At 44.9% G+C, this 574,694-nt stretch overlaps 8 protein-coding genes, 2 long non-coding RNA genes and 1 other non-coding gene across 35 annotated transcripts; 6 read left to right on the top strand and 5 right to left on the bottom strand.

The window, feature by feature from the left end:
• Window positions 1–2,863: 2,863 nt before the first annotated feature.
• Window positions 2,864–46,857, bottom strand: TFCP2L1 (transcription factor CP2 like 1). Of its 2 annotated transcripts, none has more exons than XM_045032682.1 (15): window positions 46,747–46,857; window positions 40,291–40,442; window positions 22,835–22,911; window positions 21,307–21,412; window positions 20,958–21,064; window positions 20,118–20,270; window positions 18,677–18,787; window positions 16,779–16,870; window positions 15,175–15,223; window positions 14,984–15,077; window positions 13,153–13,243; window positions 11,471–11,571; window positions 10,115–10,257; window positions 8,514–8,565; window positions 2,864–7,587 (listed from the first exon to the last, which is right to left on the bottom strand). In XM_045032682.1, the coding sequence occupies exons 1-15, from the start codon at window positions 46,806–46,808 to the stop codon at window positions 7,550–7,552; spliced, it is 1,428 nt and encodes a 475-aa protein (XP_044888617.1). In that variant the 5' UTR covers window positions 46,809–46,857; the 3' UTR covers window positions 2,864–7,549. The 2 variants fall into 2 exon arrangements, with proteins under 2 accessions (XP_044888617.1, XP_044888616.1); XM_045032681.1 differs by lacking the exon at window positions 46,747–46,857 and adding an exon at window positions 45,265–45,374.
• A 25,158-nt stretch (window positions 46,858–72,015) lies between these two features.
• Window positions 72,016–113,485, top strand: LOC123378222. Of its 2 annotated transcripts, XR_006582515.1 has the most exons (7): window positions 72,016–72,693; window positions 83,027–83,136; window positions 103,062–103,113; window positions 104,036–104,108; window positions 110,502–110,622; window positions 111,391–111,493; window positions 112,399–113,485. It is a non-coding gene; the product is annotated as an uncharacterized LOC123378222 (long non-coding RNA). The 2 variants fall into 2 exon arrangements; XR_006582516.1 differs by lacking the exon at window positions 83,027–83,136.
• CLASP1 (cytoplasmic linker associated protein 1) lies at window positions 95,663–362,731 on the bottom strand. Of its 13 annotated transcripts, none has more exons than XM_045031762.1 (39): window positions 362,307–362,731; window positions 335,772–336,257; window positions 283,687–283,765; window positions 281,859–281,962; window positions 280,672–280,763; window positions 280,490–280,565; window positions 274,697–274,794; window positions 269,963–270,030; window positions 231,198–231,350; window positions 230,111–230,181; window positions 229,279–229,371; window positions 227,594–227,739; window positions 225,679–225,814; window positions 223,794–223,864; window positions 222,280–222,339; window positions 220,767–220,844; window positions 218,358–218,525; window positions 216,832–216,881; window positions 214,898–215,068; window positions 213,190–213,213; window positions 199,844–199,951; window positions 195,573–195,740; window positions 170,025–170,128; window positions 166,199–166,222; window positions 164,951–165,195; window positions 161,198–161,261; window positions 159,475–159,477; window positions 159,074–159,237; window positions 157,722–157,800; window positions 155,283–155,426; window positions 137,535–137,678; window positions 135,836–135,942; window positions 123,778–123,925; window positions 122,358–122,604; window positions 121,338–121,528; window positions 119,776–119,904; window positions 106,801–107,007; window positions 100,179–100,295; window positions 95,663–99,328 (listed from the first exon to the last, which is right to left on the bottom strand). In XM_045031762.1, the coding sequence occupies exons 2-39, from the start codon at window positions 335,964–335,966 to the stop codon at window positions 99,242–99,244; spliced, it is 4,413 nt and encodes a 1,470-aa protein (XP_044887697.1). In that variant the 5' UTR covers window positions 335,967–336,257; window positions 362,307–362,731; the 3' UTR covers window positions 95,663–99,241. The 13 variants fall into 13 exon arrangements, with proteins under 13 accessions (XP_044887697.1, XP_044887696.1, XP_044887695.1 ...); XM_045031761.1 differs by having other exon boundaries at window positions 121,338–121,531; XM_045031760.1 differs by having other exon boundaries at window positions 230,111–230,184.
• LOC123343472 lies at window positions 285,235–285,361 on the top strand. The gene has a single exon (XR_006572259.1). It is a non-coding gene; the product is annotated as a U4atac minor spliceosomal RNA (small nuclear RNA).
• A 39-nt stretch (window positions 362,732–362,770) lies between the features above and the next one.
• On the top strand, window positions 362,771–366,409 carry LOC123378708 (60S ribosomal protein L36a-like). The gene is made up of 2 exons (XM_045032816.1): window positions 362,771–362,990; window positions 366,012–366,409. Exons 1-2 carry the CDS (start codon window positions 362,771–362,773, stop codon window positions 366,350–366,352), a joined length of 561 nt encoding a protein of 186 aa, XP_044888751.1. The 3' UTR covers window positions 366,353–366,409.
• A 14,590-nt stretch (window positions 366,410–380,999) lies between these two features.
• Window positions 381,000–388,205, bottom strand: NIFK (nucleolar protein interacting with the FHA domain of MKI67). Its single transcript, XM_044978531.1, has 6 exons — window positions 388,028–388,205; window positions 387,310–387,438; window positions 384,966–385,074; window positions 384,132–384,343; window positions 382,966–383,034; window positions 381,000–381,192 (listed from the first exon to the last, which is right to left on the bottom strand). Exons 1-6 carry the CDS (start codon window positions 388,133–388,135, stop codon window positions 381,016–381,018), a joined length of 804 nt encoding a protein of 267 aa, XP_044834466.1. The 5' UTR covers window positions 388,136–388,205; the 3' UTR covers window positions 381,000–381,015.
• Window positions 388,206–392,300: 4,095 nt separating this feature from the next.
• Window positions 392,301–401,421, top strand: TSN (translin). The gene is made up of 6 exons (XM_044978442.1): window positions 392,301–392,700; window positions 392,986–393,079; window positions 397,241–397,337; window positions 398,321–398,436; window positions 399,166–399,245; window positions 399,742–401,421. The coding sequence occupies exons 1-6, from the start codon at window positions 392,635–392,637 to the stop codon at window positions 399,976–399,978; spliced, it is 690 nt and encodes a 229-aa protein (XP_044834377.1). The 5' UTR covers window positions 392,301–392,634; the 3' UTR covers window positions 399,979–401,421.
• Window positions 401,422–407,411: 5,990 nt separating this feature from the next.
• LOC123343351 lies at window positions 407,412–498,141 on the bottom strand. 3 transcript variants are annotated; one of them, XM_044978426.1, is made up of 8 exons: window positions 498,027–498,141; window positions 433,136–433,291; window positions 427,410–429,216; window positions 420,259–420,436; window positions 418,828–419,032; window positions 416,374–416,996; window positions 411,002–411,147; window positions 407,412–409,586 (listed from the first exon to the last, which is right to left on the bottom strand). In XM_044978426.1, the coding sequence occupies exons 3-8, from the start codon at window positions 429,029–429,031 to the stop codon at window positions 408,791–408,793; spliced, it is 3,570 nt and encodes a 1,189-aa protein (XP_044834361.1). In that variant the 5' UTR covers window positions 429,032–429,216; window positions 433,136–433,291; window positions 498,027–498,141; the 3' UTR covers window positions 407,412–408,790. The 3 variants fall into 3 exon arrangements, with proteins under 3 accessions (XP_044834361.1, XP_044834360.1, XP_044834359.1); XM_044978425.1 differs by lacking the exon at window positions 498,027–498,141 and adding an exon at window positions 459,865–460,051; XM_044978424.1 differs by lacking the exon at window positions 498,027–498,141 and adding an exon at window positions 436,143–436,339.
• LOC123343353 lies at window positions 420,318–453,584 on the top strand. The gene is made up of 3 exons (XR_006572211.1): window positions 420,318–420,509; window positions 451,409–451,475; window positions 452,405–453,584. It is a non-coding gene; the product is annotated as an uncharacterized LOC123343353 (long non-coding RNA).
• Window positions 498,142–514,390: 16,249 nt separating the features above from the next.
• Window positions 514,391–539,805, bottom strand: IQCB1 (IQ motif containing B1). 9 transcript variants are annotated; one of them, XR_006582680.1, is made up of 15 exons: window positions 539,699–539,776; window positions 537,009–537,122; window positions 535,935–536,097; window positions 534,200–534,329; window positions 531,137–531,230; window positions 529,303–529,402; window positions 527,638–527,810; window positions 527,008–527,117; window positions 525,619–525,728; window positions 519,452–519,594; window positions 518,814–518,962; window positions 518,199–518,330; window positions 517,660–517,816; window positions 515,758–515,909; window positions 514,827–514,957 (listed from the first exon to the last, which is right to left on the bottom strand). XR_006582680.1 is itself a non-coding variant. In XM_045032651.1 (14 exons), exons 2-14 carry the CDS (start codon window positions 537,106–537,108, stop codon window positions 514,728–514,730), a joined length of 1,809 nt encoding a protein of 602 aa, XP_044888586.1. In that variant the 5' UTR covers window positions 537,109–537,122; window positions 539,669–539,805; the 3' UTR covers window positions 514,391–514,727. The 9 variants fall into 9 exon arrangements, 7 of the variants coding, with proteins under 7 accessions (XP_044888586.1, XP_044888585.1, XP_044888583.1 ...); XM_045032651.1 differs by lacking the exon at window positions 515,758–515,909 and having other exon boundaries at window positions 514,391–514,957; window positions 517,642–517,816; window positions 539,669–539,805; XM_045032650.1 differs by lacking the exon at window positions 515,758–515,909 and having other exon boundaries at window positions 514,391–514,957; window positions 517,642–517,816; window positions 518,226–518,330; window positions 539,699–539,784.
• EAF2 (ELL associated factor 2) lies at window positions 539,628–556,853 on the top strand. Its single transcript, XM_045032655.1, has 6 exons — window positions 539,628–540,102; window positions 545,732–545,826; window positions 546,587–546,723; window positions 548,338–548,483; window positions 550,250–550,516; window positions 555,998–556,853. Exons 1-6 carry the CDS (start codon window positions 539,937–539,939, stop codon window positions 556,042–556,044), a joined length of 858 nt encoding a protein of 285 aa, XP_044888590.1. The 5' UTR covers window positions 539,628–539,936; the 3' UTR covers window positions 556,045–556,853.
• The last annotated feature ends 17,841 nt before the right edge of the window (window positions 556,854–574,694 follow it).

Below are 574,694 nucleotides of genomic sequence, written 5' to 3' on the forward strand. Positions count from 1 at the left end.
GCCATAGGGACTTTTGGCAGCCAGGTGAAGTTAGGAGCAACCCTAAGCATAGCAGAAGAGTGAAGGTAACCAACCCAACTTTGCCCACTCCTTCCAGGCTCAATCCTGCAAACATTTTGGCCCTGCTCAGGGAAAGCACTGACGGGCTAGAGCAATCAGCATGTAGCAGGATCAAACCTTTGGTCCTTACACAGAGCTGAGCTCAGGCAGGGAGAGGAATCTAGGCCTTTGCCTGGCAAACTGATAGTGCTGTCTGTTAATGGTGCTGCAAGATATCCTTCTACAGCAAAAAGGACCATCCATCTCGACCCAAGTTTAAAGGACAATACATTTCATGAGAAACAAAACATTTCTTACAAACAAGTTTATTTGCATTTTGACTGGAGCACAGATTCTAGATACAGATTTCTTTTCTTCTGCACAACAGTACAATAGCCAGTGCAAAATATGCTTTTTATTTCACGTACAAAAAAACCAAGAAGTGTGGCAGTATTACTCACAACTGGTATGCCTCAGCCTCCATTCTACCCACCTCCATTCGCCCTTTGCTAATCACATAGGCTAACTGGTCAATGGCTGCATTGTCAGTGAAGAGAAGGGATTCCAATAGCCCTTGGAAAGAAAAACACCTACCCCAATCAAACTGGGAAAACAAAGGATTACTTTAAATTTAGAGAAATACAAGCCATTAAAAAAAAACCTGAAAAGCCTTTTGGGGGGGGGGGTACGGGGGAAAGAGCTGAACAAATTTTAGGGAATTACCAAAAAAAGGTACAAATCTGAAATGCACAGAAAATTAGGCACCATCTTAACCCATTTTTAAACAGACGGGTGTATTAAAATATATACGCCAAGTCTGCCTTTTCATATGCATCCATAGAAAAGATGCCAATCCCAGCAGACAACTTTTGCCCCACTCGGAGTACATTGTGCTGTCAAACAGAATATCATAACCTAAGCAAAGTATTAAGGAGTATTGGCTTATTACGCAGAAAGTTAACCATTTCATAGCTGAAGGAGGAAGAAAATAATTACAATCTGAGCAAGCATTTCTTTGAAAGTACAGTCAAATTAAACCCCTAGCACTGTCATCCTTTGGAGGATTGTTGGAATTACAACAGAACATTTAAGCAATACATCATCAAGCTACCATAGTTGCTGTGTGGTTGTTCTGCTCAGGGAATAGCTTTTATTCCCAAGCTTTGCCCAATTTATTTATTTATTTTTTAAACTGCATTTAACTCTGTCTTCCAGAAGCTACAATAGAGTAACAGCATTAGTGTAAAAATACGGTTGTCTTTACCAAGGCACTGTGTTTATACCATAGAAACGCATCAAATGTCAAACGTACCAAGCTTAATTCAAACCACAGCAATGATTACATACTTTTAAATTTCTACTCAATGAGATCAGTTGGGCCTCTAAGCTTGATCAACCACAGTTCATTACAGTGAATAGAAATTAAACAAAGCAGAATGCCAACTAAAGCCAAAGGACACAGCAAATACCTAGCGCATATACATGTCAATATACACAGTACAGTATATATATTACATTATTAGGAAATTGCCCTCCATAGATTTAAAAAAACAAACAACCATAGATATTCATCAATGTGTTTAACATGAGATTTTATATCCAGTTTAGATCCCACTCAGTACAACTAGAGCTAAGTCTGAAAAGCATCAGGTGACATCTCAGACTGTTTAAATTCTGGCCAATTAACATAACAAGGAGTGGGTACCTGGGGAAGCAAGTGGAGTTTACGTTTTGACTAACAGCAACTGTCATTTTAAGAGGATGGTACTCATTCAAATCAGCACATTTGTACCTTTTCCTCCAGAAGCTAAAGAGATGCATATTTAGGTGCTTTCAAGACTTCTCTAACTACCACCAATTAGGCACTAATTGTCCCAACACACTTACTCCTGTATTCCTGTTGATAAAGTGATTTATTAAATAATTTCAGCTGTTGCTGTGGCTCTGTTCTGGGAATATGTTCGTGCCTTGTAACCCACTGGGAGGTGTCAAATTGCTTTCATTCACACCCATCTATCCTGCTCTGAGCCAGAGATTGCATTGTGACTGTTGCAGATCCCACAACCATTCAGGATACAATGTGTGTTTTCATTAGACTCTCCAGGAATCTAAAGTTCTATTGGATGAAAAGCTGAAGAGAGGCAAAGTACAGAAATCTCATTCTCCTGAGTGAAGCAGGGCTTTGGTTCGGGTTTAAAAGCACATCAGAGAGGGCAAAATCATAACAGGTTTCAGACATTTAGGCACTTCTATAGATTCCAAATCTGCTATAAATTAAAACTGTTATTTCAAAGCAATTTGAGCATAGTGGAGATTTCTTCCTTTAGACATTTAACACACATACAGAACAGCCAAGAGGACAAAATCTGAAGTCTTTGCTCGGTCTTTACTCAGGCAAAACATCCATAAACTGCAGTGGGAGGTTTGCCTGCATCATGCTCCTAGATTTGACCCAAAGATATTGCTCTGACTGGTGTCCCTATATGCATTGGCAGTGTATCGATAAGGGTTTTTGGTCTATGCATCCATCACAGCACAGTCTGTGGATTATACAGCATGATCTTTTTAGTCAATGCAAACTCCCATATGGCCTTTAGGACATATTATATTAAATAACCTGTCTATGTAGGTGTTCTAAAAAACCCAGTAGCCCTGAAATCGGGCAGCAGGAAATTCTTAAAATGCACCATTATAGCCAGGATGCACCTACACCGATTTGTACGGCTAGGTTTTCATTACACAAGTGCAGTCTCCCAAGCGTCCCATTGAGTCAGTGTAATCCCAGTAGAACTATAATTATTCCTTCACAAGTTAAAGCTTTATGTATAGAAATGCCCTATCACTAACTATATGAATACAATTAAAGCAATATACTCCTCCCTAGTATTGTACTGGTTTAAGAGTGTTTATGCCAGTATAGCTTATTCCTGTATGAGAAAGGAACAAAGCTAAAATGGTATATGGCACTTTTATACTGGTATAACTGCATCCCCATTGGGGTAGTACCCGTATATGTATTTCAGCTTTAAAATAAAATAATAATAATAATAATCACACCTCTAACTAGTACCAGGGCGGAGTTGACCAGAATTTCTTACTACTTGGTAACCATATCTCCTACACTTATGGGGAAATTGTTTTTAAAATAAACCAGAGTAATAAACCAATCTGCATTACATTTAGTTTTTATAAATGATCCCGCTAAAAACACGAGTGAAGTTTTCCAGAAAATTCAGAACCAAGCCTCTCCATCTCCTGCTCAGAGTGTTGTATTTATGCATTGCTGTGGTCCCAGAGCTTTAGGACAGTAGGATTTCTACTGAAAATGAGAAGTCCAATTAGTAATTTAAAAAAAACAAAACTATTCAGGTTTGCTCAACTATTTTCAGGGAGGTAGGCAATGTTTTCAGGAGATATTGTTCTACAATATAAAATAGGACGGCAGAGGAAAAAATGCAGGCAAAGCCCAAATTTTAAATTTAGAATTATTAAGAGAAACCATATGGGAAATTCAAAGAGAATAAAAATTAACCCAGTGTGAAACTTCACACCAATTAGCTACCTACTCTTAGATAAAAACTAGAATGTTTTCCCCATTTTAGAACACAGCCTGAAGTATGGAATCGCTACCTGACACCTCCATGATTAGTGGAAGTTGTGCACCACTCATCAAGAGGAAACTAACAACGCAACACACAGAGTATGTGCTTTAAAACTAGGGAAGCTACATGTAAGTTAAGAACAGAACAGGAACCGTCAACTCTAAATTTCTTGGTCCCAGTTAGACTCTTGACATTCAAGTATCAGAGGGGTAGCCGTGTTAGTCTGGATCTGTAAAAAGTGACAAAGAGTCCTGTGGCACCTTATAGACGTCGCATGCGTCTGACGAAGTGGGTATTCACCCATGAAATGCTCCAATACGTCTGTTAGTCTATAAGGTGCTACAGGACTCTATCACTCTTGACATTGTTATTTATGCATTTAATGTCTTAGGATGTAGGGTAGTAACTTGCCAGGTGCCTAAACTGGTAGTTAAATACAGTAGTTTCAAATACAGGCCCTGATGCTGTGAAGCAGTGCCACTGAAGTCCGTGCATAACATTAAGCACATACAGAAGAGCAGAACTTACAAGTCTAAAGCTTCAGTGGCTCATGAACATTTTGGCTGAGATTTCCAAGGCAACTCTGGGCCTTTTAAATTGGATTTCTTTTCTGGCAACGCTAGCTGAACACCACACATTTCCTCCCGCCTCCACTCATTTCTGAGCATTCACACACTGTAATGCAAGGGATTTTGCAAGCCCCAGAACAATCTGATTGTAAAGCATTCTCAGGCTCTTTCCGATGAGTTAGAGGAGTAGGTTCTAATCCCTTACCTCCAGATTCTTAGCTGAAGTCATATCTACCTTTAACTACAGCTTAGCATCCCACATCCCAGCAAGACCCGACTTTAATTCTAAGAAGTTCCTAAACCCCCTTATCAAGCAGGGGAAAGTCTCAAGTGCACGGCACAGAGAATGGTTGTGTCTATGAGAGCTGAGCTTAGGATGACCCTCAGCATGCAAATGAATGACTTACCTATGCTCTCCCCTCTTTGGTCTGACTGCTGCTAGTAGGCAGCAATAGCCTGCTGGCCACACAGCGGAGCTCTTATGCAAGGAATTTTCCATCCCTTGCTCCCCTCCAGGAAAGGGTGTTTTTCATTTCAAAATCAAAGACATTCCAGCCCCCTGACTCGTGCCCAGAGAAGTTCTGTGGCACTGCCTCAGATTCACACTTCATCTTAATCAAGGGGTCCATATAAAGGAGTGGAGAACTCAGACGATGAACTACATGATAGAACTACATGGCTCAGATCTTGCACCCAGGAAACAGGGGGCACAAGCAAAGTGCCCTGCTGCAATTTGAATAAAATTCATTCAACCAGAGTTTTGGCCACCTTTCTGCACAAAGTTTCAGCTGGTGCAGCATACAAAGCAGCCAATTGGGGGAAAGCGAGGCCTGTATTTGAAATGTTAATTAGCAGAGGGGGCTGGGAAATATCTGTAGTAACTGTTTCTTTGGGGGGGGGGGGAGCTGAGGGGGGCAGGGAGAGGCAGTTTCTGTTGAACCCTTCCACTGGAAAATGGTGATTCCCCTCCCCCATTTTATTTATTTGGAAAAAAATCATAATTGTTGTGTGTCCATTAGAAATTAATCAGTCTGCCAGAGTGCCCTGTATCCCCATTTTCCTCTGTGGGCTGGACTCCAGCCCACATTACATCTTCCATAATGCACTACGCCACCACGCACACCTCCCACTCCACCCCCACTGGCTAAGCTACTACACAATGCATCATGGGAACTGGAGTCCAGCCCACAGGGGAGAAGTGGAGCAGGAGGCACCTGAACTACAACTCATTTTGACACTTCCAATTTGAAACATTTGTTTCAACATTTCCAGAACGGCTGTTTTTCAAAACTTTTCATTCTGTGAAACATTTTGTTTTTCAACTGTTCAGACCAACTCAAAGCAGAAAAGCAAATGGCAAAGTCTCAATTGCCCAGGAAAGAAATTCTCATTTTCAATCAGCTCTCCTAATTAGCCACCAAAAAGAGTGAAATGCAACAAGGACCTGATCCAGCTTCAACTGAAATCAATGGGAGCCAGATCAGGCCCATAAAGATGAAAAGGAGACTGATAGATACAGGCATGCCAACAGGAAGCAAGAATGACACAGCAGATGTCTGCGAGGAGCACGTATTCTGAATGCCCCCTTACCTGATCTTAGATTCAAATAAACTGATTGCATAATCTAACACAGTTACCCCATACTTGATTGCATTTGCTACAGCAGATAGCTTATGTAGAAAACAGAAGCTACCACAACTAAATCCTAACGTTTACAGCAAGTATCAGTTACCAAAAGCTTTTGTTGAATGGAATAAATCCAGAGTTAAGTTGTCAAGAGATTTAAAGTCAGTCTACCACTTCAAAAGCACTTTCTCAAAAAACAATGCACTTGACTGAAGCTATTCCAAGCTTAAAAATATATATATAACGTGGTGTGAACCGTTTGCCTCAAGTTGATTTGTCCTTATTTGTATCCTCCAAAAAAAAAAAAAAAAAATCATTGGCTTGTATGTGCTTATATTTCCATCCATGTGGAGTCCTTCTGGGCAGCATGCTAAAATGGAACAATACACATTCACCTCTAGTAACAACAGTTGAACAGATGTAGCTACCAAAAAATATTATATATTTATTTTGAAAGCAGGTCTTACAGCTGAGTGAAAAAAAGAGGGGGCAGATGAAGAGGTCTAGAGAAAGCTTAGCAGGGTACCAAAAATGGAAATTAGCCCAGTATCTGCTGTGTTGTCAAATTGAATGGGAAGACAGCAGGACAAAATGCTCACCAGGAGCACTGAGAAGGAGAGGAAAGGGTTGGTTGGTTGGTTAAGAGGAAAGATGGAACAATGCAGTGTGAATCACAAACAGCCATAACTGACTGGTTATAGGAACACAGGATGGGATGCATGCAGATACTTAAATATTAATTGGCCCAGAAAACAGACTTAGGCATCTAAAGATTCCACTTTAATTAAGCAATGGAACAACTTCAACAGGAGAAACTGAGGGAACACCACCTCAGAATTTTCCATAGCCTGGTGGATAGGGACCTCACCTGAGAGAATCTCGAACAGGGATCTTCCACATTTCTACTCCTCAGGATGCGGAGGTGGGGGCAGGGGCGCACTTGCACTGGGGATCTCCCACATCCTGTGAGAGTACCCTATCCACCAGGCTAACGATAAGGGAGGTCTTCCTCCCCTTCCTCTAACCCCACCCCCAGCTGTTATGTTTTGGGTCCCACACGAGCAGCCCAGCACCTGTGTTCCTCCAGTTTGTGGATCACTAGCCAAGACAGGTGCCTCCATGCAGCATGTTGACTTTGTGGATCGCAGTCAAAGGTGCCTATCTCTCCCCATTCATTGTACGGGGAGTCAAAGTGTCTAAATTGGCTTTGTGGCTTGCGGTGTTGTTTCAGGGATTTTCTAGGCACTATGACCCTCAATGTTGTTACACCTACACCCGTTTGTGGATCCCAACCCATAGTCCTCTGCCTAGAAAGAGGATAAGAGCTTGTATCTGAGATGAGACTGGTGCTGAATGCAAGAGTACTCAGAAGGCACTGTAGATAAACCAGTTCCAGCCATGAGAATTGCTTTTCATTTTGCATTTCCCTTTAGAAAAAGGCAGATGTATCTGAGCAATAAGCAGGACCCTCAACAACTTAAAAGCCTAAATAGGAGAGATGGGGTAGAAAAATACAGACTCTGAAGATATTCTCATCTCCGTTCTCAGAAAACCACTTGTCTACAAAGTTTCTTTTTCCTTAAGACCTCTGGTATTTTGCAGTTCATGGGAGCGCTTTATCCAAATGGATCTTCATGTTTCCAGTCTGGGTTGCAGCAATCTTGGGTGAGGCATTGTAGTTTTAGGCTGTTACAGTCCTGCTAGGCCGAGTGGTCATTTTAAAATGATGTGGTAGCCATCATTGCTTTCAGCTGTAATAGTGCAAAGATTATTGCAATTTTTTTTATATAAAGACGACGAAGAAATGTAACATTCTGGTCTTTCCTATAATGCAGCTTACACTCTGCTACCACAACTGATTAATAACGATTAATACTGAACGTTCTAACAAAAAGCATTTTTTAAAATGATTCTAATAGGAGATTAAGGCTAAATTCTGATTATTTACACTAGTGAGGTCAATGGGCTTATGCCAAATTGGCACCAGTATAGACAGAGAATATGGGCCAGATCCTCATCTACTGAAAATTGGCTTCCTTGGAGCTAAGATGGTTTACACCAATTGAGGTTTGGGCCTTTGAATTCAGTGGCTTTATAATCCACCTAAATTCAGTGTAACAGAGCAGAATTTAGTTTCAGATTTGCACTGGTGTAAGGGAGAGCAGAATTTGGCCCTAGTTTTTATTTTTATGCATTCAGCTACCACTCCAGTTCTGCTTGATGCTGGAGATGCAAATCAGAAAAAAAGTCAGCTCTTTTCAGATAGCTTAGAAGGGATTCAGGACTTCAAATGCTTCATGAAGAAGCTAGTCTGAGGATTCATTTACCTGTATATTCACTTTCAGATTCTTATCTCGGAGGATACAGTGGTTCTTCATAAAATAAAATCCTTCATTAAGAGGAATAATTACTTTACACCTCAGTTATGTTTAGGCTTATCAGAATATGGATTTAAGCATGGATGAGAGATATTTTAGTCAATCAATGCATTTTTTGCAGATTATTTGCTACATATTACTTAAATTTACATGGCCAACAAGGGAAACCAAAGTTACACTTACAGAACTTTTGGTTATTTATATCTGCCATCTCCCACCTTTCTATTTCTCAATTTTTCCCCCTATTCTTTCCCTGAAAGCAATAGTATAAAACAGTAAGTAGCATCAGAATAGCATACCTTTTAATGTGCCGATAACAAAACAAGACTCATCCTGGAAGTTTTGCACCATCTGAATGTCAGGGGGGAAAAAACAAGAATAAAAATTCTTCATAACAGTAAAATTTGCCTGTTTCTTCCTCTCTGCAAGTAGACAATACACATACACTGTGACCAAAATCATATGAGAAACTCAAAGAGAAGAGTGAGATCTCTGCTGGTACGGTTAGTAGCTAACCTAAGCAGAGCTAGTTACTCATGAGAAGCAAACAGATTTTAAAGAAAAGACCAGCTTCCATTTAAATCCCCAAATAACTGATCAGGTTGGGCACAGAGTGATGAGCTCCTCTGGAAAACTTGCTGAAAGTGTTACAAGGGGAGCTGAGGCCCAGAGCTTGGAAGGCAGTTAAGTGCCTAATTTTTTGAGCTCTTTTGAGAGTTTAGCTCCCATTGTGTGCCGAGCACTTGAAAATCTGGCCCCTACCTGTTTAAACTTGACCCCCAAGGCAAGCAGAGCAATTCCACTTCCATTCTCTTGAAGTTCTCATGCTAAGCTCCTTTTCCAACTCTGGTTCCCCTCAGGCTAAAGTTAACTCCCCTACTCTCTCTCTCTCTCTCTCTCTCTTCCCTCGCCCCCAAATTAGACTCCACTGCACTGGTGTGTGTGCACCTAATGATGCATGAAGTACATTAACTCAGTGCCTCTCCTTTGCATCACTTGTGCCTCTCTGCCACTAGAGTACAAAAGACCAAAAATAAAGTAATAGATATTGTTAATAAGTAACTTAAGTATTTAATTAAGGCCCCTCACACCAGAGGTAGCTGAGGCAATTCCCTCCCTCACAGGTTGCCTCAAAGCACTTCATGCTTATTAAACGCTGAAGGTTTCTGATTTAATCAGGGTGAAATGGCAAGGAGACTTTCAGAGTAAGCATTACAGGCTTAAATTTAGGCCCCATTTGAGTCCCACTCTCTGCTTCATTTGCTTTAACAATGTTCCTTTCAGGTGTAGTGCCAGTCCATCTAAATGAAGCTCCTTAAGTGATTCTGGCACATGAAAAGAGTAAGTCATTTAGAGAAAGAAAGAAGAGTGAGGCAATTCACTATTAACATGCAAAATGGAACAGACCAAATGAAGTGCTTGTGTAAGCAGGGAACTGCCAAGAATTCAGGGACATTGTTACATACACCTAGCAAGCAATGGCTTTGGCTCAATGTCTGCAGCCATTGGCTAAGTGACTGGCTAAGTGACTGGCAAGTGATTTGGCAACCTTAAAGGGCCTGAGTTTCAGATCCAGTACTCAAAAAAGTTACCACTTTTGAAATTCACTAATTCATTGGAATTAAGATATATTTCATGCTACAGCAAATATCACAAAAAGAGAGAACTTCCTTTTAATTCTCCTTAAGAGTTGTATAGCTGAATTCTTTGATTTAAGACTCAAAAATATCTTGGACAAGTGTGATAGTTAAACAAATTTTTCAGGCTTAGTAATCTTGACTAGTTCCCTTGGAGACTCTTGCATAGTTTTAAAGGTCAGCCTAACTATAACAAATGGAAGTCAGGCAGCTGTCTTGAACTCTGATACTTCATACCAGATGTGTTTGCTTTAGCCCCTTACCTCATTGCTCACTAATACATGGATCCCTGTAGGTCCTTGCCGATAGATCCGATTTATCTGCTGTGGGGAAATGCTATACAAGTTTGCAATCTTCTCAATTAATTCCAGGGTTGTCAGCTCTTCCAAGAAGACTGCATGATATACTGCAATAATTAAGGGAAACAAGCCTTTATACATACAACCAAAAAGCTTGACTTCAATGAATGAACTGGACATAAACGATCAAGCGCTAGATCTGGAGCTGGTGTAAGTTAGCATAGTGCCTTTGAAGTAGTGCCAATTTATACCAGCTAAGGATCTGCCTCAAAATGGCTAATATTTACTTCTCTGCATGTAAGAAGGCAAGCAAAATCTAGATAAGTTTTGGCCCAGGTTTGCCTGCAGAAAGACTCAAAAACTGCCAGTAAAACCACACATCGCCAGACACTAAATGAAACACCCTTTATATGAGTGCTAGTTGATTTTCTGAGAGAATCGTGTGGTTCTGCTGACCCCATTTTGGCACTTTGGATACATCTAAAAGAGAATTAGTTTGAGCTACAGGAAGATGAATGAGTTTCTATATTAACAAGAAAAAAGCCTAGCACATATGTAGTTTTTTGCAGGCATAGATCTCAAAGCAGAACCCAGAACAGAACCTGGATCTCCTGATGTCCAATCCTGTGACCTATCCTCTGGGCCCCACTACCCTCTGGCATTTCCGCATGTTCCATTCTCAAAAGGGAAGAGTCTTGCATCTGTTCTTCAAATTCTATTAACTGAAACAGTTGACTAAAGTACAATGGTTGCCATTAAAAAGTCATCATCTCCTATATGGTGTTATCAGTTGCTTCCTATTTTACATGCGAGGTGATAACTGCAGTAGGTCAGGTACTAATGGGTGATGTTTGACAATGTTGATTTTTAAAAAGGGTAAAAGGGGCCATAATCTCCCTTCCATCAAAGGGCTTGAAGTGGGCCAAGGAGAACCCCTGAAGTGGGCAGGGCCGGCTTGAGAGAGGGCATGGCCAGGACGGCTGGGAGAGGATGCAGATTCAATTGGTCTCCTCCGTGGCATTCCATTGGAGGGGCTATTGTGGAGCCACTGGCAGAAATTATAGCTGCGCTGTGTTGATGGCTCCCTTAAGGGAGGGTGGCAGCGCAAACATCACCTGCCTTTCCTGAATAACCCTCAAGTCAGCACAAGTTGCATCCCTGTGGCAGGCAGGCCCTTGTGGAGCTGAAGCCAACTCAGTAGAGTTACAGCGGGGGTGAACCACTGTTAACTCTTCAGACATGGAGCAGTCATATGTGGAGCTCAGAACCAACGCATCTCATCAGACTAGCACGTATGGGAGCAGAGGTCAGGAAACTTACCACACAGACTACCATCTCCATTTTCTCGTTTTTGGTGCAGATGAGACCTGTTCTGCTCTGGTTCTTGACAGACATAAATTGTCATTTTAGGCCTTACGTTTCTGTGGGTTTAAAAACAAAAGCAAAATTCGTTATTATTAGACGGTGTTGTTCGTGTGAACTGGTCGACAACACACTGGAACAGCTGTTGTGGACTCATTTGGGTAAAACAGAGGTGGGCAAACTTTTTGGCCTGAGGGCCACCTCGGGGTTGCGCAACTGTATGGAAGGCCGGGTAGGGAAGGCTTTGCATCCCCAAACAGCCTGACCCCCACCCCCTATCCACCCCCTCCCACTTCCCGCCCCCTTGACTGCTCCCCTCAGAATCCCCAACCCATCCAACCCTCCCCCCTGCTCCTTGTCTCCTAACCACCTCCTCCCGGGATCCCCGCCCCCTATCCACCCCCCTGCTCCCTGTCCCCTGACTGCCCCAACCCCTATCCACACCCTCACTCCCTGACAGCCCCTCCCCGGGACTCCCACCCCCTATCCAACCACCCTCTGCTCCTCGTCCCCTGATCACCCCCTCCCAGGACCCCTCCACTCCTAACTGTCCCCTGGGATCCCACCCCCTTATCCAGCCCCCCCCCCGGATCCCCATCCCCTGACTACCCTCCCAACCCCTATCCACATCCCCACCCCCCAACAGGCCCCCCGAGATTCTGACTCCCAACCCTCCCTGCTCCCCATCCCCTGACCACCACCCCCCCGAACCTCCACCCTATCCAACAGCCCCCTCCTCCCTGACTGCCCCCCAGGACTCCCTGCTCCCTTACCCAACACCCCCCCGCTCCCTGCCCCCTTACCAGCAGCAGGAGCTCACAGCCACAACACCCGGCCGAAGCCAGCTGTGCTCCCCATGCTGCCCAGTGGGAGCGGTGGGCCAGAGCGCAGCCTGGCTGTGGGGAGGGGGACAGTGGGGAAGGGGCCGGGGACTAGGCTCCCCAGCTGGGAGCTTGGGAGGACAGTCCCATGGGCCAGATGTGGCCCGTAGTTTGCCCACATCTGGGGTAGAACATAAATAAGCAGTTAAGGGGAATCTTGACACTAGTGTTGTGGGAGAGGAGATGCACCAGGAGATTTGGTAACAGAAGCTTCCTAACCCTGGGAGATGATGGAATTGATGCTGAGCAGCCTCGACTCCTATGAAGCAAATAAGATTGAGGGTGCTCAGTGCCACACAGGAGGCCCTTAGCACACAGACGGCTAAAGCCCTCACTGATTTGAACCCAGCCCAGCTGGTTGGCGAGTGTAGCCACTGCCTCCTGATGAGGCTTAGGAGGCATTTGTGGGCTTAGTCTTTTTAGTCCATTCAAACCTTGGTTTCTGCTGAGACAGGCAACACAGGTACCAGATGGGATGTCAATATGTGTCTGCTGGGAAGCACATTGAGACCACTAACTGATTCCAAACAGACCACTGAAGAACCACATTATGCTAATGACTTTTCACTCATCTCTGACCTAGGCAGCATTCAAACCCATGCCTTAGGGTGAATAGCCCACTGCCAACCCCCTGAACCAACCAGACTTGAAGGAGACCTATTTCGAGGACTTTACAGAGGCGCTGCAACCAGAGACACTGAATTAACACTGGAAGCACCAATGGATGCTGCAATAGTAGTATCTGGAAGAGATACAAACCTTCCTTTGATTGCATTAAAGAGCCGAATTCCATCAGCAGGCCCACAGATCTGAACAAAATCTTCTTTGGACATCTTCAGTAAGTCAGCACCTAGACATTTCAAGTTTATTTTTAGAGGTTAAACAAAACAAAAAAGAGCTTCCAAATAATCAGAAACGTACAGCTGGACCTCTTAAGAGATGCTGGATGAACAGTAACATTCCCAGGGTGTGCACTGCAATCAATCCCTTCACAACAGATTTTCTGCTAGTCCACAGAATGGCCAATAATGAGCAGTGGTCCAGAGGAAGTGCTTTTAACTGCCCCATGTACAAGCTAGACTGAGTTCCTGGTCAGTGGACCAAAATCTGCTCTTGACTACACACGTCAATGCGCTTTTAATGGAGTAACACAAAACAAAATTTGGCCATGCAACCCTTGCTGCCCTAGATGGCTAGGGCTGATCATGAATAGAAGACCTCACTTTCCTGCTGCACGGGGACATTTTAAAATGTCTTGTTGACCAAGATTGTAGAGGCCTTAAACTCAACTTGATGACATTTCTGTTTGTCTACACCATAACTTTTGAATGCCTCATCTGACCAATTTCAATGTTTCAGAGAACATGCTAGTCAGCGTTGTTGGGACCATGTCAGTCCCAGGATATTGGAAAGAAAAGGTGGGTGAGGTGTAATCTCTCTTATTGGACCAACTTCGGTTGGTGAGAGAGACAACTTGGTCCAATCGAACTTGGTCCAATAAGAGAGGTTGCACCTCACCCACTTTGTCTCTCTGGAGAAAGTACTAGGCAACAATGGATATTGGATTTCCCCTATTGATTTTGGGGAAAATGGGGGACACATGGTTACCTTCTGATTACCACAGCCACAACTTCAAGCACCTCTGCAATTGCCTCTAGATCAAACATCGGGTTGATGGCACCCATTAATACCACCCAGCATAACAATTCCCAATCTCTCCCCAGCTTCTTAATAGAGTTTGACTCTGACACCTTGACAAACTGAATGGTTTTATCTCCCAGATTAGCAATGGTGGGGAAGGGGAGAAATGGGGTGTACACACAGGCAGTGGCATGTGGGGGGAGAATGGAGGATTGCACGGGAGGCACACAGAGCCCCTCATATTGGAGGGAAGGTTCGAACAGAGGTGCACACAGAGCTGCTAGCATAAGAGGTGTGGGGGGAGAGAAGTGGGTGACCCTGATACGAGAGAGAGAAAATGGGAGGCACACAGAACCCCTGTCGGTGGGGAGGAAGGGAGACGGGGAGAGAAGTTGCAGAGAGTCCCTGAAACAGAAGGAGTTGGGAGGTTGCCACACAGGGAGCTTGTAGGTGGGAAGACAAAGGGATGCGAGGAGCCCCGATGTGTCCAATAAGCTCAGCCTTCAAATGCTGAAAAGTGTGTCACCTCCTAGTATGTACCTTTAAGATATTCACGGTCAGTTCCTTCCTCAAAAGCATGATGAAAGTTAGCTTAATTGGAACAACCCACGCACATTTCATGCACCAATGAGAGAGAGTAGAATTTCAGTGACCAAGATTTTCAAAACCAAGTTGCCCAAAATTAGACTTCAAAGCCCATATTTTGGCACCTAATTGAGTGGCCCAGTTCACACAAGAGCTGATTATTTAAGCAGCTCCTATTAAGATTATATAGGGACTTAGGAACTTAACTTTAGGCATCCAGGTTTGGAAACCCTTACCAATCTTTAAGAGGTTCCTCCAAACCCCAGCTCACCGTTTTCTTTGACAAACGCTACCAACCTCTAAAGAATGATCCACGCGTGTACCAGAAAAAAACTCATCAAAAACACGGATCACTTAAACTCACCCGAGAAACTTGAGAAGAGTCTACAGAATGGAGAAAACCTATTACGATGAAGCCACTGCTGGACATCTTGAATGGAAGCAGAGGGAAGGAGGTGCTACATTGCAAAAAGAATAAGAGGGTCTTGAAATGAACTGTTCAGCAGTGTCCTAAAAAAAGAAAAGCACCACATTAACATGATCTCAAATACTTACATCGTTGCTGGGAGGCAGGAGCTCCACTTGGTGGGTTGGAGAACTGTTGCTAAAAAATTGTATAAAGCAGGGAGAGAAAAAAACGTTATTTTAAAATTGACAATGAAAATTGTTGGTTGTCTTTCCCAACCCCCCAACTCCTTGTCTTGACTGTCAAGAATTTTATGTCAAGTTGATGTTTTTTCCCCTGATTGGATCAGTTATTTTTTAAATCAGTTTGAGCAAAATTCTGTAAGTAAACTTCCATTGACATTGCTCCTTTGTGTTGCTTTACAAATCCATCTGGATGGAAAGCAGGCAGACTTTGTGGGAGAAAAAGTTAATGCCTTCTAATCCCTCTCCCCAAGATCTTGCATTAACTCCTTGAGAGGAATGTGTGCCAAGGAAAAGTGGTGGAGGGAAGTGAAGGGAAGAGAGGTCCATCAGATTTAATAATCCTACTACCATGGAATTAATCTTCAGCAGGTTGCAGAAAGCAATCATGTTTACTCTTCCATGTCACATTTATAGAATAAAGCTAACCTTGACCCTGGACATATCGTCAGTTGCACACATGCACTCCCATTGGCTTTCCTGGAGTTTGCAGAGGTGCAACGGAGGGCATGATCAGGCCCCTTAAGCTCTGTCCTGAACCAAAACACACCACAGCAACTCACACAGAAAGTGAGTGCACTTTCAGGTCTCCCACATACTCGGAGGAAAACTGTGCTTACCACATTGAGTTCAAACTTTTCAGCTGGGCAAGTCTCTATCCTCAAACCATTCATGCTAAGAGGGTCTGACCTGCCCATGCAGGCTGGGCACAAACATTTTACCATCCCTGAGCTAAGCCATCAAACTCCCAGGGATGTTCACAGGAGTTTGCCTGCGCAAAAACGGAGTAAAGAAGGATCCCATGATTTGACCCCGGTGTTATTATTTTAAACAGGGCAAACTGTATTTGAACAGTGCTAGCCCAAACTGGTTTAAACCATGTTTCAAGCAAACATGTTTTATCCTCCAGGGTGGACTGGGCCTTAAAAAAAAAAAAAAAAAAAAGCTAAAGATTTGCCTATAGAGCTAATTATTTACCTTTGAATAGAAGTGGGCACTCAGAAGAGTTATCAGCTAGCAAGCTAGTGTCTATTTTTGCAATCTGAATATTTCCCCCTCCCTCACAGGCCAAGTCTGTCAGTGCAGAGCGAGATATCGTCAAGCCTGTTTACATACAGTAAATTTAAAGTGAGAACACTAGATATCTGCTATAAACACTTAAGACCTAACACTGCCCTCGCTGATGTACAGAGCAGAACTTTCACTGACGTCCCCACAGTATCTCAGTGTAAAATATTATTCCCTTCCCCTGCCCGATACAGCACACAGATCAGGAACGTGTAATCAGACCATTAAACTGCAAGGAGGTGGGAAATGCAGCCCGTTCCTTCCAGGAATTCTTGTGGGAAGAGTGGACTTTAAAGCTGGAATAAGCACTGAGCTCCAGCTCAAGTGCCAGGCTAAGCTGGTTCTTGATCTATTATACGGTATCAAACCAATGCGCACACACACGCACATGCTACACGCACACGCTACACGCCAACTGAGAAGAGAAAGCATTTATTACATACCCATCTCCAAGGCTGAAGCTGTTTGGAGAACTGTTGTAGCTTGGAGACGGAGCGTTGTTCACTTGATAAGGCAAATCTGGCCATGGAGAACACTGTAAAAACAAACCCAATGGGGACACTGAGCAAAGCAGGCTTTCATCCAATTGGAAATAGGGGGCACTGTCACTCCATTATGGTCAGCAAATGACCCCTGCTGAAAGGAGGAGCAGGCCCAGGGGTCTGTACTCTGTATTGCAAGAGGACTGAGGTGGTACCAAATTGGTTCTAACTGAACTTTCTCCATATATTCCTTTTCAGAAAGCCTGTCCCAAACCAACACTGAGCCGAACTGTGCTCTTCCTTACATCGGGGCAACACCAATAAATCAATTCTCATTGAAGGCAGGATTTGGCCCACAATACAGAAATTTCCCAGCTGCCAGATTCTGGTCTCAGTTATAAATCCCAAGTAACTCCAGACTAGAATGACTAATTAGATGAGCCACAGGCACATCAGTGGAGTTACCTCAGGTTTATACCCGCGTGAGAGCAGAATTTGGCCTGGTCCATGCAGAAGTATCAACAAAGGAAGTCAAGTTCATAAATACGGGCTATAGGAAAACCTAAGGCAGACACACAAAAGGCTACCAAAAACCACTGCAAACATAGGCCGGATTCCACACTCGGTTGCACTGGTGTAAATCCAAAGTAACTCTACTGAAGCCAATGGAGTTGGTTACAATGATGTAAATCCAGAACAACAAAAGGAATCTGGTCCTGTAGTCAACCTGTTATGAGCCCGTGACTATACTATGCAGCATCCCTGTTTGCAGTGATAAAGCAGGAGACAATCTGGGGCATTTACCTCCACAAATACAGCTTTAAGCAAATATTTAACTCGTTGGCAACCAGGGCTAGAGGATTTCCTGATTCAATGTGTTAAGGTGCACTAGTACTAACAGCAAGATCTCTTTATCTGCCCAAGCTGTAGGATTAGGTCTCTTTGCAGAGCAGGGTCTTGCTAGCAAAGGCTACTAGATTATAGGACAAATTATATGGTGTCTGATTATTCCAAGTAACTATAGACCAAAAACTGTTCTCTTAGGGAATGGGGAGAGCTTATTTAAAACAAGCAAAAAGAAAATCAAATCATCTTAAGGCGTTCCAGTGAGACACTGTTTAAATAAAAAACTAGATCTTCCCATCAGTGGCAGTTCCAGGACTAAAATGCCAGCCTGTAGAACATTCCCATAAGGAAGGTGGTACCTGACTCCTAAACAGATTATAAAGGTGCCCTTGGCTGGTGCTTCTGCAGCCCAATACGGGTTATGCACAAGCTTTAGAGCACAGTGTAATCATGATGTTAAAAAAGAAAAAGTAGCTCTCATATGACCCATATCACACACAAAACTTTCTTCGAACATGAGCCCATTGTAGAGTGAAACTAGCAAAGACCAGGCTCACTATAATGGCTTGTTCTAAAGGACATCCATGAAGGAAAGGAAATTGCCAGGTGGATCAGACCATCTATTCCAGCATCCTGTCTTTGACTCCACCCAGTACCAGATGGTTCAGAGGAAAGCGTAAGCCACATGTATGGGACAGTTATTTGGAGGGGACAGTTCAGGGATGGTGGAAGGTGAAAAACAATTGCTCCTTAACCCAGTTAATGGCTGGTTTATGCTCTGAAGCATAAGGGTCCAATATTCCTTATAAACGTTAGTTCCTTCTAATATAGCTTTTTATGAAAAGTCTAATCCCTTTTATAGAGTTTCATTAAGCTCTCAGTCCCAATGAGACCTTGCCGAGTGGATCCCCACAAACTAATTAAATTCAGTGCAGAAGTCATTCCTTTTGTCATTTTAAGTTTGTGGCCCGACATATTAAACCAGCATGCTGTACGTGACTGAAACATCTTACCTCTGTGAGAATGGTCGTATCATAGGAGGGCTGGTATTTCTCCTTCTCTTGGGCAGTCTTCTTCTCCATTTTCTCTCTGTCTGTTTTCTGCTTTCTGTCAGCTCCCTTAGGCTATAAGCACAGAGCACAAGCTTTTCCTTATGCCTCGCTTGACAGGGTAGATAATGGGGGGCCATAGGTTTCATCTGATCTGTGCACAAAAGCCTCATTGACACCAATGGACTTTCTATACATGAAACAAGGGCAGGACAAGGCCTCTGTTTTCCGAGCAGCAGTTCATAGAAAAACCCTCTACTGTATCTACAACACCCTTTGTTAATATTGCCATGTCTGTCGCATTTCCTAAACATGCTGAGTGCTACACAAGCCGTTTGCTTTCACAGGATTTGATACTATTTTAGAGCCTGAATTTCTGATGGAGGAACACACTTCAATGAACATCTGTGTTATTTCTCCAGGGACTGTAGATGTTATGAAAACTAGAGGGGTGGGAGTGGATTACCAAATCCACTCCCCATGCCCCCCACCAGTCTATGGGGAACTTTAGATTCAGATTTAACCAAAACCCTGATCACCAGGCCTGAAATGGATTAGAGTACCTGCTCATTCCAGGTTTGCCAAAAAGCTTCAAACATGAACAAAGACCGAGAACTAGGCCGCCCATCTTTCTCTCCATTGTATGGCATAGCGGAGAACTACTTGCAACATTTAAGGCCCTTCTCGAGGTCTTATCTGAGAGAAGTCTAGGGAGTCGTTATTCTCCTCCGCTACTCAGGAAGAGCTAACTAAAAACTAACTAAACAAAAAAAGGAGCCAGATTCTGCTCTCAGCTCTATGGGTGTAAATCCAGATCATGCCACTGAAAATACTCTGGATTTATACAAAATGTAATAGAGCAAAGGTTGGCTTTGGTATCTTAACAGGCAGTGACAGAAGTTAGCAAGTGCCAGGACTGGAACAGGTAGAATATACGCACCATCTCTATGGCTAACTCTTTCCCGCTATTGGTGACTCAATGAGCAATATCTTTTATGGTTGAAGAGACTCTGATATGAGAGCTCTATTCTGTGCGTTGGTGCCTTCCCAAGGAGCTGTTATCCCCTCCAAGCAGAGCTGATTGTTTAAAAATCCAGATAACAGAAAGGACTGAGATCTGGGCAGACCTCGGTCTGAGTGCATGAAGCCAGTCCACTGAATGCAGCTAGCCGTGCAGCGCACTTTGAGATCTCTGTTGCTAGATGTGCTAGGAAGTTGTGCCTTTTCCATAATGGGTACTACTGATAAGAGTACAAGCACCACCTGTTTAATACCTTTATTCTTTTGCTTTAATTGTAATGCCTGAAATACTAAAACATTTTTTAAACCTTGTACGCAGCAAGAGCAACATTCCCCGGGTCTCGAACTCCAGAGAGAATTTGGGAAAAACCGAACTAGCCCATACCTTGAACACTTTGATCTGGCAGCTTGCAGAATGCAAGTGTTCAGTATATTCGCCATTCTCATTCTGTTTAAATGTGTCGATTTGTATCCTGAAGGGCACTCCTTTCTCTCCACCATGTTTCCTTGGTGTAAATTCTGTGCTGATACAATGTACCTGGCAAAACAGAAGCTGTCATTATAACTAGAGATGGCTCAAAGTTGCAAAAGATCTGAATTTCAAGCCCCCGAAGTTCAGGGGTATATGCAAGTGGGGGTTTCAAGTTTAGTTCCGGTCCATCTCTATTTTCTGGAGGAAACGTAGAAAGAGTTCAGAACAAAATAAAGAGTTCAGAAGAGCAACAGGACAAGCAGCGTGGAGAAAAACTGAACATATAGAAAAGCAGGCTTTAGCCTTGCATTGCATACATACAGATTTAAAAAAAAAAAAGTACTTAATATTAAGGGTGGGAAAGCCCCATGAAGTCTGAGATTTTGCAGACTCTGAGCCACTTGCGGTGTTTGCAAAACTAGAGTTTATGGCCTCCTCCCCCCGCACACCCAATAAATGAAACCCATCTTTAAGAGGAGAGTGGATATTTAAAGAGACATACAAGATCATTCTACCTACAACAGGGCCTGTGCTATGTGTTAAGAATAGAAGATACAGCCCCACCCCCAAAAGCTAAATTGGCACCCGTGAGTATCCTATAAATAGGACATCAATGCACATACTCATCGATGGAGCACAGGTATTTTCCTTAGTATATTTCTTTCCCACACCTCAGATACTTTTTCAGTCTCTGTGTATCCTTATTGCATCAGACCATTCCATTTACTGCCCTCAAATCCGTTCATTCCTTACCTGAATGAATGCAGATGCTCTTTTGGATGGATCCCACAGAAATTCAACAGTGTTTAGCTGGGTCGGGCTGGCCCTGGGATCCAAGATACCGACTGACAGTGGGATATCTGTAGAAGAAAACCCCTAAAATTTTAAAAATATTAAATTGAAGACAACAAACCAAGTTTTCATACAGTTACCAGACTCATTTGAAAAGGCAAGACAACCAATGAGGTATCCAGTTTAAACCAATGCAGCTGTGGTTTCTTTCACCCCTCCCTGCACATGCACACACCATTACAATTTTTCCTTCACTCAGCTCACAGCCAGCTCCAAACACTTTATGGGAACCATAATGAAATAATCTCACCTATATCAAGGATGCGGTCCCCAGGCCGGCTCCATCTCCAACCCTCCAGCTGCTGGTGTTCTGTATATTGCAGACGCCGATCATGGAAAACCACCCGCAGGATGCTCTGTTAAGAGAGGAGGGCAAGATGAATTAGGGGAGTGAGAAGCCCTTTTCCGGAGAGGATTTTGGTTTCCCAGTGTCAGAGATGGGGGTCTGATCTGTTCCTCCTCCATGTGTCTAACTCCCATCGAGGAGGAGATCAGAGTGTCCCAATGAAAGCCACCCATCTCCATTTATGTCAAATTCCATTGAGAGATGGTTCATCAAGGCAATGCTCTCTTTGAACTTCAGAGGCCTTGTCAGGGGGAATTTGCCTTGATTCCAGCAATCGACGGCCAAGCCATTGATGTAAGGTTTTCTCCAGTGCACCTCATCCAGTCTAGACTAGGAAAGCCTCTGTTTGCAGCAGCAGAGCTTGCTCCCCTTTCACTTCAGGTTTGGACTGGTGCAGCTACATCAATGGCCAGAGACCGAATGGCCAGAACCAGGGCAAAGGCCCAATGCAGGCAAAGCCAAAGAGACTTTGTACTAATGTATTGCTTTGCATATGCAAAGTGCTGTACTGCCACAAGCTAATTATCCCTCACCTCCCAGTTTCCAAAGGAAGTCCATTGTCTTGCTCTGTTGCCATCCATTCAGAATGGAAGTGAGAGATTAATTTTGCATATAAATTAGAGAAAGGCCCAAACCAAAACCTAGATCCAAGCACTTGCTTGCTCTCCTAGCAAGAGAGCGTGTGTGCAAATCTGAACCCAGAGCCACATTTTATAAATCCTTCCTGTAGTGGGCTGAATAAAAACATGGAATTCAAATATGCTTGAACTTTGGAGATGGTCTCAATCCAGATCTGGATCCAAATTTTGCAAATGGCCCTTCTCTAATGAAAATCCCTGGATCACAACCACAAGAATTTGGGCAAGGAGGGCTTGAAACCAGAACCAAGATCTGGATCCAAATTTTGCAAAATCCCTGTATTTGTAAAATCCAAACCCCAGAGTCAAACAACCCAGAACTCAGGATGTATGTTGTGGGTTGAGTCCACCACTAGTGTAAACTTGAGCTGTGTAAGACCTGTGTGAGAAAGCTATGTGAAAAGCTGGAGTCCTCCTTATGAACACGTATCTGAGCCCAGGTGCGTTGAACCTGGGATTGGTTTATAGCTTTGCATGGGTTAAGCCAGTAGATGAAGTGATGCTCAATGGTTTCAGCCCAGTTTAGCTTTGAATTTTGGGATTCATCTGAACCCAAAACTCAGAGTGAAACTCTGAGGGCACGATTGTAACCAAAGCAAAGGTTTAGATGAACCCCTGCAAAGCAAAACTGCACATGCGGCTCTAACCAACTCAGGAATTAGGCCTTCAGTCCTGCTCCCATTAAAGTCAATGGCAAAATATCTCCCATTGTCCTCCATGATAAGCACGGTCAGGGCCTTGATTTGTGTCTGTATGTAGTAGCAGGAAGAAAAGAAATCTATATTTCTCCTTACCTTTACATATTTTGTGTTTAAATCTTGAAACTCTCCCAATTTCCTATTCTCAAGTAGACGGATTTCATAAGACTGACCTAGAGTTTAAGGAAACATTTCCAAGGTGTTTAACATGTTGTAGCAATGAGAGAGTCATGCTGGCATTCATGTTGCTAATAAAGCACAAGACTGATCAGGGAAGGGTCATTCTTGGCAACATAACTCGTTTGTCCCATTAATGAGTGGGCATTAACGCAGGGCAGAAATTTGAGGGGAAGATGGTCCTGTGGTTAGTGTGCCCTGGAGTGGGCATTAGGAGATTTAGGCTCATTTCCCAGCTCTGCCACAGACTTCTTGTTAGACTCTGGGAAAGTCACTTAATCTTTGTGCTGTCATTCGCCACATAAAATGGGGACAATAGCACTTAATCCTTTGTCTGTCTTGTCTACTTGGTCTAAATATGGAAGTCTCTTACTATATGTATGCACAGTACCTAGCACAATAGGGCCTCTGCGCTCTACTAGAATGCCAGGGATAATAATCTGGAGCTGATCTTGCTTTCCTTATCACCAGCTTCAATAGGATTTTTGGGTGCCCGGGGATCACAAGACTGGGCTTGATTGTGGCTTTCCAACATACAGAAATTAGCTCTGACGCTTGTTCGTGCAGGACCAGCGGTGATGGTTTTCTATCACTGTGAGGGATTCAAATCCAAGTATTGGTTTCTTCCATATTAAGAAATCTGCTGATAGTCATATATGCTGATGCTACTGTCTGGACCTGGTAAGCCACCTGGACATAAGATACCAGAACCTGGACAGTGCAATGAACCTTTTGTGTATCACCCACTCTGTGTAGTAAACCAGTGCCTGAACAAGGGCAGAACACTATCAATACAATAAATGAAGGAAGTAGATACACAATATCTGGTTTTTCCAGTTGATCTTGCTGCCCCCTACCCACCCCCTTTAGTGAAGAATGCAGATCATCCTATAACAAGGCAATCTGAAATGGTGATTGGTTCAGATTTTCTAGCTTAACCAAGGTCAGCTTAGCACTGATCCACCAAAAGACTGCATAGCAGATACATCTGCCCCCAAGCAGCTGCCACTGGTAAAGGAAAAATGCTACATTTCTGGATCCAAATCTGTAAATAGCAGTAGATTTATGACAGCAGAACTAATGGAAAGATATTGCATTAGAACAGGGTTCCTCTTGGGAATTGCAGCATTGCAGGTTGGCAACGTGAGTGTAGGCAATGTCACTGGAGTGCTGGGATAGTCCAAGCTTATTCTGCTGTCTGGAAAAGAGAGTAGAGAGGCCATATTCTATCTTCAGTGTTTGCACACCACTCCCACAGATGTCAATGGGAGTTCCACAAGCAGGCTATGACCCTTGAATCCAACAACTGGCTAAAGGAGAAAAGGAAATCACATGTAGCTACAGATTAATTACTAGGTGCTAGAAATATATATAAATCTCAGCCCACATTTTGCAAAATCCACCATTTTTACTTCCAAGGAGAACTATATTTTGTGGCAAAACAGACTGCTGGACTGAGAGGACGCTGTCTGTAAACCCATAATCCCAGCACACAATGCCATGGGACATCTTGTGTTCGTACCAAGGAAATATTCCACTGAGTATTCTCTTGATCGGGAATGTCAATTTAATCACATGGCAATTTCAGAGAAATGTAGTTCACTGAAACACAACAGAAAATGCCATACGTCTTGAACAGATTTCATAAAGCTACATAAGCATGTGCTTGACTTTAAGAATGTGAGTAACTCCACTTTCTTCACTGGAACTTAAAGCACGTAAAGTTAAGCACATGCTTAGTGCTTTGCATGATTGAGGAAAGTGAGGTCCCAGACATTCCTGGAATTCCAACCAGACCAAAAAAAACCCCAAGGTTCATTTACAGAAAATTCAGTAGTTTACTAGAAGATACAGACAAGTAATTGCACGTGGGAGGGAGATGAGGATGTGACCATAAATGGAACGGGAGATGAGCCAAGATGATCTTTCTGTTAAGGTGAATTCTATGCGAGTGTGAGAAGCCTCAGTTTAAGTGTCCTACGGAACCTATCAAGTGTTTATGCAAAGGCACTGGCTCTGCGTAATCCAAATTCTTACACAATAAGAACAAAATACTCACAGGGCCCAATTCAGATACCATTTACACTGGTATAAGTCAGGTTTATCTCAACAAAACCCATGGTGTTACACTAGCATAAGCCCCAGGCTGTTCCCACTGCTGTTATTTCGTTACAAAAACACAGATTTTTGACAAAGCCAAATGGAAGTATTTGGTCCATCAAAGATGGCTCCGTTTTGGTCTAACGTTCATTGGTAGCATGACTTTACACATCTCATTGCCTCAATGGATTTAGCTCCTCTCAGATCCCTCTTGTACTTACAGAGCTTTACTGTGCAAATATTAACCCAATTAATCACCACACAAAGCCTACTTTATTATTTGAGAGACCACACACTTCTCTAGAGATAGATGGGTCTTTCTAGCCTCATTCTACATATGGGGAACGGCGATAGAAAGGTTAAGTGACTTGCTCAAGGCCACAGAGTAACCCAGTGCCAGAGCCAGGACTAGCACTAAGTAGTTTCTTGTTCTCAGTCAAATGCTCAGGGTACCCGACAGCTTGACACTTGGTGGAATATTTGCTATGGGTTCTCCCATCAGCCTCTATTGTCCAGCCTTGTGTTTAGCATTAGCTATTCACATAAAACAAAGGAGCTTACTTGGTGTAAGTTGGCCCCACTCCCTCTAGGCTGTCTTTATTCACCAGATAAACCAACAAGTCACTGTGCACCACGTGCTTTCCTACCAACAGGCAAAATATTCACATTCTGGATACAAAATGAAGGCCTGAACTGGCAAAAGTTCCACACATTAAGTTACCATTGAAGTCAGGTTCCATGGATCAGACCTCAAACCGGCTAGAAACAGCTCTTTAATAAATGCTGCCTCCAAGAAGGGCTCTGTTATTTTAATATTATGGAAGCCAAAAGGCATAAAATTTTTGGTTCAAAATATATGGGTCAAGTGAAAGAAGCCATTGAACTTAATATGGATTCCCTGAAAATCATCATTCAAAAGGTTATTCATACACTAGCTGGTTCCCCTTCAACCTGAGTGTTAAATACAGATTCCATCACAAAATATTAAGAACGTTCCTAGTTGAGCTTCCTGAACATAAATTATTTCCTATGGAAAACACTTCCCTTTCACACCCACCCCTGAAACCAAGTTTTAGAATACAGGTCAGGTTAACATTCCTACCAGCATTCCCATAAATAACATTAACGCTAGAACAGAGCATGAACAGAGCATGAACAGGACCTGATTTAAGGGCAGTGGTACCAGCACAGCTGTGTCGATATAGGAGCTGAAATGCTCGTTCTCTGCTTCTCCACAAAACCTTCCCTCAGGGTCACAACTAAGGAAAATCTGAATTAACCTGGTAATTAGGGGTTACATTCTCTTCAGTTATACAGTGCAACCCCATTGTGTGAGGAGAATTCAGCCCTATACCAACAAGCCAAATATTCCCTTCCATTGATAGTACTTTGGTACTGATAATACTTAAGGTATCACATTCTCAAAAGTACACCTCCCTATGGTTTAATTCACTGTATCAACTTGGAGGGGGATTTCTTTGGTTCATGGCTGATGCTCTGCTAGCTTTCACCGCTGTTGATAGAAACTGTAGTATAGACAAGGCTGAGGCCTTCATGCATTTTTACCACAGCATAGTCTAGACCTGCTCTGAGCAGAGTTCGATAATGCAGTGGTAAAGACACCCGAGCCCTGTCTGCACTACAGCTTCCACCAATGGCTAAGCTGCACCAGTGGAGAATTACATATGGTCCCACTTGCGCTATTGTGGACATACTGTTGAAATGGTTCCACTGCGTATAAATAATTGTGGAGTCATTAGGGCCAGAGAGAGAGAGAACAAGTCTAGAGACCAGTGGTTAGCGCACCCACCTGGAAGGCGGGAGACCCAGAATCAAGTCCCCCAGGTCCTGTGACTCTTTATATCCACTGGAACAACTTCAACAGGAGAGACGGAGGGACGCCAACATCAGAATCTCTCAGATTTATGATTAGACTAGAGCACACTCTTCAGAGGTGTGGGAGACCTTCTAGTCTAGTGTGGACGATACCAAGCTGGGAGGGGTTACAAGTGCTTTGTAGGACATGATTAAAATTCAAAATGATCTGGACAAACTGGAAACATGGTCTGAAGTAAACAGGACGAAATTCAATAAGGACAAATGCAAAGTACTCCATGTAGAAAGGAACAATCAGTTGCACACATACAAAATGGGAAATGACTGCCTCAGAAGGAGTACTGCAGAAAGGGATCTAGGGGTCATAGTGGATCACAAGCTAAATATGAGTCAGTGCAAAAAAAAAAAAAAAAAGAAAGCAAACATTCTGGGATGCATTAGCAGGAGTGTTGTAAGCAAGACACAAAAAGTAATTCTTTCGCTCTACTCTGCATTGATTAGGCCTCAACTGGAGTACTGTGTCCAGTTCTGGGTGCCACATTTCAGGAAAGATGTGGACAAATTGGAGAAAGACCAGAGAAGACCAACAAAAATGATTAACAGTCTAGAAAACATGACCTTTGAGGACAGATTGAAAAAAATGGGTTTGTTTACTCTGGAGAAGCAAAGATGGGGGGACATGATAACAGTTTTCAAGTGCACAAAAGATTGTTACAAGAAGGAGGGAGAAAAATTGTTCTCCTTAACCTCTGAGGCTAGGACAAGAAGACATGGGCTTAAATTGTAGCCAGGATGGTTTAGGTTGGACATTAGAAAAAACTTCCTAACTATCAGGGTAGTTGAGCACTGGAATAAATTGCCTAAGGAGGTTGTGGAATCTCCATCATTGGAGATTTTTAAGAGCAGGTTAGATAAAACCCATCAGGGATGGTCTAGATAATAGTTAATCCTGCCATGAGTGCAGGGGACTAAATGACCTCTCCAGGTCCCTTCCTGTCCTACAGTTCTCTGATTCCATGATCCTTTCTACCACTCAAGCAGAGGCAGGAGACAGGCATTTGGATACCTAGAGTTTGGTAGCAGCGTGAAAGGTCAGAGGGAGAAACCTGGGCACCAAGGGAAGTGTTACCCTGAACGTTTAGGCAAATACCGAGTTCAGCAGGAATGTTGGGGATCACAGTGGAGCCTAAAACTAGGACTTGCCACGTAAGTCCCTGTAGTGGGGTGGTTGCCCCACTCCTGGAGAACAGGGATTGAGAGCAGCTGAGGGAGTGGCTGACCACAGGTGTAGCCAGCTCATTAGGGTCCAGCTGGCCCTGATAAGAGGGCTGGAGGCCAGGTGCTTCTCTCTCTCTCACACTGTGGAGAGAGAAGGACCTAGCTGTCTGGGAATAAGGTACCTGAAGCAGAGCAGTGCTGGGGAAGGGCAAAGGGAGCTGGGGAGCTCCAGCCTGGTAACTCCCAGGCTGCAGGCCTTGGTGAAGGCTTAAGAAGGTACTGGGGCTATAGAGGTGTAGCCCGGGGATAGGCAGAGGCAGCAGGTCCTAACCCCCTTGCCAATGACGAGTGGTCATTACAGACTGCGGTCTGCCCCAGTGAGTGGGGGCTAGATGACGACTGGCAGTAGCCACTGGGGCAAGATGGTTTTAGAGGGTTAGGGGTTCCTAGGAGAGGAAACCCAGAGAAAGGGGGTACTGCTGGGGGCAGAACCCATGAGGACAGGGGCGGGTCTGGGAGGGACACAGGGCCTAAAGCAGGCAAGACTGGCCAGAAGGAGGCGCTCCTGGGAGCTGAAGTTGAGCTAATTCCCAAGATGACCAGCAGGAGGCGCCGCGCCAGTGAGTATGGCCTCACTACAGTCCCCCTTTGGGTATGTCTACACTGCAATTAAAAACCAGCAGCTGGCCTGTGCCAGTTGGCTCAGACATTCCCTGTGAGGTGGGAGGGTCCCTGAGCTTGGGCTGCAGCCAGAGCCTGAACATCTACACAGCAGTTAAACAATCCCTTAGCCCAAGCCAGCAGGCACAGGCCAGACATAGGTGTCTAATTGCAATGTAGACATACCTTCAGTGGAGCTGGGCCAAAATGCCTGGTCTTCACTGTGATTTTACCTCAGGCTAGCTCACACATGTTTGTTAGCCTGCGGTAACAAAAAATACACACACACACTTACTTTTTTTAAGCAGTGAAGAAAGGCCAAAGAGACAATTTGCCTCACACTTCACTGAAACCTTCATAGGCACTCACCTAGCCTCTGACCTAGCTTTATTATAGCAAGTCAGTAGGGAGGATGTTGTACGGAAGTTCGTGTTTAAAAAGGGCAGTTCCTGAACAACAGACATTTACACAATCCCATTACTAGGCAGGAGTTTATGCTCTGTTGCTGTACAAACAGGACTAGGATATGACAAAGTAGTAAACCACCCAGGCACACAATGTTCCTAACCTCTACTTCATGAAGCAACTCCACCTGCCTTAAAAAGAGATTTATGGGCAGTTTACTTTTGTTACTTCTATTATCCCTGACAATTAATGCAGCATAAAATTTAATTGTTGCTATCATTAGCAAACTTCTGACATCCATGTTCTTTTGTCCCAAAGGTAGGGATGACAAAAATAACCCTGTCACTTAACAAGAGGTCACTAGACTAGTTCACATGCTAAACAGGTACGCACGCACGCAACCCTTAATTCCACTAAGCTTCAGCAAGTTCATTGCTGGGATTTAGTCATTAGCGATCGTAGGAGTTTTCTGATTTTAAGAAGAATTGTTATTTTATAATCTAAGGTTACATTTTGTAAAAACACTAAACTCTTTCCCACACAACTACAAATCCTGTTGCAGTTACCAGTTTGGCTTTACATTTCTAATGCCATTTACACTGCAAGGTCTCTGTTTTCTACGCAACATGTTATGCTGATTTCCAGCTATGACTTCAGTATGCCAAACCCAGGGGCGGCTCCAGGTACCAGCACGCCAAGCGCGTGCCTGGGGCGGCAAGCCATAGGGGGCGCTCTGCCAGTCACCGCGAGGGTGGCAGGCAGGTTGCCTTCGGCGGCATGCCTGAGGAGGGTCCGCTGGTCCCGCGGCTTCGGCGCACCTCCCGCAGGCGTGCCACCAAATCCGCAGGACCGGGGACCTCCCACAGGCAAGCCACTGAAGGCACCCTGCCTGCTGTGCTTGGGGCGGCAAAATATCTAGAGCCGCCCCTGGCCAAACCAATAGGCTCCAGGCCTGTTTAGAAAAGTAACTAGCTCACCTAGCTAGAATAAAAGGTTAGGTTTTATGTATAATACGTTTGCCAAATCAGTGGAAGCCAGAGACAGAAAAATATACTCTTCCTTAATATATGATCCTAGTGACACAAAGAGGGCCTAGAAAGATAGAATCAAACTGGAAACTGTTTAAGGATTAAGCCAGAGGTGGGCAAACTATGGCCCATAGGGCCATCCTGCCCGGCCGGGGAGGCTAGCCCCCAGCCCCTCCCCTGATGTCACCACTCCCCTGCAGCCACCCGGGCAGCGCTCTGGGTGGTGGGGTTGCACGCTCCTGCCAAGCGGTGTGGCAGCATGTCTGGTGCCAGGCAGCGCGGCTGCCAGACATGCTGCTCTGAGTGGCATGGTAAGGGGGCGGGGGCCAAGGGGTTGAATAATGGGCAGGGGATCCCGGGGGACAGTCAGGGGACAGGGAGCACCAGGGGGCTTGTCAGGGGGTGGGACTGTGGATAGGGAACAGGGGAGGGGGTTGGATAGATGTGGGGTCCCGGGGGGCCTGTCAGGGGGCAGGGGTGTGGATAGAGGTCAGAGCAGTCAGGAGACTGGGAGCAGGGGGGTTGGGGTCCCAGGAGGGGGCGGTTAGGGGACAAGGAGAAGGGGGGGTTGGATGGGTAGGGAGTTCTGAGGAGGGCAGTCGGGGAGCGGGAAGTGGGAGGGGGTGGATAAGGGGCGGGGGTCAGGCTGTTTGGGGACGCACAGCCTTCCCTACCCAGCCCTCCTTACAGTTTTGCAACCCCAATGTGGCCCTCGGGCCAAAAAGTTTGCCCATCCCTGGATTAAGCTAAACTATGGTCCACAGCAATAAAAATTCCATTTAGCAACTTAACAAGGACACGCAAAATGCAGCATTGATAAAGGTGAAAGAATGCGCCCGGCTGAATACAGCTTGGAGGGGAAGGAAGGGAAGAGCTGTTCTCCAAAACTCCAGCCCACACAAGGCAGGCAGGCAGAACACCTTAATGAGACCGTTCAGAGGGATGCGCATTCAGAAAGACTTTCAGCGGGTTAGTCAATAAATCCTCAGGCTAAAGCAGCAAGAGATTTTCCGGGCATGGGGCCACCTGATCATACATACTTTATGCCACACACGTACTTCAGCTAGAGACAAGCAAAAAGTGAAACCCTGCTCCCTGCACACACAGGCATTAGCAGTGCCAGGTGGGTGACAATTCTCCCATCCTTGACCACGAGTGGCCCTGGAAGCTGCTCTGTGGTTGCTTACTGTAGCCTCAGGGCTGAGTAAGCTCAACAGATGCAGCATGAGGTATTTAGCCAGTGGATGTTGGGGATCCACTAGCTACATGAGAGGCCATCCTCAAACCTCCCTCCTGTGCTAAGAGGATGAAACCCGGGGGGGGGGGGGAAGCAGGGAATGACATGTGGGTGCCAGGGAATGCAGCCCCCACATGGCTCCACTCTGTCCAAGGGCCTTGCACAGCCCTTCCTTGGATCAGAGGATTATGCTCACAGTCAGTTTCTGTCCTGATTTTCATTACAGAGGGGTTGGAGGAATATAATGGAGTGCGGTTCAGGTGTTCAATCGAATACCAATTTATAGAGCTGCCCCTCCAAAAGTTCTCTTCCGGTATTTGTCTCCTCCTGTGGCTTCTTCTCTCCTCTTTTCAACTCTTTGTCCCCAGCTCCCTCCCTCCCTCTCTTCCATGCACATCTCTCCCCTCCTGTACCTCTTAACACACACAAGAGCCAGGTTTGTTGGTGGGGAGGCTCAGCACTCAGCTCAGCTTGAGTCTGCTCAAACTTCTGCAAACAATCTAGTTCACATTGGGCATGCTCAGAGGCTTACAGGTATTAAAACTACATCATCTCATTTGCATGGTGACACAGACCCTTTGTTCAAGTTTTGTTAAAAATCCCTCTGCGGCAACACTTCCAACTTTGAACTAAGAGCAGGTTCTGAAGCACTTTACAGATCCTAAATTAGTCACCTGCACTTAAATCCAGCCCTGTGTATAGCTGGCTCATTTCCTGGGATGATAGCGGACATGAGTTACTCTGGGTTGATTACAGTATGGTGGCTGTTACTTGGCCCCGGCTGGCGTCTATAACGATTTTACCAGCTGGGGAATGAGGTAGTTCTCTATTCCTTGGGGAATAGATTTCTCCTTTGCCGCCTGAATCGATAAGGATCTAGCATGTTTCTCATGTAATGAGTAAATCTCGATGACGTGTTCAGTACCTCTGCCTGTCCAGATCCAACCACGTAATCACATACTTTCTGCCGGTGAGGTGCAGGCCCTTGCTGGCCTCCAGATGATATTGTCTGTCCTGGTATGCAGCCGACACCATCTGTTGCCCAAGTTTCCTGGCTGCAAGTTTTGACGCTGGGATTTGTAGGTCTGTCATGGTAACATTTGTTTCTTTTGTGGCTTTTGCAAGCCTAGTATTTGTTCATGTTTCCCAGATTACCAAGAGGAAGGACGGTCTTGTGGCTGGGTGCTGCAGCGGGACTCAGAAGACCTGGGGTCTAATCTTCAGCTCTGCCATGGGCTTCTTGTGTGATGCTGGGCAAATCACTTAATCTTTCTCTGCCTTAGGTCCCAATCGGTCAGATGGGGACAACGCAGCCTGTCTCCCAAATCTGGCTGTCTTCTCTATTTAGATTAACTATTTGGGCCAGGGGCTGTCATATCAAGTTTGTCCAGGACCTTGTACCTTTAGCTCAGTTGGGGCCTCTATGCACTACTGCAGTACAAACAATGAGGTCTAGTGGAAAGTCAGGTCCCTACTTGTCTGCTCACTAGCACCTGTGCTGGGAAAGCCAATCCACCTAGTAACACACTTTGAAGATACAGTAGGACAGATCTGCGTCACGTTTAGCTTTCATGGAAAGTTTCTCACTGCCTGAATAGCTCTCATACAAGCCATTACTCTGTGATTCCTAGGAATAATGAACTAGGATGGATTAACAGCCTCAAACACAAAAGACAGAGTGCATCATTACAACATTGCAGGAGATGGCCAGTCTCCTATTTCCAGAGAGAATGGTGTTTTCTATTTAAGCACAGAATAGGTGCAGTATGTTCATGTCAGCAGCAGTGCAACCTTCTCTGCACTGGCCGATCAGAGCTCCTTAACCCTGACCTGGAGGCTTCTCACCTAGGGATGAGGATGTATTTCTGTACCCAGGCCTGGTCATTCACTCCTTGCTCTCTCTGCTAAAAATAACCAATTCAGAGTGCCAGTCAGTGCCTGATGTGCTGTGTGGGGGAAGAGACTATGCTGTGGACAGCTGCCCGTTAGGAAAGAGACAGAGACCCTTAACTCATCTCTCATATAGCATGTACAACCCATGTGACACCAAGCTACAGTACCGGTTGGTCCATCAGCACGAGGAGCATCCCCTGGGTTTCCTAGAACACCCAACTTAAACAAATGCAGGGAAGAAAGTAAGAAGGGGCAATTCCAAACCTCTTTACAGCACACAGATTAGGTCTTGGCATCTCCTTCATTGATCTACAAAGCCAACCCCCCACACAGAGAGCTCGGTTAGAGCAAGGATCCACAACAGGGGCGGCTCCCGGCACCAGCGCACCAAGTGCGTGCCTGGGGCGGCAAGCCATGGGGGGCAACCTGCCGGTAACTGAGAGGGCGGCAGTAGGCAGCCTTCGGTGGCGTTTCTGCGGGAGGTCCGCTGGTCCCACGGTTTTGGCGACAATTTGGCGGCAGGTAGGCCGAAGGCACGGGACCGGCAGACCTCCTGCAGGCGCACCACCAAAAACTGCCTGACTGCCATGCTTGGGGTGGCAAAATACATAGAGCTGCTCCTGATCCACAATGCCCTCCAATCTGCTTATTCATGACCTAAAGTGCAGCTTTTGAAGACACTTCAGGGTAGAAACAGCTAATTGGTAAATGACTCTAGCTCCTTGGATTGACAGGTGCTTTAATCCAGAAATCAAACTGTAGAACTATAGGAGAAACTTCAGTACCAAAGTTACAAACATCCAGAAAAGTACCAAGTGCAAATAAAAGAAGGTTCCTGTAAATGTTCCAGAAGTCTTGCTGAGTGTCACCAATGAGAAACAGAGTCCAATCCTGAAGTCTACACACAGTCCTGAACCTGGTCTCACCTACACCAGCATAAATCCTCAGACTTCAACAGTCACTGCTGCTTTGTGAGAGTAGAAGCAGGTCCAGTGACCTCAGCAGAAGTTTTGCCTGAGTGAGGCCTGCAAATTCACTGACTTCCATTTAATCCAGATGGGAGTAAAGAGAGGATATCAGGAAGGATAGAAAACAGTTTCCCAGGTTAAGGGCAGCCAGGAGATTCCTGCTTCCTATGGACAGTTGTGCTCTGATGCTCTGCTTATTCCGAGCCCCTTGTCGCCTGAAGCAAGATTGATGGCGACGTTAGCGATGGTGTGGTTTGGAGATAGCACTGTGTATCCTGCACTGCCATGTGGAGGTAAAGCTGCCAAACGTATGTGAGATGCAAGAAAAATGCTGCTAGCAAAATGAAGTGGCTGGAGTATGACACCAAGAACCTATCCAGACGTGCTTGTAATTGATGTAAGAGGGCCATCTCGATCCCCTGAGGCTGTGTCTACACTATCACTTATGTCAGCAAAACCTATGTCACTCAGGGGTGTGAATATCACACACACACACACACACACACACACACACACACACCAACAAGTTACACCAGCATAAGTGGCACTGTGCATAGCGCTATGTTGGCAGGAGAGCTTCTCTCGCAGAAATAGCTACCGCTGCTTGTTGAGGTAGATTAATTATATCATTGGAAGAGCTCTCTCCCATCGACGTAGAGTGCCGCTGTAAGCTCTCTAGTGTAGACACAACCTGAGAAGTACCAACAGAAGGATAAAAAGTCTCAACAGCTGGTCATGAAAGTGAAGAGAAGGAAGAACCAACTTCACAAACAATTCTTAGAAATGATGGGAAACCGGGGACAGACCAAAAATGTGTCAAGGAGGAGAGATTCTAAAGCATCTGCAGAGCACATATTAGCAAAGGGTAGGCCAGAAGGGAACTTAATTCTTTGGAAGGCTCAAGATCTTGTCAATAACTGCAATGACAATTAGAAAGACAGCCAATTTCTCTGAGTCACGCAAAATGAAAATAATATTCTTGCAAATGCAGCTATAATTAACCAAGAACCACACCCCGTCAGAGCTGGTCTCCCAGCTTTCTGTTCTCTTCGTTTAGGCAAATAAAAGACTGTTCCAGGAAACATACAAATATTCAAGCACAGTCATGACCCTATAAAACTTCAGTTCCGTGAGAGTTAATGTCAATACAAAACAGCTTTCTTCATTTCCGTAAATCTCCAAGCATAATATCCAATTCTCCAGCTACAGAAGAGTCCTGTGGCCAGATCTGGAGACTTAAAATTTAACCACGGCTCCTTGTCCCCTCACCGTTCCCCAGAGACCCTACCCCCAACCACCACCCCAGCTCCCTGTCCCCTGACTGCCCCGACCCCTATTCAGCCACCCACTGAGTCCTGACAGACCCCCAGAACGCCCACAATCCAACCCCCCATTCCCTGTCCCCTGACCGCCCCCCAACCTCTGCCCCCTCCCTGTCCCCGGAACTTCCTGCCCCTTACTCCCGGCTCCCCCCTCACCCGGAGCCTCAGCCCATCCAGCAGCATCCCTGAACAGCTGCAGCGTGGCTCCGGCGGGGGGGCCTGAGCTCCACCCCGCTCAGAGCCACGTGGTGAGGGGTCAGGGCTGTGAGCTCCAGGCTGAGCTCAGCTCCCTCCGCTCGGCGTGGAGCTCGCAGCCCCAGCCCCTTACCACGCGGCTCTGAGCGGGGCAGAGCTCAGGCCCCACTGGAGCCATGCTGCACCTGTTCAGGGATGCTCCTGGATGGGCTGAGGCTCCGGGAGAGGGTCGGAGACGGGGTCGGGTTGGGCTGGGGCCGGGGAGGGAGCCTCAGCCATTCTCATGGGGGCCCCTGCGGAGCCCGGGGCAAATTGCCCTCCCCTCCCCCCTCGGGCGACCCTGGCACTACTTCCTGCTGGCACAATTGCTCGAACTCACCTTCATTTGCCCTTTTTCCACATTCAGGATGTTAACCATGTTGAAAAGTATTTGGGCCAGGGACTGCCATATTAAGTTTGTACAGGACCTTGCACCTTTAGCTTGGTTGGGGCCTCTAAGCACTACTGGAATACAAACTTGGCTGTTAGATGATTTGTATCCACACCCCCGCTGGAACAAACCACAGAATACAGACTGTATCAAGACACCTTGCTAATGGGATAGTTTGTAGAAGAGTTGCTGCTCAATAAGGTTTTACAGACAATCCACAAAAGGCACTGAAACAGCTCTTAAAAAAAACCAGGCTCCTTCCAATAGTGTTTGAAAACAGTTGACCCCAAATGGTTGCACTTTTGCAGGGTTCTGGCTCGAGTTTCACAATGAATGAGGGAGCGAAGGGGAGGAGACTGCGAAAGACAAGAGTAAGGAGTCAGTCACTGGAGCACAGACTGTGTGGATCTGACTATTCAGTTATTTGACCTGTCGGCTGGGTCTCCCAGTGCAGCCAACAAGAATCTAGGGTTTCAACCTTTTGCCAATGAGCTTGGCCTCTTGTCAACTTAATACAACAGTTAAGACTAAATGCCTCAATGTCCTTCATAAACCCTCTCCACTGGACATACTGTCCTCTGATAACCTCAGAGTCCTCTTCAACTCCCCTCTTCCCCCCGCAATCCCCTCCGCCGCTCCCATCCAGGAGAATCTAGTCCACATCTCCTCCTCCAAAATATTTCACCTTTTCTCTGTCTGCACAGCTAAATACTCTTCCCGACCCTAGTCATCTGTCCCTAGGGTATATACCCTTTCCCTATGTGGCCTCCCCAACCCCCATCTCAGCAATGGCTGCATGGGCGGGAGGGGGCTAAGATCTTCCTAGCCAGTTCTTCAGGCCATATCAGCCCCGTCCAATTCCCTCTACTGGCTCCTTCCCCACTACACTAAGTTCAAAATTATTTCTATCACCTTCAAAGGCACTACTTAGTTCTGCCCATCCTCTCTTACTGATCCTCCTTATTCCTTCACTCAGTTAATAATGCCAACCTCAAGGTCCCATGTCAGACTCCTGAGCTTTCTTCCAAGCTTGGCCGTACCCATGGAACATCCTTCCTGAGCTGGTCCACAAATGCCCTCCCCTCCACATGCTCCCTACCCATCTCCTTCATTGGGTCATATCTGGCATTGGTTTGTGAGCGCCTCAGGGAAGAGATCAGGCCTTTTTAAACACAAAGTGGAAGTTTTATGGTGCTCAAGACTCAGGAATAGTTCCAATGGAGAAAGACATTTCTCCTCAAAACAAAATGGTATTTAGACTAAAAGACTTTAAATTTTGTTTTCAAATTAACAGATGCATGTCCTACTTTTCTACTCCAGAGAGGTCAATGCTCCCACAAGACTTGACACACAGGGAATGGGAAGGAGACATTTATAAATACTCCTCTCTAGGAGTTTACAAACACAAGTGCCCATTTTAATCAGACCTCATCATCTGTCAGTTCAAAGGGACTCTGTCATGGGACTACAAGGCAAGTTAGGATTTATTTTTAACTTCATGCAAAACCGTTGCTTAGACACCCACAAGAGAAATGTACCAAATCTGATTGGAAGGTGGAATTTAAAATTGCTTCTCCCCACCCCCACAAGAGATTACCCCATAAATATTATTTTAAAACAATCCCTAAACCAATACAAGCTTTGGCTTTTGCTCAGAAAAGGCCATGTCTGTATCAAAGCAAGAGACATGCTAGGAGCGCTCTGGCACCTTTTCCCAAGCCATGCCCTACCTAGCAGAGTAAGGCTAAATCCTCGCCTTCCTATTGGGAGGGGCAGTGTCTGCAAAGCAGAGCTGGCTGCAAATATATCCCAAGAGACCACCCGCTGGAGTGGGGCAACTTAGCTTCAAGCAGGTGCATGCCTTGAGCATGGGTGAAATTCATCTGCATACACAGATCCAACCACTTAAGTAGTGCACAGACCTCGATTTCAAGGCAACGTTCTAGTCATTTTGGGTATGTCCACCTACAATTAGACACCCGTAGCTGGCCTGTGCCAGCTGACTCGGACTCGGGGGGCTGTTTAACTGCAGTATACACATGCCAAAGACAGAGCAGGATTCTGCACTTATAGCATTGTTGGGTTTTTTTTGAGAATTATATAGACAAACTTTCATTCTACTCTAGTCATGCTCTTCTGCATTGTAGTTCAGTCCAGCTAGCCACAGCTGCAGCCAGTTTGCCTGTGACCCACTAGAGACAAGGCCAAAACTGGACCTTCCCTTACTCCTGTAGGCAAATCCATTCTAGGTGGGATTGTCAGAAATGCTCAACACCAGCCTAACTCTGCTCCCATGAAGTCATTGCTAAGAGTCCCATCCATTTCCATGGGAGCAGAATTAAGCCAAAGCAGAGCACTTATGAAAACCCCAGTCTGTGTGCCCATCACACGGTGAAAGCCTGTTGATTTCCTATTATAACAAGGGCAGAAGTTGGCTCCTTGGCCAGGTCTACATGGGGATACTCAGGGCATGTCTACACTTACCTCCAGAGCAATCAATCCAGCAGGGGTCAATTTATCGCGTCTAGTGAAACAAGCGCTGTCCCGTCGACTCCGGTACTCCGGAGAGGCGGAGTTGATGGGGATGCGATAGCAGTAGACTTACCACAGTGAAGATACTGCAGTAAGTAGATCTAAGTACGTTATTCACATAGCTGAAGTTGCGTAACTTAGATTGATCCCCCAGTGTAGACCAAGCCTCAGGAGAGGTCAGGCAAATCAGTGATGAATGGTATGAAGTCAATGCCCAGGCACTGGTGTGTTAAACACCCCATGTGGATGTTCTCTGTAACTTAATCGTCCTCCACGCACTCCTATTTCCAGCTTTGTTTAAAAAAATCCAAAGATTAAATTACAGCAAATGAAGATCACTTTACTCCTGAGTAAACGCATCCACGTGGTGGTTCTGATGCACTTTAACTTACATGCATTGACTCCACGCCTTTAACTGATTTGCCTTAGTCTTCCTGAGAGTCCTCATGTAGCCAAGCCCTTTGTCTCTTACAAACATGGGGCAGGAGATGCCCCATTTTCAAAGCTGTTGACAGACAACAGGGAACAAAACCCAAAAGACACAATGGAATTTATCAGGAGATGTTCAAACATGATCCGTCTCAACTTTACAAAGGGAACTTTAGACTGCCCCATTCATGGAAACCTGATGGTTAGCCAGGAGCTGTCTTCAGCCTCTGTCTGCAGAGCCCAGGGAAGAACTGCAAATTAGCATCTCCACCCTTCTCTGGGGCTAAGGCTGAGTTGGAGGAGAGAGTAGTTTGAAATGGGCTTGGGTATTTTGCAGGCAGAGACATTATTTTGCTACTGGTTGCTTTTAATGGTAAAGGATCCCCATGCCCTCCATGACTGGAAGATCTTTTCACAGAAAGATTCACCAGTTCTTTTACCCTCCCTTTGATCATGTCAGATATTGAGCAGCATAACCTCTCCCGCTCTGGTTTGCTCCTGCTCTGGAGGTGCGTGCGTGTGTTAATCTGGGAGCCGAAGTTAGCCTACAATATAGGCAATACGGAACCTTGCTAAACTGTAGCTCATTAAGCTGCCAAGTTAGATGTGTAGCTTTGTCATCTACAGAAGCATGGAGCAATGACATTCCACCACTGTGATGAGATAGGGCCAGCATGAGTGAGGTCACACTCTTCATGGAACAACACAGGAGCATCATATGCCTTCCTGGCCCATCCACTGGCAATTCCATGAAACAGAGCCAGGGCACTCATAACTGAGTTGTGTCAGTGGTACTCCTAACGCTTACCAGTCTGCCAACTTCACCCATCAGCACTGGGCTCCCCGCACCCCATTGCTGAGGTACTAATGCATGTCAAAAAGCAAAATTTCAAGTTATTTCAGTAGAATCCAGCACCTGCTACATCAAAACATGTGGGCCAATCCCCAGCTGGTGTGAGTCAGCTATGAATTCAGTGGTGCTTCACCAATTGACATCACCTGACCCATAAAGGCACCAAATTCAAAGTCCCTTCCGCCCTCCCCCAGCAAAACAAAAGAGCATAATTCAATTGTTTTATCATGAGCCATTTCCAAGAGATATTCCTTCCTTTAGTTTCTTACCTTGGTTGAGATAGGTAAGGGTTTCTTCATGCAGCTTTACAGCAGGGGATGTGGCTGTGCAGAGAACATACTGAAACGGAGGCAGTTTGGTGTCATTCTCAGGAGACAGCTGGGGCTCCTCCTGTTTGAAGATCGGCAGTGCAAGGACATCACTGAAACATAGAACAAACACATGTTCACTTACAGCAACTTAGAGGAACACAAGGCAAGAATCCAAATGTGAAATTCTCTCACTCTGGACTTGTGGGTGATGATCCAACAGAGCAGACGAGATGGAGCGGACTTCTCACGCACAATGAGTTATACGCACTGGAGCTGGAAGGTGTGAATTACAACTCAGGGTAGACATAAGAGTGCTAGCTCTGATCAAGCTTGTGTGCTAAAAATAGAAGTATAGCTGTGGCATGGTGAGCTGCAGAAGGGGATAGCAGTCTCCATTACATACCTATGACCATGGTAGCTAGTCTCCCCCGCCCCGCCCCACTGTGATTACACGTCTATTTTTAGACCACTGGCTAAATTAGAGCTAGCACAGGTATGTCTCCTCAATCTGGAATTTACACCTTCCAGCTCTAATGCAGATATTTCCTCTTAGGGTACAAAGAGTTTGGCTTGTGCAGCGTAACAGTGCGTGGAGTCCCCCAGTTCAGTAAGTTAGTACCAGGCACACTTTAGCACACAGCATCTGTACAATGGAAGGTCCTCAAGAATTACTTGAGTTAGTAAAAACTAGAGCTGGTTGAGAAGTGGGTTTTGTACCAGGGGGAGTGATGGAGGGAAGTGGGTGCAATGATGAAAACTAACACTGCAACAAAAGCGAAAAGCCTTTTGAAGAAAGTTTTGGGGTTTACATCCAAAAGACAAAAACCTGAAAGAAAAAAAAAATCAGAGAAAGTAAAAATAAGCCCTGGGATGTGATTTTTTTTTAAGTGGAATTTGCTCTCTACCCGTCAAGGATTGCTTGATTAATTCTGCACAACAAAGCAACAGCCCCTTCTCTCAAAAGTAAAGCCTCCTCCCTTGCGCCTACTAACCCCATCCATTTGCTCCTCACAGAAAAAAGCCTTCGCCCCACCAATCTATGCCCTTCCTCTAACTCTTCCCATGCCCCCACAAAACCATGCCTCTCCCCCCTACAATGTAGACACACTCCCTGTGAACTGATCCCATCCTCCCAAAGCCAATCAGCTCACCCTGCGCTCATCACTCCCTCAAAATTCAGCCTGCCCCGCCCAACAATTGGTGTGACGGACTAATAACTCAGGGCTGGTCAGGGCACCTCAGGATAAAGGGTGGGGAGGCTGGGGGAGGCCTGGCCAGAGTTAAGCAATACAGTCGTCGGGTTAACAATGATGGCTATTGGAAATGAGCTTTCTTCCACAGCAATCCAGTCACTCTGCCGTGCAGCCAGTTTATATGGCCTGTTGGGATGTGGATGCTTCATGCTACCATGTTAAATAGCTTCAGGATTTGGCTAACATGCTTCTGTATGTACCGTTTGCACCAGAAGATAGAGCTGAACGCCACCGCTGAGCACAACACATTGTGGCTTGGTCCAGGGTTTGGTTCTAGCCCATTAGAGTCGCCAGTCACCAGGGTGGATCCAGATATCACAGCTTCTCCAAAATAGATCAGAACCAGCCATTTGGCCTAGGCCCCTCTCTCGTTCTAATTTAAAAGCCTTTAGAGTTTGAGCTGTCCACAATATAGGGTCAGGTTCTGCCCTCAGATGCATCTGCACAACTCCAGTGGACCCAAATCTGACGTCCTTTCCAAGTTTCATGCTGGCATAACTCCACCGATTTACATGAAATCAATCTTGACGCGGTCAGAGAACAAAACAAAACTCATACGCATTCAGAGTGCCCAAAGCATGACCAGCAAGGGCATCCCTACACTGCAGCTGAGGGCATGCTTCCCAGCACCAGTCAACAGACGCGCCCGGAAAATAGTAGTGTGGACGCTGTAAGGCACAGGTACAGGCTAATCACCCAAGCTCAGACACAGGGGGTCGGGCAGCTTTGGACTCAACAGCTAACCCAGGCTACTACTTTTAGCATGCTAACTCAAGCATCCCCACCCGGGCTGAGGGGTTCTCTCCCAGCTGTAGTGTAGACATACCCTATGAAAGTAGATCCCAGTGTTAGCAGCCTTATCTCGCTATGCCTAAGTACGAAGAACCACATTAGTCTTCCCAGCTTCTCTAACACTGAACCCTACTTCTGTTCATTCTGTACTGTTTGTAAGACTACTAAAGTCTAACCTGACCACCTCCTGGCTCAGAGCAGAAATCTTTACAGCCACCTCTTGTCTCCACCGGGCACATAAAACCTCTTGACTTTCAAGTTATTGAGGCAGCAGCTGCATCCATTGCATTAATGCTTATATGCACAAACAAGCATAAAAAAATAACTGTCTAGGCACATGGAAAGGAGCGTTGGCATGCTTGCGCAGTTAAGAGCATTAAGGAGTTTGCTCTGCCCATGCAGGTTAATGATCCACTTGTTGTTAGCTTTTAACTCTCAGCATTACAACCTTGGGGGAGCTCTCTCCAGGCCATTAAATCACATGGTACTCTGCAGTAAAGACTCAAAAGTTCCTGGTTCAAAAACAGTCACTCCTATTTATGGAGAAAAAGCTATGGAGCAGATCTAGCGAAGTGTGGGGAGAGTCAGGAGTTTTCTCATCTATAGCCACCATGAAAAAGTCCAGCCCCGTTCGTTTCACTGGTATTAGACGCTATCACAATTCTTGTCTAACTGAAACACCAACTTTTTCCTATATGACGATGAAGACTTATTACAGTAAAGAAGATCCAAATCCCTACAGATTAATTTTGAAAACATTATTTCTTCTACAGGGGCCTCATAATACTTTCCACACTCATATATAGGAATCATTCTCCACTGAAATGCAGTCACCTCTGCTGCCCAGGAACACGTATTCATGCACTATCTACACAATGCCATGAGGATGCACGGTGCTCTACAGAAAATATAACACATGGTCCCTGTTCAAAGGCTCTACAATCTAAGAGCCCAATCCTGCAAATGCAAACAGCCAGTGGGCCCATAATTAACAACTTTGGGCAAATGATACATTCCTTATCTGGCTGAAATGACACGGGGAAATGTAGGGAGGCAGAGTCAAGTGGCTACAGTACATTCCATATATCATAGTCCAATTTAATTCCTCTAAACTTGCCAAGAGTGCTATAGGATGGTTAATGACCACAAGCATTCAAGGACCCTTAATTTCATCTGAAAGGTTAGTGGAAAGTCTAATCATAAAAAACAATTGGGAAACTGCACAAAAAAGTGCTATTGTATAGAAGTAAACAGAATTTTTATTCTCACAGGGGCTAATCCAAAACCCACTAACTAGAACGTGCTTATGATCAGACCCACAAACAACATTTTACTTTATGGTATTTGGCACATAGTGTATCAAAAGTCTGGCGAAGAGACAAGGTTTTAGCAGCCGGTCAAGGACTGAGATCATATACATGGCAGGTATATAAATTCAGGCATAGCAAATAGAACTGAACAAAGATTGTGAAGTGCTGTCCTGTCTACCATTTTGGAAAGCAGTTTTTTCTATAATGAGGCTCCATAACAGTTCCCATCTTATTTCACACAGAACTTTTCGGCTAAGGTTTTCCAGGACTGGTCTCTGCCTGAGGTCAAATGCACTTACCATATATATTTTGGAGGTGCGGGGAGGGAGTTTGTTGAAGTAAGTGATTCCACCATTGGGAGAATAAGGAGAGTGAAACAAATTAACACTGTTCCCATGAGGAAGAATCAAGATTCTCCCCGACCCACTCCAAAAAAACCCCCAGTTTTAAGGCCAGTCTACACTACAGACTTCTGCCCATATAGCTGTCTGTTAGCGATGTGAACAGCACACCAGCAGAAGTCCTTAGTGCAGGCAGCTCTACATTTTTACCAGTATAGCTTGCTTCACTCACAGGGCGTGATTTTACTCTAGTCTTTTTTGACGGGGACAGCTGCATCCACTCTAGGAAGGCTTTGCTGGTAAAGTATTCCTAGAGCAGTAAAGCGCTCCATCTCCTAGTGTAGACCTGACTTCAGGTCCTGCTTGTACTGGGATTTTTGGCAGTATCATACTTTCACCAAAATACACCCCCAATGCAGACGGGCAGCACTGGGGTAAAAGAGGCATTGGGCTGATGTACTCTGGTAGACTATCAAAGTACATCACACAAGCCTCTTTTGCACAGCCGCAGTGTTTCTGCCTCAGAGATTGCACTGGTGGTATAGATACGTCCATGTAGGGTGACCAGATGTCCCGATTTTATAGGGACAGTCCCAATATTTGGGACTTTTTCTTATATAGGCTCCTATTACCCCCCACCCCCATCCCAATTTTTCACACTTGCTATCTGGTCACCCTACATCCGTGTAGTTGTCTGTGCACCTTTTCCTAGTCTAGACAAGCCTCAACAAGTTTGGCAGAAAAGTAGCCCTCACCGAAAACAGGTGTCTTCAAATGTTCCAGTGCAAACTGGGGGGTTTATTGAACAGCGTTAGGAGGCATCCGCAGTCTTCGGGTTGTATACCATCACCCATCAGTGTACTATGAGTGAATGGCATGCTCTCCATGTTCCCTAACAGCCAAGGCAGCCTGCACACTGTACCAACCCTTGGGTTGATGCAGCCTGCTTCACCCATTTACCAGCTCCACATGGAGGGAGCTGGGCGACAGCCCCATTTAAGTTATTAATACACATACTTTGGGGGGGGCGAGAACATGTCATGTAGACAGTTTAAGATACACTGGACCTTCATGGCAATGAAAAAGTGGCCTCTATGTAAGAGAAGGGGGGGGGGGGAGTTCTCAATTTGAATACCGTTCCACTGGAGAACAAGGGATTTTGTACTTAAAGCATCCTATGCATATAGGGACTAGAGTTCACGAATGCACGTCTAGCAGCCTAAAGGAAGATATTACCAGGCTTTTGAGTGCTTAAATGGGCAAGCTGGATGTTCTCGGAGATAGCGATTACACGGAGATATGCTTTGAAAACTCCAAGCCATTTGGTTGTGAACCCAGACTCTCTGCTGGTGTAAATCAGCACTTATCCCCTTCCACTGAGTTGTGCCATTTCCCACCAGCGGAAAGTCTTCCCCTATATATTTGAAACAATTTTCATAAACATTCAGCAAAGTCAAAAATGAAATTCCCAGTTGTCTATTAGAGGGGTGCAAATACGGGGTTCTTCGACATATATCGCCATGCTGCAGCCTATATTGTTTAACTGCCCCTGTGCTTAAATTAGCGATTGAATTCAATGTGACTGGTGTGAAAACAAGACAGGATATAACTGGTTTGGACAAGCTCCCAGCCAGCCGTTGGAGCCAGTTAGCCATCCTCCAAAAAGAAAAAAAGAAACATCTTATCCTGAAAAAAAACAGGAGTACTTGTGCCACAAGTACTCCTGTTTTTTTTGCGGATACAGACTAACAGGGCTGCTACTCTGAAATCTTATCCTGAGAAAATCTGAGGTCTTCCTAATTTCCAATGCAGCATTTTCCACAGCCACTTGACAGTGCTTTGCAGAGAGTTGTAACGTCTCCCTTTGAAATGCTCTTGTTAAATCTCTACAGAAGAAGGGAACCCTCAAGGGCACGCGTCCAAAGTTCAAAAACCAACCGTGTCTAATAAAGACCCTCTGAACGCGATTTAACTGCCAGCTCTGGCAAGAAGTGGGGAGATCCCAGCCCTCACCCCCAATTTAGCTTTCTGTGACTCAAAGCCAAGGCTACACAGATTCCTTAAGCCTGTTCATAGTTATAGGCAGCAAAGGTGGGACCGTTTCCAAGGGAACCCAAAAAGAAGAAAGCTTTCCAGGAAGTGGATTTCACCTGGAAACAGCACAAGACAGCTCAAATTAAAAGAAACGAGCCGGGAAGTTTACGGGCAGATTCGCCTCTCATTTATTCGGATTATACTGGTTTCACACCAATGTAACCCGAGTGGCGTTACTCCGGATCTACACCCGCCAGAGGAGATCCACGCGGTGTAGCTTTGCACGCCAATACCTCTGCCCCTCGCCGAGGGGATTTTTCTCTAGACGACGCGCGTTGGGACGGATGCTGGCTGCGCCCAGAGCCAGCGGCACACGCGGCGCGGCAGGGCAGCGGGGAAGCGCCAGCTGGGTGACAGGCTGGCGAGAGTGGGACGCGGGGCAGTAGAGACACGGCGGGGGGGGGGCGCCCCATCCTATAGCCGCCGCTACGCCTGAGCGCCCCCCAGCCGGAACGTGCCGTGGGGCCAGCCTGCGCCTCGCCCCAGGCAAAGGGCACCGGGCTCTCCAATGCGCCTGGAGCGCGCCAGCGCCCACCCTTCCCCGACGCGCTCCCCTTCCCCCTGCCCCGCCCGGGAGCACCCCGCGCCGCGCCGCGCCGCGGCCGGGCAGGGCGCCGGACTCACCGCAGGTAGCTGCCGGTGGAGTGCTGGTTGTAGTGCTCGGGCTGCGTGTGCCAGAACAGCATCGTGGGGAGCCCCGGGGAGCCAGGCGCCCAGCCTGGCACAGCGCGCACCGCTCCGGACCGCGGCCGCCCGCGCCGCTACCTGCGCTTTTATTGCCAGCCCCGCCGCCGGCTGGTTGGCCGGGCCCTCCCCCCGCTCCTCCTCTGCGCGGCCCGGGCGGCTCCACCCGGGCCTGGCGCGGCGGGCGGGGCGCGCAGGTGGATGTGCCGCGGCGGTTTCCCTGGGGAGAGGGTAGGACAACTAATCCTATAGGTGGCCCAGAGTAGAGGGGCAGGGCACCCAAACGTGCCCCAGGGAAGGGGGGCAGGACACACAATCCCATAGGTGCCCCAGAGAAGTGGGGGCAGGACACAAACCCACAGGTGCCCCAGAGAACGGGGGCAGGGCAGCCAATCCCATAGGTGCCCCAGGGAAGGGGGGGCAGGACACACAATCCCATAGGTGCCCCAGAGAAGGGAGGGCAGGACACATAATCCCGTAGGTGCCCCAGAGAAGGGGGGCAGGGCACCCAAATGTGTCCCAGAGAGGGGGGTGGGCAGGACACACAATCCTATAGGTGCCCCAGAGAAGGGGAGTAGGTCATGCAAATGTGCCCCAGAGAAGTGGGGCAGGACACAATCCCATAGGTGCCCCAGAGAAGGAGGCCGGGCACGCAAACCCATAGGTGCCTCAGAGAGGGGAGGGCAGGGCAGCCAATCCCATAGGTGCCCTGGGGAGGAGGGGCAGAGCTCCCAATCCCATAGGTGTCCCAGAGAAGAGGGGCAGGGCAGCCAATCCCATAGGTGCCCCCGAGAAGGGGGCAGGGCACCCAATCCCATAGGTGTCCCAGGAAGGAGGGGGGCAGGTTGGTGACCCAATCCCATAGACACTGCAGAGAGGATCAAAGTGTCCATGTCTTACGCTCCCAAAGGTGTTGGACTAGAGGCATCGCTGTGGAGAACAGCCTCTGAGTCCTCCCCCTTTGCCTTAGGCAGCAGTTGGGTTTCCAGGAGGAGCCCTGTGGGATGTCTGTGTCCCTCCCGTCTCCCTGTGGCTCACTGTCTGGCACTTCAGTCCAGGCAGTAGGTTAACCCCTCACCTGCCCATGTCACCCCGGGCTTGGTTTTCCCTTCCAAATGACTGTGAGTGCACGTGCATCCGTCCACACATGAGTGCCCAGCCACTCCCTTTGCACTGAGACTCAGGTAGCACCAAGCGAGCAGGAGCCTCCCACAAGTCCCCTGCTGGGGCCTTCTCTGGTGTGTGGGTGTCCCTAGTGGGGGTACAGCCGGCACCAGCTCCTACACGATGCACTCTGCAGCCCCAGCAAAGGGCCAGGGAGGGGGAGTGGCAGGAGCACAGTGCACTCCAGCTACCCCCAGCTCTTGTGTGGTCTTCAGAGGACCATAACCAGCTAATGTAAGTTAGAGCATCTGGGGCTGTTCTAACCTGCTCCAACCCCCTGACATCCAGCTGCCCCAGCAGAAGCTGGGTAGGGCAGGGAATCGGCCCCACAAACTGACTTCCTGGCACCAGAAGGTTTAAATCCACTTTTTTTTATACAATGGTCCTTTATGTGAGTTTGTCCTAAAATTTCTCCTCCCAGTGTTTTTGTGATGTTTACTGTCTTTGGCTATCATGGGCCACCCCAGAGGCAGCTGCATTTAAATGGCACTGTGTGCTAGGTATATAGTAAAGCCCTCGGGGATTCTTTGTGATGAAGGGCATTGTGTGTATGTAAGGTATTATCAGGGCCAGCTCCAGGCACCAGCCCAGCAAGCAGCTGCTTGGACCGGCCAACGGTGAGGGGCAGCACGTCCGGGTCTGCGGCGGCAATTCGGTGGCGGGTCCCTCAGAGCGAAGGACCTGCCGCTGAATTACCACCGAAGACTGAAGCGGCAGCGGTAGAGCTGCAGATCGCGATCCCGGCTTTTTCTTTCTTTCTTTCTTTTTTTTTCTTTTTGCTGCTTGGGGCAGCAAAAACCCTGGAGCCAGTCCTGGGTATTATTATTGTAAGTGACATGCTCTGTAAAAAAATGTTCTTTATTAAATAGCACCAGAGGTGCTTGGGGCTCGGCCTATGTTACCACTTATATACCATTGATGGTTCTCCAAAAATAAAGTATACACACTAAAAGCCAGGTAGCCGGTGCTAGAATAAGCAACAGCTGTATGTAAATGGTTGTATTTGTTTACATAAAATAAAAGGTGTGCCTTTTAAAACCATAGGATCACTCATAGATTCAAAGGGAGTCTGTCAAGTATCTTTCACCACAGATAGTTTATAGTCTGAGGAACAGTATGTGCTTCAGATATTTTTTTAAAAGCAGCTATCTTCCCATCATGCCCTGGGGTCATGCCAGCAACTCCCGTTGACTTCAGTGAGGGTTAGATGTGTGGACACGCGATAAGCGTTCAAGTTTATTTTAATGTATCTGTTCTATTATTTAAGGTCATCGGATTATTGTAACTGCATCTCTGGCCTATGGTATGTGGCCTGTCTGGTACACTAGACCCTCACTTTTGCGAGGTGGGAAATTTATCCCCATTTTACAGATCAGGAGCTGAGAGGTTCAATGACTTGCCCAAGGTCACACAGGAAAACTGTGGCAGAGCAGAACACTGGCTCAGTCCAGTCTCTTAACCATGAGAGCACCCTGCCGGTCCCCCACAGCTTATATCTCCCCTTCTAGTCTGACCAAAATGCTGCTGCTAAAGTTGTCTTGCCCTCCCCCACCACCTGTGCCACACCAGCCCCTTCCCTACATCCCTCAAGCTACTGCATCAAATTCGAGCATCTCATCCAAACCCACAAAGCCATATAGTCTCATCCCTAGCTGCAGCTGTGCTTCATTTTCATCCTTATGCCCCCTAGGCTCTTCACAGTCCTCTCCGTTTAGTTTCGTTTTTCCAGTCTCAGCCTCAGACCCGCTACCAGGTCCTTCAGATGAGATGTAAAACGGAGCTCACACACCCTGTGACTATTAAGGATCTCATGGCACATTTTGGCAGGAGTAGGCCTGTTAACCCCAAGGATCGTAGTACAATTTGAACTGCGGTAACTACAATCTCCTCACCTACCTTCCTCCTTGCAGTTTCAATCAGAGTCACTATTCTTCCCTTCCTCTTCTAAGCTGTTAGGTGGTGTTTCTGTACGTTGTTTAACAGCTGCTATATTCCACCCCAGAGGTGACTGCATTTCAGTGGTAGGTGAGGGTATTTTTTATTATTATTATTTAACATTTATACTGTATTAGCACCTCAAGGCCATGAACAGCTTGACCTCCATTGTGCTAGGTGCTGTACAAACACAAATAGATGCCAGTCCCTTTTCCAAAGAGGTTACAATCTAAAAAGATACTTGAATCCTGTGTATTTGTTACCTACTTCACAGAGGTGTTGAAGGGCTGAGTCAGCTAATATCTGTAAAGTATTTTGAGAATATATTTATCAGTATTTATTGTTTTCAAACTAAGAAGGTGTCACAAACTGAGAACTTTAATAGAAGAGAGAGACAGTATTAAAAGTACTTTGTAGTGTCTCTTTAAAGTAGCTTCTCTTTTTTACCCGTCTATAGTGCAATAAGAAAGCTTGCTTCGTTCAAAGCAAAATTATTCATTCTAGATTGCATTTTTAAATGCTTTTAAAAATATTTAGCAATAAATGCACAGCTCAGTTCACACAAGTCAACATCTGAGCAACACAGCTGTTCAGGTACTTGCTGGAACAAAGAACCTAAATATAGTTCTTGGACAGAGACTCAGCACTACGTTTGTTGAGGTGTCCAGAGACTTCTGAAATAGTAAATACCCTTCCATGATTCTGGACCCATTGCAGCATAGGCTGGTAAAATACATGATTTGGTCCTAGAGTGCAAGGCCATGTGAATGATCCAATCAGGTCTGGCCTGTCAATATTTTGTTTGCTTCATTTCTAGAAATTTAATGTTGGAGGTCACGTGAGTTTAAAATAATTCTGTTTATTTCCTTTCCTGTTTCGTTATTGTCGCTAAATGCACAAAACAAAGTACCGTTTGCTGACCATCTTCTCCTCCCAGCACCTTTCTCCTCAGATCCTCCCTTTCTCTGCCAAATCTGTGGGGAAAAGACATCTCTGTTTTTCATATACCTCTCCTGAAACCAATTCTGCTTCATTCCCAGTCAAACTTCTGCTCCTCTCACAGTGTGAATACTCTCCCACAGTATCAAATCTGCTCTCCTGGTTTTCAAAACTTGCCCCAAATTACAGATCTGGTCTCTCTCTCTCTCTCTCTGTCTGCTTTTTTTCCCCTCCCCCTTTCTTCTGCTCATCCAACCCTCACCCATCTCTCTGCCCCTTACATAGTCTCCAATTCACACAAAAGTCTTCCCCTCCACAGCTTCTGTCATCTGGATCATCATTCCACCTTATCTCACTTCCCTCTCAGATGCAAGTCTCCCGCTTCTGCTTTTCCTATGGCTCTAACTGGGCCGACTCCAGCTTTTCTGCCGCCCCAAGCAGCCAAAAAAAAAAAAAAAGAAGAAGAAGACGAGCGGTGGCACTTCGGTGGCAGCTAAATCGCGCCGCTTCTTCGGCGGCACTTCGGCGGCAGGTCCTCCCTCTCTTCCTCTTCGGCGGCAATTCAGCGGCAGCTCAAAGAGGAAGAGAGGGAATGAGGGACCTGCCGCCAAAAACCCGGACATGCCACCCCGATACCAGACGGAGTGCCGCCATTTTGAATTGGCCGCCCCAAGCACCTGCTTCCTATGCTGGTGCCTGGAGCCGGCCCTGGGCTCTAATCTCTCTTTCCCCCTCTCCTTAGTTACTCGTTCCTTGTTCTGCTGCCAAAGGCTTTGTCCATATGATTAAAAGTGGGCAGGATAAATATTTAACTCGGTTTGTTATGTCAGGTAACTCTGTGACACATTTGGGGATACAGTTTGTATGAAAGATTCGGTACAAAGTAAGGATTCAGGCCTACGGACACAGCTGGGCATGACATTACTATAATAATTAGTCTGGTTGCTAGGCCAGACTACTGCTAGGCCCTCTTCTGTAATGGAGCCTCCTTGCCTGAAGGTAGGACCAGGAAACCCCCCTGGAGCATATTTAAAGCTGACAATTTCAGTACCATTTTCAACACACCACACTTGACTTTCAATGAAACTTAGGAGCCTTAACTCACTTTTGAAAATATGACAGGTTCCTAAATCAGTTAGGCACTTTTGTACGCTAGGTACCCCCAAAATGACCTATGCCCACTGGCAAGTGTTTCCAGGATCAGGTTCTAACATATTGTACTGTACAGAATAGCTTCCAAAACATGCCAATTGGCTCAAACCTCAATGGGGTTTTTGTAAGTTGCCCTGTGAGGCATGAACCAGGGAGTCTGATATTGGCACAGATCTCACAAAATATAATCCACTATTTAAAGGGAAAGAATTTGCTCTCCTCCTTTTTGTTGTCATCGGGATCACACAGCTTCTTTACCTTCACCCTTCAAATGTCCATGTAATTGCTCTGTTCCTGGCTGAGGGCTAGTGTAGACAGATATGCTTGCTGGTGGGAAGGCAGTCGTGATAACAAAGGCAGTTCCATCTGCTACATGAACTATCTACAGTATCAGGCAAGAAGAATATACAAGAATATGCCATGTGGATGTGAGGGGGATTTTGTTTAGGGTCCATGTCCACACTCACATGCAGAAATTCTTCTAGGACACTGGCTCAATATCCTAATGGCAATTAAAATGTCGGGCTGAACTGCAGGTATTTTGACATTCAGGGAAGCCAGAGCATTAATCCAAACACTGAATATCATTTAAGAAAAATCAACATGGCGCCTTTGTGTGAAGAGCACCGACATTTGCATTACTTGTGTTCCGTATAGCCATGCTCTAGTCAATTGTAGGAGGTTTACAATGTTCCTTCGTATGCATTTACGTGTTAATGTGTTATGGCAACTTAATATAGAATTATGGAAAGAGAAAGAATGCAGAGTTTATTTCCTCTCAGTTACAGATTTTTATACATTAAAAAACAATAACTTGCATTGACATACTCCCCATCTTTCCAAAGGATGCCAAAATGATGGATCAACACTAGCCCCAGTCCAGCAATCTGATTCCTCATAGCAGACCCCTGTGCCCACCCAGAGCCCATTGACTTTAGAGGGTTACTGCTCAGATCCACCTGTAGGACTGCGGCCTATACAAATGAGATCACATCACCTACCACTCATACACAGTAGTTTGGGGTGGAATGTTTGCTTAGCAGCTCACAGCAACATTACATAATAGCTAAAGACTTGTGTGTCCAACTGACACTGTATAAGGGTATTGGGCAAGCAGAATAGGATTACCCATGCTGGAGTTTTGCCGAGATAGCAGAACTACCAGCCCTACTCTGGCAAAAAGTCCTTTGAACTATTTCTAGAGGAGCAATTAGTCACCAGTCAACCCTGTCACTGGGCTTCAGAGTTAAACACAGTGAGCAGAAGGCCCTCGTTCATCCCAGACAGCTGTTGACTCTGATACTTAATGATGACATTTTAATGTCAACATTGATAACTATTTATTGCGGAGCAATTCCAAACCACCTCCTAAGCCTTACTGGGTGTCCAGCGGGGGCCCCCCGTGTCCCTTACCCAACAGCCCAAACCTCCAGAAATTCCATCATCAGCACAAATTCTGGTGATGCACTGAAAACTGAATGTAGGGGCAGAGTAAAACCAACCTGAACTTAATATCAAAGCACATAACACGGAGCCTACCACACAGATTGGATTATTTTCTTGTTCCATTAATTAAAAAACAAACATTTTCTCATTTACCAGAAGCTGCCACCAAATATCCGCTGTTGCCAAATCTCCAGTCATTGCTGCAGAATCTAGGTCCCGTTTGCAAGCCTGGATCGGTATTATCACTAGTAATTACAACTGCTCTGATTTTATCAGCTGAATTGAACTATGTATTATTTTCCTTCCCAATGAACATTTCTTTTATAACCCTGTTGTGAAAACAAACATGTTTATACAATGGTATGATTGATGATGGGACAACAAAGAAGAAGCTTTTAAAATGCTGATACTACATCTACTGGAACTGGATTTCACATTGCAGTGCCAAGCTTCACTCACCAGAAAGACAACTCTAGCCCCACCAGCAGACATGTTTTCTGTATGTATAAATATCTCATGTCTGTGTGTTCCATTCTATGCATCCGAAGAAGTGATCTGTAGCTCACGAAAGCTCATGCTGAAATAAATTTGTTTGTCTCTAAGGTGCCACAAGTACTCCTGTTCTTTTTGCAGTACTTCATTAGTAATTCTGGTTACTATGGTAGTGCCTAGGGACCAACCAAGATCAGAACCCCTGTAGATGAGCGCCCCCTGGTGGCCTCAAGACAGTCCCGAATGCCACTCTTCACCTCAGTTTCCCTTCTTGGATGCCCAGATAAACTCCATGCAAGGTTCTTCCAGTCCAATCACAACAACCCTCCTCAGGGTCTGACTTATTAACTTAAAGTTCATAACTAAACCTACAATCCTTCCCTCTTGAGATTGGTCAGAATCAGGCAAGGCTCAGCCCTTCCTAGCTAGAGCCATTCCCCTGGTCTCAGGATCTTCACTGCAGAGGCCTCTCTCATTCTCACCACAGCCACCTTCTGCTCTTTACAGGACACTGTCTGATTCCCCTCAGGTGGGGCTCATTCTGTAATCAGGGTTGGTTGGCCTCAGGCTGTCCGGCCGAAGCCGCCTCGTTACAGACCCATTGTGCTGAGTGCTTACAGACGTATAGCAAAAGACAGATGCTGTCCGAAAACCTAAATAGACATGACAGACACAGGGTGGGGGGGAAGGAATAAAACACAGAAGCAGAGTGATCAGTGTGGTGACGACAGGGGACATGGTGGGGTTTAGGTCAGGAGGGGGTTCGCTGACAAGGGAAAGGAAGGAGTGAAAGGGTGAGAAGAAGGAGGGGAGGAAGTTATGAGGGTGAGGTGAAGAGACCTGGGATGGGAGAGATTTGGAGCAAAAGGCCAAAGTACTGCAGCTAACATTAATCTGGGGCCTGAATGGCAAATGCCAGCCAGTCACATCAGTGCACACTACACATGTCCGTAACGGTTTGCAGGACCAAGCCCTTCATTAGTCTCTGTGCTTAATGCTCTACTTCTTAGCATATGCACAACATGCCTCGGGTGGCACATGATCAGGATTCATCACCAAATATGGTCCGCTGGTTGGATCATTAGCTCACCTGGGCCAGGTACTGACAGAGCGCAACATGAACGCTGATCCATGCCCCTCCATGCTCCACTGCCTTGTGTAGTTACTTATGCTTGTGCAAAGTGAGTGTAATATGTGTCCAAATCTGGACTTTCTGCTCCTTTGGGGTTTGACCACCACTTTCCCCTGTAAATGGCAACACAAGGCAGTGGAGAACAGGCCCAATCCTTGTAAAGGGTTGTCAAGATGGCAAGTTCTAAGTAATCAACATGACAGTAGAAGATACAAACTACATAATGAACATCCCTGTGAGGTCTGACGAATGCCAGGAAAAGAAAGCTACCCCTGTTCCGTTACAATGGGATCATGCAACTGAAAGCAGAGGGCCCAATTCTCCACTGCCCTTCTCAATACCCTTTGTGTAGCCATTTACAGATGTGAAGAGTGATCAGAAATGCAGCATTTGACACCCATTTGGCACAGGCGGACTACACAAGGAGCTGGGCTGTACAGAAGTGGGTATGTCTACGCTAAGCTTTTTCCCCTCCAGTCAACTGATTTCCAGCTCACTGGAAGCAGTTCACATGTTGGGAAAGGCTAGTCTGGAAACTGCCCAAACCTTTGTGCTAAAGTAAAACCAAGTGGTTAGACACCTGGAACAAAAATGTGGGGAGCGTCCAGACTAGCCTGAACAAAAATCTTACCTCCCTTGAGTTTCCTGGCAACTGGGTAAAAATCTCCAGTGAAGACAAGCCTCCCTGGGGTAACACTAGAAAGAGAGGAGAATTGGGCCCGACTGATTCTATTTCTACAGAGTTAAAAAAAGGAGGGGCAGAAAAAAAGCATTTGAAGAATGAAGCCAGTACCCCACCCCCACCCCTGTTTGTGGGCACTGTTATAACAGTATAAAGGTGCTCATCCCAGTCGAGCTGATTCCTATAAAGGAAGGGCACTAAACCAGGCCAGGGTAAGTGCATCTATAACTGCACCCATACTCAAGGATGTACCAATTTCATTAGTTCAGTAGAAAACTTACACCCCTAACCAACATAGTTACCTTGGTACGAATGCTGTGGTTAGACTAAGTCTTTGGGCGTATCTGCATGGGGACATGCAGGGCTTATCTATACAGCACAGCAAAGCGCACCAGTGGGATGCGATTTATAAAGTGCTCTAACGTTCTGCACTTTAACTGCCCTGCATAGAGCCTGCTGGCATGCTCTGAAAGGTACATATAGGACAATGTTAACAAGAATGAGGTACCTTTTGGAGTGGGCTGGAGGGTCTCAACAGGACAGTCTGCCATGCAGACGCCCCCAGGAAAATTAATCTGAATTACTCAAAGGTGTGAATTTAAAGAATAGTTAAACCACATCAAACCTCTGTGTGGACGCACGTATTCAGAATTAAAGTGACCTAATTTGGTTTAGCTTAATTCACTTCCAAAATTCCAAGTTAGTCTTTTCTGCTCGTGTCTCAGCCTGTATCACTCATGGAGTTTATGCAGGTGCTGGGTGACTTCCTGCAAAACCTCTGAGCTGGCTGCTTCCCCTTCCTGGATGGTGAAGGCCAGTGCAGAAGTACTAGGTCCACTGTTGGTTGAGGCATTCGGTGGTTCCCCACAGCAGTGGGGGAAGGGTAGAGAAGAGTGCTAGTAGCTCTTAAAGAAGCTATCATGAGGCCAATGCTCAAACCAATCGCTGATGCTTAGCATTACTCCTTGATATGGTGCCTTAAAAAGTTTAAGTTCATTCATAGATTTTGAGGCAAAAATAGAAACATTTCCAACACATACATAGATATATACACACACCTATGTATAGGAAACAGATCTCACACAGAGATAGCGTGAACCAAACCAAAACTGGAACAGCGGTTTAAAAAACTGAGCAAGAAGTAGGTCATGATAATTTACCGAAAATAAAGCCAGTGTTGTGCTTTCATACACTACAGAGAGCTGGGTGGGAGATGAAATTTCTGACCTATGAAAAATGTCAAGTTTTTAGAACTTTTTTCATCCTGAATCAGGACAAAACACTCAAAAAATGTCATGAGCCTAAAAAGCCGCAATATTTCTATTAGAAAACACTAAAATATTCCTGCAGTGGGAATTTTTCAGTGTTTCTGAAACAAAATATGTTCCATGAGTTGCTCCCTGGAAGCCTGTCTGGTGGGCTGCCCGTCTTCCCAAGTTCCTAGGCTCCCTGGACTCTCCACCTCCCCACCTGGCTGAGGAACTGGGCAGCCCAGGGAGCTGGGTGCCTGCCAACTCTTTTTCACTCCACATGTGTTCAGACTAGGGAACTCATTGCCACAAGATGCCATCAAGACCTAGAATTTAACAAGATTCCAAGAGAGAGATTGGATGATTATTTGGATAACAAGAAAATCCAGAGTTATAATAATTGATGCCAACAGAAAAGGAGAGTTTGGGAAGGAACGCACAAAACCTCATGCCTTGGGGTTTAAGACAATCTCTATCTACTAGGGATTAGGAGGAAACCCTCAAGGTTGGCAAATTACCCCATATCTTCTGTGCCTACTATGGGGTTTCCTGCACCTTCCTCTGAAGCATCTGGTGCTGACCACTGTTGGAGACAGTTCACTGGAGTAGATGGATCATGGGTCTGATCTTATATGGCAATTCCTATGTGCCTGTGCCTCAGCATGACAAAAAATCCATTGCAATAGTGGTCAGGTTAAGGTTTTCTTTAGGATGCAGAAACAGTATACTGAACACCCAACTGCAGCACTGCCGTCAGACAAATTCTTCCATCAGCCCATACTGATCAATGCAATGTGTGCACAGGTTCACTTTTTTACAGGGGTCCCCTAGTGAAGGTGAGTGTTTGGGTGCAGAAGGATTCAGAGGGTTAGATCCGGAACCAGCATAGTAACAATGACATTTGCATAGGACACAAAAGGAGACATTCCCGTGAATGTAAACCCACCATTTGTGAAATGATTCCAGTATAATAATTAGACACAGTTCGGCATGTATAAAGATCTGAAATACTCAACCCCTTAAGACATGCATATCACTGCAGGGCAGAAGTAACCATGAAAATTTGTGTCATGAAGCCTTTAATCTTAAATCCTTTAAAGACAGTTTAGCTTCTTGAAAAGAGAATGTTTTAAGTTTGTGTCCATAAATTGCCATTGAATGGTTATTTAGTGCACCCTTTGTACTGTATCATCATTATTCATTGTAACCCACAAAAAATACTGGGTTCTGTAAAAATAAATAAGATGACTTTTAAATAGTGCTGGTCGAAAGTCAGATATTCCATTCTATGGGAAATTCTGAAATTGGGCGGGGGGGGGAAGGTCATTTAATTTTGGAACAAAAAGTAGAAACTTCAAAATTTCCCACTAAAGGGAAAATCCAAAAAAACCTTCATTTTGAAAGTTTCAAAATGAAATTGAGCTAAGCTAGATGAAGTCAATGGGAGTTAGCCCAAGTGAGGACTGAATAAAAACTCTCTCTATATATATTAGGCATTTATATGGCACATATCACTGTAGAATATCAGAGTTGGAAGGGACCTCAGGAGGTCATTTAGACCAACCCCCTGCTTGAAGCAGGACCAATCCCCAGACAGATTTTTGCCCCAAATACCTAAATGGCCCCTTCAGGGAGTGAACTCACAACACTGGGTTTAGGAAGCCAATGCTCAAACCACTGAGCTAGCCCTTAGTAGTTAGGAGTCAAATTAAGACATGCATTAAGACAACCTTCTCATGATCTGCCCTGTTACATGCTAAGAGCCAAGCCGTGTAATCAAGCCAGGGTCCAAACATGACTTAGCAAAGTCCTGGATCAAACAACAATGGGAAAAAGTCGGGGGAAAACTACAAAAAGTGATTTCCCTGAACCCACTTTAACAGACCCATAGGCCCAGCTCTACAAATTTGCCAATTTAACATTGGAGGTAAGTCTTGCTCTAAAAGGGACTAGCTAGCTAGCATTATGCTAGACAAGGTGATTGATGTCCTCACCCAGCAAGAAACTCAGATCAAATAATGATGCCCGAGACTCATACTGCCGTACTGCCCGCTCCAATCTTGTTGCTTCCCTCCAGCACCCAAAACACATCATTGCCATGTGCATCAAGCAGAGAATGAAGGATTATGAAATGATAGATGACAGGAGCAATTCCAGAACCTTTCCCATCTTAATAAGAATCGACAAGATGATGATGGTTAACATGTACAAACCACTGAATACATACTGGCCTTCTCTTCCACTACCCACAGCCTGTCACCCAGCTATTTATGTCAGTGATTTCAATAGTCACCACATAATGTGGAGCTATATTAATAATTACTTTGTGAACGAGGCACTTGTGGAATGGTCAGCAAATGAAGACATACTTTCTTTTTTATGTGATAAATAGCGGCATTTTTCATTTCGCCTGCTGCCTAACAGACTCCACCCGAATCTCTGTTTCCCACCAAAGATCAGTTCAGAATTCTTCAGAATGCCTCCAGAACTATTCTGGGCCACTTTCCACACAGTCAGCACTGGCCAGTGATAATCCACCTGGGGACTGAACTCCCGGTAGTTATGGCATCACCCAAACCGCGATGGAACTTTCAAACGACGAACTGGCCAGGAGGCACTGCAACAACTGAGACCACATCGATTAAATTCCACCAAACTCTAAGCATGTGTCACTTGGCTTATCCAAATAGCTGCAAAGAAAAACATCTTCAGCAATCCAAAAGGATATATCTCATGCTGGAAACCAGAAACAGAAAGGCTATTAAAGGAGTACCAAACATCTGGTGACCCAAACACTGCAACATCTCTAATAGAATCACTGAAACTAGCACATCATCAACGGTCAATCAAGAAGGTTCAAGCTCTGGACTTCACTCCTTCCAGATACAAAGCTTGTTGCATCAGCTTGGGGCAGCAAACCCAGTGAAACATTGAAATCCTGAAGTCTCAGCTGATGCAATTTCAAGAACACAGTTCCTTGTGAACTCAAAACCACCAAATCTATTAAGTGCAACGTGCACAGAGAGCTCCAACAAATAATCAGTCCGGGGAGGAGGTAAAATGGGAGGAGGTAAATGCTCTATTTACCTCCTCCCAGTATCATCCTTCACTGATGAGGCGGTAAATAGAGCCTCTCACTCACAAAAGCTGAGAAACCTGCAGGACCTGACGGTGTCTTTCCAGAATTTCTTAGGAGTCAAATGATGGAAGTGGCTGGCAAGACTGTCTTCCAATATCCATTTCTCAGGGCTCTTCCTGAGGATCTGGCACAAGGCTATTGTTACTGGAAGCCAACCAATAATCCCTTATTGTACCAGCCTATATCACTCCTCTGTATGTTGTGCCAGCTCGTGGAGAGAATGTGATTGGTAAGGATTATACCACTTGTAGAAGCAATGTTACCAAATGAACAAGCAAGTTTCCAAACAGGCCACAGCTGCACTGACCAAGTATTAGCCTTCACAAAACCCACTGAGGTAGGATTCCAGAGAAAACTGAAAATCAGGGCAGCTTTCTTAGACTTATCTGCAGCCTATGACAGTGTGTGGAGGAATGGCCTTCTTCTGAAAGCCAGCAAAATTATCCCATGCAGTACAACAATAAAATTCTTCCGAGAAGTTCTGACCAACCATTGTTCTTGTGTTTTCCTTGGTAACCAATAATGGCCTACCACAGGGATCAGTCCTAGCACCAAACCTGTTTAATATCTACACTTGAGACCTTCCCCAAACATCATCACAGAAATTTGTCTATGCTGATGACATTGTTCTGACTACACAGGAATGGGATTTACCTACCATAGAACAAACCCTAACCAAGGGCCTTAAAAACATGGGAAAATATTTCCTATATTGACATCTAAAACTAAACCCCACTAAAATTGTTATGTCAGCATTTGATCTAAACAGTTGAAAGGCTAGCATGGGACTGCATGTGCTTTGCTATGATCAACAGATAATACACAATCCTACCCCAAAATATCTTGGTGTAGAGACTGAAGCCTCACAGACCACCAGCACTTGTAAAATATCCATGACAAAATAAATATGCGTGTAAAGCTCATCCGGAAACTGGCAGATATGACCCGGGGTGCCGATGCAAAAACACTCTACAGACCTTTTCACTGGCCCCTGCCTACTCTATCGCAGAATACTGGATACAGTGTCCATACATTACTTGTTGATTCCCAACTTAACACTGTCATGTGGATCATTACAGGCACAATAAAGTCAACGTCACAATCATGGCTTCCTGTACTGGCACACATCTATCCAACCCAAATTCGTCACAATATGAGAATCCTTCAGGAGTTCCATCATATTCAAGGGAACAAGAAACTACCGATACATGCCAATCTAAATAATATACCAAGATTCTGACTCAAATCCAGAAAACCCTTCTGGCTTGTGAAGCAAGAGCTCAAAGACTCTGGGTTTTCCCTTGAAGATCAATGGCAAGCAAGGTGCAAGGGATCAAATGTCCTGAACAAACACCTCATCAATGACCCAATCAAAGAACCCAGCAGCTTTTCACGCCCAGGGAAAATATGGTCAGCTTTGAACCACATCCATACATCACATGGCAGATGCACCTACTTCCTCCATTAAGGTCACAGCAGACAGACAGTGGAAACAGACTTCAGACTATGGAATACCTCATCAACCAGTGTCCCAGCCTGTCATATCCTGGTGGTAACCCAGCCATCCACTCCATGTCACCGAAGCAATCAACTGGATCACCAACCTAGAGGGGGACATCTAGCATTACTGTTTTTAAGCCATTCTAAAGAAGTCTGTAATGGACCCTGCTTTTGGTGAAATGACCTGTAAACATTCTGCTGTAGACCACATGGGTAAAGAGCTTTCAGAGGTTCATAAAATATTAGTAGAGCTTCAGGTCACCCAGTGTGAGTCTGCTTAGCACTCAGGCCCATGTTCAATTCAGACCTCCCTCTAGGTCAGAGGTCCCCAAACTGTAGGACTCATAGACTCACAGACTTTAAGGTCAGAAGGGACCATTATGATCATCTAGTCTGACCTCCTGCACAATGCAGGCCACAGAATCTCACCCACCCACTCCTGTAACAAACCCCTAATCTATAACAACACAGAGGAACATTCATGGGGGAGGTGTAGCAGGGTAAGGGCCAGCCCACATAGGGGGCAGGGAGGGAGCACCACCCAGTCCTGCTCTCCCCTGGCTCTGCTCCAGCACTGGCCTTAGCCCTGACCCCTGGCTCCCGGCCTGGCTGTGGCTCCACTCCTGGCCCCAGCCCTATGTAGGGTGACCAGACAGCAAGTGTGAAAAATCAGGACAGACAGTGGGGGGTAATAGGAGCCTATATAAGAAAAAGACCCAAAAATAGGGACTGTCCCTATAGAATCAGGACATCTGGTCTCCCTAGCCCTACCCCCAGCCTCAGCCCCGCCCTGGCTACAGCTCCACTGTGGTTTTGCTCCTGGTCCTGCTCCCAGCCCCAGATCCACCCCCAGCCACGGCACTGGCCTCAGCCCCTGGCCTCAACTGCAGCCCCACTCCCAGCCCCAGCCCCAGCCATGGCCCTGCTCCTGGCCCTCCTGACCGCAGCTCCTAGGGGGTGTGGCCAGATCACATTACAGGTAGGGAGATGTAAAAAGTATGGGAACCACTGCTCTAGGTCCTCACATCCAGGTCACGTCTAAATCTTGGCAATTCTTTCTACATAACATCTCTAAGACAAAACCTTTCCTATCCAGCCACACAGTGAAAAGTCTTGCCCAAGCTTTCATAATCTCCGGTCTTAATTACTGCAATGTCTCTCTGGCTTTGACAAATGCAATCTTGCCCCGCTCAAATCCATTCAAAATGCTGATGGAAAGATCATTTTCCTAGCCCATCCCCCTGATCATGTCACCCTTCTCTTTGAATCCCTCCACTGGTTTCCCCTCTCTCCATCTCATGTCTCATTCGCTGCAAAGCAGTCGATGTTTGCCTATGATTAGTTCATGATACCAGCCTTCACTGTCCGCTTTTCAAACAGGAACCTTTGTTCTTTCTCCCATGCTGTCCCTCACACTTGGGAGGTGTTCCCCATAAACATCTTCAAACCTGCTTCATTATCCATCTTCAAACCCCTCCTTAAAACTCTCCTTTGACGTGGTACCTACCCAGCGGTTGGGCTGCTGGCGTTCTGTGACAACCTGCTGACCAATATTGTCTCATTGTACTTCCCCATTTGTCCGTATCCATCCATTGCCTCTTGTATTTGGACTGTAGGCTCCTTGGGACATGGAGCATCCTATGCTGGTACAGTGTCTTGCACAATGGGGTCCTTGTCTCCGACGGGGGCTCCTACATGCTATATGAATACAGTGATAAAGAATAATAAATAATAATAAAGAAAACCAATAGAATGTATCCCTTTCCCCTCCTCCTCCCACCTCTTCCCCCCACCTCACCGTCATTACTGTATTATTACTAATTCCAACCTGATTTCAGTCTACACAGGGTTTGTGTGAACAAATACAATCAGAATGGCATTGTACTGTTAGCAAGTTACTGGACTAGATGCAGTGATCCCTGAACAGAATTCCAGGGCCCGTGTTATACAGGAGGTCAGGCTGGATGATTATACAGGGCACTTCTGGCCTTAAAGACATCTGTGAATCACAGTGCACTGCTGAGCTCATGCGCTGCTAGGCAATTTTTCTATAAACAATTTAATCTTTGAGATCTGAGCTTTGAAAACGAACAGAAGAGACACCACTCTGATGTCAGGATTTCAAATGCATTAGAGCCCCTCGGGCTAGGGAAGCAAACATACGCCTTAGGTCTCAGCCATTACAAATGTCAGCTGGTCCCTTGGCTAGCACACAACAGTTCATCAACAGAATCATTACAAGACGGAAAAGATTTGTCAGGTGATCTACCTGTCAGTGCATGATGACACCCGACTGGGTATCACCTGTATTTTTAAGTGTCTCACTATTTGGTAGTAACTGCATAACGGTAGCACCTGACAAAGCAGGGTTAGTATCATGGTCCTCTCAGAAGGAGAATCAGGGTCAGACACTCAGCCAGTGTACATCAGTGTAGCCTGTTGACTTCAATGGAACTACACCCATTTCCACCAGCTGAGGAACCTTGGTATGAGCTACACACAGGCTATGGTGACACTACAAACTTTGCTCAATGCAAGTTACGTTGGCATGCAGCCACTGAATTTGTATATCACTCTAGCACTTGCAAACTTGACTTCTTGCATGGGCACCATATGTACACACCAAGAGTGCTTGTGTTGAAGTAGAGTGCAGTGCATTATTGGTAAATACCCCAGTGTGCCACAAACTGCCATCCTGTGCAATGCCTTTTGGGACATTTTCACAGTATTGTGTGGGATAGTAATGATTTACCCAGGGATTTCTGGGAGCTAGGGGCCAAGTTCCCAGCATGCACTTTTCTCCATCCCATAATACAGTTCACAGCCCATAATTTCCACACTGTTATTAAAAAAAATCCTACAAACCTGTGTGGAGCTTTTCGGTCTCCGCCAGCTCTGCCACAAACCTGATGTCTGCAGAGCTCAGCACTATTCTCATGACAGTTGCAAATCGAGGATACACTATTCTCCTGTATTTGAAGCCCTTCTGGACCAACTAGGGTCACATGGAGGAAGATGAGGCGATCTTAGAATCATAGAATATCAGGGTTGGAAGGGACCTCAGGAGGTCATCTAGTCCAATCCCTTGCTCAAAGCAGGACCAATTCCCAACTAAATCATCCCAGCCAGGGCTTTATCAAGCCTGACTTTAAAAACCTCTAAGGAAGGAGATTCCACCACCTCCCTAGGTAACCCATTCCAGTTCTTCACCACCCTCCTAGTGAAATAGTGTTTCCTAATATCCAACCTAGACCTGCCCCATTGCAACTTGAGACCATTGCTCCTTGTTCTGTCATCTGGTACCACTGAGAACAGCCGAGCTCCATTCTCTTTGGAACCCCCCTTCAGGTAGTTTAAAACAGCTATCAAATTCCCCCTCATTCTTCTCTTCTGCAGACTAAACAATCCCAGTTCCCTCAGCCTCTCCTCATAAATCATGTGCCCCTAATCATTTTTGTTGCCCTCCACTGGACGCTTTCCAATTTTTCCATATCCTTCTTGCAGTGTGGGGCCCAAAACTGGACACAGCACTCCAGATGAGGCCTCACCCATGTCGAATAGAGGGGAATGATCACATCCCTCGATCTGCTGGCAATGCCCCTACTTATAATGCCCCTGTCTTCAAGGAGAGTTTGTTTATGGGCACAGAGAACAACATCCAGGTGGTTGATGGCATTCCCAGAGCAGCTGCAGATGATGGAATGCCACTTCTAGACCCGCGAAACAAACACTGACCAGTGGGATCGCTTTGTAAGGCAGGTGTGGGATGATGCACAGTGGCTGAAGAACTTTCGGATGCAAAAGGCCACATCCCTGGGTCTGTTTGCTGGGCAGCCTTCCAGTGCTTGGACACCACAATGAGAGCTGCTTTTACAGTTGAAAAGTGAATGGCTGTGGTGCTCTTGTTTGCAACATCGGATTGCTACCAGGCAGTGGGAAATCATTTTGAAGTTGGAAACTCTACAGTTGGAGCCCTTGTCATGCAAATGTACAGGGCCATTAATGGTCTCATGCTACACAGGACTGTGACTCTCGACCATGTGCAGGACATAGTGGATGGATTTGCAGCAGTGGAATTCTCAAACGGTGGTGGGGCAATAGATGGAATGTATACCCCTATTTCGGCACCAGCCCACCTTGCTACTGAGTACACCAACAAACAGGGCTACATTTCCACACTTATACTAGACGTAAGTGGATCACCAGAGACGTTTCATTGCTATTAATGTGGATTGGTCAAGGAAGGTGCATGAGGCTTGCATCTTTAACAACACAGGACTGTTCAGAAAGCTGCAAGCTGGGGATTGCCATTGGTTTTTCTCCCCTAGCTCATGAAGCCATGGACTGGCCAGCACCAATGAAAGCTTCAAGTACCAGCTCAGTACGTGCAGAATGACCCTGGAAAGTGCTAGTGGTAGATTGAAGGGCTGCTGACATTCTCACTAGATTAGACCTTTGCGAGAAAAACGTCCCAATGGTTATAGCTGCATGTTGTATCCTGCATAACATATGTCAGGCAAAGGGCGGGAAGCTGCCACCAGGGTGCAGCCACTGTCTGCTGAATTTGAACAGCCAGACATCAGGACTACTACAAGAGCCCAATGTGAAGCTGTGTGTTCGAGGGTGGCTTTAAAGGTTTATAGTCAGTCAGCTGCAATAGTGTTGTCTCTTGAGATAGTGTCTGTCTGTTTTTTAAATTATGTATATTTTGGTTTCTGCCTGCTGGAATCTATTCTGTTGTGTCTCCTGCAAATTATAAATACTCCTGAGCCTGGGGCTTTGGCTACTGCTATGAATTGCATGGTGCCTGCTACCCATTTATAACTGTGGTTCCTGGTGCTATGAATTCTGTGGTGCTTGAAGTGTCCTTACAATTACCGTTTGATTTCTTGATGGCTGCTCTGCACTCTGTCATGTTGGCTGTGAACTAATCAAGATCCTGTGATTCTCCAAAAAGAGAACTTTATGGTTTGCAAAAATTCAGTGCACAAAATCAAAGTGCAAACACACACACAACGTCACACCAACCTCTAACATAACTTAACGGGGTGAAACTTCCAAAATGCCTGCCGAAAAGAAAGTAAACATTTATGTCCTTTTGTGTAAACAAAAAGGTAGTTCAGCGTAGTCCATTGTGGCAACTCATTTGTGGTTGGCACAGGTCAGGCTATGCAAAACTGTTTTTCCTTGCTGTCCCCGGCATCGGGTGTTAGGGGTAAGGATGCAGTCCATGATGCTATGTGGTATCTTGGGGGGATACGGGGAGGTAGGGAGCAATGCCCATGGTCAGGGACGTGCGCAAGGAGGGGGCAAGCAGATGCACTGGGCATGGCGGCAGATGACAGCTCCTCTGGCCCTGGGACTGCGGGGGGAGATTCAGCTCCTCGGGCTGCCAGGGGAGAGTGAGCACCTCCGTCCATGGGGAGGCGGGGTGGAGAGCCAAGTCTTCCGGCCACGTGGGGAGCGGAGTGGGAGAGCCAGCTCCTCCGGCTGCGAGGGACACAGAAAGTGCCCCTCCAAAAGTGGCCAAATTTTTATTCCTGTGCATGCCTCTGATGATGATGTTCTCTAAGGAGTGCAGAGGCTGATAAGTCCAGGATTTTTGGTCACCCATAGGTCAACCAGGATCTGCGGCATTTGGGTTTGCTGCCTGAGAAGACCCATTATGTCTTGATACATTTCCTGCTACTTGTCCTGCTGGGACTCCTTGGCCTTTTCCCTGTCCTCTCTGTCCTTCTGCATGCTCTCAGTCATCTTGGCCCTCCAAGCCCTTTGATCATGGGCCAGTGCAGCACTGGCTTGGAGGATCTTGCAGAACGTTGCCAGGGGATGTTGTGAAGGCCAAAAGTATAACAGGGTTCAAAAAAGAACTAGATAAGTTCATGGAGGATAGATCCATTTGATGGCTCTTAGCTACGATGGGCAGGGATGCAACACCATGGTCTGAGTGTCCTTAGCCTCTGTTCAGCCAGATGCTGGGACTGGATGACAGGGGATGGATCACTCGATAATTGCCCTATTCTGTTCATTCCCTCTGAAGCACCTGGCACTGGCAGGATACTGGGCTATATGGACCATTGGTCTGACCCAGTATAGCTGATCTTATGTCCTCGCTTAGTCCTCTTCCTTCTCCTCCCCATTAGGGTCAGGCAATCAGCGGGGATGGGGGGGAACCCCTCAAGGCTGCTGATAAAAACAGGCAGATGTGCTGTTCGATTTACAGTCACAACAAAAAGGGAATGATGAGTTTCAAAACTCCCCTTATTCCCATAAATACTTTTAAGAAGAAATACTTATTGACACTTCAGCTTTGGAGTGGCTCAATACAGCACCACTCTCCATCTCCAACCATGGTGAGTACAACTTGGCAGGGGGAAAGGTGGGGGAATTTTCTGTAGTATGAAGCAATAAAATTTCAGCTCTGATCCATGGGTTCAAGTCTAGGGCAAGGACAGTGAATATTGGCACGATTTTCCACAGGCACTGGTGATTTGGGCTGATATTTCACTCCTGAGGTTCACAGAGATCCCAGCTGCTACTGGCATCCCAAAGCCACCCAGGCCTGTATCCTACGAGCCTGTTTGCTGCAATGGTGCCAGATGAACTCAACACAGCATGGCATAAGAAAGCATCCTATAGGGGAGGAAGAAATAAAGTAGCCACCCCTAGAAACCTTTGGGAGGGGATTGCAGAGTATCTCTATGAACGTTTCATCAAGATATCTCAGGAGGATAAAAGGGACGTCCCTCTCCACACAAAGAAAGTGCACCACATTCTGCCCGTCCAACAAAGGAATGAAAATCAGATGCCAGCTCTCCCTCTGTTTGTTCTATCTCTACCTGAGCACAGGACACCAAATTGATGTGACTCATGCAATCAGACTGCCATAGTGCCGTTCAAGAATTTGTTTTGAATTTACTTCCTAACTTTCCATTTTCTCATAATATACCAGGAAAGCAATGACAAGCTGATACCCCTGTCTTGTAAGGTTGAGGATGTAGGGGGAGAGGACAGAAAAGCCAATAGAACATTGCACGGGAAAATGCACATCCACACACACACCCCAGCTCCCTTCCCCTTCATCAGAGGGCTCATCTGCACTTGCCTGGCAGAACTGGCTAGACTCCTGCAGGGTTTCAAATAGGTCCTGGCTCGCAGCATGGTTGGAGTCACCCACCATATCCCCTTCTCCGCCTCCTAGCTGTTCACAGCAAGGGTTTCCATCTCAGGCTCCTCCAAGGTATCCCCAGTGGTCTGTGGGGTCCAGGTGGAGTCACCACCAAGTGCAATATGCAGTTTGTTGTAAAAGCAGCAGGTCTGCAGAGCAACATCAAATTTCTTGTTGCCCTCTCCTACCTTGTGGTATCCCTGGTGGACAGGGTAGGTGCAAGGATGTTTCGCGCCCTAGGCAAAACTTCCACCTTGCGCCCCCCGCCCGAGCCCTGTGGCAGCTCTCCACCCCCCCACCCTAAGGCGCCCCCCTGTGGCAGCTCCTCACTCCCCTCCGCCCTGAGGCACCCCCCCCCCACGGCAGCTCCCCTCGACCCGGGGAGCCGCGTGACCGCTCCCCACCCCAGCTCACCTCTGCTCCACCTCCTCCCCGAGCAGATGTTTGGCGCTGCAAGCCTGGGAGGGAGAAAAGCAGAGCGGAGTGGCGTGCTCAGGGGAGGAGGCGGGGCAGGGGTGAGCTGGGGTGGGGAGCGGTTCCCCTGCGTGCCGTGCCCCCCTCTTACTTACTGCAGGTGGCCCTCTCCTGCCCCAGCTCCCTCCGCCTAAATGCCGACGATGACCAGGACGGCCGAAGATCCGGCCGCCGCAGTCGCCGCCGAAGGACTGAAATGTTGCTCCCCAAATGCTAGCGCCCTAGGCAACCACCTAGGTCACCTAATGGGTTGCACCAGCCCTGCTAGAGGAGTTGCTTAATTTTCACATGGCACTGCTGCGGATCCCTGTTTTACCCTTTAACCTGCATCCCCCATGCAACTGGCTTGTAGACGGGCAAGTTTCTATGGCCAATCTGTAGCTTTCACAGTCTCTTCTCTCCGCAGGCCCAGGAGATCCAACAGGTCTTGCCTGTTCCTTCAGAAATGCACTTAGTACCTCTGTTTGCATGGAGCTGTGGTCAGTTGGATGCAGACAACAAAGGTGGGCTACTTGGTGTGCTTTTTAAGGCGGGCAACAAGGGAAGGCCATTTCAAAAACATGTGGGAGTTTTAAAAGCAGAGGAGAGGCCTTCCAGCCTCTGTGGCTTCTGGGCAGTGGAGTTTTAAATGGTGAGCAGATTGGTCACTGTCACGGGGACTTGGGCATTGTGGGATACAGGCTGGAAGACCATTAGGGTTGACATGGGTCATGCAGTCTCTATACTCGTAGAGCACGGTAGGTCAACCATGGCTCTGTGCCATTCAGGGAGGTGTTTTTATTGTGTCACTGTAATTGGGCACTTACATTGGCCAGAGACAAATTTGAATGTAGACACATGCACAAATAGGTTGATGCCAGGTGACTTACATCGACCTAACTTTGTAGTGTAGACCAGGCATCACTGTAGACAAAGGGCGTCATTTTGTCAGCCTGTGTTTCTACAATAGGGCTGTGTGATGGTGCATGTATCCCTCACAGCCACCAAAACGGTTAATATGCATCTGCAAGGCCAATTAACACCCTGGGCTGCATCTGGAGGGACAGCCAGGATTAACTGAGCAGAAAACTCAGCTGGGGAGGAGCAGGGAGAGGACTACAAAGGGAGGAGAGGTGAAGAGCAGAAGAAGGCTGCCAGAGAAATGCCTATCACTCTTGGAACAAAGCTCCTAGACTTAACCTTTTGTGCTAATGAACTGGATAATAGTGAAGATGATAACACTAAGCTAATATACACTGATTGTTGGGAATAAGTGGGCAACAGGTAGGACAAAAACTCAAAAATTCCTCATGTAAGGAGGATAAAGAAGAGGATAAAGGATCTTAGTGAACAGAAAGTCTTAAAAGAAGCCAACATCTACAGCTATGGGAAAATACTCTATCACTGGAAAACCACTACCCCTGAGAGAGGCATGGAATCATATCACAAAATAAACAAAAGGAGAAGAATGATAAATATACAAGCTATAGAAAATCAATCTCTCCTTGAAAAGTGCAGACAAACAGGAAGGAACGGGTAGAGTGGGAACAGCTTTTTGCGTGCCTGCATTCAGACTCAAAAAAGCCATAAGACTAACTAACTTTATCTCTGTCTTTATGGCTATTGCTGGCACTAACTTGGGCCTTAGATGTGTGGCCAGCTGCCGCGGCCAACCTGTCTGATTCCTTATCAGGGCTGCCAGCACTATACAATGGCAAGTTTGACAGCAGAAACTATATCCTTAATGAAATATTACTTCTAAGAACCGAACTGGAGCAACTGGATGTGACCATAGGTCTGGCATGGATCCCAGCACATGTAGGGATAGCTGGTAACAAACCGGCAGACAAAGAGGCAAAACATGCTATTAAGCCTGACCAAATTGACCTTGAGGTGCCCTTAAGCAAACTAGGTTTTAAACACTTAAAAATGAGCTAAGGAAGGAATGGCAAGAATTGCAGGCACATGAAATAAAGGGGGCATGGGGGTAATCCATGAAGTTTGTCCAACAGTTGAAAATGCTGATATAATCCAAGGCCCTGTGAGGAAGAGTGAAGTGGCTCTATTCAAAATTTTAACAGATCATGATGGGTTAAACAATAATCTATTTCTAATAAACAAACATAAGGATGGAGTGAGCAAAAAATGTAAGGTCCAGGAAACCATAAATCATCTCCTATGGAATTGTAAAGACTGTACCAGTAGAGGAGATATTTATATGGAAAAGTCAGAAGAATATAAGGAAAATAGGCTCAATGTTGTTGTTTAAGAAAAAAAAAAGGCTATTCTGCAATTCTTTAAGAATACTGGGAAAGATGACAGATTTTAAGTCATAAACTATCGATGAAGTCCACTGAATGGCAGTCATGGACTCAGGAAGTGAGTCTGCTGTACCACAAAAGCCAAGGAGAAGCAGCAGCAAAGAGTCCTGTGGCACCTTATAGACTAACAGAAGTATTGAAGCATGTTGCTTCCGACGAAGTGAGTATTCACCCACAAAAGCTCATGCTCTAATACGTCTGTTAGTCTATAAGGTGCCACAGGACTCTTTGCTGCTTTTACAGATCCAGACTAACACAGCTACCCCTCTGATACTTAAGGAGAAGAAGGAGGCTGCAGGGAGAGATTCCGCAGTCATTCACTGGGATTAAAGAGAGTGGAGAGAACAGGAGGGTCAAGGAGGAAGCCCGGGGGGAGAATTGGTGAGTAGAGAAGTCTGGCAGGAGGCCAGGAGAGAGACAAAGCAGCCATTGGGAGTGGAGCAGGCTTCAGGGGTAAGCCCTGATAAAAGGGCAGGAACTGGACTTCCAAGGAGAGAGCCTGGGAGGTGTTCAGTGGAGGAACAGCAAAGGGAATTTAAGAGTCATGAAAGGCCAAGCCTAAGGAAGATGGAACTTGGTTTGAGTTTGTACTTTTAGTTTGGGTTTGTTAAGGCATTACAGGGAGGACTCCAAGTCCTAGCCCTGAGTGAATGGTGAACCCAGAAACGTCTGGAAGGAGAATGCCTGAGAAAGGCTGAGTAGGAGGAAGCCCAGGAAGACAGCAGCAAAGAGTTGGATGAAGCAGTTCTCTGTTCCTGGTCATAGGATCTCTGGGCTGGAAAATGTTGTAGTGAGGGCCCAGGTTCCCCTACCAGCCTCTGGTATGGTGATATGTGGCTGGAGAAGGGGACAAGGATGTCAGAGAGCCCTGAGAAAAGAAGGTGAGGCCCATGGGGCCTACAGTCAGAGCCGAAGACCTGATACAAGTTCTTGGAACTTGCTTTGTTGGACTTTTTGTTACCCTCGAAGGAATGGACTTAAATTGAGACCTGTCTGGAAAGCCGCGTTGTGGGAAGCGACAGGCTACCGGAGGACTAGAGATGCTGTGAGCGAGGGGCGCCAAATCGGGAGAGAACCGCTATGCCACACCTGGCCATGAGGAGGCATTCTAGAGGTGAGCCGCCCCTTCACAGGAAGGTTGAACATTTTCCATCAAAACTGGTTTTTGATGGAAAATTGGGATGTCAACAAAATGACATTTTTCACAAAAATTGTCTCCTCCTGCAGAAAATGTGAGCTTTTTGTAAAAAAAATGAAAACTTTAAGGGTTTTGGTTTTTTGATGAAAAGTCAGAATTTCCACACTGGGGGCAGGAAATGGAACCCACTTGCTGACCAGCTCTGTTCTATAATAATGTCAAGGACTTTCATAGGGCTATGCAGCTGCAGATGTCAATGCATTTTACAATGGAAGGGAAGCATCTTAATCCTTATTTGAGCAGATGAGGAAATGTGGCAATTAAGTGATTTGCTCAAGGTTAGACAGAAGTGGCACAAGCTGGTATAGAACCCAGGTCCCCACATGTATCCAGTAGATCATACTGCTTTTATTTTTCACCAGCTCTTAGAATCATGGCATCCCAAGATTGCAAGGGACCTCAGGAGGTCATCTAATCCAACCCCCTGCTCAAAGCAGGACTAATTCCCAGACAGATTTTTGCCCCAGATTCCTAAATGGCCCCCTTATGGATTGAGCTCACAACTCTAGGTTTAAGAGGCTAATGCTCAAACCACTGAGCTATCCCTCAATTCCATGGTGCTATACACCAGCTGAGGGTCTGGCTCTAATCATTTCCTATTCCAGAGCTCACACCTCCTTTTCCACATTAAGAATTGTGCTGTTAAATCCAGTTGTAGACAGCACGGTTGTCAACTGAAGCCTTAGTCAGGGCTCAGCCATCTACAACTCAGTGATTTTAAAAGCAGCAGATGTCAGAGTCCCAGGAGATATAATTTGGCAGAGATAAACTATGATCTGTTAGCTTGAAGACCTTGAAAAAGTTGACAAATGGTTGTACAAATATCTTTCCTCTGTCAGCCCAGCCATTGGTCAAGGGTAGTGACTGCTGAATGATAGGCTGCATGGTGTGTCTTGATCTGTAATCTGATTGGGAAGCAGCCAATTCTTACACACACAGTGATAAGAGGGATTTTCAAATACTCATTTGCAGAGATTTTTGCCAAGAGTGTTCATGGTATTGTCCAGTTCTCTCTGTCCCAGAACAGCCTTTCATCAGCTCTTCTATCAGCCGGTGCCAACGGGAGACAATCTGTATCCATGTGCTCTTCGGGCCAGCTCCTCAGCTGGTGCAAGGAGGCACAGCTCATTTGGCCCAGCTGACATCAATGGAGCTATGACCATTGATACCAGCAGAGGATCTGGACTTTTTGTCTAATAACCCTCCTGCTCCCTCTCCCCCCATACTACTAGGTAAGTGCTGGTGAAAGATGCCAGATGGACAGCCCTGAAACAGACATCCTCTCTTTACCCACACTGAACCTACACTGCAACTGTGCAAGATGTAAGTTCTTTGGGGAAAGGGCCATCATTTTACTCTCTGTGTGTAAGTAACGCCAACAGACCCCAGTCATCTGTTGGGTGAGATCAAACTTGGGATGTCTGGAGCTAAATGCATGAGCCTCTACTGCAAGAGCTAAAAGCCACATTGCTCTTAGCTAAGGCTGTAGAGCAGACTCATTAATCTCTAAATGGCCTTGGTGCCACTAGAGGGGACAGAGCATCACGCCCAAGAGGTGTGTGGATTTAATGTACAGCACCTACCACAATGGGTCTTGCCCCAGTGAGGGCCTCGGGTTACAACCACAGTACAAAAATAAATAGTAATACTAATTCTAATCCCACCCACGCGTCGCCTGAACTGAGGAGCCACCTATAGACATTGGGTCTATGTGGCCCATTAAGCCTTCGGCATCTCTGCTGCAACTCCCAACAAGGGTCAGTTAGGACCAACTGCCATGGTGGTTTTTGCAGTGTCCACTGGACCGAGGTGCTCAACGCATGGCATGTCGCCCACTGTCGCAGCCGTGAACATAAGAACATAAGAATGGCCATACTGGGTCAGACCAAAGGTCCATCCAGCCCAGTATCCTGTCTTCTGACAGTGGCCAATGCCAGGTGCCCCAGAAGGAGTGAACCTAACAGGTAATGATCAAGTGATATCTCTCGTGCGATCCATCTCCACCCTCTGACAAACAGAGGGTAGGGACACCATTCCTTACCCATCCTGGCTAATAGCCATTAATGGACTTAACCTCCATGAATTTATCCAGTTCTCTTTTAAACCCTGTTATAGTCCTAGCCTTCACAACCTCCTCAGGCAAGGGGTTCCACAGGTTGACTGTGCTCTGTGCGAACCAGCTGCCCATTAATTTCATTTGGTGGCCCCTAGTTCTTATATTATGGGAACAAGTAAATAACTTTTCCTTTTTCACGTTCTCCACACCACTCATGATTTTATATACCCTCTATCATATCCCCCCTTAGTCTCTTTTCCAAGCTGAAAAGTCCTAGCCTCTTTAATCTCTCCTTATGTGGGACTCATTCCAAACCCCTAGTCATTTTAGTTGCCCTTTTCTGAACTTTTTCTAATGCCAGGATATCTTTTTTGAGATGAGGAGACCACATCTGTACGCAGTATTCAAGTGTCAAGTTCAAGGTCTCAGTCCTTATCTTCATGGCCCTCAGTGGCCTGGGCCCAGGCATGTACAAGATCACCTGACGCTCTGGGATGTAGGCGCTGCTCAGCAGCTCCGCTCCTCAGGTACATGGAATGTAACTCCCTGTCCGAGGGGGCGGGAGTGTGTGCTTCAGGTTTATAAAGCCCTATGGGCTCCTCAGATGACAGATGCTAGGGAAGTACTAAGTATTTTGGGTTTTTTTATTCAGAGGCAAGATGGGCAATGCAGCCCCATGACTTACAAGTGGAGGGGCTTGAAAGACATAAACAGAAGGTTTGCTATTTCCCACAGCAGGAAAATCAAAAGTGTATTTACACTGCCCCACCTGCCCCGTCGTGAATCCTAACTGGTAGGACTGTACCTTTCCATAGCCAAGGCTAAGATGCTGCCCCAGTGATGATGGGAGGACATGGTTGAGCCTGCCTGCTTTACCTGGGCACCTGTGAACATCAGCATGCGTTGGCATAAAAGACCTTTCATTGATTTACCTTGGACTGTATCACTGGCCTCAATTAAGCAGAATTTGACGAAAGACACGTGCAGCTCAGAGATGGCTCTTGCACCACCTCTCAGAAAACCGGGCTTGTTCCTGGTACCACTGTTCACCTCATGGGAAAACAATAGGGACCCATGTTTGTGCAGTGCTACGTAAGTGCTGGTTTGGGGTATTTGCAGAGTATCTACAATTATGGGGCCAGGTGCAACCCTTGGGCTGTGCATGGGCACGTGTCCAAAAAGCTGAGCTGGGAGGGGACAGGCAGGGTGCAAGTTTTCTGCCCCACTCCCTTCAAGCCTTTGGAGCTCACACAGATTCTCCATTGCCAGAGCCGTGCATGTGGCAAGTCCTAAGATCAAGGGTGTGGTCCATGCATTTTAGCACACACGCCCTCAGATCCAGCTGCCCTTGTATTTTGCACAGGCTACTCTCACTCCTGGGAGACATGACCTGGTTGGAGGACTGTAGCCAAAGGTAGACACGGAGTCGTATTAACGCTGCCTTTGCTGTGCTGAGGTGCCCCCGTATCAACGCTCTGAGGGAAATCCTTCTCCTGCGAAAAACTGAGTACCGGGGCTGTGTGGAGGACCTGTGTGAATGATGGGAACATAGACACCTCCTCCCCAACCCAGTCTGTGGGGCACTCCAGTGTGTGGGCTACAGTAGCATCTGTAGGCCACTGCATCTGTGGACATTGGTCTTGGGCCAGTGATTCTGTCCTGTGCACTACATTAGTCTGCCTACAAGTCCTGCTCCATAGCCCTGCAGAGAGAGTTTCCCTTTGTTGCCTGCCCCAGGTGCAGCAGTAACAGCTTTCCTGCTGCGGGATGGAGCCTGAAGGGGCAGGATCTGGGCATAAATGTCTCTCTTTACTTGTAGCTTTCTAGGTGCTGAGAGAGATCTGGTTGCTGACGCATCAGCCCACAGAGTTTGCTCATTGCTAGTTTAACTGTAGACATCGCATGATTTTTATGGCGGGGATGTTATTTCCCGCCATTGGGGTCAGAAACAAGAGGTCTGATTGTGCGTTAGCTCTGGAGCCAATAAACACAAGCACATGTGGAAAGCAATATTTGGGCTAACCCAGAAACAAAATTAGGTCAATGGGTTATGGAAGAACTACAATTCTGTGAAGTAGCTGTGGAAAAAAGAAAAGCAACACATGCTGGTAAGTGGTTGACTCTGCTCCCCTAGACTTCGGTGATCCTTGTGATTCAGGTCTCATAATGAACTATATCAGTTGAGACCTGCATCCAGCTATTAGAGGCTGGAGTTCTTCCCTGTACCTAGTCTCTCTGCATTTAAAAGGAAAATCTGCTGTGCCAGCCCCACGCTGATTACTCTGAAGGGGACATTTTGAAAGATGCACGGTGTGGATGAAGGAACAGCTAAAGTAAATGGGGTAGGCAGGGGCCATGGATGACTCTCCATTACTAGAGGTGGTATAGTATTTGCTTCAGAAAGCTGGAGGGACCACAGATGGAATGGTGCTAGCTGAGGAAGGGTTGGGGCTGCCAGCCCTAAAAGCTGGTGGGTGAGGAAGTACCACAGGAAGAAAATTATTGGCAGTGTCTTAAAAGCAAAGTCTTCAGAGCACTTCCTTTAAGGTTGGAAATACACATACAGTACAGCATAGTCCTCAGGATTGTGAACCAGGCTGACAGTCCTGGGTGTCCTGGCTTAGCCCTGGGTTCCCTGGGTGGATGACATTGAGGAGGAAGGTAGAGACCACCCAGTGAAGATTATGGCTTTCTCCAGATCCCACCAAGGGAATGAACCTACCAGTTCAGCCACGAGAGCTCCTTGGCCAAAAGTTGCTTCACGGTTCTGTGGCTCAGTTTCTCCCTTGTGGTGGGGGATAACTGTATCTTCCCCACAAGGGTGGTGAGAGGATGGATTTGTCAAGGCCAGTACAGCACTCTGGAGATGTAGGATGTCATCCTGGATTAGCGGGGATTCGTGGGTAATGTCACTCCTGCACATACTGGTTCCATTTCAGCCCATTGTCTGATTGAGAAGGTTTTATATTCTTCACTCAGCTCAGTGAGGTTCTGTGCATCATCTTCATCAGTGAATGCAGGCTCCCCTATGTAGCTTAAAACGATGGTTCCTAGATTGTTAGCTGGGTTTATGCAAAATGCATGTGTCTATCTTGCTCCTTCTATTTACTCTATGGATGCTGGAGTCCCACCAGCATGTTACTGCCAGTCAATGATATCACTGCCTAGCTGATTTAGGGATTCAGAAATATTTTTTTACAGGGACCTGTGTGATTTTTTTCCCCTTCTGCATTTAGCTCTAGGAGCAAGAAGCATGTAATTAAACACAAATCTAAGTTAATATTTAGCACTTGCCCAAACACAAAGTTTATGGAATTCCAACCGAAATGGAGTGAAAAACCACCTGGTGGCCAATAACAATCAAAAGGGGACACATTCTCCTCACAGGTACCCCTGTGCAACATCACTGGAGTCTCTCTCAAGGGGCACTGCAGTCAATGGGGTAGTACTGCTGAAAAGGAAAGGAGAATTTGACTCATGAACTGCAGTTGCAGTCGAACCAAGTAACCGAGTCAGACAATGGGTTCTATAAAGCTGTAATGATTTGATTCCATGTAAACACTTTCAGTTTCTATGCCCATGAACTCACTGGCCTCTCGACAACAGGGTCAGTTGCTGGGCTTGTTTTTGCATTGGGGCTATATGCCCATTAGGAACTGGGCTGAAATCAAGGCAATCCACAAAACCTACCTGAGATTTTGAACTGACGTGGGGTGGATTTTAACCTGTGGCCGACAGGAGAAAGATTCTGTAGCTGACCAGCTCCTGGCAGCTTTTACATGGTGTTTTGGTTGATACAGCTGTACCTACCAGTAATGCTAAGCATGCAGCAATAGCCAGCTGACTGAGCCAATCGGAAAACCTTGTCTCAATAGGGCAGATAAGATGGGAAGCTTAAGATACCGTCCCTTGCCCTTTACCTCCAAAGTAAGCAGAGCAGAGTTAGCTTTACCAATGGAGCGGAGATGCCCATTTGAAAAATCTTCCTTTTGTAATATCCTCCAGGAGCTGTTTAAATCCCATAACCTCCCAGGATTACATCCTGCAGCCCTTTAACCAGCAATTTCTGCATCCAGATACTCAGTTTGGTGGATGCAAATAAAGAAAGATATGAACTGCTCTACCCATTGCATGCACTCAATGTGGGAGCAATGAAACAGTGGAGGAACGGCTGCAAACTTGGCTTGGTAAATTGCCCAGGGGTTATTCGGCCTAGGCTCAAAGACGGAAACACTCATAGGGTGTGGTGAGTCTTGTCCCTTTGCCTAGGAACCAACACTAAGTAGGCACAAGCCGTCTCCCCCACATTTGCTATTTATTATCCTTTGGTCAGTTCAGTTACAAGGGGTTTAAATCAGCCTCTCATTCAGCCAGTCACACAGTGCAGAGAACTTACATACACAGTGCATGCCACTCAGGGCGTCGCACTTCACTCAGAGGTGGGACTGCAGCGTGTGTAGACATACACAAGCTAGCTTGCTAAAAACAGCAGTGAAGCCACAGCAGCACCAGTGGTGACGCAGACCCAGGGTAGCTTGCAGGCAGGCAGAGGGCACTGCTATTTTTAAGCGAGCCAGCTAGGTCAAAGGTGGCATGGTTACATCTACATGTGCTGCAGTCACACCTTCTGAGGGCTGTGTAGACAATACCCGAAGGCTGAATGACTTACCCAACCTCCCACAGGAAGTCTATGGCAGAGCAGAGAATTGAACCGAGGTCTCTACTACGCCAGGTCAGTGTCTTAAACACTGTACTAGCCTCCCTCCTTTGATAGATTTGCCCCCAGAACATAGGTGCTGACTCTGTGGGTGCTCTGAGGCTGGAGCACCCATGGGGAAAATTTGCAGGTGCTCCGCACCCACCAGCAGCCAAGCTCCCCGCTCCTCGCCTCCTTCTTCCCCACTCTGCAGCGCGCCGTGTCCTGCTCCTCCCGCTCCCTCCCAGTGCTTCCCACCCCCCGCCCCACCGCCGAACAGCTGTTTGGCGGTGCTTAGGACTTTCCGAGAGGGAGGGGGAGGAGCAGGGACGCGTGATGCTCAGGGGAGGAGGCGGAGAAGAGGTGGGGCAGGGACTTGGGGTGGAATGGAGGTGGGACGAGGGCAGGGCAGGGGCAGGAAGAGGCGGGGCCAGGGGCGGTTGAGCACCCACAGGGCAGAGGGGAAGTCGGCGCCTATGCCCCAGAACACGTAACCCAGGTTTTACAATGAGCCCATCGCATGCTGGGGCAGGGCTTTGGGAGTTTAGCAAGGGAAATGCAGCCATGATCGCCACAGGTCATAGTTCTGTCCCTTACCGCAGAGCCTCAGTGCCTTGGTTCAAGGAACTCCCAGGAGCATGGGACACAAAACAGGCTGGGTACCTAGCATGGCCTTCTGCAGAGTGAATTAAGGTGAGATGGGAAGGATAACTTCACTGTAAGGGCAGGAGGCACATACAAAACGCTAAAGGCTGAACGATGTCTGCCCATGTGCAGAGGTATTTGGGGAGGGACGTGCAGCGAGTGCATTTGTTCCCTAATACTCCTGCATGGCAAGCATCCATCATGTGGCCTCCTAGGCTCCCAAAAGCACAAGGGGTGAGAAGGAGCAATGCTGTAGAGGACATGGTAGGGGAGTGACTAGGGCTCTAACCACACCGTGGTCACTGGAGTGTGTACACAAGCACACTCGCTCAGTACCCACAACACTGCGATGGGTGCACATATCCCCAGTGCCATTAGAGTCTACATCTACTCTGAGCCTCTTCAAGCAGGACCCTGTCACTCACATGCCTCTTCCTTTTTTGCTTCCCTCTTCTCGGGCTCCAAAAATTCCCTTTGGGTAGCTGCATCCCAAGGAAGCAAGCCCCTGGCTGGGTCATGAGCCAAGTGCACTGTGTAATGTATGGACTAAAACGGACAGAAATCTTTTCTACTTCACTATAGGAAATCCAAAGAACCACCAAAATAATAGCGTCTCAGACTATGAGACAGCATAGCCCTGTCTAACAATGGACCCCAAGCCAAGACAGACCTATTTTCTAAAAGCTTCCATCTACCTCACAGGGACCATATGCAGCCACAGCCACGTATTCATCTTTGGGGCAGCACATCTTTATCTGACTATAGCAATAAAGTTATTGAAAGTGATGTATCATATTATGGGTATTTATATAACGGGGATTATAATTTCATAAATACTATATTATGAAAGGAGGGAGCTTATCAAAATCCCTTCTAAATTTAAGCACAACCACAACTGGTTGTGTTTTTAAATCCAAGTGGCCCTGTTCTCTCTGAAGGCAAAACCATGTTTAACATCATGTTGGCTGCATTTCCCCAGAGAGATTAAGGGCTAGTCTGCACTACTCTCTGGTGAAGACACACTAGGCTGATGGGAGGCCGCTATCCTGTCCGCATAATTACTCCACCTCAGGGCTGGTCTACACTACGGGGGGAAATCGATCTAAGATACGCAACTTCAGCTATGTGAATAACGTAGCTGAAGTCAAAGTATCTTAGATCGAATTACCTACCGTCCTCACGGCCGCGGGATCGATGTCCGCGGCTCCCCATGTCGACTCCGCTACCGCCGTTCGGGTTGGTGGAGTTCCGGAGTCGACAGGAGCTCATTCGGGGATCAATATATCGCGTCTAGATGAGACGCGATATATCGATCCCCGAGAAATCGATTGCTACCCGCCAATACGGCGGGTAGTGAAGACGTAGCCTCAGTGAGAGGCGGGAGCTATGTCGGTTGGACAGTGCTGGTGTGGACAGCACTTTGGTCGATGTAACTTGGGTCACTCAGGGAGGTGGCTTTTTCACACCCCTGAGCGATGTACATTACATTGACTTAAGTGGTAGTGTAGACAAGCTCTACGTGAATTGACCAAGGTAAGAGCCAGGAACTGAACTCTGAGTTCCTGAGTCATGAAGCCGGACTGGTGTGATCACTCTTCACCTCTCTGCCACGTGCCTGAATTTTGGGCTCATCTGGGCTCTTTAGTTACCCAAATATCCATTTTAGGCACCTAAAAGGGCTGATTTGATCATGTAGCTTCAGGATTTAGGCACCCAATTTAGATGCCCAAGTTGGGAGCTGGACTTTGGAAGAAGAAAGAGATGGATGAATGGAGGGAAATGAGAGGCAGAGAGTTGGTGTGGATGGCCCCCAACTATTTTTCTCCCTTCATTTGGGTCTGATCCTGAGAAGTGCTGACTACACATGGCTCACACTGACTTAAGTGTGTATTTCACCTTCCGTACGCTCAGACCTCAAAACATCTTGGAAAACTGATTCGCAAACAAGAAAGAACAAATAAGAATAATCTTCTTCTTGCAAAAAGGGTGATGGGTTCTCTAATGAGGCAGTCAGCTTTAAATCTAGCTCTTTGGAGCAAGGACTGTCTTTTTGTTCTGTATTTGTACAGCGCCTTGCACCATGGGGTGCTGGCCCAGGACTGGGAATCATAGGCACTGCTGTTAATGCAAATGATAAAGAATCATACATTTCACCCAGAGAACCCCAGTCCCAGCAGCAGGGGTTCAGGCCTGACTCACAGGGTCTCCCCTCAGACAGTCACTTGCAGTGACACTTGGAGGATCTCCTACCCAAGCACTGACTTGGGGCTACACCATCACTGGGGATACACCAGGCAGTGAGAGGTAGAGCTGTGCAAATAATTGATTGTTCAGTTCTCAACAATGGAAAAAAATGTTTTGGGTCTGTCAAGACAGCTGGGCCATGGTTGGAGCAGGGGATTGAGCAGGCCCAGACTAGAGCAGGGGCAGGTACAGGCTGGAGCAGGAGTCATCTGTCAGAACTACCAGGCAGCTGGAAATATCCCCTAAAAGGTAGCAACATGGAGCAGACTGGAGTGGCTGCTTCCATTAGGAACACATATACCTGCCTTGGGATCACATGGTTAGGCCCTAGCTAGTGGATTGGCTGGACCGTTAGGACTCACGGGTATTTACCTCAGATGACTCATCGGGCTCTGAACACGCATCACAGGGTCAACTGGAAACAAAACCGTTTTGGGGCAAAATGAAAAAAACAAAACAATTGTTTCGTTTTATGGAGTTTTGACCTGTTTTTGTTTTTTGTTAGAAAAAATAAAATTGAAACGAATTTCTAACCACAAGCTTGTGTCAAATGGAAAACTCAAGATGTTTTAACTTTTTGGGGAATGTTTTTTGCTCTTCTTTTTCAGGTGAAACAGTTCAGCAATACTGACCTGAATTTGCTAAATGGTTCAGTCCACCCAAATGCACATTTTTTTGGCCAGGAAAAGGTTCATTTGAAGAATTTTGAGCAGCTCAGGTGAGAATCCCCTTTGTGCCTCACATGGGCTGTTCCAAGCAGGGGTCCAGGTGGGTAGGGATAAGTGGGACTATTGCCAGGGTATTCCTCACCAGGAGCAAGCAGGTGAGGAGTGGGCGGAGCCTTGGCTCCAGCCCCTCTACTCACTGACTAGAATAATTGAGCCAGTGCAGAGGGTTAATAATTTATCACTGGTGTAGGCTGGCAGCAAATTACTACCCCTCCTCCCAGAGTAAGGGGGACTTAGGGGAGGAACTGAGACCCAGTGCCTCCTGGGGCTGCTCCTGGAATGGGGCAACTTATATGTGACCCTTAGCTCAGGGCTGTGTTGAAAGGCAGAATGAAGCCCTTGGCTTGTGAGCTGGCCTGCCAAGAACGCATCCTGAGGGGGTACAATCAGCTGGCTATTCAGAAGGAGCCATGTGATTAATAACTGTGGCACATTTCAGGATTTTTTGCTCCTTTGGTTTTCATTGCTTTCTGGACTCCTTCCTAGAAAATGCTCTTTTGCAAATGTCTTCAAACATGGGCTGCTGTTGCAAATGAAACAGGATCTATTGGGTTTTCTAAACTACCTCACTGATGGGTTTGTTCTTCTCCCATTCAATCACTAATTCACTGATAAAGAAACATCCCTTCTCATCTGCGTATTTGATCTAATCACAACTCAGCGCTGCACGTCCGTAGTGCCTTCCATCGGAGGATCCCAACGCTCTTAGCAGCATTAATGAAACAACCTGGTGGGGAGGTGGGTTATCAACCTCATTTTGCAAGTGGGGAAACTGAGGATCTGCCCAAGGTCACACAGCGAGTGAGTGCCAGAGTGGGAAACAGACTCCACATCCTCTAACTCCCGGTGCACCGTGTTAATCCCAAGACCAGCCATTCTCCCTCAAGTGATACGGGAAATATTTTTATAGCCCAGTGGTTCCAAACTTTTTACTAAGGCAACCCAGCAGCTGCAATTTGTCATTTTTGGGGACCCACCATGATACGTATAGAGCACCTGTGTGTGTGTGTGTGTGTGCGTCTGTGTCTCTAAAATAATATTTACTATTTTTAATTTTTAAAAATATTTGAACACGACAGAAAAAAGTAAACCACAAAATTGCATGCTTTTCACATGGCTAGCTCCCCTCCCCAGCACCCTGCTTCCCCCTCCCCTCCTCTCTCTGCCCCTCCCCACTGCCCTGATCCCCCCCTCCCATCCCTTCCCCTTCCATCCCCTCCTCAGCTTGGCTTGGCCTCCAAGCCCCCTGCTCAGGTCCCCCCAGGCGCCCCTTCCTCTCAGTCTACCAGCCCTGCCCCCTCCGTGGACAGAGAACAGTAACAGGGCTCCTGCTACACCCCCGTAGTTTGAGGTCCTCACTCCTTTCAGTGAGAGTGGAAGACAGGCTACCCCAAAACAACAGCCAACCCAGAACAGCCCCGCAGGCTGCCTGTCTCTGTGCTGGGAGACAGTTTGCCTCTCACAGTTCCTTTCAGGTGAGGGGCGCCAAAGACAGAGACCAAACAGCACAGAGTCCCCTCTCAGCAAGTCTTCCCCTGTGTCAAGGTGCGGAGAGCACCCCTCTTGCCACCACTGCTCCCCTCCTTGGCCCTGTGGGATTGCCAGGCCAAACCTGAATGGTGCTGTGACCCTGTGCACCCGGCCACGACACCACTCAGTTTGGGAACCCTCTCAAATGGGGGGGCCTGGGACAAACTGTCCTCCCTAGGCAGCCCTGGCAGGGGAGAGCATTTCTGGGGCACACAAAGGGTGCGGAGTAGTGACGTGTGACCCATCTAGACCCTTCCCACGACCCTCTGGTGGGGCAGGACCCAGCGTTTGAGAAACACAGGACTAGACACGGATTTAGTGGGAATGGGGATGAAAATTCCATTTGGCATGACAGGATTGTTGTATATAGGTGCAATTCCAGTGTCCAGGTTTCAATGTGTCAGTTGCTGCCCAGGTTTATTTATTTTATGGCACGTACAAATTGGGATCTCTAACTCTTTGCTAGGGTTTCTTCCCTTCCTCCCCCCTTTCTTTCTCTTTCTTTCTTTCCATCAGAATGAGTTACATAAATATTGACAACATTTCAAGTGCCGTACAACTGGATTCAGCTGCTAGAATCTCTCCCCAGCAATATATTATTCTGGAGTGTCAGGGTCACAGACAGTTCTAGGCTGTGGATGCCTCTTTGCAGGAAAAAGCAGGAAAAAACTGGCAGGGAGTGGAAACTAGTGGCAAGCAGATTAGAAACATAGCCTGCTATTTATAGACTAGCAGCAGAATTGTCAGTGACTGCCCCTGCGGTGCATCACAAACCGTTTAACCTTTTCAAGTCCTGACCACAAAAGAGTGGTAAATGGAGAGAAAAGGAAAACAAACCCACAAGACATACAACATCAGAAATACACAGGCATTTCTCTGTAGCATTAGTGAGTCATGCAGCTGTGGAGTAGATGGGCAACAGATGCAATTACTGTCTCCATGACACACGCACACACTGGGCAGGGATTAGAACCCTTTGTGTTTCAGCCCATTTCCTTTAGCTGTCACTAGTAGTAGGTCCCATAACTGCTCTGTGGCCTCAGATACCAGGAGGTAACATCGCACATTCAAAGCCGATGAATTCTATTGTGGTCGGAGCCTGGAGATGGAAGTCGAGTTCTGGGCTCCATTCCCAGCACTGCTGCAGGACCTGGGGCAAGTCACTGGTCTTCTGCATCTCAGTTTGCACTGGTAGATCATCAATGCAGGGGCATTGTATAGAGGAACTTTTGGACTGAGGAAATCAGCAGACATGGCACTTAAAACATTCCCCATTAAACACAAAATTGCCCCGGGGTCTACTGGGATTGTGGAGTAAATTGGGCTCTGGACCCTTTCACCTCTCTCTTGCCATCTCAACTCCAGCGCAGGTTGGTGACTAAAAGTGGTTGCAGGCTAGATTGTTTAGTATGCTATGGGGGATGAGTTTCCTGGTCTCAGCCCCATTCTCAATCTGCATCACTAAAGCCATTGCCACCACACCTGGTAGCATCCTTGTTGGCCAGCTCAGTGAAGCCAAGGTTGGAATGATCCAGGGAAACTGAACTAATGCCATCCGTACCTTGTGTCAGGTTGAGGCATCTCAGCAGGTGGGGCTGAGATAGGGTGACCAGACAGCAAATGTGAAAAATCAGGACAGTGGGTGGGGTGGTAATAGGAACCTATATAAGAAAAAGACCCAAAAATCGGGACTGTCCCTATAAAATCAGGACATCTGGTCACCCTAGGCTGAGAAGTTTTCACTGCTGTCGCTGCTTTGTTAATAAGCAGAGACCACACAGTCTCCAGGCCTGCAAGCTGGCTTCTGTCAGCAGCTACCTGCTGAATTCACACAGCCCTTTTTTCCGACCTGTTTGCTCCCTTTCCAAGACGTAGTAGCTGTGTTTTCAAACAAGAGCTCCCTTGGGCCCCTCTCCTCTTTCAGCACCCCATGAGTGAAATCATGCCCTCATCAAACACGGTAATTCACGGTGAGTCAAAGCTGCAAGTGCCTTGTTCCCCCCATGCCTTCCAAGCCAGGACAGCTCATCCCCAACGCGCAAAACACTGCAAAACTATGGCAGCAAAACACAAACCACCATCATCAGGGAACTGGAAGAGGCAGCACAGTGGCACTGGTAGTGTACAGTGGCAAGTCCACATGGCAAGTCAGCACATGGCAGGCTAGTGTGCTGCAGAGTCACTCCCCAACTTGCCATTCACTAATGCACCATGTAGACAAGCCCTGAGGCCATAAGTATCACAATCATTAGCACTAGGGTGACCAGATCACCCAGGTCAAATATCGGGACGCGGGGGGGCGGGGCGGGGGCAGAGGGGGAAAAAATGGCGGCAGAGCAAAAAAAAAAAAAAAAATCCCCCACCCCCGATTCCTCCTCCCTCCGCAAGCGCTGGAGGGAGGCCCGGGAGACTCAGGGGAGCACGGGGCCGGGGTGAGTGTGAGTCCAGCCTGGCCCCGAGCAGGCAGGACTCAGGCGCGGTATCTGGAGGGAGAGTACGGGGTGGCCTGCGGGGCCAGGCAGCGGCTGTTCTCCCCACCTGGGCAGCAGGACTCGGGAGCAGCCGCTGCTGCAGCTCCCACTGCCGCGGGGGGAGGAAGCGGCCGCTGGCCAAGCTCGGCAGCTGCGGCTCTGGCGCCCACGAACCCCCCGAGCCCGGGCCTGCTGCGGGGACCCAGCACGCACGCTGCGCATTCCCAGCCCCTGGCCACTCGCGTCTGGGCTGGCTGCCCAGCTGGTGCAATCCTGCGGGTGGCCTCGGAGTGGGGGCAGCAGGCCCCAGCCCCCCGCTCGGGTCCTGCAGGCTGGGACTGGGCTGCCGATGCCTCCGCCACAGGATTGCACCAGCTGGGCAGCCAGCCCAGACGCGACTGGCCAGGGGCTGAGCGCAGTGTGCGCGCTGCCCCGCAGCAGGCCCGGGCTCGGGAGGTTCGGGCCCGGGCACCAAAGCCGCAGCCGCCGAACGCCACGTGCTTGGCCACTTCCTCCCCCCGCAGCAGTGGGAGCTGCAGCAGCGGCTGCTCCCGAGTCCCCTGCCCAGGTGGGGAGAACAGCCGCCACCTAGCCCCACGGGCCGCCCCCCTACTCTCCCTCCAGGTACCGCGCCCGAGTCCTGCCTGCTCGGGGCCAGGCCAGACTCACACTCACCCCGGCCCCGCACTCCCCTGAGTCTCCTGGGCATGGCATGCTTGGAAAGAGGCGGGGATTTGGGGTGGGAGACAATGGGGCAGTGAGGGGGCGGGGTGGGGGCGAGGATTTGGGGAAGGATCCAATGGGGGAAGGAGGGGGCGGAGTCGGGGCAGAGGAGGGCGCGAGCCCTTCGGGCTCCGGAGCCTTTGCTTGTTTGTCCAGTGTCCCGACCTAACATTGGTCGGGACGCGGGACAAACAAGCAAATATCAGGACAGTCCCGATAAAATCGGGACGTCTGGTCACCCTAATTAGCACATTCATCCTTACAACACCCCTGTGACATGGGGCAGAGCTCTTAGCCCCATTTTGCAGATGGAGAACTGAGGCACAGAGAGAATAAGCAACTTGCCCAAGGTCCTGCAGGAAGCCTGGGGAAGAACAGAAAACTGAATGGAGGTCCCAGCCTCATGCCCTAGCCACCAGAAGCCCCTTCCTTTCATAGGCATATGACGGTGATGAGCTTGGCTTAAATCCTGAGGAGAGTAGATTGGTGCTAGGACAGAGGGAAGAGCGTGCCTATAAATCCAGTTGAAATCCATCGGGATTGCAGTGATGGTGTCAGTACGTCTCCCCGCTGTAGCCAGTGAATGACATTAGTGACGTGCTGCGGTGGTTATTTATGTACTAATGCAGGACATCACGTGGGGATGAATGCCCAGCTGGGAGGAGTCGATGGTTTGTGGCACAGCCGAGGAATCCCCACGGGTCATTAATGGGCCCCTAACTAATGGGTAACTGCTAGTGAAGGCCAGGGGCTGGACTCATATACCTTTTGGGGTCCCTTCCAGCCCTATAAGATAGGTACATCTCCATATATAAAAGAATGGGTGCTGCCTGGGGGGTGGGTGCCACACACCTTTTCAAGGCCACTGAATAGGATCGCCTGGGACACAATCTGGAAAGGGGCACAGATCCCCAGGAACTCCAGAAAGGCCACTGGGCAGGCATAGGTCCCCAGAGACCCACTGGCAGCCCCTTGATGATACTCCTGTGACAGGATCCGTGGAAGGATAGGGAGGGGTAGCGAAAGCAGCTCCAAGGATGGGAAATGTGAGACCCAACCTCTGCTTCGGCAGAAGACAACTCTCCTTCTGCAGACCATAGATGGTGCTGGCAATCAGGCCAACCTGGAGAGGCCGGCATTGGAGATTTTCCCTTTGCCAGTGCCGAAGGACAAGCCATCAGGGGTGCATGAGGCTGGTACAGTACTGAGCACTGTAACGATCCTGCTGGGTCTCTGGTGTCTGCAGGCACCGATACTGCTGACTTTCGGGCTGCCAGGGATAGCAGCAGCAACAGGGTCAGGAAGTCCTTGGCAGCTGCAAGCGCCTCCGCCATGGTTGGTACAGAGATAGTGTTGGCACAATGCAGTGCCTCAGATGTGGAAGATGCTCCTTCTGGCTATGGACTCAATGGAACCTCCCACTTTTGGCAGTCAGCTTCATATGCCTCTTCTGAGGCACTGGGGCTGGTGAGCAGTGCCAGGACACAGGCACGGTAGGAGGCACATTCCTTACCCACGCCGAGGCACTCATTGCCGAGTCTGACCAACCTGGCTCAGATGGAAGTCTCAAGGCTGCCTTCATGAGTAGAAACTTTAGCCTGGCTTCGTGGTCTTTCTCCATGCAATGCTCAAAGTCTCTGCAGATTTGGCCACACTCCCTGATATGTACTCCCTGACGCACTTCAAGCAACCTGAACGCAGGTCACTCATGGGCCCGGCCTTATGGCAGGAAATGCAGGGCTTGAAGCCCGGTGCCCGATACATCCCTCAGAACCAGGAACTGATCAAAACCCAGATGGGGTAAAAACCTGGCCAACTAACTAAACACTAAACTATTCACAATAAAATACAAGAAAACACGGTCCACTGAGAGTACTTGCAAAAATAAGGAGCACAGTTGCAGTGACCATCGTGGGTGGTAAGAAGGAACTGACGGGGTACAGGGTTGGCTGGGCCCTTTAATACCAACTCCTGCAGCGCAGCAGCAGCAGAGGGCAGCCGAGCCGCCCTGACAGCTACCGCTGAGGGAAACATTTCCAGCAACCGTGCATGGGATGTAGAATGCGCAGTGCAATCACTGGAAAAAGAATGAGATCCACATCTCAGTTGGGTCAACTAGGTGCTGCTATTAAACACTAATCAGAATCCTCTAGATGTTTTGTGATTACATTTTTTCCCCTCTTCATACGTGTTTCAGGATTGGTTAGATTTCCTGAGAAGTAACGCCCAGGATCATTCTTGATTTCTCTTTAGAAGAATGTTGGGAACCGTTAGGAAAGGGATAGATAATAACACAGAAAATATCTCATTGTCTCTATATAAATCCATGGTACGCCCACATCTTGAATGCTGCGTGCAGATGTGGTCGCCCCATCTCAAAAAAAAGATTTTGGAATTGGAAAAGGTACAGAAAAGGGCAACAAAAATGATTAGGGGGATGAAACGGCTTCCGTATGAGGAGAGATTAAGAAGACTGGGACTTTTCAGCTTGGAAAAGAGACGACTAAGGGGGGATATGATAGAGATCTATAAAATCATGACTGGTATGGAGAAAGTAAATAAGGAAGTGTTATTTACTCCTTCTCCATAACACAAGAACTAGGGGTCACCAAATGAAATTAATACGCATCAGGTTTAAAACAAACAAAGAAAAGGAAGTATTTCTTCACACAGCGCACAGTCAACCTGTGAACTCCTTGCCAGAGGATGTTGTGAAGGCCAAGATCATAACAGGGTTCAAAAAAGAACTAGATACATTCATGGAGGATAGGTCCATCCATGGCTATTAGCCAGGATGGGCAGGGATGGTGTCCCTCGCCTGTGTTTGCCAGAAGTTGGGAATGGGCAACAGGGGATGGATCACTTGATGATTAGCTGTTCTGTTCATTTTCTCTGGGCACCCGGCATCGGAAGGCAGGATACTGGGCTAGATGGACCATTGGTCTGACCCAGTATGGTCGCTCTTATGTTTCTTATGTAAGAGCAGCGGCAACGATGCTTTCCTTGAAGCTTTAATTGTTCCTCCCCAATTCCCCATCACATTTTAAAACACGACTGCACAGTTGTGAAATTTTCGCCCCTTGTTCCTTTCGCTCAAGCCAACATGCAAGTTCCGATTTGCTGAGTATTCCCATCCATGCTCTCCACCAACAGCTATTTTTACCAGATTTTCATTATTTCTTAATTGACCTAAATCCTTTCCCTCCCTTTTCTTGTTAAAGATGGATTTAAAGAGAAGGAGTTCATTATCTCGGCCATTTTTGAGTCATTCATTTCATCCCTCGCCTGGTTAATTACTCATTACTTTCTCTTTAGTGCTGCTTTGTCCCCTGATCTACTTGTAAACAGCCTCGTTCTCACCCTTAATCCTCTCGACCAGCGTTAACTCATTCTGGTTTTTGCTGCCCTTCTTTTCCCTTGCAACCCTCCACCGGCTGCTGTTGCCTCAGCCCTTAGTACCGTCAATCCCCACAGCATGTGCTCTGTATCTTCCCATTGGAATCTAAGTGCTACAGACGGCAGGTCTGATGCAGGCTGGAGTTATTCCCTACGTATCCCTCCTTGTCTGTCTGTCACATCACGCCTGCAGAGCTGATATTGTGCGAGATGTGGCTGCTACGATCGCCATGGAATTGACGTGTGGGGGAAGGAGTCAGAATGACAAGGTTTTTAAAATGTGGGTGTCCTCGTTTTGCCTAGTTATTAAGTTTTCAGAGCCTCCTGAGTGCAGAGTGCCACAACACTGAAATACGAGGTAATGGCCAAGTGCAACTCTAGCACAGAGTGGAACAGCGCTTGCCAGGAGGCTAGGCCAAAATTTGCACTCCCACTACAATGCTCCCTTGTGACTGGAGTGCCCACAAGGCTGAAGCTTTGGGGAGCATAAGCCACTGGGGACACTTGGAGGTTAGCACTGGTCTTGGGGCCTACCTCAACTGCACCCTGGGTCCAACAGCCCAAGGAGTGGTGCCAAACAGAGCATCGGCACCCCCAGAGTATGGCTGAGTGACCCCGAACTAGAGACGCTGTCTGGATGCTGCTCAGGTGCCGTTGTCTTGGGAGCGCATGGGTCCAAGAGTTGGCTCCAATCCACAGGGAGGGACTCGGCCAGGGCTGTCACACCATCCCCAGCAGAATCCGAGAAGCTGTTGGAGTCACCAATAGTTTCTATATCCATGGTAAAGAGGCACCATACAGGAACAAGGAAGAAAGTAAAGCTTCCCAAATGGGAGCGCCATGTGCTGGACACAGTTAGGAACTAGTAGAAAAGGAGGGGGTTAGTGGAAGCTAGAACTTACCCTTAATTACTGTGGTACTCTGGATAAGACGTGGATAACCTCAGTTCTGGCGCAGAGAGATTCCATCTGAGAGAAGATGGGAAGGGAAATCCAAACAGTTGACCTAACCTCTTGCTTAACCACAATCCGTTTTCCCTGCATTTTGTGAATTGACTGGCGCTCTCTCCGGGTGCCCAGGAGGCTGAATAAAACACAAAGAGTCTTCTAAGTGCACATATTAGCTGAAATCTGCATCTCCAGCTTGCACTGCCTTGTGCTTAATTTGTAACGCCTCAAACTTCAGAGCTTTATGGAAACCCTCTAGGATTAAAGACCAGTTTGACCCAGGAGCTGAGAATTTGCAAAGACATGGGTCAGACAGAATCAATGGAACGCTACCCGCCCTGTGCTTATAAAACTGGCTGTTGGCACAGCTAGAGAAAAACCAGCCTTGGAAATGCCTTGGGAAACAGATTTGAGCCACATTATAGAGGGCAGCCACAAGGTGCAATGCGCCCACATACTATTCCAATGAGCAGCATATCCGATGCGAGGACTCAGCCCTGCAAGATGCTGAGCTCCCTCCACCGCACCGCAGCACCTCCCAAGAGACGGTCAGCAGGAAGAAGGGGGCACAGACTGGTTCATGTATTGGTACTGGCACTCTCAGCAGAGAGACGGGTTAAATGGATCTGAACACCCCACTCGTTTCCGGAGATAGTCTATCTAGGCAAAGGAAAATTAGCAAAGGTTCTGGGTGGAACCCTGCTGGTCCCTTTGGCTGTGCCATACCTGTTCTCTGGCAGGGAGATTTCAGTCACCAGGACTTTCAAGCCAACACTTGAGCAACAAGCAATAAGAATTCTCTTCAAAGCCAGGAGAGATTAGAAAGAAAAGCACTGTTACACAAGGCAAGGCCAGCATTCTACAAATTAATACATTCTACAGCTCCTTTCATTCAAGGATTTCAAAGCACCAGTAAAACACTAATTACACCTCACAACCCCTCTGTGAGGCATGGAAAGGGGTATACAGAGGGGTCACAACACCCCTAAGAAGCAGGGAAAGGGGTATATAGAGGTCAATTTCCTCACCACTGGAGTGGGACGTGTCAGGTATTAGACTGAAAGCTCTTCAGGGTAGGGACTGTCTGCAAAGTTGGGTTTGTACTGTCCCCAGAACAATGGGGCCCAATATTTTGTTAGTCCTTAGGCACAACTGTAACATCAGGGGTCCCTGCACCTCACTGCATGGAGGCTGGATGGTGTCTTTGTGTAAAGGACCCAGAGAAACGCAAAAAGTGAGAACAGTCCACTGCTGGACAGCAACCACCTCTTTCAATCTTTGTTATGGCACTACATGGATGCATCAGAAATAAATTACTAGACGAGGTGAAATCTACCCCATGCAAGGCAGTAGGCGGCCTGTGCAACGCTGAAGTCCCATTTAAGTGACACATATGCCTTGTGCTGACTTTCTTCCAATCCGGAGAGAATAAATGTTTTGGGGAACTCAGCATCTTACTGCTGCCTTCATTGAAAATGTCTGATGTGATTCCCCCCGCACCCTTTCTTCAACTTCTTTACTTATTCCTTTTTATTTATTTGTGGGACATTCCTTATTTCAGATCAAAACCCTCTTCCCATGCAGGAAATAGGAACCTATAACACTACTCAAATCCACTGTTAGCCAATATATGATGTTTGAGCTTGTTAAAGAACATCGTCAAGATAAAAATTATACATTAAAGCGATTTTGTTTATTCATGTTATTACTAACACTTGATATTATTAGGAATGGAAAGAATTTCAAACTGTGATTTCCTTTGCTCCGCTTATACTGTCTGTTCTCTTATTGTTTGAAATTAACTCAGCTTAGAAAATGAAAACTAGACCAGTCAGTTTCACTTCCTTGTTCTCTGTCAGTAGAGCCACATGAGACGGTATTCTCCTTAATGCCCTCTAAAAAAGTTCTTTCTGCAGAAATATTTCTAGTGCCATGATATTTTGCAAAAACCTTTCCGCATTGTTACTAAGTCCTGTGATTTTATTGAAAATTGTGCAATATTTGGCATTTTTCTTGAAGACCTAACTCCTGGAGTCAGGTGATTACTTGAGAATTTCAGCTTTCATTTTAAACAGAAAAAAAAGTTTCTAGCTCTCCTGGCTGTGAAGAAAAGCTGGAAAATCGGACCCCTAAAGGCTCAAAAACCAGAAGGTAAATTAAAAGAACCCAATGTTTATTATTCTCATTAGATCTTTGTGTGATTTTTAAGCCAACCTCTTGATTTTGGGGTGGGTCTGACAAGTTTTTTGAATGTTTGAGGTCGGCAATACTGCTTTCTAAATGCCTCAACTAAATTTGTGCTTGAATTAATTCAGTTCCTTCCAGAGCCTCTTATAAAAGCTCTAATAACTATAGGGCTAAATGATAAATAGGACTATGCATCCACACAAGGGAGTAAACCCTCCCTCCCCCCGACCTGTACGCACAGTACCCAGCTTTTGGGGCTAGGCATGTAGGAGTAAGCAGGGCTATTTGCCTACTTACTACTTCCCAGAGCAGTGGATGGGAAGTGGCAGGAAATGGGACAGGCCTCGCCCTAGTCATTGGCTGCAGTAGCTGAGCCCGGGGCAGAAGGCAGAGGGGTTAGCGATTTACTCCTGGTACTGACTGGCAGTAAGTTACTATCCTCCCACCCCCCAACCTGGGAGCAAAGAGAAAACAAGTGTCTCTAAGTCACGGCCCTTGCAGGGCTGCTCCTGTGGGGTGCAGCTTAAAGCCCACTCCCAGCTTAGGGTCTAAAGTTAGACTCCAGGCCCTAATTCCGAACAGCACTTAAGCAGGTGCCTAACTTGAAGCTTGTGTGTATGTGCATCCCAAAGTTTCTCCTGTACGGGGAACGTGGGGCTGCTCCAAGGCCACTGGGCTGACCTAGGCTCAGGTTTAAGGACATCTGCAAGAGGGACTTGAAAACTTTCACCATGACTACCACAAGCTGGCAAGATATAGCTAGCAACAGGCTGCACTGCAGCAGGGAGTCAGCGAGGCTGAAGAGAGGGGGTAAAGAAAGCTGAGAGGAAAGTACAGCAGCCACAGAGCGCCAGCAGTGCACTGGCTTCATCTTCTGGCCCTCACCTTAAGCCTCCATTAGCTGTGACAAGGACTCGAGAATTGGACTTTTTAGTCACTCACGATGCTACAACACGGCTCCTGAGTGCTTCAGCACTTATACCTTCGTCCTTCGAATGGACGGTTGCCAAGCAACATCCCACAATCCTCCAGAATTGAGTCCAAGCTCTGCAATTGTAAGATCTATGGGGCAGAGGCTCTGTCTTAGTATTTGTCTGTAAAATGCCTACCATGGCGGTGTTGCTATATCAATAATATCAACATTTGCTGTTACCAAATGAAAGGTGAAAGCTTTCGGTCTATCCATGTGAATGAACAGATATGAGCTGTAGGTATCAAACAGTAACTTAAAGATGGCTCAGCAGGAAATTAAACTTAAGTTTCATTTATTCTAGGGCAAACGCAAAAGGTTTTATTTTATTTTTTTTTAGCAAATTCTATCACATAAATGTTAACAAAAAAACATCTGTACATTTGCCATGATACACTCAAAAGTTAAACAAATAAGATATAAATACAGATATGGATGTAACATGACAAAAGCCAAAAAAAGAAGGAAAAAAAGAAAAAAAACCCAAAACATGCGCATGAACACTGTGCCAACAAAATCATTTCTTATGGCTGACATTTTTCAGAGCAGTTTTTACTTCCCATTTAAAACATTATTGTTAGCAAAGTCCTGCTGTATTCTACAAAGTTTTATTTTCTGTCCCTTAATATGTCATATTATGCTTGATAAATAAAGGGATGAGGCGGGGGAAAAGATTTAGATGACAAAGATGCGAGTTACGTTACTTATACGGGTTATTGGTAAGCTAGTAATAAGCAATAGAAAAGAAGTCTTGTCTTGTATTGTAATCCAGGCAAGCACACATAGTGTACCTTAAGAAAGCCACATGCCTCAATAATTCTGCACTACATGAGAGAACTACAGTACTTAAATCTGTGAGGGGGATGTATCAATTGATTTGCTCATGCCCATGGAGCACTGGTACAGCCAATGACAGAAGGGCCATCCTTGTCTGAGATTTAAGCAACCCCACAGCCAAAGGGTGCTGGTATTTTCACAGTTCCTCACAGTCAGACTTTATAAGCATGGTGGGCAAATCAAAGAAACGTTTTTCTTGTAAGATACCAAAAACTGAAGCCCTGTATAATGGGCAGCAAGAAAAAGGCAGCTGTTGTAGGTGGCTACTGCTGGGAAAACATTAACACCTGCCTCACTGATGTCTCACCAACATGCAGATCCTTCTCTGCAAATGTCCCCGGACACTGTCAGATTTGTAGCCAGAGAGACCTTTATGCTTGCGAAAGAAAATCTGATTGAACAGCTTTCAGAATGCAGAACACTGGAGATCATACAAGTGACATTCAGAGCTAGCCCTTTGAGCACTTCAAAGGAAAATCCGGTCATGTTCAAAACTCTAAACCAACCTTACTATGTACATTATACGCAAATGACTTTATAAATAATCGAAGCAGAATGCCTCCTACTGTATACAGGTGTAACAGACATCTAGAGTACTCAAAGGCTGAACTGTCCTTGATTGACTCGTGTAATGAAACAAAGTATCACATTAATGAGCATCTGTCGATAAACAAAACAGTATCTGATTAAGAAAGTAAGGCCTGGTTCTGTGATTTGCAGCCCCAATTATGCTAATAACATCTGGAAATACAAGCTCATCACTGAAGTCTCAAAGCAGCAGCAGCAACATATTTCACATGTATTTCTAAGAGACGAGTTGTTAATTCGTACTGTAGTGTCAGCATATGCGGTAGGTCAGTTCATGGACGTTACAGTGCATTCACTCAGTGCATACTAACAGTATTTTATAAAATATATAAAATCATTTCATAAGGAATTCAATTCCCATAGATCCGCTACAGTGTGCCATTCAAACAAACAAACAGCAAACCGGGATGGAACAAGATGGGTCAGACAGCTGGAAGGACTAAGCACACAACACAGTCACTTACGCAGACTTTGCATTCTACTTCCGGGGTTTGGACCCCCAGAAGATGCTGAACTGAGATGGGAAAAGAGACTTAAAATACTGACTGTTAGGAAAGCAGTTTAAAAATAAAACACCCTAAAAAGTCAAACGGGACAGCTGATTGCTGCCAACATATTGATTGAATATTTCCTCAAAAGGGAAAATTAATTCACGTTAAACTAAAATCATTCAAATCATCCACAACAAGATTTAAAAAATGAAGAAGAAAACCTCTAGCGTCTCGACAAGGGGTGAAAGTGAATGGTCCCCGCGAAGGGAGACTGGATTTTATTGGCTAGCGCAGGTTATAACAGCCTCCCTCCAATGAAGGCATTTTTGAGTCTGCGGTGAGTCTTTGGGGAAACACCACAATACAGGCTAGTAAAGATCTCTCTTATGATGGTGTTATATGCAGGAAGAGCAGCAGACAAATGGCCTGATCCTGCAGCCAGCATAAGATCGGGCCCATCCTGAAAAAAACAAGAGCCGGATCGTCCCTTCCACTTTGTCACACAAGGGATGAAAGAGGCTGAGAAACTTGCTGCTTTGGGGCCCGATTCTGCTGGGTCCCGAGACAGCCTCAACTATTATTGATTTCAATGGGAGAGGAAGGCCACTCAGCACCTCTCAGGATCAGGTCTTTCAACATACTGATGGGGGGGGGGGTTGAGTCGACATGGCATCAGCCTTCCCTGGGTGGGACACCAGGCCGCTCTGCAGGGGATGCGCAGAGCCCGGGGGGGCCCCTCTGCTGGTATATTTCACTGGGGCTGGGTTGGTTCTAAGTTTTCCCCGTGCTGATCAGTCCATTAAAGAATTCCGCCAGCCTTGCCTATTACAGGGGCCCGATCCTGCATGGGCTGAGCGACCCCATCTCCACTGAAGCCAATGGCAGCTGAGGGCACTCAACACCTGTCCAGAGGTGCTAAGTGCCTTGCAGGATTGTACTCTAGTTCTGTCGGCAAGGGAGAGGTTAAAATGCTGGTTAACTACACTGCAGGCTTTTTGGGCACAAGGTTATGTGCGGGTGTGCAGGAGAGGTGGGGCATTGTCTTATTAAACAATAGGGTCAAGCCCCATAGCTGTAAATTTAAATGTACAGGAATATTTTGTACGGTTTAAGAGTTCCCCTTTACATTTCCTGATGACAAACCCACTATCCTGCCTTTAAAAATAACCCCCAGGGTCTTCTGAGCAACGGAAGAAGGTGGAAGGCAGGGCTGATGTTAACCCTGTTCATTACAGTCGGGAGATCCAGGCTGCTCTTGTTAGACGATACTGGCGGGTGGGGAAAAGCTGCAGAGAAATTCTTAGCTCATATGGAAATCTGGAGCTTTATCTATAAAACTTGGATTTTTTTTATTACTCAATAAAGGTACCGATCTGTCTTAAAGCGTTAAAAGCCAGGAGCATGGCAATATTTGCAAAGATTTCATCATCAAGATCTTGCAGTTTAGGCAAGTTTCAGATCAGAGTTATAGAACGAGGACACACCACTGCACTTGTGAGGTGAGGGGTCTAGCCAAAATGGGTTACACCCAGAAGGAAAAATTGCTTACACAGCAGGAAATTAACACGTTAAAAAACAAAACTGTGTGTCAAATTAACTAAAAAAAGGACTCACTTCGCTTTTAAGCATGAACATGTTATTGGACTCAGTTCTGAAACACTGCAACCTAAACATATGGTAAAGATTTCAGCTGGCTATACCAATATGTTTAAGTATGGCTTTCTGCTGTTGTTTTTTCTTAAATGAGGACTGAAACACAGGCCTTGCTTCCTTTACATTCAGTACCAATAAGAGTCTACATAAAAGCTTTAAAGGACTAAAATACTGATTGCAATAAATATCTGCGTGGCCTCCTTTAGTTGATGGGACGTGCCAATGAAGAAAGGGTAGCAGAAAGGTCTCTGAGAGGCACCGCTGATTGCTTCTAAGTCTACACACATGTCCAGATATCTCCATTAACTGTGCGTTGAAACATCTGAAGATGAGCTGCTGTTACTATTGGTGGTCTGGGCCCTCTTTATGTACAAGTTTAGTAGCTTCATCTGGAAGATAAAAGAAGTTAGAAGAAGATCAAATAATCCAGAAAAGAAAGACAGCAAAAGTTCACTGGAAATATTAGGGCAAAACCCTTAAATGTGGATCCTGCAGTGAGAGCTCTGTGTGGGGCAGGGATCAAAGTCTAAATCAGGTGATAACATGAAAACAGATAGTTACTAAAATAAAATAAAAAATTGGTAGCAGGAAAAAATCTGGGGAGAAATCCAGCCTACATTGCAGCGAATGGCAAAACTCCCACTTCAGTGAGGCCTGAATTTTTACATTCATTGTTGGCATTTTTCAGGGCATGGCCCTGATCCTGCAATCTGATCTGTGTGGGTAGGAGTCCTGTCTGTCGCTCTGTAGAGGTGCAGGGATCCACCCGCACAGAACAGACTGCAGGGCCGTGGCCTACATATTATGAAATGTTCTGGATACCACACAGTCAGTGAAGACACAAGTCAGCAGGGGCATGTGGTGTTGCCAATTGGTTCTTGTATGCAGGACAGCGTTGGACTGAGGGCTTGTCTTCACTGCACTGTTAGCTCGAGCTATCATGGGTGTTGCCCCTAACCTGACTCCTGTGCATACACAAACATGGACTGAAGCTTGAGTGTTGCAATGCTCAAGCCAGTAAGGCAGTGGGGTCTCAGCTACTCCGTGCTGCTAATGCAAACACTCTGGGCTGCTCAGGTGTTGTTTTGCAGTGTGGCTGCTCTAAATCAAGCCAGGCTAAACTAGAGAGGGGTGAACTCAAGAGAACTAAGCCTGCAATGAAGACAAGCCTTCAGTTGCTGAGAGCACACACCGTTCAGTTACCTAGTAGAAAATATTCAAGAGGCTGTAACATTGTACCTTGCTTCCTGTGAGCTGTGCGAGGTGAGGTTTCAGTTCTTCTCCAATTACTGAATAAATTGCCACTAGGCAAAACACGCTGGCTTTGCGAACGCTGCTCTCTGTATTATCATACCCCTAGACCAGGAGAAGCAAAAAGGTTGCACAAATCAAAGGTCACTTTCCAAGATCTTTTCCAATCAGTTTACTAATGGGCTGGTAACGTGTGGCCATAGGGCCTGATCCAAAATCAACAGAAAGACCCTCACTAAGTGTAATGGGCTCTAGATTAGGCTTGTGAGGAATTGTACTTTCAGTGGTGTATTTTGCTGGATCTGAGTTCTTTCTACTGCTGTCATCCGTGATGAAGTTTCATAGTGAGTTCTGGATCCATAAAAGGATTAAAGTAACACTGAGGGCTCAGTTCCGTCCTCACAAATATAGAAGAAACTCCCATTGATGCCCGCTGGGTTGTAAGTAGGTAACAGAAGGAAGAATTTGGCTAATACAGAGCCCAAGTCTTTCCATTGATTTCAATGGGCTTTGGATCAGACCTTAAAAGCTTGATGGGAACGTAATAAAGTCCCTGACAGGCATGAGTTTGGCATGCTTGGACCCAAAGGCTGTTTTGTGAAGTGCATTAGGATCCTCAAATGGAAGCTGTTTGTAGCACTCAAACCACCATGGCATGAAGGTGCTATAAAGTGCAAATTATTAATACTGTGTACTACTATCATGTCTTTTTAAGACAGACAAGGTGGGTGAGATGTTGGTGAAAGAGACAACAGAAGATGGTACAATAAAAGATATTCTCTCATCCACCTTGTCTCTATTATAGCCTGGGACCAATACGGCTACGACACTACAAACAATGGAAGAGAGTTATCAGGCAGGAACTACTTTGAGAAAGTACAGCATGTGCTCCTTGGGGCCAGTGGGCCACATCTCCAAAAACGGAAGAGACCTCAGACTATCCGTCAAGCCATTGCAGCTCTATGGCTCATGCTGCTAGTTCTGCACTCAAGTGATCATCGATTAATGAACAGCAATGAGTAACACAAACACAGCTACTTTGGTGGGCTGCATGCTACACCTGGCAGGTCGTTTCGCAGCGTTCACCAAGGCAGGGCTGGTATTTTTACTGAGGGGCCAGCACAGCTTTTTTAGGGGAGGAAGGAAGCTAAATATTGTTATACATTTGTAAATAACCCCCCCACTCCCGATTGTACTGAAGAGCATAATAGTTTGTACTTCTAGAGCAGATAGGTACTGATCTGGGGCTCAGGGATAGCTCAGTGGTTTGAGCATTGGCCTGCTAAGCCCAGGGGTGTGAGTTCAATCCTTGAGGGGGCTACTTGGGGATCTGGGGCAGAAATTGGTCCTGCTAGTGAAGGCAGGGGGCTGGACTCAATGACCTTTCAAGGTCCCTTTCAGTTCTAGGAGATTGGTATATCTCCACTTATTACCTTAGGACAGCAGGCTTCTAGTCCCAGCCCTGCTGTGTGAGCAAGGGCAAGTCACTTCCCCTCTCACCATTTTACTGTCTTGTCCATTCCGCTCTAGAGGGCAGGAGCGGTCTCTCACTATGTGAGTTTATAGCGCCTAACACAATGGGCCCCAGAAGTGGTCAGCGAATACAATATAAACGTTAAAATATGTAATTTATTAATATTAAAATGTGTCATATTAATAATGATAATAAAGGTATTCTTATTACTTGAGATGCCATTACAAACTGGACATTTACCATCCACAGGATGTAGTTAAATGTACGGGTATTTCCCATTCTGAGGACACATACTGCCACTGTATCACTGTCCACACACAGTTTTTATACCAGTTTAACAATTCTGGACGGGGTGTTGTTTTTCTACTGCCATAGTTACATTGCTCCAACCCCTAGCGTGGACTCAGTTATTCCAGTATAAAGGTGCTTATACTGGTATCGCTTTTCCCCCTTCCCGATAGCAAAAGCTGTACCACCATAATGACTTGTCTACATGGGGACACCCAGAAAAGTGAAGGCAAATGCAGTGAAGATGTGGAAGTTAATGCGTAAAAGTTAAAGCATGTTAAACCCAGTTTGGATGCTCTCACTCAGGAATAAAATGGTTTTAGTTTGCCTCAGGAGGATTAAATTACAGCAAACTACAGCCACTTTAGTCCTGACTGACAGCATGGGGGGTTGCTTAACATGCTTTCACTTAGATGCACATTAACTTTACACCTTTGCTTGAGTCACTTGAACTTTCCAGGGGCCTCGGGTATGTCTACACTGCAACAGGAGGTGCAATTGCAGCTCGGGTAGGCATGTCTGTGCTAGCTTTGACCTAGCTAGCATGGCTGAAAAGAGCAGCGAAGGAGCAGCCGCATGGACAAGCCCACTTGGAGCCCTGGGTACGGACTTGAATTCCTAGCCTGTGCTAGGGTCTGGGCCACTGTTTCGCTACTGTTATTTTTAGCTGTGCTAGCTAGATTAAAGCTGGTACGGGTATGTCCATCCAAGCTGCAATCACATCTCCCATTGCAGTGCACACATACTCAAAAGGAATCTTTTTACCAGTATAACCACATCTATATTAGTGGGGTTGTACTGCTTTAACTATACCGGGATAGCAGTACAAGTACTACTGGGATAGCAGTACAATTTTTATGTGCAGACGAGGCCTTTGGCAACTTTCATTAATCCAAAATTCCTTGTTGGCGTTGAATGAAAATTATCCAGAACATCATACACCAGACACATGGATAAAAAGTTGAACTTTGTAGCCAGACACAAAAGGCAGGATTTTAAAGGTAATTACGACTGTGTACGATTTCATTTTGTGATATTCTGAAAGGTCTGAAATAATTTCTCCTGTGAAATAATCTTGACTGATTTTGATCATTAATCATAAATTACAGGGTCTTTTCGCCACCTCAATGATAGTAGAAGGAATGGACAAAAATAACATGGGTAAGTAAAATGTAAGTATGTATTTGATTGCCCAGCAGACAAAAGGCCTAACTTATCTCTAGTGCAAGCCCACTGAAGCTAGGTGAGATACACCAGGGATGAATCTGTTCCAGGGTGGAGTTACGCTTAGTTTTTAGTGTTTGCAATGTGGTTCTTTGCAATGAAAGGGAGAAACAAATAAAACGTGGCCAAAGACTAGCATGTAAACTGGAGTTGGCCGGTCACCAAATGTGAGGGCTCATTCTGCAATATGCAGCCCTTGCTCCAGCATAACTCTCATTACCTCAGTGGGAGTTCTGCCTGAGTAAAGACTGTGGGGATTGGATCTCAACTTGTTCCAAAGGGATGTTTAAAGCACCCTGTATCCCAGATGATCTTGTTGAATAGGAAATATAATACCCAGCTGGTCTAGCAGTCAGATAGAAAAAGGCGGAAAATATTGACAACCAGACTAAAAAAAGTCATAGCTAACTGAACACAGCCCAAACGAATGACAAATCAGATTTCCCAAGATAACATTACCAGAATTGAATCTTCTATCCCCATACCTCCCATACACTGACCTTTATGTTTATTCCTTTAATTTTATTTGAATTTTTATTCCATAAAGTAAGTGACGATAACAAAACTGCAGCACTCTGTGGCACTGGAGAGAAGATCAGGAATCGTACTGAGACAAGTGACAGTAGTTGCTCGTTGTGCACCCCCAGCCCAAGGCTGACCCCAGCCTGAAATACTGTTTTAGGCTGTGTTTTCAGACAGAAGAATCCTTTAGTTGTGTCTGAGAAATGCTCAGGGTGTCTCTGTTTCTGCTTTGTCAGTTCTCCATTCCTTCTGGTCATTTGAAATCCTCCTTCCCCATGCCATTTCTTTTCTAATTTCAATGTTGTAGCTGTATTTAAGCCTGTGAATTGTTTTTCAGATAACGTGCATGAAAGAAGCTCTGTACAATTAAGTTGTACTGATGAATGACATGAGACAAGGGCCTATTCCAGGTAACGGCTAGGAGACCTTTTGAAATGTAATTGTGATGTCAGAAGGCTTCACCTCATAAGACTGTGAGAAAACTGACAAGACGATTGATTAGAGGAGGAGCACAGACTCTACCTCAGAAAAAATGTTTGGGTTCTGTACACATTACTGTCTTGGCTTTGCAACATTAGTGCAGGGTGAATCAGTCACTGAAAGCCAGGAGGGAGTTCACCGACTCTATGACTGAAATTTACTAGAAAAACAAAAGCCACAAAGTATCTCAGAGGACAGGACTCCAGAGAGTGGCAGGGCTGTGCAGTGTCGTTTTCACAACATGCTCTGACATCAGGAATAACCTTAGTTGCACTTAAGTATTTATGCTACGTGTTCCAACAGCGCTTCTGTTCAAAGAGAACAAAAGGAGGAGAACCTTGCTACCGTAACTTACCTTTGTCCTGTGAAGTCACGGTTCCTTACGCTATTCACAGTGAGAGCAGGTCTCCACTAGACACTGTTTCCAACGTAGCAATGTCAGTGAGGAGGGTGGTTTTTTTGGTAACATTTCTCTTCTGGCAAAAGCCCCAGTGTAGATACGGTTCCACTGGCACAAAAGTGCTTTGGCCAGATGATCTTAATTTCATGCAGGAAGTTGGTAGAAGCTATAATGGCAAAAGCACTTTTTTTTTTGCCAGTATAAGCTGTGTCAGCACTAGGGAGGTTTGCCATTAGAGCTATGCTGGTATATCTGGTCCAGCTAACCTTTTCTGGCCTTGGTGTCAGACTCTGGCTGGCCTGGCAGGGGTGCACAAAGTGGGGGAGAAAGGAAGCGAAAAGAGCCTTCTCCTCCCTAATGCCCCACACAGGGGTCAGCTGCAAGGTGGCTGCGGAGTGACCACTGTCCCGTAGTGAAGAGCTGGCAGTGCCAGCAGAAACGCATGCTGCTTCCATTTACACAGAGCTGCCACTGGCACGTGTGCTCCCTCGGAGACCCAGGAATTCTGACTAAGTCAGCTGGAATTCTGCCTGAGAAACTCCTCCTGTAACACATAGGAGTGTGCCTGCAGGCCATAGCCTGACCCTGGCCTTGTACAACAAGATCCTTATCCAGCAACTTGAAAAGGAAACAGATCCCATGAATGTACCTTCAAATTAATTCGGCTTTTTAGGATGTAGGGGATCACGGTCATTGCAGCTGAGCTATTCACACACATTTCACTGTGGTACACGGATTACTAGCATACTTGACATTGTTATCTTTAAAGCACTGCGCCAACATTATCCGGCTGAATGATTGCAACAATGACTTTCTGTTCATATAAGCATCTTCCATCCAGAAGGATCCCGAAGTGGTTTGACAAATACGAGAAAAGGATCTGCATGATCAACATAGATTTCTAAGGTGGTATGGTCACTGTCAACACTAAGAGTTAAAAAATCACAAATTAGTCTCCAAAAAAACATGAGACTGGCTTAAAAACGATGAGATTACAAAAAATAATAAATGTTGGGTTCTTTTTATTTGCCTTACAGTTGTTACGCCTTTTGGGTACATTCAGGTCACTTTTCAAGCTTCTCCACAACAAGCGCTAGAAACATTTTTTAAAATGAAAACTAAGATTCTCCTGTGCTCACCTGACTCCAGGAGGTGGGGCTTTAAGAAAAACAGCAACTATTGCAAGAGTTGCCAACACTGCTGTGGCTGAGGCAATAGTAGGGATGGTATCAGAAGGATAGCATAGGGTAAAGCTCTGACATCACTCTAATCCTCTTGAGGTTGAAGAGGAATTAAATGTTATTTTCAGTTTCTTGAGACATTTCTTATGCTTATTCTCTGTATGAAGGTTTCCTCATCCAAGTTCACCTATGACATAGTGGGGCCTTACAGGCCCAACCTCCCACAAGAATGTATTTCTTTCCATAGTCAACCTTGTGACTCTCTCAGATGTCATCCTCTCTTACTCTCTCCCTGGATTGCTATCTTTCTCCTTTATAGCATAACCCCAGTGCCCGGCACTGCTGCCTGCCCAGTGTGTGGGCAGAGAAATGGATTACCATTCCCACGCAGTCACCAATGAAAGTGAAAACCACACTTATTGTAATGTCAATGCCCTGCCTTAGTGTTGGCAAAAAACACCTCTGCCCCACCCAGCTCCTATATGGTTATGATAGGTGTCCAAATATGAATTCGTCGTAAAGTTCAGGGTGCTGGGAAGTGAGGAGGGCTTCATAGCCTATTTGGAGTCTGACACAGGTTTACAGCTGAGTCCTGAGTGATTCAGCAGAATAACAGAAGAACCTGATGTACAGAGCCTGTACAACACAGGAGCTAAATCCTGTCCTGGCTTAGGCATGGGCCTTGGCTGCCATTAACTTCATTGGGAGCCATGCACATGTTTCCAAGGATAGAATTTGAACTCAAGAATTGGATTTTCCCCTTCCTTAGACTAAAGTGTGAAGACAGTGATAAAGACTAAAAAGAGAACTACAAATCTGCTTTAAATTTAAATCCAAATGCACCAGATTCTGGGTTCAGAAGCGCCCATATATTCTGTTAACCAGACATTAGAAAGAACGAAATGATACTTTGCTCTCAGTGTCTGTACAGTGCTAGCATGACAGGGCCTTATTCTCGGTCGGTCATTCGCCACAACCAAAATAAACATGATGATGATGATGAATACTAATAGATAACACCTTTCACGTGAGGTTGTGTACCTGTAACAATCCAGGGATGATATCAGGAAGGAGCTGATGTAAAGATTCTTTTGAAATCCTTTCAATGACTTTTGTCTGCATTTTGATGGCAGCTAGATTAATCGGGTAGTCAGCAGTTTGAATGATGGGGCAGAGCACTTTGATGCACTGCTCAGGGTGTATGGAACTGGCCAGGGTGGAAGCAGCTTCCTCAGCAGCTCTGACAACCTGGAATAAAAAACAAAACCAAACCAAACATTAATGGGCTCTCACTTCATAAGCAAAATAATCCTCCACACGCCAGCGAACACATGGAAACTTCCACTGGTGCTGTTCTATAATAGACCCCTTACAAGTACAAAAGGCATTCTTGAGGAGTGGGGGGTTCAGAGAATTGGCAACATTTGCTTCCAGCTACAAATCTATTGCAAGCAGGCCAGTAAGTGACAAAAAATCACTACCACTAGTTCACAGATTAACAGATTTTTAAGGTCAGAGGATCATCTATTATAGCTTCCTGTATAACACAGATCACAGAAGTGCACCAGATGACTCTGGTATTGAGCCCAATAACTTGTTTGACCAAAGCACATCTTTAGAAAGCCTCTGGTCTTGATCTGAATATATCAAGAGATGGAAAATCCACCATTTCCCTTGGTAGTTTGTTCCAGTGGTTAGTCACCCTCACTGTTACTGAGGGCTGCTTGGATGCCTCACTTAAATATGCATAGCATCAATCCACTCTTTGTGGGGCACATCAGTTTCCCCAAAACTGCATCACTGTTAGCAGTCTCCACAAGGAAGTCACGGATGGACCAATCTCAGATACGGAACTACTCATCCTTTGGTGTTGTCAGGGTACAGGCACCTTTGTGAGGCACCATGGAAGAAGCCTGCACTGCTGCTGATTGCATGCTGTTTTCTATGGCTGAGGAGTTGTCAATCTAGGACCTTTCATAACATAACTTGTAAATGTTTTAGAAAAAGAGGGGCAATCGGCCAACTTGTTAGAATTCTATAGGGATCAATTCGCATTCAGAAGGTCTGTGAATGAATTCCCAATGTCTGCTCTGATGGTGCAGCAATATACAATTATTTGTAAATTCCTCTACTGTTCCACACAATAGGCATGTGAAGCCAGGATTTCTTAGTGTTAATTAGTGTGTATGTGTGTGTGGCATTATACGTTGCTCTTGAGGGTGGGGGAGAAATATCAGTATTTACCAATGAGAAAAGCTAAGACTTTGGTGCAAAGGAATAAAACTGCTTGTGCTGATGAAATAAGAAGCTCTCAAGAGATCTCTATTTGGAGAGCTTTTCTTTAAAAGCAATTCACTTCCTGGCACTGGTGCTTTTGATGGCTCCTTCCCCGGCATGGAAATGCAACTAGGATTAAGAGGAGGCATGGATGTCTAGTCATGAATTTAACAACATTTGTGGGTGAGTCACACGTATCTGGACACAGGCCGTTCAGGATTATGCTTTGTGACAACTCTGAACGCTTCATTTGTAAATGTTATCACAGACACGATGAGTAAGAAAAAACTGGACAAACAGATCACAATGTACTACGGAATTTTATCTTCTTGGTGTCTTGCCTGATAAGAAAGTGACGCTATTTTAATACACACTCGGAGACAGATTCTGATTTCAGTTACCTCAATATAAATCTGGAATAATTCCCCAAAAATTACACTGACTTGGGCCTTAGACCTGCATTATTTGCACATGGAAGGTTTACATTCATATAATGCTGCAGGATTGGGGCCCATTTTTTTAGTCAGAAAGGTATCTACAATCATTAACGTAATTATTCATTCAAGAAATATAGTCACAGGGCTATAATTTTCCACAAAATGTGAAAATGGCAATGAAGGATCCAACGGTTTTGCCATTATAAACTCAGCATGAAAAGTTGCCTTTGGACTAAATCTTAATTGTGGGAATTAATTTTTGCTCACCTTTTAGAAAACAAATTCTGCTGTTTTTGAACTTTAGGAGTTTTCACACAATGGAGGTTGGGGAGTTTTTTGCATTTTTTTCCTAACTGGAATTTTACGTTAATACTGATGTTGACTACAATTGTGGCATTCTAATACTGTACATAACTAGAAAGTGCCAGATTAGCTGGTCTAGAAACAAGTTGGATTATACCTCCACACCCACCTTTTTCAAAACATTGCCTAAAGGTTCCCAGTGGGTGGGCCTAATTTACTTGGCCAGCAGCTGGTTATTTTTTATCAGGTCACTTCTCCATGAACTAAATTTCTACCACATAGGGAAGAGAAAATTGCATCATTCATTTTCTGTTTAGAGCCAGTGGAAGATTTCTAGTCTTGTGAGCGCATATCAAGTAAATGGCGTCTGCATTTAGGTCACACTTCAGCAAAGCACTTAAGCACACGTTTAACTTTAAGAACCTGCTGAAATCCAATTGATGTCAATGGGATTTAAACATGTGCTTAAGTGCTTTCCTGAATTGGTGCCTTAGTGAGTAAATACCTATTTTGTTCTCTCTCTCTCTCTCACACAGACATGCTATTACTTTGGAAAGGCACTGCAGGGGATAGGGTGTCTTAAGAGTTCCTGTCAACCTATTTTGATCCAGCAGGACAAATTGTTCTATCATTACATCTATGTTGACATCTTACAACAAAATGCCACCATGTTGCATCTTCAAGCAATAAAATGCCAGTTAATAATTTAGGGCTTAATCCAGCATTCATTGTGCACTCAAATCTCCTACTGGCTTCAACAGGGATCAGGCCTTTAGTACAATTTTTCTTTTAAACCACCAATGAGGTTAACTTTACATGTTATCTTTCGTGCACTGGATCATTTCCTTTTCAGCTGTATGAAAAGACACATCTAACAACTCTTATACAGGTAAAATACTCATCGACGTCACAGGTTTGTAGGATTAGTTCTACAGAGATAAAGCAAAGAGAAAATCAATAGCAAGAAATATTCCCTTTTCTGACCTTTAAATTGATGAAGATGTTTTGTAACCATTTCACAAGATCACTGAATACTTCTGTGTTTATTTTATTGGTGTGAAATAAAGGAGCGGGTGAGTGAGATTCTGTGGCCTGCAACATGCAAGTGGTCAGATGAGATGATCATGATAGTCCCTTCTGGCCTTAAAGTCTATGACGGGCCACAGCAATGTCACATCAATGGTATTGTTTATGGCAAATGACATTTCTCCTTAGTCAGGGATGAGTAAATTTACTGGAACAAATGAGTTAATTTTAAATAATTGGGAACAGAAAGATGGTTCTTTTCCACTAACTCTAAGCAAAAAGTGATAGAAAACTCACCAAACAATAATACAGCTCACATCATTCTTTGAGCACTAAAAGCTAATTTAAATTAAAAGCAATTGCTTGTCAAGCCCTGAATATTTCTTTACAATTAAGTAGCAATGGGTTTAATTATTATTTCACACCAGTGTAAAAAACAGGAATTCCACTTAAGTCAATGGAGTTAGACTGGTATAAAAGTAGGGTAAAGTAAAAATCAGAATCAAGCCTAATTTCTCTAATCTTATACTTACATTCATTATAATTATGGCTACAACTGAAGCAGCTCTGTACAGGAGCACATATACAGGGGGCACAGGCAAGGCTGAGTAAGGAACCTTGAAGTTGTCATTTCAAGACTTTTGAGAGCTTCACTTTGTAACCTTAATATTCTGTTTTCGTTGTTTTTTACATTTACAGGCGTACGAGCTATCTGTTTTACTAGCCTCCACAATTCTTCCATAGATGCTTTTACTGTCCAGCTGCCTGATGTGTGTACACACCATGAGACTTGCAGGATTGGGAAGGAATTTTCTCCCAGGTCAGATTGGCAGTTACCTTGGGGGTGAGGGTGGGGAGTTGCCTCTCTCTGCAGTGCAGGATGTGGGTTATTTGCTGGTATCTGGTATATCTCACTTATTCAGTTCCTTCCCACTGCAGGGGGCTCGGGCACTGGTGCACTTCGGTCCCTCCTGTTTTCTGCCTGTGGCGCACAACAGTTTAGTTTTCTGAGGGCTATAATACTTGGGTTAATTTAGTTGTTGGGTTTAGGGTGCTGGGTGGTGTTGGTGGCCTGTGACGTGCAAGACGTCAGACTATATGATCTGGTGGTCCCTCTGGCCCCACTCTCTATAGCTCTATGACTTTCTGGCACTGACAGACAGCAATATAACTATTGACAGGTGAAGTTCAAAAGGTCCAGGGTGTGGGTTTGAATAGCAGCTGGAGATCTTCGAGATGTGTGGTCCCTACCTGTATTCCACTGTGGGGGTACACATGCCCTCCATGGACCTGAGATCAGAAGATTTTTGCTAGCAGTGTCTCCTGGCCCGTGCCTGCATGCTTCTATTTTGCATGCTCCAGCTCAAGGGCATAAAGGGCAGTCTGGACAGACTGCCTCTCCAGTTCCTTCCCTCCTGTAAACTCTGGAAGCAGAGGGGAAGGCAGGTGGGTAGCGGAATACAGAGAGGAGTCTCACATCTCAAAGAACTCCAGTTATTGTACAAGGTAAGTGACCTCTCTTTCTTCTTCAAGTGGTTGTCCCTATGTGCATTCTACTGTGGGTGACTGATGAGAAGTTCTCATTTAGGAGGAGAATGCGAGGACCTACACATTATAGATGACTGATAGACTGCAAATCCAAAGGATACATCAGCTGCAGAGGTTGAACTAGTGCATAATGTCTTGGGCAGGTATGTGCAGAGCTCCACACTGCCGCTTTACAGATATCAAAGAGCAGCACTTCATAAAGTGAGGCTACCAAAGCTGTCTGGGCTCTGGTAGAGTGGGCTCTCACATGTTGTGGGGGGAGGGGTATTAGCTGACTGTTAACAGAGGAGAAGTCACTTGTCCTTTCATCTGTTCTGCCAGTGATTTCAACCGTCTAGGTGATTTCCTAAATGACTTTTGTCTTTGTATATAAAGTGCAAATGCCAGCATAGATCCAGGGAGTTGAGTTTCCTCTCCTCATTGGTGGCATATGGCTTTGGAAAAAAGACAAGTGGGTGTACTGTCTGGTTTAGATAAATGGCCAAGATTACCTTGGGGGTGAATTTTGGGTGTAGTCCCAACAAAACCTTAGCCTTATGGAAAACTGTGTTAGGTGGATCAGCCATATGGGCTCCTAGTTCTCCAACTTCTAACTGAAGACCACTAGAAAGTCAACGTTCATGGATAGATGGGATAGCAAGCATGTAGCTAATGGTTCAAATGGTGACTTGGTTAACACCAAAAGGACCACCAAGTTAAATTCCCATGTTGGAGCAGGTTTAGTTACTAGAGGGAAGGTTCTAACCAGATCTTTTAGAAAATGTACAGTCACTGGATGGGTGAAAATACAGTGGTTGTCACTAGGGGTCTCAGCAGGCACTAATCTTTGCCAAGTGCACTCACAGGGAGCTAAGAGAAACACATGAGGTCTTCAGGGTCCAACAGTTAGTCTAGAGTAGTGGAAATGTCCTATTCCTCCTGGGACATATGGCAACATTGAGCCCAAATCGAAAAATCTCTTCCACTTAGCTAAGTAGCATTTCCTAGTGGATTCCTTCCTACTATTGTTAAGGATGACTTGAACTACCACCAAACATCTTTGTTCTAGATGCAACGCCCGTCCAAATACCAAGCGATAAGGTGGAGGGACCCTGGATTTGGATGTCTGATCTTGCCCTTGTCTTGCGTCAAGAGATCTAGAAACAACTGGATACTGACAGGTGGACAGCCTGACAAAGTTAGGGAACCAAAATTGTCTGAGCCACCTGGGAGCAATGAGGATAATCACTGCCCCATCCCACTGAATCTTTCCGAGGACTTCAGGTAAGAGAGGAATTGAGGAAAGGGACTGTAAGGGTCCCACACACGAGATTTGGAGGGCACCCACTTTGGAGTCCTGATCTTGACGGGAATCCCCATTGTCTGAATATGCTCTTCACCAGGGAATCATGTAGTTCCTATTCATGAGTGATCACGAAGTGTCTGCTGCGTCTGTCCAGAGTCGTGCTGATACATGTTATGGTCTCCGATGGAACTAAATTCTGTGTTCACACAGATTCCCAGTAATTTTAGAAGACTGAATAGAGAGGAGGTTGATGTCAGTACCTCCTGATGAAATCTCCCTGTCAACAGCCAACCGTCTAGGTAAGGAAAGACTGTTGAGCCATGGCACCGGATGTGTGCAGCCACTACTGAAAGCATTTTCATACATACTCTGGGTGCTATTTCTAGTCCAAAGTGGAGTATCCTATATTGATAATGGTTTGGACCTACAATGAAACTCAGGAATCTTTTGTGAGAGGGTAAATGTCTACATGAAAATAGGCATAAGAATGGTGATCCATCCCGTTGCCTATTCCCAGCTTCTGGCAAACAGAGGATAGGAACACCATCTCTGTCCATCCTGGCTTATAGCCATTCATGGACCTATCCTCTATGAATTTATCTGCATATGCGCAGAGTGTTAGGCGTAGTCAGAATCACAAGATAAAAGAGGGCTCCCACATTGGGTAAAATGAGTTCCCTATGGGAAAACTCCAGCAGGAACCATCCCTCTACTGATGATCAATTGTCAAGGCAGCCATCAAACCCTAAGAATATTGTGATGTGAGAGCATGACTATATTTGTAACTTGTGCATAGGTCTTGATAGGATTTCTATATGCATGGGTAATTGTAACTTTAATAAAACTTATAAACCAGACTAGACCTTGTTCTTGTGAATGTATGTGTGGTCACTACCCTTGGTCTTTATGTGTTCCTAAAGGTTCTAAATCTGAAGCAGGTATCAAAGGAGACTTTCACTCTGTGGAGCTTAAAACTGTAGCCACCAGAGCCAAACCCACGGTGGTGTAATACAACATTACTCAATTCACTTGAAATAAAATAAAAGGCTGGGGATGAGGATTGGAATAAAACCCTTTTCCCTGATGTTGAGGTGGTACTCTATGGCTCTCTGATGAAGTAGGGAGTCTACTGCTTGAATGGGAATCCTCTTGTGAGAGTGGCCCTTGAAAAGGGATAGGGAAAGGCTATGGTGTAGCCAAAATGGATGATGTCGAGAACTCGTTTGTCTGTCATCATCTGCTAGGTATGGAAAAATTGGGTTAAGTGGCCACTAAATTGGATGTTGGGGTTGGAAGGAGATGGCATCTGAAGTGGTTCACAGCTCCTGAAGTTCCTGTCAAACAGAGCCCTGCAATCCGACCTGAAGCTAACAGGACTCAGTTCCAAATGCTTGGTCCGGCTCAGGTTGGAGAACAACCGGACCATCTCGGGCTCAGCTCAGGTCTCCTCCTGCTGCCCACAGCTATGTGCCCCTCTCCTGCCAGTTGCTGCCACCTCACTACACTGTGTGCGTTGTGGAGTGAGTGTGTCCAAGAGTCACAGCAGCCATCATATCGCAGCAACACAACACAGCAGGGGGTGGTGGACAGGAGGAACAGGGCTTCTGGCTGCTGCTGTGCAGACACCTTCCTTCCTCCCCACACCTTGTTCCTCCCACTGGGCAGGAGGCGGTGGCAGCACTGACTCAGATTTTGGGGGAAGGGTCGGGGTTGGGTCAGGTTGGAACATGACTCAACCCTCTCAGTCTCAGGTGGGCTTGTGTCTGGTTCAGTCCCTCCTGACCATGATTGGATAACACCATCCAAAATTCCAAATATATTCTCTCCTTGGATATTTCAGATTAGTAACTTGTAGGGCAAGTAACTTCCCATGAACTTCAGTAGTTGCAGGATCAAGCCACAGCCATAAGTAGGTAACAATTCTAAACAGCTGTGTCTTTTACCCCTGCCTAACACCCACGCGCCTGCCGATAATGTCACTCCTTCCCCATGCCTAGGAAGCTGAAATTACTGCACCTGCCTTTCCTTTATGGTAACAAGTGTTCGGCTTGCAGCACAAGTATAAAATATACAATAAAGACCAGCAATGGAGACCAGCATTGTGCCCCATTTTTGGTAGCCCTGGACTCATCTCTAATGGACACATGTGTGTATCAGAAAATTATGGCAACAATTTCAGACAATTGGCTGGGAGCTATTGGAATATAGAAACAAGGACACAGTTCATGCATTGACAATATGATCTTACGTTCAGACTGACCAGACTGTCCATTTCTATAGCACCTTCCACTACAAAAGACTCCGAAGTGCTTTACATACGTAGAAAGATGCCCAAACTATACACAGTGCTCAATCCAGCCACCACTGAAATGCAGCAACACCACCCCAGCATGGACCTCCACGAACCATGTCTGACTTTTCCCAATGCAGTCAGAGCTTCACACGTGTGAGCATTAACACCTTCCAAATACAATTAGCAATCAGTGAAAGGATGGTATACACAGTGCACTGGACAGAAGAGGATTTGATTTTGTGTGGTAACCTTCATACATCCAAATACCCCCAAAGTAACATGGCAAACATGCTAAACAATAACTCACATCGCCTTTAACACTACAATCTGTTTTAATGAGAGGGGGAATGAGAGTCCGACCACTGAGATATTCTCCTCTCCCTCTCAGTTACTCTCTTAAAGTGCCCTCAAATCTTTAACATCCACCTAGACAGCCAGCAAACACAGGCAGAAGGAACTTTAGTTTAACTTCTCATTGAGATGGGAGTATGTCAAAGTGCAGCACGTCCTACCCCACCCCCAGACCTGACCTGCAAATTCTGTGCCAAGGAGGAGCTGGAGTTCCAGTGTGGGACAGGAATTCATAACCTTCTGGCCCGGGATGAGAGTTTGACCAACTGAGCCATACTCAAATGGACTCTCAGTTAATGTTTCACAGACTTAACTGATTCAGCAACCTCAAGGTACAGGTAAAGCTATCTAGAGCACTTCCCCAGGTGTATCTTTACCCAGGAAGCCGCTGCACATGGGCCAGGACCCTACTGACATCCCAGTGGGGCATTCAGCCCTTCTGACAGCACTACCACTCCACCCACAGTGATACCACCTAGTGCACCCATACAGGGTAGCCATTATTTGCCCTTAAACGTTATGGGAACATGGTCTGCAGGAGCAGTCATTCAAAGATCTGTATGTCTATAGATACTGTCTATATTCTAAGTCTATTAATAAATTGTCCATAAAACTGTAGATCAAGGTCATACTGAGTACAGCATGGCTGTCAACTGCCTATGGTAAAGTAGCTGTGACCACACTTCTCTTCCTGTAGAAAATGCCTCATTCCCAGCCTAGCACTTTAGCCAAAGGGCTGTGCTTTCTTCCACTGTTGAAATGACCTGTTAATTTCTAGACTTGTTCATGAAATATCTGCTCATGAAAGCCAAAGAGCCCTTCGGCATCGCAAGTACATGCAACAGACAGGCAAAAATGTGAGAGTGTGAAGTATCAAACTTTAACCATTATACTTTATTTCAACACAACCTGTCAATTGTACATGGAGGGAAATGCCCTGGGGGGGGAACTTTAAAGATGAAGGAAAAAAGCTAGAAGGGAGCTGCTCGAGATTGCAGATTTTTGTGTGAACTTCTGAAGGGCATTGAGTCAAGGTGAGTTGAGAAGTATGTAACCAGGAAAAACCTGCTAATAAAAGGCACTCCTTCAGAACAAAATGTTTTGTCCGACTGCTTTATCAGGAAACCAATTTACAATTACAACTTATTACTCTGTATAGAAAATGACAGCAGTGTGGAAAACACTTTAAATCTGAGACTGGAGAGTATGGCAATGCTGATTTATTAGAGGATTAAAATTAGGGCTTTCAAGCGATTAAAAAAATTAATCGCGATTAATCGCGCTATTAAACACAATAGAATACCATTTATTTTAAATATCTTTTGATGTTTTCTACATTTTCAAATATATTAATTTCAATTACAGCACCGAATACAAAGTGTACAGTGCTCACTTAATATTTATTTTTGTTACAAATATTTGCACTGTAAAAAACAAAAAAAAATTTTTTCAATTCACCTCATACAAGTACTGTAGTTCAATCTCTTTATCATGAAAATTGAACTTACTAATGTAGAATTATGTACAAAAAAAACTGCATTCAAAAATAAAATAATGTAAAACTTTAGAGCCTACAAGTCCACTCAGTCCTACTTCTTGGTCAGCCAATCACTCAGAAAAACAAGGTTGGTTACAATTTGCAGAAGATAATGCTGCCTGCTTCTTGTTTACAAGGTCACCTGAAAGTGAGAACAAGCACTTGCATGGCACTGTTGTAGCTGGCGTTGCAAGATATTTACATGCCAGATGCACTAAAGATTCATAAGTCCTTTCATGCTTCAACCACCATTCCAGAGGACATGCTTCCATGCTGATGATGGGTTCTGCTCAATAATGATTCAAAGCACTGCAAACCAGGGCTGGCTTTAGGAACTGCGGGGCCCGATTCGAATACCCGGTGGTGGTCCGGGTCTTCGGCGGCACTTCGGCGGTGAGGGGTCCTTCACTTGCTCTGGACCCCCCGCCACCGAAATGCCGCCAAAGACCCGGAGCGAGCGAAGGACCCCCCTGCCGCCAAAGTGCCGCCGAAGACCCAGACCGCCGCCGGGTATGTAAAAAAATTTAAAAATTAAAAAGACACCTAAGGTGCGGGGCCCGATTCCGAGGAATCGGCCTAAAGCCAGTCCTGCTGCAGACTGACACATGTTCATTTTCATCATCTGAGTCAGGTGCCACCAGCAGAAGGTTCATTTTCTTTTTTGGTGGTTTGGGTTCTGTAGTTTCCGCATCAGAGTGTTGCTCTTTTAAGACTTCTAAAAGCATGCTCCACACCTTGTCCCTCTCAGATTTTGGATGGCACTTCGGATTCTTAAACCTTGGGCCGAGTGCTGTAGCTATTTTTAGAAATCTCACATCGGTACCTTCTTTGTGTTTTGTCAAATCTGCTGTGAAACTGTTCTTAAAACGAACATGTGTTGGGTCATCATCCGAGACTGCTATGACATGAAATATATGCAGAATGCAGGTAAAAGCGAGGAGACATACAATTCTCCCCCCAAGGAGTACAGTCACAAATTTTAATTGATGCATTATTTTTTTAATGAGCATCATCTGCATGGAAGCATGACCTCTAGAATGGTGGCCGAAGCATGAAAGGGCAAACGAATGTTTAGCATATCTGGCATGTAAATACCTTGCAACGCCGGCTACAAAAGTGCCATGCGAACGCCTGTTCTCACTTTGAGGTGACACTGTGAATAAGAAGCAGGCAGCAGTATCTCCTGTCAATGTAAACAAACGTATTCATCTTAGCGACTGGCAGAATAAGTAGCAGGACCGATTGTTCTGTTTTTGAGTGCAGTTATGTAACCAAAAAAAAATCTGGATTCGTAAGTTACATTGTCACGATAAAGAGATTGCACTTCAGTACTTGTATGAGGTGAACTGAAAAATACTATTTCTTTTGTTTATCATTTTTACAGTACATATATTTGTAATAAAAAATAATAATATCAAGTGAGCACTGTGCACTTTGTATTCTGTGTTGTAATTGAAATCAATATTGAAAATGTAGAAAAACATCCAAAAATATTTAATAAATTTCAATCGGTTTTCTATTTTTATAATCGCGATTAATTTATTAATCACAATTAATTTTTTTGAGTTAATTGCGTGAGTTAACTGTGATTAATTGACAGCCTTAACTAAAATAGTTTCTGCCTTTGCTACTTTTTAGACAGATCTTACATGTTCAGTCCTTTTGCTGTTGTTTTAAACAGACAGTACAACCTTCTGCGGAATCTAACAAAAACCACTTTTGCAGCAGCTACACGATCATATGTGGCAGCCTTATCTGTCTGATGATCTTTCTCATGGCCAACAGCTCTTATAGTGTAGAGGTGTAGAAGTCTTTTTAGCTTAGGACAACACTTTCCTTCTGCTGCATCAAAGGGCAAAGCTTATCATCCTTGATTTCAGTGGAAGTTCTGCCAGAGTAAGGAGTTGGCTGAATTAGCAGGAAGGATTTGGCTCTCATTGGAAAATATGTAGCTTACAGAAACAGAGATGTTAGACTAGTCACTTTCTGGAGTTCAATATATGTGCATAATTGTCATGATCTCTTTATGTGGTTCTTTTTATGTGGGTCACTTGCCATGGAAAATATGCCATGGCAAGTGACCGACATATAAATGTTACCTTAAGGATTCTACTGTAATGCTCTTTTTTCCCCCCCTTTTTTGTTCAGTGGATCCCTGCTGCAGAAGGAAGATAAAAGAATAAATCAATCCAACAAAGGGTCAAATCCTGACAAAAGGCAGCATGTCCTCAGGCAGGTGTCAGGTGCATCGAGTTTAATAGAAATCCTGCTGTTGCATGATAGAATCTCCCACCAGGCATGGCTGTGATGCTGTGGGGCACTTGTCGCTGCAGGAGGAAGTTGTGGACTTCTGCACATGGTTGGCATGGCTCAATGTGCATTCACCAGTTCTCTTCATGACTTCCCCCTTCCCCTCTATATCACGCTCTCTTTGTCCATTTTTTGCTGTCCATTCACTAGTTCTTCCACGCTGTGGTCCAAGTTCATCTATCCCTCCCCATCATGGAGAACTGCTGCTTGTGCACTGACTGTGTGTTCACTATTGCTTTACCCGTCCTTACAAACCTGGATAGACACAGGCTGGATTTTGCCATTAGCATGCTCTTCATGGTAATCAAGAGCGTGTCTTTCCTGCCATAAAGCCATATCCTGCCATTGATATTAATGAGGACTTTACTATTAGGTAAAGCTGATTGCAGGAATTGGGCCCACATACAATATAGTTTCATATCCAATTGAGATGCTGTCCCAGGTCCAAGAGTTTTTCCTTCCATTGCAGCAAGGATCAGCTAAAAAGCTGACTACACCAAGAAACCTTTAATATTAAGGGTTGTTGGGTTTTTTTTTTGGTCAAGATAGGTCAAATCTGTTTACTTCATAAACCCTGAGGATGTCGTTTTCCATTTCTTTGATCAGTGCATATTCTATTTTAAGAGTTAAAATAGCATGGATCGCTTACCTCTTTGTGGGAATCCTTATGTGCTTCCAGTGTTTTCATGATGGTTAGCTCTGCGTAGTTTTTAAATCTTGCTGGCTGATTTCTTAGGATCTCCCGCAATACTCTTAATGCCAGCGCTCTTATTGAATGCTTAACCAAAGAGAAATACAAGTTGGAAACAAAATAATTTAATTTCAAAATTATAATGTTGGCCATATTCTGCTGGCAGTTACACAAAAATAAATCACGAGTCACTCCACAAATTCCAGTGGAGAGACTAGGGATTAAAATCAATGCAACTGAGAGCAGAATTGGTTCAGAGCTCTCCCCACTGTACAAAGATTCATATAGACAAGTGTATTCTCACTGATGGAGAAAGAACCAAAACAAATATAACATTTGCTAAATTCAGTATCTTACTCCAGCGAAATATAAATTAGTGCTGAAAAGCAGTAAACCTGTATCACGGGGGATTGATAATGAAGCTCAGATTATATTTGTTTCTACTTTCCTGTTTTACTGAGTTCTGCAGATTTCACACTATCCATCTTTAAAGTGACAGTTCAAAACAGTGTTTCATATATAGATGCAATGAATCTACTTCATGTTTTTGTAGCTTTTATGGAAATTACTTTCATGGCTCTAAGCATTCAGTTAATGCAGCCACACCTCTGATTTATGCACTGACCCTTTGCAGCAAAAGATCATTATTAGTGGGAATACTAGAACAACTGCTTGAGTTATATAACTATTATACCAAGTTTTTGGATTGCAGCCATTCCAAACAGTGACTACAATTTCAGCAGAGGACTAATTCCAAACTGAACCATTAAAGTACATCCTGATTCTTTGCTATTCATCTGTACAATTCACATGCTAACACAATGTAGTTGTCCTCAGCTTAGATCACAGTATCTTCTGATAGATGTATGACAACAAGAGCTGACACTACAGACGGTGACGAGTAAATTACAAGTAACAATTGTCAAAATGTAAACAATCTACTCTGCTTCAGAATTATATTTTCATTTTGCAAATGGGGAACAGATTAAAAAAGACTTCAGCTGTTTTATTATTGAACACAACAAGCAAACAGTGGTACTGAACCAGGATAAAAACACCCCCAATCCTGTGAACAAGTATATGTCCATAATTATTTGCCAATGTAATCAAGGTCACTTAGATGACTATGGCACTAATTTGTGGGCATACTTAGGGACTGAAGTCATCTAAATGATGAAAATTTGGGCCATAAATAGTCTTTCTTGTCAACTATCATCTATTAAAACTTTTGCAGTAGTTCTACATCTGTATTTCCTACTGTATGCTATTGTAGCCTGTTCAATGCCTAGACCATTCTTCCCCATTAAAACACTGTTTTTAGTATTATTATTTTTATTATTATTATTGGCTGCTACTGGCATAATACTCTGGGGAACAGAAGTCAAGCATTTGAAGGCAACTCATAATCCATCAGTAAGATGATTGAACATGAAAGGATTGTCAACACAACCAATATGGACAAACTGTCATCTAAGAATAAATGATGTACAAGAGAGTTAAATATAACACCAGCATCTTACATCTTTGTCTCCAAGTGTTTCTAGCAGCAGGAGCAAAATGGTTTTGAAATGTTCCTCCCAAACTCCCAGGTTATCTTCTCGCGTGATCTTCAATAGCTCGAGCAGGGCTCCTTTCCGTTCTTCCACCCGTTCGTTGTGGTTGGACAGTTCTTTCAGAAGATCAGCTACCAAATCAGAATGATCAATGGATACTTCTAGGACAAATGAAAACAGGTCAATTTCACTGGGCAAAAAAAGCAGCTGCCAGCGCTTTCAGGATTTATGATTGGGATGTCTCAAACCCAGGCCAGAAATACTGGACACATGGCAACCCCATATTTGAAGCAAAGCCCCAAAAGACTGGTTAGAAACAGACTCTAGTCAGGAACACACAAATTCTAGGATCTCTTTAGGACTGTTCTAACTTATGCCTGGCTACCCATGCACTTCAATGTGCAACTTGGTTAGGGTGATAGGAAGTGAAGAAGGAATAGAGGGCATGAATGAAATGACTGCATCTCTTAATTGCTCATTGCCAGACTTTTGAAAATGAAGCATTACTTCTAGACAATATTATACAATTTCTGGTTGCTAATTAGAATCCATTGATACCCATTTTCAATCTAAATTATTTTCTAACAAACCTTTTTATTTATGAATATAAATACACATAAAAAACCCATTCCCCATATTAGGAGTTCCTACACACACACACACAATAGAAAGAGTTCCCACACAACAATTTAGGGGTTCAATTAAGTCTATAGCAAAATTTGCATCAATTTTAATGGCAGCAGAATCAGCACTGGAAGAGGTTATGAATAAAACAATACAGCTGAAACTGAATTGAAACAAATGACAATTGCCTAATAAACATACATGCAAGTTCTGTTACTCATGCAGTCACTTGAACCCTTACCTGAATAAAACAGGATGCATATTTATATAAAGAAATCATTTGCAGGGTGTCCCATGACAATTTAAACATGTAACAGAACAAAATTAACTGCTTGAGAATTTATATTACAAGCTGATACCAACCATCTCGAAGCTGATCCATATCATCATCAAACACAGCCTCTTTCAAGGCAGTCTTGTCGTAGGTGTTGATTGTGTCCGAATAAGGGTAGGGATTATAATCTCGGGCTCGGGGCCCTGAAAAGGCGCGTGGAGGCTGAGTATTAAGTAGAGAGGTTTTGTTATCTAGAGCCATCCTTCCTCCTTCCATGACATCACTGCTTCCACGTACATCGCTGGCAGGTGCAGCTATTCCACCATCTCGTGACACCTGAATGGATCAGACAGAACAGGAATGGAATTTTAGATTATTCTTTTAATCTCACCAGAGATGCAGCCTTTTAGATTTAATACCAACATCCACTAAAATAAAACCAATCATCATAAATTATGCATGTAATCTAATTTTCTGAAGATTAATTAAAATGTTGATATTGTCTCTTTTCATGAATTATGTACCTATTACTGTCCCAAAAGATTTCACTGGTGAAAACTTGAGCACAAGTCAACAAATAAAATGATACTAGCTACTCCTAAGTTTGCACAAACTCCTGCAATTTGGCAAAACCCAGAAAGAGATCACTAAGCAGGCTCAGGTACATATATTCTTGAAAACAAAGTTGCAAAAGAAGCAAGTGAAACTTTGAAAAAACACGGACTTGTATTGAGGTTAATGAGAGTCAAACTCTGAAAATTCTACCAGGAATGTCAGGAAACCTCAGCTCCCAGTGGCAAGGGAGGGTCAGATCTCAATTTTAGCATCATGAGCACAAGTTAATGCCAAAAATTTGTTATGATGACTTTAAAAAAAGTCTTCCAAAAAGGCCAGAGAATATGTGGCTTTAAAATATACTTGAGTGACATTATGCTAACCTAAATGTATCTTTTTCCCAAGAAGAAGCAGAAATTTAACTTGCAGAAGCATTTAAAACCATTAATGGCCCCAATTTTGCCCTCCTTAAGAAGCACGATGACTAACACCTTTTATCACAAGTAGTTCCACTGACCTCCAGGAAACCACATGCAGTGCAAGGTACTATTCCGTGATTTGAACAGAAAGTTACTATGAAACCTTCATATGAACTAGCTTGAGGGAAAACAATTAATGCATTTTGAAGATTTGTATCTTACTTTTACTGTTATAAGCCTTAATACATGTTTCATGTTGAGAAATCAAACATTAGCATTTATTTCTTACTAAGTTCAAACTCCAGCTGAAGTCAAGAGAAGTGAATTTCAAATGGAGTTTCATGTGAGTAAGGGTCTATAGAATTTGGCTCCATGATTTTAGGACTAGGCAATTATATGTGGATATTTACCTCTATGTCAAAGAACACGAAGGAAACAATTCCAAATCATGACAAAGGAGTTTAAAATACTAGCCAGCAAACCAAAGGCTGATTTTGCAAACTGTGTTTTAGAATCTTATTAACAGCCTACTTACGTCACAGTCCTTCTTTCCATCACGCTTGATTGGTTCATTCAGATCCTCTTGACTACGAAAACTAAACTTTTCAATTGCCTCTGTGACTCCACGAAGAGAGCTGTAGATTTCATCGGAATTTAGGTTCTCCGTGTCATAATCCAGCATGCTAAAGGTCAAAGGCATATTGTAAGATGTCACATACCAAAGTAAGAATCAACTTTTGACCTTAAATAACATTATTGCCAGCTCGAAACGGGATGAGTTGGAGTTCCATTTCTAATAATAAAATGTGGACAGAACCTAGGCAGATTTTGGGCCTAATTCCCTTTTCACACAGATGTAATTAATGACTAGTTCCATTGAAGTCAATGGAGTTATAGTGGTGTAAATGAGAAGAGAATTAGGTGCACTGTTAAATTCCACAGTGAGTGCCCTAGTTTTCATAGTCAGAAACCTAGCCTCTCAAAATGGAATAATGGCATTAAGTTAAAAAAAAAGAAAAAAGCAATGAATATAAAATTCAAAGAGTTGTGGCACTTGCTGATTTAATGCAGATATAAATGAAACTTTTATTTTTGCTTTTAAATTTCACGTTAAATATGTCAAATATCTTCTATGTCACTGGATTCAAATGTGCAAGAGATGCTTAACTTGAGAGGAATGATTACATGGACTTGACTGACTTTATTTCATTTAAATTTCTACAATAATAAAAATGAAAACACTTGCATGATGGTCTGTTAGTGAAACTTATTACTGTTGAAGATGACGCTGGGAAAACTGACTCTTTATCTTAAACTAGACTTTTGATCCCACCACGAGACCACTAGGAAGTCTTCACTCGTGGTAAGGCATATATGAGTCTCTGGACTTCCCTTAAGAGCTATCTGAAATGGCATCCTCTGGAGTCTCACAAGAAAAATGACTATTACACAAGGACAAAAGGTATAAAAGGTGTAGGAAAAAAGATAAGCCCCTGCCTGCTCCAAAATTAAAAAGAATAAGGAGTTATTGGCAGGACTCTGTTCTGCCCAGGGGAGAAGCTAAGTTTGTAGTAATGTCTAAATCAGCTCCTACAACGGTGTTTCATGGAGACCATCCATTTTTTTCTGGAGGAACCACCTAAGGGCTCAGAAACAAAGGAACAAATAGACCAGGTTTCAGTTTGTGGACAATTTGGAAGAAGACATGATGGCTTAGAGAAAGGTGCCCAGAATGAAATATCTGCATCATCCTATCACAAAACAAAGAAATTCCTTGCAGTGTGGAGGAATCAGGAAATGGGAAGCTTCTTTTGACTTGTGGACACATAGGCCATCTTTCTACAGAATAAGGTAGAACATTACCTAGAATCTCTCATTCCTTCTGGAAGAGATTCTAGAACTTCAGAAGAAGGAAAAGATTTAGGTCTCTTGATTCCTTTGGGAGTAAAGAATATTAGAAATAGATATAATCCCTGGCTCTCTGTCAATACACTCACTCAGAAACAACAGCACAGGCATGAGCACTAGTACGGAATGTACGTCGTATGTTTTGGCAAAGAAACCAAAGGACAACTCCCGAACTCTAAACAAACAATGTCTCTGAGGCAAGGTCTGGCTGGAAGGAAAAATGAAACCCTTTAACAGGCTGGGAGTTGGGAACAAAAGCTGCTTATGAACCTTGAGGAATTATAAAATTGCAGACCTTTCAGGCTAGCAAAGGACGGATAATGCTTAAAATTGCTCTAAAATGCAAGGTATGGCTGCACCCTGTACAAATGGAAACTGGAAGCCTTTTGGGGTTCCTGATGGACATCAGACAGGAGTCAGACAAGTCTGAGTTGATATCGACTTTAAAACGTTATGTTGAGCTCACTCAATCATCTTTCAATCAAGGATAGCAAGAGTTTTGCAAACAGTTAAATGAGTAGCAAATCACTCCATGAGGTAAGTGCATGTCAGAGTTGTTATACCTATTTTACAAACAGCAAACAGGCACGGAGTGGTTAAGTGATTTGCCCAAGGCCACATCACAAAAAAACAAGCAGAATCAAGAACAGAACTCCAGGAACCCAGACTCCCCAGGCTTCAGCTATAACTATTACTCCTTCACTTAAAGGACAATACTCATCTGACAAATACTAAAGGCCACATTTTGCCCTTATATATGCATACACACAACATGTACATGAAGATAGAATTTATACCTAAAACAATAAAAATTGATACTGCAGCAAACCAACTCCCAAAGAATTGATTGAAGTAAAGAATCTGTGAGGCCAAAGTAAAAATCAAGATCTGAACAAAGAGGAACATTTCTGTGTGAGGGACAGTGGTTGGGAGTGTTTCTTATGGCACAAATTTAAAATTTTATGAAATTTAAAGACTTCAGTGGCTTCTAAATTCACATGCCATCTGCCTATTTTCATATCTCAACAGTGAATCTGTGAAAGAGATCCCATAATGGGAGCGCACAGTTTTGCATTTTAAATGAAAGAATACTCTATATGTGAACAAACACATCTATCCATTTGCCAGTACGTGTTTGTTTACTATATAGGTAATATGATGGAAACACAAATAAATGTCAGATGGATCTACACCTACCTTCCAAAAAACAGACTGTCAACCACAACAGAAAAAATAATGACCCATGCAGAAGACTGGAAGAGTCACAGGATGAACAAGAAGAGATGAGTCGAGATAAGCAGCTTTTAGGGGTGTCACAACATTATTTTCCATCAGCCACGGTATCAAACACAATATGGCAATTTACCAATCTTGTCTGGTGTTTGAAATGTATTTTATTTTCTTAAAACAGTGTTCTTTAATTGGTGACACAGTTAGCTAGGTAATCGACAGTTTAGCATCCTTAAGCAGCACCCCGTAATTCCACTTGCTTGCAATTCCTTCTTTCACTTTCAAGCTTATGGCTGGTGTATACCTCAATGTTATCAGCTTGCTGTCACAACAGGCATATCTTAGTGCTTGGTAATCAGAGGTGGACTAGAGGCTAGACAAGAACGGCCAGATCCAAATCCCACTTACACCAATGGGTTGATTTCTATGTTACTGGATCAGACCCTAAATCAGAATCATATTGATCTTACTGATCCTGATCTCTATATATTTAAGTAGTTTCTAAAGAAAAAACAATTCTATTTTGCTCATTAACTTCAAATACCTGTCTCTGAGAATGTCCTAGATTCACAGATTTTAAGTCCAGTAGGGACCATTATTATTATCTAGTCTGATTTCCTGCACTACACAGGCCCTGGAATTCCACCTGCAAGCTCAATAACTTCTCCCGCAACTTTTGAAAATATTTAGTTTTTTGACTATCTTTAGCTTAGCCAACACTGCATAAAATGTGCACTGAATGAAAGTCTCCTAATACAGCTCTGACTCCATTGTTTAATATTTTCCAGTTTGGCACTTCTTGCTTACAGGAAAAAAATACAGTCCTCTCTAATGCAATATTTCCATTAAAGTCAGGAGTAAGCACAGTCAATGGGAGTTTTGCCTGGAGAAAGACTTCAGGATTTGAACCTATCTTCCTAAATAAACCCAGCAATCTAAATTAGAGATGTGCCTGAAGAGCAACATTTGGATCCAAATTTCCCTGAAATTTGGATCTGTAATTCTGGTTCAGCCCACTCTACAGGTAGAGGCCAGAAAGGGTCAAAACATGGGCAAACGCTGATCCTAAGCAGTGGTAAATAGTTGCTGACAATGACATTCAATGATCAATTATTTTTTTGTGATGTTAGACAGCCACATGGGAAACTCTATGATCCTAGTGAGCAGGCAAGTACTGCAGTATTGTATGTGCATGTTTCATCTTCACAGTGTTTAGAGGCTTTTTTTTTTTTTTTAAATAATGGAGATATCCTATCTCCTAGAGCTGGAAGGGACCCTGAAAGGTCATTGAGTCCAGCCCCCTGCCTTCACTAGCAGGACCAAGTACTGATTTTGCCCCAGATCCCTAAGTGGCCCCCTCAAGGATTGAACTCACAATCCTGGGTTTAGCAGGCCAATGCTCAAACCACTGAGCTATCCCTCCCCCCTCTCCTCACAACAGCCCTGTGAGATCCCAGCTTGTATTTGCAAGTGCCTATTTGTGTGCATCCATGCATATTTCACATGGGTAATCTAGGTGCCTATGTTTGAAGACCTACCCGGAATGTCACAATGAGACTGCATATCATGTGGTATAATCAGAACAGCTGAAACTGGAGAATTACTGAGTTCTGCATTGGAATTCAAACTGTCTGAAACACAACAGGAGAAAGACTTCTCAAAAGATTCAATCTCAGACTTTTTTCAATGCTGCACTTTCCCGTGTAAGGAATGAATGACAGAAATGACACCTGCAGTCTCTGCAAGTTAATACTCTATGATTTCCAGCAGACGAGAAAGCAGCTAGTTCCATTCTCACAGAGCTTCACAGACCACCAAGAACCCGGGGTTTATTCTCCTTTGGATGAAAATCTCCAGAAACAGCCTGTCCCATTTTGAGAAAATTCCATCATATGAAAGGTAAATAATATTGTGACACCTCAGACAAGTTGATTTAACAGGTAGCTTGTTACCTGGGCGAGTAAGAGCGTCTGAAAGTCTTGTGGGAAGGAGCAGTGGGGATGGAGTTAGGCTGAGAAAGGGGAGGGGGGTGCTTCGACAGCCCATCTGCACTCCAACCCCAGAAACGACTGCAGTGATCAGACAAGGGGGTAGGGGGGAAGAGAGAAAACAGAGGAAAAAAGGGAGAAAAAAAGAAACTATAATCTGAGTGGCTTAGTGTTCTCATGCTTCCTGAGAAAGAAAGAAAGAAAGAAAGAAAGAAAGAAAGGTTTAACAGAAACAAAATGAGACAAGAATACTCCATCGGTCTCCTTCAGGTCATTGCTTTGGCCTTTAATGTTGGTTTGGATGTTTACTGTTATTATTATTAATATAATTTACACAGGCTGGTCCCTGCCTCTTTTATTCAATATATTTCAGATAATGGACGTAGCTTTTAAACACAAATCCTAAAATACTATAAGTGAACTATGCTCTGTACATGTGCCTGGATTCAACCTTTGAGCAGAGAATGGAATTTCCCTGGAGAAGAGCAAGGGGAAGAAAGCCTGGTAAAGGGGTTTGTAATATCTGGTTGTGTGTGCATGCACACAGCTGCATATAGTGAAATCCTGCAGTATATACAGGCAAAATTCCCATTGACATCAGTAGGTGTTTAGTTTAAGAACGTCAGGATTTGGTCCTATGACAGTTCTTGAGCTACCCCACTTGTTTTATAATCAAGCAAAAGTGAACACAACTTCTGGGTCGTAGGTTCAAACTGAACCCAGCTCGGCAATAAATGAAAAGCATTTCTTGATGGTTCTTGGTGCGGCATATACCACGAGTCTGTGGTCACAATCCAGATACCAGAGGAAAATACTAAAAAGAATAATCATAACTGTCATCATTCTTGGCAACCTCAGCAGAGATATACAGGACTGAATCGGCCATGCAGACTCAACTGTCCTCTCACCCATACAGGGATCCCTCCATGTCACAGCGGAGGTGAAACTGAAAAATTGCATAGGGGAAGCTCCTGATAAATCAGAGAGTTTTCTAGTTTGAAGGGTCAATCCAGCAGTAACTATGGTGGTACCCTTAAAGTAGCCTATTGAAGGAAGGGTAACCTTCTGGTTAGAATCTACTATTCTCTTTTCTTGGGGGTAAACCAGCACTTGGGTGACTGTGGTCCCCAAAATAGGAAGACCAGAACAGTGAGCTGCTAGGCATGTGAGAAACAGGAAGCTCATTTCATGAGTATCTGCGACACTCCCTTTATACAGAGATTATCTTTGACATTTTGACACATCACAGCAGGCTTGAATTTCCTCCTGGGTAGGTCAGCCTGCCCTGTAGCCAGTGTTCCAGAACCTGTGCAGGTCAGACAGGGTATGGCTACACATCAAAGAAAAACCTGCAGCTGGCCCGTGCCACAACCAACGCAGGCTCACGGGCTTGGGCTATGGGGCTGTTTGTTGCTGTGTAGACTTACGGGGTGGGAAGGTCCCAGAGCTCCAGCTCCAGCCCAAGCCTGGAAGTCTACACAGCAATGAAACAGCCCCGCAGCCTGGGCTCCACGAGCCCGAGCGGACTGGCAGAGGCCAGCCATGGATTTTTCTTTGTTGTGTAGATGTATCCTCTGTCACTCTCCTTTCTACTGGGCCAAACCCTGGCTTAGACACTGGGGTTTCATTCAAATCATTCTGCATGTTTCTTTTGTGATATGTCTGCATAACTGCCGTACAATTATAAGATAAGAGTAATAGATTTATTTAAAAAACAACAATCCACTTTCAACTGGACACTGATTAAACTAGAGCCAACATTCAATGAGCATGTCAAATGCCTGAGAGTAGGAACGAACTGCTTGTGTCAAGGCAGAATGAGTTATTAGAAGCACTAACTTGTATCTTTGACACATAGGTCTCTGATTTTGTAGTATCTCCTTTAAACCACCCCTTCTCCAAACTGCTAAATACCTATTCCTGGAGAGGTTGGATTGTCCGCCTCTCTGTCTAGCAATTAATTTTCATTTTACAGGTTTCTAGATTTCTGTTCTTGAGCTGTTGGGAGTATTCAGTATGCCACTTTGTTTCTATTAAGTTTGAGTTCATTGTATCTAAAAAGGTCACATTCATGTATAAATAAGTGAAAGATGCTATAAGATTGGAAACAGATACAAGTCAGAAATCATTCTAGTGCACACAACAGCAGTGCCATTCGAAAACCCATCTGAAGAGCAGTGTCAGGAAATACACTCATTTGCCAAGAATCAAGCAACAGGCATTACAGATATGCAGTAGTTTGCAAGAATGTTGCTTTACAGAAAAAAAATTACAACCATAAAATTCCGTATCTCGAATCTCACCTACCTGTAAGACGCATTGCTGGATAATACAAGCTCACTCTTACTGCATAACCTCGGTTACTCTGTTAAGATCATTTCAATTCTTCCCCTCACCCAACACTGAAGTTGTGAAAACTTCATTTTGCAAAGGAAACACACTGAGGCTTGGTCTATATTACAGACTTACATCAATATAACTAAGTTGCTCGGGGTGTAGAAAATCCACACGCCTGAGCGATGCAGTTATACTGACCAAGCTCCTGGGGTTGACAGCACTAGTCAACAGTAGGGCTTCTCTCGATGACATGGCTAGTGCCTCTTGGGGAGATGGATTCCCATGCTGACGGGAGTAGTTCTCCCATCGGCACAGGTAGCTTCTTCACTAAGCACTACTGGGGTGCAAGCTGCAGCGCTGTATAAGTAGACAAGCCCTACATTTCTTGTATTTCCCAATTCTCACAATTTTACAGTAGGGCAGACATTTAAATCCACTGTAACTAAATACAATTCCCGTTTATTTTGATTTTTTTTTTTGGTTGCATTATTTCCTGTGCAGATTATTTTTCTAGGGTGGAATTTGATATTTTAATACTGTAAGTAATCTAAATATGATAATGCATTTAATCAACACTTAACACTGTAAATAAATCAACATGAGCGCATGCTATACAAATGGTGGGCTAAATTCTCCCATCATTTATACTCATGCACCCCTGCTTAACTTTATGGCCTTTCGGGTTGCAAGCCGGGACAGAATTTGACCCATTCATTTAATCTTATTCCCTCAACATAATCAAGGAACTCCACAGGCAAATTTAAAATCAGCATGCAACATCTTGGCTGATAAAAGATCATTTCCAAATTGGAGTGGTACTCTTTATACTAGGTAATTAGAGCCCAATACTCCTTTTTATTACAGTACATTATTTATTAAATCTCAAAAGCCATCCCTCATTCAATGCAATGGGCAAACCATTCATTCCAGGGTCACATTTGATTCGCTCAGGAGTTGTTCTTTCTTCATGTTCACCCATGTGCTTTCTCTCTAGTTTCCACATTTTGATTGTTTCTTAAATTACTCAAAAATATTTTTAAACTAAAAACCATAGAAAGCAAGAAAAAAAATCCCCCAAAATACAAATACATGAAAGCAGCTCACTAATGCAGTAGATATTCCCTAATGAATCTGAAACAGAACTGGCTGGATTTAATGAAAGCAAGAGCAGAAGCCAGAAGCATTTTGTTCAAGGCACTGTAAGCAAAGTGTCTACCAAACAGAAGGGGGTATTTGCACACACAGTTTTGCCTGGTTCAAAACATTAGCTGTTGGTATCAGCAAAATTTAGTTCACTCATAATTTTATAGTTCAAGCCAAATGGCCTGAACATGAAGAGAATCACGGAATTTAATTGTGAAGACAACAATATGGGAGATGGCAAAATCCAGTAATTTCATGCAAGAACAAGGGCTTGCACACCATTTAAAGAGATAGGGCCATTGGTGTCAGTGGAGCCAAGCAGAGTCAGCTGAGGACCTGGACCACAGGACATAAACATTAGGGGCAAGATTTCCAGATCTGGGCATAGCAGTTGTGCTCACTAAAATCTAAGTGCCTCCATAGGAATCTCAGTTATCCAATAGGCATGTGCAAATGGGATTGCTAGCCCCTTGGATGTACATATGACTATATATGCCTTGGATGTACATATGCCTAGAAATCTACATTTTCAAGTCAAATCCAGATGTAATTTTCAAAATCAAAGCTGCTGGTAGGAATTGAGGCTAATATTTCAAGTAGTTGCACTTAAGCTGCTAATGCAAAATATGCAGTGATGCACACACAAGCAGGTGAATGGAACAGAAGGTGAAGCAATGGCAAACTGCATATGTAACTGAGGTGCAATCCTTTGAAAATATAACCCTTACCCCTTAGAGACAAACATATTTTTAAACTACAGGGATGTGTGGGAATAGTAGAAATCCTTCTCTTTGGATATTTCTACCCAAAAGGCTCAACCTTTTTTATTGAAAAAATTTGCTGAATTTCAAATCAAAGGACAGTTTTAATCTTCTAAAATTTAGAGGTTGTATCAGAGACATTGACACAATGAAAAAACGAGGAGTTCTCGTTGTTTTTGCTGATACAGACTAACACAACTATCACTCTGAAAATTGACACAATGGTAACTATACCAGTGCCATTCATGCTGGTATAATGAGTTGTAATCACTTTCCATAATCTGTTAGCACTTTTTTCCAAAACTTAAATCACTCTTGTTCTACAGATTTTAAAATGGCTTCTAAGGCAGTTTCTTCTTCCACTTCTCATTTAAATGTTGCTCTTGGATAGCTAAACAAAATGAGGAAATTAAGCACAATATTTTTAAATGAATCAAAGTTCTTACTCTCCATGTTTCCAAGATCTATATGAAAATCTGAAGGAATTACTGTTCCAAAGGAAAAGGCCTCCAGAATTCTACACAGTGACAGGAAATGCTTCCTGATACAGAAGTGTGTCTTCCAAGATCATATGCCCTCTCTAGCTGTACCTAGAGAACATGGTAGATGGAAAAAAAAAAAGTCTACAGACACTTAACTTGAAACCCAGGAAAATGGACATTTTGAGGCACTGGAAATAGTTGAGCACCATTTCTATAAAATCATATAAGAGGATCTGAAATTAGAAGAGGTAACAAGGCAAGTACTAACGGAGGCAAACAAAAAGACAAACGAAATGGCAACAAATGAAGTGGCGAATATCGGCTGTTTTATAAAGGCCAAAAACAAAACAGACATAGTAAAATGTCACGGATTTAAAAGTAGCTGCTGCATGCAAGTACTACCAATGACTTTGCATTTTGAACCACATAGACACAGAGATCTTTGACTATAATTTCCCATGTCAGTGATTCAAAATCTTAACATCCCAGCAAGGAGAAGAGGAAGCACTGCAACTGGGATCGTCTGTCTGAAGTGAAATCCTAGTACTTTTATTAGTGAAAATTCCCTGTTGAAAAAACACTTCACAGCCGTAACCCCGTATTTGATGACTCAATCTAGTCTTGCAAGCTCTAAGGCTGGCTCTGTAGTGAAGCAGATTTAAGGATGTGAAAATATGTTTAGATACCCTGAAACTTTTGGCCTTCAGAATACACATCTTCTCGAGATGTTGCTTGGATCTGGGTGACAAAACTACCCTGATACCTGTAAGATTAAGTAGTCATATGACTCCTGTCATAAGGGGTCTCAGCAACAGAAGAACGTCTTGTGACAACACTTATGGGAACCAAAAATGTGCCCAGTATAGTGGGGCAATTGCCCCACTCCGATAATCAGGGGTTAAAAGCAGCCAAGCTAGGCTGACTGGGGAAGCAGCCACAGCTGGGGCCAGCTCAACTAGGGCCCAGCTGGCCCTGATAAGAGGGTTGTGGGCCAGAAGCTGAAGGAGTCTCTCTCTAGTGGTGGACAGAGAAGGACCTAGCTGCCTGGGAGTAGGGTACTACAGGTAGAGAAGTGCTGGGGAAAGGCAAGAGGAGCTGGGGAGCTCCAGCGTGGCAACTCCCCAGGCTGCAGGCCCTGTGCAAGGCCTACAGAGGTGCTGGAGCTGCAGAGGTGCCACCTGGGGTTAGACAAAGGCAGCAGGTCCAACCTCCCCTTGCCAATGATGAGTGGTTTACAGACTGCAGTCTGCCCAGTGAGCGGGGGCTAGATGACGACTGAGGCAAGGTGGGGATAGAGGGTTGGGGGTTCCCCTGAGAAGGGAGACCCAGATGGTGGGTTACTGCAGGGGCAGAACCCTGAGGAAAGAGGGGCACTGGGGTCCGGGAGGGACATGGGGGCCAGTGGCAGGCGAGACACCGGTCAGGAGGAGGCGCGCCATATGCAGGAGAGCTAATTCCCAAGATGACCAGCAAGAGGCGCCGCACCGGTGAGTCGTCGCTTCACTACACCATCAGGTTGTGTAAAGCAAAAAAAATGGAGAATTACAACACACCATTCTGTTTGAATCTATATCTCCTCTTGTCCAGGGTGTTTGCTACCAGATCCCAGAAGGATCTAATATCCTTCTGGGATCTGGTAGCAAACACCCTGGAGCGTGCTGGAGCATCAGGCCAGTTGTGGTTATATCTCCATGGAAACACTTAATAGCACAGCAGTAGGTTACAATGGCTTTGACCTCAGTACATTACGAATTAACACTGTTCCCCTCTTGCACGTTTAAAGTTTCTATACACAGAGCCTAGCAGCAACATTCATGCTCTTCCATGGCTGAGCACCCTCCTTCAAACCCCCACCCCACCCTGCCTCCTTCCCAACTGCCTGACCCCATCAGTACAATACTGGACTTCCAGAATTCAGTCTTTCTTAATGGAATCACATCCTTCTAGGCAACATGCCCATATAGCCAGGCGTACTGTTCAAGCAGCCATTGCTGCCCTAAACCTAAGCACACCAACTCTTTGAGGGTGTTTGAAAACCAAACCAGGACCCAGATTCAAATAGTGTGGTTTGAATCGATCTCTAGCTATTAGACTTGAACGTCGAACACAGATGTGTGATTCTGTGGAGGGTTGGTTGCAGGGGTGACTATGTATTTTGCCGCCCCAAGCATGGCAGTCAGGCAGCTTTCGGCGGCATGCCTGCTGGAGGTCCGCCGGTAACGCGGATTTGGCCGCATGCCTGCGGGAGGTCCACCGGTCCCACGCCTTCAGCGTACCCGCCGCCAAATTGCCGCCGAATCCGTGGGACCGGCGGACCTCCCACAGGCATGTGGCCGAATCCGCGTTACCAGTGGACCTCCCTCAGGCATGCCGCCGAAGGCAGCCTGACTGCCGCCCTCATGGCAACCGGCAGGCCACCCCCCACGATTTGCCGCTGCAGGCACGTGCTTGGTGCGCTGGTGCCTGGAGCTGCCCCTGGTTGGTTGTGAAGGAAAATGCAATATTTTAAGTACATATAAGACTTATGTTCCACTTCCACTATCACATATATAGAAGTCAAATACTCACCATGCATTATGATGCTTTGTGTATGCATTTGTCAAACACTGCTGAATTGAACAAATCTACCATATAATACTCTTGCTTTTAATCATCTTATTTGAAGAGTCACATTTTAGAGAGACACATTTAATACTGAAACACTGGAAAATGCTGTCAGTACTTTAATTAAACGGCTGCATTACCTTGGAGACAGTCCACCATGGGAACAGTTGGTAGGGGAAGTTAAGGGGCTGGTCCTGCTGCTAGAGTGCCGTGAAGGAGTCCGACCAATAGTATTGCTAGGAGAACCCTAATACAGAAGCAGGAAGAAGAGGATTAGGGAAATGTTAGTGTACACAACAGATGGAGACAAAAATAAAATGGGCCCAAATTACGCTTTCATTTACACTGGGCAAGCCTGATGGATGAAAATCAGGACAGGATTCGTCCTGTTCTGATTTTAGTTTGTGCTATCACTCTCTGTGTTATCGACAGGAATCGACTGCAATAAGATTAAGTAAGGTCTAAACAAAAGCAGGGTTTGGTCCAATCTCATTAGCAAGTTCCAATCTTTTCTCGCCTAGGAAAGCCACCCTTTCATAGCTCTGTTCAATGTGGGTTCCAGCCAAGATACACATGTTCTTGTTGGACCTATGTTTCAGAATCCACACATGCAAGAGGTGTAAACATGTTTTGGGTGAGCTTTGAAAAATTTGGCCCATGCAAAGAGAACGAACTGCACATTCAGCCAAGTTACCATGGAACTCGCATTTAAAAACATATTTGATTCTCTGTCCTGCTGTTCCTAAAGCTGTCTTGCCAGAGAAGTAGTTTATCAAGTTATTCAACTTCTGAAACACAATTCTTTCTATTACAGGGTATGGAGATCATTATTCTGATCATTTAAAGTCATGTTAATACATTTATTATTTTTATAGTCTGGAATGTTTTTGGATTTTGTTTGGTAACAAGAGAAACAAGTGTAAGATAATAATTTAGAGCCTCATTTTCTACTGCTTTGCAGAGTCATTTATACCATTGCAACATGGGTAAAAAAGTTTCCATTCTGATTGTGTAGCATTAGACACACAAGGTGCAAGGCACTAGAGAATGCCGCCAAGAGCACAGGTGTGTTCAGCACCTTCTTCCTGAGGGTCTGATCCTGCAGCTCTTGCTCAGGCAAGACTCCCACTGAACGTAAGAGGTGTGCAAAGACTGCAGGACTTGACGCTATCTGAATTACACAGGATTTCTGTACAAATACGTTGTTACAGTCAAGAGGAATTGCAGCAAAAACTATTCTGGTAAATGCTGAACTGAGAAAAAAAGAATGTAGAGATTTACCAAAAAATTCCCTACTTTTTCCTTCAATAGAATAAAAATATTTAAAGGCTTCCTGTAGAATCAAAGTAGAGGAGCACTGGTTAGAGATGGAAAAAACCTACTGGATCAAAGTTCAAATTCCCTGATGGAGAACATAAGATATTAAACGGATTTCAATGGCAGTGCTGAGCACAGAGCGTTTGCAGAATCAGGCCCTTGATCCTAGCTAAAAGCTCAAGATAAATACTTCCAGTGGGGTTTTCAAAAGCAACTTAGTAACTTAGGAGCACAAGTCCCGTTGACTTTCATATGCTCCTAAGTCACTTAGTCTCTGTGCTGGCAGCACACAGATCAAACCTCAACAGAGCTGGCAGGGTTGTTTTAATGGTCACTTCAACAAAATGTCAAACAGACATTTCATTTCCAGGAGAAAGTGAACTTCATTAAATCTACTGTGGCATAACGCTGCTAACAGGACTCCAGGCATGCTACTGAACATCTGAAACAGCTGTTCATCAGTGAAGTGAAGTGTTGTCTTCTGCAACTCTCCTATGGACATCAGCTGCATAAGCATCTCACCACGCTAGTGTTACTGGAGTTCTTGAGATGGTTGTGGAGGAGCTTGGTAGCACCGTCTTGGAATGTTTTTGGCAAGGCACCAAGTAACATGGTAAACTCGGGAGTGTTCAGTTCAAACAGTGAAATCAGGACTATTTGTGCTGCCTAGAAAGAAGACAAAAAGGTAAAAGCATCCATCAGTTTATCTGTTCAGAGAGTTAGAACAGTCTGCATTCTAGAAAGGATCCTTGCAGTAAATGTTACAGATTTTTCATTTAAACAGAAAATTACCATGAGAGACAGACACATTTCTAACACACAGCAAGGAAGCACTGGTGAAACGAACCCTTTAGCAGTTATGCTTATAATGTATTTTTAGATGGACATTATTTATTTTCAGGCTTAAAAAGCTGCTCGTAGTTACAGTAATAAAGCCTTACAGTTCCTTCCTGCCCTGCAGGGTGTTTCCATTGAACACCACCAAGTTGCTGCTAGAAACAAAAGAAACCAAAAACAAAACAGAGACTTCTTTCAGAGCAGAGTAATTGTAAGACTCCGAGACTGTAGCTTCTTACATTAGTCTGAAAGGGACTAATGCTCTCTCCACCCAAGGGATCCACAAATCTGATACATCAGATAGAGAACCCCTGCTTTGTCCTTCACATATTAACCCTTAACTCCTGACGCTCTGTATTGCAGCTACCAGCCCGGGCTCCTTCAAAGCCTAACAATGACACAGAGAGAGAGGAATCCTCTTCCCCCTACTGGGTGTAGCATCTGCAGCTCCCTCACAGTCGATGGGTGAAATCCTGGCCCCGTTGAAGCCAATGGAAATTTTGCCATTGGCTTCAATGGGGCCAGGGTTTCACCCCATGTGCCTAAGAAGTCTAGAAGAATCATTTCCAAGAAAAAGTGAACTTCATGAATTCCACGTGGAAATGGAGAATGCTGGGCAGAAATGGCTTTTAATGGGAATGTGTACAGTGTAAATAACTGCTAACAATCAGCAGCAGAACTGCACAAAAATTACACCGTCACATGTCTCGCATTGATATGGCCTAGGACTGTACAACCAGTACAAAATGCTCCAATTCATCTTTCTCTTCCCTTGTTCGCTTTAGGGAAGCGTGAAGTGGTCTTATAATTACTGATTCAGCACCACAGAAGAAAACAACTACAAAGAAACTGAAGCAATGAAGGATCTCTAAAAAAAATGCTTGGCAGCAGCATGTTCTCCAGCCTGTTGTTAGCTCTACACACGACTAATCTCCAAAGTCTTTATCTGGATAAAGGGCAGTAGTTTAGGCTCACAAGCCAGATTACATGGGCTTTGATTGACAAAATTGTACACAGACTCTGCAATCGCAGACATTTGGTTTAGAAGCTTTCTGGAATCTCCTTAGACTTCCTAAAAATGAAGAACATTTTTAAAGGAGTTTAAAAAACAAACTCATGTATTCCATTACTTTGATGGTAACTGCACTTTCCATTGCTTCAGCTGATTCAAAACAGAGGACATCAGTTTTAGGAAACTGAGTATTTTAAAAGTTGCAATAATTAAGTGTATTCAGTTTCTTATGAAGTGGAATCCATTGGTAGAGAAGGAAAATGGGTACACAGAAAGCCTCCCATAGCTAAACAGAATGAAAATACTCCATTGTTTCAGTGTGAAAACTATAATTCTAGTTTTACTTACCTCTCCATTCATTAGTCTTAGAACTTAATAATAAGGCCCTGCATTAAAAAAACCACTTTTTATCTGTAGATCTCAAAGTGCTCTTTAAAGGTGGGGAAACAGCAGCATCTCCATTTGACAGATGCAGAAACTGTGGTCCAGAGAGTTGAAGGGGCTTTTCCAGGATTGCACAGCAAGTCTCTGGCAGAGCCAATGAACAAAGGTCTCCTGCTTTCAGTTCCATGTGCTAACCAAAGACAATGCTGGCTCCTGAAAAAATTCCCATTCACTTCAACACAAGCATGGCCTGCAGTTAATTACTTGAAACTAAGAGTCCCAGGTTATGGAAGGGGAGGGGGGGGGGGAATTATTTTCCCTTGGTACTTTCCTCTCCAAAAATCCTAACTCATCCTCCTCTGACTTTCAATCAACTGTACCAGACAGTCTCCTTATCCTGTACCCAATGGGGGACACGTTTTGTTGTCTGTCCTGGTACCTTTAATTTTCATCAACATATTTTCTGAAATGAAAACATTACTGCAAACAAAAGATCCCAAAACAGAATAGTCACCATGCAGAATTGAATGAAATGATAATCATGACAAAAAACACACCTCTTCATGAAATCATGCATACCCCCGGATTATTAATTTAGTGGTTAGGAAATCTACACGCAATCACTAGCGCAACTTGACAAGCAAACCTCAACTTCAGTGAGACTTGAAAATGAGGCGATTTGAGCGACGTTCTCAGGATAAGAACCTTTTTAAAAATAATTTGAAGTGGGTTTTCAATGCCTGATCCTGCAGTCCTAACTCAGACAAAGCACCAGCTGAAATTAATGGGTGTTTTGCCTGAGTCAGGACCACATGACCAAATCTATAAACATTGCCTCTCAATGTCTGTTAAGCTACACTTGGAACGTGCTGCTCTATAGACTTGTCTCACCACATACCTCTTTCCATGGTAGGCTTATTTCCTACATAAATTGGGCCTGCTCCTGCCATCATTCAGTGCCTGGAGCATCCCCTGACGTCAATAGGAATTTCAGGAGGTAAACAGGAAGCTACTCAAAGACTGGGTCCAAATTTAGGGCCAGACTGTACCTGGACCTTGGACAGGTGCGCAAGGCACGAGAAGGAGGGGAAGGATGCAAGAAGCCTTCCCATCCTTTCTACCCCTAGTGCATGGGCCAGGCACAACAGCAGTCCTTGAGCTCTCCTGCGTACAGAGAATGCTCTCTCTCAACGCCTCCGGGGCAGGAAGGAGTTGAAGCCATAGCAGAAGGGAGTGCAAACTTCTGTGGGTGATGTGACAGGCACCTTCCCCTTGTGTTCTACAATGCTCCAAGATGCATCATGCTTCTCTGAGGCACAATCCTTATTAGAGCTCCACCGGGGACAGTGTGGCTTTGCTTCATCCCAACATGTACCACTGCCTCATAGGCACAATTTGACTCTAATGCAGCAGTTTTGAGGACACAGATGTGCTGCAGACAAGTCCTGCTCCCAAGGTCATTGGAAATTTGCCATTGGCTCCTTCCCCTTTGCATTTACTATGATCTACGTCAGGGGTTGGCAACCTTCAGCATGCGGCCCATCAGGGTAATCCACTGGCAGTCTGGGAGTCATTTTGTTTACATTGACAGTCCGAAGGCGATCCCCCGCAGCTCCCAATGGCCGTGGTTCGCTGTTCCTGGCCAATGGGAGCTGTGGGAAGCGGTGACCAGCACGTTCCTGCAGCTCCCATTGGCCAGGAACAGCGAACCGTGGCCTCTGGAAGCTGCGGGTGGCCGTGCTTGCAGACAGTCAATGTAAACAAAACATCTCGCAGCCTGCCGGCAGATTACCCTGATGGGCTGCGTGTCGAAAGTTGCTGACCCCTGGCATAAGTGTTCAGAAAAGACTTCCAGTATTAGGTACGCAAATGTCCATTTGGTGGCTTTATTGCTTTCTGCCAACTGGACATCTAACCAAGGGTAACATTTGGCCCAAGGGGGTTGTACTTATATGTGGCAGAAAAAAATGCTTTAGAACGATACACCCTATTCCTGAGGTGTGACACAACTAACAAGTACTCCTTTCAAAATACAAACTACCACCAGCAAATGGTGGTTCAGTAAAGGCACTGGGACAGTCCTACGGCTCTGTGGTTTTTATGTCAACCTTGTTGTGGGAGAGGCAGCTTTTTTTAAACAATACTCACCCACAACCTAGGTTCCCTCTAAAGCAGCGCAGTTGCCTATTAAGCCCCGTGCAGGGGCTCAGGGTTGTGACGGGGAGAGATGCCTTTCCCTCAGCATGGACCTGCTGTGGCAAGGAGAGGCGCCCTCCCCCTCCTCTTCCCCTCTCCCTCCCCCCCCCCAGCCCACTGCAACCGGGGGGAGAGGCGCTCCTTCCCAGCGGCCCCAGCGCAGGCCTGTCCCGGGCTTGCTATGGCTGGGAGTGAGGAGCCCTTCCCTCGGCCTGGACCAGGCTCACTGGAGCTGCTGCAGCCAGGAAAAGCACCTCTCCCCTTGCCCCGAGCTGCTGTGGTGAGAGAGGGCTGGGGGGAGTCTTCTCTCCCCACCTCAGCCCTAGGGCAGCCTGCACCCCAAACCCCTCATCCCCAGCCCCACCCCAGAGCCCGCACCCCACAGCCAGAGCCCTCACCTCCTGCACCCGACCCTCTGCCCCAGGCCTGACCCCCCTCCCACACCACAAACCCCTCATCCCTGGCCCCACCCCAGATCCCGCACCCCACAGCCAGAGCCCTCACCCCCTTGCACCCCAACCCTGAGTGTCCTCCCACACTCCGAACCCCTCAACCACATCCCCACCACATGAATTTTGTTATGTGCACCCATATGAAGGTGATGTGTCACACATCACCTCCATGTCGGTGCGCATAGCAAAATTCATTCCACACATGGATGTAAAAAATTAGCGGGAACACTGCCCACAACTATTTTTAAATGTACTGGTTGGTTTGTTTATTGCAGGAGTAAATTGCAATGCAAACCAGGGTTCTGTCTCTTTAGCTGGGATTTTCTGTCCAAGATTCAAAAGACAACGTTCTGCCCATGCTCCAGCCAAACCAGTGGCCCAGCTCGCATTGACTCCAACAGCAGCAGGGTCCAAGCAGGCCTAAAGTTCAGTACTAACTGTCACAGCACTTCCTGATTCAACCTAACAGAGCCTTCCAGCTGGGCTGTGGGTGCAGTTTTCCTCTTAGATTTGAAGGGGGCAGAAGCAGCACTCCTAAATCTTTCTGGTAATCAGATATATACTAGCTTGAAAACACACATCAAAATGAGTGTGCTTTCATTGATCTTTAACTACTGTAATCTTAGAGGCCAGTTTTTCAAAAGTGACTAGTGATTTTGAGCATTTCAGTTTTTGGGTGCCCAACCTGAAATGCCTTAAAGGGGTAGATTTTCAAAGGGGTGCCCTTATAGGGTGTCTCAAGTTGAGCACCCAAATCATATTACTTTTGAAAATCTTGGCCCTAATCACTAACCACTAGACAGTCATTAAATGGATAACCGTCAACAAACACACAGGCAGATTAATTCTGTGCTTGCGTCACAAGCATTGCCCATGCAATACTCATGCTGAGGATAGAAAAGAGGGTATGTTATATGAATCTTCTCTCGCCTATGTGCCCCTGACTTCTGACATTGCATCAGCATTGTGCAAACTCAGCACATCTCCTGTCAGGGCCAGATAATCTAGATATTAGGGGTCATCTCTTAATGGGCCAAATTCTCTGCTGCTTTAAACAGCAACAGCCGCCATGAAGTCAATGCCTGCTTATGTTAGTGGGGGGACCTGACTCCATGTCGGGATGCTGGAACACTCAATAGGGATGTGTTACTTCCTTCATTCCCTCCATAATTATACCCTTACATGTTCCATAAGCTTTTGGCTGCTCACAAAGTGGATTGACTCAAGCCACTGCTGAGCTGAGGATCAACTTCTGCAAAGACCTTGCTATCCAGCAGCATCATATGACATGAATATTAATACTCAACGTCCCATTTTACACTAAAAGGAGTTGGTTGGTTGGCGAGCCAGATTCACTAAATTCCTATGTCCCTTACAATCTAGTTGAAATATATGAAGTTACAAGTTTGGCAACTTTCAAGTTACAGGAAATGTCACGATCACATAAGAGAATGAATTCATTTTAGGAAGGGAGTAGAATCAGTGTCCTGAGCTTAGTATGAGTGACTTGAAAATCTATCCAGCCAGCTCATATAGAAAATTGCAGTTAGTCTGATCCCCAGTAGCCATATCAGACCCTTAGAGCCATCAGCAGCAGGGTTAGGTCGCTCTAACTTATGCTGGGGATTAGCCTGACCCAAAGGCTGCCCAGAATAAGGGAAGTGAAAACACCACCTTTGAGCCCACTCTCCTGAGCTGTGCACTTCTCAACCACAGCCAACAACCTGGGCCAGACTTATCCTTTTAGACAATAGGGTTAATAGAAAGACACACTAAAACCAAACTATTATTTCACATACACACACATATGAATGAGGCATCGCTTTTTCAGGCATCCAGTTAATGTCTCTTTACACAGTTAAACTGTATTAGAAATCTAAACTGCAAACAGCAAGTGTATGTTGTGATTAGTGTACATCTGTACAGTGTCGTCTACCTGTTTACATTTCTCTTCCAAGTTTCCTTCACCAGGCCCTGAGGAGGCTGTAGTTGATCTAGCTGGCAAATCCTCACCTACCCAACTATGCATACTCTGGATTCAACAAATAGGAAATGTGTTATTATTTAATAAGGAAGCACAAGATTTTTAACAACGAGCATCTAAATGCAATATATATTTCAGCTTCTTGCATCAGATGCACCTTCAGTACGGGTTGCTTTCCTAATTTGGGATTAATAAGAAAACATATTAATATTTGAATCAACCAGCAGGAAGATCCTAGTCAATGAAATCACCGGGGTTAAATCTAACTTGCCTTAGATCTCTGGCTCTGCAGCACTAGTTAATTTTTTCCAAATCCTGTTATAACAACCCTTAGCGCTCACCTATGAAGATGTAAAGCACTGCATATGTTCAGACATTAACTGATTAAACCCTGCAGCCACCATTTGTTAAGTGTGATTATCACTCTTACAGACAGCAAAACCAATAGACAGAGATTTAGGTGATATGGTCAAGTTCAGCGTCAGTTTAGAACTTGAGAATTCCTGACTCTCCGTCTTGCGATGAGTCTAGTAGCCCAATGCTCTGTGCAAATGCATTGTACAGTGTGCATCAGGCTGCGGGAATGGCTACCAGTTCTACACTCCCACTGCACATTACTGTTTTATTCTTAATTTTGCCAAAAATGATAAAATTGCGTGTGTGTTTCTCTTTTCACCACCAAGTGTAAGGCAAGTGGGTAGATTTCCATTTTAAACAACCTAAGATATATGGGTGCAGGAATCTCTGTCTACTGTTATAGACTTAAATAGCTTAATTTGTATGGAATTGTTCTCTACCAGTGATCATGCAGAATCCACATGAGGTATTAGGCTACAGCAGTTTTGCATTAGGCTGTTTTCACTAGCAAGTATATTTGGATAAAGCCATGTTGGTATCAGCTCCACATCAGAGAAGGCTGTTGCATTAACTCTCTCACTCACTTCCAACTGGAATGGTTTGCAGGCCTTAATTGAGGCTCACTTAATTGGGGTTTTGGACAGATGATTTAGCATTCTGGGGATATGATTCAGAACCCACACCCCTTGACCAAACTGACCCACACTTGTTTTCCCAAGTATGCTGCCTTTTGGGTTCCAGAATCTGAAGGCTACAGGAACAGTTGGATGGGAGAAGAACTCCAAAGACTCCACATTAAACCCTTCAGTTCACAACCCAATTAAGTCTCTTGACCAGCTAGCACTTACGGATCAGATTGTACAATGTTCCCAAAGACTTCAATTACAAGACTCTGTTTATACCCAGAATCTGCAAAGTAAAAACTACTTTTTACACAAATGTACATATATTCAGATGTAAACACACACTCACACACACAGAGAGACCACATCCAGATTCTATATAGAGAATACTGATATTATATATACACATCATATACTTGTACATATGTGTGGGAATAGTTATACATCTGTCATGTATTAGTGTGTATTCACACTCACATACATACAAACATGATGCCTGCACATACGTTATATTAAGCAATTTCTTCCTGTCTCAGAGAGCAGACATCTGGTATACTAGCTCTAAACTGTAAAATACTTTATTTTACTTAAATACCACCCTGTAATAAAAACAACTGTTTGTTGAAGAAAACTGCTTTCAAGCCAAGGGATCCCAAAGTACCATAAAAATCCATAACGGTCATTTTAAGGAAATGATTTACCCTAGGGACTTTGCTATCCAAAAAGCCCTAAAATTTTCATCTGTGAGCCTATGAATGTTAGAAAATCGTTTTCTTACAAAGCGTACAATAAAAATATTTGGCCTTACACGGCAATCCTGCCTCAAATTCTAAACAAACAGAAAATGACCACCACATTTTTGGAAACAAGACTGAGTACACGGAGATATTTATTTTCTAACAAGATTAAAGGAAATCAAGTAAAAATAAATGCCAATTTTGAAATTTTTATTATAGATTTTCTCCCTCAGTTGTTTGTAAGTATAGGGATAATGTTGAGGTCATGGGAAATGGTTAGTCTTCGCACTCGTACACCTTGATTTCTTTAAAAGACCCGCATTACAAGGTGGATCTCAGCGACACAGTCACAGTACTGATTTAGTCCCCATACGGTCTTGATGGAATCCCAAAACCCGATTCTCCATTGCTGAACTCTTCGTATAGCCAATGACACATGGACAGGGTGGGTCTCGGAACATTACCAAACCAGAGCTCCTGGGTCACTCACAGCGTGTTTGCATTTTACACAGGGGTAAATGTCTGCACAAGCTGTAGGGCAGTGAAGAATTGGGCCCAAAAATTGAACTAGAGCTCCAAGGAGAACAGGTCTTAGAGTCCATTCTGACAATGTGCAGAAGTCCATGGCAGTTGAGAGTGATCCATACATCAGGTCCTTTATAGTAATTCATAGCACTAAATACTGGTGTATAAATTGCCTCTCTTTGCAAAAAAAAAGTACATGTGTACCAAGTGTGTGTATACATCCTGCATTTGCACACAAAAAAAGAAGTACCTGCACACACACAGGAACTGCCCAAATCGTGCAGGCACAATGTCACTACCCAGAGGTGAACATCTCACAGTTGGTGCTAGTACAACAGTGTGCAGTGGTCTTATTTGTTTAGCACCAACAACGTGCATCTGTGGTAGCTTCTTGGAAATCCGATTTGAACCCTCAGAGCAGCATTAAAAAAAAATCCGCCTTTTATTAAAAATCCGCCAATATTCTTTTATCCTGTTGCTACCTCAAAAGTCCAAGACTATCACTAGCTGTTGCTCAGTAACATGTCCAGGGTGCATGCCACAATTATAGTTCATTAAAAGCCTTCAGAGACTCCTTTTCAGCAGAGCTTTTAATTAAGTCACAGCAGTGCTTCATGCAGGCCAGCACCAGACATGCTGCACTTCAATGGATTTTTGCCAGCCCAATCATGTCTCAAACACAGTCAGAGCAGCACTGTGGAAGCTCCAGGAGTGATTTTGCAGCTTTCGTCCTGTAGTATTGCTACAAAGGAGTCCGTTTGCATTTTTGTAGCAAAGTTTGTTCTTCTGGCCATTGCACGGGTCCTTATATAGCCTACATATTTTCTCCCATTTTAAACAGTAATATCTGTATTTTAACCATAATCTCTTTTTTCAAAGTGACAATACCTGTGTCTGTTAATATATTGCTTCCTAGACCATAATCTTTAATGGATGACCTCTGTGCACTTCCTTGAGTATTTGCTGGTCTGATATCTTTCTTCTGGATTTATCCTTTTCTCTTGATATAACTTAGAAATGGTTTCCTCTTGTTGCAAAAGCCTTCCACTTGTTCTCAATATCGTATATTACTTTTCATAAAATGGACTCATGTTAGATCCGAGACCTGTGCTCTCTCCCTTGCTCATTTCAAGTGCCTACAAAAATCTTTAATGGGTTTCTGGATTTAATCCATCTCAAAAACTATTTTGGCTTCGAACTTGTTTTAGTTCATATGCACTGGTGAGTGAAGTCTACACCAGCGATGGACCAGCATTAAAACAACTAATATAAGAGATTGATGAAGGCTCTACAGAGAGGTGAATTTCATCTTGGTGTGAGTTCAAGTGATACTACGCGGTCGTTTGTGCTTTTCCACTCTTCTTGCAATGGCTCTGTCATCTCAGTTGAGTCCCATTCTTCTGGGGTCTCCACATAGATTAGCTAGATTATACCTGGGGGCCCGTGCAGTTGCATCAATGTAGTTGGGGACACTTTGCCCAAAGCTCAGCTTAAAACTAGAGCAGTTGAAAAAGTAGCGTTCCAAGTTCTCAGACACACCAGCAGGAGATGGAATGGTACTGTGTGACACAAGGATGTCACATAATGTGCCACAATTCCAGGCTTGTACAATAAACCACCTAGATAATCACAATTCATCAGCAGAAATACCCTGGGGACATGTCAGGTAACTGGGAGATTTTCTTCTTTCCTGTGAAGGCAATGGACCAAATCATGGTCCAGCTGAAGTTACTGGGAGTTTTATCACTGACATCAAGATTTTTATTAGCAGGACAGCGGGCAAAGTGTCACGTAAAGCACTGGCCTGTCACCTTGGGGGGCCTGGTTCCTGTTCAACCTGCAGAAAAACTTGTTTTAAATGCTGTGGTCAATCTGTTTTTGCATACCTTGCCATTGTTCTTCATGGTGTGGGACAACCCCACATTCTGAACTAAACATCTCTGTCCCACGCAAGCCTTCAATACTAGGCTTCTTTACACATAAAATTTACCAGAATTCAGCAGAACTGATGAGTAAGGCTACGCTTTAGTCACAGGTATTTTTAGTAAAAGTCATAGACAGGTCACAGGCAGTAAACAAAAATTCATAGCCCATGACCTGTCCATGACTTTTACTATATACCCGACTAAAACTTGGGAGAGGGGCATCTTGGGGGGTGGGAGGGGAGGGAGTGCTGGGGGCAGCCCGGGTACTCGGGGGGTGGTTTACTGCCCGGCGGGGTGCCAAGGGTGCTTGGGGGTTGGCAGGTTCCCTACCCGGCTTCTGGGAAGCGGCGACGTCCAGCTCCTAGCTCCATGTGCTACCTCCACTCTGCCCCAAGCCCTGGTTCTGCAGCTCCCATTGGCTGGGAACTGTGGCCAATGGGAGCTGCAGGGGCGGTGCCTGACGGCAGAGGCAGCATGTGGAATTAGGAGCTGAGGGAGGGGAATTCCTGTTGCCCTTCTGGGGAGCACCCTCCAGGTAACCACCGCCCCACACCCCAAGCCCCAGTCCCCCACACCCAAACTCCTGCTGCTGGGTGGTGAGGAGGCCGAGACTGCGCCAGCAGCAGCCAGTGTGACTGGCCCAGGGGCTGCCTGAGCTGCTCAGGCGGCTCCTGGGCCAGCACACAGGCTGCCGCAGAAGTCACAGAGGTCATGGAAAGTCACGGAATCCATGACAAACACAGAGCCTTACTGATAAGTTATATACCTAGGGTCAAAATGCCTATCTGCAACCAGTGGTGTAACCGTAGACTTGGATTTGACTCTGGAAATTACAAAACAATTCACTTCATTGTACTTAGAGTATTTTCCCACAGAGGGCCTGATCCTGCAATCCAAATTCAATCGGAGTTTTGCCTGAGTAAGGATAACATGGTAACTCCCCATGAAATATCAGTAATTACATGCTAATGTATTGATAACTGCAATTTATCCACATCACCACTATTTGCATTGTAATTTTGTGTCACTTTTCCTGAACGGTAATAACAACATCCAGATCTTAAATAGCACTTTGTCATCAGTAGCTCTTTACAAAGTGCTTTACAAAGGTGTTCAGAATCATAATTCCCATTTCACAGATGAGAAACTGAGGCACAAAGAGGTGAATGACTTGCCCAAGGTCAGGCAGCAGATTAGCAGCGGCCCCCGTAATAGAACCCGGGTCTTGTGAGGCCCAGTCCAATGCTCCATCTACAAGGTCACACTGCTTCTGAATAGTATCACCCAAGCAATGAATTTTAGTGAAACTGACAGTAATTTACATGCTTACATTACAGCCATAGTTTGCCCTCAGATACCCATGCACAATTCCATTGCATCTGAGGACAAAATCTGATCCATGCTCCACAAAACCCGTTTTACACATAGAGCATGAGCTGTGATACAGGATAGTTTTTGTTCTGCACACACTAAATTGCCTTTCACCCCTTTCTAGTATGGTTTCTAGCAAGTTGCTCATATGCAGCAGAGTAAATACTCTCTAGTGTTAACAGTCTTCCAAAGCAGGGAAAATATTTACCCCATAACACTCTGGATATCATTGTAGTTCCCCCTGTTTTAAAAATTAAACTTAACAGTTTTGACCATGGACAATTTACTGCCACAGTCAATAGTTTTTCATTGTGGACTGAACATACATTTATTTCCATTTCACTGTGAGGTGGAATCATGACATTTCATAAATACTAATTGGTGTTAACTACACCTTTCTTTAAAGTAGATCACAACTATTTAAAGCTACAGTGGGTCATAAGTTTAGATACAGGTATTCCTACGCACAAGTATAAACCGCCTCTGGAGACACAGCAGAATGTCTGGAATGTTGGTATAGAAGGTACAGCTTGCTCAGGAAGGACAGGCAGGGAAAATGGAAGGAGGTGTTGCCTCGTATATAAAAGGTGTATACACTTGCACTGAGGTTAAGGTGGAAATAGGAGCCAGACTTGTTGAAAGTCTCTGGGTAAGTATAAAAGGGGTAAAAAACCAAGGGTGATGTCATGGTAGAGGTCTATTATAGACTACCTAACCAGGAAGAAGTGGATGAGGCTTTATTAAACAACTAACAAAATCATCCAAACCACAGGACTTGGTGGTGATGGGGGTCTTTAACTACCTAGACATCTGTTGAGAAAGTAACACAGCAGGGCACAGATTATCCAATAAATTCTTGGAATGTATTGGAGACAATTTTTTATTTCAGAAGGTGGAGAAAGTCACTGGGGAGAGGCTGTTCTAGATATAATTTTGGCAAACAGGGAGAAACTGGTTGAGAATTTGAAAGTGGAAAGCAGCTTTGCTGAAAGTGACCATGAAATGGTAGAGTTCATGATTCTAAGGAATGGTAGGTGGCAAAACAGCACAATAAAGATAACAGATTTCAAGAAGGCTGACTTTAGCAACTCAGGGAGTTGGTAAACAAGTCTAAAGAGAAAACGATTCAAGAGATTTGGCAGTTTTTCAAGGAGACATTATTAAGGGGACAAGAGCAAACTATCCCACTGCGTAGGAAAGGTAGGACGTATGGCAAGAGACCACCCTGGCTTAACCAGGAGATCTACAGTGATCTGAAATTCAAAAGAGAGTCCTACAGAAAGTGGAAGCTAGGTCAAATTACAAAGGATGAATAAAAACAAATAACACATGTACATAGAGACAAAATTAGAAAGGCCAAGGCACAAAACGAGATTAAACTAGCTAGAGACATAGAGGGTAGCAAGAAAACATTCTACAAATACATTAGAAGCATGAGTAAGACTAAGGACAGGGTAGGCCCATTACTCAGTGGGGTGAGAAAGACAATAACAGAACATATGGGAATGGAAAAAGTGTTAAATGCCTCTTTTGTTTCAGTTTTCACCAAAAAAGGTTAGTAGCGATTGGACATCTAACACAGTGAATGCCAATAAAAATGAGGTAGGATCTGAGGCTAAAATAGGGAAAGAACAAGTTAAAAATTACTTAGACAAGTTAGATATTTTCAAGTCACCAGGGCCTGATGAAATACATCCTAGAATACTCAAGGAGCTGACTGAGGAGATGTCTGAGCCATTAGCGATTATCTTCAAAACTCATGCAATACGGGAGAGATTCCAGAGGACTGGAAGAGGGCCGATACAGTGCTAATCTATAAAAAGGGGAATAAGGGCAACCCGGGGAATTACAGACCAGTCATCTTAACTTCAATACCCAGAAAGATAATGGAGCAAATAATTAAGCAATCAGTTTGCAACACCTAGAAGATAATAAGGTGATAAGTAACAGTCAGCATGGATTTGTCAAGAACAAATCAGTCAAACCAACCTAACAGCTTTGTGGATGGGGGGAAGCAGTAGATGTGGTATATCTTGACTTCAGTACGGCTTTTGATACTGTCTTGCATGACCGTCTCATAAACAAACTAGGGAAATACAACCTAGCTGGAGCTACTATAAGGTGGGGGTTGGAAAACCATTCCTAGAAGGTAATCATCAGTGGTTCACAGTCAAGCTTGAAGGGCATATCGAATGGGGTCCTGCAGAAATCAGTCTGAGGTCCAGTTCTGTTCAATATCTTCATCAATGATTTAGATAATGGCATAGAGAGTACACTTATACGTATGCACACGATGGCGAGCTGGGAGGGGTTAAAAGTGCTTTGGAGGACAGGATTAAAATTCACAATGATTTGGACAAACTGAACAAATGGTCTGAAGTAAATAGGATTAAATTAAAGAAGGACAAATGTAAAGTGCTCCACTTAGGACGGAACCCACCAATTGCGCACACATATGAAATGGGAAATGACTGCCAGGGAGTAGTGCAGACAGGGATGTGGTGGTTACAGTGGATCACAAGCTAAATATGAGTCAATAGTGTAACACTGTTGCAAAAAAACCAAACATCATTCTGGGATGTATTAGCAGGAGTGTTGTAAGCAAAACATGAGAAGTAATTCTTCCGCTCTATTCCATGCTGAGACGGCCTCAACTGGAGTATTTTGTCCAGTTCTGGGAGCCACATTTCAGGAAAGATGTGGACAAATTGAAGAAAGTCCAGAGAAGAGCAACAAAAATGATTAAAGGTCTAGAAAACATGACATGAAGGCTTCTTCAATTATTATCCATATTAATTATTTCTATTACACCAGTCAGGGCCCCACTGTGTCAGGACCTATACAATATATAGGAGACATCCCCTGCCCAGTAGCACTTCCCGTCTGAGGCCCTGTCTACATTGGGAGTTTTGTACCAGCGTAGCTACCATGATGTAGTTACACCAGTGCAAACCCCTATTGTACATGCACTGCACCACTGTAATGCGTGACTTGTCCATAGGGAGCAAAAGTTGTTCCCATTACATGGGCTGTGTGAACTGAGCAGATGGTATCAATCCATTTCCTGCTGGACAAATGACCACAACAGTTTATACTAATTACAGCCCTTCTTGGCCGTCTCCAGCATGTAGGCACTTAGTGACTTGGAGACTGAACTCTCCTTGTCATTCTGGAGACGGTCCCCACCACTTCTGGCCGTGGGAAAGTTTGCATTTCAGACATCTGTTCTGTAGCCAGAGAACCTCGGTCTTCAGGGCTGGCAAGCTGACCCCTTTCACGTGCAGTAAATTCACTAAAGGACTGATCTTTTGCTTCACACTCCTTAGGCATGATTCTGCATAAACCATTTGCTGCTGCTAACCAGTGCCACATCCAGAGCCTGCAGTTTTCATGGTGTGCCTCCTGGCATTAATGGGTTATTTATTTATTTATATATAAAGGCATCAGTCCTATTGACAAATCAAAGCACGGATTATATGGGCACTCTGCTCATTTTTAGTAACCAAAAATTAATATTTTGCTTTAACTGGGTAACCTACAATAAAGCTTTTCAGCCAAGTGTAGTAGCCACATGTGGGTTTTAATAAAATAGATTCAGGAATCTCAGATCAGCTCCAAGGTAGTATGAAAATTATTAGAGTATTGTTTAGTTAGAATTAACTAGCAGTTGACATAGATCTCTGCAGTAGATGAAGCTATGAACAAACACTTACTCCCAATATACACTGGCTGTATATGTTAACAATACTGGAATCTGACTGTCCTATGCATCCAAATTTTCAGCTGCAGCAGAGAGGCTCCTCTTCAATTTTGCATGCAGCAATGATGACACCTAATGGTGGAAACATTTTTTTCAGCTGTGCAATCCCCAGAGCTTCTGCCTTTCAAGCCATATTTTTAGTAGTTAAATAGAGAGCTACAACTTTACTGAGCTACGAACGAATTCACTCCAGCACTCCCTCCCTCCTTCTCTCCTGTCACCAAGCAGTAAGTTAATCAGACTGAAACATTTGGGGTTCAGGTGAAGCCCAGGGAACAAGCATGCAGTTTCATTCTTCATTTAATTCTTTCTGATTTAAAATGGATATGTGCATTCCAGGTTGCTTTAGATTTAGTCTGAGGTTTAAAGCCATCATAGCTGTTAGTCAGAGCAGGGATTGTCCTGCTGAAGAAAAGTGTCAACTTGCACTACTGTGAATAATCCCTGAGGGAGTGCTTCTAAAGAAGCTTCTGGCTTGCGCTAGAATGTGTATAACATGGAGGTGAAAACTTTCTTTGGAGATTCCTGACCGATATTCGTGAGCTCTGGTGCATTTGCAGTACCTTTGAGACTCGCGGAAGATTTTCAGGAGCATATTAAGGCATACACCATAAGTAATAAACACTCATTTACAAAAGAATTTGCTTATTTACAAGCCAATACTCCCTTTTTAGTGGAGTTATAAAATGCTAAAATATTATTTTGGCATTAATACAACAAATGAAATATTTAAACAATTAAAGGGTCTGCACATTTTAATACTTAGGTGAAATTTCTGGTATCTTTTTGTTCATCTGTGTCTTTCTAGGAACCTACATCTTACATTAAGGGTGCATTGTGATGAACTGCTGATAGGGTGACCAGACAGCAGGTGTGAAAAATCGGAACGGTGGTGGGCGGTAATAGGAACCTATATAAGAAAAAGACTCAAAAATCGGGACTGTCCCTATAAAATCGGGACGTCCGGTCACCCTAACTGCTGAACACCCTCAAACTTCCACTGGAGTTGTCTTAACTAGGAAAAGTGTCTTGAGTTTCAGCTGTGTTTTGCCAACACATTAGCTAAACCCAACCTAAACTTGATCTTTTTCCTAGTGCAGATTCAGGGTGACACTGTTAGCTCAATTTTAGTTTGTCTGTTATCATGCATCTACACTAGGAAAAGCAACAATTTAGCTCATGTTAGCTAAGCCTGACCTAAACTTGACAGCTTTTTCTAGACAAGACATACCAACCAACTTTAATAGGAGTCGAAGGTACTCAGTACCTTAGTGGTATTTTTAAATACCATATCTCAGAGATTATATCCGATTTCATTTGGAGCACATAGTGTACAGAGCACTGGATCTTTAGCTAAATGACCCAAAAAAAAAAATTACTTCCCATGTGTCACCAACTGCTTACCAAAATACACACTTGGTCAGTCTACTTTCTCTTTGCATTGTAATGGTGAGTAATTTAATCATTCACCTGCATGACAATCGACTGGAGGAAAATACAGACAAAGATATTTCAAAAACACCTTAGAACGGCTATACTGAGTCAGACTAATGGTCCATCTAGCCTAATATCCTGTCTGTGACAGTGGACAGTGCCAGATGCTTCTGAGGGAATTAACAGAACAGGATAATTTTGAGTGATCCATCCCCTGCAGTCCAATCCCAGCTTCCAGCAGCTGGAGGAGTAGAGCTACCCAGAGCATGGGGTCGCATACCTGACCAGCTTGGCTAATAGCCATTGATGGACCATGAAGTTATCTAATTCTTTTTTGAACCCAGTAACTTTTGGCCTTCACATGGCAATGAGTTGCACAGATTGACTGTACTTCCTTTTTTTTCTTTTAAACTTATGTATTGAATAAACCCAACTTGTCAAAGGTTTTGTTTTATCTCAATGGTTACATTGTAGAAACTAAACTAATATAACACTTTGAAAATGTTTTACTTAACATTACAAAATAGATACAGGGGAAGGAAAAACAAACAAACAAACAAAAACCCTTACAAATTGCCTAACTATGCAATTTTTCATTGTCTTCAGACTTAATTTAATTGCCATTAGGCAGGGTAACAGTCCCACTTGCAATAACTTAATCATTCTAACCTACCTTTCTTACATCTGAGCTCTTTGGTTCTGTTGTCCAAGTTATGATTCTAGATACAGCAAGTCTGGTCTCACTGGAGTTCACAAAGTCTGTTGGGTCCATCTGTCTTGCCAGGGACTCAATGTACTTCAGGATTGCAACTTTTACCTAAGAAACGTAAAAGTATATTGTCATCCTTTGTTGGAGAGATGATGGAAGGTGGACATGGCTCAGAACTATCCTGTGCCAAACATAAAACTTGTAAGCTCATCTCTGCTCTATAATGAGCCATAATGAAAAAGAAACATGAATTGGACAATCTTACAGCTCATTGAACAGGTCTAGACCACCATCCTGCATGTAAATGACTAATGAAGACAGTATCAGAGGGGCAGCCGTGTTAATCTGGATCTGTAAAAAGCGACAAAGAGTCCTGTGGCACCTTATAGACTAACAGATGTATTGGAGCATAAGCTTTCGTGGGTGAATACGTCTGTGTCATGCGTCTGATGAAGTGGGTACTCTCTGTTGCTTTTTAATGAAGACAGAGTACCCTTCTGAAAATCTATTAGAAAGGTATACATAGTTTTATGGAAAATGCCTGTAGAATTTAATAGGGACTAAACTATAGGGTTTTATAGAAATTACTCTAAAAACCTATAGAATTTAATAGAGGATCTATAGAATTCTGTAACTAGAATACAATTAAATTGTATAGGATTGTGCAAGACACCTATAGGAAAGTTATAATTTTCTCACAAATTAGATAGGATTTTTACAAAAGGATATGAGCTGGTAAAAAGTAAAAGTTATTTCTTTACCTATTCCATAAAATGTATTTGTGTGTCGTATTTCAGAAACAAAAGGAACCTTCCCCTATACTGACTGCTTGAGAGGCTGCATCCTAGCAGTCTCATGTATATTGTAGCATTGTCTGTCTGGGCAAAAAACTTTGGACTCCTGTCTTAAGATTTTTTTAAATGCCCACGGTTGGGTTTCCACTAGGCTCTGAATTCCTACTTATGGCAACAGTGTTCTCCCTCCCTTTCATAAGACACCATATGCATTACTGCATGCATCTGGAAAAAAAAGAATACATGATTCCTGGAGTTTCTGAAGTTCATTCACCTTTGAAATAGCCAACTTGCATAGAAATCTCTACACACACCCTATATAGCCCAAACATATTCCTTTGATGGAATGCAGTATCTCAGATAACAAAACAAATCTCAGTCTAATGTTTCTCCTTCAGACCGTATTACCTCTGTCCCAAAGAGACCCATTAATATCATGGTTGGAATTAACAAGAACCATCTGCCAGGAAGAGAGGAAACCTACATTCCTATGAAAGCTCCTAGAACCTGCCACCTTCCTTCTGTTTTGGGATCTTAATAGGTTGATTGTGTCCCTGGATAAATGTTTTAAAGCACTTCAGTAACGCAGGAGAATAGATCCCATTTTCCAAAATGACTTAGGCATTTAGGAAGCCAAAGCTCCACTGATTTCCTAGTGAGACTTTCAAAAACAGCTTGATTTCAATGGGAATTATGTCCAATGGCTCATTTAAAACCCACACTAGGTGTACGGTTGCCAACTGTCTAATTGCACAAACCCAAACACCCTTGCCTCACCTTTGCCCCTCCCCTCCCTGATGCCATGCCTGCACCCCACCCCACCCCTTCTCTGAGGTCCCACCCTCTGCTCACTCCATCCCTCTCCCCCCCCCCCTACTTCCATCGGGCAGGGGGTTGGGGTGCAGGAGGGGTGTCTCCCAGAGGCGACTGGCATGTCCAGCTCCTAGGCTCAGGGGCAGCCAGGTGGCTCTGCGCACTGCCCCTGCCTTCAGGCATCATCCCCCGGAGCTCCCATTGGCCATGGTTCCTGGGAGCTGCGGAGTTGGTGCTCGGGGCAAGGGCAGCACGCAGACACCCCTTGGCTGCCCCTGCGCCTAGGAGCCAGAGAGATGTGCCAGTCGCTTCTGGGAGCCGCGCAGAGGCATGGCAGGTAGGGAACCTGCCTTAACCCTTCCGTGTTGACCGCACTTTTAGCGGCCTCTTAAAACCTCCCAGATTGGTTTCAGTAGCCATTGGGAGATCAGTTCCAATTCTGGGAGACTCACGGCCAATCCAGGAAGGTTGGCAACTTTAACTAGGTGCCTATCTGCATCTTTAGCTGCCTAAATATCTTATAGAATCTGGCCCTTCTGCACTTAGCCTAAGTCAGTTTTGAAAATGGAACTTAGGCATTTTTGAAAATTTTACCAAAAGGTATCAGTACATGTAAAATATTGCAAAATACACCAAAAGTATCATGTTTTATAAGTGTCATATTATACATGTGCTTTCAAGTAGTTGTTTTCCCTGTGACTATTAGGTACTCAAGTATGATCAAGTGTTTTAAAACACATCCTGAGATTTAAATGGACCATGTTTATGTTGCAATGCAAAGGTTTTCATTGCTTACCTTGAGGTTTGGTGTTTGGGTCTGATCTACAATAAATCTCATCAAAATGTTAAACTGCTGATCAAACGGAAAAGAATCCCTGTTCAGAAAGGGGAAAAAAGCTTTCCATTATTATTAGAACAAACACATTTTAATACATTTAAACTTACAGAAAAAATTACTAAAGAATCACAGAAACAGCCTTTAAATATTAAAACATTCTGTAAACTTCACCTGTTTGACCAGCTACCAAATGGGTTGAATACCACAAATGTAAATGTGTTGAATGAATTATTCAATAACACTGGTGAAATCTGTCAAATCAATATATTCACAGAAAACTACTCAGCCCATATTATGTACATCCTTCCTGCTTTTGTGACCCCTGTTCTTCCTTTCCCTACTTTATGTTGCTTTTTCATTTTCTAATCAATAGCAGATCATGGTTTATCTTTTCCTGAGTTAGCTTCAGTGTTTGATTCCTCTTTTCTTTCCCTCTCTCATCTCCTTCTCTTCAAGTGGATTTTAAAAGCCCTATGCAAATTAACCTTTCATGCCACCTCTACCAGAGTGTGAAAATGTGGTACATGTGACATCCTTGGCTAGGCAGAATGCTACAGTGGATTGAATATGCATGCTAGGAGGCAGGAACACCTGAGTTCTTATCCTCATTTTGCTACTGATTTGCTGGATGTTCATGAACAAGTTTAAGATGCTCAGCACTTAATATTAAGGCACTATTCGTTTTCTGAACAAATGACTAGTGTTCATCATCCAAGCTGGGAGAAATAAAAAGCACAATCAAACATTAAATATGAACACAAAGAAACAAAGCACATTAGATGTCAATGTTCTTTCACTTTTAATAATCTAAAGTGCTAAGAGCAAGGTAAGTACTGTATGTTCGCTGTTATTATTATTTGTATGACTGCAGCACCTAGGAGCCCTAGTTGCGGACCAGGACACCATTGTGCTAGGTGCTGTACAAACACAGAACAAAAAGATGATTTCTGCCCCTGTTTTCTAAATATATGAGAAATTATTCTGCTCTCATTTGCATGGATGTAAATCAGAAATAACTCCATTGAAATCAATGGAGTTAAGCAACATAAAATGAGTCCAGTTCCGATGAAAATCTGCTCCATTATTTTAACCTGATACTGGGGACTACCTGCTTTGTTACATTGGCGAACATCCAGACTAACTTCACTGGGAGGTTAGTCCAGATTGACACGGGGTAAATCTGGTCCATCTCTTGAAACAAGAGTGGGTAGCATAGTTTCTGAAACCATCCATCCATAAAACAAAGCAGGCCTAGGAGGTGCACCGCCGGTGATGGATTAAAGCATCCCTAGAACTTTTGCATACCGTACCTTGTTACATCCAGAGCTTTCTGAACTTTTGCCTGCACAGATCCTAGCAAGTCTGCTCCCATTTTCTTAAGTAACTGTGTCAGGAGAACGAACAGCCAATCTTGCAAGTCGTCTTTATGGATGATGATGAAATCTACCAGCGTTTCTAGAAACATGCTGAAAACCTACAAATACATGCAAATTTCAAAAAGGGGAAATAACGTTTTTAATCAGAAATGATCACAAGAGAAAGTCTACAAAGAATCTGGGTTTTAAAATGATTTTTTTTAGAGACAGTTTTATGAATGAATATTCTCAGTGAACATGTTAGCACTAGAAATAACTGTCATTAAACATCCAGGATGTGTCGTATTAAAATGTCACACTAAACAGATTAAGGAAGAAGGAATGAATACACTTACTCTCTGTTGTGAGTTCCACCGCAAAGCAGGCCATGCAACAAAACAAACCACTCGTTAGTACACATAGTGAATCAATGCTGACTGCTCTGGTGCAATTTTTCAGTGGATTCATAGATGGCTTATAAAAACTTTTACAACATCTTTCTTTTTTTAATCATCGTTTTTTAAATATCATACATCTTGGGCCAAATCCAGTCTCCTTACTCATGCGAGTAGGAACTTTAAAGCCAACACGTATACTCAAATGAGTAAGGATAGCAGGATGAGGTTTGTTTGTTTTTTAGATGTGTATATATGTGTATCCCTTTATGAATTTATGAAATGAACGGGTTTTTTTTCTATTCATTTTTCCCCCTCCCCCAATTCATTGCAATATCTATGGCACAATCCCAGGAGCTCCCCCAAATGCTAATTGTATTCAGCATGGATGAGCCCCTGGTTAGCAGTGATGGGCCAAATTCTGATCTCAGTTGCATTGGTGGAAATCTTGAGTAATTTACCTGATGTTAAATTTGTGTCATAACATAATGAAGTCAAATTGCTATGAAGTCTATAAAGTCAATGAAGTTACCCAAGATTCACACCACTGTAACCGAGAGCAGAATGTGGTCTACTCTACAACAGTCTAAAACTTTTCACAAGTTGCAAATGTTGTTGCAAACATAAAAAGAGTCACACCACACCCTAGCGATGCCACATCGGACAGAATTTTAAGAGCCAAAATGTTGATCTCTTTTGCATGGGAACTGCCAGGCAGGATCAGACCAGTGGCCCATCTAGTTCAGTGTCCTGTCTCTAATGGTGGCCATAACTAGATCTTCAGAGGTAGGTCTGCAGTAGGCACATATGGAATAACCTCTCCACACAGGAAGTTTCTGCCTGACCCCCATCAGTTAGTATTGGTTTACTACATGCCCTGAAGCACTAGGATTTATTAACCTAATTATTTCTTTTAACCCGTTCTAACATAACTGCGGATGTTCTCATCGGGTATATAAATGTCTAACCTTCTGGCCACAACGTATCCCAGATCCTTCAGTGGGGAGATCTGTCCCAAGCAGTATTAACTTTTTCAGAAAAAACTGGAGGGGGATGATATACACGCCCCTGTTCCCACACCTTCCTAACCCTGCTTGCATGGGCAGAGTGCCACACAGACTGAGAGGGGGATGTGTGTGTCCTGGAAGGTACTCAAGACCCCGTTAGAGAAGGAGAGATCGGTAGGTCTATGGAGAGATGATCTTGGCCCACTGCTTGGAAGGATGGTGTTACAGAGATACTGAAGTGCTCATAGGATTAACGTTGCTTTAAGTGTAAAATCACCCTGCAGTTTCCATACTGCTGCTTAATACATATAAACGGCCATTCCTACTGTACCAAAGCCATGGCTATTCAGGGCTTCACAGATGTCACTGTGCTCCGTATCATGGACAGCTACTACAGGAGCAGAAATAAAACCCAGATCTTTCTCTTCCAAGGTCTGGATTCTGCAAGGTGAAAAGTGCCTTGAAAACGGCTGGACAGCCAACTCCTAGCAACTTGCAGGATTGAGCCCCTGGAGCACAGAACCCCACCACTTAAACTAATGCAGGGTCCGCAACATGCGTGTCATCAGTTCCAATTCCATCCAGTAGAGTCACAGGCACAAACACACAATTACCCAGATCCTGACAGCACAACTGTACACACTGTAAGGGAAGAGAGTAAGCCAAAAATGCATTACCTTGCTGTGAGGGTCAGCAAACATGCGCGTAAAGATCTCACACAGCCGTTTTAATTCGACTCGGCTACAACACAAAACAAAACATTATATTAAAGCTAAATCTTTTACTCACAACAGAGTAGACTAGAACTGTCATTGAAAAAAGATGGCGATCTGCTCTTTTAAATTAGATCTGGTTGACCTAACTTATGTCGGCATATAGCCGCAGTAATTACATTATTTGTGTGTGCCTACACTTTGCTCTTTTGTGTGGGCGGTGTGTGTCTTCACCAGGAGCCTTTATATGGATTGTACTGGCAATGGGGGGCATTGTCAGATGGCTCCTAAAAGCCAGCGACAGTGGACGTAAGCAAACAGTGAACCGAGATAACAAAAAAAAGTAGACAGGGTTCTTTGTGGGCAGAATTCTCCATGGGTCCCTGCTTTGGTAGAGCCAGTTACATAATATTTTTAGTGCTAAAACTCCATCGCAAATGTTGCAAAGAATATTGCCCAAATCCTAAGTTCCTTATCTGTCTTCCTTACTCAGGCAAAACTTCCAGCAGAGCCAATGAGAGTTTTGCCTGATTAAAGAACAAATGAAAACACATGAATAAGCTGGATGCTGGGTTTTTTTGTCTTCTCAAACTAGAGGGAACGGGTGAATGCAGGGAGAACTCCAGTTCAGGTCAGGATTATAGGCTTCCTTTCTCCTCAAAAAGGGTTTCATCCATAGACCTCCAACCATGCAGATAAAACCAAAACAAACCTCAAAGAGTAGGGAAGGGTACAAGAGTAGTCTAGAGTTAGTGTGACCTTTTTAAAGGTAGCTTATTTATAAATAATAGGAGATATTTTCACCCAAATAACGGTATTCTAAGCATAAAAACTGATACAGATTTTAAAAGAGCATAAGACAAAGATGGCAGTCTCCTGAGAAGGAAGAGTTGGATGCAGAGGAAAGCAGTCCTTGTAACACTGACAAAGCAAGCTGTCAGCTTAATTCAGTGTTGAGACTGCACTGTTTCCAGAGAAACAAGAAAAAACTGTGACTGCTCTACAACTCTCGCCCGACCTAATGGGGATTGCAGCTCCCTCTGAACGAACTCCTTTTTATTTCCCTAATGAAATTTATCTCCAGACGAGGAATACAGAAGGACAGCTATTCTGAACTGCCTTATTTTCAATGCACACTGTCCCAAGGTAATAATTTGGGTTCCAAACTAAAATAAACAGCTCAACAACATTTTCTCGAGGGACTTGCTGGCCCTGGCTATATCCAGTAGATCTAACGAGGATGAGTTTATAAAAGAAGGACTTTAGAAAATTGTAAAGAAACAGTTAGCATGGGTAAGTATAATGAAACTCTGATACCATCTTAGACCCCGCAACCTTTCCACACACAGAATGCCCACTGAAGAGAACGCATGATTAAGGCTGCGAGTCTTTCACGGAGGTCATGGAAGAACCGTGGTGCTGCTGGCGCCCTGGACCGCCCCCTAGCTGGAGGAGCAACAGCGGCAGTGCCCCCGACTGTCCCCCGACCAGAGCAGCAGCAGCAGCGATAGGGTAATGGGCCGCCCCCACTCCCACCCCTGGAGCAGCAGCAGGACCCTGGGCTGCCCCCTCCCCGACCCAAGAGCAGCTGCGACCACTGGAGCACCCCTCCACCACAGCAGCAGCATCTGCTGGAGCACACCCCCTTTCCCCAGCACCTAAGATTTAGTTGGGGGTATTTTTAGTAAAAGTCATGGTCAGGTCACTGGCCATGACTTATTGTTTATTGCCAGTGACCTGACCATGACTTTCACTAAAAATACCGGTGACTAAATCGTAGCCTTACGCGTGATCAAACCCTATTCAGCACAGAGTACTGAAAAAGGACCCTTAACCAGTAAGTTCAGAAGAGTAAAATATCCCCTCCCTTATTAAACTTGTTATATAAATTAACAGGATGGGTTTACAGGTGTTGCAATTGCAGGGCCAGCATTAGCGGGTGGCAAACTGGGCAATTGACTGGGGCCCCACGCCACAGGGTTCTCCACAAAGCTAAGTTAGAGGCTTCAGCCTGGGGCAGTGGGGCTCTGGCTTCAGACAAGGCTCTCAAGTCTCACACTGAAACGTAAGTGTCATATTTATATTCCAATCGATGTATTTTAAAATGAGAGAGTCAGCAATTTTTCAGTAATCGTGTGCTGTGATACTTTTGTATTTTTATATCTGATTTTGTAAGCAAGTAGTTTAAGTGAGGTGAGACTTGGGGTACGCAAGACAAATCAGACTCCTGAAAGGGGTACTGTAGTCTGGAAAGGTTGAGAGCCATTGCATTATGGTATACCAAAAACAGTGTAAATGGGAGAAGCACATTTTAAAGCCCTTATGAAATGACCAAGTTTAAAAAGTTTTTACCAGGCCATGAAAAGATGCATCTGTAACCTCAAGTCTACGCCTCCATATGAAAACTTCCTAGCACCTCCTACTGAGGTGCTATAGGTATTCAAATAAATGATTGGAAAATCTTTTTCTAATGGTAAAAGTGTATTTTTTCCACCCTCTCTATTATCAGTCAGAACACAGCACTGTTCTCAAACACATTTTTGCTTAAACTGCTAATTAGAACAAAACAAAAAAAAAAACTTATAAGCAACTGAAAAAGACCCTCAAATGAAATATTTACCCTGCTACCTAGCTAAGGTTGTGGAATTGTTACCCAGACAACTACCATTTCTAAATGCACTTAAAACACCTTTTTATAATATTCCAAAGAGCAGATTTTTTTTAAATGAAACTATTTGTTAACATGTTCTCTTCAAGTCAGCAAGTCCATAATAAAGCCACATGCAAACAACTTGCTTACAAATACTTTCACCTTAAATCAAATCTCAGTCAGTCCAAACAATCTTCATATTCTTACAAACATTCTTCTACTCCATTATAAGCTACATAGTCTATATGAGGCTCAAATACAATTTCCACTCTAACAACTGTAAGCAGGCACAAATAAATTTATCTAACATACAGAACTACTTGATCCCATTTTTAACACAAACATCTTGCTTCCTTTCACTGTATGTGGCTAGCATTTGCTTCACTGAAAAGCTGCTAAGCAGTCTGTGATCAAATACACATACAGGAGGTATACAGCTAAACTTCCTGAAATATCTGAGTCACATGTGAAAATGGTAGCACACTCTGGTTGTATCAACATTAGCATTTTGGCAGGAAATCTCTCACCATTGCACAGCCACAGACAGCAGCAGTGAGAGTGCTCGAGTAGATGGGGACAAGCTGAGAGAAGTGCTCACCTGCCTATACTACTGTCCCAACACAGCTACCACCAGGTAGAAGCTCTATGGAAAAACACTGGTGCCTCAAAGGAAATGGCTACACTGCAGTTAGGAGCATGTCTCCCAGCCTGGGTAGACAGAGTCACACTAGCTGTGCTCGAGCCAGCGTGTTGAGGATAGCAATATGGACATTGTGGGAGGTGTGACAGCTTGGGCTAACCATCCAAGCTCAGGTGGGCTTGGACTCTGGCCGCTAACCTGAGCCACCATCCCTCTGCAATGTCCACATCGCTATCTTTAATGCACTAGCTTGAGAGAAGCTAGTGTGAGTCTACCCCACCAGGTCGGGGAGGCTTGCTCCCAGAGGCAATCTAAGGCCTATGAAAGACAATATGTGTCAGCACAATATGAGAGAAAAATACTGAATTCTGACTGCACCATAGCAAAACAACACTAATGGCCACCATTACAAAGCTAGGAAGATCACCTCAGCGTCCTCTGGCTCTTCAATAAATTCTGAAGGCCTATGAGCCCTTCTTTTCTCTCCGACCAGTTGGAACTGGCACAGTGGTTTAGGACCTCAGCCACATCTTCAGTTTGTCGTAGGTAGTGTGGAATGCCTCCATTCCTAGAACCATATGAGCGCTCGGAGCAAGCACTCGATGCATCGCTATTAGCATCATCATCAGAATACATCCCATACGGCTCATATCTTCTTCTCACTGGCTTTTTCTGGAGGAGGGAAAAAAACCACAGTGAGTAAACTGTTTATAGTTATATTAAAGCAGAGGAAAGGATGCTCTGCCTATATTGCCAGTGAAGGTAGTTTGAGGCTATTGTTAATACTGGCACAAAGGTAAAATGTCACGGAGCACCGGCCTGTTTATCTTACTCACTCTAGCAAGAAGAGTCCCATTGATTTTGAAGAGAATACACAAGTGACTGATGCTCCAACAAAATACAATAAATGATCCAATAGAAATGTTAGCTAATGCCTGATGAAATAACGTGTTGCTTTTATTGAAAATAGTGGACATTTCCATGGTTACAGATTGACAATACAGTTTTTACTTCAAGCAAATTCATTAAACATGAAGGTGATTCTGCAAATAAACATTCTGATGGAATAATAACGAGAGAGAGAGAAGGAGATAAGAGCTAAAGGACCATTTCTGCTCTGTCATACACTGTATGTGTGAATGCACAGTAGTTCCACTGCAGTCAGTGAAGTTACTTCAGGTTCATACTGCTTTACAAGAAAGCACAATTTTGGCACCCCGTGTGTTAATTTGGGCTAGGGTTTTCAAATGCACTTAAGGGAGTCAGACATCCAAATCTCATTCATTTCAATGGCTTCGGGGTGCCTAATTCCCTTATGCACCTTAGAAAATTCTAGTCTTAACACTTAGCAAGAAATATCAGCATAATTTTGACAATGTGCCAAATTTAACCCTATGGAATAAACACTAGAATAAACCTTAACAGAATACGACTGACTATAAAACATAACAGAAAAGGTCGCCTATATTCTTAGATGATTGCTACAGAATTCCTTTCTGAGGGCCCAATCCTGCAGTTGTTGTGTTTGCAAAGCCAACGAGATTTTTTGCTTTCACTAGGACTTCAGGGTTGAGCCATTCTGAATCAGCTCGATTGCAGCATCATGGGGGGTTTTGCAACAGGGGAAAAAAAAAAGGTGGAAAGTAGAAATAAAAAGTCAAGAAAGCACTAGTACCTTGCTCCTGGAGTCTCCTAACAGCTGTAGGCAGGAAAATATTGAAGGGTGGGAAAAAGCACAGAGAATTATGTCAGAAGCTTATGTAGGGATTGTTCTTGCAACAAAAACGTACAGCGAATGCGTCCTAGCAAATTAAAAACACAGTTTAAGCAAAAGAAAAGAAAAATGGATTTATAGTGTCTGCCTTCACTTTCCTACTGCTGCTCCTATGCCATACTCCTAATGCAGACAACGTTCCCATTACAGAGTTTACCTGCACAAAGAATATGGGATCCGGATTATACCTTTCCTAATGGCTTCTAACAGCTGTAGGTCTACATACACCCGCTCTGTGTTTTACATCTCAGGAAAGCTGCTCTAACTAAATACCAATTTTTTAAACTGTCAGTTGTCCATTAAAGAAGGGAACATATTACAGAGTCTTGAACAGAGACCCTAATGCCAGGAAACAATTATATACAGTATAGCTTCATTTAACCAAACTCCAATTAACCAACATCTCTTTTTTGCTCCTGGAACTGTACAAATACCTTGGATGTCTCTTGAAGCTCAGCTTGTTTCAAGCCAGCTGGCTGGCTCCCCTTGCATCTGAAATCCCATTTACCCAAAGGTTTCCCGTGTTATTTGAGATTTTCAGATAAACAGAGCTGTACTGTATATAGATTCAAAGTATGACCATTTGGACAGACAGTCTGCCTCCCTGGGTCAATTTCTGCTCTCTCACACATGAGCACGGGAATCAATGGGAGCTGCACACATGTACTAGAGGTCAGAACTTGACCCACAGTGTTTTGTTCAAACTTGATTATTGGGATAACGCCATCTTCGGAGAAGCTCCTCTCCTTCCCTAACACAACGAAAAGAATACTCCTTCTGTATACAAGGGGGCTGGATGGAAGCTGGCATTGCACGGCTCTCCCACAAGGAAGCCAGAACTGGCTTTGTAAAGTGCCTGCTGTGAAAGGATTGTCTAAAGAGCCTATGAGCAAGAAGAGCAGAATGGGGCACTGGGGAGGAGGGGGATTACAGGATGAAGTGGGTCCCCTGCAGTAATTGGCGTCCAGATACTGATCAGACTAGATTTTAAAAGTCACAGCTTCTGGAAAGAGAATATTATATATTGATGCTTTTCAAACCTAACAAGCCTCAAAGTGCTAAAAAGGTAAGAGGATACATAGGGACTGCCCTTAAAACTTTCCAGGATTGCTTTTGATTATGTTACTACAATATATGCCGTATTCCTTACCCTGTACTTCCCTATATTATGTATAGGGTATGTTGTCCCTTGTGGAGTAAGTTATCGAGTAAAACACATGAAACATTTAAAAGGACAATCCAGAGTGACTGTATTGGCATTCAACCTCGGAGACCAAAATGAAAATTTGGCCCACAAAGTCTTTAATTTGCTTAACGAACACAGTAACTCCTCACTTAATGTTGTAGTTATGTTCCTGAAAAATGCAACTTTAAGTGAAATGATGTGAAGCGAATCCAATTTCCCCCATAAGAATTAATGTAAATGAGGGGGTTAGGTTCCAGGGAAATGTTTTTCATCAGACAAAAGACTATATATATATATATATATATATATATTATACACACACACACACACACACACACACACAGTATAAGTTTTAAACAAACAATTTAATACTGGTACACAGTGATGATGATTGCAAAGCTTGGTTGAGGTGGAGGAGTCAGAGGGTGGGATATTTCCCTTACTGCTAAATGATGAACTACCAATTGGCTGAGCCCTCAAGGGTTAACTCTGTCACTCTACAAGGCAGCAGGAAAGGAGGGAGATATGCGTATTTCCCCTTTAAGTAGACTGCCTTGTTAATTAGATCAGCTTGCTGCAAGCTTCCTGGGTCCTGAGGCCTGGTGTGTCCCCCCTGCTCTATGGAAGATGGGGTAAGCGGGGAGCAGGGGAGAGGGGGACACCCTGACATTAGCCCCCCTCTTCCTTCCCTCCCCCTCCCCCCCCGCACAGCAAGCAGGAGTCTTGGGGAGCAGCTCCAAGGCAGAGGGCAGGAGCAGCACATGGCAGTGCGGGGAGGGACAGCTGCAATTGCTAGCCTGCTGGGCAGTTGCTGCACAGGGAACTTAGGGGAGTGGGGAGCTGATAGGGGGGCTGCCGGTCCACCCTGGTTTCAAGCCCCCACCAGCTAGCTGCAATGGGCTGCTCTTCCTGCAAGCAGTAGACAAAGCAGGTGGCTGCCAAATGACTTTAGAAGGGAGCAATACGCAACTTTAAACGAGCATGTTCTCTAATTGATCAGCAACGTAACCGGGACAACTTTAAGTGGGGAGTTACTGTATTTAGACCACTGACGGCAATGGCACAGCCTACATTCTAACACCTTGTTTCTACATTCTATTGAATTCAAACTTTAATAAAAGTTTTCTGAAAGAGGGATCTTAAATCAGATCAGCCGTTCTCAAATTAAGTTGCTAGTGGTCTGTGATGATTTGGAGTTGTTATGTGATCACAAATGGGAAGGAAAACAGTCTGAGCAATAGTGAATAAGAGGGGAGGTGGTCTGCCCAATTGCAAATGGGGAAAGAGATGTCCATAAGACACTCTCTCTATGGGAATGTGGTCCACAATATGGAAAGGTTTGAGAACCCTGCATCAGATACTTCAAGAAATCCTTTCATCATCCCAACAGCTTAGGTCTCTGGAATTAGGGGCGGCTCCAGGCCCCAGCACGCCAAGCGCGTGCTTGGGGCGGCAAGCCGCAGGGGGCGCTCTGCCGGCGCCGCGGGGGCGGCAGGCAGGGTGCCTTCAGAGGCTTGCCTGTGGGAGGTCCGCTGAAGCCGCGGGACCAGCGGACCTCCCGCAGGCAAGCCGCCGAACGCAGCCTGCCTGCCGTGCTTGGGGCGGCGAAATGCCTAGAGCCGCCCCTGTCTGGAATTACCCTGTATAACACACAAGACACAGTGGTATCCACATTACCCTGCACAATGATAGCTACTCTCATTCTGCCTTCCCTCGAAAAATCAGAAAAACATATGCAGAAAAATCAAGTAAATGTGGCAAAAGGAGAATGCTTTCTGGATGCACAGCAGAAATTCGCTGGATTCTGCCACAGGAGAACTTTCGCTGCAATAAAATTCAGGAATGCATGGGAATTTAGCTAATGCTTGCAAAGGGAAATAACTCAGCAGGGATAAGGGAAATCAAGGGAGATTGGGATAGAAAATACAAAACAAACTGCCTTTGCTTCTAGGGGCACAGTAAATAAACACGTTTCAGTTTTACACTAATACTGAACTAGAGATAAGCCAAGCTATTAGCTGTTCAAATGTTCAACCAGATGCCAGAAATACTGGGCAGAGACATTGGTGCAAATCCCCAAAAACCTGCAATGGGATCTAATGTCCACACAGAGTAGACAGGACCCAGGTTTTTTAGGGTTTTGCCCAAAACATCCCCATGCAATTTACTGTCTAGGGCTTAGTTAGGACCCTCGTCCTTCCAGGCACTGAGCATCCTCAGTTCCCTCTAGTGCTCAGCACCTCACAGAATACCCTCCTCAAAAATCAGATTAAAGACAAAGGGCTGATTTAACCTATTCCTCATCAGTGACACTAAAGCATCTCTGCTTGTTGGATAACAACTATTGAGGATTAACTAACTTCCATAATGAAATGTAGCACCGGTGCCAATACATTCAAATGCAAAACACAATTATCAAACATCGCCACAGTGTCAGACATTGGCACATTTAAAACAACGGCTATTAAAAAAGAGAACATACGTACAGGTAATTTTAAGCCACTTTCTGGTGTCGGTAGCATTTTGTATTTTTCCTCTTACCAGTGCATCAGCCACAGCAGCCTCCAGATCTGTGCTTGAGCTCAGCACTCGCATGGCATTCACAGAAGCAGGCATCCTGCCTGGCTGTCCAAGTCCAAACCGGTCTGCACAAAAGACAACATTGAAAGAGATTGTTAAGTGAATTCACATTCATTCTGAATCCTAATAAGATGTCTGGCCAGGAACACCCCAACGAAAGGCTTCGGGAACCCACAGTGCCATTTCATTAAATGTTATTTTATCCGTCACTCTGACACATGTTGCCGCTATGGTATATAAAACAAAAATACTACAAACTCCAGTACTTAAGCTACCAGAGACACTATGTTTGATTTTCATAGGCATATATTACTGATGCAAGATGGGTGGGAAAGGAATCTATTTTTCCTTTTATTTTCCTCTCTCTCTTTTAAAATTAATCTCTTTTCTACTTTTACTTTGGTTTCATGAGTCACACATATATGGGACGCAATCCTGCTCTTATCAAACTTTCATTGACTTCTCTGAGGCAGAATTGGGTCTACAGTTCCATTACTCACTAATTCTATGAAGTGCTGGTATTGCAACTCTCTCATCTGAGCAGTCCCTACTCACAAGAGTCATTTGACTGAAATCAAAGGCTTGAGCTCTTACATATTAAGTTTCAAGACTTGACTAACCACTAGATGAGGTTTTTTTTCCTCTCATGTGGGAAGAAGAACCTATAAAAAGGGAGAAACATTTATGATGTGATCATCTCTGAAGTGGTTCCAACTTCACCTTTGTTGTTAAATGGCTCTTAGAGGAACTGTCTTAAATTTGCCCTGGGCTGAAACTTGGCCTCAATATTGTATCACAAATCAAACATGCAATTTCTTTCTTTTGCAAGTAAATAAAGGGTCTGATCAGGGTTGCCACCCATCTGGGTTTTACCTGGACAGGCCGGTTTTTGGCTTGCTTCCAGATGCCATTTAGGGTTGCCAGGTGCCTGGTTTTCAGCCGGAAAGTGCAGTCAAAAAGGGGACCTGGCAACCCTACAAGGCACCCGAACCAAAAGTCCGGTTACTGTGGGGTGGGGGGAAGCACTGGGTCATTAACCCGTACCAGCCCCAGCTCAGCTTGAGACGATCCAGCAAGCGACCGGGGTAGATGGGAAGAGGAGTGAGCGACGGGGGCAGGGCCTTGAGGGAAAGAGGTGGGGAAGGAGGCGGGCCCTGGGGAAGAGGTGGAGCAGGGGCAGGGCCTTGGGAGGAAAGAATGATTTCCTACCTTTCATAACTGTTGTTCTTTGAGATGCGTTGTTCATGTCCATTCCATTCTAGGTGTGCGCGTGCACACGTGCGCGGCCGTCGGAGAATTTTGCCTTAGCGGTACCCCTAGGGCTGCCTGTGATGCCCCCTGGAGTGCCGCACACATGCTGTGGTATATCAGGCGCCGCTGGCCCTGTGCCCTCTTAGTTCCTTCTTGCCGATAACTCCGACAGAGGAGCAGGAGGGCGGGTCATGGAATGGACAGGAGCAACACATCTCGAAGAACAACAGTTACGAAAGGTAGGTAACTGGTTTCTCTCTTTCGAGTGCTTGCTCACGTCGATACCATTTTAAGTGACTCGCAAACAGTATCAATGGAGGTGGGATCAGAGTTCACCGCTGTGCAGCTTGTAGCACAGCTCTGCCGAAGCCAGCATCATCCCAAGCTTGCTCGGTCAGCACATAGTGTGAAGCGAATGTGTGGACCGAGAATGAGGCTGCGGCCTGACAGAGCTCTTGGATCGGCACCTAAGCGAGGAAGGCTGCCAAGGATGAGTCGAGTAGGTCGTCACTATCCGCAGCGGGGGCACCTTCACTAGCTCGTAGCAGTAGCGGATACAGGCCGTGATCCACGATGATATTCTTTGGGCAGACACAGGGCAACCTTTCATCCTGTCTGCGATCGCCACGAACGACTGCACTGACTTAAGGAATGGCTTCGTTCTGTCTATGCAGAAGGCCAGAGCACAACTGACGTCCAGGATATGCAACCTGCGTTCTTCATCTGTCACATGGGGCTTAGAACAAAGAACCAGCAAGTATATGTCTTGACCAGTATGGAACTGGGAGAGGACCTTGGGCAGAAAGGCCAGGTGCTGACACAACTGAACCTTGTCCTTATAGAAGACCAAGTAAGGTGGTTCAGACATTAGCGCTCTGATTTCGGACACTCGACGGGCCGAAGTTATGGTGACCAGAAGAAAATCTTCCAGGAGAGAAGCAGTAAGGAACAGGAAGCTAGGGGCTCAAAGTGGGGACCCATGAGCCATGACAGCACAAGATTCAGGTCCCATTGGGGTACCAGATCCTGAACATGCGGGTAAAGGCGCTACAGGCCCTTCAGAAACCATGCCATCGTAGGGTGGGTGAAGACTGACCCGCCTTGACATGGAGGAAGGAACGCCAAAATGGCTGCCAGGTGCACCTTGACCGAAGATAGTGATAGGCCCTGGAGCTTAAGGTGCAGCAAATAGTCCAGGATGTCCTGCAGAGTGGCCTCCTCTGCACGGATGTGACAATCCGAAGCCCAACATGTAAAAAACTTCCACTTCGCCACATAGGTAGCTCGGGTGAAAGGCTTCCTGCTGCCCAGCAGGACTTGCTGGACACCAGCGGAACAGTGTCGTTCATCTCCACTCAGCCACGCAGCAGCCAGGCTGTCAAGTGCAGCGCCGCCAGGTTCGGGTGGCAGCAAATTGCCATGGTTCTGGGACAGAAGATCCGGCCGAAGAGGCAGCTGCAGGGGGTAGCTGTCAACAGACTAAGCAGCATGCTGAACCAATGCTGACATGGTCACAAGTGGGCCACAAGGATTAGCTTGGCCTTGTCTTGCTTTAGCTTCAGGAGGACCTTGTGTATCAAGGGCACCGGCGGGAAGGCGTACATCAGCGCTCCTGACCATGAGATCAGAACGGCGTCCAACAGGAAGCCCTTGTCCCTGCCTTGCAGAAAGCGGAACACGTGGCACTTCCTGTTGTGCCTGGATGCAAACAGGTCTACCTGGGGACTCCTCCACTTGTGGAAGATCAGGCTGACTACTTCTGGAGGGAGCAACCATTCATGGTGAGATGAGAAGGTTTTGCTGAGGTGATCTGCCAAGACAGGTGGGCGGCCACCAGGTGAATGGCGTTCCTCATACAGAAGTCCCAGAGGCGGAACACTTCGCAACAAAGGGCCAAAGACTTGGCGCTGCCCTTTTTGTTGATGTAATACATATGTGGGCTCCACAGGCCAGATCCAAAGCATCCGAGACCAGCGTGAGCGATGGGGTCAGAGACACAAAGGGAAGTCCTTGGAGCACTGACTTGGGACCCCCCTCACAGTCCAATGACAATAGGGTCTGGCTCGGTACCGTCACTGCTTGGTCTAGGGGGTGCCTGCTGGGAGTGTAAACCAAAGCCAGGCATGTTTGTAGAGGCCTCATACAAAGATGGGCGTGGCTGACCACATATGTGCACACAGCCACATGTGGGCCATAGTGAGTGGGTGGGCTTTTATGTGGGAGATTAAGCCAGCCATGGCCCAAAAACGTGCCTCGGGAAGGAAGGCCCTGGCCGCATGGAGTCGAGGACCCCCCCAATAAACTCTATGCACTGGACTGGCATTAACGTGGACTTTTCTGTGTTTACCAACAGGCACAGGTCAATGCAGGTGGAATGCACCAGATCGACGCTCCTTTGCACTTACTCCGGAGACCTGCCCTTGAGGAGCCAGTTGTCGAGATACGGAAAGATTTGGACCCCCTGACGTTTGAGGTTCATACATGACTCCACAGATTTCATGAATACCCTGGGGGCCATGGACAGGCCAAAAGATAGCGCCGGGAACTGAAAGTGTTGCCTGGCCACTATGAAGCACAGGAACTGTCAGTGTCCTGGGAATATGGAGACATGGAAGTACACATCCTTTAATTTGAGAGCAGCATACCAGTCCCCCAGATCCAGGGAAGGGATGATGGAGGCCAGGGAGACCATGCGGACCTTCAACTTCTTGAGAGACTTGTTGAGGCCATGCAAGTCCAGAATGGGCCTGAGGCCCCCTTTCACCTTCGGGATTAGGAAGTATCAGGAGTAGAATCCTCTTCCTTCCATATCCTAAGGAAGAGCTTCTCAACCTCCTGAACAAGAAGATGCTTGTGAGAAGGATCTGAAGAGGGACAGGGAAGAGGGGAGGCTGGAGGGGGGGCTGTCCAGAAATTGCAGGGTATAACCCCAAGCAATTATGTCCAGGACCCAGAGGTCTGACGTAACCCAGGACCAGGCCGAATAAGAAGGGGAGAGGCAGTTGAGGAAAGGGCGGGCAGGATCCAGGCACGGTTGGTGCGTCACTCTCAGGTGCACCCTCAAAATGAGCGCTTCTGGCCCCCTTGGTGCTTCGCCAGGCTAGGCTGCGCAGAGGAGTGAGACGATGACGGGTGGCGGTGGCTAAACCCTGTGTCCTGTCTCCTTGTAGGCCACTGACGAGGCTGCCACTGTTGTAGTGGCAGAGGAGAACAGAACGGCTGTCTTGACGCCTGAGGAATGTACATCCCCAGAGAGCAGAGAGTGGCCCACATGTCCTTAAGGCCGTGAAGCCGTGCATCCATCCGGTCGGAGAACAGGCCAATACCATCAAATGGGACATCCTGAATAGAGGCCTGCATCTCCTGGGACAAGCCTCCAAGGTCTGGATCCAGGAACTGCGCCTCATAACCACTAGATGAGGTTTTTTTCCTCTCATGTGGGAAGAACCACCTATAAAAAGGGAGAAACATTTATGATGTGATCATCTCTGAAGTGGTTCCAACTTCACCTTTGTTATTAAATGGCTCTTAGAGAAACTGTCTTAAATTTGCCCTGGGCTGAAACTTGGCCTCAATATTGTATCACAAATCAAACATGCAATTTCTTTCTTTTGCAAGTAAATAAAGGGTAAATATGCTGCTGAGGCAACCACCTGGACAGCCGAATCGGCTGCATCCCAGGCCATTTGGAGTGAGCACCAAGCCACCGTAGTGCCTTCCTCCACCAGGGTTGCAAACTCCTGGGCCACATCCTGGGCCATGGAGTCTTTAAACTAGGGGAGGGAGTTTCACAAGTTAAAATTGTAATGGCCCAAGAGGGCCTGGTGGTTTGCCACCCAAAACTGGAGGCTGACCATTGAATAAATCTTGTAACCAAACAAGTCCAACCACTTGGTATCTTTATTTTTGGGGTGGAACTGGTGGGGCCCTGCTTATCTTTTTCGTTGGCCACAGACACGACCAACAATCCTGGTGGTGAGTGGGTATATAAGTACTCAAACTCTTTTGCCAGGATGAAGTACTTTTTCTCCACTCTTTTAGACGCGAGCTAAACAGAGGACGGGGTTTGCCAGATCGACTTGGCAATGTTCAAGACTCCTTCATGCACCGGGAGTGCAACCCGGGCTGAGGTGGCCGCCAAGAGCACACTGAACAATGTGTCCATCCGCTCCTCCATCTCCTCTGCTCTGAGGCCCAAGTTCAAAGCCACCCTAAGGAGCAGCGCCTGATGCTCCTTGAAATCATCCGGTGGGCTAGCTGTGGAGGGCCCCACCACTGCTCCATCCAGGGAGGAGGAGGATGATTGGACCACCAAGGGAGGCCCACTGGCATCTTCCCCTGATGGGGAGGGTGGCCTTGGAGTGGGCAGCAGCTCCTCACTTGCAACGGTCACCAGAACATCCTGCATTGAACCCAGTGCCGGCGGTGGCACAGGCACAGGCTTCAGCCTGTCTGATGCAGTGACCGAGGGTTGGCAAGAGAGGGGCAACGGCATAATAGGAACCCCTGAGGCATTCCAATAAGGACATTAGGTCGTCCATTGACCCTGCTGCCAGGCCGGCCCCAATGCTGCAGACGCTCCCTCCGGGGCCCAGTCCCATTGCTGCCTGGGTGAGGGACCAAACTGCGTCACCGATCCAGAGAAGTCGTCGCCCTCCAGTGACCACAGAGGGGCCGCCATGGCCTTGGTCTGGCAGTTAAACATTGCCGCCGGTGACCAGGAGCATTCTGACTGGTGCGGGAGTTGGGAAAGCGGCATCATATCAGGGAGCGGCCTCGAGATCTCAGGGTTGGCAACCAGCAACCTGACGCGGATCAGTGCCCTGGGAGAGCTTCAGCATGAATACAGGGACCGGGAGCGTGAAGACCAAGAGTGTGACGACCTAGCTCTCTGCCTTGGCTCCAGTGATCGGTGGCGCTTGCTTATCCTATGAGAGGCCTTACCAGTGGTCTTGCCCTCGCGGGTTCCACTGCCGAACGCGGTGCTGGCTGTGGCAGGAGCTCCCTTGGCTCTGCAGGTGCTGAGAGCTGAGCAGGTGTCGACAGCACCATCAGCTTTGACCCTGTACCACTCACTGGAGTTGGTGGTGGGTTCATTCGGGGGGAGGCACTTCCCTGGCTGGAGCCCTTGTGCAGGTCTGGAGTGGGCATAAGGCCCAAACAGAGTCCTTTGCCCAGCACGCCTTTATCAGGCTTGCCCGGTGCCATCTTCTTTGGCTCCTTTTTCGGTACCAGGGATGGGGAACGGTGCCTGGAGGAGTCCAGTGCCAGAGGTACGCTGTGCACCAAGGCTGAAGAGCTGGATGTCGTTTCAGACCGAGCCGGCTTCGAGGCTGGGCGCAGGACTGCCTGCATCAGGAGGCCCCGAGACAAACGTCCATCCAAAGATGAAAGTTCTTACAGATGCGACAATGCTCCTTCACATGGGACTCCCCAAGGCACTGCAGACAACTATCATGAGGGTCACTAACAGGGATAGGCCTGTTACACATGGAGCAGGGCTTAAAACACAAAGAATGAGGCATGCCCCGCCCAGGGCAAATTCTCCGCTGGGACTTAACTAACTGAACACTTAACAGCTACCTAACTACGAACTAACAAACAATAGAACTATTTACAACTGAAAGCACAAGGCTGAAACAGGAAAGAAACCACTGGCCACTTGATCACCACAGGTGGTAAGAAGGAACTGAGAGGGTTCAGGGCTGGCAGCGCTTGATATACTGTGGCATGAGCATGGCACTCCAGGGGCGAAACAGCCGGCCCTACGGATACCGCTAAGGCAGAAATCTCCGACGGCCGCACACTTGGGTGCTTGCACACCTAGAATGGAATCGACATGAGCAAGCACTTGGAGAAGAAGCAGCGGTGCAGGGCGAGCCTCAGGAATCCAGCTACCAGCAATTAGGAAGGTGGCAACCCTAGGTCTGATCCTGAATGTAATGGAAAATCTCCCAGTGATTTCAATGTGAACAGTGCTGGGCCCAAAATGTGATTTACATCCAAAATATTGCTTGGCCTCATTTATCATGTCCTAGGATTTTGCATATTAATGTCATTTAGAAAAACCCAGAAAATGGCTTATTGCAGACACATATATTAGTCTTACTAATAAAACGCCTACTGTCAGCCAAAGGCAATACAGTAAGTATTCGAGGGAGATCAGACACAGGCAGCATTTAATTTATAATGAAAGACGGGCCAGGGCTCAAGTAAGTAGGAGCCAGGGCGCAAGCCTAGAGGTGGCGAGGCTATGAACTACCAAGCCTAGAGGTGGCGAGGCTATGAACTACCAAGCCTAGAGGTGCCAGGGCTCAGCCCTAGCGCAAATTAAGCACTGGATACAGGGGCAGTGGACTTACCTATCATGGGCCAAATTTGGCACCACCCTGCTCATACATACTTTCTAGAGCAGAGGAAGTATGGACCCAAGGTAGTGTACTCCAGTCCGGGCTCCGCTTATAAACAGGAAAAGCTGCTCTGCAGATCTTTCAATGACATGAGCTACTTGGGGCATTCTGATGCCTAGAGCCATGATCTGTATATTTATTCATGAGTGTGCCTGGACTCAGTAATGACTCATGGACAGACTCTACATTTATATTGTCTGAATGGAGAATGGTCCCGCAAATGTTACCATTTAAATAAATGGAAACCTCCTATTAGCGTAAATGATGCAGGGTCAAGCTGCACACATGCATGCCCATCTGTGGTGTACTTAAGCGGCATTTAGACATTACACAATGCAAGATCAGTGGGCAAAAGAGAGCAAGTAAAGGATTTTTTAACAGGTTTTTTGTATTCAATATTTAACTAAGGAAAAATATTCTGTCCATTGAAAGCTTTGACCAAAAAGGAACACGATCATTTGTACATTGTATAAATGTATTGCATCCTTCTATGCAACAGATGTAAAGTATTACATTCAGAAGTTTATTTGAGTGCATACACTTAATAGGGAAATAATTAAATATAAGAAAATTATGCTGGTTTACACACCTTAACATTTACATTTTAAATTCTACAGTACAGAAATCTCTTGCAAACCTCAATTATAGAGAAAAAAAATTTGTTAATAGTTATACAAAAAACTAGAGAGTGGTGTAGTTGTCCCAAAGGGAAGAATGATTTTTTTACTACTTGAAATTAATCTCTTAAGAGCTCAAACTTGTAGTCTTTAGTCTGGCAAAACTCCAAGTTGAATTAAATCCGACTTTTGTCTGATTAAGGGGTTGCAGGATTAGATCAGCAATGGGAAAATAGGAGGGTTGTTTTTTTTTAAATTAAAAACATATTTTGTCAAGTGATTAACTGAAAACTTGATTGTTTCTATATTTATGTTTAGAAGTGGATGGATGGTAGTTAGGAGTGTTCTACTATCTTTCAGAGATGCATTATCAGATCAAACATTTTAAATTTACAACAAGCACATTTTCTACAAAACACATTACAAGGGGAAAAATAAATTTCTTAAAAACTACTGCCAAAAAGTAATCAAATCATGACATTTCACAAAGAAATAAAAATTGTATGCGTTATTACTATCCCCTTTTTTAATGAACTCAGTTGCACAACTGTTATAAATACTTGAGAGAAATTTCATCCCAGAATGGAAAGATCTGTAACTCCTTTAGTAGGAATGCAGAGGAGATGACACTGCATTATATATGATACAAACTAAATGCATTGCTACATTGATTTATGTTATGAAGATGTATAGAAGACACAAGTGTTTTCATAAACACAGATGGATAACTGGTATATAACAAAAAGGCAGAAGATGTTGAGGCAAATTGTGTTCTCAGTTATATCTGTGAAAACCTAACTGATTTAAACAGCATTGCTCAGGTGGTACTGAGAACAGAATTCGGCCTCTTGGTATCATCACATAGCACTTTGAGTGTCATTGGTTTGCAAGTTAATTTAGCGTTGCATTAGAAAAGGGAAGACAGTTTCTGTTTTTAATGAATAACAGAATGACAAAATAATTCAGTTGTAAACCAGTTTAAACTACCCAGCATAAACATAAACAAAAGGGAGCTGTTTTAAACAAATCAGAATAAGTACGATGTGGCATGCTGGCGTATATCTTGCTCCAAGAGTACTGCTGGAATCTCTGAGATACAGATTGAAAGGTCACTGAATAATGTAACACAAAACACATTGGGCCCCAATTCTCTGATACTCTGTTCCTGCACCAAGTGCAGAAATGAGGTGGGGCATGCCCCACAGGTGTCTATATAAGCTTTTGTATCTCCCTAATTCTGTGCTGTGCTGGGGACATGCCTGGCTGCTGGCACAACTGAGAGCAGACCCGGCATCATTACGCTGGCACAGAATAGCCAGAGTACCATGTGCTCTGGTCATGTATCTTTGCTCCCCTTGCCTGACCCCCTACACTAGCTCTGGACTTGTTAAGGAACACCCCCTAACAATCAGGGTATTCTGCAAGGGCCATCTTTGACACTGCCAAAGAGGCCATATCACAAAGCAGGACTCGGGCCAGCGTTTCCAAGCTGCGAACAGCTTTGTAATATGAAGTAAGTTTAAACCACCAATCTTTCTGTCTTTGAGCATGTAAACTCCCTTTTATTTCAATGGGAATTATACATGTTTAAGAGCTACATGTGTGGTGCCATAACGACCTCAATTTCAGACACTTTTTTTTTCAATTGTATTGACGACCTCTAGTTAGACTGAAAGACTAGTAAAATGTCTTCTCTACAATTCAGAACAGTTTGTCTGAAACCTGCGTAAGGATTAAACCTTACTCTTCCACGAGGTAACAGATTTCAGTGGGACTTCTCAAGTGAGCAAGATACATAGGATTTAAAAGTCTATGCCACTTGGTTTCATGCTATTTAGTGGGATTGTTCACTAATTGGGAGTTACGTAAATGATGGCTGAGGTTTTCAAAGGTGACTAAGGGGATTGGGCACTCAATTCCCAAGGAAATTCAGTGGGATTTGGGAGCAAAACTCACTTAGACTCCTTTGAAAATTCCAGCTTTAGTTCATTTTTAAAAAGGGAAGTTAGGACTATTTGTGGCCTGATTTTATCACCTGTAGGGAGGCAAAATTCCCACTGGCTTTAGTTTTCTCAAGGACAAAGGTTATTTACTGTGTTATGTTTGATCATACTTCGTGGAAATTTACAGGAGCTACAAATGTAGAATATGTCATAAGCAGTGGAAGAGGAACATGTAGTCTAGATCTTCATCTTTATTACAGTGAAACGTAATTTTTTAGTTATTTCAATTATTCTGTGAAATTGTGGCCTAAAATATTCTAAAGTTGAAAGTCAGTTCAACTTAAAATTATTTTGTATAGAAACACTAGACAAAATGAATCAATTTTGAGGGTTTGGGTTAAGTAACAGTCATTTAATTCAACCTCACTCTAAGGTAAGCAGAATTTCAAACACCCTATCAAAATAGTTAAATAATTGACAATGTCATCAATGCCTCCACTCTCCCTTATGAAAAGGACAGTTTTGCAGCTACAATATTGAGCTAACTCCTGCAATCCTCACTCAGTTCCTGCCAGCTAAATTCCCACTGCGCCAAATCTTGAAGTCCTCACACAGCTCTTATTAAAGAAAAACTCCTACTGAAATCAACTAATTTCAAAGGCAGTTGGCCCGCACATTCAGTGGGAATTTTGTTTGAGTAAAAGGCGGATAAGAATCTCAGGATTTATCCCATCAAAATCTAAATATTAATGGCGTGAGCTAAAGCACCAGGACTTTAAAGGGAGTCTTTCCCTTGGCTTAAGTGAGGTTTGGACCAGGCCTTAAAATATTATATATTGGAAAATGTCGCATTTGCCATTTTAATTTTAAAAGCCCATCCAGTGCTAATTTTTTTGTTGGTCTTGTGCATCTGGGGCTTGATCCTGCAAGGTACTGAGTGGTCTTAACTCCCATTGACTTAGATGGGATTTGGGAATACTCAGCAATATGCAGGATCTGGCCAGTAAGGGTCCAATCCCAAGCACCTGCAATTCCCATTGACATACATGAGAGTTTTGAGTGCTCAGCATCCCTGAGGATGTATCCCAAGTTACATAGCTGATCAATTTGCAGGGTGGAATTAAGAATGCCCTGTATCACCCTTGGTTTGTTTGTACACTGCTCATGATATTTCTAAAGTACATAAACAAAATTAAAAACATTCAATAAATTAAAATAAAAAAAGCATGTTAAACAAAAACCCCACAGTAATGAAAAGCACATGCCAAGTGCTGGCTGATATGCATGACAGCAAATGTTAAAATGATTGTAAAACAAGACTAATATTAAGAAGCAGATTCATGCAGTTAGCACTTGTTCACCTGACTGCCCAACAGAATCAGCAGTGGAGAGAGCACTAGTGGACCTGGAATGACGTCGAGAAGCTGCAAGTAAAAGGAATGGCAACACCCACAGGATTAACACACAAGTACCCAACACAGAAAATGCCACAGTCCAAAAGGGATGCACACAATTACTACCAACATGGGTGTTTTATAGTGAAAGGAAATGCTGCCGCGTATGAATGCACAACAAGTACAGTGCAAGCCCCAAGGCAAAATCTCTATCGGCAGCTTCCTCCTTTCCCCCCACAACCACAAACGCAATGTGTGACAAACAGATACATTGTTTTTAAGAGTACCAAACTGTGTGCAGTTCAGCAAAGACTGGTGAGTGCCAGTCATGTTCCAGAACCACAGATCCTAAAAACAGCTAGCATGAGAATGTGGAACATTTAACCCCATAACAGGATTTAGATGTGATCCATCTAAATCCCAAAGTGAAGCCAAGGGGAATGATTAGAAATTGTGCTTGGAAATATTTTTCACAATATTCTACTCTATGTACAAGAAACAATGTCAATAACAAGATCAAGACCAATTCAGTAGAAAAGTGTAAGGAGTCATACCAGGAAATAAATACGCCACTGAGCACAGCTCTTTTGTTAAATATTTTAGTTTTATACACACACACACACACACAAGCCATTGTGGCTATGATAGCTGCAGTGTAACATTTTTGTATATAGTTATTGTGTTTATATAAATATATTATATACATACATATGTGTATGTGTGCATAGAGAGTGTAATATATACACAAACATAATCAAAATGTTATAGCAACAGACCTTTATATAGTAGCAATAGCTGCAATTAAGACTGAATTCCATCTTCCATTTTAGCCCCTTATTTTCAGTGGTTCATAACTTCTTTGACAAATTCCTTTAGAGCAGAAGTTTTCCATTCTTAGTTTCAGCACAAAGATTATTTGTTTTTGAATGTTGGAAAAAATTTGGTTCAGCCATTTCTGAATTATGCAAGTGTTTTTAAAGAGCTTTTTCCCATATGTCTAGCAATGCTGTGTTCACATAACTCAAAAACACATAAGTCTAGAAATTATAAAATAAAGGCCCGATTCTGCAGTCTGCTCATATGAGTAATCCTCAGTCAATACAATAGTCCTACTGAAGGCCTTATTGTATGACTGTTGCTATTAATTCTTGAAAAAAGCTACATTTGAACATGGTTCATAATTTATAAAGGTACACCTCTACCCCAATATAACGCTGTCCTCGGGAGCCAAAAAATCTTACCGTGTTATAGGTGAAACTGCGTTATATTGAACTTGCTTTGATCAACCAGACTGCGCAGCCCCGCCCTCCTGGAGCACTGCTTTACCGCGTTATATCCAAATTCGTGTTATATCGGGTCATGTTATATTGAGGTAGAGGTGTATTTACACGTTGTCAATGGTGCACATATATGCACATTACAAGAATTTAAAGGATTTTTTCTATTTAATTGCCGAACATTTTGTAAATGCAACATTAAAATTATATACAAAAAGTGAGGGGAAAAAATAAAAAATAAGTTTCTCACAACAATGGGAACTTGGCCATAACATATTCAGGGTGTGCAATTGCACGCTATAAAATGGAGCCAAAGGCCCCATGCATTTATTCAAGTAAGCACTGATATAAAAAATGACTCATGAAAGTAAGGTTTGCAGGATCAGTAAAGAGTTACATATTAAACGTCACAAGGCAGATCCTCCATATACATATACGGATCCCCCTGCAGGATCAGGGCCTAAGAAGAAACAGAGGAATACAAAATACCTATTCTTGAGCAATGTGACCCAGTTAACATTACTGCAGGAACTTTATCTTCCGCATTTCCTGATTTAGATCCCAGTCCTGCAAGCTGCTAAGTGCAGGCAGACATTTATACCTGCATAGAGCCCCAGTGATATCATGGGGGCCATGTGAAGCCGCTTGAAAGATCAGGCTTTTAGTGTGATAATGACCAAAACATTAGGTTACCACAGGATTTTTATATTTAGTAGAGTCCAGTGGCATACAAATTAATCTTTACAATGTGAGTAAAACGACACTTGGGACACTTCTTGGAGCACCCAGGACTGTGAGTGACCTTGTTACCACTTGCCTCCAGAGGGAGAGAGTCTTACTAGTACCTGCTAGATGTTAGCTCCCAAACACAAGCAGCCTGTCAGCTACTCAAGCACTCTCCTCTGGGCTACACAAGCCCTGTCTTTGACCTTCCAGGTTGACAACAGATGCACTCCAGCCCCTGAATACTTTCGAAGTGTCCCCCTGTGGTATCCAGCCCATGATCACGGGATACCCAGAGAAATCCCAGATCATCTGTTCCCCAAAGAAAAGTTCACCGCCATTTACCAGTTTCATCTTAGACCATGCTCCTGTAATATGCACAGCACTTGAGTTCAATTATAAAACAAACAAATGTATGCAAGAAATAATAGAGATTCAAATAAAAACCTAATACACAAGAACAGAGCTTTGATGTACACCTCAAGATAGGGTTCCCTCCCCACACCTGCTGCTTACGTCTCCCTGTTAGGGTATGTCTACACTAGAAACGCTACAGAGGCACAGCTGCTGGTGTGCCACTGTAATGTAGAAACTTACTACAGTGATGGAAGGGGTTCTTCTGTCACCGTAGTAAATCCATCTCTCCAAGAGGCAGTAGCTAGGTTGATGAAAGAATTCTTCCATCGACCTAACGGAGTCCACACTGGCAGTTAGGTGAGCTTAACTGCGTCACACAGGATGGGAAGATTTTCACAGCCTTATGTGACGTAGTTAGTTTAACCTAACTTTGTAGTGTAGACCAGGCCTTAGTTTCCTTCTCAAGTCTCTGCCAGCTCTTCATTATCATTTGACTTAGAATGCTACCAGAATCCTATTGTATGACATACAGTACACAATGTTACCCTCTGGAGATGGGGCTGGGGGAGTGGGAGACACCTGTCTGGAAGAGTTTGTCTCAAGGTATGTGAGGAGTGTATTATCTGTAGTTGTATCTCACAATGGCTAGGATTACCAGCATGACACAGCCTTTCATTAGAGTTCTTCCATGACATTACGTTGGTGTACCCCAGGGATCCCTGTACCCATTGCACCCCTGTGCACCCTGCGAGTTGGCATCAAGAGATACTTGAGTCACAACACTGTGTTCAAAAAACATACTAATTAGTGTTTCCATGAAAACGTTACTGAATTCAATAAAAACACTCTGGCATAGTTTTGGGTTAAACTGATGTATGTACACTTCTTTTAGGTAATAATTCTACAGCACAAAGTTTATTACTTTAGGCACCTATTCCAATTTATGACAGTCATTTCAGTGAAAATACACAAAAGTAGACAAATAAATTGGTTGTACCACAATTATGCGGGTTTCTTATTGCACTGGAATTTTCTGTCTATTTTTTTCTGTAGTGGTTTCTATAACAAAATTTACTCACTGAAGTGATAATCCCCAGGCTATCACATCCAATGTTACATTTTAAATTAACTATTTTTCATCTGTGTAATACATCATTCAAAAAAGTAACCAAATATAAAGTGAAACAATTTGTATAAATATTTTGTAGTATATAACTTAATAATCAATGTATAGGTCAGATCTTCAGCTGCCATAAATCAGCACAGCGTCACTGAATTCAATGGAACCAAGCCAAATCTACAGCAGTTGAGGATCTGGCCTAATGTATTTATCTTTAGATCAAGGACCCAAAGGAAGTATTTCCATATATATACATACACATACACTAACATACTTTCACTAAAAGGAAAATTTATGGTGTAGACCAATACCAACATATTGCCACTGAATGTAATAAGTTACTGCTGAAACCAGGCATTCTCCATCCAGTATGTTTATGCAAAACAGCATCATCTAAAAATGATATAATTTAGCTTAGAAACATAAATACAGAAGTAGTATCTACTGCCTTGCTTATTTATTATCTCTCACTGGCTCCAATATCAAATTGGCTCCATTTAAAAATCAAAAGGTGATCCCGGCTAGCCCCATAAACTCAGCGTGGGCTCTGATAATTAAGCTGGCATCCTTTTGCCACTTCTCACCAGCAATTAAGATTCTGTAGACAGAACAGAGCTGGTGATTTTGTGGTTGTCTCCGGAGTCAGATCAGGAAACCATCTCATTCTTCAGCTGCTGCTCCCCAGTGCTACCAAAGTGAAAACCTTGCCGTGCACAGTAAAGCAAGACGACACTTTCCTTTGGGCCAAACTCTGCCCTCGGTTACACTCATGCAATCGCATGGCTATCAAGGGGAGTTTTATGAGCATATCACCAGGATATTATTTAGCCCAGTGGGGGCAGAAGTAAATAAGAAGGTGATAATTTTATGCAGTTGTTTTATTTTGACTACAGTAACCACACACATTTAATATGACATTTTTCATTTAGATCAAAACCCACCTCCAAATAAAACAGTGCATTTCAATGTATGCCCATATATTCTCTAGCACCAACACCTTCTCACAACTGGCTATGTATGATCATACCAGCCGTTACTTTATAGAATGCCAACCAAGGGGCCCTCTTCATAAACCCATTGGTATAGTAAAGGATAGCTTTGTGTGTCCAATTGTCTCCAAAACTGATAAAACTATGCATCTTCATATTAATATCTGAGCAATGTGTGGCCGAATACATACCATGCATCAGAAACTACTTGAAATATGAATACAGAGATACTAACTCACTACCAGTTACTTTAAAAAAATCTTTTGTGGTAATGTACTTTATTCTGGGTAAAGCACATTATTCAAAACAGAAATAGCTGTGATCTGAACACAGGGGTCCAAGAAAGGTCAGATCCATGATGCAGTGCCAGAAAATGGCATCAACAAGGATATCCATGCTGATGCCTTAAGAACTACTGTTTGTTCATCCTGTATGAAGACATCACTGCAAACTCCTTGCAATAGTTCAAGGGTCAGATTCTAGATCTACAGATCAAGATGAGAAAAAAACTCAAACAACAGAAATGCTGTTGCGGAAGGTCACCAAACTCACAGGCCCCAATTTTGATCTCAGGTATGGGACACGTTCTTATTCGTCTGATCCAAAGCGCAGTAAAGACAACAGAAATCTTTCTGTTGACTTTGTTTAAGGGGCTTTGATCAAACCCTATCTCAACAACAGTTCCATGTGTTACCTGGAATCTTGATCTCAGAACTTGGCTTGAGAGTGATTTTCAAATAATTTGATTTAAATATTTACATTCTCTCCCTGCTCCCATCATTTTTAATAACGTGCACGAAGTACCTTTGATTTCAACAGAACTACTATCCCTGACTGAGAATTGCAGGACTTGGTCCATTTCTTTCAGGGTAAATTTCATCCATAATTATTTCAGATCTAAATCAGTTTAGTAAAGAGATGTTCCAAAAAAATGAGAGGGAGAGATTTTCACAGTTCCCCTTTCAAGCGCCTTTTTTTTTTTTACCTACAATATCTAATGAAAAACAAGTCCAAAGTATTGGAATGGGATCCTCAAGTATCCCAGTTCACATTAACATTTTGACTAGATAGCTAAGTATCAGGGGAAAGCCTGGAGGGGGTGGGGGAATTCCTAATGAAGCCTCTTATGGAATATCCTTAGCTAAAGGTTCAATTCTACTTCCATTAAAGTTAATGGGAATTTTGGCATTGATTTCAAATGGGAGCAGAAGCATCCAACCCCCATGGATGACAATATGAGTCTTTCCATTGACTGTACTGAGAACTGGATCAAGTCCTAAAGAACTAGCCTGAGACTAAATGATAAAAACGAATAACGGAAACACCACTTATACTGATGATAATTCAGTTCCAAAGACAAGATTAATCAAGAATTATAAAATTAGTCAATTGTCAACGAAATTTCAGAGTAATGGCAATTTAATGGAATTCGCATAGTACTCCCCAATACCGCACATTGTCCAAGAGTACTTTTCTTCCTAGCACTGAGCCAAATAGCCTCAGATCTACACTGCAAATCTTGACTTTCATATTTCACTCTCCCCACATGCTGTACAAAAACAGGAAGAGAAGAATTATCAGAGTTGAGGACCAAAGGGGAGCATTTTGGCCATTTTGTTTTACCTCCCTTCCCGGTCTGACTGGAGCGCATAATCCACAGATACCTCAGTTCATTTACTTATGCAACTCTTGCTTCCAATTCTGTAAATTAAAGTGAAATTAAGCCAAAATGTGCATTCCGGCTCCACTTACATATTACTCCATACAATTGTACTTTGTCTCCAGTTATAAAGCTAGATCCTACAGCTTTTACATATACCAAGCCTGCCAGATTGAATCTATAATAATTTCTTTCCCCCAATTTGAAAACCAAACCCACAGCTATAGAATTACTATGTAAACAGAGAGGCCTCAGAGAGCAACTGTATTTTGTCCTGAGATGACGAACAAAGCTTTTGTACAACAGGTGATGTATTCTGTTGGATATGAAATGACATTTGATCAGCAACATGAACTATCCTGCCATTTCAGCCCTATGAAGAACAAAAATGTCTGCATACGATAAACCATAATGAGATTTTATATTTGTACTGTACGTTTAAACTGAATGACCATGCTAATTTCAGTCCTCAACCTTTCAGAGCGCTAAAGATGCTCAGACTTGAGGAGAATTTCCATCAGAATGGCATGTCCAACTTACGAATCAGTGGCTGATGGCTCTGTACAGAACCTTAAATAAAAAGAATTTTGATCTCTTAACTGGGGTTTAGTGTGAAATTGTTGCTTCTCTTTTTGTATCTAGCTTTCAGATCAGTTCGTGTATAATTAAAGTCACTCTGCAATAGGCTTTGTGGTGCTGCTAACCATACTCTGAGCTGTACAAGTAGGATTGATTTCATGGATATCCATCAAAACACTGGAACAGTCTTTTTAGTGCAACATTGCAGAGGTCTGTACAAATGGACTTAAAGAAATTGAAATATCACAGGAGTTCAGGATCAAGGGACTTTCTACTAAAAGAAAACACTGAGAACCAGAACTGAAACATGCAGAAGAGAACAAAAAGGAAGCGGGGCTGGAAAGGGGGAGTGTACGGAAGTGAACAGAGGAAGGAAACAAGCTCATTCCACCTGGCAGTGTCTTGGACAGACAATCAGAATGGGGAAAGGGAAATCGACCCTTAACGCTCCAACGCCTGCATGTACTCACCAAGTGGAGGGAAGCCCCGAGCAGGGCTTGTATCTCGACTGCTCTCACGGCTGGTATCGCGGCTGCACCCCTGACTCATGCTGGGTCGGGGGATACGGCTGCTCCGTGCTAGCATGCAGCATGGAGAGTTTCAGAGAAGGTGAACAAGTTTAATGAGGACAGACAGCTTATCAAGTCAAGTTACATTTCTGTTAGTTAAGGTAATTATTACATTAGTAATTATCATCTGCTACAGCCATCTCAGGCCGTTCACAAACCAACTGTGTCACATGCCGAGCTGTGTTTTTAACTGGAAGTTTCAGCATCACTGAATGTCTGGCCGGCACAGTATGTTTGTCTCTCAGGCAATCCAAGCTTTGTTATTTGAGTAGAGCAGGAGATCTTCATTCATTTAAAGAGTGGCTGAGCTCTACTGCTATAGAAGCATGCAAAACAGCTGAGGTTAAAAGAAACCTTTCTGGAAGAATATTTGCTTAATTAGAAGAAGGAAGAAGCGTTTGTAACATGATCAGAATTATTTTAAAAATCATCACAAAAGAGAAAGCCGTTTCTATGTATGTTTGGCTTTTACAAGGATAGCTTTCTCATGATCAATTTTTTGGGGGAAAACAAGACATTGCAGTGTATAGATTTACAGAGGTAAATTCCCCCTTGAAAGATATTGTGAATAGAGAGGGTTACAAAGCAGTTTGAATTTCAAGACCACATGGGTTTCAATGGTTTCTGTCCTTTTACCAAAAGCTGCCTAATTTTTATTGCCTAAACATATCTAAAAGCAGAAATACACTCCACAAAGGTCCTTGTCATGCACTCCTTTCCCCAACAAAACTCTCATTGGGCCAGATTCTGATCTCAGGCACATGGATTATTCTGCTGATAATTCCACAGTCACTCCATTGAAGATGTATTGAGATCAGTAACCAAGATTAAAAACTGGCCCACCAGCTTCAGTGGGAGGTTTGCCTGAATAAGGAGAGCAGGATTGGGCCTTAGAGGGTTACTTAACCTATCAGTTAAGAGTAAATTTAAGTATGGGGTAAAAAGTGAACAACAAAATTGCCTCATGTAAACCATAACTGGATTATTCCTTTGTAAACTCTGTTTTATTTGGATATGGTAGCAACATGCCAATGAATCATAATTTGTAAATTAGTTCTGCATAAAAGAGAATGCACTGTATCACATTTGTACATGTAACAAAGAGAACCTGGATTACAATTAAGCACTGTGAATATATCTTGAATAATTAATGACTGTACTGAGTCTTTTCACTGTACTAGTCTTTGGAAACGAGAGTAGCTACTTTTAAACGAGTAGTTAGGAAAAGCCCTGAAGGAACTGTTCACAGTGCCTGGTCTAAAATCAGATCCTCAGCTTTGACTTGGATGGCCAGGGTGCAGAGATGCACATACCTTTGTGCTGTCACCTACTCTGCCTGTCTGCTCCATCACCAGTACTCAGCAGGATGCTCGTATTTGCAAAATTATGTCATATGCATGCCTTTGAGTGCAGAGTCTTTTCAATGTTTATAGTGCCTGCTCACAGATAGAGGAGGCTGGGGACACTGCAAACAGAGCCATGGTAATAGAAAAATTTAGCACACTGGGACTATTTTGTAGACTCATCAAGGAATGTGATAATAAATTAAATATTTTTGCAGTCCTCATTATTGAAGAATAGAATATTAGGGATGAGGAGGACAGAGTCACAGTAAATAATCTGTTTTTATATTATCAGTTAAGTGCTGGGCCTATCAGCCTTCAAAGTATCCCTTGAAGTATAACAGTACAGGACAAAATAGAATCCTTCCCATTTAGAGTAAGAAATTCAGATATAAACTTTTGCCAGATCCCTGGTTTCTCAAACCCCTCCCAGTTTTCCAAAACCCAACTTGTACATCTGTTTGATGAATTAATGGTTCTGATGTCTGAACTTTGATGTTGAACAATACAAGATGAACCATAGACCAACTTGATAATAACACCACCATGCCCAGAAGCCAAGAAAGTTATGAAGGAGATAGAGAGGTGGTGTTATAATAAGTAGGATTATCATGGAGTGAATGAAATTAGGACCCAAAAATACAGACGCCTCAGATAAAAAAAAAAAATATAGGACAGGAACAGGAAGCTTAAGTGTGAGCTGTGGGTGAAAAGGAAAACTCCCAAACGTAATCTACATGAGAAATATACTTATTTGGAACTATGGGGTTCTCTAAAAGTAGGACTGTTCACTCTTGGGTCACATGCTTACATGTAAATCTTGGCAGCCTTCACATGGAGGTAGTTTGCACAGGCATTCCTTTATCACAAGCACTTTCATTAAATTTATCTTTCATCTGTCAGTCTTCTTCCTGATTTAAGCACCCTAGGCCTAGCACATATTCTCAGTGCGATAGACGTGATCACTATAGAATGAACGATACAGGCAACACGTTTTTCTTTATTAACGGATTAAAAAGCCTGCATGCAGTATGAAGCATTTGTACTCTTGGATATTACAAATCAAAACAGAATACTCGATCCGATGCCACCCACTAGACACAATATCCAAGCAACCAGAAAAAAACACCTTATATTCTGATTTCCTAATGTAATGAGTGATATTTAAATATGATACATGCATGTTGGTGGATGGAGATACATACACAAAGGAAAGAGAATGGATGACAGGAATAGCAGGACCACAGAAAAGAAAAATGACATGAACTCCCAGGGATTTGCCCTGCAGTTCTCCATTGCCTTGAACACGGGTCATTTTAGGTATAAGACAAATAGTGGCTGTACAGGATGCCACATTTCAGGGGTTGTCATGAATCAGAGGGGAGTCTGTCTGCAAGAAGAAGTCATCCAGCCAGAAAGGTCAGACAGCCGGAAGGCTTGACTTCAGGATCCCATTCCAAAAAGTATGGACCACAAGGCAGGCAGCCAGCTGGACAGAAGACAAGCTCCAAAATTAGGGAAAACTAAAGAGCTGGGGAAGACAAAACGATAACGGTGGATGGATGCATAGAAAGAAAGCAGGATCTGCTATTTTAACTCAGAGGAAGTGGGACTCTCTAAAAAAAAATTCACCTTGGGCACCCAAAAATAAGCTGTGGACCAGCCTTCGGTGTGACTTTGAGTGCTCTCAGTACAATGCAGAGGAGACTTTCCACAGGCATTCTGTGTACTACAAACTTTCCAGTCTCATCTAAAAAGGTATAAGGAGATTGTTAGCTCAGTTAATTAGAAAAATATATGGCAATAGTGGGCCAAACCCTGGTGATCTTACTCATGCAGACTGTCCCGGAGAAGCTAAAGGGTTGACTCATGTGACCACCACTAGTAGGATCTGGCCCATCTCCTTGGTTGTCCATCTAATGTATGCAGGACACTTGAAACTTATACAAATCACAGTTCAAGTAGATATTAAGGGCACAGTGCTGGGTTCCATGCTGTCTCCTTTGCATCAGCTGATGGAACTCAAAGGCTCTGCAAAACCTGCTTAAGCAGCCACCAGATAACACCCACAGCAAAGAGGCAGAGTACAGCTGGCAGCCTACTTCAAGAACTGCCTTCTTCATTGTAGCAGACAAATGTGGGCTGAGCCCTTAAAAGCCCTGGGAGAAGTTAAACGATTTTGATGGTAAACTGGGCCTGCTACCAGCAAGTCCATCAGCTAACATTCTGAAGGAGAACAAACTTTATCCTTGAGTATCTATGATCCTTTTAGAATCCAACTGGTGCATGGGGATTTAGCCACTCAGCTCTCAAACTCATCATCAGTGCATTTACCTCTCCAAAGAGAAGTGCGTTGTTTACCTCACAGCATCTATTCAGTGTAATGCTAACGGAGATACATATGATGCTAACCGAGATACGTATGAAGCACAGGTAACACTGGTCTTCCTACAGAACCCGCTTGAAGCAGATGCCTACAATATCAGACGCATTTCCTTGATAGAGAAACTTTCATTCATGGATCTCCAAGTAATTTATAAACATTCCTGGGAGGTAATGAAGGATGGTCTTCCCATTGTACAGATGCACAGGGAGGTTTACAGCTCCACTGCATCATATAGCCAGGCCCCCATGTTGGGGGTGGCATGGAGCCCGACCAGCCCAGTAGACTCTCACATGATAACTCACAAAGGCACAGTACATCCCACAAGTGTCCATCAAAGAAAGGAAGGCATCCACTGCTACACCCCTTGCCAATAGGGAAGGGGAAAGAGGCCAGGAAAGGACTATGGCCCTGGTTCTGTGCCGCTTTGTGGGGCTAGGGCCACTACCACTACTAGCCTCACAAAGTCTTTGCCCTCAGAGGAGCACAAAATCTGCCCTCGTGGATGCCTCCTGCATGGAGTATCCTGGTGGTGGTGCAAGAGGAGATCAGCTCCTAACATCCTCCCTCTCTTGCATACACAACACAGACCAGTCACAATCTGGCCCTAAATTACTTACTCAGAAACCACACAAGTCAGTGGCTGAGCCTAGAATAGGACCCAGGAGTCCTAACTTCCAGTGCTGTAATGGTCTGATTTTTCAACACTAATGAACACCCAAGACAGCTGCAAGAGTTGGGCACATTTGAAAATCAAGCCATTTACTACTAACCTCTTCCCTCAAAGCTAAGGATCCGATTCAGCACGGTAGTTAAGCATGTGCATAATGTTAAGCATATGAGTAAGTCCCATTGAAGCCAATGAACTACTCGCTTGCTTAACGTACTTAAGAACCTTGTTGAATCAGAGCCCGAGAGAGCCCATCGATAGGCTTAGGGTGTACTGGATGGGAGGTGCTAGTTGATGAAATGGGCGGCTCTATGACTGGTGAGGGTAAATAGGATCTGAGACTCTTAAGAAAGTAAAATATAAAATAATTTAACAACCAAAATGCCAGGTAATTAATATACGGGGAAGGGGTTGAAAAGAGGACTGTGAGATCTTAAAGTTAAAGTTTCAAACTATAACTCAATCCAAACAAATGTTCTTGCTTTCTACAGCGTCCAGTTTTTTTAAAGGTCCAGAAAAGCTGCAGAGTTTCTGCATTTGAGTATTAAACCAACACAAAACTCAAAAAACACCTTGATCCCAACAACAGCCCAAAAGAACAGGCTTCAACCATCAGCCCAGAAGGAAAGAAAAGACTGACAGATTTGATAGCATCCTCACGCTCCCAAGGAACGAGCACTGAGGATTTTTGCAGGGGAGGCATATAATAGTGATGGGGTATAAGTTACCCTTTTATAGGAAATTCTCCAAGGCTCCCATAATTCACTTGAATGCACACAACCCAAGAGTGATTTATGCAAAATAAATTCCCTTTAGATAATAAGGACTGTTTCAGAATAGTCCATGTAACATGATTATCTGCATAAACAGAAACATGATGGTAATATCAGAGTTTGTTTCATTTTAACGGACAACACTAGTTTGCAGAATGACAGTAGAATAGTTAACTTTAGTAAGTAAGGGGGCAGCTTGGATTTTAAAAACACTAAACAATATATTTATACAGATGTAATAAAAATAGATAATATCAGAGGAGAAGAAATTTGAATTTTGCAAAATATTCACCATAAATAATGTAAAATGTAATGGATCATAATTCAGGATATGCTCTTAGAGAGACTTCCTAAGATCATTTCAATAAATCTGAAATATAAATAAGGAGTACTTCTATGTTGACATCTAATATGCTATAAACTGAGCAGTGGGCTTAAATTTAAAAGATGATGGCTGAAATCCTAGCCCTATTGAAGCCAAAGGCAAAAACTCTCATTTACTTCAGTGAGGCTACAATTTCACACAATGAGTTTAATTGCAACTTCTTATAAGTGCTCTAAAACTATATTATCTTTTTTTAAATGAAAAAAACATTTCTAAGAATTTATTTTCCCATGTAAACTTTGGTTAATTTCTGCAAATACTCATATTTCATATCAAAGTCATTAGCGGCAATAAGTATAGCTTTGGCTTATCCACAGAACATATATAAAGAATCATTTCTTCTTTCATTCAAAAGGACGGCTGTGTTTGTGAACATCTCTGGAATACTTGTTCAATTAATTTAAACCAAATTAGAGAGATCACTGGTAAATTTGAAAATAAAAGTGCATGCAGAATATTTATACAACAGCCAATGAGTCTCCACGTAGGACAAAAATATTTGTGAGCAAAACACTTCGCACGTGAATCTAAATGCAACCTAATAAAAGACTCCAGGATGTATGAGGTGATGCACATAAACTGTTCAGCGTGCCATATTACAAGAACAAGTCACAATCCTGCAAGGTGCTGAGTGCCCTCTGACTTCAATCAGTTCCCAAGGATTTCAGTCAGAGAGTATTCAGCATTTCACAGGAATTGCTCAGCTCCTCACAAGACTGGGCTATACAGTTTTATTTAAGCGTGAGATTCTTGCACGGTGGGCTTTGCCCTTCACTAATTCTTTCTTCATCCTGATTCAGAAACAAGAAAGATGATGCCACAATTTTGAACAGAAGGCACCATACGCTCTTTTGACCCACTCTGAAAACAGAGATCACATGGAATATTAAAATGACGTTTTAAAAACCGAATCACTAATAATATTTCCTCACATTGAAATTAATGTAATGCTTTAAGGATTCAAAAGCGCATGACGGTAAAATGCAGTCACGTCGGTTCCTTGTTAGCATGAATAACCTTCCCTTGAGCAAGCTGGCCGAGATGTCACGTCGGTGAGAATTCTTACCTAGTCCTATTCTGTTGGGGCTTGTCTCTCGGCTGCATCCCTGGCTTCGAGGGATCTTGCTGCGTTTTTCTGAGGATGATGGCACTGGTGGGACTCTAGCTGTTCCACTGGTCAGGCCGCCGTACGCACTTCCCAACAGCTTGCCAGGAGAACTAGACCGGCTGCCAGCTACAAAGGAACCAGAAGTAAGGAAGCACGATAAATCTTCTGGACAATTCAAAATAGAGATTTTTAAACACTTTTAAACAGGGCCTGGAATAAAGAGGGCTCCATCTAAGAGACTGATCCAAAGCCTGCTGAAGTTAATGGAAGGCTTTCTATGGGCTTTGGCTCTAGGGTGACCAGACAGCAAGTGTGAAAAATCAGGACAGGGGTAGGGGGTAATAGGCGCCTATGGAAGAAAATGCCCCAAATACCAGGACTGTCCCTATAAAATAGGGACATCTGGTCACTCTATTTGGCTCAGGCCCTACACAATACACAACTCAACAACTGGGCCTGTGTTATTTAGCCTGCCTGACCAAAGCAGCTAAAGAACAAATTTTTACATAAAATAATCCAGTGGGGAAAAATTAAGAACCCCATCTCAACAACAAAATTCTGGTAGATTACGATGATAAATGACCCAATCATATATAGCCTGTGAATACGTCACCACAGCTGGTCATAACAAACATTTACTTTGTATATGTGTTTGACTGGTTCAAATTAAATTGCTTAGCTGTACGTTTGCAGCTGGGTGAACTATTTGTAAGGCCAATTTTGCCTGTTCTTGTCTGTTTGAATTGTCCATGAACATATCACATTTTTCTAGACTCTGATCTGTGCAAACAGACTACTGACCAAGATTTAGTCACACAATGTATTCAAGCTGTTCATTAGTTAACATTTGAAATCTGAGCTGCATTTGGTATTTCTGACTGGACACATGGTCCCCATGGTATGTTTCTGTTGCCTGGTTGGATCTAAGAAACTCACAGAATCAAATTTTTGGCGGGAATACTCACATTTTCAAATTCAAAGTTTATTCTCCCTGATGTTTGCTTAAAGCTAAGCACAAAGGATTTTAAAAGAACTGGGCTTGGGACCCTTTTTGCTTCCTTAGCTGTATAAAGATGACCTTGAAAATATGCTGTTGCTGTGAGCTCTACTGTCAATAAATTTGTTTGCTAAAATATCCAGGGAAAGTACCTCTGAAAGGCGTCCAAACAGTCAAACAAATATAACATTTTGAACAATATTCATCGGTGGTTGTTTTTTAAATATTCACCCAGCTCTAATAATTTCCAGCAGAAGATTCATTCACACATAACTAATAATAGATGAGATAGAAATTGATCTGGAGTCTTTAGTCTAAAAATTTACACAACTTTATTAGTTGATAGAATAATATTTTAACCATCAGAGTTACATTATAAACTTACCTGCCCTTTCCTATTCTCTGCAGGTGACATTTTGCAAATATTGAAGCTCTCCAGTCACGTATCCCCCACCACTACAACATATAGCACTGGGAGTGCGCCAAAGCTCTGAACACATGCACCTTCCCTTTTACACTAATGCAGCACTCTAAAGGCCAAATACTCCTAGTTACACTGGTGTGATTCCACTTTAAAGGTGTTGAACTGATATAGAACAATTTGGCACCTAGGGTTTAAATCACAGGATCTTCTTCGCAATTCCTACAGTAACTTCACAAAGGGGTGGTCTCATTACGCAGAAAGTGTGTGTATCACATTAGTTATTGTGGAAAAGCTAAAGTGATCACAATACAAATCTGACATTTTGATTTTATTTTCATGCCTTTTCAACCTCCCACGGTGAATAAGGGGGTGGGGCATCCTAGACATTGAAATAGTTAACAACTGTGAACAAGAGAGCACATCAGAAAGAGAGTGTGAGAAACGGAAAATGTTTCTTACCACCAGCAGGATTAGCTGATCTGGATCCTTGTTTATGAGAGCAGACGAAAGGACAGGCAAAAAGTGGATTAAAAGACAGTAAGACAATACAGAGTTCAGCATGCATTATGTTATACATAATGTGAACTGATTTATTTGCAGACATACATTGCTCCTAAGCCTCTGAAAAATACAGCAAGTTAATGTGCAGATAAGCAGTTGGGCCCAACTTGCGTACATTTTTCCATTGCCACTTAATTTCCCTAGTCTCATAAATTTCTTTGAGTGAAGCCAATCATCTATGGTGGGTCAAAGTCTCCCGGATTTATAGCTGGGCTACTCTGAAAAAGGCAACAGGGTTGCCCTGCACGTGAGTCAGAGGAGAATTTGGCCCTGTATCTATATTACATTTGCACTCTAGAGTGGTTTATTTCATGCAGAGGTTGGCCTAAGAGACAGTGTTCAGATCCGGGGTTAGTCTGGCGTTGGGATTTGATGCCACTGCCCTGAAGCTGCACAAGCCATTCCTGAGAGATTTCAGCACCAAATGGGAGAAACCTTGAGAGATCAGCTGCTCTAATAAGATTTCCACCATCTTGAACTGAAATCCTTCTTGAGATATTTCAGCTTCATCTGAACTGGAATCAGGAAAAAGGCCATTTCCTGCTTGGACTGGACATGGATCCAAAGCCACTGCAGTGGGTTTGGATCCAGGCATCCAAATCCCAGCCTATCATCACCACAGTATGAAGGTGTTCAAGACTTGAGGTCTTCTGTTTGAAACCATCTCCAATAGAATGACTTTAAAACTGTTCCCTCTTCCCTTTAGCCCAGGGGTGGGAAAACTTTTTGGCCCAAGGGCCACATCTGGGAATAGAAATTCTATGGCGGGCCATTAATGCTCACAAAATTGGGGTTGGGGTGCAGGAGGGGGTGAAGGTTCTGGTTGGGGGTGTGGGCTCCAGGGTGGGGCCAGAAATGAGGAGATCAGGATGCAGGAGGGGGCTCTGGGCTGGGGCAGGCGAATAGGGTGCTTGGGCTCCAGCTGAGGGCTCTTGGGAGGGGCTGGGCATGAGGAGTTTGGGGTGCAGGCAGCTGCTCTGGGCTGGGACCAAGGGGTTTGGAGGGTGATCAGGGCTGGGGTTGGCATGCAGGGAGAGGCTCAGGGCTGCAGGCTCCAGGTGGAGCTCACTTCAAGCAGCTCCCGGAAGCAGCAGCCATGTACCCAATCCGGCTCCTATGTGGAGCTGCGGCCAGGCAGCTCTGCACGCTGCCCCGTCTGCAGGTGCTGCCCCTGCAGCTCCCATTGGCCGTAGTTCCCGGCCAATGGGAGCTGTGGGGGTGGTGCTTGGGGGGGGCAACATGCAGAGCGGAGCCCCTTGGCTGCCCCTACACATAGGAGCCGGAGCAGACCCATGCTGTTGCTTCTGGAAGCAGCGTGGAGAAGCCTCCGACCCTGCTCCCCGGCTGGAGAGCCAGAGCGGGGCAAGCCCCAGACCCTGCTCCCCAGCGGGAGCTTGAGGGCCGGCTTAAAACGGCTGGCTGTAGTTTGCCCACTACTGCTCTGGCCTGACATTCAGTGAAGATGTGACACCATGAACAGAGCAGACATTTTTCAGTGAGGCTGCAAAGCAAGACAAGTGCTCATAACAAAGAGTACTCTTCCCACCCTCCCATGCAAACTTAAGTCTATGAAGAGGCACTTCTCTCCTTGGGAACATACTCCCCATATGCAAATCTCCTGAGCCCTAGGTCAAAATTCTCCTCCCACACTCATATGGCAGATATTCTGCTCTCCCTTCATGGGGGAACCATGCCATGCAAGGAAACCAGAACTTCAGAGCCAGGATATGCCATGTGGATCAGACAGCACAACTTTTTTCCTATATCTATGCAGGAGAGATAGCAACCCCTGCCATTTTACACATTAACTTAGACAGCTCATGCTTAACACATATGGAGACGAGATAATGTAAGCAAGAGAAGCTTGGGAGAACAGGAACCCAACAGACAGTAGCAGGCTGCAGGTACAAGGAAGGTGTCCCACTAGGTAATACTTTAAGATTTAAGTCCAATATATATTAACGAGTATGATACATAGTAACAAACTTTACATGACTGGAATTTTTCAATTGTGCTGAGCAGAAAACTAGCAATTTCTATGCTTAAGAATTCAAATCTCAGGCCCTATTCTTTAACGACGACTTGGACTGTGAGCTCTTTGGGGTTGACCGTCTTTCTGTGATATGTGCATGCAGTGCCTAGCACAATGCGGCCCCATTTTTGGCTGGGGTCACTGCCACAACACAAATAAGAGATAATATTAATAAATATAGCCCCTGCCCCTCCCTTAAAAGAAAGGCTTCTTACGCTGGGACTGTGAAACTACTTTAGCACGGCTGCGGCCTCGGGTATCGGCAGGCGTTGAGGTAACACTTGTGGCACTTCCAGAGCTTTGCCTCCTTGTACGGATCCGACCTGGGGAATGCAAAGAAAAGTAGAATGTTAGCAGCTTGGTTCCAAGGGGAAACTTTGCTGTGGCTTCTAACTTGCTGTCTGTTCTATACTGAATTTTTATTTTTATTTTTTTGCAACAGTAACAATGATAAGAAGTGAATTCCCTGGAATGGCACTTGAAGTTTAAAACGCAATTAAAATGCTTTTTGACAAGAAAGGAACAAAGTTTCTAATATGGGCATAATAGGTGCACCCAGAAAATCTCACATTTGGGCACCAATGCTTTCATACCCCTATCTACATTTGCAAACTGACATGCATCAGTAACAGATTCTGCTGACACCACCTGGCCATGTGTATTTGTCTCAGGTGTGCCCATTATGCTCATGTTGGAAACGTCATCTCTAAGGGCTAGTCTACACTTACCGTCCGGGTCGACGCGGTGAGTTCGACTTCTCGGAGTTCGAACTATCGCGTCTGATCTAGATGCGATAGTTCGAACTCCGGAAGTGCCGCGGTCGACTCCGGTACTCCACCACTGCAAAAGGCGGTGGCGGAGTCGACCTTGGAGCCGCGGACTTCGATCCCGCGGCGTCTGGACGGGTAAGTAGTTCGAACTAGGGTACTTCGAGTTCAGCTACGCTATTCACGTAGCTGAACTTGCGTACCCTAGTTCGACCCCCGCCCTTAGTGTAGACCTGCCCTAAGAGTTACCTTGGTGTATATAAATTCAACTTATTTACCCACCAAGTTAGTGCGACTTTAATTGTAATGGAGAGTCCCATGCGACGCAATTAACACTGTGAGAGAAATCTTGTGCCTGCCCTTTATTTTTTTAAGCAAAGAATTTGTATAAAGTTTCTTGTTCAAAATGCTTTTTATTTCTCCCTCACAGAAATTTTAGCTGGAAAAGACCCATTAGCTTGTTCAGTGCATGTCCCTGCTTGGTCAGGGCTGTTCCTGACAGTATGTTCTTTCTAATTCTTGGACACAATTATGAGTCTTTAGTTGCTGGAAAAGGAATGATGATTAAGACCAATAAACAGAAAACCTCTGTCAGTCCTTTTCAACACCTCAGTTCCCAGCCAAACTTGAAACAGTCCTGGGATTGATGCCAGTACCAACACTGCATTCAGAGAACAAGTTCAAGTTTCAGGCATGATAATCAGAGGAAATAAAGAGACATATAAAAGATTACACATTCTGGACAATGTCATCCACTGATCACATAAGTCTGTCTCCACTGTTGTTGTTACAGAACATTTACACGGCACCATAAATGTAACTGGTGCATTACAAACACAGATAGATGCACATTTCCTGTGAGACAAGACAAATGCACACAGGACAATGCAGAGGTTGGCAGTTTGGGACTGACTGAACAGATTGACAGCTATGTTTTTTCTGTCAGAACTCTCACAACACTGGTAACATGGCTGGAAAACACTTCTGATAAACCTGTCACACTGTATTTCTAACAGGAAACTTCAATTTCAGAGGAAAAACAAACATAAGAACGGGTTCTCATTTGCATGGGAAGTGAGAAACATGGGCTGAAGCTGAACTTAGAACACATGTATTTTCAGTGTCCCATTTTAAAAACATTAGCTAAGTAGGCTTCGGAATTTATAGCGATTCTCCCATTGAAAAAATATTTCTAGCCTTGGTACAGTAGAAATCCTGGGCCAGATTCTCTACAGCATTGCAGCCCCTAAGCACTGCTCAGGAAAAGGGGCCAATATCCAATCACCACTGCCCAGAAGAGAGTTCTCTATGGTGGGAATTGTCTGGTGGGTGTAAATATGGTGATTTGGGGGGAGGGATAGCTCAGTGGTTTGAGCATTGGCCTACTAAACCCAGGGTTGTGAGTTCAATCCTTGAGGAGACCACTTAGGGATCTGGGGCAAAAATTGGTCCTGCTAGTGAAGGCAGGGGGCTGGACTCGATGACCTTTCAAGGTCCCTTCCAGCTCTAGGAGATTGGTAGATCTCCTTTTATTATCTTTATCTGCTGCCTTGCTCTCCATCTAGCATAGGAGGAGATGTGTCAGCAAGGAGTAGGGGACATGGCAGAACTCTGCTGTGCTATCCCTTTCCTGGTGCAAATTCCATTAAAGAGTGAACGTCAGTGGTGGAACTTACAGCTGCCTCGCAGCAGCTTGGAGAATCACATGGCTGGGACTAGCCCCAGCTCCCTGTCACTTCCTCTGCTCCCAGCAGAGCTCCAGAGGAAGAGAATATCTAGCTCCATATGTTCCCGGCCTCACTGTGGCAAATTCTATGCTGACTTCCATCCCCCGGATCTCGGTGGGTTTGCACAATTTGTGCAGAATTTGGCACGCAGGCTGTGCTCTATTTCTAGACTTCAGCGGCGGCAAGAAAAAAAAAGTATGGGTGACACAGGCCCATATCGTACCTTAGGAGGTGGCAACTCTATACAAGAGTTTAATCTGTTCTATCTCATCCTCCAAACTTCAAGGTACAGATGAAAATACTGAGCATTGTACAAAGTACCGGATGATAAGCTGAAATTCAAAGTCTAAACTAACGGATTTCATGGGGAAGTATCATCAGTAATCTGTATGTGCTAGATGTCAGCCTGCCCTGACAGCACGGATAAGATGGGAGAAGTCTGAAATTTTCCTGTTGCGTGCACTCCCCTCCTTTTTTCGGTTTGAGGTCCCAGAACTTTTCTGTCCCTCCTGTGTCCGATAAAGGGAGAAATGGATTTTGTAAACAGCAGAAGGAAATCGGAACTAATTGTAATGAACAATTGTTCTACATTTATAAAACACAAGGCTAAACTCCAAGACATCGAGATCTTCCTGCAGAGGAACCAAGGCATCGTTTTTCTTTTTAAATGCTAGCCCTGTTAAGTAGGAGGGAAAGAGTCAGAGGAACAGAACACAATGTCAAAATAAATCAACGCATGCTTGTTTCCAGTCATGCTAATAAAGCATTCAGGCCCTATCCAATGCCTTTTGAAGTTAATGGAAAGACTTCCATTGACTTCTCTGGGCTTTGAATCAGAGCTTCAAAGTAAAAGTCTGCCTTCTGTTTTGCTTGGCAGATCTCAACACTGATACCTGGTCTTTCTACCAGGCACAAAATTCTTCCTGAATTCAATGGGGGTTCCTCACATGTTGGGGGAGAGATATCAGCACTGAGAATGGCTACCTTGCTCTGAGATAAGAGTTTTATCCTTATTTTAGTAATAGGATTTAAATTTTCTCATCCTTTTAAACAGGCACTGTATTTTTAACTGAGTATGTAACTGGGATTGAAAGACAAGCAGATGTCCCACCACCATGCAAGTGAGATTGGGGTAACCTAATCCACAAATGTATGGCATTCTCCCCCTTTCCATATGCTTGCCTTACATGGTGCAGGCCCAGCAACTGAAGAGAACTAAATTAATTTCAAGCATTGCAGAGTTGTGACTCCCAGTATAACATGATGCTATCCCATCTTTATTCCATGATACTGTGCCATTATATGAAAGCACTGAAAACTCACCTCCCATTGATACACAATGATATACGGGTGGATATAGCATAATGTTGTGATAACAAGTCACTCTGGGATTACTTTGTCCCAGACCATACACAAATAAAGGGAACAACTGAAGGGGCAAATTCTCTCAATAACCCTTAGGGCCAAATTCTTCCCTCAGTTACAAGGAGAAAATGGCCTTCAATGTCTCTAAAACTTTTCTATGGAAGCATGTGAAATGGCAGAACACTTAACACGGAGGTTGCCCAGTGATGGCTTGTGCCCTTCTGGAATAATGAGTTCAGCAAAATTCAAACATCTGAAAACTGGGAAATACACAGTGAAGTTAAAGACTCACGCAACCTTAACTCTGGAGCTGACAATGGCCACTGGGAATGATCTCCATGCACACTAGCTGGATTCACTGTGTTATGTATCACTGCAGTAAATGGTGGAGGAAGAAGTTGGAGCAGCTTGGAAGAGCTGGGCTTGTGACATGAGACCATCTGGCTCCGAGTCTCCCGCAGGTAATTATCAAAAGAAAGAGGTACCGGTGGGCAGGGGCGGCTCTACAAATTTGGCCGCCCCAAGCAATCATGCCCGGGAGGCACCCCCGAGCCGCGGGAGCAGCGGACCTCCCGCGGGCATGACTGCGGAGGGTCCGCTGGTCGTGCGGCTCAGCTGGACCTCCCGCAGCTGCGGACGGTTCGCTGGTCCTGCGGCTGTGGTTGAGCTGCCGCAGGCATGCCTGCGGGAGGTCCAGCCGAGCCGCGGGACCAGCGAACCGTCCGCAGTCATGCCTGCGGCAGGTCCGCTGGAGCCGCCGGCCGAGCGTCCCCTCCGCAGTCATGCCTGCGGCAGGTCCGCTGCCCCCGGGGCTCCGGTGGACCTCCCGCAGGCATGACTGCGGCAAGTCCGCCGGCCCAGCCTGCCGCCCCCCCGGGAAAGGGCCGCCCCAGGCGGGTGCTTGCCCCGCTGGGCTCTGGAGCCGGCCCTGCCGGTGGGCCTTGCGCTTCCAGTCTGCCTCGTTTCAATACAGAATTGTGTAGGTGGTGTCAGTAGCAGGGCACTGGGGGCTTCTTGCCATGGGTGTTGTGAGTAGTGAGGTGGGATATGAGAGCAGTCTGTGGATTTAATGATGGATATGGGAAAGTATAGGATTAGGTGCTATCCTGTGAGCTAGTGTGACGGGTTGGGAAAGTGTATAAAGCAGTGGTTACACTTTACCAGGGTGGTATTCTGTCTGGGGAGCAGGCTCAGTGTTCAAGCACAGGGCACATGCAGTAGCACCTGTCCATTAGTGAAAAGGCCAAGTGGGAGTGTGCATGTTGGTGGGGCACCACCGAAAGAGAGCAGAGTGAAGGTTGTGGGGGCATTTCCCTTAACTCTGTACTTCCTGGTTTTCAGACGTGTGAGTTGAAGAGGAGCAGGGTCCCCAAGATCCCAGAAAGCACAGTGGGCAGGGACAGGGGTTCAGAGCACTACAGAGGGGTAGGGCTCCCCCAGATCGCAGCATACACATGGAAGGTGAGAATTCAGGGCTAGCAAACCCCTCCACTCCTAAACTCCCATCTTCCTCTGCTACCTCTCTCATTCTCCAACCCCTCAAGTCTTCTCCTCCCTGAATCCCTCCTCTCTTCCCCTTTACCTAAGCCCTCCAACCCCATCCCTCCCCTTCCACCCATTTCCATTTATCCTCCCCCACAATACCCCCATCCTTTGCTGCAGACCCAGACCCATCTTCCTCTACTACCACCTACCCTTGCACCCCTAACCACCCCTTCCCTCACAGTCAGCATTCACATACGCAATTTATTTTCTTTTAAAAAAATAGTTTCAGCACCTTCTGAATATTCTGCTGTACTCAGATTACATTTCTGAAAAATAAAAGAAAATAATAATAATAAACTAACTAACAAAACAAACCCTTCATGTCGTTATATAATGCCTGCACCTGTAATATTCACTCCATGCATCTGAAGAAGTGAGGTGTTTTTTTTCTTTTTTTAACCCACAAAAGCTTATGCCCAAATAAATTGGTTAGTCTTTAAGGTGCCACCGGACTCCTTGTTGTTTTTGTAAAACAAACCCAAACACCCTGACATAGGCAGATTTTCCTCTACAGTTTACACTTCATTCTCAGATTTCTGCCCAGGGTGCATTTCAGAATTCAAACTTGCTAGAATCTGTGAATTTAATAAAATGCAGGTTTTTTCCTGGGGCTGTATCACGGTGACCTGTGTCAAGTATACCTGTTCTCGACTCCTAAGGCCAGTCTCAGCATTGTGTTCTTGGTGTATGCTGAGCATGCCACCCCCACCCAGAGGGGCAAGGTTCCCCAGATCCTGGCTCATATGGGGGGAAAGAGAGAGGGGCTTAGAAACCCCCAGAACCTGGGTCACAGGAGGTGGGGGCAGTTAAGGAGGGGTCAAACACTCACAGATGTGCAGGGGCCCTTAGATCCTGGCATGCAAACATGGGGGCAGGGAGCTGGGCTCAGACACCTCCGGGAGAAGGGACCCCCAGATCCCAGAGGGTGAGGAGTTCAGACATTCCCTGATAGGAAAGTTCCCTCCAGAACCTGGCTCACACGAGGAGGAGCAGGGAAGGGGGAGGGGGGGTAATCACCCTTCCCCCACCCTCCGAAGAAAGGGAATGTGGGACTTACAGGCACATCTGCTCCTATTCTCCCCCAGTCCCCCATCACTCCCCCCCCTTTCCCAATGTCCTCCCATCTCGTCGCAGTCCCCCCAGTCCCCTCACCTGATCCCAACCCCTCTCCCTCTTTCCCCACTACTTTTCTATCCCAATCACTCTCCCCTCCCAGTGAGCATTTGCTTGCATAGTTTCTTTTCAAAAAATGGTTTCAAGCAACTTTCATTGCTCTATACTCCGATTATACTTCCCCAAACTAAAAACTTTGACAGAGGCAGACTGGCACAATATACCTGCTGTTTTTACTCCAGATTTCTGCACTGGATTGGACTGGAACTCTCAGTGCCCAGTCTGGCTTCAGATTCAGTAACCATAACATACTCTCAGACCCACTCAAGTGTTGTGATGTAAAGGTAGTTTTCCAGATAGATAGCCTCTCCGCACGTGCTCAGTATAATCCATTAGGCACGTTAGCCCCAGCATGCCTACCTAGAGACACAAACTGCTTTTCAAATAACATTTTAATCTGAAGTCCCCCAAAGGACTGGTGGGTGCCAGGCACTCTGTTGGGGGTCCCTTGAGCATTTGAGACCCTGGTGCAATGACCTGAGCTCTGGTTTGATCTCTGTCTGTGAGGGGAAAAAAACATGACAGAATGTGTCAACTGTAAGAAAAGTTGCTTTTTCAGGAAGATGTGTTGCGGGAACTCCTTGGCCAAATGGCCTCAAATTTGACAATACCCAGGGCACCCATGATGCACACCAAATTTCAAAGCAATCTAATTAACTATCTGGCTTTTAGAGCACTTTGAGCAGCTGAACTTTAAATGGAAAGCTGGTCTTAACCTTAACCATGAATGCTCTCTCCAAAGTTATGGTCTCTGACTTTTAACAGTTACAAGTCTATCTATTTATCTTTAGCCAGGGCGTTTAATCTTACAGATCACATACCGAACGCTTTCAAGCTCCTGCTCCGCGAATGACTGCTGAAGATTCTAAACCTTTCCCATCCCCCCCAAACACTGAATAATGAGTTAGCTCAGCAACCTGCACAATGAATGGATTTAAACGAGAGAGATGTGTGCAGAAGCCTTTCCCAGCCTCTAGCCCAAGCAGCTGTTGCCGAGCTGGTGCAATAGATGTCACAAACACGGCACCCCAAAACACAAGGCTTATGTTAATCAGAAACAAAGATGATCACATGGAAATAAAAATCATTATTTCATTAGGTCACTGCAAGCAGGCTTGACTGAGATGGAACACAACCTAGAGGGATTCTGGGATAATTCATACATTATTAACTCACCTCTGGGATACTATTGTTTCCTTATGGTGATAGATAGATAGATAGATAGATAGATAGATAGATAGATAGATAGATAGATAGATAGATAGATAGATAGATAGATAGATAGATAGATAGATAGATAGATAGATAGATAGATAGAAAGCATACGGAAACAATAGTATCCCAAAGTTGAGTTCTCACACACACACACACACACACACACGATTTTTAAATTAGTCTGTAGGATTTAGCCACATTTTCCCATTACAAATAATGGAAAATAGATCTAAATCTTTTGGCTTGCTATGAAAATCTCAAGTACATATGATAGCTTGTAAGATACATTGCACTAATACAGTAACAGAAAGCATTTTTCTAAGGTCTCTGAGTAACCTGCAAGGAAGATGCTGTATCCTAGAATCCACAGTCCAATTGTGCTGCCTCTGACTATAAGCCACTTTCTCTACTGAGTCATTATATCCCAGCCAGAATAATGAATTTCATGCAGCACTTACTAGAAAAATGCATCAAATCCAAACAATGAATAGATACTTCCCAAAAGGCAGGGCAAAAAGAGCCCAGGAAGCTGCCTTTTTTCCCTGGCTTTGTTTTCATATCAATTCAAACTGCAGAGGCAATGAGTCATAATTTGTAATCACCAATTTTTCTGATCCTCTCCAAAAGAATTACTGTAGCTCAATGGCAATGTTATTGTAAAGAGAACAGATAAAGGAAATGCTCAGGCTATTTTCTAAGAATCATAAAATGCAGGCATAAAAATTTGCCCTTGGTTGAGACTTGACCCATGACACCAGATTCTGCTCTCGGTACAGAAAGCTTTTCCTTTGTGTTCAGTAGTTTTAAAGACAAAAAAAGTCCTGGTAATTTTAAAAACAGACACAGTCAATGAACCATGCCCAAGTTCAGGTTTGTAACAAATGCAGAAACTTGGTAAATTGAAATAGCTAGATCAGGCAGATATATTTCTAAGATATTATCTAAATAATCCACCATAATTTCATTGACTTCAGTGGAGTGGCATCAGATTTACAAAGACATAACTGTGATCAGAATCTGGCCCAATGTCTCAAGCCAGAAATAACTTTATTCATTTGTGTATATAAACATGATATATTAAAAACACTTAAGTTGGTCATTTTCATGTATTCACACACTGACATAAACAAAAGGATTTCTTCTGAACAATTCTTATCCTCAAGGGCTTCATCATGTAAGGTTCTGAGCTCCTTTTGTTAGATAATGAGCACCTTCAGCTCCCGTTGGATGCAGAGGGAGGCAGAAGTGCATGGTACCTTGAGGATCTAGCCTGTATGCTCTACTGTGAAGGAGAATTCTTTTAGTGCACTGTCTGAAAATGAATAAAAATAAATCCATAATACAGTTTAATCAACTCGGCGCTTTTGGAAAAAGATAACAACAATCACACGTTAGCAACTGATATGAACACAGACGATAACTGATGTTCTCTCTGTGTGAGATCACATATCTAAGCGAGCGGGCCAATTCTCCTTCATGTGATGAAAAAGATTTAAAAAAGAAAAACGTCTGTAGCAGGTTCTGAGAATCATTTAACTGATTCACCACTAGATGGCATCTGTGTCCATCTACTGGTAAAAAAAAAAAAAAAGCTTAAGGGTTATCAACTATATAAGCAGCAAAGAATCCTGTGGCACCTTATAGACTAACAGACGTTTTGCAGCATGAGCTTTCGTGGGTGAATACCCACTTCTTCAGATGCAAGACATTGCATCTGAAGAAGTGGGTATTCACCCACGAAAGCTCATGCTGCAAAACGTCTGTTAGTCTATAAGGTGCCACAGGATTCTTTGCTGCTTTTACAGAACCAGACTAACACGGCTACCCCTCTGATACTTGATCAACTATATAGTTATTCATATAAATGAGTTTACAATGAGCATCAATATGGATTCCAGCCACATCTAGCAGAAGTCCTATTTTACAAACATAAGGGACACCAGATTTTGTCAGTTTTATTCATGCTAAGAAGTGCCTTACCATGAAAGCAAATCTCAATGCATCCAAGGTTATCAACAGACTTTATGCTGAAAATGTAGGACCTCCAGAGTACAGAGAGTTGAATGAACCACATCACGACAATGCTACGGTGCTACTTTGCTTAAATAATTAGGTAAAATAAAGTACATTTTCCTGGAAACCAAATAACCAGATTGCCAAAAATGTGACATGGGTCACGCCCACAGACCAAAATAGGAAAGAAATCCATCATCTAAGTATCTCTGTTTCAGCTACAATATTCATTCAGATTTATGGACAAATCTGAAAGCCATTACTCAGGCTAAAGTACGAACTCCATTGGAGTGCTGTGAAAGGAAAGAGAGCAGGACAGAGGAGGGACGACGTCTTCTTGTACTTTGTGCTTCTCCAAGTGCTCTGTCGAGGCTCAATAAACAGTATTTATCACTCACCTGACCACTCTGTATGAACTTGGGAGATTAACACACACTCTAAACAATTACGGTTTGGTTTTGTTTTTTTCCCAAGTGGACAAAATTCATATAGTCATACGTCATTCTCTTCCCTTTATGGGAGAGGTTAGTCTGTAGTGTCTGAAGGGTTAGGTTTGTGCTCACTTTGGAAATATGGCAAAAAGGGCAAGGGAAAGTACAGTCCTTTCTTTAACAGAAAATCTGTTTCCAAACTGGAGTCACTAGGTTTCATGACAATACAGGGGCAGAAGGGTAAGCGAAGTTCCTGGATGTGTATGTAAATATAGTCATGGGTAATCAGTTACCGTCTTTTTAAGACATGTGGAACACTGAAATAAATCCAGGCTCTCTTACTGCAGTCATTTGTTTGCAAAATACATTTAAAGGTTAACTAGGATGAAAATCAGACCCCTTATAAAAGGAGATATCCAGGTAGTGCAGATAGAGACATAATAAATGTACAAATTTATTTCTAGCATCAGATTACCCTGTAAAATATGTGCTGTAAAATATGTGCTAATGCTCACTTCGGGAAAAACACAATCAAATCGAGGACATGTGGTTATCTGTGGGCCTGGGGAGGGAAGGAAGGTTATTTGGAAAGATGATTTCTTACCTGATCATTGGTTAAAAAAAAAAAAAAAAAAAAAAGACAAACGTTCCCTTCACAGTATGTTAAAAATTACATAAGGTCAGATTCTGATCTCTGTTATAATGGCATAAATCCAAAGAAAGCCTCATTGACTGGAATGCAGTTACTCCATATTTACACCTTGTAATCGAATTCTGAATTTGGCCCACACAGATTAACTGCATCAGTTCAAAGCATTTTTTAACATGAAACTTAACTGCTAGTTTCTTGATAGGAACAAATCACACTACTTTGAAGCCAAGAGTTGCAAGTAATTTGTTTGCTCCCAGCCCCATGGTTTCTGTAAGATGTGTGAGCTTGTGCTTAGAATGACTTCAAAATTCCTATAAACATCTGAGGAGAAGTCATTATACTGTACTATAATAATACTTCTATTTGAAAAAATTGTACTAGTCTGGATGACTGCTGGACTACTAAAGATATTAAAAACTGCAACGTCTGCCCAAAGAGGGGCAGAACTCATCCCATCTGAGCTTCCCAGCTTCGAAACAATACACCAATCCACAATCTGTTTGGAAATTTAGAGCTGTTAGCAGAGCCTAATGTATTGCAGGTTCTGAACCACCAGTCCTACTCCAGGGATAGTAGTACAGAAATCTTAACAGTGTTTGCACAGCAAGCTCAGAATTTGTTTCTCCACGGAATGTAACTGGAAAGTTACCTCGGGAAAGTTTCTACACAGCCATGGCCAGTTATTTGGATCATAGTAACTATTTGTATAGCTCTACAAAGCCTGATTTCTGCAACCTTTCTGCATACACACCTCCCAGTGAAGAGCAAGGGAGCTACACAGTCAAAAGGGCTGCAGGAGTGGGTACTAACTGGATATAGTGCCCAATTCACCTTTGTGCAGATGGACAGCCCAAGACATAAATTGGGCATAGGCCCTGTGACGGCTTTCAGCACATGGTACATTACAAGCATGGTGCTTTACAGAGCTATCCAGGCAACAGTGTTTTTTAAATCTATGGCCTGATATTCAGCTTTTAACTTGCACTTATGTAACTGGAATATCCCACTTTGGGCTTTCTCCTAATCTGAGATATTGGTTCTGAGAAGAATACACGTATACTTCATGAGCACTACTGCACTGCAAAGGTCAATCTACATTGCACAGAAAAACTTGGCGATTCTAAAATAGCTGCTTAGAGGTGACCTAAAAAATGAGTTTCTATCTTTTCTGATACGTAAAGAGAACCCCAAAGGGGGAACTGTTCAGAACAAAGAGGCCGGGGTGGGTGGGTGTTAAATTTTACATTTGAAATATGAAGAATATAATAAAGTTTTGCATTCCATGTTTTTGTCTCCAGAGAGTCCTCCAGCAAAAACAGTCTAGATAAGGACTGATATTCTAATAAGGAAAAAAACAAAACAGTAAATGAACTTTAAATTGCCGAAGCCCTGAGCCATGGTGGGGGTGTGTGTGCGTAGCTCGAAGCCCCAAGCTTAAGGTAGGGGGTTGCAATTTTTGGGGGGGGCGGAGAGGGGGGAGGAGGACCACCCCAATTATTTTTTAAGTAATGAGGGTGGCCAGCACAAAAAGGTTGAGAAACACTGATTTAAACCAACACGATGGTGGATGGATCCTAAAGCGTAAAGGCTTGCACTGGATTAAGAGCCAGTTCATTTCTCTACACCAAGACTCGGTTTCAGCTCAGGAGACTGGAGAAATCTATCCCTATAAATAATATATCAGTTTATCAGAAATCAGAGAGAAAAACAGACATCACAATGACATGGTGGTGCTTCTTGGGAAACTACATTCTAATACAAACAGCCACCTAGGATGTTCACACACAGTCCCACAAATCAATAATACATCTCTTAAAAGGTGACTTGCAAAAGAGGGGAAAAAAGGAGCTTGTGCTTTTGGGCTTTTTTGTCATGAACACCCGCGTCCTCCTTGCCATCCCTCCCTCCCCCACAAAAAGAAAGTTTTATGCTTGCTTTTTTACCACAGAAATATCAAGAACATTAAAAAATGATTTTAAGGAAAGACAAGTCTTAAAATGGCTTCTTGGGAGGAACTGGAGTGGGAGCTCTCTCAACCATTAAATGGAGGGACATGGGTGTTGAGCCTTTAACAAAAAACTCTTCACGCTCAACTGTTTACCAGGCACAGGAGTAAGAGAGAGTCAACAAAAACAAACAAACCCCAGAGGTTTGAACAGGCTGACTAAATATCTCTTCCTTTCCCAGCTTTCACTTTTTTAGTATTTGCAGTATAATCATCTCACTAATTCTCCTGTCATCCTGAGTCTCCCTGAAAAAACAGAGTAGACATGACCTAAATTTCTTCTGGAACAACAAAGCAGACCTTCTTTATGCATCTCAATGAAGCAAAGATGAGCACAAGCCTTTGTTTTTATCCTTTTGTAGGTCACCTTCAACCAACAGCACCTTTTTAGCATGGAGACTTGTATACAACATTGCTTTTAAACTAGTTTCACATAAAGATTGGAAGCAAGAGTCAGAAAATCAGATTGGTGCCTAATCTCCAGGAGGATCCTGGAGAGAAAATGACATATCCCTAAGGGTGTCATAATAAGCCAAACAACCATGCAACACTTCATGCAGGTCACCAGTGAGCACAGATGAGAACCAGGTAACACTTTGTGAGAACAGAGATCAGAGAGGGGTGGTACAACTGGAGACACACCTCAGTCACACAGACAGGCTGCTTACCCTCAGGTTTAGTGGTAGTACCATCTTTAGGCAAATTTAAAAAAAAATAAGGAGAGGGTAAATACGGAAGAATTAGTAATATTAACAGAAGTGGGCACTGTATATTAGCTACAGAAATAAGCAAAAAAAAAATCAATACAATTAAAGAAATGAAACCGGAAAAGAAAATTTGGTTAATCAGCAACTCAAAGCATGAAGCATCTGAACAGGTCTTAGAATCAGATTAGTTTGGTCCCATTGCAATCATGTATTAAAGACAAAGCTTTGCTAAATCCCATTCCTTTGCTTGCCTTTCCCATTCCTCTTGCAGGAAATTGCACATGCAATTTTTCTACTGCCAAAAGGAAAGGAATTCCCTTTACAGCCAATCCAACCCATGCATCATGTAAACGAGAAATAGAGTATCAGGGAAGAGCAGCAAACACACTCTGCTTTGGAGTCAGACTAATAGAGCACTGCCATTTTCCTATATTCAGCCTCTAAACGTTTGGGAAATGACAAGAAACATGTGTTTAACTCCAGCATTCTGTCTGCAGTTCTCACTGCACCATGAAGTCAACATGAACAACTAATTTAAGCCAGGGCAAAATCACTGAACCAAACAGGGCCAATGAACTGAAGTGAAGACAAAGATTTTAGCAGTAAGTGATGCCTGTCATGAAAAGGAATATATAAATATATCCTAATATAATTCATACAGTATTTCCCATTACACTGACAAAAGAGCCAGGATATCCTATGCTATGAAGTCAAGCTTTCAACTGATACAGCTAAGGGTCAGCAATCTACATGATAGGAGGCAAGGGTATCCGTTCTCATACCAATTAGGGACCTGCTATAATCACTTAATCTGGTAGAAGTCAATGGAGTTACATCAGTATAAGGCTGATGTAAATGACAATAAATTACAGAATTAGATCCTAGCTCAGGTAATTAGCTCTCCCTGGGTCAAATCTAGGCTAATGAAAACTGACAAGTGAAACCACGCAAGTAATCTAGCAACTGTTTTTAGCTGTTTCTGAACTGTATTTCCTCATCCATGCAGCCTGATGTGCCACCTGAAAAGTAGGTTCTACATCAAATGGCGACTTCACTTGTCAGCATGAAAAAATTGGGGCAACAGAAAATGACAAAAGGAACACAATGCATGATTTCAACCCTCAAAAAGAGCCTGAGTGGAGGAAGGTGAACTTGTGCCTTTCACATAGGCTGAAAAAGTAACTAAACCATACTCACATATCAGTCAGATTCCTCTCTTTCCTGCTCTATCCCATACTTATATGAAGAGACAGTTCCTTAGCTCAGGGTCAAATGCAGCTAAGACATTCTTAATGCTACCCAAAGCATAAAACAACTTGCAGTAAACCTATTCTTTAGTTCCAGGGTGAACTGGGCAGCAAGCATCCTCCCCTGGACTGTCAGAGTCAAAACAACATCTCTCCACAACATAAATGTGCTGGTTAGTGGGAAACCGAGGAAGAAAGAAAAGTGTTTCAAAGCAAACTGTGTTTCCTGCAAGGCTGATTCCCTCTGGAAACGTAATTTTCTTTAGCCCCAGTTGCCACAGAGCACAGACTGGTTCTGGACTCCTAGTGACCATCTCATTGGAGACATGGCCTATATTCAGAACAAGCCATCTAATACTAAATTCAAATCGTTTATAATACTGGAGAAATTATCTGCTTTTGAAGAGAACACGGAGGCTCACCTAGTGATGCGTACGAGCCTGGGGGCAGGGCTGCTGCAGAACTGAAGGGGGTGGAAGCTCCAGAAGATGTTACTTTCGACTTGGCACTAGCTGCTGCATTCACATCGATGTCACTGCGAGACCGCTGCAGAGATCCTGGGGTTGACACGGATTTTGTACTCACTGTAGAGGCTTTAGACAGGGGTGGGGAACAGACACACAGTCAAGACTAGTGAGGATTAATTTATTTGACTCTTTGTTTCAAAGTACCCAGTTAGCACTTGAATAAGAATGTTCAAGTGTTCCCTGTGTGAGACTTCCGTGCTCATGTAAAGGGCCAGAAAGACCATGATGCACAATGTATTCACAGAGGCAGTATCTCATTACCAGTGCCCTGTTCTTTTCTAAGTACAGTTTCCCCTAGTCTCATCAGTCCATTCAAATATATTGCCTCATCCACCAGGTCTCTCTTTATTTTGAACTAATTCACAGTGCTGTTCTGCAGCGGTTTCTGTGAGCAAAAAAATATATTACTTATATGTAAGGCTGGCATCTGTCATGGAAGTCATGGATTCTGTGACTTTCCAGGACCTCTGGGACTTCTGCAGCAGCCAATATGGCTGGCCTAGGACAGCCCCTGGGCCAGCCGCACCAGCCACTGCTGGGGCAGTCTCGCGCCACCGTACCACCTCTCCAAACAGCAGCAGGAGTTTGGATGTGGGATGGGGCATAGGGTTGGGGCACGGCAGGGGGTGAGGGCTCCGAGCAGCGCTTACCTCGTGGGGCTCCCCAGAAGCAGCAACATGTCCCTCGGCTCCTAGGCAGAGGCGTGGCCAGGCAGCTCCGCGTGCTGCCCCTGGCCCGAGCACTGGGAGCTGCAGAGCCGGTGCTTGTGGCGGTGGCAGTGCGCAGAACTGCCTGGCCATGCCTACACCTAGGGACATGTCGCTGCTTCCGGGGAGCCATGCGGAGCCCACCAGCCCCACCAAATCTTTCCCCCTTCCCAGCAGCCGCAGGGGTCCCAGGCCGCTGCCTCCCCCAGCAACCGCAGGGATCCTGGGCTGCCTCCCCACCCCAGAGCACGTGCAGCACCCCTGGGTTGCCCGTTGCCCCAGAGCACCCAAGATTTAGTCAGGGGTATATAGTACAAGTCATGGACAGGTCATGGGCCGTGAATTTTTGTTTATTACTTGTGACCTGTCCATGACTTTTACTGAAAATACTCATGACTAAAACATAGCCTTATGCTCTCAGCTGACGGTATCTAGTAGCAAATTAAAGTGGGATCAAATCAATTAGTCAGGGCCCTGCACTTTGAAGATTACTGTTAGCAAGGCCTGCTAACAGTAACCTCATCTGCTCATGAAGGTTTTCTGTTCCCCACACTCACTGATGTTCCCATCCAAGAGTATGCCCTTCAGGCATTAAGCTGCAAGTGCTTGGAACCAAAGCAAAGCTCTGAAGATTCTACATGCTGGAAAGTCTTGATGGAAAAGATCAAGGAGGCTCAACATTACTTCTGATTGTATCAAAGGCCTCTGTGGGATACCCTGCCTGTACTGGGGTACATAGTGGAGACTGAGATGGTGGCTATTAAAAGCCAAACAAAAATCAGAGCTGGAAAAGGCCTGTTAGGTATTCTTGTCCACCCACCTGCCACTGCAGTCAAGTGCACTAGAGCTCTGATGGCGAAGTGGTCCAGACCTCTAGTGTCCAGTGGTGAAAGCACTTTTGTGATCAATTTGGAATTTAGTACAATAGGAGACATGCACATAAGATGCCTCCACTATATGCTGATGACCACAGGAACAGCTATATCTGACTGGACTAATGGTCAAAACAACAACTTCACAGTAAATGGAGATTTCATTATAACCAAAATCACTATTTTGAACCCTGAAATATTTGAGTCTTTTATTGTACTTCATTACAAATCTTCCAGTTCCTGCTCTCACCTCTGGATGTAGTGCTCCCAGTAGGACTTCTTTTGGCAGACAATGGACGGCTAGAAATTAAACACAAACATTTATTGAAGTCTAACAGATCTTTTCTGTGTCACCAATAATCTTGGCTATAAAAATGCCATCATATTTTAGGAGGCTTTGTTTTATATTACTACATTTATAACTGGTTATTAAAAATAGCAGTGGCCTAATCATGACCCCACTCTCCAGACTCCAGGGTGTGCCAAATGTTGCTATATACACAGAAGCACAACCATACCGACCACAACCTCAGACATCTCCAGTGGCTCCTCACTTATTTCAGGATTTCATTCAAAACTGCCCTCTTTGTTTTCAGAGCTCTCCACGTATATGCTCCAAGGGACTTCAGTGATCAAAGGTACAGGAAGAGTCTATTGCCAATGGTGATTATTCTCTACTCCCCTCCCTTCAGTCCAGCACTGGTCCTTCATCACTGATGTCTGCTGCACTGAAACCCTTGCTTTGGAGCCAGTCTAGTCTGGGTGATGAATGTCTACTAAGCTCTCCCTGTGCTCCCACAACACTCTCCTGCTATTGCTAGACTGCTGGCCTGGCCTTCTTTTATTTTCTTTTTAAACATATCAAATATATATTTATGCAGTTATATAATTACCATGATGAACCTGGAATTACTTTTTAGAAGCCATCCCCATGTCTCCGCTGAGTACACAGTCATAAAGGGGTCGTAATAGACAACTATTTACATATAGTAATAGACTAACAGGATTTATTGTTTAAATATAAATATTGAGGCTCAATAATACTCCTTAGAAAAGAGTATGAAAAAATTACCATGAGCATTAACATAGCAAAAGAAGATTTCAGGTCCTATGTAAATAGTGACAAATGTATTTTATACATTTCTTTGTAGGATGGAGTTGGATTTTACAATTCATATTGTAATAGGACAGTCCTCAAAAAATTCTAACGCTTTTCAGCTGGGGCAAATTTTGAGTCTAAATTCTTTGACTGTGTCCCTTCAAAAACAGCCAAGATACACAAAAGCAGTAGAAAAGCTATTCATTTTGCAGCTATATAATTTATATCTAGCTTGGCCACATCTCTTCTTACAAGAAAAAGAAAAGACAAACAGATACACTCACTTCTCTGGCTTTAGGCTAAGCATGAAAAATTTCAGGCCAAACAAGTGTCTTTTTAAGTTAGGAAGGTTGACTAATACTGTCTGGCTGAGAATGAAAAGCCTCTTGTCCACTTATTTATGGATTCAAGACTGACTCCAGGATATTTAGCAGTGTGGGAAGGTTTTTTTGTTGTTTTTTTTTAATATCCTGCCAGCCAAAAACCTCATATGCCATATTTTGGAGCTGGTCAAATGTTGAGGACAAGAAATAAATGTGAACAGTGATAAGAGAGATGAGACACAAAGTTAAGCATGAAGTTGCGAATGGTAACAATGCAATGTCATAGTTACTCACATGTAGGTGCATCTGCAGTTTAGTCAATAAAATCAGTGATAATAAAGTACAGAGACTTACTTGAGACTCTCCTGGGAACTGGAGGACGACCGATCGGACTGAGGCAGGGACACTATGCTATCTGAGTTCTTCAAGTGAGACTGCAGGGCTTTCTGATAGGAGGATTCCAGCGTGTGAAACAAGTGTTCTGCTTCTCTGCTGAAGTGATTGTGGAAGCCCCAATAACATCTGAAAATAAGATCCCAATATACCACTGAAAACTCCTTGTAACATTTGATGAGCCACAGCTGCTCAGTCACAGGAGACGTCCATCCCCAATGGCAATGGCTTAACTGAACCATTTCAGTAAAAACGAGGAGTCCTTGTAGCACCTTAGAGACTAACAAATTTATTTGGGCATAAGCTTTCACAGGCCAGAACCCACTTCATCAGATGCATGGAGTGGAAAATACAGTAAGCGGGTATAAATATACAGTCCATGAAAAGATGGGAGTTGCCTTAAGTGGGTTACAGCTCATGAAAGCTTATGCCCAAATAAATTTGTTAATCTCTAAGGTGCCACAAGGACTCCTTGTTGTTTTGACTGATACAGACTAACACGGCTACCCCTATGAAACCTGAACCAGTTCAGTGATGCAGCCTTTCTGTGATGCATCTGAAACATACCACGCAGGCTACCGCTGCGTTTTGAGGAAGCAATTCCACACACGACACACTGACCAGAAGTGGGAAGGCAGGGTGTGCACCGTGCAGAGCATCACAGGAACGCATATAGCACCAGAAAGGGGCAGAGTCTATACCCAGATGTCACAGCTCCAGTCAGGAGGTCAGGAAGAACACCATGAGCCCACAAGAGCAGCAGGGACTAGACAAGACAGACACCCCATGGCAAGCCTCAACCCACAACTGACAATTATCCCTGAGATGATCCTGACCCTTTGCATAATCCCATGGAGCAAACTTTCGCTGCTATTGAGGCAAATTTTAGGGAGTGGCTGAGCTCGCTGCTCTCACTATCTTCAGTGAGAGTGGCTCAGGATCTCTCAGGATCTAGCCCACTCAAAGAGAGAGAGAGAGAGAGAGAGAGAGAGAGAGAGAGAGAGAGAGAGAGAGAGAGACATTTCAGCACAAAGGGACCAGGCACTAACGGCCTCCTGGATGATGCCGAGCATCCTTACTTCCTGTTATAATCTATAGGAGTTACAGGCACTTTTCAGGATTAGAATGGAGGACACTTTAAGAACAAGATCAATAAATGCAAATTAATCCAGAGCCATTTGAACGTGACAGCTGCTCCCCAGACAGAGGAAGTCGTCAGCATTTTAATCTCTTTGGGATAAAATGCAAACATTTAAATCTTAACACTGGCAATATATTAATTAAGAAAAAAATAAAGGAGAATTAGACATTCACAATAAATCCTCAAAGAGTCTGCCTAGCTACTAGCTATCTGGGTTACCTAGCCACATTGCTGTAATACCAGGGTGCCTCTAGTATTTTCATGATTGGAGAAAATGCTCCTTCCCAAAATAATTTAATACCCACTCCTACTATGAACTACCATTCTTGAAGTGTAGCATTTAATCGTTTGATTCTTCTAAACAAGTTCATGAAATGTAAAATGTACCATACGACAGCTTTCTCTCTCCATATAAAGTTCACTAGAATCTTGGTGGTGCTTAGTTTAAGAACAAGTTCTCAGTATACCAAGATAACCTCCCATGGACACATACACACACTTTTGAAAATACAGCAGCACCTCTTCTATATCCCTTGTGACAGGGAAAATCATTGCAAATTAATGAGATTTCTATATCAGTGATTAAGAAAGGCAAAATAATGCTGCCTCACAATCGTATTTTATTAATTAACTCTGTCAGTGGTTTTGGTTATTTACAATATTTTGTAGTAGTTAAGAAAGCAATGACAAGCCCAATCCTGTAATGTTTACTCAGGCAAAAATTCCATTAAGGACAAAGAGATTTTTGCATGAGATAAAAGAATCAGGCCTGAAATCAAATGATACTTGGCTATCAAATCTCACTGCCCTTTGGCAACCCAGTGCTTAATGGGAACAGGAATGAAACCACCAGATTTTATCTAGGCATTATATTGGTGGCAGATAAGTAAGAATTAGCAAAATGCTCTTGTGCTTCTAAGAACATACGTTAATACATGGATTAATCCACGCTGGGAGAAAAAGAAGTTACACATTGATTTAATTTTAGACAACAATGTAAAATGACCAGAATCTAAAGAAGCAATGAGTGTATGGCTGGGGTTTTATTAAGAAGATCATGCTGACTGCTTTGTGGGTCCACTCCAGTTCCTGTTGAAGTCATGAACTTTTGCCATCAACTGCCATGGGAGTAGGAACAGGCCCTATATGAGTTTGTCTTAGCTTCCGTTTTCTACCGCACACCATCCTGTGTTTATAAAGTGATACTTATTTTTTTTTAATTCACTTACTTTCTTGCCTCTATCCTTGCTTCAGAGTCCGCATCGTGGATTCCCTTCTTTATTGTTTCCGCTAATACTGAGATGTGTCTGAGATCAGAAGAAAACATTATTCAGCTAGTGAGTAAAGATGCAGAAAACCTCCCTGCACTCATAGATGAGTCTGCAAAGGTTAGTGATTTCTCCCCACTCTCGGCAAACAGAGAGCATTTCACAGCTTCCCCCATTTCCACATAACATCCTTTAGGGGAGTTATTTATTTATTCTTACAAGTCAGCTTTATTTCACTCCTTGCTGCTGGAAAACAAGAGCCAAGCTGCATTCTTCAGAGGTCATTCCTTAGTTACCATAGAAACTACCAGGGTGTAAAAATAATCTCTTAACTCTTAAAGTAGCCCAGGGCAATTTGGGTTAATGAAGTAAGGATCAATCACCTTTCCTTTTCCCCGCACCTTTGTCTTTCTCTGCAGACTGTTAGTTTGAATGGCCATAATGTGTCTTACAGATATTATTCTCTTATTATGTCCCTATTAGTTGTGTGTCAGCCTTAAACTAGCTATTCTGGCTTTATGCCTGGCATCTGGGAGGCAAAATCCCGCCCAGAGCGCCCCAACACCAGTGCACATGATATACCATCCTTTAGGAATCTGCAGCATGCTCCAATCTCTGCATGTGTCCAGCATCATCAGTCAGTAATACAAGGTGATGGGCCCACAGTCTTAGCTTCTGCTACCCCTTCGGGATGGCTTGAGCCCCAGTGGTTGTAGGAGGGAGTACTCCCCCGGCTTGGGTGAACACAGGCACTGCAACTGCACCCTCACTTGCAAGAGTCAGATCTTAAGGCCAGAAATCTAGGGTGGGAGCATAAGGGAAGGAAAAGGCCCCTTGTGTGCTCCCCTCTTTGCATACCAGAACAATCCAGCTCTTAAACATATAGGCCAATGTAGGGAAAACTGGCTATTCAGAATAGTATCACTGCTTTACTATCTGGCATTACTATAGCATTATTACTTGGGGATAGCAATCTTTTGGAATGACTGGCCCACACAGTACTTGCCTGCAGCAAGAAACTGAAATGCCGAAGATCTTCTTTTCTGCCAACCCCAGTCCCTTCCTCCCACACCTGGCTTCTCTCTGCCACTTGTTTTCAGTCAGGAAAATATGAGACGCCCTTGCTTGAGTTTAATCTGGAGAGTGGTCATGCTCAAGAATTCAGTGACCATCTTCTCTGCAGCCTGACTGGAGAGGACCCATTTCTCTTGTCCATTCAACAACACTTTCAGGAAATAGTGTCTGTAGCCCTGGGATCCACACTTGTGGTGCCACTAGGAGCTCCAATATTTGGGAGGCCTCAGCAATTCCCCCAACAGCCTGCGCCTAAGCAGGAGCACACAGGGCCTCAGAGGACTCTTTTTCCCTTTTATTTTTGAATGAGGAAGAAACAGATTTTAGCAGTGAGGGTGGGATGTTTCAAGCCATAGTACAAATCGCTTCTCCCGAAGGGACGCTCATGCTCAGATCTTACCTTTCTAGGGAGTGTGTTTGCCATTCCTGTAACAGCAAGTCTAAAAACTCAAAGCAGCGCCTGAAAGTGGGTAAAGGAGAAATACTGTCTGAGCTATTTAAGCTAATAAAGAGGCATAAGGCTTCTAGTGGACTTGCAACCACACATCAGTCATTTATCATTATGGGGCCCAGCTGGACACCAAAATCAGCAGTGACCCCCTTATTAAACATACTAGTGCATCTAAAAAGCTCAAATTCTACAAAGAGTTTTTTACACTACAAAATATGAACATCCGTTACAGTAATGGTCTGAAACACTGGAATGTCACTACTGTCTGTAGCAGTGCTCTGGAGCCCGGCTGTAGAATATTACGTGTGGGGTGCTTTTGATTTTGCTTCTTTTTAATACAAAGCACAGTGAGATGTAGAGAAGATCAAAGTTAATGTTACTTTGCAGCTGTTAGCTCTTTACAAACACTACGCTTCATATCAAGTCCAAAAAGAAGGTATTTTCTCATCCCCGTACTTCAAATAGAGAAACTGAAGGACAGAGGTGTTAAGTGACTTGCTTAAGGTATGTGACAGAGCTGCAGTCAGCAGGTGACACAGTCACCAATCATTCTTACTTCTGTTTGTCCAGCTAGAGGAGACTGGAGCTAAAGACAGTGGGCACAGGTCTTCCAGCTAGACAGCAGAAAGGAAATACTCATCAATTTTTAAGGCCAGAAGCAACCAGTGTGATTATCCAGTCTGACCTCCTGCATAACTCAGGCCATCGAATTTCAGAGAATGTGACTTTTACACTTTGGTCCCAAGGAAATGTACTACAAAAGGGGTTGATGGTAGAAAATAGGAGCCTATCTGAGGCCTCAGAGGGCAGCCAAACTAATGTGATAATATTATAGCAATATCTAAACATGCACAACTGTACAGTACACCCACACCTTCCAGTGCCGGCTCCAGCTTTTCTGCTGCCCCACGCAGCGAAAAAAAACCTGACTGAGCTTCCGCTGAAGTGCCGCCAAAGAGGAAGACAGTGAAGGACCCGCCACCGAATTGCCGCTGAAGACTGAAGCAGACCCGATTGAGCTGCCACCAAACTGCTGCCACCGCCGACCCAGACGTGCTGCCCCAACAACGGATGGTCTGCCGCCCCTTTCCATTGGCCACCCCGGCACCTGCTTCCTTCACTGGTGCCTGGAGCCGGCCCTGACACCTACCTCCCCTCTACAGGTTAAATCAGCTAATTTCTATTTAAAGGCCGTCCTTCCTTTTCAAGAACAGAAACAGTGATTCTTCCCCATACAGTGTGCAACTTTAAAAAAAAAAACACTTCGTTTGAATTTTTCATAGCAACCTAGGGGATTCAGACACATCCATTAATGTTAAGGGAAGATGTGCAGATAAATCCTCTACATCACTTTGAAAAACTCAGCTTTTCCTTAAAAAACAAAAAAAACAAACAAACAAAAAAACAGGAAGTGAATTTAAGCCATTGATAAACAAGAAGAAAAGTTAAAACCTCATTCTCACCTTCTAACTGCAACAGACTTGGAGGTACAGTTACTGGTTATGATGGGTATTAGCCGAGGGATGTGCGTATGCTAGAACAAGAGAAACAGGGGAAAAACCTTTACATTTTAGATATGTGGGAGTAAAGCCAATTTCTCTTAGTCATCCTAAAGCCAACATACACACACTCATTTTGGCTCATTTTAAAAAATTTAGCCCATAAATAAAGGAATATTTTTAAGAAAGACATGGATTCCTTATTTACACTTATGGAAACAGGCTCCGGCGGGTCTGTAGTCACTGTGCCATGTGAGACCCACATTCACCAACAGACAGAAATCTCCAGCAGTAGGTTATGCCAAGGCTTCCCACAGCATGCCAGCCACATCACCGGGCAGAGGCCACACTAGCTGATTAATGGCCTTAGACAAGATGCACTGTCCATGCAGTGCTTACAAAGACTCTTTATATGAGGATGAGAAGGCAAGCAAAATGGTTTAAAAATGACTTCAGAGAAATATACACGGAACTCTCCAAAGGTAAAAATCCTTTGTTTCTGCAAAGAAGTTTCCCTAATACATCTTATGCTGATAGCACTTGTCATCCACTGTCAAAGTCCTTTGCAAACCTTCACTAGTCAAGCTTCACAAGATCCCTCTGAGGCAGATATGTAGATATTGTTAACCCCACTTTACAGATAGGAAAACCAAAGGACAGAGAGGTAGGGCCCTGATCATGTACCACTTAAGTCAATGGGAATTTTGGCCTTGGATTTCAGTAGGTGCAGGATTGGACCCTAAGTGAATTAAATTAATGAAGATATCCTATCTCCTAGAACTGGAAGGGACTTTGAAAGGTCATCGAGTCCAGCCCCCTGCCTTCACTAGCAGGACCAAGTACTGATTGTGCCCCAGATCCCTAAGCGGCCCCCTCAAGGACTGAACTCACAACTCTGGGTTTAGCAGGCCAATGCTCAAACCACTAAGAATTGCCAAAGGTCATACAGTGAATCAGAGGCAAAGCCAGGAATTAAGCCTACTAGTCCTGATTCCTAACCCCCACGCTCCAATCGCACAATCCAGCATTCTAGAATAATAAATAGGGCATAAAGAAATAGAGTACTTCCATTTTTCTTATACAAAGTAACACAGAGGGATACCCTGTTAAATGATGAAATTATTCCTAAATGATCTTCAAGCCTGTAAATAAGAACATGGTTAGGTCTTGTTGTGCAACTGGAACCACTTTCTTTTGTACTCACAATCTAGAATGTATCTGATGGAGCATGCTGCAGCCTGAACCATCAGAACAAGGTCTTCATGACACAAAATATCACTGCTAGGCTTCAATGCCAGACAGCTAATGATAATCTGAAGAGTTGCCCCTTCCCCTTCCTACAAGCTAATGGCCACCCAAACACCAAATGCTACCCAGCCAGCAGCCTATAATTAACAGTGTCCCTAGCATCTGAATGCCTCTGTAGTGCTCTTTCTTCAGGTGGCTACACAACTTCCACTGAACAATTTAGTCAGTAAACTGCTAGATTCATAAATTCATAAACAAGAACCACCAAGAAGCAACTTCCACTGATAGTGGACAAACTACTACTCCTCATTTATTGTCAGTCTCTCTTCCCCTCTTGAACTGTGTTTCAGTAAATAGTTTTCCCTGTTCTAAGACGTGACATGGGGATCAACAAAAAGAAGGTACTGTCGGAATGCAGATATCATATCCAGATGAGATTCAAGGAAGAAGTCTCATAGCCAAGTTCTGCAACATTTAGGTGCATAATCTATTTATTTAAGATAATTTTCACCAGGGACATGTTCACATTCCCTCCTCAGTTCAGATCTGATCCCAGATTTAAGCCTTTATAAGACAAAGTTTTGTTTTGATATATACTTACTCGAATGATTAATCTAACAGCTACGACACCAGATGTGGACATTACTTTGGCACTGTTAGGAATCAGATTAAAGATGGTTGGCATGATGGCTTCTGCCCCATGGTCAAACTTGTTTCCCAAAACTGAAGATAAATGTCTGAAAAACAATTAAGAAATGCTGGTAAATATGCTTTAGATTATGCTAGTCATAGTAATGTAGACTATCTGACATGCACTATTTCATGATTTTGCAGTCTCCTCTCTAACTCCACCAAAGAAGAAAGAACAAGACATATCTCAAACCAGTGCTATGCTTTATGCTCATCCAGATTTTTAACAAGGAATAAATTCAGCATGGAAGCTCATCACATCACTGGCACCCTGTTAAAGATGCACCGACAAACCCATAGGGTACTGCTGAATGACTCAGTTTTCTAGCACTTGTCAGTTTCAGATTCCGTTTTCTCGCAAGCTTCTGTCTTGCCTTGACATTTGTGAATTTCATAAACGATTATTAAAAATGCCCTAGTTCCCTTTCTTCAAAGTCACTGCTCTGGCAGTATTCAACATTCAGTTACTACGGATGGGGGAACGAGCCCACAGAAAATAAGAACTGGCCTGTACTTTCACCCCAAACTCAGTCTGAACCCAAAGACAAAACACATTTCATATTTCTGTCTTTATTATTCAATGTTACGCCGCCTCCTTGCCTGCTAACTTCAGCTCAGGCAGAAAGTGTGAGTGTGAAATATCGTAAGAGAAGCTATTCTGTTGGCATTTCCAGCCTTAACAGACCCAGGATAAATGGGAACTTTCCAACTCCATTCTGCAGTCTCCTAAGGGTCAGAATATTCACGTGTTTTCCATATAAAGCATCCGCAATTTGTCCCTCGTTACTGAGTACATTGTATCTTAATGGAATTAAATGAAATTAACCACTATGGGCCTGATCCTTCAGTCGTTAGCCATGACCAAATTCTGCACTCCATGCAACCCCACTGATTTAAAACGTGGGGTCAAGGAGAGCAAAATACGGCCCTCCACTTCTGTTCTATTGGATTCAGATACTCAGGGCACATTCCATTTTGGTATTTGGAATTGTGGTATTACACCATTGAAAAGCATTTCACAGCATTATGGACTTGACCTTTCCAGGTGCTGAGTATTCTCAACTTCCATGGTATTCAGTGGGCCCCCTAGGTGCTCAACTCCTCAAAGGCCAGGCATTGCAACAGCAGCTCTGTTGTCTCTGCCTGTTTACAGAAACGTATAACTCAGTCAAACCTGTTTGTGAACTGACCCTTAGAATGTCGCAAGTATACCTGGGTCATAAGCCCAGGACCAAAGCGCTCCAACTCCCTTTTTTTTATTTAAAAATAAATCAATAAATAAATCTGTGGCGTCCATACTAGAGCTAATGTGATCGCCCAATATTTCTGTGGTTTTACAGGCACTATTTTGAATTTGAATAACTTAGAAACACTTTGAGGATTTTTTTAAAGCTAGCTTCGGCCAGCAATAAACCCATTAAGGTCAGATTTTGCCCTTTCCTACATTGGTTATCAATCCACAGTAACTCCATTGAAGTTAATGGAGCTACTTCAGATGGACACCGGCGTAACTGAGATCTGAATCTGGTCCATAATGTGAGTAATGGTTTTCAAAGGGTAAAGCTGATCAAGGCCTGCCCAATCAACATTTCCAAACACCATCACCATGCGGAACCCATCCCCACAGGCTGTACAACCATGATTAATGACCCGCATGAGCATGGTTTTTAAATGGTTGTGGCAAAAACCAAGTTCTAACTCCACTTTGTCTGTCCAGTACTGACAAGGCCAAACGACATCATAAATGGGTTCGAGCCAGGATCTCCTCCTTTTATCAAAACTAATTGTATAACACAGTTTAGAATGTGGAGCTTTGTATTCCTTACCCCAACGTGATACACGCCTCTCGCACTACCTGAGACCGCAGATCTTTAGCAGATAATTTAAATGCTCCATCCAGCAGGCGTAAGTGTTGGAAGAAGTTATCGTGCTCAGCAGCTCCAGCTAATAGTAAGGATCGGATCCTTTTCAGCTGTTGGCAAACAAGAATTAAGGACTTACAGGTGACAAAATAGCAAGACACACTAGTATCTATTAATGAGAAATAAAAACACTCAGAATTGTGTTCAAAATTAGCACTCATTTTTCAACTTCTTTGTAAAAATATGAATGTGTTGAGGAATAGATTCTTAACACAATCTAAGATCACATATTTCAGGAATCAACGTATTGAATAAATGTAAGAACATTCATATGTTAGCCTTGGCCATGCTGCAGGAATCCAAAAGTGTCACTTACAATTTGACCAATGACAAAACATGGCAAGCCAGACATTTACTTTTCCAATCGTATCATTAATGTTATTGGGACAGTTAAACAAGTCAAAGAATTTGAAGGTTGCTCCTCCATTCCCTCCATCCATTTACGTTTAGGGAAATGAACATCTTGAAACATTCAAGTGCATTGTATGCATTGAAAAGCTATAATTTTCTCACAGCTCTCATTAAAAAAATGGTCTGACTTGAAAAGCCACGACTCAGATTCTGATCTCAGTTACACCAGTGTAAATCTGGAACATCCATACTGAATTCATTAGAATCAGGCCTTGTCTACATTAGGAGTGAAATCCTGCCCCAATGAAATTAATGAAAAATTCCCACTGACTTCAGTGAGGCCAGAATTTCACCCTAGGGAGCTAGTTTTAGCCAATGATGTAACTACGCCAATGCAAAAAATTAATCATGGTGCACCAATATCAATTCCCTATTAGACTTCGGAACCAAGGTTCAGACTAAGGTAAACTGCACCAGTGCAAATCACTGCTTGGACAAGTATGTCAGAGCTACACTATGCCCTGCTTGGGCAAGTATGTCGGGGAATTTGCACCAATAAAATTACATCACTGTATTTATACCAGTGGCAGAAACCAAGAGCGTAGAAAAGGTCTTATGCAGATTTACATCAGTGTAACTTAGAGCTTGTCTATAAATAAGACTCAAACTCAGCATGTCCATTACAGGTCTGATTTCCTATCACTGTGCTCCTCCATGCAGTCATTTCCACCTGTGCCCTGTGGATATAAAATGCTACCAAACTGTTTTACACCCACTTTGCACAGGTGGAAATCACTGTACAGCCTAGAAGGCAGTGAAGAAGCAGGCCTTTTGCATGCATCCATCTACCCAAATGGAGTGCATTTTGAACTCCATTTTTGAAAATTTCACTCAAGTCTAATAGCGATTGTCTAGGTTTATCTATTTGTTTGAAAAAATTAAGTATATCTTAAATGTATGACGACTTATTCAATATGATGCCTGTTCATGATATTTAAATTCCTATAAACCTAATACTTCATGGTTTCCTTGACGTAGGAGTTTAAATTTAGTCCCATAGCGTGAAATTCACTCCATGCAGAGGGCCAGTACAGTCACTGTACCACTTAAACTGCACATCAGCTCTATTTAGACAACTTCAGTGGTGCACAGAACTTGTGCTGACACTCTGCAAAGGGATGAACTTCACCCATAAAAACCTTACATTAAATTAATTAGCATATAGGTCCAATGCTTACTGCGGATACTCTCTGCTCCCAGTCATGCTTATCATCCGATAGGATTTCCCTAATTTTGTTTATGGATTCTTCAAGGTCTCGGCTGGAATAAATCTGTGAATTAAAAAAGAAAATGTTATCAGGATAAAAGAAATACTTGCTCCAGTGAATCAGAAGATTTCTTAACTGAACCTCTAACCTCCTTCGCTCCTGAATTCTTTACTACCATGTGCAAAAGAACACACACTGCATGTGGCTCGTAGACTCTAAAGGACTAATGTACTGCACTAAATCAAGAAATATTAAATGGCCATACAGGATGTTTTGACTATTAACCAGCTCTACAGTTTAAAGGCAGTAAGCATTATTTCTGAAGTCAACGTCATACCTAAAACAGTCTTCTAGAGGGTCATACAAAACCACCAATAACTATAGAGAGACAAATTAACAAAATTTGATACATAAATTACGCCCTCAAAGTGTGTAAATACCCACCACATAAGTGACACCCCTATTTGTTGGCACAATAGGTAACTATGCTTATAAGGACCTACTTGCCCTGTAAGTGCAGGTTTTTACTGGCACTGTTTACATTCCAGTGTTTGAAAGAATGTCCCAAAATAGCACATTAGCCATAGGAACAGACAACATTTAAAAAGCTGAAGAGTAGCTTTAAACGTACTGAAATCTGAAAATGAAAACGTCTCTTTACTCCCTTGCCTCCCTCTTTATTAGAGCTTGCCACCGCTGAAGTTAATGGGCCTCAGCTATTGATTTCAATGAGAGTGGGACTGGGCTGGACAGCTGCGTTATACTGTTATTGTTAAATGTTTTAAAATGTATTTCTTCTTACCTGAACTGTTGGGACGTCTTCAAACGCTTTAATAAAATCCTCCTCATCAACAGCACCAGCTCCCTCTTTGGCTGCTGACAGATAAATGAAAAAGCCTTTGCACCCTTCTCATCAACAACAGTATAATCACTAAAAATATGCTCAGTTATGAAAGGACCCAAAGAAGAGAGAAGTCACACACACACACCAACCCTACATGGAAAGAGTGTTACATCTGTAATGGAAACAATAAAGGAAAGGAAATTCAAAGCAAAGCATAACCTATACACAGCATCCTTCAATTCCTAGGCATAACAGAGCACATTACAAAGTCGTTCAGGCAGCCATTCGACTGTTGGGGGGTGCTGCCTGAAAAGATGAGATGGAATATTTACTTAAGCTACAAGGGAGATTTTCCCTTAAAGGATTTAGTCCCATTTATAATTGATGAATGTGTGGATCTCCTGACAGGTACACAGACTGAAGATACAGAGATGGGGAGAAAAGGAAAAGGCTTAAAGGGCATTATTCAGGTGACAGTTATCGTTTGAGAATGGAATCAGGAAAGTTTCCTTTAGTTGCAATTTGCAAATAAATTCAGAGTCATTGTTCAGTTTTCTTTTCACCCTTTAATTAGAGCATCGGAAGTTGGAGGTCAAGTGGCACAAGTGTTAAAACAATAATTTGCCAACTGTTTTAAATTGCATGAAACTGGAGTTCAGCACATACATTTTTTACCTTATTTGTTAAATAAACAGCCTGTGTTATTTAAGCTATTTGACTACAGAGGTACAGTTCCTTTAGGAGGAAAAAGTGGATCACTGCACACTGTTGCTTCAAACACAATGTTGAAGCTCACTATGTGGATCTGGATGTGGGAATCCTTTGCAGGTCCACTCTTCCAGAACACATTCTTGGTGTTTAGCCAGTATAAGTCTCATTCTCAGACAGAGCAATTCACCACCCTAAAGAGGGCCTCCTTAGCACAAGGACTATGCAGCACTTAGGTCCTCAAAATAAGGCTTAAATGGGACTTCAGCAGTGCCTAGGTGTAGTGCAAGCCCTTTGCAGAGAGGTGAGTTTCACCCAATATGCGATATTGCCTTACCTGTGGACTTTGAGCCCAGAGCTGCAGACCCAAGTCTGCGAGCCGTCCCCATGCCAACTCTGCGAGAGTTTGGAGGGGCCTTTGAAGATGTAGATGAACTGGCCGAGGAAGGTCTGTTCCCGTCCACAGAGTCTTCATCATCAAAATTTTTATCTGAGGAAGAACCACATTCAGCCATAACTAAGGTGAAATTAAAAAGTGCTCTGTGCATTTCCTGTAAGAATACTGGAGACAGCTCTCACTTCAACAGCTTTTAAAGGCTTCACTGAAGCTATTTTTAAAAGAATAAACCAACAAGCTATAATCAATGCCTGCATCAAACCGTCCTTTCTAAATACAAATTTAAGGAGCTGGTCAGCTCAGGAGATCTACAGCTTTCCACCTCAAGAGGAGTAAACAGGCAGGCCTTGGTGTAACTGAGAATTCAGGCAGTGGTTTGTCATCGTAGCTGAGATCAAGACTGAAGGGCCCATAGATCCTCAGCTACAGGTGGTGACTGTACAACAGGACTGAGAGCTTGTCTACACTGTAGCTGTGCTGATATAGCGCATCTGGTGAAGAAGCACTATGTCAACGAGAGCGCTCTTCCGTCTATGTAATTAGTCTACCTCAACGAGAGGCGGAAGCTATGTCAACATAGCTTGGTGTAGACAGCACTTCAAACTGATTTAACTTATGTCGCTCAGGGGGGTGGTTTTTCACACCCCAGAGCGATGTAAATTACGTTGACTTAAGTGCTGGTGTAGACACGCCCTGAGGCTCCTCAGAGAGGCAGTGTGGGGAAGACCACACACCAACTGTCCGTGCTGTACCTGCATTCTGTGGATCAATAAAAGACACTGGCTTTCAGGGCTGTGAATCATGCAACTTTCAAAAGCCCTAAATCCACTTTAACTTGTTTTTAAATGACAATTTCCTACATAGACAGTCGGAAGGTGTAAAATGTTTGGACGGCTAACCTGGGCTTTGTGTGCTAAGAAAATCAGATTGAGTTCTACTATGGTTCCCCCCAAATCTACTCCCACCACACAGCCCTTCAGGATCACATTACGCCCACCTAAGGTGGCCTCCTTTTCAAAAGGCAAAAGCAGGACATATGCAGGAGCCTCGCCCGCCTCTGTTGGCCCTGCAGTCTACCCCTTTTCTCCCCCCCAAACTCCCACACCCTGCTCCTCCTCTTCTCCCCAAAGCCCCGGCCAGGTCAGAAGCCAAAGCCGGGCCATAGTAAGAGCTGCCCAGGGAGCCCGGGCTGTTGTGGGGAGCCCCAGACCTCCACCTGCCCCGGGCGGAGGACCAGGGTGCCCAAGACCAGCCCCTGGCCCGTGTCCCCACCCCCTGGGGTGTGCTGCCCAGGGCAGGTGGAGGGTCCAGGGCTCCCCATAGCAACCTAGGCTCCCCGGGCGGCTCATACTACTGCCCGGCTGCAGCTTCTGGCCTGGCCAGGGTGAGGTCTTGGGGGGGAGGGGGAGAGGAAGAGCAGGAGGCGGGGCTTCAGCCCACCTCAGGTCACCCACAAACACGCACCAGGAAGCGGCTGGCGCTGCCCCTGAGGCTCAGGCAGGCGCAGAGCAGTGCCACAGGGAATCCAGGACAAATGTTGTCCCAGACTCATTCAGCCTGGGACCAGGACTTGAACTCTGCATTTCGGGACTGTCCCATCCAATTCAGGATGGGTGGTCACCCTGCAGGGACAGCTTTAGGCCGATTCTCCTGAATCGGGCCCCACACCTAAGAGGGTCCCATGCCCTAAAGAAGAGCGCTTAACTTTTTAATTTTTACTCACCCGGCGGCGGTCCGGGTCTTCGGCAGCACTTCGGCAGCAGGTCCTTCATTCGCTCCACGTCTTCAGCAGCATTTCAGCGGCGGGTCCTTCAGTGCCGCAGAAGACCTGGAGCGAGTGAAGGACCCGCTGCCGAAGTGCCACCGAAGACCCAGACCGCCGCCGGGTGTTCGAATCAGGCCCTGCACTTCCTAAAGCCGGCCCTGTTACCCTGCACCCACCTCCTGCTGTCTGGAGGTTGAACATGATTCCCTCTGGCTGGACCCAATCAATGCCATCTTTCATCAGCCAGAAGGGTCACTTCCAGCCAGGGGTTGAGCACATTCAGCACTAACCACTCCACTGACTCAGAGATCATTTAACAGTTCTGGGCATACATTAGTCACTATCTTCCAACTCAGCAAACCAGTTAAGCACCTGCCTAAGTCCTTCCTCACTCAGCAAAGCTTTTAAGCATAAGTTTCACTTTAATCATATGCCTCAAGTGAAGTGAATGCTTAAGTATTTCAGTAAATAGGGATGGACTGAATAGGGTCGACGGGTGAAATTCCACCCAGCATCTGGTGAGCCTGCACAAAGCCCCCTGCACCATTTAAATCCTTATCATGGGGTGGTGAGGATAGGCTTGTCCAGACTTTTAGAACAGAGGTGAATTTCACCCCAACTACATTTTCTTTTAAATTCTTATTGAGAGTTATATAGATATCAAGTAAAAGATTCATTACTATATATATTACCACCCAAGAGGAAATCATTACTATAAATATAACCAGGTAACAGATATTCTGCATTATTTCAAAAGTAGCACTTTTATCTAATACTATACATCTTGTTTCAGTTGCATTAATGTCCATCTAGACTGTCGTTTATTCAACTTAAAAATAATCTAGCAATTGTGCTTTTCCAACCCTCACCCCCCCAGCACACACAAAGGGTGTGGTTTCTTATTCCAGATAATAAAGTAAAATAAAAACTCAGAAACCAAACATCAAGAATGACCTCATTTTTGTAGCATGTTAGTAAAACTCTATTAATTTTGCTAACATTCCAATTTAAAATGAGCTTTCCTGAGGATTAGCTATAAAAAAAGAGAGGCGAATTACAATCAAATGGATCTTCTTGTACTTTAAAAGTCAACATTGTGGCCAAATGTTTTTTCTAATATCTATGTTGAATAACCTTTAACATTCAGAGAGAATTTCCTTGACTGAAAATTAAGGATAATATACTGGCACATTCAAAACTGCATACCAGGTCTTTCAGCAGCACATGTATTGGACAGAAAGAGAAACAAAGAACAGAAACAATCTGAATGTGGAGTTCATAAAATAAAATACAACCAAATCAACTATACAGTAACATGAAGAAGGACATTCTTCCCAATTCAACAGCTGATGGTCACAATCATCATTTATAATTAGGATCAAATTTTGAACTCTAGCTGTAAATCCTATAGGGCCAAATTCAACCCAGGTGTAATTCCATTGACTTCACTGGGTGTGTGCCAGGGATAAAATTTGGATCACAGTGTTTAACATTTAACAATCATGACTATTCTCCTGCCCAATGCTCATTTATGAATGATGCTTAGTAATATCTAGCAGAGACATGCCTTACTAAAAGGGGCCTTTGTCTGCTCACTACTCTGCTCTCTCTCAAAATTTAAAAAAAATGCAATTTGCTTAAAATCCCTTCTATTCACTTACAATCATTAAAAAGGAAAAAAAAGAAGAAATTGCTTACAAGTACATATCCTTTTGCAAATAAGCTTCCTCAACATTCCTTCATATTTTCCATAGCATGCCCAGATGTAACACTGTTTCACAGACTGCTGCAGACTTCAGTCCAGAACAGAATCAATCATTGCCCCTTGTATTCATTAAGCTGCTGTCTTCACACATAGATTTAAACAGCTATGGCTTCAGTCCTATTTGTACAACTGTGGCTCTGCAGGATTCACATGAACGCCCATTTTAGCCCAGAAAACTTCAGGCCACTTCCAGGAAGGAAATTCACTGCTACTGTTAGTAACCTAGGACAGACAATCCAAGACTGAAGACAAGCTTACTCTGTCTTGCTAGCTTGGCTCACAATAGGAACTAGCCTGAGTTTATCCCTTGGGAAGCTCTAACGGGAGCATCTCAACAGCTGTCATCATTTGTCCATGACGAATAAATTTAGTCATTATTCATTTTACAGCGTAACCCCTTCAGGTCTGTGTGAGGTGTAAAACAAGCAGGAGATGCTATCCCAGGAGCTCAAGAATCTGAGCAGATAATGGGCCAATGTTCTCTTCACCATAACTACTGATTCCTGCATTCCTGAGCTGGTACATCAGGGAGAGCATCTCCAAAATAGCATGGAACATTTTAAAACAATCTAAAATTGTGAGAGTCTCAAGTTTTCATCTGAAAAATATGAAACGCTTGAGTCCTTAGAAATTTCAGCTAATCATTGTAGCTGAGTCTCTTGTTAATTATTTACATGGGAAGTATTTGAGCAGAGCATTATTCTTGTAAAGAACGTTGGTTTATACCTGAGCTATTCTTGCCAAAAACATTTCTAGTTAAGATGCTGCATTATGGTCTTTGGGCCTGATTCTGCAAGGTGCTGAACACTGTCTGTTCCCACTGAGGTCAATGTGTACATCTGAGTATTCCCAAGATACCTACTACTGCCTTGGGATCTAAGCATCAATGGATCCTGGTGTGCTTGGCGTCTTTACAAGATGAGACCTTAAAGACTAATCCCACATTGTTTGAACTTGCATGTTTTACGTTAAGCAACTAAATCCATACTTGGGCATCTAAAAAAAGAGTCACTGAGCACCCACAATGAGATCAATAGGACCCGTGGGTGCTCAATGCCTCTGAAAAACAAGCCTCTCTTATTTCGGTTCCTGTCTCCAGGCTACCAAGTTCTGGAATTTTGGCCTAAAGGAACTTGTTCATCTAAGTAACTAACTTGGGTTATGTTTTAAATCAGCATATGCACCAAACGACTGAATGGCTCAGAGAATTGATATTAAGGAACACAAACTTCATCTCTAAGTTACCTGTTCAAAACCAGTCCAGGTTGGTGTGACAAAGCCATTACTATCTGGTTATCTGATGCCCTATGTGAAATGTACTAGTGGGTCTCAGTCCAGATTTCAGACGAAGATACCCACATCACACACACAATAAAACAAAAATCCAAATGGCATTAACTAGCCAGCATGTACACCAGTATTAAATGAGAACGGAAAATCAACTCATAGACTTTAAGGTCAGAAGAGACCACTATGATCATCTAGTCTGACCTCCTGCACAATGGCCTCCCCTCCCTTGAAATAGTCCCCTCCAGGTTAGAGTGAAGGGGCAGAGGCTGGGTAGTGTAGGAGAACCTTGCACCTATAGTATACGTGTCCTATAATGAATGCACATAAGAAAGTATGGAAAGAGAGGCACATTTTGGTACACTTGATACTAAAGACTGCAAGCTCAATACTAAAACACAATGGACCGATAAAGCCCAAATATCAGAACCTCCAACACACGCACAGCAAAGGATATGGTGCCTCACCTCAATGCCAAATTACATTTGGTGTATGTAACAAACCCCTCCTTAGCATCCTGTACTCCATGCCATGACCCTGTGTGTATTGGCCTATTTTGTTCAGACAAATACCCCTTGAATACTTTTAAACACTCAAGTCCAGCATCCGGCATCCCTGGCTCAGGCTGAGACTCCTTTAGGACACAAATGGCTTTTCACTCCTTAAAAGCAGCAAAGAGTCTTGTGGCACCTTATAGACTAACAGACGCTTCAGAGCATGAGCTTTCGTGGGTGAATACCCACTTCGTCAGATGTTGCATCCGACGAAGTGGGTATTCACCCATGAAAGCTCATGCTCCAAAATGTCTGTTAGTCTATAAGGTGCCACAAGACTCTTTGCTGCTTTTACAGATCCAGACTAACACGGCTACCCCTCTGATACTTTTCACTCCTTGTGTGTGGGTATCAGATCAGCCTCTGAATCAGACAGCTACAATTTAGAACACTTTTCTCATTACCATGCCTGGGACATCCCAGGATTTAGCCCCACCATTATATATTCCTTTGAATAGTTATATTGATTTTACAGATATCTAGAAAAACAAAGTTAAAACATACAAAGGGCAAACAATGAAAACAAACTTAGAGAAGGGCTATTCTCCTTGGCAGGTGAAATGGGTAAAACTGAATGTTGTTCCAAATGCAAGAAAATAAAATTGTCCAGGCACAATGTCTCCTCAGTATAGTTTCTCATTCAGCAGTGTCTCCTACCACCTCGTTTGACCTGTCACCCCCTCTCTGTATCTGTTCACTGCCTCCCCCTTCTCCAAATCAGACACAAGCTTCCTGTTCACACCTTAAAGGTCCTGTTCTATCCAGCCACTCCATTAACTCACTGCAATGTCAGTTGCTGCCTTCACTCTGCAAGTGTTCCCAGCCTTCACCACCTATCAGTTGGCTTTTCCAACAAACAGCTCCATGCTTTCTCCCACGCTTTCCAGTATGAATAGGAAAAACTCTGGCACAAATTCCATCCAGTCATCATCTTACCATCTTCAAAACTCACAATGAAGTGAGTTCTCCTTAAAATTCACCCAATCCACGATCCCTAAAAGACACGACCAGCTGAGGACAGCTAGGTGAGCCACGCCTATGGCTCATCAGGTTAAGATGTTCCAACTTCACTGTTAACTCGTCCTCCTCCTTTTGCGTATTTCATCCATCTGTTGCCTTCTGTTACAACCTAAACTGTAAACACTTTGAGGTGGGCAGTGTCTTTTAAATAAGGGTCTTTATGGTCTACCATAATATGCCTAATAATAAACAACACCACTCATCCTTTAGGTAAGGTGGAAGGAGACCGCTTTCTTCTCTCACTCCAAGGGCTCTATGCCAAGTACTAACTGGGGTTTTTAAACCCACTCTTTTCTTCGATCTAAACTAACACGTTTCTATTTCCTTTCCTTGGTTAGAAAATGTCAATTTAATCATTTTGGCTCCTGCTACAATTCTATTTAATCAAGAGTTAATTAATTAAGTTACTCCCACTGTAGTGTGTGTTAGACTCCCATTATGGAGAGTAAATATCTTTCTTTTAGGAATCTTGACAGTTGGAATTGTTTTCTGCTTCACTAACACACCATGTTTATACAACTCACACTGTGACTTTAATGTGCATCCTACCAGCTTCCCAGACGGAAAATGAGCAGACTGTACACTCACAGCCAGTACAAGTAGTTTCAGTAGCCTGGTAAAAAACGTTTCTCCTGAAGGAAGTATCTCAGAAGACAATCACATATTATGATAAAAATCACATTTGCTTTAATTCTACCTTTAAATAATTCCAGTATAATCAATCGTATTAAGGAAAGTGGTGTCCAGATACTGAGGTGATGAATGCCCTATAATAGATTTAACAGTCAGATACAACTTTTATACAGCACCATAAGTATGTACAATGTTTTACAAGAGAGAATAAGCCACGGCCTGAAGACTTTATAATCCAATACCAACAAAGACTGCCAAATTCATGAGTCAGCCACTGCAGAACACTGTACTAGAAGATCAAACAAAACATTCCACGGTCTCATTGATGCTAATTCTCATGACTGTATCGCAAGCCTTGTTATATTTAGAGCTTTTTTAAAGCCTCAGCTCTTGGAGTCAGGTGATTCAAGTAGAATTTCAACTTTCTTTGAATTTTTTTTCGGGGAGGGAGGCGGGGGGGGGAAAGCTTTTGTAAATTTTATTCCTTATGGCTGCAGAGAAAAGCTTGAAAACATGAACCCTAAAGACTCAAAAACCAGAAGCCTAATAAAAAGAACCCAACATATATTAACTCTAAATTCTCATGATTTTAAGTTAATCTCATGATTTGTAGGGGTCAGGCTCATGAGTTTTAAGCACTTGGGGCTGGCAACACTGTGACATAAACTACAAAGTTACTGTGGCAGTTTTCCTGTTTCATGTTACTGCTGTTAGAGAATGGTGGCCCAGTGACCCAAGAGGGCGCTTCCAAACCCATTAGCCATTAATCGAAGGAAGCTATAAAACAGCAACTAAAAAAGGAGCCAGTCCTACCTTCCTTATTCAGACTAAACTTTCATTGATGTGAAAAATCCCATGAAGTGCAAGATCATTATTTGTATTACAGTAGAACTTAGAGAGGTTGCAGCCAAGCTCAGGACTCCACTGCGCTAGGTGTTGTGCACACACATGGTAAGAGACTGGCTCTGTCCCAAAGATCTTACCATTGAAATAAATAGACAAGACAGGCAAAAAGTGGGAAGGGAAACAAAGATGATGTGATTTGTAAAGCACCTAACATAATGGGGCCATGACTGGGGCTCATTAATGCTACGGTCATACAGATAAATAATAAAATAATAATAATAATTTGCCCAATGTTACAGCTGTGAATAAAATCCCTCATCAATGGACTCCTGGTCTGGTGCCCTACCCACTGAAAGATATTATGCTAACCAAGGAAATTTACAGCACAGACCTTGAAGAAAAACGCATGATTTAACATAGTTTTAAATTGAATGGCAAAGAGAGAAAACAAATAGAGCTTTTCCTGTGCTACACTTTGCCTGCCTGTCCCCAAAAGGTTTCTTTATGAGGATTTTCAGAACTCAGGGCTCCAGTTAACATTCAGGGTCTGTTGGTATAGAGATACGATTATCTCTCAACACAGTTTTCCACTGCTTAGTTCAGAGTATATTTAATTATCAACAATAGCTCATTATTTTTATACATGAATGTTTCAGCGTTTCCTGTTGACATCAGTAGTAGGTTCTCTCTTTTTTAATTTGCAGTTTGGATCCTTGAAAATTCCCTTTAAATTATGCTTTGGGAAGATGTCAGCAGTAGCTGTGAGTAAAGATATTAAACCATCCTCCCAGGCTCTCTCATTAGCATAATATTTATGACCCACTTAGCATTCTTCTCAGTGAGCTGAGCGCTAGTGATACTGATCAATGAGCAAGACATGTATATGGCATGGGGGAAGAGAATCTTTAAGAGTCAGTAAAGAAGTCGGAATAGCTTTCCAGAACTAGAGGTATTAATCATATTACTGCTGGTGTGGCTATGGTGAAGTACATTTTTATTTTTAAAACAGTAAGTAAAACAACACGATGGATTTTCTGTTTAAAGACATATTAATGCTTTGCACTTCTACAGCACCTTCTATCAGAGGATCTGAAAGTGCCTTACAACTATTAAGCCTCTCAACCACCTTGTGAAGCAGGGATGTATCATCCTGCTCCCCCATTTTACAGCTGGACATACTGAGGCAGAGTGGTTAAGTGACTTGCCAATGCCACCCAGGAAATCTGTGGCAGAGCCAGAAACTGAACACAGATCTAAGCCCCAGTACTGCTACTATCAAAACCATCCTCCCCCTCCACCTCACCCCCAGTGGCTTTAAGAATTAGAGTAATCCAAATATGCAGACATTCCCATTGTAAACCCAGTTTCAAGATTATTATATACAAAAAACATATATACATAAAGGGTGACTGACAAACACAAATCAATTCTTATGTGAGTGTCACAAATAAATGTGAATAAACTGAAAAGCTAGTCAGTGTTAATTTAAAAAAATGATGTAAATCCATTTAGGTCTCTTTTGTGGAGCTGTATCACAAGCCTGGGGGCTCAGTCCTGCTCGGAGTTGAGCTTCAGAGGTAAGGGTGACCAGCACTTCTCAGGACTGGTCCCCAACGTTGGCATTAACTAGCAAAAAGAGACTGCTTCAGACTCACATGCCAGGGAGACATCTGTTGGTGAATTTTTTATTTGCCTGAAGCCCAGAGGAATATCAAAGAGTAAAATCACTTGGGCAATATATAGGCCAAATCCTGTTTGCCTTACTCACACTAACAGCCCCACTGAAGTGAATAAGACTTCTAGGGTGAGATGAGTGAGACTTGGACCAATATTTACAATCTTGTAAATGGACGGATAGATGTTCCTTTTTTACATATGCAGCAGGGGAATTCTGCTTAGAAATTTACCAAATCCCCAGAACCCAACAAAACAGGGTTCGGGTTTCCAGCCATTAGCACCATCTGTTGTCATGACATCATGGGAAATGGCGCCTTTCTAGCCTGCATGCCCCAGAATGGCATTTATGGCACAAATTTTTCAGCCTACTGAAATAATTAGTAAATCATTAAATACAGTACACTCATCAGCCGAGTGCTCAGTAATACTCAGTCTCTGTAAGCTAAAGGACATTGCATTTTACATTTCGATAGCATCTGCCCTCCTGAAATGCTGCACATTCTATACACAAATAACACACTGGGATGGAGAATGGCTGACAACCTCAGCACAGGACTCCACAGCAATTCCCCACTTTTACAAAAAGGGCCATAGGATCATTATGACCACACAAAATAGACACGGGCTTGAGTTCTAAAGTCTCCTCTGTAGAGATCACAGGAGGAGAAAATGCTGCAAGAAGTAATTTTTCTATACAATGGCATCATTACGCTCTCAGAACATCGTCCCATCCAAAGAGATTATTATTCGGTATTTAGACAGTAGGGTGATAAGCACCCAAGATAGAGAACGGCCAAATTATAGCTTTGCTCCTCTTTGGGACACTGGGATTGGGGTGGATGCACTGGAAAAGCAGATGAGAAGGGAAGGTACAGGCAGGGTGTCTTAGGGAGTGATGGGTGGTACACCCCGTATGGTTCTCCTAAGATCTACTTATAATTTTATACCATAATCATCATCATGGTATCTATCAGTACGCCTGCAGCATGCACTCCCCCAACAGCTGCTGCAACATACTGGCAGGTGCTCTGTCGGCAGGACTCTCGCCTTGCCCCCAACCCGAGTGGTGATGGCCTCTTGATGCCTTGGAGCACTTCTGGTTCTACTCACTGGTCCTCCCTCCGCATTGACAACACAGCAATGTATTGGGTATGTGGGTGTAATAACTCCCTGTGATTCTGCAATGCATCCACACATGACACAGGAGAAACTAGCCCTTCGTTGGCAGGTACCATTGTGTGTGTTGCGATGGACGATACAGAGAGGAAGATACGGTCTCTCTCTCTCCTGAGGATTTATAATCTAAATCCAGGGGCAATGCAACTGGTGACCACATACAGACTAATACTATGCCTGCATAAACTCTAAGGTGTTATGCACACATCAACCCCCTACCCCATAACTCTTAAGCCATTACACAAATAATTAACATCTACTAATTAGATAAGCACGTAAACCGGGGTGGGCAAACTACGGCCTGCGGGCCACATCCAGCCCGCCAGCCGATTTAATCTGGTTCTCAAGCTCCCACTGACACCAGGGTCAATTGTTCCAGCACTTTGCTGACCATCCTGCTTTCCCTCCACAGGCCCGGTGTGCAGTGCATGGCCCGTCCCACTCTCGGACACATGATTGCCCTTTACTTTTTACCTTTTGGGGGAGAGTCACATGTGGGTGACACAGATACCTTCCAGCCCATTCTCCAGTACATTTATTCTTAGAATAGGTGAAGCAGGCCCTGTTTGTTCTGCTTCCATTTTCAAAACACACAGCCATCAACCGAGATGTTTTAATGGCAACAGCTTTTAGCTATCCTACCAAACAGCTGGTGAAAACTGGAGAGAAAGCCAACAGCAAAAGAGTAAGTGCTCGGAGACCAAATCCTGCAGTCCTTACTCAGGCAAAACTTCCACTGAGTCCAATGAGGCAAAACTCTCACTGATCCTTCCACAATTATACACACTGGGGTGAACCTCTATGGAAGACTAGGCAACTAGCAGAGTTAAGTTAGTAACTGAGACTGAGTAAAGGAAGAACTGAGGAGACATTAACTCAGAGTGCTATTGGACAAAACAAGACTTCAAAGAAGAGAAATTAGAGGGGAGAAAATCAATGTCAAAGCATTTGCCATATGGAGCCACTAATTACACGGATAAGAAATACTGTAATAATAGAGCAAGCAGGATCAATAGGGAAGCGAGAGCTGGAAAATGTGGAATAAAAGGCCAGTAAAATCTTAGTGCCCTGGCCTACGTGGGAGTCCAGAAACTGGGGGAAGACAATGAAAATTAAAAGTAAATCGATCATAAGGAAACGAATTTGTCGCCAACTTGAAGCCATGGAAATGAGACATTTGAGGGTAGTGAGAGGGGTGATAGTGCTGCACCCCACGTGGAATGATGCCATCAGGAGACCAAGGCCTGTGGTATCAAACAGAAGCTGCCATAGAGGAGGCTGAGTTGGTACAGGCATGGAAGAAGGACAGATGAAAGGAATCCTATTAGGGAGGCGTTTGAGACTAAAGTGACTGACGGACAACAAGAGGACAGCCAAGAAAACAGCAGATAGAGCGTGTACAGGAGGGCAGAGTGGATGTGGAGCAAGTGTTGGACCAGCAAGCTGTGTTGAGTGTTCTGAGCCTGAGCCTCGAGTCATTTGAGATAATTACACGAGGGTCCAGCAATCCGCAAGCAAGGGTCTAACCAGGGAACCCAAGGCAAGTATATAGGATCCTAATGAAAGCAACCACGCTAGTCTGCTCAACATTGCTACCTTGTTGGGGATGCTCCCCATTACCTGGTAGTTTTGACAGACTATTCCTGTTCCAGCCTCTTCCTTCCCCTGCTCCAGCCAGCTCCTACCCCTGCCCGTGCGTGTGCCTGCTCCAGCCTGTACCTGCTCCAGCCAGGGCTGGTCGCCTGACTGTCCTGACAGCAGCCTAGAAAAGACTGATCTGGCGACCCAACTCTGAGTTGCTGAAGTCTCTCATCTTAAACCAGGGATAAATTTGGCTCATTTCAGCCAAAACTTCCACAGGGTATGTGAGGTCAGTAGAATTTCACCTGAGAGTCTGCAAGATTTGGTCCAGTTTTGGTTATTCCCAACCTTCATTTAAAGCAAATCAGTTATGAACAACTCCCACCCTATATAAACTCAAATGTATTCAGATTCAAATTAAAACGGCGCATCCTGGTTTCCTGCGTCACACAAAGGCATGCGCTTTGTCATTATGCTGTTGGGTGAGCAAGAGCCAATAAACATGAGTTTGAACGTGAGGAAATAAAAGGGAAGAGCAGTCAAAAGTTAACAATGGACATCGATTCATTAATAAAAATGAACCATCCTCTGAAAAGTATGAGATGCTGCCTCCTCTCCTTCCCCTCCCCCCGACAAGCAAGTCTGGCTTTCACGGCCATCTTGTATGTCTCAGATAACCCCAAAGGATACCCCCCAGGGAAATTCACCTGTAATACTTGTGGAACACTTTTTCACAATACGCTGGTATGTACATCTTACATACAAGCTATTTCCTTTAATACATGTTAACAGAGGCTGCTTCTTTCTTGAGCCAAGAGTTGTAAAGCGCGCAGTCTGCATTCAGACTTACAGGTATCTAGAAGAGCCACGCCTCCCTTTACCCTTCAGAAAATTCCTGCTTTAAGCAGGGTTTGACAAAGTACAAGCAGATGCCATGACAAGGACGTGGGGTTCTGCTTTGACAAACATAGGGCAGATACCCAAGAATGTGTATGAATAAAGATGCATGTTAACAACTGAAATGCCTTGATGGACAGGGCTAGAGCCTAATCTTGCTCCCATTAGAGGCAATGACAAAACTCCCATTTCACTTCAAAGGTGCATAATCAAGCCCGGGATTCATATTCAATGTCATTTATAATTACAGAGATTCTCACCTGACATCATGGGATCTATAGATGTCCCATTCACAGTGGAATCTTTGCTACAAGTGCCAAGTAGCTCCAGCTCCAAAGCGACAGCCTCCCCTACACATAGTCCTGTTCCCTGACTAGTGATTCTTCTAAGTGCCAAGAGCTTCTTGTATTGATGTCTGCACATCTCCAGCCAAGCAGACCCACAACATGCTGTAGATCGAACAGGCAGACATCAATTTCAGCACCAGCTAATTCACTTGTACGCTGTCGAGTAAACGGCATTTTGAGTCTTTAGTCTCTAGAAGAGGAGTTACTTGGTGTGCAAAGTACAAGAATGGCTACAATAAACATTATGCCAGAGAACATGGTTTAAAATGTCTAATCATCACACTGGAAAGAAATACCTTGACCCTTTATTATCCACAAATTCAAATCCCTGCACAATCTGTCTATGACTTGAAACTCAGGGCCGGTCTACACTTAAAACACTGCATTGGCGCAGCTGCACCAATGCACTTGCGCCGCTGTAGTGTAGAAGCTCTTCCATCGACATAGCGCTGCCTACACTGGGGGTTAGGTCGGTATAATTATGTTGCTCCAGGGTGTGGATTTCTCATGTAAGCGTCAGTGGTCATTCTGAAGCTTTGCAACTTGCACATAAATATGTTAATATATAACTTAACAGTAAAACAGCCATAGCTACTGTCAGCACATCTCAGTGATCAATTATACCCTAACCCAGACTGCTGGCCAAATATGTAATGTGTGTGACAGAGACGCCAGAGTTGCAAAATGAAACCAGATTAGGAGAACTAAGCCAACGGTTTATCTACAGAACAGGTAAAGCCCAAGCAACAGCAATGTAATCTTCCCTCATTCGTGGAGCTGGAAGCAAAGGAGATAGTTTATTCTCCATGCTCTGAATCTTTGGCCTTTTGGCTGGGTAGCTTTCTAAATAAAAACCCTAATTCTACAGGGTTTGTGTTCCAGTGATAATTGATTCTCTTTGTCCTTGAGTATCATTTCATGTGGTTAAAAATCTGTCCACTGGGGGGAGCTCCTTTTAATTTTAACTCTAGCAAAATGATGAAGAAATGAAATCAAAATGTAGTGGATTCATAATGCAATACTTTCACAGTGTCTAGGGCCAAAATCAGGGCACATGGCCAACAATTTGCAAAAACAAAAATGCCCAAGATTTTATTGTGCGAGAGTCTAATTAGGATTTGCAACAGAGACTAATCTTATATTGTGTATTTTAATCCAAACAGATGTTTCTTGAGAAAGGTGATTCGGTTAATTACATTCAGACTTTAAAGTAATTAAGCTGGGTTCAGAAGCCAAGAAATTTTTCTAGTAATTTCAATAATATGGAAAGATTACCCTTGCTACAGGGTAATGGCTCCCGAACTCATGGGAAAGTCCCACTTATACAGGTGCTATTCCGGGGGGATTCGGTGCCAAAAACGTAAAGATTCTACGTCAAAAAAATTTAAATTCTGCATATTTTATTTGTCAAAATAACACAATACAATCACATCAGTTTCAATTATTTTGGTAATTTACTTCAAAATACCTGTCAGCAACTGTGTACAGACAACAAAAACGATTCAGGAAATGTTTTTTTGACAAACAGATTCCTTACTAGGCATATTAATACAGAACTCTGAGTAATAATTCTTTTAAACTACAATACAGAACTGTATTTCCTGCACTCCTCAGAAGCAGTGGAAAGGTTTCGGGGAGTCAGGGGTAACGGAGTAGCTGATGAAGAGGGAAGTCATTGCTGGGTGTGAACTTGGAGGGTTGTTGGGTGTGGGTGGGAGAAGTATGGAACAGGGGTTTTGTTTTGCACAGTGAGGGATCATTAGGGAGCCTCCACCATGCAGACCCTGGCTGACCCCTACTCTCTCTCATTGAGTCAGGGACATCTGTTTCTATGTCCCTGCACCCTCTCCCCCCATCCCCATATGTCCCTGAACCCCCACTCAGCCACCCCCTCCTCCCACAGCCCTGCACCCCCACTCAGTCACCTCACCCTTCATCTGGCCCTGAACCCTCCCCTGTCCTGATGTGGCCCTACGCCCCCACTTAGCCACCCCTCTTCTCCTACGTGGCCCTGCACCCCCTCCCTCCATGTGGCCCTGCACTCCCATTCATCCCCCACCCCACTAGCCCTTCTGAACCCCACTCTGTGACCCCCAGCAGCCGCATGTGCCCCACGCTGTCCGTTTCCCCGTATCCTGTGCCTCCTGACCGGGCCCTCCCCCGGGAGCAGTTGTTAAAGACACTCAGCATCTCACACGGTCAAGCCCTCTGAACTCCAGAGATGCCTGTGATTTGCCTCCCAGAGACGGAAGGAGTTAAGGGAAAGAGTGGTGGGGAAATGGCCAAAAGAAGTTGCAATATTTGGTTTTCCATGTGCCTAGACTGAGAGCATCCCTGGGGTTAGAAGAGTGTCTTAGCACATCCCTGCAAGGCCAGAACTGCCCAGCTTTGCTGTCAAATTCCAACACTTTAAAGCCGTGGTTCTCAACCTTTTTGGACTCTGGACCCATTTGTAAATGTTTATGGCCTGTCACGACCCAGTAAATAGTCTGGGGCTGGCGGCCATGGGGCAGAGCTGTAACTAGGCATTTTAGCGCCCATGGCGAGCAAGCATATTTGTGTCCCCTTTAGGGTGACCAGATGTCCCGATTTTATAGGGACAGTCCCGATTTTTGGGTCTTTTTCTTATATAGGCTCCTATTACCCTCCCACCCCTGTCCCGATTTTTCACACTTGCTGTCTGGTCACCCTAGTCCCCTTCCAGAGGTGATACGTGGGGGAGAGGCATGTGGGGTCACGTGCCCCCCTCCCAGATATTTTGGTTGCACCCCCGCCTCAACTCAGACAGGTTGGGTGGCCCACTGATGTCAGTCGGGGGGGGAGGTGGCGCTCCCTCCCCAAGCCCCACTCCACCGAGCCCACTGTGGGGGCTGGCCAGAGCCACCCTCGCGCCTTTGTACCCTGGATGGCTGCTCCACTCACGCTGCCCTGGTTACACTCTGCCCTGGGGTTGTTTCAGCTGGATCCTGGGTCATGCCCAGCACTCACCCCACAATGGCAGCTCCTGTGCTGTGGGGCTGGCTGGGCTTGGATCTCCACTCCGGGCACTGCAACCTCCAGCATTGCAGCACCGCTCAGATTTGGCCCCACCCCTTGACTGACCCAAATTTGTGTGAGTGGAGTTGTGACCTGGCTCATGGGGATCCAGTGCCACTCACTCAAATGTGGCCTTCCTGGGCTCCTGTCATGACAGCTGAGCCAAATCTGAGTGGTACTGGGACCCCAGAGGTTACAATGCCTGGAGCAGGGAGGCGAGCCCAGCCAGCCCTGAGGAATAGGAGCCACAAGAGCTGCCATGCGACCCTTTGAAACATTCTGGTGACCCAATTATGGGTCCTGACCCACGGGCTGAGAAACCCTGCTTTAAAGTATGTATGTAAAGAGACTTTCCAGAACAGGACTGCTCCCCTCTATGTGGGAAAAAGTGGATATGGGGAATTTAGATGAAGGTAAACTGCCATGGTTTACTTTAAAAAATATTTATTTAACTTAGTATAATCTAAGCGGAAAGGAGAAACGAGATTTTTCCTTGTTTATCCTTGTACAACGTTACTCATTTGATAGTACTGTGTTATGCAAATTGTATGTGATTGTGATCCCAAGCACAGCCTGGTTATTATTTCATATATTTGGATTACAGTGGCGCCTAGAGTCCCCAGCAAAAATCAGGGCCCACTGAGGTAGGTGCTGAACATTCACCGAGTGAAAGATAATCCCCTGCTTAGAGGAATTTACAATCTCAATATTTGCAGGATTCGGCCCTAAACATGCAACTTATTCAGGTGCACTGACCCATTTAGGACTTCCCCTGGGCCCAAAGGGCTCACCCGTGAAGATATGACAGAAGGACCAGGGCCCGAGTGTCCAGATAAATTGTGCCTTCACCCAAGCCTGGCATGTGCTTGGATAGCACAGCCTGCAATTCTGCGTGCCCACGCACAGGCTTTGTGTTTTATGGGGGAGTAAAATAGACATTATTTGTATTGTGGTAGTGCATCAGAGCCCCAGCAATGGACCAGGACTGCACTCTGCATTCATTTTTACCAATAGTCAGTGCACAGGGTGAGTAAATATCATGCCTGGCCTGGCACGTTTCAATGACCCTTTTGATAGTTAGGGATACTGTTCATTAGCATCTATGATAAATCAGAGTTCTCACATCCTCCATGACTATCGCTGACACTTTTTGCACCATTTCTAGGTATGGAACTGGCATGGAGGAGTGTGAAACTGGAGCCAGGGACAAGTACAAAATTAGCAAATTGATATTAGCAATGCAATGTTTCCAAGCATTGCTCAGACTAAACTAAACATTTGAAGCTTAAATCATAGTTTAGGAACTTGGGAAAATTGCCACTTTTATAAAACTCCTGAACAGTTCTACAGTCTGATGCACCCAACTGAATGCCTGCATGCTGCGACAAGAGACCTCTGAATAAAGTAAGATGGGGTCTTGGAGGACATACAATGAAAGAAAGATTATGGGCTTCAATGGAGATGGAAACTAGAATACAGTACTTTAATTTTAGATCCAGCTTTATAGTAGAAAGGTGTGAATTGTGGGAGCTTGGAAAGATAGATCAGCAATAGCTTGTTTAACGTCTCCCATCGCAATAATAAAACCTCCGCAGATTTGACCACAGAGGGATCTGCAGAAACCTTCTGACGCATTCAGAGGTTTTTAGTATGCGACGCAGGCTGCTGACATTTGTCTCCCGACTGTTTAACAACAAGTAATGTGAAACGCTCAGTGTCTAATTCATAAGAATGCTGGTTTTATTCCGTCATCAGTCAAAGTCCATTATTAAAAAAAGAACAGAGAGAATGCGAGCTTGCAGTTAGTAGCTTATTGTTTCCAAAACCCAAAACAAAAGAGATCAAGTTTTGTGGGGAAATAATCAGAAAAGAAAAATGCTAAACCAACATTTAAAAAGCTGCAGTTTGCATATAAATCTCAGGCTTATAGGGATTCTTTCAATCAATCAGAATAGGACTTTGGACATCAAAGGCCAAATTCTGCCCTCAGGACACAGATACAACTTTCGTGGGTCTAGAAATAGGTACTGGACACTAGATTGGACTCATTTGTCCAAACCTGTGTTCTGAGTGGCCTGCTGGGTGTTTTGCTGGTTTCTTTTTGTGATCAGAGGGTTAAATCCTATGTAACCAAAACTGCCACAGAAGGTGATGGAAGATTACTATTGTTTATTATCTGTATTACTGTGGTACCTCGAAGTCCAAGTCAGGGATCAGGGCCCCATTTTGCTTGGTGTTGTACATACCAATAATGCGAAGACGGTCATTGCACCAAAGAGTTTACAACTTAAGGCCCTGATCCTGCAAAGACTCAAGCACATGCTTAAGTTTACATACAGCAACTAGTCCCATTGAAGCAGGACTAGTCACAACGTGTGAAGTCTCTGCAGGCTCAGGGCTTATGTACTGGTATATGACAAAGGGTGGACAGAGCAAATAGACAGTGGGAGTGCAAGGTAGCAGCATGGTGCACTCCCTCGGGCACCCCAACCCCCCGCCCCAGCCCCATGAAAGTGAGTGAGGGTGGGGGAGAGCGAGCAACAGAGGGAGGGGGGAATGGAGTGAGTAGGGCAGGGCCTCGGGGAAGGGGCAGGGCCTCAGGGAAGGCAGGAGTAGATCCTGAGTTAGGGTGACCAGCCAGCAAGTGTGAAGAATCAGGACAGGGGGTGGAGGGTAATAGGTGCCTATGTAAGAAAAAGCTCCAAAAATCGGGACTGTCCCTATAAAATCAGGACATCTGGTCACCCTATCCTGAGTTGATCTTAAATTCAAAAAGTGATCTTGTGCGTAAAAAGGTTGGAGACCACTGGTGTAGACACTACCTATGCCAACAGAAGGGTTCTCCCATTGGTGTAGGTAATCCACCTACCCAAGATACAATAGCTAGGTCAATGGAAAAATGTTATCTATCACTGTCTACATGGGGACTTGGGTTGGATAATGCCACTCAGGGGTGTGGCTGTTTCCCACCCCTGACCAACGCAGTTAAACCAACCTAATTTTCTAAGGTAGCCCAGGTCTCAGTCTCAGAATGATTTAGACTGGAAGGAAAGGGACCCTCTAGGGCACCATCATCAGTTCTTAGCCACTTGGCACTGTGGAAGGATTGATTTATAATACTCCTAAACAATCCCTAGCTGAACGGGGTGTGTATGAGCTTTGAACATATCTACTGATGATATACCCCTGTTTAAATTCAACACAAAACATGGACCACTGCTGGAGAACACAACAGAATATTTCTGTCGGCACAGAAGGTTCAGTAAGCAAGTTGTCTGTGCTGGAAGGAAAAGGTCCACAGAGGAATCACACTGTACAAATCTGTTAAGAGCAAACGAATGAAGAACTTAAAAAGTTTAAATTTCTACCCCAAAAAAGGTGACATCAGTGTATGGAAACACTCTGAAATCAGTCTGCAAGCACAACAACACTTTGACACCACATCATCTGATGACCATTAGCCTCCATCTGCGGTTGCTTTCATTTTAAAAAGAAAAGCTTTAGCAAACAGAAAAATTAACGTGTTAGACACGGAGCAACAGAGACAACTATGTTCAAATTTGCCTTCAGCTTCACCCTACATAGTTTGCTAATAAAAATACATGAATCTCGCCCGCTATCAAACTTGTGAATCTCAACTCCATTTTTACACCGCAGTGTTAATGAGAAACCACTGCTCCCAATATAACTAAGAGTCTCATATTGTGCTGTTTGACTCATCCCATTTCATCTGAACATGCCTATTTGATGGAAAGTAAATGTGTGTTTGTACTGCTGCTTTTTATCACTACTTTACAGACTATTTAGTCTCTAAAAAAATCGTTACAAATGTCAAAATAACAAAAAAGTGTTCTGATATAAAAGATAAATAAAAATGTGCACACCAAGTCACGAAACGCAAGATGTGGAAATCAATTCTGAGATTTTTTTTCTGCCATAACCTTGTTCCAAATGCAAGTTCAGTGCTCTCATGTTATTCAAGGGCAAAAATAAGGTATTGCCCCATTTCCATATAGACCTTTGAACTCTCTGTAGTAGCTCTTGTTTCTCTACTCATGCTGTTTTAAAGAATATTTTGGGTTTGGGTTTGTTTGGTTGATTTTTGTAATAGATCTTTTGTTGAAGACCCACAGATGTTTGATCAATAATTAACAAAACCTGTTAAACAGCATGGAGAGAGAGCCCCCAGAAAAACAGAGCAATAGAAGTCAGTCAGGAAGATCCAGATCTAGTTCTTTTTAGTTTTATATTTCCTTTAAATTTCAAAAGCAAGAATCTATATGTTATTAATTATTATTATTATTTTTATTGGCATTACATTCCCTCTGGCAGTGGCTCCTAGGTGGGGGAGGGAGTGGGGGGTCTCCATGCGCCACTGCCCACAGATACCGCCCCCGCAGCTCCCACTGGCCGCAGTTCCCAGCCAATGGAAGCTGCAGAGTCGGCACTCAGGACAGGGGCAGCGCGCGGAAACCCCCTGCCCTTCTCCTCAACCGGGCTACAGGGACGGTGGTGGCCGCTTCCAGGAGCAGCACGGAGCCAAAGCAGGTAAGGGACCCTGCCTTACCTCCGCTGCCGCGCCAGACTGTTAGAGCACAAAATCTCCCGGTTTGGCTGAAGTAGCATCTGGGAGATAGCACGTGATTCCAGGAGACTCCTGACAAAACCCAAGGTCACACAGGAAGAATGTGGCAGAGCTGGGAAATGAACCCAGATTTCATGAGTTATACAAGAAATATGTAATTTTTCCTCAATAAAGAACTGGAGCTGGGAGAGAAGCTGGTGAAAAACCTCACCATCCAAGAACAAAGGTGCAGAAAGAGAACCAATGAAGTACGTTGAAGGGATAGCGTCAAGACTGACAGGCCCAAAATACAACCTTCAACACTAATTTGTAGCAGCCTGATCTTCAGGCAAATGGAACTACCAGTGTCAGCCTTGCAGCACTTCCCCATATCTCTTGATGTTGCAACTTTAATTTTACTATTTTAATCATAGAGAGCAGCCTGTCATTAGTAGAAGAGAGACACTTATCTTAATCATTGATCCCTTATGCATAGGTATGCAGATATGCAGCCTCTTATTAACATTGGTGATGAGAACCTGCTGCACGGTAAAATTGGAATAAAGTACGGTAATTTCATCTGCTTTTACAACAATGTCAAAGAGGCTGATGGTATATATTTATGACAAAGACTATCATTATTGCTGGTGTCTACTTATATGTTGTGGAAGTGCTATACTGACAGCAAGTTGTGTGTGGGTGAGGTCCCTTTCCTTATTATACCTTTAACATTGTGTGCAATGACCACCAGGAGCAAATGCATCATCTTGTCGATGGTGGGATGTAACAGTGACATTAATGCAATGTTTGTCATTAACTTCCCCAGAAACATAGCTATGGAAATGTTCTTGGCAAAAATCTGATAATGGACCTGGTGACCTCAGCTGACTTTCATATCTCCCCATTAGAGCTATCATACCCAACAGGATCAGTTTATAGAAGAATTGATTACTAACTGATTTATTAACTGTTAGTCCTAATATCAATGTAAAGGTACTTGAACTGCTAAAATTTGATAAAAAGCTAATGATGACTTTTTGGTGACCTTTGATGCAAAGGTCAAACTTCCAATTTGGAATTTTCTGTATCCAGTGGTCCATTAGGACTAGATATAGCAAGTGCCAAGATTCTAGCACCAGGAGAAAATGACGATTCGCTGTGTCAGTCCTTTTCTAGCATCTATATGTTGTTCCAGGAAAAAACATTTTTTTTCAAGTTCTTCTAACAAACCAGAGACTATCAACCTCCAAACAAGGGAAGTAATATTGCTAAAATCCCATTTTATCACAGGACTTGATGGCATCAAAACATAAAATCTTTTACTGTTAAGTTACCTCATCAAACCTTACCTAGGTCAGCTGTTATCTAAAGCTCTTAGCATCTGATGTTTGATGATATATGTGAAACGTGTTCGCTGGACAAGTGTCTCCATTTCGGCATTCTCAGATGAAGGACTGAGTGTATCTCCTCTCATCCCTAGAGGTGGCCCCTCCAGCTCAGGTTTGTTCTGTTGACATGCAGAGGACTTTTTCCCCCAGGCATTCTCAAACCAGAACCTTTCACCAGCCCTAAATTCACACAATTTTCTTTTTTTTTAATCCCCATTTTGGCTAACGGACAGCTGTACAACAAACCCAGTGCTCTATGCTGCATTATCTACAACCCTCCAGCCTCCAGCACAGGATTCTCACAAGTCCCTATATCCTGCCTGATCAAACACTGCCTGTCAGAACAGATGGCATCATGTGCAGACCTGCCAATACCCAAGTCCTATGAACAGGGAATATCTGGGGGGGAAATATGGGCACACCACATATTCCATAGCAACACACTGGCCTAGCAGCACTTTTCAGAGGGATACAGAGAGAAACTGTAAACAAGGAACAGAGTGTGTGCACACCCGTGAACAACCAAAGCTGTTTAGATCTAAATTCTAGCAGTCTCCTCTAAAAAGAGAGAGGAAAAATACAAACTAGGGACCAAAATAGAATCCACAGAAGGTGAGGAGCTATTAAATGCAGGTATGCAGCTTCTTGAAGGGACATTGTCGCGCTAGCAGCTTCAGTGAGCTTCCACAAAAAGATTTTGCCTCTGGACACTCAGGATCATATTCTATTAAAGTCTCAAATGAAAAGGTACGTAGTTGTCTCTCCACATCATAGATGCTCTGTATGATTCGAAGTCTCTGCAGACTCAGCTCAGTTCAGCCCAGGACTCAAACAGCAGGGGTGTAAATTAGGACTGAAATACACTGGCAGAGCTACATTGGGAGGGTGGGGGGTGAAGTTTGCACAGCCCCTGCTTGCCCATTGCCTTGCTCCAAGCAGTACCATCACACCTTCACTTTCACACACAGCAAATTCACCAAAAAATGAAAGAGAAAGGGAATTGTCAGTTTGCAAAGACTCCTTTGGCACCCCCCAAAATCCTGATCACTTAGCTATTTAGGGCTCTGTTATGAGCCAGAACCCCGTTGGGAAGGAGGGAGGCCCACTGTCCAAAGTGATGTAACTGGAAGCATTATTCCTTCCACAGATGTAACACCTTAACATTCAGGGTGCACGGCAGGGGCGCTTGCTGCAGTCGTAAAGCAGCTGCATCCAGTTCTACCTTCCTCTCAGCACTGCTAGCCAGCACCCCCACCCCCTAGTGCTCCCCACCGTGTTGGGAGCCAGCTGATCCCCGACTCCTACGCAGGTGTACTGGGACAGGAGGGCTCCCTGTGCCCCTCCCCTTTTCTAATGCCCCCACACCGGGGAGGCAAATTTGAGCCCATAAGATCCAGAGAATGGACATTCATCACCATGACATTAGTTACAGAGTTAAAAATACCCAGAAAGTTGAGGGAAAAAGCTCAATGGATTTAACTCTGCTCCCCTGAGCAGTCAGTGGCAATAGTCTGCTTTTACACCAGTGTAACAGAGTAGGATGGAGCCCACTGCTGCACTGTGGTGCAACAACAGTGTGAAGTAAGCAAAGAAAGGGAGCAGTGGACAGTGTTACTTTAAGTTGAAATCCAATAAAACAGAGAGTAAAAAGAGGTTACAGGGTTGTAGGTCCCCCCAGTCCTGGTGTCAGTTTCTTTGGCTTTACAATCACATGTTCTCCCCTGTTGTGATGTGTAAGATTCACACGGACAAAACGGGAAACGGACTAACTGATTCGACAGGGGAAATGGTGACACTGACTCCTCACAAATGCTGTCAATTGCACAAACAAACGGAAAAACAAAACAAAAAAAAAGAGAAAATTCTCACAAATCCCATTCACCTATGGTCATTTTAGCAGTTACTTTTAAGAATAGTAAGTAAACAGCGATCAGAGGGATGGATTCTTTTTTTTAACTCAAATACAATACACTACTGTGTTAAATACAAACTACTAGCAAAATAAAGGGAAAACAGCATTTTTCTTTTGCACAGTAGTTTCAAAGCTATATTAAGTGAATGTTCAGTTGTAAACTTTTGAAAGAACCACCATAACATTTTGTTCAGTTACGAACAACCTCCATTCCCGAGGTGTTCATAACTCTGAGGTTCTACTGTAGTTGGGCATAGCATTTTCGGTGACAGTGGGAGGGGAAAGAAGGCATTTTTAAGACATTTGTCTCCTTCCATCCTCTATGACATTTGCTCTAAAAGTCAACTGGCTCTTGGCTGCTGTGAACTTTTTACAGGAGGCCAAGTGCAGAGAAAGGGTGACTAGCTATTTTCCTCCCCTAGCCTCATGCTCTGGTGAGCTCACTACAGGCCGTACGTACAGAAAAGCCAAGCAAGGATTATTCAGGACTCTCTATTTTCTTGGGCTTTTGGGAGAGTAAACAAGAGAAATTCAAACTGCTTAGCACAGTGCAACAAAAGGATTCCTCTGGCAGAGCAGCAGGGCATGGTTAATTCCTTCAGCAGGCAAAAGGAACCTAGACGTGTACTGTATTTGCTGTCTTGTGCTTCAAAATTAGGACAGTTGCTATTTATTACAGTGTGGGTTTTACTCTAAAATCACACCACCCCATCCAAGGAACAGCTGAATTACTTCTGAAAATCATACATAATTAAGAAAGCCTAGGAGGGCAATGCAATGCCAGACAGGGACCATATGCTGACAATGGAGTTTCTCTGTTTGCACATATGATGTAACTGAGAGCAGAATTTGACCCCTTAAATGCTATTGGAGGGGGGAAGGAGACCCTAGTATCATTGACATCAGTGAGTGTGCTGGGGTGCGAGTGAGGGCATTTGTCCAATAGTATCAGTTAATACTGGATTGTCACCTATCGGTGTATGTAGCAGCCTCCCCAGTTTCTCTGGGGAACTGATTAAATATTTTAATGGGTCTTTGCCATCTTTTAAACCTATTATTTTAGTATGTGAAATGGCTAAATAAAAGAGAGGAACTTTAAATCTGAAAGCATTTGCATTCAGCTTCTTTCAAAGACTAGGATTTATTCTTTAGTCTAGACACAGGAATAAATGTACATGACTATGGGCACTGCTTGTTATAATGCACCATTCTGTTTGGGTACTTGAATACGCATGGGCACAACAGCATAGAGCCAGGCAGTGTGCTACCGGAACAGGCTGCGCATACCACCTCTCACACTGCTGTCATTGCACCTGAATCCCTACCTGCAGCTCCCTTGCTGTCCTAGCACCTGTGTACTCCTCACCGGAGGCTGCTAATTACACCACCTAAGTGCCTTTCACTTGTGATGTGCCTAATCTGAAAACAAATCACCACGATAAACAAAGAACGTTCTATTACCATGGAGCAGTTTCATATTCACCAAAGAGCACCTCCTGAGGTGTGAGAATACTTCAGCTATGTCCCCTGTGCTCCTTGGTGACTAGGGAGGCTGCCAATAATGGTGCTAATTAATTCCAGCTGTGATGGTGTGTTCTGTGAGAAGGACTCTGCTCAGCAGAACTGGACCAGGATCATCAGCTTGAGTCACACGAAGCTATCAGGAGATAACTTTCAGTCACCACTACCTTGACCGGAGTCAAACAGAGAGATCCCAAAACTATTCTCCTAGATCATTCTCCAAGAGAAGAGAATATATTTGGGGGTCTAGTACAAAGCTCCCTGCAGTGAGAACACTTACTGCATTTACACAGCTCTGTAAATGTGCATAGTGCTTTTCTGACCAAACATCAAGACCCTGCCCTGAAAAACTTACAGTCCAGGCACTTCCATGGGCTTTGAAGATGTAAACACATGAACAAATTATTCTTGAATGTCTGAGAATTAAAAGGCCAATTTACAGTTGTCAATGCACTTAACCTTACATACAATGCCTTCTTCATTAGTGCTTTAATGTTGTTGCTGTAATTGGCAGGGATCTTTGGGAAGCCTAAGATTTGGTAAATAGGAGGGAAGAACATTCAAAGTACCATTCTGCTGCCAAATTTGCCGTCAGAGGAAGTTCCGTGTAATCAATGTCAGTGATACTAGATCAGAAGTGTCAGATTTACAACCGGCACTTTCATAGGAAATGTCACTGGAATTAATGCTGTACCAGCCCTGACCCTAATTCTTCCTGACAGAGATCTAGAAGGAGGCAGGCAGGGGAGTGGAGAAGATACCAGGTGGCTGGTCCGAAACTGGCATGATGGACAGTGTCTGTTTTTCTGTAATCACCACAAGCCTCGGAGTGGGACAAAAAGACAAGGGCAGGAGAAAAAAGAGACCTGACCCAGTGAAATAGTAACACTGCTGCATGTGACTCTCCTCTCTCAGTATCACCAGCTTCCACTAAGAGGTATGGTATGTTTGCAGGTCCCACTGCAGTGTTAGTTTACATCATTCTATATGGATTCCATTACCTGATTGGCATAATGGTCACCTGGTAGGCTTAACATTTAATAAATTCCCTATATTCCTTTTTTTTTTTTTTTAACATTTCAATATCACTTGAAAGCAGGCGGTATAAGATTCAAGAAATGGTGTTCATGGTATTTACATATTCCCTTTCTGTCTCACGTGTCCCTTACCACATCCATTGAGCAGCCTCACATCACCAAGGAAAGTTCCTTTAATACAGGGGGGTATTTGCATACTAAAGGGTCTATTCATCTCTAGGTGTGCAAGAAATTTATGGTTCCAACCTCCATCAAAGTTAATGGGAGTTTTGAGCATTAATATTTCTTTCACTGAGGAAACAGGCCTCACCAGTTTACACTGAAGGATGGCCTCAAAGTATTTTAAACGTTAACTTTGTCCTTTTATATTTGCCGGTCAAGAACACCGAAAAACCTGATAAAAGGCCCTTAACAATTAATGGGAAATCAGAGAAGTGCTGGGTCCAGAGGACCGCAGACCTGGTTTAATGACAACAGAGGAAGACAGGAGGAAGAGGAGTCCTCTCTCTTTCTGTTTTTCAAGGTAGTGCTAAAATAACCCATTAAAAATAAAGTTCAACAAAAATACAAATACAACCAACAACAGGGACCCTACTTGAACAGCTAAAGGCAAACACTGCCTCTCTTTCCTTAATAATACTTAACTTACAGAACAAGGTTCGTTTTCAAAGGACAGTAACTCCTCACTTAAGTCCTCCCGTTTAACGTTGTTTCGATGTTACGTCCCTGCTCCATTAGGGAACAGGCTCATTTCAAGTTGTGCAATGCTCCCTTATAACATCGTTTGGCTGCCTGCTCTGTCCACTGCTTGTAGGATTCTCTGGAAGAGCAGCGACTTTACAAGGGAGCATTGCACAACTTCCTCTTCTCCACCACCTCCCTCTCCCTCCCAGCGCTTCCCCCCCCCCCACCAAACAGCTGTTAGGACTTTCTCCGAGGGAGGGGGAAGAGCGGGGACGAGGAAGAAGCCGCGAGACCTGACGAGGGGAGCTTCGCTGCCGGTGGGTGCAAAGCACCTGTTAATTTTTCACTGTCACCCAGGACTGAACCCTGCCAGCATTCAGGAGGCTGGAAGGGAGGGGGGAAGAGTTTCACAAACATCACTGCTGAGCATAGTATTAAATTGTTTGTTTAAAACTGTTTAAAACTTATACCTGTATTAAATTACTGGTTCAAAATTTTTGACTGTTTATGTATATAATACCTTTTGTCTGGCAAAAAAAATTTCCTTGGACCCTAACCCCCCCATTTACATTAAATCTTATGGGAAAATTGGATTCATTTAAGATTGTTTCGCTTAACGTTTCATTTTTCAGGAACATAACTACAACGTTAAGTGAGGAGTTACTGTAGAGTCCAAACATTCAGTAGTCAGTCTTCGCTGCACCCCCTGGGATAGGGGAACATTAATCCCACTTTACAGGTGAGGGAATGGAGGCCTAGAGCCCAAGTGACAGAGTGCAGGTTTCAGAGTAGCAGCCGTGTTAGTCTGTATCTGCAAAAAGAACAGGAGTACTTGTGGCACCTTAAAGACTAACAAATTTATTTTAGCATGAGCTTTCGTGAGCTACAGCTCACTTCTTCGGATGCATAGAATGGAACATACAGACAGGAGATATTTATACATACAGAGAACATGAAAAGGTGGAAGTATGCATACCAACAGGAAGAGTCTAATCAATTGAGATGAGCTATCATCAGCAGGAGGAAAAAAAACTTTTTGAAGTGATAATTAAGATGGCCCATAGAAGGTGTGAGGAGAACTAGATTCAAACTCAGACCTGTGCTTAAGCCATTAGACCACATTGCGCTAAACTCACCTCCCTAAGGGCTGAAGGGAACATTGCACAATTGTTTTTGGCTAAGATCACACATTGCCCATCTAGATTCTTATGGCCTGCAACACTGTAGTATCTGAGCATCTCAGAACTATAAATGAGGGAACAGTCCTCTAGGTCACTCCTGTGAGATAGGAAAGTATAAGCCCCATTTTATAGATGGGGAACTAAGATAAAGGGATTGATTTATCTAAGGGCCACACAGAGAATCCATGGCAGAGCTAGGAACTGAACCTAGATCCCCAGCATCTCAGTCACAAGATCATCCTTCATTCCTATGCCCAAAACATTTGAGCCTGACCTTTATCGAAGCAAACCCTGAAATCTACTGTAAGTTTCTGAACTTTAGACAGTACAATGTGTTGCTCAATATCCTTTTTCTTTGGTTATACATGATTCACGTGTGCAACATATTATGATGTTTCATTATGGTTAGAATTCATAATATTATATAGCAATCCTGTGGTCTCTTTGGTTGCTGCAGTGCTGGGAAAACCCAGAAGTGTAAATGCAAATAGAATACCTGCATCAGGCAGCCTGCACTCTACACCGAGATAGCTGCATTTCGGTGATTCACTGTATACACAAGGCCAGATCACAGCCTCCCAAGGGAATCTCATAGGAAGGATGAAAAAACTGTGGAGTTTCCCCAAATTGTTCTGGAGACAGATGGGGAAGGTTTTCCCCTTACTGGAAAATATAGCAACTTGGTCACTAAGACCTGAAGATCCTTGGTAATCTGACAAACACACAAGGCCATCCATGTAGAGGCCCACATACACTCCTCCTGGCTCCACCAGAGTTGAACTGGCAGGACTGCCCCCAGAACCTCCCCAATGGAGAGTTTCACAGGCAGATGAAGGTTGCCTTGATTTTTTTTTCATGACCACAAAATGGACTGCAGGGGGAGAGAAGAACTGATGCCTGCCCAGCCAGTGGCTCCCTGGCCCAGCCCTTCCCCACAAGGGGATCCCAGAAATGGGGAGAATAAGCACTGTGGAAGCAGCTCACACTCACCCTTCCATGTGAGAAGGGCTAGAGGCAGAGGGTCCCTTCTCAAGATCTCAAGGGGACCACTGGGGTCCATAGCACATCCAGAAGAAAGATGCCATAAGAATAGAAGATACCACCAGTCATGTTTCTTCTAACATTTTATATTTACACAGTTCATAATATCAATGATGACCTCTAGGTCAGACATTTCCTGACACATTAGACCAGCTGGACTAAGACCCCCCAGGCCCTCAACTTCATCAGCTGGTCATTAAAAGCCAGAGAATCCCCAGCCTGAAGAGATCATTCATGCTTAATTAATAACAATAAACATATGTTTACTTTATACAAGAAATAGAGCATGTCAATTTCTCCAGTACATTAAATCCATCCAAACAGGGAGATTCCATGTTTGGAAAATACTATATGAAGTGTCATTCTCAGATCTCTGCTATCTAATCAACATGCAAGGAACTTGGGTGGTGAAATGACAACTTCACACAGTATAGCAAAGATTAATAGCCATGCTCTACTGTGGGAGGGAATGCGGTCTAGTGGTTAGCATAAAGATGAGCATCCTCAGGTTTCTGAGACTCTATTCTCAGCTCCATCGCCAGCTTGCTGGGTGATCAAAGACAAGTCACTTCACATTCCTTTACCTCCTCTTTCCCCTCTGAAAACTTGTATAACAATGTTAACTTATCTAACAGGTGTGTTATGGGATTGTAGTAGTATTCTAAAAGAGCTAGGAGATCCTTGGATGGAATGAGCTACAGAAACGCAAAATATTATCTGTAATATCAATCTTACCTCATTTAATGAACACAGGTTGGTTATACCTCCTAAACCATTACATTAAAAACCTGTCAGTAAGATCATACAGCAAGAGGAAAAAAGTCAGTACACAGCCACATTCTATTCAGCACATCGGATACCAACAATCATATGTAAATTTCTCATATTTAATCTGTTAAAAACAAGCATCACCTTTTGTCTCAAGAGAGAGCCATGATCCAATAATTTTTTCAACAGAAAAACAAGTGGATTGGTGGGGTGAGTGGGGGAGAGAGGACAGTTTTACCAAGATGGCTAACATAAATGGGTCCTCTCGAATACTGAAATGAAAACACAGGATTGGAATGCATCATGAAAAGATATGTAAGCACGTACACATATCCTGAAAATTAATACTCCACAGTCAAATAGATCATTAAGTTTCTCTGCCTAATTGTCTCTCTATTCCTCACTGTTTCTGACTTCTATAGACAACCTTTCTGCTATAGAGCCTTAGCCAAAAAAACACTAAATTATAGAAAAGCCAATGACATCTCCATCCAGTCTAATTCTTTAGTTGCATTCCAGTGTTAATGTACAAATGATCTGGGACCGTCTCAATACTATCTGTTTACTTAAAATTATCTTCCTTAGCTGATGCAGCAAACATCTTACTGATAAGAAACAAAAGCACCAACAAATATTCAAACGTATCACACAAATTATGAACAACAGTTAAAAATTCCACCAGTCATTTTCCTCTCTCACTAGGTGTTTTTCTCTTAGATATATATTCTCCCTTCACTCCTGTTCAATTTATCTGCATTTAGACATAACTGATGCAAGTCTCAGTCTTGTTTGATGTTTATATGCCACTATGCTTATAGCCTATTTTTTAAAGTTTCTTTATTGTACTAATGTCTCAATAATAAAATCTATTGGTTTCTTTTCTAAGGTTAAAAAGAAATGAAAACACAAACAGATTCACAGGCATAAATGACAGTTTCCATTCTTTCTGCTTGTTCGTTAAGCAGAATGCCTACCTTTCCCAGTAGTCATAATCTGCAGTGATCCTGAGATGCTAATAATGAGCACTGAGCTCTAAAAGCAGCCCTACAGTACATCTCTCAGTAACTTAAACACCAGTAAACTCTCCACCCTCCCAAACGGCTTCTCTGTGTGACCTAGCACAGACGACAACTGCTACCCCATTCCAAAATAAAAGCCTACTCTGCACTCAGCTGAGCAACATTTGTCCTCCTGAGACTGTTCTTTCACTTCCCTCTTTCTTTTAAAAGCGTCATGACATAAGAACAGGATCCAGTAGGACATTTGTCAAAAAGAAAACCCAGATCACTCCTGCCCGCTTTTCTGATTGTTTTCTGGAAAACTAACTGAGCTAATCTGAGGGGTCCATTTATGTCTTGTATGCCATGCTCAACACTGTGTTATTATTATTAGCTGTCTGTAGCTCCTAGGAGCGCTAGTCCTGGCCCAGGACAGCACTGTTTTATCAGAGCACATTATAAATTCAAAAGGGCATGACAAGGACCTTTACTGTCCTCTATATGCCCCAAAGGTAGGAGTCTTTTTCCTTTCTCTCCTTTTTCAAGTGAATGCTCGGTTAATTAAATGAATTTTACTTTTCATCACCAAGGCAGCAAGATTCATAGAACACAAACCCGAATGGACAATTAAGCATGCAATGAAGTCTGAATCCAGGAAAACACAATGTGTTTGCTAGTTTAATCCTCTTCAGACATTACAAAAAGCATCCCCTTCAATTTTGTAATTTCCTTGTTTGTAAGTGGCTTGCTACACACACAACATCACAGCTGCAGAAACACTGCAGCACAGCAAATCTTCCCCTATCGTGTCAAAATAGCATAGTGGCTATAGTCTATAACTGGAATGGCAGAGGAAAGCCTAGAAAATTACTAGTTTTCACCTAATCATTTCCAAGTTCTCAAGATCTTTATAAACAAACTGAGAAACAAAACAGGATTAATGCAAAGTGTAGTATGGGCAGATTAGACTAAGCATCCCCTTCACTGTAAATAACATTTAAGAGTATCTAAGAGTAAAATACATCTTTCTTCTCAGGCCTTTGGCTGGGATGGGTTTATTGTGTTCGCTATCAGTGGTGTTGTTTTATTATTAATAAATTATTCTATTTTTCTTTGAAGGGGGATTAAGCAGGCTATTATTATTATATGATGAATGTCTGTGTGTGTAGTGGGCCCCATTCTAAACAGGAATCAAGAAGCAGCAGCTTGAGATTTGTGTTATTAGTATAAAGCACTCAAAGCTGCTATGCTAAGGGAAAGCTATGTGGTAAACAATTCAGGTCACAAAAGTATGAACCCAAATCCTCAGGGTTTTTTTTAGCCCCGTCCTTACAGGTAAAATTCAATTCAAAATCCATGAGGACTTTGCCTGAATAAGGAGCAAGGTTCACACTGACCCCTTTCTCCTCTGGCAAACTGTCGAAAGGCCACAAAAGTTTTTCTTGCATACCCCACTTATTGGTTAAAAGAGATTTCCCCCGTTCTGCACAGAGACAGGCGCCATCCTGCAGGGATGGGTACTGCGCTGCTAGCCCCCTTTCTCCTGGCAATAGCCACACTGATACTGACTGCTCAGAGCTTCCAGCTGTCAGACCTCCCACCTGGATTTCCACCGCCCCATCCATGAAGTGCCCAATCCAACCAGAGATCCTGTTTGGGGGTAGGGAGAGGAGAATATCTGGGCACCCCCCAGTCACACAAGAAAAGGGGTTATCCTCCATGCATGGACCACTGTGGAACTATCTGGTCCTGAGGATGACTTCAAGATTTGGTGTATGGAGTTGAGATATAAAACATAGCGTTTAATGGCAAACAATATCAGATTGGAATTTCGTAATGATCAGTGGGATTAAAAATTATGTATCAGAGACTTTGTTTACCAACAGTTTTGTTCGCTTATGACACGACTGTCATTTCCAATCGGTCTACTTTTCTGAATAGGAGAAAATGACTACCTTTTAATATTGATCATTAACCCTTAGTCACTGCTTGATCGTGTCCTTAACCCGATCTTTTCTGAAACTTGAATTTAGAAGTTCGGGTAGTTAGAGCTTGATCCAAAGCTCATTGCAGTCAATGGAAAAACACTGATTTCAACAAGCTTTGGTTCAAGCCCTCCTAGGCCTAAATCCAGGAAAGACAGAACAATGGGGATTTCTGAGAGTAAATTAAATCTACATTTATGTCCAAGGGCCTCCCTCCATTCCACATCCAATTAAAGACTATCATGCAACGCCATATGAAGACGGCAACTGACTAGGCCTGCAATTATTGGCTCTTTCATGCTGAAAATCTATTTCTCCCAGGGATACAAGTACATCTGCATAATTAGCAAAGGCAGTTACACACAAAATAATTAGCTTGCTGAAAGCCAAAGAGGGGAAAAAAACTGTAATTTTTGCCTCAAGAGGTTGACTAATTATATGTAAAAAACAAAACAGATACATCAAGAATCATCGAGAATTCCAACATTCACCTTAGCTCTATTTTCTGCCTGTAAGGCTTTCTAGTAACCTAGCAACATACTTACAAAGATGAAATCCTCCCCTCTGTCTGCTATATAAACAAAATCCACTTCAAATTACTATTCGGACCTTCTCTTCCTCTCCCCTCCGGCCCCCCACACACAACTGTTGTTTTATTCATAATACTATTAAGTCTTAAATCAAAGTCCAGATTGACAGGGAACAATATGAAGTGTTTCTCAACATCAATTTGAGGGAATTGAGATGAATCAGTGTGTAAAAAAAAAAAATGCTGGAATTGTTATTTGGAAAAATATACAATGGCTCAAATTCTGATCACGGTTACACTGGTGTAAACCCACTGGCTTCAGTAGTGTTTCCCTAGATTTATATCAGGGTTACTGATAGCAGAACATATCCCATTATTTTGATCAGTGTTATTCGTAAACTGAATGTCTCAGACTAAAAAATGTTGCTTATCTGCTATGAAATCTGTTTGTTCAAGACAGTCCTAAATGACTTACTTCCCAAAAAGTACTCTCAATATATATAAACTCTCACTCTAGCTGCTGATTTCTTTTACATAAACATCGGTGATCTGATAAATACATCTATATCCAAGTCAACATACTTTGAGAGCTAAAAGATGAGTTTCAGTTATAGTTTTCCATTGTCTGATTCTCTTGGCACATACCACTTTCAGTGAAAATCATCATTTCCTTTCTGCCTGCTTAATTCCCCTGCACATTAGTATAAGGCAGGCTTGACAACCATTTCTGAACCCTGTCATAGTTAACACAGGTCAGTGCTCCCGGGTGGCCAGGACTCTATTACGAATCGCCCCGTTCGCCAAACATATGCTCACAGCTACCCACCAGAGAGGCCTCGGGCATGGTTTCAAAACATGGTTCTAACATGTGTGGACATAGATAACTTCATTTGTTCTCACCTGTCTTATAACCATGCTAGAAGGCCATGCTCTAACCCTGGACGATAGCAAGGCTAAAACAGTGGGTGAAATCCTGGCCCAACTAAAATCAATAGGAATTCTGCCACTGACTTTAGTGTTGCCAGCATTTCAATAGTTTTCTAACATGATCATCACAGGAATTTTCTGTCTAGACACATCGACATAAACCATGTTATAACATGCTTTGGGCACAGTGATGTTTAAACATGGTGATTTCTGTAGTGAAGACAGGAACTTACTGTCTTCAAAAATGGTATTTAATCCTGTTTACAGAAATCTGTATGGAACAGTGGTTTTCAACCTTTTTTTATTTGCAGGACCCTAAACAATTTCTATTGGAGGTGCAGACGCTTTGGAAATCTTAGGCATCATCTGCAGACTGCCAGGGGTCTGCAGAGCACAGGTTGAAAACTACTAGTGTAGAGGAAGTCTGAGGCTTTATCTACATGGAGCTTTTTCCCCATGACACGGCTGTAGCAGCCTGGGGGCTAATACTAGTGCAGACAAGCCACTGGTCTGGGCTGACTCTAGTACTGATGGAGCTGCATCAGCCCCACCATTATCCTGCTCAGATAATAGCGCATTTAAACTGCTGCCAGCTGACCTACACTCACACACTCCCACTACTGCAAGAGGAGAAACACAGTGCAGACACAGCCTAAAAGGAGCAGTCTTCATGATACTAAGGTAGACAGCCTGGCAATAAGCACTGCCATCTGCCAAACTCCAAAAGGGATCAGAAGATTCATGAAGCCGTTTCCTGTGAAAAGCTAAGCTTTGGGGTGCATATTATTTATTACCTTTTCCGTAAACTCAGGTGGATGTTGATAGCATCTCCTTTGTTCTAAAAGCAGGGATAAACCAGAACCTCTCTGGACAACAAGTTTGTCTTTAGGCCACAATGAAATGTGTGATCAAGGCTGAATATAAGTTACATTTACTGTCTTGCATCTGAAGAAGTGGGTATTCACCCACGAAAGCTCATGCTGCAAAACGTCTGTTAGTCTATAAGGTGCCACAGGATTCTTTGCTGCTTCTACAGAACCAGACTAACACGGCTACCCCTCTGATACTATTTACTGTCTAATTCCATTGCTAGAGGGCATTATCTGAACATAAAGATTTATTGCCCAAAGTTTGTTCATACCTTGGATAGAGAGAGGAAAGGAGGAGGCTGGAGGTGGGGTAGTTAGGCAGAGGGGATGAATCTGCCTACAACACCAGGGAAATTGAAAAGTCTGAGAATTTTCTTCTCAGTTAACTCACCACACTCTCTCACGCACAGGTGTTTTGCTTATACCTATGAGTAGTTATGCTTCCATTAAAAAAGAGCAAACATATTTAAAGTGGTGTTTTAAAAACAATAATCAAGAAAATAATATATTGTGTATGTTTAGTGAATCAGGACAAGGTGAATTTCAATAAGTCAAGAACAGTTATTTAGAAAAGACCCAGCTCTCTTCCTCCATATTTATCTTCTTCATGATACTTTCAGAGTTTTGGTGCCTGTAGCCATGGTACCTGAGGCACCTGTGAGACTACACAAAGGGCTGATATGTTAAAGAATGTCCTGGGGGCTAGAGAAATCTCCTAAGGGCCTGGGGTTAGGCAGGTTAAGGAGCTGATACCCTTCTCAGTTATATCCAGGGTATAATAATTACACAGCTAAAGTCTTGCTCTTGAAATCTGAAATGACTCCCCTTTTTCTACTCTCCAGCAAAACGTATTCTTAATGGTGACTCATTCCTTGAATACTAACTATTGTCCTAGCCATATAGGGTTGTGATCCATCTGATTTTCTTCCAGAACTGCCCTTATATTATTCAGATAATCCACTTGCAAATTGAGCTTGTGGCATGTTAATAGGTTCCAAGGCAGCTTCCAATGGCAATGAATCATCACCATCTCACATCATTTCAGTGCAGTGGGGCTCTTTTGAGACAACGTGGTAACATGACATCACAACACCATGATGCACAAGTATGACCCATCAAACTCCAACAAGTGGCAGCACTGCATAGGACATAACCAGCTGAACTCTTTTTAAGGAGAACCTGCCTTAGATACATCCAGAGTCCACATTAGCATCTCTCATTAAGACATAATGGACCCCATTCATCCACATTCATGGAAAAAAGGGGTAAACAGTCAGGTGGCAAAATTTGCAGATGATACAAAACTACTCAAGATAATTAAGTCCCAAGCAGACTGTGAAGAGCTACAAAAGGATCTCTCAAAAGTGGGTGACTAAGCAACAAAATGGCAGATGAAATTCAATGTTGATAAATGCAAAGTAATGCACATTGGAAAACATAATTCCAACTATACATATACAATGATGGGGTCTAAATTAGCTCAAGAAAGAGATCTTGGAGTCATTGTGGATAGTTCTCTGAAAACATCCATTCAATGTGTAGTGGCAGTCAAAAAAGTGAACAGAATGTTGGGAATCATTAAGAAAAGGATAGATGATAAGACAGAGAATATATTGTCTTTATATAAATCCATGGTACGCCCACACCTTGAATACCGCATGCAGATGTGGTCGCCTCATCTCAAAAAAGATATATTGGTCTTGGAAAAGGTACAGAAAAGGGCAACAAAAATTATTAAGAGTATGGAACAGCTTCCGTATGAGGAGAGATTAATAAGACTGGGACTTTTCAGCTTGGAAAAGTGATGACTAAGGGGGGATATGATAGAGATCAAGAAAATCATGATTAGTGTGGAGAAAGTGAATAAGGAAATGTTATTTACACCTTCTCATAACACAAGAACCAAGGGTCACCAAATGAAATTAATAGGCAGCAGGTTTAAAAGAAAAAAAAGGAAGTGTTTTTTCATACAATGCAAAGTCAGTCTGTGGAACTCTTTGCCAGAGGATGTTGTGAAGGTCAGGACTATAACAGGGTTCAAAAAAGAACTAGATAAATGGAAGATAGGTCCATCAATGGCTATTAGTCAGGATGGGCAGGGATGGTGTCCCAAGCCTCTGTTTGCCAGAAGCTGGGAATGGGCGACAGAGAATGGATCACTTGATGATTACCTGTTCTGTTCATTTCCTTTGGGGCACCTGGCATTGGCCACTGTTGCAAGACTGGATACTGGGCTAAATGGACCTTTGGTCTGACCCAGTATGGCCCCTCTTAGTTTCTTTGTCTAACTTCACTGGCATTAATTAAGTTAGATCGAGGTGAATTCACCCCAACTTATCCTGGTCATTCAATAGATTGAACTAAATTTAGAGTAACTTGGTGAACCATTGCAATGTTTGATAAAGGTGTAAATTTTTCCTTCTAGATATAGACAAGAACATTGGTTCTCAGTTACATTCTTCTGAACACCAAAAAACATCCTCTATGGTGAAGAAACTTCAGATTCTCCTCCACTGTAAACAAACACAATTTCCCCCATACTCAGCTTAGTGTTTTATCCCACTCCCATCACACAATGAAGTGCATGAACTAGACTTCACCATTTTGGAATGAGGCATTTTTTAACATTTTGGGATGAGGCACACAACTTATTTTATGAATTTCCACAACACTGATAATTCACACAAAAATGGAGACCATCACAGTATTCTACTTACCACCTGCACCCTGGATCATGTTTCCAGATTTTTGGACCTCATCGAATTTTGTAAAAATTACATTCAACCTGTTTGAAAGTTAAAGAAAATGCATTACATAATGAGTAACCAAAGTGAATTACTGTGCCCCTGTAACTTAGAGTGCTAATTAAGGGACTAATTCTGCTCCCACTGAAGTCAATGGGACTTTTGCCATTGACTTATATGAGAACAAGATGAGGACCTAAACTATTTTATGTATGACATATAGATACAATATTTGATTATTAATAAACAAAGAGGAATCAGAGAAAAGACAGAGACACCAGGTGACACATTATAGGCAGGACTGGCAGCACTGCTATTATTAAAGTTGCCATTCCCATTACAAAACCCTGTTTCCTGTTGCTTATGACTTCGCTGTACTTTAACCATTTGCAGAATTGTTGATAAAGGAGAAATCTTGGGTTTTAAAGAACATTCTTGTTTGGCCTTGACATTTCTTTTCTGTTCCTGCCTTGTTTTCACCTTGGCATTTGCACTGCAGCAGGAGATCTTTAGCCCAGCACAATATGCCAGCCTATGGAGTTGAGTCCTCAGAGAGGCTGTGGCAGACCTTTATGAGGGTGCACACGGAGGCCGGGGGAGATACTGCAGCCTACACAGCTCCCCCCACCCCCCACATACCAGATCTTGATGAAACAATTCCTTCCCAAGCTTCCCTTGGGCTAATGCAGCTCCACTCCACCCCTGCTTGGCCCAGGGACTAATTGGCACAACGTGACCTTTAATGTCTAAAACATTCTACCAAGCAGAACCAAAAAACTTCTCACTATGCCAAGCATTCATTGCACATAATACACACACGCTGTAAGCTGGAAAGCAAAGCACAGAACAATTCATTGCAACTCATACTAGCCCATTTTATTGACATGGAAGTTGAGGCTGTGAGGTTAAGAGACAATAATATAAATTATAATGATCCCTGATGGGCTGCAAAAAGTCCCTTGTTCTGGAGTTTTAGACTGCGCACGTTGCAATGGTCAGAGTGTCAATAGACCCTCTTCTATCAATGAGCACGCTAACAACATCCTGAGTCCTATGACAGCCTGCCCTTGGAAAGCAAGGGGAACCATACCTTGTGACAGCTAAGACCACACTGGCCCTTTGCCAGGAGCCAGGGCACAACATCAACATTTATCAAACTTGTTTAAAAAATCAGATCTGAATGCACTTCTCCAGAATCTTTGCTAGTACTTATTCCATCCTTGACAATGACTAGAAGGTACTTGGTGTCTGAGATCCCCACCAATGAAAATCTAAACAATTCACAGGACCAGGACAGAGAAAGATCAAACTTTGGTGCAAACTCATCTATCTGTGGGTCTCTACCAGCTGAACTGTATCTTCTCATGCCAACCTTTAAGACTCTGCCTGCGTTTGTTCCCACTTCCACCTACCCACCTTCTCATGCCCCTCACCCCTCCACCTCTGCTCGCCTAATCACTCCGTCTTCTCCACCCATCTCAGCTCTGACTTATTATGCTGCCCCAAAGCTTACATCCGCTTCCTGTTTCCCCTGCACTACACACACATACGCTCCCTTCCCGTTCCTCTTTCATATGCCTCCTTCAGATCCACTTCTTTCTCAAAGACTTCCGGCAATCATCTCTTCTCTATGTCTCTTTACTACTTGGTCTCATCTGTGGAACCCTGTATTCCACTGGTCTAAGCCAGGGCCTTATCCTGTGTGGTGCTCAGCACCCTGAGTGGGGGAAGCTCATATACTCAGCATTTAGCCCCACTGGACATTTTTATGGACAGATTTTCAAAGGAGCTCTGGGTGTTTTCATTATTTTTTTCAATTTGAATGAAAATAGTGTCCCAATTCTCCATGGGGTTGCACTAGCATAAATAATAGAAGTAGTTAGCGCATGGAGCTTTTAAATGTATTTAAATGTTCCCCTGCATTGCTATGAACCCTTGAAGGTGGGAACCAGAAAGTGAAACTGACCAGTCTAGTTTCACCTTTCAAACTGAATGAGAAGCAAAAAGTAAACAAACTGCATAAACTGACTTCATACTTTCCATGAGTTTAAGTCTGAAGGGACAATTATGATCATTTAGTTTGACCTCCTGCATACAACAGGCCTTCAAATTTTACACAGTGGTTCCCATATCAAGCCCAATAACTTGTGGTTTTTCTAAACTGGAATTTTATTTCAGTTTTCAAAATAATCTAAGGTATCGTTATGCAGACAAGACTAATACACGCAAAACTGTTTGGTTTAAATAGACAGTGTTGCAAGTTCTCACAACTATACTGCATCTCCCAACATTTGCTGTTTTTCGTAAAGCCCCAGCTCTTGGAAGAAGTGATTACTTGAGGATCTCAGCTTCCATTTAAAACAGAAGTAAGTTTCTAACCCTTGTGGTTGTAGAGAAAAATCTTGAAAATATGGCCCAACTGAACCTTAAAGGTTCAAACACCAGGAGGTAAATATAAAGAAAACAACATGTATCATTGTTTTAAAGATCTCACAATTGCTGAATATATGGTTTTTACCTTGCCAATCTCCTTTTAACTAGGTGTCCATTTACCAGTCTAAACTGGCTGCTCCACAGTCATAGATTCTAAGGCCAGAAGGGACCATTATGATCATCTAGTCTGACCTGAGGCATAACCCAGGCTATAAAACTTCACCAAAATAATTCCTAGAGCAGATATTTTAGAAAATCATCTAAAAATTGTCAGTAACGGAGAATCCACCATGATCCTTGGTAAATTGTTCCAATGGTTAATTATTCTCACTGCTAAAAATTTACATCTTATTGAACACTTCTGCCTTTTCTGCATTATTATTGATAATTCTATTATTTCCATCTAGCAATGGACCAATACCATTACCAGGTTTCTTACTGTTCTTAATACATTTAATATACATGCAAGACCTATGGAGTCCAGAGGAAGTAACCAAGCAGAATGTTGCAACATAAACACATTACCATTTGAATTACAAGAAACCCACAGATCACTACACCTTCCTTCATAGGTCCAGTTACACCCTAACCACACCAAGAAATCTGTTATCTACACCAGGCATTCAGATTCCACAGAATATGCTCCAGGGAGAAAGTCTAGGATACACACCTTAACACACTCAAAACTGCCACGCAAGGACACGCCGGAAAAGTAGATCGCATCATGGAACTGGCCACCCAAACACCCCGAGAAAACCTATTTCAATACAGAAATTAAACCCCCTCTGACCACACACCCCTAGTTGTCACCAACCACCTCACGCTGGAACCCATATAGGATATCATCAAACCACCACATTCTGAGAGAAATCTTTCCTAAACACCCTCTTCTGGCCTTCAAGCAACCCCCCAACCTCTCTAAGCTCATCATCAGAAGCAAACTTCCCACAGACCAGGACACACCAACTCAAAGCAGCACCAGACCCAGTCAGAAGAACAGATGCAAAACCTGCAGACATATCTCCACTGCTTCAATGGTCAATACCACCCCACAACACGCATTTCAAGAGCCATGGGTCCCATACATGCCTATCATCCACATATGGTGTTTCTCATCCAGTGCACTAAATGCCCCACTAGCAACTATATGGATGAAACCAGACAATCACTACTTTCTCGAATGAACTCACACAGGAAAATGATAAAAAGACAAACAAAACCACCCTAGCACCTGTGGGTGAGCACTTTTCATTAAGCGATCACTCTACATCTGACCTCATCCTCAAAGGAAACCTGCACAACACTTTCAAAAGACAAGCCTGGGACCTTAAATTCATAACTTTGCTAGTCACTAAAAATCATGATCTGAATAGAGACACTGGAATTATGGCTTATTACAACAATCGGTAACGCACTAACAAACCTCCCCCAGTTGCCTCCCCCTCCCCTTTCTTTCCTCCCGATGACAGGAGAGGTGTTAGCAAGCCACTTCACCTTTAATGGTCCCTTGAAATATTAACTACTTATGCTAAACAATCTGTTCCACCTTGCATTTAGCCGTGACACACTGAGTCAATTTCCGAGGCCTGAAAAAGAGCTCGGTGCAAGCTCCAAAGATTTGTCTCTGGGTATGTCTACGTAGCAACTAGACACCCATGGCCAGCCTGTGGCCTGCTGACTCGGGCTTGCAGGGCTCCAGCTGCGGGGCTGTTTCACTGCTGTGTAGACATCTGGGCTCTGGCTGGAGCCCAGGCTCTAGGACCCTGTGAGGTGCGAGGGTCCCAAAGCTCAGGCTCCCGCCTGAGCCCACAAGTCTATACAACAGTGAAATAGTCCCAGAGCCTGAGACCGAGTTGGCTGGCACGGGCCAGCTGCGCATTTTTCTTTGCTCTGTAGACATACCCTCCCTCACCAACACAAGCTGGTCCAATGAAAGATATTACCTCACCCACCTTGTCTCGCTAATGTCCTGGGACCGACACAGCATACATTTGAGAGTTGCATTTTCTAGGGCTTACGTAATATTTTTTAAATACTTTCCACAGATGCTATGGCTCCAATCCTGCAAACACTTACATATGTGCTTAACTTTCTGCAGGTGAATAGTCCCTATCAACTTTACTCCGTTGAGTAAAGTTAAGTGCATGCAAAGTGCTTGCAGGATTGGAGCCTAAGGGCCCAATCCCACAAAAAGACATGCATGCGTAGTCCCTAAATGCAGCAATAATGAAAAGAAACCAAGAAAGGCAGAAAGAACGGGTATTCTTAACTCACCGAGACTGTGGTAATCCTTTTTTACTGAGATCTGCCCTTACACGTTCCCCTACATGTCTGTAAATTTCCACTAGGCTGTTTATTGCTGCATCTCGAACCTAAATAGTAAAGAAGAGATTTAATAGAAATTAATCATCTTTTTAATTTTTAATATTATTTCCTCAGACAAGCCAAAAAAGCAATATATCCATTTCTCAGTCACAATGGCTCCCATGATTTTTTGCATAATAAGTAATAGTAATAGTACTTATGTAGTGTTTTTCATCCACAGATCTCAGAGGGTGATAAGTATCAGTAGGCTACTAATGAGGAAACTGAGGCACAGCGCATCAAAGTGACTTGCCCAAGGGCAGATGGCAAGTCAGTGGCAGAGCTCTCCAGCCTCTGTGCGTGCAGTAAATCTGCTCAGCCTTATAAAATTCCACTCACCCGTTCATATAGGATGGGTACATTTTCTGAAGGCTAAACATAATATTCTTTTTTTCTTTTTTATGACCATCATGGTAAAGGTGAATGAACAGATTTTGTAGATCTGTGCTAGTAGATCAATACAATGAGCTTGTAAGATGGCACTAAATCAGGAGGGGCACCTCTTTGCATTATAATTTTGCCTATGTTGATCTAATAGCATGAGGAAAAAAGTAATTTTGATATCAATTGCATAAAAGTCCTTCCATGTCAAGAAATCAGGCATGCTCAGTAACTGAAATCCTTGACTTTCTATCCTTAGATTCCAATCTCCTAATGAAAATAAAATGCCACGGAACTACCACTGCAAAATTGCCTTGGCTACAGGCTCCCTCCAGATCCATGATATAGACCCAGACTATGTTACCCAGCAAGGGAAGAGTCACTGCTGCAGATGTAGGTGTAGACAGGGAACGGTAAGAGAGTAACAAAACCCCTAGTATCTCTATTACAGAACAGAGTTCAGTACGACATTAGTACCGCAGCAGATCAACTATACCAACAAACTAATCATGTTTTTTACATGCTCTGGGCTGATATTGTTAATGCAAGGCAACTGATACCAGGGCAATAGGTGCCTCAAAAACACCAGGGGGATAGTCTAATCTCAGCATAGCTAGGGTAAATGATTGACGTGGATTCTTGGCAGAACGTAAAGTAAGAACTTTGCATGTAAAAAAAGATATTTTCTGGTTTGCAAGAGATGTGCTCAGCAGCCAGTTGAACTAAATCACCCCCGGCATCTGCATGGACAGAAGAGACCTAAGCCCAGAACCGGGTACGCCACTGCCCTCCATCAGGCTCTGCAGGTGGGGAGGGTGGGCTCCGGAAGATGCCTGCAATCCCTCTCTCCCTGCAAAGCTGTGGGGAAGAAATGCTCACCACTAGCATTAACTTACCTACACTGCCCTCCCCAATGTCCAACACACACCCCTCACCCAAGAAGGGAGAGGCCCAGAGGCGGCAGCTGGTGGGAGATCCCCTGGCAATATGGCTGCAGTAGAAAGATTGCCAAGGAGACAACAGCCAGCATGTGGCACAGCACCTCAACTGCTTCTCACACTTGTCTAGCTCTGTCCTCCCACTGCAGAGCTTTCCCCTAGCAGGGTCTCTGCTTTCTTCCAGGCCCCTGACTTCTGGCCCTCCTGCCCCAGGGGCTTTTAGTCATTTTCCTCTGCCCTTGTCAAGTCTTCTTTCCTTTCCTCTCTCCCTCCTGAGCTCATTCCATCTCTCCCACCGTACCACCATTCACCTCTTTCCCCTCCTATTCTCCCCTCTCCTCCTACCTAGCCCCATATTTCCCCCTCTCAGGCCCCAGCATCCCCTTTTCCCCCACATGCTGCCAGTTCAGTGCCCCCTTCCTCTTCGCCTCTCCTGGCCGGGCTCTGCACAGCACTTCTTCCCGCCATCCCCATGGCAACCGGCAGGTGAAGCACTATGCTGCAGCACCACCTATGCGGAGGGGAGGGCAGGAAGCAATCACAGGAGTTCTCTGCCCCTGGAGCCTGAGCCCTGGCACAGAAGGTGGAGAGGACGAATGGCAGCCCTGTGCATGCTGAGGGGCACCTCTCTGCCCTCCCTCCCCCAATTCCTTACTCAGCCGTCTGTCTGCCCCGTCAACTGCCGCTGTGTCTCCGGGCGCAACTGCCCCTCTCACCAGGTTCTGGAACCAAGGCCAAACTCAGGATCCTACCGGCCTTCAACATTCCACCAGAGCTTCCCTTTACACCTCAGACAGTGGCTGATGGGAGCAGCTGCACAGGGCTGGCACGCTGGAAATGTACAGGGCAATGGACTCTGCTCTCAGACATAGAGATCCTCTAGGCCAAACAAAGTCATTGGCCAAAGTCAGCAGAAGCTGGTGACATCCACCCCATGTTTGGCTTTTGGCCAAACAGAGGGCATTCCTTTAGAATCCTTGATCCTGTAATCTTCAACCTTTCCTGCACTCCCCCGCACTGGTAGAAAGGACTCTCGAGTACTTGACATAGTCACGGGCAGACTCTTATTCTGTCACACTCAATTCCCTAACCGGTAGAGGACCATTGGTGTGGTCTCCGAAAAGACCCTCGCATTCAGTGCCCCTGCTCTGCTGCCAGGTTGTCAGCCATCTAAGGAACAAGGACAGGAGATAACCCAATGACAAGATGAAACTGATGTACAAGATGAAGTTAGGAGGAATCTCCCATAACCATCCGTTCAGTTGCAGAGACCCATTTAACCAACCCTACATAAAGGGATGCATTCAATATGGTGTACAGGGGGTGTACGCCTTTCTGGCCAATTTAGGAGGTTATTTTAGGCCCAATTAAAGACTGAGGAGCTGCAGCGATTGCTGAAGGACAGTGTACATGGAGTGGGACAGATCTCAGAATGAGATCAGAAGTGAAAGTCCTCTCTCTCTTTCTTGGACAAACCTTATTTAATGGGTCACCATCTTTACATGTGCTGTAACGAGGAGCTAAAAACAAGGGAGAGCATGGGGCTCCTGTAGAACAAACATTAAAAGAGTAAATATGACACAACCCAACCTATCTACATAGAGAATACCAAGATCCAGCATCACATGCTATCAGCCTGAGTAAGGCACAAATTACAAAACAAAGCAAAGCCATAGGTGAGTCGGCATGAACATGCCGGGAATTCTAGGGCTTTCTTTGAGCCCTGTTACATTGTAGAGGTGGCAGGAGCGAGCTAAGACCTGACTAGCCCTTAAAACAAGAAAGCCTCACTGGTTCCCATTGCATGGAGTTGAAGAGAGGCCACTGATCCTGCTACAAACAAAGGAAGGACGAGCAGATCTCGTCCCCTCAGCTGAAGATTTGATCACTGCTGCCTGTTCCTCTTAGAGGTAATGAGGGGATGAAGATTCCAGAGCAAGACTCTGAGGTAAACACTTTCACAGCTGGGAGAGGGGAGCAGGTGATGGGAGGCTGAGTTTAATGGAATGACATATAAGGTTACTTGGATGTGAACATGTTTGCAGGATCATGGCCTAAATAAATACTCATGGCATACAAGATGGGGTGATCATGGGGCAAACATAAGTATAAATCTTGGCTGTATCAATAGCAGCTTTTCTTTATTTATAATAACACAATTTTTTTAATGCTTTTAAGTTTTTTATGTTAAAATCCATTAGACTCCTGTCCTCAATCAGAACAGTCTAAATGCAGATAACTAAACAGCCGTATCAAGAGTTTACTGGGATAAGGGAAATTGCTAAACGATCACTCAAAAACAATGTTAGTTAAAAAAAAAAATCCTCCGCTTGTAAAAAGAAAACCCTCAACAATACAACTCGCATCTTTGTAGCAAAGCGAAGCAAAGCAAAACAAAAAACCCTGCATGTTTCCCTGCTTCTGCTATATCTCATTCAGCCAACAGAGGACAGTGCTGATCAACATTCTGCTAATGCAGCTTTACAACAATAATTCTCAGAGGGAAGAAAATAAGCAACTGGAGATAGAGAAAAATGTGTTATCAGATCACAAGGTCCATCCCTCTCCCTCCACACTATCCCGTCTCCCCTCCTCCCCAGGAAGGACAGGATCTAGTGGCCCCTAACAGAGGAAGCATCATTTATTAAACTGACAGTGCACTTGATCTTAGCCAAATGGGTTAGTGTTTTTCACTACTGAGAAGATTTAAAAAGACACCCAGGCACAGTAGTTTATGTTTGACTATTGTGGGGTTTTGTTGTTGGTTTTGTTTTTGTTTGGGCAGGCCAGGCTACACCTCTCTGCCCCGCAAGCACTGCTTTGGGGAGACTCTGAAGGCCAATGAGGAAATTCGAGATTGTAAGATGTACTAGGCACCAACAGGAGTGTGCAGGGGTGTAAGGGTTGCTCCCCTCACACGCTTGCTGGTTGCTCTAGCAGCGCACACAGAAGAGAGAGAGAGAGAGAAGACGTGTTCAAACAATCACTGCATGTGCACTGAGCGAGAGACCTGGAGCCCATCTCTCTCCCCTGCCAGTCCATCCCCTGCCCAGGGTTTGAAAAGTCAGTACTGGAAGAGAGTTTGGATCCCCATTCCCCCTCCCTTTACCACCTCTCAGGGGTAACCAGCTCTTCCTCTTAGCCTCGTATACCAGCGAAGGGAACGCTCTCTCCCACCCAACTCCTCACAGCAGCTAGGGGAGAGCCCCAGCAGTCGGGAGTGGGAGGGGGGAGGAGAGACCTACCCAAATCAAGAATCACGAGGCACCTATTCTCCAACCAACCACCCAGCCCAACACCACATCCAACCACCCAACCACCAGCCAGAGACAGCTGCCAGGTAGGGGCACACCTAGAGGAGCATCCATGATGCAAGGGGGAGTGAGACTCATGGTGTGATGCGAGCAAGAGAGGGCAATTTCCAATGACTGGGAACCAGGAAGTTGCCAAGAGCTGCCCCATATAACAACACTATCTCACATTGTCCTTTCCCTTGTCTTCCCTTCCCCACCTTCTCCCTTCCCGTTTCCTACTTTCACTTGTTGTGTCTTGTTTCCAATTGGATTGTAAGCTCTTCAGGGCAGGCTTTGCCTCTTCCTGGCCTTAGTAGAGCACTTAGAGAAACTGGGCCCTCATCCTTCTCAGGGTGAGTGGCACTACAGCAATGGAAATCACTCTAATGGAGTTGGGAGAGGATACACGTATGGACTTGTTGAATTCTCTGGAGGAGAAGGAAAGGAGGACTGGAATGATGGATTTGTTCAGAGGGAACAGTGCTATTTTTACACAGGGAGTTGGAAATGTATCACAGATTTTGGTGGGATATTTCTGAGGAACTTCCCTATAAAAACTCTAGTCTAGCAGCACATCACTGCCAATTCCCTGATTAGGACACTGGTTCCCCTCTAAACCAGCTCTTAGAACACAACACAATAGAGCACATGGCACTAAGCAAAGACAGACGGGATTCATGCATCTCTTTCATATCTTCCCTTGAATTTACTCAGACGGCCAGAGCCCCAATATCCCATGCAACTCACACTGCTGCACAAGGAGTTAACTAGTGTCATGATTTCAGTCTTTTAGGATTTGACTCTCTTATTAATTATTTTGGTGACACCAATATAAACCCTGAGCAACACCAGTGAAATCACTTCAAATTTACCATAGAGTCACTGAGAACAGAACTAGGAATGCCCTAAAATCACAGTATGCAAAACTAAACCAAGGCTTTTCATACAGGCTTTTTCAACAGCCGGCACTAAGCACACACAGTCAATGTACCATTCAGAACTTAGAGCCCTGCTTATTGTGAGTGGCAATCAGACCCCCTCTCCCTGCCAGTAAATATGGAATTTAACATCGAGTTTCACCAAAGACTTACCTGGCTGTTTGGATCTCCAAGTAAGTTACATATATGTGGCACAATCTTACTCAGTGTTAAACTCTGAGCTCCGGATCTAGAAGAAAACAAAGTGCATGAGTATGAATTTTTGTTTGGTTGGTTTTTTAAATGTAAAACACTTGGAATCAAGTAACGCGGGTCTATGACAGGTCCTGACTTACACGTTGAGGGTTGCAATAAGGCAGAGGCAAATCCCTTCTCTCGTCCGGAAATTCTTGTGTTTGAATCCTCCCAACAGTCTATCCCACACGTACTGCAGAAGACAGAAAAGAGGGTGGAAAGGGAAGAAGAAAAAGAGTGGGTGGGGTTTTCTTTTCCAGCCCTGGCACAATTTATCATCCCTTGGGTTTAAATATAAACTCTGTGCCCACACACAAGAGACTAGGAGGATTTCTTGGTGGGAGCTCCAGGACGACTGTATTAATCTCAAAGGTGACTAATCTTTTGTTCCTTGTTGAGCCTTTCAGTAACTCACTGTTAGCTAACATAACACTGGTTTACCAGCACATACCCACCAACTCCCAAGGCACAGCACCTCTGACACCTGCGACTGCCCTTCCTATAGTGGAGCCCTGGCTAATGCTCAAACACACCCATCTCCCAGCTGTGCCCCTGCTTCATGTACCATAGAGCTCTGGGCTGCGGGATAGGGAAGCACAAGCATCAGCTAGTGAGCATTTAAACAGTGGGGGATGCTGTGTTCATCCCTGCCTCTCTTTCTGCCCTAAAATCTCAGGACAAATCAGAAATTAGGAGAGACAGGAGGGCAAGGCTCAGAAATGGGTGCTCTCCTGGACAAGCCAATAGAGCTGGAGAGCATGTTTACAGAGCACCTTTCATTTCCAAAAATCCCAAAGAATCTTTCCAAACTATACATGTGCATCACCATTGAAATGAGATAGGTAGAGTTTCAGTAACAACTGTGAGGGAAGTGGGAAAATACTGGCCAGGGGCAAACCCCTCATTTTACAGAAAGTATCAGAGGATCATTAACACCCATGAGAACAGAAAGGTCCTGGATTATATAGTAGTAATCTGAAAGATCCACACCCAGTAAATTATGTGGCTCTCAGTGGATCTAACTCAGAAGAGGAATAAATCAATTTCACTCCACTGGGATTGGAACCTAAAGTTTAGAAGATTAACCAACCACCCCTCCCAGATCTAACTGCAACTGGTCTGAACATGATCCATTCTTCATAACCACCTTGGGAGATTATCCTGTGGACATGGAGACAACAGGCCAGGCCATGGGGGAAGGTGAGTTTATGGCAGGTCATAAATACAGATTCCGACATAGGTTCTTTGGGAACACACGCAGTGTATTCCAAATGAGTCATTGCCGTACCTGAGGATTAGTAGCTTGTTCCATAATTTTTAGCAGCAGAGCCTGATCCTGCTCCCGCACTGAGTCTTTAGCATCTCCCAGCCTGTCAAGTAAACTTGGCAACACTGGAAAAAACAAAACACCAAAGTCTATCAGAAAAGAAGCTACAGAGTTTAGCAATTAAAATCACACACACACACTTCAGCAAAGCAGAGAGAATTCTGGGACATCACTAACCCACAATGTAAAGTGTGTCCCCACTCACTTGTCTGTGATGGCAGGTGCTGAGCACCCATAATTCCCATTGATGTCAATGGGAATGGACAGCACTCAGTGCCTCTCATGACTGAGATCTTGACAGTTCTGCATTAATTAAGATGTAATCATTATGATAGCGGCACTCTGTGACAGCTAAGAGAGAACGAAGCAGCAATGTACAGTAACTCCTCACTTAAAGTCGTCCCGGTTCACGTTTCGTTGCTGATCAATTAGGGAACATGCTCGTTTAAAGTTGTGCAATGCTCCCTTCTAATGTCGTTTGGCTGCCTGCTCTGTCCACTGCTTGCAGGAAGAGCAGCCCGTTGCAGCTAGCTGGTGGGGGCTTGGAACCAGGGTGGACCAACAGCCCCTCCATCAGCTCCCCCTATCAGCTCCCCGCTCCCCTAAGTTCCCTGTGCTGCAGCCGCCCAGCTGGCTATCAATCATCATAGCTGTGAACCGTATTAAATTGTTTGTTTAAAACGTATACTGTGTGTATATCTATATAATATATATTTTTTGTCTGGTGAAAAAAAATTCCCTGGAACCTAAACACCCCCCCACACTCCCATTTACATTAATTCTTATGGGGAAATTGGATTAGCTTAACATCGGTTCACTTAAAGTCGCATTTTTCAGGAACACAACTACCACGTTAAGCGAGGAGTTACTGTAGTAGCATGGGACCATCCTTGTTGCAGAGGCTGGCAACTAAGGCAGCAGGGGCGGCTCTAGACATTTCGCCGCCCCAAGCATGGTGGCATGCCGCAGGGGGCACTTTGCCGGTCGCCGGTCCCGCAGCTTCGGTGGACCTCCCGCAGGCTCCACCGAAGACGCGGGACCAGCGGACCCTCCGCAGGTTATGCCGCCGATGGCACCCTGCCTGCTGCCCTCCCAGCGACCGGCAGAGCGCCCCCCGCGGCATGCCACCCCAAGCACACGCTTGGCGTGCTGGGACCTGGAGCCGCCCCTGTAAGGCAGGAAGTACTGCAGAGGCAGAGTGGTCTCCAGAATGAGAATGGGGACCATGAGGCTATTCAGGGGAGCAGTGGGGGAGAACCCAGAGATCTCTCCCAAATTTAAAAAAAAAAATGTTCACAAAAACCACAGGACACTGAGAATGCACTAGTGGCTCCCATGCTTTGCAGACAACTGTGCAAATTCTCCAGACACAGATCTGTGCTGAATCAGACAGTGCCCTCTCCTACTCAGCTGGTTAATGTCAAATCCTCCATGGAATTTAGGCTGTGCTCCTATGACTAGGTTTTGGTTGGGGGCTCTGCAGAGGATGAGAGCATACGCAGCAATAAGGGGACTCAGCACAGAGGCTAATCGTTTACGGCCAGAGTCTGTCACTTTTACTCATGCTATTTGAGTGGTGGAAGCTGCGAAGTACCACTCCTGATGATGCAGCTTCCGTGGTATATGCAATGTTAACAAAATAATTCAGATTAGTGAGAGTGGACCATATTTCTGCTTCTTCGTTACAGCCAAGTAACCTTCTTTAAATGAATGAGGCTGTCACAGTGTGAGTGAGGGCAGAATTTGGCCAAATATATTTCAGGTGGGCTAACGATCCCTTATCCTTTACCTGTGCCTATCTGAGCTTTAAAGCGATCCTGTAACCGTGACACTAGTGCAGACAGGATGTCCATCCCCAGCAGAACCACCTGCAAACACACAACAACAAAGACAGCAAGTTAGCGTGCAGTCAGGCACAAGACACCAGGATAGGCAAGACTGAAGGGTTTCCCACTGCAGAAGCAATGCTGGAAAAAATGTGTTCATAAAAGAGAAACAAATCTTTCACGCATCGTATAAGGAGTTCCACTGCAACGAATGCCATTTGGACCTGCCATTGGACAGCATAGAATATGACCATAAAGAAGATTACTTACCTACTGTAGAGGAGAAATGAAAGGATTACAGATTTTTAAACAAATTGCAATCCACACAATCAATCATTATAATCACTTTCACATACATGTTCTTAAATTATGTATTATATATATATTTGCAATTTATTAATTATATTATTTTTTATGTATTGGTAATTAATTGGTATTAATTATAATGTATTACTAAATAATGTAAAATGCAACTGGCTTAATTGTATTTATTGTCCAAGTTTAGAAAAAAATTAAACTAACAGCAATAAATAGGGAGGAGTAAATAGATTTTTTTATTGAAAGTTAAAGTGTTTGTCAACAGTGTTACTAGGATTACAATCATGATTTTTTTTAATGTATTTAAAATTATTATCATTATTTATTAAAGGGATACTACAAACTTTAAAGATTGTGAAGCACTTTGAGATCTACTGATAAAAAAGCCCTATATAAGAATTGGATGGTATTATTATTTGAAAGCACTGCATATTTTGCAAAGTGCTAAGTAAATGCTAATTAAGAATATCCACGATACCATGTAATATTAATAAAAAGTTACAGAAGTGCTAATTATAATTAATAATATTCTTAAGTTCTATATATTCTTTGGTAAGAATAAAAATAAGTGGTAGGTAATAGACTATTACAATAAATACTTTGTAAACTGCTTTATGCATATTAAGTTAGCCTGGCAAAATTCTCTCTCCTCCCCCAACCCTACTTAAGGCAAGCAAAATATCAGTAGATTGGTGGTTTGGTTTGATTTTAAGTATGTGCCTATTTTTATTAACATTATCCTGGTAAAGGGTGGGTGATCTTTCATTAAAATTTAGTAAAGCTGTGCAAATTTTAGATTATTTATTATTACTATCCTCAGTTCCATCAACGTGTGCATGAATATCAATCAGCCCAAAGGAAAATGCAAAAAAGGATGCATTTGACCACTTCTTCCTTTCCATTTAATGCTACAAACTTCGCTCTGAGACTCTAGGGAAGGTTCGCCAGCAACGTATGCAAATATACACGCTAGGTGGCGCACTGCATTATGGGTACAGTCGTGACTGTCGGCCAAAAAAGTATTAAAACGGCGTCAACGGACATAAAAATGAAAGACCGAGACACTGTATCGTGCTGGGCTGCGTTCCTGAGAGAAACCACAAGTGACAAAGCCAGGCTCAAAATGCGCCGTCGCCACAACCTTACTAGCCATCCAGAGTCCCTCCCCGCATTCCCATTAAGCACTTTCCCTAACCATCCTTATCTTGGGGTTGCGCTACTGTTCAATGAACGTATAGTGAGAGCAGTACTGCTAACACCGACACAACACGTAAGCGCCCGCTAAAGCTTCTGCTTTAATGTGGTGCAATTTTTGGAACCCAATAATTGGTGCAACCTTATAATTCGTTGTAAAAGCAGGTTAATACTTAATAGGATTTGTTTAGTGTAAATCCCGTGTTTTCGCTTTTTTCCCATTACCTTTCTCCACAATGAATTATTTTTCGGGATTATTACCTTCCCCACCCCCCAGGTAACACGGAGGCGACGGAGCAAACGTGCATTGGGGAAGCACCTTTCAGTTTCTCTCTACACAGTAGTTAAAATAGCCACTAGATGGCGCAAGGATCTTTGCTAAACTCTGACCATTTTAAGCTCAAAACTGAAGTGCATCTACTTCACTTACTCCCTTTAACTAGGGCTTGAAAATAAGCCCCTAGCAAATCAGCAATAATTGCGCCTCTCCTCCTAAGCAATGTACACACTGTCTATTTTCACCCCCTCCCCCGACAGACGGCTCAGTTTATCTATTCAGTGTTGCAAAACAACCAACCGTTCTTCAAGGTTGAGTTATGATTATCACGAATGTTTAATTATACTTACATTTGTTATAAAGCTTCTTTAAAATTTCTCTTTGCAAGTCTTTCCCTGCAGATTTCCTATTCCAGGGCAATGCCTTAAATACCACAGCACTATGCAACCTAAGCATGTTGCCAATTATAAAGCTCAGGTACATTTGCTTATAAAATGTGACAGAGTTCACTAAATAAATCTGAACAGTATTCCAATTTAATATGGAAACTCTTCCTCAACCTAGAGGTCAAAAAGTTTCCCATAAGATACAGGCACTAAGAGGATGATCAAAGAGAAGAGATGGCTGTGCTGTGATAATGAAGTCATGTCATCATTACATCAGCATGTGTCACTACCCACTTGGGAATGAAAGAGCAAGGTGAGGTGGGTGGGGTGCTTGCTTTTTAAATACACTACCTAGTCTAGTGTTTTGCAAATTTCTGTACAGAAAAACTACCCAGGCTCCATGTCTCCCGCCTGTGTTTTTCACTCTGTTTCTAATTTTATTCCAAACATGGGTCTAGGCAAAGTTATCATGCAAAGAACTACAAGCAATAAGAAATATAAATTTGCACATTGGGGCTCTCAGTAAAAATTAACTTTACTGCAAAGTCTATTATACTATGGTGTATGCTAATAAAAACCTCCATACATTTAATCAGTCAATCATCATCCTTCATACAGTGTTTTTTTTCATTTTCTTTGGCAACTTCTGGCGCTTATGCTGTTGTTGCAATTGCTTAGTATACAAAGATTCGGTGATGAAACGCTCTTAATGAGTATGCTTACTCCTAGAGACACCCATGATTAGGTAAAAGAAACTGGAGTAGCCCTTTCAGTAATATGAGAAGGATGCGTATCCAGTTTAAACTGAAACACTGATGTGAAATGAGATTTAAAAAAACAAATTTCTGGGGAGCTGGAATGGAAAAAGTGCAGGTGCTGCTAGATTAGTAAATAATCTTTTGTAACTTCCAGCTACCCAGCTCATCAGTGTTCTGAGTGATCTAAAGCATCTCCAAATGGTTACGTATTTTTCCACCAGTTAAAGGGACATAGTCAAATATTGTGCTACATGCTGGCAGGAGGACCAAGGAAGAAAAAGTTTCAGAGCACCAGCAGTGTTAGTCTGTATCAGGAAAAACAATGAGGAATCCTTGTGGCACCTTAGAGATTAACAAATGTATTTGGGCATAAGCTTTCGTGGGCTATAACCCACTTCATCAGATGCATGGTGGGTTATAGCCCACGAAAACTTATGCCCAAATAAATTTGTTAGTCTCTAAAGTGCCACAAGGATTCCTCATTGTTTTTTCTAGGAAGTAAAGGGTCTTTGCCTCATTTGGTCCTTTCCTCTACATCAAAGAATTTGCCCCTGTATTGGCTCGTTTTCACATCCATAGTTGTGCACCAGGGACTGGGCTCTGTACCACTGACGTAACTGGGAGTTTGACCACTGACTTCAAAGGGAGTTGGATCAGGCCCTACCATTATCCATTCTATGCATCCGAAGAAGTGAGCTGTAGCCCACGAAAGCTTATGCTGAAATAAATTTGTTAGTCTCTAAGGTGCCACAAGTACTCCTGTTCATTATCCACATGGTCAGTCAGTTACTCTGTGCTCCTCTTGGCAGCAAAGCACAACGGTGTAGGTCCTACATAAAAAGCAACCCCGGGATCCAGAAACTGTCTTATCAACTGAGGGCTTGTCTACACACAGATGCTAAAACGGCACTGCTGCAGCACAGACCCTTGCTACAGGGATGGAAGGAGGTCTCACTCTAGTTAAAATCCGCCCGCCTTGAAAGGCAGTAGCTAGGTTGATAGAAGGATTCATCCATCAACCTAGCTGTGCTTTACCAGGGATTACCCAACTTAACATTTCACAGTGGTGTGAATATTTCACATCCCAGAGTGACAAAACTAGGTCAATCTAAATTTTAGTATAGACCAGGCCTGAGTGGTAGAATATTCTTGTTTAAGTAACCCAACAAGATATTTAGACCCTGGATAACATTCACAGTCACTCACATCTGGGACATGCGCTACATGACAGCATCTCTTGCTAAGAAGGAACAGGGTGCTTGCTGTGTGCCACTATCTGCAGAACGCTCAGCTCCAATGGCAGGTCATGTTCCTAAGGGAGCAAGGCACCCATCTCATCCAACTTGAATTGCCTTGCAACATGCTTGGGACAGTGAGAGGAACAAGAGTGGGACTCATCCAGTGTAAATATAAAACCAACAATTAACCTCCCCTCCAGTCCCTAGGATCAGACAATGGAAGAGCAGCTAAGCTAAGACTTTTACTTGTTTGTATTTCTAATCATAATTTAAAATTAGCCTTAGATCCAGCCCACCACTGTAATTACAGTGCTATTGAAAAATCCATAGTGACAATGACCCAGTGCTATTGTTTGCCACTCCGGAGATCAGGATTTGATTACCACACCTGATCTTTCACCCAACTCCCAAAGCTGCTAGAGGCTGCAGGGACAGAAAAGTCAGCATATTACATCCTGCAGGCAAGGCGTCCCACTGGACCTGCTCAAGATCTCACAATCAAGGATTTGGAAAGCCATCCCTGGCTGAGATGATGCTGATTGCAATGGGTAAGATCTTGACTATAGGTCCCACCCAGCCTTCTTTAGGCCTCATCACTTCACCACTCTGTGCCTCAGTTTCCCCATCTGTAAAATGGGACTAATGATACTTTCTTCCTTCATGAAGCCCTTTGGGATATATTGATGAAAAGTGCTATATAAGACCTAAGTATTATTAATATTATTGTCATCTGTCATGGGATTTTAGCCACTGCTGGAGCTGCACCAGTACAATCCCCTAATGTAGACATTGTTTGCTCTAGTGCAATGCAACTTGCATTGGTGTAGGTTACCCCAGTTTACCTGTGATATCACTTAAAGCTTTGTCTGAACCAGGAATGAATAAAGAACACTGAACACTGTCTTATTTGAGAAACTGATGTGAAGGGAGCCTGGCACATGGGGACGCTGGAAGGTTTGGCAATTGAAATGAGCGGCAAGATAATCTTCCTGCCTGTACTATTTCTATCTGGCTATGAATTTCTAATCATAGAATATCAGGGTTGGAAAAGACCTCAGGAGGTCATCTAGTCCAACCCCCTGCTCAAAGCAGGACCAATCCCCAGACAGATTTTTACCCCCATTTCCCCAATGGTCCCCTCAAGGATTGAACTCACAACCCTGGGTTTAGCAAGCCAATGCTCAAACCACTGAGCTACCCCTCCTCCCTGTGGAACCTAGGCACCACATACGTGAATTAGTCAATCAAATGTTGATGTAGAGAAGGCACCGTTTTCTGCATAGTACTTCTGAAGAATTACATTGGGGACTGAAGAGTAAAGGAATGACTCCCGGCAATGAACTAGCCTTCTTTACTGAAAGAAGGCCTGGTCAAAGGGACATGCTGCTCTGAAAGTGGCAAGACTTAACCTTATCGTGATCTCCAGTGGCATGGAGTTGCACAGCCCTCCACAAAAAAAACACATTGCCATTGGCTTTCGCTCTCGGGCCTGTTAGCTGTATTGATCCTCTAGAGAGAGTCAGAGAGAGGGAAGCAATCCATATCCAACCCATCAAGAGCTCTGAAGGGCCTTGGATTCAGGGCAAACAGAGTCAATTAGGAGCTAGTGTAGAGCTCCATAGACCCATACGCCCATCCATTTATCTTGCTTGCTTGGCAGATGCTTGTGTGGTGGCTGCTGGGATTCCACAAACGTATCAATACTCAATTTGTGCCAACCAGAATTTCATGCACTTGCCATCTGCTAAGGCATTTTTTTTTTTAAAAAACAGTATCGGGTGTAGCAGCTAATTGCTGACAGCGGACTCTCTCCTCCCCTGCCTTGCTCTCCAACTGCTCACTCTCAAAGCACTGTCTGTTCCTGGCGTCCTAGGCTCCTGTCAGTTACCACAGTTTAATATTCCCCCTTCCCAATGCTGAAAGGGAAGTCACACCTCATGCTTTTACAAGCTGTCAAAAAATGCCTTCAAAGGACTTCACAAAATGGCCGCCCTTTAATATTTGGGAGTTGCTGAAAAGCCTGGAGGCAGCCCTGTGTAGTGGAGATGACACATAGGCTACCATCACTCCAGCATGACGGCAAGCGTTTACCAGGCGTAGCAGAAACGGTCGATAAGCTCCAGGATGACTAAAAGGAAGATGCACCTAAATGTGCTCTCTGAGCCCTGCTTTGAGAAAGAAGAACGGGGGGAGGAGCAGCACAGTGTAGGAGATTCAGAATCAGGTTCTGTTCCTCACTCTATCCCCAGCCTGCTTTGCAACTCTGGGAAGTCTCCAGGCCTCAGTTTCCCTATCTATAAAATAATGACGTTGAACTTCTTACATAGGAGGCTTCAAGAATTGCAAGTGCAAAGTGCTATACAAGAGCAAAGAATTATTAGGAAAAGATACGGTTTTGTGCCTTCCAGAATTCAGCTGGCTGAGTGAGTAAGATATTAACAAACACAAAATAATAATTAGTATTCTCTGATAGACGGCGGTATAGGAGTGCAAAGCAGTGACTTCCTTTGGAAAGTGCTTTGAGATCTACAACCAAAAAGTATTCCATGAGCACTAGGTGACATCATCATCAGCCCACAAACTGTAAGCTTCAATCTTTGAGGAAAGAAGTATTATCCTCATTTTACGTCTTCAAATGTTCACTAACTTAGGGGCCTCCCTTTCTGAGTACCCAATTTGATGCATCTCTGGCCCAGTTGTCAGAGCCAATGAGCATCCCCTAATGGTGTAAGTTGGGCACCCAGAAATCTAAAGGCACCCAAAATTAGAGGACACTGGAAAACTTAAGTCTGAGGCCTGGTCTACACATAGTGTTTGTATTGCTATAACTCTTTATTAAGGGTGGGATTTTTCCCCATTATAGTTATTCTAGTAAAATGATCTAGTGTGGGCACAGTTTTACTGGTATAAAGGTGACTGATACCAGTATAGTGGTCCCCTTACCTATATGGGAATAGCTGCATCAGCATAAAGTACCTTTATACCAGTATAACTGCATCCACACTGGCAGGATCATATCGCTTTACCTATACCCTATAGTTAAAGCAGTACAATGTTCTAATGTAGACAAGCCATAAACTACTTGGACCAAGTCACAAATCAAATCAATGGCTGAGCGAGGAAAAGCAGACAGAAAATGCCCAGTCTCTCTATAAGCACTGGACATTCTCCATTTTGGCTTAAGCACCAAGTATGGTACAGAAACTGCCTTCAATTGTTACTGTACAAGAGTAACATCAATTTTAGCGACTGATCCACTGATTTGTCACTCAACAGAGATCATTCTCACCAGCAGCAACAGGGTTACAGCTGTGGCAGCTTTTCCCTTCGAACGCTCTGCCGAGGCATACATTTTTCTGTTCTAAGAAGCTGACAAGGATCCAGCCATCTGCTCTGGATTTGGATAAGTGCAAAAAAAAAAAATCACAGAAGTTTAAACTTTTCAGCTGCTTTTCTGCATATATCTAAAATTAAGCTGATTCGAGTCATTCCATCCAGAGCAAGGAATTCCACTATGGAACGCTGGGAGGACACGTTGTCTGCAGAGCAGTGGACTAAGGAGGCGATTAAAAAGCACCAAACTGTTAGCGTGCATCAGCAGGATCCGCGCGGACTCTTAGTGTGTGGGAGGCTAGTCCAGGGCAGAGTCGCACCCCAGCTCGCCACAAAGTAAATGTTCGTGTAGACAAGCCCTAGGAATGAGTGTCTGCCTACCACTGTGAAAAGTCACATAAGACCGGGGGCTTCCAAAACCAGTTTGAGATCCCAATCTAGGAGACCATACAAGTCTAGGATCCTGCCTACACTATGGGAAGCATTGGTACTGCAGGATCTCAGCCTGGCACACTGAACAATTCAGACTGGCAGCGCCCGGTGGACAGGACTGAACAGTGTTTTAACCATTCTCCCCCACATACTCCATTTCCCAGGCTCCACCACTTTGTTTTGTCCGAGCTGCCTTTCCTCTTCTGGCAACATCAAAGATCCCAAATTCTCCTCCCCCAACACCAGCCCCCTTTTACCTTCTCTGGAAACCCCCTCAAAGGCCAGCATGCATTGCAGCATACCTTACTCCAGTTAATGGGGGCTGACTGTTGCTCCCTGCAGACCCATCCGTGCTGCTCCTTCAGCCAGAGGGGAAGGATAGTGGGGCAGAGTGATTTTCAGGGAGGGGTTGTCCAGATTTGGTCCCAAACTATCCCTGCTACTTTCAGCATCCCTTCCTGTTCTCACCATATTTTTTTTCCTGCTTCTCCATCTTTCTCATCCCTCACATTTATTCCTCTAACTTCTGCACGAGAATCACATCTCTGGTCCTCCCCTTTAAGGAAGATCAATGGACTACAGAGTGCCAATGGCGCTAACAGGAAGTGATGTTGATGTGATTCCACCACTCAGTTTCGCTTCCTGCGGCAAGGGCTATCCTGGCGGCCCAGCACGGGAGCAATTCCCAACAGCTGCTCTGGGGGTAAGGACAGGGAGGAGAGACCAACAACCAGCTCATTTCTCTATCTTCCCCTCCCTCACCACACTCACCACCCACCCACCCCAAGCTGTTTTCTTTGCCATTCTCAAGCCAACCACAGCTTTGATACAAATGGGAAGTGGAGCCTACAAGTTAGGGGCTGTCCCCCGGCTCTGAAGTTCATGGGACCACTCCACATCCCACCTGTAGGAGAGTCTCCAATTTTCCCCACCTGTCACAGCGATGTGGCAAACAGTGCGACGGTGCCAAGGGACAAAGCACTGAGGCCGATGATTTTGTCTGGTAGGAGCCCCAGGAACAGGTGGTGTGACCCTGTGACGAGATGACTAAAATCAACACGTTTAAATGTATCACACAAGCCCTTTTCAAAAAAAATAATCAAAAGCTGATGTGGAAAATTCCCCCTTTCATTTATCGATCCACTGGGAGCGAGACTTGTTCCAGAGCTTTACGTTATTCGCTGGGAGCTGAGGCAAATCCCAGAAAGACGATGTGAATTAAAAGGGTAGCTAGAGTCAGTCCCCTGCAGGAATATATTCTGGGAACTGCCATAAGGCGCACAAGGAGACCTGGCTCAGACATAATGTATCATATGAGCACAGTGAAAACTGAGCAGTCTGCTATCACAATACATGAGCAAGAGACTCGTTGGCATTAAAGGGCAGGAAGTTGAGCAAAGCACAAGGAAATGCAGCGGAGAGTGAACCTACAGACTTCACTGCCATTGAAGGTCCAGCAAAAATACAGGGGTTAGACTTTTAAGAGGACTGAATAGTTTTATGAGCACGGACGTTTGTGCAAAAAACAAAGATGATGATCTGGGAAATTAAGATATATGCTTTGGCGCATAAACCGATTTCCTCTGGGAGCCAGGAAGGATGGTCCAGTGCTTAGGGCACTAGCCTAGGACTTGGGAGTCAAATCCTGGGCTCAGGTCCCTGCTCTGCCACAGACTCCCTGGGTGACCTTAGCCAAGTCATTTAGTCTCTCTGGGCCTCAGTTTCCCACCCGTAAAATAGGAATAAAAGCATGTAAGGACCAGAGAGAGAGAGAGAGTCTCCCACCCACTCTGCTCCCACCACACTCTACCCTGGCCACTTCTGGGAGCGGCCTGGGGCCACCAGCCATGCATGCAGGCAGCCTGCTTGCCTGAGCCCTGCCGTGCCCCCGGTCAGGACTCAGGGGCACGCTGTCAGATATTTGTCCTGCATTTTGGGGGCCGCATACCACTGCATAGTTTGTTTCATGATAAATCCACTCCTGCCTAGATCACCTTGTTACAGTGGGTGCGGCGTTACACCCAGTTATCCCGTCCATGCCTGCAGGACACTGTCACTCCAGGTTACTGTGGGAGTGGTGTTTGCCATCCCTGTGCAGAAACAGACTGCAACAAGCGATTGGGACCGATGGGCTGATCTGAAGAGCCATTTCGGGGGGTGCTCTGCAATCCTCTCGTGAAGGTTCCTAGGGATGGCCTTCTTACATCTTCCTCCAGGGCACCACACCACTCTGCAACAAGTTTGGTGGCACCTTGCAGTAATTAGTTTAGTGGTATACAGGCCCAGGCAGGTTCTGGGCACCAGTCGCAGCTGTGTTCTCTGTGCACCAGACTACATGGGTCTACTCCAGGGGGAATTCTGCACCACTGGGCAGCTGGGCTCTGGGGGATAAGGGGTGCAGGTGTCTGAGCTGGGGGTGGTCCTGAGGCTGGGCTCTGGGGATTAGGGGGTGCAGGTACTTGGGCTGGGGGGAAGCATGCAGCTGGGCTCTGGAGGTTAGGCAGTGCAAGTACGGGTTAGAGGGTGTGGGTGTCTGGGCGGGGGGGCACGGGGGGAGAGAGAGAGGCCTGCGGCTGGACTCTTGAGGACTAGGGTTGTGGGTGTTTGACTCACCTGCTGGGCTCTGATGGGGAGGGAGCAAAGAAACAGGGGTTTCTTTAACACTCTACTCCTGGAGGAATTTTTTTGTGTCTGTATTCTTACAGATATAGTTACTGATAGGTAGCTTGAAATAAATTCCCAAAATAATTGAAACTAGTACGATTATATAGTGTTATTTTGACAAATGAAATATGCAGAATTTAAAATATTGTGTGCAAAATTTTTAAATTTTTTGGCACACAATTTTTAATTTTGTGGTGCAGAATTCCCCCAGGAGTGCACTCAAATGGACATATATGTTTACTTTCTTTCTAATTGTAAGTTTTCACCCTGTTAAGTTATATAAATTTGTATAACATTGCCTGTGTTTTTTTGGCACACTGATTTTTCTGCACTGTTTTCTCCCCGCTCAACCAAGGTCTATTTTTGGAGAATCAAATTTTCTTTATTAGTTCACCACAAATATTGCAGAATGCACTGCAGTAGTCAATGCAAACACTCCTTGTCAATGCACACCAAGCACCATGTAATTCATAGCTTCAGGAAAACGCCCACTGAACATTTATAAATGTACAGGAAGCACTACCCGAATTCATAGAAGCACCCAAAGCTCCAAGCCCAGAGAACACAGCAGCACAGAACCTAACGGTCAGCCACAGTAAAGTGCTCTTTCAAAGCCTCCCTAAACCACACAGCTCCACATTGGGCTCTTGTAATGGCCCTTATGCCTGGCTCTTCAAACTCAGCAGATAGCTGCTCTACCCACTTCACCTCACAGTTATTATGCAGGACACAGCAGGCAGCTAGGGCCACTGGGATATTTTTCTCACTGAGATCCAATCCCTTCAATCTACAAAAGCACATTCAACAGTTATTCTGCACCTGCTGAGCTGATAGCGGAATCTTTCCGTGATGCTGTCCAGGAGGCCGGCCCCATGAGCCAGGGGAGCAAAGGGTAGGCTGGGTCCCCCAGAATCACTATTGGCATTTCAACATTGCCAATAGTAATCCACCAGTCGGGAAAGAATATCCTTGCTTGCAGCTTTCTGAACACTCCTGTGTTCTTAAGGACGTGTGTGTCATGCACCTCCCTTGACCACCCCACATCAATATTGGTGAAGCATCCACGGTCATCCACCAATGCTTGCATAAACACTGAAAAGTGGCCCTTTCTGTTGACGTGCTCTGTGGCAAGGTGGGCTGGTGCCAATAGGGATACGCTTACTGTCTATTGCCCCACCACAGTTCAGGAATCCCGTTGGTGCAGATCCAGCCACCATGCCCTGCACAATGCTGAGAGTCACAGTCCTGGGTAGCAGGAGACGATTAACGGCCATGCCATGATCATGGCCCCCCGGTGGCTTTTCCAACTCCAAAATGATTTCCCACTGACACGTAGCAACCCAGCATTGCAAATTTCCACAGTGCAATTGCCACGGGCTTCTCCACTGAACACGTATTATGGAACAGCAAGGAGAAGCTGACAATGAGCGAAAAAGGTAATGGAGTGTCCTGTTTTGCTCTTTATGGAAAGGCTGAAGGTCTTTCATATGGCAATGAAATTTACCAGTAAAACAGATTACTAGATTAGTCACTCAGTATTAACAACATGGTTGTATGTAAAGGGGTAAATAACACTTCCCTATTCATTTACTTCACACCTTTCACGATGTCATAGACGTCAAATAGAGATGCTTTCCCACTAGTCCCAAAGGACTTTTGGTGTTGGGATGTATGAGAAAAGCGAATAATCATAATCACCATAATCATACCAGCCAAGCAAGATGAGCGCTCTTAGGGTCCGAGCAGAAGAGCTGAGCACTCACTTCTCTTTGTTAAGATCAATGGGAGTGGAGAGGGCAAAGCAACTTTGAAAAATCAAGCCCTATCTACAGAAATGCTCTCAAGATTAAGTGAGCATCTAAACACCATGCACAGACTGTGGCCGAGCGGATAATAACTTGCTTTTCCACCAAGGATCCCAAAGGGCTTTCCATGTAAGAAAAGGACTGTGTGAGCTGTGAGTGTTTGAGTATTCATACATCTTGCCTTACCTGCTCACTTCCACACTTGCAAATGTCCAGTTTTTGTGGGTTTTAAGTTTAATGTTCCTAAATATAAATGCACATGGGCACCAGCAAGATTAACACCGAACTGAGGTTTTGTTTTGGAGGGGGGTTGGTTTTGGTTTTGTTTTGGGGAGGGGGATTGTGGAATTTAGGAATGCCACAATATCTTCAACCTCCCCTCCATCTCCCCTGCAACGTGGAACTGAAGGAGCTCTGCTTTGCAGAGCCAGATCTGCAGCTCTTTACCTAGTCGCCTTCATTATGTCTGTGGAGCACACAGCAGAATGGGGCCCTCCCACCTTGTTAAAGAATTCCGTAGCCAATGGGGAGAAGGAATAGAATCCAGCTCCCTCTCCCACAGGGATAACAGGAGCAAAACACAGCAAACAGTCAACTTATTTTGGTTACTAAGTCAGTAGCTAGGAGTCTGAATACACAGGAGGAGCAGAGCTGTTGAGAACAGAAGTGCCACAGAAAATGGAACGGCTTCACATGCGGTTCTGGCAATTCAATAGCTGGATCCTCCCCTTTAAGGGCCTGATCTAAAGCCCACTGAAGTCAATAGAAAAGCCTTTGCATTTACTTCAACGGGCTGTGGATCAGGCACTAAGGCGGTATTGAATGTGCACCCCAGCATGCTGCCAGGGGTGTGCTGCCAGAGGGGGAATTTTTCAAATGAGATGGTAAGAGAGTGGATAGAAGTAAATGGCTGGTTCCCCCACGGCTCTGTACTGGGACCTCTGCTTTTCAACATATTCATAAATGATCTGGAAAAGGGGGTAAACAGTGAGGTGGCAAAGTTTGCAAATGACACACAATGACTCAATCTCGTTAAGTGCAAAGCAGACCGCAAAGAGTTACAAAGGGATCTCACAAAACTGGGTGACTGGGCAACCAAACAGCAGGGGAAATTCAATGTTGATAAATGCAAAGTAATACACGTTGGAAAATAATAATCCCAACTAAACATACAAAATGACAGAGGCTAAATGAGCTGCTACCACTCAAGAAAGATCTTGGAGTCACTGTGGATAGTTCTCTGAAAACATCTGCTCAGTGTGCAGCGGCAGTCAAAAAAATGAACAAGATGTTGGAAGCCATTAGGGAAGGGATAGATAAGAAAGAAAATATAATGCCACTATATATATATATATATCCATGGTAGGCCCTCACTTTGAATACTGCACACAGTCCTGGTCGCCCCATCTCAAACAAAATATATTAGAATTGGAAAAGATACAGAGAAGGGCAACAAAAATGATTACGGGCCTATGGAACAGCTTCCATACGAGGAAAGATAAAAAGACTGGGACTTTTCAACTTGCAAAAGAGATGACGAAGGGGGGGATATGATAAAGGTCTATAACAGAGGTGGGCAAACTATGGCCCGCAGGCCCCTCCTGCCTGGCCCCTGAGCTCCTGGCCCGGGGGGCTAGCCCCCGGCCCCTCCCCTGCTGTGCCTCCTCCCCCGCAGCCTCAGCTCACTGCACCACCAGCGCAATGCTCTGGGCGGCCGGGCAGCCTGACCAGGTGCTCTGGGCGGCGCGGCTGTAGAACCGCCAGCTGCCGGAGCTCCAGGCAGCGTGGTAAGAGGGCAGGGAGCAGAGAGGTTGAATAGAGGGCAGGGGAGTTTGAAGGGGTGGTCGGGGGCGGAAGTGTGGATAGGGGTCGGGGCAGTCAGAGGGTGGGGAACAGGAGGATTGAATGGGGGCAGGGGTCCAGGGGGTGCAGTCAGGAACGAGGGGGGTGGCGGGGGCAGTCAGCGGTGGGGGATCCGGGGGCGGGTGGATGGGGCCATCAGGAGACAGGGAACAGGGCGGGTTGGATGGGGTAGGAGTCCCGGGGAAACTGTCAGGGGGCAAGAAGCGGGGGGGGGGGTGTCAGATAGGGGTCAGGGGCCAGGCCACACCTGTCTGTTTGGGGAGGCACAACCTCCCCTAACCGGCCCTCCATACAATTTTGGAAACCCGATGTGCCCCTCACTTTGCCTGCCCCTGGTCTATAACATCATGAATGGTGTGAAGAAAGTAAATAGGGAAGTGTTATTTGCCCCTTCACATAACACGGAGACTTGGGCATCATCCAACGAAACTAAGAGGCAGCAGGTTTTAAATAAAGGTTCACACAACACACAACCTGTGGAACTCATTGTCAGGGGATGTTGAAGGCCAAAAATATAACTGGGTTCAAAAAAGAATTAGATAAGTTCATAGAGTATAGGTCCACCAATGGCTACTAGCCAAGATTGTCAGAGATGCAACCCTATGGGTGTCCCTCAACCTCCAACTGCCAGCTGCTGGGATTGGACAACTGGGGATGGATCACTAGATAATTGCCCTGTTCCATTAATTCCTTCTGAAGCATCTGCCATTGGCTGCTATCAAAAGACAGGATACTGGACTAGATAAACTACTGGTCTGATTCAGTGTGGCCATTTTTTGTGGTCATTAACAGATCCTTTGGCATTCACTTTTCATATAAGTGATAGCTCCAACATCCTGAACAAATTCCAACCTAGGTAATTAAATTCTGTCTCCCTAAAATTCCTGCAGTTCCTGTTTAGAGAAGATATTCTTCACTTCCCCCACTAAAAATTGTTGTGAAGTGCTGCTGACATTGAAATGCTATTACAGTTCAGAGATAGACAAGTGATATTTGTAGATAGTCTGTAAAGCTCTTTGGGATCATCTGAATGAAGAGCACTAAATAATGTAACCGTTCCGTAATCCTGTAAAAATCCAGCCTTCAGTCTCCCCTATTGGCTCCAACGCCAAGTTACAGTCTTGGTTGCAGCCAAATAGCATTAAGAAATCCACACCCCAGACTAGGTAAGTTCACTGCTCCAGAATGGATTCTTAACACCGGCTGAATCTACACTAGAAAACGGTGTGCCCATTCTCCTGCAAGAGTGGAGCTGCACCAGCACTAGCAGAGATGGAAGTGGTACTGCAGCATGTCATGAAATCCTTCTTTACAGATCAGCCTTGCGGCAGCAACAGCACCAAGCTATGTTTTAAACGTATCTCTGGAACCATGCTGCAGACACGTGAAAGTCCAAAACACCAGCATGGCTAAAACATGCTTCAGCCCTGTCTGCACTGTAAGAACAAGCAGTGTTCTACCCATACTGAGGAGGCTACAGTGTTGCACCCAGATCTGTTGACCTAGTTACTTTTCACCATTGCGGGGACTTTCGAGCCCTTTTTGGTGGAAGCTGTGTACGGCACTTTCCAATAAACAGCTGACATAACACTTTGTACCAGGCATCTGAAAACTGCTTTAAGCCATCCACTGAAGTCAACTTTCCCTTCCATCTTCTCCTCTCATAGCCCACTTCACACCTTCCTGTAGGGCATCCCTTGTGTGCGCATCAAGCATCCCCTCTCCTCCTCTAAATCATTTCTTTACAAGGAAAACCCGCTTCCACAAAGATTAGTAGTCAATTTTCCTCTGACAGCAGGGCCTAAAAGGCCCCAGAAGGGATTGGGCCAGGTGCCATACAACCACAGCAAGACATCATCCCTGCTCTGAAGCGCTTAGGCAGTAAAGAGCTCCTAACATTTATCCTCTTCACCTGAGGCTCTGGGTCTTTTCATTTGTACTTAGTATCAGAGAGGTAGCTGTGTTAGTCTGGATCTGTAAAAAGCGACAGAGTCCTGTGGCACCTTATAGACTAACAGACGTATTGAGCATAAGCTTTTGTGGGTGAATACCCATTTCGTCAGACGTCTGGGTATTCACTCACGAAAGCTCATGCTCCAATATGTCTGTTAGTCTATAAGGTGCCACAGGACTCTCTGTCGCTCATTTATACTTATGTCTCCATGTGTTGTCTTCCCCCAAGTTCAATTCTAAGCTCGAGACTCACCTTGTCTTTCTCAAGGGACTTCTTGCTCTGTTTGCCTTGTTCAAGCACAGCGCTGCCAATATTGTGACTTACTAAAACAAACACTTAGGCCTGGTCCGGACTACAAAATTAGGTCTGTTTAACTAGGTTGGATGGGGTGTGAAAAATCCACACTCCTGAAGCGCATGGTGAAGCTGAACTAGGTCCCCTTGTAGACAGCGTTAGGTTAATGGAAGAATTCTCGTCGACCCAGCTACCACCTCTCAGTGAGGTGGATCACCTGTGCCAACAAGGGAATCCTCCCATTGGCATAGGTAGTGTCTACCCTGACACGCTACAACGGTGCAGCAGTGCCACTGTAGCGTTTTAAATGTAGACAAGTCCTTAGGAAAAAAAGGTTTTTCCACTTAAGAGTGTTTGTCAAATGTTACTTATACATCATTCCACCTGCAAACTGAAACCACGGAAATGTACAACGGACTGAGGTCCAACACTTGCCACACTCAGTCACAAACGTACTGCTAGAACACAGTATTTAAGGTTGAATATCTTGTAAAATGCTGGTGCCAGAAATGAATACTGTTTCTGCCAATGCAAAGCAAAGAAACCCAGGACTCGCACAATACCAAGCTACAGGACGGATGAATGGATGGTACTGCAACTAAGACAGGGGTCAGGCAGGAGTTATAGAACTACAGGTTCTACTCTCAGTTCTGCCACCAACTTCCTGCCTGAGTTTCCCCAATCCGTAAAATGAGAACAGTAATACTGAACCACCTCAAAGAATGTTGTGAAGATTAATTAACAAACAATGCAAAGCAGTTTTGAGAGTCCCTGATGGAAAATGCCAAATATTGTTGAGCATCAGTTTGTAATCCTTGTAGCTCAAGAAATATCCTGCTTAAAGATCACATCTTTCCAATTACCCCCTTTTTTTTTTTAAATCTCCTTGTGACAGTGGTGCTCCACTCTCCACAGGAATGGCATCTCCTGGGGAATAGCTCACAAGGTCAACACCCCTTTCCACGGTTGCGCACCATCTCTCTGCCTCTCTCTCTGGGTCTGCAGCACCTCTTTGACTCCACGAGCTGCTACTGCCTTTTCATGCCTCTTTCCTAAATATGTTCCTTTCCTGAACTCACTGTGACCTACGTATCCGTCCCTTTCCCTTTTCAGCTGTCATCCTGTCAAGAGACGGAGCAACAGCTGATGCATCGTGCTGCTGATCCCCCTAAACAGGGATAACATGTTTGGTTTTTGCCTCAGCATTGGCAGGCTGAAAACAGGCACCTTTTAGTTTTTTTCCCCCAATAGATACTCAACGATGCGACAAATAATACTTGAATTTAATATATCTGGACCAGGGCATGCCCGGCAACCTACATTTGCATGAGACATACTCAAAGACACAATTGCATTAAAGCTGTCACAATCTTCTAGGCAAGCTGCAGACCAAACATGTCTTTGGGGTGATTTAGACACACCTACACAGGGGCTAGGGAAGATTTCTCATCTTGGCACTTTGGGTGTTTGCATATGTCTGCAGAACGGTTATGGGACAATCCATCTTCTACGCTTGATCTGTAATTCAGCTGCATGTTTGTGGCTTTTATAATAAATTGTCTGGAAAATCTAACCATGTGCTCACTTGAAAGCCTATACGTCATTGTTGTAATTATTGGTCGTACAAATTTACAGTAACCGTGAGCTCAACTATGAGACAGTAGACAAAAGTTTATGAAATGTTCCTATCACGTATAATGATACATGTTAATGGGAAAAGGTGCCAAAGGAGACAGAAAGCCTGAATTCATTCAAACAAAAAGGCCTCGTGATATAACTCAAGGACTGTGTTAAAATCATGTCTCAAACAAGAGATGTGTGGGACCAGAAATGAATTAACCAAAACTGATGTGTCGGAAATGAGGCCTGATTGGTGGACAAAATACTGAGAAGGCAGACTATTCCACCCATCGCTCCCTTTTGGTGTTCTTAAATAAAGACTTTGGGAGGAAATTTAGCTAAGGGGAGGGAGGGATGCAGGGATGCAAATGCTGGCTGCCTGAAAGAAGCAGGAGCTGTCTGCCAACAACCGCTGCGGCGAGCTTTACCATCATGGCTGCCCTGGGATCAACCATAACAAAGACCGACCTTCTTCATCCTAAACCCGAACAATGTCCTGACCTGACCAGGGGACTCAGATGACATCACCATCTCCACCAGCTAAATCTTCCTCACCACTACCCCTTTGTGTGTTCTCTTCCTTCCCTACTTTTTGTCGTCTCTTTTCACTCTCTCTTCTTTTGCCTTCTGTTTAATAAGAGTCTGGCTTAGCTGCCCAAAACTGGATATTTTGCAACAGTGCTGTGAGCCTGTAACCAAAAAAGCAAATAAAAGCAATGGCCTACACAACCCGATGCTGGTACAAATTTGCCAGGTCATGGCACGGTTGACAAAACAGTGACCCATCCCTGTGTTTTTCCCACAGTGAGGTTGCGAGTGAAAGTCAACACCACAGATGAATGCTACATTTTCTATTTTTGCTGTCTTTTCTCTCCATCATGTGCATTTGTCTGACTATCCCATACAGCAATAACAGCAGCTCCAGTCCTTTACAATTAACTTCTCTTTTCCCAAAAATGGATAGTTATCTCTATTTTTAATACCATCTAAAAGACTGTTAAACATTTTCTCCCTTCTAAAGACTCTCTCCAGCTAAAGGGAGCGGGAGAAAAGGGATGTTGTTAAAATGAAAGCCTTATTGAATACCTTACATTTCAAATGCTTTAACTGTTTTTCCTTCTCTGGTATCTCTAATAAAAGGTTAAAAGAATGTTTAATGGTGTGTTTTCAGGCTAAGGTCCCTGTATACCAAACCCTGAAACCTAGTTTAACACTGTTAAATGGTGCACAGTGATAGGATCATGTTAACACCTGTGATGGGGCAGCTGCCCCTTACTGGCTGGCAAAGGATTAATAGCAGCCCTTGGAGTGGCTGCACAGAACACAGCCAACCAGAGGAAGGCTTAGAAGCAGCCAATCAGGGCCAGGCTGGGTCCTATAAGAAAGGCTGCAGGGCAGAGAGGAGTCAGTCTCTCCCTGGAGCTGGAGGGAGAAGGACTGGCTGCCTATAAAGAGAAATATCTGGGACAGAGCAGTGCTGGGCAGGGTTGGGGAACAAGTGGAGCTCCAGCATAGCTGGTGTGACATTACCCTCTATATGATTTTATGAAAGTGTGCTGATAAGTATGAATATAATGTAACTGGAATATGCTTCATGCAAAAGGTCTCTTGTAAAGTATCATTACACAGCTTATAATCTACTGAGTGTGGTCATTCTATTTGCATAAATGTACCACTCTTGTATCTGAAACTAGAAATATAACTCTGAGGGCCTATTGTAATGATGCAAAATGTGGGCCATTAATGGTGGTTTGGAATCTTGATGACTCCCATAAACCAGGACAACTGTCTGTAGATGGCTCTGTTTTACTTGTAAGTCTTCCTGTGTACATGTGTGCTGGCAAGTGGTAATGAAGTCTTACAGTGACATGTGATCATGTCACCTGAACTGGAATCCATCTTTAACCTGGTGCTTCTCCATTGAGAAGAAGGGGTGGGAACCCAGAGGGACAAAGGATTCCCACTTTATGCAAAAGATATATAAGTGGGTGGAACGGAACAAAGGAGAACCATCATGAGAAATCCCCTGGCTACCACCTGAACTGGAACAAGGGCTGTACCGGGGAAAGGATTGTGCCCAGACTAGGAAGGCATCCAGTCAGTGAAAGAAATTTATTGAAACGTCTCTGAGGGTGAGATTTTATCTGTATTCAGTTTTATTACTGTATTAGGCTTAGATTTGCGTGCTTTATTTTATTTTACTTGGTAATTCACGCTGTTCTGTCTGTCACTACTTCGAACCACTTAAATCCTACTTTCTGGATTTAATAAAATCATTTTTTACTTATTAATTAACCCAGAGTATGTAGTAATACCTGGGGGGGGGGGGGAGAGAACAGCTGTGCATATTTCACTATCAGTGTTATAGAGGGTGAACAACTTAGAAGTTTACTTATGAGTAAAACAGATTTATTTGGGGTTTAGACCCCATTAGGAGTTGGGTATCTGAGTGTTAAAGACAGGAACACTTCTGTAAGTTGCTTTCAGTTAAGTCTGCAGCTTTGAGGCACATGGTTCCAACCCTGGGTCTGTGTTGGAGCAGACGGGCGTGTCTGACTCAGCAAGACAGGGTGCTGGAGTCCCCGGCTGGCAGGGAAAGCAGGGGCAGAAGTAGTCTTGGCACATCAGTTGGCATTTCCCAAGGGGGTTTCTGTGATCCAACCCGTCACAGCTGGCTCCCAGTCTGTGGCCTTGATACATGGGCTGAGTAGGTGCTGGAGCTATGGGGAAGTGGCCCAGGGTAAGCAGGTGGGTTGGGGCCCAGAATAGCAGGTGGGCCGGCCCTCCCCCTTTGCCCCACTGGCCACCAAGGAAGTGGCCAGCCAAAGTTAACCCCTGAGTGAGGGGCTGGACTAGGGACTGCAGTTGGTCACTGCGTCAAGAAGCCGGCTAAAGGACTGCTGGTTCCCCCGGAACAGGAGAGACAATGGAGTTGAGACACAGCCGGAGGACCATGCCCTAAAGAGGACGCCACAGTCCAGGAGCAACACAGGTCCCCACAGACAGCGGAGAAGCAGTGACAGAGAGTGAGACACCACAAGGGGAGGTTGCCCTGCTGATGGACAGAGCTAATTCCTGGAGCAACCAGCAGGAGGCGCCACGGTTGTGAGCACAACCCGTTTCACCTTTAACTCTTTGGGTTCATTTATTCAACCTGAATTAATACAACATCCCTGGTTCATATTATTCCAGGTCAGTAGCAGATGACAGTCATTTCTCTGGGATGAATGATCGGTGGTCTGTGCAGTATGAGTTTTGATGGTCTCAGTCTAACGCCATTGGCAACAACTGTCCACATCACTGAAACTACCATCACAATTGGCACCCATATTAACCCACAGGCCAAAGACTGACCAAAACTCTCGCCCTCGAGGTGGTTCCTCCAGGTCTGGCTTGAGGCAGTTTGGTGGATTGGGGAGGGAAATGCTAACTCTGCCCCTCCCCATGCTGTATCTCGGTGTTTAAATAAAGAACGCCAGTCTGCAGAGCTGTCAAACAGGCCCCTTGCAAGTGCACCATATTCACATGAAAAAGCATCACAGAAAATAAATGCCTGAAGGGAAGCAAATCTTGCACTGGAAGGGAGGACAGCATTTTCCTGGAGCAAGAGCACACATATTGGCTGGCTGGCTGCATCAAAAGAGGAAAAACAACTGGAAAATTATAGGGATAAACTGCAGAAGTCTTGGTCCTTTCATCCATTTCTACTCAAATGTTTAAATGATCAACCAAATAGCTCCAATCAACACCCTAGGGTCTCGCCAATAGTGAACAAAGAGATGGGAAACCTCTTTGGGGACCCCCCACAACTTTAGAAAAACAGGAGAATTCTCATGAACTAACACAAACGAGCACTAAACATAGCATTTAATAGACATTAGTTCTTGATTTGTGATTTTTATTGGACTCTAAAAAAACAGAAGTGTATCAGATATGAACAAAAGTTGGAGCTATAAGAGAAACTTCTGCTGTATCACAGATACATTGGGACTGTGTATTATAGCACAAATACTGGGGAAATGTACAATAGACAGTCGGAACAGAAACAAAACATGCCATTGGATTCATGGATGCTTCTCCTGGGGATCCCTGCTAAACAGGACCATCCTTCACGTATAGAAGTTTTCCCGCATATTCTTTTTTCCTAATATGGTTTTGTGTTCAACCTAGCATTGGACATCAGAAATGGTCCCGCCAGCTCATGACTGGATTTCAAGAGTTTTACAGTGCCATCCCCAATGAGGAACTGGCTTATGGACTGAGAAACAGTCCTCGTTGTTTTGAAATCCTGGTCTAGATACAATGGTATCAAACAGACTCTTCCTCTCTTTGTATTCCCTCAAGCCCCAATCCTACAATCTGATCCATCCAGGTAGGCCTGGGCCAATCCCTATTGACTTCAATGGAGCTCCACATGGGAATCAAGGATGTACCACATAGATCAGACTGTAAGATCAGGGCTTATATTTGCCAATTTCAAGCCCTGCCAGATGTAGCAGGAATAACTGACATTCCACGTACCTTCATTTCAATAAAGAAATGGAGTTTTTTAACATTAAGGATGTGACAACACCTGATGAAAGTAACAAGTTCAAAGTTGTACACAGAGCAAGAGCTCTAATTACAAGTTTCTCTCTCTCTGTCAGTTTGTGACAATGAATCAATGATAATGTTATTCAAGAGGGAGGTTTGAGGGTTGTTGGGTTTTTTTGCTTTTAAGTCTTTTACAATCCATGGCGTGCACACTATTTCACAGGAATAGGAGAGATTCCATTTCATTGTTAGCCAATGTCAGAGACTATGAGACAGAGAGGAGACAACATTTAGGATCAGAGTAGTTAAGAGGTGGAACGGGCTCCTGGGAACAGGGAAAAGGCAGGATATAAATCCCAGATGCCACTCTCCAGGGTATACATTAAATCAGAGATTAAATCACTGCCTTTAATCCGTAATAAACAGTTGCAAGGAAACCAGATAACCCACCTCACAAACAGCCAAAAGAAAACAATGCTCAGATATTGGGCAAGTCTCCTCTGGACCTTAATTTTTTCCTTCCATAAAATGGAGCTAACAACACTGTCCTACCTTCCAGGGCTGTGGCGAGGACAAACACTAATGTTTCTAGGGTGCTTTCAGATCCTCAGCTGTAGAACTGCAGAATATTATTACTATTGAAAACCTGTCACAGCAAAGTCTAATAATGTTGTCTGTGTCTTGGGAAGAGGTACCTGAACTAGCTCAAAACATCTCTGTTGTCTGCAGTGTTGGGACAGTGCCAGCATGCAGTTAGTTATAACTGAAGTTCATCTTAAAACTATACATGCAGGAAAAATCCATATAGGACTATTTAGTGCACATACTTCTCCATTTTAATACATTCTTCCCCCACACACACACACAACACACACACACCCTTTCAAAGTATTACAATAATTTGCATGTACATATTTTCCCCTTTTTTCAAACATATTCAAGCCAGAGAAGGTGGAACTATACCTCTGTAAAAATATCAAATGAATACAAAGCAATACAGTAGGGGTATGTCTGTATTATTTATTTGGAAACCGTTGATTCTTTTAACAGGTTCTTTGAAGATTACCACCACCTCTTTCTTTTGTTTTAATAGAGTTCAAGGTCTGCCCTTCCTGACTTTCATCAGCTGAAAGTAAAAGTTCAGGCTTTGTGCATCATTAGATGTCAGCAGTCATCATGCACTCCTAGCTTTCGGTGATTTCCTCCAGACCTTCAAAATTGCTTAAATTGCATTAAAAAAAAAAAAAAACAATTCCATGAACACAGATTTTTACCCATTGAGCTATTTCAGTCTACTGGGTACATCATATGCTCTTTAAAGAGCTGCCTGATTATGTGCTGGCCTACCAGATGCCTTTGGGCCCTCTTGGATGAAATGACTCATTAATAACTCATGAGCAGGGATACTCTGTTTATAGTTTAAAAAAAAGATACAAAAGCACTGTGTTTTTTCCATAAAGTTCTTTTTATGTGCCAGATAAATGGGGCTAGACATCAGGAAATAGGTGTATCAACTTTTTCTCCCCTTACTTTAATTATTGTTAATTTGTGGTTATTATTTGTTTCCCACAACATGCTAGACAACACACAAACATAGAAGCAGGCAGTGCAGTCCCTGCTCCAAGGAGCTTACATTCATTGTAAAGTATTTGCCCATAGATTGCTAAGTGATACTTACCATCACATCACTTGGCACAGGATACACTGCATAGACATTCAACGCCCCGGAGAGGTACATGGAAAAGTACTCTCTGCCTTTTTGTAGGAGGGGGAAACTGAGAGAGAGAGGTGAAGCGGTTTGTTGAAGGCCACGGTGCCTGGCCTTGGTCACTGTAGCATTGACTAGACCTGTTCATTCAACCCCACTGCACATGCAGGATGGACTCTCTCCAGTGCCGGGAGGTTCAGAGTTAAAAATGTGTATTAAAGTTAACATTAAAATGATGTACTAAACAGGTTAAAGAAAGAGTGTCTGTACATCTGGGTATGGTGCTTAGATTATCCAAAAGTACAAAGTAACTAGATCTTAGCCAGGATCATGGAGATGAAGGTGGTGAGCAACCAAAGGGAGATGGAAAAGGTGATAACTGGGCATAATCCATAAATCACAACCAAAAAGCAGCTGATAAATAACAATATTTTGTACTTTTGAGATCTTCTGGAATGTACTACAGAAGATTTTACACAATGCCCATGCGGGGAAACTGAGGCATGGCTGGCTTGTCCAAGGTTGTATGGGAAGCCTGTTGCAGGACCAGGAATAGAACCCCAGTCTCCCAATCCCAAGACTTAACCACAAGACCATTCTTCACCCCCAGACCGGAGCTTCACCTCTCTCCCACCCCACCCCACCCTACCCTACCCTACCCTACCCTACCCTACCCTTAGGTCCTTCTGCATTAAGGAGAGGAAAGCGGCAGGAGGACTGTACCCGGATGCCCATCCATCAATAAGGTGTGGTCTGGGGTCCTGGTATTTCCTTTGGTAGATAACAAGATGACCCTGTTTCTCTGCCATGACACACAAGACAAGTCTTCCTGTTTTAAAGGCTTTACTCCTGGCAGGATAGGGGCTCTGCTCAGCCCGTCTGCCAGCATGCTCTTTTCCCTGCCACATGCTGTCCTTTTCTGGAGATTAGGAGACTTTCTGCCCACGACAACATTCTGAAGGCTTCATCCCACACATCTCCCCTTCTCAGTTGTCAATGACCCTGCCATGGATTGTCAGAACACACATCCTTTCCCTCAGGCCCTGAGCAGAACAAAGGGAGTGCATGGAAATAACTAACGGGTTAGCCCAATAAGAGGAGTGACTTCATCAGGGGTGTCTCTGTCTCTTTAGCCAATGATTTCCCGTGAGATGAAGGCACAAATGTAGTACCTACCTACCACCAGATCTACCAACAGGATTGTTCCCCATCTGACAAATTGCCCCTTCAGGCACTGTATCAGCTTGCCTGAGACAGAATTCTGCATCTGTATCCCAGTAACCAAAGTCTCTCAGGCACTTACATACACCTCAAAAGGGAGTTTCACAATCTAAAGACTTCTGGCTTCCTCTCTGCTGCTCAGATCAGGCTCCCTTTCAGGGCCTAATCCTGCTCCAACTGAACTCTATGCAAGTTTTGCATTTGAGTTCAACAGGAACAGATATGGGACTTAAAAAAAAAAACACACCACTTTTTTCATTTAGGACTTGACCCTGAGAGGTGCCCCGCACCCACACTTGAAGTAAATAGGAGCTGAGATCTCTTGGGATCAGGTCCTTAACATATCATGGAATCATCAACAACACTGAAAACTAAGCAGCTTTCCTGTCACTGAGAGAATCAAGGCATAGCGAGAACTCTGCGGTCAGGTTCAATCACACTGAACATCTCTGCGACACAGTAAAACGCCTCGTACTTGTGACAGTTCATTATCTAGAAGTAGCTGACAGGTTCTAATGAACTTTTAATGATTCATGAAAGCTTTCACGTCACCGTATATATCTTGTCTAGATTACAGTAAGCAGGCTTGTGTGTTTGGAATGAACTGTCCCAGGTTGCCTACAGATTCTCTGGTGACCAAATTATGCTGCATCGTTTGCAAAACGTGTCCCTTGAGCCAGAACAAGCCATGGTCTACGCACAAAGCTGCAGCAGGTAAAATGAAAGTGTGTTTTTAAATTGATTTGGTAAAACTAGTGCAAAAGGTGGCATGGACACTTCATATCAATATAAACTTGGTTATAAACTCGTCTTGTTTAAACTAAGCCAAAATAAGCCACTCAAACTGAAATAAGACGGTCGACATGGGATTTTGCACCAGTTTAAATGAACTGGTCTAAAACCTGATTTAAGTTGAAGTGGTGCAGTTTTGGTGTTTAGAAATGGCCTATGGGTGACCCTTAACATTAGTGGATTTATCTCCCAACACCCCTGTGAGGTAAGGCAAAATTATGCCCATTTTACAAATGGGAAACTGACACAGAGAGTGATAAGTGATTTGCCCAAAGTCACACAGTGAGCCTGTGACAGAGCTGGGAATTGTACCTTGATCTCCAGCATCCCATCTAGTGCCTTATCCCCAGAATAATCCTGCCTCAACTCCCCAGCCCCAGCTTGCGCTCTGTGCACATGAGTTTGCAATGCCCTGCTCTAACCATTAAGCAACATCTCACTTGATATGTAGTAACCTGCACTGCAGCGCAGTTTGGTGCAGAAGCTACTGAACAGCATGTGTTCCTGCTGCTAAGTATGCTTTGAATCACAGAGTCAGAGACCATTAGAACACATTAATCACCACCGGCAGCCTAGCCATGAACATTAATGGGTTTTACTCACATCAAGTTACCCCACTGTCTACTCATCTCAAAACCTCAGTCGGGGAGCAGGGGGGAGGAATGTATCTGGTTAGTGATCAAGGCTCCCATTTCAGTTTTAAAAATTCATGCCCAGCCTTTGAACGATCTGCTGGACTTTCTCTCTGGAGCTTTTTCCACACACAGACGAACAGGAAGAAAACATGCAACAGATTCTAAATGGGCCAGTTTGGGAATTTGTCAAAACTCTGCTGTTTTCTTGTTTTGATAACCAAGACTGTAATCTCCTCAGGGCAGGGACTGTGTCTTTGTGTATTTTCCTGTAAAGCACATGCACCTCTGCAGCAGTACAGGAACAATGAAAGAAGTCACTGGCTCTATGCAAATTACCAAAAACTCCATTTCCGGAACTCCTCTGTAAACATTCATGATTGTTACTGTGACTTGTTTACGCAGCAAAGCTTGCTCCATTTCAGATCTGGTGTTCAGCACATTTGGATTTTGCTGTTGCAAACCCATTGTTTTATAGTCTGACTAACTGAAGCACAAGGGAGCATTTTGCTCAACATCAAACATGGGGAACTGGCTGCAAGCTAGATTCAAAACCAAACCCTTCTGTTTTAACTGCTAGATCACCGTCCCACTGTTATCCATCAAAACTAAATAAAAACATACGGATTGCTCCTTAGGGGATCACAGTGGTGGAGGGTTTGGCTGGCTTGAGGGGTCAGTAACAGAATACAGAGCCTGCCTTTCACATCTAGGGCACATTTTGAGACGGCATGTGCTTCAGGGCAGGAGCTGTGCCCTCTTCTGTTTGGAAACTGCCTAGCAGATTTTGGGCACTACTGAAAGCCAACTATTATTGTTAAGGTCACAGACAGCTCAGATCCAGCTCAGTGAGACCAAGAGCCATTCCCACCTGATGGCTTTTCAATGCCTAAATGAACTCAGTATGGTGGTCTCAGGCTCTATCCCAGAAGACAAATGGATTCATCCCATCACAAAACCCACCATCAAAATGGAAGCTAGACACAAGACAGGCATGGAAAATGCATTATCCTCTCAACCCTGAGCAACAAGCCCTCCTGGAGGGCAGCATAGGGATCCTGTACTGCCTCTTCCCAGGCGCCGCCTCTCCTGAACGTTAGAGGATTACCATGGCAAGGGGCATCAGACTGGCATCTTTTGCCAGTGCCAAATTCATGCTAAAGGTCAAAGGAAATCAAAAGGTGAGCGTGGAACCTAATGCAAACAGCTAGAGGGACCAGGCAGACAGACCAGTGCTGATGTCTGACTATTACCCACTCCCTGTTTGATTTCCTTCTTTACACACCCGAGCTGGAACTTCCTTAGAATCACACTTTGAAAGTCGGCTAAGCCAAACAGGACAAGGCATTCTCATGTTGGCATAAGGGTGTCCATTCATGGAATTAATCAGGTACAACTGTGATGCTTCCCAGGGCTCAGGGGCACCTCGCCACCACCACCTCGTTGATGTACCTTCCCAGTGTAGACCAGCCATTAGCTGTGATCTTCTGCTCATGAAGCAAGCCCACGGTCAGCTTACTTCTCAAGTGAAAGATGCAGAGTTTCTCTCTGGGATGGTCTACACTGAAAAGTTACATCCCCGTAGCCATGGCTCTCAGGGCTGTGAAAAATCCAGACCCTGAGGGCTTGGCTACACTGGAGAGTTGCAGCGCTGGTGGAGGCTTTACAGCGCTGCAACTTAGTAACTGTCCACACCTGCAAGGCACATCCAGCGCTGCAACTCCGTGGCTGCAGCGCTGGCTGTACACCTGGTCTGCTTGGGGTATAACGAGTGCAGCGCTGGTGCTGCAGCGCTGCTCGTCAAGTGTGGCCACACACCAGCGCTGTTATTGGCCTCCAGGGTATTAGGAGATATCCCAGAATGCTTTTAACTAAATTACTCTCGTTTTGTTTTGTTATGATGCCTCTCTTTGTTTTGTTGTGAACTCGGGGCTCCGGGAGCTGCTTATCTAAAAAACAAACACAGCTCCTGTTTGCTGTGATCAATCTGTAACTGACTGTGAACAATCAATTGAGATAACCCACTAGCTTGCTGTGAATGAGGCAGGCAGCGGGATGAGTGTTTGCTTGAGGAGAGAAACAGCGGGGGGAGGGGAAGAAAGGGAGTCCGTTGGAGCAGCTGCTTATCTGGTCTGCAGGCTATTTGCAGTTAAGAGTAAATGAGGGGTCGAGGAAATTTTCAGATTTTGCAAGGCAGGGAGCTGAAGTGTCGGCTCCAAAAATCCACTCTCTCTCTCTCTCCCACGCTCCCTGTCACACTCCACTCCACCCCACCCCACCCCTTTTGAAAAGCATGTTGCTGCCACTTGAACGCTGGGATAGCTGCCCATAATGCACCACTCCCAACAGCGCTGCAAATGCTGCAAATGTGGCCACACTGCAGCGCTGGTAGCTGTGAGTGTGGCCACACACCAGCGCTTTCCCTACACAGCTGTACGAACACAGCTGTAACTCCCAGCGCTGTACAGCTGTAAGTGTAGCCATACCCTGAGGCTTTGGCTACACTTATACTTCAAAGCGCTGCCACGGCAGCGCTTTGAAGCGCTAAGTGTAGTCAAAGCGCCAGCGCTGGGAGAAAGCTCTCCCAGCGCTGTCCGTACTCCACCTCCCTGTGGGGAATAACGGACAGCGCTGGGAGCCGCGCTCCCAGCGCTGGGGCTTTGACTACACTGGCGCTTTGCAGCGCCGCAATTTGCAGCGCTGGAGAGGGTGTGTTTTCACACCCTGCTGCAGCGCTGCAAATTTGTAAGTGTAGCCAAGCTCTGAGACACATAGTTAAGCTGATCTAACCCCCAGCATAGACAGCACTGGGTTGATGGAAAGAATTCTCCCATTAGCATAATCAGTGTCTACATAGAAGCACCACAGCAGTGCAGCTGCAGTGTTTCAAGTGTAAACAAGCCTTTGTCTCTACAGTTATAGCCCAAAACTCCACTGTTTGCACTTGTCAAGAAGATAGCCCCTGCTGCTGAGGTTTTCCTGTCCAGGGTCTCCCCCGGAAACTCTGCAATCACTTGATCAGCACTGTGCTCAGACTGTAACTGGGTGCCCATCATGAACCATACAAGATTCACTTTACATGTAAACAGACAGGTAGATAAACATCTCTTGCCCTGTTTCTCACCTTTTCTGGTGACCAGCCCCAAGTCACAGACCGTAGGAACATAATTTTGTGTGTGTGTGTGTGTGTGTGTACACACCCCTCCTTACCTATTATCCCTACACACATTTCTCAATAATTACGAGGACCCGTGTGACACAGGCTTTCATTAAAGACCTTACACAATGCTCTGTGGTGAATACGCAAGATAGCAGACCCAGGGGGTCCCTGTGACCCTTACACACCTCTGTGCCCTCTGTCTCGTGGCACCAAGCTGTCCCTAGATCACAACTCTATGCACAGACAAGCCCTCATTGCAGAAAAGTTTGAAAGGATCCTGCTTTTCCTTTCTAACCCAGCTAACCCAGGACAATGCTGCGGGGTGGTGTGCAGTGCTCCTGCTTCCCAGCGAATTCTAACACAGAGAGAGACTCATTTCCTGCTCAGCTTCCCATGGTCCACCAACCTGACAGATGGACTCTGCCTAGCATAGCCCTAAACAAGATATAAGGGAGCTTGCAATTGCCTAACTCTGCTAAGATACAACACTTTTCTTTCTGATTGGGAAAGGGGATCGGCTGGGCGAGATTCTCTGCCCCGGTGTGACTGAGAGGTGATTTGCCCCATGCTTTCTTTTTCCACTTAGACCATTTAAACTGGATACTAAATTCTGTGGGATTTGTGAACAGGGAGAGAAGGGGGAAGGACAGACTGAAATGGTGTTTCCTCCTCCAGCCCTCTCCTGCTGCTGCCCTGTCATGCAGCATTAAGAATCCTCCCTTCTCATGCCGCCTTGCTGAGAAGCTTCCATTCTTTCAAAAGAATTTTCTCTGTGTAGTATAGAAATGTAGAGAGAGGGACATGCTGGATATCTGGGAATCTCCCCCCCCCCCCCCCCGACCAAGTAAATGCATGTGTACTAGTCTTGCTAGTCACAAGAGAATGGGCAGAAGAGGCTACCTGGCTTACCAGGTCACACCTTGGGCTTCCCACATGTATTTTGCCAGCTGTGGTTCCATGCCTTTCCCCATAAATGGCCATGACAAAACCGCACATCAGGTTCTGGTCTCCGTTACATTGCTGCAGGCTGGGAAACGACTTGATGCCCAGAAGCTCAAGGGCTCTCTGGGCAAGTGAAAGCACCAAGTTTTCAGCTTGATGGAGCCTGGGAGCAGGCCGAGTGACATCATGTACAACAGCACTGAGCTGCCTTAGGAGCAGAGACTAGAACTCAGCTGCCAGCCAGCAGGAAGCAAAGAGGAGAAAGAAGGTCCATCCCAGAGAAGACAGATGAAGCTTGGAGGAACTGCATGTCTCCTATCTCTGTTAAAGTCCCATCCTGGGACTGCTCCTTTGGGTGAGTCCATTGGGTCTTCCCAAATGTTCTGTTCCTCCGTGGCTGCTGGTCGTTAATCCCCAGTACAGGTGGGGAGCTGCAAAAGCACAGTGCTAGCACCTAGTCACCACACAAGTAGTGAAGGAGGAAGACACTGCTCCTAGAATGGGTCTGCAATGGAGACAGGACTGGGGAGGCACTGTCTGACCTCCCTGCCTGGCTTCTTAGCTATCTTCTGCTCCATGAGGGCTTGTGGAACATGGTGCCTCAGACAGACTATGGACTTCTCTACACTTGAAACACCGCAGCTACATCACCATAGTGTTTCAGTAGACACTGCTGCACTGACAGGATGGGGTCTCCTATTGGTGTAGGTGATCCACCTCTCCCCAAGAGGCTATAGCTAGGGCAACAGAAGAATTCTTTCAACAGCCTAGCACCATCTACACCAGAGGTTAGGTCAGCTTAACTACACTGCACAGAAGTGTGCATTTTTCACACCCCTGAGCAACATAATTGGGTTGACCTAACTTTTTAGCGTGGACCAGGCTTATGCCAGCTTAGGCTACCCCAGTGAGAGGCAGAACAACAAGACCACCTGGTTGCTATGGAAAGAGGGACTGGGGTGCTAAACCCTGGCACCGGTTTGGTTGCCACCAGCCTGAAAGATGAGAGGAGTCAGAGACAGACCGATCACCCAGCGCTCGGCACCTGTCCACACTAGCACTTTAAAGCGCTCAAACTTGCTTCGCTCAGAGAGGTAATTTTTCACCCCGTGAGCCAGCAAGTTAGAGCGCTATAAAATGTAAGTGTAGACAAGCCCTGAGTTACAGAAACTCTACAACCTGCCTAAAACAACATTTAGGGTGAGAAATTACTGTGTCTAACCTGTTTCTTTAGTGTATGATGCTTAGTTTGCATGTTTGTTTTATTTGCTCAGTAATCTGCTTTGTTCTGTTTGCTATCCCTTATAATCACTTAAAATTTACCTTTTGTAGTTAAACTTATTTCTTGTTTATAACATAACCCAGTTTGTGTAATTCATACCGGGGGGGGAGGGGGCAGCAAGAAGTTGTGCCTCTCTCTCTCCACATTTAGGGAGACGGCAATTTTTATGAGCTTGCGCTGTGCAGATCTTTGATACAGCACAAGACAATATTATTCTGGGTTCACACCCCCAAAGGTGGTGTGCATGTGAGTGCTGGGTAAATCCCCTGGCTAAGTCCTCCCACACAGAGCTGATTTCAGTCTGTGTCTGCAGCTGGCTGTGGCCTTCCTTGTGTGTGAGGAAACCCAGGCTGGTGGAAAGGGCGGGCTCAGTGGGATCCCAGCCCATCAGGTGGCATCTCGGACGGGGGTCGAACCTGTCATGCTTAGCACCTCTGAAAGTCAGGCTCAAAGTGACAAACCGGGCAACGCAAAACTGAGCCGTCCAAATTCAGTGGCCACTTTTGCACATTTTGGCCTTACCCTCTCTGTGCCTCAGTCTCTCCACCTGTAAAACAGAGACAATAACACAGTATTTCCCTCCCACACCATGGTAAGGGAGAGTTTATTAATGCTTGCAAAGCACTGTGATGGCCTTGGACAGAGGGCAACGCAGCAGTGCAGACAACGGTTCCCTGAGGGGTCAGGTCACATTGCTGGATTGTAAAGTGTTTTAGGATCCTTTGGGATGAAAAGCCTACAAAATTATAAAACATTGTTTATTAATATTGTCCTTCCAAAGTGACTTTTACCTTCTTTCTTTGATCTAGCATCAAAAGATGCTCTCTCCAGTTTTTTGTATCATTAACTATGCCAGTCAGATGAGCAGTGAAACTCCTCTATGCAACTAAGTGTTTGCAGGAAACGCCAGTGTAGAAAAAATTGTTTACTTAATATTCAGAGCTCAGATCTTGCAAATTTTTCACATGCAAAGCTCCCAGTAAATTTTAATATGTAGAACAATATCAGGAAAGGCCCTTAAATATTAGAAGATATTATGATGTATTATTTGCAATGCAATGGCCCCTGCAATGGCCCCCACTCCATTACACTAGGCATGAACATACACACAACAAAAAGATGGTCCCTCCACCAAAGAGCTTACAATCTAAGGCTATGACCAGACAATATTAAAAAGTTAGGTTGACCCAGCTATGTCACTCAGGGGTGTGAAAAAAACACACCTCTGAGCAACGTAGTTAAGCCAACCGAACCCCCAGTGCAAACAGCGCTAGGTCGACAGACGAATTCTTCCACTGACCTTGCTACTGCCTCTAGAGAAGGTGGATTAACTATGGCAACAGAAGAACCCCTTCCGATGCTCTACTGAGTGTCTACACTGAAGTGCTGCAGCTGTGCCACTGTAATGGTTTAAGTGTAGACATAGCCAATGTTTATACTTCAGAGTCCAGGCCAATATAGTAACCTCCTAGCGTAGACAGAGCAAGCACCAACAGAAGGAGTTTTTCTGCCAATGTAGGAACACCACCTCCCTGATATTAGCTATGCACAAACTGTTGGCATAGTTCCATCTACACTGGAGGTTTGGTCAGCATAGTTGTATCACTAGGAGATGTGTTTTTTTCACACCCTTGACCGACAAAACCATGCCGGTATAAATTTTAAGGGGAGACCACGCCTTAGGAAAACAAGAGGACTACAATCTAAAGCTTGGTTTACACTTAACATTTATACCAGATTTTCCACACTTCTGACAGACATAGTTATACCAACATAACCCCCAGTGTAGACAGCACTATGTCTATGGGAGGGCTTCTCCTGTCAACATAGCTCCCACCTCTCGAGGAGGTGGAGTACATAAACCATTAGGAGAAGCTCCCCCGTTGGCAGACATAACATCTTCACTAAGCGCTATAGCAGAGCAGCTGCGTTGGCGCAGCACAGTAAGTATAGACAAAGCCCTAAGACTTCCACATCTCACAGACTGCAGGATTTATATTTGTTTGTCATCCATACCTGCAGCCAGAATGCACTTGTCTACATTTGTTACTGACCAGCAGAAAAGATGTATCAAGATAGGAGATCTGGAATGCTTCTGAAATGTAACATTAAAAAAAGCAAAAACACATGCTCGCTTTTTATGAAGTAGGAGAGCTTGATGCACTGAGGAGGAGATGATTAGTAAAATGAGCGGAGAGTATTCTTTTTCAAGTTTCTGTCTCATCTTTTGATGCGAGATGAAAGTAAAGGTAAGATTCACTTTGAAGGTATGCAGCTGCTTGAAAAATGAACACTAAACAGAATAAACTACATTAGAAAACAGGAGGGATACACACACACACACAGGACAAGGAGGGCCTTATCCATGTTGCAATTGGAATTCTGCCATCCACAAATATAGTAACTGCTTGTCGTCAGTAGAGAGGAAAAGAAGAAAAGATGATCTTGTGATTAAAGCAATGACCTGAGACTCAGGAGACTGGGTTCAATTCTTGTCTCTATTTTCCTGCCGCACCTGGGACCAGATTACCAAAAGAGCTCAGTACACCGGAAGTTGGGAGCTCTCGTGAAAATCTAGCCTCAACTGGGAGTGCTGAACACTGGAAAGCCTGGTCCATAGAGCTTATCTTTGCTACAAAATTGTATCACATTTGAACACGACCGTGAAAAGATAACTAACATGATGCTGAGCATGACTGCCTGGGTCAGTACAGATGAAGGCAGATCTTCTCAAGTAACGAGAAGAGTTTCTCTCGTCGACCCAGCACGGTGTGGACCCCGTGGTAAATAGATCTAAGCTACGTCGACTTGAGTTACGCTACTAACGTAACTCAAATTGCGTAACTTAGATCGACTTTTCCACATAGTGTAGACCGGCCCTTTGTCTTAGATCACAATCTAATTTGTTAATTTAGACAGGGCCAGATTCTGTTACACTAGTGTAAATCTGGAGTAATCCATCTGAAGTCAGAGGAATTACTCCAATTTACCCTCAATATTTCACTGAGATCAGAATCCAGCCCATAATATATTAAACTGTGAACTGGTTTGAAGCAGAATGGGGAGGGGATGAATCAGACAGCAGGAATCCCCTTCCCATTGTTGGACGTTGATCCACAAAGGGCAATGAAAACAAGGAAAATGTTAGGACTAATTACTGCTGAGGTAGAACAGAAGAAAAGTTTAAAAAAAAAAAAAAAGAGACACTCATTCAGTTATCATCAAGCCACACAGTTTTACGGATCTGATCTTTCAGAAACTAAATCTCCTTATCCCCTGTTACTTTCACCAGGTTGGATTAATAGATTTTAAAGCCAGAAGTGACCATTAGATAAGGCCATAGAATGTCACAAGTTACTCCTGTATTAAGCCCAATACCTTGTGTTTGACTAAAGTTTATCTTCCAAAAAGGCAGCCAGTTTTAATTTGAACAAGACTTCAAATAAAATAAAAAAGACGATCAAAACTATAAGAGATACACACACAGTGTTATATTATAAACTGTATACAAACACACAACTTTTAGTATTCCCCAATCACAGAAAACACAAGTTGATTTCATTTTGCTTGTCATCATTTTCTGGTTCTTTCAGGTTTTCATAACTATCAGCCCATGTGTTTGGGTTGCAAACAGTTTTTTGTTTCCATGGGAATTAAAATAATAATATGGAAATATTTCTACTATCTTGTGTTCTGTAAAAAGAAACAAACCCAAAACTCAATGCCACAATAACTGGCATGTTAGTGTGAATTTTTACCATGAACAAATGATTAACCGGATGGAAAAAAGAAAGGACCAATATGTTCCTATTCTAAAATCCCCAAAAATGTTACAGGGAGCTAAGTGTTCGAAAGTTTACAGTAAGAAAAAAAAACAAGTGATCACTATAAAATTCAATAACAAAACTCTGAATTCTGTAACAATAAAGTAAATCAGATTAGTTAGCCTTTATTATCTACTATGAAGAGTTAGCCTTGAAGGAAATGTCTTCCCTAAAAAGAAGCATTGTATGAACTGTAATTCAAATGATCCTTATAAACAAACATGCATGCCAGGGACAATGTCACACATGCTGCTACAAATGTTTCAGAGTTAAGCCTAAACAAATTATTAGAGACATAGATCAGAATTATTTTAACTGAGCTAAGATTGTACATTGAACATGACATCACATCTCATCGGGCAGCCTGCATTTGGGGTGTGCTATTCACAGAGCAGCTGCTGCCTGCTGTACAAATCCTGGTTCAAATGAAGTCTGTGGGAGTTTTGCCTCTGACTTCGACGGCAGCATGGTCCGGCTGTAAATGAAGTACATTACTTCCCCGGTCCCATCCTCACGTGTACTATTCTGCACGAAAGGCAGGTTAAAAGTATTTTTCCCAGAGTCACTCCCCAAACTACCGTATGCCAGAAATCTGATCTGGCAGCTGGAGTAGCTCATTCTGACTGACTTTCTGATCCACAGCAAGCAGCTACCAATACCAGATTTCACCACCCTCCTCTCTCAGCTCGGAGACACAAGTCACCTGAAACTGCCACTAGTTTTGAAAGAAACAGAAGGAAAACGAACACATTGTATGTAAACCATGTTCTCTGCGCTCATCACCCTGGATCTGTGCTACCTTTGGAGGCTTCTCCTTGAGCTTCCATGAACTTGGCTTCTTTGCTCAACTCCTGCCTTCCTGAGCACTCTTGCAACAACTCTTCCTTGGGGTCTGTCCTTAGCCCCCCCTTCTCTCTTCCAACACTCACTCCCTGGGTTACCTCACCCACAAAGATGACTCACAAACCTGTCTCTCCTGCACCCCGTCGTCCCATCAGCCTCTTTAGCATCATATTAGGAATAGAACGGTCTATCTTTCCTCAAGCCCTTTCCTCTCTCCCCCTCACACGGGCAATTCCACTCACCCGCTACCTTGGTGCATTTTCAGAGACACTTCTCTAGGTCCCTATCCAGGCATTAAAAAATCCTGTTGCTTCTCTCTCTCTGTAACATCTCAAAAACCCACCACCTGCCCAAAGTCCTCATTGCCAAACTGTTGCACATGCTTTGGTTCTCTCACACTTCTGCTACTGGAATGTCTTCTCCCCTCCAGCCTACCCAATATGCTCCATTAAAACTTGCTCTGACTCTCATCAGAGACTTCCCCCCCACATTCAGTATCGAGTTCAAATTCCCAACCCTATTACTGCTCAGCCTAGCTCTGCCCCTGACTTCACTTCAGTTCCCATCTCCTCCCATGAGAGCTTACTGATACCTTTCCCTTCCTACTCATGTTTCTGTGGCTTCTCTCATGCTGCTTTCATACATGGAAGGGCCTCCCTCTCTCTCCTCTGCAAACCCCTTCCTTCAGCTTGCCCCAAGAACCCCAGCTGTCATGCTGTCTGTCTGCCTCTCTCTCTCTCATGCCTGGTTAAAAAAAAAACAACTGTACATGAATTACAGGCTACATTACCTTAGCCCTTGGTCTTATGCCTCTTGTCCTCCATCACCTCTCTGTTTGTAATATTACAGCATCCAGAGGCCTGATCGGGATTGCAGGATGCACCATCCCAGGTGCCACACAAACACACGATGTGTGTGACAGCCCAGACCATGAGAACATACGATTTAATTTAAGACATGAAGCAACAAGGAGTTGTAACAAACAAATGAAGGAAATGGGGGAGAGTGAGGGTAACACTCATGGGTACACACAGTTACACACACCCGCTATGAGCACGATTCACAGGTTTTGAGCCACTTTTTTTTTTTAAACAAACAAGATATATCACTGATCTCAGTAATGCCTACTGACCACCTGTCTAGTCATTATCGTTTGCCATAGACATCATGGTAGAAGTACGTCTCGAGGAGAGATTTGAAGAAGTGGCTTTATGGCAAGCTATGTCTAAATCTTACAGATTTTCTCTGCATTTCCTCTCCAGGACCTGCCTTTCCTATCCATCCACACAGCTAAAACTCTCGTCCAGGGTCTCATCATCTCACTTCCCCCACCTCACTGCACCCCTCCACTGGCTCCTTACTCTATCATATCAAATATAAGCTGCTTGTCTTCATTTTCAAGGCCCTTCATGGCCTATCCCCACCCTGCCTATTATCACTCATTCACCATCATAAGGTCAACTTCTTATCAGCCCATGATGCCAGCCTCCATCACCCACCCAGGCACCTAAATGTTAACTCCCATGTAGCCTCTCACCCTTAAGAGGAGCTCCCCAAAGCTACCTCATCGCCCTCCTTAAAACTCTCCTTCAGCGCAACTCCTACAAAGAAACTCAACAACAGTTAGGCTCCTGGTGTGCTGAGAACACTGCCTATTAATGCTGACCAACCCTGTCCCGTTTCCTTGTTCTCCCCAATCTGTCTCCATCTTTTGTCTCTTGTTTTACACTTAGATGTTAAGCTCTTTGGGGCAGGGGTCATCTTTTTATTTGGGATTTGTACAGCACCTAGCACAATGGTCCGCGACTCTGCTCCTGGGCACTATGGTGATACAAACAATAAATAACAACAGTTTGGGAAGGGTGCTCCATGAATAAGGAAGTCATGAAAGAGACCAAAGGTGCTGATGAAAGATGCAAATGAACAGGTGGGTGAAGCTGCCATCATTGGAGAGGGTTTGGGTCATGCAGTCAATAACAAGAACAGATAAGTAGAGTTGTGAAGGCTCCTTTAAAGGTGAACAAGAAGCTTGTATCTGACGCAGTGGAACGGCTCACAACAGCAGTGGGACATCATCAGACTGACGAGCCTGTTGATGAGCCGGGAAAATGATCTTGACAGTAATGTTCTACATGAACTTGGGGGGAGGGCGTCAGGTATGTTAGAGAGGAAGAGGACAGGAGGGGAGTTTTAGCTGTCTGGACAGAGAGAAAAGACCAGCTTTCAGAAAAGTTCCCATGGCCCATTCTGTAAGAATATTAAAGAAGGTTTATATTAAACATTGTTTATATGAGAAATGATTTATTGATTTATTGTTAATTAATACTTTATAACTTAAGGTTTATGTTAGAAGTAAATTTGTGATTCCCAGCATTTAGCCTCTAACCTGCAAGCCACCAGCTGTGTCTGTGTAAAGCCTGCTCAAAGAGATACTTGGTATAAAACTTGTTAAGCTAAAAGAAATACTTTGTATAAAACTTGCTAAACATTAATTAACTCTAAGTAAGCCAAAACAGTAGCTGTTATAGTGTATAGATAGAGACCCCCACCCTCTGTAAGTTTTCATCTCACTTTATCTTTGCTTGTTAAAAGACAGGGAGTCTCACATAAATTGGTAACACCCCAAAAAGTAAAGAGACAGTGAAATAGATGTGATTAAGATAAAGAATGTATGTGAATGAATGGTTAGGGAGGTACCAGCCCGAAAAATTCAATGTCGGCTGAAGAAGGTGTCAAGTGGGATCAACCAGATGACCCCCAGAGGGCAAACTGGAATCCACCCACCACACCTCAAAGGAAGGAAAAACAAAACATCTGACAACATGGAGCCAGCCACCTGCTGATTGATTTAGCAACAGCAAAATGAAGCAACTCTCATGAACTGACATAGGAATAAATTCCTATAAAACTGGACTCTAAAGACTGAGGACTTTAAGTCTATGGTTCTGCTGCCAGCCTCCAGGAGCATCAGATGCATCTGACACAGACTCGGCTCCATCCTCATGACCAAGATACCTGGCCAGTAACTTGGCATGAGCAACGTCTAGGCTGGTAACTGTAACATCTATACAGAACCTGAATGAATGATTGTGTGAATGAATATATGTGTGTGTGTGTGTGTGTATAAGGAATAAGTAGTGATAGAAATAAGTAGTAAAACAACGTTGTTTGCTTTTGTCTTTTGCTGTCTTTTGTTTTCTTATGGTATTTACAATAAATGTGGCATCTTTGCCTTATCCCTCTTAATAAGATCCTGCTGGTTTTTATTATATTGGTATAACAATTCCATCTTCTCTCTTATTGAAACTGTAAGATCCAGAGGGGGGGGGCTGAATTTTCTTACCTGTGGGTACAACACATGTGCAAAAGCACTACACAATAGCAATTTACACGGAACTCTACACTTGAAAAAACATACACAAGCAAATAGGAATGGCCTAATTCATGATAGAAACCTAATGAGGAAGCTTTCCACAAACTTAGCTACAATTTGAAAGTTGTGAGCAATTAAGTTTTCCAAACTGCAGTGATTTCTTCTGCAAGAGATTCCTTCTTAAGGACATGCAGTGCATATGCGTACATAACTGAGTGACATAAAGTAATGGCCCCTTGATCCCTGAGTGTAGGTTGCAATGATCGTGCTGCTGCTAATTTCTCATATAATTAGGCTGGGCAGAATTTGATTTTTATTTTGTATCATTTTGGTGGATAATATCAATGTTTATTTTTAACCGTTTTTCTCTATTTAAATTTTCACAGTTTGTGGGGAAATAATTATTGTCTGACCTCCCCATAAAGGCAGCAGACTTTAAGATTCAAAAAGTTAAACCTTTATAACCCTTGAAACACAAAATTGTCAACATCGTATGTCAAAATATACAAAGTACATTAAATCAAGCTCTAGTAAGTTCTCAAGCAACATTTTTCTTACTTTTCATATCTGTAAATTTCAGCTACTCTATTATCATCAAATTATTAATTGTGTTGGTTTGTGTGTACACAGTGAAACTGGAGTTTACTGACATTTATCAATAAAAATCTAATCCTTCCAAGCCTACACATAATTAAACAGGAAAGCTACACTGCTATCATGCCCTGTGATCTTAATTGAGAAAGCCTGGGGACTATTGTAGTATACACTGCAGGATCATTCCACCCACAGCACTGTAACTGCACGGATATAGGAGCGTTCATGCACATATGTTGACTGGTAATTGTTAACCCCTTTATCTCAGGACAGGAAAAGGATGCAATGGTATTAGTCAGGCCAACTCTAAAAGGCAGCAAAACTCAAATTGCATTTTCTTATTCCAACGTGAACGAGTTACAGAACTCAATACATCCCTACCCTGAAATACAGAAGTTCTGGTTCTGAAAGACCCTGCCTCAAACCACCATCCTGCTGATAGGCACACATCAACAATCAAAAAACCAGCACATGGTTCACCTCCAAAGAGTACTTCAATAAACAGCCATTATTTGAGCACGAGTGGTCAAACATGAATCCCCCGTGGAGTGTTAAGAGTTGAAGCTCATGCCATACATCATCTGATATGCAGTTATCCCTGGTTTTGCAATAAGGCTCCAGACAGACATGAGACCTCCATGTTAGCTGCTATTAACTGGATGCAGAATCCTGAATACTCAGGCAAACAAGTATGTAATTTTTTTCTGGAGATGTGCTAGAATTTTGTTAATTTACCAGAACTAATTCAATTAGCAGAACAGTCTGATTTCTAAGATAGAACTCATTTACACTGAATACCCCCCATTCCTCAGATGACCCCAGTAGTTTCAAAGTATGCTGGATGTAAAATACACTCTTTCTGATAAGTGATATCACTGGGTTTTCAACCCTTGAAGGTGCAGGCAATAATGTATTCTCTTACATTGGTGTGGCAGCAATGCCATCATTAATGTTGTCCTGCCACTTCCACTTCCTGGGCTAGAACCTGCTAGACCTTACACATGGAAGCATCTCCATAGATTTCAATGGAACTACCTGAAAAAGAAAGAATGGCAGAATTGGCCACAAACAAACCCTATTTTTCAGTCATTTATAAAATATGTCCTCAAAAAGTTCCTTTTGGAGGTGAAAGTTCCCACACCTGGTATCAGCCCAGAAGCTACTTTTAAAAAAGTTTTATTTAAGGACCAATCCTGAAGTTTTCTCTCAGACAAAACTCCCAGTGGCACCATGAAAAATTATCTTGTTTTGCCACACTCGGATCACTGGGAATCTTTGCCCTGGCACTTGGATAACTCAAACACAGCTTTGTTTTAGAACTCCAAAGAATCATGGTTTCAGTGGGATGCACTATACTTCACTTCCTGCACGGTCTTGCTGTGCGCTAAGAACCAGTGCTGAGGCACACAAGCCAGTCAAGTGACTTGGCACTTAGAGGACTGCTGAGTTTTACTCCAGAAGCAGCTGCATTTCAGTGGTGAGTGAAGTGACTCCTATACCACCTTGTTTTTGTATTCATTTGTAAACCACTTTGGGATCCTTTGGGATGAAAGGCATTATATATATTTAAAATAAAAGAATAATCTCACTAATCAACAATGTCAGGGCAGTTGCCTTTAAGGTAGGTATACTGTTCTAAAATAATCAACTCTACTGGCTATCACTGAGCTGTTTTAATTGGAGCATCATCAACATAGGAACATTTGAGGTATCTTTTCCTGTCATTAAGTAACTAGGCCTCGGGGGAAAAAAGTCAATTCTTACTGACAGAGAATCTAAGGGCCTGATTCTGAGAGGGCTTCATTATACACAACATACCATTGGAACAGGCCATCAATTAGGGCAAAGTTCTGTTCCCAGGAGCTCAACCCTACCCAAAGAGGAAGGGCATAATATCTACCACGCTTGCCTCCTCCAGGATTCCATGGGCTACTCCCATCCAGATTTGATTTCCTAACACCTTGGCAAGCAGCTGAAAAGCACCAAAAAATGTTGTCTGGTCTGCTCAGAATCACAGCTTGTTTTTCCACCTTCTGCAACCAGCACATCTGTAATGGATGTGAAAGCTATAACATTTTAGTACCCAACCCTGACAATCCTCACACCCCTTCCCACCACAAGCAGCCACTGAAAGAAAGATCTCCTTGCTGCAATGTATATTTGGCGTTAGCTGGGGAGTTAAGCAAAACCTATATGAAAGGCCTGCTTCATGACTTGGCTTAATAGGCGACTCTATTTTTTGTCCTGAATGTGAAGGGCTGAAGCCAATATTAAATCTGACCTGGTCCAGCTGCTAGAGCTCCAGTATACTGCATCACACCCTCCAGTACACTCCCCATACTGTTGATACCAACGGGTAATAGCTGCACCATAACTGGATCAGATTACTGGGTAGAGTCATAGCATTAGACAGGCAGCCTAAACCACAGGAACCACACAAACAGCGGTGGAAGGAGGACTGACTAGACCAACTGGTACGCAAAGAGTTTTGGGAATTAATTATTTCAATGTCCAAAGGAAAAATATGTTGACCCAAACACATGCTACCTATAGCATAATGTCCCCCACTTTGGGCAGCTTTATAAATAGAGGTAAGGAAAGACCAGAACATGTTGTGGTGATGGTGTAACTGCTGAAATAGAACTTGCTCCAGAATGCACTCGCTCCAGAATGGTTTCTAAGTGCAACGCAAAGTGTTGACTGATCTGTAAATCTCTCAGCCTCCTTTCAGATGGACACCTGCCCCGCATACAGAAGTTGCCGTAAGCTCAGAGCCTGTGTTCCGTCAACAAAGAGCTCTGGAACATTCTTCCTCCACTGTCCACATCCCATGTCTCTTGGTCTCCATATATAAGGTCCATCTCAGGCTTTTGCTCTAAAGGTAATTGTGGATTCATGGTTATGAGGCCCTCAGGGTTGAAATCATTCAATATGTTCTGGATGTTTTTGGTCTTTATATATTGTTCAACACCCAAAGACCGAAGGGCTATTGAAAGTGACTGTTCATAAACCCTCTGCAATCTGCTCTTTTCACAGATGACAAAATGGTGTCTTCTTTCCATGTGCACAAGATACTTTGAGTAAAGTGCACCTACCAGAAGGTCCCATAACTCATTGTCTTAACACAGTAATTATTTCCTTACGTCAAAGTTTTGCCCACAGAATTTCAACTGAACAAAAGAAAGTCATGTTGTAGAGAGTGAACACACACTTAGGGTATGGCTACACTTACGGTTTGCAGCGCTGGTAGTTTGCAGCGCTGGTCATCCAGCTGTGTAGGAGCAGCGCTGGTGTGTGGCCACACTCACAGCTACCAGCGCTGGTGTGTGGCCACATTTGGAGCATTTGCAGCGCTGTTGGGAGTGCTGCATTATGGGCAGCTATCCCAGCATTCAAGTGCACCAACGTGCTTTTCAAAAGAGGGGGGTGGAGGGTGGTGTACTGTGACAGGGAGCGGGGAAGATAGAGAGAGTGGATTTTTGGAGCCAACACTGAGTGTTAGCTTCCTGGATTGGAAAAATCACAAAATGTTCATGAGCCCTTAGTCTTAACTCTAATTGCAAACAGCCTGCCTGTTTGCTGTGATCAGTGTTTGTTTTTTTAGATAAGCAGTTCAACGGAGCGATCGGCTCCGTTCTGTTTCATTCACTCTTCCTGCCTGCCTCTCATTTGATCGTTCACAGCCAGGTATAGATAGCTCCTGTTTGCTGTGATCAGTGTTTGTTTTTTTAGATAAGCAGTTCAAACGGCTCCGTTCTGTTTCATTCACTCTCCCTCCCTGCCTGCCTCTCATTTGATTGTTTACAGCCAGGTACAGAACGGAGCTCCCATCGGAGCTCGTTCACAACAAAACAAAGAAAGGCTGCATAACAAAACAAAGAGAGTAATTTATAAAAGCATTCTGGGATACACCTTATTCCCTGGAGGCCAATCACAGCGCTGGTGTGTGGCCACACTTGATGACCAGCGCTGCAGCACCAGCGCTGGAATCCTTATTCCCCATGCTGAGTGAGGTGTACGGCCAGCGCTGCAGCCAGGGAGTTGCAGCGCTGGAAGTGCCCTGCAGGTGTGGCCACTTACTAATTGCAGCGCTGGTGGAGGCTTTCCAGCGCTGCAAATCGCCAGTGTAGCCATACCCTTATAGCGAGCAATCATTCATCAGCTTAAGTTATTTTAATGGACATCACTTTAAACTAAGCCTGCACCATCTGTTCTACCCCTCAATTACAAAGGCAAACAGAACATAATTCACAAATACACAATTAAAAAATACAAAAACATGTAATTTAGATGCATATTTATTTTTTTCTATTCAACTAAGCAAGATCTTGTAATGTTTCAGACAAATCAAGGTGGAAGACTGCTCCCTCTAGCACACTGGTTCCCAAACTGGGGTTCACGAAATATTACAGGGGGTTCTCAGGAAAAAAAAATCCCTAATGGCGGGCAGAGCTGTCCCTAGAGACCCTGGGCATCACGGGGCCAGGAGCCCCTGGGCTTCCAAGAGCTAAGCAGATCAAAGCAAGCATATCTATCATACTGAGGAGATTTAAGAATCCTTATAAGAAATGGAAAGGGAGGTGGATATTTTTTGCGGTTTTTAAAATTAAATAGGCAGCTAGTATTGTTTTTAAAATTATTATGAAGAACAATTTTAAGCTTTGTTGTAACGTGCATGGTTTGCCTGGACTGCTCAAGACCTGAATGCTTGTGTAGGAGGAACTCTTTGAGCTGGCTTCTTAAATACCTTCATGCTGTTTCACATTTGATACTCCTTGATGAAACATAGGAGCCTTGTCTTATAATAGGCTTGTTCAAAGTGATACAAGCTACGAAAGTGAGATCTTGGAAGAGTGTTGCCATTTTCACAATGTAATAAAAATACTGTAATGATAAATAATAATTAATAGTGTGTAATAAGCATGTCATAAAAACAAATTTTATATTTCCAAGATCTCTGCTTTTATAATTTATACTCAAGTAAAGGAGAAAATCCCTGGAAATACTCATTTTTAGGGGGGGGCTTCGCAAGACTTGACATTTTAGTGAAAGGGCTTCACAGGTTGTTAAAGTTTGGGAACCACTGCTCTAACACAGTGAATCCTTGCCACAGAAATTCACCATAGTATTTCACTATTCGTTTATTTCAAAAAGTGTGATGCCCTGCAACTAATGATATCAACTGGGAGCTTAAAAAAAAAAAAAAAAAAACACAATCAGGAACTCTGCACACAAACAAATCCAAAGCAGGATGTTGGTATACAACTCAGCACGGCTCACATCTTCTATTCAAAACCATATATGCTGGATTTCATTAAACAGGACAAACTATTCAGTCATTTAAAACAAATAGTGTATTTTATCAGTAATAAGACTAAGAAGAGGGGAGAAATTTGAAATCAAAACACTGCTGAAATAAATTGCTTAACTTAAGCTGATGAAAGTAAGGAAATTCAAAGGAAAGGGTTGCATCTTCTTCATAGACACTCCTCAGAGCTCTTAGGAGTTCTGGGGCAATACTTTTCAATTCTGTTCCATGTCCTAGACTCTACAGGCTCAGCTAGAGATTCAGTCTGAAGGCTGACACAGTGCTCTTCGCTGCCTGGAAGTTGGACCCTTTGAGGACAGCTGACGCCTCATTTAAAAAAAAAAAAAGGGAGAAAAACATTCTATTTAGAAACCATTTGAATTATGCTATATTGTGCCCCAATCCTGTGAATAATTAAGTCAGCAGCAAAAACCCCATTGGCATGAATGGGGCTAGGATCAGGTCCCCGGTCTGCATTTTCTTTTGCGGGTTGCTTGTTTGTTTTTACCAAGAACATCTTAATTATGTTTCTTTATTTCTTCAGGTTCCCTCTGCTTCTTCCTTTAATTGAACCCAAACATACATTCCTAGCACAATCCAAAGGAGTTCAGAAAACGACACAGTTCACTACGCAGCTATCTTCACTGCAAATATAGGTGGCCAAAAAATGCCAGCAAAGATCACTATCGCACTGTGCTATTATCTGTAGTATGTTGTGCAAGAATAATTTAATGTGCCCTTTTCACATAAAGGACTTTCACAGAAATACACTGCACTGCAATTCTTCTGTCAAGCTAACTACCAACTCTCCGGGAGGTGGATTACCCACACCGACAGAAGAACTCCTCCAACTGGCGTAGGTAGCACCCACGCTGAAGCATTGTAGCTGTATCAGTTTAGGTGTAGACATACCTTTTCACAAAGGCCAATGAGCAGCCATTGTGCAGTAACAATTTTTGGTTGATGCAGGCTAGATGTTGAACTGTCATCCTAGGAAGAATCCAGATGATGGAGTGGCTGATACAGGACTCAATAAATTAAAGGAGGGTAAATGTAAATAATGCAAATCAACATGGGTTTCTGGAAAACAGAGCCTGTCAGACTAACTTGATATCTTTTTTGATGCGATTACAAGTTTGGTTGATAAAAGGGAGAGTGTTGGCATGATATACTTCAACTTCTGTAAGGCATTTGACTTGGTACCACATGACATTGTGATTTGAAATCTAGAATGATATAAAATTAACATGCCACAAATTAAACGGATTAAAACCTGGCTAATTGGTAGGTCTCAAAATGTAATTGTAAATGGCCAATCATTTTTGAGATGGTGTATTTCCAGTGGGGTCCCACACGGATTGGTTCTTTGGTCCTACACTATTTAACAATTTTAGCAATGACCTAGAACAGGGATCGGCAACCTTTGGCATGTGGCCCGTCATGGAAATCTGCTGGCGGGTCAGGATGTTTGTTTACCTGCAGCATCTGCAGGAATGGCGAACCGCGGCCAGTGGGAGCTGCAATCAGCCGAACCTGCAGATGCAGCAGGGAAGCAAACCGTCCCCACCCACCAGAGGATTTCCCTGACGGGCCACGGGCCAAAGGCTGCCGATCCCTGACCTAGAAGAAAATATAAAATCATCTCTGATAAAGTTTGCAGATGACATAAAAATTGGGGGAGTGATAAATAACAAAGAGGACAGGTCACTGATTCAGAGGGATCCGGATCGCTTGGTAAACAGAGCGCAAGCAAACAAATTGTATATATTTACATTTAGTCGTATTGAAACACATCTAGGAACAAAGACTGTAGGTCATCAGTACAGAATGGAGGACTCTATCCTGGAAAGCAGTGACTCTGAAAAATATTTGGGGGTTGTGGTAGTCCCATGCAATGGTCTTTTGTTCCAGTCTTCCTATGCTGTGTTTTAGACACCGGCTAGTTCATAAGTAATTCTCTTTACATAGTATATAAGAATATAAAAGAGTGGCGATACTGGGTCAGACCAAAAGTCCATCTAGCCCAGTATCCTGTCTTCTGACAGTGGCCAATGCCAGATGCCCCAGAGGGAATGAACAGAACAGCTAATCAAGTGATCCATCCCGTGGCCCATTCCCAGCTTGTGGCAAACAGAGGCTAGGGACACCATCCCTGCCCACCCTGGCTAATAGCCATTGATGGACCTATCCTCCATGAATTTATCTAGTTCTTTTTTGAACCCTGTTATAGTCTTGGCCTTCACAACTCCTCTGACATGTAAGTTATTAAATACGCAGTGTCTCTGTCCCCAAGGATGTTCATCTGTCACAGCCATAGGTTTGTGTAGTCACAGATTCCCACATCTACTAGCTGCCGCAGCATTAATTAATTAATTAATTAATTTCAATGCATGCTAGACGGTGGAGAAAGGAAGGCACTGGAAAGAGTGCCTTTCTTCCTGGGGACATATGTACTTTGATAGAAGATTATCATACATCATGAATTGCTTTAGAGGGTTTCTACACTTCACAAAGGCATGCAGCAGTTTGTTATCTCACTTGTAGAGAACAGACTTGCTGATTAAATGCTGTAAGATCAGTTTGGGTATTACTTACACTACTTACACTTACATTACTTACACTACTTTAGACACTTTGACTGAAGCAATGCACTCCCTTCCCCCAGCCACCACTCTTCTTTGCTACAGCCTTCTGACATGGGTGGTGCTGTACTCTGGCTGGTGCCAAAGTGAAGGATTCCACAAACTATTGTGTAGACCACAAACTATTGTGTAGACCACAAACTATTGTGTAGACCACACTTTGGAAAAAAAAGAATATTAAACAGCTGAGGCCTGTGCACTCCAAGAGGGAACTTAAATCCTCTCTTTAAATAGATTTACTCTTGTTATGTCGTTGGCAGTTGGGAGTCATTGTTTTGAATTCTGAATTGGGCAGCCCTGTGAAAGTCACTTAGCCAGTGTGTGCTGATGTTTCCCCTATTATCAAATGGAAATACTGGGCTGACTGTCAGGCTTAGTTACAAGCAATACTGTGTGCAGGTCACAGCTATGAGTAAACTACACACACTTCCCTATGCTACTGGATCAGTTACTCTAATCCCTCCTAAGCTTGAGACCATCCTTTTTATTAATGAAATGTTAAGGAACAGCAATTCTGAATGTCTGTTTCCATATAGTCTCAGTCTTTGCTTTAAATAGACACTTCCAGACTTGGGGATGGAGCAAGAGGGAGAAAGAGACAGACACACTGTAAATACTGGCTTCTTCAACAGTGACCAAACACTTCCAGTCAAATCTCCAGATGGCTACTCTGTGGCAGTGAAAAGTAACCTGCGGTTATTTAGAAGAGTCCCTGGATTTGATCAGGTATCAGAAGTACCCCCTGGCCTCACTCACACATCTCATTACGTGCAAGTAGCACTAAGCAAAGGAACCTGAGCTCCTATGATCCCTCCAAGCAGCCAACAAGGAGGGAGGTGGTAATTCAAATGCAGGGAGCCACAATACCACAATATATGGTATGCTATTGGGCAATATTTACAACGAGGTGGTACGCTGCGATGGTGCAGTCTGGTGAAGCGAACATCCAAATGCACATACCACTGCAAAAGGCTCTCCAGTCACCATCTCTAGCTGAAGGGATGTTTAATTAGCAGCTATAATCTAAAGGGATAGGTCAGTGGTTTGAGCCTTGGCCCGCTAAACCCAAGGTTGTGAGTTCAATCCTTGAGGGGGCCATTTAGGGGATCTGGGGCAAAAATCTGTCTAGGGATTGGTCCTGCTTTGAGCGGGGGTTGGACTAGATGACCTCCTGAGGTCCCTTCCAAGCCTGATATTCTGTGATTCTACTGTGAATGCCAACCATTAGTTTCCATAACAGTTAGTGACAAACACTGAATGTAGGCACTCCCGCAACAAGGAAATTTACATATTTCAAATGTGAAGTCATAAAGAATGTGAGACTATCTGGAGGTGCAATGACCTATTTACCTTTCCTGCCTCTCTCATCCCCATGAAGTCCCTTGCTGGAAGTTGCGAGAACGCACATTCCAATCGTAAAGGGGGAAAAAAAGCTACTGTAACGTGTTAAAAAAAAAAAAAATCTCTTACTCTGCATTTTAACTTCATGCTGAACTTGGCATATCTTATGTATCTACATAACCTGTATCAATTTCTAAAACCCCTACAAACAGCAAGTTTGACAATAAATCCAAGTTTACAGTATCTGTGAATCCCATCTTCAATAGTAAGATAACATGATAGATGAGGAACCACTTAGCAAGAAGGAAAAAGCATGCTATACCCTCACATAACAGTACATGTTCCCCATTAGCGACGATAGCGCGCACGTATCAGGATGTCTTTATAGTCTGAACTGGAAATGACATTCCACTGACTTTTTAGATAACTTCTTCATGCTAAGTGTGGAAAGAAGTTCAGCTTCCACCACAAATGCTCAGTGCCAGACCAAACTTACTCAAAATTCAGTTGCACAAATACACTTTTTTTTTTTGTATGTAAGGCATAAAAATGCAGCTTATTGGATGTGTGTGTAAAGTATGGAGAAGTGCTGCATCCTTGCACCCGTTGCCAGATCAAAAATTCTGTGAAAACAAACACTGAAATGGAGTTGGGGAAAACACTGAACTCTGGATCACCTGCAACTGGTATTCTAGGCTCTCCGTAATGCCAAAGGACACAAATAATTGCAGAGTGAATCATGGTTAATTCACTCAAGGCTCTGGGTCTCCATAGGAGTTTTTTATCTCATTCTCATGAGAACTGAGCAAAGTCCTCTAGTTATCCACAACAGAAGCACCATAAATTTCTCATACAGGCTGGCCAATGTGTTTCAACCATGATTTGGGGGAAACCTATCCTTGCTCTCTGAGACTCCCCCCAACAAGGAAGCTAACTAGTGCAAATTGTAATGGTAACACTTAGTCACTTAGAGAACCAACTTGTTACACAAAGGCCAAATAGGCCTTGGACAGTGGTGACTGATTGCAATGTAGAGTTCCATGTCCTACCAGCCATTCCTATCCCCCAAATGACATCACTACAAATGGTAGCAAATTCTGACACAGAAAGCTCATTCAGCCATTGTATCCCCTCTTCAGCTATTAAGTATAATATACACTGACATGTATTATAAAAACAGTTAATAATGTAAAACTCACATTAGCTGTTGTTCTATGCAAGAGTGAAAGAATACTGGCAGCTTATAGGCATATTTTACAATAAAATCAAGTAGTATATTTCAAATATATACAGCACAAATTCATTAATTCCTGTTAACAATAAGACAACTATTGGAGATGACCAAATCCCCCAAGTAAATGAACAAGCTACACAAACAATCCAAGTTATCTCATTGCAGAATGTAACCCAGGATTCAATTTGGGAAAAAGCTTAGTTGTGATTTAAAATACAAAATATTAGTAAACGTGTTTGTTGAAGTAATGAAGTCTTAGTATCCTGGGTCCTTGACTACAGCATCAGCTACAAAATCTTGATTGAGAAATGGGGTGAGAACAGTGGGTTTAGTAGGACTATGATGAAGTCTGCAGAACAAGTGAGAATGAACAAGACTCTACTACGTAACTGTTTAAAGGAAGTTCCTTACAAATAAGACAATATGACTTGCCAGACTGAAGCAGTATTAGACTCTAATCACTTTTCCCCAAGCAGATCTTACCTTGTAATTGCTGGAATTTACCCAAGATGTGGCAAGTCCATCAACCATTTTATCCAACATAGTCTGATCTTGTTCAAGATCAGCAGACTTCTGTTTATCTGAGAAATAATCTATCAATTCTTGGCCAACCTGAAGTCTCTTTCCAACGTCTTTCTGAAGCACCTGCGCTAAGCAATACTCCATACTGGGCTCCATGGTGTGCTAGAAATACAGCACCGGCGAGAATAAAGCTAGAGGGCAGTAGGTCTGAAAACCCCCACTATAAATGTATCCTGTAGGTCGCCTCTTTGTTCGATGAAGGTTACTGAGGGCCTGGGTTTCAAAGATGCAATTCTGGGAATGGCAACAATGCACCATGTGTGTCTGAAGAGCAGCTGGCAGGATATTAAAAGTCCAATTTAAATAACTAGTAATAGATAAAGCTCCGAGTGGTGCAGCAATGTTGTATTATTGGGTCTGGAATATTTCCTAGTTCAGCAGTCCATTCTGCAAGAAACGAAATAAGACAGCATTTTAGGTTAAACAAATAAAATATGAAGAAAATCAAAAGCATGTCACAAAATAGGTTATTCATCTGAGGGGCATAAAGATGTAATAAAGTGGATACAAATGGTATAATTAGGATTTTTTTTAAACAGACAGCATCAGGTAGGTTAGGAAAAAGACCTTAGGTTATATTTCAAAAAAGGCAGTTCTCCATCAGTCCCCTGAGAAGCAGCTTTAGTAACAGATCCAGCAAATTTGGGTCTCAAATAAGGGCTGATGAGAATTCAGTGTATTCTGTCTGTCCTCAAAGGTAGAGTGATGATCCCACGATATGGGCCATCAGTCACTGAGAAACTGTGTCTGTTTTAAGAAATGAGTACAGAAAGAAATTTGGATCTCATTTGACTGCTAACTTTCAACCATCACTGCCATCAGAATCTGTATCATACTTTAGGCCCTGTCTAAAATACAGGTCAAACAGCAGGAGCAAGAACCACAGACAGCTAGCTTTTGTTAAGAAGATGCAAACATTGTTTCCAGGGATCAAACTATGATGAGCCACATTACAGCATAGTTTTGTAAACTGGCTAACACCATTTAGCCCTCAATATGCTGGCCTGGAAAATAGCATTATCCCCTTACTAACAATGTTTAAAATGGGGTGTCGCTAATACTGTTTGAGATATTCTGTAAGCGGGGCCATAAAGGAAACTCAGGGGCCAAACTCTGCTCTCACTGGGGATTTATAGCAGCATAATCCATGGCATAACTCTGGATTCTCACCTCTGTAACAGAGCAGAGTGTGCCCTTAAATGTTCCTTTTCAGCAGGGCTTTTCTGCATCTTAACACAAGCTGGTGAAGTATGTCAAGGAACCTCCAGGCTAAGGCTGCTGACTGGAAATCTCGCTTTACAAGCAGCTGCAGCCTCTCTCTGCCACTCCCCCTCCATAACTAAATGAATCATCTCCACTAGCTCAGGGAGCAAGAACACTCCCCCCACCACCATCACCACCATGCCTGCCCGTTAGCTTCGGTCTCCCACATGCTGCTGTTAATGGCGGAAGCCAGCATCACTACGTACAATTTCCCTGAGGTGCTCTCTTTACAGGTGCCACTTTTCTTTAAAAATCGGAGGCAGGTAAGAATCTGGGATTTTTTTTTTTTTAAACTTGCTAATAATAACATCCAAAGCTAGAAGCCTGCCCTACTTTCTGCACTAGCCCAAGGAAAGCAGGTCAGACTCAGTGCAAGGGAAGGGGGAACCAGAGAGGCTGCAAAGTAGAAATCTTAACTGGAATGAACCTATAGGCACAAGTTCACTCAACTCAAAAGCACCTAATTGCTATTGGTTTGAACAACAAGACCTTGGCAGTCAGTTTTTTACTTCTGAAGAGCTGATGGCAGGTGACATACAAAAAAGCTTAACTTGGAAAACAAGAATAGGCCTTACACAGCAGTCTATTTTTCAGATCATTATTCCAGTTCCTCTGTCTCTGCCTAATTTACTAGCTGCCCAATAAAAGATATTACCTCAGCCACCCTGTCTCTCTAATATCCTGGGACCAATACAGCTACGACCCCCCATACTTCTTACAAGCAGACTTCAAACAGACCTGCTAGACATAATCCAGTGCCTTATGTGCTATGGAGCCTTTCCACTTTCCGTCTGAGGACTCCCAGCCCCATTTAACCACAGCCAGACCAGAGCTGGGTGTCCCTGCCTCCTGCACTCAACTGTGTTGCTCTTAAGTGATAGGAGAGCAGAGCCCTTCCCCAGGGAAAAAAAAAAAAAAACTAGCCCAGAATGGCAGTGAACAGCACTTTTTTTTAACCATTGTATTGCTGTTTGGGGTCTCAACCCAGTCCCCACTGGACAAGTGTCTGCCAAAAACTACCCGTTGTGGGCAAAAGGTCCAAGACTGAAAAGGTGACAGGGCCTGAACTCCCCTTTAAAAGAGGACTTTTAAAGATGGCCCCTGCAGATCAGTGCTGAAGTGAGGCACTTCACACTGTTGTGGTCTGTGCAGTACTGTCAGTCTCTAAGGGCTTAATCAGGGCTTTTAATCCAGCACCATTCACAAGCAATAAGCATCCATCCCAACATCCCTAGGACTGGCCCTAAACTTGCACCATTTCAAATGAAGAGTTGATAAGCCGTTATGATTTTGCAAGGCTCTGATCTGCCCACTTGCTCAGTGCAGGTGTAGGAGCAGGATTTTATAATGTCCCATAAGAATTAATATATGATTTGATTTCATCCTGGCAGCCACCCTTTTTGAATAGCAGAAAGGAATGACAGACCAGAACAATCTTTATGACTGATTATGGTCACCTTTTTGTTTTAGGATAAGTTATCATGTCTACTATGGTTTCCTATATGTATTACAAATTAGGCATGCTAGTTAAATATACATTTCTTTGTTTTACAGTTTATTAAGTAAGAGACAGGCTCTTGTATTGTATCATGTTAAGGAGATTAGGGGAATGCTGAGGGCCTGAAGCCCCAATATGAATCGTTTTAGTTATAAGATTTAGCAAGGCTTGATTTACAATGTATTCTGCTAAATATACAATATTGCTGTCTGTATACCTTTGCAGGTTTCTGTAAGAGATTGTTTGTGTGAATGAGGAATGCATGCACCAGGAAAAGATAAGGTGTGAAGGCCATCACAAATGTCCAGATGGTCCAGAAGAAGTGAGAGACTTGGAAAGACAAGGAGACAATCAGAAAACATCCATTGTATCCCATGCTAAACACTTAGCAGCACTGAAGGACCTCAGAGGTGAGGCAGGCACCCCCAAAGGCAAGACAACAAATAGGAGATAACGATAGGAAGCACAACAATAACCATCAAATGATAACACCACTTAATGATCAGAGGGGTAGCCCTGTTAGTCTGGATCTGTAAAAAGCAACAAAGACTCCTGTGGCACCTTAAAGACTAACAGATGTATTGGAGCATAAGCTTTCGTGGGTGAATGACCACTTCGTCAGACGCATATAATGGAAATGTACAGAGGCAGGTATAAATATGCAGGCAAGAATCAGTCTGGAGATAAGGAGGTTAATTCAATCAGGGAGGATGAGGCCCTCTTCTAGCAGTTGAGGTATGAACATCAAGGGAGGAGAAACTGGTAGCTGGCTAGCCATTCACAGTCTTTGTTTCATTTCTTTCACAGCTTCAGTTCATTTGCAAATTTGACACAATCAGATCAGAATTAAACAAAGACTGTGAATGGCTAGACAACTACAACAGCAGTTTCTCCTCCCTGGTGTTCACACCTCAACTGCTAGAAGAGGGCTTCATCCTCCCTGATTGAACTAACCGCCTTATCTCCAGACTGATTCTTGCCTGCATACTTATACCTGCCTCTGTAAATTTCCATTACATGCATCTGACGAAGTGGGCATTCACCCACGAAAGCTTATGCTCCGATACATCTGTTAGTCTTTAAGGTGCCACAGGACTCTTTGTTGCTTCTTACCACTTAAGGACTAATGAGTACAGGATGACATTGCAAAATGCATGGACTTAAATGGGAATTTACAACTATAAAGCTGGGGTGTTTTGCTATGGAACTCTGGGTTCAGCCCTGCAAAGCCTCAGAGCATTGGATTGTGACCGACAAGAGCCCAGCTCCACACTCGTACTCAATGTAACTGGCCATTAGATTGACTCGAGCCACAACTGACGGGTAACTATAACTGTGGGTGGGTGGGTGTGTCTAAGAAGCATATCCTAACTGTTGTATTTTCAATAAATGCTGTGTATTTACCTTCCTCTATAAAGATCCTGTGTGCTTTGTATGAGCATAACACAGGTTTTTTTCAATGGGAGATAACTATGATGGGACAGAAAATACTAATATTTTAAAGGGTTGGAGAGTATATTTTGCACTAGTAAGTTTAACATAATTCTGCCTTGCACAGCTGTGTTTAAGTCTGTGCAGTCACTGATTTCATACACCTAGAGATGATAGAATCTCAGGGTTGGAAGGGACCTCAGGAGATCATCTAGTCCTACCCCCTGCTCAAAGCAGGACCAATCCCCAGACAGATTTTTACCCCAGTTCCCTAAATGGCCCCCTCAAGGATTGACCTCACAACCCTGGGTTTAGGAGGCCAATGCTCAAACCACTGAGCTATCACACGCCCCTTGACCACTGAAAGCCCCATGTAACAGTTTCAGGTTAAAAGGAGAGAACCACAGGAGTAAAATGAAGACCAAAACACAGACTGCAACCAAAATGCAAAATCCCCACGCAGAAGTCTGAAACTAAGGTTTCGCTACCTCACAACAAAGCTCTTTGGAGGTCTCCCCATATCTTCAGTAAGACTGCCAGCACAGGAAGGCTATCTAAGGCTGCTAGCCACAGTCCCTCTTTGTCCGGACAGTTCTGGGCAAGGCCTTTCAATTTGGTTCACTGCATTTGTGACCTTCCTTTTTGGATTTTTTTTTTGCACTTATTTAGCTTGCACAAAAACTGATTTTTATCTGGGCATTGGGCCCAGTTTTGATTTCAGCTTTCAAACCTTGACTAGTGTCTCAGATACTGTAATGGGAAATTGAATAGAACTGTCTTATTTTCAAAGCCCTTTTTTAAAGGAGGTATTAGTTCCAAACTTAAGGACAGCCAGACCTCCCTCATAGTCTTAAATCTCGACCTCTACACCCTCCCATTATCATCTTTACAATTACACCCTCCCATTATCATCTTTACAATGAGGATATTTACCTACCCTCTTCCCCACACGGGTGGGGCAGCCAGTTCACAGCTTAAAGCACTCTGAGTTCCTCCAATGAAAGGCACTAGAGTATCAAGCAAAGGTAATTTTCAATTGTGATAGCTCAGCCCAGTTATATAAATTGGAATGAAAAGCCCTCTTCGGGCCTGTCTACATGGGGAAATTTATCAGACTAGCTATCACAGAATAATACAATCATCTGAATTAGCTCTTACTGTGGACACTATTCCAAAAAAAGTTATTTTATTCCAAAATAATTACTCCAGTCTAGAAATGCACTAATTATTCTAGAATCAAGTGGCCTATTCTGGAATAGTGTCCACACAGGGAAAATGACTGGAAAAGTTTTGACCTGAAAAGCTTTTCTGGGCAACTTCCCATGTACACGAGCCCTTAAAGCTTGTTAAGATGCAAACTACCCATTTCAAATGAGTATTAGCTGGCCATGTAACCAAGGTAGGTGAACCTAGGGCTTCAAAATGTTAACCTGCATCATATGTAGTAGTGTTGTAGCTGTGTTGGTCCCAGGATATTAGAGAGACAAGGTAGGTCTCTCTTACCAACAGAAGCTGGTCCAGTAAAGGATATTACCTCACCCACTTTGTCTCATTAATAACTTGCACATTTTCAGTTGTTAAACTAACTTGAGGTAACAACTGAAAAACATCAAGCCAAGACCCAGATGTTTTAAGCTAATTCATTTAAAACAAACTGTTTTTCTAGGAATGGCTTCTTTTTAAGTCAGGATGAGATTGTCTCACACTTCCTGCGTTTTAGAGAATGAACGTGCGTACAAGCCAAATCACATTGCAAGGGATCGCACACCCCACAGCCTGTGTAGCTGAGCTCACTGCACACATAAGAGCTCCGTGCATCCCTCCCACCCCTGTCTATTTCAGGGACTCCCTACAACTCTCTCCCAATGTCAAACTGGCAGGCGGTCTGTACACTCCCCATATCTCCCCTGCTCCCATGCCACGATCTCCCATTCCCCCACACCAGTGGCGGTGTGCACCCTCATTCCCACTTCCCCGATTCCTCCCTTCATCCCACCATGACAGGGGCTCTGTGTACCTCCATACCCTCATTCTTGGGGCCTCCAGGCTCCCCCACCCATGAAGGTTCTGTGGACCCACTCTCTCCCATGTACCAGGTCCCCGCAAACTCTTCCCCCACCTAAGGTTCTGTGTCCCCCCCTCATGTCTCCTTGCCCCACCACTGCAGGGTCCCCTATTCTCCCCACCATGCCAAGGCTTTATTCCCCATCATCCCCCCAAACCACATAAGCGTCCCCCCTTTGTGTACAATATGCCAGGGGCTCTGTTCCCCCACCCCATTGCCCTCTCAACAGCAGCATCCCCCACTCTCCACACCATGCTAGCGGTTCTGTTCCTCACCCTTCCCCTACTTTCCCAATCTCTCCACCATAACAGCAGCCCTGTTCTCCGCCCTGACACCTGTCCCCCACCCCCCATTCTCCCCACCATGACAAGAGCCTGTATATGTCTCCTCCCCCCTCCAAAGTACATTTCATCACCCCAGATTGGAACAGAGGGTAGGCAGATGGTGCCATCTTTTCCCCCACCTGGAATAGGCTTTGAAATGGCAGGACTTTAGGAAGGAACTAAGCCTTATCTCTCCTTTCCCTCTGGCTGCCCTTGCTGACTGAGCATCTGCCTCACAGGGAAAATAATTGTGTGTGTCTTCTATCATGCAGGGTGTCAACATGTTTAATGCTATTGGGAGGATGGGCAGAGGTATTACGTGCAAGATGTTTAATTGGTGCCATCAACATATGCCAGCAAGCTCCACATGTCCCCGACTTTCTCTCTGGATGTTCCGATTGTCCCCCAAATCAGTAAGCTTCTGGCTACTTCAGTCCCTGAAATTTTGGAATTGATCAGCTGCAGGGTTCAAAACTTAACACATTACACAGAGACAAACAGAAATACCACTGAGTAAGGCCTCATGAGTTTGGCCAATACTACAATCTACTCGTGGATGCAAGTCAGTGACCCACAAGAGAAGGCATGTGTTATACATGAGGACAAGGTCTTTGTATATACCAGAACAGAAAAAAAAAGGTGTATAAATGCAAGATTAAAACCCTAGTAAAGACAAAGCACTAGGCAAAGAAAAGAGCCCAGGGTTTACTTTAACCAGCTAACAAACATTAAAACTACACCTGCTCTGTCTGCTCTAGGATTTTCACACTTGTCAGAGAATGTGTTTAAAAAAATACCCTTTTCCCAGTGTAAACGTGGCTAAATAGTGAGCTGGGATGCTGGAGTAACAAAGTCCCCCTGGGAAAACCAAATCACAGGCAGGCAAAGATGAACCTTGTAGACAAGGAAGCACATGGCAGCTTGGTCAAAAATTCCACTCCTGCAGAGAGCACCTTGGAGTTCGGCTGAGGCTTGGTCTTCACTACCAACTTACGTCAGCATAACTACGTCGCTCAGGGGTGTGGAAAATCCCCGTGAGCAATGCAGTTATAGAAACCTAACCCCCACTATAGACTGCGCTATGTCAAGGGAAGGGCTTCTCCCATCGACACAGCTACCGCCTCTGAGGGAGGCAGAGTACCCATGCCGATAGGCGAAGCTCTCCCATCAGCATGGGTAGCGCCTTCAACAAGTTCTACAACGGCGCAGCTGCACTGGTACCACTGCAACACTGTAAATGTAGACATGCCCTAAGTGCACAAGGGCTGACTTTTATTTTTCCTGGTGGGGGCTCCACCGACACTCCACTCCTTCCCCCGAAGCCCTGCCCCCACTCCAACCCTTCCCTAGCTCCTGCCCTAGCTCCATCTCTTCCCACCCCTTCTCACAAAGCTCCCTGCCTGCCTGCTGCTCTCCACAAGCTGCCAAACAGCTGTGGCTGATGGGTGCTAAGCACCCCCTCTTTTTTTTCTGTGGGTGCTTGATCCCTGGAGCACCCACAGAGTTGGTGCCTATGCCTAAGTGGATGTTCTGACTCCAACCCTCCTGCAAATTGTAGCGTTTCAGCCCTGTGGGGATCCCTCTGGTCCAGTAGAATTTAAACCCTACACCTTCTGAGTAGTCAATACCAGGAAGATCCACTGACTCCGGGAATCTACGGAGGTTAAGCTTTCAGGACCGAAATTTTTCCTCCCAGAGGCTGTCCAGTCACGTAAACCTTAAGCCCTTGCAGAATTCCAAGCCAGGAACCCAATGATGCAGACTTGTTATGTCTGGAGTCTCTCCAGGTTTTAAAAATAGGTGTAAACATAGGACCAGAAGCAACCCAAACACTGCAAATCTAGCCTCAATTCAGGAAGACGGACTAGACTGAATTTGATCTAGGCAAGCAGTCTGATTGGATGATCCAAAAGATTTAGGAAACTACTATTCTGCAAAAATGAAGCCCCACTTTGTTTACGTAAATGCTCAGTCACCGTACCCACCCCACCCCCTCGGCCCATCCCACCTCCTCTAAATTTTCCACCCAAGTCATCTAGCAACGAACCACAAGCTTCAAATTAGTTATGAAGGTTTTGGTCCAAAACTGGATTTAGAAAAAGAGAAAGTAAAACCAGCTAACTATGGAGAGCACAGTCTAACTCAAACCCAGTAATTGACATCTAATCGCTGCACCTCAGCCCATCGACAACACTGAAAAGTCTGGACAGTCCATAGCAAAGCAATATGCACAGTTCACATTGAATTGGTGCAAACGGTTAAGTAAATATTTATAATGGTTTTGTGAAAACATGAGAAAAATCAGTAAAAATGCAGAACTGGACATGGTAGAGGATTTTAACATTTTGCTGTGCTTAAAAAAAAATCCCCTCTCACCTGTGGCAAGCACAAAGCTTTTCTTGGAAAGTGAAATTCTGATGAATTTACTAGCTTATACCTTTTAAGCTTTCACTTTAAAATTATGTTTCTAGCCCTTGTGATTAGGAAAGAAACCCTCTGAATGTGACAGATGCAGTGCTGTCTTCCTGTCAATACATGAAAATTAACCTGGAATAAGGTAGGGTGTGTGGATTTAAAGCAGATTAACTATTCCAGACTAACTCTGTGTGAATGCTCTGTCTCTGTCTTTTGGAAGTGGATTAACTAACTTGGAATAAAGCACTTTGAAGTAAGAGCATGGAATTTAATCAGGACTAGATATTCCAGACTAACTCCCTGCATAGACATGCCCTTATAATCTTCAGACAAACTGCTGCTGCTCACAGCTTCCCAGATCAGGAGTTTCACCACTGCTACTCAGAACCCCTGGGCTGCAGTGAGACTGACAAAGTCAGTCAGTTTCACACTGCTGTGACTCATGAAAGTTGTGAGTAACAGCACATGCATTGGAGTTGTCGTCCCTGGGCCTCGTTGGTGACCCGCCTGAATGCATCTCTGTAGGTGCCTCTGGCTGGTAAATTCAGCTTTATGGTCAACTTTCAAGCCCTGATGCTGCTTATTCGGTACAATTTTAATTTCTTGGGAGTTGCTGGCAAACAGACCAACCCACCAAAACAGCACAGCAGTCGTATTAAATAACGCAGTGGCATAGTTACACAAACAGGGCTCCTTCTCTACATTTCTTATAATGTAGTTGCAGGCAAATTTCAAATTAAAGATTAGCTCAAGGCACATCAATCATGCCTTTGAACCCTGACTTTCCACAAGAGTGAAGAGCTCCTCTTAAAGAAGTTTCCACTTTCAAACAACAGGCAGTGATGTTTGTTTTCAAGTATAAAAGCCTACAAAAGAATCACTATCTCTAACACCCCCTGCCAAAAGGAATGAATAGGTCTCAGGATCGGGTTTAATAACTAGGCTCTCTCAAACCAATGGTTCATGTCCCAGTAGGGACAACACATCATCCTTCAGAAATGAACTGAGTACTGTGCAGATGACATGGCCTTTCTGAGAACAAAGAAAGGATCTCATGGCTCTTTCTGAAAGAGGAAGGGACTTGCCTCAGCATCTTTGGCCAAAATTGCCTCTTCTCCCTCAACTGCTGCAAGTCCCCTGGTCAGTTGGCAACCCTTTATTCCAGAGATGGCTGCATATCAGAGCTGTACGGAGCTTGTAAAGCATTTTGGGATGCAAGGAACTCAATAAGATGCAACACTTCTCAGGGCTTGTCTACACTGGCACTTTACAGCGCTGCAACTTTCTCGCTCAGGGGTGTGAAAAAACACACCCTTGAGCACTGCAATTTTCAGTGCTGTAACGTTCCAGTATGGACAGTGCACCAGCGCTGAGAGCTACGCCCCTTGTGGAGGTGGGTTTTTTAGAGCGCTGGAAGAGCTCTCTGCCAGAGCTGTGCCGTGACTACACAAGCCACATTAAAGGCTTTAATGTTCCAGTGTAGACCAGCCCTCAGTTAGGCAAAACATTACTATTTTATCTAATCGTAAAGCTTTCTCAATGACTTGTGCAAACGCACAAAATATGTCTTCACTACCGGATGGATCCGTGGGTAGCGATCGATCCAGCGGGGATTGATTTATCGTGTCTAGTCTAGCTGCGATAAATCGATCCCCGAGCCCTCTCCCGTCAACTCCTGTACTCCAGCTCGGCCAGAGGGGCAGGCGGAGTCGACGGGGAAGTGGCAGCAGTCGACTCACCGCAGTGAAGACACGACGGTAAGTCGATCTAAGTACGTCGACTTCAGCTACGTCATTCACGTAACTGAAGTTGCGGAACTTAGATCGATCCCCTCCGCCCCAGTGTAGACCAGGCCTAAGAGATAACCAAGGTGGCAATGTAAACATCAAATGCCCTAGCTGAAGGAGAAACTTCATCTTACTGGAGAGATGAAGGTGGCAGGGGGTTACAAAAATGGCAGCTATGCAAGTATCTTGTTAAGGAAACTTGCTCTCAGCTCTTGTTGATCTAGCTTCCATGTGTAGGCAGTAAGGTTCCTTGAACTGTTCAGGTACATTTTTGACAATTACAATTAAATAGTGTATGCTTCTGATTTAAGTGTTACTGCTTGTTTCCCAAAACCTAAAGCCTAGGAATCTCATTCTAAAAGGGACATCAACTTAAAAAACATTTTACCTACAGGTGTTGCAAGTACCACTCAACTGCTACAACTGCAGGATTACTCTTTTTCCAAGATTACTGTGTCTCTTCGACAGCACTTTGTGTACAGTCTGTTCCCATTTCCCCTATATAGTTATTTATTGAGGGGGTCTAAATTAGCTGTTAGTACTCAAGAAAGAGATCTTGGAGTTATGGTGGATAGTGCAGCAGCCATCAAAAAAGCTAACGAAAGGACAGGAACCATTAGGAAAGGGATAGATAATAAGACAGAAAATATCATACTGCCTCTATATAAATCCATGGCCCCCTCCACATCTTGAATACTGCATGCAGATCTGATCACCCCATCTCAAAAAAAGATATATTGGAATTGGAAAAGGTACAGAAAATGGCAAGAAAAATGACTAGGGGTATGAAATAGCTTCCATATGAGGAAAGATTAATAAAACTTGGACTTTTCAGCTTGGAAAGGAGACAACTACGCGGAGATATGATAGAGGTCTATAAAATCATGACTGGTGTGGAAAAAGTAAATAAGGATGTGTTATTTACTTCTTCTCATAACACAAGAACTAGGGATCACCAAATGAAAGTAATAGGCGGCAGGTTTAAAACAAACAAAAGGAAGTATTTCATCACACAATGCACAGTCAACCTATGGAACTCTTTGCCAGAAGATGTTGGGAAGGCCAAGACTATAAGAGGGATCAAAAAAGAATTAAATAAATTCATGGAGGATAGGTCCATCCATGGTTATTAGCCAGGATGGGCAGGGATGGTGTCCCTAGCCTCTGTTTGCCACAATCTGGGAATGGGCGACGGGATGGATCACTTGATGATTAGCTGTTCTGTTCATTCCCTCTGGGGCACCTGGCATTGGCCACTGTCGGAAGACAGGATACTGGGCTAGATGGACCATTGGTCTGACCCAGTGTGACCATTCTTATGTTCTTATCTGATGCGTGTGCCTCTTTCAACAGCAACAGGGCAGCAACCAGTCTTTTAATAAGAAATGTGAATGTAAAACTGTAAAGATAGACAGCAAGACTCAGGAACCAGAGTGATACCCAAAATTACTTAACTTGTCTGAAGTTTACTGAACTTCAAGCTTATAGCGCCTCTAAGTTTCTCTCTATGGCATGGGGAAATTTCACACACAAGTTTCCTACTATTATTAATACTAGTTCATCTCCAACAGCGCTAGCATGCTGAGAGCCCCAGCTTGGATGGGACATTGGCTTTTTAAGCGCAGTGCTTATTAAACCAGAGACCCTCTGCTTAAAATACAGAGTGCAGTCAGTGGTCTGTCTACACAGTGCACTAGCAATACTGTTGACATTAGAGAAGCTGAGCTGGATTTAACTGTGGAAATTGCAAGATTTCCCTAGCTTTAAGCCACCAGTTCAGACTGTTACACTCCCAGACTGGAGTTGTATTAAAGTGACAGCTTGTACAAGCCCCATTGCTGCTGAATCCTTTCAGAACACATCAAACTCCGATGTGGCAGCCAGAGTTGTCCCCTTTGACCCAGTTAGCAGACCTTCAATACTTAAAGGGACAGGACGAAGGTGAATAATAACCCTGACATTCCCTTATGAGTGCACCGTCCGCCTCAATGCAAACCCCATAGTATAGAGGCTAAGATCAGCATAGCACAATTTATACTGGCACAACTTACCCAGGTTTGAAACAGGGTAAGCTTTAACCAGTATGAATTGTTGCTTCTTTTTTAACCATGTCTGCACTAGGGATTTCCATTGGTGCAGCTATAACAGTGGCTAAACACCCAGCATAGAAAATGCCATAGGTTCTTATAGGGCACAAATCATCATACTTACGCAATAATGGAACTGCAGCAAATTTTAAGATTTAAATTTGAGTTTAAGACTCAAAGTTGCTAACTGGCATTGCGCTAGTGACTGAAAACTGGAGTAAAAGCAACTCTCCAAACATTAAGAAGAAAACCAGGCACGGTGGATAAAAATGAACTAGTTAAAAAAAACAAAAACCAACAACAACAACTGGATTTTTCTTTTAAATTGGATTTTATTTAAAGTAAATATAGTGTTTTTTAAAAAATAAACCTATTTAAAAATTAAATTTGAAACTGACATACCTATGCCAAGGCCTAAATTTATAATCTTTTTATATTCTATATTTATATTCTATTGATAAATCTATTAATCACAGAATCATAGAAATGTAAGGCTGGAAGGGACCTCAATAGGTCATCTAGTCCAGTCCCCTGTACTATATATTATTTACCAGCGTTTCTCAAATGCAGCCACCAAGGGCTTCTCTTGTGGCCACGGCCTCCTGGGCTGTGATGGGGGGAAAGGGGGCAGAGTAGCAACACATCCCCCTCCCTGTTGCGCCTGGATGCACTGCCTTGGTGTTGGTTGCTGGGGCTACCAGCAGGGATTGGGCCCTGCTCCAAGTCCCGTGGGGCACAATGCTGGAGGAGCAAGCAGCCAGTGGGGCTCAGGCTTTGGGCTTCAGCCCTGGGGTGGCGGGGCGGCAGGCTCCGACATGAGGCTTCAGGCTCCAGGCTCCAGCCCCAGGCTCTGGCTGTGCAATGGTAGGCCCCAGGCTCTGGCCACATGGCTTTGGGCTCCGTCCCTGGGCCCCGTCCTCCAGCTGAAGGCTTCAGACTCTGGCAGCAGGGCTTCAGGTTCCAGCCTCCCTGCCACCTCCCGTAACCCCCACCTCCCCTGGCCTCCCCGACCCTCCATCCAGGGCTTAATTTGTCCCCAGGCTTGCCAGGGCTGAGTAAGTCTGCTGTGAAAAGTGATACTTGAAGGTTTGTTAATATCACTCTTCACAACAGACTCACAAGCTATCCATAAATAAATTGCAATGATGTGGACATGTATGTGTGCATATTTATTTGGTTTTCCTAAAGCTAATGAAGTATTTTAGGTTTTCCTAAAGCTAATTAAGTGTGAGAACAGCCCCCAGCAAGAGCTGGTGGCCCATTCGGAGGCCATTAAAAAATGTGTCCTGAGATCCCCTGATTTAGACCATCCCTGACAGGTGTTTGTCTAACCTGCTCTTAAAAACCTCCAACGATAGAGATTCCACAACCTCCCTAGGCAATTTATTCTAGTGCTTAACTACTCTTATAGTTAGGAAGTTTTTCCTAACGTCTAACCAAATCTCACTTGCTGAAATTTAAGCCCATTGCTTCTTGTCCTGTCCTCAGAGCACAAAGAGAACAAATTTATCACCTCCTCTTTATAACAACCTTTTATGACTTGAAGACGCGTATGTCATCCCTCAGTCTTCTCTTCTCCAGACTAAACAAACCCAATTTTTTTTTTCAATCTTTCCTTGTAGGCCATGTTTTCTAGACCCTTAATAATTTTTGTTGCTCTCCTCTGGGACCTTCTCCAATTTTCCACATCTTTTCTGAAATGTGGTGCCCAGAACACAGTACTCCAACTGAAGCCTTAAAATTGTTGAGTATAGCAAAAGAACTACTTCTTGTGTCTTGCTTACGACCCTCCTGCTAATATATCCCAAAACGAGGTTTGTTTGTTTTTTTAAACAGTATTTCATTGTTCACTCATATTTAGTTTGTGATCCACTATAGCCCACGGATCCTTTTCTGCAGAACTCGTCCTAAGCAGTAATTTCCTATTTAATATTTGTGCAATTGATTATTCTTTCCCAAGTGTAGTATTTTACATTTGTCTTTACTGAATTTCATCCTCTTTATTTCACACCATTTCTCCAGTTTTCCACCATCACTGGATCCTCCACAGCACTTGCAGCCCATCCCAGCTTGGTATCGTCCGCAAACTTTATAAGCGTACTCTCCATTATCCAAATCATTGATGAAGATACTGAATAGAACCAGTCCCAGGACAGACCCCTGGTAGGACCTCATATGCCCATCTAAATTAAATACAAAAAAAAATATTAAGCAACACATGGCTGCTGAAGTTTTAAAGAAAGTCAAACCTCTGACCTGGTGGACGTCAATGGCTAAGCACCTAGAACAGGAGCGGGCAAACTACGGCCCACGGGCCAGATCCAGCCCCTCAGGGATTTGGATCCTGCCTGTGGGACTGCCCCCCATGGTGCCACGGGCCCAGAGCTGCTCTCAGAAGCAGCCGGCACCACGTCCCTGAGGCCCCCAGGCGGGGGGCAGAGGGCTCCGTGTGTTGTCCTTGCCTCCAGGTACCGCCCCGCCCCCAGCTCCCATTGGCCAGGAATGAGGAACTGCAACCAATGGGAGCTTCAGGGGAGGTACCTGGAGGCACAGCAAGGGCAGCACACTCGGAGCCCTCCATCTCCCCCCCCCACCCCGTCCCCCAGGGGCTGCAGCACTTCCTGGAGCGGCACGGGACCAGGGACAGGGCAGGCATGCAGGGAGCCTGCTCTGGCACCAGTGTGTGCTGCCGCCACCCCGGAGCCGCTTTAGGTAAGCGGTGCCGGCCCAGAGCCCAAACCCCTCCTGCATCCCGCCCCCCAACTCCCTGCCCTAAGCACCCTGCCTGCACCTCACACCCCTCCTGCACCTAACTCCCTCCTCTGAGCCCCCTTATACACCCCACACTCCTCCTCCCCCCACCCCCTGCCCTGAGCCCCCTCCCACAGTCTGCACCCCTCCTGCACACCTGCCGAGCCCCCTCATACCCCCTGCACTCCTCCTCTGCCCCAATCCCTTGCCCTTAGCCCCTTCCTGCATCCCCTCCCACACTCCACACTCCCTCCCGCACCCCAACCCCCTGCCCCACATACAATTTCCCCACCCAGATGTGGCCCTCGGCCCAAAAAGTTTGCCCACCTCTGACCTAGAACCAGAGTTTGCTGAAGTGCTAAATCAGCTTATGACAGCACTAGCTTCTTCTGCACATGCAGAGAAAATATTTTCTTCATTCCAGTTTATTCAACTAGATCAGTTCAACGACTAGTTCATTCAAAGTTAAGAAACTGACTAAGTTAGAAAAAAAAAAAGCAGGAAAGCTTGTTCTCTTCCAATTTATGAATAAAAATGAGATGAGAGGATGAGATCCATTATTTCTAAAATCTTGAAGGATATGGTGAACAGAAGTGATCAGCTGAATTAACTAGCTACAGATAATACTCCCTTTGTTTAACAGATCAGTTAGTTTTAAATGCAAGACATGTTTTGATAAACTGTAGCTTTCTTATATATCCAGAACAATTAAGTTAATTTTAATTTAAAAAATGTTTTGTGAATTTTAATTAAATTTGAATTTCCATCCAAAGAGAGCTTGGCACAAATTACAAGTAAAAAATTTGTCATTTAGTAAAATAAATGCATCATTCACCATTTTCTATCATCATAAAAAGGTAAAAAAAATAAGAATCCATATAATTGCTTACATAAGTGTGTATAGATAGTGTATCCTCCTCATTAGCAAGAAGCAACAAATTTAGAGTAAAGGCTATATTTACTTGCAAATCAACATGTTTTAATGGTTGCCAACCAATGAGAATCAACCTTTCTTTACGAAAATAACTGAAGTACAAATGCAAAATACAATTAAAATTATTTAAATCAAGATTTTCTGCTTGCTGATTTAAATCATGATTAAAATCAGTAATTTAAATTGCTTTGATTTAAATCAATCCACCCTGAAACTCTGTTTTAAATATACCTAATATTTCTCCAATATAACCCCTTTAGATTATTAAAACTGTAAGTTATCTTGAAGGCCGATTCTGGACTAAACTAATAATACTTATCTCAAATTCTTTAGCGCACTGGTATCCAAGCTGCAGTACATGGACCACCAGTGCTTTGAGGAGACTCGCAGTTGGGTCATACATCACTGGCTCTCCTCTTTTCCTGATCACATTAAAATGAATTAAGATACACTGAATATTTTCGCTTGTAAGCAAATTGCTACAGTTGCCAAGGGAGGTCAGTAGATCACCAGTGCGAGAAGTAGCCCACACAGTCATCAGTGGGAAGGGAGGTAGTCCACACCAGGAAAGTTTGAGAACCTCACCCTTATTAGCTATCTGTAACTGCAGTAGCAGCTAGAGTCCCTGAAGCAAGATCATGACCCTAAGCAAGATGTATCTGGAGCAGAGACTGTCTCTAAGTATATAATCCAAAAAGATAAGAGACAAAAGGTGGGAGAAAAGTAGTATCCCCATTTTACAGATGGGGAACCAAAGCACAGAGATTCAGTGACTTGCCCAAAGTCAAATCTGAGGTCTTTGGCAGTGCTGGGAACTGAAGCCTGTTCTGCTGAGATTCTGTCTAGTGCCATAAGCACACCACCACTCTTCCCCTCGGAGATATCTATTACTGACAAACCCAACATTAGCAATTTTCTTGCCTTTTTTTTTCCAGGCAGGAGGGTGCACAACAGATGGCAAGACAACTTTCTGAGAAGATACACAATCACATGCTGGGCATGAGAGCAGGATAATCTGGTTTTAAGGAGATCTCAATAATGGGTTGGGATGGAACTACTATACTTACTACTTTCACAAATCCTCCAGGCACTCCCTACTAATACATAACCGGCTAGTAAAGCACAGGCGACAGGCAAGAAATGGGTTGTTTGTGAGTACAAGAAGCAGAACTCCCTGAGGTAAAAGAGATTTATTGCATGAGGTTTCTGAAGCATGAAGCTTCTCATTAGTTAGAAAAAGAGAGGGGACAATGCTACAGCTTGTCTATCAGAGGTCCAAAGGGAGCTGCTAGGGACGCCCAGTCACATGCCAGTACATGAAAGCAATGGGACCTAGGAAAAGTTCTCTTCCAGGCAAGATAAAGGTCTGGTCCTTTACAGAAATCAAGTAGGCGTTGTTTTAAGTTTCAGAGCTTGTTTTAGCCAACCATTAGGACTCATTCCTCAACTTTCAAGCTAAACAACAGGTCATGACTAAACATGGGATATGAAAGAAAATCCTTCCTGGCAATCAGTTTTAATTTTCTACGCACTTTATAAACCTTAACTGACCCTCCACCCTCAAGTGGTAGATAGCGTCCCAGCTGGAAAGCAGGGAGACAAGGACTGGAAGAGAATAAGTGACTTGCCAAAGTCACAAGGGTTTGGGCAGGGGAGGAGGGGGGGGGGAATTACAAGTCAGGAATCCCTGTGTTTGAATCACATCTCCATGTGAGAGCAGTGTGAGTTTACTGTGGGATCTTCTGGAGGACTCTCTCTAGGATTAGAAGAGGACACAGCATAAGCTGCTAGAAATACTAACCTGATGGTTTCTGACTCCATACCATACTTGGGAGGAGAGACTGTGGCCAAGTTTAAAGCTGTATTAAGCAAACAGAACTGCTTGGAAGCTTTCAACAACCTCCTAGAAGTCAATAGGCAACAAAGTCAACTGCCACTACCCAAGTACTGTAGCTAGATCTCACCACCTCCAACCCTTAAGAACTCCAGAACAGATGATGGAAGGAGTGAAGGAGGCAAATGGAATGTCAGTACACTGGGTGTCCAGCTAGGGAACTTTAGCAACGGCTTTTTCAAATGGTCTAATTACATCTGCTTTTGAATCATGTATGGAGGGAGGGGAGGAATAAGAGGAGGGGGAAGAGGAAAAAAGCCTTGTTATCTAGTCTACATTTCCAAAGAGCCCGGTGTTATTTACATATGGAAGAGACTTCGGTATCCACTCCAGAGTCTAAGTGAATAGGTTTTATAGCTGCATTTTACCACACAAGTACTTCTCTTCCTAAGCTATTGAGTTAAATATGGAACATTTACCAGAAGACAGTCATTCCATCTTAGTTACAACAGGTTGTTGCTGGTATTAAGACGCGAGCTGATTTCCACCGGCACTCACGCTGCCCAGGTCTTGGCCACAGGTCGCGCGGGGGGGGAGGAGGCGCTCTGCATTTTAATTTAATTTTAAATGAAGCTTCGCTTCTTAAACATTTTAAACATCTTATTTACTTTACATACAACAACAGTTTAGTTATATATTATAGAAAGAGACCTTCTAAAAACATTAAAATGTATTACTGGCATGCAAAATCTTAAATTAGAGTGAATAAATGAAGACTCGGCACAGCACTTCTGAAAGGTTGCCGACCCCTGGTCTACTGGATGCGTAAGTTAGATCAGACCCCATGTTGATCAGATCTGCAGTGAAGGAGCAGTGTCAGCTCATGTCTGTCTCAATTTGCTTAAAAAAATAGAGAAACCAAAGACCAATAAAAACATATCTTAGGTAATTTAAGTTCCAAATGAATCTACTAGAACATTTCTTAGAAGTTATCTGAAATCAAAACACTGCAGGATTGTGTTACTGTATTAGATCTAGAGATCAGAGTGTCTATTTCTACTGTCAGGAATGTACTAGAGAAAACAAATTACATGTTTTTTAAGATCCACTTCCTTGCAATAATCTAATGCCACCCCCACATTTAGTAAGCTGTGCACCAACTACTGCACTCTCCCTCCCTGGGGTCAGACCTGTCAGTTATTTGGCTAAGTGAGGCAGCAGGGATAAGTCCACAAACTATATATGCATTAAGATAACAGCTTTTTGAAATTGCCCTTAAATAAAACCTTTCCTTTTTGCCCTCCTGTAACTTAAGTGGTTGAAACTTTAACAAAACTTCTTTAAAAAAAAAAAATCATCATCCCTGGATAAAAGGAATAACTATACCTGATGAAGATGATATCTTTAAAATTTACAGAGAGACATTACAGTGCAGGATGCTGAAGAACATGTACATATTTCATTCATCAATAAGGTTGCAAGTCTGTCACGGAGGTCATGGATTCCGGGACTTTCCAGGACTTCTGTGACTTCTGCAGCGGCTGGTGTGGCTGGCCCGGGGGTAGCCTCTGGGTCAGCTGCACCAGCTGCTGCTGGGGCAGTCTCAGAACACTGCGCCCCCCCCCCCCAGCCTCCCTCAGCAGCAGCAGGGGTCCCAGGCCACCTCACCCCCCACACCACCCCAGACTGCCACCCCCAAGCACCTGCCGCACTCCCAGGCCGCCCCCTGCTGCACAGCACCCAAGATTTAGTCAGGGGTATATAGTACAAGTCATGGACAGGTCACAGGCCATTAATTTTTGTTTACTGCCTGTGACCTGTCCATGACTTTTACTAAAAAAATACCTAAAACGTAGCCTTATTCATCAGTTTCCCCACTGTGCAACTCCTCTCTTTAAACAGATCATTCAAGGGTTTCAGACAGTTTTTGAAGGCTTACAGCAAGTTAACCTGATACAAACAATACCTGGAATACCATGACAGAGCGAAGGACCCAAGTCTGATACCACGATGATGGATGCAGTATTAGAACACAGAACAGGCTAGAAAGCACCATTCAGCTAGTCTATGCCATTAAATAAGTGGTCAGAACTACAAGAGTTCTATGCAGAAAAGGATGCCATAACACCCACCCCTCTTCCTCTGGTGGATGACTGCTTCATTCATCCTGGTAACAGAATAACTGATGTGTTCTTGCTACACACAGGCCCTGTCTCAATGGGCAAAAAAAAAATGTGGATTTTTCCAATCGGTTTCCCCTGTTTGAGGGATTGTAAAACCATAAGGGTTGGTATGGTCCTACAGGATAGGGTGTAGAAACAGAAATAATAACTCATTCTGAAACTGACCAGACTTCAAGTTAGTAGTCTCTCTTAGACAGTGACAGCCAACAGGCCTTGACTGAATCTGTATCATACAGAAAAGAATTACAGGATATGCCCAACATATAAGAAAACCCAAAAAAATCAAACCAAGAAGTTTTTATCATTAATTTCTGTCTGATTTTGATACACTTCAGCCACAGCTCAGACTTAAGATTTCTACAGTACTTCAAGACAGAGTTATTTTGACAGTATAGTTTCTTTATCTGCACCCATTACAACTGTCCCTCTGGAAAGTGTAAAATGGTTTACTCACACGTATTTCTTTCTCTCACAAACATGCTGTTGTTTCACTTGTAGTGCTATAAGTTATTGGCCGAGAAGTGAGGCCTAACATTGAAACGATGGCATTTCTCTATTTGTAATGCATTAACTTTTGTAGACCGCACCCAATCAATTCCAAAATTTGAGAGACCGTTCTAGGTAAACAGAACGGACCCAATGGATTTTGGTGACAATCAGAAAAATCCAATTTCCACACAGTGACCATTTGGTGCTGCAGATAGAAGAGCACTGACCGAGGTAGCTCAGCCAATCACCAGTCCCTCCCTCCAGTTTATTTGCATACTTCAGTCCCATTGGTTGAAGTGAATCAGCAAATAAAACTGTAAGGTCTGAGGAGTCTCCATAGATTTGGAGGACCCAGGGTTCAGGACTGGAATAGGGAAGCTCCTTCAGATCAAGATCTGTAGCAGCTGAGTAAGGGTAAGGCTGGAGATTTCACTGTGGCTCCCTCCACGTTATGCCTGGCTCAGGAAAAATCATTTACCTTCGCCCATTCAAAAGCTGTTCTATGTCATCTAAACAGTGCTCATTCGGTACAGCAGGAAGAAAGATTCCTCTGCCTGCAGCACCAAACTGACATCAGGGAGAAGACAACCGAGTCAGGCAGTAGGCTCAGTGTTTCAGGTTAGGGTTACTGGAGGGCGGGATGGAGTGATGATTGGCTACATTACCTCTGATGCTACAATGCTATCAGTCAGGTTCCTGAAGCACCAAACAGGCACCATTGGGGGAAGTTGCAGTTGACATGCAACAAGGAAGATAAAATGAGCAGCTCAGATGACTTAGTAAAATGTAGCTTTGGTGGCTCATCCTGCAAAACTGCTACAAGTTTGAGGTTAGAAACTCCATCCTGCCCCTCCCATCACCTGCCAGCTCAGCCTACATAAGCAACAAAGCAGAGATCTCTTTTGTTTACTATCAGAAACTCATGAAACTGAGATTTGGGAGGGATTTGTATGGTCCAGTGCTTAGGGCACTAGCCTAGGAGTTGGGAGACCTAAGTTCAGTTTCCTGCACCATCACAGACATCCTGCATGAATTTGGGCAAATGGCTCCACCTCTCTGTGCCCCAGTTTCTCCTCTGTAAAATGGGGATAATTGTCCTTCCCTAACTCAGAGGGATGTTGCAAGGACAAAGACATTAGAGACCATGAAGAACTCAGACATCACAATAATGGGGCTGTATAAATATCTTAGGGCTTGTCTACACTTACCGGGGATCGATGCATTGGCGGTTGATTTAGCAGGTCTAGCTAAGACCAGCTAAATTGACCGCAGATTGCTCTCCCGTCAACTCGTGTACTCCACCGGCTCAAGAATAGGGGGAGTCGATGGGAGAGCGTAGTGTAGTGTAGCTTAAATCGAATTTCCCACATAGTGTAGACAAGGCCTTAGACACATAGACTAAATAACTATGTCCACGCTTCCTTTATTTTGTGTGTGTCTTTTTTCCACAACTTGGGCCTTAGCATACCACTCAAGTGCTTACAGGATCTGGTCCAGCAACAAGCCTATCTCCCTATATTGATAGACAAGATGGGGTAGGTAATATCTTTTATTGGACCTCCAATAGGTGATAGGGTGTTTTTGTCTTTTATCATTTTCCTGTGAAAGTTCATTTGAGAGGATAGTAACACACTCACCCAGGGCCTGATCTAAATTCCCATTAAAAAGGCATCAGTGGAAACTGGACTGGGCACTGAGGTTATGTCTACACTACAAACCTTACAGCGGGACGGCTGTAGCGCTACTGCTGTGCCACTATAAGGTCTCCCAGGTACCACTCTTTGCTGGTGGGAGCGAGCTCTTCTGCTAGTCTAATTAAAACTTCTCCCAACGAGCGGCAGTAGATATGTCCAGCAGTGGTTGATATGTTGGCAGGAGAGCCTCTCCTGCCAATATAGCACTATCCATACCAGCACTTTTGTTGGTGAAGGGAGTGTTTTTTTCACACCCGACCAACGTAAGTTTAACCGACAAAAGTGATAGTGTAGACATCGCCTGAGTGACAACGACAGATCAAATGTAAAAACTGAAGCCAGACTAAGCTGTAATGAAATGTCCAAATCAGAATGTTTGTTCAAAAAAGTGCTTTTTAAAGCAAAACAAAAACAAAAAGCAAGATCCTCTTAAAGCATGGCACTTTTCAATAAGATATGGTGTGCAGGTAGGCTCTTACAAGCAAATATTTTCCTACTTCAGATTTTTATAACAAGGCTTTGCCAAGTTCTGTTTCACAATCAAATTAGCAGTGACGACTATCAACCACCAATCTAAATGGTCCTAATTCCTATATACCTTACAGGATAGCTCTTTCTGCATAGCCTCTAACCTACTGCAGTGTGTCCATCCAGTATGTCCACTAATACCACTTTTTAGACATTTTCTTTAAGGAAGGGGTAAGGAGACACCCTTCCTATTGAAGTGGCATTTATGTATCTGAGGGCAGAGCAGATCCTGAGGAGCAACACAAAAAGGTTTATTTAGCACCTCTATCTTTCTGTAAGGCAAAGCTGATCATGCTAACACCTGTTATCAGATTTGCCCGTTACTTTGGGGTATGCTCATTTATTCAGGTTACTCTTTGGGACCTGCAGGACCTAGGTTCCCTGGGGCTGGGTTTCTCCAGCCCCAGAACCGGATGAACACACCCACACATACATTAACTGAGCAAGTCTGAGCGGACCAGGTCAATCAACACTGTCAAGCTGACCCCTTATATGTCTCTGGACTCACTGGGCTGGATGAAGCAGCACTTTCAAGCTACCTCTCCTTATATGCCCCTGGGCTCCATGGACTGGGTCACGCAACACGTTCAAGCTGTTACCCTTATACGTCCCAGACTCAGCACGTCCCTATCCCCACTCTCACATCACAATTGTACTGGCAGTAATCTACTTGATGAGCAAACCCCACAGTGTTTTGGGCGCTGCGGGGATCTTTAGCTTAGGTAAAAGAAGCGTTGCTGTAGAGTGAATGGGGGAAGCTAAAAACACAAAAGAGTAAAGTTCAACAAGAGCGAGAGAAGCAACCAACTTAGCCATAAAAGTTATTTATTGAATAATAGGGTACGTCTACACTACCCGCTGGATCGGCAGGTAGTGATCGATCTATCGGGAATCGATGTATCGTGTCTCGTCTAGACACGATAAATCAATCCCCGAACGCACTCCCCATTGACTCCGGAACTCCACCAGGGCGAGAGGCGGAAGCGGAGTCAACGGGGGAGCTGCGGCCGTCGATCCCGCGCCGTGAGGACGCAAAGTAAGTCAATCTAAGATATGTCGACTTCAGCTATGCTAGTCTCGTAGCTGAAGTTGCATATCTTAGATCGATCCCCCCGCCGTAGAGTAGACCAGGCCATAGTGATAACTACACAAGGAGGGCTAAACCAACATAACATATATTATTAAAGGTTAATATCTAAGGTAGAAAGGAAAACAGACAGAGAGAAAGAGGAGGATCTCACCCACTCCATGAGGCTTGAACTGGTCGGGGTTCCCAGGTGATGGTGGTAGCTCAGGGTCCTGAGTGCTGGAGACAGGCAGAGCCCCCATTCAGGAGAAGATGGAGTCTCAGTGGAACTGATGCATAGTTTGGATCTAAGCATCAGAACACTTACTGGAGGGTGAGTAGGGATTTTTGTAGAGAAAATACAGTGGTTCAAGGGAGAACATTAGATTTGTTTATAGGTAAACTGATGACTCAAGGGTTTTCTTTAGGCTACACAATAGGAGCTGATTACTCTTGACTATGGGTGGTGTTTTCTTCCAGGGAGCTCACAATGCAACTAGGCTGCTTCAGTATTTTGGATATCAATCAAGGATTCCTTACTAAAATTGGTCTGATAACTGCTGAGCTGGGTGTGGGCAGGCATAGGTTCATTAACATCTGGAGCAGAGATTCCCATGATGCAGTGCATCCCTGCTTTTCTGGTCCCAGAGTTCAGTGCGGTTCTCTGTTCTCCATTCTGTATGCAAATTGAGATGCCTCCCTGTCCCATCTTTCAGGCAGATGAGGCTAGGGGACTTGTGTCTGTTCTTCATTCTGTATGCTAATGGAGATGTCAATCTTGTCACCCTTGTCAGGAGGGGTCTAGGTGTCTCTCCCAACGCCCTTCACTGCTCTCTGCAAGTTTTTTCCTCTGATGGGTTTTGGTTTAAGCAGAGGCGGGGGGAAAGGGGTGTCTTTCATGAGTCAGGCTGGATACTTCACCCTGGCTCCCCAAGAACACAGAACTGACTGGTATCACACCCCAAAAATTAATACATGCTTTTAAACTGCAGATGAGCAAAATAATTTGTGTTTTCACCACACTTTCTAAACAGCTTTGAATTAAACAAATTATTTAATAATCTAGCCGCCTGCCTTTAGACACTGTCACTAGTGCATCATTAAAACTGTCAAGTTACTCAAATCTCAATATCAACTACTAAATATGCACTAAAGTATTACAGAACCCTTATTGACCATACATTGTGTGGGGACATGGTTATTCATGAATCAGAATCTTGATCCCACTCACACAATTCAGGGCAAGTGCTCTACCATGATAATCCACAGATTAAGAACATCTAGTTGTACACACTAAGAATCATTAAAGGCTGTTATGTCAATTATTCAGATTACATAGCCAGATTTTTTAAATAAAGAACATACAATAAAGGATCTAACTAAACGCTGTTAGAATGGAGATTTAGGGGTAAGGAACTAATAGTAAAATCGCCCATTGTGCCTAAGTATTGCAGTACATCCAGCCATGCACTAATCTCAGATCTAAGCCAGCAGGGAGAGTTAAGGATGAAACAAAAGCCTTGAGTCTATACTCCCCAGCCCCCCCGGTTTAGATTTCTAAAACCCATCCCCAAATCAGAGGAAAAAGCCCTATTAGGTCATCCAGTTCACCCCTCCCAGCCAGTACAGGATTCATCCTTACACTGATTTCTATACTGCTTTGTTCATTTTTAAAATGTCTGGAACAAGGGAAGTGAATTCCCTCTGGAAATCATAGTCCCACCGCTTTTCCTACGGTGGGCTACCACAGTGCTAGTGCCTTCCAAGTCTTGTCTTTCATGTGCGTGCAACAGAATACAAAATCCTGATGTTTAAGAAAAAATACTTTAAAACACTGATAAGCTGGGCAAAACTGCCAGGAACAAACCCTGCTGGAAAGCCCATGGAGTTCCCCTCACCATGAGCCCCGGTCAGGCTCCCAGCTGTGCACAGCACAGCCACAGAGCAGAGGCAGCTCTGTAACCTATTGATTTCACCAAACAATGCTTCCCCTCCCCCTTCCCATCCCTCCCCCTCCACCCCAACAAGCCAAGGGCTTATTGCAGCCCCCTCCTCCCACACAGCAGCTACATGACACTGGGGTTTTACCTGGAGCTGCTGGAAGAGCAGATGGGGGGGTGTACGTTACAGAGGGTGCATGCAGTAGAATGGGAGCAGCAGATCCCGCTTAATTCCCGCCGCTCCTACTGCAGTGCATGGCTGCTGCTGCTGCTGCTGCTCCTCTCCTCCTCCACCCCAGTGCTGCTGCTGCTGGGGCTGGGTAAGAATGGAACCCCCAGAGCGCAGGCGCACTCAGCACCTCCTGGAAGGACTCACAGGCAAGCGCGAAAGCCCAGCGCGCATGCGCACTATTTCTGTCTGGCCCTCGAGAAGACGCCCCGACAAGCAGGACGCACGCGCACGAGGGTGGCGCTCTCTTGCAGGCTTTCCCCTCTCACCATGGAGCTCCGGGGAAGGCTAGAGCGGCCGGAAACACCTCCCGTGGAGCTCCATGTTGAGCGAGGGGAAGTCTTCCAAGCGTGGCCGAGATGAGGTAAGCGTACAGTCTGCGCATGCGCGCGCCGGCCGCCGGGCTCTCCTATGAGATAAGCCCACGCCCTGCGGGGTTCCGGAGGCTGCGTGCGAGGTGGGGCGTTGCTGCACATAAGGAACGTTCGAAGTTGCCGGTTAACGTTGCCGGCCGGTTAGTCACGCCGCCTCCGGGGCGGGAGGGGGCGCTGCTGCGGCAGAGAAACGGTGAGGGAAGCTCAGCTGCCAGGAAAAGCTTCCGGGGTAAAGTTCCCCTGGCGCTGAGGGCCTGTTCCCCCATTCGCTTCCGGGCGGGAAGCGCCCCGCCCCCACTGGAGGGAAGGAGGCGCTGCCTTGGGCGGGTTCCCCCAAGGGCTGGGCAGGGGAGGCGCCGTCACACAACTCGCCAGCCGGCCCCAGTCAGAGCCGTGTCGCGGGGCGCTGAGCGGGGACACGCGCGCTCCGCCCCGGGGTCGAGGCAGTGAGGAGCCGGTGGGGGAAGGGCCTGTCGGAGGAGGACGCTGCAGTGCGGGGCCCCTGGCTGGGGGTGATGCTGCACTGAGGCGCCCGTCGAACTGTGATGGAAAATAGGTCATGGGGGTGAGGGAGGAGCCGAGCCCCAGGGGATGCTGTGAGGGAGGGGCCCGTGGGACAATTATGTTTGTCACCCGCTGATGTGATTTTTATCATGAGTCATATGATATTTGATTAATTTTCAGCTTGGAGTCCTGTGATGAGGGGAGAATTTCAGCTACCGTTTAAAAGAAAAATCGCTTCTGGCCCTCATGGCAAAGCAAAGCTTGGACATGTTACACCCTTGTGACCCAAAGGGTCAGAACCCAGAAGACAAATAAAAGGAACTCTACAATTATTGTTTTTTAAATTGTAGGCTTTTTATGCCAATCTTCTGGTTTTGAGGGCTTGACTTGATTTTTAAATATTGGATACTGACAATACTGCCACTGAGCTGGTAGGGTGGGATGAGGAAATAGGGCCTGTATCTCTATGCTGCAGGGAGGGTTGGGCTTTAACTGCCCTTGCCACAGCAGGGATGTGGGAGGAACATTGCCCATGGAGTGTGGGCCTTTCATCTTCCCTGCATGCAGCAGGAAGTTAGAGGATGAATCCCACACAGTAAACATCCTGTGGTGGCTGCAGTCAGTGGGTGTACCAGCCCTTCCCATCCCCTCTTTCCAGGTATGGAGGTGGGGTGATGAACCATCTGTGTTCCTGGGAAGGGAGCAGCTTCCTGCTGCTAAAACCATATGCTCATAGCACCAATAGGACCAATGACTCTGGCCTCATTCACTTTGTAAAACAAGCCCATCCAGTAGCAGGTGCAGAATCCATAAATAAGTCTCTAATGGTGAGAGTTTAAGTAGAGTCTTCAAACCAGCCCATCAACAAGTCCACCAATATTCAGGTCTCCTACCACCATGCATCACTGTAGTATCCAAGGCCCAGATGCTCAAAGATATTTAGGTGCCTAATTCCCATTGATTTCCATGGGAGTGAGACCTCCAAATACCTTTGAGGATCTGGACATGAGAGCCTATTTGAACCACAGAATCAGAAATGCATATGCCAAAACCCAATTACCTTCTCTAGCTATATGTGAAATTGGTGATGCAAATTCAGCTCTATTACTCCAGTATAAATGCAGGTTGTTGCCTGGGTAGCCCTCACTGGAAATGACAAGGTCAGGGCAGGCTGCAAAAGGGAGAGTAGATACTCCCAAGACTGGTGGGTAACACTGAAGTTAAACTCTCTAACTGGTCACAAACTTTGCTTCTGTTCCCCCACACTGGTTATCAGTAACCAAAAAAGAAATCACACAGCCCCCATATTGCATTCCAGTTCTCTGGCTCCCAGCCAGCACCTAGGTCCAGTACAGTGAGAAGTTATTTAAAAAACTGCTCACCAATGCTTTAGTATCTAAAACTAAAGATTTATTATAAAGAAAGAAGAATAAGAAGAGAAATGTTAAATGGTAAAGCAGTCACATGAACAGCACTTCAAAGTCCATGAGGTTCCTAGCAGTACTGGTGAGTACTGGCTTGAAAGTCTCTCTGGAACACATCCACAGCTTGGATGGGTCATTCAGTCCTTTGTTCAGAGCTTCAGTTTGTAGCAAAGTTCTTCCAGAGGTAAGAAGCAGGACTGAAGACAAAATGGAGAAGATGCAGTTGCCTTTTATAGTCTTTTGCCGTGCAGCTTGTGCTTACTTTGTTTCAAACACAAGCTGCCCAGAACATGGCTTGGAAGCCTTACAGTTCTGTCCATAGGTATGCCCAGGCATGTAATAAGGTATATCCCTTGCCTTCTCTCAATGGGTCTATTGTATAGCAGCTAATGGGCCATCAAGCAGGCTAGGCAGTGCTGATGCCAAACTGTCTGAGGGTGTCACCCAGAAGCATAGCACAAGTTTTGTAATACAGACATACATATATATCTATAACCCAATATCCAAAGGTAATACAAACACAAATGAGATCATAATATTTGGCAAATTATAACATTTTTGCAAATCTTACATGGCATATCTGACAACTCATTGCAATTTTACAATATTCATATTATCCTCAAGTGTCTCCCAGATTCCATACAGCATCTGAAGAAATAGAGCTGTCTGATTTTTTTTTCCACTAGTGTTCCTGAGATCAGACTCTGGCCCTCTGTATTTACCACTTGCATACAGTGTAAAGCCAGAGTTATTTATATTGCTGCATCAGCACATAAGGAGCTCCTTAAAACATAAACTCTGCCAAACAAATGTGAACATCCTTGCCCCAGCGAGCTCGCAGGCATGACTGGTACAATGTGATAAAAAACACAAAGTCCTGCATCTGGTCTGCATAAACAGAACACTTCAGAGAAGAAGAGGCTTCTTACAAGTGATTGGAAGGAGTGGATGAAGAGGTATCAATTAAGTTTAGTCCCATGCATCCTGCACACACTAGAAAGGAGTGTTAGTGTCCTGACAGGAGGGATGCAGCTAAAGGAAGCTGGAGGTGTTCCCCACATGGAATATAACTTTGAATTTAATGTCATATGTAGATGATAAGATTTCCATCCTTTGTGCACAGAGCTTAGATTACAAAGCAGAATTAGTGTGTCAAAATAACAGCTGTCTTTCCTCAACCCGAGGGCTCTCATGATGTTTCCCAGGAGGGGCTGCATGCAATTTACTATCCTTACACTCATCTCACATAAACGTTTTACCCAGTACCTTGCCACTGAGGATTCACTCACCAGCCTCATTCACTCTCTCTTCTTTCCGTGCAGTCGCTGCTGCTGCTGGCAGGATAGTGAATGTCCCCAAAACCCGTAGGACTTACTGCAAGAAATGTGGCAAGCACCAGCCACACAAAGTGACCCAGTACAAGAAGGGCAAGGACTCTCTCTATGCTCAGGGAAAGAGGAGATATGATCGGAAGCAGAGTGGTCATGGTGGTCAGACAAAGCCTATCTTCCGTAAGAAGGCCAAAACCACGAAGAAGATTGTGCTGAGGCTTGAGTGTGTGGAGCCCAACTGCAGGTCCAAGAGAATGCTGGCCATTAAGAGGTGCAAACACTTTGAGCTGGGAGGAGACAAGAAGAGAAAGGGCCAGGTGATCCAGTTCTAAACTCCATCTTGTTCATTGTTATGGAATCCATTAAAGTTTGTGGAAAGAAAAAAAAAACTAACAGCCTCATTGCCTTTTTTCCTGAATCTGCTACAGAGATACTTCCACCACCAACCCACCACATTCGCTGATACCACAATTCAGTCTGATGAGATCTGAGTGTCAAGCACAAAACCCATATCACCTTAGTGTCAACACTTTGATGTCAGAAATGCTGATCCACAAAACAGGTTATAGAAGAGTTACACACTGTGGAGAAATTTGGTCCATTTCACTTCCAGATTTCTGCTCCTAAGTTTGTTTGCCTCATTCTGCACCTCTGTAAGATGTGGGCTTTGATACAGTAAGAGCTGTTGCTCCTAGCTGTACCCACTGCCTTTTGGGGAGGGAGGGCCCCCCCGAATCCTTCTCCATAGATGGCCTCTCCATTGATTAATCCTCTCAGCTGTCAGGATCACAGTGATGTTTGACTGTTTCTCTGTTTGAAGAAACGCATAGATTCAGAGCTCCCATTCTACAGCTTATGTCCTATCTGAATGTACAATTAGCCCATGTTTTAGAAAGCAGCCCTTCATGTATGTTAGGAAGACTGCATTTTCTATGGAACAGGCTGCAGAAACTCTGTAGATATAGAAAATTGGGGCTACATATGTGTGTGTTTGTGAGGGGTGGGGTTGGTGTGTATAAACTGAAAGCAGGCAATTACAAACCAGCTTGGTTTCCACTCCCTAGGAGCAGCTAATCCCATGACAGTACTAATTGGCTAAGTCCTGCCCACTCAAGAGATAGAATGCGCATGTCTCACGCATGTGGCTTTCCAGTCCCTGTATTATTGTGCGTGTCTAATAAGAGGACTTCCTGCAAATAGCCCACTCCAGTGAAATATGTAATCAGCACTGCAGTGTTTTGTGCTCTTCTGCATCTGCAAAGTACCACTCACTATTTAAGATCTTTGGTCCATTAACAAGACACCAATTGTTTTAGTTGATGCATATCTGTTAAAACCACAGACAAATTTCTCTTTGAAACTTAAGACAAATCATTTTTCTAGTTTTACCTGTGCCCCTGAAAATGCTTCCCTGTCACATTCTGCTTCAAGTTGGAAAATATATTTGTGGATTTATATCTTCCTCTATCAAACTGCAGACTAAATTACAGTAAATATAGTATTTTCTTTACCTTTTCTGTAGGTAGCTAATTCTAAGATGTATGTTTCCCTGTGTAACATATTACTGCTGCAAAGTGATTTCCATCAGTGCTACCGCAGCAGTTTTTAATGGGCCCTTCCCTAAGTCTCCCAACCCTGTTTTCTGCACTTTTTAAATGTTGGCTAACAGTTTATTTGGGAGTGTTTGCATAAATTCCTACCTCTAGTGATTTTAGGTGTAGCCTGTTTAAAATATATTTAACACTTTTTTCTGTAAAAATATCAGAAAAGTCAAGCCTTAGCTTTGCTTTTTTGCTGGGAGACTTTTCAAATGACTAATCCATGTAAATTAGGAGAGTTCTCAACCTTAAATCGAAGAGACAGGGTGTTGAATCCTTAGCGCAAAGATTTTCTCCTAAGTCTTACACTTACATAGCTGTTAACCAAACCAACAGAGTTATATTCTTGGAATAAATATAGTTTCTCTTCTCCATTAACCAGGTTTAATATTATTAGTATTTGTGATATTAATCAGCCACTTCTCCAGTCCCCCATAGAGTCATCCAGGGTGGACAAGCTCTGCAATTCTAATATAAAAGAGAGCAGATTAAAACTTTCTGGCTTTTGTAAGCTTCATAAAGAAGGCAGAATGGGCACCATCCTGATTTCCGCCCCTTCAAGTCGTCTTTAAGACTAGAGCCATCAGTATTGTGCACAGCATTCCAAACAAGTTACATTAATCCCTTTTCCATGCTAGAATAATGTCCTCGGATGGAGTTTCATTATCTCCATTTTAGAATATTGAATCTTGCTTTTTCTTTGCTCAGCCCAAAGATGGCTCTTCCTGATCCGCAGTGTAGCATATCACTTAGACTCCCTTCCAGCTCATGCAGGTTTGCGAGCAACAACTCACAGTCGATCAAATCAAAGCATCCTGAGAAACCTAGTCAGATCAGCACAGACACTTGACCTTTCTCCAAAGTCAGTAGATCATAAAGCATACCAGTGCTGCCTCTGTACCAAGCCTGACACCAGCTAGACAGAAAGAAGAATCTAAATGAATCTGGAGCGGACAACCCCAAAAAGGTAAGATTTGAGAGAGCAGTAGTTGTGGGGGAGTTGTTAACATCAAGCGATGACACTGTGAGCAAGGATGTTGTTAGCATTGGTTTAACATCATTTGCTTCTATGGGACACTACTCCCACAGAGGCAACCAAACCTACCTGGATCTAACCAATGATTTGGGGGGAGGGATAGCTCAGTGGTTTGAGCATTGGCCTGCTAAACCCAGGGTTGTGGGCTCACTCCTTGAGGGGGGCCATTTAGGGATCTGGGACAAAAATCTGTCTGGGGATTGGTCCTGTTTTGAGCCAGGGGTTGGACTAGATGACCTCCTGAGGTCCATTCCAACCCTAGGATTCTATGATTTCCAAAATAGATAGAAAATCCCTCCTGACAAGAAATGGTCAAATCTGTTACCAAGCAGAGATGCATTTTTACACATGGGCAGTAAAGTATAACCTATAACATTTCCAGGGTACATCTGCAGTTAAACTTGTGAATGGCTGGCCATGTGGAAAACAGCCAGTAAGGTCACAGAAGGCTGTGTCCAGGAAAAGACAGCAAAGAAGGATGAGGCGGATGCTCCTATTAATCTTTCAAACAAAAGAAGAAAGAGAATCAAACTAGTGTGAGGAAGGTGGTGTTTTGTTTCTGTACAACTGTACATTAATTGTATTGGAATTAACTGCTCTTCCTGCTTCCTCTTGGCCTTTGATTGTTATACAGGAGATGGGAGAGTCCCTTCTTTTGCTCAGAATCTGCCCCAGAATTACAGTGGTTTGGCTGATCTAATCTGAAATCTACTCATCACTACTTCAAAATTGGCATGCAACTTTTATTTTACCCCAGAGGTGGCTGCATTGCAAAGGCTGGTGAAGTGATCCCCATAACATATAAGGCCAAAATGTGCTTCCTATATATGAGTAGTCCAACAGGAGTACTTGCCTGGGTTAAGTTAACAAGATTTAATTCATAGTTTGTAATGCTGGCCATTACCCTCTGCCATCTCGTCATGAAGGGCATTGCAGAAATCTCCTGCAGACACTGCACCTCATATTGTGTAATGGAAAAGATTTAACATGCATTGACACAGAGGGGAGATCAGAGACAGGACTCTTGCATATTAGTACCAACTTTGCCACAGATCCCCTTGGTGACCATGGGAGAGTCACTTTTGTTTTTCTGTGCCTCTGTTTCCTCACCTAAAAAATAGAGAATGCTCTTTCCCTGCCTTCTAGAAGGGTTGTGTGAGGATTCATGTTCGTGTTTCAAACAGCACTATCTGTTTGGAATGATGTTAAGTTTAATAATTCACCATTGTGCCCTTTCCGCATGAAAATTGTCACTGACCTAGATATGAGGCTCTTTCTGCTCAGACAATTTGTGCCTGCACTTCTACATCTTAATTGGAGTTTTCCTGCCAAGCTTCAGAATTCTACACTGAGCTATTTCCATGTGATAGCTCCCACAAACACAACAGACAGCTGACCCACTTAACTCTCACGTGAAGGCTGAGGGAGTCGCTTCACTCAGCAAACAAAAAGGAAAATCCAATCAGCGGAAGGGTTGTGATTAAGGGAAACTAGCCATTGGCTTCATAGCAGAGTCCGTCTATATGTGTGTGCTTCGGTTCTGAGGGGCAGCAAGTTCTGCCACCTAGGAAGAACCACTGGGCATAAGGCAGATCCCCAGGCAGTGTGACTGAATTTAGTTCTGGTGAAAGGTGCCAGCTTAATAGCCCTAACACTGAAGTCCTCTCGAAGCTGCCCATTAGTGCTAATTGTGGGGGGTGTTTGTTTTGTGATGTGGGATCTGGGCTGAGACCCACAAACTCATTTCACATAGGCCATCGAACAAGCATCTGTTAGTAACAAATTTCACTACAGACTTGGACTGGATTTGATCTAATGATCTAGAGCTGAAGGGCTTTGTAGCCTATTAACTGGGGGTATGTATGAATTCTAGTATTTATATTTCAGCTATAAATGCTTATGTTTTCCCAAGCTGTCATACTGCCTCCGGGAGGGGTGATTTATGGATCAAAACAATGGGAGATCTACGTCATATTATTTTAAATTTACATTTAATCAGCCTTTAACCCCATTTCCTCTTCTCTAGTAACTTTCCATTTACCCCCCTCGGTTGGATTTCTTTCTTTCTGTTCTCTCTCTTTTTAGTTGCTACCTATTTTTATTTGTCTCTCTTTTCCCACCCTTCAAACCCTCATCAGTTCTGTCTCACAGACACAAATCAGAGTCACACACGCACACACGCGTGATGGACTCCTTTGTGTTTTCATCTTTGAAGAACATTTCTATTTTGAGCCCCCTCCCCCACCCAAATATTAAAGAGGCTGAAAAGTGACATATCAAGGTTATAAATGTAGCATGCTCCTGACAAGGAAAAAATGCTGAGCACTGCAAGAGAGGCTGTGTAAGTGGATTAAGACTCTTTTTAAAGATTAGACCACCCTCCACCTCAAATGCAGATTTCCACTGAAATGAATGGAAGCATTAAATGAATCCAATGAGAGGTTTGTCATCAGAAAACAATACAATAAATATATACAGTCAGTTCACTCAGAAGCTAATTCTCAAATACACCAGTTTCAAGTCATCCTAAATACCAAAGGATTAGCTCTATTTTATGCATTAACTCTGTAAACATTTATCTTGTACAATTATGACTAGAGCTGGGGGAAAGCTAAGCCAGAAGCATTCAGGATAAAAATTAAGACCCAGATTCATTCCTGATATAATTTCATTGATGATAAACCATGGTCAGATTTGGCACCGTGAGAAATGCACCCACGACATTAATAATAAATATTTTTCACTTACATATCGCCTTCCATCTCAAAGCTCTTTACAAACCCTACCAAATCCCCCTGTCATCCTTTGCTTGTCCTGGATTGTTTGGTCTGTGGGGCAGGGACTGAGGCAGCATGTACAACACAGACATTGCAATGTGCCACAGTAGTGCCATAGTGTGGACACTGGCTTCAGTGATGGAAGAGGTTTTTCCATTGCTGTAATTAATCAACCCCTCTGAGAGGCGGTAGCGAAGTGGATGAAAGAATTCTTCCAACGACCTGGCAATGTCTATACTAGGGCTTTGGTTGGCTTAACTATCTCATGGGGTGTGAATTTTTCACACCTCTGAGTGACATAATTAGGTCGGCCTACATTTTAGGTGTAGACCAGGCCTGAGTCTTCCTGAGTTTGCGGATAGTACCTAGTGTATTGTGGGCACTGCCATAGTATAAAGAATTAATAAGTGTGACTGCTTTGGATGATGCCTTTATAAAAGTGGCCTCAGGTATTACGTCAGTCACTTCCAGATCACATCTGCTCCTTTTAACACAAATCAATGGCTTTTCTAGCTGCCAGCCTGAGCCTTCAAACCCAGTCTGATATCTGAAAGTTAAACCAAGTCCCTTCCATGTCCTTAGTTAACAACAATTGTATTGACGATGCACGAGCCAGAATAGAATCCTACTCCCTTTCTCGTAGCTGTAATGGTTCTGCAAGGCTAACAAGTAAAGAGCAGCAAACTAATTTTAGTCACTTAGTGATTCTGAGTACATATAGGGAGCAGGTCTACTGAGTAAGAAGGTGCCATTTTGGACAGCGCACTCAGGGCAGAATCACAAACCCCCTCTCAAGTAAAATCTCCCTTCCACTCTCCATTGTACAGATAGGGAAACTCAGCTACAGAAAAGCTGCTTGGCTTGTCCAAGGACACACAAGGAGTCTGTGGCATGGCTGAGACTAGAAGCCAGCTGTCTTGATTTCCAGCCCTGTGCATCAATCACCACACCAGTCTCTCAGTTGTAATTAGTGCTGGTTGTTTTTGCAATGGACATAGAATCATAGAATAGCAGGGTTAGAAGGGGCCTCAGGAGGTCATCTAGTCCAGCCCCCTGCTCAGAGCAGGACCAATCCCCAACTAAATCCCTAAATGGCGCCCTCAAGGATTGAACTTACAACCCTGGGTATAGCAAGGCTCAAACCACTGAGCTATCCCTCCCCCAAAACTTAGGAGACCCTAACTGGGATAGCTGTGGCTCTGCTGATTCATCTCCTCTTCCGCGTGATCCTCACGGAGTCCCCACTAGCATTTTATAGGGTCAAGTAAAGGACATTTGGGACTTTTACAGAAAAACAGCAAATTTCCAGGATCATCTTATCTTAAAGCCTCCTTTTTGTACAATAACTAATATTTGTTTTTTAAATGTAAATAATTAGCCAACAGTTTTAAACTCGTTCTCCCGCTCTTCACTATGGATAGCGCCATAAATGCAAAAATGGAATGGAGGCTTGCTCAGTCAATTACAAAGACCCTGTCGTCCTTTGAAAACCTTCCTGTTTCTTCCAAAGTCATGCAAACATGCAGGCGTCATTATCATAATTCTGGGCGGTTGTTTTAGGAGGTGGGCCCCCATTCATGAAGCACTTGCTTAAGTCCCATTGACTCACATGAGGCTTAGAGTTAAGCATTATTTTTAAGTGCTTTGTTGAATTATGGGCCTAAACCAGAGACACCCAGACTGCAACACTGTGGCCTACATTGGCAGCTAAGCATGAGCCTATGGGGCTTGCTTTGCATGTGACTAAGGGTAGGTCCATACTTACTCGCCGGGTCGACGAGGAGAGTTCGACTTCTCGGAGTTCGAACTATCGCGTCTAATCTAGACGCGATAGTTCAAACTCCGGACGCACTCCCGTCGACTCCGGAACTCCACCACCGCGAACGGCGGTGGCGGAGTCGACGGGGGAGCTGCGGACTTCGATCCCGCGGCATCAGGACGGGTAAGTCAGTCGAACTAAGGTAGTTTGACTTCAGCTACGCTATTCACGTAGCTGAAGTCGCGTACCTTAGTTTGACCCCCACCCCCCCAGTGTAGACCAGGCCTAAGCAAATTATATGTTATCAAAAGCATCCAGCCAGAACACTGTACTTGCCCTCTATTATCTAGAATAGGGGAGCACAAATGGCTTGTCGAATGAGTTCCCCAGCATTGAACTTAGCAGGTTTCTCCTCACCTTGCAGTCACGGGAAAAGGCGGCCATTGGCCATGGTTTGTGGCTCTCTGGGCTGTATTTGGCCTTCGGGTGGCACTCTGGACTCCCCTTTGCAATGCCTGTCATTGGCTGAGCTGCAAATAAAAGAATAATGTTGCTCGTCACTCTGTATGGCTGTCCCTGGATTTTGCTGACTCAGTGATGAGTCCTGGCCTCGAGTGGGGGCACACTGAGCCAGGTCTCAGATCCCACAGGTTGGGGTAGGCAACGGGTCCTCAATGCTGAACTCTTTCACTAGTGGCATGCCATTGTGCTCGGTCCTGTCCCCCACTCCTGTTCAACGGTTACATTAAGGCCATTTGGGAGGTTGCAAGAGACTGCTACAAGCTACAACTCCCATAGCGTGCTGATGATGTGACTGAGGTCTACACCCTGTTCTCATCGTACAGGGCTGGTGCCATCAACTGCACCTGGGTGAGAGAGTCCAAGAACTGAGGCATTCCCTTTCCCCCGTCTGCTGTTGGACACTTAGGGGCCGTGCCCATACATAACTGTACTGAGAGCACGGATGATGTATGCAAGAGCCAACATGCACACTGTTGCCTTTGGCTGCTAAAGAAAGCAGAAGTGTGAAAACAACATGCTATATACCCTTGATGTTCTTTGCTATCCTAATATCATCAGTGGGATGCTCACAGCCCATCTGACCAGCTAAGGGATTCTGTCCCTGGAAACCCCCCAGTCAAAAACTTGATGGTGAGGAGACAAAGAAGATCTACACTGGACAGACAGACAGACAGAGCTACTCCTTTCCCCTTCCTCTGCCCCAATGCTGCCAGCCTGCCTGTGCTGCCCCAGGGGATGCCAGGGTTACAGGGCACCCCACCAGTGCTGGGGTGATGGTCATGCTCCCGTGATGCCTGAGCTGCTTCCTACTGCCTGAGAAGCCTGTGGGGATTATCTGAACCCCCTACGGAATGGGGATGGCCCCCCCTTTACCACTGCCCTATCTGGAGCTCACCATGGCTTCTCCCTGTCACAGGGCAGCTTGGTCACTACCCAATGTACCATCCTGCCTGGCCGGTTCATGTGATCCCACAGTCACAAATACACACCAGGCTGCTACTCTTTCACCATATGGTTCCTTACAAAGTACAACAGCTGCAGACTTACACACACCCCTCGCTCCTCAGCTCAGGCTTCCCCCTCCCCCCACTACCTGTTCCTCCCAATTATACCCCTCCAGTTACTGAGTCAATTGCCTCATTAGCCCAGCAATCATCACCAAACTCTCAGTAATCCCCAACAGAAATGGATTCATTGGCTTCAGTTAGGCCTGTGCTCTTCCCAGTGCTCAGCAGGTCACTCAGTAGCACCCTGAGTGACCAGGGTGCTACTAATAATGCCTTGGCACATCTCCCTATTTAGCAAAAAGCCTCCATCCACCATTCCCCTAACTCTCCCCACAATCCCCGCTCCCCCAGATTCAGACCACATCATTGGCTCCTCTCTCCAGCTTTCTAGGGATTCACCTCCTGCGCTCTGGATCGCATACAAGTTTGGGGCAGGTGGCAGGAGAAAGTTACACACTGAATCTTGGGCTGTGCAGCTGGTAAGCCCAATCAAATGAGCCCTAGATTTGTTTGAATCAGTCCTTCTAGGATAAGAAGAAAATCTTCTGTCCTTTTCCCTAAGAGTCTACAAGAACATCCATCATTCAACCCCAGGGCTATTTATTGATGTGGCCTAACTCCAAGGGGAAGGCACTTCTCAGGTAGGTACAATTCTGTGGACGGAAGAGGTCCGTCCAGCGATTTCGGACAGCGCTTGCTTTGTGAGTAAGCTGCCCAAGTCTGCTGAGTCAGGCAGAGTCTCCTCAATGCCAAGCTGTTTTGGGAAGAGCTGCTTAAAGGGCAAGACAGAGCCTAGGGCTTCCCAGAGCAGCAGAAGCAGGCTGAAGAAAAACCACAGACTTCTGCCAATTGGTTTTTGAGGCTGGGGAAAGGAGCAAAGATATCAATAACAGCCCAGCCTGCTGGGAAATGAGCTCACTGAGCTGGACAAATGTACTAAAATGTCACTGTATTCGGACATAATGGGCTTAGCAACCGTCACCTTGATAGAGGGGTCACTGCTGATTAGTGGAATTCCCCAATAGCTAACGCAAACCTTGCTGATAAGAGATGGTCTGCTTGGTACCACAGGAGCATTGGTAAGAGAGACCAAGTTTTCCTTTCTACCCCCGGCCACCTGGCCTGAGTAGGGTTACCAAGAGTATTACCGTTATCACATGAAAGGGGCCGGTACCCCTCACACCACTGGTTGCTGTTGTGGTAGGATACATTGTTTGTACAGAGAGAGAATAAACAGGCTTCTCCCTAAGACAGTGAGGCATAACGCACCCCACCTTGCTTTAAGATGACTCTTTCAAGACTGACTCTGTTCACAGCCTGCAGGCTCTGCCACAGAATCCTCTAGCCTGAAAGCAGGACGCCGGCTCTTAATGGGATAGCTTGCAATTCCAACACAGTGCCCCATACACCATCACTCCTTGCTCGATGATCACCAGGTTTCTTAATTCCCCAAATGTAGCTCTCAAAATCAGTTACCCTTGGCTACTGCTGCATTTGACGAGCCCTTTCCTCTACTGAGTTGAACTCTAAGTAGCTGATGGCCACTAGCACCAAACATCCCTATTCCTTCACCTTCTATTGCTTCCTCCCTAGGCATAAGACTAGACAATATGAGCTGGCCTGCCAGTGTTCTGGATTATGAAACTCTGGGACGTAAACATTGTTCCCTGACTGATAAGGCTTGTTATAAAGGGAACTGAGGCAGGAGAGGGGGGTGGTTTTTTAGAAAGCCAGGGCCTAGCCCAGTCAGGGCTTTCAGAACCTCGAAAAGGACCCAAAACTGTATCTGCAGCCAGTGTAAAGAGCAGAGCACTGGCGTGATGTTATCTCCTGGTCAGTCCTTTTTCGAAGGTATTATCTGGGAAAGAGGGAGGAGCAGACCAGTAATAGCAGCTACTGGGCCCCTCAGTATCACTGTCTGCAAAATCCCATCCATTTTCTGAGCAAGTGAAGAGTTTTGCATTTGTCCGAGTCAAATGAGCCGTAGTGTTCACAGTGTGAAATCCCTGCAAGGAGGGAAACATAACTCATGACACAGCACGTCCGTCCATTTGCTACGGAAACTATGTTTGGTAAGTATCAGGTGTCCAAATTTCTGCTTGTGTGCAGAGCCTGGGAGAGATGTGTATTAATAACACAGGCAGCCTAAAAACAGCACCACAAGTCAGCCTGCTCCAGTGAGCTTATTGCCAAAGCATTGATAGTGCAAGCTGATTATTACTGAGTGCTATCTATGCACCATCATAAGCCGGCACAGCATCTTGCACAGACAATTCTGTATCCCTGCTCTGAGGATCTTATGCTGTAAATTAGATTCAAAACAGCAAGGGAGGAGGATAAAGGGAGTGGAGATGCAGGCTACAGCAGTAACTGAGCGTTTGGATCTATTGTTATTGTATGCACAGGGTGCAGGAGTTCCTTGGGTGAGATTTGTTGTAAATACAGAATGGATGTCCAAAATGAAAGTGGAGTTTAGCAATGGAAGTGCTGGCTTAAAGGAGTGGCTCTTGGGGAGGGATTTGAAGGATGAGGTTGACTAGCTGAATTCCAGTGCATGACACATGGGATTAGACAGGATAAAAAGCCATTGAGTCACACGTGGGAGGAGATGGCAAAACCTCTTACTGATTTCAGCATATGCATATCTGGCCCATAGGGGAACTGAACTGGCAGAGCACAGGGCATGCAGAGGGGGAAAAGGGCGTATGAGATCAGATAGGTAGGTGGCAGAGCACTGCCAGGCTTGAGGGGGCGAGGAGTTAGAACTTGTTTCCGGGGGGGAACGTCTCTAACTGAGGAGCTTGCACAGGGAGAATGAGAAAAGAGTTTGCTGGCAGCATATTGGATAAACAAATTCAGCTCCTTGTGTCCTCAGTCTGGACTGATCAGTGTTTTTCTACCAACATCAAAGTCCTTTTGATAAAGAGCAGGGCATGATTTCCAATAAGGCCATCATGACTTTTGCAAGGTCCAGCCACCCCCTGGTACACTGCTTGCCCGTTCCTGCAGAGAGAACCTTAAGTACCAAGCCAGTTTACCAGCCATACCAATCATATCTAGTGCAGCCTAGATACTAGGAACTTTTGGTAGAGTTTCTTTTATTTGATCTTGGCAGACCACTCATTAGAGATTCCCCCATTCTGTTCATTGTGGGGTGGGGTGGGGGTTTGTTTCCCTATCAGTGAAATATGCTGCCATCCAGTGTTAGGTTCTTTAAAGCATATAAAAAACCACCAGCAGCAGCTGGGTGAGTATGCCTTCCTGAATCTAAATATTGCTCATAATATCCTAGGCTGTTACTCAGATTAATTTACAACATGCAATTTTTGAAACCTTTATACTTTGAGATAATGTTCAGGCTACATTGATCTGGTAAGTCTTTTGTTAATGTAAGTATTTAAGGTTGAGAATAAGCTTTGTAAAGGTGACCTGGACAGAATGAGTAAATTAGATCAGAGGGTCTCAAACTTTTGTACTATTGACCCCTTTCACCGAGCAATCCTGAGTGTGACTGCCCCCCCCTTATAAATTCAAAACATATTTTTTATATTTAACACTATTATAAATGCTAGAGGCGAAGCGGGGTTTGGGGGTGGAGGCTGACAGCTTGCAACCCCGATGTAATAACCTCACAACACCCTGAGGGGTCACAACCCCGTTTGAGAACCCCTGAATTAGATCTGTGCCCTTTGTACAAAACAGCTGTGGCAAATTGTAGGCCCTTAACACGCCAGCTACTGCATTTAAAACAGATTACTACTGATTTTTAAAATTCCTGTTTAAAATTTAGTTACTAGTGGATTATTACCTTGCAGATAGGCAACATGTAAGGTGAGATTCTGCCTTCCAAATAATTTTAACCTCAAGACTGTTCAAACCCTTAACTGTATAGATAAATAGTTAAAATATACAGCTACATTAAACACTTTACTGTGCAAAGCAAAACAAACCCATCTGCACTAATAAGAGGGTGTAATGTCTTGGAAAGGTGTATTTCAGTTTGTGTGCATGCCAAGACACTATTAAAGAAGATACGCAAAACTGGTGATCGTGCCAGGCTGGTGAGCAGATTTCCCAAGCGTCCCATTGTGCCCAAGAAACCAAAAACATCTGAGGCGAAGTCACACCCAGCCAAGATGCTTCCTTGATCACTAAGAGACAAAGGCAAATTATCTGACCTTAGTCACCCAACAGAGGCTAGCAAATACGCACATCTGACTCTCACGATTTAAATCGTAAGATGACCAAGTGAGGATAGGTCTAGCCAGGAAATTGATCAAACTTCCCCTCTCCTGCCAGGCAAGTCCCACAATAGCCAGGAATTCAATTGGCTGCTCAGGTATGTTGTCCATTAGTCTGAGCCAGGTTTTCATCTGAAGTCTCTTGCCAAGCCTGACCAATGGCCAACAAAGCTGCAGCAATGGGAGTGTCTCTTCTCAAGCAATACAAGATCAAGACTTGCGTAACTCGAATTCATTTGTGTGTGACTCAGACTTGTATTAAACAAAATGCAAATACTAATTGCATTGTCAAAGGATCACTTTCTAAAAGGTCTGGGGGAGTGACAGTTCCATGCACACGCTATAGTATTTCTCCTGAGAAACTTAGTACTAAACCACTGTTTTAAAAGACAGACTCTGCTTTTGTGTTGAGTATTCAAATTAACAGACCTCACCGGTGAAACAAGGCTAGAGATCTCTACTCTCCTAACAATGTCTCCACCTGATTCCAGACCAGACTTTGGAACAACTAAAACGGCCTGCCTCAAAAACATTCTGCCAAGGTTTTATGCTGATCCCAGGATGGATAGGACTTTAGCCCAGGTCTGTAGTTACCCTCTTCACTGTACTGCCAGTATGTCAATTTGAAGTACTCGAAGTCATCTGTGACAGATGTTGCGAGAACATGTTTTCATTCTTTTTGCAGAATGAAAGCCAGCCTCAGCTCCTCTGACCTCAGAGTAGGAGTGAGACAAGCCATTCATTCAGGAATCAGCCTCCCCATTCAAGTGTAGGGTACTGAGGCTCAGTTTATGGATCAGTAATAAATACATTGTAAAGATGAGCAGATGGAAAAATATGAACCTGATTCTCTTCACCCCACAAGCAGCTAGTCTCATTTTACAGATGGGAAAATTAAGGCACAGAGCAATGACGCGAGTTGTGTAAAGCCACAGACAAGCAGAGCTAGACATATAACCCCAAATCTCCACTCAGTTTTGTGTTTTAACCACATTGTCTCAAAAATAGACACTACTTTCAGCTCATCCATGAAACAGCAGAAATTTGCCCATTCTTGCTGAGAACTCACATCTAGGATGCAACCGTTTTAAAGCAGGCCATTTCAATACGACTCCAGCACCATACACAACCTAGCCAGAAGTCACTTGAAAAAAGTCACTCCTACTTTTTTGTGTTGTCAGACTTATGGGATGTGGAAGATAGAATCATGGATTTTAATGTGTTTTCCTTCACTTTCAAGGTTCCTTTAAAGTCCGCAAACCGAGCAGCAAACTTGCGTAAGAGATAAACCCAGATGCAATTAGTAAATTACTCTCACTTGTTCGGCATGATTATAGAGCAGCCTATAGGCTAATGCAAATTTTCAAAGCATGTTAAGTGGTTGGAGTTTGAAGCTCCTTTTCTAAAGGTAACTGTGATACAGGGTCATATTATGCAGTAAAAGCCCAAGTCTGGGGGTCAAGAGATCTGGGTTCTATTGTGGAGCAGCCTGAAACACCAACTAAATTAGTCTTCATGAATTAGATGAATACGCCATTAGTGTAAAACGAGCATTCATCCCATTGATGCTACCGAAAGTCACAATGTACTTCTAACATGTTTATAAAAATTGATATCCCTACGCTAATTAGTACTGTTAAGCATACTGCCATCAGTCGGCTCGCAAGGCTATCCTTGGATTTCCTTGCAAAGGGATCAGCCATTCTAATGGGAGAAGAGTAGTATGTTACAGAGCTAATTCAAAGTGACAGTGGGCACGTTAGGACACAAACCTCCATTTTATCTACACTGATCAACACAGACATGGATTTGAGAGAGTTCTGAGAATCTTCTACAGCAGGGGCTCTCAGATGGGGGGCTGCGGCTACCCTTCCCTTGCTGCTAAGTGGGAATGCCTCCGGACTAGATGGACGGGGCCCTCTGATATGGAGGTTGGGAACCACTGTTCTACTCAAACCAAGAACGAACACAAGTCGGTAAGAACCGCTGGAAGTTCCAGCTTGCAAGCATCCTTTGGAACTAAGAAAAACGTGGCTACAGAGGCTTCATCTTTGTTTATTTCCGTTTCTTTGGATGATTTTTTTCCTGCAGCTTCGTTGTCTTCTTGGTCTTTTGAGCAGTGCTCTTTATGCTTGTTGGAGGCAGTCTGATGGTTATTTCATCTTCATCATCTTCCGCTGGCTGCGATTTCCGACGCTCCAGCGCTGTGGGCGTACACACTGGGGTGGGGTCCTAGAGAAACCAGATAAGGTCGTTACCATTAGAGGGGCAGCGTCCCTATCAGACATGTCCTATACGGCATCAAGCCGTCCCCCGCCCGATTCCCTGCACACATAGAACAACTGCCAAGAGATAGCAAGTGCCAATGATTTCTGAACTGGGAAGCTTTCTAAATAGATTGTCGATTTTTGCATATTAAAATAGATGTACGTGTTTTCAGCAATGGTACAGGGGAAATATGAATTAGATGAATTTTTATTCCCTTGAACAAATGTCATGAGTTGCTCTATTTTTCGGCATTAAGATAATTATTCCTTGATTCAGAGGGTTAAGGAAGGTGAAATGAAGGGAAAATAAAGATGAACAGAAGGTGTCATGAAGAACGTAAAGACATTTAAGAGCCAGGGATATTGCTCCCTTATAAATCCTGAGTCATGAAGAAACTAACATTTTCCACATCCCAATGGCAATATTTTTTTAAAACACAATCCATTTCCCTGTGCATTGTTTTCTTATTTTACAAACCCATCAGATATTCCGCCTCTGCCCTTTTCACAAGAGACAAGCCAACCCCCACCCAATTATCCAGAATTACTGCACAGTGTGGTTACCTGCTGTGACACTTCTTTCCTGTGGATCCAAATGAGAGAACTCAACCCCTCTCACACACACACAGCGCCAGACTTTTCCAGGTGTACATTAAAATGGAGAAGGCCAAGGTGCAGTGTTCAAAACTCTCATTCTGACAGGTCTAAGCAGTAGGTGAAACCTTAGTGTTCTTTAGACTTTTGGACTGTAACGTGGAATCTCAAGCATGGGAATCTGATCTTTCTGATCATACCACTATTCATTTTACATGGCTGATGGCTGCTCCCAACATCTTTTAGCTTATTTATACCAAATTAGCAAACTGCGTCTATACTAGGAAGTTTTACTGGCAAAATTTTTCTTCTGTTGGCCCAGGCTTCCATTCATACAGAATTCTGGGTCTTGCTGATAAATGCTCCATGTTTGCTGGAATAATTATTGCCATTTCCTCAAGTGAAATAAACCATCTGTTGGCACAGTGCTAGTGTGGACGCACATAAAGTTATACGAGTATGAGTCATCCTCCAGCAACAATCCCACAATGCAACTTTCTCTTTAACAGTGGCTGGCTGGAGAAGAGACCTGAGCTGTTGTGTGCTTCATCCATATTTGCAGAAACAAGTTGAAAATGCCATGTAAAAGAGCAGTAGATAATGGGATGGAACAGGAAGTTGTGGAATTCAAGCTCAAATTCCCACAGCCCTTTAAGAGGAATGAGGGTATCCCATAATACACAGCAACCACCCCACAGTGTAAACTTCCTAAAGGGTAGCAAGCCAGAGGCTGGTGCGGAGGACACTGGGATGCCTACCCACAGTGCAACTGCGTTTTGATGACATAAGCCACGGCGGGTGGACATGATGCACGGGCAGCACAAGCAGCCACATTTGGCGCATTCTGTCAACATAGCTTATCAGTAACGGTAAGCCAGCAAAACTCTGGCTGGTAGAATTTTCTAGTGTAGACAACACTTAAGACCTCTGCTATTCCAGACAGCACATGCTGCCTTCCATTCAGAAGCGTGCACTCTAACCCACACTGCAACTCTTACTGCTACAAAGTCAGTCTGTCACCAGCACAACAGGACACAGGCTCAAGAAAGTAACAGGGGAACTGCAGTAACCAGTCATGCATCTGAAGAACAAGTTCTGGTGCCTTTAGTCTGCATGAAACCCACTGAGATGAGATGAATCTTACCTGGCTGTTCACAGATATGTTCAGGTTTGAGTTTGAAACATTTTTTTTCTTTTGAGGCATCTGTGCGGCCTATGAAAAGAAACATATCAAGTAATTACACAGAATTGCCTTCTAATGCAAAGTTATTGAGATTCTCCTAATGTAGCTGACAGATTTTTCCTTCACGGTTATAAAATCTTTACTGCACCAATTACATCTGAACCAGTAAATTGACCTATCGTGCCACAGAAGTCAAGGAATGTGATTTGGTGTATACATCCACCACACAATCACAGAAATAAGAAAACTCTTACGGGATCTTGTATATCTACTGACAATACACAATTGGACCCTGCAATAGTTAAGTGTTTTGCTTTGTAAACATAGAGTATCTAAGTAGAGGAAGGATGGTCCAATGGTTAGGGCACTAGCCTGGGACTTGGAATATTTGGCTTCCCTGCCCTGCCCCAGGCTTCATGGGTGACTTTGAGCAAGTCACTTATTCTGTCTTTACCTCAGATCTATCAAATAGGGATAAATAGCATTTCTGTACTTCAGAGGGGCAGACCGAAAATAAACAATTAAAAGACTGAGGTGCTCGGGTCCTAAGGTAATAGGGGGGCTTACAAGTGTCTTGGATAGGCAAGTAGTGGAAAACAAACAGTGACACGAATCAAAGATCACGTTTCAAGTCAGTCACTGTCCTATTAAACACGTATAATGTTAAAGATATTTCTCTAAAAGAAAGAGAACAAGGCTTTGTCTACACTACCACTTTTGTCAGTAAAGCTTTTGTCACTTAGGGGGTGTGAAAAAAACAACCCTGAGAAGTTTCACTGAAAAAAGTGCTGGTGTGGACAGTGCTACGACAGCAGGAGACATCACCTGTTGGCAAAGAGTAGCTACAGGGGAGACTCTACAGCGGCACAGCTGTACTGCTACATCTGTGCCGCTATAAGGTCCATAGTGGAGACGTTGCCCAAGTCTGGTAGAGCGCACAATCCAGCAATCAAGTCACCGTATGATTTCTACGAGCGCTCACGCTGTCCTCACTGTGATTTAATCTCTGCACTAATCTCCAGATTAAATGTAACATTCTTAGATCAATCACGTATACTGGATGCAACACTTTCTCCTATTTAGCACAATCTTAGACATGACCAAGAACCACAAGAGCCTTCACTTACAAATCCAGGGAAGTCATAATCTATTCCCTTCTCAGCCAGCCTCTTTCGTAACCGTTTCTCATTTTTTAGTAGTCTCTCTGTCATCCTTGTCTTCTCTTGGGGAGTTCGTTTCTTGTTATACCGCTTGACTGCTGGATGTGATGGCTTCCTAAATGTCTTCTTACTGCCTCTGAAGAGGTTTTCATGCACCTTTTCAGGTGGCATAAATTCACCTGTGTCATAAAGCATATCACACTAAATCAACTGTTAAGAACTTAGGGGGGAGGGATAGCTCAGTGGTTTGAGCATTGGCCTGCTAAACCCAGGGTTGGGAGTTCAAGCCTTGAGGGGACCACTCAGGGATTTGGGGCAAAATCAGTATTTGGTCCTGCTAGAGAAGGCAGGCGGCTAGACTCATTGACCTTTCGGGGTCCCTTCTCGTTATATGAGATAGGTATATCTCCATATATTATAAGAATGGTCAGACCAATGGTCCATCTAGCCCATCTTCCGACAGTTGTCAGTGCCACATGCCTCAGAGGAAATGAGCAGAATCGGGCAGTGATTTTCAACCTCTTTTCATTTGTGGACCCCTAAAAAATTTCAAATGTAGGTGCGGACCCCTTTGGAAATCTTAGACAGTCTTAGCAGTCATAAGACTGCGAGGATTGCATGAGGTGGGAGGACAGATGATGATGACGACACTCATGGAGAAAGGAAAAGAGAATCGGTGATATTCACTTGGAAGAGCTCCTTGTGTGCTGGAACTCTAACATGAAAATGCAAAATTTCCCAGACTTCCCAGGAAACAATACACTCACATTTCCCTCGCTCACCAGTGTCTCATATACTCACACTTTAGAAGTCTTTCACAGAACAGGTAGTTGTTCATGGTATCGGCAACAATCTTAGCAACTTCATCTGATTCAAACTCTACAAATCCATAACCTTTGCTGTCTCCAGTCTGCCAGACAATGACAACGGTATCAGAAATCTAGGTTATGTTTACACACTATGTCTGAGAACTACACTAGACTGTTTTTTCACGCTCCAAGGAGCATTCTGTTCTCAGATCAAAGACAACTCCCAGTAAACTCAGTAAGCACTTCACGAGTCTTAGGGCAGAATTAGCCTATGATGATGTACAAGATAAAGATAAGATTTTACAGATTCTATGTGAAACCAATAGTTCTGTGTTATGTATACAGGGAAATAAACATTACTTAGTAACAAACATAATGAAAAAGCTAAGTAAAAGTTATGCCATGAGATGAAGGGGTGGCCAACCTGTGGCTCCAGAGCCACATGCGGCTCCCTGTACAGGCACCGACTCTGGGGCTGGAGCTACAGGCACCAAGTTTCCAGTGTGCCGGGGGGTGCTCACTGCTCAACCCCTGGCTCGGCCACAGGCCCTGGCCCCCACTCCACCCCTTCCCTTCCCCTCCCCAGAGCCTCCTGCACACCACAAAACAGCTAACTGGGAAGTGTGGAGAGGGAGGGGGAGGTGCTGATCAGCTGCCGGTGGGTGGGAGGTGCTGGGAGTGGGGGGCAGGGAGCTAATGGGGAGTGGCTCAGGCTGGCCACCCCTGATCTAAAGCCAGCCATTTGTATTACAAAATAGTCAGGGAGTTTAAAAGCACTGTCCCTCTTGTTATATTCACTCAGAATTCTACAGCGGCTATAGACCTACTCTAACATTTCTCACTTGAGTGTGTTTAGTTCTGATGAAAGGGGCTAGATTCACAGCACTGGAATTGGAGCCCTGTTTAGCCACAGAACCAGGGGCAACCTCCTCACAACACCTGCCTATTTATCTCTATCCTTTTCTGGAATGACCACCTTTCTGGCAAGAGGTAATGGCAAGTCTTTTCCCTCTTCTGACCCTGCCAACAGGGTTTCCACTTCAAGTGATACCTCTACACTACAAAACAGATAGAACTTGTTACTTATAAGTCAATGATGAGACTTCAAAATAAGGTTATTTTCAGTAACCAGCTGAGCTGGATTCAAACCAGTAACTTAAATTAAAGGTTTTAAAGGCCAATGACCAAAGTTCATCCAGCCTCTGGAACAAGACATTTAATATAAACATCCAAGTAAAAGTATACTTCTAAGGTGGTGAAGTTTATGTGAAACCAATCAATGGCTTTAGAAGTTCGGAAATGGGACGAGGATCCTGAATTCCTGAAGAGCAAACATTTCTGTGTGTTCTGAGAGGCTATCATTGTTTCCAGAATGGACTATTAGAACACAAGAGCAGGGATATTTCAGGCTCTCTCAGACCCTGGTATAAATGGCAGCCCATTTTTAAAGTCCGTGTTCCTCCATATTGCTTTTATACATTGGCTGGAGTGATTGCACATCAGTAACATTCTCAAAATGGAAATCAAGAGAGGGAGGATGTCCAGGATGTGAGGATTTCATAATGTTAAATAATCTGTCGTCCAAGTCCTAGCACTGGTAACTACGTTAACTGATTTTGTTTGTGCAGCACACAAAGCATGCTCTGCACTTTACAAAACCCTGCCCCACGGATCTTACGCTTTAATTATAGACATGAATGAAAGGAAAAACTGAGTCTGTGTCAAAGTAGGAGAAAGGGAAGAGGGCTACAAGATTACACAATATTTGGTTGGTCATATGCATTTTTGGTGGCTACATACACTTAAAGCGGGCAGAGGGAAGGGCACAGACAGGTGAGAACAGATTTTAGCAGCTGCATTTTGGATGGACTGAAGGGAAGTCAGGGAGGCTGGAGAGAAGGTTGCAGCAATCGAGACTGGAGATAAGGACACAGAAAAGTGCTTTAGCCATTGGGATAGAGAAGAATTGGATTTTTGAAATGCTGTAGAAGTTAAACTTGGTAACACTCTGGCAATGTAGGAAGGAGTGAGAGAGTGCCAAAGATTAATCAAGGGTCAGAGCTTCAGTGATTTTGAAGATGATGTTATCCACGCCAATGGAGAAAGGCTGCTACTTCCTGCATCTTAATGGGAACAATTGGGCCTTGAATGAAGTTCTGGGAAATGGTAATAAAAAATAACAATGAGGACACCAGTATGCAAATAGCTCCTGGCCAGTGCTCACTTCTAATGGGGAAAGTTTATTAAATGAACATGAGGATCTGGGGGAAGTAGGGAAAAGTCAGTAATAACTGCAATTAGGAAGCTAAACAACTCAAAGCAATTATGATTTTTACCTTTTTACTTCTTGAAAGCCGAAGTCTGGTGACTGTTCCAAACTGGCTGAAGTACTCCTGGATTTGTGGCTCAAAAAGCCCCCTAGGGATATGCCCTAAATAAATTACACCAGGAGTCAGCTTCTCATGCTGTGAAAAGGAAAAATACAAGTAACATTAAAAACACGGGAACGTTTATGCCCAATCACCACCTTAAACAAAAGGAGACAAAAGGCCACGGATCTGGTCCCAGTAAAACAATTCCTAGTCTCATCTGCATCCCTGACTGATTTCCTGTTTCCTTTCCGTAGCCGGTCTCCCACCAGGTCCAGTTTTCACACTCACAGCACGAATACACCCACCGAGGCTTGAACACAAAACCCGACTGCCAAGTAGCTTCACTACCGCGGCTCTGCGCGACTTGTTCCTCAACTCTACAGGTGGGGGGAGGTGGGAGGGAGACGCGGGGGAAGATTCAGTGTTTTTTTGGCAGCCTCTGGCTGTTCGGCGTCTGAAACGTCTCTCTGCTCCGCAGCGGATCCCCCCAGTGCCCGCTGCACTGACTGTCCGGAGGCGACTCCACGGCCCCGGGGATGGGGGGGGGGAGAAGGGAAGGAGCCCCCGGCCCGCCCGCGACAGGCGCCCTCTGCCCGCTCCGGGCCGCCTCCCCGCGGGCAGCGCAGGCTGCTCGGGGCTTGCCCCAGGGGCTGAGACCCGCGGGCGGGGCCCGGGCTCTCACCTTGGTCCCCCTGCCGGAGCGGACCCGCAGCACCTTGTCCTGGAACTCGCGCTGCAGCTGCGGGTCCAGGGAGAGGAGCGAGGCCGAGGCCCCAGCCGCCGCCGCCATCACACCGCGCTCCCGCACTACCTACACCGGACCACGCCGCCGCCGCCGGGAGCGAGCCCAGCCACTTCCGCTTCCGGGTCCCTCGCCGGAAGTGCTTCAGGCAATTTCCGCCCGCCCGGGCTCCAGGGCCCGAGGGGAGACGTGGGGCTACAGCGGCCCCTGGCGGCCAGAGCGGAGCCAGCCCGCCCCGCCCCCCGCCTGCCGGGCGCGGCCACGTGGGCGCTGGCTGGGCCCGGGTAGCCAGGCCGGGCCCTGCCGCTTTCCCCCTCCAACCGCCCCGTGCGCCCGGGTGCCTGTGCTCCGGGGCGCGCGGCCCGAGCTGACATGCAGCGCCCCGGGGAACTGCACGGAGCTGGGCATGGGCGAGGCAGGGCTGCCCCGGTGGAGATGCAGGGCCCCAGGGAGCTAATGGGCAAAGGAGGCCCCAGCGCATGGCAAGAAAGTGACACGCCCATAGACCCAGAGCCTCAGGGGTAGATCGGTGCCTAAACACTACCCCCCAGGGCAAGTCTGCACCAAACAAATCTGCACACCGTTTAAAATGCTGCCTATTTTAGGTGCCAAAAGAACACAGTATAATGGCTCCAGTTTAAATTATTTGGGTAATTTATTTCAAAATATCTGTCAACAAGAATGTCACAATAGAGATGACAACCAAAAATTGCCCCAGGAGTAGAGAATGAAACCCCTGGGACAACCTGGTTCCAGTTGGGGGATGTTGGAGGGGGCTGTGTGTGGGGCCACCCCAGAGCCCAGATACCTGCATCCCCCAGAGCCCAGCTGTGGGGCACCCCCCAGAGCCTTTACTCCCCCCAGCTTCTTTACGGTCCTGCCCTTCCTCACCCTTTGCCAGAGCCAGGTCTCCTGGGCCCTCTCTCGTTGTATGGGGAGATTTTGGAGGACCAGTTAAAGGCCAGGGACTGCTACTGATAGTGTAATATTGATGATCATACTTGTTGCTAACAGCAGCCAAACTTCTGGGCCTTTTTGCAGGCCTGTGCAGCCAGGAGGACTCAGCCTCTTCCTCAACCTTTGTCTGCACCCCTCCCTCATGAAGTCTCTGTTGAACATGCTGGGGTCTGTGTTTTAGGAGAAAAACAAGAAGCGTATCTATATTTGCCTTCTGGCATGTGTCTGTCAGGGCCTCAAGGCATGCAGACCCTGCAGGAATATATTTGCCTAATAGTAATCTGAGGAAACCTCTTGCTTAGCTTTTGAAACTGCTTGCCTAACAAGGTGTTTGATTGTTATTTCAGTTGTCTACTAACAAGGATAAATAAGGGGAGAGAGGTTTGGTCTCTTTGGGATCACTTCATGGACTCAGTTTAGGGCCCTCAACGATAGCTGAAAGACAGGCCAATCCCATGGCTCCCACTGTACCACTCAAGAGATACACACCAAACTTCAGTAATTATGGAGGGTTGGGGGTGTTTTACTAACCTGTTGTGGATGTGAGTAAGTGCTTGAAACTAAATAAAGTATAGCTTTAAGTGAGAGCACTCTTGTATTGTACCGTTTGTGCCAGCCATGTATTGGTCAGATGGCCATGTCTCCGATTTATTTCCCGACACCACCTCACACAGAGTAAGTTACGAAGAGCTTTGGATTGAAAGAACTCTGGGTAACACCATCCCTGGATGGATGAGGATCAAGCCAGGCAGCCAAAGCATGGAGCGCAGGATGAAAGCCGGAGAGCTGGGCTCTGTAGAGTCCAGCGGCCCCTAGTGGCAGCCAGCAGCTCTGCAGAATTCCCCCAGGAGTAAAATATGTCTGAGGATCTGGGCCATATAGACTTCTATGGGGACAGGAGGCCCCCACAGAGTTTCCTTAGCAAAACTTTTCTTTGTCTGATGCCTACGAAAATGCTGACAACAGTCAGGCTGCTGCTGTGCTAATCATGCTGACTAGTATCATCCAATTTACTTGTATTTCTCCTTCTGTCTGTATCCATCTCTTGTCTTGTCTTTAAGTTGTAAGCTCCTTGGGCGTAGACTGTCTTTTTGTTCTGTTTGTACAACACCAGGTACAATATGGTCCTGGTCCATGACTAGAGCTCCTAGGCGCTATGGTAATATAAATAATAATTAATAATTTGTTCAGTAAAATAAAGATTTAGGTTGTTTGAGTTTTGATAGAATATATGTGAGTAGGTCCTATATGTTCCCTAAATTCTGAGTGGATTGGAAAGAGTACTCATAAACGGCTGCCCTCCCAACCGTGAGTGGAAACACATTGAGACCCCATGCTCTTTCTGCCCCTGCCCAGCCTTGTGAGGGGTGAAGAGAGATCCAGCGAGGCTGCTGCCTCCAATCAACCTGATAGAGGGGCATGCCCTGCCCACCCTCCACCCCAAGCCCTCCGGACCTTTTCGTCGGGCCCCTGCCCCGTGGACCCAACTGGCCTCCTCCTCGCCCCTTCACTGTGAGCTGGCTGCACGATTTGTAGCCAGTTCATTTCCAGATCACACCAAGGAAACATCTATACACACTCGTGCGCCACACCCTTCACTTCCTCGCATCCCACCCTGACACAAAGTGGCGGGACCTCCTGCCACCTCTGGAGGGTGAGGAGCCCCGGTGTGCTAGCCTATACTCCACCCTGGTCCCGAGACCCGCCGGGGATATCAGTTGGCGGCTCCACCACAGGGCTGTGAGCATGGGTGTGTACTTGGCGCGGTTCACCCCCGTCCCGGACACCTGCCCCTTCTGCGCCATGAGGGAGACTCTGGCGCATGTTTACCTGGAATGCACCAGGTTGCAGCCCCTATTCTGGCTCCTCTTAAATATCTGCATCTGGGCAGAGTTCCTCTGGGTGGCGTCCACTGGCTCCCGCCTTCAAGGAGCAGTGGGCGCTGTCCAGGATTCTCTGCTCAGTGTGCCCGTCAGGTTCCCTTTGTTTGCACTTCTGTTCCTGTTAGTTCATTAGTTGTCCCCTGGAATCACTTGGCTTCCAGGTCCTGTGGATCCTCCCCTTAGGTGCGGGGGAGGTCCTTTAGCAGTGGGTGGGCTTCCACTTCCTGGATCCCATTAGGATGAACCTGATAGAGAGGGTGAGAGATTTGTAAGCCACCTCCGTTGGCTTATGTGTCCCAGCCCCCAAACCAAGTGAGGGGAGTTAAGAAATGAATGTCTGTCCTCACCAAACATGAATAGTCTCTGTGAGCTGCTGTCCCCTGAAGTTTTGGAGTGGGGGTGAAGAGAGACCCCATGAACTACTGTCCTCCCCAAACCTGGAGGAGCGGGTGAAGAGCTATTGCTCCCCCCTCCCACCATAGAGGAGATGGTGAAGACATCCCACAAGCTTCCAAAAATGGGGGGGAGGGGGTTGCACAAAGTGCTGGCGCAAGGGGGTTTCGGAATGAAACGCTGGGGGCTGATTTAAGACAACGTGGGGTCTGCATAAGGTGGTGGAGATCAGGCCAAGCTGGAGGAGCCCGGCGAAGTTCCCTTCGCTGACCCTCCTCCCCCTCGCTGGGCAGTAGGGTGACCAGGTGTCCTAATGTTATAGGGACAGTCCCGATAGTTGGGGCTTTTTCTCATCTAGGTGCCCCCAGCCCCCATTTTACACCCTTGCTATCCGGGCAGCTCTCCAGCTGCTTGTGAAGGGGCGGGAAGCCGGCCCGTAACACACACATCCCCCCACCTCTTTGAGGATGCTGGCGGGGGGGTCGGGGGTCGGCCCCCTTCTCCCCAGCCACGGCCGAGCTTTGCCCGCTCCGGCGCGCGGGGGAGGGGGGCGCTGTCAGCCCACAGCGGCCATTGTGTGTGATCACAGTCCGGCCTGCAGAGCCGGGGGGGGGGGCTCTCCCCGCAGCCGCCCCCAGGCCCCGCTTCTCCAGTGCCCGCTGGGGCCCTGCGGGGAGCGCCAGGCCGCTGCCAGGGAGGGAGGGGGCCACACGGGGCCACCCCCACAGGGTAAGAAATGCCGCGAGCAGAGAGGAGCGCACTGCGCCTGCGCACGCTGGCCCGGGCGGGGGGGGGAGGGGGGCTATCCGACTGCCTGTCCGAAATGGCTCCCGCGGCCCCCTGCGGGCTGAACTCGCTCTGCAGCCAACTTCCGTTTTGCTCGGTGTGTGTGTGTGTCATGCTCTGCGCCAGGAGCGTAGAAGGACCCCGAGGCGGACGGCAGCGCAGGCAGTGATTAGGGCACTCTTGTCCTCGGAGGGCGGAAACCCTCCCTCAGAGGAAGGGGTCCCGACGCGGGATGTAGAGGCCCGCGGGGTGGCAGGAGCAGCGGCTTCAGTGCTGAATGCGCAAGGCCTTCGCGGCGATGGTAGCGGGCCCGGCACTAGGCAGGGCAGCAGCTCTGCGCCGCGGCGGTGGAAGGACCCCTGAGCCTCCGCCGCGCGCGCATGTGGCGCCTGCGCACTGAGCGCTGGAAGGTCCCTGAGCAGCGGTTGCGGCCCCGTCTGGGAGCGGGAGAGGCGGCTCGGAGGCAGCGCCGGGAGCGTCCCAGCCCCTGGGTGGCGGCTCCCCGCGTGCCCGGCCTGGCGGCGCACCATGTCGGTCAGTGAGATGTTCATCACCCTGCAGGGGGTCCTCACCGCCGACCAGGACATCCGAGAGGTCAGGCGGGGCGGGCTGTGCGCGCGGCGGGGCCGGGGGAGGGGCGGGCTGTGCGCGCGGCGGGGCTGGGGGCGGGGCGGGCTGTGCGCGCGTGTGCGCGCGGCGGGGCGGGGCTGGGCGCGCGGCGGGGCTGGGAGCGGGGCGGGCTGTGCGCGCGGCGGGGCTGGGAGCGGGGCGGGCTGGGCACGCGGCGGGGCCGGGGATCAGGGTGTCGCCAAGGCTCCGAGGGCGGGGGGGCTGGGGGTTTCTTTCTCCATCCCATGTCCTGACGTGTTGTCGTTGCAGGAGATCAGGAAAGTGGTTCAGACCCTGGAACAGACGGCTCGGGAGATCTTAACGCTGCTGCAGGGGGTTCACCAGGGAGCTGGATTTCAGGACAGTAAGTCACTTGTACTTGGTAATGATGTCACAGCCGGAAGACAGCATCTGCCCCAAATCCCTACATGCTAAGGATACAAAGGGTCAGGGAAACACTTATATATAATCTTTCGTTAAACACACCAACTTTCCTTGACTATACTCTCAATCTGTCCATTGTTAGTCAAGCAACTTCTTTTCAGCAAGACCCTCAACACCTGAAACAAAGCAAAAACTGCTGGGGGGAAAACACCTGAGGAAAACTGAATCCCCCCACCGCTGTTGCTGAGAATGGAATCCGAGACCTACTGTGACACTTCCCAGAGGTTATGGGGCACTTTGCTTCCACCTGCCTTTAGCATGAGGAAGCATGTGCCTCCTGTGGGTCAGCTTCCCAAGTCCACTGGCCATAGGCAACACAAGCACTCCCCTCTAGGCCTTGCAGGTCCATTCTGCCTTCTTATACCTTAAGAATATAGGAATGGCCATACTGGATCATACCAAAGGTCCATCTAGCCCAGTATCCCGTCTTCTGACAGTGGCCAGTACCAGGTGCACCAGAGGGAATGAACAGCTGATATGAGACTTCTTTAATAAAGAATTAAAGAAGGTTAATAATAATGCCAATCAAGATGGGTTTCTGGAAAACAGAACCTAACAAACTAACTTGATATTGCTTTTGATGTGATTACAAGCTTGGCTGATAAAAGTAATAGTGTTGATGCAATATACATAGACTTCTGTAAAGCAGTTAACTTGGTATTGCACAACATCTTGATGAAGAGACAGGAATGATACAAAATCAACATGGCACACATTAAATGGAATAAATACTGGCTAAATGATAGGTTTCAAACAGACAGTCATCATTGAGCCAGTGTGTTTCCAATGGGGTCGGTTCTTGTCAGTAGACTACATTTCTTTCAATGACCTGGAAGAAAACATAAAATCATTACTGAAAGTTTATTGTTTACCAGACATTGGGGGAGTGGTAAAAGAGTGGACAGGTCACTGATAGTCACCTGGATTGCTTGATGAATTGGGCAGTAGCAAACATGCATTTCAGTATGGCCAAATGTAAGGGCATTCATGTAGGAACAAAGAACATAGGGCATTCCTACACATACGGGATTCCATCTTGGAAAGCATTGACAACTTTGCGGTCATGGTGGATCATCAAATGAACGTGAGCGCCCACTGTGATGCTGTGGCCAAAGGGCTAATGTGGTCTTTGGATGCATAAATGGGAATGTCTCGTAAGAGTAGAGAGGTTATCCTATATTTGGCACTAGTGCTTCTGCGGCTAGACTACTGCGCCCAGTTCTGGTGTCTACAGTTCAAGACGGATTGATAAATTTGAGAGGGTTCAGAGAAAAGCTATGAGAATGATTAAAGGATTGGAAAACAAGTCATTTTATAGTGGAGCTCAGTCTGTTTATCTTATCTAAGAAGCTTGCGATCCAGTGACCCCATAATCTATGAAAATTTACATGGGGAACAAAAATTTGATGTTAGAGGGCTCTTCAGTCTAGTAGCCAAACATATAACAAGATCCAATAGCTGGACACTGAAGCTAAACAAACTCAGATTAGAAATAAGACGCAAAGCTTTAACAGCAAGGGTGGTTAACAATTTGACAAGGAATGTGTTGGATTCTCCATCACCGTACATTTTAAAATCAAGATTGGATGTCTTTTTATAAAAGATCTGCTCTAGCTTGAACAGGAATTAATTTAGGAAAGTCCTGTGGCCTGTGTTATACGGGAGGTCAGACTAGATGATCAAAATGGTTCATTCTGGGTTTATAATCTATGAATCATGAAAGATCATATCTTCCCCCAAGGTGCTGTTTGAACATTAAATGCAACAAGCTGTGTCATCTTGAATTGTATTGGAATGCTTCCTTGTAACCCCTGTTTTGGTGGGTAAGAAGAAATTGGCTATCATCTAACCACCAATTATTTGTGCAGATTACCTTAATTGATATCAGAGCTGTAATCTCAACATTAGCTTCAACCTAGCAGTGATTTGACCCTCCTTATATCAGCTGTTTGGATGGAACCTAAATATATTGATTAGCACAGAGATTGATAATGACCTTTTATTCGAGGGACTGATAGCTAAACAAGACTCTGTCTTCCCCAATTTTTTATTATGTAGACTTTATAAGGAATTACTGGTTTATTTTTGAAAATAATGGAGATATACCTATCTCCTAGAACTGGAAGGGACCTTGAAAGGTCATCGAGTCCAGCCCCCTGCCTTCACTAGCAGGACCAAGTACTGATTTTGCCCCAGATCCCTAAGTGGCCCCCTCAAGGAATGAACTCAAAACCCTGGGTTTAACAGGCCATTCTCAAACCACTGAGCTATCCCTCCTCCTTTTTTTTTTTTTTTTTTTTATATCAACCTAAAGGCTGACACATTCCCCATAAGTCTATATTCCTCACAAACAATATGAGATCTCATCCAGCAAGAAATGCTGTTCTCTCTCCATTTGGTCTCTGACCAGAATTTATAGAGCGGGGGTAAAAGGCACCGATGCTCTTGGGCTCTGGCAGGCACAGTACTGCATGTGCTGTGGGACTGCTATGGCTAAAGAACTTCCCTTGCACTCCAAGTGCGGGTACTGCCATACCATAGCTATTCATACCAGGGTGAGCTTGGCCTTGTGGCTCAGGCATTGGACTGGGACTTTGGAGAACTGGATTCACCTCTCAGCTCTGCCATACAGCTTGTTTGTGTCCTTGAAGCTGTCTGTGTCCCTTTCCTCACTGGAAAGGGGGCATAATACATCCCTGCTTCACACAGGTGCTGTAAGAAGCCACAGCATTTTCAGGTCTCTGTCATTACTTAAAACCTCCCAGAATTCAGCGTGCCTGCACATAGAGTACTGGACTTCTGAACTTTGGGCAGCTGTAGAAAGGGTGGCATACAAAAGACTTGGATTTGAACAATTTGAAAGCTTATAGATTGAGATTTTAACCATTAACTTCAAAGGGAGTTGTGTGGCTCTGGTCCCAAGAAGGATTTGAAAATCTGAACCAGCGTCTTCATTCCTTGATACAGAGGTTTATTGTTGATCATGTCTTACTCCTGCTTCATGTGCTCTTCATTATTGCATGCTCTGTCAATCACCCCTCTTTCTCTTCTTCCTTTATTGCCCTGCTGTTAGTTCTTTTCCTTCTCTGTGGGCACTGCATGGTCTCTTCAGATTGATTGATTGCACGGTCATGTAAAATCCAATACAAGCTCTTAATTATGGGACTGTGGTAAAAAAGGTATTTGTGTAACGTGCATTTCCCCTAAAGGGGAGATTGTTACACTTTCATCTCTCCCTGCCTCATACCCACTATAGTCTGTCATCACTTTTGCTGTTTTTCAGTATGTAAAAAAAAAAAAAACTTTGTGAGGACCTCTTTTTTTTTTCTATCTCTCTATAAATTGCTATGCACATGTATAATTCTGTATGTGTAAGAAAAGCTGAAATAAGACTGTTACATTGGTTGTAGCAAAACAAAACATTGCTGTATGGTTTTCTATTAAGGTGTACGTCATATCTGCAAACTATAGGTGGCAGTGGTTAATAGATAAATGAGCCTGAAACCTTACTTTTCTAAATAGGGGCTTAAAATCCCGCTGATTGTGAGTTTACGGTAATCTTATAGGTAACGATGGTATGAAACATAATTCAAATGTATATAAAACAGAACGGGCTACTGGAAAACATAGATCCAACCCCAGCTATGATCCATTGTAGTAGTAATTCTCTTTTTATCTAGTAGTGAGTGAGTTATTGGATTAAGAAAAGTATATCTCCCATTGTTGAATAGTCAATTAATTTGCATGCTATTGCTGATCTGTGTCTGTGATGTGACTGAGATTTAATGATGACCAGTGATTCCTAAATAATTATGGAGTGACTATTTTCATGTAACTTGGAATTGTGGACTAGTGGTTGGAATTCAGGTCTGAGAGCCAGACTTCCAGGGTTCTCTTCATTGCTCTGCCACTGACTCCTGGTGTGACCTTGTTCAAGTCACTAAGCCTGTTTGTTGCACTGATGTGTAAACATGAGTGTGCTGACTGGAGAACTTTAAGTAGCGCTACGTACATTCACAGGATTCTTTTGCAAAAATTAGTTTTGCAACTTCCTAAATGTTGCACTGTTTCTTTTTTTCAGTACCAAAGAAGTGTCAGAAGGCCCGAGAACACTTTGGTACAGTCAAAACACAGCTAGCATCGCTGAAGACCAAGTTTCCAGCTGATCAGTACTACAGGTCTGTAAGATTGCAAATAACCATACTGTTGGCAAAGTTTTGATATTCTAAATGGGTATTACACACTTTAACTTAAAAGGATACTGTGAAGGTGTATAGGCCCCAACATTTTTTTTCTACCCTACAAATTAAGGGTAGCATTGGTTGACACTTTTTTCGTGAATCAGAAATGGCTATTTGACCAAACTTTTTGGTAAAATTGTTCAGCTTTCAAAAAAACATTTTTTTTACCCTTACTAGAATCATTTTTTGGAAGTTGAAAATTTTCATTTTCTATTTTTTTGAAGACTTCCTAACAGAAATAATTTGGCTTTGTTTTGAGTAGCTCTAATTAAGGGCCTGATTTTCAGAGGCGTTGAGCACTCACACCTCCATTCACTTCAATTAGTTGTTAGTTGCATATCTGAAAACTAAGCTCCAAATCTGTCATGAAACGTACATCTGATATTGGGAATTATTCCAAAATGAGGCAGTCCTCTTTGGCCCTTGTTTGCTTTCCCTGCCAGTAGGGAACTTCTGACAAGAGTACTTCAGAGAGCTGTCAGTTAAATCCATTGCCAGCTCACATGAGGTTAGCCATTACAAAGGACTGGAGAGAGGAGGTGAACCCTCCGACAGGTTATCTTGCATCTTGTACATGTCTGTTGATCATTCCACACTGAGCACCTTGAGTTCAGGTTGCGAAGCCCACAAGCTCAGACTGACACTCTAAACCCCATATTTGTGGGGTGGAATTCTTTTCATTGCCATTGTTTGTATCAAAATATAACTTTTGGATCAGTAGCTATGAAACTTCAGTTCTGTCAATCTTGGCAGTGTGTCCAACTGAAGCGCAGTGCTGAAAGTAAACATGCAGCACACACAGTATAAGGTAGACTAGATATGTAATACTTTCAGTCTTAATCGTCAGCCCTTACTAATGCAAGTTGTAAAAATGTCTTGAATGATTTTTTTCACCTCATTCATTGTGTGTTTCAATATAGATTTCACGAACACTGGAGGTTTGTGCTACAGCGCTTGGTGTTTCTGGCAGCATTTGTTGCCTACTTGGAGACAGAAACATTAGTGACTCGAGAAGCAGTTACAGAAATACTTGGAAGTAAGTTCATGTTAATTAAACTGGATAAAGTTGTGAAGTTCTTAAATCTAGTGGTTTGCAGAGACATGGCAAGGTGCAAAATGCCAGATTGGTCAGAAGAGTTAAATTTAATTTCCTATGGAATGAATAGATTAAACACCAGCAGAAATTTATCTTCATAAAGATGCAAACCAGACTACAAAAAATTTTCATCTGAGAAAAATAAAGACTCTTTTGCTTAATGTGGCAGTTTAGGAAAGTAATTGTTTACTCCTAAGGCTACTTGACAAAACCACGTGAAATTAAATTTGCCTAGGTTGTTGACTTTGCTTTGTTTGTTTTTTTTCCCTCCCACTACCTTTGTTTTAAATGTTAAATAAGAAGTTAGCATAGTTAATGTTTTGGAGCTATAACGCTGCACAGAGCAGAGGATATTTAAAAAAAATAATAATCAGGAGGACTAAAAGTTTTACAGCAGAAAACTCTTGTACTTCTGTGATCCTGTTGGATCAAGTGTAGGGTACTGTCTCGTAGGTAGAGGACATGTCAGATATTAAACCACCATGGGAGCCAGGTCAAAAGGCTGGAAAGGAGCAAATTACATTATATGTGGGGAAACAACTGATTTCTATATTGCCATCGGATTTCTTATGTTTGAAATGCCTTCAGTAGCTGACTTGAAATAAAGACATTTCTAACTTGCTGCTTGTGTTCAGTTGATTCAGATTGCAACTCTGTTTTTCACCTTAGTTGAGGCTGATCGAGAGAGAGGTTTTCACCTGGACATTGAAGACTACCTCTCTGGGATTCTGACTCTTGCCAGTGAGTTGGTAAGTAAAAGATATTTACACACATTGATAGCTGGTCTGAAACCAACCAAAAATGAATGGCCAGTAGCTTGTTTTCCAGACCCTGCGTTTGAGGAGGGTAGAAGTTACATTGCATAATGCCCTGGTGTTGAACTCTTAGCTAACTAACCTTTCCAGCTACTATGAAATGCTAAGGTAGCAACTAGGAGTGAACCTCAGAAAGGGAAGAACTAAGTGCCTACTTCAACTTAATCCTGTCCAGATTCAAATCAGTGCCTTGATTGAAAGCAAGGATTTTCGTTACACAAGAAACCATTCTATATGATGAGTATAACTAGTCTGTTTACCATACGTTGATGCTTCTTCATACAGTAAACTGACAGGAAAAGCATGTTTGGCTGTAGAGACAGATTAAGGTAGGCGACCTCTGTCTTCAGAATGATCTTGAGAGATCTGACTTGGTAGTTGCATGTGTAGTCAACCTTCTTCCATACCATCTGACTTGTTTCCCCCGCAGTCTAGGCTGGCAGTGAATAGTGTCACCGCAGGTGACTACTCTCGTCCTCTTCGCATCTCCACCTTCATTAACGAGCTGGATTCTGGCTTCCGTCTCCTCAATCTGAAAAATGACTCCTTGAGGAAGCGCTATGACGGCTTGAAGTACGACGTCAAGAAAATTGAGGAAGTGGTTTATGACTTGTCAATCCGAGGACTCAATAAGGAGGCAGCGAGTGATGCTGGGGGAGAGAAATAGAAGCTGCTGTTCTAGCAGCATCATGGATTACCTCAGATGGTTGCCAGTGAGGGAGGTGTGTTAACAAAGCCCTCCTGCCGTAGTTTAGAAGAACCACAAGCTGAAAAGTGCTCTCTATTTTCTTACCAAATGTGTAGTACGGGTGTTAGAACACAAAACGTTTTGTAAAATCATGTCTAGGGAAGGGCAGCAGGCTTTCTGTTTCCAGTGAAGTTACTCTGTCACAAACACACACCACTGTTCTGTGTACCATAGCAGTAGCTGTCAAGAACTTCCTGCAGCTGAAATTCCCGCTTAGTTCTGTGGAGTCACTCCAGCTCCAACACTGTATTGTTCTGGCAGTGACGTGCTTCAGTTTTCTGTGCCTACACATCCTCAAAGGTGTGTGCGTGGGATGCAGCTTAATGCAAATATAAACGTGGCATTTTGAGAGACAGTGTGTAGCTGTTCAGTTCCTTTTTTAAAAAAACACTGATCTTCATTGACAATTTTTTTTATTTTTTTTTGTAATTTGCACCCACTTTAGTAACTTGAGCAGCAGAGACTTGTATAGCGGTTTATTGCCCTGATCTTATTTACTGGTTACAGGATATAAAAAACACTAAACTGCAAAATTAGGCTGAGCAGCTCGTGTAGACATATCACTGGGAATCAGTCTTTTCCATATAATTTTGGCATATCGTGTCCAGGCATCTCAGTATTATTTTTTAAATGACAAGCTTTTTGTTATCGGAAAGACAGCCGGTTGTTTCTCAGAAATGTCTACTTTTGCTTGTTGGCATTGTTCACTACTGTGGGTAAACAATGTTGAATTTTAAAGTGAATCATTTTATTTTGTGTACTCTACATAATTGCCTTTCTGACTATCCAGACTTTCTAGCACATACATGCTAAGGAACACCTGATAAAGTGCAGGCATCTTTTGGGTTCTGAGTACTTTGTTTCTGAATAGGCCAAAAGTTCTCTTGGGTTTTTGTTTGTTGTTTGCTTTTTGTTTTTAAAGATCCCAGTTAGTTCATGTAATAAAATGTTTGTATCTTAAGAAAAGGGAAAAATTAACTTCTAGTCTAGTTTGCATATGCGATTTTTATACCCAAACAACCTGTTTTTTCCATTATGTCAACATGCAAATTCACACATCACACAGGGTGTTTATACCTCTTAAAGGAATTCATTTGAATTTTACATAACTTTTTTACCATTTTGTGTAATGTCCTAGTTTTTCTTCTTTGAATATAATTTGTCTAGGATAAAGACTGTTTCCAAAGGATACAGATACCACTTGTTGAATATAAACAAGCAAAATTACAAGCAGTTGTTGAAATTCCAGTGAATCTTTTAGTTTGTAAAAGTTTTGCAGTTAGCTGTTAAAGCTTGTTTTAAAAAAATCATTGGGAGAAACAAGTTTCTTTGTTATCTTGACCAATAAAAGCTGTTCTTTGACTTCGTGTCCATCTGGTAATTCTGTCTTTTGCCTGATGTATGTTAATGTCATCGCTTTTCATCCTGCAGTCCTGCCAGAGGAGTTTTTAATACAAATTCACCCTGCCACTTTAAAATTGATTGATTAACATACAATTCCAGTGCGTTAGCTGGGAAACTAGATCGGCCACTTGGGATCAAGGAGGAGTGAGGATTAAGCTGTGAATTTATAGAACCTACCCAGAATATGTGTTTGGGATTCTGTTGTGTGGGGACTTGAACACAGAGGTTCCGTCTTCGGTACTTATGTGGCCTCTGTTATTGTGGTGCCTGAGTGCCTCACAATCTTTAATGTATTTATCCTCATATGAGAGAGGGAACTGATATTACTGCTGTTTTATAGCTGGGAAACTGAGGTACGGAGATTGTCACTTGCCTAAGATCACACAGTAAGCCTGGGGGAGTGGGGAATTGAAGCCAGGTCTCCTTACTTTTACGGTAGCACCATAACCACTGGACCATGCTTCCTCTCAAAGCCGCCGCAAGCAGCAGAAGTTCAACACCTTCTCTTGACCACGCCCATTCCACCAACATTCTCTGTGTCTTCAGGAGGGATCTTTCCAATGTGGTGCTCCTGGGGCTGGATGACTAGTAACCCTCCCCTGGGTCTCCAGGTGTCTGGGGAGCAGGAAGGGGAACACTGGGTAGCCTCTCTCTCCCCTAGCAAGATCATTCTAGGCCACTAAGTATGAGCTGCATTCTTCATTCTAAATGCTTGTCTTGGTGAGTGGATAGGGTGTAGGAAGCAGCACAGTTTGCTCAGCAGCCTGCAGCAGGGAGCACAGAGGAAAATGTTCCTGCTGCAGCAGCTTCTTGAAAGATCCTGGGGGCAGAAAAGCCCCATAATCTTTAGAGCAGTAACAAGGAAACCTCTGGAGTTGTATGTAGCTGAATGCAAAAAAGCCTTGGGCTTCTCTTCCCTAGCATTTGGTGCCAAAGAAAAGGGTATGTTTCTGCCCCAGAGCTGCACGTGTTGTCTTGCCAGCTGCCACTGGCTTAGGAACAGGGGAAGGGGAATTAAAATGCCCCTGAAAGACTCAGTTTGGGGGAGGGAGTGGCCTGTAGCTGATGGTCTCTCCTCCAAAGATCATGTTAGTAAGCAGAAGCCACTTAGCCCAGGAGCATGGTGAGAGGCAGTTCTTCCCTGAAGCCTGCAAAAGTATAGCAAGGTCAAGAGTGTTTTTGATGATCTCATTCATGATGAACCTTCAAACAAACTGAACCTTCAAACAAAGCTGTAGTGAAAGTAATAACTCTTATTTGGTCTTGAATACCCTCACCACTACACACTGTCAGCTGAAAGGGGCAGTGAGTCAGAGCAGAGGCACTGGAAAGCCTGACTCAACAGCCACCAAAGGTATTTTCTGAAGCACTTATGCCAGAGTTCATATTCCAGAGAGAACTCTCCAGGGTAACCATGCTCTGTGTTTTGCCCTGCTCTTCCTAAGGTCCCACCTCTCCCTTGCCTCCTATAAAGGGCAGTTCAAGTTGATTGTGTGCAGTATAAAAACAAGCAGTGACTCAGTCCTCGGCGAGGAGTGAAAATGCTGGCCTAAGAGCCAATGCTTCCAGCTCTTGTTAAAAGCTTTCAGGAAATAGGGGTGAACAGGGGCACGGGGGGTGAAGTGGCTGTGGAAGCCAGAAGGGCTGTCTTGGTTAGTTTCAACTCCATCTGTTGCAGTTGTAGATTTTAAGTGAATCTGCAGGAAAGTTGGACAATTGTAACTCCCCCACCCCCACTGCTCTCACTTCTGATAGACTTCCCCTGAGTTCCCTCTGTGGACAAATAACTTGCCTTCCCCATGCTGCTAAAAGATGGTTCTTCATGGAAGGGCAACACACAGGCCTTTTCAGTTGGGAGAGTGACTATGGGCTAGGTACATTAGCAGGGATGGAAAGTATCTGCATTAGATCCCCAGGGCATTCGCACAGACTTTGACTCTTAAGGCACCAACATATTCCATTTCCTTTCATTAAGGTGCTGCCTGCAGCTAGATACTGTGGCTTAATAGAGAGCTAAAAGAAGAGCTGTCTGGAGACCAGAGCAGCTTGTTGGGCTGGATTTACGGCTGTGGGCAGGTGTGTGGTTTTTTGAAGCAATGAGCCTATTGTGCTAATATCTCCCCTAGCTTGTGTTCAGGGCCAAGCACTAATTAATTGAGGACAGTGTCTGTAATTGCAGGTTCCCTTGCTGCTCATTTGCTTCTCTCTGTTTATTAAGGACAATTAAAACTCTTGCACTGGAAGTTTGCCTGGTGACTTGTTGCTGTGTTATTTCCTGAAGCAAGATTTCTGACTGAATAAAATAGCAGCACCCTCCCTTTTAAAAGAGCAAAGGACAGTGCTAAGAATGGTCCATTTTTGAAAGAACAGACAATATCCTGAAAGTTGCTATGCAGATTGTCACACCTCTGAGAAGTCATTTAAAGGGCTTGAGAACAGCTTTGAACACGTGTTATCTATATGGTTGACTTGTATTCATCCTGCTTTTTGTGCAGGTTTCTGAAATATTTGTGCTATATTTTTCCTATATCTGTAATCTCCAAGGCTGTTGAGTAAGTCACACTGCACAGGATGCTGAATTAGTTCATATCTCCCCGCAGATGGCTGGTCCAGTTTGGCTTTATAAAGTGTCTAGCAAGAATGGAAAATCTGCCTTGTTAATTGTGATGAGTCTTTCATCTTCCTTGCTTTGTGTACTCGCTACATAGAATTGAAACATTCAATACCCTGGAAATTAGTCCATATGCAGATTCCCTTTTAACAGCTGTAAATTAAAAGGACATGAGCAGCTGAGTATACAGAGGATCCATTAAAGGCAAATAATGTTTAAAATGTAACTAGACCCTGTCAAGTTAGACAGGCTCCACAATTGAGCTGTTGGTTGTTGCAGACTGTCCTAGGCAAAGACTTGTAGCTCCATGACTATAAGCTTTTTAGTATAGCGATTCAGACCTTATATGGTTGTACAGTACCAAGCACATTGTTTCTGCTCAAAAAATAATATCCACATGAGTCTACGTGCATTGTTTCTGCTCAGTAAATAATAATATACCCATGATCTGTTATTGGGTTTCTGAATGGGAGCCTCCATTTCTCTTCTCTAGAGGGAATGTGCCTGTTTTACTAAGAATTGGGTAGAATGGACTTTTCCCATGAAATCTAGAAATAGCTGGAATCTGACAAATGTTGATATCGAAGCAGTTGTACAGAGTAAGATCAACAGGACTTGCACTAGCTGGCAGGCCTTGTCTAGTTCAGGTGAAAGCCTCTTCTGAAATGGCTCGTTCTCCCAGTCTCAGAGAACTGAGACGTCTCAATTTAAAGACAGCCAGTTATTCAAACAGCCACTAGTAAGAATATAAGAACGGCCATGCTGGGTCAGCCAATGGTCCAGTATCCAGTCTTCCGACAGTGGCCAATGCCAGGTGCTTCAGAAGGAATGGACAGAGCAGGTCATCATCCTGTCACCCATTCCCAGCTTCTGCCAAACAAAGGCTAGGGACACCATCCCTGTTGGGTTTGATTTCCAGTTTGCTGTGGAGCAAAATGATCAGCTCAGAAAATTTTTTTAAAGCCTTACAGGGTCTAGAGCTTTTTCCTGCAGTGGAAGTCAAAGCTGTTAGATTATAGTGTTTATAGTGAAATCAAGTATTGGACAGTAGGGAGCTATTAGGATCACTAAACTCATGTCTTTTCTTAAGAGAACTGCCACTGGAGGCAATGAAGTGAAGGAAGAGTCTAACCATTTCCTTCACTGGAGAGAAAATGAACCTCCCAGCATCCTATTGCTTTCTCCTGTGTGTGGGGTCTGACAGTTTCAGACTGATCTAGTTGTGGATCTATTGAGAGTGCTTGGCACTTCAGAAGAATCTTTAACCAGCACATGGTGGGCTCAGGCTGCCAATTTATTTTTTAAAAAACACCCCCAACAAGAAATAAAAGCACCTAGTGAGTCACCAAACATTTTGTCTGTGCCTTTGGGAACATACAAATTATTGCCTAACTGAACTTTAAATAATGGAAAGGATCAGGCTACCACTGAAGAGGAGCGAGGGGCATTCTGCCCAATATCAATGGTCACAATACTATCATTTGCATCAGCAGCACCAGCTCAGTCTGCTCCCTGCTGCTTTCCAGGTGAAGGAGCGAGATGCAAATCATCCTTTCTGCAAAATGAGAAGGAAAGGAGTTAAGGATGGTGGTTGAGAGTAGGATGCTAGCAAATTCTGTTCGACGGACAGGGCCATTTCCTTCACATTGCAGCCCTGACTCAAAGAAACTATTACACTGACTAGTCTTGGTGAAGAAGGGGGCACTGGCATTTCCAGGAGCCACAGGCACTCATGTACAGATACCATTGTCACCTGCAAGGACAGAACCCAGAGCAAGCCTCTAGCGGTTAAATTGAGAGGTATGTGCACAGTCGTTGTAGGAGCTGAAGCCACGTTAAAGGCTATCAGCATCTAAAGCTTTGTCCCATAGTGGCAAAAGAGCAGAGGGTCCCAGAGCCTAGCCTTGGGTTTTTAATGAATGACTGGAAATCACTATCCTGTCGTCTGGAAAACATTCTACCTTCTATCACCTCAAAACCAAGCCAACCTGATTGCAGAGTATATGGAAACTCGGGGTTAGGCAGAGCTATCTGGTCAATTATAAAGCGGGTGTTAATGCTACTAGGAGCTATGTTCCCTAGATATTTCTTCTTTATAGGACTGTCCAATGCACTTGTATCTTTCTTAATGTGAAATTAATAGCAGCACTAAAACAAGAAACTTTAAAACTTAACAGTTGGGGTGAGGAAAGAATGGAGAAAATGTTTCTCCTCTATCGTAGGTACCAGCAGAGCTCCATTGGGTCCACAAGAAAATAAGAAGCACTGAAAGTGGAAGATGTGTACACCTATCCTGGGGCATGTGTTTGTCATGTCTGAGGAGATCTCAGCAAATGCCCCCCCCCAACAAAATGAACCGTGAAAGCAATTCTTGGAGGGCACAGGCAACTCAGAGAAATGTGTGTGGGTCAACAGAGGATACTGTCCTTAGCCTTTCTCATTTTGATTGTTTAATAATTTGTTCAGTATCTTTCCAGGCATTGAAGTTAGACTGACTGGTCTGTAATTCACCATGTCCTCCTTTCCCCCCTTTTAAAAAATAGGTGCTATGTTGGCTCTTCTCTAGCCCTGTGAGGTTTCATCTGTCATCCATGAGTTCTCAAAGATAATCGCTAATGGTTCAGAGATTGCTTCAGTTCCTTAATACTCTAGGGTGAATTTCAGCAGGCCCTGCCAGCTTGAATACATCTATCTTATCTAAATATTCTTTAGCCTGTCCTTTTCCCTATTCTACCTGGAGATCTTTCTTCCTTGTTGTTTATTTTAATTGTGTTAATCATCTGGTTACAATTAACATTTTTATTGACAACTGAAGCAAAAAAACCAATAAACATTTCAGCCTTCTTTCTCTGTGTCGTCCTTTATTTGGTCGTCTTCCCCATTAACTAATGGGCCGACGCTTACCTTCAGCCTTCTCTTACTTCTAATGTGTTTATTGAACCTCTTTGCCTTTTATTCCCTAGCTAGGTGTGCCTCACTTTGTGCCTGAGTCTTTCTCATTTTGTCCCTACCAGCTTCCGCTGTTCTTTTATACTCATCCTTAGCAATTTGTCCTGATTTCCACTTTTTGTATGATTCTTTTTTGATTTTCAGGTCATTAAGAGTTCCTGATGGAGCCATGTTAGTTTCTTACTATTCTTCCTTTCTTTCCTCCATGTTGGGATAATTGGCAGTTGTGCCTTTAATATTGTCTCTTTTAGAAATTGCCAGCTGTCCTCAACTCCTTTTTCCTTTAGAGATCCTTCCAATGGGACCATACTTATCAATTCTCTGACTTTGAGGAAATCTGCTTTTTTAATGTCCATTTTCTTTATTTTGCTGCTCTCTCTTTCCTTTCTTTAGAATTATGAACTCTATCGTTTTGTGGTCAGTTTCACCAAAGCTGCCTTCTACCTTCATATTCTCAATCAGTTCCTCCCTATTAGTCAGAATCAATCTAAAATAGTCCTTCCCCAGTGTCAGAGTCTACACTGATGTCAGGTTGTCTCGTAAGGATTAGGGGAACATGGTTACTGAGCCCAGAAGAAGGTGTGTGTTACACCAACTATATTTCCCATAAACCCACTTGGACTCACCTCTAAATTTTGCTCAGTGAGCGCAAACAACAGCGCTGTGTGCTTCCCTGTTCACCTTTATGCTATCTGCAATCAATCAAATTCTAACCCTAGAAAACAGGTGGACCCCAAAATAAACAAAACACCCATCTAGAGTCATTGAAACATAATTATTAAAACATTTTATGTTGTTAAACTACAGTACAATGTAAACTGTTTCTCTTTTAAACTTTTGAAATACACTAGATTATATCTTGAAATAATCACAAACTTTAAGGTTCACTAGACGTGGTAACAGACCCTTATTTACAGACCCACAGTTCTGAAATATTTCAGATGTATCATTATTTTCCAGTCTTCTGACATGTCTTTAAGCCAGTTAAAAACCTCATGATTTTAAATGTAGGGGATATTGCTCTTCCACAGTGTTCTACAGGCATTTTGGGGGGAGAGAAAGAGAGAGAATGCTGTGTACATTTCTTCTGCTTTTTGGGTTTGTTACATGCATACAACGCTGATTAAATCTGAACAAATCTGCATCTACTTTGTTTGGTTTAAAGATGAAAGATTGATTCCCTCCTGCCCCCCAACAACATGTTTCATTGAACCTATCAGGAATCAGACAATGAAATATATTTCTTGGGAGAGAGGACGGAAACCAGTCAAACTAGAGACTTACCCTGTCCAAACTTCCTCCTTCATTTGGTAATACTGCACCTAGCTTTGACCTTGGCTTTATTTAACGCTGATGAAATATGTGCAACAATGACAACCTCACTCACAATCCAGATCAGCTCTTCATCACAGCCGTGTAATATCGAGCCTGACACCATTAGCCCTCAGTGCAATATTAACAACTGAAGCTCATTATTTTCTTTCCAGAGACCTGCTCCTCATAAGAAGCCTAATCATCATAGGTAAGTGAGTCACAAATAGGATGTAAGTCCTTCCTGCTGAAATCCAAAGTGAGGCTGCAACAGCTGGTTGCAACGCTGCCAGTAAATTATCACCCTCGTTGGGCCAGACTCATTCCCGGTGTAACTGCACAGTTGTTGGTGGAGTTACACCAGTGGTGAATTCAACTCATTGAGTCTAGTGATATTTCTGTGCAGGTCTCACTGGCTTAGCCTAGTCTTTTCCAACATGATCCTCTCCCTAGATTTCAAGACCTGTTATGGGATGTGCTTATCATGATGTTGGGCAGAGCATTCCGCCGCTTCTTCCAAGAGCCCAGCTCCCTCGAGTACCTCCTGATCTGCCGGAACCAGTGGTGAGTCCGTGCCCTGTCGCCATCCCGGAACACGAACGCCTCCCGCCTGATCTCCATGAGTTCAAAAGTATCACTGCAGTCGGGGTCTGCGGAGACAATGCAGTTACTCAGCCGCAGGGGCTCCCTGAGCAAACTGAACTTCCCATTGTTTTTGTCCCTGATCAACACCAGGACTGCATCTTTCACAGGTCCTGGCTCAGCAGCCTCGAGGCTAGACTCAGACACTCGCTTTATGTTGACCATGAGCAGCACCTGCATGTTCTGAAATTTCAAGGTCTTGCTGCCCTTCTTTACCCACTGGCCATCAGGCGGCTGGGCGAGCTGCAGGAGCCCTTCCATCACAAAGCGTGTCTCCTCCCGCAGCCATCCCACGGTTTTGATGGCGGTTTCCCTCATCTCAATGTTGATGACTTCCCTGTTCTTCTTGCTGTCTTGGCGGAAGGAGCGCAGCGTCCACGAATTCCCCTCCTGCTTGGTTTTCATGTTGATGTGCTCCAGGTGGGACTCGATGCGGCTCTTGGCTTCCCGCAGGCTGCCATGATCTGGGTGGTACTCAATGGTGGCTTTGATGATCCTGCTGAGTAGAAGCGGGTACTTGGTGACTCTCTGCAAGGGGGCCATCAGGAAGGATCTTAGATTCATGCGCCGGAGCACCGTGTTGTCGTTCTGGGAAACGTTGAGGAATATTCTGCGGGGATTTAAAAAGGGAATAAACTCAGGTTTGGTTATTCTGCTAGCAGACAATGAAAATAAAATGCAAATGAAGGGCCTTCAGGATGCTGGTATTGAACCCAGCTCCTTAGGTAGCATCCTTAGCCACTGTGCCACTGCGAACCACCAGCCCAGTCTGACAGCCAAAGTCTACAAGCCCACAGCAGCACGCCAGGTCCCTGACTGGATGATCAGGCAGCACCCTCATTGGGTACTTTGACTACATGAAGACCCCAACAGGAAGAGGAAGCTTTCTGAGCAAGAGACCACTGCCTCGCCTGACCTTGCCTTGCCACCTCGCCCTTCCTTAACCCGTTGATCCGGCCCCTTGCATCGGATCTTCCAGCTACTGACCCCTGCAAGAACTCTGACCTTTGCCCTAGGCTGCCTCCAATACAGATTGCTCCGACCACCCGTGCACACCTGGCTACTGCTCTGGACTGCCCCAAGCCCACTGGGCATTACAAAGGTGTGATGCTGAGAGGAGCTGAACACCTGTGATTCCCATTGGCTCTCACAGGCTTCAGGTGCTCGGCATTTCCTAAGATCAGGCTTGTTACCAGCACCTGAGGAATGCACCGCATTATGGGGCAGATCACATCACTTTATTACAGTTCCCCACCAAAGTGTTTAGGGCCAGATCCTCAGCTGGATTGAACTGGTCTAGCCTGACTGGCTTCCATACAGCAACACCGATTTACATCAGATCATAATTATAGAAATGCAGGGCTGGAAAGGCCCTCAAGAGATCATCTCTAGACCATCACCCTGCACCGCTGAGGCAGGATTAGGTATACAGGACTCTCTACTACTAATACCTAGCTCTAATACAGCGCTGTTCATCAGTAGATCGCAAAGCACTTTGCAAAGGAGGTCAGTATCATTACCCCCATTTTACAGATGGGGAAACTGAGGCACAGAGCAGTGAAGTGACTTACTCAAGGTCACCCAGCAGCAGACCTGGGAATAGTCCCATGCCCGTGTTCTACATATAAGGCCACACTGCCTCCCACTGAGGAGTCCACCCTTCCAGTGGAAAATCTGGCACAGGTCAGCAGTGACTGAGAGCTGTTCTCATCTGTGGACTGTTTGATGACCCATGTGAAATGAGTTTGGTGTGTCTCAGTCCAATTCCGAGTGGACAAGCATTGGTATCATAAAATCCCTGTGGGCTACCCCAGCAGAAAGGCCAAAGACCTAATGGGCTAAGGAGGGTGAATTACCCTCTCGCTCCTAGAGGGGGTCCCATCAGGCCAGGATAGACACACCCTAGGAAGCCTGAACTGTCCCCTTCCCACATACATGGCTTCAGTTTCTAGGCTCCAGGGCTGGTGCTTTTCTGGATCTCTCCGGTTCCCATAGCCCATGATAGACACACTCAGCCCATGTTACCTGAGTAGCTCTTTCTCCTTCTCCAGGGCATTGAGCATGTTAACTGAAGAGGACTGCTGAAGACAGTAGGTCTGAAAGGCCGGCAGCATATTGACAAACTCCAAAAAGATCTCGCCAATGCACACAGTCATCAGGTCCTCGTCGTCCTGCAAACACAGAACCCGGTAGCCACTGCAGTCAATCAAGGAGAGACGGGGCTCACCAGGGGTGATCCCAAACCACGGGCCCAATCCTAGGAATTCTTCCTGCTGGGCAGAGCACTTGCTACGCTAAGCAATCCCACGGTGTTCAAGGCAGTACACACTAAGCCTGGTAGTGTCTGCATGAAAAGTGTCTGTGGACCAGATTTTCAAAGGAGCTCAGCTCACTGGAGGTTGAACCTACCCCGTTGGGGGTGAGAGCTTGAAAACCTAGCCCCACTTCTCTCAACTACACAGCGCCCTAAGCAGGAAAAGAAACCTCAGGGGAGACACACACACGTCACATCAATGCACTCAGGCTCAAATCCAGCCTGATCTTCACTCGCTGAACTCAATGACATGACTACATTGCCTTCATGAGAGTTCTGCCTGATCACAGGGCATGGCCCTATGAATGAAAGGGGGTGAAGTTGCATTGTTCGAGCTAGCGAGGAGCACCCAGGGCTAATGTAATCCAAACCATCCTTCCCACTTTTTCATTCAAGAACTCAATGCGCTTTACAAATGGGTATTAATGTCCCCATTTTCAGAGATAGGGAAACTGAGCTGCAAAGGCTAAGGTCCAGATCCTCTAAGGCATTTAGACTCCAAACTCCCATTGATGTCAATCGGAGTTAGGTGCCAAACTACCTTTGCTGATCTGGGCCTAAGTGACTCAACCAAGGTCATACAGCATGTCAGTGGCATGTCCCTACGTAAAATAATAAATGGACACAAATTGGACATCAGGAATGGTAACATACAAAAGCCAGTAGGAGAACACTTCAACCTCCCACTTCAATCTCTATAACAGATTTAAAAGTAACTATTCTTGAACAAAAAAATTTCAGAAACAGACTTCAAAGAGAAACAGCAGAACTAAAATTCATTTGCAAATTTAACACCATTAATTTGGGCTTGAATAGGGACTGGGAGTGGGTGGCTCATTACAAAAACAGCTTTGCCTCTCCTGGAATTGACACCTCCTCCTCTATTATTGGGGGTGGACTACATCCACCCTGATCGAATTGGCTCTGTCAACACTGGTTCTCCACTTTTGAGGTAACTCCCTTCTCTTGTCATTATATAATGCCTGCATCTGTAACTTTCACTCCATGCATCTGAAGAAGTGATGTTTTTTACTCACGAAAGCTTATGCCCAAATAAATCTGTTAGTCTTTAAGGTGCCACTGGACTCCTTGTTGTTTTAGAGCTGAGAATGGCACTCTGATCTCCTCTGGTGCTGCTCCCTGGGCTGAACTGCTTTCCTCCAATTACTGCTGACAGCATCTTCAATGTAGGTGATAGAGAGCAGCCTGCAGAGCTGCCGGGCTGTTTGTTAGGTTCTTTGGACTTGCCAGAATTTGTCAGCTTAATGGATTTTTTTTTGCCAGGGCAGTGGCCCATCAGGAGCCCCCTCCCTTCTAGCTTGGATCCTCCCTCCCCTGAAACCTGTTTCAGACCTCCAGCGAGTTCATTATCTACCGGCAAGGAAACTCATCCCCATATTTCTTGGAAACTTGCCCAATCCTCTCTTCTTGTGGAGGGATTCCCCCCCACTCTATTCCCCTTTATGCTCTGTGCCACGGTTATCCTTTTCTGACTGAAGAGTCTCCATTCAGGGCTCCTTCTAGAGCCCATCCCCATCCCCTGTCTTAGGGCGACCTATCTGTTTCCAGGGGCTGGCAGTGGAACATAGAATCATAGAATATCAGGGTTGGAAGAGACCCCAGGAGGTATCTAGTCCAACCCCCTGCTCAAAGCAGGACCAACCCCAACTAAATCATCCCAGCCAGGGCTTTGTCAAGCTGGGCTTTAAAAACCTCTAAGGATGGAGATTCCACCTCCTGCCTAGGTAACCCATTCCAGTGCTTCACACCCTCCTAGTGAAATAGTGTTTCCTAATATCCAACCTAGACCTCCTCCACTGCAACTTGAGACCACTGCTCCCTGTTCTGTCATGGAACTTTCCCCCTCTAGGTGGCTGGCTCAAATGCAGCTGAAGTGAAAGCAGTCCCCATCTGAAAGTGGCTAGGTGACCTATAGGAAATGAAGAGCTGATCTTGGTGTCCTCCCCAGGGTATCACTTAACCAGGTCAGCACCAGTGGAGACCGATGATGGAATTGGCTGGCCGATATGGATTACACCCCTGCAGGTTAGGGTGAGGCGGAGTGTGGGGCTGGTGAAGGCAAGCTTGCATGACTGCACTGGTCTGTGGACAAACAGGGGTCTTCGGCTAGCAATGCAACAGGGATTACTGTGGAGCCATGCAAAGCACCCTCTCCTCCTGCCACAGGCCAGTGGCACTGCCCTGCCACCAGCACTGGCCTAGACCGCAAAACCTAGGCTCTGAGCGTTCTCCCCAACAGAGTGATCCAGAGTTGTTACTGCCAGCCGATTTGCCACAAAGAATTGCCAGGGAGGCCTGACACCAGGGCTCGTAAATGACACAGGCAGCGTTCGAGAAAAATGGGCAGGGGTGAAGTGTAACTCAGCTACAGATTAGGGATTGCCTTGTCTTTGTTCTGAGCTATCGGGGCTGGCTGGTGTGCCAGGGTGCTTTTAATGGCTCTCCTTTGGGTTAGACAGGACTCTGCGATGCTTTGTAAAAACAAATTTCATGGTAAATTCCTGTTTTCTTTCCATGCGTGTAATAAAATAAGATACATAATAAGAATACGGTGCCAGGTAAGGCCACTGGCTTTGCTTAGGGGTTTGCATAACAAGCAGCCTGGAGTTAGTGCTCTGGTGCCTTTTAGTGCAGGAATCCATTGTGGTTGCAAAGAGGGTTGAAGACAGAGGCAGAGGGAGAGGGACCGGCAAAACAAATAGCTGCTTTCAGTGTTCAGCTGCTTGAGAAATTGTTGAAGGGCAATTCTGACCTTGGCACAAGTCTTTCCTTCCTGTGCAAGATACTAGGAAGCTGATGCCAGGGCTGCTGTGTCAAGGTGAGAGAGAGAGAGAGAGAGAGAGAGAGTGTGTGTGCGTGCGTGTGTGTCCAAAGTACAAAAACTTCTGGCTTGAGCTGATATTGCAGCTAATGGATTGTGTTCCCTTCGAAGAAAGTGCGAAGTGTGGGCCTGAAGTTGTCACCCGTATACCCCTGCTGGCCTAGGCTTATGTTTCGCCCTGCCACAGAATCTCTGTATCAGTGGGATGGGTATCTTGGGAAAGTAGCCCTGCAGCGGTCGTGATTGCATTGTGCAATGCTGTGGGATAGAGTCAGAGGAGGTGGTTGTCATACAATGTTGCACATTTAAAGGTGACCGGGAAATTGTTTTTACAAAATGCTCTCAGCTGTAAGCAATGTTTGCTGAAAGCCCCCGGCAGCCAGGCTAAAAGGGGAACTCGGCACATCACGGGGTCAGCTTTGATTCTCAGTTACACTGATGTAAATCTGGGGTTAAACCCCACATCTGTTGATATTCCAGATTTGCAGTTGCGTAACTGATCAGAATCTGGCCCGGTTGGTTTCAAGTGGGGTTCTCTACTGAAAAATGACTATGTAAAAATGGCACCTTCTGACTTAACAGATCTCCTCCTGGGATTTCAGTGTCATATCTGCAACTTTTTTAGTGTTTTTTACTGTTAGCCCGGCAGGGCCAACATGGCTAAGGGCAAATCAGCTGGAGTCTGTTCCTTCTGCTGCATCAACAACTCTGTGTACCAAATTCTGATCAGTTTCTCTGTGCGGCTAATGGATAGAGCTGGGCAAAACATTTTTCATGGACAGTTTTCCTCTGGAAAATGGTGTTTTGTAGAAGTCAAAATGTTTTGCAGGAAATGTTCAGTGGAAAAAATGTCAAATGATTGGAACTGAAATGGAGTATTTTTCCGCAGGACAGAAATTCTGTTTTCCACCAGCTCTACTAATGGGGTCGCACATGCATAGATAAGAGTTTAATCTGGCTTGAAGAATCTTGATTGGTGATGGTGTATGAGAAGGGAAAATCCCACTTTGACTCCTTGATCCAAGGCTGAGTTTGCAGAGCTGACAATTTACAAGGAGCATCTTTTTACATGTAAACTGAGCACCTGTGATGGAGAGACAATAAAGATGGTGCCCCCTAATGTCAGTTTTACAGTCCCCTTTGAGCACAGAAACACATTTTCACATGCCCCTTTTCTCCTTTCTGATTCCAGACTCATTTACACGGCCCTGCCCCATCTTGAATTCGGCTGATAAAGTGACACTGGCTGCAGAACCCCACTGGAGCCAGCCTTTAGTTCCTCAGGAAGTTGTTTTGCTTTTCAAACACAATGTGGTTTTGCAAAGGTTTAATTTTTTTCATTTGAGATACCTTGCCAAAGCACGTAACATATTGAAAACACGGCACGTACCTGACCCCCTGAACACTGGTCCTGTGCTCCAGCTGACTTCTATGCTCATGGATTATTGCCAGCTTTCTACATGTTGGGGCTTCGTACCATAGTGGGAGCGAGTAGTTTGATTGGAGTTGGACACTGTGGGACCTATGCACGTTATGCTAGCTCTGGAGGGTCCTCCTAGGCTCCGGTGATCCTCCCACATCTGGCTACATTCCTAGTGGCCCCATTCTCTAATATAATTTTTGTATTGCATGCTACTTCCAGTGTGACTGTTCTCACCACTTGAGACTGCTGCCTGTTTACAAGGTAATGTTATGCGGGTGGTTAGGTGAAACCTCACTGAAGCTGGTTGGTGTATCAGCTGCCCTTCATTCAGGATAAATGTAAGAAGCAATTCAGCTCCTTGATGGAACAGACAACTGAAAAAGTAGGAGCCACCACTCAAAACACAGGCCTCATACAAGACTGGTCAGGAATCTGAGCTATGTGGGTGAAGGGGTTCGACTGGGGGCTGGATGCAAAAGCAGGAGGTTTGGTATCCTTTGATGGAGTCATGTTCGTGAGAGAGAGAAGCAGGAGAAACACCCCAGAAGCAGCCAGAGGAGGCATCAGGGAAGCCCTAGAGACAGCCAGAGAAGCACTCGTAGCATGACCCTGAGAAAAAGCTAAGGGAGAGAGACTTTTGGACAGACTGCTGACTGGTAAGAGGCTGAGAACTGGGAAACAGAACCCAGGAGCCCTATTCTCAGCCCCCCTGCCCTAACCACTAGACAATGCTGCCTCTCGATTAGTGCTATGATGTGGCCCTGTGACTGACCCAGCCACTGTTGCTATGGGCAGAAAGCAAAGCTGAGGGACCGTACCTGATCAAAAGCCTGGTCAATTTCTTCTTGGAGATACTCTAGAAAATTTTCATTGAGGTCAATCAGCTCCTGGATATTGCTGAACACCACCAGCAGCTGTTCCTGCGTCAGCAGCCCAGCCGACTGCATCGGGAGGTAGAACTCCTCCTTGATGATCCGCAGGTCCTCACCGTAGCTGGCTTCTGTGTTGACGAACTCCAGGATCGACTCCTTTCGCTCTGTCCTGCGCTTCTGGCACTTCGCACACAGGTTGGCTCTTCTCTTGTTCTGGTTCTGTGCATCTGTCTCCACTGGGAAATCTCTCTCACCGCAGTCTGTGCAGGGCCGGTGCGCCTCCCAGGCCTGCAAGGAAGTCAGCGTTTCAGAGGCCCTGTTTTTCCACTTCCTGGCCAATGCCTGGCCGATGCCGCTGTCCGCCCTCTCCACCTCTGCCGATCTGGTTCTGGTCGCACCGCCAACCTCGGCATCATCCCTCTCATCAGTTACGCCGACAATGCCGCTGTCCGCGCTCAGGCTGCTGACGTTGCTCCAGCGGTGCTTGGATCGCAGGGAGCTGCGCAGGGAATGGGTGTTCTCGTCAAAGCTGCAGCCATGGAGGATGTTGGCTTTAGCCACCACCGGACCTGAGCAAAGCACAGACACGAACGAAGCTCAGGACGTGCACTGCTGACTGGGCAGAGCTCACTCAACAGCCTCCGAGCTGGGGCAGCCTTGGGAGCTAGGAGCCTAAGGGAAAGGACTAGGGGAAAACAGGGCTGCACATTGTCTCCCACCCTTCTTCTGCTGCTGGATGGAGAAGCCAGAGTGGAGCCCCTCCACCGGTCCCACTGCTAAGGGGGCTCGAGCCAGCCTGTGAGTGCCCATGTCAGTGGACTCTGAAATCACACAGCCCCAATCCACCGCTCGCTTGCCTCAGTGGGTGCAACTCAGCAAAGTCGATGAAGCCACTCCCACCAGCTGGAGATCTGATCCTTATGATGGACCTTGAAAAAAATCATCTCTCCCCCAGGGATTCGACCTGGGAACTGGAGCACAGACATTGCTGCGCTTTGTGTTGTTACGTGGAATGGCTTGTTCTCTCTCCCTACCATTTATTCTGCAGTGCTCAGTATGATGCCTCGTGCCAGGCAAATAATACGACCTCCTGCCCCCAGAGATTGATGTTTCAAGGCCGTAATCCGGTATGGCTAAAAAATAAACCCGGCAGTGGTGGGGGATGGGGTTATTTAGAACATAGACCTAGAGGGAGCCAGTTGCCAGACGAACCTTTGAGTGCAGGAACCCCTCTATGTTATGAATCACAGAAAACATCTTGTGAGGGGGAGTGTAAACCCCACAGGAGGCAGGGAAGGGTTAATGGGCTGCTGCGGGCCCAATCCGCCCTACTTTGTGACACGGGAAGCAGGTGTCAGGCTTTGTGGGAGGGGCTAAAAGGGGAGAGCCCAGCTCACAGACCTGGGGCTCTTGCTGTGGGCGGGTAGGAGGTCTGTGGACAGCCCGTCAGGGCCTCCCCGAGGGAAGGGAAGGGAAGAGTTCATTTCTTTGTGTTTAGTGCGGAGTTTGGGGGCCCAGAACTGTTAGGGGCCTAGCCAGGGAGGGCTGAGTCACCTCAGCCTGGAAGGTGCTGGAGGGAGCCGCAGAAGCCTAGGAGGGGAGCAGAGGCAGAGCCACTACTGTGCCCTGGCGTAAATGGGCAGGCAGGAGGGCGTGCGGCTACACACCAATTAGCTCATCTTATCCGTGTCCCCCACCCTCTCTTCATCGCAGGACAGTTCCAGGCCTTATAGCCCAGGGACTTTGGGCTGAATCTCCTCTCACTTACGCCAGGGCAAATTTGGAGTCCAGTGGGGCCAGTCCATCCCTGTGCCACAGCTGGACTCGGGCACAGTGACTTTGTGCCATCCTCGTGCCTCCCATATGCGGGGGGCTGCTGGGAGCCACCTTGGTCCCCTCTGGGGATTAGAGCAGGGGTTGCCCTAACTTGAGCCCAGCTGCCTGCAGCCGCTCTTGGCCTTGGGGCGGCCAGGAATAGCCAGGCCATAGGAAAGCCTGACCGTGTCCCCTCCTCCTAGAAGTACTCCCAGCATGCCCCCTGCACGAAGGGATCCTGTGGGGGTGGTGCAGAAATGGCTGTCAGTTCCCATGGTTGCTAGGGCCTCCTCCCACCACTCTGGGGTTAGCCCAGATTACACCAGTGTAGCCAATCAAACTACACTGATAAATGCCCCTGGACCAGATTCTGAATTCCTTTACACCAGTGCAAGCCCAGAACAACTCCTCTGAAGTCAGTGGTGTTACTCTAGATTTCCACCAGTATAACTGAGATTAGGATCTGGTTCATCGCCACTCTGAATTCTAAACTGCCCTCGTCGAGGGAGCAGAATCTCCAGTTACAATTAAACAAGGAACGACACAAACAGTCCATCCAGCCCCATGCAGGAACTGTGCAGGTACCGGGGTCTCTCTCCTGCCGTCGCTTCTGCGCGTGTTGCCGGGCTGCTGCCGCAATCTTCAGCTCCAGCTGTTTTCTCTTCACAGCGTCTGTTGGCATCGGGTCACTGAAATGAGGCCGCAGACGGCACTCCCGCTGGGCCTTGACACAGTCCGCAGTCTCCTGGGCAATGTCAGAGCTGGATCTGCGGCAGCTCGGGCTGGAATTCTGCAACAAAGGCAAGTGGCGTTAGGGCGGGGGCCGAGAGGTACACCGCTACCTCGATATAACGCCACCCGATATAACACGAATTTGGATATAACGCGGTAAAGCAGTGCTCTGGGGGGGCAGGGCTGCGCACTCCGGTGGATCAAAGCAAGTTTGATATAACACGGTTTCACCTATAACGCGGTAAGATTGTTTGGCTCCCAAGGACAACATTATATCGAGGTAGAGGTGTATTTAAAAGCTCTGTCATAACTGAAAACAGTGATGGAGCCAGCCGGGGCTCTGCAGGCTGCTGCGTGCAATGACAGACTCTGATCCTGCTGCCACTGAAGTCAACGGCAAAACTCCCACTCCTGGGGGCAGGCTGTGTGCTCTGGGGCTAGGGCAACTGCAAGGGAGTCAGGAGACCTGGGTTCTAAACCCAGCTCTGTTGTGGGGTCGTGGGCCGATCACTTCACCTCTGTTCCTCTTCTGCTCTCTAGGGCAGGGGCTCTCTCTGTCTCTGGGTTTGTACAATGGGGTCCTGATCTAGGCACTGCTGTAAAACAAATCACAGCATCAAGAGAAGTAAGACTGAGCCCATTGTCTCTTCCATTCACAGAGGGATCAGCGTCACCAGTCACTGAACAGTTCAATGTTGTAGTTTCAGCCATATTTAAAAAAATGAAACCTAATTGTTGAAAAGAGCACGAATATACGATCAGTTGGTTATACAGCGAGTGTCTGTGCTGGGTAGGTAGGGTGACCAGATGTCCCGATTTTATAGGCACAGTCCCATTTTTGTGTCTTTTTCTTATATAGGCTCCTTTTACCTCCAACCTCCTGTCTGATTTTTCACATTGGCTGTCTGGGTAGGGGTGGGTGGAATGAAGTTCTTATGAGGTTCTTGGGGGCTATTTTGGAGGTTAAACACACACCAAGTGGTGCTCCAATCCCAGCAAGCCAGGGGTGGCCTGTACAGGGGTGAGGGAAGAACTAGCCCCTATTACACTAAAATTTTCCAGGAAAAAAAAAGCATTGAATTAAAAATAATGCAACAGAAAAACTTCATTTAACAAAACTGAATTGATTCACAGATTTCCTTTCTACATCCATTCCCGGGGTCAAAAATCAGCCTCGTTCGTATCCCCCGTATCTTTCTGAACACTCTAACTAACTGAACGCTAATGGTGGCTAGCGCCTGGCAAAAACCACCTGCCTGGGATGAAATGGGAATTTTCCCTTACGTTTCCTGCAGGTTGAGTGTCACTAGGTGTCTCATTATTTGGCTTGTTCTTCCAGGTCCGTGTTGCCATGGAAATGACTGTACATTGATCACTGTCCTCCTCTGGAGAAGAGAGATCAGCTTTCTGAGGGTCACATGATCCCATGGATGGGGACTCCGAGGCAGTCTCGGCACTGCAGCTGCAAGGGAAGGAGCAGAAGCCAATCAACATCATATCTGTGCAAAGGTGCAGCCATCACTAGGAGTGAGGAGGTAACCTGAAATTCTTGACAGAGATGGGTTTGGACAGGGTACCCTGGTCTGAGCAGCACCCGTCCGTTCAGAGAAGGATCCCGACTGGAAGGCTTCGGTCCAGTCCTTGTTTCAGTAATACACTTGTGTGTGGTTTAAGGAATCTAAGATCAGCTCAGACCTGGCGATCTCAGTTACAGCAGTGCAAATGCAGAGTAACTATTCAAGTCTCTTATGCTCGTGGTACATTTTTTGTTTATACATTACGAAGTATCCCCAATGCAGACCACAAAACATCATTTTAAGTAGCTGTTACTCAAAGAGACTGTCAACATAGAAATCATAGTCTGTACCTGAAAAATGTTACCTTCTATTGGGACAAGCAATCCCTAAAATTGCTATAAATTAAACAGATTAGGGGAAAATATTTTATTCTTATTTTTTTTTCAGCTTGTTTAATACGGGCCTGATCCAAAACCTGTTGAACTCACTTGATAGCATTTAAAGTATCACCGTAGTCCACTGTTTTCATTCTGTGCCTGTCAGTTCTCCCCTCTTTGTGGGAATCACTCAGTCACAAGGGACTTTTACAATAGGGAAAAGTGGCTATAAAGCCATAAAAACTGGCCCAGAGGGATACCGTAGTGCCTGGCACTGCTTTGAACTCATTTTTAAAAAGTGTACTCAATTTAAATGGCCAGTGTCTCTAATAAAACAAGTTATTTCCAGGGAAGATGGGAACCAGATTTGGTGCAATATTGATAGATTAGTGGCCAATCAATGGGTGAAGAATAAGAGGGAAGTGATCATGAGGATACTGACTCGCCTTCTGCTTTGGGTTTATATCACCAGACACTCTGTTAAGAGGAAGTTTCATTTTCCTTGGTTCAAATTCTTTTAACAAAAAGGGCTGTCAGGACTGTATACAGACAACCTTGGTGTAACTGACCAGAGAGACGCAGGGGACTGGAATACAATCAGCGTTTGTGACTAACCAACACCTATTATAGTGACTGCTCCTTTACATAGCTTTTTACTCCTAGGCTACCACTGATGCCTGACAGCTGCTAAACGGTAGCTCCCAGTACTGTCACATATCAAGGTATATAGATACTCCCTTTATAACTAGGGATGGGTGAACTGGCTCAGCTAAAGTGAATGAGCACAGACCCCAAACTGAGTTGGGTTCAGAACAGACCCAAATCTTCCTCCCAAACTCAGAGTGAATCTGTTATTAGGCCTGGAAAAGTGTTTTTTTAAATGAATATTTTCATGTTCACACACTTCTGTGCTTCTAGATCCCAGCTGGGACTAGCAGAGGATTTTTACAATTAGAGTCTGATTGACAACACCAGTGTCACCATGCAATGCTAGAAGAAGGCTGGGAATTGGGACCCCCTGGGTTCTATTTCTGGCTCTTCCAGTGACCTGCTATGTGGGTCTTGTTATGCCACTTCACTCTTTATGCCTCTATTGTCTCCTCTGTAGAATGGGAATAACAAAATTATGACTGCTGGTTGTGTTACAGTGACATCTAGAATCCACTACTGAGACCAGGGACCCATTGTGCTAGGAACTGCATAGATGTGAAGTAAGAGACTGTCCTGCCCCAATCTAAATATAAAAAGAGTGGGAGGGGAAACTGAGGCCCAAGATGGTGAAATGACTTGCCCAAGGCCTCCCAGCAGCCGAACCAGGAATAGAACCCAGGTCTCCTGATTCCCCATGCAGGGCCTTAGGCACAAGATCATACAGACCTAATTTGCAAGAAAGTGATCATTTATGTTTGTCTAGTGCTTTGAGCTTTTCTCATGACGTGTTACCTGCTCTAAGAGCAGAGAGTTATTACTAAAAGTGAAGATGTGGGAGCACTTCTCTGGGAATGATGTCTGGGGAGCTCCCTCACAGTGTTAGTTTTTGAGGCTTTTATATATTTTGTTGACTCTTCTAAACATTTCCAAAGGCGACCCTCCCCGGGAAATGGGAACCAGTTGTGTCCAGGTGGTTTTGAAAAGGAAAGAGTGGAAAAAATAGACTATTGTAGAGTCAAGAAATTAAATCTGCACTAGGGTTGGTCAGTTACAGGTAAGAAAGGCAAAAGCTAGGATTCCTACAGCAGTGTCCATGCTGTATGAATGGAGCTTTCTTAAGACCTGCTTCACATGCTAAATAGATTATTGCAGTGGTTCTCAAACTTTAGCAATCCAAGGATCTCCATTTTGATTTAAACATTTTCATGGACCCTCCGCTCAGCCTCAGGCCCTGCCCCCACTCCACCCCTTCCTCCAAGACCCCACCCTGCCCCTCCTCTTCCCACCCTCGCTCCACCCTGCCCCTCCTCTTCTCCGCCTCTTTCTGCCCCCTCAAGCGCGCCCCATCCCCGCTCCTCCCCCACCCTCCCAGCGCCTCCTGCATGCTGCTGAACAGCTGATCCACGGCGAGCAGGAGGTACTGGGAGGGAGGGGGAGGAGTTGATCAGTGGGGCTGGTGGTCCCGGACAAGACTCATGGACCTGCTGGAGTACCCTCACAGACCCCCAGGGGTCCGCAGACCCTAGTTTGAGAAAACCTGGATTATTAGTTTTGGGTTAGATCTATACCACAAAATATACTGGCTGTGCAACATGCCACAGTTAATGCAGATTTCCCCACTGAGACCGCTTTGATCTGCACCACTGATGTCATCTGTCTGGTTTAACCAGCCCCAGGAGACTCTTCCAGTGCAAGGATGATCCTTCAGCAGTGTAGAGCTGAAGTAGGAGCTCTCATGCCATTCCTTCTCTCTGCTGCAAGAGGTGTGTGGCTGGGATTCCTCCTTGGCTGATATTTTGGCCCCTTGGCTCTAACCTATGCAGGGGGAGCCAGCTTTGCACACGCTGCAGCAGGATCAGGGGAGTGCAAAGGGAAGGCATTTTTGCTCTCTCTCACATGCCTGTACAGCACTTGTTGCCGTGCAGTGGCATCCCGGGGCCTGGCCCCTTGCTTCTTGACTCTTTAAATTTGAGCTCTGTGATGTTTCCATGGCATAAACATCCTTTATTTTTTTTCTTCTTAAAAGCAGTTATTGTTTGAAATAAGGCTGTGGCTGGGAAGCTGACGGATAATGTAATAGACACCATAACTAGTGCAGACTGGCTCCGCTGTTTGTCTTCAAATCCACTAAAAGGATCCACAAATATCTTATTTTTGTCTAAATCATGTTCCTTTGTGAGCTCCATACCAGGACGGCTCTTGTAGGCTTCGGGATCAGTCTGCCCCTAGTAGGATGTGGTCACCTGATCCTGCTCTTAATTCATGCCGCCTCTTTAAAAATGCCCCCCTGGAATCTCAACTCCATACACTGCTCTGCACTTCTCGCTCTAAGTTGCTGTGCAGTGTCACTGTGGACTGTTACAGGACTGCCCTGTTCACACCCGATGTGGCTGCATTTCAGCGGTGGGGGAAGTGATTCCCTCTGTAAAGAGAGGAAGTTTGTAAACTGCCTTGGGATCCTTAGGGGTGAAGATCGGTGTCTATATGTGCTCATTTTAATACTAACACAGGTGAATATTATGTTGAGGGGTTTGCCCCTGCTCATCTCTAGCCAGTGCTTCTGAGGTGATCTTTCTCCCCATTCGCCCCACCTGCCACCACTTCCACTGGGCCCTCCCTTCCTCTCTCACCAGGTCTTCCCACAGAATCTAAAAATCTGGCTTCCTCACACACTTGCCTCATTCAGACCCTACCCTAACCATGGCCAGAGACCGTGGAGTCTGCCACAACATCTCCTTGATAGTGGAACTCTTCCCTCCACCAACTCCACTGGCCTTCCTGTTCCCTTTCACTGAATGTACTTTTAGTTATTCCAGAGTTCCCTCCATCGTTCTAGCTCCCACCTGGGTCCCGAGCGACGGTCGTTTCCTCTTCTGAAGACCCTCTTGCCAGGACACCAAGCTCTCTGCCAGCCCCTTCACTTGGGGTAACAGGTGTAAATCGGTGCTGTCATGCTCGGCACATAGACAAAGTGCTATACCTAGTTTATTTTCTCTTCTCCGGACCTCAGGACTTCATTCCCTTTTGCATCTTCTGGGTTATTCATCTTCCCTCTCAGCTTCCTCCATTAGATCTTCCCATTTATACTAACCCCATCTGACTTTCCTTCCTCTAGCCATACGCTAGCTGTATTCCCTCGGTACTCTTCCTGCCAGGTGTTCACTGTATTCTCTAAGATAGTCTATGCTCTCTGTTAGTCATGGCCCGCCGGTGGACTGTAGGCAAGACTGTGCAGTTTGTGGTGGATCCAGTATGTGCCACGCTGGACACCATGTTGTGAGCCCTTTCCCCAGCACCACCCACTTTCTACCATATTACCAAGCTTAGGACCCAGCTGCCTCTGTTCTGGACTCCAGTACAGCACTTCCTAGCTGAGCAGTTGTGAGGCTTGGAGCCTGGAGTTCTCCCCATCCTGGCCTTGAGTGGTTGGGACTTGAAGTTCCCACACTCCATTGCAGGCCAGAGCACAAGAGAATTCAGCTGGGAAGAAATATACTAGGGCCCAACGAAGCTGCAGCACAACTGTCTGTCTGTCTCTCAGTCATAGGGTTTTATCCTGCCATCCATCACCGTAGTGTCTGAGCATCTTTCACATCAAACCGATAGCAGTAGCAAAGTCCCTAGTGGACTTAATGGAGTCTCTGGCACTCCTCCACCTGCAGGGTAAAATCTCTTGGGCTATTTATTGTGTAAGGTGTTTTCGTGGGTTGATTTTTGTTGATCCTTGTTACACATCACTTCTCCTTCACACCAAGTTTTCAGGCTGGCAGGGAACGATGCAGGGGAGTGAGCAGTTCCATGTGAGTGTGCTGTTTTCCTCTGAACCTGTGGAGCCATCGCTTCTCCCTGAATCTTCTAGAAAGAGATGCTCTAGTCCCACCCCGTCTGGCGCTAGACAGCCAGGACTGCATCTGTGCACAGTGCCTTCCTTCAGTCCTCTGCAAAACCACCATAGCGGGTGTGGTCTGTATGAGCTCCTGTGTGCCATCCATGTCCCTTCCTCTCTTCTTCCAGCTGGACGGGCTTTTCTGCCTGCTTTTCATCTTTTCACACTTCCCCTGATCTTGTTGGCCTTAGTTTTCTTTGCCCAGGACAACAGCTCTTTCATCTACCATCCTTATGTCACCCAGAAAATCTTTTATCCTGGAGTGTCTTTCTCCTTAACCATCTCCCCTAGTAGCACTTGCCCCACAAGCCCTTTCCTGTCCAATCAGTTCCTATTTCATTACACAGACGTCCTCATTTCCTTCTCATCCTCCCAAATTCAAAGCTGAACAGTATGAGAGTCCCCAGTTCCTTACGTGTCCTGGCCCTGGACAGTGATCCCACATCGTTTAGACAGCTCAGAAACTGCAACTTATGTTTAAAAGCCTGTGTTGGATTTCCACTGGTAGACCAGTGTGTCTCTTCCCAGCAGGGACTCTTATGTGAGCCAGATGGATTAAATGATTCATGAGGCACTTAAAGGATTCCATCATCCCAAAGTCATAAATCAAATAAAGTAAATAATTGCAGGCTACCAGGGAGGGAATTAATAATACAAGACAAAATTGCTTGGTAGAACTGTAACTGTGGGCAGTTAACAAAGCCAGGAGATACACAGTTCTCACCAATGTGTTCATCAGCATAACTTTATTAAAGGCCCACTCCTGCTCCCGTTGGAGCCAAGGACAGTCCAAATCCACAGAGGTATTTAAGCTCCTAACTTTGATTTCAATGGATGTTAGGAGCCTAAATGCCATCTGGGCCTCGCTCTCTGCAATGGGAGCAAGAGCATGTCCCAAGTGTATCTGTTGTGTCATCTTAGGAGACGAGGAAATCAAAGTGGGTAGCTAGGTCTGCCGCCGCCCTGCCACCAGACACCAGGGCTGTCGTGGCCCTCGCCTCTTCCCGCCCCGTCTCGCACCAGGTGGGGGAGTGAGGAAGGATGCTGCAAGCGGTGGGGGGGCGGAGGGGGCAGGGCTGGGCCCTGGGGCAGAGCGAGGCTGCAGTGTGGGTGGGCCCACAGGCAGAAGAGGCGGGACAGGGAGCTAGCCTCCCCAGGGGAAGCTTCACCCACAGCCCATGGTGGTGAGTTTGGGTATTGTTACAAGCCTGAAACTCCAGCTAGATTCCTACAGAGTCATAAGCCTCTGGAGCGAAGTTTGGGCTGAATTAGAAACAAATCTTAGGCCAATTTGAATGGAAATCATATGGAATTACACTCAAAGCTGTAAATTGGAGTTAAACAGCACTCCTTGGTTCTAGCCAAAGGGAAATGTTTCTAACACTATCCAGATTAAGCAACAGCCTTTACCATTCATTACTACTATTACTTGGTAGTATTTGGCTAGGTTGGTTCCCCAGGAGAAATCCCAGTAAAAGAATCCCCGTCACTTTAAAACTCAGGTTTTTTTAAAATATAAGTTCCTCTTTGTTTTCTTAGCACCTTATATTTTTAAAATTCCAATCTACTGTTCATTCTTTGTGCTTTCTGGGCTTCATTCAGTCAGCTTGAAGGATCAAAATAGACAAGTCCCTTAAAATGTTCTGTTGATCAGTTTCTAGTCAATTTCCTCTCCAGGTTCTCGGGTACTAGCAGGATGGTGCAATGTTTGGGTTGCAAATGCTAAAGGGGAATGTTTGTGTCAAACATCTACTTCCATTAGAATTAAAAAAATAGTGGAAACATGGGGGTCCGATCCATGACTAGGGTTCCTAGGTGCTGTGATAATACAACTATAAAAAGCCATTTCTATTGGTTAGGTTTTGGAACTCTGAGATCCTAAGCTGAAAGGCTCTGTATAACTGCAGAGTACCGATGCCAATGGGAGTGACACGTACATATTGGGAGGAAGACGTAGACCCCTCAAACCAGGACTGCTTTCAGGGTCCCAATAGAGTATGTTACCTTTTCTTAATAAGATCCAGTGCTGAGCCTATGAATTCATCCTTCATTTTTTGTAGCTTAGCTCCATAGCTGGATAGGTCTGTGGCTTCTAACAGCAGCGATGGACAGCAAGAAGAATGGGCTTCAGAAGCCAGTGCCTGCCCAGCTAAGTGAAGGACTCCACTCAGTTGTCTTGAGTCTAATCCCTGCTGCTCATCACTGCAGACCTCCTCCCCCTCCCTGTGGATTGCTATTGCCTGCAAAGGCGACCTTGGAATCGGGCTAGAGCAAATAGGGACCGGGGACCTATCTGCACTTGACAGCTGGTAGGTACTGTCTTTCAGCAGGCACTGGGTAGCCCCAGCTGTGCTGACCAAACTGAAGCTGCCCCACGCAGCTGGAATGTCTTGATAATGGCCAGAGCCGGCAGCGATGTGGCTTTCATGAAACACATCATCGTAGTCGTCCGCTGTTGCTGTGGAATCGCTGGGGAGTTTGGCCTCCAGGGCTTCTCGTGGCACAGCTGAGCAGATGTTCTTACTGCTTTCCCTTTCTAGAGTCTGACTTGTCAGAGACCCCTCACTCAGGCACTTTGTTGGCCCATTGGTACCCGCAGATAAACGCATCTCCTTGCTTCTCATTCTCTTGAACTCCTCAAAGGTAGGGATGTAGAGCCTCCCTTTATAGTGTTCTTTTCTGCTCAGCTCTGCCGGCCCTTTGGCATCAGTGTCCCCATCACAACCCTTCAGGGATCCAGTGGTTCTGGATTTGACTATCTCTTGGTTTTCCCTGGCATGATGGAGAGTCAGGCTCGGAGAGCTGTTCTGTCTTCTCAGCTGCAACCTCCTCCGAGCTTCCTCCTTGATGTCTTCCGGACTGGTTATCCTGCATGCAAAACATGGCCTTTGTCTCCCCAGCGCTGCTACGGGGCCATGACTGAGGGGAGTGTGTTCCACAAACACCGCACAGCAGTGTACAGCGCACCCGTTTTTGTACTGCTGGCACATCCGGCATTCTGAGAACTCCCTCGCCACCCGGTCGGTCAAAGGCGCTTGGGGACGCACGGGCTTGCAGGGGTCCACCGCCGCCTTGGCGCTGTGAATCCTAAGCTTCTCCTTCAGTTCTTTTTTGGCATCCCCGTGTAGGGCTCTCTCCTCCGTGGAAGGGAAAAGCCACTGAGGCACTTTGGCAAAAGGAGGAAGGGGAACGTTTCGCGCAGATGGTGACGTTTGCTTGGGGTGGAGGGGCAGATGCTTGCAAGCGTCTGCAGTGCTCTGTGCTGGGGCGCTCTCTGCAGAGCCTTCGGACCAGTAACTGGCACCTTTATAGTGGAAAAGGAGCTCATTGTCCATGCTCCGGCAGTGAGAATACAGACTGGAGTCTGCAGCTGTCGCCCAGTGTAGATTCTCCACGCTCCGATACAGCCGGGTTTCTGCAGCACTGGCGAAGGTTGTCTTGTCTATGCAACATGAGTCTACATGGTTGAAGTCCCCAGCAAGAATCTGAGTGTCTAAGTTCTTTAGTGGATGCATGCTGCTAATTGAAAAATCCTTTAGGCCATGTTGTGCATACAGCTGATTATTCTGGCAGCTCAAAATCACCCGGCAGTGTTCCTGTCTCTCATCAACACTGATGTATGTCATAGCAAATGTACATGGATGGTCTAACACACTGGCCTTTACGGGGAGACGAGGGGGGAGCTGGCAGATCACTTTGATGATAGTCAAAGTCCAGACCACAGACAGCAGAAGCCTGCTGCTGGGTACTCACATTAGAGAGCTCTCACATGGGTAGAATCGCCATTGTATGCCCAGGCACAGAGGGAAACCTGTTAACATAAGGAGAGACAGGTTACTGAAGTGGCTCAGTGCTGATACTGACAGTGCAATAGCAGCTGTGCCTCCAGGGCATCCAGAAGCCACAAACACCAGAAGGGAGACAGCTGTGTCCCTGGGAGGTGGACTGTATGGTCTAATTGGGCTATGCAATCTCTAGCTAGTCCATTGACTGCTGCAACTAGAGCGTTTTGGAGAGGTTTATTTCACCTTCCTGCTGAATCCAATGGCGGGTGCTCGCAACAGTGTTGCTTAGATATCATGGCAACAGACACCTTAGAAATACCTGCTGTTACTGTAGATCGTAGATAGGGTTCTGTTTTTTTGGAGTTCAATAATTGCATTATTATTAATTTCACTGCCCTGGAAAAGGGCAAATACAGTGCCCATCTATAAAAAAGGGAAATAAGGACAACCCAGGGAATTACAGATCAGTCAGCTTATCTTCTGTACCCAGAAAGATAATGGAGCAAATAACTAAGCAATCAGTTTGCAAACATCTAGAAGATAATAAGGTGATAAGTGACAGTGAGCATGGATTTGTAAAAAAAAAAAAAAAAATGTCAAACCAACCCGATAGCTTTCTTTGACAGGGTAACAAGCCTTCTGGATGGGGGGAAGCGGTAGACGTGGTATATCTTGACTTTAGTAAAGCTTTTGATACTGTCTCACATGACCTTCTCATAAACAAACTAGGGAAATGCAACCTAGATGGAGCTACTATAAGGTGGATGCAAAACTGGTTGGAAAACCATTCCCAGAGAGTAGTTATCAGTGGTTCAGTCAGGCTGGAAGGGCATAACGAGTGGGGTCCCGCAGGGATCAGTTCTGGGTCCGGTTCTGTTCAATATCTTCATACATGATTTAGATAATGGCATAGAGAATACACTTATAAAGTTTGCGGATGATACCAAGCTGGGAGGGGTTGCAAGTGCTTTGGAGGATCGGATTAAAATTCAAAATGATCTGGACAAACTGGAGAAATGGTCTGAAGTAAATGAGATGAAATTCAATAAGGACAAATACAAAGTACTCCACTTAGGATGGAACAATCAGTTGCATACATACAAAATGGAAAATGACTGCCTCGGAAGGAGTACTGCAGAAAGGGATCTGGGGGTCATAGTGGATCACAAGCTAAATATGAGTCAACAGTGTAACACTTGCAAAAAAAGCAAACATCATTCTGGGATGAATTAGCAGGAGTGTTGTAAGCAAGACATGAGAAGTAATTCTTCCGCTCTACTCCGCTCTGATTAGGCCTCAACTGGAGTACTGTGTCCAGTTCTGGGTGCCACATTTCAGGAAGGATGTAGACAAATTGGAGAGAGTCCAGAGAAGAGCAACAAAAATGATTAAAGGTCTAGAAAACATGACCTATGAGGAAAGATTGAAAAAATTGGGTTTGTTTAGTCTGGAAAAGAGAAGACTGAGAGGGGACATAATAGTTTTCAAGTATGTAAAAGGTTGTTGCAAGGAGGAGGAAGAAAAATTGTTTTTCTTAACCTCTGAGGATAGAACATGAAGCAATGGGCTTAAATTGCAGCAAGGGAGGTTTAGGTTGGACATTAGGAAAAACTCCCTAACTGTCTGGGTGGTTAAGCTCTGGAATAAATTGCCTAGGGAAGTTGTGGAATCTCCATCACTGGAGATTTTTAAGAGCAGGTTAGACAAACGCCTGTCAGGAATGGTCTAGATAATATTTGGTCCTGCCATGAGTACTGGCTAAGGGAATGGGCAATATGATTCTCTAGTCTCTTAGAATGTCCATGCACAGGTATAGAGGGGAACGAAGAAGGTTGTTTGGTTTCATTTTTTGTACCTGAGAGAGATGTATAAATGAGGCAGCTCATGCTAGTGCGGTTCCTTAAGGCTCTGATTGACCCACTGTGGGGATGGGTGTGTCCTAGTGATCAGAAATCAAACTCTACAGGCCAGATCCTCCAAGGCAGTGGTCCCCAACCGACGAGCAATGGAGGACCGTGGCGGCGGACAAGCATCCGCCGAAATGCCGCCGACAAGCAGCAACGTCAACAGGTGTCGCCGCCGAAATACTGCCGACAAACAGCATCATCCAGAGCGGTGACGCCTCTGGATGGCGCTGCTTGTCAGCGGCATTTCCGCGGATGCTCATCCCCCGGCCAGTACGTGGGCGCCACGTTCGGGACCCCTGCTCCAAGGGATTCAGGTGCCTAATTCCTTTTGAGGATTTCAATAGGAGCTTGGCACCTAAATCCCTTTGAGGATCTGGGCCTACCTGTCTGGGTTCTATGACTGCCTCATGGTAGCATCTGAGCACCTCACAGCCATTCCTGGATTTATCCTTTCAGCCCCCCTGAGGCAGGGCAGTGCTGTTATCCCTGTTGTACATATGGGAGCTGAGGCATAGAGAGAACCATATTTTTAAAGGTATTCAGGTGTTATGCATTGCAAGGCCTATGTGATTTAGACAGCTAAGTCCCATTTTCAAAAGTGACTTAGGAGACTAAGCCTCAGTGAGAGGGATTCAGCCATCCAATCCACCTAGTCCCTGCAACGTGGAGCTACACCTAAACACCTTTAGAAACCTGGGCCCCAGTGACTTGCCCGTGGTCACACAGGTGTCAGTGGCAGCTCAGCGCTTCACCCACGCGCCCGCCCTCCTTCTCTCTGCACCATTCTGCCCTGAGCCAGACTGTAGCAACCTCCACGGCCGGGGGAGGCAGGACCCAGGAAAGTGTGCAAGGAACCTCCCACTGTGTCTGGTTAATGGTCCTCGCAGGGACCACAGGTTTGAGGGAGCAGAGCCAAGAGGAGAGGAAGCGTTAGCCCTGGGGTGGGGGTCTGCCTCCTCTTCCCATCCCTTTAGGGCTATGGGCTGCCATGAGGTCCTCTGCCAAAGCAGCCCCCTCCTCCGGGGAGCTGCAGGTGTAAAGCAGGAATCACTGCTCGGTGCAGATATCTGCCTGGAGACTGGGGGAGCTCTAAGGGGCTGCTCCCCTGCCCCATCCCACTCCCTTCTCCCCATAGAGTGAGGGAGGAGGCGCTCCAAGGGAGAAGGCAGTGGAGGCGCTCTTCCCATGCTCCCTTCCAGCCTGTCACAGGCAGGCTGGCCCTATAAGGGGGTTAGGCTTCAGCCCCACTGGCACCAGGTTTAGCTGCCTCCCTGGTACAGGGAATGTACAGATCCTTTATGCAGAAAAGGACCTAGGGGTTACAGTGGACGAGAAGCTGGATATGAATCAACAGTGTGCCCTTGTTGCCAAGAAGGCTAATGGCATTTTGGGCTGTATAAGTAGGGGCATTTCCAGCAGATTGAGGGATGTGATCATTCCCCTCTATTCGACATTGGTGAGGCCTCATCTGGAGTACTGTGTCCAGTTTTGGGCCCCACACTACAAGAAGGATGTGGAAAAATTGGAGAGAGTCCAGCGGAGGGCAACAAAAATGATTAGGGGGCTGGAACACATGACTTATGAGGAGAGGCTGAGGGAACTGGGATTGTTTAGTCTGCAGAAGAGAAGACTGATGGGGGATTTGATAGCTGCTTTCAACTAACTGAAAGGGGTTTCCAAAGAGGAATGATCTAGACTGTTCTCAGTGGTACAAGGAGAACAGATGACAGAACAAGGAATAATGGTCTCAAGTTGCAGTGGGAGAGGTTTAGGTTGGATATTAGGAAAAACTTTTTCACTAGGAGGATGGTGAAGCACTGGAATGGATTACTGAGATTAGATATCCCAGTAAATGAGGGCAGAATCGGGCTCTGTTATTCATGTGGCTTATGACCTGATCATTACTGGATGTAGAATATCACTGCAGCCACCGTGTTTACTGAGTGTATTAATGTGCAATACAATGCTGAATGCTAACCACTACATAAACCGTTCACAATGTGTCTCTGCTTCCCCAGAAACCAGCATGTCCACTCACCCCATCCTCCCCCTGTCTCCTCGTCTCAGTGCTGCAATTCCTTGTTTTCTTCAGGTGTCCCTCCTCCACGTTTCTCTCTCGGGAAGCCCACAGGTAATAGCAAAGAAATAGGATGATCAGGATGTTCTGTGATCAACGGTTATATAGTCATTTGTTCTGCCAGGAAAGAGAGAGAAAAACACAACATAAGTGTCATGTAGGGAACAGGCCTTCTCATCTTGAAATAGCAGAGATAAAGGACTCACAAGGTATTGTGAGAAAGTACTGTTATGCTGGAAGATGTTAATGGCTCCCGGCAATGCATTCTTGCTCTACAGACAATCATAGACATGATTAAAGCCTGTGGGTATGCTAAGTGTCCTCCTTTCTGGCTCAATGGAAGGAGCAATTATACTCCTTTATGTAGTGATAACTAGAAACAACAGAAGACAAGGCCCAGGATAATGGTTTGGATGACACTGCTGATGAGGGGCAAGGGGATTGTTTGGCAAGCTGTGTGTGTGGGAGAAAGCCAGCAGTCAAGGAGAAATGGAGTTGTGAGCATGGCCCGGAGAGGGAGCAGAAACAGAGCTTCTTGGGGCACAGAACTGACAGGAGTAGATGTGAATATTGCAAATAAGGAAACGGCCTGCTGGTGTTTGTTTCTGTTGTGTTCAGGAGGACAGGACTTTGTCCTTTCTCTGTAAATAAGCAGGATTGCTCCAAAGAATATACCTTTGTGTCTTTCAGTGTGCCCTCAGAAGCTGTCTGTGTGCTTATTATTATCAATAATGTTTATTGTAGAGATGTTTATGAAAGATTGTGTTTTTGGAGACGTTCCCTCATAAGGGACTGTGCTGTGGGTGTGGGAATTTGGAGAGGCGCCTTAGAGGCGGGGGTTGGGAAGACCATATTGCTGTGTGCTTATTCTTTTCTTATTCATTGGTTTGTAATTTCATGAACACCAAGATTGTTACATTTATTACTGTAGTGTCTAAGGTCCACCTAAGATCAAGGCCCCATTGTGCCAGGCACCGTACAAACACACAGAACAGTAGACAGTCCCTGCACTGAAGAGCTACTTACAACCTAAATAGACCGAGGGAGTCGATGCCAGAGCTGGGAACTCAACCCAGATCTCCTGAGTCCCAGTCCAGTGTCACAACTCCGTCCTTTCCAACAAGCATATTGCAGCTGCTTCCCTAAGTGAGCCCATTTGTCAATGCATCCTGTTCTCTCCCTGTTTAATCAAGCACTGACTTGCCATGTCTTTGATTTCCCCTTTCGTCAACTTCTCTGTTACACAAGAGAGTATTTAAAGGGGAATGGAAACATTGCTCTGATTACTCTGCTTTCGCTTCTCTTAGCATGTGGCTGATAGCCCAAGACGAAAGAGTCCTTACTGGTGCTTCCCAGCTCTTTCCGATTCTTCTCGCCACTCAGCAAGAACTCTCTTCTTTTTTAAGGCAAAAAGCAAGTAATAACACTCCCCCACCCCCAACCAACCATCCCTCCCCCCCAAACCTCTTCCTGGCCTCCTTGTAAATCAACAGAAGCTACAAACGGCACAAGCTCAATTTTTATGAACCCCTTTCCAGTGACTTGCCAAAGGTCGCCACTAGCAGAGCTGAGAGTTGGACTCAGGAGTCTTCTGCTCTCAGGGCAGGTCTACGCTACACACGCTGCACTGGCAGAGCTGCACTGATACAGCCTTGCCGCTGTACCGCTTTGACAAAGACACTCTAAGCCGACAGGAGAAAGCTCTCACATTGGCTTAGTTACTCCACCTCCCTGAGAGGCAGTAGCTATGTTGGCGGGGGAAGCTCACTGTCTACACGGGGGAGGGGACGGGGGTTACGGTCGGTATAACTGCGTCGCTCAAGGGTGTGGGTTTTTCACACCCCCGAGCGATGTAGTTATACAGAGGTAAGTGTGGAGTCTTTGGCCTCAGTCCTGGTGCTCAGTGGCCTGATCACAGAAGCACAACCTTTAACTGCGTGACTTGTGCACTTCCAGAGTGTACCGTATGCCACTCTGCAGCACCCCCACCCTAGCTCTTTGCTTAGGCTGCCTGCAGTTCTGTAATGCTTCACCCCAGCGATGACAGAGTTTAGCGCTTCCATCTGAACTGGATCAGTCAGGGGACTGCGGGAGCCTCAGAGTGACACTAAGTACATCTTTGCTCTTTGATCATGTTGTCTGCACAACGCTCGCTAGTTTCCTGCCTCAGGGATTAAAAAGCTCCTGGTCCTTATTAGCCTCAGGCCAATACGTGAGTAATAGGACCCGGCCATCAGACTAAAGGCATATTCTGATGCCGTGGCTCATTTTATGCATCATCCAAGTCAGTTTATCAACTTTTATTTCAATGAAATTCTGTTATGTGTCACCTCGGAGATCCACTGTTAACCTTTCCTGCAAAATCCTCCCAAAGCATATGATGTATTTCTGGAGGATTAAGGCTTGAAGGATGAATTATTTCTTCCCAAACACGTAAGAGCCATCCTGCCTGGTTGACCCTCCCAGAGGAGCATTAGAGAAAATGGCAAGAGGATAAAACAGACAAGCACAGGAATAAACATTTGGACACTGGTGAAAAGCATTATGGGTAGCCTCAGTAATGTAGTAACGCAGGCCCAAGAGCTCCTGGGATGTGGAGACTGGGAGGAAGTACGCATTATGAGGTGTCAGTAAAAGATGCAACAAATCATGACAAAGAAGAGCAGGGGGGTTAGCTCCACTCCAGTGGGGAAGGGAATCAGTGGTGTTGGCTCCTCAAGAGATTTGATTAATAGACCTGTCATGGGGGGAAGCTTGTTCCGTGAGCCTGTGGAGAGCTGCTTTTGAACGTCCTTGGATGACAGACCTCTCTGCTACCTCTGAACGGAGAGATCGTACTTCAGTGGCCCTCGCCCGTGGGGTGCAGAGGGAGGAAGGAACATCTCTTGCAGAGCACATCTGCTCTCCATTCATCTCCATTAGCCAAGAAGAAAATAACTTGTGACTCATGCCATAAAGCCAAACTGACCTGTGGTGCAAAGTTCTAGCAGCAGGGAAGAGCTGGAGCACAAACTGCAAGGAGCCATCTTCCCCTAGCCGCGGAGGAAGGATGAAATGAGCTAATGGGTCTTTCCTGTCTCTGACTTCTATGACTGAGAAGCTCAGCAGAAAATTGAGTGTCTTGTGGCATCACCAGGAGCATCCTGCAGATGCCTCCCAGTCCCTTCTAGAGATCTAACCAGCTAGCATAAAAGGAAAAGCACATTTTAAAAAAAACCTGTACATTGGATTTTAGCAAGCTGCTATGTCACAGTGAGTTCCGTGGCAACTGAGACAACACATCCCCTTACCGACAGCACTATCTGTCGCTCCACTGTCAACATGGATTGCTCTTGTGCATCTGAAATCTTCTTCTGTCAGTATGTTTTGGTTGCTTAGTTGATAACCAGAGATATCGGAGGAGAAATGTCATGCATCTCTATTTTTCATGTTAAAGGTAACAAAAAATAGAGATGCTTTGACTGTATTTGCTTAGCCAGAGCCGAGCTGTGAGAGCTAGTTTGATACTGGAGTAGGGGATAGGTAGATGCGGATATATTTCTTGTACTGCTTGTCAGATTTCTGGTGGATTTTCCTCCTAAGATAACTGAAAGAGCAGTAGCGCCTCACTGGTGTTTTTTTAATTATAGAAGATGAGGTTCAGCTGTTGCAGCTAATCCAGCACTGTTCTATGGGTTTCTTTTTGTTCTTAGAGGAAATTGATGAGGTGTTCTGAATTTGTACTGTCAACACTGTCGCTGGTGCCTGCTCTGTGTCACTTTGTACTTTCAGATGTTTCAATTAGTTTTTGAAAATGTGTATGTACTCTTCATCAAAAAAGATCTGCATGAAACAAACACACAGAGCAATCTAATTCTGCAATGCAAACAGGCAACAGAAGCCTCGTATATTAACAACAAGCTTCAAAATCAGCACAACTAAAGCAACCAATTTTTAAAAGGTAGAGAGACAAGGTGGAGGAAGTAATATCTTTTATTGGACCAACTTCTGTTGGTGAAAGAGACAAGCTTTCAAGATCCACAGTGCTTTTTCAGTGTCACAGCTGAATACAAAGTGGAACCGATTGTTAAATATATGGAGGTAACACATGTTGCAAGAAACCATTCAAAATGATGTGGACAATTAATACCTCTGCAGTCATAGGACAAAGGAGAGTTAACGTGTTACAGATTCATGTAATGAATCTCTATTGAGTCCATGATTTTTGGTGTCTAGCAAAGTTATCAATTTAAGCTCCCAAGCTCATCATTTGAAGGTGTCACACGGGTTTCCTTTGAGGATGAGGACTGAGAGGTCAGATATGGAGTGACCATTTTATTAAATGGATTCACCCATGGGTGATATGGTGTTTTTGTCTTTTATCATTTTTCTGTGTGAGTCCATTTGAGAGCATAGTGATTATCTGGTTTCACCCACATAGTTGTTATTGTGGCATTTCGTGCACTGGAGGAGGTACACCACATGTTAACACAGGCATGTATAGGACCCATGGCTCTTGAAAGGTTGTTGTGGGGGGTATTGTTCATTGTAGCAGTGGAGATATGTCAGCAGGTTTTGCATCTGTTGTTCTGGCAGGATCTGGTGCCCCTTTGAGTTGGTGTGTCTTGATCTGTGGAGAGCTTGCTTCTGCTGATGAGCTTGGAGAGGTTGGGGGTTGTCTGAAGGCCAGAAGAGGGGGTTTGGGAAAGATTACTTTCAGGATGAGGTCCTGTCACGACCGGGATGAGGACAGTCAAACCTAGAGGTCGGAACAGGAGTTGGGAGTCAGGCCAAGTCAGATACTGTGAGGTCAGAGTCCAAGGCAGGCCAGAGGGCGAACGGAGAGTCAGGCCTTAGGAGGCAGGCAGGATCAGGTTACCAGGAGACCAGGATCGGGTACCAGGTTACAGACAGCAATCGAATAGTGACATTGAGGACAAACCAGAATTGGAAGCCAGAGTCTAGGGTCTGTTGCAAGCAGGGTCTGGAGCAGAGATGGGCAAAGCAGTCTGTGCTGTTACTCAGACAGCTCCCCTTTATGGCTTCCTGGGTTAAGTACTGGTAGGTATAGACCAATCGGGGGCTGTAAGGGGCTGCCACTTGGGTCCTGCTGGGCAGTACTTCCTGCCGAGCTCAGCTTCTCAGGCTCCTCCCATAGGTGCTTAGCCTAAGCCTCCTGTGGTGATACAGAGGTGTCAGCAGCCCAGAACCCCAGCCCTGTAGGTTCTAACAGGTGCCTGTCAAGTATGTAATTGTTTGATAGCTGGTAGGGGTTCTAGTGTGGGGTGGTAGGTGACAGCTAGTGGTGTGCAGTCAGTGGGTTCAGGTTCTCTTGGGATATTTGAATGGCCCATTGCATGAGTTGATCTACTTCTCTGGCGGAGTGTCCTTGTTTAGTGAAGGCAGTTTAGAGTGTGTTAAGGTGTGTATCCCGGACTTGTTTGTATTTTATAAAAGCTTCATTGACTTTCAGGCTTTATGGGTAACAGGCAGTAATTGTGAATTTATTGTTTCTACTGTACTTTATTGCTGTGGTTATTCATTATCTCAGCAGAGGGTGGTATTAGGGGCTTTTACAGCCATACAAGCAGATCAAGTCCCTGCCACAAACACATTACCATTGATGAGCCTAATCCTGCAACCCTTAACTCATCTGTGTAACACTTGCACACATGAGCAATCTCTTAACTTCTCCAAACTCCCGCTTCAATGGGACCATTCTCATGAATAAGGATTGCTTACATGTAGTAGAACGGTTACTAAACTGATCTCTAAATCAGACAATGCAGAGAAAACCATACCCACCACAGTCCCTGGTCAATATTTTGTTGCACCACCTCTCATCATTACAGCAGGGGCCTCGTCATCGTAATAATCTATATGGTCTATAAAATGTCATGATATATAGACTTATGGATCTTCTTAAATAGCATGCATTTATCAAAGAAAATAACTACAGCAACAGACACAAACAGGCTTTCACCCAACTTGCATTCCAACGTTGTCTCCCTGGTTTACCGTGAGAGACACCCTCTCTGAAACCTTATGCAGCACTAGTGGGTGAATAATACGCTGCAAGCAAACATTTCACTACATTAGCCAGGCCAAGCACAAAATCTATTCACCCATCCCTTTTACAGTCTGATGATGTACACTACAGTAGGAATCAGGGAAAGCATCCAGCCACATGGATACATGAGAAATGGGGGACATTTAGATTTGCTACAGAGCAAATACTACTTTTAAAGGTCATTTTCATAGAGGTTTACCAAAGTGAAATTAAGCACTCAAAAGAAATAAAAAATCCTACAACAGCAGTGGAAGGCCCTGATTTCCCATGTATTCCAATGAGAGCTGGGGTCTCTGCAACTTACTGTATGCCGTCAGCATGCAGCTCTTGCTAGGCCACTTCCACAGAGACCATTCGTCCTAGTGGAGATAGTGAAACGGTGACAGGTATTTCTGAAAATTACCAGGAGACCTTGTACATCAGTGGGCACATTATTATCTAGTGTACTAACCACTGCGGTTTCCCCTTAAGCTGTTTATCTGAGATTTGTGCCATGGATCCGATGGGAAAATGTAGCCTTTGCCAACAGCATCATCAGCTCATCCTCAGCTGCCCCTAGAATTATGTCTGCTTTAAGCTTTGTGCATCTGTGACCAGGAGGGTCCTGTCTGGAGGCACAAGCTACACTGCAAAACTTCCAGCTGAGCGTCTCTCGCTCTTTTCATTTGCTGGTGCTCCCATCCACTGGCTCCCACACCACCTCTACAGAGACCCTTCTGCCTCTCCTTGCATGCATTCCCCTTTGATGCTGACGTCCCCAAGCTAGTTAACTCACTTTGACAGCATCCAGGAGCTCAGAGAGACAGTGAACATTAGGTACTAGACTCCACAGAAATGTCCCCAAGTACACTCCCCAGATCCAGAAACAAGCTGCTTTCCTAGCTACTTCTCCTTGTTTCTGTTTGTCTCCTTGTCTGTCTCTGTTTGTTTCTTTTTCCATCTCTCTCTCCATCCCTTCCCTTTCTTCATTCCTCTGTCTCTTCCTTTCACTATCTTTCCATATGCAGCTCAATTATCCAGTTGTGGTGTTAGGTGGTAACAGGAACACATTCCAGATCAGAGCCACAATCCTTCCCCTCCTATTGCCATTGCTTCCTAGAGTCCAAGGCTGGAAGGATACAACCAATGTGGGCCAGAAGCTCTAGAGGGAAGCTCTCTACTGCCTCTACTGGTGAAAAGGTGTTGCCACAGAGGTCTTCCTTTGCATAGACTACCCACCCACAATTCCTCTTGTGACACTTGAGGAGTCACCATAACTGGACATGATCTTGGATTTTGGGGGTAGCTGGCTCCTAAATCACTTTAAAGACTTTATTTCTAAGCAGTCAGGATTCTGCTGAAGGGTCCTAAGTGTTCTTGTCTCCTTTCCTGTGGGGACTTTGTTGTGAAAAATGATGCAGGGTTCTGCTTATCTAGCACCTTAATGAGCTATCTCATTAGACTGGGTTAAGTGGTGGTCTCTCCAGGCAGGACCAGGCAAGCAGCTCCCCAGGGACTGGAGACAGACCTGCAAAGAGACACTTGGATGACTAGTACTTGCTGATCCTAACCATGAGTCGAGTTTGGTGGATGGGTGAAGTGGTGCAGCCAAGGGACTGTGTGACATTCTCACCAGTGGGTGGGCAGACAGTTGGATGGACTGTTGCCAAAGTTACAGGAAAGTGAGGTGGAGGGTATTTGACTCTTTATATGCATATCTGTTCTGTTGGTGGGTTTTCCCAGGTTCATGACTGTGTTCCCTTTGTGCTTGTTTGTACACAGTCCTGGAGTGTTTGTGAGTGGGGAAGTTCAACCTGCTAAGGGCACTCAAGCAGGACATGTTTAGTTTTTCCAGGTTTCAGACTATAAAAACAGCTGACTCCATGACACACCAGCGGCTAAAATTAAATATAAGTATCCAACATTCCCATTTTATCAATACCTACAAATTAGACATTACGGCTTACAGGCTGCCAAAAAGAAAGCAATTAATAGACCTCCCGCACAGCAAAGGACCACTTTAAACTATCCATGAGGTCCTGATTACAGCAGCTATGAAGGAAAAACCAACCTTATGGCTAATTGGGATAGAGATGCAGGAAGAGGATGCAAATCCTCTGGATTAGAAGAGCAGTTTCCTCAGCTTGTGGTCAACTAGGAAAAGTAACTAACTTGATTGGTCCAGGGTTTTAAACTAGAGCAAAGAGATAAAAATTGACCATCTGTTGGAAAGAATGCAATGAGCAAGGCAGCCTCTTCCACATCTGAGGGAGAATACTCACCTTTGGGAACTCTGGACATTGATTACACAATAAATTTGATTAATAACCACATGTAATGTAGCAGAAACTGACTAATTTTGCTCCTGGGATTTGCCCCTGATGTACAGTGCTTTCAGACTCAATAGTACATTAAGAACACATTTATCTCTGGCTGCAAGATCTGTATAAGATAGGAACTGGAGACAAAAACTCCCTGTGTCTATGTCCATGGGATACAGAACGGTCTGAAAATATATAGCGATAGTAAAGCAAACACATCAGCCAAGGCTTGTCTACACAGGGAAATTTACTGGCAGAACTGTATCGGTATAATTATAGTGCTATAGTTGTATTGTATAACTCCTCAAGCAGAATTTCTTATTTGGGAACAGCAGTATAACTATATCGGTATAGTTCTGATGGTAGATTTTCCCAGGTAAACAAGATCCTACCCACACTGACACCCCCAACACACACTCACGCACACCCACAAGGATGAACAAAGGGTGCATCTTTGCTATGAAAAAAGGTGGGTTCTTAACTCATTTTAACTACCATGAAGTAAAATCCTCACGAAGACAAGATAGTTTGTAGTTTTCACACGTACTAAAAATCAAAGTCTCTGGAAACTGAAGTGACAGATTATATATAACAGCAGCTTCTCCAGTCTTGAAGTGGATCTGGGAAGGCAGGGACTTTCCAGCTGACACATGAGTGGCCATTTTCAATTGGCCCTAGCAACACAAGCAGCTGGAGAGCATGGGTGAAATCCTGGACCGCTTGAAGTTAATGCCAAAACTTCTAGTGACTTCCTAGGGGCCAGGATCTCACCCTCCATGTGAAAAGAACTGTCAAAGTGAATCCACAAAAAGAAGTAAATCCATTCTAGAAAGAGAGCCTAGTAACAATCCCATGTCTCTGAACTCCCCCTACTGTCAGATGAAATGTTTGGGCCATTCCTGTAGAATACCGTAGTGCTCCTTTGAAGGGATAATGGGTTGGAAAGTTCCAAGTGCCATCAGAGGTGTTCAGAATGTCACACACTGCCCACTTATGGGCAAACTCACACTTCCCCAAGGGATCTGCTGTCCTGATTTTATTTTTGCTGGCTTCCCTTGAATTCCCACAACTCCAGGGGCTCTCAGTCAATATTGTCATGGCAACAAGGAGTCATTTAATGGGCTTTTGCCCACTGAGAGCCAGATCCTGTGAGATGCTCAGTACATCCTGCAAAATGCTGAGCGCCTTCCACTCTGACTGGCTTTAGGGAAAGCGGAGCAGGCTCAGAACCTCAGCAGGATCAGGCCCCACGACCCTGCATCACTCAGCGGTAATAAAGAACCCCCCCCCAAGCAAGGCAAGCATGTGTAACACAGAAGTGTGCGTGCTAATGAGGGGATGCCACTAGCAATAGCCAGGGCAGTATTTGTTCCTCAGAGGGAATAAAGGTTAGACTGTTCCACCAACGTGGTTTTTTACAGTAGGGCCTGGCACCAAGAGACATGTCACACTGTAAATAACTGATTTAGCCAGCAAACTGGAGGGGATTCAAAGCAGAGCAACAGAAATCATTCAGGGCTGAGAGGGCGGGGAGAGGACGCGGGGCTAACTGCCGAGAACTAGCTAGGTGTAACTGGGCTAAATGACATCTGAGGGGGATACGATAATGGGCAAATCCTCAGCCGGTGTAAATTGACATCCATGGAGCTACACCGATTGACGCCAGGCTGAGGATCAGGCCCAAAGAGTAAGCACTAGAAAGGCAAATGTATCAGGAGCGGAGGAGAGCTATTTAGAGTGGCCATTGAGGGCTTAACGAGGGGGAACGGAGAGGAAATGGAGCAAAGGAAATTTCAGGCTTAACAGCAAGAAAAATTTCCTAACCTCAGTTTGACCGTGACGTATTCTCTCCCAAGGGACGTGGTGGAAATTCCCATCGCTTGAGTCATTTAAAGCTAGCACACTCTGGCTGTTCCAGCAGCGTGGGGAATCGATCCTGCATTAGGAGGAGGGTTGGATAGGATGGCCTAGCCGCTCTCGCTCTGTTGTTTCTGATATTGTTCCACATGACTGAAAAAACTGGTATTAATCATGGACACAGGGCTTGGGATTTATAATGTATTTAGGGCCAAGACAAAGGAAGTGGGAGTAGGCCCACATTTGTATATATCAGGATTTGCCTTCTACTGCCATTGGCAGGCGACTAGGGACCTAAAAGATGCCGCCATTATCAGGTTCTTTGGGGTTGCACATTTTGATAAATCAGCTACGTAGATGTAATACAATTTACATATAGCATTGCAGCAAGTTTTCTTTAAAAGCATCATTAAGGGACTTTGGTGCTCATGAGAATCAGGGACACAGAGCACACGCTTGCAGTTCACTCCTTCCCCTGCGTGCCTCAGCCCATGCACCTCCCTCCTGACCTGTAGCACTGCTGCTGTTGGGACCCTGGCCGCCGAGGACAGAGGCTGCCAGCATGATCAATATGCCAATGTGTGTGATGGCTTTGTGATGTGAACAAATGGGGCTTGGGATGAAATCATCCACTCACTCACCCTGTGACCTGAGACTCCCTCCACGGGCCCAGCCTCCGTCTCACTTAGGGCCTGATCCAACACCACTAATGTCACCAGAGATTCTCCCATTGGCTTCAGTGGGCAGTAGCTCAGATCCCTAATGCAAAGTCATTTAGTTGAAATGAATGGAGATGCATGGGGTCCCCCCCCACCGGTGAGATCAGAATCAGGCCCCCTGTCGCCGCTATCCACCTAGCCCCCGGGCTAGAGATTTACAAACACACAGCACAGATTTCCCACTGGAGCAGCAGAGGAAAACGGGAACCTCTGACCTGGATTTTTATCCAGTTAAAATAATGTACCAGCTCTCTAATCTCACCCACCCACTGGGATGGTGTGTTTGCAAAGGGCTAGACACTAGCACAAGGGAGTAAGACTCTCCCCAATGCCCTTACAGGGGCTACACTCTGTGATCCAGGTTTGTGAGCATAAGCTGGATTATTTGCTTTCGTCCTGGAGCAGGTGGGCAGGGGGTAGGCGAGAAGGGGCAGGGAGCGGGAAAGCCTTGGTTGCCCAAACCCCTCTGCGCTAGCCTGTGTAGCTAACTGAGCACAGGGGATGGGCAAGTGGTCCTTCATTGGCAGTACGGGCCAAGGGGAAGCAGGGGAGGAGTTGTGTCTAGAGCTACTCCTTGGGCTATTGTAGTTTGCTCAGGGCTGTGCCTGAAGTGACAATCTAGCCCTTTATGGCCACCCTAAGGGACTAATAAATCTGCTCGTATCTATTGCTTGGCCATTTGTTGTCATTAGTGCAGAGGCAGTTTTATTGTCCGGCCCGGCAATGCAGCTGATGTGTGCACGGGGAGGACGGCAGTCCCACGTTTACAGAAATGTCATGCTGTGGAATGGGGCTGGGCGGCTGAGCTCAGCTCTGGAGCCAAACAGCCCCAAAGCTAAACTGGGGGCTGGGGTGAGATATTCTGACTCCGCTTCACCTTAGAGACGGGCCTGAGCCCTGGGATTCAGACCAGGTGTGGAGTTCCCCAACATATAGCAGGGTTTTGGTCTGGTGTGCAGTTCGGGCCTGTTCCTAGCTATGCTCAAAGTGCTTGCTGGGTCTGTGAGCTTGGGGTGAGGATTTAAGGTGTGTGACGGCATTCCCACATGTTAAAAAGGTGCACAGACAAGCTCCCAAACTACACAGACAAGGGTCCAGAGCATCAGTTCACTGGCAGATTTCTCTCTGCAGACGCAGGCTGGTGCTGGCTCGCAAGGGGAAAGGGTTTGAGGTAAGGTGCAGTTTAAGTTGAAGTTGCTGTAAAAAAAAAACCTCTATAAGCATTTGAGTCCTGTTCAAAACACAGGGCTCAGACAGGGGAACAAAAATGGTGTTTGCTAGGTGGAACTGCCATAATTAGCAGGAGAACAGGTTTTACAGCTTATAATTAACAGAATGCAAAAAATCATGGGACAAAAACAATTTTAGAATAACTTGCATCCTCCTATACCTGTGGGCTTTTGTCTTTCCTCTTCTCTCTGAGAAGGCTGTGTCCATTCAGCAGTCAAGAGGCATGACTGCAGTACAAGTAGGCAGACCTCCATGTTCACGTAAGGCTGGTCAAGCTAGCTCATTTAAAAATAGCAACGTTGCCACGGCAGCACAGGCTAGACGCCCGAGTACAATCCCACCCTGGGCCCAACGTACGTACTCAGGTGGCTAGTCCAAGCTGCCGCTCATGTCTGTGCAGCGATGCTGCTGGTTTTAGGGAGTTAGCTCAATCAAAATGAGCTCTTACTGTCCTGACTGCAGTATAGACACACCCAGCATCAAAGCCGATCACTTTATAAGTAAAAAGACGGGGTTTTACTGCCAGCCCTGCAAATTCTCAGGGATCTGAAAGTCATGTTGGGCAGAAGCATCTTCACCAGTCAGAAAGATTTTGCAGTTCACATTTATTTAACAGTTGCGTTGATATGTTAGCCAGACTAGAATTCAGTTCCAGACCAGATTCATTAGCTGTGCTGACTCTGCAGGGCAAATGGGCATAAACGAAGTAACAATGTACATTGAATGACCGAAGTCAGCAGATGTGACTCTGACTACAATCAGGGGCTGATCTGCACAATCGGAAGGTGCAATGTTTTACAGTCGCTTTACTAACCATGAGTAAGCCTAAGATTTTGGCATGGATATTTTTAGTAAAAGCCACAGACAGGTCACGGGCAATAAAGAAACATTCACAGAAGCCCGTGACCTGTCCCTGACTTTTACTAAAAATATCCATGATAAAATGGGAAGGGGCTGGGCAGCTGCAGAGTGGCTGGGAGCTCCAGGGCCCCCACCACCCATGTGGGCTCAGAGCTCCCCATGGTGACAGGAAGCTCCAGGGTCCCCCTGTCCCTTCCCCAGAGGTGGGGAGCTGCGGGGATACCCCGTGCTGTGGCGATGGTGAGAGCTGCCAGGGTCCCCCTTTCTTGGAGGCGGGGAGCTGCTGGGGTCCCCCTGTCACCTGCAGCGGCCGGAAGCCGTGGAGTACCCCCGCTGCCCATGGCAGCCCGGAGCTTGGAGGCCCATTGCCTCAGGTGGCGCGGGTACCTCACAGCTCCTTGCTGCTGTGTGAAGCGGCAGGACCCTGCAGCTCCCAGCCCCTGGGGCTGAAGTCACGGAGGTCTTTGGAAGTCTCAGATTCTGTGACCTCCATGACAACATTGTAGCCTTAATCTTGAGCTACGAGATCCTGAAATCAGTGGGAGAAGAGCTTTCTCTCCTTCTGCTCCTGCTGCCTGGAAAAACTCCCTGAGAAAACCCAAACATCCACTACCTTCTCTTCCTGCCCATCCAATCCCTTCTTAAGACTCACCTCTCAGGAGCCCTACAACTCCCAGCTTGCTGGTTATGGCCAGACAGGTGATGAGCTCTGACTGTTTCTCTTCACCCTCTTTTTTGTCCCCCCTCCCTACTTCTAATGCCACTTAAAAAACCCTACAACTCTATAATTAACCAAACCAGGGCCACTTCCCCGAATGCTCTAACCCCATTCCCTGCCCTCCATCTGGCTGTGTTGTTAGATTGCAAGACCTTCAGGACCGCGATCTTGTCTCTTTTCTCTGTTTGCACATTGCAATGGAGCCCCCAATGGGTTCAGGGCCCCTTAGGTGCTATCTTATTATTAAATATTAAGAGTTTGCTCACAACATTGCAGGATCGGGCCCCATAAGCACCCTAAGGGTGAAATCTTGGCCCTTCCGAAGTCAATGCAAGTTTTGCCAATTGATTTCACTAGGGCCAGGATTTCTTCCTAAAGCTGATGCCTTCGGAGTGAAAAGTAGGACAAAAAGTCTGATAACTTGGGATCTGCCTCTTTCCTCTCTTAACTCCCATCCCTTACAATCCTGGGGGTGTTTATCTTTGGGGTTCAAAGGGTTTATTTTGTGCACGTACTGAGTCTGCATGGTCCTCCCCAGAAAGGCGTGTTCCCAGTGGCTAACAGGAGCACATGGGGCAGGTATTGTTTTTCAAATCCCATTTCTTAATATAGGTCTTAAATAGCCTCCCCTTTTTTATCTGTAAGCTCTCACCTGCAGCAAGGAAATCTTAATTCTCTTTTAAGTCAAGAACAAAGGCTGTGGAATCAGGGACAGCCTCGGAGAGAGAAAAATAAAGACTCAGAAAGCTATAAACTCAGCCAGCGTGGAAAATAGCCCGAGGAGCAGAAATGGGAGGCAAAGCCATTTAAATTGGTCACACACTCTCGTTTTGCATCAAATCCCCAAGAGGCCGGGAAAAAGCAGTGTCGACTCAGAATGTGAAATTGGGGTAGTTTCAAGGCATGGGGCTGTGATGGGGAGAAATGCAGCCCTAGGGCTCGGGATCCCACTCTTCAGTCACACTGACTAGGTTTGGCCTTTCCCCACTGTCTCTGTGGGGTGGCCCCAGCCTGCAACGGAGCATGTTTCATACAATGGGCATGTTCATAAAATGAACACGTCAAACGAGTATCCTGTGCGGGAAAGTGTCTGAATTTGACTGCTGGCCCCTCGTGGAAGAGAGGAAGGGAGTGGAGCCTTCCCAGAGGCAGAGCTCTCCTTAGAGCCAGGGGGAGAGAATGGTGTTGTTTGCACACACTTCTGGGCTGCGCTAGGTGCTGGCGGATGGAGTCAATATCAGTGTGGTTGGAGAGAGGGGCTGGTGCATAGGGGTGGAAGGAGCCAGGACGTGTGTAGATGTGTGTATCTCATTAAGTCAGGAAACAGCCAATCAGTGCCTAGCTGCCATGGTAATAGATGCTACCGAATGTAACAAATACATAGATGACATGTAACCAGACTTTGTTACATTTTGTTGAGGCCAAGAGGTCAATCATCCCCCACCACAGACTACCGTAGGCATGTAAGGTTAAGGTACGGCTACGTCCCATGCTTGGGAGGGGAAAACATGGTGCTTAGCGCCCTGCACTTCTATTCCAGTCAAAGGGATGGTCAAGCCAAGCCATTGGCCCCACGCTGTCTGGTTAAGATGATAATCAATGGGGGAGCTGCTCTGTGGACAGAAAGAGCCCAATTCTACACCAAGGGAAGTCAATGGCAAAACTCTCATTGTCTTTGGAGGTGTGGACTCTAGCTCGAAATGAAGAGGATTTGTAAGGCAGGGGCCAGCAGGACAAAGCTCAGATTCCACCCAAACCCTAGAGAGCAAATGTACAAATCAGCCTTGGAAGAACCACAGAACAAAGAGAGGGGATTTTAGAAGGCATTTGCCATGCCACCACTCTGCACTATCGATACATGGGGCTTCACAATCTTTAATGTCTTTGCTCTCCTACCACCCATGTGAGGTTGGGCAATGCTATTCTACCCATTTGACAGATGGGAAATTGAGGCATGGAGCAGCTACATGCCTTCCCAAGGTCACACAGGAAGTCTGTGGCAGAGCAGCAAGTTGAACCCAGCTCTTCCAAATCCTAGGTTAGAGCCCTAACCACTTGACTGTCCTGCCTCTTGCAAGGGCAGCAGCTTGACTATCCAAGGAGCTGGAAGCCTGGCTCTTATCAATTCCCTCATAGCTGCAAGGATTACAGTAAGGGGAAGCATAGCTCCCTCTCCTCTGCTAAAAGCAGGAGAATGCCCCCTCCTGTTTCAATCTGCTGTAACCACCGCCTGTCAGGCATATTCTCCTTCCTGAGCATTCCCTGCTCACCAGGCTAACGGAACCCAAAAAGACCTGGGCCAAAGTGAGACAAGGCTCAGGATGAGAGAGTTGGATGGAAGTCCTTTGAGCTGTTAGGCAGCTCTGTCTCCTCTTTCATGACATCAGGTCATGCAGGCTGAGGGGGGAGGACATCTACTGTTCTGAGTGATGGTCAGGACTCCATGCAAGGAGGAATAGGCCAGGTTCTGGCACTTCTCCAGCGGCCCCCTGGCTTTCTGTACAACTTGAGTTTTCAGTCCTTATCTGTGAAGGAACCCTTGCAAAGGTGGAACAGATGCGGTGCTCCTGAGTGAGTCTGCAGACACACAGCCTGAAGCAATAGTGCTAGGAGGCGTGTGAGCTATCCTCATTCACCTCACTGGGTGTTAACCCTGAAGCCGAACAACTATTTAAATCTGAACATGGCTACCTATTTCAGTGCTTATTTTAGCAGGAACATCCAGCGTGGTTGGATACTGAAGTTAAGAGATGGAAGAGACCTGTTAGGGCCCCTATCCATCCCCCTGCCAGTGCAGGATGTTCCTTACAGTATGTTCTCCAGTGTTTTGTCCAGTCTGGGTTCGAAGTCCCACAGTTCAGTGCTTCCACCGCTTTCTTGGACTAGGGACAATCCCCCAGCCTCAGAGGCCTCACTGGCAGTAGGGCTCACTGGTTTCATGCAGCCTAAATTTTACTTTGCGTAATATCATCCCTTTGCTCCTAGCTCTTCTCCAGATGTGAAGTGAGCCACCACCCCCGGTGAACAGAGGTGGCAGTGAAGAAGGGAAGGGAGGGCACTGCTGTTAGGGAAAACAGGCAAAGAGCACAGGGAATTTTGGCCCCTGGTGCCATGGGCTCTGGAGGGGCCTGTTTGCAGCCCTTACTTGATGAGACCCTTTGAAAAGCAGAATGGGTGGCTGGAGGGGGAGTTGCCATGACCCAGGGCTGCCATGATGATGTGGAGGAAAGTCAAATAAGGGCAGAAAATGAAGTGGTTCCCAACCCTGCCTCTCTTCAGCAGCACTTCAGCCTCAGTTTCCCAATGATCTTTGGGTACGTCTACACAGCAACTGAACAGCCATGGCGAGACCAGGTCAGCTGGCTCGGGCTCGTGGGGCTCGGACGGCAGAGATTGTAAATTGCAGTGTAGACGTTTGGGCTTGGTCTGGAGCCTGGGCTCTGGGACCCTCTCCACTTGCGGGGATCCCAGAGCCCAGGCTTCATCCTAGACCCCAATTTTACAGTCCAACAGCCTAAATCTGCTGACCCGGGCTAGCCATAGATGTTTAATTGCTGTGTAGACATACCCTTGGTGTCTGGTTGCATCACCCCAGCAAGCAGCCCACCAACCTCCTGGTTAATACAGAGTGAGGAGAATATCAATGTGGTTATTGCTCAGAGCCAGAGACAGTAGCCAATTATTCTGTACAGCATGTTAGGCCATGAAGGGATCTTTCTGCAGGGTCTGTGACTGAGAGGGAGTCACCCCAAGACTATTATCCTGGTACCTGCTCAGGCAAATGTTACAGATGTTAGTCACTTTGCACTCCTGGAAGGCATTCAGGTACGATAGTGATAAGCGCGGAATAAGAATGTATATTGAATGGAATAGGAAGGCCAGAGGCGCTTTCCCTACCATATCAGGCCACTGTTGCTTTCTGCCATGATCTGCAGCGGGGAATGATTGTTCTGGCTAAATTTTCCTGATAATTAAAGATGGGGGTGGTCCACTGTCAATTTACCACGTGTTCCATCTTCGCTGCATTTCACAGAATGGACACTGTCGGCCTAGTGTTAGCAGGGGCCACTCCACTGATTATGGCAGAATTGGGGCAGGGTTCAGTTTGGTCTTTTCATTTTAAAATTAAACAATCTGATCTTTTTTCCTCCAACATGCTCTGTAATGCACTGTCCAGCCCTTCCCTGATCCCTCCTCAGCCTAATCCCTCCTCGCTTCCAATCCAACGCCATTGGAATTGCTTGAACTTTGAACTAGTGAACTTAATAGAGCATAAGATAATTTCTGTAGGTTTTCTGGACCATCCTATAGATGTCAATATCAGGGATTCATTCTTTATTAAAACCTATAGGACATTTAAAAAAAAAAAAAGCTAGAGAGAGGATCTTACTGTCTCAGATTTTACAGGCTTTCAGAGTGGTTTCTGTAGAACCCTACTGGGAGTTGAATTGCTATTAATTGTATTAGTGTTCATTATCATAGAACTATAATATTCTGTAGGACTCTAACAGAAGGGGCATACCAGGATTCATGAAGCAAGAAAGGAGATTAGTCGCTCTATAAATAGGTAAGTAGCCTTGGGTTACCTTCATTTAATTCATGCACCTATATTTGACATTGGTGAGGCCTCATTTGGAGTACTGTGTCCAGTTTTGGGCCCCACACTACAAAAAGGGTGTGGAAAAATTGGAAAGAGCCCAGCAGAGAGCAAGAAAAATGATTAGGGGGCTGGAGCACATGACTTAGAGAAGAGGCTGAGGGAACTGGGATTGTTTAGTCTGCAGAAGAGGAGAATGAAGAGGGATTTGATAGTTGCTTTCAACTACCCGAAAGGGGATTCCAAAGAGGATGGATCTAGACTGTTCTCAGTGGTAGAAGATGACAGAACAAGGAGTAATGGTCTCAAGTTGCAGTGGAGGAGGTTTCGGTTGGATATTAGGAAAAACTTTTTCACTAGGAGGGTGGTGAAGCACTGGAATGGGTTACCTAGGGAGGTGGTGGAATCTCCTTTCTTAGAGGTTTTTAAGACCCGTCTTGGCAAAGCCCTGGCTGGGATGATTTAGTTGAGGATTGGTCCTGCTTTGAGCAGGGGGTTGGACTAGATGACCTCCTGAGGTCCCTTCCAACCCTGATATTCTATGATTTTCCTGCAGTTCCAAAGTTCACAAAGTGGAAGTTTAAAACTGAGCTATTTTTAATCCAGTGTAAAATCTTCATGAGCATGGTTCCTCTTGCATGGATTAGCAGCTGGGACCAGGATTTGTCTCTCTCCTTCCTGAAGTGGGGGTAGGAGAAGCAGGATATTTCTTCTCCCAACTGTTAAAGGGTGAGCGGGTAAGAGGGGTTCAAGATCCAGCTCTGGTCCTGTTCCTAGTTCAGCCCAGAACCAAACCTTCTGTGACTTGTAGTCCAGAGGGATTTGGGAGGTCTAGGCTGGCTGAAATGCATGCTTGGGAAAATGGAAGAGAGATAACATAGTTTCTTTTTCCCTGTAAGAGAGTGACCATCCGTGTATGGAAGACATAAGATCTAGTGTGGATTCCTTTATTGGAAGAGAACGGGGCTGCCGTTGAGACTCTCCGGGGAAACAGTTCAGAAGGGGCTTTGCAAGTGCCTGGGAAGAAGTCTGAAGAGTCAGCCAAACGGCCGGGGAAAGTATCCCGGGGAGATGGTGGTGTTTTGCTCTAGAAAGCCAGACACTGGAGGGGAAGACCGGGAGCTGCATGTGGGTTTCTGCTAAAGGACTGAGGAAAAAGCCTTGTGAGCCCCTGGACAAAGGGGTGAGCCCTGCGCTGATGGGAGACTTTGGACTTCCCCCTGGAAAGTGGGGAATTAGCAGGCAATGGGATGTGGGCTCAACTATCCAGCCCAAAGAGGAAAACTACACGCTGGAGAGCTAAGCCAACCCAAGCCACTAGTATGCCAGCTGTTTGCTGGAAGCCCCCACATGTTGTTTCATTCCCATCAAAGAAGCCGTGCTCTTCTTTCAGGGGAGGAGGAGGCCCCCGCTACCTATTTTTGTCAGCCAGCAGCTCTGTCACAGGAGACTGAAATCTAACACAGAGATGCCCCGGGGCCAGAGAGAAGCTCACCAGGGGCTCAGGGCTTAACACAAGGTGCCCTCTCTGGGTTGACTTCTGTGGCAGGGATTCTGCATACATCCAGACTGGCCCCTTTTTGGCGAATGTCTCTAGCTGCATGTTCCATACATACAGCAAGCCCCAAAATGCCGAACACAAAGCAGGACCCAGAAAGGGCGACTTCCCCGGAGCTCACTGCCCTGAACTGGTCACCACAGGTCCTGTCCCCCCTGTGTCGCCCTCCCGAGGGCAGCTCCCTTCTGTCAAGGTACCGAGCCTAAGTAAACTCCAGTGTCCAGGCTGGGAGTGCCCCCCTGAACTGCCTCTGAACTGTGGTTGGGCATTAGCCCCTAGGAAGGCCACAGGGCATGCCCGGGGCACCAAAAGGCAAGTCCACTGCATGACCAGGGCCAGACAGGAACATCTTTGATTAAACTCCCTGTTCCTCCCTCCCCCACAATTTGATGTTAATGTAAAGTCGGATTATTAAAAAGGAGATCCAGGAAACAGCAAAGATGACTCTTGTCAAAGCACTCAATTAGCTAATTGCAGAGAACAGGCCCCAGGGATGCTCATCTCCATAGCCTGAATATTTCAGCATATAAATATTGCAGGGAGACTGAGCTAGCACCGAGCCGGTTTTGGTGATCGGACAGCTCCCAGTATGCAACACAAGAGGCTCAGATCATAGGATCGGTTCTTGTAGGTGGGGTTGGTTGCGACTGGAAGGTTTGTTTTCTCAAATACAAATGATGCCTCATGCAGGCAAACTGTAACGGCCGCCTTCCTGAGGCTCCAGTGCAGACTGGGACTAATACAGCCACTGAATGAAAGAAAAGAAATAATAAACCCCAGCATTTCTATAGCTCCTTCTGTCCAAGGATCTCCCAGCACTTCCTGGATATTAATTAAGCCTCAGAATCTCTCTGTGAGCTAAGGAAGTGTTAGCTCTGAGCAAAGCAGAGGGATTCCCTGGATATGCCACTGGAATGGGACTCAGGAGACCCATATTGTTTCTGCCTCTGACACTAACTTGCTGCATGGCCTTGGGTGAATCACTTAACACACCCCTCCTCAAGTGCTAACAGTAAAATAGGGACAACGTTACTTACCCGTTTTGTGAAGTGGTTTGAGCTCCTAACAGGAGCTAAGTGTTATTGGCAACCCTCTTTCACAAATGTGGAAACTGAAGCACAGAAATTAAGGGAACGGACTTAGTCAAACTGGAGGCAGCGCTGGGAATAGAAGCCAGCTCACCTGGCTCCCACCACTGTGCTTCACGCACAACAGCCACCCTTCTTCTAATAACCCTACTGGGGCTTCTGCAGAGCCCTGAAAGTCTGCTGACTGTCACCAGGCACTGCCTCAATGCACCTGGACTTGCTATATACCTAGGGTGACCAGATGTCCCAATTTTATAGAGACAGTCCTGATATTTGGGGCTTTTTCTTATATAGGTGCCAATTACCCCCTATCCCCTGTCCTGATTTTTCACACTTACCATCTGGTCACCCTATATATATACCTGTCCTCTGCCCCGAAAAGGAATATAGCACAGCAATAGAGCTCCACACGGAGAAACCCAACCAACTGCCTTATCCACTGGTTGAGCTTTCCCAAACCTAACAAGGGAAGGAATACCCTGCCTTCACTGAGCACAGTGGCAGGAAGCAGAGCTATTACCCTGTGCCTCCGTGCTAGAACGTGGGGGTGACGTTTGCTGTTTCTCTGGATGAGAGGAGCATGTGGCTCCTAGCCAAGGCTCACTGCTGATGGCAACACATGTACTAACTGGCCACATGCTTCAGACTCTGTTGGGGATGGGGTGCTCCATCACTGGTAGCTGCAGAGAGATTCTGCTGCTGCTGCTGCTTGTGGAGAGGAAAGAAGTTTCCCCCCAGAGCATCTTCTTGCACATCAGGGAAGGATTCTGCCTAGAGTTTGTAAATATTTCCCTCACCACTAACTACATGTAGTTATAACACCTCGGAGAGCTTTAATTTCAGCTTGAGGAATGGCAGGAAGAATGAGCTGCATGACCTTTCTCATCCCGTATCCTGTAGGTCAGCATTATTTAAGACAAGTGGGAGGCTGAGAAACTAAACATTAGTTCTGGCAAATGAACAGATGGCTGGATTGCTGCCAGCATAATCCATCTTCCCGCTTCCCCTCTGTAGGGCTGGGTGACATTCAAACCCCTCTGCTTCCCCATGCAGACAGAAATGCATGCAAGGCAGTCCGCATGCTTTTAAATTGGCTCATCAGCTGGCAGGGCCCATAGTGAAATGCTTTATGGCTGCAATTTAATGTTGCAGCTGTAAACAAGAGGCGTCTGTTAAAGAGGCAAGGAAAGTAATGACCACAATGGGTTTGCAGGCAACCGATCCCCGGGCAGTTAGGAAAATCTGTCAAGCCGCTGTCTGTTTTACCTTCATGTATAAATACTTTAAATCAAGTTGAGCTTTTAATTGGTGTGGATGAAATTAGGGTATTGCCACCAAATGAGATGCATCATTTTCAGCTGTGTAAGAGATTCCAATCTCCATGCCTGTCTCTTGAGTTTCTCCCATCTTCTAGGCTTTTAAGATTAAATTCCCTAATGTCTTAAAAATAATAATAAAGTTCACTTAAGTGGGAGAATGTTTAATATGACCAGGTTCTGTGCAGCTGTAAACCCATGCAAGGGATTGAATACAGGTCTTCAGGGGCAGAGCACAAATATCTGTCACTTGAGCTAAAGGAATAACTCTGAGGTGGTAGCTGACAGCTCTGCCTCCACCAGAACCAGCCACTGGAGGAGGAAGTGACAAGGTGCTATACATACTGTCCCTGACAGAGGAAGCTCTCTATGAGTGGCTGAACTCTCTAGCTATTAAAGTCCCTATTCAAATGCCAATATTGTACCAACTCCCCACAGCTATCATCAGCAGGGTTTGAGCCCAGGACCTTCTGTGCCACAGGGCAGATCTTGACTTGAAAGAGACATGCTATTAGTTGGTAGCAGTAGTAGGTTGCTATTCACTGTGGAATAGCCACTAGAGGGTGCTAGCCAACCCATATATGATATATGCAGACACACACCATATTAACAGGTATTATGCGCATGGTATTAATATTATATATATTAGGTTAAATATGAAAGTTGGGTAGTTATGCTAACTGACTTGTAGCATGTTCTTCCCATAATGCTGTTCACCTATGTCAAGTATCCCACAACACTCTGCAAAGCTGAAGTCAGCTTTGACACTGGCAAATATGAAACCTGTCAAAGGCAAGGTGCATGTGTGCTGTGTCTTGGTACAGGTAAGGACTGCCTTCCTGGCCCTTACCACTTGGAACATGGTGTCCCAAACAAACAAAGAAGGAACAAGTTGATACAGGAGAACAAAGTAAAAAGCTGATTAGTGGGTTTTGTGGGTGATGTAGCAAGTGCTTTTAGCTTCTAAATGGCCATACTAGAAATATGGCTAATGTGAACGCCTACTTGGGAGCACATCTGTGTAAGGTGGACTGCACGGTGCGAGAAGCACCGCCTGTACAGAGCGGTACATGTGCCTCCTTTGCGTACTGTACTGCTTAGACAATACATTGGCTAAGCTTGGGTATTTGGTCTCTTGAATGTTTTTAATATTGAATTGCAAGTGTCGTCAAACAATTGGCAAGGCTTCAGACAATACGGGGAATCTGACATATTGCGTGAGCAGGCGTTGTAGTCTCTCAACCACAACTGTCCCAGCCATTTATGTGTCTACACCGCCTCTCATCCTGAAAGATCTCAGAGCACCTTATGCATCAGGGGCCAAGAGGTGCTGAGCATCTGCATCCCCCCCCTGGTTTGGCCCTATATAAACATTAGACATCATATCACCTCCCACTGAAATGCAGCCACCTCTGGAGTGGAACATGGCCTCTGCCTAGTGGTACACAGCAACACTGCAACAATTTAGGATGAGAGGTGAGGAAGAATACCATATCCAATTGCAGCTGCAGGGGGATTTTTAAGCAGGTAAATTGGAATTTGACCAGGACACAGGGACAAACACCCCTTCTTCTGTGAAAACTGGAGAATGAAAATATTTTCATGATTACCATTGGTCAGGGCCTTGGTTTGCGGCCTAAAGATGGCACCTCCAGCAGCACAGTGGCTCCCAGCAACATGTCTGGGGCACTGCTTCAGTACTGACTGACAGAAGGTGCCACCTGCTGAATCACCAACAGCTTTCTGGTTTCTCCTTGGAGGCTTCCTGTTCATCACTGACCAGACCTCACATCCCTTACGGCTGAGATCAGACAAGATCACAGCTGGTTTCCTCTCAGATCTGAATTGCAACCCCTATTGCTAATTCAGTCCTGGGCCTCTCAAGCACAGAACACTGTTACCCAAGAGGTTAGCTGATTTGGGGGTCCTGTGGGTTGTTTTCCATTAGGATAAAGTGATGATGGGGTCAAGTATTTCTTTGGGCACAACAAAGGTATTAACATGACCCCATCACTGTCCAACAGTCATAGGATGACTGGCCCCTTTAAGGGGAGATGGGGCCAGCCACACCTGTGGCATAAGTAATTACCTCCTTCCCAGCCTGAGGGGATGGGACCTAAGGGGGCTAAGTCATCGCTTAAGGGACACCTGGACCTTATAAAAGAGTTGGGAGACACCAGTCTGAGGAGTGGAACCTCAAGAAGTGGATAGCCCCCTGTGTAAGGCCCTGAGCCAAGGTCTGCAGGAGGCTGGGTACTCCAGGGGAATCAGTGATCTATACCGGAGCAGGGAAGGAGGCAAGGAATAAAGCCCAGAAGGGGCTGAAAATGGTACTTCAGGTGAGCCAGTTTATAAGGCTGAGAGCTTTACCTCAGAGCCAGAGGTAGCCCAGAAAGAGTTCCAAGGGTGGGTTGAAGAGAAAACCCCCGAAGGACAGAAGAACGTTTTTGTTTGTTGGTACGTTTTAGTTAATGTGTTCACCACCCTGGAAGGGATTAGATTTGTTTGTGACTTGGCCGGAGGACTAAGCCACATCTCAAGCACAGACTGGTATGCGGAGAGCCAAGGAGACCAACGTTGGGGAAGGAAACTGAGGCAGCGGGTGCTGGCAGTGCCTCACTTGACCAGTAGAGGGTGTTCTGGGGCAGCCAGGCATCATGGCATGCATATCATTAAAAATCCTTTAAACCCTCCATTAAAGAGACAGAAAAACAGTTAAAGCATTTGAAATGTAAGGTATTAAGTAAGGCTTTCATTTTAACAACATCCCTTTTCCCCCTCTCCCCTCAGTCAGAGAGAGTTTTTTGAAGGAAACCCTCTGTTTAACAGTTGTTTGTAGAAGATGGGAATTGTGACACAGAGATTTCCCCGTGGCAAAGGGCCCCCTGTTCTTTGCAAACAGCTCTCACCTGAGACCCAACAAACTTATTACACCAAACATATGTCCTACAGGGTATTTATACATACAGAGTAACATGTAAGATATCTATGGAAAGCTCATAACTTGTCAAGACTCATGATCATTGTGAGATGTAGGAATGAGTAATATTAAATAATATATGTATTTTAAAAGTATGTGTTATGGACTTAGGGTAGAAATTAGTCACCGAAATGTGATGTGTCTCAATGAGGACCCGTTCAAGCAAGAGGGCCTTTCTAGTCAGCCAGCAAGGTAATGCAAGGCTCTTATGTCTACCCTTGCCACGGTCAATGGAAAACCATCAGAGACAACGGTAAACAATCGAAACCACTTAAAGGTAGAAAAGAAAGTCTGCAAGAAGGTCGGGGTTCGCCCTGCCTGTGAATAGAAACGAGACTGCTTCCAGTATAACAGAGAGCCAGGAAAGGCACTCTGGAGCCATTCCCTCAGGGGAACCCCTGGCAGAGGGGGGTGCTTTCATGAACGTTTGGATCCTGATTCCTGAGGAACCAGTCAGCTCTGCAACGGTCTGAACTTTGGGGGGTGGGAAATCTACTTCATTAGCTAGGAAAGGTAACTATTGATAAGCATAGACCCGGTTTGCATTTTATGAATTTGCTTTACACTCTCTCTTGTTTCTAGTTAAATCTTCATTCTTTCTTAAATACGCCTTCTTTGGTTTTATTATAAGTGCTCACAGTGCTTTGCGGTTTACAGGAGCGGTGGCTTAAGGTAAAACCGGTAAACTGGGGTACACTGCACCTTTGGGTGCAGAGGATCTGGAATTTCTGTGAATAGCCAGTGTCTGAGGCTGGATATCAGAGGGGTATGATTCAAAAGGATTCAAAGATTGGGGTGAATCTACTGTTAACCTGCCACATGAAGGAAGGGCTGGCATAAGGAGAGTGCTTGACTGGCTGAGAGCGGGCAGCGCCAGGGAGATGACAGTTACCGCAAGAAAGACTCACTCTCACTTGAAGCAGGGGAGTAACAATGGTGACTCACAATCTTGGGTACCCCAAGACCCCTCCCAGTAATAACTGTCCTTTTGTAGGGGGGAAGAGAAAAGGTTCACTGAGATGGGCTGAACCTGCTGTTGTTGCTGTTGCTTACGTCCGATCCTGTTTCTTAGACGCCAAGACAAACGCAAGCAAAAGGGGAGAGAAAAGAACAGCACAGATGGAAAATGCAGCTTCTGTCTCGGGTGTTGACGCTCACTTGCAACCTCGCTGCTAGAGGAACGCACGACCCTGTCAGCTGCTCTGAGACCTGTAAACCTGTACGAGTGTTGGCCTATTTAGGGGGGTTGCTTTTAGCTGCCTTTCTAGTCACGTGCGCACAGCAGTGTTGCAAAATATAATCTTGGTCAGCTAAGCCAGACTCTTCTTAAACAGAAGGTTCAAAAGAGAGCGATAGGAAAGAGAAGAAATAGTGGGGAAGGAAAAGGACACACAAGAGGAGGGTAACAAAGTCTCACATCCCAACTGGTGTTTGGAATTCAGCTGGCGCCATTGGAGACAGTGATGTCATCTGGCTCCCTCTCTCTGGCCTGGTCTGGTCAGGGGCATCCTTCACAATTAGGATAATGAAGGCCCAATGGTGTTACAGTGGCTCCCAGTGTCCCCAGAGACTGTGGGGGTGACAGCCATGACTACTTGCATCCGACGAAGTGGGTATTCACCCACGAAAGCTCATGCTGCAAAACATCTGTTAGTCTATAAGGTGCCACAGGATTCTTTGCTGCTTTTACAGAACCAGACTAACACGGCTACCCCTCTGATACTTGACAGCCATGATTGTGGAGCTCATTCCTTCCCCTTCTCTCAGCCAGCAATCGTTGCATTTGCATCTGCTAATTTCCCCCCCAACGCCTCTTTTTGAGGACCCCTGGAGGGAGTGCTGGGTGGAATAACCCATCCCCTCATTTTTTTGTCCACCAATTAGGCCTCATTTCCAACAAACCAACTGTGGTTCATTGATTTCCAGTCCCACACTTTTCTCATTTACCGGGCATGACTTTAACACGGTTCTCAAGTTATATCAGGAGTATTTTTTGTTTAGACTAATTTAGTCTTCCTGTCTCCTTTTTGATCCTTTTCCCATCAACATTTATTGTCACAGGTTGTTGTGACATTTAATTGACTTTTATCCACTATCCCACAGTTAGGCTTACCACCAGGATAAATTTGCAGTCCCAATTACTAGAACAGAGGCTCGGCAGTTCATCACCGTGAGAGACAAGAGGACCAGGAGGCATTCTCTATGGCTGGAGGCAGAAGAGGATGGACAGGTTGTAACCACCAGGAAGAATTCCCCACAGCTAGACGTTTTCAGTCGTTAGCATGTTCTCATTCTGGAAACGACAGAAAAAAGCTCTGAAGACCAGGGGTGCCAGAACGGGGGCCAAGAGGCCATGGCCCTCCCACTGTTGAACGTGGATGGGCCTGGCCAGTCCACTTTTCGCCACGGGCCCAGCCCCCTGCTCCTCCTCTTCCCCCCAAGGCCCCACTCCCTGGCCAGGCCAGAAGCTGGAGGCCGGCCCAGGGAGCCCAGGCAGCTATGGGGAGCCGTGGCCCCTCCACTGACCTGGACTGGCGGGGCCTGAGAGCAGTCCCTGGCCTCTGACCCCACCTCTTAGGCCCCCACCCCGGGGCAGATGGAGGGTCCACTTGGCAGCTCTTACCATGACCCAGCTGCGGCTCCTTGGCCCCCTTGGCCCCGCTCCCAGGCCAGGCTGGATCTGGGTCATGATAAGTGCTGCACAGGCAGCTCTGGGGAGCCACGGACCCTCCACCTGCCCTGGGCAGAGGGACCCACGGACCCTCCACCTCCCCTGGGCTCTCGAGCCCCCAGCCCCCAGGCAAGTGGGGGGTCTGTGGCTACCCAGCCGGTCTCTGGCTTCCAGCTTGGCTGGGGGGCGGAGCCTTGGGGGAAGAGATGGGGCAGGGCCGGGGCCACAGAGGGGGAGAGGCCTTGTGGCCTCCCCACTTTTAGGAAGAATCCCTCACCCCTGTCTGAAGAGCCAGTAGGCCGAGTGAAACACAAAGCTATATGAGATGTGCCTGTGGATGGCTGCTCAGCCCACCCCACAAGACAATCAAGTGTGCCCACAAAGAGATCTTCAAATGTCCAGTGAAGACAGACAGTCCTTCTTGTGGATTCCATACCAAGAAGAATGGAAAGAACATTCTGCAAAGGACAGGTGGAAAACAGGGCTGTGTGCCTGGAGCCAAAACATGAGATGTCACTCTATGATTGGACACTGAGACACTGCTTCACAGGATACCTCACATATTATTGATAATTTCATGGAACTCGGAAGGGTGCTGAAGGAATGTCCGCGTGATCTTCTCAGGGGGCATTCCTGTCCCACGAACAAAGGAAGATAGAAGGTGGAAGATTCTGGAAATGAACCACTGGTTAGGTAAGGGGTGTAAAGTAGAGGGTTTTGGTTAGGTGGAACACTGGTCCACCTTCTATGGTGGCAGGGCGTGTGTGTAAAGTTTGGATGGCCATTTCAGCTGAAGGGGAACCAATCTTCTAGGGAACAGGCTGGCTAGAGTAGTCAGGACGATGTTAAACTAATAAGAAGGGAGGGATAAAAGGAGCAACTGATGAGCACTCATTTAGAACTACAGTAGAACCTCAGCGTTACAAACATCTTGGGAATGGAGGTTGTTCTTAACTCTGAAATGTTCGTAACTCTGAACAAAACATTATGGTTGTTCTTACAAAAGTTTACAACTGAACATTGACTTAATACAGCTTTAAAACTTTACTATGCAGAAGAAAAATGCTGCGTTCCCTTTATTTTTTTAGCTGTATATGTTTAACACAGTCCGGTACTGTATTTGCTTTTTTGTGTGTGTCTCTGCTGTTGCCTGATTGCATACTTCTGGTTTTCCAAATGAAATGTGTGGTTGACTGGTGAGTTCGTAACTATGATGCTGGTAACTCTGACGTTCTACTGTAGTTTTGATGTAATAGACATCTATAAAGCATTTGACTTGGTACCACACAATATTTTAATTAACAAACTAGAATGATGCAAAATCAACATGACACACATTGAACGGTTTAAAAACTGGCTGATGGATATGTAATTGTAAATGGGAAATCATCATCAAGCAGGTGTGGTTCTGCTGGGGTCCTGCAGGCATCGGTTCTTGGCCCTATGCTATTTAACATTTTTATCAATGACCTGGAAGAGAACGTAAAATCATCACTGATAAAGTTTGTGGATGACACAAAGATTGTGGCAGTCGTAAATCATGAAGAGGACAGGTTGCTGCCACAGAGAGATCTGGATCCTTTGGTAAGCTGGGTGCAATATGTGTTTTAATACAGCTAAATGTAAAGTCATACATCTAAGAACAAAGAATATAGGCCATATTTACAGGATAAGGGACCCCATCCTGGGGCCCAGTGCCTCTGAAAAGAATTAATGGTCATGATAGATCATAAGGGTTATGAGTTCCCAGTGCCATGCTTGGATGCACAAACAAGGTCATATTGAGTAAGAGTAGAGAAGTTATTTTACCTCTGTATTTGGCACTGGTGTGACCACTGCTAGAATATTGTGTCCAGGTCTGGTGTTCACAATACAAGAAGGATGTTGATAAATTGAAGAGGGTTCAGAGAAGAGTCATGAGACTGATTAAAGGATTAGAAAACATGCCGTAGAGCAGGGGTGGCCAACCTAAACCTGAGAAGGAGCCAGAATTTACCAATGTACATTGCCAAAGAGCCACAGTAATACAGCAGTAATACAGCAGCCCCCATCAGCCTCCCCTCCCCCAGCACCTCCTGCCCACTGGCAGCCCTGCTGATCAGGGCCTCCCCGTCCTTCCCTCTGCCTCCTGCCCACCGTGATCAGCTGTTTTACAGTGTACAGGAGGCTCTGGGGTGGAGGGCGGAGGAGGAAGGGCGCAGCAGGCTCAGGGGAGGAGATGGGAAGGGGCAGGGGCTTTAGGGTAAGGGGTGGAGTGGGGGCGGAGCCTGGGGTTGAGCAGTGAAAGTTGGTACCTACAGCTCCAGTCCCAGAGTCAGCACCTATGCAAGGAGCTGCATATTAACTTCTGAAGAGCCGCATGTAGTTCTGGAGCCACAGGTTGGCCACCCCTGCCTTAGAGTTATAGACTCAAAGAGCTCAATCTATTTAATTTCTAAAAGAGAAGGTTAAGAGGTGAAATGGTCACAATCTATATGTACCTACCTGGGAAACAGAAGAGGGCTCTTCAATCTAGCAGACAAAGGTCTAGTAAGACCTAATGATTAGAAGCCAAAGGTAGACTCTAAGGCTAGGTCTATACTAAAAAATTGAGTCAACCCAGCTAAGAATCCACACCCCTGAGCAACGGAGTTAAGCCGACCTAATCTCTGATGTAGACAGCGCTAGGTCGCTGAAATAATTCTTCTGTCAATTTATCTACCACCTCTTGGTCGCTGTAGTGAGTGGCTACGTTGAAGTGCTGCAGCTGCCCCGCTGTAGCGGTTTAAATGTAGACAAACCTAAATGATACCCAAACTTGTAACTGTGGGTAATTAAACACTGGAACAATTTACCAAGGGTTGTGATGGATTATCCAGCGCTGGAAATTTTTTAATTGATGGAATGTTTTTCTGAAAGATCTGCTCTAGTTTGAACAGGAATTAATTCAGGGAACTTCTATGACCTGTGCTATGCAGGACGTTGTACTAGGTGTGCAAAATGGTCCCTTCTGGCTTTACAGTCTGTGACTCTTCCTATTTCTTTATATATATATACTTAATTGACTATAGGAGATTGCTATTTCTCTCCATTAGGTGCTCTGAGAGAAAGCCCCGTGGCCAGAATTCCCTTTAGCAAAGTCTGTCTTTGATCTATCAATCAAACAGACTGTCAGTGGCAGATCTACGGATGAGCTGCTCTGCTTTGGGTAGCTTCCTGATGACATATTCATTAGGCCCCACACCACTTACACGTCTGCGGGTTAAATATTAATATGGAAATTTGCAGATTGGATTTGAAAGCTTCTATTAATAGGCTTAAATCTCCCTAAATGTTTTACATCCAGAGTGTCTATTCCCTGAACCCTAGCAGTTGTTCACTTCTGCACCCTGATACTTATGGAAAATGTAGCAAATTATTATCCTCCACTAGAAGATTTGTGCTTACTAGTGTGACTACACCATGGCTGTGGTATATCTGAATAACTTAAGTATAGGTATGGTAGGTATTTTGTGTAGTCTAGTGGATAGAGCAGTGGCCTGGGACTTACAAGAAGTGGGTTCTATTCCTGGTTCTGCTTTTGACCAGTTGGGTGAGCTTGGTCAGGTCACTTCCGTCACAGTTGGTGCCTCGGTTTCCCCACTTGTAAAATGGGGACAAGAATACTGACCTTTTGTAAAGCTCTTTGAGATCTACTTAGGAAGAATGCTATATGAGAGCTAGGTTTTAGCATTCTTAGTAGTGGTAATAAGTAGCACGTCGTAACCAAGATTAGGCTCTGACACTGTCCAAACCCTATGGGAGAGACAGTCCCTGCCCTGAAGAGCTTACAATCTAAATAGGGTGAGAGGGGAAAAGGCACAGAGACATGAATATGATCTATACTTCCTGGCACAATATGATAAAATTAGGGGAAACATACAAAAGAGACCATTTGGCTACATTATGGAATCATTGGTAACATGGCAAATATGGCTGAGGCAGGGAACGAGAAATCAGCACCGAGTGAGTCTGATGCTGTTAAAGGGAATTAATATAGATTATGGATTCTCGGTGTATTCTGAAAGCTTAGAAACGGCTCATATTGCTCTGGGGTCAGAAAATACTCTCCATCACTAAGTTTGACCAAGAGCTGCTCCAGAGGATTGTAAATGTGTATCAGCTTTCAGGTTATGGTGTGAACTACTGTACAATATGAAGAAGTTTACCATCATGATGTAAAGAGGATGATTGGGTAGAATGTATGTACAGCATTGGCACACATATGCATTAGCAATACTACATGAAAAGGTGTGTGTATATATCACCCAACATATATGCACCACGGGGGGTGGGATCTCAAATGCCACAGTCCCCACTGCTCTGGATGGGTATTAAGGATCCAATAGCAGTTTTCATAAGAGAAGGTGTGTGTCAATGGTCGAGTGTTCCCTACCGCAGCTGCTGTGGAGTATGTGATGTGCAGATTGGCTGCTGGGGTCCTCCCTCCATCTTGCAGAACCTATGTTTTTTTAGTGAATGAAGCAATTCCTGTATGTGCAGAGCTTGATTCTGACCTCATATCAGGGTACACTGATGCCAATGGAGCTACTTTCTCCTGCCTTACATCAGTGAGAAAGCAGAATGTGACCCACAATTCATACAGTGCTTTGGGATCCTTTGAGATGAAAGGCCTAAAATAAAGGAAAAGGGCTCGAATCTCATCTAGTGTAAATCCACATTCCTCCAGTGGCTTCAACAGAGCTACATCGATTTACACCATCTGAGGTCCTGGCCCGAAGTCTTGTTTATTACCAATCTCAAAGAACACTGTTTGTTAATCTGTGTGAAGGACTGATCCAATAGTGACTGTCCTCACTGGCCTGGGCTCCAATTACATAGCTAAAACTGAATCCAAAAGAAGAGAGCAAAAACCACCTAGAAGATCCATCAAATAACAGGCCCACCTTATACTTCAGCAAGTGGCACTGCCCTGCCTAAGAGGCCTCTATGGAAAACACTAGGTTTATTAAAATTAATGAAGGAGCCGGCTGTTCCTAAATAATTCATTGCCTATCAGCTGCTGCTGAGGTAATAAGAGCTCAGCAAGACATCACTTCAAGACATGATTCAGTGTTGCACTAAAGCTAGGTCTACACTGTGGGGGGAGTCGACCTAAGATACGCAAGTCGGCGTATCTTAGGTCGATTTACCTGGCCGCGAGGATGGCGGCGAGTCAACCGCTGCCGCTCCCCCATTGACTCCGCTTCCGCCTCTCGCACGCGGTGGAGTTCCAGAGTCGACGGCAGAGCGATCGGGGATCGATTTTATCGTGTGTACACTAGACCTGATAAATCAATCCCCAATAGATCAATCACTACCTGCCGATCCGGCGGGTAGTGTAGACATACCCTAAGTCTAAAAATCTTTAAACAGAACTAAGAACGATGCTGGCTAGATCCTGAAACACTTTGTGGTGGGTGTGTTCTGTGTGTTCAGTGGGCATGGATCCTCAATGGCGCTTCCACGCTCATTTATACTAGTTCAGGGTTTGGCCCCGTGGTTACACAACATGCTCTTTCTGTCTCTAGACCCATACAGCTTTGGTAAGAATTTATCCAAATAGTTTAAAGTAGGAGAATGTGGTGCTAGATTAGCAACCGTGGAGATGGAAGCTCTCTGGTTAGCCGGAGGACAGGTAGCGCATAGCAGTGGCTGTGCAAACAAGCCCTAACTGTGACACAGCTCTGCCTGGAGGCACACACCCCTCACACACACACACACACACACACACACACAGAGGACAGACTAAAACAATGAGGAGTCCTTGTGACACCTTAGAGACTAACACATTTATTTGGGCATAAGCTTTTGTGGGCTAGAATCCACTTCATCAGATGCATGGAATGGAAAATACAGTGGCAGGTATAAGTACACAGCACATGAAAAGATGGGAGTTGCCTTACCAAGTGGGAGTTCAGCCTAACGAGACAATTAAATTAACAATAGGATAGACTGATCTCAGGCAACATTACACAAACTGGGTGGGCTTCAGCTCAATTACCTGACTAGGGAGCAGGATTCCCCCTCCTCTCAGATTGCCTCCAAACTCTAACTTTATTTTCAGATCCAATCCTGATTTCACACAGAGCAGCCTTTTTTGAACCTGCTTCAAAGGCAAGCCAGGCTGAAAGGGTCTGTTAGAAAAGGATCGGCAAGATATACTGACGCAGGCAATTTGCCTCAAGGGGCATTTGAGCTAGGTCGTGTGAGGAGTAAGTCAATTTCCTCTTGTTCTGCTCCTTTCCAAAAATAGCGCTTCATCAATCACTTGCTCCAGTGTTTTAAAAATTAAAGCCGAGCCCTTCTTGAAGTACAGAACTGAGGTGGTGATTTTATCCAGGCCACCCTGACAGGATTCTCAGGGGGATTGCGAAGCTCTGAAATACACTTTAGCAAATTCTGCACCAAGCCTGGCTTTAGAATATTTGAAAAAGCCACTGGCTGATTTTACGATTCCTAAATTGGAAATATATGAATGAAACAAATCTTATGGCACCTAGGGGACACACTCAGACAACTCCACCCAATGTGCTGGACGGCATGGTCCAGTAGGTAGAACATTAGACTGAGACGTGGAAAGACGTGTTCTTGTCCTAGCTCTGCTGCTCACTTGCTAGATGATCTTGGACAAGTCACTTTGCTGCTGTGTGCCTCAGTTTCCCCCTCTGTAAAATAGAGACATTAATACTTACCCTCTTTTATACAGGGCTTTCACATTTATGGATAGAAAAGGGTTATAAGGGCTGTATCCAGCCCTCATTGTAGTCAAAGGGGACTTTGCAATATATTCATAGATTTTACGGCCAAAAGGGACTATTGGGATGATCTAGCCTAACCTCCTGAATATCACAGGCCATAGGCATTCCCTGTATTAATTCTTGCTTCAGGTTTTATTGGAAGCTGGATTAGGCCCTAGAAGAGCTAAGTATTATTATTTAGGATCAACTGAAATTTGAATGGCAAGACACACAAGAATGATATTTACCCCAGGAATTTACATTCACGCATAGTAAAGACCTAATTCTGCAAACTCCTGCTTACATGAGTAACAGTCCTTGCAGGAGCAGTCCCATTGAAAGCCAGTGGGGCCAATCATGCGTATAAGGTCTGGTTGTGTGAGTGAGTATTTGCAGGATCAGCTCCCAAGAAACCAAACAATCTCATAGTAACCAGGTCAGCTGCTTCTGGGAAGTTTTTTAAGGTTTGTTTTCTGGTCTTCATCTATTTTATTTTTTAAAGCAATGATGGTGCTTGATAGTAAGTCCAAAGGTGCTTTATAGTAAGGATCAAAGGTAAACTTGGCCAATAGTGATTTGCACTATGACTGTACTATTTTTATAAGGGACTGAGCCCATCAGTCCTGCTAGGCTGTAATGTTACCAGTTACATGGTTTAATTTTTTTGTTCCGGTAGGAAATCATCAAATATTTACTGCACTTCCTGTGAGTGATACGGCATCATCCCTTGAATCGTGGGCATGATGCAACACTCATGGGAGTTAGAGTTTGAGGAAGACAACAAAGGATTTGATCATGCAAAAAACAAACCTTGACACACACCCCACCCCAAATGGGTTAGAAACTATTACTTTAAAAGGAAGTTTAGGACCTCCATTTAAAGCAGGGCGGAAGAGTTTTTAAAACCTAATAGTAATAGAAATTTTTTTCATGAATTTTTTTTTAAACAGAATAAAAGCCATTTTTTGGGAGAAGGTTGGATTTAAATGTTCACCCTGTGGCTTTTCCAGCCCAAACATTGTTCTAGAGAATACTTGCATGAGATTGCATATTTCTCCTTTCATAATTCTCATTGCATGAGAGTTAGAGTGGGACACTGACTAGAAACAAAGGCAACACTGACTAATATATTTCCTGTATTTCTAGCTGAGAGAAATGCAAAACATTGTGACTCAACAGTAGCAGTGAATAGTAAAAAAAAATAAATCAGATTTCTATGTTCAGTTTTATTAATCTAAGAAAAATAGGTAAAGACTTTTTAAAAAATGAAATGTACAGGGTTCCCAGGGTCCAGATCTGGTTGTTCTGTACTGCATCACAACCACAAAGCAAACAGAGTGTTGCGCCAAAGGAGCAAATACGGATTCCCCCTGACCAGGAGCTATAGACTTTCCTCAACAACCCCGCTCTGCAGAGCTGTGCTAAGCATAAACTCAGTGCATCTGAGAATGGAGCCCAAAGTATATGAAACCTGGGGAAGGCCTTGTCTACCCAGGAAAGTTTCCCCCCTATAATTATACAGATAGAACAAAGCTACACGGCTCCGTCTACAGCAGCTACTTTCCTTGTCAATCACCACATCCACACACTAAAGTGCTTTTCTGAAATAAGCACACAGATTTCTGGGCAGGTATCCCAGGATGCAATGTTCTGCCACTTAGCTCAGTGCATTATGGGTGGTGGACTGTGGGACACCTAATGGAACCTACCAGAATTCTGGGCCTTGAGGTCAAATTCCTGTGATTCTTTCCACCGTATTCCATAACTTGTCTGGTTTTCTCTACCGCGCACTACTTTCTGTTTCAGTTTCAAAGGTAGCATGGAGGAAGCACAGCTGAGCGCCGCAGTCCTGGCCCTCACCGTATGAATGGGATGCTCTAGATGTCCTGGCAATCATGCAGGCCGGTGGCTTTGGAGGAGGTGGAAGATCTCCACCACTGTGTTGCTATGTAGATACTGCTAAGTCAGAGGATAATCAGACCTGTAATGGCTAACTCTCTTAGCAAAAGAGCTGCTTAAGTTAAAGAAATAAAAGTGGCTGCTGGGCTTGGTAACAAGAACTTGAAAGACAAAGGATGAGAAGGACCTGAACATAACTGGGCCAGATCCTCAGTTGGTGTCAATCTGCTTAGCTTCATTGAAGTCTGTATACCTATGCCAAGCTGAAGATCTGACCCAACTGTTTTAATTTTAAATTCAGTAATTGCCAAGGCTGTTTTAATTAGATAAAGAACTCTGAGCCCTAAAGTAAATTGTGCATGGAGTCAACAAGCTAAACACGAGAAGCCAATAATATTTACACTTCACCTCCTTTATCTCAGCCAGCTCAGGAACATATTGACCATGTCTGCCAGGAGACTGTTTTGCTGTGGGGCAAGTGTGACAGTTATGTCCCCCTCCCCCCCCGCCATCTGACTTTTCATAGGTCTTCATGTTTTCCACTTCCCCCACCCCTGACTTTGCAGGATATAATATGATCATGTATAATGTTCTACATGCTGAGACAGCTTTGTACACCGCAACAATTTTGTGACATGACGTACCTGGTGTCCGCACATGTTAGATTTGTCTATTGAGCTTGTGTGCCATAAGCAATATTTTAAGTTTTAAATAACAGCTCTGGCCCTTTGCGAAGTAAAGTGAAGAGATGCGACTACTGACTCGCTTTATCCTCTGATCCAATGACTGCCTCTGCCTCCAAGGCATCAGTGAGCAACAGTAGTAACTGGATAGTAATCACTGAGACCGTGGGGTTAAAAATCATTATAATAAAGGGACTCAGACACACCAGTGGGCAGCTGTGTGATACTTACATCACTCAGCTATGTAGGGCAGACGATGCCTCATCTGTGTTTTATGAAGCATTTCAATCTTATGTTTCCACAACCCATGGCAATCCTGCAGCCCGGCTCCCGGGAGGTGGGGAGCCAAACCGACATTTCTGAGGTGACTGAAAATCGAGGCAACTTTCAGACCACATGACCTCAATGGGGCTTGTGTTAAGGGCAGTTTCTAGTCAAGAGGGACTGGATATTTATATGGCTGTCAAGAGCAGCCAGAGTTATCACCACTAATAACGAGAGACACTTCAGTTTGGGGCTTGAGCCAGTCTCTAACTACAAGAGAGCAGGATGAGAGCTAGGTTAGAGGCAAATTCTCCCACATTTGCCTCCTGTGGGGTTCTTACCCCTTTCTCTGTAGCATCTGGTTCTGGCCACTATCAGTGACTGGACCATTGTTCTGATCCAGTCTGGCAGTTCCTCAATGATGGGATACCTACAAAAGATGCAGCTGGAACGCTGCACTTCCACTGGTATTTTATTAAAACACAGGCCACCGCCTCGCAGGTTCATTTTGGAGTTTTACAGTGAAGTATAATTTAGTAAATGTCAGGATTGCCAGATTACACTGCCTGATCCCAAGGCGTATTGTTAATGAGCTCGTCGGTACTGATACTCATAAGCGCCATCCGCTCAAATGACGTCAAGGCAGGAGCTTGCTTTGCTCTCAGCAGAAGCATTTAGGTTCAGACCCTGAAAGGTACTTTGGTGCCTAACTCCCATTGAGGATCTGGCCCTTACGTTCCAGCTCAGATGGTTTAGCAAAAGCAGAATCTAATCCCAGTCTTTTTGTCGAAGAAGCCTCTATCTTGACCCTGCCCTGTGCTGCTGTGCAGAGATCCAGTGGGAGCAACATGCCTCAGGGAAGGGCATCATCTGTCTCCTCTTGCTATAGATTATCACAGGAGGTTTGAGGGCGGTCAGCCCCACGCTGGCTGGCTCCATCACAGAAAGGTGCTGACTAATATATGCTGTCTAGCATATATACATGTCATATTAATAATATGTATTATCAGAGGATGGAGATGGATGGCAGGAGAGAGATCATTTGATCATTGCCTGTTAGGTTCACTCCCTCTGGGGGCACCTGGTATTGGCCACTGTCGGTAGACAGGATACTGGGCTAGATGGACCTTTGGTATGCCCGGTACAGCCGTTCTTATGTTCTTATCCCCACAATAGATATAATATTTGTGCTTAATGCAGACTAATATAGCAGTTATATAGCCTAAATTGGCCTATGATTTTATATAACCCTGTTCATTTATGCTAAGTATCCCATAATCCCTTGCATTCACTGAAGTAAGTTTGAGCAAATAGGGAAGCTGTCAGGATCAGGACAGATGAGTGCTTTATCATAGCAACAGAAAGGGAGTTATTCTCATGGGCCCGTACTGGAACGTCCCATAGGAAGGGGACAACACGTATGATCGTTCTACCCTAGTACCAACCTAGGTGGTGTCTTCATACCCTTTGGTACCTGAAATGCAGAACCAAGAAGTAAGAGGTACCCCATGGTACCAGAAAAACAAGGTAGAAAGCTGATTGGCTAAACCTAGTTTCAGATGAGGATTTAAAAAGATGGCTTTAGGGGCATACCTTTGGGGAGCTCACCTTCTGTGTGAATGTAACAACGCTGAGATGGCTTCCCAGAGACTAGTACCATACAGACCAGTCATACTCAGACTCACGAGCCACAAGAGGCTCTTTAATGTTTCTCCTGTGGCTCTTTGCAGCACATTAAAACACCGTGTGATTTAATTACTAACCGATCTAAGTTATTAACCAATCAGGATGCTTTTACTACGTTATTAACCAATTGTAGTTTATAAAATAATAATACTGGCCAGTCATTTTGCAGTGAGAATAATAAATATATATATGAAAACTATTTCCCGTCATGCTGTTTAAATATCACTATTGAATACTACAGTCATGAAACACTGAATTCAGACTACTGTGGCTCTGTTGAGTAATGTTGATTGCTAATTTGGCTCCTGAACCACTGAGATCTGAGTATCACTGATAGAGAACCCCTTTCCTGTACTATGTTATTATTGACTTGTAGCAATAAATCGGGCCTGAGATTATTTGGTCTCTTGAATAGATTTCATAATGAACCAGAGTGTGGTCAAGTAATTGACTAGACAGTTTATTAACAAAAGGAAGCAACTACTACTTCCATCCTCTCTTGCTCTGGCTGGCTGGGGGGAGGGGACAGGCGGCTGTGACAGGTCAAACAGCCTTTTGCTAAGGAGTTGGCAGCACAATCTAATCCCAGCTCTGCCACTGACTCCTTCTGTGGCTTCGGCAAACCTTCCCGCTGCCTGTTTCCCTGGTGGGGATAATCACACTTCCTGACCTCTGAGGGGTTAAGAGAGGAGTTGCTAATGTTTGGGAAGGGCTTTTGCTAGGAGAATGCAAATTAGATGACTATCTAGTAGCTATTATGTCATCATTCAACGTTTTTGCACTGGTGTAAATCAGGAGTAACGCTAATGAAGCCATGGAGTAAAACTGGAACGGTGAATCAGGCCCACTGGCACGGCACTGAGGGGAAAATTCTGTTACCACTGCTCATCCTGTCTGTGTTTTGTGGCTTTAAGGCTGTCTGTCAAGCCGGGTATATTCCTTCACCAGCCTTAAACTGACACACACACCCCTCCCCCGATCGGCGTGCACAAATTCCGTGGGTGTCAACGGGAGCTGTGCTGCACGAAGGGAGGACGGGCACAGTTCGGCCTTCAGCACAGAGGCACCAATTCAGCACACCATGTAGGCAGCTGTGCTTAGCTTTAAGCACGTGCTGAAGGGCTGCGTCAAATAGGAATGGTTCACTGAATCCAGGCGGGGAAGCGTTTCCCCAGCCATCCTGCAAGCCGGCTGAAACAGAGGTCTGAGGCTGGCAGCCAGCTGGCAGGTGACAGCGCTAGTAATGGGCTGCTCTCGCTCCAGGCAAGGGGGCTCAGCAACAAGCCTCTTCATTACAAAGTATCTGCGGGTGTTTATCTAATGTTCAGAAGGAACCTGTGCAAAGCAGGTTTGCTTAACTGACACATCTTATAAGGCAGGATCGTGTGGGATGGAAATATTAGGCTACCCGAAAGGTATGATTCAATATGCTGGGTTTTGATATAGAACTGATTATAGTGTCTGAATTACAGCGTTATCTCCGCTGCATAAACCTCAACTGCAAATCTTTTATCTTCTTCAAAGAAGACCTGAGATTCAAATGAGTAGGTTAGATCTGAGCTGCCTTTGGGATTAATTCCCCCCGTCCCCGCCTCCCTCCATGCTCAGAAACTCAATGCATTTTTAAGGGCTTTGCTAGTATTTCTCCTTTTTCTTGTCTTTATTTGGTTTCCTTTATCACTGCACAGGTGGCTGCAGCTGCTTTTAGGATGTGATCCAAACCCCACTGAAGTGAACACGAGTCTTTCCACTGATTTCAGTAGGCTCTGGATCAGCCCCTCCCTAATCCTCAGTCATTTGGAGCTCTGAGAGTCGTACTGGCTGCTGCGATTTACTCCTGTATATTTCTCCCTGCAAACCCTGGAGATTCGGTCTCCTCCCTGTCTCTTTGTTTACAACCCTGGTGCCAAAAAAGATTTCCCAGTCAATGAAGTATGAAGTGCCGGCATCTATGCTAGCCAGACGGTTGCAATGGACTCGTCACTTCTCATGTCTCACCATTTAGAAATGAGTCTCTTTTTCAGAGATAACCAGCCAAGTAAGCTTGCAGTGATCACCCGGATGTATTCAGCAACAGCTTTCAGCAAAGTAATAAAAATGTACTGAAAAGATGAGAATTTGAGCCTGGGGAGAGCCAAGCAAATGAGGAATAGCCCACGAATGTAGGACCAGAGGGCTGTTGTGAGTGTAAGAGCACCCCAATGCTGCCCGGCACACTGTTGTCATGATATGTACCCAAAAGGCGGCATATAATATATCACTGGAAAACTCACCGAGCATTAATATTCGTGTGTGATGTATGTACAAAGGATTTCATAGATACATGCTAGAAATATATTCTTAAAATGTATTTGGCAAGCGGTGCATAAGTCAGGCCTGTTCCAGACAAAGGAACGTGGTTCCCTCTGCTTGCGTGTGTCTCCAATGTAAATTACGCAAAGCGTCCCCAAAGACAAACATGCAAGGTAAACAAAGCCGTCAGGAGAGCAAGTGAGGAAAGGTGATCACTTAACCATCTGGATGGGGGATGGAGACTGTACCCCAGGAAGCCTTCCTGCCTCTTGAAGCAGGATCAATGAACTTAGAAAGACATAAGGCGAGAGGAAAAACTGCTTTGGCTTTCTTCACTTGAGGAGACAAAGGAACCGAGCACTTTAGGATCTGTGAAGGTAGAGAGTCTGGTCAGCCATGCTGGAAAAGAGACTTGGTGAGAAACACTCCTTTGAACAAGAGACTCTAGTTTGTAAAATCTTTTAGTCTTAGAAGCCTATTCTTACTTCTCTTTGCTTGCAACCCCTTCTTTCTTTATTCCTTATACTTGGTATTACTTATACCTACGACTTCTTGTTTAATAAACTTGTTTTACTTTTACTATAAATCAATTCAGTGCTTTGATTAAAACAGAGGGTTTGTTAACCCCAGTTAAGGTAATAAGCTGGTGGGTACTGTCCCTTGAAAGGAGCAGGGAACTTAATAACTTCTGTAAGTGTTCAGTGAGAGGGCTGGACACGACAGGGCAGGCAGTTTGGGGGAAATTCAGGACAGTGGGGTATTGGGCGACCCCAGCAAAGAGTAACTGGGCAGTGGAAGCCAGGTGTGACCTGCATGTTTGCATGGTGGCCATTGGGTCAGGGCTGTGACCATAGCAGCACAGCATTTAAGGCATTGAGGGTAGCAGGGCAGGCAGTGATGCAGCCCCTTATTGATCTGGGTTGAACCCCAAAGCCTTCCAGAGCCCAAATCCCAAACAAACAAAAGGGCCACTCGCAATCAGAGTTCAAGGAGGCAAAAAAGGGTTTTCATAGCTAGAGTCTGCCACTGGCCCAGCTGGAGCAACATCACAGCTCTCCAGAGCCCTCTAAGAGAGAGTAATGTAGCAATGCTCTCTCTTATTACAATTCATCACTTCCCTCCCTAACAAAGCAGTTAGACCCAGCTGGGACCCCCCCTCCCACCAGGCTATTTTGCATACTACAGCAATGTTCATTCAAGAATCTTAAGGCACCTCACAAGGGTGGGAAAGCCCTGTTATATGTAAGGCCATTTTATAGCAATTGCTTGAGAGACCCAGAGAGGTTCAGTGACCTGCACTCCCTGCTTTCTCCTGGCTGGGTTCCTAAGACAGCAAGCCCTGCGATGACGAGGACAGGCAACTGTGGAAACACTTCTGCTTGGCAAGAGGGCTGTAACCTCCCCCATTTCCCCACAAACTACATTCTGCCCTGTAATTACGTTAGTTAGAAGGAACCCACGTCGGTTACGACAGTAACCCGTGCGTCATATGCTGAAAGCGCTGGCCCAGGGGCTGTGAAAGCTCTGCCCTGATATGCAGGAGTGGAGTGGACGGAGTAGAATGTGCTGGGTCATGAAACAGCGACCTCTCTGGACCCTAAAGGGACGGTGTTGATGGTCTCCAATTCAGTCGGTTGGTCTTCCATCCAATCTTCCTTGGCCTTCAAGAGGAGGGGGCCTATGAAATAGTATTGGTGAAAGATACAAAAGGCCTCTCTGCAGTCTAGGGCCTATTTGAAAGAAGGAAATGGGGGGAGAATGTGAGGCGGGATTATTTGCAGTCCCAAATAATGAGAACTCAGCTCTGTCATCTCCAGTTCTCTGCTGGTGCCTGTTCCTATTCCACAGAGGCAGCTGCTTTTTGGCGGTGGGGGAATGATCCGTTCTGTGATTCTTCATGATGAAACGTGCTCTGCACATTGCTGCTAGCGCTACAGTGCAATTCTCTGCCCTGCAAGCCTTTTAGTGGGAGTCCTGGCTCTTAGCAGAGTTCCTGCATTACCATTACCAACAGAGCATGCGCTTTTGGGGCCAAATTCTCTACTGAGGCAAATGGACACTGCTGTTGGTTTCAATGGAGTGTTACACTTTTGCACCAGGAGTAAAGGTGACCCTTTGTCTGTCAGAAGGGTTTATGGTTGTCATCTCTCTCCCCTGCTGCTGAGGCGTCCTAGTTTGGCATATGACTGGCAAGAGAAGCAGAGAGGCCCAGGGCTCTGCTGGTGGAGAGCCCATTGTTTTAACAGTGATGCACCAACGGCCAGTGTAAACTGGTATGACACCAGCACTTGATCCGTGTGAGTGGCACAGAAACACAGCAACCGGTTTTCTTGAGTGTTGTGGCCCCACAACAGAGCATGACACAGCAACAAAGATGTTTCATTAATGGTCCTTGTGCAGAACTGCCGGGATGCTCCATTTCGTCTTTCTTAGTCTCCTTAGCTCCCATGGCCTGTAATGAAAAGGGCTAGGCCAAGGGGCATGGCTGCTCCAGCTCAGAGCTGGCTTAAGGTAACGACTGAAAATAAATTGCTTTCCCGGCTGCCTCTGCTCTAGCAAACCAAGTCGGGGGCTGGGCAGGAGAGAAGGCAAGTACGATCATCAAGTGGCCACCCCACTCAGCTGGCTAAAAGCCAGTCCCATGGGCCAACAGAATTCCTGCTGCAGATGTAAGAAGGTGAAGGAGGCCCCTGGATCCTAGTAAGTGTATGAATTAGAGGTGGGGCCAAAGCCTCCAGATCGGAGCATGCCCAGGCCTTGTGGGTGTGCAGATCCAGACCTTGCAGCTGGCCTGTTGCTCTCTATAACACCCCAAAGCAACATGCAGGAACTGAAGCTCTTTGACCTTGGCTGCATGTTAAGGATCCCATAACAGATGGGATACTCACTAAACCCTCTGCTTCCTTTTATTGCTAAGGCTCCACATCTGGTTCGGGAGCTGCTGGAATCATGACTGCACGAGCCTCTATCTTGCCTGCACGCATCACAGCTTTGCGCCCAGGGATAATGGAGAGGGAGGAAAGACAGTGTGTATTGCTGCTGCTGCAAGGCGTCTGGGGATAACAGTGGGAGGCTTCCATAAGCAGCTGCATCACACTGGGCCTGGATTCTCCTCTCACTTCCCTGGGTGTAAATAACTGCTGTAGTCAATGGAGTCACCCTAGCGTGAGCGAGAGGAGAATCAGACCCAACGTTCCGGCGTAGGACACCAGCTGCACTGACACCTGCCGCCCCCGCAGTCTGTTTATCATGGCGCTCGCTCTTCCTGTTGCAAGGCAAAGTGAATCAATAATAAACATTGAGCCGGAAAAGTTAGTCTGCACCCAGAGCATTGTAATAAATTAAGAGAAAATAAAATCAGTGCAGTCCCATCGGATCCTGTCCTTAGTGGATGGTAATTAAAATCTATGGTTCAAATTCAACCCTGGCATAACTCCACTGAAGCCAGGGCAGTTAAACCCATTGGTCCCTTCTAATAATTGTGGTGCCATGGCAACGAATAGCCGCAGCCACAACAAAGAGGGGAAAAATCTATTTAGAAGTGAGGCTTTTTCTTCCTGACTCTTTGTCACATGGAATGGTGCCGCTGGCCTGCTGCCAGTCTCAAAAGCTCCGGGCATTTCTATGCAGGGCCCCTCCGCCAGTCACCCAGGAGCACTTGTGGAATCCATTTGCCCTTTCTGAGCAAAGCACACGCTCTTGCCATTGCCCCGTTCTTTGGGGCTGCTGGACCTCTGCCAGCTCCCCTCTCTGCTACAAACCCCACAATGTGCCTGCCACCCACCTCCGCTGTGCACTCACCTTTCCCTCTGTGCTACACACCACCCCTTCGGCATGCTCTCTGCTGTGCTCCTACAAACGCACCTGCCCCCAGACCCTGCGACACACCCGCAAGGGAACAGGCCACGAAAAGACGAGAGTCTGCCAAAAACACGATGGGGGGGGGTAAGGGTTAGTCTCCACTGCTGCCCACAGACACCCTGGAGAGTAACCTCGCAGGGGTCTGGCTGTTTAGGTGTGATACCTGACTTACAGTAGGGCTGGACTTGGGCACCTCTTTCAGGAACAGTCATTGCTCAGAACCACCTGCCGCCATGCCAGGCCTTCCTCTGAGGTGCCAACACCGCGCTCTGAGGCAGCTCAGCTGGGCTCAGAGGTGCCCTCCAATCAGATGGAGGAAGTGCTGTGTCAAGCACAGAGACAGCACATCCTTCTTCACTGCGGGGGCCCCGTGTCCAGCTAATCAGCCACGCCGGCATGGGATGAGAGCGTCGCCGCAGGCCGGGTACCCCGGGAGGTGATTAATGAGCGAACACAGGCACAGAGAGGAGGTGAGAGGCAGAGACGATGCGTAACTCTTGATGGGGGGGCACAATTTAAAGGGGGGCACGTGACTGCCCCACGTGTCGCCTCTAGGCTGAGGAGCAGCAGCAGAGCCAGGAGCGCCAGGGCAGCGGCGAGTGAGCACCTCAGGGAGCATCTCATGGCAGCTGGGCTCGGCAGGCGGGGGCCAGCTGCGAGGGCATCGCCAGCAAGCACTGGGCTCCTTCAGGGGAGAGGCAAGAGCGCATCAGGGTGCAGCTCGGAGCTGTGCTGCCCATCCTGCCTGGGGAGTGCCCGGCCGTGCAGAGGTGGCCAGGCTTGGGGAGCAGGGCAGGGAGGGTTGCTGGGCAGCCAGCCAGCGCTCCAGCTCCCACAGCACGGAGAGCCAGGGCCCTGACTGGGCCGGACGGCTCCACCCAGCTTCCGATCTGCCAGCTCCTGGCAGGAGGTGATGATTTTCAAACTAGGGGGGTGCGCCCCACAGTTTGAAAACCTCTGTGCTGAATGGAAGGCAGAAATTGGGGGTGCGGTCACATGACCCCACATGCCTCCCCACAAGTCACTTCTGGTGAGAGGAATGTAGAGGCCTGGGCTGAAGGGCGAAGGGTACAGCAGATGGGGAGAGGGCAGGACAGCACTGCAGATAAGACAGGGGCAAGTGAGATGGAGGAGCTGCCTCCTTCCACCAATAAACAGCAGGGAGGATGCAGCGTGGCCTCCGGGGCCCACCAGGAGAGAGAGAGAGAGAGAGAGTGTGTGTCTGTGTAGAAGCCTGATACAAACAAATGGCTCTGGGAGGTGAAGGAGGAGGAGAGGGGCAAGTTTTCTTATTTCATATGCCTCCACCTGGAGCCATAGCAGCAGGCAGGACCTGGGCGCTCACCTCTCGTCCCCACCCCAACCTGCCACCAGCTCCATGTTCCTGCCTGGGCCAGTACTGTGAACACAGGGAGCCGCCTCAGCAGTGGGAGAGGTGGGAAATGCATGTGCACCCTGGGTGATTTTATGTGATCTTAATGGGAATAACTGGCCTCAAGAAGTATGCAGCTGGGCCACCAGAACCCACGAAGGCCCCCTCCCCTCCCTGCAGTTGTCTTGTTGGGGATGGGACCCCTAGCCTGTAATCCCCACTCCGGGGCAGCTTCAGGGGGGATTTCCAGTGTTGCTTACAGAGGGGTAAATGGAGGCACTGGGAGGTGCTGTGTCTTACTATAATAATATAGGGTCTGATCCAGCCCTCCGGGAAATCAAAGCAGATCTGGCCATAGACTTCAGCGGGAGTACAATGTGTTGCAAAGCGATAATGTGGCAGTGCTGGAGAGTCCCACCTCCCCTGGGTGATTACATTGCCCAACCCTTCCCACAAAAAGCCAGGTAGGGATGCATCTCCCCCCATCAACAAGTGGAAGGACAGTCTAGTCCAGTCCAGTGATTATGTGCCTAGCCTAGGATTGGGAGATGTGGGTTCAAATCCCTGCTCTGCTATGGATTTCCATATGACCTTGGGCAAGTCTCTCCGTGCCTCAGTTTCCCATCTATAAAATGGGGATAGTAGCATAGCCCTAACTCCCAGGGCTGTGGGAAAAACATGTTAAAGAGTCTGACATGCTCCAATACTGTGGTGACAGCAGCTCTTTAAGTGCCCACAGTCTTTTAGGACCCATCCTTTTCTCAACTTTCAGGTTACAACTGGCTGTTTTTACGTAGGTCAGAGTTGCTGGACATCTGTAAATTGCACATGGGTAAAATAAGGTCTTCTTTTTTAAGGATGAGTTTAGGTTCCAGCCATTCTCTGTACTCAATTCTCTCTAATCCGCCCTGTGCCTCTCTTATTACACGTTCTGCACTTCTTCCATCTGTGGCACTCTTACTGACGTCAATGGAATTAGACAGCTGTTAAATTTTGTATGTGGCAAACGCCAGTGCATGGATGTACTTTGTTACTGGGAATTTTTACATATTAGCATAATTTATAACACAATGTCTATGTTTTCATATGTAGGTAATCTAATGAAGATTATCTATGTTATTTTTACTGCATAATTACATATGAGAGGAAAGAGAGTCCAGTGGATAGAGCCTAGGACCGGGATTCAGCAGACATGGGTTCTGGTTCTGCCCCTGTTGTGCTGTATAGCATTTGGCAGTCACTTGACTTCACTATGCCTCAGTTTCTCTTGACGGAACAAGATCTAATACCACCTTGCAAAGCACATCGACATCCTCCACCAAATAGCACCATGAGCCAGATTCTCAAAAGGGCTCAGCACCCACAACTCGGGCCACGTTTTCAGAAAAGCTCTGCTCCTATTTCAACACCAAAATAAGAGGCCAAATTTTCAAACCAGCTTAGTGTGTTTGGGGCTTTGGAAACCTGGCTCCTGTTTTGGTGTCCATATGGCAGCTGAGCTCTTTAGATACTCTCACCCATTATGGGGGTGATGCACTTGGAACGCTGACCCCTTCGTACTATTTGCAAGTACTGGGACAGGCAGGTCTAGGCCCACCCAAAACAAAAGGCCCACTCCCTCAACTAAGCCCAGGGCACAAGTGACTACTTGGGACAACAAAAGAGAAATAAGATTGGGAGTGAAGTCAAAGGTTAAAAATGAGGGAACCTGGGGGGGACACTGAGCAGGGAACCCCAGACAGCACCTATGGCTCCTCAGAGGCACCTAAGAAGTAAGCGGACACTGCCATGAGGAATTTTGCCTGGAGACGTGAACAGACAAGGGACCAGAAATAGGCCCACAGCTGCAGAGCACACACACTCCCATCTCCTGTTCCAGCTTCTTCCTCCTGGAGTGATAGACGGCCATCTTGGCCAGTGCCAGGAGGAGGTTGATGAGGAGGTCCTGTGACTTTGTGGGCCATGAATGGGGTGTGCATAAATCAGGAGGTGCAGGGAGAAGTGCAGCCAGACCCTCAGTAAGAGGTTCTAGAGAAGCGGGAAGAGGAGCTACAACGTGATGTTTGCAGGGGTTTGTGAACTGCACTAGGTACACACCTGTACTCATGGCTCTGTGCAGGAGCCACCAGCTAATATCCACAGCCAGCCTTGGAAACAGAGGGGAGTATGGGCTGGCCCACTGGGGTTCCTTGCCCTCCTCAGGTGGTCACAGGTCCTACCACTTGGTGTCGGGGCAGGACACGAGGGTGAAGAAGTGGATGATATGAAACACGAGCGCGTACAGATGTTCTGAGGGCATGGTTCCGAGGTGGATGTTGTGGTGCAGGCTCAGGTGGCATGACAGGTAGCCAGGAAGGCTCGTGGGACAGGGATCCAGTGACTGGAGGGCCAGGGTTGAGAGATGGGTGGGGTGCACCCTCCTGCAGGACCCACTCGAGGACAGCAAGAAAAGCAGGAGGGAAGGCTGCCCTTACTGCTTGGAACACACAACAGGGGACATGCAGGGCAGGCAGCCCCGTGCTCTGGCTGAGCCCTGTGGGGTTTACCCAGTTCCTCTGATCATAGTCCAGGAAGTTTCTGAGTCTGGTGGTACAAGCAAGGCCCATCTTCCACCACACCAAGAGATAACCCCTGTGTGCAGATGTCACAGGGCAGCAGACTGTGTCCCTGTAGAGAGAGGCAGGAGTCTGCTGTGAAACCCCTTTACCAGCTGCTTGAACTTCACTTGAAGGTGCAAGGTAAACTGCTGCTTACTTACCCAAGCAGGTGTATTTACTTAGCACCAACGAGAGAATAAGAAGGGCTTGGAGCCTTTAGGAGACTATGAGGCAGGGCTGTGGGACACTCTAGAAATAGCTAGCTGGGTGTGATTGTTGTTTTAGTAGCTGATAAATCTGCATCCTAGAAAGGGGGTAAGTTTGGCTCTATGTTCTGTGTGTGGATGCTCAGAGCAGGGTGGGGACACTATCTGCATACGGCATTGTGTTATTTTGTATATACTTTGTCCTCCTTCCTACAGCATTTTGGGATCTACAGATGAAAGTGCTACAGTGAGTGATTATGTTATAGTGCTGGTATTTGCTGCTGTGTTTATGGGAGTGTTTCCCCTAACCTGACTGCTAGCTGTATGCAATTCTCCAGCTGGAGTTATGTGGTGCTTTCCACTTCAGCTAGCTGGCACAGGGGAGGGGTGCTGATGAGGGCACTCACTCACACTAGGCTAGCTTAGGTGCTAACTAGCAATAGCTGCTGTACTGAAGACAAGCCCTAATGCTGTATGCTGCTCTCACATCCGCCAGGAGAGGTGTTACATAGGCAGCTTTGAGATCCCGGTGTCCAAATGAATTCCTAAGAGTAAGATTTAACCTGGCTAACTGCATCTGAGAGGCCAAACTCATGGCAGTCAATGAGGAGGCTGTTTGACAATGCTGAGTGAGACCCTTTCTGGGAGTGAGCAGGATTCTCCCACTGAAAGCTCTGGAAACAAATTGGCAGATGGTAACAACCCCAAGGTGTGGGATTATTTACCTGTGCAGGCTGCTGTGGGAATAATGAGGGTTAGTGTGTCTTTATTTTCTTTTACACAATACGGCCTTGTCTCAGACAGGTAAATAATCAGTAACTTTGAGAACAGCTTCCTCACAAGAGTCCTACCTGCCCCTCACCAGTTAAAACCAGCCCTGGTTGACGTCTTGCACCAAGGCTTTAGGTGTCCCTCTCTTCCCCTCTCCCCCACCCCCAAATAAATAGTCTGTGTTTTGCCCAGAGGTGCTGAAACCTTCATGTCCCCTTCCTGCTGTCCTGCCAAAGAGACCCTCTTAATACACAAGCTTTCTGTAGCACCTGCCACTTGGTGTCCTTGTTCACAACACTACATGTGCTCATAGTGGAGTTCATCCTCCTTACTAAGCTGTCTTGAGTAAGAGCTTTCCCTCCCCCATCCCACCCCAAGGAGTGTAATAAGGAGCTGATTGCTGAACAAGCCTTCTCTGGGCTCATCTCTTCCCAGGAACACCCAAATGAACCCCAGGGACCTAAATTCCTCCCTTATAACCCTCCTAAAGTCACAAGCTACCTTCTGCTCTGTTACACTGCTGTAAATCTGGAGGGACTCCATTGGCTACTGGTGAGCCATTGCTGTTACACAGGGGTCGGCAACCTTCCAGAAGTGGTGTGTTGAGTCTACATTTATTCACTCTAATTTAAGGTTTCGCATGCCAGTAATACATTTTAACGTTTTTAGACAGTCTCTTTCTATGTCTATAATATATAACTAAACTATTTTGTATGTAAAGTAAATAAGGTTTTTAAGATGTTTAAGAATCTTCATTTACAATTAAATTAAAATGCAGAGCCCCCTGGACCGGTGGCCAGGACCCAGGCAGTCTGAGTGCCACTGAAAATCAGCTCGCGTGCCGCCTTCAGCACATGTGCCATAGGTTGCCTACCCCTGCTGTTACATCTATATAAATTTGGAGTGCCCTCAAGCTGCTAGTCATACTTCTGAATATGGCTCAGTGGAACTCTGGTGAAGATGAAGTTGGCTTTAGAAAGTCATCCTTAAGAACTCTGTGTTTTACCAATCCTAGACAAAAGGTCGGGTGCTGGATGTTAACCTTTCTTTTGGCGGTGTGGCAGTCACCATCTTGGCTGACACGCCTGGGATTGAAGTGGAGATCTCCAGAGTTAAACATGCAAGCTGTTCACACTCTCTAAGTAGGGTTGTAACAAACTGCTATCCTGTGCCACTGGTAGACCCCGTATACCCCACTCTCCAATAGGTTACAAGTGTACCCTGTAAATCAGTGGTGAGTCCATGCATTTCATCAGAGGGAATCCTGATCTATGCTGACCCTCATCTAAGGCTGTTTTCTGTGGCAACATTTTTATTCAGGTCCAGTTGTGATCCTAGTTGGCTAAGCATAACACCAAATGTTGTCTGAGAAGAATTCCACTTTGTGTCTCAAACATTTACGTCTATGATAAATGCTCTGTGCAGTTAGGGATCTGGTAGCCAATATCGTAGGGTTGCCTTACTTTGTCAGGTTTCATTGTATAGTGTTGTGTTTTCTATTTATTTTTTTAAAACATAAAGTAGTAACCTGTAAAATGGTGGCTCAGCTGCATGTGGCGGGGAGGTGAGGAAGAGGCAGAAGTTCTGAAAAGGGAGGGGTTTTAGAGTCCAAATGTAAATCAACCCGAGACTCCAATGATATCACTATCCTCAAGTGTTCAAAATTCACAAATGTTTAAATAATAATACATTCCAAGTTTTCTATGTGCCTCCTGCTTTTTGAGCCACTGAGATTTGGGTTTTCAAGCTTTCTCCACTACCACTAGAACAGGGGTTCTCAAACTGGGGGTTGGGGAATCCTCAGGGGGGTCACGAGGTTATAACATGGGGGGGTCACGAGCTGTCAGCCTCCACCCCAAACCCCGCTTTGCCTTCAGCATTTATAATAGTGTTAAATATATAAAAAAGTGTTTAATGTGTAAGCGGGGGGGTCACACGCAGAGCCTTGCCATGTGAAAGGGGTCACCAGTACAAAAGTCTGAGAACCCCAGCACTCAGGGCCGGCTCCAGACCCCAGCGCGGCAAGCACGCGCGTGGGGCGGCCCTTTCCCGGGGGGGTGGCAGGCTGGGCCGGCGGACCTGCCGCAGTCATGCCTGCGGGAGGTCCACCGGAGCCCCGGGACGACCGGACCTGCCGCAGGCATGACTGCGGACGGTTCGCTGGTCCCGCGGCTCGGCTGGACCTCCCACAGGCATGACTGCGGCAGCTCAAGCGGACCCGCCGGACCTGCGAACCGTCCGCAGCTGCGGGAGGTCCAGCCGAGCCGCGTGACCAGCGGACCCTCCACAGTCATGCCCGCGGGAGGTCCGCTGCTCCCGCGGCTCCGGGGCGCCTCCCGCGCATGACTGCTTGGGGCGGCCAAAAAGGTAGAGCCGCCCCTGCCGGCACTAGAACCTTTCCTTCATTGGAAAATGAAAGCAGAGATTCTCTCATCACTTGATTCCAGGAGCTGGGGTTTAAGACTTGTGATAAAGCCACAAGAGCTGGCAATATTGCTCCAGACTCCTCCTCAGGACAGCATGGTGGTGAGTCTCTTTGAGGAGAATGAGAAACAAAGGGTAAATGACTGGGCATGTAGGGCAAACCATGAGGGCTGGGTGAGTGTTAACCATTCAAAAAGTCAAACTACACTGAATCTAAAAACCCAGTGTACTGGAAGACTTTTTAGATTAATAGGGTTGTTTTCATGCAACCTAAACTGACTTCTCAATAGTCCCCTTTATACTTGAAAAGTGTTCTGAGCTCTTTAAGGCAGACTGCATAGTTATACTTTTAAAATTGTTTATCATCATCAAAGCTGTTATTAACAGGCAAGGCTTCCATTGTCCTGTTGCCTGTCCTTCCCCGCCCCCTCTCCACACACCCTGCAAAAAAACTTGAATGTCCCTCAGTTAATCCAACCCTTTCTGCATAGGTGCAAGAACTAGGGGTGCTGGGGGAGCTGCTGCACCCCCTGGCTTGAACTGGTTTCCATTATATACCATATATTCCATATATATCACATCAGACACACCATCAGGGGCTCGTACACCTGCACATCTACCAACGTGATATATGCCATCATGTGCCAGCAATGCCCCTCTGCCATGTACATTGGCCAAACCGGACAGTCTCTACGCAAAAGAATAAATGGACACAAATCTGACATCAGGAATCATAACATTCAAAAACCAGTGGGAGAACACTTCAACCTTCCTAACCACTCAGTGACAGACTTGAAGGTGGCAATTTTGCAACAAAAAAACTTCAAAAACAGACTCCAAAGAGAGACTGCTGAACTTGAATTAATATGCAAACTAGATACCATTAACTGTGGTCTAAATAAAGACTGGGAATGGTTGGGTCATTACACCAATTGAATCTATTTCCCTATGTTAAGTTCTCCTCACACCTTCTATGGGCCATCTTAATTATCACTTCAAAAAGTTTTTTTTCCTCCTGCTAACGATAGCTCATCTCAATTGATTAGACTCTGCCTGTTGGTATGCATACTTCCACCTTTTCATGTTCTCTGTATGTATAAATATCTCCTGTCTGTGTGTTCCATTCTATGCATCCGAAGAAGTGAGCTTTAGCTCACGAAAGCTCATGCTACAATAAATTTGTTAGTCTTTAAGGTGCCACAAGTACTCCTGTTTTTTTTGCAGTTTGGTTCAATGGCTCTCAGCGCCCCCACTATACAAATTGTTCCAGCATCCCTGCCTCCTGTATATTTGCTTACGTGCGTCAGTCTGCCTAAAGACACTATCCTAATCTTTCAGATATAAAGAAAGCTGTGAGGGCACCTAACTCCTCAGAGCATAAAGCAACTATTTCCAAAAATATGGTCCAGCCTTAAACGGCTTCCACAAGCAATGCTGGGTTCTAGTACACAGCTTCTATGACTAGTGCTGCTCTATCAAAAAACCCCGTGACCGCACTCTAGCAGCGTACAACTGAACTGTCGCAACAGGGTTGCGGACATAACCAGGGCAGATTCATGCAAAATGAGCAATGAAGATTCCAGTGTGGATCTCCCGGAGCAGTATGGAAAGCTAAAGCCTATCTTGCAGATTCATTTGCAATCAAGACTGTGGTTCAATTCGTGGCCATGCCAATTAAGGTTAAAACTACAACAGAAAAGAATAACAGTGGAGATACATTACATTGTTTTTTGGCATCTTGACATGCCAAGCATTCGGATTGTGTCCTGGGACAAAGACAAACACGGCCCCAATGGTACTATGATATTGACAGCTGTCTGCTAATAGCAGTGGAAAAATCTCCCTGTTGCAGGCAGCACCCTGCACTTGTGTGCAGAAGGTTTGAACTCAGCATCAGCCTTCTGATGCTTTCTCCTTGAGTTGATGGAACAGGGAAATAGCAGGAGGTCTGTATGCAGCAGAGCTCTGAGTGACAGAGGGATTTAGAAAGGATAATCTGCTGGAACAGAGCCTAACAATTCTCACCTGATAGTGTCCTCAGGTGGGTGAGCTGGGGGTGAGGCCTCCCAGTGTTGCAGATCCGTAGGGAAAAGCCAAAGAATCATGGGGGTGTCTGTAGCGAAAGATCAGCCCCTCTGCACCATTCTGTGGCCCCTTTCCTTGGAGCCAGAGTAGCATTGGCAAATCTGGGAGTTGAGCAGAGAATGATGCTGCAGAGAATGGATGGTCCATGGCTGCACCCTCCCTCACACTCTGTGGAGCCACTTTGCTTCATTCAGAGCCCAAGAGGAGGGATTTCTGCAGGCTCCTAGGGGAAGGGAAGGAGATGATGATACAGAGGTTCTACTCCACTCCCTGTTCCCCCAGGGCAATCTGCCAGAGCTCAGTCCCCTCCATTTGCAGAAGCAGAGGGAATGAGCCAGGCCAATCTTCCCTGGTCTACACCTGGTCTTTGTACAGCACACGTACTTGGTGCCTATGAAAAAAAAATTGTCTAGAGATGTACAATTTGAGAACAAATCTGACGCTGCTGTGTTCTTCCCACACCCTGATTAACCACCAGATGTAATTAGTGATTCAAGTGGTGTGTGTAAAGTAGTTCTTCACATGCTTGTTTGTTTTTCTGTTGGAAAAGCATTTGTACTCCTCCTTTGTCCCCTGACGTAACTCTGGCACCATCAAAGCAAGAACATAACGTATTTTGAGGGTCAAGACCAACATTCTACCAAGTGCCAGTTGGGAGAGGATGAGGAGACCTCTTCAGAGGAGTGCCTAAGAAAAGTATGAGGAGAACACTATCAATCAGCCATGTGCTGTGATGTCTGGTCACTGATTCATTGCCATCTGGATTCCAAGGACCCAGCCTTAATCTTGCTACAAAATCCAGCTGTTCCATTTACTATATATAACTCCTATGAGTCTGCCTTCCCCATCTGGGATGGGGCTAGCTCAGCTCTGGGCCATCTGCATACGTTTGGTTGAAGATATTCCTCAATCCAGGGGTCCCCAACGCGGTGCCCGCAGGTGCCACCGCGCCCTCGGGGGCAACTAAATGCGCCCACGTCCTGGCCGGTGATTGAGCATCCGCTGAAATGCCGCCGAAATTCAGCGGTGACACCTCTGGATGACGCTGTTTGCCACTGACAAGCGACGGCATCCAGAGGCATCGCTGCTGAAATTCGGTGGCATTTCGGCAGATGCTCGACCGCTGCCATGGTCCTTCATCTGGCACCTGCCAGACGAAAAGGTTGGGGACCACTGCCTCAATCAGTACTTTTCTCACATTTCTAAACCCAGCCATTTTACCCATGTGCCATTTCTCGGGCACGCCTCTCTACAAAGCCATGCTGTAACCTGCGGTGATTGAAGACCTCCCCCACCAAGTTCTGGCTGTTGGTTTTTCATAAATCAGGCTATTCAGTGAAGCTGTAGCTATACTGGTCCTAGGCTATTAGAGAGACAAGGTGGGTGAGACCAACTTGGACCAACTTCCGTTGGTGAGAGAGAGAGAGCTTGTTTCATCAACAGAAGTTGGTCCAATAGAAGATATTACCTCACCCACCTTGTCTTTAATAAATCAGACTACGAATTCTGTGACTAAAACTGTCACAACAGATCTGCTGACTGGATATGACACTCTCAACTAATGAGACAATGAGTGAAGTAATCCCTTTTATTGGACCAATTTCTGTTGATGAGAGACAAGCTTTCGAGCTTACACAGAGCTCTTCATTACCTCACCACCTTGTCTGTCTCATGTCCGGGGTCCAACAACACTGCAAACTTACACTCAGTGTCTAGGAAACAGGAGCTATGCCAGAGGGTCTTCTGCTATGTTGTCTCACTGAAATCATCTCTACTGAGTGATACAGTGGCTCAAAGACACTAAGTTACACAAATAACCTTCTCCCGACCATCCTCTCTCCCCGAAGGAAGAACCTGGCACCCTGAATGGAAGTGAGCTCAGCAAGAGTTCTGCCTTGATGATCACATGAATCGCTTGAAGTCAAAACTATTTGGATTGTTAAATGTCTTTTTATATTACGAAGTGACTCCACTTTGTCAATGTTTGGTGAACAAATGGCTCCTGATGTGATGCTCTGCCAAAATTGCTCATGGATCCTTGAAAAGCCAAGAGACGAGTGTGTCATTCCCTGGCATGGCTCTAACAATGTGTTCTGCAATTGGCACCACTGCTATTCACTTCAAAAGGCAGTTCTAGAGGGTCAAGTTCTTCCCTCAATACATATGTGGAACTCCCACTAGCATCTGCTGCAGTTGCATGTTTCTCCTGAAGGGCAGACAGCTCCGAAAGCATGCAGGGAGCGTGGAAATCTAGGTGCTAGACACATTTTCAATCCCTGAAAGATTCATTTGCAAAATATAAATACACAACATGCGACTGAAAGGCTTTGAGTTACCTTTGAGGAGAGGTTAAGGGGAAAGAGAAGCAATTTTAGTAGTTTATTGGACTAAAGCTCTATAGTGGAATCAAACCTGGACTGGACTAAATATACTGTCCCCACAATGAGGTCATCTCTAGCCAGTTGGTCTCTTCTATCTCTAATTTGTTAGATTCATCAAATAGCCAATTAATATTCCAGCCATGACTTCAGTTAGTCATGAGAAAACACCTCCCTCCTTTCTCAGCCCTCCCTCCCCTTTTTAAGTTCAGCTTGGTATGGATGCACTTGGGCGAAAAGCTGCTCGTTTCTGATCACCCCTCCAAGCTTAGGGACAGAAACCTTTCCTGGCCTTGAAAGTGTAGCTCTGTTCTGTCAAAGTGACTCCAGCAATGACCGCCCACTGACTACAGGTCCTAAAGCATGGCTGCTGCCTAACTTTTCAAGGGTCCTGAATGTCTGCTACACACAACTTCTGAGGTTCCTAGCTTTCCATTACTGGCTCATGAACCATCAGACCTTACAACAGTCGCTGATTCCTCTGAGCAACAGAGCTGTCTTGACCCTAAGCAAAGACCTGTTCTAACACATCACGGCCCTTGGACCAATGTAACTTTTGAATCCTGGCCACACAGACACTTTCCTCTTCAAATCTGCAGATACCCTAAGGAAAACCAGGCAGCATGGAGCTGTTGAACAGAACTTGCGTTTGTTAGCTTGCATAAGCATTTCGGGCTGCATCATGCCATCTTAGTGTCATCAATACATTCATGTCACACATTGGGCCATGTGTATATAAGATTCTCTGCATAATTTTTTTTAACCTCCCCTGTATCTGTGGAATGGGTTGGGTGAGTCTCAGTCCAGCTCCCTACTGGACTAATGTCCACAGAAATGATACCCTTGTGTGAAGTCTCCTCAGAGGCCAAGAACTCTCTCTGGAGAGAGCTATTCTGGCTGGGGTTGGAGTGCATTGTGGGGGCAAAGTGTGGGAAGTGTGCACTGTTGCTACCCATACTGTACACGCTCTGTGGTGCAAGAGAGGACAATCGCGTAGCTACATCAGTGCTTACTACATATAACTGTACTAAAACCAACCACCCTCCATCTTTCTTCCCCTGCTGCCCAAACTCCAAATGGACAAAAAAATTCCCAGTTAGGCTCTTCAGAAGCAGCAGCCAGAGCAAGAGGAGTCACCTTGGGGAAGTCCATGGTTTCATAATCAGAACCTCCCTTTTAATTATCCCGATCATGAGGCTGAAAACACAGTAATTCAATCAGTGTTAGGGGGCAGTCATGCTGCATTTGTATTAACATAAATGAGTGCTAATGTGACACTGAACTAATCTGATATGACAGCAATTGGCTAATGCTCAATGGTAGAAGCCCTACAGCTAAGCTTGCTCTGTACTTTTCCAGAACAGCTTTCAGCACGGTGGAGAAGATGGCTTGAGCTGAGAAAAGATAGCAATGACTGATGCTTTGAACTCCTAGGGCCCAGCAGCTCATTTTTAGGGGACACATGCTCCTTGGATTCATAGGAACGAGAAGTAATTTATAAAACCCTCCTGCAAGGGCAGATGCTACCCTGCCCTACACTTATCACTCTTTGTTCAGTCTAACTTTGAAAGCACTAAGATCTGGGGTTCCACCACTTTCCTGGAGGGACTTCTGTAGCCAAATACACTGCACTCTCAGGAAGCTTTGACAGATTCAGCCTCAACTTTCCTTTAGTTTCATTGCTTTCCACCCATAATTCCTCCCAGTACCTGTATATCTAATCTTTGGTGCCAACCGCCTTCACGGGGGACTGCTAAAGGTTTTATGGAAAATGACCTGTTTCTATTCTGATGGACTCGATGCTGACCCAGTGGTTCAATGTTGTGTTGCAGAGGTGAAGATGATACAGCCTAGAAAAGAGTGTGAGTGAGAGAGAGTGAGACTACTGCATGGAAGAGTAGCATGAGATAACACGTAAATTCTGGGTAGCCCCAAGCCACTTGGCAACTAACCCATACTCCAAAGCAGGGACACAACCTCATGACTTGTGCAATGACGCAGAAATTAAAACAGACTTATTCCTGATCCTACCAAAATACTGTAATTCACAAGGTGTAATTTTCCAAATGTAAGTTGATTAAACCACATGTCCTTCCCCGCTATGTGTTGGGCATCTCTAAACTATCCTCTTAGAAGCTGCTTGCTGTACACACCACTCTTGCTAGTACACCTCTACCCCGATATAACGCTGTTCTCGGGAGCCAAAAAATCTTACTGTGTTATAGGTGAAACCACGTTATATCGAACTTGCATTGATCTGCCGGAGTGCGCAGCCCCGCCCCCCTGGAGCGCTGCTTTACCACGTTGTATCCAAATTCGTGTTATATCGGGGTAGAGGTGTACTCCTGCAGGATCCCTGTGATCTCTAGCTTAGTGGTATCTCCCTAGTGTTACATAGTTATCCTGCTAACAGTGGAATGTTTGACAATGTGAGAGATGCTGGTGCATCTGTCAGGGTTCACTTATGCTGGTTCAATGCAAAATGGGTTAAATTCACCCCCACCCCACCCCCCATGCAAAGGTTTGGAACAAGAGCTATACGCCACTGAAGTGGTATTTTATGCTGCTTTCTGTACCGTGGTCAGTTTTCCTAATATACCCACCATTGGCCAACCCACTCTCTTCCCCCTGCTTGCCCGCTGGCTCAGGCAACACGCGATCACAGGACTGCCAAACATTCTCCCAAGTTACACTTAGCAGCTCATAGCAATCTTCTCCTCACCCAGTTGGTCAGGTCCTCAGTGGTGCTCTGCTGGTGTAAGGCTGCATGATCTGCCCTTGTTTTCTCTTTGTGCAGAAGCTTGTGAGGGTCCAGAACTGAGGACCCATTAGTCATGCAGAGGAGAGTGGGTTGTTCCAGTTAGACAGCTGCAAAATATGAACTTTCTGTCAAACTAGCTGAAGAGCCCCCCAGATATTAGGAAAATGAGCCTCTTAAGGGAAAGCACCAGCCTGATCATGCAGAGAGGCTAGTGAGCAGGATCAATAAGCAGGAAACCTTTCACTAAGTGCCAAATGTCGTACAGTACTTCCTAGGGAAGGGAAGCGCAAACATTCCTTTCATCTCAGGTAGGGGCCAGTTCTCTCCTCAGTTATAGTGGTGCAATTCCGCTGTAGTCAATGCAGTCACTCTGGATTTTCTCCAATGTCAAGGAGAGAATTTGGTCAGTGTTCCAATGCTGCCTGACCAATTCTGTCTCATTTCTTTGTGGGGCTCCCTCATCTGTCTCCACCTGTTGTCTCTTGTCTTCTAGACTGCACCCCCTTTGGGGCAAACATCCCCTTGTTTTGTTTGTCCAGCACCTACCACAATGGGGCTGTGGCCCACGACTGGCACTCGGGCGCTACTGCGATACTGCTATTGATAAAATAGCATTCCACTGCCGATAACACGTGTATCATGCTCCTTTGCACGTAACCACTGATCTCCAAGCAGGCTACGTAGGCAAGTAGAGATTTGCTATCACCATTTTAGAGCTGGGGAAACTGAAGCAGAGAAGTCTAGAGCCTTGTCCAAGATCAGACAACAAGCCGGTGACAGAGCCAGCACAGAACCTAGAAACCTTGTCTTCCAGGTCTGGGGCTTGATTTCCCTCCTCCCTTCCCGCTCCTCCCATTTTACACCAGTCTTACTCCAGTGCAATTCCACTGACTTCAGATGGCTTAGGGCAGGGGTAGTCAATAGGTGGTCCAAGGGCCAAATCCAGATTGCTAGATACATCTGAACAAACCACAAAATCTTTTTATTTACTTATTATTAGCATTGTTGTTGTTTTGTATTTTCTCTGGCAGCTGGACCTTGACTATTCCTTCACCAAGAAATTTGAACCTTGACAAAAAATAATTGATGACCCCTGACTTAGGGTACGTCTCCATCACAGTGAGAGGTGTGACTGCAGCACATGCGGACATAGCTGAGCTAGCTGTAAATCTAGCTAGCACAGGTGCCCTTAGCACTGAAGCTGCCATAGCGGCACACACTTTACCCTGGGCCTATGCTAAGTACCCACGGCCCCAGATGGGCGTGTACAGTTCATGCTGAAGCGTGTGCTGCTGTGATTTCATCGTGATTGGTACCTGAACTAGTTCTAGGAAAGCTAGCTCAGCTATACTGCCTGTTGCACCTACCCCCTGATTGCAGCATAGAGTAGACATATGCCTACTCCAGATTTACACCAGCGTGAGTGAGAGCTGGGCCAGGCTCCTATGCTCTCAATAAGATACAAGAGAGATGAGATGAAACTTATCACTTAGAAATTACTGCAGTATAACAGAAGAATCTAGAGGCTGTGATCTCAATTGGCACCCCATGGTGCTCAGCACTATATGTTCACAGAGCAAGAATACTTTATTTTATATTATGCTACTGTCTACAAGCCCTGATGGGGGAGCAGGACTCCATGGTGCTCGGTGCTGTACACACATATTAAAAGCCAGGGCTGGCCCAAAGAGTGTTTCTCATGATGAGACAATGACAGCTGAATAAAAGGTGGGGAACGAGGAAGGAGTGTGTGCAAGACAAATGGTGGAAGGAATGCTGATCAAATAGACTGAAATGAGTCTAAGTGGACAAGATAAATACCCCACCAGAGAAAAGAAGCAGTTTTGCATCCTTATTTTTACAGAGAGGGCACTGAGTTGCAGAGTAACTTGGGGCCATATTTAAAAGGAGTTCAGCACCTGCAATCAGGGACCAGATTTTTCAAACAAGCTAAGCTCCCACTTGAGCTGCACCACAAGGGGTCAGACTCTCGAAAGTTCCCAAGAGGCGGTGGGGAAAGCTCTTGAGAGTAGCTAGCTGTAAGTGTTGCGGTAGGAGTTGCTGGATGCTGAGCACTTGGCAAAATCTAGCCTTTTAAAATGGGAGCTGAGCACCTTTGGCAATTCATGTCACCCAGGAAGTCTGGGGTAGCGCTGGGTTTGGGACCTACCTTATTGCTACTTACACTGTTAAACCTCCAATGCAGGGCCCCCTGATTTATTGGGTGGCTGTACAGTGCTTAGCCGGTGGGACTCCTTCCTAGCTCCCACCTCAATACTAATCTCCTGAGCCCCAGTCCTGTCTTAATTGCAAAACCATCCTTCTCACTTAATCATCACACTAAAACAACAACAACAAAAAAACCCTGTCCTCTGTGTGCGGCAACATTTCCCCAAAATGCTCCAGGCATACGGCACTGATAGCAAGCACCGCTATCACTGGGGCTAGTTACTTTAGGAAGCAATCGCAGGGAGTGGGGCAAGTGGCTAAACCACAGACTTAGGGAGCCTAGCCCTCTGGGCTCTATTTCTGGTCTGCCTCCCTCTCTTTCTCTCTCTGCAAGTCACTTAAGCTGCCTGTACTTCTGTTTTTCTATCTGTAGAATGGGAACAATACTACTTTCCTGGTGCACCTGGGTGCTCTGAGCTTCAGTGTTTGTAAAGCACTCTGAAAGCAGCCCGTGGAAGAAATCACTCTACGGGCCTACAGACACTATTGTAATACAACTAAAGAATATTTTGTGCTATTATTTGTAATGCTTTTGGGAGAAAGTATAACTGAGAAATGGAGCAAGTCCTCAGGAAGGGCTGTGAATTGCTGCAGTGTAACTAACAGTGGTAGGACTGGTTTTGCCTGTTTTGTTGACAGAACCTCTTGGGAATTTTGTTGCACCTGACATTTTTCAATAATCCATTGAAACTTCTACCTGAATGGATTCAAACGCACAACCTTGCCAATGGTTCTTGGGTATGACATCACTACACATTAAATAAAGCATTCTGGAGATGAGGATATTTATGAATCAGAATGGCAAATTTCATTAAAAATGACTCACTTGCATCCTGCAGATTTGAAGAGCTAGATGGAAGCTATTCAGCCTTCTTTTTTAACAATAAAACTACTACACATACATGGCAGAAATAATATATTCCATACAGAACCAATTCCTCTATAATTGGACGTGTTCTCTACCCTGCTGATGTGTGAATTCTTAAAGTTGTCTCCACTACTGCTATTAAACAACCAATACAAGCAGAAAATGGTGATGAGGGTTCATTTAAATCGTTATGCAGCATCAGCTTTCAGAAAAGGAGTGGCGTGAGAAAAGTCTTCCCAGACCAATGCATTTTAATTCATCAATGGGAACTGTTATTACCTGTCAGTAACAAAGACCTAGTAAGTACATAATTGGCATGCAGGTTCCCCAGGTATGAGACAGCTACTTGAGCATCAGACGCTTGCCAGCGAAGAGGTGAATGTATTTTGGAAGAGGTACCCACCCCCGCGCAGTGAAACAATCCAGGAGATGGATGCAGAAGTAGCTGGTAATGGCTATTTCACCCAAGAGCAACTGAGAGAGACCAAAACGGAGGAGAGGGAAGCACAGCTAGTGGCAATGGAAAGCAGAAATTTAAACTGATTTTTAAAAAAGCCAACACGCCACCTACCATTTGCTATTTCAAGCCAGACAAATGACTAGGGCAGTGAAGGATGCTCCTGTTTGCTTATAAACCTCTTGTAGCTCCCTGTATCACCCCATGCAGCCATTCGCCTTTGTTGCAGACCTTCTCCGAGCAAGGTGCATTTTTCTGGCTCAACCATCAAGCAGGGCATGGTCAATAAAAAAGCGCCGAATAGGGAAGACGGATTATCTATAAAGTACTGGGTGTCTTTCCAAACCAGACAATTTTAAACCAGAATCTGTACAAATCTAGAGGCTCTTCTTAACCATCCTTTCTACATCAGCCCCCCGGGTCTGAAGAGACCGCAGAAAAGGAAGGGAGGTTACAAGGCATTAACCCATCCGCCCTCGCTGCAAGTACCCTGACCAGACAGCAAGTGTGAAAAATCAGGAGGGGGTGGAGGATAATAGGAGCCTGTATAAGAAAAAGACCCCAAAATCGGGACTGTCCCTATAAAATCGGACATCTGCTCACCCTAGCTGCAAGTCCTCCCGGCAGGCAAGGAGAACATACCGAGGGAGGAAGATGACTTACCCAGCAGGGAGGATATAGCCTTGCAAGTGACAGACTAAGCAGATTCATGCTTTGGTCACTAACTGTCTGCTGTGGGCAGCTGTCAGTTTTCTCCCCTCGCTCACAGCAGGATGAGCTCACGCATTTAACGGAAACTAGCATCGCAACTTCGTAATCCAGGCGTCCAGGAAAGGCGCATCCAGCCCTTCCGCCCTGGCAAAGCCCCCCCAGCCAACTTCGGGGAAACCCAGGAGAGGCGTCCAGCCTCTGGGGCATTTTCACTCCCAAGCAACCCAGCTGCGCTTTTCCTTTTCCTTCCAACCCAGCCCCCTTCTCCCCTTTGCCCGCCACGCTCGGGAGAAACTCAATCCCAACTTCGTGCCTTTGGCCGCTTCTCTGCACGCTCCTGGCCCCCGAGCCCTGCTCCGGAGGCGGCTACCGCACACCCGGCAGGTCTCGGGCAGTGGCCGGGGTGGGGGGTAGATCTCTGGCGTGGCTTGCGCGCCGAGCAGCTGCTTTTCTCATGAACGCAGAAAGGAAACCGAAGTGACACCGCCTGCAACCGTCCACTGCAAGACCCCGTCAGCTTTTGCCAATCCGCCTTTTCCCCTCCCCCCTCCTTTGTACACGCGGCTTTGTTCCCCTCCCCTCCTGCGGCGCCCAGGCTTCATTTACCTGGCGGCTGCCGTGTCTCCCTGGGATGCTTCGCCTTGTGCCTTTGTTGTGCGCGGCTCCTCCAGCAGCAGCAGCAGCAGCAGGAGCAGCACCTCGCCTTGCCCGATGCATCCCCCCCACCCCCACTGGGCTTTTGCAAGCCGTAGTCAGCCCCTGGTTTAGTGCGTCGCCACGGCAACCCCGGGCAAGTGGGGCGCGAGAGCGGCGCGTGCAGAGCTGATTGGGTAGCGGGCGCCTCTGTCAGGGGGGAGGAAGTGGGGAGGGGGGGGGCGGCCCTTTCATGGGCAGAGCGGAGCGGCCTCCGGCTGCAGCCCGGCGCGGGGTGCAGCTGGGCCAGGCACCGGCTCCGCGAGCCGAGGGGAGGCCGGTTCCTGCAGGGACCCCGGGCAGAATTAAAGCTTTGCTGCTGCTGCTGCTGCTGCTGATGTCCCCGTAGCACCCACGAAGCGAGGCACTACAGAGGCACGGAGCCTGCCCCGGAGAGCTTGCAGCCAGGAGTGGGGGAATAATGGACACAGCATCCAAGGGAAGTGACCCTGGGATGCGAGGCATGTGGCTTATCAGTGCCCTGGCTTGTGTGTGTAGACCTGTCGCCCACTGCTGCTTTCTACCTGGCCTTACTTAGATGCCCCCTTATAGGCACCATGGCTGAGCTGAGTCAGGGCGGGATGTGATAGTGGAAAGGGTTGTGACCCCAAGCCAGGTTCCACATGTAGGGGATGGAGATGGACAGGAGACGGCTGTGGGGGAATGGGACATGGAGGCTGGCAGCACAGGCAGGGTGGCAGGTGGGGTAAGAGGGATGGGCAGATCAGAGGAGCAGAGCTGTGGAGGGCCAGGAAAGTGATAAACTTAATCTTGATGTCATGGGAGTCCCCTGCATGCATCCTCAGAAAGGAAAGGAGACAACAAAGGTGGGGATGGCTGTTTGGAGCATGTTTCCCTGAGATTTATCTAGTTGACTAGATGGGCATTTCCTTGGCAACAGTTGGGTATATGGTAATGGGATAAGCATGCAATTCACAAACTGGCAATTGGCAAGATGCATTTGCAAGCTAACATCTCAACAAGGAACTTGCAGGTTCTTTGGTGGTGGGACATTAAGAGAGGAAACAGGGTTGTATTGGCTGGAGCAGGGAAATTTGGGGTCTGGAATAAGTAGACTGAGCAGATCATAAGAACGGCCGTACTGGGTCAGACCAAAGGTCCATCTAGCCCAGTATCTGTCTACCGACAGTGGCCAATGCCAGGTGCCCCAGAGGGAGTGAACCTAACAGGCAATGATCAAGTGATCTCTCTCCTGCCATCCATCTCCATCCTCTGACGAACAGAGGCTAAGGACACCATTCTTACCCATCCTGGCTAATAGCCATTTATGGACTTAGCCACCATGAATTTATCCAGTTCCCTTTTAAACATTGTTATAGTCCTAGCCTTCACAACCTCCTCAGGTAAGGAGTTCCACAAGTTGACTGTGCGCTGCGTGAAGAACTTCCTTTTATTTGTTTTAAACCTGCTGCCTATTAATTTCATTTGGTGACCCCTAGTTCTTGTATTATGGGAATAAGTAAATAACTTTTTCTTATCCGCTTTCTCAACATCACTCATGATTTTATATACCTCTATCATATCCTCCCTTAGTCTTCTCTTTTCCAAGCTGAAGAGTCCTAGCCTCTTTAATCTTTCCTCGTATGGGACCCTCTCCAAACCCCTAATCATTTTAGTTGCCCTTTTCTGAACCTTTTCTAGTGCTAGAATATCTTTTTTGAGGTGAGGAGACCACATCTGTACACAGTATTCAAGATGTGGGCGTACCATGGATTTATATAAGGGCAATACTATATTCTCAGTCTTATTCTCTATCCCCTTTTTAATGATTCCTAACATCCTGTTTGCTTTTTTGACCGCCTCTGCACACTGCGTGGACATCTTCAGAGAACTATCCACGATGACTCCAAGATCTTTTTCCTGACTCGTTGTGGCTAAATTAGCCCCCATCATATTGTATGTGTAGTTGGGGTTATTTTTTCCAATGTGCATTACTTTACATTTATCCACATTAAATTTCATTTGCCATTTTGTTATTTCACATGAATATAAAAATGGACAAGGATTTCTTATGTCTTTGTAATGAAGTAATGGGCTACATACAAGCTACAGTTATTGCCATAAGCATATGTACACTGGAAACTCTAATTAGAACCCTGGTCCTTTAGCAGCCGGTCCCATATGTTCTTTGTGTATCCAGCCACAAGAGGACAATATCACATGCTCATACACACAAAGCCAGGACATTACAGCCTAACCGAGATACTCTTGAATCATGCTGAGTTATTTGAGTGGAAGGAGACTTTGAAATTAAGCTCGGTACTTCCTCCCAAACCCACTCCTACCCATGTACATTTTCATTTAATGGCATTGTCTTCAATAGAATTTGATGCAATGTTAAGACTATAAAGTGGCCATTGTAGCCCAGCATCCTGTCTTCTGGCAGTGGCCAGTACCAGATGCTCCAGAAGGAATGAACAGAACAGGGCAATTTATCGAGTGATCCAACCCCTGTCATCCAGTCTCAACTTCTGGCAGTTGGAGGCTTAGGGACACCCAGAGTATGAAGTTGTGTCTCCGACCATCTTGGCTAATAGGTCTATCAGTGGCTATCTTCCATGAACTTATCTAATTCTTTTTTAAACCCAGTTATACATTTGGCCTTCACAACTTCCCATGGCAATCAGTTCCACAGGTTGACTGTGCATTTCGTGAAGAAGTACTTCCTTTTGTTTCTTCTAAACCTGCTGCCTATTAATTTCATTGGTTGACTCCTGATTCTAGTGTTATGTGATGGGGTAAATAACACTTTTTCTCCACGCCATTCATGCTTTTACAGACTTCATCACATCCTCCGTTAGTTGTCTCTTTTCTTAGCTAACGAGTGCCAGTCTTTTTAATCTCTCCTCAGATGGAAGCTGTGCCATACCCAAAATCATTTTTATTGCTCTTCTCTGTACCTTTTCCAATTCTCATATCTTTTTTTGAGATGGGATAACCAGAACTGCATACAGCATTCAAGGGATGGGCGTACCATGCATTTATATAGTGACATCATGCTACTTTCTGTCTGCTTATCTCTCCTTTGTCTAATGGTTCCTAACATTCTGTTAGCCGTTTTACTGCTGCTGCACACTGTGCAGATGTTTTCAGGGAGCTGTCCATGATGACTCCAAAATCTTCCTTGAGTGGTAACATCTCATTTAGACCCCATCACTTTGTAGACATCTCTGTAATTGCTATGCTCAGTTCACATTTGTAGTGTCCCCTCCTACCTCCAACCGTAATGGCTAGAAAGATTTTTTGTTTTTGTTTTTAAATGAAAGCTGAGATCGTGGAGAAGAACATAGCTCCTTGAGAGAGTGGCTGCTCTCGTGTGACACTGGATACAAGCCAGTCTGAGCCCCAATAAAGATCATTATGTAAAGGAGTAAAACTACCCCTCAGCTACTCTCCTTTCATTAAGAAGCCTATTAATGGTACAGAAAAACATAGCAGGGGGTTTCCTTCCCTCCCATGTTACCAAGTAACCAAGTGATTTCATTCTTGTCACACTCTCATGCCTGTTCTACCCTCCATACTAGAAGGCAGAGTTTTGGACTGCAGGGTAGAACAGGCAGCTGCAAGCTGCAGGTAAAGGCAGCCCTGGTTTCTGTTGCTAGAGTTATGTATGTGTGAACAGAAGAAATTAATTGTTGAATAATTCAAGTTCTCCTTTCCTTAGCGAGAAAAAAACCACAGAACTCCCCTGGCCCAATATATTGGGTAATGTGGACACTCACTCCACATTTTCCAGGCAACTCCCAATTTTCATAGGTCTGTTTCATACTCCCAGAACTGCAGGACAATTCCCAACCTCATTTATTTTGAGTGTTAGGATATGCTAACTCTTCCTTGTAGGTGGGAAAGTACCAAAGAAACCCACCATAGTAGCATTTAACTTCAAAAAGGGGAACTACGTAAAAATGATGAAGCTAGTTAAATGGAAAGTAAAAGGAACAGTCACAAGAGTGAAATGCCTGCAAACTGTATGGAGACTTTTAAAAAACACATAGTAGAGGTTCAACTATATGTATACCCCTAATAATAAAAAAAATAATAAAAAACAGGAAGAGGATCAAAAATATGCCACCATAGCTAAACAATAGAGTAAAAGAGGTAGTTGGAGACAAAAAGACGTCTTTAAAAAAAAATCCTACCGAGGAAAATAGACAGGAACATAAACTGTGTAAAAGTACAATTAGGCAGGCCAAAAAAGAATTTGAAGACCAATTAGCACTAGACACAACAACAAAATTGCTGTTAGTTTTTAAGTACATGAGAAGCCGGAAATTTGCCAAACACTCAAGGAAGACAAGGCTGTTTCTGAGAAGCTAAATAAATTCTTTGCACTGGTCTTCACTGCAGATAATCATAGAATTGTAGGACTGGAAGGGACCTCCAGAGTTCATCTGGCCCAGTCCCCTGCACTCAAGGCAAGATTATGTAATAACTAGACCATCCCTGACAGGTGTTTGTCTAACCTGTTCTTAAAAATCTCCAAGGATGGAGATTCCAGAACCTCCCTAGGCAATTTGTTCCAGTGCTTAACCACCCTGACAGTTAGGAAGTTTTTACTAATGTCCAACCTAAAATGCCCTGGCTGCAATTTAAGCCCATTGCTTCTTGTCCTATCCTGAGTCAGAGGTTAAGGAGAACAATTTTTATTCTCCTCCTTGTAACAGCCTTTTATGTACTTGAAAACTGTTATCATGCCCCACCTCAGTCTTCTCTTCTCCAAACTAAACAAACCCAATTTTTTCAATCTTCCCTCATAGGTCATGTTTTCTAGACCTTTTAATCATTTTTCTTTGCTCTCCTCTGGTCTTTCTCCAATTTGTCCACATTTTTTCTGAAATGCGGTGCCTAGAACTGGACACAATACTCCAGTTGAGGCTTTATTAGTGTGGAGTAGAATGTAAGCAAGTCACGAGAAGTAATTCTTCCAACACTCGATGTTTGCTTTTTTCTCCCTAGGCCATCATTTCCCATTTTGTATATGTGCAATTAATTTTTCCTTTCTAAGTAGAGTACTTTGCATTTATCCTTATTGAATTTCATCCTATTTACTTCAGGCTATTTCTCCAGTTTGTCCAGATCACTGTGAATTTTAATCTGATCCTCCAAAGCACTTGCAACCCTCCCAGCTTGGTATCATGTGCAAACTTTATAAGTGTACTCTGTGCCATTATCCAAGTCATGTATGAAGATTATTGAACAGAACCAGACCCGGACCAATCTCTGTGGGGCTCCACTTGATATGCCCTTCCAGCTTGACTGTGAACCACTGATAACTGCTTGTAAAACTGTTCCAGAAAGTAGCTATGAACATTAACTCCTTAGTCATGCTTGAGAACTAGGTGGGCACATCACCTCATCTCAGCTCCAGTTTCACCAAAGCCACCAATTGAGTGTCTAGAATTGCCCTGTTCTTTACATTCCCTCTGAAGCATGTGGCCAACTGTCAGAAGAAAGGATACTGGGCTAGAGGAACCCGTTGGTCTAACCCGTTTTAGCTGTTCATATGTTCTTATGGTTCCCTGAATCTACAGAGAGCCTGGACCAATCGCTCCAAGTGGGAAGGAACTGACTCAATGACTTCAGGGAGGTGCAACCCCAAATGCCCAGGAAAGATAATTTAAATGTCAACATTGTTAACTACTTCCTTCCTCATGCTCGGAAACAGAGGGAGGGTCATCAGAGATCTACACAATTTACTGTGAGTGAACCAGTGGTGCAAGTAGATTTTAACTCTTACCGGTACGGTATCGACCCCCTGACCCCTGCCTCCTCTCACAAAAAATGCTCTTTGACTAGAGCCCCGTGCGGATACAAATTTATACCTGTGGATAGAAATCAGTATCCACTGAACCTGAGGGCTCTCCCGGGAACCACAGTGGTGAAAGGAGCAGAACGTGGGGCCGCCACTCTCAGGAGCCAGCGCTCCGCGCCCGCAGCTCCTCCGGTGCGGCTGTACCGCTCTAACCCTGTCCTCTGGCAGGGCTGTACAGACCCCAGACAGGAGACGCAGCTGCATGGAAGGGCTGGGGGCGATACAGCCGTGCTGGAGGAGCTGACAGCACGGAGTGGTGGCCCCACGTTCTGCGCCTTTCACCGCTGTGGTTCCCAGGAGAGCCCTGTGGTTCAGCAGATGCTGATTTCTATCCATGGATATCCGCATCCGCAGGTATAAATGTGTATCCGTGCAGGGCTCTACAATTCATTCTTGAAAATGTGTCTTTCCGTTACGGCATACCTGATGGTACCGGCTTACTTGTACCACTGGAGCGAACACCATTCTTGTGCCACAAATGGGTGGTATCTGAGGATGCACCACCGCTCTCCCCCCAGTCAAGAAGGAGACAAACTCCAGGCACCTAGCAGAGCCCGTGGGCAGTCAAACCCAATGAAGGGGAGCCAAGTAGAGCTCATTGGGCTGCATGATCACGCTTTGAATTTCTGTGCAATATGCCCTGGAGATAGTGTCTCATTTTGGCAATTTAAGTAGACCGAACACCACCTTTCCCAGATCCCAATCCAACCTCTGATCTTTGTAAAATCTGTAACATTAATAAGAGAGCCAACATTGCTGGGTAGTCCTCACGTTTCTCTCTCAAGTGATGGGATCCTTCATTAGTGATCCTTTCTGAGGTGTCTTTATTAGATAGCACGCAGTGTTATTGTAGCTGTCTTTGTCCCAGGATATTGGAGAGACAAGTTTGGCAAGGTAATATATTTGATAGGACCAGCTTCTATTGGTGAAAGAGACAAGCTTACGAGCTTACACAGAACTCTTCTTCAGGTCTGGGAAATAGACTCAGAATGTCACAGCTAAATAGAAGGTGGAACAGATTGTTTAGCATAAGTAGTTAACACATATTTCAAAGGGCCATTCAAGGTGAAGTGGCCTGTTGGTTGTAATAAGCCATCAATCCAATGTCTCTATTCAGTCCATGAGTTTTAGAGTCTAGCAAAGTTATGAATTTAAGCTCCCAGGCTTCTCTTTTGAAGGTGTTGTGCAGGTTTCCTTTGGGGATGAGGACTGAGAGGTCAGACATGGAATGATCGCTTTGTGAAAAGTGTTCACCTACAGGTGATAGGGTGTTTTTGTCTTTTTATCATTTTCCTTTGTGAGTTCATCTGAGAGTGTAGTGATTGTCTGGTTTCACCCATATAGCTGTTGTTGAGGCATTTGACTCACTGGATGTACACCACACATTTTGATAGGCATGTGTAGGACCCATGGATCTTGAAAGGTGTGTTGTGGAGGTGTTGATCATCATAGCAGTGGAGATATGTCTGCAGTATTTGCATCTACTGATCTGGCAAGGTCTGGTGCAGCTTTGGGATGGTGTGCCCTGGTCTGTGAGGAGTTTGCTTCTGATGATGAGCTTGGAGAGGTTGGGGGGTTGTTGTTTGAAGGCCTGAAGAAGGGGTTCAGGACAGATTTCTTTCAGTATGTGATCCCCATTGAGCATAGGTTGTAATTACTGAATGATACCCTATGTGGGTTCCAATGTGGGATGGTAGGTGACAACTAGGGGGTTGCAGTTTGAGGGGGGTTTATTTCTGTACTGAAGCAGGTTCTCTAGGATAGGTTTGAAGTTCTTTACATCTTAATTTTATTTGATCACAGCATGGTTGTTAACTGGTCCAAGTATGGCTCTGGTGATTAATGCCAATAAGTACCTTACTGTCTAAAGTCCTGATCCTGCAAAGACTTACACATGCGTGTAGGGCGTCTTTACATGATCGAAACTAAGACTCTGAATGTTCTTCCTGAATCTCATCCCTGTCCCTGGATATATCATCTGAGGAGCACTTGGTATTTGTCCCCCCACTGGGTTTGTTAAGAAATCACTACTAATTTTAGGGCTAATATTGCCAGAATGAGATTCTCCAATTAGACACTAAGCATTTGGAGAGTTTAATTATTACTTCAATTGTTTCTAGGATAGATGGATGCAATTCACTGGCGCTAAAACTTTGATATCCATTTAGACCCAATCTTACCGTATGTCCATTCTGGTATGAAAATGCAAGCTCCATATGTGTGGTCCCAGAAATGAAGTTCAGTTTCCCTAATCAGAGTTGCTTTCTTTTATGGGTTTTAAACCATCAAGCTCCTGTAAAGAAACTACGTCTGTCTATAGAGTTAAATGAATAAAGTGGAACTCCAATATATAGCGATGCTGCATTTACAGTGATGTACTGACAGTCTTGAGTTGTTTCAGTGCATTGCAAATCTGATTATAGTAATTCTTTGCGTTTAATGGTCCGTCCAACTCTCATTTGAAGTCAATGGAAAGACTATCAGTGATTTTTTCAATGGGAATGGGATCAGGCCTGTATATCGACTTCCAATGAAGGATCTCAAAGCACTTTACAAATACACTAATGAATTGTCACAGACCTACACAATTTATGGAGTTGCATTCTGGTGCCACAAATGGGGTGACGTTTGGGAGATACCATCACTTTTCACAACCTCCTGTGAGATAGGTGATATTAGTCCCATTTTATAGATGAGGAAACTGAGGCAGAGAAAGGTTAAGTGACTTGACACATGAATTCTCTAGCAGAGCTAGGGAAAGAACCCATGGGTCCTGACTCCCTTCCCCTAGATCTTTAACCAGAAGATCATCCTCCCTCTCTTAGAATGAAGTTGTGCAGATCTATGACAATTCAGTGTTGGCAGAGCGCTTTGAGATCCTTCACTGGAAGTTGCTATATAGCCCTGCTCCGATACCCACTGAAATTCTTCACTTTAGTGTTGCATTGTCATAATTATGCCTAGTTGACCCAGAGATATTGTGGTGTTAGGAATAATTGTAAGAGAACTCGAAAAGCTATTGCAAATGTCCTTTCAGCACCCTGGTCTAAACAGCTCTCAGTACAGAGAACTGTCATGTTCTTTAACTGCTGGATTGCCTCTCTCTCTCATTCATGATTATTTATAAATAACCCTGATTCCGCTATCTGGAAAAAACATTTCTTCCTCCTTGAGGATGGTGTATTTGATACTGTGTAAGTCAAGATTGGATATTTGAGCCAGATCCTACTCCTGCAGAAATCTGCACGAGAAGGATCAAACCACAAAGAGGCAAAATAGCCGAGTACGTTGGTTACCTCCTCTCTTGGGAGCCCTTTATCAGTACCGTGCTCCAATTACAGCAGGACTGAAAAGGCCAGGAGACTCTGCTCAACTGAATGGAAACACCTTGAGCCATTGCCCGTGTCTCCCTTGGAGCCGAGCCGCCTGTTTGGCTGCAGCTTGTGCTATAATTGAACTTTGCAAACAAGAATTCAGCTGTTTGTGTAAACGAGGGGTAGGCAACCTGTGGCACATGTGCTGAAGGCAGCACACAAGCTGATTTTTCAGTAGCACTCACACTGCCCAGGTCCTGGCCTCCAGTCCGGGGGGCTCTGCATTTTAATGTAATTTTAAATGAAGCGTCTTAAACATTTTACAAACCTTATTTACTTTACATACAACAAAAGTTTAGTTATATATTATAGACTTATAGAAAGAGACCTTCTAAAAACATTAAAATGTATTATGGGCACGCGGAACCTTAAATTAGAGTGAATAAATGAAGACTCGGCACATCATTTCTGAAAGGTCGCCGACCCCTGGTGTAAACAGTGATCCTTCTCCATTACAGGAGCCTGTGGCGTATGTCTCTTTGCCTTGGCTGGTGAAGAGATCCATGTGCATCTCTGTCTACTTTTGTTGCTGTTTCCCTGCTCTGTTGCTCACCTGCAGCACCTTCCGCAGATGAATGGGCACTGTTTATTATCCCACTAATTTGTATCCTTCAGAGGCGAAGTATTTTTGTTGCTGTCTAAGCTGTAACAATAATGCACCCATAACGCTTTACTTAATAGGGGGGAAAAAACAAACCCACGTGACAAATTGTTCTAATTTATCACACCAAAAGAAACCTGCAAGTCAGCTAAAACACCCCCACAGGCCAGCTTAGCCCACATCAGTATTTAATGATGACCAAATCTCTGACTCCTTCGCAGCATCCTCTCTCTTTCTTACCTCATAAGATGCCTTGCGTGTGGCATACACTGCCTGTTACATCCTTAAAGCACGTTATAAACATTAACTCCTTAGTCACGCTTGAGAGCTACGTGGGCACGTCGCTTCCCCTCAGCTCCAGTTTCCCAAAAGCCAAGTGTCTAGAGTCCATGCAGCATTCAGATGACCTGTGTCCCCCTCTTTTCTTTCCTCTCCTCAACCCTTGCCAGAATCGTGACCAAGAAACCCCATAGAGTGAGAGCCAACAGGCCTTGTACAAATGTATCCTAAACACTGTAAAAGTAATACTGCCATTAGAATTCCTCCCTCTCAAACAGTCCAGCAGATAGCTCAGCAATGTGCAGAATCTACTATAGGTCCAAATAGTTGGGTAACTTGGCTGTTTCTAAGTGACTTACTCCTATGGTTTTCAAAATGGCCACTCTATTTGGGGGCTCACTTGAAACACTTTAGGTTGGGTTTTGAGGACGGCTGAGCACCCACAACTATTTGAAGTCCGTGTGAGTTGCAGGTACTTGCCTAAATCCAGCCCCGAGGCACCCGGAGGCTTGGAGTGAAACCAGTTCTAATTTCCAGCCCATATCTTGGCTGTTTCAACCCCAAAAAGTCTCTAGCTGTTGGTTGGACTGGATTTTCCTGGTTGCTTTCTGCTGCGTTTCATTCTGACTTAGTCTCGCTTTTATCAAAACATGGTGCAGGCACCAGGAGACCCTGAAAGAAATGAGCTTGAGCCAGGAGCTTCCAAAGCCATTCCAGCCAGCACTGGAGGACTAGGGCTAGGTTGCTCACCATACTAGTACTGGGCTAGTGGCTTTTCACCTCTAGGTCACAGGTCTAAAGCTAGTTCAGGCCAGTAGTAGCCAGCAGTTGGCACTTAGCAGCTGGTCAGTGCTGCATGGAAAATGAATTGTTGGTGTTAGTCTAGTAACCAGTAGACAAGTGTCCATACCCTCAAAAATATTGTAATCGTTACTGCCAGCTGGGCTCCTGGTTGGCTGTCTCTGTGAAGAGGCTGAAGAGGCCTTGGAGATTGCCTTCCAGCATAATGTGATGTGGCCAGTGGATAGACCACTGGACTGGGATTTAGAAGACCTGGGTTCTGTTCCTGTTTCTGTCATTGGCTTGGTGGGAGACCTTGGGCGAGTTGTTTCAGCTCTCTGTGCCTCAGTTTTCCCATCTGTAAATCAGGAATAATGACACTGAAGTTCCTTTGTAAAGTGCTTTGAGATAATAAGCATTAGGTTTGAACGTTACTTATTGCACTGGTGGGGTGGGGTGTGGAGGTTTGCATTGCTGTACCGGGCCTGTTGCTATATAACCCTGCAGCCTGAATTCCTCTGACAATGCAGCACCTTCCACCAGGCACTAAACACTCTTTGAAAAAAATCCATTATCCAGCAAATTGCATATTACAAAAGGGGGGGGGGGACGCATGATCCACTTCAATGGCAGTGAGTGACAGAGACCATTAGCATTACAATAAACGGCTTTTTGGTGAGACAGCTCTATAATTCACATGATGTTTAACACTGGCCAGGGAGCTCATCTCTGTACATAAAATACATTAGATGGAGCACCTTCCTGCCCATATCTGTGATAAAGGGCTGCTATAATGAGGATAATTAGGAGGAGTTAAATATACAGCAGAGACCACTGCACTGCAGCAGCAACTCACTACGCCTTGGGTCACGGGCTGCACAGTGCAGAAGGTACAACAATGTACTCAGGAAGCCTCCAAATTTCTATTTTGGGGAGAGAAAAGAGCTGGTCCACTGCATTTCAACTCCAGACCACAGGGACACCCCCTATCTGTCAGAGCTCTGGGGAAGCATGGCTGGGGCGGCAGGAGCTGTGAGTGGATTTCCCATTCTGGGAGCTACTGCTGATTTCTCTATTTCCCTTTATGACTGTTTAGAGATCACTTCGCACACAGAAGGCACTACGTTAAAGTAATAACAATGCTGTTCAGAACTAACGTTATTCAAGAGGAATGAATAAATGCACGGGTGAATGTTTTAATGGATTGCATCTAATAAGGACGGGACTAAACCAGCCAGCTTATTGGCCTCCAAACCAGAATTATTGTTAAAAGTCAGTTCCGTCTTCAAGTTGAGTATTGGCTCAGAATGAATATTAGTGAGCTGCTGGCTATTTTTGCATCGATAACTGGATTGTGTCTTGGGTCTCTGCCCCATTTTGTTTCTGCTCATCCCTACCAACATTAATGAGAACCTTCTAAATTGTGGGGGTGGGGGGAACCATGCTGAATTGATGTTGCTTCCCACGTAATTGGTTTTTTGACTGGTACCTACTGTGTAATGCTGTGCGCTGCCTCGGACTGAATGGGATAAGACTAACCTTTTTTCTTCTTTTAAAGTAACATTTGATCCAAAGCTTTTTAAAAATCATTTCCCTTGCTCATAAAAAGGGCACCTTCCTGCTCCCATTAGAGTGAGTAGGATTTGTTGCCTTTATTAGGAGCCGTACGTCTGGGGTTTGTTGTTTAAAAACTGCTTTCCATAAATGCAACTTTTTTTAATATACACCTTGTTCTTCAGCATTGCAAAGGGCTTTGAAGTGTCAAAAGGCAGATTGAGCTCTGCTAAGCAGCATCCACAATTTAATGGGCTTCCATCCCACAAGGCCGAAGTGATCAGCAGCGTATCACTGCTGATACGTAGCTGTGGGCAGTCACTTAAAAGGGTTTTTAATCTGCATCTGCACAAGATGTTAAGGCAGCTCATGTTAGGCTTTGCCTATGCTGACTGGAGGCTGATCCAGTAGGATCTCTGCTCCCTGGTGTCAATCAGCTTATCTCTGTGTCAGTTTTGCCTACCCTCATTCTATTGTCCCCAGCCTCCGCGTATGGGCAGAACAGTTGCCCTCACCTGGTAGTGTCCCCGAAGGGTAGGCAAGGGGTAGCAACCCATAGATTTTTTGTTTGTTACGTCTTTGTCTCTGACAATATGCTTCTACAATCCCTCTTCACCCACTTCCAACCTCGCTGCTATCCCAGGATCATCCCCTGAAGGCTGGTCTAACTTGTGCCAGCTTCCAACAGCTACAAGGGGCTCAGGGAAGCCTTGACCATTCTCTCTCTCCCTCAGCCATGCTCCCTCCACTAGCAGCAGGGAGAGGGAGAAACCACTACACCTGCTTAAGGCCTCCGGAGGTTCCCTCTAAACTGGGGGGACTTCCCTGCAGCAGCTATGGAGGCTTTAGCATTGTTGTGCCCTGGTTCTGGGACAAGAAGCGGAGAGTTTTTTAGTTGCCCTGAGCAGCCCCCTTTGCCAGCACGACACTCTGCCTGACACAAAGCCCACCCCAGGCTGGGTGTTAGATTTAGGCTTCAAAGTATCTTTGACATAAGGCCTAGTGTGCATGCAGGACAGGTTCCTGCCTCAAGAAAACTGACTGCATCAAGCTCTGTGAAGGAATTGAAGAATCACTTAATGGTGCTAGAGTGTCCCCTGGTACAGATGATGCAGGTATTTGACTCCAAGGCTGCAGAGTTGGTTTAGTGCCTTAAAAGGGTTCAGGACCAGGAAATGCTTCTCCCCTTTGGAGTGTCTTTTACCTGGGCATAGTTACCTTCAATAGTGTATTTCTAGAACTCCCAACAGCCTAGTATCTAGAGGCAATGAACTCTCTCCCCTAGGAACTCCCATAGCCGTCACAGCAGAGAGGACATTATGTGTAAAGCTGCGAGTCTGTCAGAGAGGTCACGGATTCCATGACTTTCCGTGACGTCTGTGACTTTTGCAGCAGCCAGTGCGTCTGGCTCTGGGGCTGCCTGAACAGCTCAGGCAACCCCTGGGCCAGTTGCACCAGCCACTGCTGGGACAACCTCAGGCCACTGCCCTCGCCCCCCAATAGCAACAGGAGGCATTTGGGTGGGGGGGCTCAGGCCTGGGGGTTGGGCTGCAGGAGGGGGTGAGGGCTCTGGGCAGTGCTGTGTCCAGGGAGCCTCCCCCTCAAGTTAAGCAACATGTCCGTCCCTCACTCTGTGCACGGTTGCTGGCCAATGGGAGCTGCGGAGCTGGCAGCGTGCGGATCTAGGAGCTTAGGGAGGGACATGTCGCCGCTTCTGAGAAGCTGGGTAGGGAGCCTGACAACCCTGACAACTCCCACCCTGCCCAGCACCAGTGGGGGTCCCGGGCTGCTCCCACCCGAGCACTCACGATGCCCCTCAGACCAACTCCTCAGCACCTGCAGCTCCCCCTAGCACCCATGGTGCCCTCTGGGCCACCCCCCTGAGCACTTGCCCCCCCAGCACCCATGGCACCCACAGTGCCCCCCATGCTGCCCCCCTCAACCACCCATGCCCCCCAGAACCTCCTGGGCCGTCCCCCCTGCAGCACTCACAGCCCCCCCAACTAGCACCTGTGGCACTCCCAAGATTTAGTCAGGGGTATATAGTACAAGTCACGGACAGGTCATGGGCCATGAATTTTTTTTTACTGCCCGTGACCTGTCCATGACTTTTACTAAAAATACCCATTATTATTACATAGCCTTATCTATGTGAATTGTTTCTAAATGGGATTTCAATGCTAATTTCTAAATGGGATGATTTTTCAATGCACTCTATTAGAAATGAGTCTTGTCTACATGTGGACTAGGATGACCAGATGCCCTGATTTTATAGGGACAGTCCCGATCTTTGGGTCTTTTTCTTATATAGGCTCCTATCACCCCCATCCTGATTTTTCAGATTTGCTGTCTGGTCACCTTAATGTGGACATTCAGGAAAGTTAATCTGAATTAACTAAAGGTGTGAATTTTTAAGTGGATTTGTTCAACCGCATTAGGTCTTGTGCAAACACCCTCATTTAGAATTAAAGTGACCTTAATTTGGCTTATCTTAATTCAAAAGTGAATTAAGATAAACCAAATTGAGGCCACTTTAAGCCCCTGTGCAGACACTCTCATTCAGAATTAATGTGGTTTAATAAATCCATTTTCAAATTTACACCTTTAGCTAATTCAGATTAATTTTCATGAATGTCCATGTGTAGACAAACCCCAAGTGACTAGGGGTACATCTACATGGTAATAAAAACCCATAGAACCAAGGCTCAGTACTAAAGCATGTGCACAAAGTTAATGTGTTTTAAGGTCTGTCCAGAATTGGGATGGTTTCCTGAATTGGGGGCCTTAGCCAGATGCATAAATCCCATTGACTTGTATGGCTGGCGAGAGGGGGCAGGAAAGGGAGGAAACAAAAGCACCCCCAACTTTTAACTGGGCTCCATGGTACGCCCACATCTCGAATACTGTGTACAGATGTGGTCTCCTCACCTCAAAAAAGATATTCTAGCACTAGAAAAGGTTCAGAAAAGAGCAACTAAAATGATTAGGGGTTTGGAGAGGGTCCCATACGAGGAAAGATTAAAGAGGCTAGGACTCTTCAGTTTGGAAAAGAGAAGACTAAGGGGGGACATGATAGAGGTATATAAAATCATGAGTGATGTTGAGAAAGCGGATAAGGAAAAGTTATTTACTTATTCCCATAATACAAGAACTAGGGGTCACCAAATGAAATTAATAGGCAGCAGGTTTAAAACAAATAAAAGGAAGTTCTTCTTCACGCAGCGCACAGTCAACTTGTGGAACTCCTTACCTGAGGAGGTTGTGAAGGCTAGGACTATAACAATGTTTAAAAGGGGACTGGATAAATTCATGGTGGCTAAGTCCATAAATGGCTATTAGCCAGGATGGGTAAGAATGGTGTCCCTAGCCTCTGTTCGTCAGAGGATGGAGATGGATGGCAGGAGAGAGATCACTTGATCATTGCCTGTTAGGTTCACTCCCTCAGGGGCACCTGGCATTGGCCACTGTCGGTAGACAGATACTGGGCTAGATGGACCTTTGGTCTGACCCGGTACGGCCTTTCTTATGTTCCTGTCTATCACTGATCTGTTCACTTTGCTTGTATGCTCTCTCTCTCTCCCTACCTCCCCTCAACTCAACCCCCGGCTCTGTCTTTGTCGTTTTAGACTATGTGCTGTGGGTACAGGGGCTGTCTTTGGAAAGCACCTAGCTCATTTTGGGCACTCCTGCAATTGAAAAATAAACAGAAGTTTCCCCCAGGCATTTGTTCTGTGAACCTACTCTTGACTTCCAAGTACTTTCATTCGCTTAATGAAGAGTTGAGAGTCTAAAGCCCAGTTTTGCAGAGATGTGATTTTTTTAAATACAAAACTTTAGTGAATAATCACTGAAAAGCCACAGTTCATACATTTATTTTTTTAAAATTAAAGAATACACCAGGCACATAAATACATATTTACAATTACTGTACTTGAATCCTGATTCTAGCATCAAACTGGATATAATTTTACCTTGAACACAGCGTAGATATCAGGTTCTTCTGCAAAAGGAGATTCCTATAAGGTTTTTTTTTTTATTAAGAATAACAAACCCACTAAAATTAAAATGCCTTTTGATCCTACCTCAGGCACAGGACTGGAATGTTTTCTTTCCATACAGTACATACTCAATATGACTGCATAGTATGGCATATGAGTCTGGGTCACTGCATTACAATTTCTTCTGCCTGCTAACTAAGAGGATTTACTTCCACCAATAAAGAGAGTTCCAAATTCAGTATTGAGAACATCATCAGGAATCATATCGTCATCCATGAATTCATCTCCAAGCTTCTTCCACCATGGCCAGCGAGTATGTTTCAGCATGGTATTATGGGATTGTCTGGCTTTGCATGCTACAGGGACTGACCGACTCATAAAGACATCAAGATCTTTTTCTGTGGCCTCCATGAGACTTGGAGCACCTGTAACAAAGAGGAAAACTGGTGTAATTCTATCTGTGGAAAAGGAAAAGCTAGCGTAGGTCATTATTCTTGGCTCTGTGCTCCTTGGTGCACAGGGTGACCTCTATTGCAGTGCTTTCAGTGCACCCCAATACTTGCATCATCTCTTCCTGTTGGTGCCACCACAAACTAAATCTCTGTGCATACAACAGTTGCTGGTTTCCTTGCTTGTGTAGTACTATTCTACAGTTACACAGTAGGTGGCAGATCTAGCAATATTGTTCAATAACTTATTATATTTTGCTGCACCTGGGTGCTAAGTGGTGTCTAGACTGTGCTATTCTAACCCTTTGATCCCAGATTGCCTTCCTGGGCCCCACCAGGACAGAAGAAAAATCCTACTTGTTCTCATTCAGGTGAGCCTACCCTCCTTGCCCAATCAGTGCCGTAACAAGGGCGAGGTGAGTGAGGCACTTGCCTCAGGCGCGCAAAGCGGAGGGGCGCAGCTCTACTGCCCAGGCAGGGTGAAGGGAAAAAAAAAAGCCGTGATCAGCGGCAATTTGGCGGCGGGTCCCCCGGTCCCTCTCAGAGGGAAGGACCTGCCGCTGAATTGCTGCCGCCCCTTCATTCGTTCTTCGGCGGCGGGTCCTTCCCTCCAAGAGGGACTGAGGGACCTGCCGCCGAATTGCTGCCGAAGAGCCTGGAGCCGGCCCTTGCCTCGGGCGCAAAAATTCCTTGTTACAGCTCTGAGCACAATGCATGACACCCTCCCATCCCAGAATGGCCCTAGCTCAAAGTTTTCAGCCTCTAAAGCGCCTCACCAGTAGGGATGGGGATGCTTCCACCATCAGTCCATTTTTGACAAAGAGAATGAGGAAAAACAAAGTCATCCCCAATTCTGCAGGGAAGATGACTATGCAAAGATCCTCATCCTTGGTGACTTAAAAGCAACAGAGATGGCTCTGTGAAAGGGCTGTCATAAAATAAGAAAATAAAGCCTTATTACAAATATGTTAGACATCAGCATTATGAACAGAAGGATAGGGCATGTCAATGTACATCTAGTAATGCATGTTAAATGTTCTTAACCCATAGAGACATCTACAAATACAGTAGCATCTACTACTTGTATATATTGGAGATTTCAGTTTTGAAATGTGCTTTCACCATTATTCATGGTATAATCCTAATTTTCTCTACATTAGTTTTGTGACGCTGGCAAACCAGGTGCCAGCTTAGGCCAAGGCCCCCAGGCCTCACTTGAATACTGACAAACCCATAGCTGGAATCAGTCTGGTTCACCTGTGTGTTCGTATTGTTAAAATAGGTATTAGAATTATAAGACTGTACTTAGTGTTTAGACTTTTTGAATGCTTGTAAGATGCTGCATGCATTAATCCAGGGGTAGTCAATAGGTGGACAATGGGCTAAATCTGGACCACCAGATGCTTTTGAACAGACCATGAAATCTTTTTTATTATTATCATTCTTGTTATTGAGGTGTGAAAATATAGACCTTGACTATTCCTTGACCAAGAAATTTGGACCTTGACAAAAAATAATTGACTGCCTCTGCATTAATCTCACTTATAACCTCCATATCCCAGATCGTAAGGTAATATCTTAGCATTTGCATTGTAAGCTTCTGTAACTGTGTAAATCACCAGACAGGAGAGACACATTAACTAGTGTGAAATACTAGTCTCCAACAAAAGGTGTTAGGTCCTATCCTCCCATCAGCCGAGTTTGCTACTCGAGGCAGCAGCGGGGAAAGCATAAAACGCCCCAACAAGGAGGAACTGGATCTCTATTCTTCTTGGACTCCTGAGCTCAAGATTTCTAGGCTTAAGCAAGGACTCCTCAGCTGTTAGCCTGGGTTAGCCCTAAGGGACATACAGAGCTTGCTTATTATACGAGCTTCTATTAGCGTATGTCTACACTACCCACGTTACAGTGTGGCCACAGCAGCGCTGTGACGTGGGCAGTGTAGACACACTTTATCGCCGGGGGAGCACTCTCCAGTCCCGGCGATTAAAAAAAAACACAACACCCCGAATGAGGGGTGATAGCTTTTTCGCAGGGAGCCAAAGCGCTGTCTACACTGGTGCTTTTCAGCACTAAAACTTTTGTCACTCGGGGGGTGTTTTTTTACACCCCTCAACAACAAAAGTTTTTCGCTGAAAGTGGCAGTGTAGACACAGCCTTACTTTTTGAAACTTAAGATTGGAACTCACTTATGTGTGTATGTTTACCTGCTTTAACCTTGTAAATAACTCTCTTATTTCCTTTTCCTATCTAAGAAATCTTTAGATAGTTTATTATAGGATTGGCTACAAGTGTTGTCCTTGGTGTGAGATCTAAGGTGCAATTGACCTGGGGTAAGTGACTGACTGGTCCTTTGGGACTGGGAGTAACCTGAATATTGCTGTGGCCTTGTGTATAAGGGACCATCTATCACAAAGGTAAGCTTACCTAGGTGGCAGGATAGATTGGAGTCAAGGGGCCAGTCTGAGACTCCATGATAAAGGCTGTTGGAGTATATGAGGAGTTTACATTGATAATTGGTCAGTGAAATCTACACGAAATCCCAGAACTCGCAATCAGTTTGGGATTTGTGCCCTGTTTTCTAACAGTCTGCCCTTAGTTTGGTACCCACGCAGGACAGCTTGGCAAGTTTAATCCATGTAGTGACCAAAGGAATGAACCTGGAGACAGGCACATACTCATCAACAGCTCCACGTCGGTGTTGACCTGAGCTAGTAACGCCTCTCTGCGCTGTTCTGCTCTGCGATCCAGACTGCTCCTGAGCAGGTACTGTGCCAGCTTTTCCTGGCCCTGCAGATGTAGTTCCTTACTCATTCCTTCTGACATTTGGGAAGCCTGGAGGAAAATAACATCTGTCACTGTTAAGGAACGGTTATCATTTTAAATCCTTTGTGGGCAGATTAATGTCTACAGAACAATATTTGCGGTCCTCGTTTATCTGTAAATTTAATAATTCTGCTTCCTTCTAAGTTTTCTCTGCAAAGTGATCCATCGTCAAGCAGATACAGTTTTCCAATTAGGCTTTACTTAACCTGTTTTATTACATTAATGGTAAAAAATGATCCTAGTATATTACTCTCAAAGACAAATAAGCAGGATTAATATGCATGCAGCTCACATGGGTTATCCTGAGCAGTGAAGTTTATATTACTGCATATATTTCATCCCTCTAATGCACTACGGCGGGTGGGGAATGCAGAGCTACAAAGAGACACACCGGGTGCAGTCTGATGTAGTCATCCACCTTTTGCTGTAATGCTAGTTTCTGTGCACTGGTGAGTTCCTTGGGTTCCTTCCAGGGGGAGAGAGCCTTCCGTTTCCTTTGACATTTTCCCAGGAATTTATGAGCCTGCATGAAAGAAGGTATCAGAGTATGCCATTTACAGGTCAGGGGCTTGTTTTCATGCATCTTTTAAAAAAAAACTTCCAAAAAAAATGTCTCAGCACTGCAGCTAATAAGGTGCAGCTTTCGATTTCACAGTGCAGAGGCAGTACATGAGAGGGCATGATCTGACATAAGCCAATAACTTATTGTCAGTGTTACTGCTTATACCAGCTGCACAGAGAATCCAGCCTTCGTTCCAAAGTAACAGCTCTTCTCACGTTTTCATACGGACTGCACTGCATTTTGCAGTTTACACAGGGTTCTTAACAGCTGATGAAGTTTGGGACTCTGGTTTGATTTGCCTGAGCAGTTTTTGACTATTTTAATATTTGGTTGCTAAATTCTGGCAAAGTTGTCATTTCTAGAAGTAAACAAGTTGAGCCTCATAAGGAATTGCAGTAATCCAGTCAATCTTGTCTAACACCAGTACCGAGTTTATATACTTACTGCTCTCTGAATGATGACAGCTGCCTTATGCTGCTTAAGAGATTGTCTTTGTTGATGAACTTTTCTCCTTGCCCTATATCCCCTCCAGTGTCTCTGGATAGTTAATGCTGCCTTCCCCTCCATTTCCTGAATGTACCTATCTACCTGACCTAAGGAGATGACAGAAATTCATAGTTATACAACTGTGGGTGTGATCTCACAAGCACAACAAAGTTTGGCTTCTTAGTCCTTGGAGGAGAAACCACCACTGAAAAGGCAGGTATTGCAGCAAGTAGCATTGGTGGAACAGTAGGTGGCGCTCTTTCTTCTGAACCAAAACCTCAGCACACTAATCACGGACACTGGGCTACTGGAGGTACAGTTCTCGGAATAGACATACCAATGCCGTGGGATCTTTAATGAACCCAAAGGGACAGGATCTCCCTTTTACCTCACATCTCTGCAAAGAGAAGAGATTTCAAGCCACCACATCTTTCGATTACTGAGAATTTGAAGAGTTTAGGCTGTTCTCCACAGACACTTTGGTCACAAGAAGAGATGGACATGCGAGGTGGGGAAACACTTTTGTTTGTATGAAAGATGCTTTTATGGAACCCTGAGCCCTTAATGCTTTTGATACAGTTCAATATAAATCATACCAGCATGGACTATTTCCAGTAAAGTCAGTTGCCGTTCATGAAAGAGCCTCATGGCCCTTTGTCTCTGAAGCTGCAATTGTTGTCTGAGGGTCTCGTCTTCTTTCAGCCTCTTTAAATGTTGCAATTCCTGTTTTCGTTTAGCTCTGCAATAGACACACATATTAAGAATTGGCCATCTATAAAACTAGCTATGCATTTCAAAGTTGCCCATCACTATCTAGCAGGTGCCGTACACTGTACAAAACAAGATTAGTGCCTTTATTGTCTCTGCAAAAGAATTCCCTCCTCCTTCTCTTTAAGGCTGATTTTCTTAAATTGGATAACTTTTGGTGATTGACTTCCAGGAGAAATGCTGACAGGTCGTTTTTCTGCATCAACATTACTGATGGAAGTCTAGGACACAGAGGTATCTTACATTGTGCCTTAAGAGCAGCCAGGCTCTGATTCTTCTTGATCACAAGTTGCAAGGAACATCACAGACGAGGACGCTGCACTGACAGCTCCCTAATGAGACCCTAAAACTTTAACCGGAGGGACTAGCAATCATCATTTTCCCCTCCAGCACAGTCCTGTGGGGAGGAGGACATTCTCTAAGAGAGCTAGGCCCTGGATTTAAAGCTCAGAACCCTGACAGTAACTGCTCGAGGCTGCCTCCTTTCCCCATCATGAGTTAAAGGGTCACATTGCTATTACATTCCTAATTACGTTCTATATGATATTTGTAACTTTACTGTATGTAGCAAAATGGTTTCAAGAAAGGCTGCAATCAGATTGTCTACAGAGGTTTCCAATCCCATGTATCTCTGCTTTAAACTCTCTCTCTGTGTTTCTGATCCAGGAAAGCACACATCATTTCATTTCTGAACAGTGTGAAATCTCAGGATAAAAAGGGACTCATGGCCTTCTCTTGACAAAATCTTATCCATGCTCTTTTTCTAGAAATCCGTATCAACTCCACTAGTTGGGAAGCCACACGAGCGTAAAGTCTGCCCTCTGATGGATTCCTCCAGTGTATGCCTGTTACACTGTCACGTTGTATGTTATGCATTTAATAGGTTTCTATTATACGGACTCTCCCCTTTTCTATTACTGTGTGTTTTGCAGAACGCTGGCTCTTCATCATTCAGAGGGCTATAGAATGAAAAGCCACATCTAGGTTACACAAGAGCACCTCTCACAGAAAAAACACCCACAGACTGAAACCTAAACTTCCTCTTTCTGGGCATGATTGAAAAGAACTCACTTCTGATCAATAACAAAGGTATCCATAGATATTGATGTATGCACGATTAACACGGATTTACTTCATTGTAACAAATGTAAGATGAGTTGGTTACATGACAGCCTAACCAACTTTTAGGGCAGATTAGCATTTTTTTTTAAAGATACAGTAAAACAGAGAAATATTTCTGAAACCAGACCGTTTTCAGAAGCATACAGCTGGCAGATTTTAAGATACCCAACTGCTATTGCATGTGAGCCACACTCAAGCTATGAGTTTCAGCCCCAACTAAATTTAGCCATATTTACTGAGATCAGCGCTTTCACAAAACTCCATAAATACAGTTAAGCCCTGAATTCACAGCCACAGCTGCTGACTGCTGAAGCACCTCTAATATGCTATATTGACATTCTAGGATGCTTTCAACCAGCAATGCTTACAGGAGTCTAAGCAGTATTCTTACTCTTTGGCGTAACACTCTAGCTATCGTTCTGAATTGGACTGTAAACATTTTGCAGAAGGATTGTATTTTTATTATATTGTGCCTAGCACACCTGGTCCCTGATCAGGGCCTCTACGCGCTACCAGAATAGAAATAGTTACCATCCCTTCTGATCTGAAACTAACATACACAAAACTGAGAAACTGCTTCAACAAATGACCTACATTAATATTTGCAACTAGTAAAATGTTTGCATAACAAATGTAGGCAGCTAGAGATTCCATTGTTCCCCTTGGCCTCCCTTCAAGTTATTGCTAAACTCAGACTGTGAGCTTTTGGAGGTCAGGTGCCTGATTTGTTCACGAATACTGGCCCAAAGTGGCCAGTAAGTACTTGGTGGGAGTAAGTGAGGGAGCTGACATAACCAGAAGCATTCCATCCCCAGCGAGGCCATAGGGGCCCCTCCATCTGAAGATTGGGGTTCCATGGGGTTTGGCGGTCTGGCTGGGCAGGAGCAGAACTAACGAAGAGCAGCTCTCTGTGGCATAATCCCTCTACTAATCCACAGGCAAATACCCATGAGAATTTATGTAACCTCCATCAATATAAACTCTTGTGGGTTTCTCTCCTCCCTCAAAAGGTGGTGTTGGCTCAGGTGTGGAGGAAGCGATAGTGTGAGGGAGCTGTGCTGACAGGCAGGATGTGTGTGTGGGGGTGGGGAGGTGTCACTGAGAAGCAGTGTAAAGTGGGTGGCCCTCCACAGATGCCTTGTTATCTGTGATTTCATAAGAATGGCCATACAGGGTCAGACCAAAGGTCCATCTAGTCCAGTATCCTGTGTCCTGACAGTGGCCAATGCCAGGGTCCCCAGAGGGAATGAACAGAACAGGTAATCATCAAGTGATCCATCCTCTGTCGTCCATTCCCAGCTTCTGGCAAACAAAGGCTAGGGACACCATCCTCCATGAATTTGTCTAGTTCTTTTTTGAACCCTGTTATAATCTTGGCCTTCACCACATCCTCTGGCAAAGAGTTCCACAGGTTGACTGTGCGTTGTGTGAAGAAATACTTCCTTTTGTTTGTTTTAAACCTGCTGCCTATTAATTTCATTTGGTGACCTCTAGTTCACTAATTTCATTAGGTGACCTCTAGGTGCCCCACAAACCTTGGGACAGCCACACAGTTGAGGGCAGAGGTAAATACCTTCCAACCCAGATGAAATGGCAAATCAGAGACTCTGTTTTCACACCTTGTCTAGGATTTAAGGAGTGTTGTTAGAACATGGTAGCTAACACATTTCAAAAGTCTAGCATAGACTTTAAAACATGCTAAACTGGTTGAATTAAAGCCTAGTGGGGAACCTCAATTTTAATTCGATCACTTTAGCATGTTAAAGTCGATGCAGCCTTGTCTACACTAGACTTTTCAGATGTGTCAGTAAGAATGTATTACCTACCATGAGCGAACATCACACCTTAAATCCTGATCTAGCCAGATAAGAATGACATTGATTTGAGCTTCATTCTCTGTGAACAGAAACAAGTGTCCTAGATCTCATTCCATGGTTTGCTGGAGGGACCTGAGATACAGCCCTTAGCAAGTCAGTTTGTTACCCTTATTGTTTCTTTTTTTCCATCTGAGAAATGTCAGGCATATTATACAAAATGTATACAGGAACTTACAGTGCTTTGTGGTTTTTTAAAAAATATCTGGATGTTAACATAAGAACATAAGAACATAAGAAAGGCCGTACCGGGTCAGACCAAAGGTCCATCTAGCCCAGTATCTGTCTACCGACAGTGGCCAATGCCAGGTGCCCCTGAGGGAGTGAACCTAAAAGGCAACGATCAAGTGATCTCTCTCCTGCCATCCATCTCCATCCTCTGACGAACAGAGGCTAGGGACACCATTCTTACCCATCCTGGCTAATAGCCATTTATGGACTTAGCCACCATGAATTTATCCAGTTCCCTTTTAAACATTGTTATAGTCCTAGCCTTCACAACCTCCTCAGGTAAGGAGTTCCACAAGTTTGACAGTGCGCTGCGTGAAGAAGAACTTCCTTTTATTTGTTTTTAAACCTGCTGCCTATTAATTTCATTTGGTGACCCCTATTTCTTGTATTATGGGAATAAGTAAATAACTTTTCCTTATCCACTTTCTCAACATCACTCATGATTTTATATACCTCTATCATGTCCCCCCTTAGTCTTCTCTTTTTCCAAACTGAAGAGTCCTAGCCTCTTTAATCTTTCCTCATATGGGACCCTCTCTAAACCCCTAATCATTTTAGTTGCTCTTTTCTGAACCTTTTCTAGTGCTAGAATATCTTTTTTGAGGTGAGGAGACCACATCTGTACACAGTATTCGAGATGTGGGCGTACCATGGATTTATATAATGGGCAATAATATATTCTCTGTCTTATTCTCTATCCCCTTTTTAATGATTTCCTAACATCCTGTTTGCTTTTTTGACCGCCTCTGCACACTGCGTGGACATCTTCAGAGAACTATCCACGATAACTCCAAGATCTTTTTCCTGACTCGTTGTAGCTAAATTAGCTCCCATCATGTTGTATGTATAGTTGGGGTTATTTTTTCCAATGTGCATTACTTTACATTTATCCACATTAAAATATTCATGTGCCATTTTGTTGCCCAATCACTTAGTTTTGTGAGATCTTTTTTGAAGTTCTTCACAATCTGCTTTGGTCTTAACTATCTTGAGTAGTTTAGTATCATCTGCAAACTTTGCCACCTCACTGTTTACCCCTTTCTCCAGATCATTTATGAATAAATTGAATAGGATTTGGTCCTAGGACTGACCCTTGGGGAACACCACTAGTTACCCCTCTCCATTCTGAGAATTTACCATTAATTCCTACCCTTTGTTCCCTGTCCATTAACCAGTTCTCAATCCATGAAAGGGACCTTTCCTTTTATCCCATGACAGCTTAATTTACGTAAGAGCCTTTGGTGAGGGACCTTGTCAAAGGCTTTCTGGAAATCTAAGTACACTATGTCCACCGGATCCCCCTTGTCCACATGTTTGTTTGACCCCTTCAAAGAACTCTAAATAGATTAGTAAGACAACGATTTCCCTTTACAGAAACCATGTTGACTATTGCTCAAGAGTTATGTTTTTTCTATGTGTCCTGACAATTTTATTCTTTACTATTGTTTTCAACTTAATTTGCCCGGTTACCGACGCGACGTTAGACTTACCGTCTGTAATTGCCGGGATCACCCCTAGAGCCCTTTTTAAATATTGGCGTTACATTAGCTAACTTCCAGTCATTGGGTACCGAAGCCGATTTAAAGGACAGGTTACAAACCTTAGTTAATAGTTCCGCAACTTCACATTTGAGTTCTTTCAGAACTCTTGGGTGAATGCCATCTGGTCCGGGTGACTTGTTAAATGTTGAGTTTTATCAATTAATTCCAAAACCTCCTCTAGTGACACTTTCAATCTGTGACAGTTCCTCAGATTTGTCACCTACAAAAGCCAGCTCAGGTTTGGGAATCTCCCTAACATCCTCAGCCCGTGAAGACTGAAAGCAAAGAATCCATTTAGTTTCTCCGCAATGACTTTATCATCTTAAGCGCTCCTTTTGAATTTTGATCATCAAGGGGCCCCCACTGGTTGTTTAGCAGGCTTTCCTGCTTCTGATGTACTTAAAAAACATTTTGTTTATTACCTTTGGAGTTTTTTGGCTAGCCGTTCTTCAAACTCCTCTTTGGCTTTTCTTATTACACTCTTGCACTTAAGTTGGCAGTGTTTGTGCTCCTTTCTATTTGCCTCACTAGGATTTGACTTCCACTTTTTTAAAGGAAGTCTTTTTATCTCTCATTGCTTCTTTTACATGGTTGTTAAGCCACGGTGGCTCTTTTTAGTTCTCTTACTGTTTTCTTAATTTGGGGTATACATTGAAGTTGGGCCTCTATTATGGTGTCTTTAAAAAAGGGCCCCACGCAACTTGCAGGGATTTCACTTTAGTCACTGTACCTTTTAACTTTTGTCTAACTAACCCCCTCATTTTTGTATAGTTCCCCCTTTTGAAATTAAAGGCCACAGTGTTGGGCAGTTGAGATGTTCTTCCCCTCACAGGGATGTTGAATGCTATTGTATTATGGTCACTATTTCCAAGCGGTCCTGCTTGTTCATGTTCATGTTCATGAAGCCCAAGGAGATGTACTTACTGCAACTAGAAATGGATGGTGAAGACTAAATAATCCAACCCAATGAGGTAATCTAGTGGTCAAAAAGACTGAGAAAACTCTGACATTGTGGACATTCCATATGTTGCTACTATGTGTTGCAGTTTCTGTTACAATTCATAACTGATTTATACATATTTAAATACAGTTAAGAACAATATTGTATGCAATTTTGTTATGCAGAAAAATCTATTCTGTTCGTTAATGTACAGTGTCCTGCATAGCAGTTTCTGAAAGTAGAAATCCTGTTTTCCTGCTTCCTGCTTACAAAGGGATATTTTTTACCTGAAACTTCTCTGTAAGGCAGTCACTGCTTTAGGAAGCGTCTTTAATCTTTTCCTGGTCTGAAATCCCCTCCACACAGCCTGGATTAAACAAGCTGCTTGATGCAGTCTCTGAAATTAACAAACCAGTTGACAGAATATATTCTCAGCATAAATAAAACGTTTTATTGCTACTTGCTCATTTGGCATAAACTCGGTGTTTTATCAAAATTGACTTCAGTTTTCACATGCCCTGCAGTTCACTGTTTCCAATACTTGGGTAGATTTACACTCCCATAAATAAATGACTAGCATGAATCCTATATTTGTTACCAGGGCAGCTGCTCGGTTCATCCGGTTCAATTTTCTATATGTAGTACATAAAGGACTTCACAAAGCAAACCCATCAGCTAAAAGTCTTTTTTTCTTTTTTATAAGTGGAAGGCAGCTGGGAAAAATAATCCAGCTAATGTTTGAATCCTAGAATCGTAGGACTGGATAGGACCTCGATAGGTCATCTAGTCCAGTCCCTTGAAATGAGGCAGGACTAAGTATTATCTACACCATCCCTGACAGGTGTTTGTCTAACCTGTTCTTAAAAACCTCCAATGATGGAGAATCTACAACCTCCATAGGTAATTTGTTCCAGTGCTTAATTACCCTTACAATTAGGAATTTTTCCTAAAGTCTAACCTAAATCTCCCTTGCTGCAATTTAAGCCCATTGCTTTTTGTCCTGTCCTCAGTGGTTAAATCGAATAATCTATCACCTTCTTCTTCAATTATATTTGTACTCAATTACTTTTCAGACTAGAACTGCGCTTTACAATTAAAACAATCCTTGTACACTTCTAGCTCTTGGAATAACATCTCTGAGAGATCTGAATGTGTGACTCTTGTTGTCCAGGGGGATAAAACATGTATTTGCTCTTTAGTGGAGATGAGTCTCTCTCTTACTGGTCACTTCTTTTACCTAGGCATTTACATGGCCCCCATCTCTGAAGTATGCAAGTGTCTCCTACGAATGTACAGATCTAACCTTACACATCTCTGTGAGGTAGGGAAGTATTATTTTCCCTAGTTTAGAGAGGGCTGAACTCAAATAGAAAGACATTAAGTGACTTTCTCAAGGTCACCCCGGAAATCTGTAGCAGAGTTGCTAAATGAACCCAGATCTCCTGAGTCCCAGTCCAAACCTTAACCAGGAGATCATTCTTTCTTGATGGGCATATATCTTTACTGCTGGCCAACGTACAAGTGGTAGAGTAGAAAATAAAAAGGGAGGTAATTTTTTAAAAAAGACACGTCTGAGCAAATATTGTTTGGGGTGTTTGAAAGGTGGGACAAGAGTGAACCCAATATAAGCAAATATAAATCCACCAAAGAGAAAAGTCTCATTAAACATTCAGCACCTGCATTTCTCCTTTCCTGCAGGATTCTGAGTAAAGCAGGTCCGAAAGTTGATTGAGATTCCTGTCAAATCCTTTGCCAGCCCATTGCTTACTTAGCAGAGTTCGCAGTCCTAGGTGAGAGAGGAAAACAATAAGCACGTTACATTGTTAGAGCTAATTTTTCATTCGCTTGCTTACCAAACAGATTTCAAACTAGCAAACATAAAGCTGAATATCAGACAATCAAATCTGATTGTACGTGTGATGGGCTTTGGAAAGGGACATTGCATCAGAGCTAAATAGGAGTACAGGCAGTTACCTTTGAGTTTCAATGTAAAATAGTTTTGATGAAGAGCTGATGGTATAGACATCACTGCAAAATGTTATACAATAGTTATAGCTTTGTAGGTACAGGTCATTGACTATCTACAGACACATCCATGTGACAGGCAGATAAGTTAATTTTTTTGTGTCTGATCAGCTAATCTCTGTAAAGGACTTTGAAGATCTAAAGCACTACATAAATGTTAGGTTTTATTACAAGTGCTTTCACGCTCACCACAGTGAAACTTGCTCTTTCAGGACCTGTCCCTAACCACTCATATTATTCTGGAATTTTTCTTCCCTGAGACAAGTAGTAGAGAGACAAACCTCTGTAGCGGGTACTGAGTAACTCCACAAGTTGGGGGTGAGATTCTGCCACTGCCAGCAACACTTTTGTAGCAGCATTTCCCGTGACAGGATTGGTGGTAGATGAAAGCTTATAAACAAGTTCATCTAAAACAGAGTGAAGGTTCTCTTCATCCACATGGAGTAGCACAGAACTAACAAAAAGAGCCAAAAGCAGGAATGTTACTGAGGGATGCATATTTCAACAATGGCTTTCTTCTTCTGAAGCATTGGGCACAAGGCAATGCGGGATACTTGACTCACTTGACCAATGGCCCAACCCAGTATGGGAGCAGGGGGACTGGATGACCTACTGGGCCTTTTCCAGCTATGTGTTTACATTAAAATGTAACTCTAGCTCATGTAAGGTTTAAATCTCCTTTAATTATGGATTTGATCCAAGAATGAAACTTACATTTTTGTATTTAAGACTAAAACAATTCCTAGGGGTTGATCCCTACAAGGTGTTGGGCATTCTAGCTCCCATCCAGCACTACACTTATTCACTACTATAAGCATGTAACTATTCTCATCGACTTGAGTGGGATTGCACATACACTAAACTGTTTTACTGCAGCGGGACCAGAGTGCTTAAGGACCTCGCAGGACAATTCTATCCTCAGCTGAACTGCTCCCACTCCTGTTGTCAATGGAAGCTGTATTTACATGTCTGAGGGCAGAAATGGGCATTTATATAGCAGTTTAGGTGTTTGAAACACTATGCAAATTTAGCTAATCTTCACAATACCCCTCCATAGTAGGATTAAGTATTATCAGCCTTTTACAGAAGGGTAAACTGAGGGCTAGTCTACACTTACCGCGCGGGTCGACGCGGTGAGTTCGACTTTCCGGAGTTCGAACTATCGCGTCTGATCTAGACGCGATAGTTCGAACTCCGGAAGCGCTAGTTCGAACTCCGGTACTCCACCTCGGCAGCTGGAGTTAGCAGAGTCGACCTTGGAGCCGCGGAGTTCGGTTCCGCGGCGTCTGGACGGGTACGTAGTTCGAACTAGGGTAGTTCGAATTCAGCTACGCTATTCACGTAGCTGAATTTGCGTACCCTAGTTCGACCCCCATTCTTAGTGTAGACCAGGCCTGAGAAGCAGATGTTACTGACTTGCCCAAGATCCTGAGTAATTCAGAGCATGTCTACACTGCAGTAAAACACCTGCGGCTGGTCGGACTTGCAGGGCTCAAGCTGTGGGGCTATAAAATTGCAGTGTAGACGGGGCATGAGCTGGAGCTGGGCTCTAAGGCCCAGCAAGGGGGAAAGGTCGCAGAGCCTGGACTCCAGGCCAGGCCCAAACATCTACACTGCAGTTTTATAACCCTGCAAGCCCAAGGAAGCAGATCCAGGCCTGTCTTGGGTATTTTACTGCCTCAGTGGCAGAGCCAGTACTACAACTTGGGAGATATTCCAGTCCACTGGAATCTAGTGCTGTTCCAGGAACTAAACAAAAAAAAGTTATATTCACAATAAACAAAGCAATTTAAGGATAAAGAAAACTACCCATTCAGAGCCTGGTATAAGATGTCTTAGACATGCAGAGACTTTGCTTTTACAAACCCAGTACCAAACTGATCTTTAAATCTAAAATAAATAAATAAATAAAGGAAAATCAATTGAATTCTTTAAAAGCAGCTAACCTGTTGGCCCTCAAAATATTCTGTAACACAGACATCATTGCAGTTGCCGTCTCGACATCATCTGTGATTAGCAACTGCAGGAAATGGTTACTCTGCAGCACTGCAACAAAGGAAAAGGAAACAAAATCAAGAAATAATCAAAGCCAGGGATTTAATGCCAGTTCATTTGCAGTTTACCAAACAGCTCTATAAAACACATTTCCTAGCAAGTGAAACGAGGGTCACTGTTTTTTCAGTAAATATTCTTTGCCTTTCTAACTTCTACAGCGAGACAGAATGGGAAAAGGGAATGAGCCTAAGGACTTGTCTATACTGGGGTTTTTCTGCACGGGTGGAAACCTCCTGTGTACTAGTGCGGAAGTGGTGTCAAAAGTTTCAAAGTCACACGGGCACAAGTCTTTTTACAGTGGGGCAGAAGCATGGCACAAAAGTTTCCAGTGGCGGTGACTCCTGAACCTTCACTCTCTTATACCAGTTTTATGTCAGGATAACTTCATTGACTTCAATTAAGTTACAATGGAATGAAATAGATGCAACATACTAGAGATTCAGACCAACTGTTTTCATTTAATAATTATCCAGTCATTTGTATTTTTTAAACCCATGTGCTGAAATTTTTGTTAATTTTTTTTTAAATGTCAAATACTGGGCAAAATCTCTGTTACATTCTGAAGTCAATGGAATTTATACTGGTATAACTGAGAACTGATTTTGGACCGAGTCTAGGTCAATGTGTCAGATGTTTGTAAATTTGCCAGCACCGCAGTAAAATGAAGTAATGCGCTGTAAAGCTTTTTGTTTGTTTGTTTGTTTATTGTGAACCTGACCCTGCAGTGAGCTCTGTCTAGGCAATCTCTTGAGCCCATATATGGCTCATTTTAGGACGGAGGCGGGAAAGTTTCAACTATGCATTTATATTAGGAAAAACTCCGATTTTTGTTGAGATCTATAATTAAAAATGGAAGCTGCAGGGGAAAACCTGTCCAAATCAACAACTTAAAAATGGAAAGTGGCCTCTTTCTTTTATTTTTGCTTTTTTAATGGCCTGGATTGCCGGTTTCATATGCTTATGTGCTTCTATTGTATAATGCAGAGGTACTCAACCTTTTTTTCTTTCCGAGCCCCTCCCCCGCCCCAACATGCTATAAAAACTCCATGGTCTGCCTGTGCCACAACTACGGCTTTTCTGCATATTCAATAGATGAAAAGCCAGGGCCAGCGTCAGGGGGTAGCAAGCAGGGCAACTGCCCAGGGCCCCACACCACAGGAGACCATGCGAAGCGATGTTGCTCGGGCTTTGTCTTCAGCCCTATGCGACAGGGTTTGGGCTTCAGCTTCAGACCTGTGTGGCGGGACTCGGGCTTCAGCTTTCTTCGCTGGGCCCTAGTGACTCCAACGCTGGCCCTGGTCTCTGGTTTATTTTGGCGACCCCCAGTTGAGACCCATGGTTGAGAACCACTGGTATAATGGGTTATTTCAAGAGCTCATTTAAAAGTACGTGATAACTGGATAAAACCAGGACGCAAACTGGTTTCGGAATCACTTCTGAACCCTTCACTCGTCATTGTAGTTTATATTAAAATTCAAAAGGGGGAGGGATAGCTCAGTGGTTTGAGCATTGGCCTGCTAAACCCAGGGTTGAGAGTTCAATCCTTGAGGAGGCCACTTAGGAATCAGGGGCAAAAATTGGTCCTGCTAGTGAAGGCAGGGGGCTGGACTCGATGACCTTTCAAGGTCCCTTCCAGTTCTAGGAGATTGGTATATCTCCAATTATTACCTATTAAAATTCTTCAGTTATTTTATGATACAATGAATTTCCAACCCTTTGTCTTACCACACTCCATTAGCTGAATATGCCCACCAAACAGCCAGCAGATGGCATCAGTTACTGTCCGGAAACACCGTAAAAATTCACTTTTTTCTTCATCCTGAACAAAATAAATTTAGGCCTCTATTTTGTGCTATATCCACAACTCTCAATCAGGATGTTGCACTGTATTTGATCCTTACTGATCATGGGAGATGCAAGTTATACTAACAAGCTAATCCATAATATTATTAGCTAATATGTTGATTTGTGAATGCTGGATATTTCAGCAATTCATTCAGTTTAATGAGGCTTATATAGAGAGTGAGCCTGATTCTGACCTCATTTACAGTGGTGTAAGCTCAGAATCAGGCCGTGTACAGCCAGCACGTACAATTTACACAATATTAAGTATCTGAATATCTTTAAGAGCCCCAACCTTGATCTTTGCAATGAGGGGCTGGTACATAAACAGTAGAAACTGTCTGAGTTCTCAGTAGACTGGCAATCAAATTCAAGGCAAAATAACTCATAATAAGCACTGTGGCAAAGGATGCTGGATGCTTATACGGCAGGTCCCAAGTGAAGTAAAATGCTGGATCCCACGTCCATACCCCTCCTCAAGAGGGTCCACATCAACTCCTGGCTTCCTCCTCCTCCTCCATCCCCCTGACACCAGATGCTGTAAGAATTCATAATAGACCCATATAAAATGAAGCCAGCAGCTGTGGATTTCAGAATTTTCCCAATGATTGTAAGGAACATGCAAACAATGAAGGTCTGAGGTCTATGAGACAGACTGGAAGGGTCACTTAGTCATGAGTTGTCTATGCTTGGTGGACTGGGGCTTTCTAAACCCTCTCAGAGTGTGTGGTCAAGGCTGGATGCTCAGTTACCTCTGGACAATATGACTGGAAGTTAAAGTACTGACCTACAGTATAGCTTGTGCTTGCACTCAACAATAAATCCTGCACAGAAGTGGGTGATTCAGTAGCATGTGGGTTGAGGCATATAATAAGAAAGTGTGGAAAAATTACACACTGTGGGTAGACAGAAGACTCCAGGGATGTCAATCAGGAACCTTTCACAAGCTCTAAATTCCCTTAAAATAATTGAGCAAACAGAATATGTCATACTGCTGATATATAATCACTACTCAGGAAGCAGGTAGTTTCCGACATAATACTATACAGCGTATGAAAACTTTGACTAAGTGCAAGGAGTGAGTCAGCCAAACAGAAGTGTAATATTTAGGGGGAAAGTTCTATCCAGGGAACCCATCAGCATCCATGTGGTTGGTTATTCAAATTATACTATTTGTATTGATCCTAGGGTCTCAGAGTGCTCCTAAAACAGAAGGGAATTTTGCCATGAAATACCCTTTTGAAGTAGCTCAATCGTGGTTACCGTCTAAAATGGGACGGAGCAACTCTTTCAGAACTGCCCACTGATTTGGAGTTTCTCAATTTTGGGTGCCATGTCAGAATCAGTGGACACTTTTGGACATTTTGGCCAAGTTCATTTAGAAAGTATATGGCAGAAGAGACTCCAGACCATCTTTCCAAATAGTAACTTCCTCTTCTGAAAATCTGAATAAAGCACTACGAACAGAGCGGTTGCCAAGTCAGATTTAGTCATCTGTGAAAATAAAAGGTAACTCTCATGATTGGTAGACCCCAAATGTGATTGTCCAGTTTTGTTGAGCTGTTTTTGCTTCTCATTTATTATTGCTTTGTTCTCAAGAACAACCCACTCTCACTAGCCAAGCTCTTCACAGCCACCCTGCAGTAACAAACTAGTCCATGCACACACAGGAGAGAAGAAATATTCTGTGAGGAAAGTTATTCCAGTTTCAAAACTCCAAAGGTCAGTTATTAACAGCCATGAGAAAAAAAGTCAGTTCTGAAAAACATCCTTTTATATTATGGTGTATCTGTAGCAGAACCCTTCTAATTCAGTAGATGACAGGGTGAATAAAAATCAATGATTTTTAAAAAAATAGATTTTTTAAAATTTAAATTGGATTTTTTTGATAAAATGCTTTTTGAGGAAAAAAATACCGTATATATTCATTCATTAGCCCGTTCGTTTATAAGCCGACCCCCCCAAAATGGATAGGTAAAAATAGCAAAAACTGTATGACCGTTTCATAAGCTGACCCTATATTTCAGGGGTTGGAAAACTTTGGCTCCCGAGCCGTCAGGGTTAGACGCTGGCGGGTTGGGACCTTTTGTTTACTTGGAGTGTCTGCAGGCACAGAGCCCCTCAGCTCCCCGTGGCCGCGGTTCACCGTTCCCGGACAATTTATTTATATATTAAATAAATATATAGAGGTGAGAAATAACAGACCTCAACTCTATTGTCCCTCTGCAAATATGTGTTCACAGAGTCAATCCCTTACCTCTCTCTAAAAGTGCAAAGTTTCAAACAGTTCAATAAATAGAAGATTGTTGGGGGCGGAATAGATCTGAATGAGGAGAAGAAGTCTGGAGATAAATGTGAGAAGCGAGGAACATATGCTTGTTTTGTTAAAATATTATATGCTTGCTGTTGAATAAAAAAATCCAGAATACTTAACGTCGTTGTTTTAGTTAAATAAAACAATTTAAATGTCTGTCTGGTGATGTTCTCCTCCTAATATAGCATGGCAAGAAAATCCTCCAAATATTAATGATTAACCTGTTGAATTGGAGATAGTTCACCTCCCAATGACTTCATAATATCCGCTTCATTTACCTTTGGTAAATGAAATAACCAAACAATCATTCATTTCTGATATAGCTGTAAAACGAATCTGAAAAGTTTTCAAAATAAATCACTGTTTAAAAATGTATAGTGTGTACCTTCTAAAAATGAAACCTACATCTATCTCTGACTTGTGAAGAATATGTATTAAGGTTATAACAACCAACAAGAATGCACTTTTATATAGAAAACCATGATTAAATCGAATCTTCCTGACTAGTGATTTAAATCATGATTTAATTCAATTTGATTTAAATCAAATCCTCCCTGGTAGAAGAGTTTGGAAACACTGTCAATTGATTACAAAATGTTCATGGTGCTCTCTTAACCAAGCAATTTGAATACCTTGATTGCTCGGATAAACCGTGCTTGCAGACGTCTTCCCAAAAACAGGAGGTTATCGACAGCTGAAGGAAGTAACTTATTGTAAAATTCTTCAGGATCTTCTTTCACCTCCAGTCCCACACAACACTGACTGAAAAGAAAGAGCACACAGATCTGAACCTTGCAGGGTCTGTTGGACAAAAGCAAGTGAATAAATGCAATCTGAGACTGAAAGATAGACAACTGTTGCAACTAGCTCCAAGACATCTACCTCAAAGGAAAAGAATCATTAGGCTGTTGGAGAGAGAGAATTTGTTATCTATGACGGCGTGTCTTGGCCAAAACCATATCTGGGTCATACTGCTCATTAGCTTTCTGGGACCTGTTCTGATCTGTTCTACATACCCTCAATGCAATTCTAAGATATTATGATACCATTAGAAAACCAGGACAGACAGACAGATTAAAATCAATCTGGAACTGGAGGCAGGTTTTGTAAACCAAAAATTACCATGCAAATAAAAGCACAAATTCACAAATAACTGGGGGGATACTTTCTGCAACCTTCCTCTTTTTTAAGAGTGTGGGTGAGCTAGGAATCAGTATTACAGGTCTACACTTTAACCCTCATCCAGTATTACTGTTTTGGGCATCTTTGGAGGAATTTTTTTAGAAATAATTACTGTCATATAGTCAGACAAATGGGCAATTTTTTTATTCCAGGCTCTGCACTAGAGCTGGGAAAACGGAGGAAAATTATTCATGACCATTTTGTAAATTTTGCTTTGAAATACACCTCCACCTTCTTCTGGTAGCTTTCCGTGAATATTTGTGCAAATGAGTGGTTAATCTGAACCGTGCACAGAAAGCCAATGCCAGGAGAACCACTGAGATTCATTTAGTTACAAGACTTGTTTTGTCACAAAATAAATTAATTTTGTCTGGAAGCAGAATCAGTTTATAAAAGCTGGATCATGCAGTCGGAAATAGAAACATTATGATGTGGCTTTGGTGTCTGATCTTGAAGCTTCTAGCAAACTTCTAATACCAAAACTCACACCTAGGAGATGGTATTAGAGAGACAAAGCTGCTCTAAGGACCCCACTGCCTAGGAATTTGTTCCCTACTTAAATCCAAAACTTCAGGGTAATTTGCAAAGCTCATCATTTGACCCAGAATTTACAAGTTTGTGGGTGAGGAGAGTAGAGATTGTTTGAAGGCGATTTGAATTTTAAGTTGCCTGGCTCATTGGTGGTGATTTTATACTAGGTAGAATTATTGCATTTAGATATTATTTGTGGTACATTTTTACGTGATGGCCAGGGTACCTAGAGCGTATGGATAATGTCCATTTTTAAAGCATTTCTACACATCTAAAATAAATAAAGAACGATTTGTCAATGACCCAGAGACTGAAGTTTCTTTACAAGAAGCATGTGAACAACTCTGAATAAGCAGTACGTTGGTAAAAATCATGATCCACTTGAGGACAATTTATAAACAAACAAGGGTAAATCTGACATATTTGTTCCCACCAAACAATCCACCCAGCACGTTGAAACACAATGCCAATCAGTTACGCTTTGCCTGACCTCTCTCTGCCCTTGACTGCTCCCTGCACTCTCACCCTCACATTTTCTGCGCAACAAGCCTTGTTTTGGATGCGAGTCTGTTAGAAGAACTTGAAAAGAAAATAGTGAGAGGAAAGATGAGAAGGAGAACAAGAATAAAACTTTACCGCTGCTTTTCATTTTACCTCAGTATCTCTGATAGCTGGGCAGCAGTAGCCCAGCCCCCAGGCAGTCGAGAGTAATCTTGTTTAAGGACCAACATACAGTATTGAACAAGATTATAATAGTAGAGGTCCTGTTTAATTTTCTGCGATTCTTTACTTCCCAGAGATGTACTATTTAAAATTTCTGGGAGGAAGAAAGAGAAAAAAATTGTGCATATGTTTCTGATCCACAAGGAAGTTATTTTTCAAAACATAAAAGGCTGAGTATAAATATACATCTGAGATCAGTGTTGTTAAAAAGAAACCCAGTAACAATAATGTAAAACATACTTTAAATGGCTATAATTTGTTAACTTGTATGGTTACAGATACTATATCTAATTAAAGATCATATTCCTGCTTTCTAGTTACAGATTTAGAAGAGTGCAGCAAGAGTATATGTATGATCTGGCAGGTAGCCCATATGTATGAATTTGCTAGTCCATATAAAACCAAGATGAAAATCCATTGTGAAAACCGTTATTAACTTGATTATAACAACAGTCAAATTTCAGAGCTGGACCAAGCTCCCACACCCCACCCACTGCCCATATGCAGAAGGAACACCGCCAGGGTAAATCTTGCTGGAAGCGCGCGCGTGTGAGAGAGAGAGAGAGAGAGAGAGAATATAAATAAGTGAACGTTCAGCTTTTTTTAATGTCACTTCCAGGCAGTCATTCCCAATCCCACTAACTCTGTGCCCACAACCCCTCACAGAAGGGATTTTAACCAGGTGCAGCGTCCCTGCCCACAGTAGTGTGACTTTTACAGGAACTGTACTGGCAGCAGGCGATAGGCAGAGAAAAAGTCCATAGGGGCTAATCCTCTACTGGCCTCAGGGTTCCCTTCCGTTCAGATCCCAGCCTCATGTGTGGTTCCCAAGTAAATCGTCACTTTAGGAAGATTTACAGGCAGTTTTACGTTACTGATCTTGTGGAGGCCCTGGTGGATATACTCAAAGGAGGGAACAATTTGACTGTCAGTTATATAGGTTCATGAAAATGACTGTCTACACTTCTGCATTCCCTACTTATACCTTAAGAATCAATTATTTACCTTTTAACTTCAACAGCAACACAGGAACATCCTGATCAGAGCTTTCAGTGACCTGAGCGGCCAGTGCCAAAATTCTGAAATCCACAGCTGCTGGCTTCATTTTATATGGGTCAGCTATATTTTAATAAAAGAAGTCAGTAAACAAAAGCAGCTAAGCGCAAAACTTTTTAACATGCAGTGCTTTGTAGCTAATATACGGTGTATCATACCTAGAGTTGTTTAACAAAGGGAGGATCAGTAATGACATTGTCCACAGAAGAAGTACTAGTAAATCTGCATTTGGTATGTATGCACACAGGGCATATTTGATTCACAGGGGTTCTTATAGGATTTTTGGCCAGAGGCATGATGGTGAACAGGAACAACGAAGAAACAAGATTGAGCTTTTATCTCATCCTCCTAAGACTGTCCTGCTAATCAAACTTTGACATATTTGAGAGAGGACAAAAATCACCGGGAGAAGCAAATGTATTTTGAGCTTCTAACAGGCTGTGTCTACACATGCATCGTTCATGATTATTGATAGCAGTTATGTTATAGAACACAACGGACTCCCAAGACAATGCAATAAAATAAGAATGTTAAAACCGTTTGGGACAGGGTTAGGTTCACAGTAACTTTCAGCTCAGCTTGCCCTTCCTTCATCATGGGGACTGAGTGGCACAAATGGGGCCAGGTGCTACTTAAGAAATTGTTCTCTTAAAATGGATGAATATTGGCACTTGTCCATAAAAAAAATTAAGTGAGGGAGGACAATCTCATGGTTAAAGAACTGAATGGGGACTCAGGGGATCTGAGAATTCCTAGCTCTCAGAGAGAGGTCCTGTGTAACTTTCAGCAAATAATTTAATCTCTCCGTGTCTCAGTTCCCAGCTATAAAACAGGATGACTACTTCCTTTCTCCCACCCGTTATTTATTTTATTTAAACCCCAGCCCTGCAAAGAGAACTGCATTAGCTTAGGCTGCAAGCCTCTTTAGTGCATGGACTGTCTCCTAATATGTGTTGGTACAGTGTCTAGCACATTTGGGGCCTGGAGATGTGTGGGGCCTTGAAGCACTACTGTAATAAAAATAATGACTGTTCTGATGCAAGGAAAATGTGGATTAGATTAATGTTAGGTTAAGCCTCTTGCACTTTTTAAAAATAAATGTCCTGTTATTTGAGGGCTGTGGTCATCGAGAGGTATGGCTTAGTTCCATGCAAAACTGGCTTTATAAATGCATTAGAGGTAGGAACACGTCTCAAAAAACCAAGCAAAATGGCTTCTGTCTCCTTTTATCACCTTGCTCCACACAAACGTCTCTCCCTGAAGAAAAAAACAAATAAAATCCACCCTCTTCTTTATCATGCCTGTATTATTAAAAAAAAAAATTCCTGGCAACTATGGGAATACAACTCAGATCATCCTTATCCAAAAACATGAATCAGGAGAATCTGCCTTACTGCCAGCAGCTGAGTGGGTGTCTAGGACACACATTTGGGTAATTTCAGCTCTATTCCATACAGAACAGTGGTGACACACACACATACTTAGCCAACTCATTACATTAAAAAAAAGCCGTAACTGGCAAAGCAATGATTCTACAGAAATAAAATGTAAAAAAGAAACTTTGGCATTGCAGGTTTATTGTGGGGAAAACTAAAAATAAGATAATGTCTCAAGTCAGGAACGCATGTACGGCTGAGCTCCTCAAAGGTATTTAGGTGCCTAAGGCTCAGTTCCTCAAAGTTAGGCTCCTAACTACCTTTAAGGATCTGTCCCTAAGTCTTTAGAAACGCTCCTATGTAGGCAGCAAATTTCCACCTTCACCTTTCAACAGACAATGGTGGTGCCAGCTGGCCTTAGGTAAGGGTGACTCAAATGGATGGCTTGGCTCTCACAACTCCTGGGGCCAGGCTCCCAATGGAGGGGCCAGAGGTGAAATCTCCACCAACCCCTACCCTGGGATCAAACACAACTTGGCCCTGAAGATGCTGAACCCAGAGAGGGAGGCACCTGAGGATCCAAACCCGTCCAGAGCAGCAGGATTAGACAAGGAGGCAGCTCCTCACCAAGCTCCCTTGTGACAAGGCCCAGGGGAAAATAGGGAGATTCCCCAGGGTGGGTGCTTGGCATGAGTGACCATCAGACCCTGCAATCAAGAGCCCCAGCTAGGGACTCATATCCCCTCCCCTAGGGTGACCAGATATCCCAATTGTATAGGGACAGTCCTGATTTTTGGGTCTTTTTCTTATATAGGTTCCCATTACCCCCCACCCACTGTCCCGATGTTTCACATTTGCTGTCTGGTCACCCTCCACCCGAGGATGGACGCGCCCCTTCCCCTCCCCCAGGACGGCAAGAGCCCTTGATAGCGCCCCCCAGGAGAGGGGGAGCCCTAAACGGCCCTATCCCATTAAAGTTACAGCCCCCGCGTCGCGCGGTTCTAGGGGGGATTCGAACCTCAGCCCCCGAGGTGGCGCTGCCTCCCCCGCCCCACTCTGCCAAAACCGAGGCCAGCGGGTTATAACGACCGGTCGTGAGCCGCTCCCCTCCCCCCCAGCTATGAGGTCACAGCGGTCTTTAGCCAACCGCAGCGTACCCCTGCTACTGTAATTTGCATATCCGCGTCCTGAGCCCAACCGCGCGGAGAAGGGAGCCGCCAGACCCACTCCTACCCTAACCGTCCCTCTGTGAAATCTGCATACGGATGCCTCGCGCCGGGTCACGACCGTGCCGTTGTAGTTTCTGCCCCACGAGTGACGAAAGCATGAGAAGGGCGGAGCTAAGAAGCAGCATCCAGTAGGGGGACTGGGTGGGCGTTGCCCGTTCCAGGCGCCAGCCCTCCCCTCGGAGGGGGCGGAGCCAGGGAAAGCAGCCTCCAGTCAGGGGGCTGGGTGGGCGTGGCCTGTGCTGGGCGGTGCCCCGCCCCCCGGCGGTGAGGGGATGTTCCGCGGCGGCGGGGGCTGCGCGGGGTCCCGATGGTGTGAGGCGGCTCGCGGAGCCGCTATGAACGGGGCGGCCCCTCAGCTCTTCGACCCCAAGGAGCGTGTGCTGAAGCTGGGCGAGAGCTTCGAGAAGCAGCCGCGCTGCGCCTTCCACACCGTCCGCTGTGAGTGGGGGGCGGGGACGGGCCGGCGCTGCGCCGTGAGGGGGTCGCGGGGGCGGGTCTGGGCGCTAGGTGCTTGACCCTCTCGGAGTGAATCACTTCCCCCCACGCCCGTGTGCCTGGCTGGTCATATTTCCCGGGGAGGTCAGCATCCCCCCCCGGGCACCCCGTGACACCCCCCCACGGCCTGACTGGTTATACCTGGGGAGATCAACACCCCCCTGCGATCCCCACGGGGCATGGCACTGCCTGGCTGGTCATAGCCCCCAGCACCCCTGTAACCCTCCCCACGGGGCATGGCACCGCCTGGCTGGTCATAGCCCCCAGCATCCCTGTAACCCCCCCCTCCGGGGCATGGCACTGCCTGGCTGGTCATAGCCCCCAGCACCCCTGTAACCCTCCCCACGGGGCATGGCACCGCCTGGCTGGTCATAGCCCCCAGCATCCCTGTAACACCCCCCTCCGGGGCATGGCACTGCCTGGCTGGTCATAGCCCCCAGCACCCCTGTAATACTCCCGCCCCGGGGCATGGCACCGCCTGGCTGGTCATAGCCCCCAGCATCCCTGTAACACCCCCCCTCCGGGGCATGGCACCGCCTGGCTGGTCATAGCCCCCAGCATCCCTGTAACCCTCCCCACGGGGCATGGCACCGCCTGGCTGGTCATAGCCCCCAGCATCCCTGTAACCCTCCCCACGGGGCATGGCACCGCCTGGCTGGTCATAGCCCCCAGCATCCCTGTAACCCCCCCCCTCCGGGGCATGGCACCGCCTGGCTGGTCATAGCCCCCAGCACCCCTGTAACCCTCCCCACGGGGCATGGCACCGCCTGGCTGGTCATAGCCCCCAGCACCCCTGTAATACCCCTGCCCTGGGGCATGGCACCGCCTGGCTGGTCATAGTCCCCAGCACCCCTGTAATACCCCCGCCCTGGGGCATGGCACCGCCTGGCTGGTCATAGCCCCCAGCATCCCTGTAACCCTCCCCCCGGGGCATGGCACCGCCTGGCTGGTCATAGCCCCCAGCACCCCTGTAACACCCCCCCTCCGGGGCATGGCACCGCCTGGCTGGTCATAGCCCCCAGCATCCCTGTAACCCTCCCCACGGGGCATGGCACCGCCTGGCTGGTCATAGCCCCCAGCATCCCTGTAACCCCCCCCTCCGGGGCATGGCACTGCCTGGCTGGTCATAGCCCCCAGCACCCCTGTAACCCTCCCCACGGGGCATGGCACCGCCTGGCTGGTCATAGCCCCCAGCATCCCTGTAACCCCCCCCCCCTCCGGGGCATGGCACTGCCTGGCTGGTCATAGCCCCCAGCACCCCTGTAACACCCCCCCCCCGGGGCATGGCACTGCCTGGCTGGTCATAGCCCCCAGCACCCCTGTAATACCCCCGCCCTGGGGCATGGCACCGCCTGGCTGGTCATAGCCCCCCAGCACCCCTGTAACCCTCCCCACGGGGCATGGCACCGCCTGGCTGGTCATAGCCCCCAGCATCCCTGTAACCCCTCCCGCTCCGGGGCATGGCACTGCCTGGCTGGTCATAGCCCCCAGCACCCCTGTAACCCTCCCCACGGGGCATGGCACCACCTGGCTGGTCATAGCCCCCAGCATCCCTGTAACCCCCCCCCTCCGGGGCATGGCACTGCCTGGCTGGTCATAGCCCCCAGCACCCCTGTAACACCCCCCCCGGGGCATGGCACCACCTGGCTGGTCATAGCCCCCAGCACCCCTGTAATACCCCCCCCCCGGGGCATGGCACCGCCTGGCTGGTCATAGCCCCCAGCACCCCTGTAACACCCCCCCCCTCCCGGGGCATGGCACTGCCTGGCTGATCATAGCCCCCAGCTCCCCTGTAATACCACCCCCCTCCGGGGCATGGCACTGCCTGGCTGGTCATAGCCCCCAGCACCCCTGTAACATCCCCTTGGGGCATGGCACCGCCTGGCTGGTCATAGCCCCCAGCACTCCTGTAACATCCCCTTGGGGCATGGCACCGCCTGGCTGGTCATAGCCCCAGCACCCCTGTAACACCCCCCTCCCGGGGCATGGCACCGCCTGGCTGGTCATAGCCCCCAGCACCCCTGTAACACCCCCCCGGGGCATGGCACCGCCTGGCTGGTCACACCACCACCCCTTTGACCCTCCCCCCCCCAGGGCATGGCACCACCTGGCTGGTGACACCACAGGGGAGATAAGAATTCCCCCAGCGTCTCTGACTCCTCCTGGGTCATGGCGCTGTCTGGCTGGTCACACGACAGGGGAGATCTGAATCCCCTTGGCACCCCTGTGTGCCTTCCCCTGGGGCATGGCAATGCGTGGCTGGTCATACCCCCAGCACCCCTGTAACCCCCTCTCCCTCCGGGGCATGGCACCACCTGGCTGGTCACACCCCCAGCACCGCTGTAATCCCCCTCCCCTGGGCATGTAATTACCTGGCTGGTCACACCCCAGGGGAGGTCAGCATCCCCCCAGCACCCCTGTGATTCCCCACCCCCACTCCCATGGGTACGTCAGTGGCTAGCTGGTCATACTCCAGGGAAAATCCACACCCCCCTCTTTGCTCCCTTATAACTCCCCACAGACATGGCACTGCCTGGCTGGTCATACCTCAGTGGAAATCAGAACCCCTCCCGACACCCCTGTAAACTCTACACTTGTCTATCTATGTTGTACAAATGCTCTCTATGCTGGCAGATGGAGTTGAAGGAGATGAACTTGAGATAGTGGTTGCAGATGGCTCCTTCTTTGGGTTGAGAGATGGGGCAGTAGATGGAGAGGCAGATGCCAGGGTAAGGGAGATTAACCCCCGCTCCTCACATTTTCCTGTTGTGAAGTTGAGAGTGATGGTAGGGTAGATCAGAAGTTGAGGAGATGAAGTCAGTGGGGCTGCTGGGTGGGGTTAGAGTAGGGGAGCAGGCTGCTGTTGGTGGCTGGGAGAAAGAAGATAGTGATGGGGCAGAAGGAGAGCATGTTGGATCTTTTTTAACTTGCTTTTGAAAAAGTTGGCATGATTCAGCATGGAGAGCGAGGAGGGCACAGGGTGAGGGCTTTGGATAGGAATCAAATGTGGCAAAGCTACTGCACTCTTTGTTTGTATTATGGTAACACCTAGAGCCTCTGACTAACATCAGGGCCCCATTGAGATAGACACCGTACAGACAGGCAGCAGGTTTAAAACAAATAAAAGGAAGTTCTTCTTCACGCAGCGCACAGTCAACTTGTGGAACTCCTTACCTGAGGAGGTTGTGAAGGCTAGGACTATAACAATGTTTAAAAGGGGACTGGATAAATTCATGGTGGCTAAGTCCATAAATGGCTATTAGCCAGGATGGGTAAGAATGGTGTCCCTAGCCTCTGTTCGTCAGAGGATGGAGATGGATGGCAGGAGAGAGATCACTTGATCATTGCCTGTTAGGTTCACTCCCTCAGGGGCACCTGGCATTGGCCACTGTCGGTAGACAGATACTGGGCTAGATGGACCTTTGGTCTGACCTGGTACGGCCTTTCTTATGTTCTTTCTTATGACATTTGGTGAGAAACAGTTCCTACCCTGCAGAGCTGACAGTCCAAACAGACAACAGAAAGAATGAGAGAAAGGGATTTAACAGAGAACCATGAACTGTAGAACTGAGGCACAGAAAAATGAAGTGACTTTCATGAGGTTATACAGGGAGTCTGTGGCAGAGCTGGGAATTGAACCTAGGTGTGTCAAATCCAAATCCAGTGTCTTGAATATAAAACCATACAGTTCACAGCAGGTTGCAGTTATTGCTCATGAGAGACTCCAAGCTAGACTAATGAGCAGATGTGTTGCTGGTAAAGTTTAGGGTAAAGTTCACACAGTGCCAGCGTTCTTAATCTAGTTCTTCCTTTCATGTGTACTCAATTCATGTACCATGCATTAAGGTATATTTTGGGAAACAATCGAGTCTTGGCACAATGCTACAAAAATCTGAGTTTGGGGTGAAGCTCTGCCCTTTGCTTCGGCAGGGCTCTCAACAATCAAAGATTAAAGGCAATATTGCTCTCAAAGCTAGTGTGCCCTTCCTGAGTACATAATAACTACTATCCTGGGAGGTGTGTTCTCACAGATTCTGAAGGTATCTAGGAAACAAATGCTGTTAGGATTATGGTTCTGATAATTTAGGGCTGCAGCTTTTGTTCTGCTGTCTCATTATTTATAGAATGATCCCCAAGGTTCCGTGTCTCACATGTTCTCTGGAGATTATCCTGTGTGCTCTCATACAGTGAGATGAGATAGATAATGTATATTCTGTGAGCAAGTGGAATCATATTTAATAAAATTGACCACATCTTTGAGGAGGAGGGTGTGAGAGGAACCTGAAAGCTGTGAGTGTATTTAAAGGGGTGCTGTAACTTGCAATCTATTCAGTATTTTAAAAAAAGAAGTAGTAAAAATAGGCTCTAGAACTACACTTGCCTTTAAATTTTCCTGCTGACTTTTGTGGTTTTACAATCCCTTTTTTCTGTTTCAAAATGTTTTTCTTTCCTGTCACTCTGTGAAGAAAGACGCAAGGAAATCAGCAAAACTGACAATGCTGTCAAATGCACAAAATAAACAGAAAAGCCATATTTTTCTCTAACCTTTGTTATTGTAATCTTAGCTTTTACACTTCTTACAAGTAGGTAAACTGGACATTTATTTAGTCAGCCATTTCTGAAAAGATTGGCCAAAATACTAATTACCCAGCAGCACCCACTGAAGACTGGCATAATCTCATTCTTACCACAAGAAGGACCAGAACTGTGGTGCTTAGCTCTGTAAGGTGCTGCTAGCAGGAACTTGAGACCATTGGAGCTTGTTTAGGACCTTGGAAATAAATTGCTAGCTGGGTAACAATCATTAGCAGACCTTGTTGGCAGGGCTGACAACTCTGGTGAAACAAACTAATGTTCATCTCTAATTTTCCAGTTCTTTGAAACATGCAAAGAGGGGAAATCCATATCCGCACAAATGGAGACATTGTTAGGTTTCTAAGAATGACTGCTAATAAAGGAGATTAAAATAAGCATATAATGGTGGCTTTTAACAATTCCATTTTAGAGAGAAATATATGTACTTAAAAATAAAAATAACCACCACAACCTTGCTAGTGCATATGGTTTTGCCTTTGATGCTGTTAATACAGTAAGAGCATGCTATAGTTAGGGCTGCATATGTATTTCTAGTCTACTCTCCTGTTTTTAGTCACAGCTGTATGCAACTTCCATTTCTTGGGCTGAAATTTTCCAGGGTTGGTCTTAACCCAAAAGCAATTCTGTGGCTTTTTTGGAGGGTTTTTCTTTAAGTATCAGCAAACTGGTTTGGCCATTTTTTTGAACGTGAGATGAACAGGAGAAACTTTCCTTATTAATCAAAATTAAAATCTTTCAACTTTTTTTTAAAGAGCTTCAGCACCAAAACTTGATGAAATTTATATTGAATATCAGGAAAACCACCTTCACTGTGAGCTCTGTGGTATATGGAAAAATCTGCTAAGGGAATGGTGGATTCTGCACTAGCAAAGATACTAAGTTGTTGATTTTAAATGCCCCCCAAACTCACCACCTTTAGATTGTGTGTCAATATTTAAGGGACTCATGAAAATCAGGGTGTTTTTTTAATTCGTAGATGACTTCAAGCCTGCATCTATTGATACATCCTCTGAAGGAGACCTTGAAGTTGGCAAAGGTGAACAGGTGACAATAACGCTGCCAAACATTGAGGTGAGGGCTGAATATCATTAGGGGATGGGAAAAGGAGAGGCTTCTCTTACTGAATCACCATATGTGTTGAATATAGAAGCATTTCACATTTCAGTATTTTCAGTTGGCTGTTGTTTCAAGGCTGTATGCATGTAGCTTTTAAAGCATTGGGACAGAAATAATCGCACCAGAAAATGCAGAATTACAAAGGTCAGGTAAAGTGCTGTAACATTAAGTGAATTCACTGTGCTGGAAATAGGCTGTAATTGACAACCCTAGAATTCTCTGTCTATAAAACAAGTACAGCACGGACATTGGCTGCTGTGCAACCTTCCCCTTTGCTGCATTGACATTATGGCACAATCCCAAAGGAGTAGGAGTGCACGCACCACCACTGAGGAGGAGAATTCAATCTCCTGTAATCCCAGATTGCTCTTCTGATATTGCCAACACGCATTCTAGTTTTGGCAGTAGTTTTGTGATGTGTGCCCCTGTCTGTTAAAAACTAGATTGAGATTACTGGTTTATTTCAGATTGGCTGGGTGAAATCAAGGCCACACCGAAGTCAATGGCAAAACTTCCAGTGGCTTCGGTAGAGCCAGGATTTTACCCCTAATTACTACTAATCTGAGTTTCACTTGAATTAGTTGGTAACAGATTTTAAAAGGCTAGAAATGATCAGTTACAATGAACTTTTCATTACTGTAAAGGCTCATTTTGTGTTTATACAAATAAGTCTATTGAAATAATGCTAATTAGATATTTTTTCCAATTTAAATAGGGTTCAACTCCACCAGTAACAGTTTTCAAAGGCTCCAAGAAGCCTTATCTAAAGGAATGTATCTTAATTATCAATCATGACACTGGAGAATGTCGACTAGAGAAACTGAGCAGTAACATCACTGTGAAGAAAACCAGGTAGGTGGTTTACAAAATAAACTGCTATGTCCCTAACTCATTATGAAAATGGTTTAGGGCTGGTCTACATGGTCTTTTGGTGCACACCAGGTGGGGTGTAAATTCTACTGCACACCAACATGTCGTGCATTAACTGGCCACGTGGACCCTAGTGCACATGCATTTAGTACAGTTTGTAACAGGACTATGTCAACACACAGTAGAGAACTTTTAGTGTGTTGTAGGGACCATGTGCACTAGAATTTACACCCTCACTGGTGTGCACCAAGACAAGCCCTTAGAAATAGCTGAAAGTCTAAATTGGGATACTTACCAACTATTCTTAGCTTTTAGCAAAATTTCACTTTTTCAAACGTGGTCCTTACAAAAACCTATTCTTGTTCAATGGAATGAAAAAGCATGTCATTATTTTTCTCAAAAAATGACTTTATAGCTTTCAAGTCTAGGCTGGTAGGGTGGGTTTTGAACAGAAACATTGCATATCCTTGCAAGAGACAATAACTGTTTTCTCATAGTAAGTTTGGAAAATAGCTTTTTGCTACACAAATGAAATTGCTTGCTGCCATTTTCTGACTTCCAACTGTGTAAATAAAATAGCATAAATTCTTGTGAAAGAGTTTAGCAAAATGTTGAGGACCCATTCTCCTCCTACTGAGTATGTAATTCCCCTTAATGCACATTCTGATGCTATGTTCACATATAACTCACTTCCACTAGAATTCTAATGAAGTGTTAGTGAATGACTGAAGAAAATGTGAAACAGCATAGTAGAGGATCAGGTCAAAGGACCAATATGAATGGCATCCATGGATGTCAAGTATCAGAGGGGTAGCCGTGTTAGTCTGGTTCTGTAGAAGCAGCAAAGAATCCTGTGGCACCTTATAGACTAAGCATCCGAAGAAGTGGGTATTCACCCACGAAAGCTCATGCTGCAAAACGTCTGTTAGTCTATAAGGTGCCACAGGATTCTTTGCTGATCCATGGATGTTGTACATTACTGCACCTATATGTTACTATATGCCATTGTAGTAGTGCAGTGTTTCCCAAATGGTGGGTCCCAAGAAGGTTCTAGATAGGTTGCCATATCCAGGGGCTGGATTAATCTATCACTGGGCCCTGGCCTAGGCAGATATACACTTCTCCCAGCCTGGTGTGGAGGGGAAGCCTGGTGGTGTGGGAAGGGCCATTGGGCCAAACTTGAACAGCGCTGTGATCCCATGTGTCAGATCACAATGCCAGGAGTAGGCAGCCGGCTCTGGTCCCACAGGACAGGAGCCATCACTGCAGGGTGAGTGTGGGGTGGCCCCCCTTTTCCCGGGGCCTTCCCTCTGTACTGGGCTGCACCAAGCCAGATGTATGGTTGTGGTGTGCTGGGATGGAGGGTACATATATGTAATAGTGGGTCACAAAAAAGGACAAAATGCAGTTGGTGGATACCTTGTTAAAAAGTTTGGGAACGACCGTAATAGTGTACTTTGAAATTTAAAACTGTAGTGATACAGTTAAGAAAAACCATAATGAATAGCTTCACACACAGCTTAGACTACTGTGTGTTTTATTTTGTTTAAATATTGTTCTCTGGAATCAATTAAAATTTTTCACCCTGTCATACAGAGCTGAAGGAAGCAGTAAGGTTCAATCTCGTATTGAGCAGCAACAGCAGCAAATGCGAAATGCCAGTAAGACTCCAAACAATGTTAAAAATTCTCCACCAAAAGAAAAGATGTCTCCATCTTCTCCTATGGACGACATTGAGAGAGGTAAACGGCAACTGTGTCACTTAGTCTGCAAAATTTCTGAAATACTTACATTAGAAATAAAGAGAGCCAAGGATTTTTTGAATGAGGTGCACACTAGAAGCTGTTACATAGGCAATGTTCTCTAAAGTTCAATGGATGTCTTGACAAGAGTAGTAATCTAACGGTATTTGAAACCACATAGGATTGAGAATCAAATCAATTCTTAGTTTTCTGAAGGTCATGATTAGCATTGCTTTAGTTCTCACTGAGTCCTCCCACTGCTGCTGTCTTAAGCTACTGGCTCAATTGTAGGATTGTGGCACTGAAGCCAAATCAGCCAGTCCTCCACTTCTTCCTCACTCCACCTGTCCCTCCTCATTCTTTGTCCTTTGCATACAGCAAATCTTTGGTTAAAATGCTTTATAACTCTTTTAGTTTTTAATAAAACTCTAAATTTGTATGAGTTCATTATCATGTAAATCTAGTCAGAGAGATTCAAATAGTACCCTACATTTCTAAATCAGATCAGACCTGCAGAAGTGGTGCCCTATATGGTAAGAGACAACTGAACACTTACATAAATCCCATCCTTGAGAACAATGCCAAATGCTATGTTCTTGGGAGACTGTTTCGGTAGGAACCTTTGAATTTAATTCAGTAGGAGACACGCTTTATTTCCTTTTAGTGGATGGGGGGAGAAAAGCAGGTGTTAATCGCTTGCTGTACAAACACTAACAGGTGGTAGCTTTATTGATCTGAATTGATATTGGCTCTCAAGGGTGCTCTGGATTCTTTTAAACAGTTTTTTTCCCCAGATATCTCATTATGCACACGTCTTTTCTTTGTGATTTAGACAAACTTTGACCAGAGTGTCTTACTCCACAAAAAGGCAATTAAAAGTTCCTAAGGCTGCAAAAGAAACAAAGTGGTGCTCAAGTGTATGAGAAACCTGAGACTTTTTCTCCATGGTTTGTTTTGTTTAGAACCTGTTCTGAGTTGCGTCACCAAGACTAACATATCCCAAAGCCCTGTCCCTATGTGCTGCCAATCAGATTTACTTGTTTGGCCACAGTAAATTGTGTGCTGGGGTCTGGATGGTTTCCTGCTAGCTATTCTAAATTCTTTCCAGACCTATAAAAAGAATAAACAAGGATTTAATGAAACTGTTCCATAATTTTAAAATATGGGCAATCGCTGCAGGTATCCCACAATGCTTAATTTGGGATTGAGAACAATGAATGTCTAGACAAACATGTACATGTTTATAATGCCAGAATTGCTGCCAGCCGCTGCCTCTGCGCCTTCAGATGTTCCACTGACCAATTCCCTTTTTCACTATCTGTCCCTTGAGTCTAACTTGAGTTATTGACTCCTGTAAGACATCTGCAGAGGTGTTAAACAAAGCCTGAAAAGAGACTTACTAATCAGAGGCAGATATTAAGGGTGAGTTAGGTTGTGCTGCCCACTGACGTGTAGGGGGCAGCACCTTGGCTGGCAGCCTTATCTGAACCCTAATGCATCTCTGCTCTGAAAAGCATGTGGCCTAAAAGTAAGACAGCAAGGAGTGGAGGAGAGGAATACAGCATACAAGTAGGTGATCAGGTTGCTTGTGTCCCACACTTCACTCCTGGATCTAATGTCTTTCAGTTTAGTCACTTATGACTTGTAATAATATTGTGACATTAACTACAGTCACTTGCTTGTGCAGCGCTTCTCTTGTTGCCCTCTCCTTTAACTCTGAGACTCCTCTTGGTTTGTTTCTCAGTTATTCTACATCTTATTTTCAGAGCTAAAGGCTGAGGCCAGTGTCATGGACCAGATGAGTAGCTCTGATAGTTCGTCCGGATCAAGAAGTTCTTCATCCTCCTCATCCAGCAGTGAAAATAGTTCTAGTGATTCAGAAGATGAGGGGGCTAAGCCTTCTCTGCCTATGTCAATGCCGTACTTGCAGCCACAGCCTGCTATGTCTGCCATACCACAACAGGCTATCCGTGACATGGATGCCAGTCATAACAAATCTCAAGAGAGTGGTGGCCATATGATGAATACACTAAGTAAGTACAGAAGACAGTGCTCTAAGAAAAGAACAATCTCATGCTTTAGGAATCTAAAAGGAAACCAGAGACTCTGTAACTATGTCTCTATTGTAATTAAAATTGTGGGAAGAGATGCTGGCGTTTGATTGTTCAGTTGAGTTCTGAATTAGAAGTTGGGCTAAAAGTTACTTGACCATCAGAGATATTAAATTAAAGCTGATGCAGTTTAAAATATGTCATAGGCCGTACTGGCTTCCTCACAATTGCATACATTGGGACTATAGAGCAGTAATTTGTGTTGAAAATGCTTGAACAGCTTTAGGCACTCCCAAAACATATGTTTATAATTTCCTGAGTAGATGATACTGGAATAATATTATCTTGATAATACTCAGTTACAAGACAGGGTTATCCTAATCCAGTGGTTTTCAGCCAGGGGTACATGTACCTCTGGGGATACGCAGAGGTCTTCCAGGGGGTACATCAACTCATTTAGATATTTGCCTAGTTTTACAGCAGGCTACATAAAAAGCACTAGCAAAGTCAGTAGAAACAGACAATGACCTGTTTATACTGCTCTGTATGCTATACACTGAAATGTAAGTACAATATTTATATTCAGATTGATTTATTTTATAATTATATGGTAAAACGAGAAAGTAAAGAATTTTTCAGTAATCATGTGCTGTGATACTTTTGTATTTTTATGTCTGATTTTGTAAGCAAGTAGTTTAAATGAGGTGAAACTTGGGGGTACTAAGACAAATCAGACTCCTGAAAGGGGTACAGTACTCTGGAAAGGTTGAGAGCCACTGTCCTAACCCACTCAGAAGTCTTGTGATTCATGGAGGCTTTTCTAACCTACAAGGTGCCAATCCCCTCCTATGTACGTAGGGAAGGAAGGATGTTTCATACTTTTTCCATGTTGAAGGGATGGAAGGATACCAACAACCAAAACTAATTCACAGTGTTCTGCTTGAAAAAAATTATAACAAACTTAAGATATTTAAAGTACAACTGGGATTTTTTAATATATATTGTTGCCTAGAAAGAAGAGTATCACTGGTTTGAACAGCAGCAAGCAACCACCTATGTAATGGTCTTCAAACTTAGCACCAAAATAAACCGGGCCTGATTTTTCAGAATTGATGAGCACCCACTGCTGCTGTTTGAAAACAAAGCCACACTTTTAATTATGTGCCTAACTTCAGGCTCACAAGTTTGGAAAAACTTGGTCATAGGCCCTAATTTACATAGTGATAATATATACTGAAGTTTTTTTGACAGCTTACACTGGTTATAGTGAAAATATACACAATATATATGTTCTCTTGTGTTTCACTATTATAAGGAATTAAAATTGGTAACAAGGTAGTTATATATTGTGGTGATGTAGCTAAGCTTACAATCAGGTTTCTGTTATAAGCCTTATTTCCACATACCACCTCCTTCACAAGAATAAGATTAGACTGAAAACATCTGATTATTGTGCAAGAGGACTAAATTTTTTGGTTTAACTTCCATGGCCTAAAGCAAATAGGCTTCATATTACAATCAGTATATCTTTAGAAAGTTCCATGTCATGTTCGCTCAGACACGGAAATACTTTCAAACTTGCCATTTTACACACACTTAGAAAAAAACACTTTTGAGAATAAAATGAACCATCTTAGTGACTAATGGCTAGTTCACAGCTGCAAAGCTCCCATTGAAAGTTTTACGCCCAAGTACAGGTGGCTGATGCCACCAGTTAAAACTGTCATAGTGAAACACCCTGATGTCTTAAACTTGCAGAAATACCAAAACCACAGCAAGGAGCCCAGGAACCCTGTGGGCCTTAAGAGCTCTGCAGGGAGGGAGGTGGGTCCTCGGACCCTTGTGAGCGGTCTGGAACTTCATGCTGGTTTAGCTATAAACCTGCTTAGAATTTCACTCTAATCCAGTTTACTTCTGTTACTTTAACGTTTGAAGCAGCTCTGTGGATCTGTGCCATCTCCAGTTCCCCACAAATGACTTTAAAATGTGAACTGCACCATAACAGGGTGGTGATCTGAGATGAAAAGGTACTGCACACCGGCTGCTGTGTGGAGCATGGCTCTCCAGCTACTCTCCTGCTGAGCTCCTGGGGCATCCATTTAGGAGCACAGCAGGAGAGGAGAAGTAGCAGTGAAAGCTAGAGAAACAAGACAGGTAGCCTGTGGACTATGAGTCTTGGGAGATTTGCTGGGTGTTGGAGTTCAGAGTCAGGGGTCCGGCATAGAAATTTCTTCCATCTCAAACGGTATCTTGTATAAACAAATGTTTAAAACAGCAAATCTTAAGATCAAGCTGTGTTGTGGTTGTCACATTTGAGGTGTGACTTCAATGGGGCTACTCAAATGCATACATTTAAGCATGAGCATGTCTGCAGAATCAAGGCCCTAGGGGTTAGTTGGGTATTTTATTATGTGCAGTGTTACCTTAAATTTAGTGGCAATTAGAATTTTTTGGGGCATAGGGGGTTAGTCAGATCACTCTCATTAAGTCATACAGCTGAAATTTTGCAGAATGCTGAAAATGTAGGGGTCTATGTCTGGAATATAGGTACCTCTTAATATTGCCACGTGTATAGAATCTACCTTTTTAGGTAGCCTGGCCTCAAAGACTTTGCCCTTTCCTTGCTATGAGCCTTATCCCCATTTGAAATATGATTATGTAGGCCCACAACTTGTGTCACAACATGGTCTGCAAATGGGTGGGCTAAGGTATCTGTAAGAGAATACGGCATTGAAAAAATAGTGGAGAGCTACTCTGTCAGCTGTTGCTCTGTTTAATTTCCTTTTAGACAGAAATTACTAACTGAGAACAAATGAAAAATTCCTTTAAGGAAGATGCCCAAGGACTTGCTATCCCTGAGATCTCTTGTTTGCTCACCCCTATGGTGCAGTTTTCATCCAGATATTTTTTATTCCAATTCCAGAAGCACTTAGGAGCCCCAGTCATGGACCAGCCCCCACTGTGCTGGGTGCTGTACAAACACAGAACAAAAAGATGGTCCCTTCTCCAAAAACTTAAATACTGTATGGGAGCACTGATTAATATCCCAGTACATGGTGCACTCTGTAATGAAACCTAAGTAACATCTTGATAGTGTCAACCAGCCCATCAGTGTTGTGAAAATTGACTGTTTTCCTGAAATTATTTCCCCACTTAACTTCTGCTGTTCGTTAAATTGGTTGAGCCTAAGTAATGTAGGTGCTTCCTTAGACCTGGTCTAGACTCGGGGTGGAGTGGGGGAGAGGAGGAGGGGAATTGATCTAAGTTATGCAACTTCAGAGACATGAATAATGTAGCTGAAGTTGACGTATTTAGACCTACTCACTGCGGTGTCTTCACTGTGGTGAGTCGACAGCTGACACTCCCTTGTCGACTCTGCCTGCACCTCTCGCACTGGTGGAGTACAGGAGTCGATGGGAGAGCACTCGGGGGATCGATTTATCATGTCTAGACTAGATGCGATAAATCGACCCCCGCTGGATCGATCTCTACCCGGTGGGTAGTATAGACATACCCTTAGAGTCTTGGGTGAAGTTAGCTCTCCATGTTTTAGACATGTGCACCAGCCAGTCTATCTGAAACTTCTTATGCTGGGATCATGCAGGCTAGAATCTTTCTGGAAAGTTTGAGGCAACTGTGAAAAGGCCTTTGCAAGGCATGAGTACAAAATGGAGGTAGGTTTCATTTCAGGGTTATTTTTCCAAACACTTTTTTTTGCGGGGGGGGGGGGATTTGTCTTATTGCGGATACCTTGGCATAAAACTCCAGATTTGTTCCAACCTCTTGGATTTTATGAGACTGTTGTCTTTAGCGAGCATTAGATGACTTGTTTGAGGAATAATATAGTTTTTATGAAATATGTGGAAACCGCTTTTGAAGGCTGTGATCATTTGGATGGCTATGACCTGTTTTTTGGAGTGGACTGCGGGGAAGAGGCAAGAACACCAATTGGGGAACTAGATGGGGAGAGGGGTAAAGGAGAATATTTTGGAGAACTACATGATTTAAAGTACAACTGTAACCACCCTAATGATACTTCTCACATTGAAATAATACTTTTGAGTAGATTCTTAGCCATCTCTGCTTTTTAATGTAAAAATAAAATGCAGAAGATTTCAAATGATATAACCAAGTAGTTAAGCTTAAATTTTGTGTCTAATATTTATAATCTTCCAATCCCATCTATGCTTTTAATTCACCTCCTGCACTACAAGCAAATGTTTTTCACTGTTAATGTCCGACACAGATAGAGTGTTCTGTGTTTTGCTGCAAAGGGCCATGCTGTAACCATTTCCAGAGATAAAGCTTGCTGAGGACATGGTGCAAAACAAAGGAAGTGAAAACACAAAGCTTTGTTAAGGGGAGTCCCATCAACTTCTGACACTCTTATCTGAAAAGCTCTGACCTACCAATCGGGAGGTACCCATCCATGCGTGCCCTCTCCCCCGTTATACTGACCCCTTGTTCTCATCTCCCTATAGTGACCTCTGAAGTAATACTGAAGATTGCAGTAACCGATAGTACTTTGTGTATAGTTGCTTTCATTAGTCCCTTTCCTATTTGTTTAGGCATTTCACCCAGCAACAAGGGGAGAGAGATTCTTTCCTTGTTTCCGTTTTTTTTAATAGAGGAAAATGCAGTTTCATAATCACCAGTTTGGCAGAGGAATAGAAGGGCTGATGATACATCAAACCCATTTTTAAAAAATACAGATTTGCTGTTGACAGTATCCCTTTAACCTCTATCCTGTATGTAGGAGATGGTGGAGTGGAGGAGGAGAAAAACTGCTTGCCAAGTTGAAAAAGAAAAAAAAAGGGAGAACTTATTTTCTGTTATGTAGACAGCTGTTGCATGCACTGGATAGTCACTTTTCTTATGTCTCATTGTAAAATAACTCCTATTAATTTTTGGTGACAGCATACATAAATATTTCCTTTGATCCTTTGTTTGCTGTCTTGCTCCACAGCCTGATTATTTTTTTGAAAAGGTGTGTCGAACAGCTTGTTCTCACCTTGATTTGGAAACTGCTTTGCTCTCAGACAGATCCAAGAGGCATTTAGATACATGCAAACAACAATAACTCGTATCCTATTGTTTTGTTGTTTTTTTTTTAAATGAAACTGCATTTCCCAACAGCTTCCCTGCTGATCAGGTATCAGAAGGTGGATGGGAAGCTAGCTAGTCTGCTGGGGCCTGTTTGCACTAATTCCCGTACACAAACTCATTCAATCTGGTGAGTTAAGTGTGAGTAATGCAGGGCTTTCAAAGGTCACATATAAGTGATCTAGCCCTAAGATTCCCACTCCAGTAGTTAAGACAACAGATGAGTGTTTAGACCTGTAAAATGTTTTGGTATTAAATTCCTAATAGAAAATACTGGATGGGTGAAAAAAGAACTTTTCTTGATGGAAAAATAGTCTTAGTTTAATGGAACTAATACAATGACTTTATCTTCTATTTTAGGAAATGACTTGCTGCTGAGTGAATCTGGAAGTGACAGTGATGACTGAACAAGATTTTGGCCTTAATAAAGCTGCATCACCTCTCTTTGCTAAAGCTGTCATAGCATCTATTTTGCACTAAGATTAGATTACCCAAGATTGAAATGAATGTCCTCAATTTTTGGAAATAGAGACATCTTAATTTTCTACTGGCACATCAGGTCTATGGTACAGCAGCACTCATGTCTAATCACTGCTCTGGGTACTTGTTTGTCTCTTCCAAATTACTGTATTACAGTATCGGTTCTTATGAACGGATTCTGATTTTTGCCTCAACCACCTGTTGTACTTGAAACTGACTCATAACAGCTAGTTACTTTATATAATAGATATGGGAATGGGGGAATTTCTAGTATTTATGGAGGCAAGTTTCCCTCCTGTCCTTACAGTTTAATGCTGATTTCATAACTTTGTTTTATTTTTATTTTTATTTGAGAGGGATGGGATGGAAGGAAGAACAGCTGAGATCTGCTGTGTAAGCTATTGTTGTTCTGTTCACAGTTCATAACTTTAAGGAAATTGCTGAATAATATGGTCCACTCTTGCAGTTACAGTTTACGACACATCATTGAATTTTTAGTTTCATTGTATTATAGGACTTTTTATATTTCTGAGCCTTACATCTCTTAAGGGAACTCGTCCTTTTCCCTGCCTTTACTTGGACCAGCTGGACTCCTTACAGCTTCTTCCTATCTGTATTTAGAGAACTACAAAGACAGCAATGAGTTTCCTTCATTTAATTCTGTAACTGAAATCATATAATTCCTTTCTAGGAGTTTAATACAATTAATTTAATAAAGCAATATTTATAATTTTAATGGGACTGATTGTTGTGATTATGAAAATTCTTAATAAGGGGTAACATGGACTGAATTTTCTTTGTCGTAGCCTTTCCAGTGAGCTAACATTTAAATTAGAGAGAGGTGATACAAGTGAGTATGAAGTCTAAAATGTCTAGAAAACATGAAGAAAGAATCTCCACATTGGCATCTTACACATTTGTATATTATAAGGCCAGAAAGAACCACACGTTTTAGAATGGCAGATGATGTGTACAGTTTATCTGAGTTGCCAAATGTATAGATGTAGGAGATAGCCACAAGAAACATCAGGCAGAGAAGTACTATAAACAACTGACACAGTGATTACAATATTGATACTGTGCGCTGATAATTTTTCATAGTGCGTGCCATGAGTGTGATCAGTGTATGCTATTGTATCTTATCTGAAGGAGGGAGGAAAGAATCTGCATGTCCAGTCTTCTTATAGTTGAATATGTGTTCCTGCTTGTTGAATAAATTCTTTTAAAGCCCTGAAAAATCTGTAGTAAGAGGTTCAGAATCCCAGCCTCTATCTACAAAACTGTCCTTGGTGGTAGGCAAGTTAAATATGGCAAATGTGTGTGGAATATACTTCGACAAGACAAATCAAATGAAATCTCTCTTCTCTGTCAGACTACGAGATGACTCTTTCAGTCACAGGCCCATGACTACATAATGGGGTAAAATTCCATATGTAAGCCTAGACGTGTTGTGAAGTGAAATGCACATTCAGTTCACATACACCATAGAGCTTATTAGTGCAGGGGTCTTAAATTGCTGGGAGTGAGTATCAACTCATGGGTGCTCGTGGCAGGATTGTTAAGGAATCATATGTAGGCCTACCACTTACAAATGGACTTCTGCAGTGTTGCCAGCAGATGCTTAAGAATTAGTAGCAGTATTTTCTTGCACTGAATTCTCCCTCTTCCCCACACCAATCTTATCCTCCCTTGCTCCTCTATTAGATCATATATTGCCCATCTTCTTGGCCTACCGTAGGTAGTGGCATTGCTCTCCATTTGTACAGCACACTGAAGTTTACTAGATGGGTTATGGATTGTTGAAAAGAAGATAAGCATGATTCTTACCCTGAGGATCTTACCCTCTGTCTTTGTAAAATGTTTGATGTATGTCTACACTGCATCTGGAAGTGAGTCTCCCAACACAGATCTACAGACTTGTATTGGTGGGGATTGCACTAATGCGCTAAAACTAGCTGTGTAAATGTGGCTCAGACTGGAGTTTGGATCATTGGGCCTTCACAGCTGAGCTCCGGCGCAAGCTGCAATGTCAAAGCAATGTCTACACAGCTATTTTTAGTGGGCTAGCATGAGCCCCACTAACACAAGCCATGGACCTGGACTGGGATGCTTGTTCCCAGATGTAGTGTAGACATATCCTGAGTGATAGCAAATCATGGGGGGGGGAGGGGCAGGGCAGCAGAGGGTTACTGGCTTCACTTGAGAGGGAAAAAACATAAGAAAGGCCATACTGGGTCAGACCAAAGGTCCATCTAGCCAAGTATCCTGTGTTCTGATGGTGGCCAATGCCAGGTGCCCCAGAGGGAATGAACAGAACGGCTATTCATCAAGTGATCAGTTCTTTGTGGCCCATTCCCAGCTTCTGGCAAACAAAGGTTAGGGACACCATCCCTGTCCATCCTGGCTAATAGCCATTGGTGGACCTCTCCTCCATGAATTTATCTAGTTCTTTTTTGATCCCTCTTATAGTCTTGGCCTTCCCAACATCAGGAATTCCACAGGTTGACTGTGTGTTATGTGAAAAAACACTTCCTTTTATTTGTTTTAAACCTGCTGCCTATTCATTTCATTTGGTGATCCCTAGTTATGAGAAGGATTAAATAACACTTGCTTATTTACTTTCTACATACTAGTCATGATTTTATAGACCTCTATCATATCCCCCTTTAGTCATCTCTTTTCCAAGCTGAAAAGTCCCAGTCTTCTTAATCTCTCCTCATATGGCAGCCATTCCATACCCCTAATCATTTTTGTTGCCCTTTTCTGAGCCTTTTCCAAGTCCAATACATCTTTTTTGAGATGTGGCAACCACATCTGCATGCGGTATTCAAGATGTGGGTGAACCATGGATTTATATAGACACACTATGATATTTTCTGTTATTCTCTATCCCTTTCTTAATTATTTCCAACATTGTTTGCTTTTTTCACTGCCGCTGCACATTGATGGATGTTTTCAGAGAATTATGCACAATGACTCCAAGAACTTTCTTGAGTGGTAACAGCTAATTTAGACCCCATCTATGTATAGTTGGGATTATGTTTTCTAATGTGCATTACTTTGCATTTATGAACATTGAATTTCATCTGCCATTTTGTTGCCCAATCACCCAGTTTTGAGAGATCCTTTTGTAGCTCTTCGCAGTCTGCCTGGGACTTAACTATCTTGTGTAGTTTTGTCTCCTCTGCAAATTTTGGCACCTCACTGTTTACTCCTTTTTCCAGATCATTTATGAATATGTTGAATAGGACTGGTCCCTGGGGGACACTACAATTTACTTCTCTCCATTCCAAAAACTATTTATTCCTACCTTTTGTTTCCTATCTTGTAACCAGTTACCAATCTATGGGAGGACCTTCCCTCTTATTCATGACAGCTTACTTTGCTTAAGAGCCTTTGGTGAGGGACCTTGTCAAAGGGCTTTCTGAAAATCTAAGTACACCTCTACCCCAAAAAAATGCTGTCCGCGAGAGCCAAAAAATCTTACCACGTTCTAGGTGAAACCGCATTATATCGAACTTGCTTTGATCTGCCGGAGCATGCAGCCCTGCCACCTCCCACCCCACCCCCCGTCGGAACACTGCTTTACCGCATTATATCCAAATTCATGTTATATTGGATCGCATTATATCGGGGTAGAGGTGTACTCTGTAGCCACTGGATCCCCCTGGTCCAAATGTTGATGACCCCCTCAAAGAATTCTAGTAGATTGGTGAGGCATGATTTCACTTTACAAAAACCATGTTGACTCATCACCAACAAATTATGTTAATCTGTGTGTCTGACAATTTTGTTTCCTATAATTTTAAACAGTTTGCCTGGTACTGAAGTCAGGCTTACCGGCCTGTAATTGCTGGGGTCAACTCTGGAGCCCTTTTTAAAAATTGGCATCACATTAGCTATCCTCCAGTCATTTGGTTCAGAAGCTGATTTAAATGATAGATTGAAGACTACAGTTAGTAGTCCTGCAATTTCACATTTGAGTTCCTTCAGAACTCTTGGGTGAATACCATCTGGTCCTGGTAGGTCCTGAAAGGGCTGCTAAGCAGCCAGAAGAAGTGAAGCTGTTTTCAGGGTATAGCAGTGTTTGTGTTTCCCACAATCCTAGAATGTTCCAGGACCAAAAAAGTGACAAATGAATGTGTGGGGAGAAGAATGTAAATGATCACTAGGAATGTGATGAGAACGGGCAAGATAGTCAAGGAGAACTTATTCATAAAAGGTGGTGGTGGGTGCTTCCTTTCAGTTGCCATAGGTCATGTGAAGCTTTCTAGTTCTTTATCTTCAAATGGTAAGAGAACAACCTAAAATGAACCAGAATGTTTGCATTTTTCTACTCTGCTCAGTTGTAGGTGGGTCTCCAGCAACTCTAAACCCTACTTGCTTATTTAAAAAATTATCCTTTGAAGAATATTTTGCAATATTGGCAATGCTGCGAGAGAAGTGTGCTCTCTCTGGCAACTGCTGTGATTGGAAGCTGCTAGCTCGGATCTACTAATGTGAGATGCTACAGATAAAATACTTAAGGGTAGTAGACCAGCAGGGCTGGCGTGGCTCTGTGCCAGCCCAAATCAGAAAAAGGAGAATGAAAAGGAAGCGAATGATAAGCCCAAGCTGCAGACACAGAAATGAAGGCTCATTCTCTTACCCCCTCCAACAATTTTTTTGCACTGCTACCCTTCAAGCAGAAGTGGATGACTCTCTGTTGGGCTGTATGGAAGTTGTGCTTTTTGTGGGGGAATGTTAGTTTTGTGGCTGGCCCTGACTTAGGAGCTACTATCCAATTACTGAAAGGTACCAGACTAAGAAACTTGTCTGGCCACACCACAGCAAATACTAGTCTTCCCTGTGTGCATGTGTTTTGTCATGTAATTGCTCCCTCCCTAGGCGTGCCCAAAGTAATTGCCCAGCTAGGAGTAGATTGTCTGGTTCAGCTGTTACAGCTGGTATTTCTAGCATTCACAGCAAATATAAAGAGTGGAAGGATTTGCTTTTAAAGGCACATTGCTCTGATATAAATTATGTGTATATATAGATGTTTGCTTATAATATCTCATTGTTACTTATGTTCTCCATGTCTGTTGTAACTACATGTTATACCCTAGCCCTTGATCCTGCAAACACTTATGCACATGTTTAACTTTGCCATCTAAGTAATCCCATTAACTTCAAAGTTCTTGATTCTTGAGATTGTTCATGGTAGTAAAGTTAAATGTGCGTTAGTGTTTGCAGGATCTGGGCTTGAAAATGTAAGGTCTTTGGGGACAGAGACTGTCTTGGTTATGTTTTTGTTCAGTAACTAGGACAACGTGATATGGGGCTCTGAGGGCATGACCCCAATACAAATACGTGTGTGAGATGCATATAGCACTGCAGACTAGTGGTTTTGATTGATACCTTAATTGACCTTTCAGATCGTTCTGTTAACCTGTTCTTCTTCAAGATGGGAGATGATGAAGGCCTGGACAAAAGTTTTAGCTGTGAGGGGTGAAGAAAAGCCAAACCTTAGAAACACTGGGGAGGGGAAAGTGGCAAGAGCTAGGCCCAGCCTGGATGTGTGGGGTACGGGGGGAGAGAGACATTAGAGATGACTCCCAGTTTACAGGTTTGAGTGACAAGGAAGGTGCAAGTGTTCTGAACATAGGTAAGCAATTAATCCATAGAGCCTGACTAGATCTGTTGTTTTTAAGAGAAAGGAGACAGCTTAGATTTGATGTCTATACATCTGGCTCCTGTCTGATCACTTTTCCCAAGAGGGTATTTTTTTCCTAAGGATTTTTGTATCGGCACCTCGGAGCACCCACTAATCCAGTTGAAGTCAATGGGAGCAACACATGCTCAGCACCTCTGAAAAATCAAGCCCATAATCCACAAGGTTGGTAGCTTAATTGAGGTCAGGGTGATCTGGCTGGGTACATTAAGCAGGTGGGGGAGGCCGAGGACTCAGCCTCACCTGTGCCAAGTTTAGCCCACCTCCCCAGGGTGAGAGAATCAGAACCAGGCCTGCTTAGGAGATAAGGGCAACCTGGAAAGCCTCCAGAAAGAGAACTGTGATGGATTGGATCACAGAAACCCCTATGGGACTGCCACCTGATGTGTTGAGACTACCTTTAAACCTGTTTTCTCTGGCAGCTTGGGACTTCAGAACCTTGCCTGGTTGTGCCAGACACGCTAGCCTGCTACAAACACAGACCCAGGTCTGAACTACGTTCCACAAACTTCAGGCTTAACTGAAAACAGCTTAAGAAATACTCCTGTCTCCAACACTCAGGTACCCAGCTCCCAATGGGGTCCAAACCCCAAATAAATCTGTTTTACCCTGTATAAAGCTTATACAGGGTAAACTCTTAAATTGTTTGCCTCTATAACAGTGATAGAGAGATATAGAATATTAGGGTTGGCAGGGACCTCAGAAGGTCATCTAGTCCAACCCCCTGCTCAAAGCAGGACCAATCTCCAGACAGATTTTTGCCTCAGTTCCTTAAATGGCCCCCTCAAGGATTGAACTCTCAACCCTGGGTTTAGCAGTCCAATGCTCAAACCACTGAGCTATCCCTCCCCTCAGGTATTAATGCATACTCTGGGTTAATTAATAAGTAAAAAGTGATTTTATTAAATACAAAAAGTAGGATTTAAGTGGTTCCAAGTAATAACAGACAGAACAAAGTGAATTACCAAGCAAACTAAAATAAAACACACAAGTCTAAACCTAATAGAGTAAGAAAGTGATTACAGATGAAATCTCACCCTCAGAGATGTTCCAATAAATTTCTTTTACAGACTAGCTTCCTTCTAGTCTGGGTCCAGCAATCACTCACACCCCTCTGGTTACTGTCCTTTGTTCCAGTTTCTTTGAGGTATCCTTTAGGGGTAGAGAGGCTATCTCTTGAGCCAGCTGAACACAAAATGGAGGGGTCTCCCAGGGGCTTAAATAGACTTTCTCTTGTGGGTAGAGACCCCCTCCTCTCTCCTATGCAGAATCTAGCTGCAAGCTGGAGTTTTGGAGTCACATGGGCAAGTCACATGTTCATGCATGACTCAGAACTGTACAGGTGGCAGCCATTGTTTACATGCTACCTTGAATGTCCCCACGTAGACTTCTTATGTGGATTGGAGTCTTTCAAGGTTCCATTGTCTGTTAAGTGTTTCTTGATTGTGCACTTAACTTGCAAATTCCTTTCTTAAGAAGCTGCCCAAATGCCTTACTAAGGCTACTTAAAATCAAACAAGTACACAGCCAATATTCATAACTTTGAATACAAAAATGATACATGCATACATGTAGGATTAATCAGTAGATCATAACCTTTACAGAGATACGTTACATGGCATACGTAGCATAAAACATATTCCAGTTATGTCATATATACATTCATAAGCATATTTCCATAAAGCATTATGGGGTGCAGTGTCACAAGAACATTCCACAAGTGCGAGGCAGAACAGCCAGGAAAGGGCTCGTGAGGAAGTCTAGGCTGAGTACGTAGGAAGAGGCCCTGAGAAGGAAAGACAGGGCAGTGTAGCTTGGCTTACAAGGGTCATAGTGCTGAACGCATGGAGTCGAGGAGGATGGGTACCGGCTGCTCTTATGCTGCTACTTTAGGGAGGTGGTACAGCCGCTGCTATCAACAAGGGAAAGAAAGGACCAATTAGAGTTCAGTAGGACAGGCGGCTGAGCCCAAGAGAAAGGCAAGCTGTCCAGCAGTGACCCGTCTAAGTCATTCCCTGCTCTATCAAGAATCTCTCCATCTTATAAACCTGTTCATTTCTAAACAGCAGAATTTTGATTTTCATTTAACTATTTTTATTTGAGATTTTTTTATAGTTTTTTGGGGGGTGAAGATGTAATTAAATGAGCAGAAAGATGATGAACTCTTCTCCCAGCTTGGGGTGTGACCTACATTAAAACATACTTAGAATATTTTAAATCTCTCTCTCTCTTTCCCTCTGCCCCACCCATCCCCAACTCCTGGACTCAAATATTAGGCAAACATCCATGTACAAGCTGAGCTCTGTATGTTGAGGACTAATAGAAGTATGGATTTCTGATAGTACTTTGTCTTTTTATAATGTAAACTAGTTTAAGTGAAACTTCAGTCACCACTGATCATGTATTGTGGACTAATTGCTATTCTCACTTACAACTCCACATTAAGAGGGAATGAAATAACTTTGTATGGGAACTTGGTGTCTTCAAATATTTCATACTGGAATAGCCATAGGCGCCAGCTTCAGGGCTGGAGCACCCACAGCCGAAAAAATGGTGGGTGCTGAGCATCCACTGGCAGCCCCCCTATTAGCTCCCCCCCAGCGCCTCCTGCCCATGGGCAGGCCCCATGGTTCAGTGCCTCCCCCTCCCCAGGCCTTCCGCTGGCCATGATCAGCTGTTTTGCGGGTTCAGGAGGCTCGGGGGGGGAGGGGGAAGGAGTGAGGACATGGTGTGCTTGGGGGTGGAGCAAGAGCGGGAAGAGGCGGGGCAGAGTGAGGCCTTGAGCGAAGGGGTGGAGTTGGGGCAGAGCCAGAGGTTGAGCCCCCCTGGCACTTTGGAAAGTCGGCACCTATGGGAATTGCTACATGTGTGTGGCACCTCCATGACCTACTCAGAGCAGCTGTAAGTTATCAAATCAGTGCATAGCACACCCAAGGATGAGTTACAGGAAAAGCTCTAAAAGAATCTTCAGTAACTGTTGCCTTTCTTTCATGGCTCACAAACTCCATTGTGGCTGGAGGGAGCTTGCATACTATAGAAACTGGAATAGCGTGTAGATTTCGTAGTGGCAGCTACTGTAGAAGTACTTATAGATAGAAATATTCAGATCCTAAATGATGAAGGATGCCAGATTGACTTGGGCTTCTCACAAAAATACATTGCATCTGCTCCTGCTCCTGCAGAAGTCAATGGAAACAGGATGGGATTGTCTTGGGATTGTCCAGGGACAGAGCTTAGTTCTTTCAGTTGCTTTCTGAAATCCAGAAAATAAAGAAATGTGTTCCTCACATTTCCTTTGCTGAAAAGAAAACCCCTGCACTGTGGTGTAAAAGGAATGGAGATCAGTGGCAGAGATGACTGAGTCTTTCTTTCAACAGAGGAAGCTTTGTGAGTTAATAGTTGAGGCCTCTGTTGACTTGTTTTAGGCTGGGGCCTTCATTTCTGAACCTGTTCTCCATTCCCCGTTTCCTCTGTTGTCTTTTCTATGCAGTTTGGGTTTCTCTCCTGGGAGTTTGTACCTGGTTTGTTTTTGCTAGTGTGCTCAGTCATGCTAGAGAATTATTTGTTCACTCCAAGAAATGAGGTCCCTTCCATGCTGTTGTTTAAAGAGAAGCAGAGTGTCTTAGAAGTCCAATTTAAAAAAAACACCCCTGTTCTTTAATCATAGAATCTTAGAAGTGTAGGACTGGAAGGAACCTCGAGAGGTTATCTAGTCCAGTATCCTGCACTCAAGGCAGGACTACGTAATAACTTGACCATCCCTAACAGATGTTTGTCTAACCTGTTCTTAAAAACCTCCAGTGACAGAGATTCTACAACCTCCCATGGCAATGTGTTCCAGTTAACTACCCTGACAGCTAGGAAGTTTTTCCTAATGTCCAACCTAAACCTCACTTGCTGAAATTTAAGCCCATTGCGTCTTGTCCTATCCTCAGAGGTAAATGAGAACAATTTTTATCCTCCTCCTTCTAACAGCCTTTTATGTACTTGAAAACTGTTTTCATGTCCCCCCTCAGTCTTTTCTCCAGACTAAAAAAAAAACCATTTTTTTCAATCATTTTTGTTGCTCTCCTCTGAACTTTCTCCAATTTGTCCACATCTTTCCTGAAATGTGGTGCCCAGAACTGTACACAGTACTCCAGTTGAGGCCTTATCAGTGTGGCGTAGAGTGAAAGAATGACGTCTTGTGTCTTGCTTACAACACTCGATGTTTGTTATTTTGCAACAGTGTTATCCTGTTGGCTCATATTTAGCTTATGATCCACTATTTACCCCCTTTCTGCACTACTCCTTCCCAGGCAGTTATTTCCCATTTTGTATGTGTGCAATTAATTGTTCCTTCCTAAGTGGAGTACTTTGTATTTGTCCTTATTGAATTTCATCCTATTTACTTCAGACCATTTCTCCAGTTTGTTCAGGACATCTTGAATTTTAATCGCATCTTCCAAAGCACTTGCAACCCCTCCCAGCTTTATAAGTGTACTCTCTATGCCATTATCCAAATCATTGACGAAAATATTGAACAGAACCAGGACCAATCTTTGCCCTTCCAGCTTGACTGTGAACCACTGATGATTACTCGCTGGGAATGGTTTGCCAGACAGCTGTGCACCCATGTTATAGTAGCTCCACCTAGGTTGTATTTTCCTAGTTTGTTTATGAGAAGGTCATGTGAGACAGTATCAAAAGTGTTACTAAAATCAAGATATAACACATCTACCGCTTCCCCCTATCCAGAAGGCATGTTACCCTGTCAAAGCTATTAGGTTGGATGGACATGATTTGTTCTTGACAAATCCATGCTGACTGTTACTTATCACTAATCTCTAGTTTCACTTCCCAATGCTGCATGTCTTGTTCTACCAGTTTCAAAAGACTTGCAAAATAGTTGCACAATTGTTTCCTCTTAGCAATCAGCATAGTTAAATGTGAGATCACCTAATCGGATATATCTTGCCTAAGATCCTAGGCGTATTGAATTTCCAGTAAACTTTGCAAAAAATACTTCATGTTTTGCCTGCATAAGAACAGCCATGCTGGGTCTTGTCCATCTAGCCCAGTGTCCTGTCTTCTGCCAGTGGCCAATGCCAGATGCTTCAGTGGGAATGAACAGAACAGGACAGCTATTGAGTGATCCATCCCCTGTTGTCCAATCCCAGCTTCTGGCAGGTGGAGGTTTAGGCACACCCAGAGCATGGGCTTGCATCCCTAACCATCTTGGCTAATAGCCTTGATGGACCTATCCTCCATTAACTTAGCTAAACCTTTTTTTTGAACCCACTTATACTTTTGGTCTTCACAACTTTCCATGGCAACCAGTTCCACAAGTTGACTATGTTGTGTGAAATTATTTCCTTCTGTTTCCTTGAAACCTGTTGCCTATTACTTTCATGTGTTTATGAGAAGTAAGTAACACTTTCACTTTCTCCACACCATTCATGATTTTATAGACTTCTATTCTATATCTCATTAGCTGTCTCTTTTCTAAACTGAACAGTCCCAGTCTTTTTAATCTCTCCTCAGATGGAAGCTGTTCCATACCCCTCATCATTTGTTGCCCTTCTCTGCACCATTTCCAATTTTTATATATATCAATCATATTTTGAAGGGGTGACCAGAACTGCACTCAGCATTTATGGTGTGGGTGTATCATCGATTTATATTATATTATATTTTCTATTTTATTGTTTATCCCTTTCCTAAAGGGTCCTATCATTCTGTTCGCTTTTTTGACTGCCGCTGCACACTGAGCAGATGTTTTCAGAGAACTTTACACAAGATCTTTCTTGAGAGATAACAGCTAAATTTAGACCCCATCATTTTGCATGTATAGTTAGGATTATGTTTTCCAATGTGCATTACTTTCCATTTATCAACACTGAATTTCATCTGCCATGTTGTCTCCCAGTCACTAAAAGCTATTAGTCTCAGTTTTGTGAGATTCCTTTGTAACTCTTTGCAGTCAGCTTTGGACTTAAGTATCTTGAGTACTTTTGTTTTGTCAGCAGATTTTGCCACCTCACTGTTCACTCCACTTTCCAGATCATTTATGAATATGTTGAACAGCACAAGTCCCAGTACAGATCCTTGGGGGACCCCGCTATTTACCTCTCTCCATTCTGAAAACTGACCATTTATTCCTGCCCTGTTTTCTATCTTGTAAGTAATTACTGATCCATGGGAGGACCTTCCTTCTTATCCCAGGACTACTTATTTTGCGTAAGAGCCTTTGGTGAGGGATCTTGCCAGAGGCTTTCTGAAAATCCAAGTACACTATATCCACTGGATCACCCTTGTTCACACGCTTTTTGACACCCTCAAATAATTCTAATAGATTGAGGCATGAATTCCCATATTGACTCATTCCCAACATATCATGTTTATCTATGTGTCTGATAATTCTGTTTTTTACTATAGTTTCAAGCAATTTGCCTTCTATTGAAGTGAGGTTTATTAGCCTGTAATTGCCAGGATCTACTCTGGAGCCTTTTTTTTTTTTAAATCAGCATTACATTGGCTATCCTCCAGTCATCTGGTACAGAGGCTGATTTAAGTGATAGATTACCTACCACAGTTAGTAGTTCTGCAGTTTCATGTTTGAATTCCCTCAGTACTCTTGCGAGAATACCATCTGGTCCTGGTGACTTAATACTGATTAATTTATCAACTTTTTCCAAAATCTCCTCTGTTGACACCTCATTCTGGGACTGTTCCTCAGATTTGTCACCTCAGAAGAATGGGTTGAGTGTGGGGATCTCCCCCACATCTTCTACAGTTAAGATGAATGCAAAGAATTCATGTAGCTTCTCTGCAACAGCCTTAGCTCCCTTGGGTGCTCCTTTAACACTTTGATCATCCAGTGGCCCTGCTGACTTTTTGGCAGGCTTCCTGCTTCTGATTAACTTAAATTTTTGGGTGTGCTGTTTTTATCTTTTGCAAGCTGCTCTTCAATCATTTCTTGGCCTGCCTTATTATACTTTTATACTTGACTTGCCAGTGTTTATGGTCCTTTCTATTTTCCTCACTAAGATTTGACTTCCAATTTCTAAAGGATGCCTTTTTGCCTCTAACCTACTCTTTTACTCTGCTGTTTAGCCATGGTGACATTTTTTGGTTCTGTTACTGCTTTGTTTTGTTTTTTTAATTTGGGGGTATACATTTAGTTTGAGCCTCTAATGTGATGTTTTTAATTAGTCTCCATGCAGTTTGCAAGCATTTCACCCTTGTGACTGTTCCTTTGAATATCCATTTAACTAGCTTCCTCAGTTTTGTGTAGTTCCCCTTTGGAAGTTAAGTGCTACTGTGGTGGGTGGTTTTGGTATTTTCCCTTCTACAAGGATATTACATTTAATTACATTATGGTTGCTATTATCTCTTGGACCAGAGTCTGTGCTCCACTTAGAACTAAATCAAGAATTGCATTTCTGCTTGTGGGTTTTGGGACTAGCTGCTCCAAGAAGCAGTCATTTATGGTGTCAAGAAATTTTATCTCTGCATTCCACCCTGAGGTGACATATTCCAGTCAATACAAGGATAGTTGAAATCCCCCATTATTATGACATCTTCTAAAAGCCTCTTAGAGTTATATTATTGGCCTTCTACTTAATCAGTCCTTCTGCTGACCCAAGACCTGAAGATGATGTAGAAAGATAAAAGTGAGCTCTTTGCTAACTTCCTTTTGGAGCTTTGTTAATTGCATCTGGACAGAGGTCAGTTTATGAAAGAACTTGGACTTTCCCCTGAATTTGATAAAACCATTTACACTAATGTCAGGAAATCGCCATATTTAGATCCCTGGTGGACCTGCATGTTCAGAACTATTCTGAAGACCAAATTCCAACTAATTAAGAACTCCCGCTCAAATGAAAACCGTTTCTGGGTCTGCTTCATCCTCCCTTAGGAATAAAGTGGGAGTAGAGACAAGTGGCTGGATTAAGCAGCTTCCCTTAAGTATTCGGTCGGCTGGAGTCTGGCAGGCTACAGCATAGGCAAAAGCAGAGCATGTGAAGGGGCGGTTCCTTAGCTGTTTTGCTGTAGTGCCTAGAAGCCCAAATTGGGAACGGGGATCCCATTTTGCTAGGTTCTGTACATACACAATGAAAAGACGGTCTCTCCTCCAAAGAGTTTATAAATAATCAAAGTGTAAGATGAGAGGGAATAGCTGGAAACAACACACAGAGGGTGCACAAGGAAACAGCCAGTGCAGAGTATTCTAATGACCCAGCAGAAGCCAATAATAAATCTGGTTAAAAGAAATGCTGGGCCAAATGCAGCCTTAACATAAGTGAGCACAACTCCATTAAAATCGGTAGCTGGGTTCCCTTTGGTCTCTTCCTTTGACTGCTTTGCCCCTCTCAATCTAACAAAATATTAGGCGAAATCCTGACCTCAGTGCAATCGATCGGAGTTTTGCCATTGACTTCAGTGGAGCCAGGATTTCACCTCGCAGTCGTTAGAAGAGCGCGGTTTCTGCCAATAATACAGAGGAGGAGGGCAGGTGGATTCATTCAGCCCTGGAGATCAGATTATCTAAAAAGGTTCTTCCCGCAATGAGTTTAGATTAGAAAGTACCATCTGCAAGGAGAGCATTGAACACACTGGGGATTCCCCCATCCCCAATTAATTTGTAAAACAAAGCCTTGTGCTCATCTCTCCCTTTGTGCTGACTTTGTTTAAATCTTGACTGATGATGAAACACCAGCTACTCACAGGTGAGTCACTGAGCTCCCTGAGAGAGAAACTCGTTAACTTTTTAATAAGGCCCTGGGTATATTTATAATAACGTGGAAAGTCTCTGAGCTGCGTAAGCCAAAGCGATTGCTGTGCTACATCAGAGCCTTTGATCTTCGGACTCTTGCTTCTAAAAGCTCTTACAAGCTTATGTCTCTCTAAATCGAACAAAAAATCAGGTGTGCAAGTCAGTCGGACAGTGACTGTCTGTTGAGAGGCTGCAGCTTCTATTAACCCATGTCTGCCCTGTGGGACAAGTTGATAAACCAAATTCCCAAGCCAGCAAGCTGGTTTGTGCAGTTGGAACCCAGCATCTATGCAGAACCCCACTGAACTCAGTGGGGTCTGTCCACGAAGATTAGCTTGCAGGATTGGGGCCTTGATCTTGGTGGGAGATTTCTTCCGGCACTTGATTGCTGAGTTGGGCATGTTCATCAAAGCGGGTGGTTCAGCGGGGAAAGCTGGCAGGGGGAGGGGCAATTCTAGCTCTTCTGATGGGCTGTGGTATGGCTGAAGGATTAAATTTATCTTCCTCTGTGGCTTCCAAAGCAGGCGGCTGGAGAAGAAGGCAGTGAAGATGGCTGCCCAGTGCAAGTGTAACTTGTGTACTTCTTACATTTCATCATCAACTCCCACAACACTGGGCCCTCCTGCAGGCCTGGATGGTCAGTTGTAAAAAGCCACCTGGCAATCATGATTCCCCACCTTTGTCCTTCTCATACAAAGAGGCGGGGACATAGGCTTGGTGAATTATTTTGGACTGCCATGAGAGCTGGTTTTTTAAGTATAACACAAGCTAATGCTCTTGTACAATTCTTGGCACTTCCTTAGTGGCTGTCATTGAAGGATCCCAAAGCTCCTTGTTAGCACTAGTGGATTGAGTCTTGCAACTTGCAGACCCGAAAAAGAGGTTGGTGGAGCTCTAAAGCTTGTCTCTTTCACAACAGAAGTTGGTCCAATAAAAAATATTACCTCACCCACCTTGTCTCTCTAACGTGCAGGAGAAGCAGGGAGATTGAAATATTATCACTACCTGAGGAAAGTGAGGCACAGGAGGATGAAGTGACTTGTCCAAGGTCACACAGTGAATCAGTGGCAGAGATAGGAATAGAAGCCAGGTCTCCTGACTCCTGGACCTTCCTGGCCACTCACAAGCATTGCTGTGAGGGGAATCCAAGCCTCTGTGCTCTGAATTCCCGGGGTTTTCTACACTCCTGGAATCTGAACAGAGTCCAGCCACTGCCCTAGTCTCGGAGTCTCGAGGCACGGGCCTTCTATTTGGCACCACTCTCTGACTGTTGGAACCTGCGGTCCAGCTGCCTAGCCCCTCTGGGCACAGAACTGATTCTTCAGGCTCCCTGATACACACTCCGCTCCTAGAACTCCACCCCAAAAGGTATGAAGCTTCTGGTTTCTAGTTTAACTCCTGCAGGGGCCTGAAGCAGTTGTGAAGCAGTTGTCTCTGTCTGTCTCTTTCCCTCTCTGCTCTTTTACTTAGCTAATAAAACACTGGCAAGTACAGATCACACAAAAGCCCCTGCCACGTTCCTTACTAGCTCACCTCCTTACTAGCTCACCTCCGTTGGGAGTCCTTGTGTTCTGTCAGGCAGGCAGACAGGAAGGGTCCTCCAGCCCCTTGCCAACCCTGCCTCTGCAGCAGCCCCTCTCATTTTAATCTGATGCAAGGTGACTCTCTCCCCCAGCCTCCCCTCCCCGAGTCCCTTTACAGATTCCTTCTGGGGTCATCTGCTGCTTTTGTTCTGCCCTTTGGTAATTACTCTCACCTCCTCACCCCCCTTCAGACCAGAGGCTCAAGTGTCTGCTCTCAAGTAGAGCAAACCCTTAACCCATTGTCCCAAGGGGTTTCACTCTGAATAGAGGGTAGGTCGTTGAGTGCTGATCGCTCCCCATTGTCTCCAGCCTGGTGGAGATATGATGCAACCCTGCTGACGCCTGTGGGATCCAGCTAGAGGCTTTTCAGGACACAGTAAGTCATAGCATCATATAATTTCATAAAATCATCCAAAATTCAGCCGTGGTACAGACTGAACCCACAACTCGTCACACCTCTGCTGTAGATGGTGACGCCGCATGGTGCACAGCCTGTTTAATCTCCTCATTGTGTGGGCACCATCCTTGCAGGTAGCTGTGGAACAAAGTTCCACGGCGAAGCACGGCCATGTGGTCTCATGCTAGTTCATCTTGCATCCTTGCCCCATGGCTGCCAGGCCACCCCCATTCTGCAGGTGAGAGTGGTGCTCTGGGTGACACGGGCCCATCCTCATAGCTCTCCTTTCAGCACCTGCCATCCTAGCCCCACCACCCACTGACTGACTTGCACTGCAGCTGGGCTTCTCCCCGAGGGTTGCCAATTTGGGTTGGATGTATTCCTGGAGGTGTTGTCACGTGACCTAATCTTTAATTGCAGATTAATTCTTATTTCCTGGAGACTGCCGGGAAATCCTGGGTGGGTTGGCAACCCTATAATCTCCAACACACCCACGCACGTTCTGCTGCAGGACTTCTTTCCTGGGCCTGTGGCTGGGAAGTCCTGAGCATCGGGGTAGGCTCGGCCTTTGCTGGCAGGAGCCAAGCACTTGCTCAGGGCTCCTTCAGGCAGATCTAAGAGGAGCACTGAGTGAACAACACCAACACACTCCCTACTGTGCAGAGCAGGAGCCTAGCAGCTTCCCTCCCCTGTCCTCATGGGAGAGGCTAGCAGAGAGCTCTCATGCTTGTGGCCAGCTGCCTTCAGGGGAGAGTGGTGAGCTGTCTCCTGGTGCCCACAGCTTCCTGGCTTCAGTGAGGCCTGCCCCACTTGGCCTCATGGGCGAGGGCATGACATTCTGCTCCCCTCCTCCGCCTCCCTCATTAGCCCTCCTGACAAACCCCCCTGCCAGGCCCCCACTCTCAGCCTGAGGCTGGAGAGACGGGCGTGGACAGGAGCTGGGGGTGTGGAGGGACACAGGAGGGAATGGCTGTGAGTGTGTCAGTGTTATGTTCCCTGCTTTCCTCCTTGTCATCCAAAGGGACTGTTTGAGGAGGCTGGTAATGAAGTGGGAAGGAGGGGGAAGGTGAAGGGATGAGGGGGCCACCATCCCCTAACCAGACCCCACCACATTTTGGTCCCGGCCTGGGTATCACTCACATCTTCTCTGGAAAGTTCTGCCCATGTGCCTTTTCCCCTCCCCCTTTGCACTCCACTCTCCTGCCCCATGGGGTACTGTAAGGACCGACCTGACGCTGGGAAAGGTCTAATGGGGTGACCACTCAAAGCCTAGCAGCTCTCAGAACTACTGTGCTTTGCTGTGTGCAAGGGGTTGTGTACTGGATTCTGGATAAAGGATGATAGACTTCTTAAAGCCGTATTTATACGTGGCCTCCATGGGATCAGCGATGCTCCCATGCTTGGCTAGAGCCCTGGGCTGTGGTAGCATGCAATGGGCCAGACTCATCCTTGCCCTGTTCTTGTGCAGTCACTCACACCAGCGCAAATGGGAGTGGCAGCGTTTTACACCAACGTTGTGTTCACGCTTCCCTGGTGTACATGACTGGGCAAGGTGCGTGGCAATGAGGATTCAGGCCCAGCATATTTCAAGGTGCCACACACAGGCCCTGTAAAAGACTGAAGAAGAAATTGTACCTCCCATGACGGAGCAGAAATTTGTGTTCAAAGGGGAACCCTTATGCAGCCCTTTCCATTTTCAAACTGCTTTTAGGGACTGACGCAGCCTGACAATCATGTCTGGACATAACCCGCCTAGGGCGCAGGCTGCCCAGCCTTTTGTCACCACCCGTTTGTAAAACAATCTAATGATGCCTTAGTCACCAAAACCGACTCTTCCCCGGTGAGCAGAATTGTGCAAGGCTTTGGTGACTAACCCTCCGCAATGCACCTGGGAGCTAGGCACGTATTATCCCCATTTTACAGAGGGTGAAACTAAGAGGCAGAGGTGAAGTGACTTGATCAAGGTCATGCTGTGAGACATTGTGGAAGTTGCTGGCGTCTGGTCCTATGCATGATCCACTAGACCATGCTGCCTCTGAGACTAAATAAGGGCCTGATCCTGCATTTTCTTGTACCTCTGCCAAGCCCCGAGACAGCCTGTCAAGACAGTGAATTGCAGACTTGGGACA

Source organism: Mauremys mutica, chromosome 10, assembly GCF_020497125.1.
Source record: "Mauremys mutica isolate MM-2020 ecotype Southern chromosome 10, ASM2049712v1, whole genome shotgun sequence".
Lineage (NCBI taxonomy): Eukaryota > Metazoa > Chordata > Testudines > Geoemydidae > Mauremys > Mauremys mutica.

What these genes read in the sequence shown, in the direction of transcription:
- TFCP2L1 (XM_045032681.1), bottom strand. Translation starts at nt 45,350, where the DNA reads ATGGCTTGGAGTTTTCAAAGCATATCTCCGTGTAATCGCTATCTCCGA. An exon ending in GCCAGATCAAAGTGTTCAAG is followed by an intron (nt 18,788 to 20,117) that starts GTATGGGCTAGT and finishes CTGTGCTTATAG; the next exon opens with CCTAAGGGAGCTGACAGAAA. An exon ending in TTTAATGCAATCAAAGGAAG is followed by an intron (nt 11,572 to 13,152) that starts GTTTGTATCTCT and finishes TTAAACCCACAG; the next exon opens with AAACGTAAGGCCTAAAATGA.
- CLASP1 (XM_045031759.1), bottom strand. Translation starts at nt 335,966, where the DNA reads ATGGAGCCCAGTATGGAGTATTGCTTAGCGCAGGTGCTTCAGAAAGAC. An exon ending in TGGGAGCACTACATCCAGAG is followed by an intron (nt 215,069 to 216,831) that starts GTGAGAGCAGGA and finishes CCCTGTCTAAAG; the next exon opens with CCTCTACAGTGAGTACAAAA. An exon ending in TCATCCCTGGATTGTTACAG is followed by an intron (nt 100,296 to 106,800) that starts GTACACAACCTC and finishes CTCCTGGTCTAG; the next exon opens with GGGTATGATAATACAGAGAG.
- LOC123378708 (XM_045032816.1), top strand. Translation starts at nt 362,771, where the DNA reads ATGCGCGCGCCGGCCGCCGGGCTCTCCTATGAGATAAGCCCACGCCCT. An exon ending in TGCCAGGAAAAGCTTCCGGG is followed by an intron (nt 362,991 to 366,011) that starts GTAAAGTTCCCC and finishes CTTTCCGTGCAG; the next exon opens with TCGCTGCTGCTGCTGGCAGG.
- NIFK (XM_044978531.1), bottom strand. Translation starts at nt 388,135, where the DNA reads ATGGCGGCGGCGGCTGGGGCCTCGGCCTCGCTCCTCTCCCTGGACCCG. An exon ending in GCTCCGGCAGGGGGACCAAG is followed by an intron (nt 387,439 to 388,027) that starts GTGAGAGCCCGG and finishes TCCTTTTCACAG; the next exon opens with CATGAGAAGCTGACTCCTGG. An exon ending in ATTATGACTTCCCTGGATTT is followed by an intron (nt 383,035 to 384,131) that starts GTAAGTGAAGGC and finishes TTCTTTTCATAG; the next exon opens with GCCGCACAGATGCCTCAAAA.
- TSN (XM_044978442.1), top strand. Translation starts at nt 392,635, where the DNA reads ATGTCGGTCAGTGAGATGTTCATCACCCTGCAGGGGGTCCTCACCGCC. An exon ending in AGTTACAGAAATACTTGGAA is followed by an intron (nt 398,437 to 399,165) that starts GTAAGTTCATGT and finishes TTTTCACCTTAG; the next exon opens with TTGAGGCTGATCGAGAGAGA. An exon ending in TGACTCTTGCCAGTGAGTTG is followed by an intron (nt 399,246 to 399,741) that starts GTAAGTAAAAGA and finishes TTTCCCCCGCAG; the next exon opens with TCTAGGCTGGCAGTGAATAG.
- LOC123343351 (XM_044978426.1), bottom strand. Translation starts at nt 429,031, where the DNA reads ATGACATACATCAGTGTTGATGAGAGACAGGAACACTGCCGGGTGATT. An exon ending in CTGGATCTTATTAAGAAAAG is followed by an intron (nt 420,437 to 427,409) that starts GTAACATACTCT and finishes CTTCCCTTGCAG; the next exon opens with CTGCAGTGCCGAGACTGCCT. An exon ending in ACGGCAGGAGAGAGACCCCG is followed by an intron (nt 416,997 to 418,827) that starts GTACCTGCACAG and finishes TGCTTTGCTCAG; the next exon opens with GTCCGGTGGTGGCTAAAGCC.
- IQCB1 (XM_045032648.1), bottom strand. Translation starts at nt 539,762, where the DNA reads ATGCTTTCGTCACTCGTGGGGCAGAAACTACAACGGCACGGTCGTGAC. An exon ending in AATATTTTGAGGGCCAACAG is followed by an intron (nt 527,811 to 529,302) that starts GTTAGCTGCTTT and finishes TCTTTTTGTTAG; the next exon opens with TTCTGTGCTACTCCATGTGG. An exon ending in GAGTATGTGCCTGTCTCCAG is followed by an intron (nt 514,958 to 517,641) that starts GTTCATTCCTTT and finishes TCTTTGTTACAG; the next exon opens with GTGCTCCAAGTCTCATGGAG.
- EAF2 (XM_045032655.1), top strand. Translation starts at nt 539,937, where the DNA reads ATGTTCCGCGGCGGCGGGGGCTGCGCGGGGTCCCGATGGTGTGAGGCG. An exon ending in TAACGCTGCCAAACATTGAG is followed by an intron (nt 545,827 to 546,586) that starts GTGAGGGCTGAA and finishes CAATTTAAATAG; the next exon opens with GGTTCAACTCCACCAGTAAC. An exon ending in TATGGACGACATTGAGAGAG is followed by an intron (nt 548,484 to 550,249) that starts GTAAACGGCAAC and finishes TCTTATTTTCAG; the next exon opens with AGCTAAAGGCTGAGGCCAGT.